This window comes from Rhinatrema bivittatum, chromosome 4 (genome assembly GCF_901001135.1).
Source record: "Rhinatrema bivittatum chromosome 4, aRhiBiv1.1, whole genome shotgun sequence".
Lineage (NCBI taxonomy): Eukaryota > Metazoa > Chordata > Amphibia > Gymnophiona > Rhinatrematidae > Rhinatrema > Rhinatrema bivittatum.
In genome coordinates, this window is record NC_042618.1 from 56,298,571 (window position 1) to 56,813,622 (window position 515,052).

A 515,052-nucleotide genomic window follows, 5' to 3' on the forward strand; every position below is an offset into this window, starting at 1 on the left:
CTTTTCCCTCCTGGAATTCTCTGGTGTCCACACCCTCCCAGCAGACCCTCCTCTTCTCCCACCGGCTGTCTCCCCTGTCCTGTATCTGCATGCACCCACAGGCAGGGAGCTAAAGGGCAAACTATAGGAGCTAGGGGTCTTGCTCCTTGCTTACAGCATGGGAAGCAACAGGAAATTGGGGAGGGGTGAAACTGCACAGCAAGACATATATACCACAGCCCAAGTTTACAGTATTCACCAATTACCTTTTAGTTACTGGATTTCCGAACGGTGGTCTGGACACCAAATGGACACGAATGCTTGGGGGCTGGGAGTCGGGGAGTGGAGTGGCACAACTGCATCAGATGGCTTAAAGCACCATTGCTGTACTAGTAGTTCAAATCAGCATGTGGTCTGTAAGCCATTGCCCACTCAAAGGCCCTTGCATGGGCTTTGCTATTTACAGAAAGCCTTCCATGAGGAGGGATTTGGGTCACTGCAGGTTCTTCAAGCATGCAATGGTTCAATGGACCTGTGATGAATTCCAGTACTAATGCTGCTGGCATTTGCAGATCAACATCAAGCTTATGTCCAGACATGATGGGAGGGGAAGGAATTGTTGGGTGTTATTTGATGTGTCTGTTTTGAAATATTTTATTAATGTTTGGAAGATTTTTATATGAGTTTTTAATTATTGAATGTTATTCTATTCATTAATTGTTCTGAATTCTTTTTATTGGTATGGTTTTACTAGTTTTGTTTTATGAGAAATGGTAATGTATCTGTTTGTTACATTGTTGCAGTGCATACAGAATTTGGCTTGTTGCAGTTTCCAGTTCAGTTTTTGCCTGTTCATTTCTATTAATACTGTACAGTCTGTTTAGTCTGTACTTGAGGGTCTATCTGTGTTTTGCATGTGTGACTAAAGTGAGTTATTCTGTTAGTGTGTAGTTATTATGTAGGGATCTATAGCAGCTTGGCTTCTTCTGTTTTCCTAATAGGGAGTTTATTACTATTTTAGGACTGGTGTAATATTTATAGTATTAACTTTCATAGGTAGGGTTGTTGCTGTTTGAGTGGCTCTCTGGGATCATGCCCATGCCCAAGATGTTGCGCTCGGGGGTGGACCCTTGTCCTGGGGCAGAGATGGAACGCCTCCTGAAAGGGAACAGGAGGTAACTGCCCCAGGGGGTGGAGCACTGGAGGAGACAGAGGCTGAGAAGAGCTTCACCACTGGAAGCCCGAGGCACCCCCGGGAGGAGCCCGTAGGGACCCGGGCCGCTTGGACTTAGGTGGGCCTCACAGGGTCTCCTGAGAGAATGAAAGTCCGGCGTGCCCATGGAGACAGTGGGAGCACGATTGGGTTCAAAGGTGGCTGCTGGTTGGAGCACGGAGAACCAGAACAAAGTTGGTGATGACAAGGTGAGGAACAGAGTCAGAATCTGGAGACGAGGTCAGGCAGGCAAAGGTTAAGATCCAGAGGTCAGTCCGAGGAATGGTCAGCAAAGCAGGAGTCAGGTACCAGAGGTCAGACGAGGTCAAAGACAGGCTGAGGGCTTGAGGCAGGCGGCAGACAGGTCAGGAGCAAGCTGAGGTCTTTGAGGCAGGCGGCAGGCAGGTCGGGAACAAGCTGAGGTCAGTACCAGTAAGTCAGTCCGAGGGTACTTCCTGGGTAGACAGACAAAAACGGGAACAAGTAGGACACTAGGATGCAGGAACAAGTCAGGAACCGAACTGGAACAGAAGGATCCTTGAACGAGATTAGGAAGAAGCAGGCAATCTTAGAACAAACCAACCCGATTGCCAAGGCAAGGAAGCAGTGACAGGAACTTCCTTATAACAAGGGATCAATCAGGACGTGCCACGGAGCTAAGACCCGCCCTAGGCCCTACATGAGTCCAGGCAGTCCGCTCACATGCGCCTATGGGCATGACCAACATGGCCAAGGACACTGAGCCTCGGCATGAGGCCTGGCGCACAATGGAAGGCTTGGCGACCGCCGCCACAGGATGCCGGGGCCTGGCAGGACTGGCAACTACCACGAGGGAGGTCGTCCTGGGACCAGCTATGGAACCATGAAGGTGAGCAGGCCCACGTGCGTGACGGCCACGGGTGGGGCACGTAACACAAGATGCATTACAGTAGGGCTAATACCATATAGGTTCCAGTATCTCTTGCTTTTTTACAAGGTTTTCTGGTTGGCACCTCAGCATTGCCAACCAGAAAACCTTAAATATTGTAAGTGATATTTTTAACTCAAAAGACTGTGCTTTGAATGCTCTTTTTCATGTAAAATCTGTTATTATAAATGCATAATTTTTAATTGTGTGCGAGGAGGGTGTGATGGGGTGGAGGGTACAAGGCTGTAAGATTTTCCTAGGGTACCTAATACCTTTGTACTGGCCATGGGCATTGCTGTGCAAACATTGAACAAAGTCTCCCAACTCGTGGTGTCATGTGTTGTGTAATGGGTGAGGGTGCAGTTTTTCACTTGGCCATAGGCATCAAATCACCTGACTACAGCTCTGATGAGATATGATAGACAGATTTAAATAACTTCAAGATATCAATGCACATGAGGTAGGCCTCCCTCAATGAAAAGGAGGCTCTGGAATAGGGCTGGATTAAGGGGCGGGCTGATAGGGCAATCACCTGGGGTGCCAACCAATAGCGAGCTGAAACCTCACTGGGGGTGCTTAATTACTAGTTTGCCTTAGGTGCTAACATGTCTCAGTCAGTCTCTGCTCTGGAATGAGGGGTCATGGGATGAGGGTGAAAGGGGATAAACTTGGGAGTAATCTTAGGAAATATTTCTTTATACAGAGGGTAGTGAATGCACAGAAAAGCTTTCCAGTGGAGCTGATGGAGACAAGGACAGTATCTGAATTCAAGAAAGTGTGGGATAAGCACAGGTGACCTTTGAGGCACTGGTAGAGATAATAGAGCAGGGTGGCTGGTGTGGATGGGCAGACTGGACATGTCATATGGTCATTTTCTCAAGCTTCTGTGTTACAAAATATGGTCATTTTCTGCCATCATGTTACTATGTTTCAATGTTAAAACAATATGTATAACCTGATTTCATGCATACTTTAATGCAGCGGTTCTCAACCGGTGTGTCACGACACCCTAGTGTGTCGCCAAGCACCGGCGGGTGTGTCGCGCGCTCCCGGTCTCTCCCGCTGCTCTTTCTTCCCTGCTGCCGTTGCCGCCGGGCTATCAACACGTTCAAGCCCAGCGGGAACGGCAGCGGCGCTAGAAGAAGCACTGGCACCCGCGGCTGGCCTTTTCTTCTTCCCGCGCCTGCCCCCTCCCGTGACCCGGAACCGGAAGTGATACGCGGTGTGTGGGAAAGAGAAAGACCGTGCCGCATGGACAAGTAGCAGCGGCGGCTGCAGCATTGGCCCCCGAGCAGTTGAAGCAGCTGGTAATCGGGAAAGGAGAGAGCAGCAGGAGCCTCCCGCGGTCGATGGGATTCTTCTTTCTTGGCCTGCGGGGGCTGGAGGAGGAGGCCGCTGCAGCTACCATTTGTGCTCGGGGAGGGGCGGGGAAGAGGAAGTGAGTGAGAGAGAGAAGCAGCCAGCCAGCCTGCGTGTGATTGAGAGAAACTGGTCAGAGAGCTGATGTATGTGTATATGTGAGAGACAATGAAAGTGACTGCTCAGGGAGATGACTGATGTGTATGTGAGAGTGTGAGACATTAGTCAGGGAGGTGACTGATGTGTGTGTGAGAGAGAGAAAAATCATTGAAGTGAGAAATCTGGGTATGTGAGAAAGCATGGGCGTAAGAAGCCTGCTGTTGGGGGGGGGGGGGGGGGTGGATGTGTGTGAACGAAAGCATGGGAGGGAGAAGCCTGATTATGTGAGAGAGAGAGCATGGGAGTGGGAAGCCTGTGTGTGTATGCATGCATGAGAGCGAGAGACTGGTTGGTAAGGTGATGGTGTGTGTGTGAGAGAAAGAGACTGGTGTGTGTGTGAATATGAGAGAGAGAATGTGATTCAGGGAATGAGAAGCCTGTGCAGTGAGGAGCGAGCATGGAAATGAGAGAGAGACTGGTGTGTGTGAGTAACAGAGAGAAAGTGATTATGGGAATGAGAAGCCTGTGCATGTGAAGAGAGTGAGCATGGGAGTGAGAAACCTGGGTGTGTGTGAGACACAGCAGGTGAGGGAGAAGCCTGTATATGTAAGACAGAACATGGAAGTGGGAAGCCTGTGTGTGTATGCATGAGAGAGATCAGGTCACTGGTGTGTGTGTGTGTGTGTGTGTAACAGAGAGAAAGTGATTATGGGAATGAGAAGCCTGTGCATGTGAAGAGAACAAGCATGGGAGTGAGAGACTGGTGAGTGTGTGTGAGACAGAGAAAGTGATTATGAGAGTGAGAAGCCCATATATGTAAGTAGAACACGGGAGTGGGAAGTCTGTGTGTGTGTATGGCATGAGAGAAACTGTTCAGGAAGGTGACTGGTGTGTGTGTATGTCAAAGACTGTTTGGGAGATGATTGGTGTGTGAGAGACAGAAAATGGTCATGGGGGCATGACTGGTATGGTGTGTGTGTGAGAGACATGGGACTAAGGAAGAGGACCATGAGTATAGAGCTTAGCCTCTACTGCTGCTTCTGCTGTGTGCTATGGCCTGCATGGAAGAGGAGTAGGAGAGCTGCTGGAGGGGGTAAGTAAAGGTGGCTTTTTAAGTTTATTTTTCTTGATTGACTGCCATTTTAATTATTTAATATTATGTGATGTGTCTGCTTTTTTTGAAATATTTTATTGGTGTTTGGAGAATTTTTAATAGTTTTTATGAGTTTTTAATTGTTGGATGTTATTCTGTTCATAGCTGTTTAGAAACATTTATTCTGCTTATTAGTATAGTTTTACAATTATTTCTGTGTGGGGATCTATAGCTGCTTGCTAGTTCTGTTTTCCTAATAAGAGGTGTATTGGTTTTTAGGACCTGATTTAATATTTATAGTGTTGCCTTTTCATAGTAGGGTTGCTTCTGTTTGAGTGTATTCCATAATACAGGTGTAACTGTGTGCGGATTAGTTTATGTGCATTACTACAGATCCTGGGAGTATGTTAGGTCGGTTCTGTGTCTGTTACCGAGATGAGATATTTTACTAGCATGTAAGAGTTTTATCAGTCTTATTTGTTGTGTTTTCTCAAGAGGACATGCAATGGTGGTAAACTGCTGTCTTTTCATAAGTAGGGCTATTGAGCCTGGAAGTAGAAGGAGTTTGAGTTGCTGTTACTGAGATGACACCAGAACCAGAATATCTTTTTTGTAGGGTGAGTTGTATGGGGAATGTCATAATTCTGCTTTACATCCATTATTGTGGGTCAGGGGGGTTCCCGTGGATGCAAACTGTACTTTTACATCAAACCCCGTGACGATCATGGGTCAGTGTGTTACGCATGTGAGAGCCATCTGTCAGGTGTGTCCCGACAGAAAAAAGGTTGAGAACCACTGCTTTAATGCACACAAAAAATAGGCACTCTAGTGGGCAGAATTGGAATTACATGCATAATATATATTTTAAAAAGTGTGCATGTAAATTAACCTGCACAATGAGCAGGTGTAATTTTTTATGGATTAGTTTGTGCATATTATTTCCAATAATTTTCAAAGTGAATTTACATGCATAAGTTCGCTTTAAAAATTAGTGTAGCATATTTGTTTTACAAATTCATAAGTTACACAGTTTGTTCTAAAAGTCTGTGTATTCTATGTATTTTGATATATTTGCTTTTGATGTATTTTTTTGTAATGCACTTTGGGGCGGATTTTCAGAGCCCTGCTCGTGTAAATCCGCCCAAAACCGGGCGGATTTACGCGAGCAGGGCCCTGCGCGCCGGGAAGCCTATTTTACATAGGCCTCCCGGCGCGCGCAGAGCCCCGGGACTCGCGTAAGTCCCGGGGTTCTCGGAGGGGGGCGTGTCAGGGGGCGGGCCCGGTCGTCGCGGCGTTTCGGGGGCGTGTCGGCAGCGTTTTGGGGGCGGGTACGGGGCGTGGCTACGGCCCGGGGGCGTGGCCGTGCCCTCCGTACCCGCCCCCAGGTCGCGGCCCGGCGCGCAGGAGGCCCGCTGGCGCGCGGGGATTTACGCCTCCCTCTGGGAGGCGTAAATCCCCCGACAAAGGTAAGGGGGGGTTTTAGACAGGGCCGGGCGGGTGGGTTAGGTAGGGGAAGGGAGGGGAAGGTGAGGGGAGGGCAAAGGAAAGTTCCCTCCGAGGCCGCTCCGATTTCGGAGCGGCCTTGGAGGGAACGGGGTAGGCGGCGCGGCTCGGCGCGCGCCGGCTATACAAAATTCATAGCCTTGCGCGCGCCGATCCAAGATTTTAGTGGATACGCGCGGCTCCGCGCGTATCTACTAAAATCCAGCGTACTTTTGTTTGCGCCTGGAGTGCAAACAAAAGTAGGCTATTCGCGCGCCTTTTAAAATCCGCCCCTTTGGGGTAGATTTTAAAAGAAGCGCGATCAGCCTACTTTTGCTTGCGCATCAGACTCAAGCAAAAGTACGCTGGATTTTAGTAGATACGCGCGGAGCCGCGCGTATCCACTAAAATCCTGGATCGGCGCGCGCAAGGCTATCGATTTTGTATAGCCTGCACGCGCCGAGCCGCGCTGCCTCCCCCCGTTCCCTCCAAGGCCGCTCCGAAATCGGAGCGGCCTCGGAGGGAACTTTCCTTTGCCCTCCCCTCACCTTACCCTCCCTTCCCCTACCTAACCCACCCACCCGGCCCTGTCTACACCCCCCCCTTACCTTTGTCGGGGGATTTACGCCTCCCGGAGGGAGACGTAAATCCCCGCGCGCCAGCGGGCCTGCTGCACGCCGGGCCGCGACCTGGGGCGGGTACGGAGGGCGCGGCCACGCCCCCGGGCCGTAGCCACGCCCCCGTACCCGCCCCCAAAACGCTGCCGACACGCCCCCGGAACGCCGCGACGACCGGGCCCGCCCCCCCGACACGCCCCCCTCCGAGAACCCCGGGACTTACGCGGGTCCCGGGGCTCTGCGCGCGCCGGGAGGCCTATGTAAAATAGGCTTCCCGGCGCGCAGGGCCCTGCTCGCGTAAATCCGCCCGGTTTTGGGCGGATTTACGCGAGCAGGGCTCTGAAAATCCGCCCCTTTGTGTATAGGTTTTTCTGTCGAAGAGATGTAACCAAAACTGAAACTAATTAAACTGCTGAAATATTAACTAAGTTAGTGAGGTAACAATGAAAGCAAATGTAACTGCCAACAGAATCCTAACATAAGGCTGCCAATGGGCAATATTCTGCCAACACCATTGCCGTTCGTGCCAGAACCTGTCTTTGGGATAAAACTACTGAGAGTAGAAAGGGTATGATAAACAGCTTCCCATAGCTTTAGAAAACTATTATCTAATCACATTATTTATTTACGTGTTTGAGCAGCAAACACCCAAAACACTTTAAAACCTTTTCCGATAAAAAAAAAAAAAAAAAAAAAGAGGTAAAGCATTTGGCTTTTAGGACAGATTAATAAAATAAATGAGTACCTTCTACACAGCTTTCAGAATTATCTTGAACAGTGTAAAACCTGTTTACATGACACAATTGCTAGCCTCTCTCTAGGAGAAGCCCCCCCCCCCCGCTGTCCTCAATAGGCAGGTACAGGTAAGGCATGTTTTAATCAGGCCGGTTCCAGAGCTTTTTATCTTTCTTAAAGAGGGAGGGGGAAAGAATAATTGAAAACAATTCTTTGGCAGAGCTGGAAGTCCTGATTGGAGATTGGAGACTAAAAGCAGAAAGAGGGTGCAGATCTTCAGTTTACTGATGCTTCAGTTGTTCACAGGTAGCCCAGGGCCTCAGGCAATGACCTGGGAAAAGCAATGGAAAGCATTCGGGTGTGGTATCTGATCCGAAACCAGGCTGGATCTCAGTTATTGAACGTATCAATCGGAAGTGAAACATGGAGGATGATGTCACTGAATGATTCCCTTGTGAAAGGAAGGTAAACAGATAGTTTTATGTTGGAACATCTATTTGAGCTTCGGTGAATGTTTCTCCCTAAAATCCACAAACGCGAGGTTGTTCACAAGCGCGAGGTGCTTTTAGTTTGCCAAGTTTTGCATTGGATCCACCAGTTTTCATGAAACATGATGCTAAGGAGATCAAGGAATTGGAAGATCAAATGAGTTGGTTATCGAGTGATCTGTTATTGATACTGTGACTGTGGCTGAGTTAACGATCCTACAGATATTTCCATTCCATTCTAATTGAAATGTATAGAAAAAGATCCGCCATCGGGATAGCACTTGCCAAAAGTAACAGGCACTCAGATCAGCAATGGAATTTTGTTTTACTGTTTTGTAAGATTTTATTTATTATGGACTTTGTTTACATTTTGTTAACCGTTTTCATGGTACCAATGGAATTGTGATAAATCAAGTAAATAAAATAATAACATTAATCCCAAGTGAGTGTGATTCACTATTTGATAATTAGTTGTATTGGTTATTATGTGTTTTTTTGTTGAATTGTGGTGTAATTGCCAAATATAAATTCCTTCCCAAGCTTATGATGAAATGAAGAGGCTTCACCTCGAGACATATTACATTGCTTCCAATTTTGCCAACTCACTGTTGTAAAAAGAAAAGGGATAAAGAGCATTTCTGTGAACATAGACCTCTCTGTGTGGAAGCTGCAAAACAGTGTCTCTGTTGTGAGTGCCGTCCACATCTCAGCTGGTGTGATTTGTGGGCTGTATTACAACACCGTGACCCTTAATATGTGTCCCAACTGTATTCCTCCAGCATAGCATTGCACAGTTCTTTAACTCAGAACCAGAGTCCATCACCAGCACTGTTACCCAGCTGCTCCAATATTTCCTTAGGATTCTGTGTGCGCAAAGCAAGCAGCACATGAAGAACTGGTGCCACGGTTCAGAAGTCTTCTGTGAGATGGATCACATGTTTACCAGCTACAGAGATGTCTTCAAGAGCATCAATCCAATACACCCTTTTAATACACCCGGCCCAGTGTGTGTGCAGCAGTTGAGCAGCAGAAAAACAGATGAGAAAGACAAAAAAACATAATTATTTTTGAAGAAAAGGGCAATGTGGATTGTCTGTCATCTCCGCTTTTCACAAAAAAATGTTTGCCATTAATTTCTATGAGAAACATTTTATGAAAAAAATAGCAAATTCTCACAAAAAGATATCTTAAGGGATTTTTGAGGGTGGGAGGGGGAAGAGGGTTGTACCAGGCAGTTTTTTCCTGCTCAGAACCAAGAACTGGCGCTATGAACCTTCATTTGCAAACTACCCTAGGATTGTTTTCCTTGTTTTCTATCCCTTCCTAATTCACACAGTCCAGACATTGCAGCTCTGTTCCCTAGTTGTGGGTCCTGCATCAGGGCTCCTTCCAGAACCCTGCAATCACAGAACCTAAATCTGACCACTAGGTTTTGCCATCGCGTGATAACTGGGACTTTCTCCCCACTGCCCAGGAGCTGTGAATACTGCCTCCACAGCATCCCCAGCCCTGGCCAACCTAGGAAGCAAAAGACCTGAGAATGGGCTTGAATCCAAGTCCCTCAGCATGACACTACACAAAAGTAGCCCTGACCCACTGGACTAGCCAAAAAGCCTTATTTTTAACATTTTTCTCTCACAACTGTCTCTGGACATGACAGCGTAAGGGGCCTAATGCACTAAGCTGCATGGGAACTTGCAGAAAGGAACTGGCACTGCACCAGGCTTTTCTCATGGTGCTGTCTCATTTAAATATTTTTGCAAATGACTCCTGCAACAATTTTTCCTGTGACAAATTTCATGAGAAATTGCTTTTTCGCAGAAAAACATAGCTACGCCTTCCTGAGGTATAGCTATATTTTGCAAGAAAGTCACCTTTGTGAAATTTTTCATATGCGGTTTTGTTAATGCTGAATCTCTAATGAGCTGATTTGCATGGTTTTCCAACTCATTGGCAATTTAGCATGATTTTTGTGAACAGCAAAAAAAAAATGCACTAAAATGGCAAATATTGCATGTTAAAACTTGCAAACATGATCATGAATGGTATCTGCCATTTTAACATGTATGAATGCTTTTCAAGATCATTTGCAGCTTAGTACTTCAGGCTCAAGGTTATCTATTAGACACATATTAATGTTAGCCGTGGCCAATTCTTTTCATGTCTTATTTCTATGATTCTCCTGAAGAATGTTCTTTCCAATTATGAATTAATTGGCTCACCTTTTGTATTTTTATGTTTTCTGGTTTTCCTTTATTTTCACTTGTTTTATCATTTCTCTCTGTGGATTAACGGAGTCTGTGATGAGCCTTACTGGCTGCAGCATCTGGCAACTTCATGGGTTGATAGATTCCAGCAGCTGCTACTAGAATCCATCAAAATGTCAAGACCTCAAATGCTTAAGCAAGTAGAATATCCGCAGCCAAAGATGATCAGCACAAAGGATTTGCACTGTAGGCCAATGTATTCTTTTTGAAAAAAGTGGAATATAAATGTAAGCGCCAATATTCAAAAGCATTCATGCAGATAACTTTTGAATTATCTGAATAAATGCCAATGTCAGAATATCATTGGCACTTGTCCAACTAAATTGTAGCCGGGTAAGTCATTATCTGGCTAAAAGTTTTGTTGCCTAAAAGTAGGGGCATTTTGTGGGCATTTTGGGGCAGAACTGAATTAGCCAAATAAGTGACTTCAATATAGTTTGCATGCTCCTTCATTCAAACAGATCAATGGTTATTGCTTCCATCATATGCAGACATTGCCACATTTTATCACTATATCAGATATTTACTGAAATACCTCTAATTGCTTTTACACATGGACGAAATATATGCGAGAGAGTGACTAAAGCTGATTAACACTAGTAGTGACACGATCCATGTTGGCTAGGGGACATCATTAGTATGGGTCATGGAGTTTTTCTCATTGACTATACAAAGATCTGAGCGGGCCCATCCTGATGCAAGAGTTATATATAAACTTAGTACCAATTTTGTTATATATGTGATTCAATGTCCTTACCCACAAATATGTGTGGGAGAAACTAAGCATATGGTTAATTGAACACAAAAGTTGCTTAAACAATACATGAGCATAGCACCATACATGAATTTGATAGGAGGCAGCTGTGGACGGCCATGCAGAGAAACCTTTTATATTGCCCATGAATATTTACAACTCTGTCAGTTGAATTAGCAATACATTTCCCTACATCAATGTTGCAATTTTTGGGAACTTGCATTAGCAACTGATGCAGCTGTTATCCAGATGAGGACTGGTATTCTATCATTGCAAGCAGCTTGTCATGAATTTGATCTGTCACGTAGCAAACAATAACAGAGCACTGACCTTTAGAAGTGATGCCCTGCGTGGTGTCAGTTTGTACTGACTGTATTCCAGCTTCCATCATGTCGTTTGCAATGGTATCCTGAATGAGCTGTCAAATTGTTTCTACAGCTGCGTGAATAGTACTTTTGGAGCACAAAGTTACCTAAACCCTTCTGCCTTGTTAATGCAACTTTTTGCTTTTTTCCATCAATCGCTTATGTGCTCTTGCATACAAAGAAGCATAACAAGTTTCAAAAATTTTCTGTGATCTGAAGCCTTGCTTTTCAGTGTGTAGTCAGCCTCTGATATATTTCCCCTATAACTGAGTCTGCACTTGCCTATCACTTTGACAATATTAATAATTCACTCCAGATTTTTTTTTTTTTTGCTTTATCTGCACTTGTTCACGCCATGTCAAATTTTGATTTGAAAACAGTAAAAGTTCTTATATCTGCACTATTGGCCTTCAAAAAGTGAGCATCAGCACAATCTGTGTGTGCGTTATGCATTTTTGTGCGTTCTTTGATCTTTTGCTGGATATGTCTCTGTCATTTCTTCAATGAAGGGACTTGTCTTCCTTGCAAAAACCAAGTAAACTGTTTTAATTATTTTTATGATTTTGTTACTGTTTCCCTATTATTTACTTTTACTATCCATCATTAATAACAATTTTACTATATTTTATACTTTATTATTGTTTTCTTTCCATTTTATTATGAATTATAATTATATTTTATGTTCTCTATTTATTGTATTAATTCATCATTCTGTGAACAGTTGTACTGGTCGTATCGAACGCTGATATACAAAATTAATCAATCAATCAATAAATAAACAAAATATACCTTTTTTTTCTTTGCAGGTCAGTCACTTGTGGTTTGTTTCATTATCACAATTAAACAATTTTTGTCATCCCAACAGCACTAGTGTTTTGTTTAGGGGGCTGGTTAAAAAAAAGACAAACAACATGAGCTGATCCAATGAACAATCAAAAAAAGTTGAAAAAGGACTTACAATTGAACCTTTCCACACACAATGGGATAGCACAATCCTACTCTATTTCATCCTCCTGTTCTTTTTCATGGTCACGTACCTTATCGCAATCTTATTTCTTCTCCCTTGCCTTTTCATTTTCACCTGCCTGTGAATGTAATGCACATCAGGTTCAGTCTGTTTTCTCTTTACGGGACGTTTTTGAATTCTAAAAACCATGATTCTTATCATATGCTGACATGTATGTGACGAAACCCATGCTGCAGTGTATGCATTATGGCACCCAACAAACTCTCTGAACCCCATGAATTCTAGGAATACAGATGCGGAATCTCAATCCTCGCAGCCCACGTTTTTCTTCTTCCCTTAGGCCAGTGGTGAGCTACCCACAACCTGCTTTCCAAAACAGTAACACTTCCCCATAAATCCACCACACTCTTTAACAGGCCTGCCAGTGCCAGCAGGTGACAGCATCGTGTAATGAGTCAAGGAGTGAGAAGCCCTCCCTCCAGGAACTGTGACTGATGCCTCTGCAGGATCCCCAGCCCCTCTTAGCCCAGGACCTTTGCCCAGATCTGCCAACCTGCATTTGAGGAATGAAGCACACACTGCAGGCGACATGGGACTGCCATGGGAATGTGGACCCACTGAGCTTGCAAATCATTCTATAGGTGCTGCTGACTGGTAACTGGCAGGGGGTGCTGACCTCACTGGTACTCTCGGTGGTGATATTCTGCTAGGTCAGGCCAGGTTGCTGACCCAGATCCTTTTAGGTCTGTGGCACCATGAGCATTTTCAAAGCTTGCGGTGCCTGCGAGTTTAAAACAAAATGCTTATTCAGTGCAGGGATAGACTACTGGCAGAGCTTTCCCACCACTCGCTGAAGATAAGACCAGGCTGCGGCCACCCTGCCCACCTGACCTGAGGTGGCTGGCAGAGCTCACTTTGCCAGAAGCCGAAGATATCAGATCGCCGTCCCGCCCACTGGAAGATGAAATGCTGCTGCCTGGTCCAATCCCTGCTGTAGCAACTGGGCCTGGCCAGAAAGGAGGGAGGGAGGGGGGTGGGGGTGGGGAGGAAGAACAAGGTGCGGGCCGGGCGGGGCAAGAGAGAGTGGCACAGAGAAGGTTGGCACAGGCGTCAATTCTCCCACCCCACACTCCCCTGGCCTGGTACCAGTTTTTCCAGAAAATTAACCCTGGATAAACTGATTATTAGTAGGAAAGCTGTACAGAAAGGGAACTCACCCTGCACCGTGGCCGGGGATTTCGGAAAGGACCATCAAGTAGGTTAGCTGCCTGGGGCACCAGGTCGGGGAGAGGGTGGGGGAATGTACCAATGCACCATGCCATTGGTGCCACTATAGCGGCAGAAGTAAGCTCCCATGCAGCTGCAGCGGCACTGGGGGGGCTCCCGTCCCTCTCTGCCAGATGCAACATCGGAGAGGGAGCACCTTCCCACTTCCTGATCATCCAGGGCACCATTTAACAGCGACAGCCCTGACTGGGGCAGAAAGATATAGAGACGGCCACTGCTCCTCCTAAAACCAGAATCTAACTGGGGACTGTTCTGAAGTTAAACGGAGATAAAGAGTCAGGGAAATTTTAAGTGGGTGGCAGTGGAAGTCGGGGAGGAAGCTGAAAGGGAGTTGAAGTAATCGAAAGGAAAGTAAAGCATAAAATAAGTCTGTCCCCTCACCACTGCCACCTCTGATTTTAATAATTTTTCCTTTTGCTGCTGTAAGCCGGCAGTTCATCTGGGAACGGTTATTCCTGGCGGAAGGAGATTGGCCAAATTCATGGCTTGTAAAAAAAACCCCAAAACATTGTAAAATTATTTTTTATCCTTATACCAGTGGCATCCCGGGCATCTGTTGCAGCAGGATGTTACTATTCCTTGGGTAGTGGAAGCAAAGGCCTGAGTCCAAGGCATGCGGTTATCACACAACAACGTACAGCCTACTGCACTTATCTTCTGCATATGCCACATTTTCACTTTTGAAATTTGCAACTAAGAATGAAATGCTCAGCATCGCTGTTCGCTTGAAACCAAAGCTGGGTCATGGGCAGGGGGCAGATAAACCGTAAGGCCAAACTGGGCGAAGGACACACACACACACACACACACAGTGGTGTACTATGGGGGGTGCAGGGGTGTGGTCCACCTGGGCTACGTTTGCCTTTATTGGAATCTGTCTATCAGGATAATCTAACTTCACTGTCTTGTTAGCATAAAAACATAAGGCCATAAGAAATTGCCATGCTGGGTCAGATCAAGGGTCCATCAAGCCCAGCATCCTGTTTCCAACAGAGGCCAAACCAGGCCACAAGAACCTGGCAATTACCCAAACACTAAGAAGATCCCATGCTACTGATGCAATTAATAGCAGTGGCTATTCCCTAAGTAAACTTGATTAATAGCCGTTAACGGACTTCTCCTACAAGAACTTATCCAAACCTTTTTTAAACCCAGCCACACTAACTGCACTAACATCATCCTCTGGCAACAAATTCCAGAGCTTAATTGTGCATTGAGTGAAAAAGAATTTTCTCCAATTAGTCTTAAATGTGCTACTTGCTAACTTCATGGAGTGCCCCCTAGTCCTTCTATTACTCGAAAGTGTAAATAACCGATTCACATCTGCTTGTTCAAGACCTCTCATGATCTTAAAGACCTCTATCATATCCCCCCTCAGCCGCCTCTTCTCCAAGCTGAACAGTCCTAACCTCTTTAGCTTTTCCTCACAGGGGAGCTGTTCCATCCCATCTATCATTTTGGTTGCCCTTCTCTGTACCTTCTCCATCGCAACTATATCTTTTTTGACTTGTGGTGACCAGAACTGTACACAGTACTCAAGGTGCAGTCTCATCTTGGAGCGATACAGAGGCATTATGACATTTTCCGTTTTATTCACCATTTGCTTCCTAATAATTCCTAACATTCTGTTTGCTTTTTTGACTGCCGCAGATCACTGAGCCGACGATTTCAATGTATTATCCACTATGATGCCTAGATCTTTTTCCTGAGTGGTAGCTCCTAATATGGAACCTAAAATTGTGTAACTACAATGTGGATTATTTTTCCCTATATGCAACAACTTGCACTTGTCCATATTAAGTTTCATCTGCCATTCGGATGCCCAATCTTCCATTCTTGCAAGATTCTCCTGCAATTTATCACAATCTACTTGTGATTTAACTACTCTGTCGAGGGTAACCCTAAGAGTTGGTGGTGAGCTTGCCCCTAGGTTCCCATTCCCAAGCGAAGCTGGTGGGAAGCTAAAGGAAGGGGAATGGGATGTCTTGGATTTTCCTGGATGGGATCCAGGAAGGAGTAGGGATGCTTGGCCCAATGGGTCCAAGCTGAGAGGAGTGTTCCCCTATTTACCTGTGCAGGACCAGGTTAGATACCTGGTCCACCTTAAATTCCTTAAGGAGAGCATGAGTTGTGGAGGTGGATCCTTGGCCCGAGGTGGTGTTGGCGCTACCCGTGGGGGAAACCCCCACGGGTCCCTACCATCAGGAGGTGAGGCCAACTGGAGCTTCGCCAATACCAGCCCCGGTCCCCTGCAGGTTGAGCCCTTGGGGACCGGGGCTGGCTGGACTTGGGTGGGCCTCCATGTGGTTGATCCCGGAGAGAGTGCCCAAGGCAGGGTGCCAGGAAGCAGCGGAAATGCAGGATGCAAAGGGAGAGGCTGGATCCAAAGTCTGGACTGACTGGAGCAGAGGCAATGTGGTTGAAGACAAGATCGAGTCCAGACTGCAAGTCAGGCCGAGCTGAGGACGAGGATGTGTTCCAAAGTCCGGACAGACTGAAGCAGGCAGCACGGTTAGGAACAAGGTTAAGTCCGGACTGCAAGTCAGGCAGAAGCCTAAGACAAAGCCGGGTCCAAGCAAGAAGTCAGGGCAGGCGGCTGGAGACAAGGTCAGGTTCAAGCAGAAGTCAAGGCAGGCAGCTGGAGAAAAGGTCAGGTTCGAGTGTGGGTCAAAGACAGGGAGATCCGTCCAAAGGATAGAAGGAACAGGAAGCTGGAATAGGTACTGGAGCAGGAACAGGTATTGGAATACTGGAACAGGTACTGGAGCAGGAACAGGTACTGGAACAGGAACAGGTACTGGAGCAGGAACAGGTACTGGAACACTGGAACAGGTACTGTTTCAGGAACAGGTACTGGAGCAGGAACAGGTATTGGAATACTGGAACAGGTACTGGAACAGGAACAGGTACTGGAGCAGGAACAGGTACTGGAATACTGGAACAGGAACAGGTACTGGAACAGGAACAGGTATTGGAATACTGGAACAGGTACTGGAACAGGAATAGGTACTGGAGCAGGAACAGGTACTGGAACAGGTACTGGAGCAGGAACAGGTATTGGAACACTGGAACAGGTACTGGAACGAAGCACATGACAGGAAGCATGGAGACCTGTTGCCAAGGTGAAGTCTGAGTGGTGGAGGCTGCCTTATATACGGAGGCTGAGTGACAACATCATCTGGGGCCGCAGGAGGCTTTCCCACCACGGTCCCTTTAAAGCCAGGGATGGTGCGCGCGTGCACCTAAAGGCAAACAGACCAGAAACTAAGAGATGGCAGCATCTCCCCGCAACGCACGTAGGGAGACCTGGCCAGGACCAGAGTCCACAGCAACACCAGAGGGGCCTGGGAGCACAGGCGGAGCACGAACGCGTAGACGGCTGCCTACCGCTGCCAGGGAAGACGGGCCAGGTCCGGGACTCGGGTGTCGGGGGAGAGTGAAGCTGGCTGCGGGCCTGCCGCGGCTGGGAAACGCAACAGTATGCTGTATGGCCAGAATCCTGCAGGGCAGGTGGGGCTCAGAGGGCATAACCAGAGATGGGGGAATAAGAGTTGTGATCCAAGTGGAGATAACCAGACCAGGCCTAGGTATCCAGGAGAAAGGCAGCTCCTGTAATGTAACACTGTCTAAACACTGAGCTGAGATGAAGCAATACAAACTGTGAGTAGAGAGAGTACACTGTCTGAAGGTAAAGGCAGTCTACTTTTGTGTATAGGATTGAAACTGTGAATAAAGATTACATTTTAAGAAAGGCTGAATTTCTGCCTCCAGGCCTGTGGGAATCACTGCTCACTCCCACTACAAGTTATCTGGCTAACTTTAGCTGGATAATTTGTCTATTATTTATCTATTTATTTATTTATTTATTTATCGAGTTTTATATACCATCATTCGGTTTCGCCATCATAACGGTTTACAAGTTTCGACGGATAAAATGTTAAGAGGTTAGGAGAGGCATTAACATCGTTAAACATCCCACTAAATATGTACCCCAGCGTTGTCTAGTAGGAGAGATAGGGATAACTGATGAGAGGAATTTATCCTAAAAGAGATATTATTGTTGGGTTTTTTAACAGAATGCCTCTTTTCACATTGCAAGGGAGTTGATTTGTGATAGTTCAATAAAAAGACAATTTCTGAGAAGTAATGAGTGATTTACCTTTTACAGAACCAGTGGTCAAAACCAGCCAAGTTTATGCACCAGAATGGGATTGTATGTGCTTCTCAAAGATCATGCTTCTGACAGTGTACTGTGTCCACAATGTTGCATCCCTGGGAGGAGTTTCACTGGATTCAGATGACCAAGGGCTCCTGCTATGAGCAGTCTTTAACATCAAGACCCTTCACCTTAACATTTATGGTTATAAAATTATGCCAATATATCAAATTCTATTAGCTTTTCGTGGTCAAGCCTCTAACAAAGCACAACCTGTAATTCTTTTGACCCAGACTGCAGGCTACATTAATGATGACAACTGTGGCTAATTGATGATCTTCAAAGCTACAATGGAAAATAAAAAAGCTTTGAGAAATCCCAGATAGATTTCTGCACATACTTCACTGTGCTTTCTGAGAATATTTCAGATAGGAATCTGAATATACACTCTTTTTTAAATTTCTTGATTAGCAAAGAAACAGCTTTTATTTTCCCTTCTCCTATTCATTAAGGTTAAAAGCTTCAAGGTATACACATGCAGTAAAGTAAGATACAATGTAAATTCAGTACCACTACTTCCATTCTATTGTGACATTATGAGCTGTAAAAAATGTGATGAATTCTCTTCCTCGGGTTACTTTCCTTTGAGAGAAGACAGAACAGTAGAAAGCTTTTTCTCATTTAAAACAAACTCTAGTACAGCCATCAACAATATGTACTACTAGGGTTTGTGAAGGAGTAGCCTAGTGATTACTAGAGCAGCAAGCCTTAAACTAGGGAAGCCATGGTTTAAATCCTACCACTGCTCCTTGGGCAAGTCACTTCAGCCTCAGGTACTAAGTATTTTCCCCAAAGACCAGGAATGTGAAAAAAGCCTTAGTAAATCAGGTCCTTAGATTATAAACCCTCTGGGGATAGGGAAATACCTACAGTACCTGCATATAATCTGCTTTGAAGTGCCTGAAAGGTTGAATATCAATTGGAAATTAAATGAATTAAAATTAACCTTATTACTTCAACCGTGTCAAGTTAATTCCCTAAAGGACAGCATTCTTGTAGCCATGCAGATCAGATGAAAACTCAGTCCTTAATCTTCATAGGCTGTGATATGCTATATTGGACCAGCATTAGAACTAGACAAAGGAAACTGAAATACAAGAGCTTTCAAGATCACACAGGACCCTTCTTCAAATCTGTTATAAACTAAGTGGCTGCCTTGTCTTTCCATGATTCTTTCATTAGTCTAACAGTGTCAAAATCCACAAAGAATCCATTGGATAAAAGATAATATAAAATTGTTGAAAACGTACAGCTTGGAGAAGAGATGGCTAAGGAGGGATATGATAGAGGTCTTTAGATCATGAGAGGTCTTGAACGAGTAGATGTGAATCAGTTATTTACACTTTCGGATAATAGAAGCACTAGGGGGCACTCCATGAAGTTAGCAAGTAGCACATTTAAGACTAATCGGAGAAAATTCTTTTTCACTCAATGCACAATTAAGCTCTGGAATTTGTTGCCAGAGGATGTGATTGGTGCAGTTAGTGTAGCTGGGTTCAAAAAAGGTTTGGATATGTTCTTGGAGGAGAAGTCCATTAACTGCTATTAATCAAGTTGACTTAGGGAATAGCCACTGCTATTAATTGTATCAGTAGCATGGGATCTTCTTAGTGTTTGGGTAATTGCCAGGTTCTTGTGGCCTGGTTTGGCCTCTGTTGGAAACAGGTTACTGGGCTTGATGGACCCTTGGTCTGTCCCAGCATGGCAATTTCTTACGTTTTTATGTTCTTATGATCAGATTTTCACATTTGATAATTGTAAAGGCATACTCCCTTGTTCACAGTGAAGTCTTAGAATGAGGAGGAGCTTAGTTGTTAGCATAATAGGATCTTTAAGGCAGGAAATAGCAAGTGTTGCTTACCTGTAACAGGTGTTCTCACAGGACAGTAGGATGATAGTCCTCACATATGAGTGACGTCAGTGGACGGAGCCCTGCTATGGAAAACTTTTCTGTCAAAGTTTCTATAAAGCTTTGACTGACGCTGTTACACTGAATGCACTGAGCATGCTCAGCCTGCAATTATCCCTGTGACCACAGGTGTCTCCCCTCAGTCTTGTCTTATAGCAAAATGCGCAAGCGAAACTAAAATAATAAAACCTATGTAGACCCAACTCCGTGGGGTGGCGGGTGGGTTTCGTGAGGACTAACATCCTGCTGTCCTGTGAGATCACCTGTTACAGGTAAGCAACACTTGCCTTCTCACAGGACAAGCAGGATGGTAGTCCTCAGATATGGGTGAGTACCAAGCTGAGGATGCCCGAGAGTGTACCCAACGCACCCAAGACGTGCAAAAGGCGCAACGTCGGGGGTGGAATTTGGTAAGGAGGGCACCCTGAAACCCTTAACGGGTTGGTGGAAGGATGTTGGGTAGTTAAACCGAACAGAAGAGGAGTAGACGGACTGGCCAAACATGGAAGCATGCCGGCCAGTCTTATCTAAGGGATAATGGGCTGTGAAGGGATGGAGAGAGCTCCAGCTCGCAGCCTTACAAATATGTACAAGCGGCACCGGCCGAAGGTGAGTTATTGAGGCTGGTACGGCCCTAACAGAGTGTGGTTACACACGGTGTTGTAGTGAATGCCTGCTTGTTAGTAGGAAAAAGAGATACAGACCGTCAATTAGGAGGAATAGGACTGTTCGCCCACTGGAACTCGCAGCTTGGCTTTTGCCACAGGAGGAAAGAGTTAGGTGTAAGTCCTATGGAGTGTAGTGTGGTCTGGATAGAATGCAAGTGCACATTTACAGTCCAAGGAGTGGAAAACCCTCTCTCTCTGGGAGAGAGAGGTGTTGGGAAAGTGGGCAGAGTATATTTTGAGTAAGGTGAGATGCTGCCTCTACCTTAAGAATGATATGTAGTTGAGTATGTAAAACGACTCGGTCACGGAGGAACGGAGGGTCAGGTGAATATGTAACAAGGTGTGGAACTCACTGACCCTATTGGCAGAAGTGATGATTGTGAGGGAAAGAGTTTCCCATTGCAGACCGTTACGTGAGAAGAATGGCAAGGCTCAAATGGGGAACGCATGAGTCTTGTAATATATATATATATATACCCCATTCCGTAACCAGTAAAATAGAGGCAGCTTAATCAGTTGATAACCTATGGTAAGCTGATTCGGAAGGTGTTGAACCGTTAATCGGGTATCCCCAGTACCAAGTGGTACGCCAATTGGAATCAAGGTGTACCCAGGTAGAGGATGTCTGGGGAGCAGAATCCGAGGGAGTAAGAGAAAAGAGTGGTGTAGAAATAAAGGGGGTAAATCCCCCCCCCCTTTTTTTTTTATTCGACATGTGGTAAATCATGACATTTTGAATGGTAAGATTTATGTGTAGAAGGTTTTTGAGACGCTACCAGTACCTGAGAACATCAGTGAGTCCATGATACGAGACTGACCTGTGAGAAGGCGAATTGGTTACTGGTATGATAGATTGAGAAGGGTGGGAAAGCATACTGGTCTCGGCCAGGACGTGGGTCTGAGAACAGTGAACCCCGTCCCGGTGCAGCATAAAAAGGGTGCTGGCTATGAGAGGCATCGAAAGAGACACATATAAGAGGCCTTTGTTGCAGCAAAGGCGTCCATGGGAACGCATTGGAGACGTGTAGGGAGTAGAATCTGTCCTCCCTGTAGTTTGATTCAGACGTAGAGGGCAGGTTTGGTTGACCTCAGCGGTAGAGGATTTTTCTCACTACACATATAATCCAAGACCATCCGGGAGGATGGAACTTATGTGGAGAAGGTCTGCTAGTACGTTCAGTAAGTCTGTTAGATAAGTGGCTCAGGGATGCATGGAGTGAGCAAGGGCCAAGAGTAGAGCTGCACAGCTTCCTAGCAGAGCAGCTAAGAGGTTGTGCATGCTTGTGTGTTGGAAATACCACAATGTCACTATGCTGTCTGTCTGTATGCACAAAGGTTTGCTGCATAGGCAGTATTGTAAGGCATAAAGGAATAACTCATGGCTCAAAGCTCCAGGAAGTTAATGTGAAAGTCTGCATGGAGCAGAGAAGATGCATATTGGATTGAGAAGATGTTAGTTCGAACACCAAGACAAGGCAGGAACGAAGATCCAAAGCATAGGAAGACTCACCGAAGCAAACAGACTTAAACAGCGCTACAAGAGACGTTGCCAAGTCGAAGAATGGGCAGAGGAAGCCTCCCTTTATGCTTCCTCTATTCTGGCCCATTAGAGACAGCTGTGAGTAGTTAAGGGGCCTGGTCCCTTTAAATCTGTGTAGGAGGTGCGGCCTCACGCCTAAAGATGGCGGTGGCCATCTTGGATTTCCTCCACGGAGGAAAGCCTGCAGAACGCCGCGAGGGAGGAGCAGGGATGGCTCCCTACCCGGCGGCCAGACCGAGGACCTGCGCCGGAGTGACGGGCACCGGCCCAGGGGAGTAGTCAGGAGTTGCCGTGGCGGGTTGCCGCGGCGGGTGAGGTAGGGGGCCGCACCCGTGGCCGTCCACGGGCGCGGAACACAACATGATGTAATGAAATACCCCAGTGGCCAAAGCTGGTGCAACCGGCAGAGCTTGGGATTGTAATATTGTTGACTCACAATGAAGCACACAGAAAAAATAGAAGAGAGAGGCAACCTACTTACTGTGGTACGGAAGCATGGTGACGAGAGATACCATTTTACCTGGACCTTCTGAAGAAAGTTGATATTTCTGAGGTCCAGGATGGGCGGAGAGTAACTACTTTCTGTTGAAAGAAAGACTAGTGAGATTAAAACTCCCCCCCCCTGCAGTTTGAAGCATCTGGGGGACTGTACCCTGAACCTTGGTACAAAGTGGGGTGGCTGCTGTGATATCCGGCAAGTTGAGAGACCAGGAGGTGTCCAACTGGCGGGGCTGACATAATCAGGATATCATGTAATCTCCCACAGAAGCGTGAGCGGTAAAAGTCGTACCCGCATTTGTGTGTGCTATACAAGAAAACGACGAGACCTGTTGCCAGGTATCAAGGTAGACTTGCAATTGAGACAGTGCTTACTGAATCTCGTGTTTAGCAAATCAGCGAATGCATCTGGAATTTCAGTCCTTAATTAGGAACCAGAAACCAGAGTATTAATCAGTACAGAGTCCCGTTGCTAACAACAGGAGGATGTCCTGATGTAATCCCAAATGATTGGTAGAGAGGTTCTCTTGGTATTGTGTTCAACATAGCTGGCAATAGTGATATGTGACACCAATATGGTTCTTGGAAGGCCAGACAACTTAGAACCTACCGAACCATATGGCACCAATGACACCGAGGTCTGCATCGATGGCATGCACCCGGGCATCGATGACACCAATGGAAAAATCAGCGCCATGGATGAAAACATTGATGGCACTGAAAGAATCGATGCGGGGCTCGATGGCCCGCTGGGGGAGGGGTGTCAATGGTGTTGAAAAAGGCAGGACGGCCTGAAAAGGGGTACTGACAGTAGCGATGGGGCATCGACTGCACGGAGGTACCGAGGTATGAATTCGACAGGGGGCCCTGGCGGCAACGGTAACCATGGAAGTCCCTATTCCACTAGTGCTAATAACCAGGCAGAGGGTCACAGGAGGACACTCGCAGGCTATGTGGGGCTAACTGTGAAAACATAGGGAGAGGGAAGGCTGCAATTCGGTTGGTAGGCCGGGGAAACCGTAGTGAGGTGATAGGAACCGACTGAAAAACAGGGCATAGTACTCACTGAGCGTCGGTTAAATGTACGCGAGGGGAGATCTGCATAGGGAAAAAGCGTTTGTGAAGTAAAAGTTTAAGTGTTTCTGTGAGGAAAAGTTGTGAAAATTTCTCACAGAGCTCCTAACCGCTATGCTTACTGCAGAGCAGAAAAAAGAAGACTGAGGGGCGACACCTGTGGTCACAGGGATAATTGCAGGCTGAGCATGCTCAGTGCACTCAGTGTGCCAGCATCAGTCAAAGCTTTATAGAAACTTTGACAGAAAAGTTTTCCGTAGCAGGGCTCCATCCACTGACATCACCCATATGTGAGGACTAACATCCTGCTTGTCCTGTGAGAATAATTGTACCTGAATTATTAATAAAGTTATCTTGAGCATCATTTGGAAAGGCGAGCTAAAAACCCATACTATTATTTCTAGAAAATGAAAAAAACCCCAGCATTCTATCCTCCAACAAGACGATTGTGTCCTCATCGCCAAGCTGCATTTAACTTCTCAGTTTCAGAATCAAGTCCAAGCTTTGATTCTTTGCCTGGAATTGAATGACAACTGCCTTTCCATCGAGGTGCATGGCAAAAGGAAGGAAAACATACACTTTTCCATATAAAATAGTTTGTCTCTTTGGTGGGGAATTCTTAAAGGCTTCTTTGGTCAGGTTGAACCACATTTATGCTATTTCTTGAATGTAATCTGTAATTTCAGATGGGTTGTGTAAACAAAGGAGGAGATCCCATTGAGTTATTTTACTTTAATGGTGCCCTTATGTCCTGACTCATGCAATAAGGATTTATTCATGTTGTTGAAAATCATTTAAAACAACCACACACAGAGATAGCTGCCAAGAACATAAATTAATCACAGTAGAAACAACATCACCACACGCCAAATTATCTAACAGTACTACATTGAGATACAAATCATTAAAATCAAGCATAGAAATGCTAACTACATGCGTCGTGTTTCATTTGATTATTCCAGGATGAAGTACTTGCTACTAGCGTGTGTGAGGCATACTGAGCTTGGCAATATAATTCATATAAACCTAATGTGACACAGTCAAATACAGAGCTCATGATTTTATATTTGAATGGAAGTCTCTGAAGGAAAACAGCAGCCTCAATTTGGATATTTAGAGGACAAGGAACTAAACCATGTTAATATCAGCCATGAATTCACATTAGGCCAGTGTTTGATATGATAATTAATGGACAATGCTAATGAGATGCAAATGAGGCATGCATAAATGCAAACAGTGGAGGAGTAGCCTAGTGGTTAGAGCAGTGGGCTACGAACCAGGAGACCAGCGTTTGAGTCCTGCGACCTTGGGCAAGTCACTTTACCCTCCAGTGCCTCAGGTACAAGCTTAGATTGTAAGCTCTGTGGGGATAGGGAAATACCTACAGTACCTGAATGTAATCCACTTTGAAGTGCTGCAAAAAGTGGAATATAAATCTAAATAAAAAAAAAAAAGCATTAATATGGATAGTAATGCAAAAACTTAAGGCATAATTAAGATTTTTACATTAATGCCTCTGTGTTACATCTTGCATGTTTTAACACAGTGGTCCCCAACCCTGTCCTGGGGGCCCACCAGCCAGTCGGGTTTTCAGGATATCCACAATGAATATGCATGCAAATTTTCTCTCATGCATATTCATTGTGGATATCCTGAAAACCCGACTGGCTGGTGGGCCCCCAGGACAGGGTTGGGGACCACTGCTTTACCACACAAGTTTTTTATCACACTAATTTATAAGGAGCTATTTAGCATATTTTTATATCATTACTCCATTTGTATAGATGGAGTGTTAACACAAACATTATTATTGTAAGCCGTTATCCGCTTACAATAGATAACGCAGGAGTTTAAAGTTCATTAATGCTTGGGTTTCCCTTCACACTGTTTCATATATTACGACTTGTATTGCTGGTTCTGAAAGGTGTAGTTTAATGTTTTTGTTGTACACCGCTCCAGTCAGAATTTTCTAGAACAGTGGTCTATAAGAATTTAGAAATAAATAAACTGTCTGTCTAAAACTCGCTGTCATTCCGGCTATGTGGGTTCCATAGCGTGCATTCTTTTGGCTGAATTAAGGGAATGTGCTCCCAGGGACAGGTTTGGGAAACAACATGCGAAGATTGGAATTTCAAACGGACATGTGCTGCTTTGCAGAAAAGACTCTGCCCACAGAAAAAGCAAGTACACCTATCCCCTTTGCACCTAGGCAAGCTATTTGAGAACTGTTCCCCCGCTTGACTTTATTGAATTATATGAATCGCCTTTCTATAATACAATCAAGGCAATGTACAGTAAAATAGTTTCTTCCCTAAATTACATTTTTTGCACTAAAGATACATCCGTAGAGCACTTTTTTTTTTAATAGCTGGCAAGTTCAGCCTGGCATTTGCATATGTTAATATTACAAAGGACGTTAAAGACGTCTTTTTCTTCCTAACCATTATGAATGTACTTTTGGAATATGGTTAATGTAATTATTATATGTGGACATCTGTTTGGTAAGATGGCAATGTTTTGTCATGAAATTAAAAAATTAATAAAGATTAAATATAAAAAACAAAAACAAAAAACAAAGGACGTTAATATAAGAACATGCCATTAGAGATGTGAATCGTGTGCCCGATCATTTTAACGATCAGTTTCGGATGGAGGGAGAAAAAAATCGGATCGTTAGAGATGTGAATTGGAATCGGTTCCGATTCCAATTCACATCGTTAATTTTTTAGTGAGGCCTGAGCAGATAAAAAAAAACCCACCCCGACCCTTTACAAATGACCCCTTTGCTCTCCCACCCTCCCGAACCCCCCCCAAAATGTTGAATTACCTGGTGGTCCGGGGGGGGGGGGGGGGTCCCGGCGCGATCTCCCGCTCTCGGGCCATCGGCGCCATTTTGGCTACCACTGATAAAAATGGCGCCGATGGCCCGATAAAAAAAAACCCACCCCGACCCTTTACAAATTACCCCTTTGCTTCTCCCACCCTCCCGATCCTGCCAAAAACCTTTTACATGTACCTGGTGGTCTAGCGGGGGGTCTGGGAGCCATCCCTTCAATCATACCCTCGGTGCCGGTGCTGGACTGGTTTTAAAATGGTGCCGATCACCTTTGCCCTCACTATGTAACAGGGAGCGACCGTCGCTCCCTGTGACAAAGTGAGGGCAAAGGCGATCATGGCCTGCTCGGCTCGAACGACGAAATTCACTAAAAATAACAATCGGGAGGAGGAGGGGGGAAGTAGGATCAGCCGCTGCACTAGGGCCCGAGAGCCACTGCCCAACGCTGAAGAAAAAATCTCTCTTTTTTTTTTTTTACCTTGGAGCTGTCCCTCGTCGGGTTCTGAAGCGGTCCGGCTGGGGTGAGTGAGCTGGGCTCCCCGGTATCACCCCGGCTGGGCTGTAAAGGAAAGCAGCCTACTCAACCAGGGGGGATGGTCCCCTCAGGACCTGACAACCCCCTGGGAGGCACAGACCGGCTCTGCAAATTTATTCCTCCTCAACCTATTTTTTATTTTTTAACTTAATTGGAAAGAAGGAAGGCACACAAAGCACACTAACTAGCTACAACCCCTATTTCCTATTTTTTTTTATTTTTTTTTAATCAATTCAGACTGTGGGATGTGCACCCGGACCATCTGCTGGAGACAGAGTAATACTGACAGGCTGTGGGTGGCACTCTGGTATTTATGGCAGAGCCTGTCAAATCTTGCTCTGTCTCCATCTGCTGGTGCGGAGGCAAAACCCAGGAGTCTGGACTGATCCGGTACGTACAGGGAAGAGGGGTTTTTTTTAACATGGAAAAACACATTAAGTAAAGATTCTATGGCATGAGGCAGATTATATTTCAATAAATTCTTGAGTAATTTTGACATTCCTAAAATCATTTAAAAAACTAGTAGAAAAATAATAGCTTCAGCTAATTCTTCATATAAGACCAACATAACTGACAACTCTAAATATTCCTAATAAGGAAATATCATTGTAACTACATTTATTTTGAGAAAAATCCACTCTGCTTAAAGTGGTTAAAGGTCCAGTTCACAAGAGGACCCATTTTCTATATCAGGGCTTCCCAAAATTTTAGTCAGAATGACCCCATTTTAGCACTTCAAAATCTGCATGAACCCAGAGGATGACCAAAACAAATTAGCAGGGGTTTGTGGCTCGCTTCCAACAAACACTCCTTCTCTCCCTCCCTCCTCATTCAGTTAATTCCCTCTTTTAACCTTCATCCCCTCCAGAGGACTTCCTCCTCCTCCCCCCTCCAGCAGACCCTCTCTCTCAATCTCCATTCCTCTCACCTCTCCAGCAGTCCCCCAGTTGATCCTCTCAACCCAAAGCCTTTCTTATAAACCCTAACTGATCCCTTGTCATCCCATCTCACCTGTCATCTCCCATTGCCTCCTGAGTTTCATCCCCCATCTCCTCTCTCATCTCCCAGCATCACTTTCTCCCCTCAAACCTTTCTCTCACATTCTACTCAGCTTTTCCCCTCTTACCTCCACCTCCCAGTTGATCTTCTATCATTTTCCACTCTCTTAACCTCCAGAGCCAATCTCTCTTCACCTTATCCAACTCTCAAACTTCTCCTACTTCTCATCCCTCCCTTCAAACAGCCCCTTCTCCATATATTCCCCTGGAAAGGGTCAATGGTAACATTTACCATTGGGTCTTGGGCCAAACGTTGATGACAACTGGTGGAAAGAAATGGCAGGCAACATTTTACTCTTGGGTAGATTCAGTGGTGGTTAAGGAGAGAGGAGCAGTGGCAATCTCCACCGACCCAATCACACTCAACCCTACTCTCCTCTCATGGCATCTCCCAAGCCCGACTAATCTACAAGCAGCAGCAGCATTACTAATGAAAGAGAGCATGGGGCCTTTGAGCTAGTACAAGCTCACAGGTCTTTGAGCTAGTACAAGCTCACAAGGTCCTGATACCACCTTGTGCACAGCTTTTTACCACAGAAACTCATGCAAGAGCAGTGCCACTGCAGGGCCTGTAAGCATGTGCTAGCTTACAGGCCTCACTCTGACTTCCACTACTAATGCTGCTGGCACCTGATGAGTGCTGACATTTGAGGCACTTGTGACTCCAACTAATGGTTTGGTGACTCCATTTGGAATCCCAACCCACAGTTTGGTAAGCCCTGCTCTACAGACTGAACCATATAGTGTCTCATCTCTGCCCCCAATAGAGGGGGGATATGGACCTCCATCAGACTTCTATAAACTAGTGCACAGCAATATTATTTAAACAACCATTCCAATCCCCACAATCTGAATGCAGTTTGAGACAACCAATGCAAATGAGTATCGTTTTTTCAACTTACATAATTGCATTAGTTCATTACATTCCTCAAGTCAGGAGGATAGCTTTCGCCCACAGATTTTCATGGTTTTGAATAAAGATACTGGAGATTTTTTTTGTTACTTAACTTCAGCAGGAATGCTTTCTGTCAAATTTTTGCGAGCAGCATAAGCGTGAGCCCCTCTTGTGTGGCACAGTTGAAGTAACCTTGGGAGCAGAGTCCTAAGGTCTGTGCCAACAGTGGGTGAATGAATCTTTACATGGGCCAGACTAAGATGAGGTCCAGAAGTCTGTAACTATGGTCAGATCCAAAGAGTAGGCTAAGGCTTGAAGACCAGACTGGAGCTGAAGGCCAAGCAAAGCTGAAGCTGAATGTGAAGCAAGGCTGACGGCAAGGCTGGGACAAAGGCAGACTTGGATGAAGGCAAGGCTTGGATGAAGGCAAGGCATGGAGGAAGGCAAGGCTTGGATGAAGGAAAGGCTTGAATGAAAGCAAGGCTTGAATGAAAGCAAGGCTTGAATGAAAGCAAGGCTTGGAGAAAGGCAAGGCTTGGATGAAGTCAAGTCTCGGAGAAAGGCAAGGCTTGGAGAAAGGCAAGGATTGGATGAAGGCAGGCTTGGATGAAGGCAGGTTTAAGCAAAGGCAAGGCATGGAGGAAGGCAAGACTTGGATGAAGGCAGGTGTAAATGAAGGCAGGCTTAAATGAAGGCAAGGCTTGGATGAAGGCAGGCTTGGATGAAGGCAGGCTTAAATGAAGGCAGGCTTAAATGAAGGCAAGGCTTGGATGAAAGCAAGTCTTGGACGAAGGCAAGGAGCCTGTTGCTGAGGCAGTTCAGTATTGCCTGACTGGGGTTTAAATACCTGGCCATGTAGCATCATCAGGAGGCACCAAGAATGTCAATTCGGGCTGTGAGGTCTTCACAGTTTGGTACATGCCATGCGCATGCTCCTAGGAGCAGGGCAGGAGCGATGGCAGTAGAATTTCCCTGTCGCATGGAGTGGCAATGTTCAGCAGGTGGCATTTAGGTGAGTGCAGCCGCTTGTGGGACTGTCCTGCAAGCAGCAAATATAACAGTACCCCCCTCTTCTAAGCCCCTCCTCAAGCCTCTTATCTTCGGCTTCTGGGGAGATGTCAAAGGTACATGTTTACTATCAGGGAGCTTGGGGGATTCAACATGATGTCCAGGGATTTTTTGGTTTTGGGGCTGAACTGAAGAAGCACCCACTGATTGATCTTGTTCTACAGACATGGACATTTTGGTAGGGGAATGATTTTACTTTTAGGTTCCGAAATCATCATGTCGAATGAGGACAGCCCCTGCTGTCTTAGCAGTGGTTGCTACCTTCATTAAGATGGACTTCAGAGGTTTGGAGCGGTCAGCAGAATTGCAAGATGCTAGAACTCCTGGTCATATTTCATAGCATAAGCTGGAACAGGATGTATACTGGAGTAGCATATCCGGTACTTCAGGCAAGGTGGTCTAGAGCAGAGTGCCTGGAGGCAAAGATGAGGCCACACAATGCTCCTGGCAGGATGGGCCCCAGTGGTTGATCTGTAAGGTGCTCCAGTCAATGGATGGTTGATAGAATCTGAGCCAGGGTAATTCAAGTATAAGAGGACTGGATGCCTTAGGTAGCATGTAGAACTGAAGGTTTTCTCGATGAGACCCTATCTGTATAGTGATAGGCAAGGTGGCTTCAGTCACACGACTGGGTAGGATTCTCCATAGATGGAAGAGATAACTCAAGGGGTGATCAAGCTGGTAGTAGGACACCCACATTGGCGTAGAGCGAGTCCTGAATGAAGTTGCTCCAAACTCCAGAATCTATTAAGGCTTCAGTTTGAAGAGATTAAAGACCCAGAGGGCCGATATCTTATTTTAGTGACAGAGCTGTATAACAAAAAAATGGTACTGTGTTATCTATACGTACCAAACCAATACCACTCCCGATTTTTCCAGGTAATATACCAGCATTTACTCCCCTATATGGCCGAGATAGTGATTATTGGAGGAGACTTCAATACAATTCGAGATCCACAATTGGATGCCTCTCAAAATCGTCATGCAGAGGCTAGGATGGGAAAAGGCCCAACTCTGTTAGAAAATACACTCCATCTGGTAGATGCATGGCACATTCTGCATTCGGGAGAGAGGGAGTTTACTCATCTTTCCCGTGCTCATGCTACGTATTCCCGGCTCGACTATTTCCTTACTAGTAGTCATGCTTTCTCAAGTGTACTGGAGGCGGGTATTGAAGATATAATAATCTCGGATCATGCACCAGTATTGGCTCAATATGCAATTAGTACAATCTACCTGCTTGACCAAGATTTGGAAAATCCCTTATTACCTAGTTGAAGATAAACGTTTTCAACAATACTTGGAAGAAAAGTGGTCGGAATTTGAAACCCGTAACCAAGAGAATCAAGTCCAACCAATACTATTTTGGTATACCACCAAGGAGGTTCTCTGAGGTGACATAATTTCCTACACCGCACATGCAAGAAAGATTTTAGATCAGCGTATCTTATCGCTGAGCACACAATTGTGTAAAGCTAAGGTCCACCTGCTTCAGTCAAACACGAGAAGTGCTCATAGTAATTATATATTATCTATACAATGCACACTGAACACCTTACTACATCAACAAGCTAAGAAAAGCTTGTTATACTATCAGTTTAAGTTGTATCAATATAGTAATAAAGCAGGCAAATTGATGACCCATCTGATTAGGTCCTCATGCGGCAATCGCTATGTCTCCGGCCTGAGGAATCAAAATGGTCAAGTTGATACTAACACTCAGTCTATATTGAGGTTGTTCTGAGATTATATATGAAGCTATACAAAATAGAGGGATGGTCGGAGGAAACATGTGCTCAATTTTGTTCTTCCTTAAAACTTCCTCATCTTACGGAGGCTCAGAAGGAAGCGCTCAACTCCCCCATAGTGGCCGAGGAAATCAAACTAGCTATCATTCAAAAAGGCTTAAAGCTCCTGGCCCTGACGGGTTCTTGGCTGAATTTTACAAATGCCTCTTAGACAAAGTTACTGCCCCACTGTCGTAGGTGTTCTCTAAATTAGTTGATGTGGGTAGCTGTCCTTCGAATATGAATCAAGCCTACATAACTCTTATTCCGAAGGCGGGTAAGGATCATTCTTTACCTGAGTCATACAGCCCAATATCCCTGCTTAACTACGATAAAAAATTGTTGGCCAAAATTATGGCTGATCGTTTGGCGACTTTCCTCCCCTCCCTGATAGGGGGCAATCAAGTTGGCTTTATACGGCAACGATACGCTCTCTCTAATATTCGGCGAGTATTAGTAGCCATGGAAATGTGTCAGCATATGCAAACCCCTTATCTGGCTATTAGTTTTGATGTGGAAAAAGCCTTTGATCGGGTGGAATGGAATTACTTATTCCATATTTTGAGGCAGATGGGCTTTGATGGGTTTTTTTATCAAGCAATACATCTACTTGTAAGGATTCCATGGCAATACTTTTGGCCAATTGGGAGCAATCTAAACCTTTGGATATTGGGAGGGGTACGAGATAGGGGTGTCCCTTATCCCCCTTACTGTTTATTTTGCAATTGGAACCCCTGTTACTAGCTATACAGGCACATCGAATGATTAGGGGCATACGTTTTCAATCTGAGATATTTAAGTGTGCAGCCTTCACTGATGATCTTCTCGTATTCCTCACAGAACCCCGTGCCTCTCTTTCCCCTCTTTTACAATTACTCTGGACCTTTGGGGTGTTTTATGGGCTCCGGCTGAATGCAGACAAGTCCTCTGCGCTGGCCTTTCCTGATGCACTGAGAGAAAGCTGGTCCGATCCATTTCTTCTACAATGGGCAGGTGATTCTTTTCGATATTTGGGGATACAATTGCCTAAGGATCCCAAGCTGATCTATCAAGTTAATGTCCCACCCTTATTTCAACGTACAGTGGAGGCCCTTTCTACCTGGAAAAATCTACCTCTGTCATTGTGTGGCCAAGTAAAGTTATTCAAAATGGTCATCCTCCCCAAATGGCTATATCTCTTTCAAAACTTGCCCCTTCAACTTAAGGCAACAGACATGACTTTAGTAAACCGTTCTCTGAGGAAATTTCTGTGGAGAGGCGGGAAGACTCGCCTTCCCCTCTCTTGGCTGCAGGAAAGGTGGGGGACTGGGGGGTTGGGAGTGCCAAATCTGGCGATGTATAACTTGGCCAGTAATCTGCGGGTGGCCAGGGATTGGTTAAAGGGCACTTCATCTCATACTAATTTCACGGCGGATAGCGCCCTTACTGCCCCGATTGATGTTAAATATGTCCTCCAAGAGGAGGCGGCCAGGCTCCCGACTTTCTTAACTCAGTCTATAGTTATAAGGCCGATCCGACAAGCATGGATTCTTTTGACCAAACACCTGTAAGTTCCACGAGTTTGCGCATATTTGCTACCTGTTGTTGGTAACATGGACTTTTCTCCGGGTTCCCAATCATCAGCTTTTAAGGAGTGGACTCTCAAGGGTATTTCTCAATTGGGGCAAATCATTACGAAAGAGGGCAGACCGCTCTCTTTCTCGGAACTCCGTGAGCATTATGGCCTGGGGTTATCACACACTTTCCCATACTTACAAATTGCACATTACCTTCGCTCTTTACCCATGGCTTTCATACGACCCTCTGCCTTTCAAGCGTTGGACTCGATATTACTGTTGGAAAAAAAAGAGCCTCCCTCCTTGTCTGCTTATTATAAAGGCTTGCGGATGCTTGAGCGAGTGGACATTTACTCTGTACTGGCTGATCATTGGACAAGTGATGGGGACATTGCTGTCACCCCCTCAATTATTCGTGCTTGTTATAACAAAGTGGCCAGGATCTCGTATAGTATGTATTATCGTGAATTACAATACAAGTATTTGGGGAGGGGGTATATTTTATTTATTTTTATTTAAAAGCTTTTATATACCGATGAACGTTGGGAACATCTCATCGGTTCACAATAAACGAAATGCAGCTAAAGGGCTTTACAGTGAAACAGAGAACAATGTGCATAAAATTAAGTAACAGAGAACTAAGGAGCATAACGTCTAATAATAAAGGAATACAGGTAAAATGAAAGAAAAGTAAAACTGAACGATTTATAAATTATATGGCATAAAGTATAACTAATTACAAGAGGTATGTCATAGACGTCAGAGGAGAAAAGGAGTCAGCGGGGGGGGGGGGGGGGGGGGGGGGAGTGAACTGTTAGGAGTATACTTGTTTGAAGAGGCAGGTTTTCAGGTTCTGTTTAAATTTTTTTGGGCATGATTCTTGTCGTAGGGAGGATGGGAGCTTGTTCCATAGGGCGGGTCCCCTAAAGATAATGCCCGAGCTTTAGTGGAGCCGAGCTTAGAGTGTTTCGGTGAAGGTATAAGTAGTGTTGCTCTGTGTTGCTGTCTTGTAGGTCTATTTGTGTTGTGAAAAGTGAAGTGTTGTTTGAACCAGTGCATATTTTGGTTGCGGAGGGCTTTGTGGATGGGAGTGAGAGATTTGTATGTTATTATTTCAGAGACTGGTAACCAATGAAGGTGTTTTAGTACAGGGATGATGTGGTCGCTTTTGTGGGTGTTAGTGAGGATCCGTGCAGCAGCATTTTGGAGTAATTGAAGCGGTTGCAGCTTGCTTTTGGGTAAGCCTAGGAGCAAGGCATTGCAGTAATCAATTTTAGATAAATGAAGGCTTGTAGAATGGTGCGAAAGTCGCTGAGGTGTAGAAGGGGGTTTAAAGATCTCTTTCTTGGGTTGCAGCACCTAATATAGAACCCAACATTGTGTAATTATAGCATGGGTTATTTTTCTCTATATGCATCACCTTGCACTTATCCACATTAAATTTCATCTGCCATTTGGATGCCCAATTTTCCAGTCTCACAAGGTTTTCCTGCAATTTATCACAATCTGCTTGTGATTTAACTACTCTGAACAATTTTGTATCATCTGCAAATTTGATTATCTCACTCGTATTTCTTTCCAGATCATTTATAAATATATAAATGATCTGGAAAGAAATATATCATTTATAAATATATTGAAAGAGTCTTTGCTCAAGCCAGACTAAGATGAGGTTCAGGAGTCTGTAACTATGGTCAAAACCAAAGAGCAGGCTAAGGCTTGAAGACCAGAATGGAGCTGAAGGCCAGGCAAAGCTGAGGCTGAAGGTGACGCAAGGCTGAGGGCAAGACTTGGACAAAGGCAGGCTTGGACAAAGGCAGCCTTGGATGAAGGCAAGGCTTGGATGAAAGCAAGGCTTAGACAAAGGGATGGTTTGGACAAAGGGAAGGTTTGGACAAAGGCAAGTCTTAGATGAAAGCAAGGCTTGGATGAAGGCAGGCTTAAATGAAGGCAAGGCTTGGACGAAGGCAAGGCTTAGATGAAAGCAAGGCTTGGATGAAAGCAGGCTTGGAAAAAAGCAGGCTTAAATGAAGGCAAGGCTTAAATGAAGGCAAGGCTTGGACGAAGGCAAGGCTTGGACGAAGGCAGGCTTAAACAAAGGCTAGGCTTGGCTGGAGGCAAGGGACCTATTGCTGAGGCAGTTCAGTGTTGCACAGCTGGGGTGCAAAGAGCGTCAATTCCTGTCGCGGGGCCTTCATAGTTTGGTGCACGCTGCGCATATGTGCCTAGGAGCCAGAAGTGATGGTGACAGTGTTTCCCTGTCATGTGGAGTGGCAGTGTTCAGCTGGTGGTGTTTGGGGGAATGAAGCCGCTTGCGGGACCATCCCACGAGCAGCAAATGTAACACAAACTGTCTACTTTGAAACAATCACTTTCCCTTTTAAAACAGGACATAGAGCAAGCCAATAAATAGTCAACATTAAGCACATGTAGATATGTAATTGCATTTTCATGCACTCATTTCAGCGAGCTGAATGACAAATGTCAAGAGAGGATTCATTTACAGCATGAACTAAACTGATTCCTGGTTCAGCAAATGCAATTCTGTAGCTAAGATTTTGACAATCAGGGGGCATTATCTGAAAATATGGTTTACGTCAAGTCATGGCTGGTGTTGCTTTTCAGGAATTTAGCCTAGTGGCTTCAAACTCAGGAGGTTTAAACTGCAAGTGGCAGCAAAGAGATTAATGGGCTCTTGAGAACAAAATAAGCAGGGATAAGAAAATTTGACTCAGTAGTTTTAAGACATGCTTGCCATAAATAATCCATTTCCATGGATGACTAGTAAAGCCATTAGCAGCCATGGAGTGTCTGCGGCAACAGAGAATGCCAGTAAATAGGCTTGGCAACTGACTTACCATGACCGTCTCCCAGAGAAATGCTCCACACTAATGTCAACTCGACTCTCTTTCATCTTGGTCATTTCATGCTACAACTAGACGATTATGTGGAACCATATTGTCATGGCTCAGAAAAACCTGAGTATGTTGTTGCCCTTGATAAGTAAATCATTTTAGGAGTGAACATTTTTCAAACCAAGTTGACAACTCTGCTTTCACCTTCGCCAATAATGAACTCTGTGAGCCATAAATCACTTGAAATATGCAAATGACAGTGTTTGGCTCTAGTCAGTTGCTTTCATTTTGCTTTTTTTTCTTTCTTTCTTGTGTTGAAGGAAAGTGGCAGTGGTTATTATCATGTGTGGAACTGATGTGGCTCAGTGTCTTATGCATTCAGTCGGATCACAGGCTGTCAGCAGAAGGTAAGCGGGTTACATTTCATTATTGGATTATGACATGGCTTTTTACCACTTTCCATTAATCAAAGGTAACTTGAGTAGCTTCATTGTCAATGTTTTGACCCTTAGGACAAGTTCTAACCTAGCAATGTTCTTTTTGGTTGAACGTGGTTGCTTGCATACCTTCCTCCTCCCAGCCCTCCTTTGGGTCCTTTTCAAATGACCTTTTTTAAGGTGGGGAAAACAAGACATTCGATTTTACTTTGTAAAGCTCATGCCATAAGCTACCTAGTGACTCAGTTTCAAGAGAAAGACTTTTGGCTATTCTTGTTTTTCACGCTTTTCAACTCGTATACAAAAGGCACTTTTAATGGCTGATTCACTCTGTCCATGGCAGCTCCAGGTGACCAATCAGGATGCCAGCTAAACCTGTTCTAAAAATGTAATGGCCCACTGGGGATCATTACCAATAGAGCCCTTAGTTTAACTCCTTAGCTAGGGACAGAGGTGGAGATTGGGGGGGGGGGGGGTGTCACCGTTTGATGCAGCCCCTCACTTTGAAGGTGCTGGGATGGCCGTCCCCCTGGTAAGGAAATAAAAGCAGCTGTCTCCTGGGAGCTTTGGAAGCAGTGCAGTTTGAATTTAGAGCTTGGAGGAAGTGCAGGAGGGTTTTTCCTTCATTGGATTTTGGGCCTACTTGGAGGACTCAGGCAAACCCTGCCTGGGGTCCCTGAGAAAGTTGCCCTTCCAGTCCACTCACTGGCTGGCTAGGTTTGTTTCTAGGGCCTTTTGGGTATTTATTTTTTCAATTTTTCTTGGTAAGAAGCCTTGTGAGATTCCTAGGTGTCATCTGGAGAGAAGTCACAGGGAAACCTTTCTCTGGGGGGCCGAAGATAAGGAAGACCTGCCCCTCTGCAACCTCCTAGAGGGCAGAGGTATGGTGGCGACCTGCTGAAGAAGCTTCAGGTATTTTGGAATAATTTTTTTTTGTATAAGACATTTTTGGTTAGAGGAACCAGGAAGAAGACTTTTACTGCCCCATTCTACCCTGAAACAAGAGACTGGTATATTTCTGAGAGGATCCCTCCCATCTTGGGATCTAGAGATTGTGAGAGATCAAGAGAGACATTGGAGAAATGTAGTAAGAAAAATATTGAACTAGTCTGAGGACCTCCACTTGGAGTCTTCACCCCTGGGGAGAGAGGAAATTAGGAATTTCTGTGCATAAACTGTTTACCAATTTTACCAGCATTAGAGGGGTTTTTTCCCTGCCTGCAAAAGGTCACCCTATCCACTTGGGAACCTTATATTTTTCCATGCCCTGGAGGGTGAGTGTTTCCCCAGCCCTGGTAGTAAGAAACACTTGCATAGATGGAGGAAGGACTGTGAACAGGAAAGATCAAATCTGTGATGCTAAGAACTGTCTGAACTGTGACAATTATCTGATTCACCTTCTAAAGTATTTCTTTTGGACACTCAAAATCCAAGTCTCCTGTGAATTACTGGCACCTTACAGCACCCACAGTAGCGAAAAAATTATATCTCTCCCAGGGAAAAGAGCTACAGTGCCATCCCTGTCACTTCAAGCCTTGAAGGAGAAATTCCTTCCCCGACCTAAGCCCTGGAGAAAGAGAATTGTGTAGGATCTAGTATGAGTGGATCCAAACCCAAAGAAATACAAAATCTTTTATGGCTCTGTTGGTAGTGAGCAGCTACCCCGAAACAGGGTTACAAAAATCTAGTTCCCCCACCAGGCAATATGGGAAAAAACCTGCCGCTGATAGCTGGAGGTGGGCTACAACAGAAGATCCCAGCAGCCCATGTGTAGTAGGAACAAATTGGATTTGCAGGTTCTTTAAATACTGGGGAAATGACCCAAGCACCCTTGATTCTGGGCAGTTACTACCGCTGTTCCCAAGCAAGTGACATAGGATTATAACACAACTCACTGTAATCTTCTACACCACTTTACTTTAAGTTATTGGAGAAAATACATAAATGCAAGGGTAATTAAACAAACAGCAAGGGTAATATCCCACAGCAACAACAGGAACACTCATATATATATAGAGAGAGAAAGAGAGAGATGTAAATTTGTATCTGTGACAGTAGCAAAGGAGATGTTTCATTAAACTAGAACATCCCCATACCCAAACAACAGGATCACCAATAGCCTGCAATGTCATCAATATAAATTCGTAGAGAAAACAAAAAGCAGTTCCCCAGCCCTGGTAGTATATACACAAAAAACAAAACCCCCAAGGAAGCACTGCAGGGCCTCGGTGTTCTGGAATCAAAGAATTATCCATACAATGTTCCTACTCTGATGGGTATAGCTCCTCTGGGCAAGCCTGTGTTTAATCTAGTATATATTGATAATGCAGATAGTTATTATATGTCTCCAAGTGGTAAGAGCAGGGCGCTGCTCAAGATTTCCTTCCTCATCAGTCTCTCCCCTCTGGGCTAATTGCGCTTTCAAGCCAAACTGAGGAGCAGTCTGAATGCTGCTGGAGGAGACTCAACTCATATATTTATGAGGATCCAGTGCAGGGAGGCACTTTCAAGTAACGTTGTCTCTTAATCTTACAGTAAACGTTTATATTTCTTTTCCTCTATTTATCTTAATTGATTCCTTTTGTAGCAGAGCAGTGCAACACCCACGGACGACCTGGACTCACTGTCTTCTGACGTCAGGGAGTGTAGCATGAGGAGGAGGAGCCTATTTTCAGCTCAACTCCAGTCCCTTGCAGGGAAATTCTTTCCTCTTCCCCTCCCAGGGTTTATTTTTGCTAGCACAAGTTCCTAATGTCTGTGAAGTGTTCACAGCACTAGGTCTCTGACCTTACTTCCACTCCTCCAATGCTGTAAGTCTTTTCTCCATTTTTTCAGCAAAAGTCCACGTCTCTCCTTCCTTCCCTCCCCATTGGTCAGAAATCTTACTTCTTGGCCAGTTCTGAGGCTCCCCATTGGTCCAACACACTTAGCTCGGCTGTCCTCAGGAGGGAAGGGGGAGGCTTTTGGAGAGCATTAAATATTTACTCCACATTCATTGTCAGTTCTCTGCAGGTTTCCTTGCTTTTAATCCTAGTTATCTCAGTAAAGGGCTGTCATAGTTGATAGATATTTTCCCTGCATGGGACTTAAAAGCAACTTATCAATATTAAGTCACTCCAAAAATCTTGTGCTGTTCAGTCCAGAGACATAAACGCTCATGGGGACAGGTGCCCTTGTTATACATAATGTAGGTTTGTCTTGCAAACAGATTTCAGAAACTGTGCTTATCTGCCAGTACTGGCATACTTTAAAATTTTATTTCATAGATAATTCAGATATTTATTTATTAATTTATTTATTTATTTAACACTTTTCTATACCGACCTTCATGGTTGAGGACCATATCAGATCGGTTTACATCGAAAGGGGGAACTGTAACAGGAACCATAGGTAAAAATAGGAAGAACAAAGTTACATTCAACAGGGGTAGTAAACTTGGAAGCAAGACTGACCACTTGATCCAATCCATGGGCACATCTCATAACCAAACAAACTGGGGTAGATTTTAAAAGGAGCGTGCATGGTGTACATGTGCACCCCCTTGCGCGCACATGTACACCCGATTTTATAACTTGCGTGCACAAGTTATAAAATCAGGGGTTGGCGCGCGCAAGGGGGTGCACAATTGTGCAACTTGCGCGCGCCGAGCCGCATTGCCTTACCCCGTACCCTCCCCCCTAACCTGACCTTCCCACCCCTTCCCCTAACCTTTACCCCCCAGCCCTACTCTAACCCCCCCCCCCTCCAAATTTTTATCTTACCTTTTGCGCCTGCTTCTGGATTTACGTGCGTAACCTTTTGAAAATCCAGCCCATTGGGTTTTATGGACTTGATATTTATTATTTGCCATTTGGATTTTTTTTCTTGTTCTCAAAAAGATATTTAAAATAATTTTCCTGTTATGTGAAGGAAAGCAGTGTGCATGGTTTCCATGGATATTCCATATGCGTCTGTAATCCACTGTTATTAAACTCCTTTGGTATAATCCAGTCATCCCCAGACAGAAGACAAATTTGGTCCAGTCTGAGGGAACTAGGCATGTTCCCACAGAGACTTTGAGTCATATGTGAGAAGTAGCTAGAGATGAAAGAAACTGCAGCTAAAATTATCAGTCAAATGGCTGCTGTGTTTACCCACCCAGCTTTCTGATAGATTTTCCAACTTCTCTCAGAAAGGATTAGGCACAACATTATGTGAACCTCCAGATAGAGGGATTTCTACTGAAGAGTACGCTTATGTAAATATTTTTTATTTATTTATTTTTAGATTTTTATATACCGGTGTTCCTGTATTAAAATACAGATCACATCGGTTTACATTGAAACATAAAAATTACGCCAAGAGGCGGTACATATAACAAGGTTATAGAACTTGGAAAACATGGAAAACAGGTTCGAAAAATAACATTGAGAAAATTGTATAGTCTCTTTGAGAAACCAAATCATAAAATAAGGCGTAATTGTCTAAGATAAATGTGATCTGCAGAAGGGATTGCGATGGTGAGAAAATCTTGATAGCTGGAGGTAAAAAATAATCAAAGTTCTGGAAAAGCTTGGCTAAAGAGCCAGGTTTTAATTTTCTTTTTGAAGGAAGCGAAGCAGATCTCAAGGCGGATGTCTGGCGGGAGCATGTTCCATTGGACGGGTCCTGCTAAAGAGATGGTACGTTTCTGATGTAAGGATATTGTTGAAGGAACATAGAGTGTGCCTTTATAAGCTCCTCTGATAGGTCTAGATGAAGAGTGAAAACGAAGTTGGGTACTTAAGTGGAGTGGGGATATGTTGTAAATAGATTTATGAATTGCTGTGTATACTTTATAGAGAATCCTTTGCTTAATAGGCAGCCAGTGGAGGAGTTTTAGTATGGGGGTTATATGGTCTCTTTTATTTGTATTGGTAAGGATTCTAGCTGCAGAGTTTTGAATCATCTGGAGGGGTTTGATGGATGAGGTAGGGAGACCAAAAAGGAGCGAGTTGCAATAATCGATTTTTGTTAGAATAATGGCTTGTAGAACCATCCGAAAATCATTGAAGTGGAGAAGTGGTTTCAATTTTCTCAGGACAAGAAGTTTATAGAAGCAGTCTTTAGAGGTGGTGCTTATAAATTTTTTGAAGTTAAGCTGATTATCTATCATGACGCCTAGATCACGTACATATGGTGAGTGATTAATTATAGGAGTGGTAGAAATGAGTGGGACAGCTGGGTATATTAGATTGTTATTAACGTCATGATTGATAATTAAGATCTCGGTTTTGTTGTTGTTGAGAATAAGGCTGAGACTGGATAGAAGATGATTGATTAGTTGCAAGCAATTATTCCAGTGAATCAAGGTTTTGTGTAGGGATTCTGAGATTGGGATGAGTATTTGGATGTCATCCGCGTAAATGTAGTGTGTTAGGTTTAGATTATTAAGAAGACGACAGAGAGGGAGAAGGTAAATGTTGAAAAGGGTTGGAGAGAGGGAGGAACCTTGAGGGACTCCTTGATTTGCTGGGACCGGGTGTGATTCTTTGTTGTTTATCTTTACCTTGAATAGTAAGAAAACAGATGGGAGGAGAGCACAAGGAGGAAATTAGGGAAGCCCTGTTTTACCACCTGTTCGGGCTGCCTTGATGGTGGGACTCCCTCTTTGATGTCACTCTGCAGCGGCGGTTCCTCCATAAAATCTGGGCCTCAGCAGTTTTGTATCAGGAAGAGCATGAGGAGCACTGAGGCTGGGACTGTATCTCCACTGGGTGAAGAGGCTTATGCAGTACCTGAATATGGACTCTCTGTGAACAAATATACCTTGAATTTTCTAGTCTTAGCAAGAGCTAATGAAGAAGGTGGTCCCTTGGGCATCTCAAGACCAGTAGAACAGGCTGCATTGGTGAAACCTGCAGTCATAATGTAACCGTCTAATTTTTAGTCAGAAAGGAGGCCCAGACAACTGATCCGTAAAGATAGACTTTTATTGCCAGCAAGATGCAGCTAAGGCAAAGGCTTAGTACAACTGCATGCCCCTCCCCTTCAGGAGCAGACTCTTATGCACTTTACAGTTCTTATCTTTTACACATGCGTTCTAAGCATTGCTGAGCAAGCATATTCCGGCTGAAGGGGCTACTGACCCCCTCCCTAGACACCCTGGAACTTTCGTGAAACTTCTCCCATGTTCTGCAGGAGAGGCTGCCGGGACTTGCAGTTCTGGAAAGGAATTCACGAGTTTATAGTAATACAGCCCTTCACATAATACATCCATTGTTCTATTCTAGGTTACAGCAGTGAAAGCTTATCAGAGAATAAGAACAGCGAAGGAAAAAAAAAATGAATATGTGCAATGTGCTGACAGAGAGTTTCTCAATGTCCTAATTACAGCTGTATTGCAGACTGTAAGTAAACCCGTCATGAAGCAGGGAATTCCGGTACATGAAGTCCTGTTGGCAGGAGTTTCAGGTTGTCCTCTGTCAGGTTGAAGCCTTCAGACCCCTTCATTCCCCCCTTTGATACTTATCATTCTCTATGAAAAGTATCACACCATCACAACGCAGCTGTGGAACTGAAAGAAACAGAAACAAGAAAAATTAGCAATTTGAGTTCTCAGAGGGCCCTAATTTCCCAAACAGTCCGATGGTTTCTTCACGGGTTTGAGACGGATGGGCCCTATTGGCTCCACCCCCCTTTGTAGCCCGAACTTGTCATGTATGGGAAGATGGCCCAGGATAAAACATGAGGATGGTTAAACAGGTTCTATAGGCTCAGAGGAATACATGTACAGTGACAGGAGCTGCGTGGTTGTTTTGCGTTCAGCAATGTCCTCCATCATCCGACGAAGGCGATTTGAGCAAGAAAGGAATAATTCAGGGTCCTAAAAGAAAACACTTGAGACTTTAAGGTCAGCAATTGCAGGCTTTGCGAAGTCTTCGACCTCCAGGATCGATAATGTATTATCTTCAGATAGTGTTCTGTCCACTATAGCCAATGTGCATACTTAACAATTTAAGGATCAGGAATGAAAATTGGGACAAGTTGAAAATTCTATTAAGAATTTGTTTAATTCTGACTTAGCTTCAATTAAGGATAATCAGGTGATCCAGCATAAGTTGGAAATTTAGATAATTACTCCAGAAAATATAATCTTCATTTTCTTAAGCATTCCTTAGTGTCATCTACTGAAATGTTGACCTGTTGAAAGTACCTAAAGAATCAGTTCCCCCTATAGCTAAGGCATATTATTTGCCCGTGCGAGGGGTAAGTTAGCTTTCCCTAGGGTACCCAACAGAGCATCTAATATAGATTTGTCAAACTATCTAGAACAGACTCATGAGGAGTTTAAGGAAAGAGCTACATTATTGGTTAGTTTTGCTTTAGAACCTAAGCTATGAACTCTTAAGACTTTTTTTCTGTGTAAAAGATAAGGTGTTCTTAGGTCACAAAACTGCTATTTTTCCTGATGTTGCTAAAGAAATGGAACAAAGAAGAAAAATGTATTTTAACTTAATCAGAGAGTCCTAGCTTTGGGAGCTATTTTTCTCATACAATTTACCTGACAAACTGAAGCGTAATAAATCACCTGGACCGGATGGTATACACCCAGAGTTCTTAAGGAACTAAAAAATGAAATTTCAGACCTATTAGTAAAAATTTGTAACCTATCATTAAAATCATCCATTGTACCTGAAGACTAGAAGGTGGCTAATACAGCCCCAATATTTAAAAAGGACTCCAGGGGTGATCCGGGAAACTACAGACCGGTTAGCCTGACTTCAGTGCCAGGAAAAATAGTGGAAAGTGTTCTAAACATCAAAATCACAGAACATATAGAAAGACATGGTTTAATGGAACAAAGTCAGCATGGCTTTACCCGAGGCGAGACGTTCCTCACAAATCTGCTTCACGTTTTGAAGGAGTTAATAAACATGTGGATAAAGGTGAACTGGTAGGTGTAGTGTACTTGGATTTTCAGAAGGCGTTTGATAAAGTTCCTCATGAGAGGCTTCTAGGAAAAGTAAAAAGTCATGGGATAGGTAGCGATGTCCTTTCATGGATTACAAACTGGCTAAAAGACAGGAAACAGAAAGTAGGATTAAATGGACAATTTTCTGAGTGGAAGGGAGTGGGCAGTGGAGGGCCTCAGGGATCTGTATTGGGACCCTTACTTTTCAATATATTTATAAATGATCTAGAAAGAAATACGACGAGTGAGGTAATCAAATTTGCAGATGATACAAAATTGTTCAGAGTAGTTAATCACAAGCAGATTGTGATAAATTGCAGTAAGACCTTCTGAGACTGGAAAATTGGGCATCGAAATGGCAGATGAAATTTAATATGGATAAGTGCAAGGTGATGCATATAGGGAAAAATAACTCATTCTATAGTTAGACAATGTTAGGTTCCTTATTAGGTGCTACCACCCAAGAAAGAGATCCAGGTGTCATAGTGGATAACACATTGAAATCGTTAGTTCAATGTGCTGCGGCAGTCAAAAAAGCAAATAGAATGTTGGAAATGTTAGAAAGGGAATTGTGAATAAAATGGAAAATGTCATAATGCCTCTGTATCGCTCCATGGTGAGACCGCACCTTAAATACTGTGTACAATTCTGGTCATTGCATCTCTAAAAAGATATAATTGCGATGGAGAAGGTACAGAGAAGGGTGACCAAAATGATAAGGGGAATGGAACAGCTCCCCTATGAGGAAAGACTAAAGAGGTTAGGACTTTTTAGCTTGGAGAAGAGATGGCTGAGGGAGGATATGATAGAGGTATTTAAAATCATGAGAGGTCTAGAACAGGTAGATGTGAATCGGTTATTTACTCTTTCAGATAATAGAAAGACTAGAAGGCACGCCATGAAGTTAGCATGTGGCACATTTAAAACTAATCAGAGAAAGTTCTTTTTCACTCAACGCACAATTAAACTCTGGAATTTGTTGCCAGAGGATGTGATTAGTGCAGATAGTAAAGCTGTGTTTAAAAAAGGATTGGATAAGTTCTTGGAGGAGAAGTCCATTACCTGCTGGTAATTAAGTTGACTTAGAAAATAGCCACTGCTATTACTAGCAACAGTAACATGGAATAGACTTAGTTTTTGGGTACTTGCCAGGTTCTTATGGCCTGGATTGGCCACTGTTGGAAACAGGATGCTGGGTTTGATGGACCCTTGGTCTGACCCAGTATGGCATGTTCTTATGTTCTGTTAAGTTGGAAGGGGGTCAAATATATTTTCTTTTTACCTGCACAGTTAGAGGAATTCATTCAGAATTGGATCCCTCTTAGAGTATCTGATTATTAATTTCTCTCTTTGAATCTTAGAATAAGAATATTGATATTTTTCTTTATCTTTTGGATGTTTTCCTATTTTTTTTGCTCCCCCTGTTGTGATCTAAATAATGGCTGATTATAGTATAAACTTGTACTTTATTTTATTTACATTATTATGTCTCTGTATCACTCCATGGTGCAACCTCATCTTGAGTATTGTGTGCAGTTCTGGGCACCACAACTCAAAACAAAATATAGCAGAATTAGAAAAGGTACAGAGAAGGGCAACTAAAATGATAAAGGGAATGGAATGATTCCCCTGTGAGGAAGGCTAAAAGGTTAGTGTTATAGTTTGAGGGTTTCGTGGGCCCTTGGCCTGAGGTGGGAGTTGTTACCACCTGTGGGGAGGAGCCCCACAGGTCCACACCACCGGTCTGGTACAGAAGGAGCTCTGGGAGAGAGTCTGTGGGAAGGTCCCGAGGAGCGGGGTGAGGAACACATCGATGAGGGATCCCACACTAATCTAATAGGCTGGGAAGCAGTACCTGGGCGAAGACCTCCAAGATGGTAGCGCAAGGCAAGCCTGAGGAGCGGGAAGTGTGAGGCAAGGAGCACAGGAGGTATTGCAGAGGCAACCCAGGGGTTCGGAGCTTCGTAGCGAGGGGGGCACTCATGCGATGACGTTGGTTGTCCTGCGGAGCGGGGAAGCCCAAGTCAGGTCTCCAAGAGATGACGTACTCTTGAGAGTACGTCATCTCTCAAGGAGCGGGGAGTACTGGTAATCACCGGCGTCGAAAGTAGGCACTGCCCCGAGGAGCGGGGAAGCACAGACAGTCTCTGGAGTAGAACGTGGGCACTGCCCCGAGGATCGGGGAATGCACAGACAGTCTCTGGAGTAGAACGTGGGCACTGCCCCGAGGATCAGGGAATGCACAGACAGTCTCTGGAGTAGAACATGGGCACTGCCCCGAGGAGCGGGGAATGCACAGACAGTCTCTGGAGTAGAACGTGGGCACTGCCCCGAGGAGCGGGAAATGCACAGACAGTCTCTGGAGTAGAATGTAGGCACTGCCCCGAGGAGCGGGGAATGCACAGACAGTCTCTGGAGTAGAACATGGGAACTGCCCCGAGGAGCGGGGAATGCACAGACAGTCTCTGGAGTAGAACGTAGGCACTGCCCCGAGGAGCGGGGAATGCACAGACAGTCTCTGGAGTAGAACGTGGGAACTGCCCCGAGGAGCGGGGAATGCACAGACAGTTTCTGGAGTAGAACGTGGGCACTGCTCCGAGGAGCGGGGAAGCACAGACAATCTCTGGAGTAGAACGTAGGCACTGCCCCGAGGAGCGGGGAATGCACAGACAGTCTCTGGAGTAGAACGTGGGCACTGCCCCGAGGAGCGGGAAATGCACAGACAGTCTCTGGAGTAGAACGTAGGCACTTCCCCGAGGAGCGAGGAATGCACAGACAGTCTCTGGAGTAGAACGTGGGCACTGCCCCGAGGAGCGGGGAATGCACAGACAGTCTCTGGAGTAGAACGTAGGCACTGCCCCGAGGAGCGGGGAATGCACAGACAGTCTCTGGAGTAGAACGTAGGCACTGCCCCGAGGAGCGGGGAATGCACAGACAGTCTCTGGAGTAGAACGTGGGCACTGCCCCGAGGAGCGGGGAATGCACAGACAGTCTCTGGAGTAGAACGTGGGCACTGCCCCGAGGAGTGGGGAAGCACAGAGTTAGAACTCCCAAGTTGGGAGGGCGTGTCAGAGGCAACCCCGAGGAGTGGGGAAGCCAGCGGTAGAACTCCTGGGAGGCGCAGGCTAGCCCGAGGTGTGGGGGAAACCGGGAGACCGAGTCTCCAGAGAGCGCACACAGGCCCCCGAGGAGCGGGTACCTGAGCCAGGGTCCGAGTCCGAGAAGGATCTGAATTAGCCACCACAGGTCCGGAGAGACAGGAGCTCGTAGAGTAGTGATGGAACTCGTTGTCAGGTCAGCTAGCAAGGGGCGAAGGCGATGCTTAAGAATCCTGACCAAGTGATGTCATCACTCAGGGATGCCCCTGAGGTTCCCGCCTAGGATCTTTAAAAGAGGGCCCGGTGACGCGCGTGCACCTAGGAAAGCCCAGAGTCGGCGTAGGTGGCGGTGGCTTCCCGGCCGCCATGAGGAACCTTGAGGTACGCAGCGGTAGAGGCTGGTTCCCACCGCGAGTAGGCCTGGAGAGGGATGCAGAACAGTATAGGACGTGAGTAGACGCGGTCGCAGCTGTCTGCGACCGACGGTCATACAAGTTAGGACTTTTCAACTTGGAGAAAAGATGTCTGAGGGGAGATATGATAGAGAGGTCTATGAAATAATGAGTAGAGTGGAACGAGTGAAAACGAATCAGTTGTTTACTCTTTCAAAGAATACAAAGACCAGGGAACACACAATAAAGTTATTAGGTAATACATTTAAAACTAATAAGAGAAAATATTTGTGTTCCTGGAGAAAAAGCCCATAAACCATTATTAAAGTGGAATTGCAGAAATCCACTGCTTATTCTTGGGATAAGCTACTTGGAATCTATCTACCCCTTGGGATCCTGCAGGTACCTGTGACCTGGATTGGCCACTGTGGGAAACAGGATACTGGGCTTGATGGACCTTTAGTATGACCTAGTATGACAAATCTTATGTATTCATGTTCTTATGTTTACTACTGTAATCAACCAGTTGTTTCTTTATCTCAATTTTTTGAACATGTTTATACTGATATAGCATAATAAAGATTAAGTTAAAAACAACAACTGTGACTTGGCTCTTGGACAGTTTTGATAAATCTGAAATGCTGTAGAGATTTATTATTAAGTTGAAATTGAGGCTGGGATAGTAAAACATTATACCATCTGAATCAAACAGCAGATTACCACGTGTTTCAGTAACAAGGAGTTAACTTCAATGATTTCTGCCAGTGTTACTTCTTACCATATTGCCAATTAAATCCAGCAAGTTGGAAACAATTCAACTGATGTTACTCCTGGGGGAATTCAGCACAACAAAATTTAAAATTCTGCGCACAAAAACTGAAAATTCTGCAAAATTCTGCAAACTTTATATTGGTCAAAATAACAGAATTTACATGACAGTCTTTAAGTAATTACATTTTAAATTATTACAGAAAAAAGTTATTACTTAAAGTTGCATAATTTTAAATATTTTGAGCAGAATTTCACTAGAAATTCACTGTGTGTCCCTTCCACATACACACCCCCTCTTACAGGCTCCCTCGCTCTCTCGCACACACACACATCCCCTCATACAGGGCCCTCTCTCTTGCATACACACCCACACAAGCTCCCTTTCTCTTTCACACATTCATCCTCACACAGGCTACCTATGTCTCTCTCTCATGTACCCCTTCACACAGGCTCTGTCTCACACATACACAATCCCTTCACACAGGCTAGCACCCTCACATACACACAATCCCTTTTTCATACACACGAGCTCCCAATCTCTCACACACATACACACTCCTTCACAATCTCCTCATATAGGCTCCCTCTCTCTGAAACCCACACTCAAGCATCCCCCAGCCCCCCTCTCTTACCTCCCATGCTCTCTCTCACACCCTCCTGCTCTCTGTCACCCTCCCCTCCCCCACATGCCTCCCCTCATATAGCTCCCTCTCTGAAACCCACACTCAAGCATCCCCCCCACTCCCCCTCTTACCAATCAAGTTATCTCTCACCCTCCCCCACTCCCCTCTTACCAACCAAGCTGTCTCTCACCTTCCCCCACACCCCTCTCCTCTCTCATGCACACATTCTCTCTCACCGGCATCCCCCTCCCCTCATATAGGCTCCCTCTCTCTGAAACCCACACTCAAGCATCCCCCCACCCACCCTCTCTTACCTCCCATGCTCTCTCTCATACCTTCCTGCTCTCTCACCCTCCCCACCCCCCTCTTACCAACCATGCTCTCTGTCACCCTCTCTTCTCTCACACACACATTCTCTCTCACCGGCACCCCCCCCCCATGCTCCCTCTCTCACACCCTCCTGCTCTCTCTCACCCTCCCCTCCCCTCTCTGACACACATTCTTTCTCACCAGCATGCCGTGGGACGTGCTCTGTTTGCGGCGAAGATGAAGGTCCGGTGCGCCGTTCGCAGTGAAAAGGGAAGGCCCCCGTGTGCCGCAGGACGCGCTCCGTTCGTGGTGAAGATGAAGGCCTGGCGCGCCGTTCGCAGCACACGGGGGCCTTCCATTTTCGCCTTGAGCGGAGCACAGTCCGTTCAAGGCATACGGGGGCTTTCCCTTTTCACCGCGAACGGCGCTCCGTTCGCGGCATGTCGGGGTCTCCTCTGCTATTTTCTGCACAAATTCTGCGCTCCGCAGTAGCGCAGAATTCCCCCAGGAGTACTGAAGTGGACATTCCATTTTGTCCAGCGCAATTGGCACATCCAACCATCTTGCTACCTACATAAAACCGTCCAACTGCACTGATTGGACTGACTGTCCCCCACAAACAAAAAATCGTCGAGGTAATGCAAAATGCTGTCACAGAGCGTATATTGTTCTGTGATCCACAGGGACCGGCAGGGTGGGGGAGGGGAGGTCTAAATCCTCCCGAGAGGCATCCAGGGAAATGCCGGGAAGGATTCCACTCCAAGCAAAGGGGGAGGGAAAAAAGGGGGTGTGTGGGGGATGGGTGCCAGGGAAGGGGGTGGTAGAAAACTTGCCTGCTGCACTGGATGGTCTGCAGAGTCTGGAGGGGGGCAGGGACCTGACGTGTGATCTGGGCCTGCGGCTGCCAGGGGGAGGTAAGGCAGAGGGAGCTGAGCCGGTCGAGGAACCACGATCCCTTCCAAGCCGCTGCATGTCCGGGCTTGGAATCCTTCCTTCTATTCTATATATTTTATAATTTAATTTTTTTTGGGGTCCTAACCCGCAGAAATCGCCAGAGCAGCCTCCTGCAGGGAACCTGCCACATCAACCGCTAGCTGCTTGAAACTGGCCAATAGTGGTGCAGCGATATGAATCACTGCACTCGCTGGCCGTTTACGAGCCCCCCTCCTGCTCCCTCGCCCCTCCCCCCCCCCAGCATCTCACCACCGTGCGCTCTTCCTAAGTTATATTCGGCGGCACATGAGAAGCCTGCGCCGCTGTTCATTTATTTTAAGGTTCTATGTAAGAAAATTTGAAGAAATCCATTTTTATTTCAGGTGTGGACAAGAATTTTGGACTTTATGCCCTCTCTCTGAAGTGCTATGAGCAGTTGGAGCATGCTCTGTAGAGTCACTCCTCCCATTTTGCAAATGAGCATCCAGTCATCCAGCGGAAGACACATTCAGAAAGGAATAGTGAGAGGAGAAGACAATAAAATGAAGCAGAGAAGGTATTTCATCGCCAGAAGCAGGGACAAGACTTACATGTCAACAGTCATGCTAGTATTGTTGGCTATTTAAATTATCACTGAACTTTGTCATTAGATATGTGAAAGGTGTATGTTCATCTGTCCAAGATGATGAAATACAAATGAAAAAGCCAAAAAAAGACTGTCCTGGATAAAGAGAGATATGTTGCAGGCTGTTTTGGGCTGGGATATAATCCTAAACAGCATGACCAAAATAATTAGGCAATCTGGATGGGCCCAGCTGATCTTTTTCTGCTGCCATATTTATGTCACTGTGGGCCTGATTCATCAAGGTATTTTTCCATAGACACAGAATGGGAGAAAAGCCTTAGGGGTGGATTTTAAATATCCTGCGCTCGTAAATCCGGGCGGATTTACGCGCGCAGAGCCCCGGGACGCGCGTAAGTCCCGGGGTTTTTTAAAAGGGGCGGGAGGGGGCGTGTCGGGGACGTGGCCGAATGACACAGCGTTTCGGGGGTGTGATGCGGCGTTTTGGGGGCAGCGACGTGGGCGTGGTTTCGGCACGGGGGTGTTCTGGGGGCGTGGCCGCGGCCTCCGGACCAGCCCCCGGGACCGGAACACGGAGCGGGGCAGCCGGCCAACGCGCGCAGATTTACGTCTGCTTTTTGCAGGCGTAAATCGTGGCATAAAGGTAAGGGGGGGTTTAGATAGGGCCGGGGGGGTGGGTTAGGTAGGGGAAGGGAGGGGAAGGTGGGGGGAGGGCGAAGGAATGTTCCCTCCAAGGCCGCTCCGAAATCGGAGCGGCCTCGGAGGGAACAGGCAGTGTGCGCTGGGCTTGGCGCGTGCAGTTTGCACAAATGTGCACCCCCTTGCGCGCGCCGACCCCGGATTTTATAAGATATGCCCGGCTACGCGCTTATCTTATAAAATCCAGCGTACTTTTGTTTGCGCCTGGTGCGCAAACAAAAGTACGCGATCGCGCAATTTTTTAAATTCTACCCATTAGTGAATCATGCAGTATGTTATGTACATAAGACTGCTGAGATGCTTGGCAGTCCTTTAACCCTATTTTCTGAAACTGAATGTGGATAGTTTTATTCACAGGTCCACCACATATTCTTAGCTGTAATTTTTAGCACACTTCTAAATTCTGTATCATCAAGCCCTATATATGTTCAATATATATCTTTGTGCTATTAAAATACCTCTTAAAACTGCCTTACTAATAATAATAAAATGGACTGAGAGGCTGCTCCACAGGGTAAGACAGAAAGAGCCAGATGCAATAAGGCGTTCCTCCTGAGGGTTCTCAGGAAGTGTTTCAGAAGTACGCATTAATACCACAGGAGCTTGGGAAAGGATGTGATGTATAATAAACCTAAACGAGTTTCCTTTTGAGTCCTTAGCACTTTGAAATACATATGCCTTCAAATTCAAATTCAACTCAGATCATTAAAAAAAAAAATTGTGCGTATGAGCCTAATGATTTTTCTGTGATTCTGATGTTCCACAGCAATACCAAAAAAGATGGAGATAAGATGGTTGCCCTAGCAGACGTTTGAAACTTGTGAGCAGTGGTGCCAATCCTCAAGGCTTCAGTCCTGAGCTACAGACCAGTCACATATCTTACAGAAACATAATTCCATCACTCTCTATAAAAGCTCCTGAGCCCACTCACCTCATGATTACAACAGGGTCTTGGGCTGGTAAGAGAGATGCTCTTTTACGGACTACATCGGGGGATCTGAATATCAATAGGGAAAGGGAATTTTAAGGGAAGGTAATAGGTACGCACTGAAAAAGCGCCATCAAAGGAACAGCTGAAACAACAGCAACCAGCATAATCCACAGAGACCAGGAGCGGAGAGAGATGCTCTGAATCGTGAATACTGGCACAGACCTTCAAGAACGCCGCAGCAGTGGCTGAGGAAACTCTTTCATTGGGTTCTGGGTCAGATTTCTTTAGCCGGGTTCTCTGACTTCAAGACATTGGGGGTCTATGTACGAAGCATTGCTCTCATCAACACAAAATGAAACAAAAAGTAAAAAAGTAAACAAACTCTTAGGATATCAGGCCCGCAGTATCTCAACTGCAGCCAAAGCGTTTCGGATGTTCTGTGCCCGCTTTCAAGATATGAAGCAGGGCCTTCTCCCATTGGATTCATCGCAGTGACTCCTGGTGGTTTTTGAGGACTGTCCTTATTGTTGGAATGGGGGGTGAGGTTGAATTTTGACTTTGACAGGTTTTTCAATAGCATTTTTTAAAGCAAAATACTGGCAGCAATGTTCAAGAAGCCACATAGCGGTACCCAATTAGCTTGAGCGATATATCATACCCATACCTGCTGTTTCAACTGATGAGTATAGGAAGGGGAAACTAGGTACACAGATTTGAAACATCAATGTGGACGTGTAATTTTCTCCCCTAGACAGGTCTACATTTAGGAGTAGATAAACATAGTCATGTAGTGAAACTACATAGCTAGATCTGGGGGCTCAGCAGCAGGACAAATTTCAACCAAGGAGTCTGACTTCCTACCTTCGGGATTAGGCAGACAGATCCCTTTGAAAAATGCCCTCTTTATGTTGTCTGAAAGCACACGCGTCTGATTTACTAACTTGCATCCTGCAGGGTTTTCATCCTTGGAAGCCATATTGGTTCCAGTGGCTGACTGCGTTCATTACTAAGACTTCATGACTTATTTGCTGGCGTTCTTTTCTTAGTGCTCTTGCTCTGGAGACTGATTCAAGATCAAAACTCATATTGGGTTTCTTGAGGTATGGATTGCATGCACTAATTCCGATTGGATGTTTTCAGACTGCTTTTCTGACATTTGTTCTGTGTGGGAATATGTGTTCATTCCCCGGGAATCTATGCTTTATGTTCTCTTGTGACTATGTAATTATGTGCTTAAACTGAGAATTGTGCCTACATCAAGCTCCCCTTAAAATCATAAACTAGTAGCCATCTATTAGTGTTACCCTTTTGTTAATTACATATTGTTTTCTTGACCAAACTTTATGATTTTGATATATATGTTAAATGTAATTCCCAAAATGTTTGAAATATCTAAAGCTTGGTAAATTGTGTGCCATTCACTTTAGATTTCTGTCAGTTTTTATATAAACAGGGCATTGCTGATCTCTTGCGTTGCCTAGTTTATCCCCAGACTTGATCTATCAAATATATAAATAAACCATGCGGACCTCGGGCCTGCTAGTGCAACATTTCTAAAAGGTGACAAACAAAAACAATCCCAAAATGACTTGACAAACTGCAAACTGCATCCACATGAAAAACATGAGCGCGGAACACTTCTGCAAAAACCTGAATGATAAGGTACAGGAGTGGTGTGGTGTAGCAGTTGTTAAGCTAACAACTATGCATCTTTTTTTCTCTTTGTACAAGTGGATTTGACTAACAAAGGATTCTTCTATTTGTTTTATGTAATAAGCCCCATTTTCTTGTGTAGGGGACCTTCTGGGACCCAAAGTATTCACCATGCAGCAGCTTTTTGATGTATTTCTGCTGGCCACCACCTGATGTCACCATAATAGCAGTCCATCGCTCTCTCTCCTTCTCTCCTCCCCAGCTCTCTCTCTCCCTCTCTCTGCTGTTTTAGCAGCCTAAGGTACAAACCAGCTTAAAAAATGGGAAAAAATCCAGGTCTCCTGCACCACAGTGCAGTTTGTCATCCACTTCCCAGTTCAGCTGGTCCAGGCAGTTTTATGCAGGCTTACATGATTTTTTTACAATTGGAGGAAAAAAATAATTTTTAAAGTTAGCCATGTTTATAGTACATGTGTTCATAAGTAAGAGCAGTCTGTTTTCTATATTTCAAGTGACAAATGTGTTTTGGCTATTCTAAAACAATCCCTAATGTCTGGGCTTGGAACATGAACTTTATTTATCTATTGTTCCCCCTCAATTATCCCTTTACCTGATTTTTCATGCACCACAAAATTTGGCAGAAATAGCCCTGCACGCTTACAGATGCAGTTAATGAGATTCTATATTTTCTTTTCAAGTCGTAAAAGAAGTAACAAAATAGTGTTAGAGAATGCCCTAGGAAACTTCAGGATTTTTTTTTTTTAACTATCGCTGTACTCAAACAGAGATTGATATTCAAAGGCTTTGTCTAGCTAACTTTTGGAGTTACTCAGACAAAAGTCAAGATTTCAATATTCCCCCTTCCCCTGCCGAGAGGATACATTTTGGGGGTCATTTTCAAAAGGATTTACATGTCTAAATTTAACTACAATTGTAGCAATTTTCAAAAGCCATTTTACTCATGTAAAATGCATTTACATGGTTAAAACTTGTAGACAATTCAATGTCATATATTGTAGCAATTTTCAAAAGCCCACTTGCACAGGTAAAGTAAATTTACACACGTAAAACCCAGTTTTAAGTGTGTAAATGCTTTTGAAAATCAGGTCCATAGTGCGCACAAAATTTATCCAGATAAAAAGAGGCGGTGCTGGAGACATTCTAGGGTCATGGCTAACCTCCTTTAGCAAATGTGCACAGATATTGAGCCCTATCTGGCTACAGTTCCGTGCATAAGCCTGTTCTCCTAAAGTTATCCAACTAAAGTTATGCGTGTAAGTTTATACAGTTATATTCGGCAGCAGATTTCTCCGGATAAGTTTCACTGAATATATGGATACAGTTACGCCCAGATAACTTTCCCCGGATAACTTACCTGCTCACCAGGTCTTTGAACATCAACCTCATTGCTTAACTTTGTCTCAAGAATAAAAAAGAAGATAAAATGTAATATGTTCTAACCAAGTGAAGATAATGTGTTTGTAGCAGAAAGACCGAAAAAGCTACAAAAATTAGCACTAACTACAGAAGAGACTGCCAGCTTAATGGAAAGCACATTTCCCCTTTGGCCATAGTAAAAATGAACGCGGGATTACATTACATAGCAGTAACTCATTTTTCCTTTTTTTTTTTTCATAGTAAAGAGCCCTGCTTCTCAGAGGTAGCACATGGGCTCTGTCCTGCCACTAATATAGTTATGGCACAAAGGACATAAATCAGTTGTGAAAATATTGAGCAGATGGAGAATCCCCAAATTCAAAGATTCAGACCCAGAATCTTTCATTAAAAAATATTCTGAAAAGGGGGTTTGAATTAGCACAAGTTTGGAACTTCTGAGCAGTAGCACCAATCATCAGGGCTTTAAACCTAAAGACTGTCCATTCACACATCTTTCATATTCAAATTAGCTTTTAAAAATATATTAGAAGTGTTGCAGTTGGACACTGCTGGAGAGATAGTGGACCCTTGGGCCGGCCTACCTAGAGTGACAGGGTAGGCCAGGAGGCGGAGCCACAAGCAGGAGGTGTTCACCCAGGAACCAGGAACCCCCGGGAGGAGCCCGTAGGGCACTGGGACCTCGGGACTTGGAATAGAGGCAGAAAGTCCAGGGGCTGAGATAGGCTTAGACCGGGACCAGAGCAAACAGGAAGGATAGGAAGTCCAAGGTACCCGGGAAGCAGGGGACCGGCTGTACAGGGCCGAGGGCCGGCTGAAGGCAGGGCAGCGGGCAGCAGCGGAGTCTGTAGCAAACCAGAGGCTGAAGCAGGCTGTAGGCTGAAGCGGAGTCGGTAGCAAGCCGGAGGCTGAAGCAGGCTGTAGGCTGAAGCGGAGTCGGTAGCAAACCGGAGGCTGAAGCAGGCTGTAGGCTGAAGCGGAAGCAGGCCAGGGTCAGAGGCTGGCTGCAGGCTGAAGCGGAGTCAGAGGCAAACCGGAGTCGGAGGCAGGCAGCAGGCAGAAGCGGAGTCAGAGGCAAACCGGAGTCAGAGGCAGGCAGCAGGCAGAAGCAGAAGTCAGAAGCAAACCGGAGTCAGAAGCAGGAAACGTGGAGATCACCAGGAACGCAACTAAGAACAACTATGGAGTTGTGAACCTCGTTGCAAGGCGATGAGAGAGAGTTTGAGCGCCGGTTATATCGGGGCATGGGCGTGACGTCAGCAGCACGGGCGGGGCCAGCCCACTTGAGTGTACAAGATGGGCGTCCTCGCGCGCGTGCGCGCGAGACTGACGAGAAGCAGACACATAATGGCGGCCGCCACGTGGAGTGAGAGAAGCCCCCGGGGTCCAGAGCAAGCGGAATGCTGTGGTTCTTGAAGCGGAGGTAGGCGGGTTTAAGCCCTAAGCGGAGGGAAGCGGTAGAGACCGCAACAAGAAGCCTCTTATTCACTCGCTTCACGCCTGGATCAGAAAGTGCTGGGCATTCTGGCTGCAAACTCTGAAGGAGTTTCTTGAGAAATTTAGCCTGCTCATTTTGGTATGACCTGATGTCAAAATAAAATGTCAGTGGGGCTCCTGAAACCTAGTCAAGCAATGTATTAGTTTAATAAAAAGGGGGGTTTAGTGGGATGCGATAATCTAAGAAACAGGGGGGAAGCACATTAAAGAAATAAATAGCGGGCCGATACAGTACAGTGCACTCTGATGGAGCGCACTGTTAACCCTCAATTGGACGCGAGTTTTTGACGCGCTAGCGTTACCCCTTATACAGTAACGGGCCGAAAACACGAGTCCAACCCCCCCCACCCCCCCGAACCTAATAGCGCCCGCAACATGCAAATGCATGTTGCGGGCGCTATTAGGTATTCCCGCGCGATTCAGAAAGAAAAATGTGCAGCCAAGCCGCACATTTTACTTTCAGAAATTAGCGCCTACCCAAAGGTAGGCGCTAATTTCTTCGGGCACCGGGAACGTGCACAGAAAAGCAGTAAAAACTGCTTTTATGTGCCTCCTCCGACTTAATATCATGGCGATATTAAGTTGGAGGTCCCGAAAGGTACCAAAAGTAAAAAAAAAATAAAAAAATTTGAAGTTAGCTCGTGGGTCGAAAACCGGACGCTCAATTTTGCCGGCGTCCGGTTTCCGAACCCATGGCTGTCAGCGGGCTCGAGAACAGACGCCGGCAAAATTGAGCGCTGGCTGTCAAACCCGCTGACAGCCGCCGCTCTGGTCCAAAAGGAGGCGCTAGGGACGCGCTAGTGTCCCTAGCGCCTTCTTTTACCTGTTTTTACCGCTGGGCCTAATTTGCATACTGTATTGTGCGCACAGGAGAATGGCCCGTGCGCACGCTGGAGCATTTGCCCGCTCTCCCGCGTTTTTACTGTATCGGCCCGTAGATGAGATGCCGAACTGGGCTCTGAAGCCATGTGTCCAATAGATGCATGCATGATTTTCTGTGTAATTAAAAAATAGGAGATTTAAGAAAATTCCATTTAAAAATGTGTCTTCTTAGATATGTCTGTAATTAAAGATTTTCATTGCATAATAATTTGAGCTTTTTCAGCCTTTACTATGAGTTGAATTATTTATTTTGTATTTATAAACATTTGCTGTTCCTATGTTTCCTAAAGGTAGGCACAAGGCAGATTAGAAAATAAAAAGAGGAACATTGAGCACATGCATATAAGTCATGGTAATGCATATAATTAGTCACCCCTGAATAGGTAAGCAGCCCTTAGTATTGGCTTTGCAAGAAAAAGAATTCAGGAGTGACTAATTCAGTTAAAGGTAAACACTGGAATGGCTCAGACTAGTAACCAATGAGTCTTAAAATATTTCCTGCTTTATATATTTTATATTTTTTTTTTCTTAAGAAACAGATTGGATTAAAGTGATCTGATAAAATTGGATCCTCATGTTATTTTTAACTTGTTTTTACTACATTGCTTTAATGCAATCATAGACTGAGATTTAACTAACCCAGTCTAGCTGTAAATACCCAGACTATGGGGAAGGTATAGATTTTTATCAGTGAACACTAATATGGCCCATCTTTGGCTTTTAATTCCTTCCCCACGCCCTGGCATGCGTTACACATTGGACAGGTCAGGGTCCATATTCAGAAGCATTTAGTCGGCTAACTCAGAAGTTAGCCGGCTAAATGGAAATTTGAACACTTAGGCCTGGATTTTCTAAAATCGCACGGCTTTCTGAATCCCGCGGTAACGGGGAGTGGGGAGCGGGCCTGCGAAAGCCAGCAGCGATCGCACTACCGCGGTGTTATTGCTGCCAGCTTTCGCACCCAATAGCGCCACCGTGAAAGGTGGTTCTATTGGGCGTGCTACTGCCGGCGATAATGGGTCTTACCTTATCGCCGCCAGCAAAGTTACTGCCGCGTCCGCCCTGACTCCTCCTCTTCCGGTCCCGACTCCGCCCCTATCTAGCTATTGCACGCGAAAAGTCCCTGGCTATAATATCAAATGTTTTGTCACTCTTGTATATGCTTATTTAGATGTTACATACATACAGGGTTGTATTTGTCTTGTACTTGGTTTGACCTTAATAAACTATGGTTGAAAACAAAAAAAGAATTTAGCTGGCCGAGTTATGGAGTGTTCTGGGGGTATAACTGGGAGGAGCTGAGTTAGCCAGCTAATTACAATATTCAGAGTAAGTCATAGAAACATAGAAACATAGAAATGACGGCAGAAGAAGACCAACGGCCCATCCAGTCTACCCAGCAAGCTTTCGTACTTTTTTTTTTTTTTTTCCCTTACTTATCTGTTACTCTTTGCCCTTAGACAGATAACTTTAGGGTCTGATTGATCAAGGTATTTTAGCATAGACACAGAATGGGAGAAAAGCCTTAGTGAATCAGGCAGGTAGCTGTCTGGCCAGCCTGTAAACCTGTCCCAAAATTAGCGGTTAAAGTTAGCTGGCTAACTCTAAGATAACTGGCTATATTCAATGGTGTTGCTGCACTTTTGAATGTACCTCCAAAGTTAGACGGATAAGTTTATCCAGCTAACTTTACTAACCGGACTGTGTCTGAATATCTACCTTGATAGGCCTATATTGCTGCGAGGAGCCTTCCGAATCCTCACTTTCTGGAGATATGATTCATAGGCACAACAGGCCTGAATCACGTCCGGAGACAGAAGGGCCAGGGAGGACAACAGGAGGTGGAGGGGAGAACTTTAGGGATGGGAAAGAGGATAAGAAAACAGGGGAAACAGGAAGAGAATGTGGGCAGTGGAAAAGAGAAAAGGAAATACCAAAGAAAAGAATAACTCAAAGACAGGATCAACAAGAAGGAGAAACTGTAGGAAATGGAAGAATGGAGGAAGGGAAACGAGAAAGACAAAAGAATGGAAAAAGAATAGAAAACAGCTGGAGGGTGAGAAAGTGAGATCCAAACCATTCAAAGGACCAAAGAAATGATTTCTCGGATATGTTTAATATTCACATAATAGACAATAATAGTAAAAGGTCTTTAGTATTTTCCATTTTAATAAATATTGTGGAAAAATAAATATACTTTTAACATGGACGGTATATCTTATTTTCCTAACTGGTATGTGAAAGATTGTGGGCAAACGGCAATTTCAGAAAGTCAGATAAAAAAAACAGCATTTCACCCCATTCCCTACATTTCACATCTCAAAGAATGGGTGACCGGTAAGGTGCTGAGCTCATTTTTACGTCAACTGAAGTTTAATGGAATATTGTTTCCAGAGATGAGCAACATAACCTTCCTGTGCAAAGCTTTGCTACCCCTTGAACTGAGGCATTATAATTGAATGCAGCAAACTATAGTAAGGATGCACAGAGGCAATGTTTCCATTTTGGTTTAGTTCATTTCTTTTTTTTTTTTTTTGGATGGGGGGATGTCCAGGATTCAGTGAAATAAAATTTAAATTATAATCAATAGAAACAATTACCCTCCCCAAGCTCCCACAGCCCCTGGCAGCCTCGCCACTCCCTTACCCCTTCCATAGCTCTGCTCAAAGGATGAAAAGGGGAAGGAGCGATCCCCAGACACTCTTGTCCCACTGGATCCTCTTTAAAAATGGTGCTGGTCTCGTGGTTGGCCAGCACCATATTGTTTTCAGTCATATTTCTTTAGAGCCTTGTAACCCTCACTTGGGGTGTGCCAGGTCCTGTCTGAGTTCTTCCAGCCTCTCACCCCATGGGAGGCACTTAGGGGTAGATTTTCAAACAGGGCGCCCTCGCGTACTTTTGTAGGCGCATCAGGCGCAAACAAAAGTACGCTGGATTTTAGTAGATACGCGCGGAGCCGCGCGTATCTGCTAAAATCCTGGATCGGCGCGCGCAAGGCTACTGATTTCGTGTAGCCGGCGCGCGCCGAGCCGCGCAGCCTACCTCTGTTCCCTCCGAGGCCGCTCCAAAATTGGAGCGGCCTCGGAGGGAATTCGCTAACGCCCTCCCCTCACCTTCCCCTCCCTTCCTCTACCTAACCCACCCCCCCGGCCCTGTCTAAACCCCCCCCTACCTTTGTTGGGGGATTTACGCCTCCCAGAGGGAGAAGTAAATCCCCGCGCGCCAGCGGGCCGCTGGCGCGCCTAGACGCAACCCGGGGGCGGTTCCGGAGGGCACGGCCACGCCCCCCTCAACAAACCCTGGGACTTACGCGAGTCCCGGGGCTCTGCACGCGCCGGCAGGCCTATGTAAAATAGGCGCACCGGCGCGCAAGCCCTGCTCGCGTAAATCTGGGCAGATTTACGCGAGCAGGGCTCTTAAAATCCTCCCCTTAAAGTACAGCACACACACTGGCGACCAGTTTTCATTCTCTGGGCCATAAGTGATAGCTTCCCCCCATAAAAAGAGTTTCACTCAGGGATTAAGAGTCAGCGGGGAATGAATGGTTAGCCGGAGCAACCTGAAGATATAAATTAGATTGTATGCCCTTGGGACTTGACACACCCCAAGTGAGGGTTACAAGGCTCTAAAGCAATATGACTGAAAACAATATGGTGCTGGCCAACCACGAGACCAGCACCATTTTTAAAGAGGACCCAGTGGGATAAGAGTGTCTGGGGATCGCTCCTTCCCCTTTTCATCCTTTGAGCAGAGCTATGGAAGGGGTAAGGGAGTGGCGAGGCTGCCAGGGGCTGTGGGAGTTTGGGGAGGGTAGAGCCCATAGTGATTTTAAATGTGCAGAACTCTCCCAGCGGCCGTCCTGTGAAATCCTGGTGGAGAGGTCCCTTTTGCTTTGCAAAAATCCTACCTTTAGACATCTTCCAGACACCCAGCTTGCCCTGGTTCCTTGATGTGCAGAGATTTGGATGGGGTCTCGTTCTCTGATATCCAACATATCCAACACAGCTCTCTGCTTCTACGGCAGGGGAGAAAGTCTGATACTTCACTTTCAACACACATCCAGCATAACTCTCTGCTTCAACGGCAGGGGGAAGGTAGAAAGGTGGATCTATATACAGACAATAACCAACAAGGACTGAGTTACATAGTCTGGGTAAACAAAGGCATGGGTGTAGCTTGCTTATTGCGGCAGTTACTACCCCTAACTATGGTAGATATTCACTTGAATGCAGTTCCAACACTGCTCTCTACATTAATGGTGCGGGTGGAGGGGAAATGGAACCAAAGGGTTACTAAGAGCCAAGAGTAACAGAAGTATGAGAGAAATTTAAAAAAAAAAAAAAAGTGCATAGCTTGCTGGGCAGACTGGATGGGCCGTTTGGTCTTCTTCTGCCATCATTTCTATGTTTCTATGTTTCTATGATACTTCCTTCCTTTGGGGCAGCTGTTCTTTTATCCCTAGCTGTTAGTTCAGGTGATTTCTCTTGTGGAAAATTCTGGCTATTACTGCAATCCCAGTGAGGAAGGGAGAATCCAAAAACCTCTCCACTAACTCAAAATTGTTAGGAGTCGCTATCTGTTGGGAGTAGCAATCAGATAGGAGTTAGCAATCTGTTGTTATTTAGGAGAGTTGTGGGTGGATCCTTGGGCCGGTGGCAGATGACCACGCCCCCGGGGGAAGATCCCAAGAGGGACCACCAGTCAGGCTCAGAGTTAGGAGACAGACACACACTAGTTCTTTTATTAGACAGTATACTGAACCACCAGAGGTTAGTGCGCACTAGCAAAAAATTGTTACTTAATGGTTTAAAAGTAACATTTGAGGAAATGTTCGTTAGCTAGAGGTGCACACTAAGCTGCGCATGCTTGGTGCTGTCCCCCGTGGCCATTTTGCTACCAGATATAGCACGCACTAGCCAGAAAGAGAAAAAAAGTGCCAGCAGGCTGCAGCAGTGACAGTGCCAGCAGTAGCCACTAGCCAGTAGCCAGTCTAGCCTCAGCCTGCTCTTTAAATTTAACCACTGTAAATATAATAAATTAATAATAAAGTTTTTTGTTTAGTTTTTCTATAGTATGTTAATGTTTTGAAGCCCAGGTTGCAAGTTTCTTTATTAAATGTTTTGTTTCACTAAAGTAGAATATAGAAAAGTACTTAATTTCATGTTTTGTAAAGTTTCTTTAGTTTAATACACAAAAGTACTTCATTTTATTTTATTCTACTCTAGTGAAAAAAAAGTTTAGTTTAACACAGGAACTGCAAACTTGAGCACAGTGAATGGGGGGGGGGGGGGGAGAGAGGGATGTGAAGGGGGAGACAGCCCCTGCATTCAGCAGCTCTGATTTTCTGAAGAGATCTGTCCTTCAGAGACCAGGGAGTGGGACTGCTTGGCGCTTCACCTCCCCCTTCCCTTCCCTTTGTCAAGCTACCAACCGTTTCCATTTCCCATCTCCCATATATTAAACCATCACCTCAGTGGGAACCTTGGAAACATCAATAAATAAGAGGGCAGCCAATAGGAATATATATTCATTCCTAACTGACCTTAACTGACCTGAAAAGTGTCAAATTGTATCATTTTCTGTTAGTGCGCACTAACCCGATTAAAGATTTTTTTACGATAAATCAGGGGAATTTCTATTGCATCGCACTCTTTAACGATTAATGACGATATTAAAAATATCGGACGATAATTTAAATCGTTAAAAAACTATTCACATCCCTAGTAGAGATGTGAACCGGAATCTGATCGGTTCCGGTTCCGATCCAAATCTTAAAATTTTTATCGCCCAGCCCGATTTGAGTTTTGATTATCGGCTGCACCCGATCCGATAATCAAAAAACCCTCCCCCGCCCTCCCGAACCCCCAAAAAAGGTTTTAAAATTACCTGGTGGTCCAGTGGGAGCACGGGGAGTGATCTCCCGCTCTCAGGCCATCGGCTGCGTTAATAAAAATGGCACCGATGGCCCTTTGCCCTTACCATGTCACAGGGCAAAGGTAGCGCCGGCGCCATTTTGAATACTGGCAATACGGCCTGAGTGCAGGAGATCACTCCTGGACCCCCGCTGGACCCCCAGGGACTTTTGGCCAGCTTGGGGGGGGCCTCCTGACCCCTACAAGACTTGCCAAAAGTCCAGCGGGGGTCCGGGAGCGACCTCCTGCACTCGGGCCGTATTGTCAGTATTCAAAATGGCGCCCGCGCTACCTTTGCCCTCACTATGTCACAGGGGCCGACCGTTGGCCCCTATGACATAGTGAGGGCAAAGGTAGCGCCGGCGCCATTTTGAATACTGACAATACGGCCCGAGTGCAGGAGGTCGCTCCCGGACCCCCGCTGGACTTTTGGCAAGTCTTGTAGGGGTCAGGAGGCCCCCCCCAAGCTATCCAAAAGTCCCTGGGGGTCCAGCTCCGGCCATCCAGTGCTCCTACCATGTGACAGGGGCCGGCCAATGGCACGGATACCCTGTCACATGGTAAGGGTAAAGGGCCATCGGCGCCGTTTTTATTAGTGGCAGCCGATGGCCCGAGAGCGGGAGATCGCTCCCCGCGCCCCCGCTGGACCACCAGGTAATTAAAAAAGGTTTTGGGGGGGGTCAGGAGGATGGGGGAGGCTAAGGGGGTCATTTTAAAGGGTCGGGTGGGTTTTTTTTATTGGGCCATTGGCGCCATTTATATTAGTGGCAGCCAAAATGGCGCCGATGGCCCGAGAGCCGGAGATTGCGCCGGGACCCCCCCACTGGTCCACCAGGTAATTTAAAACATTTTGGGGGGGTTCGGGAGGGTGGGGGATTTGTTTTAAAGGATCGGGGTGGGTTTAGGGGTTGTTTTGGTGTGCCGGTTTTCCCGCCCTCCCCCCTCCCCCGATTTACGATTTTTCACGATAAATCGGGGGAATTTCTATTGTATCGCGACTCTAACGATTTTTGACGATTTAAAAAATATCTGACGATTTTTTTAAATCGTCAAAAAACGATTTACATCCCTAGTCAGTGGTGCTGAAATAAAACTAGAAGATCTCGAAACCGCACCAGAAGAAACAACCTGAAGTTTATGGGCTTCCCTGAAAGTGTGGGAGATGGTGACCTTAAAGCTATTTTAGAGCGCTGGCTGCCGACTGCACTTAAGTTGCCTGACTTGGAAGGTAAACTGACGGTTGAGAGAGTGCATCGTTTAGGCCCAAGGCAGGAAACACATCGCAGACCCCGATTAGTGATAGCCCGCTTTCTGGACTGGGAACAAAAAAATATGATACATGCAGCTTTTAAGAAATCAAGAGAGCTGAAATATCATGAGAATAAAATAATCATATTTCAGGACTTTTCAGTGGCAGTAGCAGCGAAACGGAAAATGTTCTCCACAACATGCAGTGACCTGTTCAATAAAAACATTCGCTTTGCATTGCAATTTCCTGCAATATTAAAAATTTGGAAGGATGGGAGAATATTCACCTTTGACCTGCCAGACAAAGTGGCAGAATGGCTAACTACTATCGACTGGAAGAAATGAAGCAGAACATCTACCCTATGGAACAGATCTCAGAAACTCTGTGGCACTGCAGTGAATTGAGAATCAGATGCAGCAAGAGAATGGACAAGCTTAACTTACTCATATAGGAATCGTTCAAGGTTAACACAGTTTTGTTGTACCAAAATTATATGTTTAACTGGGAGGTGGTGCAAAAGATAAAGAAAATCTTTGCAATAGTGGGGGACAAGACCCGAGCGCAAATTCACAGACCTTTAGCCTCATATTATGAGGGGCACTTGATAAGAGGAGGAGGATGGGGGTATCCTCCAAAATTCAAGGGAGTCAAGGGGTTGATATCAGGGAACAGGTGGGTAAGGGGAGAGGGGGAGGGACTGTTATTGGTGAGGGTAAAAGGAATAGGATCTCGAAACTTGGTGTTGGTCACAGATGTAGGGGATTTTATATGACAATTATGTTTAATCTCATTACTTATCTTTTGACACGAGAAGCTGACCTGCTGGTTGCTCTGGCTGGAGGCACTCTAGCAGGATAAATGAAGAAATGGTGGAGTACGGCAGACCAGCTATAACAGTTACTTAGGTCATCTGAGAATTAATTCATGGAATGTGGGAGGATTGGGATCACCCATAAAGAGACAGAAGATTCTAAGTGTGTTACACAGGAGGAAGGCGGAAATTATAGGCCTTCAAGAAACGCACCTATCGGAGGTAGAAAGTAAAAAACTAAAATGGAGTTGGGTAGGACAGTGCTTCTTTGTTCCAGCCGAAGGGAGGAAAGCAGGCACAGCGATTTTAATTCATAAAATGTGCGTTTTGAGTTTATCAGACAGGTCTCTGATGAAGAGGGTCGCATTCTCCTTGTAGTAGGAAAGTTAAGGGGAGGGAAGTTACCATTTGTTCAATATATGCTCCTAACCAATACTCTCATGCTTTCTTCCAAGGAATGGTGGGACGGATAATCCAGGTGCAGAAGGGACCACTTATCCTTTTGGAAGAAGGATCCAACAGAAGAAAATAGGATAAAGCATAAACGTTGGCAAGTTAAATGTAAGACATTGATAAGACAGGCTAAGAGAGAATTTGAAAAGAAGTTGGCTGTAGAGGCAAAAACTCACAGTAAAAACTTTTAAAAATATATCCGAAGCAGAAAGCCTGTGAGGGAGTAAGTTGGACCGTTAGATGATCGAGGGGTTAAAGGGGCACTTAGAGAAGAAAAGGCCATCGCGGAAAGATTAAATGATTTCTTTGCTTCAGTATTTACTGAAGAGGATGTTGGGCAGGTACCCGTAATGGAGAAGGTTTTCATGGGTAATGATTCAGATGGACTGAATCAAATCATGGTGAACCTAGAAGATGTGGTAGGCCTGATTGACAAACTGAAGAGTAGTAAATCACCTGGACCGGATAGTATACACCCCAGAGTTCTGAAGGAACCTAAAAATGAAATTTCAGACCTATTAGTAAAAATTTGTAATCTATCATTAAAATCATCCATTGTACCTGAAGACTGGAGGATAGCAAATGTAACCCCAATATTTAAAAAGGGCTCCAGGGGCGATCCGGGAAACTACAGATGGTTAGCCTGACTTCAGTGCCAGGAAAAATAGTGGAAAGTGTTCTAATGGTTTAATGGAACAAAGTCAGCATGGCTTTACCCAGGGCAAGTCTTGCCTCACAAATCTGCTTCACTTTTTTGAAGGAGTTAATAAACATGTGTATAAAGGTGAACCGGTATATATAGTATACTTGGATTTTCAGAAAGCGTTTGACAATGTTCCTCATGAGAGGCTTCTAGGAAAAGTAAAAAGTCATGGGATAGGTGGCGATGTCCTTTCGTGGATTGCAAACTGGCTAAAAGACAGGAAACAGAGGGTAGGATTAAATGGACAATTTTCTCAGTGGAAGGGAGTGGGCAGTGGAGTGCCTCAGGGATCTGTATTGGGACCCTTACATTTCAATATATTTATAAATGATCTGGAAAGAAATACAACGAGTGAGGTAATCAATTTGCAGATGACACAAAATTGTTCAGAGTAGTTAAATCACAAGCAGATTGTGATAAATTGCAGGAAGAACTTGTGAGACTGGAAAATTGGACATCCAAATGGCAGATGAAATTTAATGTGGATAAATGCAAGGTGATGCATATAGGGAAAAATAACCCATGCTATAATTACACAATGTTGGGTTCCATATTAGGTGCTACAACCCAAGAAAGAGATCTAGGTGTCATAGTGGATAACACATTGAAATCGTCAGTTTAGTGTGCTGCGGCAGTCAAAAAAGCAAACAGAATGTTGGGAATTATTAGAAAGGGAATGGTGAATAAAACGGAAAATGTCATAATGCCTCTGTATCGCTCCATGGTGAAGACCGCACCTTGAATACTGTGTACAATTCTGGTCGCCGCATCTCAAAAAAGATATAATTGCGATAGAGAAGGTACAGAGAAGGGCTACCAAAATGATAAGGGGAATGGAACAGCTCCCCTATGAGGAAAGACTAAAGAGGTTAGAATTTTTCAGCTTGGAGAAGAGACGACTGAGGGGGGATATGATATTTATTTATTTATTTATTTATAATTTTTATATACCGATGTTCCTGTAAAGAATACATATCGCACCGGTTTACAAGGAACTGAACAGTCGCCTCCAGGGCGGAAATACATTAAAACAGTCGCCTCAAGGCAGAATACATTAACACAAGTATATAGGAAAACTATTAAAAGAGAACTTTCATAAACTCAATTAAATGTAACTGTGAACCATAAATCAGGAACCATAAATCAGGAACATATGTACAGAGGTATGATAGAGATGTTTAAAATCATGAGAGGTCTAGAACGGGTAGATGTGAATCGGTTATTTACTCTTTCGGATAGTAGAAAGACTAGGGGGCACTCCATGAAGTTAGCATGGGGCACATTTAAAACTAATCGGAGAAAGTTCTTTTTTACTCAACGCACAATTAAACTCTGGAATTTGTTGCCAGAGGATGTGGTTAGTGCAGTTAGTATAGCTGTGTTTAAAAAAGAATTGGATACGTTCTTGGAGGAGAAGTCCATTACCTGCTATTAAGTTCACTTAGAGAATAGCCACTGCCATTAGCAATGGTAACATGGAATAGACTTAATTTTTGGGTTCTTGCCAGGTTCTTATGGCCTGGATTGGCCACTGTTGGAAACAGGATGCTGGGCTTGATGGACCTTGGTCTGACCCAGTATGGCATTTTCTTATGTTCTTATGAGATTTTAATTGTGTTCACGCACCAGACAGGGGGAACGTCTCGAATTTCATTTGCTAGATATCTGGAGGTCTTTGAACCCCACAGAAAGAGATTACACTCATGTCTCCAGGGCACACGCAACACTATCTAGAATAGATTATATACTTATCTCGGAAGCCTTATTTCCCAGAGTTAAGAAAGCTGACATAGGAACAATCTCTATATCAGATCATGCTCTGATAGGTCTAGATATTACGGAGGGAGGAGCTTCAACTTCTGCTAAGATTTGGAGGTTTCATGGGCACCTGGCAGACGATAGGCGGTTTCACATGTATATACAGAATAAGTGGAAAGAATTCGCTATGAACAATAAAGAACAGGAAGGGAATCCAAGTTTGTACTGGGAAACTAGTAAAGCAGTTATGAGGGGGGAGATTACTTCCTTTGTGATAGCACAGTCGAAAGCGATGCACAAACATATAATACTTTTAGAGCAACAGCTAGATCAAACTAAGAAAAAACTGGCACTTCACAACAATAGCGAAAATCAGAAGCAATATAAAGAATGCCTCCAATATTTAAACTCGGCATTACATGTCAGGGCATAGAGGAATCTATTAAAAGGGGCTCACAAATTGTTTCGCTATGGAAAGCTATTAGAGAATTTAGTAAGGGAAAACTCACATTGATAAATTGAAAGATCCCCAGGGGAAACCTATTGTCTCCAGCTCAGCAGTTTGTGCTGCGTTTAGACATTTTTACTCAGCATTATTTCAGGAAGATAGGAAAGGGGGACTTAAAGAAGAGTCCGCATTCTTAAGGGGCCTTGACCTCCCTCAAGTTACGGAGGCAGAACTATCTAAATTAAACGAACCTATCACTTTGGATGAACTCCAAGCCATAATTAAACTTAGTAAAAGAAACAAAGCACCAGGTCCTGATGGCCTTAGTGCGAAATATTATAAAATTCTGATCAACTTGGCCTCTGAGGCACTATTAGCCTTTTTTAAAGACGCCCAATGAAAGCGTAAGTTCCCCGATAGGGTTACCAAGGCATTCATAACAGTGCTCGAAAAACCTGGAAAGAACCTATCCACACCAGCAGCGTATAGACCGATCTCTCTGCTGAACTGTGAAGCTAACATTTTTACCAAAATAATAGCAGCTAGAATGAGTGCAGTGTTTTCCTCTCTCATTATGCCGCACCAAGCAGGCTTTGTCAAAGGGCAGTCTATCAGCATCAATATGACTAAACTTATTAACTCTATGGAAGAATGCCAAATTAAAGGTCTGGGAGCAATGGCAGTAGCCTTCGATTCTGAAAAGGTTTTTGATAGGGTGTCCTGGCCCTATCTCTTTTCAGTCCTAGACAGATATGGATTGAGAGGGGAGATAGTGCATTGTATATCTATGTTATATCACAATCCTATGTCGGCGATTCTTGCCAATGGACAAGTATCGGAGGACTTTCGACTTTTCCGTGGTACCTAACAGTGTTGCCCGCTATCACCACTCCTTTATATTTTGTCAATTGATCCCCTCTTACGTAAATTGCTGAAGATCCCCAGATTCAAGGGTTTAGGGTAGGGGCCAGAACTTTAATATTTCGGCTTCCGCTGACGATGTCTTAGTATTTCTAACAAATCCACAAAGAGCACTGCCAAAGGTATTACAATATCAAGTAGAGTTTGGAACCTTTGCTGGCTTAAAAATTAACACAGATAAATCTGAGGCCATGGCATTGGGATCCAAGGTTCAGACAGAGGCCATGGCATTGGGATCCAAGGTTCAGACAGAGTGGGAAGGGCCTTTCCCATTAAAATGGGTAGACAAGGAAATGCGATATTTAGGTATCCGACTTACCAAGGATATTAAATTACTAAATAAAGCCAATATAGAACCACTCTTCCAAAACATGGACCGAAGGCTTAGAGTTTGGGCAACCCTGCCTCTGTCTCTCACAGGGAAAATTTTCCTGTTAAAAATGATGGAGCTACCGAAATGGATTTATGCGTTGCAATAACTACCGATATGGCTGACCAGGGAGGAGATTCTCAGAATTAACAAAGTAGTATGGACATATATTTGGGGCTCACATAAAGCACATTTGCCGCTTCACATCTTAATGATGTCTAGAGCTCAGGGAGGTCTTGCGTGTCCTAATTAGAGGGACTATAATTTAACCTGTATATTATGACACATATATGATTGGATAAATGGCACTAGTATATGTTCCCTCCAGTCATTCATTTGCGCATGGTTAGCTCCATATAGACCACGAAATCTACTACAAATACCGGTGGGTACTGTTCCAGGGCAATTTCAGCATAGCATTTTATTACGTTCAGGACGGGGTACATGGAGATATCCATGTCAGACTAAACTCAATATGAAAAGCACTCTAATGCCATATTTGATCTTTATGGGCAGCCCCCAATTCCCTAGTTGAATCACTTCCAATATATTCCGGAACTGATATTCTCGAGGTCTGGACAGTATTCAGCAATGTTTAGATTCCAAAACGCTGGTGATTAAAAGTTTTCAGGAACTAAAAGACCAATATAGACTAGCATCTCAAGATTTCTATAGTTATCTTCAGATAAGACACTATATACAATCCTTGGCACTTATACCCCAAGATTTACAGAATGCTGGCAGCCTTAAAACCTTCTTTTTGAAGATGGGAAGGAAAAGTAACTCAAGTAGCTCCTTTTCCCGATTATTAACAGCTATTCCCAACCCGGCAGCATTGTTGTCCATTCAGGGGAAATGGATGAAGCAGGCAAACTTAACCATTTCTATAGACAACATTAAATTAATTTTACAAGATTGCTACAGCTTAACTGAGAATGTCATATTATGGGAAGTGGGCTATAAAGTGTTAAATTGTATGTATATGCCTAGGTCCTGGATGTATCCTGCAAAGTTATGAGATTCTGCCATATGTTTGAAATGCCAAAAAGAGGAGGGAACTTTGTACCATTGTCTATGGGAATGTGAACTGATCAGTTTATTTTGGGATGAAGTGATAATAGAATTGGGAACTGTACTTGGCACCTCCATCCCCAAAGACCCGAAACTATGTTTGTTTCGCATTCTGGACATGGACTTGGAAAAGATTTTGGACTACGAGCAACTATTTCTGCGGAAAGCTCTGCTGGTTGGCTTGCAAACGATTATGGCTAGCTGGATTACTACAGACCGACCCATAGAAGTTCAGTGGCAGAATAGGATGAACAATCTTATGCAGTTTGAATACATGTCGACAAATGATAAAACGCTGAAAGCACAAAAAACATGGGAAGAGATATGGATGAAATATTGGAGGACTCTCTCACAGACCACGAAAGTCACAATTATACATTTACACAAAATGGAGTACAAAGAAGCTTCCAGAAGTTCGTCATAATCTTCGTGTGAAATGGACACCGAATACCAACCATAGAGTGCTTGACGGGGGAGGGGGGGAGGGGGGAAACATAAAAGAAGTTTATAAAGAATTATAAAGAATGTAGAGATTATCTGAGACTATGATGGGGAGCTCTGAATCTTTTGCATGAACATGTTATCAGTGTTGTTTTTTTATATCCTATTATGAAAACTTAATAAAGAAATGGAAAAAAAACCAAAACGTGACCACAAAAATATGCTTGGCATGCATAAAATCTGATTTATGCACGGAAAACATAATTTGTGAACTCAAAATTTCTGCACACAAAACACGAGGAGTACAAAATGTTATTTGTGCATAAAACGTGATCACTGCACAACTCGTGTTCTCTGTGCATTAATTAGGTTGTGTATGCAGAGAACATGATTTGCGCATAAATCCTGAGCACATGATCCATGCACCACAAACTCCATTCAGCCCCATGGACTAACAGTGGCCCCAGAGACTTTTCTGCTCCTCTGCATTGGGGAGCAATGGCTAATGCCTTGATTAACATTGAATTTGCATGGAGGAATGTGCACAGTTTTACTCACATTTGTGCACATAGTTTTGGGGCATTAAACTCCTTGTTAAATTGAGTACACAGTATGCACAAAAATCTGCGCACAAGCCAAGCACACCTTATATGTGAGAGAAAGTCACCCTATTCCTGAAGCCCTCATTTTGGGACCTATGTACTAAGCATTTTCCCCCAGAGACACAAAACAGGAAAACCCCTGTAGTACATCTGACCCTATGTCTAGTTTCAGAAAATGTAACTTGTCATAGGAGGTTTTATTATGTACTTCTGTAGAAGGAATAAAAGGACTGGGTACCAAAAAGCCAGCAGATTCATTGACTGTCTAACATTAGCCTGGGATTATTCCCTCTTTTCTCCAGCAAAACAGCATTTGCATGGTAAGGCCTCCAATCACAGCTTGAACTTACATTTTCTGAAACTAGACAAGCACGAGGGCTCCCGCAATGGCTGATGTGTTCCCCTGCAAAGTGTTTATTTTTCTTCCCCATAATCTGTCTTCAGCTGAAGCCACGTGATTGAAAAGCGATATGGTTACAACCTTTGCACCTGTTCAGGGGAAGTTATGGGCAAGAAATGTGTAATAGGAAAAGGTTTTTCATCTATTTCAGATGTTCTTGTTTTCACTCTTGAAGGTTGTGCTAGGATGATTTGTTATTTCAACAGCGTATACGTCTACGATGCCCTCTGTGACCTTTTCTCTTCTGACCCTAGACAAAATGAGACTTTCAGGAACAAGTAGCATGCAACATTTGATTTATATTCTTCCCTTTATGTACTCTTATTTGTTTAGTGAATGCAAATCCACCACGCCAAATAATAGTCTCCTCGTTAACTGAGTTCAGAGTTATTAATCCATCGCTTTGGTTGTAGAGAGGACACTCCTCCATAATGCGCGACCAACAGAAGTTTGCATCTCTCCACGAGTGCAAAATGGATTGGCCCTGAGGCCTCCCGCAGTGAAGTTTTGCCACTCCTTGAACTGGACCATTACTGCAGTATAAGGCTGCCTCCCCCAAGGGTGCAGATATCTTGGTCTGACGCGTGTAGGCACTCATATGTATGCATATGGCTAACTTTGATTAGCTGAAAGTAACAAATACTGAAGTGTGAATAGCGCAGGCAGGTAAAGCAGATTGGGTTCAAGGAGTTCAATGGTGTCTTGAAGGCATTTCCTCTAAATAGGTGGAACTGCACCTTCCACGATCTTATCAGTTTTAGGCTAAGCTCCCACACCATAACTGTTTTTAACTGATTTTATGTTTTGTGCCTTGTTTGTCATGTATGGTTTTATTATTTTATTTTATGTTGTAATCGTAATCCGCTGGGCATGACGAAGTTACTATCAGCGGAATGCAAACATTGTAATAAAATAAATAAATACATAACGGTGTAGGTTCCAGCCACTCATTTCATCATCATGTTGCATCCGCTGAGGGAGTAGGTGGAGTGAACACTTTCCTCAGCAGGAACACTACATCCGTTTGCATAGGTACAGGCATTCTGATTAGTCACTCGGACATGAATAGAAACAGTCTAACATAAGTAAGATTCATTGCTGCTTGACAAAAAACTTAAAGTAATGCCAAGAATTTGGTAATACAGTTAATGCAAACAGTATTCTGCATTCATCCAGATGTTTGTGGAGGAGTTCTGGTGATTTTCAAGTTATAATGAACAACAGGTACCAGTAAGAAAATCAGTTCCAGAAGTGATACGTCTGCGAGACTTCCTTATGATCAGTTCAAGGCCTCATAGCTTTTTACGCACACAACAGAAAGACCCTTAAGACAGGTCAGTCAGGCCCAGTAAAAGACAGGTACTTTGTGATGTGTCATTCTCTTCCGTGACAAGTCCAGCAGTGCACTCTGATGTCAGCATTAGTCCTCTTAATGCTTCAGGGCAGCCCAGTGATCCCAAGGTTCAGAGCAGGAAACCTGAAGCTTCAGAGAAGTCTTTCATTCATTGCGTCTAATCTAAACCAATCCCGAACTATAACGAGTAATCAGCTCTGATGATGTGCCGTAATCTGGCAATCAACTTGAATAATGGAAAGCAAAAGTCAGCCTGCTGTGATTTTTCCACACGCTGTACTGAAAGGAGAACGATGGGGACTTTTTACCTCCGTTATGCTCTGCGCGGCATTTCCTAACATCGCCTCAGCAAAGCATCTGAACTCCAGACTTTTTAAGAAAGGCCTGGACTGTGTGAGAGGTAACGATCAGCTGCATGTCTTAGCACTTTAGACATTTCAGCCTCCCTCAGGCTTGGAATTATATTTATTACTGTGCATATGGTAAAAGGATGCATTCAAGGAGCATTTTTGGAAGTTGTATTTACTTTTTAAACTTTGCAATCAATCAAATTTTTTTATTTATTATTATTTTTTTTTTATATACCAACATTTGATGTGAGATATTCAATCAGTTTACATTCAGGTACTGTAGGTATTTCCCTATCCCCAGAGGGCTTACAATCTAAGTTTGTACCTGAGACAATGGAGGGTAAAGTGACTTGCCCAAGGTCACAAGGAGCGACAGCAGGACTCTAACTCTGGTCTCCTGGTTTATAGCCCACTGCTCTACCACTAGGCTATTCCCAGGAGAGAGTTAAATCAGGGCAGAAAACAGCACACAGGAAGCTCAACATTCAAACGTATCCACAGTTCAGCATTTGCACACTAAAGTGGATGTATGTAGATTTATGCTAGTATTTTATAAACTGTGAGGCGGGAGCTGTATAGTTTATAAAATACCACATATTTCTGCTATGAAAGTTTGTGCGTATATTTCCAGTGCAAAAAAAACGCATACTTTCTCTACCTATTTTATATGTGGGGGACCACAATTTTGGGTCCCGTTCTAGTCTAGTAGTTCAATATATTTTGGGTGGGGGGAGTCCCAGGGTTTTATCATTGTCTGAAGTGTTGTGAAAAATATTGAATGTTTGAACCTGCCCTAAGTCAGATTGACCACTGAATGGCACTTGGCGTCAGTGCCAGATTTAGGGTGAATGATGCCCTGGGTGAAAAGCGCCCCCCCCCCCCCCAACTGATGGCAGCCACTCCCCGGTCCTCTCATAGACTGCGGTGGGATGGGATTCACTGCGACTATGCAATTCCAGTCTTCGGCTGCGGCCAGGCAGGCTTGTCTTTAGCCACGGCGGGGTAGAATCTGCCACAGCCAGGCCGGATGCGTCTTCGGCCCCGGCAGGATGGAATCCGCCTCGGCCATGTGAAACCTCTTTTCAGCCGTGGATGGATGAGATCTGCTGTGGCCAGGCTGGGCCTCTCCTCCTCCGTCCACGCAGTCCATGGGGGCACCCTTTAGCTAACGGTGCCCCAGGCAATCGCCAAGCTTGCCCACCCCAAAAACCGGCCCTGCTTGGTGTGATACTGGATTACTGGGTTGTGATTATTGGTATGTGTAACGGCATCTGAGTTTTAGTGTTTTGAGTGAGAATGTCCCCTTAAGTGTATGGGAGGTTTTGATTGGTTGGGAGGTGTCCTGGGAAGGTATAAATCTGGGTCAAATTGGCAGGAGTTGCCCCTTCTAGGATGGAGCTTGGGAAGAGAGGGTAAAGGCCCAAGGTCAATGAATGGAGATCTAGCGATTCCTCCCCCTGAGGAGAGACAAAGAGGTGTCCTGAGATGAGGAGGAACCCCAAGGAAAAATGGAGTGTTGAGAACACTGGGGAATCCTGCACACTGCCCGATAGAAAGACCCAGGATGAAGGAAGAAATGTTCCTGAGGTTATGATGTTGTGATCAGCACTTAGGGTGTAAGTGACCAGAGAGGTATTTGGGATCTGAGCTCCATGTCCCAAAAGGTGGAGAGATGGGAGGAAAGTACGAGGAGGTGGAATAAGGGAGGATAGTAAAGTTCTAATTTCTGTTCAAGTGTGGACCAAGAGGAGGTTATGCCAAACTTTGGAGTACCAGATAGGCCTTAGTAGTGGATGTTTTCACTTTGATTTTATATCCCTTGAACTCTGAGTATGTTTACCCTATAAAAAAATGTACCTAATGGCTGGCTGTAAAATCCAGAAATAACGTTAAGAATTTTGGTTATACCTGGGAGTGGTGTGACTCTGCTTCGTGAGACTTTATGCTAGCACTGATAGAGAAATATAGGCACCAGGTTCATGATGGGGAGAACGGCCAAGGCACTTCCTGAACAGTGAAGGGAAAGTGAGCTATCCCACTGCTCCTAACAGGGTCCATGTCAGCATCTGAACACACTAAATACATTTGAGAGACTGGCCCTCATTATTAGGGACAGAAATGCAAACAAACAAGAGAGAGAAAAATCCGAAAATTGTTTGATAATGAGTGAACTAAGTAGCTCATGATCCTGAATAGTGGCTACCTACACATATCATAAGGAGATAGCAAAATCTATAGAGAAGAACAGAGATGTGTCGGGACAGTGTTACTTGGAAAACAGCACTGAATATCAGCACTGTTCAGACAACAAAAAAAACCCACCCCAGGATCACCCTCACTGATGCCTCTTTTCATTTGGGTACCTTTTGGCCGGGCAACAGTTTGCCTGGACAAAAATTAGCAAGTGAGTGGGGGAGAAATTAAAAACATTAGGGTTTGTTCAATTAATTCCAAAAGTTAGCCGGACAAACCTTTTGAATATGGACCTCAGGATGTCTAAAAATGAAAGCATCTATTTACATTCTTAGATCCCTTCAAAACCTATCGCTGTTTCCAAACAAATCCACGTCTGAGTCCAGTATGACACCTAAACCAAGCATATATGGTGGAGAAAAGGATTATGCTGGTCACTGCTCCCAAGCTTTACTTCTCTAAAAAGTACAGAGGAAATGGAAATGTTTAATCAGCAAACAAAATAAAATGACTTTAAAAAGAGTGCAAACAAGGACAGTTGGAAAAACAAATCTTTAGCTTTTCATTTCCTAAACTGCTCAACAAATGTGTACCTTGTGACTTGCTGCTTCATAAGGCACAGGAAATAATAAGCACAAGGCCTGCATTTGCTAGGGATGTGCTGTTGTTTGACATGGAATAGGAAATATTAACGACATTTCCTATTTCATTCCATTTTTTTAAACAAAAGAAAAAGGAATGACACATCCCTATCATGTCCCCACCAGTTTTTCTCCCCCAACATACTCTCATTCCCCTCATCAGGGAAAAAAGGCAATATTTGGAAACTAAGTACACCAATGCTCATAGTCCCAGATCTAGAGGCAGTCATGGAAGAAGCTGATTTAGAAGTAGTAGCTGTCACGGAGACCTGATATAGTTATACCTGGCTACAATCTATTCAGGAAGGACTGGGTAGGAAGGAAGGGAGGAGGTGTGGCATTATATATAAAGAACAGTATTAAAGCAACAGCATTGCTGGATGTATAACATAACGAGATGGCACTGTGGGTTAATGGAAAGAGGGAATGGAACATCTGTTTATATTGGTGTAATAGAGAGACCTCCATCTCAGACCGAGATGATGGATAGAGATTTAATGGAGGATATTCAAGGATTGCTGTGAAAGGGGAGGTGCTGCTACTAGGGGATTTCAATCTTCCAGATATTGTTTGGGACGTCCCAGCTGCAGTATCCTCTAGAAGCAGGGAGCTCCTGGATTCTCTGCAAAGAGAACTGTTCTGTCAACTGGTAAAGGAACCCACATGGGAGGGGCGATACTGGTCCTGGTGCTTACCAGTGGGGACAGTATTTCTGATGGATGTAGTGGATGATCATCCGGGATCCGGTGATCACCAGATGGTGTGGTTTAATATTAGAACGCAAGAGATGATGAAGGTTTATTCTTAAAATGAGGGAGTATCTCAATGAGTCATTAGCTGGAAGGGAAAATCTAGGGGAAGTAGAAGGGCAGTGGGCAAAACTAAAAGGAGATATCATAAGGGGAACTAATCTTTTTATTAGGAAAGTAAATAAAGGGAAGAGGAAAAAGAGGCCACTATGGTTTTCTAAAGAAGTAGCCAAAAAGGTAAAGGAGAAAAGGTCGGCATTCATAAACTACAAGAGATCACAGAAAGAGGAAGACAGGCGACAATATCTGGAAAATCCAAGAGAAGCTGGGAAAGTAATCAGGAATGCAAAAATTCAAATAGAAGAAAAAAATAGCAAATACTGCAAAACGTGGGGGGGGGGGGGAACAAGACTTTTTATAGCTATATTAGTGACAGAAGGAAGTGCAAAAGTGGTATTGTGAGACTCATAGGTGAAGGGGAGGAACGTGTAAATGAGGAAAAAGAAAAATTGCTTAACAAATATTTCTGCTCAGTGTTCACCGTGGAAGGGCCTAGAGCAGGACCACATAAAACAAACACAAATAAGATTGGAAGCCTCACCTGATTTTCAGAGCAGTATGTTCGTGAGGAGTTAACTAAAATTAAAGTACATAAAGTGATGGGGCCGGATGGGATACAGCCAAGGGTAATAAGGGAACTTAGAGATGTCCTGGCAATAACGCTGGCTGCCCTTTTCAATCCTTCCTTAGAGTCTGGAGTAGTTCAGGAGGACTGGAAAAGGGAGGATATGGTTCCTATTCATAAAAGTGGAAGTAAGGAGGAGGCTGGGAAATACAGACCAGTTAGTCTGATCTCTGTGGTGAGCAAACTAATGGAATCACTACTACAACAGAGGATAATGCAATTTTTGGAATCCAATGGATTGCAAGATCTGAGGCAGCATGGTTTTACAGAGGTAAGTCTTGTCAGACAAATCTGATCAATTTCTTTAAGTGACCAGAGAGTTGGATCAAGGGAGAGCATTAGACGTAATGTACCTGGATTTCAGCAAGGCCTTTGACAGGTTCCAAACAAACGACCTATAAATAAATTGTGTGCTCTTGGTATGAATCCTAGAGGGACTGACTGGGTTAGAAACTGGCTGACAAAGGGTAGTGATAAATGACGTTTTCTCTGAGGAGGGTTTTTTTTACTAGCAGTGCCTCAGGGATTGGTCCTTCGACTGGTTCTTTTCAAAAATTTTGTGAGCAAAATAACAGAATGGTTGTTGGGAAAGGTTTGCCTTTTTGCTGGTGACACCAAAATCTGTAACAGCCAGGAAGGTATGAAAAACATGAGGAGGGATCTAATTAAGCTTGAAGGCAGCTAAGATTTAATGCTAAAAAATGCAGAGCAATGCATTATATGCAAAAACCCAAGGGAAAGCTACACCACTGGAAGTGAAATTCTCCTAAGTACAAAGAAAGAGCAGGATCTGTGGGTAATTGAATCTGATGATCTTAAGGTAGCCAAAACAACAGTAAAAGCTAGAAAGATGCTTGGCTGCATAGGGAGAGGAATGGTCATCAGAAAAATGGAGGTGATATTGCCCCTGTATAGGTCCCTGGTGAGACCTCACTAGGAATACTGTGTACAATTCTGAAGAACACACCTTCAAAAGGATATAAACAGGATGGAGTCGGTCTAGAGAGTGGCTACTAAAAGGGTCAATGCTCTTTGTTGTAAAGTGTATAGGGATAGACTTAAAGATCTAAACATGTACACCCTGGAAGAAAGGCGAGATAGGGGAGATATGATAACAGACATTCAAACATCTCTAAGGTTTCTGTGCACAGGAGGTGAACCTTTTTCAATGGAAAGGAGGCTCTAGAAAGAGGGGTCATGCGATGAGGTGGGAAAGGGTTAGGCTCAGGAGTAATCTTAGGAAATATTTTTTTACAGAGAAGGTGGTGGATGCATGGAACAGCCTCCTTGTGGAGGTAGTGGATAGAAAAACAGTACCTGAATTCAAGAAAGCATGGGATAAATATAGGGATCTCTAAGGAAATGATAATTATAATGTTAAATTAATTTGACGGATTGGCAGACTAGATGGGCCATACGATCTTTTTCTGCTATCATGTTTCTGTTTCTAGGTAATCCCCCCCCTGCTCCCTCCAGCCCCCCCCCCCCCCCCCGAGCTCCTAAGCAACCTTTCCCTACCACCTGCAAGATAATTCCTACCCCAAAAAACAATCAGCCAGCCTGTCTCACCCCAACCAGCCATTCTCTCCCAACTAGCCGGTGAGCTTGCAGGTGCAACGTCCACTAGTACATTTGTACCCATGGTTCCCATCGACCCAAACTTTTCAAAAGGAAACTCCACTGGAAATGATATTTGAGACTGTAAGGAGTTTCTTAGGAGAAACTTAGATTTAAAGCTAAAGAAAAGGGTATACAGTGCAGGTATCTCTGGTACGACATGGAAGTGAAACATGGACTTACAGTACATGAAGAAAATACAGGCATATGAAAAATGCCAGTAGAGGAGAACTCTGAAGATCAGTTTGAAGAATACAGTCATGAATGGGTACACGAGATGATGGGAGTGGAACAGCCCTGGTAGAAGATCCAGTCAAAAGGAAAATTAGATATGTCGGTCATGTACTCAGAGGTTCTGGTCACCAATTCTTAATTAGCTCATTTAGAACTGGAAGGAATAATAAAGAGCAAAAGAGGCAGCAAAAAGCAGTGCAGCCTAGGGCAATGACATTTTAAAAATGATCAATATTTCTAAAGATGGGTGAAACAAGGAGGGAAGCGAGCACAGAGAGAACTGGGGCATCATAGCTGCTAACCTTCATAATAAAGACGACACTTGATGATGATGATGACGATGGACGCTACCATCCCTCCCTGTTTGGCGATCTCATCTATACTTCAACTTTGTTAGGGGCGTTCACAGATATATTTTTCATTGTGTTTTCTTTTTTTGTTTTGTTTGTTGCTTGTTGTTTTTCCTTTTATTTGAAATGGAAACAAAAAAAAAAAGCAAAAGCACAATTTAAAAAGGAAGAAAAAGAAACAGGGGAAAAACAAAACAAAAAGCACCTCCTGGGCTTCACCTCTGAATCCTTCTAACCTCTCTAAATCTTCTTACTATATTTCACAGTTACTCCTTCCCCACCAGAAGTATGCATAGAAATGGTGCCATTGTTAATTCCCTCCCTAGAACATGGCACCACCATGGACCTTGGTCTGGCTAGCACTATCTTATTTTATTTATTTAGTTATTTAAAAGTTCTTATATACTACCTATAATGACAGCCATAATAGGCGCTTTATAGTGATAGATACATAAGGCCGGATCTTCAAAAGGCCCAGTGACACACGTAAAGCCCCAGGACGTGTATAAGTCCCGGGGCTTGCAAAAAGGGGCGGGGAGGGGTCAGAGGCACCCGGCACAGCGGCCATTTGCCCCTGAGCCGGGGATCGCATGCCGGCAGTTGGCCGGCGGGCTGAAGTAAGTTTACAACAACAAAAAAAGAAAAAGGTAGGGGGGAAAGGGCGGGGGAGGTAGGGGAAGGGAAGGGAAGGGAAGGTGGGGTGGGGGCGGTAGGGAAGTTCCCTTTGAGGCCGCTCCAATTTCGGAGCAGCCTGGGAGGGAACGGGGGAAGGCAGCGCGGCTCAGCGCGGGCTCGGCAGTCGCAAGCTGCACAATTGTGCACCCCCTTGCACGCGCCGACCCCCGATTTTATAACAAGCCTGTGCACGCATGTTATAAAATCGGGCATTCATGTGCACGCGCCGGGAGGCGTGCGCACATGTACGCCCACGCACAGGTCTTAAAATCTACCCCATATTGAACACAATTTTAAAAAAATATACAAACAGAAGAAATTAACAACTGTGATATGCAGGGCAGACGGGGCCACATCCTTGGATGCCCATGATAATATGGGCGCCATATTATCATGGGCAGCCTGGTGCACCAGGCTGCACCCCCCCCCCCCCCCCCCGAGTGGCCGAATGGATTACCTTGAGGCTGTTAGGTCCATTAGGCTGTTCTGGGTTTTCGAATCAAGCAGAGGTTGCTTGAGTTCTGATTGGTTGTGCCTCAGTGCATCAAGGGAGAATTGGTTGTCTTGAGGGGCTGGTTAAGGGCTGGGCACTGAGGTATTGCCTGCCTTTTGCCTTCCAGCATGGTTTTTGCTTGTCAGTGTATGCTCTTGGCTTTTCTGGTTATTTATTTATTTATTTATTTTTGGTTTTTATATACCGGAAGTTCCTGTATACAATACATATCACTCCGGTTCACATTTAACAGAAATAACTATCGCCGGGGAGGCGGTTTACATGGAACATATCGAATATAATGAACGGATAATAATCAAGGTAAAATCTATTATGAAACAACTAAGATCAACTTAGAAAACAACTTGAAACATATAACTGACGCAATATAAACATTACAATAATGCTGTAAGACAAGGCTGAAAGTTTGTTCTTCTTGCTTTTAGCTCTCTGGGAAAGCTTGATGGAAAAGCCAAGTCTTGAGTTTCACTTTGAAAGTAGTATGGCACGGTTCAAGGCGGAGGTCCGGTGGTAGTGAGTTCCAGAGAGACGGGCCTGCTGTGGATAGAGCGCGTTTCCTCAGGGTAGATTTAGCAGGTTGGGTGATCATTCTATTCTGGTATGCCCTTCTGGTTGGTTTGTTAGAAGAGTGTAGTTGAAGCTGGAAAGTTAAGTTGAGTGGGGAGATGTTATGTAATGCCTTGTGAATCATCGTGCAAGTCTTGAACTGAATCCTATATTTGATGGGAAGCCAGTGGAGATGCTCCACTGGCATACCATAAAGGTAACATGGTTACCTTTATGGTATGCTATCAAAAGGAAATTCCAGGGCTGGAGAAGCCGTGTAGGCTCCTGCTGAGGTTGAGGCTTCTGTAAGGGCTGAGCAGGTGAGCATGAGGTGTGCAGGTTTGGCGGTCCATGTTTCAGGGGCTATTGTGCCAGTGGAGACCTTGGTGGGTCGTTGGGATGTGAGAGAGGTGTCTGGACCAGCTTTGGGGTGTCCTGCGTTGTGGTTGGTGTTGGGGAGATGTCGGCGGCGGCTCCTCAGGCTTCGGCCAAGCGGGAGCTTGGTGCGTGCAGTTGTGTGGTGACTGCACCTTGCGCTGAGGCATTTGATGTGGGCCGCGATCAGGGTGAGTCATTGGGCAGTGTGTCGGGTGCTGCAGTGTCGGCTTCAGGCTTAGTTGTGGGTGAGAGTTGGTTGCGGGATCCTACTGTCTCGGCTGGTGTTGTCGGGGTTTCGTCGACGGGCCTGCCTCGTGGTGGCATTTTGGGTCCCAGTCAGCAGGCAGGCAATGTTGGCCTGGGAGCTGTATTTTCAGCGCTGTTTTCCATCAAACACGCTTTTCTTGCCCCGCATGATGGGGGTTCGTTAGGTTTGTCAGCTGCCAGGTTGGTGTTGGTGCCTCCTTTGGGTGGTGTTGGAGGGGTTTTAGTGAGGGTTTTTATAGTGCTGCTGGGGCAGGAGCTTTCCCTGGTTTTCAGGTGTCTCTGGGAAATCCAGGGGCCGTTTTTTTCTGCATGGAGGGCCTGGGGCGCATTTGGACTCCATTCTCCCAGGTTGGGGATTGGGCACCGGGCTGTTAGATGTGCAGGGGGCATTGGGTGGTGTTCTTCCTTCCGGCGCTGGTTGGAGCTGGAGCATGGTGAATCCCACCTGGGAGCTCCTTAGGTTTTAATCCTTCTTTTCTTATAGGGCAGTTGGATAGCTCTGCTGCATCAGAAAGTTTTAGCTTTATTCCTGCGGGTTTTACTGTGTGGGGCAGCAGTGTATGGGGAATTTTGGGGGTGTTCAGTTTGAGGGGTCTCGTGGGAGGTCTAATTTGTTGCAGGTGGAGAATTGTTGGCCATCTGGGGCTGAGATTGTGAATCGTCCCAGACCTTCACATCGTGACAGTTGGAGAAATCAGCCAGAGTCTGCTGAGCGTCAGGTCGGTGCTTCTTCAGATGCCAGAGTTGAGGTGCTTGAGAGTACTGACACCGTTGGAGTGGGTCAAACTATTGGACAACAGGTGGGAAGGTCTCATGTGAATCAGGATCCTGTTGCTATGGGTGAGTGGAATTATTGGTGGGGGTAGTGCTAGTGGTGTTTGTGGATTTAACACGGGAACAGGGCGGGATGTTATTAATTTACCTGTGGGAAATGGTAGTTTGATGCTTCATCAGGGGGGTTTGGTATTTCTTCTTAGTAGTACGGTCTCATTAGCTGGCAGGACAGTTGAGCAGCTGGGCAGGGTGATGGATCGGTGGTGGTTAGTGATGGCATGGGGTTGGAATCTTCAAATAAGGTGGTAGAGGTGACCGAGAGTATTACGGTTTCTGGGACTGTGGATCGGCAGAATGTGGCTGTTCCTGAGGTGGGTGCAGCTGTTGGGTTAGATGAGCAAGTTAACACTAATGAGGGGAGAAGAGGCAAGGTTAAGCCTGGTAAGTGAAGGCGCAAGCATCATGGTCACAAGAAGTCTAGTTGTTCTTCTAGTTCTTCTTCCTCTTCTTCATCAGAGCGGGATGCTGGTGGAATTAGTCAACCAGTAAAAGGGAAGAAAAAGGGGGTTCTTGCATTAGTTGCTCTTATGGAATTGTAGGAGAAGGTATCTCGTTTTCATAGGGAAAAAATTAAGGAAGTGGAAGTACTTTGATATATTTTGTTTGCTTGAGGGTAGATGAAGTAAGCGGAAGGAGAAGAAAAAGGACAAAAAAAAGAGTTTTCAGGGTATTGAGAGGAAGATGCCTAGGACAATTAAGTGTTTTCTCAGATTGGCTAGTGTGGTGGGTCATTTTGACCTGTCACAGTATAGTTCTTTGTTTACCTATGCAGATTATAGGGGCTCATAAGGATTATGAAGGTTGGGCCTGGCTCAATTGGGATAGGATGGAAGGCAATAAGATTGTGTTGGGGCACTCAGGATGTGAGCCTATGGTTAACTCAGATGACTAAGAAAGCTCAGGTTGTGGATTCATCTGTCTCAGGGCAGCAGGGGCGAGTGGGACAGGTAGGGCCTGGGAAGCAAGGGTGATCCTTTCGGGTGCACAGTGCAGGAGTTGCCCAGGAAAAAGTTTGACAAGCTTGTTGGACGTCTGTTGGAGATTTAACCAGTTGGGGTGTATCTTCCCAGACTGTAAATTCAAGCGCCTTTGTATTGCGTGCCCCGGCCGCGGCAGGCCCACTACCGGGCCTACTCACCTTCGGCTCCCGGACCTGGCCCTTCCTCACTGGCAGCGTGGGCAGCCGCCTGCACTCCCACACCCCCGCTGCCTCCTCGGGCGCTCCCAGTTGCTCCGCGGCCTCCTCCGGCTCCCAGCGGGTCTCCCCAAGTTTGCCGCGGGGAGATGCCAGCGTCCTGCCTCCTCCTAGGCGCGCGTGTCCCGTCGGCCTTGGCAGGAAACTGACCCGTGGCCCCGGATGATGACATCATTGGAGCCCACTACTCACTCCTTGCCTTGGCAACGCTAGTCGTGTGCTCCGTTGCCCGTTCCTATTCTTGACTTCATTCCTGGTTCCTACCTAGCCTCTGCCTTGGACTGACTACTGGCTTTGACCCTTGCTCCTTTGGACAACGCTCAGGACTGACTACTGGTTTTGACCCTTGCTTCGTTGGACCATGCTCAGGACTGACTACTGGCTTTAACCCTTGCTCCTTTAGACCACGCTCAGGACTGACTACTGGCTTTGACCTTGCTCCACTGCACCTTGCCTAGCACTGCTGCCTGCCCTGACTCCAGCCTGTTCCTGACCTCGCCTCAGGTATCTCTTTGGACTTGGCCTTGTTAGGCTTCGGCCTTCTACTGCCCAGGCGTCACCTATCATTGCACTCTGGTCCTGCCTCATCCGGACCTGTCTAAATCCCTCTGATACGTCTGCTGGTCCCTGGCTGCCTATTTCAAACATCCTCAGAGATTCATCTGATGGATGCCCGTCTAAGACCAGCCGGCCCCGGCACCCAAGGGCTCAACCTGCAGGGAACGAGGGCTGGTATTGGCGAAGCTCCAGTCGGCCTCCGTCTCCCGGTCTACTCTGCCTCCCAATGGTGGGGACCCATCGGGCTTGCCCTACAGGTAGCATCAACCCCACCTCGGGCCAAGAGTTCACCACCAGTGCAACACTTTGTTCATTGTGTGCCGCCAACCACCCAGCCTCTACGTGTCCCCGAAAAGAAGGGGCTGGTTCAGCAGCAGCAATGCAAAGTAATCTGAATTTAGACAGGGGCCCTACTCCTGTTGTTATTTCAGCCATGGTTGTTGGGTCGAGACCCTATCCCAACCGTGTAGCGGCGAGGATTTTGCACAATTGTTTTACTGCTGGTTTTCAGATTCCTTATAATGGTAACTTAGAGGGTGGTGGTCCCAATTCCAATTCGGTGTTGAGATTAGAAGAAACTATGCAGCTGAAGATTTTGGAAGAGCTTTTGTTGGGAAGCATTGCTGGTCCATTTGCGGAACCTCCTTTTCATAGGATGATTGTATCTTCTTTGGCTGTGGTACCTAAAAAAGACCCTGGGACGTTTAGATTGATTCATAACTTGTCTTTTCCTGTGAGTTTTTCAGTCAATGATTTTATCCCCCAGGGAAGTTTGTGCAGTTCATTATGCTTCTTTTGACTCGGCGGTTTAATTGGTTCTTAGGTGTGGTAGGGCTGCATTGAAGGCAGGGGTAGATATTGAGTCTGCTTTCTGTCTTCTCCCTGTTAGCTTCCCAGTATTGGGTTTTCAGTTTTGGGGTAGTTATTATTTTGACAAATGTATGCCAATGGACTGTTCCATCTCCTGCGTTTATTTCGAGATGTTCAGCTCCTTTGTGCATTGGGTCACTGAACAGGTAGCTGGTTCCAGCAATATTCTTCATTATTTGGATGATTTTTTTGTTTGTGGGTCTGATGGGTTTGGAGATCTGGGCTAGTACTATGGCTAGTTTTTATAATATTGTTCGATAGTTTGTTATTCCTATCGCGCAGGGTAAAACTGAGGGCCTGTCATGCATCTCACTTTCTTAGATATTGAATTTGATTCCATGGCAATGGTGTCTCACTTGCAGCTGGATAAGGCTGAAAAATTGAAATTGCTGGTGGCAAGTGTGTTGCAGGTTAAGAAGATTACCCTTCGTCAGATGCAGTTTTTGGCAGGTAGCCTTAATTTTGCAGGTCAGGTAGTGCCCATTAGATAGGTATTTCTGTGGCATTTGTCGGCAGCAATGTCGGGGGGCTGCAGAAGAGGCATCATATTAGGGTTACTTGCTGGATAAGGGAGGATTCGAAGGTTTGGGATACCTTTTTGAGTGGTTTTAACAGTGTGTCAGTCTGGCAAGAGTGAGCCACTCTCCAATTGGGATTTAGATGTATTTTCTGATACTATAGGGGGAGTCGGTTTGGGGGTTTATCGTCAAGGATCTTGGTGCACTGCTGCTTGGCCTGTAGAATAGGTTGCAGAAAAGAATATCACATTTTTGGAATTATTCCCTATTGTGGTTGCTTTGGTTATTTGGGGAGACAGGCTCTCAATCAAACAATTACACATATGTTCTCTCACTTATATAGGCTCTCAGTCACACAATCGCACAAGCAGGTTCTTAATCACATACTTACATACATGCTGTCTCACACACACACACACACACCCGCTGTCTCACACACACACACACACACACACACACACACCCGCTCGCTCGCTCACTCACTCCCCACTTAACTCGCGGCAGCGACAGCCTGCTCTTCTTCCAGCCCTCGCGGCCTCGAGAAAGGAGTCCCTTTGGCTGTGGGGGCTGACGTTGCTCCTCGTTTTGCTCCATTGCTGATGCTCTTCTTAGGGCTGACTCTGCAGAGGCTTTACCTAACAGGGTCTCTTCTTCCCATGCTTGCTGCTGCCCTTCACTTCCTCTTCCAGGCCGTGGGGGCGGGAAGAAGAGACCATGCTGGTGCCACTGACTCCAGCTCTCCTGCTGCATTCTGCCCAGGAAGAGCTGAATTTCACTGGAGCAGGAGGAGCAGCTGGGCCAGCAGGGGACCGGGAATTGTGGCAAAATGTTTATAAACAAATGCATAACAATGGCACGGGCCTCGGTCTGTCAGCACCAGTGCTAAACATACCTCTGGAGGGGCAGGAGCCACTGGGGATCGCTCCTGCCCCAGGAAGAAAAAAAAACATGGTAGAAGGGTTTGGGGGTGAAGTTTTGAAGGGGAGGCCTGGAAGGGGGTTTATTGTCAGCGGCACCACAATTTTAAAACAAATTTGGGAAAATAAATTAAATTTTCTTTGTTTCTCTTTTGTTTCATTTTAAAAATAATTTGAAAGAAAACAGGAAATGTCATTAAAATTTCCCGTTTCATTTCAAACGAATGCACAGCTCTAATCCTTGTCTTCTATGACGCTTGTAAATAAATGCAATCCACTGGCCCTGTGGGGACTGTTGCGCGTCCCTGCCGCATCCGCTCCGCGGCCAGCCCTTCTCACCTTGCTGTCCCGTCCACGAGCTCTGGGCTCTCCTCCTCCGCAGCCGCAGCCAGTTTGCGGCATCCCCGGCTCCCCCGCTCTCAGTCTCCCGCACAGGCCTCACAGCGGAGCTCCCGTCGGGGCTCTGCGTCCTTGGCCCCGCCCCTAGGCGCATGCACGGCCAACCTGCAGCCCTTTAAAGGGCCAAGCGCGGGAAAACCCTGGGAGGCGCACGCTGATGACATTACAGAACCACCATATATAAGGCAGGGCTCAGACCCATGATCCCTGCCTTGGCAAACTACGGTGTTCTCTAGTTTGCCTGTACCAGTGTCTCTTGTTCTAGTGTTTCCTGTTCCAGAGTCTCCTGTTCCAGCATCTCCTGTGTCTCCTGTTCCAGCGTCTCCTGTTCCTTCGTCTCTCCATCCCTCCATCATCCTTCGGACTGATCTCACAGTACTGACCTCTGCCTGTTCTCTGACTACTCCTGATTGCTGCCTGGACCTAACCTCTGCCTGTACACTGACTTTGTCTGACCGCTGCCTGGAACTTGACCTCTGTCTGACCTGACTACTCCCAGATTGACTAAAGGTATTGACCCCTGCTTCGGCTGACCATTCTGGACTGATACTCTGGCCTTGATCCTCGCTATCCACTCGGACACTCTATTTTGGTCTCCTGTGACTTCTGAACATTCTTGCCTGGACATCGACCGCACACCCTTGTTTGTGGTGGGCACACCCCTGTGCTTCCTCTCTAGGAGACCCTGCGAGGCTCACCTAAGACCAGGCAGCCCAGGTACCCAAGGGCTCAACCTGTGGCAACCCCGGGTTGCTGGTGGTGAAGCTCCAGCTAAGCCTTTGTCTCCTCCTGTGCTCCGCCTCCTGGTGGCAGGCACTTTCTGGGTCCGACCAGAGGGCCATATCAGTCCTGCACCAGGCCAAGGGTCCACCTCCAGCGCAACAGGGAAGACCGCTGTCATAACCAAGGTATCAGATGCTGTCTCACAGTTGTGCAGTCCAACACTCTCCTCCTAGCCAGGTTTCCCATGAAGAAAAGGGGCCCACATCTCACCCAGCAATGAGCCCCAGGGTTTGGAGGGGAGGCAGGGATAAATCAAAGGATGTAACTCATTTTTAAGTATGAATAAAATAACAATTATTTTGTAATCAACAGTTTTTCTTATTACTCTGTAATACCTTTTTTCATCAAGTAACATGCATTTATCACCTAACGGTTATAATAATTACATTCTCTTATCTTTTTATAGTCCAGAAACTGACTGTTAAAACTATACAGTGGAAAGGGAGACCAAGATGGCTGCCGTGAGAGAAGCTTTGCTAGAGCTCTCTCCGATTTGCTTACTTCTGTGCAACTTTCATTTTAATATGCTGCATACAAAACACAAAGCTAAGCAAAAGAAGAATATCAATAATTCTCCCTCACTGGAGGGATAATTATTGATAATAGGGGCAGATAGACTCCCAGGCTTGGTCCTCCACACCAGCCCCATTTGTGAATCAGGGAGGCGGCACTACAATGAGCGAAGGTGGTGTGGTGAGGGTGGGTTAAGTACAGCTTTAGTTCAGCCTTCTGTGATTACATTAGATGCTGTTTGGAATGCATTGGTTGCCCTCGAAGTCTCTATTTCTTCTCTAATTAAGGTAACTTTGGACACTTTCCAAGAGGCTGTAAAACCAAAGGTCCGATATCGTGGGGAAGAAGTATTGAACTCTGAGATTTGAAAAAAGTGCCTTGAGACTAACGTTGGCGAACATTGGCTTTGAGGATTCAGTCCGGCATTGGGGTATGTAGCCCTCCACTTAGAATATCGGGCCTTTGGTTTTACAGCCTCTTGGAAAGTGATATGTGGCTGATTGATTGGATATATAAGCTGCTTCTAATAAGATAAGTGCTCTTTTTGAAGCTTTTTGCTTTTTAGCCTTTAAGTTTTGGGCAGAGGGGCTCTCAGTTTTTTGGTTCTGATATTGGGGCTTAACACTGTATATGGTTTGAAGAATTAAGAGTTTATAACTTAAAGATACACATAATGATTACACAGCAAGTTTTGCATAGTGTTCAACTTTTTTATCTAAACCAAGAAAAGGACATTTCCAAAAAATGTTTTGAATTTAAATAAAAGTATACATGGAGATTTTTTAAGACCTATGACTGAATTACCTAGTGATATGCATATGATGTTCCATAGAGAACATTTGCATGTTTGGTTCTGAGGTCTTTTTCCTCCTCAAGTTAATGCTGATCCATTTTGTAAAGAGACATGGTTAAGAAATTTGTTTGTGAAAGTTTTCTTTGATTTTGGACTATTTCAGTCCACCCCCAAATCAGAATTTTTTTTTTCTATCAAAATTTCATTTAAAAAAAACAACCCCACCCCAAAACTTGCCCCCAACCTTTCAAATTTCATTAAATATAAAGCTTCCTGCACCCTGCTCTCCCAAGACTCTCACCCAAAGTCCCTGGTGATCCAGCGGGGAGCCCGGGAGCGATCTCTTATGATAGAGGCCAGCCAATGGCACCGATAGCCTCTGTCACATGGTAAGGGCAAAGGGCCGCTGGCACCATTTTGAGTAAGGGCAGCCGACAGACTGGGAGCGGGAAATCACTCCTGGGCACCCCCGTAGCACCACCAGGGACTTTGGGTGAGTCTTGAGGGGGTCAGGAAGGGGGGGGGGGTTATATTTAATGAAATTTGAAGGGTTGGGGCTGGTTTTAGGGTTTGTTTTTTTTAAACAAAATTTTGATGGAAAAAAAATTCTGATCCGGGGATGGACCGAAATGGCCCACTCCCAATCTAAAAACGAAACGGGCACAAAAAACAAAAACTGTGCACAACTCTAGTATGCGTGTATAAGTCGACCCAGCTTTTTGAGCTTATTTTCTGGCATTCATTTCTCAATTTATACATGAATATATACAATAGTTGCTTTCCCTTATTATTGGTAATTTTTCTCTCTTTGGCTGTCTGAAGGTTTTTTGGTTTTTTTTTTTATTATTTTTTATTATTTTTATTATTTTTTATTATTATTATTATTATTATAAAGGCTGACCACTTTGGATGAATTTAGATAGCCTTTCTCTGGGTTATTACCCTCAATGATATCAATTTTTCCCAGCTTCAATTAAATAAAAGCTTTTCTAGTGTCACTCCGCTCCAATGTGCAGTGATTTTATTCTTTGCACTGAGTAACCTTTCCTGCTTCAGGTCAGTTTAAATTTGGTGACTTTAACTTAAGAGAGTTATGCACCCCTTTTTACTATGGAAGGCAGCCTCAGCTGTACCAGAACTGTCAGAGCTCCAATGCCTTTTTTTTTTTTTTACCAGTCTTTTATTAATTCTAACTGTACTGTAACTAAAGCCTGAGGTACAGCAGTTCAATTACTTGTATTCTTTTCTGATTCTCTCTTGCCTTGCCAGGAAACGTTACTTAAGACTACATACAGTCACTGTTCATATTCATTCCCTAATGTGTATACACTGTTCTTTCTTTTTTTAAATGTATTTTTGCACTTTACTAGGCCTGAAAGCTGAGCATACTAACAGCGTTCCTGCTCTGTTATCTTTTCAGCTTTTTCTCCCCTGGATTCTAAAATTGTCAGCTGATTTTTCTGTATACATAGAGCTTTGATTTCATGATTTCATCAGAGGAAATAGGACTAAAACTAACTATGATTCCCATCAGATTATCCTCTACAAGTTCTGCTTGTCCCCTTCACACCATGTTTCTAGGTAGGATAATTTTTTGATAACTTTTAAACTTTTCCAAATGAATTCTGAGTAAAATAAAGATGTGAGGTATGATACATTCTATGTATTCTTCTGTCTATCACATCCCCAGACTGTTGACTTACTGGCCCTTATGTTCCCTAAGACATGGCTTTGAAAGTTTACTTGCCAGCACTTGTTTTTTTCTGGAGAAAACCTAGACTGGATCACTGGAAATCGAATGGAAAGAATTCACTCCTACATAAATTTCACTTTGGAAGCCCAGGAATGCTTACAATGATGGCAACTTTTAAACAGCCATGCGGGCGCACATGTACGCACATACGACGGTTTGCGCAAACGGACACGGCCATTTTATAGCATTCGCACATATGATATAAAATTGGCTGTACGCACATTCGTGTGCACACAATTTTGCATGGACACTTGCTTGTGCATGCAAATGCAGGCTCTACTGCGTAAGTGGGGGGGATTTTATTTGATACGCGCGTCGCCACAATTACCAATTTCCCCAGTCCATTCCCAGTTCACACAGGTAAAGGCTCTCGACTTCCTAAACCCCACCTAATTAACCTCCTCCCTTTTACCCTATTAACCCCGACTCTTCAAAACTCTTTAAAACTTACACAACATCCATAGCAGTAGTAAGGTTATGCAGTAGGATACCTCGGCGCACGCTCGTGAACATAAATAATTACATGCACATTTCAAGCCACCTTCCCGGAACGCCCATGTCCCGCCTAAGCTCCACCTAGACCACTCCCACTCCCCACCCCTTCTAAACTTTTCGATTTGTGCGCGTACCTGGGCGCTTCTTAAAATATGCGCAACGAGCGCCAGCAGGCCCAAGACGCGCATATCTCCCAGCTTTGGCGCGCGTAGGGCTTTTAAAATTCACCGAAATCTGTTTCTCAGTGACCACATTATGTCCCACAATGTCCATGAACCACTCGCTTGCCCACGCTTTAAGATGTGTAAGTGTTACAACTGAAATGAGACTTGGGTAGGGATCCCCAGGCTCTGCTCAGACCATCACAGTAAGCAGTGAGACTCCCCGCCTCTGCTGGAGCAGTCCCACCAGATCTGGGCTTGCTGTCTTTTACCAGCCCTACCAGGCTCAGGCCTACCAGCTCCACTCCGGCCCCCTCCAAAAGCTCCCCATCTTTTTTTTCTTTTGGAACCCTATTTACATGATGCAGGCTCTGCCTGGATCTTGCAGTGCTCTGCTCACTTCTTGATGACCCTATGCATCAAGGAAGTAACAGTTCAAAACAGTAAATTCCTTATGAGCTAACTTTATTTTTGAACTACATTCCTCATGATGCTTGACAAACCTGGCATGCCCTTAATGCCACAACTGTTTCAATCCTGACCCACCTATAAATATATCATTGTGGGTCAAGCCTCAAAATAGCGAGAAACAAAACACAAAAAAAAAATGGGATGAGCAAGAAATGCAACAGAGCAGATGAGTAAAATTCAAAATAAAAGACTGAATAACAGGAAAGACTGTAGAAAATGGCATTACAATGGGGGCATAATCAGACTACACATGCAATTATTATTATTTGTTTACCTATACTTGTTTTGTGTTTATTCATATAAAGAAGCTAGTTCACCTTGTCAACAACTCTATCTATAGTATAATCCTTTAATGAACCCATCCGTCAAATGCCAATCTCTTGTAGCAAAACATGTTTATAATCCTGTTTTTCAGCTGTGCAGATCAATCATCCATTTCAAGAGCCCATCCATCTGGCTTGTGTGGAATATGATACATTTTATGGCATTGGGAAACCTTCTGGCTCCATACCAGTCCTAGTGCAGCACCTAGGCTTGAATTATCTGGACATGCTTGTTTAATCATGTACCGTCATATACCTGGGCTTTGCTCTCAAGGTTATTATTATCGGGGTGCTGGTGCCTGGCTCCGTAACAAAGATATAACCCCAAGTTTGTGGACAGAATGCTGTTAAAGAGCTAGGAAAACGGTAGGAGAAAAGCAATAACAATGTGATCCTGAAGAAATCAAATCTATTTATCAGTCTATCTCTCTATCTATCTATATATCTATATAGACATATACTAGTAATGCTAACTTTGTAAAAACTACAAACTAATTACAGTCAGATGTGGTTTACTCCTAATTGATTTAGATGCTTAATGTCTGGGATTTTGAGAAAGGCAGCCAGCCGTTCTTCTGTATGGAACATGTCTGCTTTATCTGCATATTCTTTAAGTCAGATAAAAGTTCACTTTAGAAATGCATATGCTTGATCAAGTCTGACTATATTTCATCATTACGACAGCAATTTTCAAAATGATCTAGCCGGCTAGATCAGGGATGTTGAATATTGTCCCCCGCTGAGCGGCTGAGGAACAAAAATGGGCTTTTCTGGAGGCCCGGAGAAGGAAGGGGGCAGGGTATGGTGAATGTGTATGTCCTTTCTAATGAAAAGTCCGGCCACAGTTTAGCACGTCCAGGATGTGGAGGTACAAAAGTGCCCATGCACCTTTCAGCAAATTTCTCTTTGAAAATTTGTGTTAACTCACACAAGTACAAAGTAACCCTGTATCTTGCCGCTGGGTAGCTTTAGTGAAAATTGGCCCCTGAATGTTTATATTGTACATAAATAATTTTTAAATTGATATTCCACCTTTTGTGACTAGTCAGCCATCTCAAAGTGATTACATTCATATATCGTAGGTATTTCCCTCTCCCAAGGGGGGCTCACAATGAAAGCTTGCACCTGAGTGTTGAGTCACTTGCCCAAAGTGACAAGGAGTAACAGCAGGATGTGCACCCTGGTAGCCCTGGTTCCCAACCCGCTGCTCTAATCACTAGACTAATCTTCCACTATGAATGAATACATTTACAACCTTATATACATATAAATGTGGTCCTAAAGAAGTATAGTGATGGCCCATGAATAGATTCCTGAGCATGGACATTTTCAAAAGTTCTTTAATCCAGTGCTTTTTGAAAATTACTAACCCTCTCTACTGCTAAAAATGCATCCATTGTTCCACACTGCTCATACTTTTGCCAACAGAGGCATTCCTAGGGGCAGGGTGGGTCAGTGGAGGTAACAACACATGGAGTATGGATTATAGTCCCTATAACCACGGGACCTCACATTTAAGATTGTTACATTGGCTCCCAGTTTAGAGGAGAGTTAATTTTAAGATTCTGTGCTTTATAATATATGAGGCCTTAAGGGTCCAGATTATCTTGGGGAGCAACTAACCATATATGTGCCTCAATGAATACTTTGCTCCAAGGAAGATCATTTCTTGAGAGTTCCGTTGTTCCGAGAAGGCAGGGTGGCTACCACACACTGGAGAGCTTTCTCCTCTACTCTGGAACAAACTCCCCTGAGAGATAACCCTTATTGATTTACTTCCACTTCTGTAAACAGCAGGCGTCTGTCCAATAAATCCTAGACCTGATTTAGTACCCTTGCTAGACCATTTTAGACAGAACAGAGAGTAATAATTTTCCAATAAAAAAAGGTTACAGGGTCAGATCCAGTGACAGCCTCCGCTTTCCACTTTTTCCGCAAGTTCAAAAAGGTTCCAGGAAGGTGATGTAGCATGACCTGGCAGCAAATCACCACTAAGAACAAGCTTTCTTGGTGTCAGCTTTGTGGCGGGCTAATCAGTCCAATATATTCTATGCATTTGATTTGGGAATAGATTCTGTTTGGTGATTTTATTTTGATGGTAGGTATAATTTGGGCCGATGTATGCCCATACTGTAATTAGGGAGCATGGCCTCTTTCTAGAATAGAGCTATAGTCCTTTAGGATGGGTTGATGGCCTCTGCATTTTCTTATGGTTTATTTTCAATTAAATTGCTTGTCTGCCCTTTATTTTTATTATGTATTATTTTTTATGTTTAATTTATATTATTTGCATTTTGTGTATGTATTATGATGTTGGATTACTGCTGTCATTCGCTGAATTGTTTTTTCATGTTACGATGACCCTTATTGATTGTTAATCCTGTGAATTAGATTAGGTATTGATACTTAATTTTTATTTATATATTATCTGGAATTATCTAAAATTATGTTCTTTTACACCCTGAGCATCTCTAAAGAATCAGCATGCTACACATATTTTTAAGTAAATATATGCTGATAGACCTGGCGTATGCACATGGACACGCCGATTTTATAACATGCATGTGCCGGCGACACAATCGAGCCTCCCCCAGTTCCCTCCCAGTCCGCTCCAGAAGTAGTTTGCGCGCAGTGGCCAGCTGCTGGCACGTGCTTCCCCGGGACAGTGTCCAGCCTCCTTCCTGCCCCACCCCTTTTTCAGGGCCTGCCACTTGTGCGCATATTGGGACTTACGCGTGTGGCTGGGCCCTTTTGAAAATGTGCGCAGCGTATGCAGGAACCTGCCACATGCGTAAAACCCGGTTTTTGCACGCACGGGCCTTTTAAAATCCGGCCTCATATGTCTTAATGGCCTGCATTTCTGCAACCAGACAAGGGCTCCGAGTACTAAGCATTTTTTCCACAGGCGAAAAAATGAAAGAAAAATGTTAGCCTGTAGGGGCTAGTTTAAAAAACAAATGCTTCATTCCTCACAAAGGTGCTTAGTTTTCAGGGATCTAAAAGTTAGGAAGATTTACTGCTGAATTTAGACTCCAAACATTTTGACTGAAAATGTCTTAAATTTAGACCTGTGATTCATTTCTTTGATTTGGGAGCCTAAATTATATGCCTAGTGCTAAAAATCAACACAAAGCACCTGTTTTGTTTTGTTTTTTATCTATGCCGTAACTCTGTCCCCGTTTCGGAACCAAAATTTAGGCATTCAGCCCTAGTCATTTATCAGAGGGGCTGACTTAGGCATCTAAATTCTTTGGTGTTTAGACTGGAAAGAATTTAAAAACCGCAATCGATATGTTCTTTTATATTGTTTATAGCTTCATTTATGCTTTATGAAGATAAAGATAGATTAACAATATTGAGGGCAATTTTCAAACTTCCCGTCTATGGGCCAAGTCCATTTTCCTTTGTACCCATGAACCTTGCACCTAATTTTCAAAGATAGGCGGAGTAGAGTGGAGAAAAGAGAGAGGGTCAAAGGTAAGAGAGAGAATTAGCAAGATTGGGGGAGGGAGGTAGAGAATGAGAATGTGAGACAGGATCGGGTGGGGGGTGGAGGAGAGGTGCATGAAAGAATGTTGTCAAATAAAAAAGGTTCAGAGTGCTGTGTTGTATTACAGTCCCAGCTCTCTGTCACAGGATAGGCTGCCAGCTATGCTTTCCATCACTACCCACGGAGTTTCTGACAGCTCGGTGCTCTGTGGCAGACCACAAAGCAGTGACGTGCTGGAGGAGGGGCTCCCAGGGGCTCTTTCTTAAATTGTTTTGGTGTAAACCAAAGTGCCTCACTGAAAGCAGCCGACCTGGTGAGACTCCTTGCAGAAGATGCTGGCAGCGTATCACTGCTACTATCCCTTTCACGGCCCTATCAGTTTGACAATCAAGCAGGAAAAATCTTAGCAGAATGCAGTTTTGTTTACACTTCTATCAATCATCTTGAGCTGCGCCGTATGGTTTCTTAAGAAGACCTTTATGTTGCACTATTCTGAGCATTTCATTGGTAGTGCAAGGCAAGTTTCATAAATTATTGTAACTCCCAGTCCTTAGAGGATTTACAATCTAAATTGTACCTAGGGCAATAGAAGGTAAAGTGACTTGCCTCCAGTCGCCAGGAGCATCAGTGGGATTTGAACCCTGGCTTCTTTGGGTCTTAGCCTGCTGCTCTAACCACTGGACAACTCCTCCATTTGTTTTCTCTGTGATCCAATTGTAAGATCCGAGCTACAAGTGGAGGACACTCCTGTTGTAGACTTTTGGCCGACACTGAAAACCTGTGGAATATTGGGGAATGGGAGCTTAACGTGTTGCCACCTGACCCTACTGGTGACATGATTTTTGTATAACCATTGCTGGAATGGGATTAAGCCTCCTTCGAAAAAAAAAGGTAAACATTTCAACAACCGGAAAATGTCCTTTTGCCTGGAATGCATTGGCCATTTCTGTATCACATAAGGCAGGGCTTTCCAAACCTGTCTTGGGGACCCCACAGCCACTTGGGTTTTCAGGATATCCAGAATGAATATGCATGAGATAAATCTGCATGTAATGGAGATTCAGAATATGCAAAATTATCTCATGCATATTCATTGTGGCTATCCTGAAAACCTGACTGGCTATGGGGTCCCCAAGGCAGGTTTGGGAAACCCTGGCCTAAGGCATAACAGGGATGTTGCCAGCACTATTTTTCCTTACCTTGCCTAGCATAAATCATGTATATTTGTGAAACAATGTAAAAGAGTAAAAATGCAACAGTTCCTGCTACTGAATGAAACATTAGGCTCATGGATTTTGCTCCAAAAGGAACGTAAGAGTCCATCAAGCCCAGCATCCTGTTTTCAACAGAGGTCAAACCAGGCCACAAGAACCTGGCAAGTACCCAAACACCAAGAAGATCCCATGCTACTGATGCAGTTAATAGCAGTGGCTATTCCCTAAGTCACTGGTGGCAAACTCCGGTCCTCGAGAGCCACAAACAGGCCAGGTTTTCAGGATATCCACAATGAATATACATGAGACAGATCTGCATGCTCTGCCTCCAATGTATGCAAAACTATCTCATGAATATTAATTGTGGTTATCCTGAAAACCTGGCCTGTTTGTGGCCCTTGAGGAGTGGAGTTTGCTACCCCTGCCCTAAGTCAACTTGATTAATAGCCGTTAATGGACTTCTCCTCCAAGAACTTATCCAAACCTTTTTTGAACCCAGCTACACTAACTGCACTAACCACATCCTCTGGCAACAAATTCCAGAGCTTAATTGTGCGTTGAGTGAAAAAGAATTTTCTCCAATTAATCTTAAATGTGCTACTTGCTAACTTCAGGACTTTATTTCTAAATAGAAAGGAAGTGAAACTGGGAGTGGGGGGGAGAGAAGGCAGGGTGAGGGGAGCAAGGCCAGGGCTGGATATGGGCCAGGGCCAGATGTTACCGCTCTCCTAAAACTCTCCTAGATAGGATTTTAGACAGTGCTGGGGAAGAGCCGGCTGTCGTGGTACATGTGGGCACCAACGACATAGGAAAATGTGGGAGGGAGGTTCTGGAAGCCAAATTTAGGCTCTTAGGTAGAAAGATTAAATCCATAACCTCCAGGGTTGCATTCTCTGAAATGCTCCCTGTTCCACGCGCAGGTCACCAGAGGCAGGCAGAGCTCCGGAGTCTCAAAGCGTGGATGAGACGATGGTGCAAGGAAGAGGGATTCAGTTTTGTTAGGAACTGGGGAACCTTTTGGGGAAGGGGGAGTCTCTTCCGAAGGGATGGGCTCCACCTTAACCAGGGTGGAACCAGACTGCTAGCGCTAAACTTTAAAAAGGAGATAGAGCAGCTTTTAAACTAGAACAAAGGGGAAAGCCGACAGTCGCTCAGCAGCGCATGGTTCGGAGAGAGGTATCTTTAAAGGATACTAATGATGCATTAGAATTAGGGCATCCCGACAGTGAGGTTCCAATAATTAGAAAAGTAGTCCAAGTGCCTATAACTAAAAACTCACCTGAGCTAAAAAATTCCCTATCAATTAAAAAGCAGAATAAAAATACAAACAAAAAACAAACTTTGAAATGTTTGTATGCTAATGCCAGAAGTCTAAGAAGTAAGATGGGAGAATTAGAATGTATAGCAGTAAATGATGACATAGACTTAATTGGCATCTCAGAGACATGGTGGAAAGAGGATAACCAATGGGACAGTGCTATACCGGGGTACAAATTATATCGCAATGACAGAGAGGAGCACTCGGGAGGAGGTGTGGCGCTTTATGTCCGAGATGGCATAGAGTCCAACAGGATAAACATCCTGCATGAGACTAAATACAAATTGAATCTTTATGGGTAGAAATCCCTTGTATGTCAGGGAAGACTACAGTGATAGGGGTATACTACCGTCCACCTGGTCAAGATGGTGAGATGGACAGTGAAATGCTAAGAGAAATTAGGGAAGCTAACCAAATTGGTAGTGCAGTAATAATGGGAGACTTCAATTGCCCCAATATAGACTGGGTAAATGTATCATCGGGTCACACTAGAGAGATAATGTTCCTGGATGGAATAAATGATAGCTTTATGGAGCAATTGGTTCAGGAACCGACTAGAGAGGGAGCAATTTTAGATCTAATTCTCAGTGGAGCACAGGACTTGGTGAGAGAGGTAACGGTGGTGGGGCCGCTTGGCAATAGTGATCATAATATGATCAAATTTGATTTAATGACTGGAAAAGGAACAGTGTGCAAATCCAAGGCTCTCGTGCTAAACTTTCAAAAGGGAAACTTTGATAAAATGAGAAAAATTGTTAGAAAAAAAACTGAAAGGAGCAGCTACAAAAGTAAAAAATGTCAAAGAGGCGTGGTCATTGTTAAAAAATATCATTCTAGCAGCACAGTCCAGATGTATTCCATCATCGGGGTGCGACTGACCCACTATAAACCGCGGCGACGCGCAGAGGGGCTTCGTGCCTGGTCCTCTGCAGCTCTCGTTTGCCATCCTGAGAGCCTTCATCTCCTGCTGGACCCCCGGATTTGAACTCTATTATCGCACCTAACAGCTGACTTTTCTCCCGCGTATAGTGGAAGGAAGAACCGCCCCCTAGTGACATCATCGGGGTGCGACTGACCCACTATAAACCGCAGCAACACGCCTGGCGTCGCGCGCCGGGCGTCGCGCGACGAAGGGGCGCGAAAAAGGGGCTTGCCCCTTTGTTCCGCCCCTTCGTTCCAGAACCGAAGTGACCCTCAACTGTAAGTTATCACTTATTCCATTTTTACCTCATACCTACATCAGCATGTCGATACCAACAATGATTGGTAACGGAAACTACGGACTTATACCAGCCACAAAGAAATTCTTCAAGACTCTCAACTTAGGTAACTCCAAACTATGTACCAGGAAATCTCTAGTTACGGTGTTAACTACATTATGCACTGCATCTGTAATGACTCTTACATTTATGATGTGTAATGCGCAATCGGTAAGAAAAAAAATCCCTATACTAACAGATTTAATATCGCAAAAAAATCCTGATTTTTTCTTAATTACAGAATCATGGTTATCAGAAACTGACACAGTGCTTCTGAACTCATTATGTCCCCCAGGCTACTCAATTTTCTCTGAACCTAGATTATATAGAAGAGGAGGAGGTATATTAGCTATTGTTAAATCGACTCTTTCACCTGTTAGAAAACAGCTCACTGTGTTAGGCCGCTACGAAATGTTACTCATAACTACCACTTTTTTAAACATTTGTATCATTTACTCACCTCCAGGATGCCTACAAACAGATTTATCAAGTTATATTGAGATTATATCCTCCCTACCAGTAGATTTAAGCAAAACAATAATAGTAGGTGATTTTAATTTACATATTACATGCCCCTCTCCAATAGTAAACGCATTCCTAGACGTCATGTCAGGACTTGGGTGGGAACAAATTATTCACTCCCCTACACATGTTAAAGGTCAGATTCTAGATTTAGCTTTTATTAACACTAACATCATTAGTAACATTTCAGAAAAAACTAAGGTTATCCCAATACCATGGTCGGATCATCATCTTATTAATTTTTCCCTCAACATATCCTATCCAAAAAATGTTAATAAAACTGCAACACAATCTATAATAAAACGCAAATTCATCACTACAGATTTATTCCTTGATACAGTAGTACCTAACTTACCAAATACTATAGCCCCCAGCACTCAAGAAACCATTGACAAATGGAATTCAGCTATTTCCACGTCACTAGATACAATCGCTCCAAAAAAAACAATAAATATGCATTTAAACAAAACCAAACCCAATGCCCCTTGGTACACAAAAGCATTACACTCACTAAAATCTTCACTTAGAAAACTCGAACGCAAATGGAGAAAGAAAAAAACCCCTGAAACAAAAAATGCTTACTACTCCACCTTACGTCAGTATAATAAAAAAATAAATCTAGCAAAAAAATCTTACTATGCAAACCAAATATCCAAAGCAAATGGAAATCCCAATATACTATTCAACATAGTAAAAACATTGACAACCACTCAGAAAGAACATCCCATCAAATTCGATACTGTCTTATGTAATAAAATGGCTAATTATTTTAAAACAAAAGTTACAGATATATCAAATCAACTTTCCAAATTCCCACTACCTGCATATAAAGATGTTGAACCCATCTTTACATGGTCAGAATTTACCCTGGTCACAGAAAATACTATAAAAATTATCATCAGAAAACAAAATCCTTCCAACTCACCTGACAACCCCTGCTCAGGCGCTTTTTTCAAAGCATTGGGCCCACACGCTAGCAATTTCTTAGCACAGTTAGTAAACCAATCCTTAGAAACCGGTTTCTTTCCATCCTCTCTCAAAAAAACCTCAATTCTACCTATCTTAAAAAACAAATCCAAAGAAGAATTCGATCTCAGTAACTTTAGACCCATTGCCACATTAACATCCTTAGCCAAGTTAATTGAATCAGCAGTACTATCTCAACTATCAGACTACCTATCAGAAAATGACATATTACATACAAACCAACATGGATTTCGCAAAGGTCACTCCACTGAAACCCTTCTCCTAACTTCCTTTGATTCTATATTTCGGGCTTTTGACTCTTACACGGACCACATTATTGTTTTCTTGGATATATCAGCAGCTTTCGATACCATTGATCACCAAATACTTATTTCCATTCTTAAATCTATAGGCATTACAGGTACTGTACTACAATGGTTCATTTCATTCTTATCAGACCGCATCCAACAAGTCAACATAAACAATTACTCCTCCGATCCATATTCCATTGCATCAGGTGTTCCACAAGGTTCTTCTCTATCTCCTATTCTTTTCAATATCTATCTGCTACCTCTTTGCCGCATATTAGCCTCTTTAAATATAAACTTCAAAATCTATGCTGACGATATACAGTTTATGGTACCATATAATATCTCCTGGACCCATACACTATCATTAGTATCACTATATCTTACAACCATCGATACATGGTTATCTCATAATCGTCTGAAACTAAATCCAAAAAAACAGAAATAGTTCACCTCTCATCAATCACTGACTCATCTATAGGCCCCCCTTCTCAACTTATATTCAACGGAACAACCATCCCCATTTCAAAATCTGCAAAAAATCTAGGCATAACTATCAATACAGATCTTTCACTAAAACAACACATATCCATGTTAACTAGGAACTCCTTCTATAAACTTCAACTCTTAAAACGGCTACGTCCTCTACTTTTTTTTCATGACTTCCGGACTATTCTTCAATCACTCATTTTCTCTGGACTGGATTACTGTAATTCTCTATATATAGGCCTCCCAGAAAACACACTTCACTCACTCCAACTAATCCAAAATGCAGCAGCACGTATCCTAACAAATTCATCAAAAAAAACCCACATTACTCCAATACTTCAGTCTTTACATTGGTTACCAGTTAAACATAGAATACAATTCAAAATTTTGTCCATTATACATTCTCTTATCTACACTCCCAACTCGGTTACTTTATGCTCCATCCTCCGAATTTACAAACCAACTAGACACCTAAGATCATTGGAAAAAAACCTTCTTGACATTCCCTCACCTCGACAAGCCCGTCTTGATATCACCAGAAAAAGAGCTTTCTCAGTCATAGGTCCCATTCTATGGAATGCTCTACCAGATCCTATCAGATCCATATCCAATCCTAAGCATTTCAAAAAATCTTTAAAAACTCACCTATTTCGAACCGCATTTCAGATACCACCCACTAAATAATCATCTCACACTTCCAGAATACATATCTCCAGTTAGGCACCCAACATTCTCTTGTTCTGTGTATTGATTTCTTTTTGCTACCTATTTAATTTTAAACAATTTGTTATTTTATATTAATGAAAATTTTTGTAATTTATATTTTTATATGTCAACCCACTTTCAATCATTATTATTCTTACTTTTAACTTTTACTTTAATTTTAATTTGTTTTTATTTTTCATTTTATTATTTTTGATATATGTAAACCGTTTTGACTAAACACTGTTTGTAAAGACGGTATAAAAATACTTTTAAATAAATAAATAAATAAGGCAAAACAATTACCGGCATGGTTAAAAGGGGAGGTGAAAGAAGCTATTTTAGCCAAAAGATCTTCATTCAAAAATTGGAAGAAGGATCCAACAGAAGAAAATAGGATAAAGCATAAACATTGGCAAGTTAAATGTAAGACATTGATAAGACAGGCTAAGAGAGAATTTGAAAAGAAGTTGGCTGTAGAGGCAAAAACTCACAGTAAAAACTTTTTTAAATATATCCGAAGCAGAAAGCCTGTGAGGGAGTCAGTTGGACCGTTAGATGATCAAGGGGTTAAAGGGGCACTTAGAGAAGATAAGGCCATCGTGGAAAGATTAAATGATTTCTTTGCTTCAGTGTTTACTGAAGAGGATGTTGGGGAGGTACCCATAATGGAGAAGGTTTTCATGGGTAATGATTCAGATGGACTGAATCAAATCACGGTGAACCTAGAAGATGTGATAGGCCTGATTGACAAACTGAAGAGTAGTAAATCACCTGGACCGGATGGTATACACCCCAGAGTTCTGAAGGAACTAAAAAATGAAATTTCAGACCTATTAGTAAAAATTTGTAACTTATCATTAAAATCATCCATTGTACCTGAAGACTGGAGGATAGCAAATGTAACCCCAATATTTAAAAAGGGCTCCAGGGGCGATCCAGGAAACTACAGACCGGTTAGCCTGACTTCAGTACCAGGAAAAATAGTGGAAAGTGTTCTAAACATCTAAATCATAGAACATATAGAAAGACATGGTTTAATGGAACAAAGTCAGCATGGCTTTACCCAGGGCAAGTCTTGCCTCACAAATCTGCTTCACTTTTTTGAAGGAGTTAATAAACATGTGGATAAAGGTGAACCGGTAGATATAGTATACTTGGATTTTCAGAAGGCGTTTGACAAAGTTCCTCATGAGAGGCTTCTAGGAAAAGTAAAAAGTCATGGGATAGGTGGCGATGTCCTTTCGTGGATTGCAAACTGACTAAAAGACAGGAAACAGAGAGTAGGATTAAATGGGCAATTTTCTCAGTGGAAGGGAGTGGACAGTGGAGTGCCTCAGGGATCTGTATTGGGACCCTTACTTTTCAATATTTATAAATGATCTGGAAAGAAATACGAGTGAGATAATCAAATTTGCAGATGACACAAAATTGTTCAGAGTAGTTAAATCACAAGCAGATTGTGATAAATTGCAGGAAGACCTTGTGAGACTGGAAAATTGGGCATCCAAATGGCAGATGAAATTTAATGTGGATAAGTGCAAGGTGATGCATATAGGGAAAAATAACCCATGCTATAATTACACGATGTTGGGTTCCATATTAGGTGCTACAACCCAAGAAAGAGATCTAGGCGTCACAGTGGATAACACATTGAAATCGTCGGTTCAGTGTGCTGCAGCAGTCAAAAAAGCAAACAGAATGTTGGGAATTATTAGAAAAGGAATGGTGAATAAAACGGAAAATGTCATAATGCCTCTGTATCGCTCCATGGTGAGACCGCACCTTGAATACTGTGTACAATTCTGGTCGCCACATCTCAAAAAAGATATAATTGCGATGGAGAAGGTACAGAGAAGGGCTACCAAAATGATAAGGGGAATGGAACAACTCCCCTATGAGGAAAGACTAAAGAGGTTAGGACTTTTCAGCTTGGAGAAGAGACGACTGAGGGGGGATATGATAGAGGTGTTTTAAAATCATGAGAGGTCTAGAACGGGTAGTTGTGAATCGGTTATTTACTCTTTCGGATAGTAGAAAGACTAGGGGGCACTCCATGAAGTTAGCATGGGGCACATTTAAAACTAATCGGAGAAAGTTCTTTTTTACTCAACGCACAATTAAACTCTGGAATTTGTTGCCGGAGAATGTGGTTAGTGCAGTTAGTATAGCTGTGTTTAAAAAAGGATTGGATAAGTTCTTGGAGGAGAAGTCCATTACCTGTTATTAAGTTCACTTAGAGAATAGCCACTGCCATTAGCAATGGTTACATGGAATAGACTTAGTTTTTGGGTACTTGCCAGGTTCTTATGGCCTGGATTGGCCACTGTTGGAAACAGGATGCTGGGCTTGATGGACCCTTGGTCTGACCCAGTATGGCATTTTCTTATGTTCTTATGTTCTCAGACACATATATGGAACCACACCCAGTAGAAATATTGGAGCTAACAGGCTTTCATCTCTTGTCTCTTTGACCTTGGCCATTTTCCCTCATGGTCAATTGTGCCAGGAAACTGCAAAAAAAAAATAAAAATCAAAGCAACGTGGCTGCTACCTTTTCAAGGAAGCTCCAACACACTCTGCTCTGCTTCCTCTGGGGGCTGGGAGGCCAGAAATGGTCCATGCCATCACCAGTTCTACACATTCTTCTGCAGGGGAGCCCAAACTGATTTCCACTACTGGCTCTATTCTTCCTTCTTGAGTACTGGAAAAAGGTGGCCGAAGGTCATTCTGGGTTGTTCTGCCAGAAAGTAAGCCCTGGGTAACAAAAAAAAAAGAGAAAAAAGAGGTTTAATTAGAACAAGTTTGAAACTTGTGAGCAGTAGTACAAAATCATCAAGGCCAGCAGGCCAATTCATTAAAAAGTGCCTTTGTTTTAGAGCAAGATAAAAATCTAGTCCTTCAGAGTTATTTTAAAAGCAAGGATTTCTCTTTCTGTGGCCAAAAGGTCCAGATATTTCCGGATGTCTCCAGAAGCACCCAGTTGAGGCGTAAGCAGTTTCTAACATTAAAACAGAGAGTAATTGGCCTTGGGGCCACTTTCTTTCTTAAATTCCCATGCAAGTGCATAGTCACTTTTCTTAAAAATAAATTTATTTTTTGGAACCTGCACACCTAGAAGTATTTCTAGTAGATAAGGGGGGATGAGTACATATTGATGGCTCAAGTTGGGGTGAATTAACTGGTGAAAAATGTTATTCCTCCAAAAACACAATATTGTGATTTCAGTTATAATTTCTTTTTCTTTTTTTGTAAGCTCCCCTATAATGTGGACTATGAAAATTGGAATTACAAATAGAATTGTTTTCTTTGAATGTTGGTAGAAATTGCCTTTGTAATCCATAAATATTCTTTGTTTTTTATCATTGTAAAATGTTTAAGAAATTAATAAACTATAAATAAAAAAAAAAAAAAAGTGCGGGAGATCGGGTGCTCTGTGTTGAGGGCCTGCTCTCCCGACGCGTGCCCAGGCACCTCTCCTGGGTGCGCGATTCCATATATAAATGAGGCTGCGAGCCAATAAGGAGGCGCTAGGGACAATAGCGCGTCCCTAGTGCCTCCTTATTAGTGTTAGGGATGGCTGTCAGCAGGCCGCACATTTTACTTTCAGTATTCCGGGCGACTAACTAATAGGCTCATCAACATGCATTTGCATGTGATGAGCGCTATTAGTTTCGGGGGGGAGGGGGTTGGCTGCACATTTACCACCGGTATCTATTACCCCTAATACTGTAAGTGGTAATAGCACGTGGTAACTGTGCGGCGAATCCCGTGTTAAACGGTGCACTCGGCCGAGCGCGCCGCTCTGTATCGGCCTGCAGGATTGAAGCCCTGATGACTGGCACTGCTGCTCATAAGTTTCACACTTGTACTAATCCAACCTGTTTTGTACTTGCTCTTTGCTGTAGTGTCTGCTTCACTGTCGCCCCTTCCACTCCACTGCCCTAGAGAACAGAAGGGTAGGGGCTGATTTAGGGAGCAGAGTGGTTGTTCTCTGCTGTCTGCTCCAGGCTCACCCCCTCTTCTCCACTTCCATCCAGGCTGAAAGGGAGGGGCTGGAACAGAATACCCCTATTGCTCTGCCTCTCAAGCCTGAAAGGAAGTGCTGGAACTGAGTTCCAGGCCATTCTCCCACAAATTCAGCCCTGATTATAGTTAAGAAAGACGTCTGCACTCGATAATTCTAGAATAGAATCTAGGCTTCCAATTCCAGCTCCCAAAAGATTGGTACATTGGCCATTGGAAATCACTAAGTTCTGCTTGAATTATTTTCCATAGCTCACAAAACAGAATTCACATCAATCAAGTGCTGATTTGTATAGGTTTCAGTATTTAAATTGTTTTCTCAATGTATTCTGAAAGAGGGCAAATTAGAGATTTCCTCTCCTTCAGTTGGCAGGCTGATGTGGAGAGGTCGCCTTTCAATCATAAGTGAATGGAAGAGTTTCTTCCATCACTGCCCCATCCCCCAAGCCTTGTGTATTTTATGAAAGAGAAGGTTAATTAAGGGCCATATTTGAATGCAATGGGATATAAATACTGCACCATAATTTATAGTCTTCCAAAACAGCTGGAATACTTTACTAGATACAGAAAGGGGTAAGTGTACTAAAATGCATTACAATTAGCAGTTAATGTACGTAAATATAATATTTATTGCGTGTACTAACGACCAATGTCACTGGCATGCAAACGAGCCAGACGGTAAAGTATGTGCATACATATGGATGGTACTGAAAAGCTTAACTACACCTCAGGATATTAATGCATACTTGAATGCATACTTTTTCAGTGTTCTTATAGGTAATGAGCTATTTTGAATAGTTTTGCATTTCATTGCCTCATTAACATAGATTTCACTTTAAAACTATTGCAAACTTATTTTATTTATTTATTTTTATTTGATTTACTGTCTATTCTGCCTTTTAGCCACTTCAAAGCAGATTACATTCAGGTACTGAGAGGATTTGCCTGTTCTCAAAGGGCTCACAATCTAACAGGGTCATTCATCAACTCGTGTTAGGGCCATATGGTGCGATAAAAGGGGTCCAACAAGCATTAGATGCATGATAGTTAGTATGTTGTGCGTTAGTATGCAAATATGATAATGAGTATGCAAAAGCTAGACAATTATGCAAATGAGGAATTATGCAAATGAGGAATTTTATGGAGAAATAACTCGCACTAATGTAGGATTTAACATGGGAAATAAAAACACCTTTTTTTTGTGGTAGGGGGAAAAATGTTTTTAGCAAACCACAGTGGCTGTTATCAGGTATCATGGCTATTATCACACGTGATAAAATGAGACATTTCTCAGACACACCTACAAAGCCCTCCGAGGCCAAGAAAAACAACTTTTCTTATCTGCCTTATCTTCCTAAAGCTACTATGTTTGGGGGAAGTTTTGTTTTTTTTGTTTTTCAATTTAAATTTTATGTATTTATTTATTTAACACTTTTCTATACCGGTTTACATGTAACAAGGGGTATAACTTAATCAACCATTTAACAAGAGGCGAAGTTACATATAACAAGGAGGCAGTAACTTGGGGGGGGGGGGGGGGGCCTAAGGTAGCCGGAGGCAAAGGACAGCATAACTGAATAAACTAAATAATGAAACAAAGAAACAGAGGCATAAATATAACGCCTAAACTAGGTGGGGCGCCTAGTGAGGTAAGTGGAGTCCTGTCTGGTAGAATATTGATGGCTTTGAAAGTTAAGGGAAGGCTTGGAGGAAAAGCCAGGTCATAAGTTTTTTTCGAAAGGTTAGAGGGCAAGGTTCTAGCCTGAGATCTGTGGGCATGTTATTCCAAATGGCCGGACCCGCTGTAGAGAATGCTCATTCTTTGGTGGTTGATAGACGCGTGGGTTTCGTTGGGGGAACTTGCAGGGTACCTTTATACGCTTCTCTGATGGGTCTTGAGGATGAGTATATTGGAGGTCTAGTTGTTGCTGATTGTGAATGGTTTTGTGAATTGTGGTAAGGGCCTTGTGCAGAATTCTGTATTTTATTGGCAGCCAATGAAGGTTCCGGAGTATGGGAGTGATGTGTGCTCCCCGGTTGGTTGAAGAATGCCAACACAATGTTATTAATATTTTTTTAATATATTTTACTGTTTTATGTATGATTTATGCTTTATGTATTTTATGATTGATTTTATGAGGAAAGGCTGAAGAGGTTAGGGCTGTTCAGCTTGGAGAAGAGACGGCTGAGGGGGGATATGATAGAGGTCTTTAAGATCATGAGAGGTCTTGAACGAGTAGATGTGACTCGGTTATTTACACTTTCGAATAATAGAAGGACTAGGGGACATTCCATGAAGTTAGCAAGTAGCACATTTAAGACTAATCGGAGAAAATTCTTTTTCACTCAACGCACAATAAATCTCTGGAATTTGTTGCCAGAGGATGTGGTTAGTGCAGTTAGTGTAGCTGGGTTCAAAAAAGGTTTGGATAAGTTCTTGGAAGAGAAGTCCATTAACTGCTATTAATCAAGTTTACTTAGGGAATAGTCACTGCTATTAATTGCATCAGTAGCATGGGATCTTCTAGGTGTTTGGGTAATTGCCAGGTTCTTGTGGCCTGGTTTGGCCTCTGTTGGAAACAGGATGCTGGGCTTGATGGACCCTTGGTCTGACCCAGCATGGCAATTTCTTATGTTCTTATGTTCTTAGAAGTTTTATGCAAATATTGTAAACTGTTATGATGGACCCCACCAAATGACGATATACAAAAACTTGTAAATAAATAAACAAACACAATAAACAAAAACTTGAGTCGTCAAATACTGCAGCCATCACATTCATGATAGCCACATAAGGTTCCCCACCCACCCACTTTCCAATACAATTGTAAATTGCCTAGGATGACATATAGAGGGTACACTCAGGACATGTTAAACCATGTGACAGGGGCTACCGGTGCCATTGGCTGGCCCCTGTCACCTGGTAGGGGCAATGGATGGCTTGTGCCATTTTGGTTAGTGGCAATAGCATAAAATGGTGCCAGTCATCCATTGCCCCTACCATGTGACAGGGGCCAACCAATGGCACCAGTAGCCCCGTCACATGGTAAGGGCTAAAGGCCACCAGTGCCATTTTGGTTAATGACAGCTGATAGCCCGGGAATGGCAGATCGCTTCTGGACCCCCTGCTGGACCACCAGGGGTTTTCGTTAGTTTTGGGGGGGGTGGGAGGGTGGCACGAAGGGGGGAAGAGGCAGGGTGAGGCGGGGGCTGGGCACTTTGTCCCTTCGAAATTCTGCCGCCTGAAGCGGCCGCCTCACCCTGCCTCATTAGCGCAGCAGCGCTCCCTGATGCTCAGCACCCTAGGCCCAGGCCTAGCTCGCCCAGTGCTTCTGCTGGCCCTGGCCACAGTATGTCTTGACCATCACACGGGTTGTACAGAAGCTGAGGGCTGTGCATTTAGGCCCCATCACTGTGTCAGATCCGACAAATGTGTATCTCTGGAGGACCTACAGCAGAACAGCCAGGGACATGCACTATCATACCATGAGGTAGATGGTTTTTCAGCTATGACATGTGTGGCAGCTGTAATGAACTGCTTCATTGTTACAGGGTCATAATAGCTTCATTGTGAGTGGTATGGACACATTTCCTAGGAACCCCAGATGAAGTTTCCCATTCAGGAAGATCTGACACAGCATAAGCAAGTGCTACAGTTTTCATACAGTATCACAGTAAAAGGCAGCATGGATTTTGGTTTTGGAAAGAGCCTTTTAAGGCTCATGCTAGGCTAGAGAGTAGCTTCTACTATCTTATAGCATGCTGTGGGTTGGCAGCGATATCACAAAGTCACGGTGGTGTGCGTGATGCCGCCATTCTCTCTTTGTCATGGGAGATTCAGGATACGGTTGCAGGACCTGGCTTCTCACACCTGTCTCTATTCCCGACACGCTGGTAGAGATGAGGTACAATGAGGCTTTATATTCTACCCGCCGTGTCATTGAACGCACCTTCAGAGTTCTCAAAAAAGATTTTGCTGTTTGGACAAAACGGGGGTAATATTAATGTATGCCCCACCCAGAGTTGTTGAGCTAGTGCTACTCTGCTGTGTATTCCTTAACCTTGCTCTTCACCATAGTATCCCAATAGACATAGTTTCAGATCCCTGATGTCCCCCTGCAGAAGATGGGGACACCATACAGACTTGGCAGCCAGCTTCGAGATAGTAACATAGGTCTGATGGAACTCCAGCAGGGCCTAGGACATGGAGTCCAACTGCTCTAGAAATCATAGAAATCACAAGTTCCTCAGCTGCTTAAAGGTACAACCTGAAGCTATAACTTGACAGTTAAAAGCATCTACCACAGACTCGACATGCTAAAGGCAGGTTTCCTAGCTGCCATCCGTGTGCATCTGAAGATATGCTCACGCACATTGGATCCATAGTGTCACACGGGCCTGCAAAGACACAGGTGACAGCACTGCCGCAGCTGTTTCTGAGGCAGTGCTGACATCGGAGTGGTCACCTAGCAAGCGTTCACTTACAGTCTTTAGGAAAGATTGTGGCAGTCCCAAACTTCTCACAGATCCTTTCAAGCTAGCATATCTCATTGGGGTTGCACACAACCATACACAGCTGGGCCCTGCTACGCCTAGATAAACAAACTGTCAACACTAATATGCAGATGGTGAGGGCCTTGGCCCTTGGGATATCATGTTGGTTATGCTAGCTGCTTGGGGAGGCTAGACAAGGATGCTGGTCTGACTGTCTGAAGGCAGGACTGGGAATGGGTTGGTGTCATGCCTTGACTTGTAGTTGAAAGTCACCTTTGAAATGTCTAGATCAGAGTATATGTAGTTATGACTCCAATAGCAAGCACATTTATTTTATTTTATTTTAAGGTCTCTTTTATACCGACATCCGTTGACACATCGCATCGGTTTACAAAAAACAAAAACTTTTGGGCGGAGCCCTTACATATAACAGCGGAAAAAGATTAACTTTTGGGCGGAGCCCTTATATATAACCAATAGAGTACATTAAATAGGGGGGGGGGAAACTAGATATAAAATATAACTCAATATGAGTAAACCAACTATATACACAGATAAGCGAGTTCAAAGTACAAAATCAGCAGGCAAATTCTTAGTCATAAATCGAAAAGGCATTCATAGTCATAGCTAGAGGAGTAGATATTATAGAGAAATTCTATAATAGAGGAATTCTAAGTGGTGGGGGGTGATATGGAGTAGGCTTGCTGGAAAAGCCAGGTTTTCAGTTTTTTTTTGAATTTGGGTGTATCTGTCTCTAGGCGTATATCATGGGGTAGGGAGTTCCATAAGGTGGGGCTGGCGAGGGAAAAAGCTCTGCTAATAGTAGAGGAGAGTTTGAAAGTTTTGATGGGTTGGGCACGAAGGGTTCCTTGAAGGGCTGGGCGGGTGGGTCTGTTGGAGGTGCGGGGGAGGAGGGGGGGTTGATCCAGTTGAGGTTGGAGTTTAACAGACTTTTATGAATGATGAAGAGTGCTTTATAAAGAATTCGTGATTTTATTGGGAGCCAATGTAGTTCTATGAGTGTGGGGGTAATATGGTCTCTTTTTCTTGTGTTTGACAGTATCCTAGCGGCGGCGTTTTGCAAAAGTTGTAAAGGCTTGGTATGTATTGCAGGGATGCCGAGGAAGAGAGCGTTACAATAGTCTATTTTAGACAAAATGATAGACTGGAGAACTGTGCGGAAGTCAGAGAAATGAAGCAGGGGTCTGAGTTTTTTTATCGTTTGAAGCTTAAAGTAGCATTCCTTTAGGATGGATTTAATGAATGGTTTAAAGGTGAGATGATTGTCAATAAGGACACCTAGGTTGCGAGTGTGCGGGGGTAAAGTGGTAGATGAGTATGCAAATGGAATGTCTGGAAGCGGATGCCTGTTAGATATGATTAATAGTTCAGTTTTGTTGGGATTTAGAGCTAGATGCATGTCATTGAGAAGTTGGTTGATGGAGGAGAGACAGGATTCCCAGTTCTGTAGCGCAGTTTGTAGAGAGTCAGAGAATGGGAAAATGAGTTGCACATCGTCAGCATATATGAAATGCTTGATGTGAAGGTTAGTGAGAAGCGTGGTAAGGGGAAGCATGTATATATTAAAGAGGGTAGAAGAGAGGGAGGATCCTTGGGGCACACCTTGAGGGAGACTGATGGGGTCAGATTCATTGTTGTCCACTAAAACAGTAAAGAAGCGATTTTGGAGGTACGATTGAATCCAGGTGAGGGCATTGCCAGTAATCCCGATACTCTTCAAGATGTTGAGGAGGACATCGTGATTGACTGTATCAAATGCAGCAGATATGTCAAGCATGGCAATCAGGTAAGAGGATCCTGAGTCGGTTCCTCTGATGAGAGTATCATGTAGGGAGAGCAGTAGGGTTTCAGTACTTAAATGCTTCCTGAAACTGTGTTGGGTGGACGGGAGAATATTGTTCTGTTCTAGGTGATCAGATAGGCGTGAATTAACTAGTTTTTCCAGGACTTTAGCTAGCAAGCACATGACTCCTAAGAAAAGGTTCACCTCATTGAACCCAAGGCAAAACTGTGTTAGAAGCTATTTACTTAGCCTGACATGTCACAGGCAGCCATTGTCAAATATGGAGATGTCACGGGGAAACAAGTCCTTTGCATGTCCATCTCAGGGCTTGTCATGTTATCCTGTTTTATGTAGGTACATAGAAAATATGCAGAGTAGTTTGTTTGTTCTGATTGCCAGTAGCAGTTACACTCCTTAGCCTACCTATGGCCACCTTTAAAGTACATAGGATGAGGACTCTTGGGGGGAGACGAGCTTGCAGAATGGTCATCTTCCAAGGTGAGTTGCCACCCTTCAGGTGTTTTCTGGTTTTAGGCCTTGCTTGACCACATGGCTGCCATGACTTATGGGCAATGCTGAAAAGTTGCTGTCCTATAGGATGTGTCTCATGTGGTGTTTGTGACTTTTAGAGTTTGTGGATACTGTGACCAAGGCATGTGTGCTGATAGACTCTCATCATCAGCTCTGTGTATAGCATTAAGGCTAGAGAAGGTGTTTTCAGCTGATGACCTCAGGAGCCAACCACCAGCCTCTATCTAAAGCCTGCCACTGTGCAAAATGTATAGGCCAACTGCTCCCAGAAGTATCAGGTGTTTGTCATCATGACTTCTGCACTTTTAGCATTATTATGTCAAAAGACAAGCCATCTGAGGGCTGGATGGGCCCATGTTTGTAACTCTGACAATTTCATTATCATATTTGCTTCTGACAGATGTCTGTCATGCTGTTAGGTATAGATAATGTTCTGTGAGGAGTCATGAATCTGACTCCCTCATTAGCAGGTAGGGACCAGCTTGGCAGAGACATCAATGATGGTTAATGATGAACAGGCCAGGAACATTCACATAGGGAAAGTATAGGTGAATATGTGCTGGAGGTAGTCTGTACCAATGACCAAACAGATATGTGGGTCTGTGTGCGTCTGGGTGAGTGATGTGCTGTGTTAGCCTCTGTTTATATCTGTGTCTGGAGGTGATGTAGGGCTCATTCCTTCCTCACCACACCTATGCAAACACCACAGTATGCATGATGTGTGCACCCATTTAGCACAGACTGGATTTTGACAAGCATTCCTGTGCTTCTACTCTTTATGATGGATGCCTCAGATATGTTCAGGGCCGGTGCAAGGTGATTAGGCACCCTAGGCACCTTCTGCCCCCTGGTTGCGCTGACACCCCCCCCCCGCCACCCCCCGGTCACAGCCCTGACCCCAGGGGTGGGGACCACAAGCCACTGCTCCCCCACCCCCTGCGCTGCCCACCCAAATTTAAATAAAATAACCCCTCCACCCGCCCGACCCCCCCAAGACTCACGAAAACACCTGGTGGTCCAGCAGGGGCCCCAGGAGCGATCTGCTGCTTCTGGGCCATTGGCTGCCACTAACCAAAATGTCACCAGTGGCCTTTAGCCCCTACCATATGACAGGGGCTACCAGTGCCATTGGCCAGCCCGTGTCACATGGTAGGGGCAATGGATGACCGGCGCTATTTTAAAACTTTCCTGCCACAGTCGCGTCCCCCTGACTTTATTATGCCTGCTCTAGGAATTTGAAAACAGGGGGAGCGGATTGCTCTATCAGGGGATTGGGCTTCCCCCAGTGGGCCGGTTGCTCCCGGCCAAAGAGAAGAAGAGGGGCTGATGGCTCTGCAGCCTGAAGAGAGACTTGTAGGCTGTGGCAGAACCATCCTGCCGTGGCAGAAGACAGCCATGCAGGGCTGGAAGAGAGGCCTGCAGGGCCACAGCAGAGACCATCCTGCTGCAGCTAAAAGAAAGCCGTGCGTGGCTGCGAGCCACTGACGGAGCCCAAGCCAGTGGCAGCTGAAGAAAGGAAGAGCCAAAGCCGAAGCCGGCAGAGGCTGAATAAATGGAAGAGAGGCTGCCGCCAGAGCCCAAGCCAGCAACGGCTGAAGAAAGTGAAGAGAAGCCTGTATGACGGCCGAGAGGAAAAAAGAGGCCGCGAGCCACCTCCGGCGGAAGAATGGGAAAAGGCACAATTTGTGTGTGTGTTGTGTGGGAGGCAGCCTGCTTGTGTGTGTGTTGTGTATGAGGCAGCCCGCTTGTGTGTGTGAGGCAACCTGCTTGTATGTGTGTTGTGTATGAGAGGATGGTGGGTGTGTGTGTATGTGTATATATAAGAGGCTTTTTGTGTGTATATGAGTGTGTCTATGAGGGAGAGTGCCTATGCACATGTGTGTGTGCATGTGTGAGAGTACCTGTATATATATGTGTGAGAGAGGTTAAAGCTTGTGCACCCTCCTCCAATCTACGGGGGACTGGAAATCTAAAGTTCCCAAGTATGGAGAGTGGGAGATTTTTTTTTTATCCTTGTTAGTTTTAATTATTGGATGTGATGTAACTGCTGTTTTGAAATATTTTATTAGTGTTTGGTAATATTTTAAACATTTTATACGGGTTTTTAATTGGCTGAATTTATCATCAGATTTGACATTATTTTTATTGGTATGTTTAATGTTTTATATTTCTTGATTGTGTTTGCATTGCTTACAGAGTTTGGCTACTTATGATTTCCAGTTCAGTTTTTGCCTGCACGCTTCAATTTATATTTTACTAGCCGTTAAGCCCGTAACAACGGGCTACATTAAAATGTTTTTTTTCGGTCCATTTCCTTCCCCCTCCCCTCTATTCTCCCTCTCACCTCCCGCCTCCCTCCTCTAGTCTCCCTCCCTCTCTCTCACCTTCCCCCTCCCCTCAGTCACTCCCTCCTCCCCTCAGTCACTCCCCCTCTCTCAGCTCATTCACAACCCCTTTGGATGGCACAAACGGAAGATCTCCGGGGGAGGTCCCTCCCTCGCATGCGCCGCCGCCGCTGCTCCTCGACGCCGCTACTGCTCCTCCCAGCGCCATTTTTGTTACAGGCAAGCTCCGACCAATGTGCTCACCCGCGCATGCGCGATAGCACTGCTCTCTACTGCGCATTTGCGGCACGTCTGTCAAGCTTCATTTATCTAGTAGATGATCTCTTTATTCTGTTTTTGGTGAGAGTCTGTGTTCTGCTTGTGTGACTGAGGCTTTAGGTATTCTGCTAGCTTGTAGTTTCAGTGTAGGGATTTACAACCTGGCTTTAATCTGTTTTCCGAATAGGAGGTATATTGGTGTTTAGGGCCTGATGTAATATTTGCAGTATGGCTTTTTCATAGGTTGAGTACTGGCAATTATGATATGGAAGGCTTACTATATTGGAATTGTAGTTCATTTTATTCCTGGCTTTCTGTGGGCGAAGTCCACACCCAGTGCACTTGACCATAGGCCTAAAAACATATGGAATCCAGTAAACCGTCTTGATTATTATGAGAAAGGTAGTTTATTAAGTCTATTAAACTATTAGTATTGAAAGTGCGTTTTATTTGCAGTGTATGCTTGTATAATATATGTTGTAAGTGATATTTTTACTACAGAAGATTGTACTTTGAATGTCTATTTTTCATACGCAATCTGCCTTTTTAGGTTGGGGAAGTTAATAAAATTTTAAAATGGAAAAGAATGCATAAGTTTTAATTATGTGGGGAGGGGAGGGAAGGGTGAATAAAAGGCTGTAAGGTTTGTCTAGGGCATTTAATTCCCTTGTATCAGCCCTAAGAGAGAGAGTGTGTTACACACACACACTCCCACCATTCACCAACCTCTCACGTCCCAGGGGGTAGATCCTGGAGAAGGGTGGGAGGCAGGCAATAGGGAATGGAGGAGTCCTATTTCTAGACCCAGAAAGTAGGGTGGCTAAAGGCCGCCCTGCCCCATTAAACATTTCCCTAGCGCCCCTTAGTGCGGATGCCAAAGACAGAGAACAAAAAAATAACAGGCCCAAAAGAGTGGTTAGAGCAGTGGGCTGCAAACAAGGGAAGCCAGGGTTCAAATCTTATTGCCATTCAGGCCAATACAGTACAGTGCGCGCCAACGGAGTGCACTGTTAGCCTGCTATTGGACGCGCGTTTTCCCTTACCCCTTATTCAGTAAGGGGAGGAAAACGCGCGTCCAACCCGCGGCACCTAATAGCGCCCTCAACATGCAAATGCATGTTGATGGCCCTATTAGGTATGCGCGCGCGATTCAGAAAGCAAAATGTGCAGCCAAGCTGCATATTTTACTTTCAGAAATTAGCGCCGACCCAAAGGTCGGCGCTAATTTCTTCCAGCACCGGGAAAGTGCACAGAAAAGCAGTAAAAACTGCTTTTCTGTGCACCCTCCGACTTAATATCATAGTGATATTAAGTCGGAGGTCAGGAAGAGTAAAAAAAAAAAAAAATAATAATAATAATTTGAATTTGGCCCGCGGCTGTCGGGCCGAAAACCTGACACTCAATTTTGCCGGTGTCCAGTTTCCGAGCCCGTGGCTGTCAGAGGGCTCGAGAACCAACGCCGACAAAATTGAGCGTCAGCTGTCAAACCCGCTGACAGCCGCTGCTCCGGGTCAAAAGGAGGCACTAGGGACGCGCTAGTGTCCCTAGCGCCTCCTTTTCCCCGTTTCTTCCGCGACACCTAATTTGAATACTGCATCGCGCGCACCGGCAAGGGGCTGGTGCGCGCGCCGGGAGAGCGGGCGTTCGTCCGCTCTCCCGCGGACTTTACTGAATCGGCCTGATTCTTTGTGACCTTGGGCAAGTCACTTCACGCTCCATTGCCTTCCCTCTGCCCTGGACCTTGGTGATTTCACCTGTTCCGGGCCATGGGGGGCAAGACCTTGTATTCACTAATAGCACTTTTAGCGCATCTTAATCCTTATGATAGCATTAACATCCTATAGTACACCACTCATCCACAAAAAAGCAAACAGACAGCATAGATGTTTGTGTGTGTGTGTGTGTTTTTTTTAGGATTCGGTAAATAAATAGTTTCTTCTAACTTATTGACTTGGAAAACAGATTTCATGTGTATGCCATGTAAAAGGCTCTCACATCATGGAAGAGCTGAGCGCCCTTTTAAATTAAAGCAATATTGGGGAATATACTGAGTTGGAACAGGGGAATGGAAAGATATTTAGAAAATGTGAGGACCAGTCTAAATCTTTAGGAGCCAGGGCAAAAAATTATTCTTCATTTTCACTTTTTGCTTTTTTTTTGGGGGGGGGGTTTGCTTAGGTTTCAGTTTGATTTTGTCTGTTTGTTCCATTTTTTACTTTGTCTTTTTTTTTTGCCTTCTTGCTTTATTTATTGATCATTTTTTTATTGGTTATCTAAGATTAGCTTTATATATTTTGTCTCGTTCTCCTCCCTGCAGCCTCCTTCCTTTGGTGGCATGGAGCAGTCCCAATCAGCAGCAGCAGCAACTCCTCTTCGGACTGGACCAGCAGCAGGTTTTAAGTGACCCAGAAATTTTCATAGTTTCAACCTCTGCTTGGAACTAAGAACTTAGTTTCCTATTTTCAGTTAATTACTCAGTCACTTTACATGGCTTTACTGAACATAAGAACATGCCATACTGGGTCAGACCAAGGGTCCATCAAGCCCAGCATCCTGTTTCCAACAGTAGCCAATCCAGGCTATATGAACCTGGCAAGTACTCAAACACTAAGAAGATCCCATGCTACTGATGCAAATAATAGCAGTGGCTATTCCCTAAGTAAACTTGATTAATAGCAGTTAATGGACTTCTCCAAGAACTTATCCAAACCTTTTTTGAACCCAGCTACACTAACTGCATTAAATAACCACATCCTCTGGCAACAAATTCCAGAGCTTAATTGTGCGCTGAGTGAAAAAGAATTTTCTCTGATTAGTCTTAAATGTGCTACTTGCTAACTTCATGGAGTGCCCCCTAATCCTTCTATTAACTGAAAGAGTAAATAACCGATTCACATTTACCCGAACTAGACGTCTCATGATTTTAAAGACCTCTATCATATCCCCCCTCAGCCATCTCTTCTCCAAGCTGAACAGCTCTAACCTCTTTAGTCTTTCCTCATAGGGGAGCTGTTCCATTCCCTTTATCATTTTGGTCGCCCTTCTCTGTACCTTCTCCATTGCAACTATATCTTTTTTATGGCCATTTCATAGCCTGAATCCACTACTTGTTAAGAACAAGTCCCAAGAACCACTAGTGGGGCTATAGGATGTATAATCCTTTCTCATGGTCATTAAACTGACAAAAGTACATTGTAGAGTGAGGGGTTAAAGCAATGTATTAGGAATAAGGAGATGAGCATCCAAATCCTGCCTTTCTCATTGATACTTCTTGTGACCTTGGTCAAGTCACTTTATCTCCTGTTGCCCCTATCCACTTAGACTCTTGAGGTCAGAGACTTCTTGTATCTTTATGTAACAGGTTGTATAGCACCCTATTTTAGAGTGCTATATAAATTGCCAAAATAAATATTCTGTTTTAATTTGGACTGAAAGACACACATATTGCTCTCCAACCAATAAGACGACTAAGGTCCATCGAACCCAGCATCTGTCTCTGACAGTGGCCAGTCCGGGTCACAAATACCTGGCAGACCTCCAGTCTTTCCTACCCTCACTAACAGAAACGTCTGAAAATAATTCACATTATCTTTTCTTACAATCAAGACTGCATCAGAATTTATAATGCCCAAACAGCTTTTTCAAGCTTTACATTTCAGTATTAGCTGAATATAGCTTGAACACGAGAGTCCTGTTCAGATCCGTTTGGACCTATGAAATCTGTCCAGTTTTTTAAATTTTGTTAAGGGGGTTATAGTGTCAAGAACAATGATTTTCTCCTACAGCAGTACACTGGAAAATGTGTGCTCACACTTGCAGGCCAAATAACAAGGTTTTGTTTTAAGAGGTTTGGCATGAAACTAGTCACAAAGCTTACCGAGGTCATCTGTATACTCTCAAATTCAAGATTAATTTCCAGGATTTTTCAAACATCAAGCAGCAAATATTGTATTTTCTGGATGAGTATCAATCAAACCACATGACCACATCTGAAAATAAATGTCAACATATTATTTAGAAAAGAACTGGAAAATTCTGGAATGTTGCTCCCCTCCGCCATCCCCAACTGAGACGGCTTTGGCACTACATTCGGGAGACCTGGCATCATGATCTTGTAGAAAAGTTAAGACATTGCTGGCTCTGCTCACATTTTACACATGTACCAACAACCCTTTGTAAGTTGTGAAGCAGCTTGCAGGATGCAGTCTCCAGGTGGGTTGCCACCAATGTTCCCTCAACTTTGCGAAAGAATGCAAGTGCAAAGTTTTTCTCTTTTTGTGCAATTTTTTATAAACTAAGTTCAAATTTGTGCACCAAAAGCCAGTGTACTGTAAATAATATTGGGATTTCCTGTGCACGGGCACACGCGCACAGCTTAGAAGGAACAGCAATTGCCACCTGGATTCATATCTTAAGGAACAAGGTAATCCCGGCCTGGTTTTACTTTGTGGCATGCATGGGAATTGTAATTCTGATTTTCTTAGGGAACTCAATGGGAAAATCTGAATTTCAGGACCATGCATGTGATAGGGTAAATCTAGGACTGGATTAGTTTATTCCTTACAAAGAGGATCCAGATATCAACCTTATATCAAGCGCGCGCACAAACACACACCCACAAATCAAATATGTGTAGGCGCTAAACACTTTATGCTCCACTGGATTATAAATGATGACCTTTTTAGATGTGGTATTGTCCGTGCTGTACTCTTTAGCTCGGATCTTCATTGGTTCTACAATGCTTTATAATCAGAACAATGTGGAGCTCAGGAGCTAATTTGCCTTTTTTTTTTTAACCCTGTCAGTCCCAGTGCAGAATGCTGTTTCTCTGGCTGAAGAAACCGTAATACCCAGAGGAAGAGGTGTTGCAGTATTCAAGGTTCCAAGTCCAGCTATGGCGATATTAGAAAAGCAAGTTTAGTAAATAAATAACCCAGATTAGCACGAGCCTGTACGGTATAAGAATGGCAAAATAACAGAACGACTTTAACTGGTTAATGATGCTAAAAGTAAACTTAAAAGCTTACTTCATGAAGTCACGCAGATGGCTACATGACTTAATAACTTGTGATTAATATCTTAGTTATCAACAGTAAAGCATTTTGTAAATATTTTTTTTCTTTAAGCCATTAATATGGGTAAATAAAAGAGTGATTTCCTCAGGTAAATGAGACTGTCTGAAAATTGTTCCCGGATTGGCAGAAACAGTGTGTGCAGGTACTTTTGGCTGCCTTAAAAAGGGCTGTTCCTTTGGGCATGTTCAGGTCATGAGAGCAAAACAGCACGCAATTTGGCATTTTCGAGAAAATGTGCACTATTTTTTTATTCCCCCTCCTTCAGCCTGCACAAATTGCAGGCACAAAATGAACAGGAGCCTTTAGCCACCCATCCTTTACAGCAGTGCTTCCCAAGCTTTTCAAACCCAAAGCCCACCTACGTTAGCAAAAATGTTGTGTGGGGCACCATTCTCCACCGAGCAGGCAATGTGGACTTGGCGAGGACTCCTATGTCAGAAGAAGAGCTGGAGAAGCACTGGGAACCCCACCAGCTTCTCTTCCAAACTTTAAAACAAAGGGAGGAAGGGAGCAGAGACACACGTGAACCCATCACAGAGAGCACCAGCTTCCTTTACATACAGGTGCAAGAGAAAAGAGACATCAATGTGAGATGGGCAGTTTTATCTTTAGGTAGGGTGAGGGGTTTGCCATAGGTGACATTTTGGGACGGAAGCAAAGTGCTTCCGCAAACACCCCTGCGGCTGCCTCCCTCTGCATCCACATACAAAACCTGGCAGCAGTTTAATGATGAGCCTCGGGGGGGGGGGGGGGGGGGGGGGGGAGGTGTCCGTCCTACATCTTGCAAGCAGAAAGAAGACACAAGCAGTGGCAACGGTGCCACCAAATTATGACGAGGCTGCAGGGATCCCACACTCCTCAGGCAGAAAAAGGACACCAGCAGACGAGATCTTTTAAATCTGAGAATTAGCAAGATAAACATGTGTGCATGCTTTCCAAAACGAAGTCTAAAAACATCAAGACTTACATCTGGCAGAACATTTTGTAGTGTATGGTTATTATATTATAGCTGACCCAATTACCCCTAGCCGATACTTTCTTGTCTATCTGTCTTGGTACTTCAACACAAAGGCTAGCCACGAAACTCACAAGAAGCACCAAAAAGTATAGGAAAATTAGGTTCTTACCTTTGCTAATTTTCGTTCCCGTAGTACCATGGATCAGTCCAGACAGCTGGGTTATGCCTCCCCTCCAGCAGATGGAGTCAGAGAGAAAACTGAAAGCACCCCCTAGATATACTGGTGTGCCACCTGCGATCCCTCAGTATATGTGATATCAAAGCAGAAATAAGAAATGAATCACCTTCAACTGTACCCCCAATAGAATGGCAAAGGATTGTGATCAATAGCATGACCTAAAGGCTCAGATCAAGTAGAAACCTCCTTGAGAACAGGTAAAACCAGAAATAACAAACAGGACACCACAGAGTGAACAATAAAACACGAGGAACGGAGACACTGCACCTCGAAACTGTGGTATCTATTACAATACAATACAATACAAACTGTAATGGAAGAAAACACAGAAAAGGAACACGAGCGGACTCCCAGAATTACTAAGGGCGGGCGTCTGGACTGATCCATGGTACTACGGGAACGAAAATTAGCAAAGGTAAGAACCTAATTTTCCTTTCCCTGTACGTACCAGGATCAGTCCAGACAGCTGGGATGTACCCAAGCCGCCTTAACTGGGGTGGGACCCTGAGAGTCCCGCTCGAATCACACTGCTCCCAAAGGACTCCGCAGGAGGACCACGAACATCCAGGCGATAATGCCTGGCAAAAGTATGCCAAGATTTCCATGTGGCCGCCCTGCATATCTCTTGGCAAGAGACCAAATGATTCTCTGCCCATGAAGTCGCTTGAGAACGTAGAGAATGAGCCTTAAGCCCAGCAGGAATAGGCTTCCCACATCCAACGTACGTGGCCACAATAGCACCCTTTAACCAGCGTGCGATCGTAGCTTTGGAAGCCTGAAGACCCTTCTTGGGTCCATTCCACAACACGAAAAGGTGATCTGACTTCCTAAAGTCATTGGTAACCTCCAAATAGCGTAAAAGAATCCGCCGGACATCCAGACGCCTCAAGTCCCTACCTTGAGAAGACTGCAGGTCCTCTTCCGAGAAGGAAGGTAATTCCACCGTTTGGTTGACATGAAACGCGGAGACCACCTTAGGTAGGAAGGAAGGAACAGTTCGTAGAGAAACCCCCGACGCCGAAATGCGCAAAAACGGTTCCCTGCAAGAAAGAGCCTGAAGCTCCGACACCCGACGAGCTGAGGAAATGGCCACAAGGAAGACAGCCTTGAGAGTCAGATCCTTCAAGGAAGCCGCCTTAATAGGTTCAAACGGAGCCGCACACAAGCCACGGAGTACTAAGTTCAAGTTCCAAGACGGACAGGGAAGCCGGACGGGAGGACGCAAGTTCCTAACTCCTCGCAAAAACCGCGCCACATCCGGATGACTCGCAAGGGAAGAGCCTTCTACCTTACCTCGCAAGCAGCCCAAGGCCGCCACCTGAACTCGAAGCGAATTATACGCTAGCCCCTTCTTCAATCCGTCCTGTAAGAACATCAGGATATCCGCCACAGACGAACGTCTGGCCGAAGCACCCGTCGTGTCACACCAATCATGGAAAACCTTCCAAACCCTCGCGTAGGCGAGCGTAGTGGACGACCGACGGGCCCGAAGGAGAGTAGACACCACCGCGTCCGAATAACCTCTTTTCTTCAACTGCTTCCTTTCATAAGCCAAGCCGCCAGACAAAAACGATCCGCCAGATCGAAAAATACTGGACCCTGACGAAGAAGATTGGGAAGATGACCGAGACGTAGTGGGCCGTCCACTGCCAGATTGACCAGATCCGCGAACCACGGACGCCGCGGCCATTCCGGAGCCACGAGGATCACTGGGCCGCGATGGTACTCTATGCGTCTTAGCACTTTCCCTACGAGGGGCCACGGAGGGAACACATACAGAAGAATGTGACGAGGCCACGGGAGTGCTAGCGCGTCCACTCCTTCTGACGCGTGCTCTCTCCTCCGACTGAAGAAGCGAGCCGCCTTTGCATTTTGCCGAGTCGCCATGAGGTCCAAGCGCGGAGTCCCCCAACGCCGCTCGATGAGAGCCATCGCCTCCAACGAGATCTCCCATTCTCCTGGATCCAGGTGCTGCCGGCTGAGGTAATCCGCTTGAACGTTGTCCACGCCGGCAATGTGGGTGGCTGCGAGACGCTCTATGTGCCTTTCCGCCCAAGACATCAATAGCGCGGCCTCGGTCGCTACCGCCAGGCTTTTTGTGCCTCCTTGTCGATTTATGTACGCCACTGTTGTCGCATTGTCCGACAGAACTCTTACAGCTCGTCCGCGTACCAGGGGAAGGAGACACCGCAAGGCCAGGCGGACCGCTCTGGTCTCCAATCGGTTGATGGACCAAGTCGCTTGGAGCGCTGACCAGGTGCCCTGGACCGCACGGGACTGGCAGACCGCTCCCCAGCCCGACAGGCTGGCATCCGTTGTCACCACCAACCAAGGCGGGGGTTCGAGGTCCACCCCCTGCAGGAGATTGGCTGGATTCAGCCACCAAGAGAGACTGGAGCGAGCCGGCTCCAGTAAAGGCAATTCTATCCCGTACTCCTCCGAGCGGGGATCCCAGCGAGATAGAAGTGCTCTTTGTAATGGACGCATATGCGCAAAAGCCCATTGTACCATTTCCATAGTAGATACCATATGACCAATGACTTGTAAATAATCCCAGACCGTGGGCATCTCGAGCTCCAACAGGCGCCGTACCTGAGTCATGAGATTGACCCTGCGTTGCTGCGTAAGAAAAACCTTGCCCACCAAGGTGTCGAACCGAGCTCCCAGGAACTCCAGCTGTTGGGTCGGTTCGAGTCTGCTCTTCGGGAAGTTGACTACCCAACCCAACTCCTGCAGCTGGTGCACCACTAAGGAGACCGCCCGATTGCAGGCCGCCTGCGACTTTGCTCGAATGAGCCAATCGTCGAGATAGGGATGCACGAGGACGCCCTGACGGCGGAGGGAGGCCGCTACCACCACGAGAACTTTGGTGAACACCCTCGGCGCGGTGGCCAACCCGAAGGGGAGGGCGCAAAACTGGTAGTGGTCCCCCATCACCGTGAACCTCAAGTACCGTTGATGCCGTTCTCTTATTCCGATGTGAAGATAGGCCTCTGTCAGGTCCAAAGAAGCCAAGAATTCTCCCTTGTGGACGGCCGCAATAACAGACCGGAGGGTCTCCATCCGGAAGCGGGGCACACGCAACGCCTTGTTTACTCCTTTGAGATCCAGAATGGGTCGGAAGGTGCCCTCCTTCTTGGGAACCAGGAAGTATATGGAGTACCGACCCGTCCGCAGCTGGTCCCGCGGAACAGGAACCACCGCCCCCAGAGCCTGTAGATGGGCGACCGTTTGGGCGATAGCTACCTGCTTTTCTACCGGCCCGCATGGCGATACCAGGAAGAGATCCCGGGGGGGACGTACAAAATCCAACTCGTAGCCGTACCGGACCACGTCGAGGACCCATTGATCCGAAGTGATCTTGACCCACTCCTCCCAAAATCGGGACAGCCGACCCCCAATAACGGGAACGGAGGAGTGGGCCCGCGCACCTTCATTGTGCGGGCTTAATGGCAGGAAAGCCTGTGGAAGCGCCCCCGCGTAGAGGCCTCCTGCCGCGAAAGGAAGAAGAAGACCAGGCCTGGGATCTTGTCGCCTGCTGCCGCTGGGGAAGGGAACCCCCTCTTCCCCCACGGAAACGCCGTTGCCCCCGAAAGCGAGCCCTAGCATTCCCAAACGACCGAGGTTGCCGAGGCTTATCCTCCGGCAACTTGTAAACCTTGTTGTCACCCAGGTCCTTAATGAGCTGGTCCAGCTCCTCGCCAAATAGCAACTTGCCCTTAAAGGGGAAGGAACCTAACCTCGCCTTGGAGTTGGCGTCCGCCGACCAACGACGGAGCCACAGCAACCTCCTGGCTGAGACCGCCGAGGACATAATGCGAGCCGATGTGCGTAACAAGTCATACAGGGCATCCGCAGTATAAGCGACCGCCGCCTCAACACAATTCGCCTGCTCAGCCTCTCCCAGAGGGAGTTCCTGCATGGTCAGCAGCTGCTGAACCCAGCGGAGGTTGGCCCTCTGTACAAGGCTGCTGCAAGCCGCCGCTCGGACCCCCAGAGCCGCCACGTCAAAAATACGCTTTAATAAAACCTCAAGCTTGCGGTCTTGGAGGTCCTTCAACGCTATACCCCCCGTCACGGGGATAGTTGTATGCTTTACCACAGCCGTGACAGCCGAATCTACCGCGGGTGTCTTCAAGAGCTCCAAAGACTCCTTGGGTAAGGGATATAGCCTTTCCATGGCCCGATTCACCCGCAGGGACGCCTCTGGGAGGTCCCATTCCTTGGAAACGATCTGTAAGACCTTGTGGTGAAAGGGAAAGGTCTGCGGGGGAGCTCTAATCCCTGCCATTGCAATATCCCCTGTAGACGTGTCCGCCTCCTGCGGCGGATTCGTTAACTCTAGCTCCTGCAACACATGAAGAATAAGGAAGCTCAATTCCTCCTTTCCAAACAACCGTAGCACCTGGGGGTCATCCCCTTCTACGGCCCCCTGAGTATCCGCCGTCAAAGAGTCCGAAGCCCCCGGGGACTCCGGCACGGCTCCTGAGTCCTCCGGGTCCGCAGCTCCCCCCCCCCCGCGGACGGGGACCTTGGCCCCCGGAGGAACCCGCGCCCGGCTGGGTCCCCCGGGGCAAGGCAGTGGTCCTGGGGACCTTCGGGGGAGTGGGCACCTCTGCCTCCCAGCCGGATTCTGCCTGCAAAAAGGCTTTGTGCATAAGAAGCACAAAATCAGACGAAAAGGGGACCACCCTCTTCCGATCTTTCTTCGGGGCATCTGTAGATAGGGGGGCTCGAGGGATCCCCGAATCGGGCTGGGAGCTCGCGCTCTGGGCACCAGGAGAGGGAGGAGGGGAGATTTCCTCCTCCTCCGACGCTGACGATTCAGTCTGCCTCGTGGCCAAGATGGCCGCCGCACTCCTCCCCGAGGGAGGAGGGGCCGGAGAAATGCTGCCTGCAGCGCTGCGATGCCGGGACGCAGAGGGGAGAGGAGACCTGCTGCGGGCAGCGCTCGGCCCCCGAGAGGATCCCTCGCCCCCGGGAAAACATCGGGGACAGAGACCCTCTCGGGAGAGTCGCGCCCCCGCCCCCCCACAGGACACGCAGAGAGACGACCGCGGCATCAGAGCAGCGAACGGAGCTGCTACACAGAAAGGGCGCCAAAAGCAAGGTGAGGGGAGCCTCACAGAAACAGCGCGCTGGGTGAACTAGCCACCCCCTCCGGGTCCAAGAACACGCTGGCAGGCCGGGGTTAGGGGAAAAAAAGATATAAATATATATAAATATATATAAATAAAAGTAGTTCACTGCCTGTCCCCAACAGGACTTAAGTGACTGAGTTAGTCCACTTCAAAACTTTTTTTTTTTTTTTTTTTTTTTTGAAAACCCCCTTCAGGGCTGAATCCCCTGGAATTGGGGGGAGGGTGACCGGCCCACCGGTAAGCTCTCCCCCAGGTTCAAGGACACTGTACTCCGGGAAATTAAGGAGGACACTGCCCTCCTGCCTGCCCGCAATGAGCTCCAACCGCGCTGCGCCAGACACTAACACAGACAAACAAACGATAGGAGGGAAGAAACCAATTGATCTTTGTCCCTTTTTTTTTTTTTTTTTTTTTTTTAAATGTTTCCCAGTACCAATAAACTGACCAGGCCAGGACCGCAGGTTATGCCTCTCGTTCTGCTGGAGTCAGAGAATATACTGAGGGATCGCAGGTGGCACACCAGTATATCTAGGGGGTGCTTTCAGTTTTCTCTCTGACTCCATCTGCTGGAGGGGAGGCATAACCCAGCTGTCTGGACTGATCCTGGTACGTACAGGGAACTTGCTTTTATTCTTTTCTGTATACTCCACAAGTTTTAGTTTATGTAACTTTGGTCTCCTTTGCTTTTTTCTATAGTTTCATGTTGTGTGAGCATGATTGATGTATATGAGTGTAGGAGTCTGGTTGCATGTGTTCAGCATAGGTAAAGGTACTGGAAGTGTGTGGGAGTGAGTGTAAGCATAACACATGATTGATGAGAAAGGGCAGGAGTGGGTAGTGAGTGCATTGAGGTGGGCTCTGTCATAGCTGGTTTTAAGCAGACAAGTGCAGCAATCTGCTGTGGTGATTTCTCTTTTAAGAGCAGAAAGAAATGGCTTCAAAACAGAACCGTTTAAAATCTTATTCCTGGCACTTCTTTCATTTTCCATTCAAATGGAACGCCATAGAGTTAAAGGAGCCAAGGTGGCACAGGCTGGATTCCATGATTTTCCATAGGAGGGACAATTAAATAAAAATGAATTTTTCCCTCTGCCAGCCAATAATGAGAGCCGCCCAAGCTTACTTCTCCCTTGAGAAGTAGTAAATCTAATATCCATTTAGAGAAGAAAAGTCAGGGAGGCTAATAAAACGCACATAACTGGGAAGGTGAATTAATCCTTTTGTAGATTGGGCAGGACGACAACTAGTAATAGACAGCATAGGGGGTCTCTGCCTCTTTTGCGCTCTAAATATCTTTCTTTGGGCCAACACAAATAACTTTCTGCCTCTTCCAACGCACCCCACAGAATATCCCCTTTCACAAAAGCACGGATTTTCAGAAAAGCACTACATTTTCCAAATGGAGGATCAAACCACTGCGGGAGTGAGAGGGTTGGGGGAAGGGGGGCTGATGAGTCAACCCTTCTGTGACCCGAATTACATCACCTCAGAAGACCAAAATGCAAGCCAGTTTGGTTAAAGCATTAATGAACCGTACCGGAAAGGCTCGGCCAGGCAAACCTTCCCCGCAGCCACCCTGCCTTGACCTTTACAGTGCAGACAATCAGAGGGTGACATCATGTGCAAAACGAGCTTTAAATGTAAAGCAGGTGTCGCCGGCGGCCTGGCATCCTCCTCGCGCTGCTGCGTAACCCCCCGCCAACGCTCGCAGCACGCGGAGATCTGCCGCGGCCGTTAAACGTAGGGACGGAAAGGCAACGCTACAGGCAGCCCCCCCCCCCGTGACAGAAACAGGGAGGAGCTAGGAACAGCTGCTGCTGCAGCGAGGTCAGGATACTGCCGTGACGTAGGCGCTGCCTGCGGGGGAGGGGCGGGGGAAGAAGACACCTTTCGACGCATTCCTCAGGCGCAGCCCCCACCTCCTTAGGAACGAGGAATGAATGAATGGCCGTTCTAGACGAAAATCCAGGGCAGCGTTTATGCATCTACCCGTTTAGCTGCTGTATTCAAATGTGAGTGTCTTCTTCTGGAGGCACTTGCAAGTCTCAGTACGTGCGCATGTCCTTACAGCATTACACTGAATGAGACTGTAAAAATCTCGTGCATAAAATTAAGAGTAGGGTAGTTTTAGCAGGCGCTGCCAAGGATGAAACAGTGCTTTACCCGCGGAAACGGCCTATTCCAAACGTGCCACCCGATGCATGATTAAACTTTACGCCGGCATGTCTAGTTTCCAGGGAATAAGCAGAGCCGGGGAGGGCTTTGAAGTTGCAGCGCATGCTTTTGTAAGTAAGACGCATACAGACACACGCGCGGGCAGGTTCGGGAAAAGTTTCGGCAGACATAAAAATCATAGCGGGTACATTTGTGTGCGGGAAGTTCAGGCATCATTTTATTGACGCACATATCTACCACCTAATGTATGGGGACCGTTATAAACTTACCTCTCTGTACAGCGCTGCACCCATCTGGCATGCGCTGTAGAAATCATGATGACAATAATAATAGGACAGCTGTTTCAGGATTTCTGTTGTTGTGAAGCTTAAGGAAAAATCCCTCCAACATCCACTAGAAATGAGCTGACTTGCCCCATCTTCCCATCACCTTGTGTTTATTCCTGCACCACTAGTGCCTGTTATCACACCCCTCCACCTAGTATAGGTCTGGTGTTTTTGTGGGGTAATGGACCTGTAACTAATTATGAGCCCAATGTAATAAGATGCGCTCAGCAGAGCGCACTTTTACCCACAGCTGTTTGCCCATACAGGTGTAAATGTAACATGCTATTCTAGCAATTTTCAAAAGCCATTTAAGCCATTTAAGCAATCTACACTATTTTCAAAGACGGACTACTGCAATGCATTGCTCCTGGGGCTCCCCATCTCGGCAACAAAACCGCTACAAATGCTCCAGAACGTAGCAGCCAGAATCTTAACTAACACTAACCGAAGCGCCCACATTACCCCCATCCTCCGTAACCTACACTAGCTGCCAATAAAATACAGAATTCAACATAAAGCACTCACCATAATACATAAAACCATTCACAAACAACTCACCCTAGACCTACAGGCTCCACTCAAACTCCATGCCTCAGACAGGCCCATCAGAGAGGCATATAAAGGAATGCTGCAAGTCCCACCTACCAAATCCACCCGGCTAACAACCACCAAAGAACGTTCCTTCTCTACAGCAGGACCAGTCCTCTGGAACAAACTACCGACTGATCTAAGACTGGAACCATGCCTCCACACCTTCCGAAGGAAACTTAAGACGAGGCTTTTCCTCCAAGCCTTCCCCTAACACAAATTAACTCGTCATACCCAGATCAAGGAACTTAATATCTATTAATTTCATAACATATTAGTTGATAATTACCTAGTTAATCTCTATCGCTCTTACTCCTACTTCACTTATTCCTAGCTACACTAGCTCCCAAGTTCAATACCCCTGTTTATTGTAACTTTGATTTTTCGACCTTTCTTATTTATGTTTACTTGGTTTTATTTTTACTGCTGGTTTCCCCTGTTCCATGTAAACCAGCCTGATATGAATCCCATTCATGAAGGCCGGTATAGAAATGTTTTTTTTTTTTTTAAACAATTTTTTATTGAACAGGCGAAACAGACAACCATACCGCTAGGGGAGGGGTTACACTTCACCACCCCCAGCAGCAATCTTTACAATATATTGAAACGTTCAAATAATATCTCTTTTTCTCCCCCCCCACCCCCCCACCCCCCCTCCCCCCAATGATGAGGTGAAGAACAATTAACGGGGGTCTATGAACATTTTATACATTCCGTCATCCCCATGTCCCCCGATATTTCAATCTTCCATGACACCCTACCCCACCCACCTCCCCAACCCGCCCATGATACTGAAATCAATATTCGATAATGTCACGAGTAGAGGATTCCATACAACCCCAGCAAGTCAGTGGTTAAGAATGAGGCTCCGGGAACGATGTGGTAAAGCCTGGATGTAGTCATGCCAGATCTGAAGAAACTTCCCCCGCTGTTGTGGACAACCGGCTGACGCCATGTGATCCATCTGCATCATACGATGTAAATGTATTCGCCATGTCCAAAAAGAAGGTTCCTCTGTCGCCTTCCAGGCAAGCAATATACACTTTTTCCCCACCGCAAATGCTTTGCGGAGAAACCAGCGAGTCCCAAATCTCCTAATCAGTGGTCGAGGAACGCAATCAAAAAGAATGAGATAGGGAGAGAGTGACAAAGTGACATTCAGCAATGCATTCAAATATCCCACAATTCGCCCCCAATAATGTTGGAGCACTTGACATGCCCAAAAAACATGTGTGAAAGTACCCGGCATACATCGACATCTAGGACACTGTGCATCAGGAATCAACCCTGCATAATGTGCCATCTGCGGGGTAACATAAGCCCTATACAGCAACTTCACCTGCATTTCTCGATAATACATGTTATTGGTAGTGCGGGTAAGCGAGCGCATGCTGGATCGGAAGACCCCAATGGGCACCTGAAAGACCCCATCCCGATTCCATCTACTCACTGCCGTTGAAAACATGTCATCGTTTAACCCCCGCAAAAGATTTTGATAATAACAAGACAGCGGAGGCACATGAGAACTACCTAATTTAAGAAATTTTTCAAGCGTGTGAAGGTGTGGGAGAGATTTATGTACGTCTGGGATCGCTCTCCAGTAATGGCTAATCTGCAGATACCCAAATAGGTGGGTGCCCACCAACCCATAAAGTGATTGAAGATCAGGAAAGGAGTAAGGCGTTCCAGTAGGGTCAATCAGATGGCCCATTAACATGATCCCCTTAGCTTCCCAATGACGAAAAACCGAATTTTGAGAGCCCGGAGTAAACTCTGGATTTCCCCGTATAGGAGCCAGATAGGCGCAGCAAGGCGAGGTGCCCAGCTGTCTAGTCATCAGCTGCCAGGCGAGCCGTAATGGCGCTATGAGCGGGTCCTGTCGGACCGAAATGGCCAACTCCCGGTTAGGACACATAAGGACATAATGGGGATCCAACGGATCTAGTAACGTCTGGTCGGCCAGCAGAACTACCAAGTTAGAAGTCCCCAAAATCCATTCTCGGACTATTCGCAGACTCGCCGCCACTGAATATCGAAGCAAGTCTGGGACTCCCATCCCCCCAGACCCCCACTTGGACTTCAACCATCGCAACGAAATGCGCGCTTTCTTCCCCTTCCAGAGGAAAGTTCTCAAAAGGGTATCAAAATTCCCCAAATCTTTCCGCGTGAGCATAAAGGGAAAATTTTGTAAGACATATAACCATTTTGGCAAAATGATTAATTTAAACAAATTGATGCGCCCGCCCAACGAAAGAGGGAGGCCCCCCCACAAGGCCAGTTTGTCACGCGTCATAGCAAGTAGGTGAGGAACATTTAATGAGTAGATCGTGGTCGGGTCTGTAGAAATGAAAATCCCCAAATATTTAAAGGAACTCCCAGCTGCCTTCAGGGGGAAATTTCCCCGCCAGGTTTCAATCAATGTGGGCGGGTATCCAAGCGCCTCTGATTTATTCCAATTGATACATAGGCCAGAAAATAGTCCATACGCTCCAAATAAGTCTAGAAGAGTGGGCAGGGAGCGGGCAGGAGAGGTGAGGAAGACCAAGACATCATCGGCAAAAGCCGAATATTTATAGATCTCTTTTTTCTGCTGGGAAGAAAACTGTATTCCCCTGATAGCGGGTGTTGCCTGCAGTACTAGTAAAAGGGGCTCTAAGGTAAGCAGGAATAAAAGAGGGGATAGCGGACAACCCTGCCGAGTACCGCGGTGTATGGAGAAATGAGCAGACAGCATTCCATTCACCGAAATCCGCGCCTGAGGGTCACTATAGAGTAAGCGGATAGCTTGCAAAAAAAACCCCGCAAACCCCATTTCCGTAAGAACTTGAAATAAAAACCCCCACTCGACCCTGTCAAAAGCCTTATCAGCATCTAGGCTTACTACCAAAAAGGGGATGTTGGATCTACGACATAAGGTCATTGCCGCTGTTATCCAACGAATATTTGTCAGGGCATACCTACGCTTGACGAATCCCACCTGACCTGGTTTGACCAGATTGGGTAACAATGCCCCCAATCGATCGGCCAGTATTGTAGCCAGCAACTTGTTATCCACATTTAACAGCGAAATAGGCCGATAAGCCGTAGGTTCCAATGGGTCTCTCCCAGGTTTGGGGATTAGGGTCACATGGGCCACATTACCATAAGGAGGGAAGGCACCCCGTTCCACCAGCCTCGAGAACACCTCTGGAAGAAGACTAGTCAACGGTTGTACCAGACATTTGTAAAATTCGGCACTAAAGCCATCGGGTCCTGGAGCCTTCAGTTTTTTGGCTTTTTGTATGGCCTTCCTAACTTCCTCCTGCGTAATAGGCTCATTGAGCCATCGCTGCTGTGCCACGGTGATCGAGGGAAGCGTTATTCGGGCAGAAAAATCATCCCAGCGGTCCTGATTCCAGGTACCGGCTTGGTAGAAAGTAGCAAAATGATCTTGGAATGTGGCTAGGATCTCTGGAGTATTATTAACTACGCGGCCCGTCTCAGTTTTCAGAGCCGAAACATGGCGTGACCCTCCCACTGATTTTACCAGGGAAGCTAGCATTTTCCCGGTCCGTTGTCCATATTGGTAAAGTCTAAAACGATAGTACTGGATGCTTTTTTTTGCCCTTTGATGCAACAAGGAATTGATCTCAGTCTGTAAGGAGACATACAAAGTGCGGTGTCGTGCAGAGGGGGTAGCTATTAACGCAGCCTTTGCCTTATGAAGCTGGCCATTAAGTTTTAAAAGTCGGCTGTCAACAGACTTCCTCCAATGTACAATATAAGAAATGATATCACCCCTCAAAACAGATTTTGCTGTGTTCCAAAACAAGACTGGGTCCCCCAGATGCTGTGCATTATTGGTTGCAAAGTCCTCCCACCGTTCTTTGAGGTGTGCCTGAAAAGCCATGTCCTCAGCCAAAAAATATGGGTATCTCCACTGTCTCTCCCGACGATCAATCGGGTTAGCCTGTAACACCAACCAGATCGGAGCATGATCGGAGATTAAAACATCCCCGATCCCCGCAGAAAGAACCTGCGAAAAGTAGGATGTGCTCACAAAAAAATAATCGATGCGGGATTGGGTCGCATGTGCTCGCGCTACATGTGAGAATTCCCTATCAAATGGATGAAGCATTCTCCACGAGTCAACCAAATGGAGAGTAGTTTCCAACGCCAGTAAGTCTCTACTAGAGGTCCCAGAACCAGGTGTGGAGGAGATTCTATCCCAGAGTGGGTCCTTCAAGGCATTAAAATCTCCTCCCACCACCAGATGGCGATCTACATAGGGAAGCAGTGCCTGACGTAAGCTTCTATAAAAGCTGGCCTGCTGAGAGTTAGGGGCATACACACAACAAAATACTAAGGGGACATGATAAAGTTCCGCCTCCACAATCAGATATCTCCCCTTAGGATCTTTGAACACATTAGAAACCTGAAAGGGAATATTCTTCCGCACCAGCAGCGCCACACCCCCCGATCGAGAGGAAGTTGATGCGAAATACACTTCACCCACCCACCCTTGCTTTAATTTTGCATGTTCTTCATCTGATAAATGAGTTTCTTGAAGCATGACTAAATCTGCAGAGTGGCGCCTCATGACCTGTAATATCTTATATCGTTTCACAGGGGAATTTATACCACATACGTTCCAAGACAGTATTTTAGGCCCGGAATTAACCATTCTCCGGAAGAAAAAATCGAAAAAGGACATTACATTCTTGCTGTATATAGAGAGCTGGCCGTCCCAGCAGGACCAGCTCCCCCTTAGAATCGAACCTCCCACTCATGCTCATAAGAAGAAGAAATCCCCATTCCCTAAATTCCATCCCCTCCCATCTACCATAATCCAGAAAGCCCCCAAGTCCCACCCAAGCCCCCCCCACCCCACACCCCTCCCCCTCCCTCCCATCCCATCCATTTCCCCCACCATACCTAATCAAGCAAACACCCCCCCCCAGTGGATCACGTTTGACGATATACTCCCAACCCCCCCCCCCACCCACTGCTATTCCGCACCCCCTGCCCTCAGAAACCGTTATCCCCTATGATATGATCCTGAACCGCGAGAAACAAGGGGCCTGCAGGTGTGGATGACATCGGCACTCCATGAGCTAATAAAGGAAAGAAAAAAAATCAAAACCCTTCCGACAGAACAGCCTCTCCCCAAAGTGCCAGAAAGAATAACATCCCCACGTTTAGTAGAAACTTGTAACTAAGCAATATAATGAAACCGGTACTCCACAAGGGGTCCACGTCTCCAAGACCTCGAAACATGCAATCAGAGAACTTATAACTCCAAAGGATCCGGAGACAGGTCTCTCAGAACAACCAACACCATAAATGAACCCGGCAATTGGAAGGCCCGTGTCCGGGGGTTGTCGTGGTGTTCATGTCTGATGCCTCACCATGCTCCCTTGCAATTGAGCGCCACCAGGCCGTCCCTTCAGAGCACATCACTGCTCCCTTCCCATATGTGTTGAAATAACAGCAATCCGGAAAAGGCTTGCAAGAACATCCATTTCCGAGCGAATGATCCCTTCTATTAGGGCCCCAGGAGTTTGATGAGTAACTCGCGGCAATACACTGTGTGATATCAAGTGTTATTAAGCTCGGCCAGCCGCTTGACGTAGTGCAGAGGCACCAAAGCAGATATGAGGCGTATCTCACCCGGTAGGAGGCCCGGGGACCAACACGAAACCAGGAAGAAACACATGCCTCCCAAAATGGCATTAGCCTCCCAACGCCGGAGGCCCTGGAACAAGCAACGTAACGTAAAAAAAAAATCACCAACCAACGCCCCAAACAGTAGGGCATTTTTCCTTTCCCTCCTGTTTTCGTTTTCATCGCTCTTTCATTTTACCTTCGTCTCTTCCCGTACCCAATTAGTATTTTGGCAGTCCAAGGGTTAGAAATGTTTTAAATAAATAAATAAATAAATGTAAAGTGCACTTGCTGAGTAAATCCTTTAGACAATTCGATGGCATACATTGTAACAATTTTCAGAAGCCCACTTACAGGGGTAAAGTGTGTAAAACCCATTGTATGCGTGTAAATGCTTTTGAAAATCAGGCCCATTCTTTTTTCTACAAAATATGTTTCTGATACAGCAGTTTTATGAACAAAAAAAAACCTAACACAAATGTGTGCAGCAAACTGCATGCCCTACTTAGCACCCTAGCAGGGAAATCCCATGCTAACGAAGGCACCCCAATTGCTCCCCAATGCAGAGACGTGCACTGGCTTAACTTTTTTTTTTTTTTTTTTTTAGCACTGGAAATTGTATTCCTTTTCTGAGATGAAGTAAAATTTCAAGCGCTAGTATCAATGGGCTGGAATTCTAGGGTGGAATCTGTAAGTTAGTATTTTATACACAGAAAACATGCTTTGTACACATAAATTGTGTTTTCTGTGCATAGAATATGATTTATGCATACAAGTCCTGCTTTTCTGTGTGCTAAGCCTTTTGTTTGAACATGTTTTCAGATTTGTGTGCATTTTTTTAACTCCTGCTACATTAGCACACCATTTGCTTACTATATCCTTAGTTAAAAAAAAAATTAGTTTGTGCATTAACAAACTGTGCGCTGAATTTCAGCACACAGTTTCAATACTTAGCTAATTACATTGACTACTATATTCAGAGGACAAGGATGTATAGCTTAACTAGTAATATTGTGTGACAAAAGCTAAAAATTAATTACCTTTAGATAGTAACCTTTATGACATGGTGAAGACATGCATGAGGCTAAAAATTACTCATGCAATATGTTAACCTTGATATGATTCTCTGAAATAAATAATCCATTAAAAAAAAAAAGTTTCAAACTATTCATTAGATGCAAGGGTTGTTTTGGTTTCTTTTGCCAAAAGCACATGTAGAATAAACAGTTATATGTTATACATGGTTAAACATAAGAGAATTTCTGCCCTGTGATTGGCGCCAAGCAGTCTGACCTTATCCAATATCCAAGCAGAACTGTATGGGTTGATTATATACTACATGTGTGTGTGTGTTTATACATACATATATATATACATACAGATATACATATACAATATATATCTATATCTGCAGTGTTACGGTCATGGACTCTTGGGCCAGCTGAGACAGTAGATGGAATAGTGTGGTAACCCACAGGAAGCATCACAGCCGGGAGGCGGCACTGAAGAGACTCTGGAGAAGACTTCACTACTGGAAGCCCGGGGTCCCCCCAGGAGGAGCCCGTAGGAACCTGGGCCTCTTGGACATAGGCGGGACCCTATGCGACCAAGGATCTGGGCAGTGTCCGGAGAGATGGATGAAGGACGGCTGGGCCCAGGAGGCTGGAAGAGTCTTCACCCTCGGAAGCCCGCGGCTCCCCCGGGAGGAGCCTGTGAGAGCCCGAACTGCTGGGACTTAAGAGAATCCTCTGGGCCAGCGAGTACCGGATATCTGAGGTGGTGGAAGAAGCCGAAGTCGGAGTCCAGGAGCGAAGCCGGGTCAGAAGCCAGAAGTTGGAGAAAGCTGAAGACAGAGTCGTGGGACGGAGCCAGGTCGGAAGCCAGAGGTCAGAAGACAAACCAAAACCAGGAGCGGAAGCTGAAGACGTAGTCAGGAGATGAAGCCGGGTCAGAAGCCAGAAGACAAACCAAAGCCAGGGGCAGAAGCTGAAGACATAGTCAGGAGAACGGAGCCAGGTCAGAAGCCAGAAGTCAGCAGAGACAAACCAGAGTCCAGAAGCAGCAATTAGTGACTCAGGGGAACTGAGCGAACCTCGTTGCGAGGCGAGGTTTAGGCCAAGCTGCAGGGTTTAAATACCCTGCAGCATCTGACGTCATCCTGAGGACGTCCCCCAAGTTTCCCACGCTGGCACCTTTAAATCCCGAACCCCTGTGCGCACGCATGCCTAGGGGGCGGGGCCAGACGCAACGGGACGCTGGCGTCTCCCTCAAGGAGGGAGCGCCGCAGCTGAGGCCTGGGAAGGCTGAATAGGCAGTGCAGCAGCCCGGGCTGGCCTCGAGGTGAGTGAAGGACTCGGGGCACGGCCTGGGGCCATAACATGCAGACCTCATCAGAGGGATTTTTATTAATTTAATTTAGCAAATGCCTAGCCCAAATATCGAAGGCAATGTACAAGAGAAATAGAAAAATATCATAAATGCAAATAACGAGCAAGTACATAATATAGTTACAAAACATGGCATAAATATAGTAATGTACACTATATGCAGAATAACATTAAACATACATTGTTGCATGCTTCAAACATGCTGTGGTTCAGGCTCATGCCATCAAATCTATAGAGTTATAGATTGTTTTAAATCAATGGTAATCACACTAAGGCACTCCAGAATGAAAGCAATTGTGGAATATCAGCACTTCATAGATGGGTTGATGGCATGAGCCTGAACCACAGCATGTTTGAAGCATGCAAAAATGTATGTTTAATTTTATTCGGCATATAGTGTACATTACTATTTTAATGCCATGTTTTGTAACTATATTATGTACTTGCTTATGATTTGCATTTACAATATATTTCTCTACTTCTCTTGACCATTGCCTTGGATTGCTGGGATAGGCATTTGCTAAATTAGATTAATAAAAATCCCTCTGATGAGGTCTGCAGATGGAGCAGAAGAAAAAACAGCCAACAGTTCAGGCAGTCACATGAATAAATCAGTGTCAATAAGAGGTGGGCAGAAGAAAAAAAAAAAGATGGACACAGAAGGAGAGGACTGAGTAGTTTGCATACAGGAAGGGACCACATTCTACCCAATTTCCTTCTTAAAATTCATGCCCCAAGGCCCACATGTAAGGGCTATGGAAGGTGAGCTACATCTATATTCTACATGCACTTTTGGCAAAATAAATCGAAAAACATAGCTGGGTTTCAAATGGGTTTGGGCAAATTCCTGCAGCAAAAGTCCATAAACAATCATTAGCCATGTGGACCTATCCCTAGGAGTGAGCAACAAAGAATTGGGTCTATTCTTTGGGATCTGTCAGGTACTTTCTGATGATCCAGACTGCTCACTGTCGGACACGGGATGCTGGGCTCAGTGGAACTTTCTTCTGACCCAGCATGGCGCTTCTTATGTTCCTGTGCCACACTAGTAAGAGGAAATGGTTACTGTTAACTGAGAGAGGGAGAAGAAAGGACTGAAGAAGCCAATGCTACTGAAGGAGAAAATCTTAAGGCTCATCGGAAAGACAACACCAACTCAACCATCCACCACTGAGGGCCCAGAGAGCAAGCCTTCACAGCCCCTTATTACTTAAGTCATGTGCAGTCTGTCAAACAACACTCATGATTTGCTCTACAGTTCCTCACACCAGGAACCCTCTCCTCAAACAACTGAGCACGTGAAGCCGAATGTCAGTGTATGCCAGAAGACACGTAATTAAATGGGGGAGGCTGTCAAAAGAACATGTAAAAGAAAAAAAACTGGTACATTTGTTCAGAAATGTGTTTTATTAACTTGTTCTAATAAAGAAATGGTTAAAGAGAAAATTTGAAGAATTAATATTTTGAAAATGTTCCAGAAAGTGTGAGAACCAGCATAATTTTGATTGCGCTTTTTCTAACAGCAGGGGCCAGATGTTTTAAGTGGTTTTTCCTTTCTTGTCTCTATGAGAAAAATATTAAGTACTCAGCCCCTCAAATCTATTTATTTAACCCCAGTTCTAGCTATAGAGCAACTTCTACAGAAAACCTGCACAGTCTCCTAAAAGCAGCATCTTTGACTCTTGAATGATGCGCATGGGAAGTAAGATGCAACATTTCTGCGGATCAGCAATCCCGGTTTAAACTGTTTTTATTCTGAAACGGATGGGGAATGGGCCAAGACAATCAGCAGCCCGTTGAAGGAATCTAGATACAGTACTGTGAAGTTTGTACACCTACTGGTACAGTATGCAGGGAAATACAAGCGCAGGCTGATATACCAAAAACATGGTAAAGAATCTTTTGGTTTAAAGACATGGCTATCCTATAATGCCAATATTTTAGACAGCTGGCACACAACCCGAGTATACAGGTCAGAAAAACTTGAATGGGAAAGTGAAATCTACATGCACGACAGGATAAAAAATGTTTAAACTGGGCACAAGATATTGTAGGAGCCTAGGAATGTTGAAAGGAATTTATTTTTTTATCATCATAGCAGTGGTTTCCTTTCAGATATATTAATTTTTAAGCTTAGTCAGGATCTACTTGGGTAAAAACAAGGATTACAAGGGTAGCATTGCTAAATCCTCCTAAAAGTACATGCATACTTTCACAACGCTGCTGTAAAGCAAGGTGGTCCCGGAAGTGTCACTAGGCCCAGGGAGAAATCTTAACTACATATGCACTATATCCAAGTTTAAAAAATGTCAAGGTGTAGAGAAGGTCTGAGTTTTATGCCCTCATTTGAGACAACTTCAAGTACCCGCATGGTTTTTATCCATATAACCATCCGATCTTCAAACAGAAACTACGAGGGGACCTTGTGTTTGAAGATCAGGTTGGCTTTTGTGTGGTCTGTTAGAGGCTTTACTGTAAATGTACCCTTTAAAGAGCAACACACAATGATGCACCTATATCAATCACATGTCTTTTAATCATAAAGGCTTTCTGTCTGTTGAGTTGCTTTGGCCAAGCAAACTTTTATCAGGAGCATGGAAAAAACATTTTCATGGTTCATATTCGATCAAGATCTAAGTCATATACAACAAACAAAGTAGCACAACCTTGGATTTCAATCTGGGAATCTTGGAGCCTAGCTGTTAAATTATCTAAAGCATTGGGTTGTAAAGGACTGCTCGGTGATGAAGCAGCCTGTCTGGAAGGTATATAAAAAGCTTTAGTAACTGGTGGAATTGAAGCCTGAGGGACTTTAAGAACCTCTACATAAAATTTGCTAAGCAGTTCAATTGGGGCAATACTAACCGATTTGGGAAAATTAAGTAGTCTTAAATTTAATTTCCTAGAATTATTCTCTAAAGCTTCTAATCTTCGTTGGATAAATGCCTGGCCTTTAATCAAAGCCACATCACATTGGCCCAATGACTCACACTGTTTCTCCTTAAGAGAAATACATTCTGTGATACCCTTTACATCCTGATTTTGAATTTGCCCAACAACTGCAGTCACATTTTCAAATTTAGATCCTAGAGATTGTTCCAGTCCCTTAATAGCAGTCCAAAGTGTTATCTGTGCAGGTCTCTCAGGAAAGTTGGCTGATGATAAAGCCTAAAGCTGTGGGCCACCAAAGATTCATTAGCAATCCCAGCTAGTAGCTGAGAGGCCATCAAAACAAGTTCCCCCCCACCACAGGAGAAACTGTACCGAGATGACCTGAGACCCTGGCAGTAAGAGTCCAGACCAGGTGGTAAGCGGAGGTGAGGGCTGAGGGAGAGGGCGTTCCCAGAGGAAGCGGCAAGGGACCCCCATGCCAAGCTGAGGCGGCAGCCCTGAAGGAGTACTGGAGCTCAAGGGTTGCATAAACCCCTCTATAGTCGGCTGAGACCTAGAAGAGGGAACTGAGGGATTTGGAAGGGGAAAACCAAACAGTTCCCTTTCTCTTCTTCCCCATATGACTAAGAGGGGAAGCAAAGAAGAACATTTCCAGAGAAGGAAAGACTTACTTGCCGGGGATCTTCTGAGGAAGAACAGTGGGACAGCATCCGAGAACTCCACAAAGCCGCACGGGGCTTCAGTGGCCTGGCGCTGCAGGTCCGATGATATAGGCCCCTCCTGGCATCCTTTGTTGATGATGTCAGATGCCCAGGACAGCTAGGGAAGGAAACCAGCGTGGGGCAAGAAAGAGAAGAAACTCCCCAGCAGTTCAGGGCTCCCGACAGGCAAGTCAGCAGGCTCTCTCCTCCGCAGTCCCCAAAAATATGGATTTAAAGCGTTATGAGGTAAGAAAGCCATCAAACTATAAATCATAAGGAAGGTATTAATCAAAGTTGTTAAACAGCATATTAGTACCTTTGAAGACACAGCAAGGGTCTGATATCTGGGATTCTTCTTCACAGATACAGATAAGCCCATGTGATACCAGAGAGAGAACCTACCACAAAAATACTAGCTAAGGGATCTAAGTATTTACCAGTGTTTAAAGCAGCAGGGGACACATGTTACCTGCTATTTTAATGCCTTGCTGTACTAAATAAATGATATGCAGCAGCATTATCATGGCCATGTTAAAAACAGCATAGATAATGGTAATGCATACAAGACTTTGCTGCACTACCCAACCCAAACGGGAATTTTCAAAGGAGTTACACATGTAAATGCAACATACTACCGTAGCAATTTTCAAAAGTCATTTATCCATGTTAAGTGAGCTTGCGCATGTAAAACCTCTGGACCAATGGCATATAGTGCAGCAATATTCAAAAGCCCACTTCTATAGGTAAAGTGCATTTATATGTGTAAAACCCAATTTTAAGCATGTAAATGCTTTTGAAAATAAGGCCCAAAGTGCGAGAGCTGCTTAGTACAGGAAAACCTCCGGAATGTAATCTGGCCTCCAAGCCTGTAGCCCTCCAAACGGTCTTTGTGATCCTTCCCCCTCCCCGCCTCCTTCCACCGGAGTCCCCTATAGCAGGCGGTCAGCCTTTCACATGCTTTCTTCTTCCCCTCCCTCCAGCCTTTGTAGCCTGTAACCCTGCCCCCGTGACCCCTGGTTACGTTCTCTGATGGGCTCCCCTGGTCTTCTCTGGCAGAAGGGGGCCACTTTTCCTCCTGCTGGCTGCAGTGCCAAGTACAAAACGATGCTGCAGATACTAATCTGAATGCGGAAGCATTTTTTGTGGGTGGGGGGTAGTATCCAGTGTTAATACCTAACGAGGCGGTTAGCATAAATTTAGATTTGAATCAGGTTGTTTGCATGTATGTTATGTTACTGCATGTGCCACATTGTAAATGGTTGACATTTATTCACAGGTTACAGTGTCCATGGCGCTAATCCTTCAATTTGCATATCTTTGGCTGCTTCACAACTGGGGAAGGTGAACATAAAAAAAATAAAGTTCTTGAAAAAGTAATCCAGGCCTCAGAATAACACTGGTTTTCATTCTATATTTATTTACTTTTATCAGCATTTAACATGTAGTGGCTAAGAATTTAAAAAAAAAAACAGATTGAAGATCAGAGAGCATAAATTAAGAGTTTTGTACATTTTTGGCCATCTCCCATAGCCTCTTCACCCGTCAGACTGAGATCCTTCCTACATGCCATCTCGATATCAATCTTTACCATTTCCAGCATAAGATGGCAGGCTGATGTTCATGCGCATTGTTTAATAAAACAAGCCTATGCTCTGCAGAGGTCACATTCTATGGTTTCCAATTATCTAAGAAATGTAAACCATCTGGTAAAAATCTCAGTTCCACCTTGGAGTCAGATAAACAACAGGAATGATGGAGATTCACAAACCAGCCCACGTGGATGAAAACACTGCTGATTAAAACATGCCAAAACAAGAGGGCACATTAAGGCTCTATCCTGTGGCATATCATGTCTACTGGTCCCTAGAGTAACACTAGCACCACCATGTTCACGAACATCCACCAAAGGCTTTTAAGAATTTGTGGTCACAGCTGTAGCAGAGAGTAGAGTTTACTTTGTAAACCAGGGGCACATGGCTTGAGGAACTACTCACTGGCAGGAGACTATGTGGAATCTCAGAAGGCCAAGGACATCCCTTACCAGTGAATGAGCTCTCCTGCCCAATGGGTAAACAGCAGTTTGACCAATAGGCATTAGGGTTCTTACATAAAAGATATATTTGTATTGTCACATACTATTTGAAAAAAATACCCGAATTATAGCATGAAATCAAAACTCAACATGAATCAAACTTGCTGTACAGAGGCCTTATCTAATGTATTAGTGACCTCATGATTATAAAGCCCTAGTGCTTTCTCAGGGCTTACCACTGACACAAGCCAAAAAAAGCCATAAGTGGCACTATATGAAGGTCACTAATACATTAGATAAGTCCTCTGTACAGCAAAGTTTGATTCATGTTGATATTTGTATTGTCAACATGCACAATTTTCTGTGAAAATGAAATACAAGAAACTTAGCCATCCTAGCCCAACGTTTTGGTTTATAGCTAAAGGACAGGGCTGTCAGAAAGGATGGGGAAGGTGGGTGACCGTCTGGACTACAGTTTGGGGGTATCAATGCGCCTTGTCAGGGGGGGGGGGGCAGAGTGCCAGCACTCCATACTGTCCCTGTAGCAGCAGTTCTCCTGTGCTTGCACACAACTGCTAACAGGTGAGGGCCCCAGGAAGTCGCCGGCATCATCCAAGGGGGCCCTGCCCCAGAACCCCCCCACCCGGCAGCCAGCTCACGGGCCTGCTGAAAAATAACACATGAAAGCACTTTCCAATACTTCTTAAGAGATCCAGGAAGTCTGTATAGTAATTCTGCTTCCCGGCATTCCCAAAGAAACAGATTCGACCTGTTTTATTTTCTCCAAGTACACAGAAGACAATCCAAACAGGGGAGGAGCAAAGAAAGCATAAGGCCCGTTCTGAAGGACACTGGGTTGAATTTGTGCAGGGTTCAGGGTCACAGGCTCAATAAATTAGTGAGGCGCCTACGTACAAAGCATTTTCCCCCACAAACAAAATGTGAAACGTTCTTTAGTACATCTGGCCCTTTGAATAGAGAAAGGCTGGTGTGGTATGTAAAAACCTTCCATGTTCTAGTCGTTTTAAATTTTAACATGCATACAAAACAATTATACTCTTCTGCTGTAGCAACCAGGGCAAATGCTACTAGAGAAGTCAGCACCATGACTGAAGAGAGTGCTTATATGATGCTTAGAAATATCCAACAAGGAACATAGCAGGGCTTCGGCCTGCTCTTATTAGGCGTGGAACCCAAGTCACACTGACCATGGTTATTGCGATAAAGCACACACAAAAGGGGTTGCCATTAGCACAAGTCTGAAACTTGGGGTAATTCGATCCCTTCAAGTGCATGCTGCCATGCATACACTGTATTTTTCTAATATGAACCAAATTTTTTGAAAATGTCCCTCTTATAGTTCCCTTAAGCAGCTGCCATCATTCAGACCGTGAAATAAGACAGAACAGTGCAGTATTTTTCTTTCATGTTGCATTTGGAACCTGTGCTGGTGAGGCACCTACCTTGTGTCTTACCTATTTTAAGTTAAGGTTTGTGAGCAATACCCCGAAATAAAATGGTGGCATTATGCGGAACGGAGCCAGTATCCCCCCCCCCGCTCTGGTGCCAGTGCTCTGCTGCCTCACATCCTGGCCTGACACTGACTGCACTCTACAGGTTCACAGCTAAGCACTAGTCCTAACAAGAATCTTCTAAACATTAACTTGTCTGTTGCTGGACTATATTGTTTTCGGCTTTGCCCTTATTCTGAGGTCTCCTTCCCTTTTTTTTTTTAATCCTAATATTTTCTTCCATTTTCACACTGTCCTGGAATGGAAAGGTGCGTGCTCTTTATATAAGGCTATGCTTTTGATTTGGAAATCTCCTTTCCTCGAGACTTCTCTTCAGCAATTCGTGTTCTTTACATTTATCAGGGTGACACCCAGACAGCATTTTGCACTAGTGGGAATACAGAAAGGAGAGGAGATTTGACAAACTTCCAAGCACCAAAATCTCCTCAGGAGATGGATAAGCGTCAGCGTGAAAAGAGAGTGTCCTGATGATTGTTTTTGCTCTAACAGCCAAGCAGTACCTTTCTTTGTGGCAGAATTGCTGCCTTAATCCATGAATCTTGGTGTGTTCTTGGATAATAAATAATGGTCGTTTTAGAGCTGCACGGGAACTGCAGTGCTGCACACTTTTAAACAGAGAAAGTCCGTATTGCACTGCTTTTCTTCCTTCTGGCTGCTGTCTCACCGTCATCTCCTCAGTGTTTCCGTTTTCAGTCAGCAGGCAAAAACCAGAGCGTGAATCAGCAGAGCAGATGCTTCACGTGCTTTTCCAATTAAAATAAATGGAGTGTTTGCAGAAAGTATAAAGTGCTAGTGGTTACAAACAGTGGGGAGGTTGTTTCTATGGAAGAGATATCTACAGAAGTTGTGAATATGGACATTCTGTTTGCCTATAGAAAGTGTCTGAAGACGGGACCCAGCTAGTCTGCAAAACTTATGTAGTGAGACCTTTCTCGCTGGTCCCACCTTTAAAGGGCCCGAGTGGCTGAGCTTTTTCCCCAGTAGGCACAGGATGGATCAGGCCCCCATGACTCTAGGTAGAGTCTGGCTTGCTACTGAGGCACTGGACTGGCTGAGGTCTGCCAAATTCAACCGAGAACTGCTCACATGAAATTTTTAACCATACTCTTATCTAAAAAGCATAAAAGCTTGTCTGTTTCTATGTCTCTGGTGAGAGTTAATACTGGGACGTAAGCACTATAGCTGAGGTTCGCACATTTTAATCTGAACAGCCTACCTTTCAACTGTGGAACGGCCATATGCAGGACACTGAAGTTAATAAACTAAAAGTGTTCACCTCACTCTGCTGTGTCCATTTCCAGTACTTCACAGGGCAGAGTCTGAGCGCCATACATTCTGGTAATGATTTATTTTACCCTATCCTGCTTTCTGTGCATTGAAGAACCATCAGCTCTGCTCGGGCATAGCAGTAGAAATGAAAACCTGTGAATTCTTTGCTTGCAGCCTGTTCTGCTGCCAGCAGCGAAACATATGCCAAAACGGGTCTGATTCCTGATGCACCTCAGAAGCAGAGATACGTAAGAAAAATACAGTCCCATTCATTCAGAGTTCCCATGAACTGGCTTCCATCGCGCTGGTTATTTCTGGCCATTTGTAAACCATACGCTGTGCAAAAACTATATTCAAGTAGAAAAGGTAGAATCTGGCCTTTCAGATCCCAGGAAAAGCTTTGGTAGGCACCTTGAAGAGGTCCATGGTCCAGCTGCTGACGGGGCTCCTGCTGGAACTGTTTGAATGCTTTGTCCTTTCATTCAAAAACCTGAAGAGTGCAGAAGTCCAGCCAGCAATTTTATTTTCTGTTTATCCAGTCCAAAATGATTAATGTTAAACTGGAGACACCCACACAGAGGCCGAAAGCAAGCAAGGAACAAGCCTGGGAAGCAAAAGAAAAAAACAAACATGTGACCCCTTCATGGCACAAACCAACTGCCACCTCTCAGAGCACTGAGTGGTTAATTTCCTGCAGTAAGTAAAATAGGTCTCATGCCTTCTTTGCTGATAGATTTAAAAGCAGATACATTATTTCTTACTTTCCATTATAAGTGCATGCTCTTTTTTTTTTTACGGTGACCTCTGTGCATTGAAAGTAAGTTTCAAAAGGATTTACGTGCTTAAAACTGGATTTTACGTGTGTAAGTGGGCTTTTGAAAATTGCTACGATATATGCTGTTGACCTGTCAATAGGTTTTACGCGTGTAAGAGCACTTTAAGGGGTGAATTTTCAAAGAGTTGTTCATATAAAAATTAGCATATAAGCAGGTAAAAAAGCCTATACTTGCATGACTGGTATTTTACAAAAGTGCGCACTTTACAATTTCGCTCGCACATATATGCGTGTGTAAACAAGGGGCGATCAAGGGTGTTCCGGGCAGGGCCCAACAGTTACACATGTAAGTTGCTATTTTAAAACACACGTGCGTACATTTGGCAACTTACTCGCGTAGTTTGAGCCTGCTGATTAACTTGCATAATTGATATCAGACTTGTTGTGTGTTATTGGCCAGGTGGGAGGTCTGGGTGAATGGGGTGGAGTTCAGGCCGAAGAACAGGAGGGTCTCAATGATCCGGAGAAGGACTGGGCAAACGGGTGGAGTAATTGGTAAACTGATTAATGTCACACACGTTTTAAAATATGCCGACTTGCACACGTGAATCAGGCAAATAAGTACTCCTTTATTTTTACGTGTAAAATATTCGCATGTATATTTTTAAAATAGGTCGGAACAGTACGCACTTTCAATGCATTGAAATACTTGCTTTCAATGTACTGCATATATTTGCGTGCAAGCCTACATACATTAGACAAAGGACACTCCTTTCTGTTAGTCCTGTTAGACATCTCGGCGGCATTTGACACCGTCAACCACACCATCCTGCTGGATCGCCTAGCAGATATCGGCATCTCCGGATCTGCCTACAACTGGTTCAAGTCCTTCCTCAGCAATAGGACTTTCAAAGTCAAAATCAACAATAAAGAGTCACCCCTAACTAAATCAACTCTAGGCATTCCTCAGGGTTCCTCCTTATCTCCTACCCTCTTTAACATTTACCTCCTCCCCCTCTGCCAACTGTTAACAGACCTCAACCTAATTCATTATCTGTACGCAGACGATGTACAGATTCTAATCCCGATAACAGAATCAATCTCAAAAGCGCTCACCCATTGGAACAACTGCCTTCTATCCATCACCAATCTACTCAACAGTTTAAACCTGGTTCTTAACACCTCCAAGACAGAGCTTCTCCACATCTCCTCAAACGAAATCAATACCTCCCCACCATCTTCACACATCTCTCACATTACCTGCAAGCAGGTTAGAGACCTCGGGGTAATACTAGACAATCGTCTAAACCTGAAGAGAATGGTCAACACAACATCCAAAGACTGTTTCTTCAGATTACAGACTCTAAAACGACTCAAACCACTCTTATTCTTCCGCGACTTCAGGACAATCCTCCAAGCGCTACTGTTCGCCAAAATAGACTACTGCAGTGCCCTTTTCCTAGGCCTCCCCAAAACCACTGTCAAACCACTGCAGATGTTACAAAATGCAGCTGCGAGATTGCTGACAAGTACCAGTCGTGGCGAACACATCTCTCCCATCCTCAGGAACCTACACTGGTTACCAGTTAATTTCAGAATTCTATATAAATCAATCACCGTAATACATAAAACAATCCATCATCATCTTCAACTCGACCTGGAAATCCCATTCAAACTCCACTCCTCTAACAGACCAACTAGAGATATTCTAAAAGGCACCCTGAAATTTCCCCCTACTAAAGCATTACGCCTCTCGATGACCAAAGACAGAGCTTTTTCGATAGCTGGCCCATCCATATGGAATAGCATCCCTTCAAGTCTTAGAGTGGAGCCTTGCCTGTTAACTTTTAGAAAAAGACTCAAAACCTGGCTCTTTCACCAAGCCTTCGCCGACCCATCAGACAATCACTAGTTGTCCTTCTCGCTTACCCGTTATGGTGATTACACTTCACGAATGGACTCTGAATCTTCCAGGTTAAAGCACCATTAAGCTTCAACCCGTGCGCCCTATGATATAACTTCATATTTATTTCCTGCCTTATCTTCTTTCCAGCTTATTGCAAGCTTCCAAGTTCTCTTACCCTGTTGATTGTAACTTTGACTCATTCCTACCTACTGTTTACTTTTTGTTTACTTGAATTGTTACCCCAGTTATATTCTTTGTTAATTGTAAACCGGTCCGATATGGTTATTTACTATGAAGGTCGGTATATAAAACTGTTAAATAAATAAATAAATAAATAAATAAATAAATGTTTTGGGTCACAGATGAGAGTATTTTATAATGCATGCATACATGATATGCTCAGGTTATAAAATACTATAGGAGATACACGTGCAGCCATATCTGTGTGTATGCTGCTGCGCACAGTTGTTTGAAAGCTACCCTCTAAGCAATAAAATGGGCTTTTGAAAATTGCTAAATCCTTTTGAAAATTGCTAAATCCTTTTGAAAATTACCCCCATTATCTTTATAAGGTTAGGCACAGTTGTTGCAGCAGGAAATGGATTGTTAGAAGGCAGGAACAATAATCTTTTCTTTTCTTTTTCTATAGCACTCTGCAGTCAAACAGAACCTCAGGAATTTATATTTCTTTTGGCCAAGTAGTTTGCTCCTGTCCTTTATTATTCCAGTTCAATTGGAACCAGCAATTACCTGAACCAGCAATTACCTGAAGTAGTTTAGTCCTATTTTATAGGCATTTTACTCCTCTTTATTGTAATGCCGGTCCTTATTCACAGGTCATGCAATCACACTCCCCTTGGGGTGGGCAACCTTGATTCCCAAGTCCGGCCAGCAGGAGTCGCTTCTGAGCAACAGCAGAGGCGCCCCCAGCATTGTGAACACTGCCAGGAAGCAGAGTCCTGGGCCAGCACCAGGATTTCATTTTCTAACTGACAATTAAACAAGTTAACACAAAAACAATAAAGAAGCTGCTTTTATAACTAATGAATGTATGAAGTTGTACGCCCTTGGGACTATGAAGGAAGGAAGTCTTGCATGTGTGCAACTGTAAACATCTGTTGCCCTAACAAAAGCATCATCTCTTCCCAGCTACTCTTTGAATTCATTTTATCTTTGACAGGTTAAATGAACTCTTCAGAGATATGCATGCAGTCACCTGTGGATGGAAACGTGGGCTGCAGATTCTGGTATCAAATATGTATGGCAGCTTCCAAAAGGACAGCAAGATGGAATAATGCTATTGATCTTTTCTGACCAACTACATTGCGTAAATTGAAGTACACGGTGATAGGTACCTTCTCGTGATCACGCAGTGAGTGGCAGAACATGAATTCTACCTTACAGATTCCCAGCGATTTCCCCAATCACTAGATCACGCCTCCTAACTATGGGCCCAGTCCTGGCCGTTTGAAGATTCCCCACCACCACAATGCATTTTGGTACCCCCAGTGTGAATTTAACATGGGAGAAGGACAATAATTATCACAATGCTCTGGGATGTAAGTTCAAAACACCAGGAACAGCCAAAGGGCTCCCTCCTGGAAACTGGATCTCTTGGCAACCCTGCCCTCTATCTGGATATAATGAAGGGCTGTGAAAGAGAACCTACCCCCAGCTTCTGCCGTGAGAGAAAGTCTTCTCTGCTCAGCTTAAGATAGAAGAGTCCTGGAAACACGAACAACAAACCGGTGGATGTGGTAGAACCTTAGGGAGAACAAGGAGAAGGTGATAAACGTGTCAACTCCCTTTCCATACCAAACTCAAATCACAACATGGCAGAACGGTCTCAGAAATGCAGCAAACCTACCGATTACACCAAACACATTACTGATGTCCGGCACGTAGACTGCAAGCAGCACGATGGTCACATTGAGGGCCAACGTTACAAGAACATGGCGACCCCAAGAGGAAGGAAACCGGGAAAAAAACAGCATCATAAACGCCTTTCTGGCCTGCAGGGGGGAAGGAAAATATTGCTAAGCAAGCAGAAAACGTTTCAAGGATTTTAAGCTGGTGTCCGTACCTAAATATATACTCAGTACTCACAGGCAGCAAGCACAGAAAAGATGAACCTACAAACAAGGTTTGCATTCTCACAGCTGCCCACGTGATCTAGCTGCCTCTGGTGGAAGACTTTTGGTCAGTCTTGTTTTTTCCCCCCACTCTTGATGCATTTGAGACCTGGATTTATCAATAAGCACACCAGGCCGGTGCCTAGGGTGGCAAAACTCTGGGGAGGCAGCAGGCTGGCTGAAGATTGGCTGCCTTCCAGCTGTGCTGAATCTCACTCAGCTGAGAATAGCCCTCTGCTTCCTGATCCAGCCGCTCCCTTCCCAGGCAGAGTGCAGGAAACAAGAGGGGAAGGGGTGAGCCTGGAGCCAACAGAGCAAGGGGGATCATATTGGGGAGGTTAGGAGGGTCTGAGTGGGGGATGACAGGGATCAGCGGGGAGGGACATATGTCTGTGTGTCAGAGAGAGGGAAATGAGAGAAAGAGAACATAAGAACATTAGAAAATGCCATACTGGGTCAGACCAAGGGTCCATCAAGCCCAGCATCCTGGTTCCAACAGTGGCCAATCCAGGCCATAAGAACCTGGCAAGTACCCAAAAACTAAGTCTATTCCATGTTACCATTGCTAATAGCAGTGGCTATTCTCTAAGTGAACTTAATAGCAGGTAATGGACTTCTCCTCCAAGAACTTATCCAATCCTTTTTTAAACACCGCTATACTAACTGCACTAACCACATCCTCTGGCAACAAATTCCAGAGTTTAATTGTGCGTTGAGTAAAAAAGAACTTTCTCCGATTAGTTTTAAATGTGGTCCATGCTAACTTCATGGAGTGCCCCCTAGTCCTTCTACTATCCGAAAGAGTAAATAACCGATTCACATCTACCCGTTCTAGACCTCTCATAATTTTAAACACCTCTATCATATCCCCCCTCAGCCGTCTCTTCTCCAAGCTGAAAAGTCCTAACCTCTTTAGTCTTTCCTCATAGGGGAGCTGTTCCATTCCCCTTATCATTTTGGTAGCCCTTCTCTGTACCTTCTCCATCGCAATTATATCTTTTTTGAGATGTGGCGACCAGAATTGTACACAGTTTTCAAGGTGCGGTCTCACCATGGAGTGATACAGAGGCATTATGACATTTTCCATTTTATTCACCATTCCCTTTCTAATAATTCCCAACATTCTGTTTGCTTTTTTGACTGCCGCAGCACACTGAACCGACGATTTCAATGTGTTATCCACTATGACGCCTAGATCTCTTTCTTGGGTTATAGCACCTAATATGGAACCCAACATTGTGTAATTATAGCATGGGTTATTTTTCCCTATATGCATCACTTTGCACTTATCCACATTAAATTTCATCTGCCATTTGGATGCCCAATTTTCCAGTCTCATAAGGTCTTCCTGCAATTTATCACAATCTGCTTGTGATTTAACTACTCTGAACAATTTTGTGTCATCTGCAAATTTGATTATCTCACTCGTCGTATTTCTTTCCAGATCATTTATAAATATATTGAAAAGTAAGGGTCCCAATACAGATCCCTGAGGCAGCATTCTTGTGTGTGAGAGAGAAGGGAGAGAGTAGTGTGTGTGTGTGTGTGTGAGAGAGAGAATAGAGAGGGGATGCAAGGGAGAGCAGGATCAGAGCAGTGACAGGACACCTCCCCCTCCTCCCCCAACCAACTGCAATCCACATCTTTTCTCCTCTGATCTTGAATTCTGTCCCCCAGATCCAGGAACCTCCAAATCCTTCTCATCTCTCCCTTCTCCCCAGGCCTAGGAACTCGCTCTTAACCTCTCCTACTCCCACCTTACCTTCCTCAATTCCAGACTGTCTTTTCCCATGCCAGGATCCTCATCTCACTCTCTCCTTAATCTTCCCCATCTCTGGGACTCTCCCCTTTCTCCTCTTCCCATCCCCAGTCCTCCTCTCCTCTCCTCTCCCAATTCCTGGTCCTCCTCCCTTCCTCTCCCTATCCCTGAGATCTCCTGCTTATAACTGTGATCCCTTTTCCTCGACCAATAAAAGGAAAATAAATTATACAGACACAAGCAAAGTTTATAAAGTCATACAAAAGATGGAAGTGTTTGTCAATGCACTTCAGAATCCTCATTCTTTCCACAGAATCTATCCCCGAGGTGTGGCAGGAAACCATGGGGCTGTGTCTTAGACCTTTTGCACCCTGCTGCCTGACCTAATGGTGGGAGTGGGCCTAGGAGTGGCAAAAATCCTAAATCCGTCACTGGTGCACTGTGGGTTTCAAACCGGCACACGGAACTGAAAATTTAGCAGTGCACTGGCATGGGTGTTCAGAAGCCAGGGACAGTCCGAGTCTCCCTCTACATAAGAACATTAGAAAATGCCATACTGGGTCAGACCAAGGGTCCATCAAGCCCAGCATCCTGTTTCCAACAGTGGCCAATCCAGGCCATAAGAACCTGGCAAGTACCCAAAAACTAAGTCTATTCCATGTAACCATTGCTAATGGCAGTGGCTATTCTCTAAGGGCCTGATTTTAAAAAGCATTTACATGCGTAAATCTGGGTTTTACGCATGTAAATGCACTTTACTCGAGTAAGTGGGCTTTTGAAAATTGCTACAATATATGCCATTGAATCGTCCATAGGATTTATTCACATAAGTGCACTTTACGTGAGTAAATGGCTTTTGAAAATTGCTACAATAGTAGTTACATTTATGCGCGTAACTCCTTTGAAAATTACCCCCTAAGTGAACTTAATAGCAGGTAATGGACTTCTCCTCCAAGAACTTATCCAATCCTTTTTTAAACACAGCTATACTAACTGCACGAACCACATTCTCTGGCAACAAATTCCAGAGTTTAATTGTGCGTTGAGTAAAAAAGAACTTTCACCGATTAGTTTTAAATGTGCCCCATGCTAACTTCATGGAGTGTCCCCTAGTCTTTCTACTATCCGAAAGAGTAAATAACCGATTCACATCTACCCGTTCTAGACCTCTCATGATTTTAAACACCTCTATCATATCCCCCCTCAGTCGTCTCTTCTCCAAGCTGGATTGCTCGGCAGCTCTATAACTTGAAGCTCTTTGAACTGCTAAAACAAATTTAAGCAAATCGAGCCAGTGAAAAGAGGGCGTGCAACCTGCGCTCAGGCAAGAGCCCACTTAGATTCTATTCTACTTTTCGCCTACTCCCTGCCAAGCACGGCTGTATCATCTCCTGCAGCTTCACGTGCCCTTTGTCCAAGGAGCCCCTCTGCTCTCTTTTAGGATGGGTAGGCCAAGACTGTACAAACACGGGAGCTGTAGCAGGTTTACAAGTCTGGGAGGTTGTTTTGTTTTTTTTAAGTTTTAATTTTTTAATTTTTTTTTTTTAACAAAGCTTTGCCAGGATGCTGGGCTTGATGGACCCTTGGTCTGACCCAGTTCCTGATGTGAATGGCGAGGTATTCTAAGCGCAGTCTTCCTCGTAGCAGCAGGCTGTGGGAGAATCCTCTCAAACTGCTGCGGTGTGCCCGTTCTACGTGTCATCACGCCTCCAGCGCTTCATATAGCAACTGCTAACATAATCAGGAGTTGTGGCTAGATGTAAACCATTTTTTCAAAAATGAATCCCACATCTGGCTCTAACTCTCCTCCCCCCAAACCATGTCTTTAAAAACTAAAGAACAATTTAATAATCTATTTATGATTGATTATGTTTCATATCCTCTGCACAAACCCATTAATTTCTCTGTTTTGACATTGGTAATCCAGTTTTCTACATTAAATACAGTACAATGTTTTGATTAATGTAAACCCTGAATGAAAAGATCGCATCAATCTGTTAACATCATGGCAAAAAATTATATTTTCACTGCTTCCCAAACCTTCTGGCTACCCCCCCCCCCATCTGTGGTGCCCCTCTTGTAAGCTGTTCCATAGTGCATTCTCTGCTTGGTTTCCTGTTACAAGGGATGCCCTCTTCCCCTGCAGTCGCTAACAAAGGGGAGCACTACATAAAGCCATCGTGCGTTCTACCAGCTTAAGCCAGCACTGTTTTCCCTTCGCTTAAATCTAGAAGGTCCATATTCAGAAGCATTTAGCTGGATAACTCAGAAGTTAACCAGCTAAATGAATATCTGGGCACGTATTCGGCTAAATTCTAGCACAATAACTTTTCATCCAGCTAAAATATGGCCGGATAAGCGTGGGGCGTTAATTATCTGGCTAACTCTGGTCGGCCGGTACATGTCTCCTAAAGTTAGCTGGATAAAGTTACCTGACTAACTTTAAGATAGCTGGATATACTCAGCGGAGCAGCTGTGCTGCTAACTATATAGTCCAAGTCAGCTGGATAAGTTTATGTGGCTAACTAGCCAAGCCACACAGTAGCTGAATATGGGGCTCCACAAATTAAATAAAAACATGAAGTGGCAGAGCTGAAAGCTGCCATTTGTTTTGTGTTTTCTCAGGATTACATCAACAAATGTCATCTAGAATAAAGGCCCGAATGCGGATGTGAGCGCTGAAATCTGACTGACCGAATACCAGCGGCACTTACGGGGAAGTGGATCAGAGGGACTGCCAGCAGCACCGTCAGCAGTATCACCAGCCTGATGCTCATGATCGCTTTATCGTGTGGCAGGTACCTGCTATAGCTCTGAAGTAATTCTGACTCCACTTTATCTGCAAGGAAGACAATGAATCTGTTCACGACCTCCCAGACAACTCCAAACACTGTACCAAAAGAAGGCAGGCCATTTTTCAAATAACTTCTTTTTTAAGAGGCTTAATGGTGCATGGGGATATCAAACCTTTCATTCACAGGTGGACGGCCCGTATCTGTGATTTTTCTGGTGAAGGCATCAAAGCAGTCCCCAGTGGACTGGGGTCCACGTCACTGCACTTACATCAAAGAGGGGGAAAAGAACTTTCAGTCATGTTCTTGATCCAATGAATATAAACTATCTGAACCCTATTAGAATCTTATGACAGAGTAGCTCAATAAAATTACTTTAAAACTAAGACTCTAAAACTATTATTGTGGGTGAACTAGCTCCAGCTGACAGACAGAGCAGCCACAATTGCTTCCTTTAACCTTTATTAGTAAGAAAAAGTGTAAAAACACAGTATACGTACCATAAAAACTAAGGTACCCAAACAGGGCACATATAAAGTAGATTGTAAAACTCAGGCCAATTGCGATGTTGGCCACATTCTGCATTCTTCGCTTTGAAGGGCTGCAATAGCAAAGAGGCAGAAAGTTACCACGCAGCTCTCTCCCCGCCGAGTCCCTTCACACGAGGATCATGCTCCTATCACCTCCAGAGATGTGTCTCAGTGTACTGACAACATGCGAGCAAGCACCGGCACACAGGCTGGCTGTCAGAGACATGACCTGCCGCTCGGAGGAGTATCTGAAATGAATACAATCTGCGGGATTTTTTAGGTTTTTTTTCTATACAAGAGTCTTCCACAATATCAGCGCAGCAACCTAGAAAACTGCCCTTCCCCTGTCTGTGTCCATCTGCTTCATCAGAAAGGCAGCACGTCTGGATAGGCCTCCCACAAAGACATCGGCCTAACACAGCAGAGTCTGAGCGAGAAAGGAAAGGGGTGAACTCTCACGGATCTCAACCTTGGAACAGCTGCAGGCTGACAACAGACTGCATTCAGTGCTCTTTGTGAGGGTGAGGAAATGACTTTTTAAGACCTTTCCTAATTTTGCAACTTTAATGCACCTTAGCTTTAATGCTAACTTACGCTAACATAATGGAATAAACAGCAGCTGCCATTCTGGTTTGTTTTTCCTGCCTCAGGTTTTCTGCCTTCGAATATAAAATAGCAGCAGCGAAGCAATAACTTGTTTTGGGTTGTCTTTGTTTTTATTTGTGTGATTTAGCTTTGCTTTGCAGTTTTATTATCTGGAATATGGGAAGTGCAATTTTATTTTTCCAGAAAGCCGTGTACATGCACAATGTACAAGGTAAAGCTACAGGAAATAATGAATGTAAGTCAAAGATATAAGGCTGTTCCTTTCTTTGAAATGCCAAGTGAGAAACATTCAAATAAAAATAAAAAAAACCCCAAAAACCTGGCTGCATTACTTCAAAGAGGTACCCAGAGTTGGAATATTGTACATTATTTTTAATACGGTATTATGAATGCTCCCACCTTTGAGAAGGATTCATTTACAATACCTTAGGCCTACATAAGCTGCCTTAGGTCTCTTGGCCTGGCTCAGCAGTCATATAAATCATTATATGATTCTACTTTTGTTTCTCATCTTGTGGTATTATAAAATAAGAGATATGAGGCATGAGGTTTTTTTCTTTTTGCTTCTAGTCCCTAAATTTAAATTAAAAAAAAAAGTTGGGAAACCAAGGGATTTTAAAATCTTGACGTACAGAAGCAAAGAACTGCATTGGTCTTCAACTGTTGTCAATCAGTGTCACGGACCCACCAGGCCTGCAGCACTGACCACTCCTTCTCCTGCTTTTGATAAGCCTCTCAGCGCTCAGGAAGCAACAAGCAAGGAAAGCACGGCCTAGGAGGGGCCATGGCAGAGTCCAGCTTTGACTGTAGATGATAGCCTCTTTGAGTGAACACGTTTATCCTTATAGGAAAATTGGTTCTTACCTGCTAATTTTCATTCCTGAAATAGCACAGATCATTCCAGACCAGTGGGTTATGCAGTCCCACCAGCAGATGGAGTCAGAGAGCAAAGCTTCGAGGCACTGGTATCCCAAGTGTGCCACCTGCAGCTCATCAGTATTTATCGATACCCAAGCAAAGTATAATTGACAAAATACCATCTAATTCCCGAAACAAGGGTGAACTGGAAAAAACTCCCTCAAGGATCCGAAACAAACAACCCCAATACCTGAAAATCAGGTTTGAACCACGGTTCATAACAAAAACCAAATTATTATAGAATCTTTCTGATAGATTCCCTATGTATAGCAGCTAACCTTTAGGTAAATCAGTCTTTCGGCAGTAGCACCTGGGTGGGATCCTGGACTGATCTGTGTATTACAGAACCAATTTTCCTTTCCTGTACATATCCAGATCAGTCCAGACCAGTGGGATGTACCAAAGCTACATTACACCAGGCAGGAACCAGAAAGACCTGCTCGCAAGACACTCTCCCCAAAAAGTGCTTGGTCCAGATCCCCGACATCCAGGTGATAATGCCTTGTGAAGGTATGCAGGGAAGATCAGACTGCGGCTCTACAAATCTCAGGTGGCAACAACTGACACTCTGCCCAAGAAGCCGCATGCGCTCTCGTTGAGTGAGCTTGCAAACTAGTCGGGATGGGGCGACCCTTCCCAATGTAGGCCAAGCAAATTGTTTCCTTCAGCCAGCGAGCCAAGGATGCCTTTTCACCCTTTTTCGGACCTCCAAAGTCACAAAAAGGTGATCCGATTTTCGAAAAGAGTTAGTGACCTTCAAATACCGAAGGAGAACCCAGCAGACATCCAACAGATGAAGATCTCTTCCCATAGCGAGGTCATGAGCCCAATCAGGGAATCTGGGTAACTCCACAGACTGATTAACATGAAAGACAGACACCACTTTCGGCAAAAAGGAAGGGACCGTGCGCAGGGACACCCTATCAGCCGAGAAGCGAAGGAAGGGATCCCTACAGGAAAGAGCCCGCAATTCTGAAATACACCTCGCAGAACAGATGGCCACCAAGAACACCGTCTTCAAGGTGAGGTCCTTTAAGGAAGCGTGTCCCAGAGGCTCAAAAGTGGGTTCACGAAGCACCCTCAACACCAGATTGAGATTCCACTCCAGGCATAATTTATGAAGAGGAGGACGAAGGTGCTTCACCCATTTCAGAAACGGACAATGTCCGAGTGGCTGGCTAGAGGCCTGCCACCTACCCACTCTAGGTGACATCCCAGGGCCGAAACCTGAACACGCAGGGAACTATAAGCCAAACCTTTAGATAATCCCTACTGCAAAAACCCCAAGACCTGAGGAATGGTCACCGACAACGGCACCACACCTTGCTGGTCACACCAGACTTCAAACACCTTCCACACTCGAGGATATGCCATAAACGTCGAGGGCCGCCTGGACTGAAGCAGGGTGGCAATCACCTGTTCTGAATAACCTTTCATCCGTAACCGCCGTCTCTCAAACACCAGGCTGCGAGAGAGAAGTGATCCTCCATTAGTGGGTAGAGTTTTTTGCATCGCCCGGCCGACCTTAAGCCCCGCCTCCGGGGATTCCCACTCCTGGCTGATGAGCTTTTGAATCTTCTTTGGAATGGGAAAAGCACTAGGTGGATCACGGAGACCGTCCAAGACTGGGTTCACTCCCTCGCTGTCGGAATCTTCCAGCGAGTGTCTCACCCCCAATTCCTCAAGCACCTAGGGAATAAGGGGGCGCAATTCCTTCCTCTTAAACAGCCAGACTACGCAGGGGTCCCCCCCCTCCACACAAGGTTCTACCGGATCCTGTGATCGTCGTTACCTGTATTTACGTCTGGAGAGACCTCACCCTGATCTGCAGCGGTATCCCTCAGGAGCAGAGTGGAGTCGTTCCCCTGCTGGTCGACTACACCCGGTAGATCCTCCCAAGCCAAAGTTGCCTGGGACGGACGACAATCAGTTCTTAGATGGGAACGGCAGGTGTATAATGCCCTATAAAAGGGCATTATACACCTGCCGGGAATGGCTTTTCCTCCCCTCGTCTGATGATGCTGATACATCTTTTAACTGTATGCTACCATTTTCTGTTGTCAGTAAAACAATATCTCTAATGATTCGTAGACATTGGCAGAATCTAGCATTATCTCCTCTACTGCGGGGTGACCTACGGTTTTCATTCCGCCGAGATAGTAATCTGCGTGACCAATTAGTACACACGTCTTTTGGCAGGAACGAGGTGAACACTCGTGGGGTGGGTTGTCATAGCCCCTGCGGTCACTGCACGATGTGCAGCCACACTTCAGTCTCCTCTACTTTTCAACATCCCATCTCTGGACAGGTCTTTCATCTTCGTGGTGCATCCGACTGTACAACCAAAGGGGTGGTCTATGTGGTACAGTGCCCATGCCCTAGTTTATATGTTGGAAAAACTAAGAGAATGGTGAAAACTCGAATTATAGAGCACTGTTCCAATATTAGACTCCTTAGACTTGAGGAACCCCTGGTTTCCCACTGGACCACCTCGGGCCACTCCATCTCTGATCTTACCTTTTCAGTTCTAGAGATTGTTTCCCCCTCTACCCGGGGTGGGGATTACGCTGCGATGTTAGGTAAAAGAGAACAGAGATGGATTTACACTTTAAAAACCATTCACCCTCACGGACTCAATAAGGATATTGAATGGCATTTATTCGTGTAAATGGGGGCGGGACTTATTTTTGACAGTCTCGCGATGACACCTGTTTTTGGCGCCAAGGCTTCTTCTTTAAATTGTGTTCACATAGTGAGGGTGTTTGCGCTCCATGATATGATTAAAGGATGTAAGTACACATTGTATCTCTGTTACTGTTATAGCCTCTTATGTTATGTTCCACTCTGACTGACTGTGTTTGTATTTTAGAATTTATATTCTGTGTGGTCCCTCCCGATGCAGCCACCAGCGAAACACGGGACCGTGTCGGGGGACTGATACCTGTTTATATATACTAACGTGGAGTTGCCGTTTTCTACTGACTGTAAGAATTAAAACTGGAAAATTTCTATTATATCTTGTGGTGGAACTGAAACTTTTTCCTTGCACGTTATATTGGGATTGAACGCTTGGGAACTCCCACGCTCCCATCCTGGGCTCTGCGCTTTGCGAGCTTCTGAGCAGCACAAATTCCAGTGAAAACCCCCAGGTTCTGTCTTGTCACTGCTAGAATCAGTGTCCGTGTCTCTCGATTCCTCCGGTCTCGGAGTCCGCGCAGTGGGGGACAGTCATCTTGGGATACCTTTTCCACAGGGTGTGCAGTGGGGATTGGGCTTCTTCCGTTAGACCCAGCCGCCGAGCTTGACCTGTGTGCAGACTTTTTAAGGTTTAGTCCTCTTGTCTGAGGCCCCTTCCCCACCCAGTGCACAGTCTGTGCTCAGTGACAGGGGGTCTAAATAAGCTGACCATACCCAGCAAGCCTTACAGGGTTCCACCAGAGGAGTTTCTGCCATGTTCCTCCTGCAAAAAGGGGCATATAACTACCCCCCCTGGAAGAACACAGGTGCTGCTGCTGCCAGCCCTGGTGACTCCCACCAAAAATGCTGCGAAAATAGGCCCCAGGAACACTGGGGAGCCACGTGGGGGGGGGGGGGGGGTCGAAAAAGAAAAACCAAAATGATTGCCGCAGTAAAAATAGCTCCGGAGTCGGCGGTAAAAATGAGGCAGGAAGCCTAAAAACATCCTCGGAGGTCCTTACCAGAGCTGAAACACTCTCCCCTCCTCTTCAGGGGTCTGCCTGGCTCTGCACCACCAGGCAGACTGATTTACCCCGGGAGCCGTGGTAAACAGGGAACTTGGAGGGTTTTTTGTTTTTTTTTTACAGAAAAACTTTAACTTCTAGTAACAGAAAAAAATAAAGCCTAAGCTAAGAATAATAGGAAAAAAAAATCCCCAAAGGGGGTGATGAGCTTCCCTATACTGCAGACACTGAGGGGGAGCCTTCGGGTTACTGAGGGAGCCAGTCCCCTGGCTATCAGGGGCTGGCACCGCCAGGGGTAACAAACCCCCCATTCCCCCGGCTGTACCTGAGGGATGACCCAGACACTGAACCTAGCAACTCAGGGAGCAAGAAAAATCCATCTCACACAGAGCTGCAGGTATAAACGAGTCAGAGAAATACTGATGAGCTGCAGGTGGCACACTTGGGATACCAGTGCCTCGCAGCTTTGCTCTCTGACTCCATCTGCTGGTGGGAGTGCCTAACCCACTGGTCTGGACTGATCTGGGTATGTACAGGAACTTCAATTTTCTGTTTCCAGAGTGCAAAAATCTAACTTTACTTGTGCCTGGTCTATCTTGGAAATTAAATCAGCACTCTACACTAAAACGTATCTGACTCTGCATGTGTGCGTTTAGAGAGGTGCAAATTCAGATGTTCCTTTCCAATAAAAGGTGAAGGGCTGTGTACAAAGGAGACAAATTACATTTCCACCTAATTTCCAAGGTCAGCTTTAGACTGATCCTGGGTAACTAGTGAGATGGGAGAGAGGCTAGAGAAGGCTGAATTCTAGTGCCACAGCAAAGGTAAGCAGTGACAGGAGAGAAAAGACAGAGCAGAGTGTAGAGGCTTGGGGCAGCTTGCTACCAGCTGGATGCTGGATCAACAGTAAGCTGTACTTCAAAGTTAGCAATGTAGCAATTCTGCTGATCTTGTACCTTCCCGTTCCCCTGAGGATTATCCTACCTTCGAAGCTCACAGTAGATAGGCAGCACAGACGTATGGCAGAGAAACGAAAACGCCATGGTCGGTATAGCGTATGCACTCTGAAAATGTAAAACAGTTGTAAACATACTGGAATGGTTACATATGTCCTTGATTTAGTCAATATTATATTGTCAAAGGAATTACACGCATAAAATTAGCAATTTTCAAAAATTCATTTATGTGCATAAAACCCAGTTTTAGGCGTGCAGATCCTTCTGAAAATTACCTCTGTAAGGAAGAGAATTTTCAAAGGGATTTAAATGGGTGAAGTAGTGCTTTATGCTCAGAGCTTGCCCTTTTGAAAAGTACATGACCGATCTGTGTGTACAATTCCACGCGTGCACACCGGCCTGAATACTCAAAGCCATTTGCGCAGATAAAAATCCAGTTTCATGTGTCTAAATCGCTTCTTAGAAAAAGTTTGCTGCTCTCTGAGGTGAATTTTAAAAGCCTGGTGCCCATCAATTAGGGGATATGCACACAAATTGGGCTTACGTGCACCAATTGAATTTTCAAAGCCCCGAGATGGGCGCGCATCTCCCGCGGAGCACATATCTCATTCACATTCAAAAAGGGGGATGACCTGGGTGCGGTCTGGGTGGGCCATGGGCATTTTGGGGCAGGCCCAAGAGATGCGCACACCCGGGTCCAGTGCCCCATAACTTTACTTTTGCTATGGAGGAGGTATAAGTTAAAAAAACAAATAAACAAAACAGCCATTTCTGAGGAGTTTAAAGGGTATGAAGTAACTGGGAGGAATACAAGCTATTAAACCAGGGGGGTTTGGAAGCGCTAGCTGTCCTCGGAGAACTGGTGGACAAACTGGTAAAACTGGTCATGATGTGAACGCATGCCTGTTGTAAAATTCCCCGACTTAAGAACATAAGAAGTTGCCATACTGGGTCAGCCCGAGGGTCCATCAAGCCCAGCATCCTGTTTCCAACAGTGGCCAATCCAGGTTACAAAACGTACGCGGTAGAAACCTGAGATGCACTGCCGAGCAATCGCAAACGTAAAACTGGGTGCTCATGTGGGCGCATCCAGGCTATTTTATAAAATGCGCTCAACTTATAAAATTGCCGTGTCCCTGGGCGTGCGCTATCGCACATGTGTCAATGTATTCTTTGTGGTGCTGAATTAGAAGAGTGAACATTAACACAAAGCATATGACTGTTGACCATGGATATGAATGCTAATACTGTAAACCCTTGAGATCTTCTTTTGGAATGACAGTATATAAAGCGCCAAAATAAATAAATAAATGTGCGCCCCTTTGAAAGTTACCATCCCAGTATACAAAAAGTATGCAAATAACTCTATTAATAGGTGAATTTTCAAAGCAGTTATGCATGCAAATGTAACACAGTATCATAGCAATTTTCAAAAGCCATTTACCTGTGTTTAGCGCATTTAACATGGGTAAAATCTATGGGAAATTCAATGGCATATATTGTAGCAATTTTCAAAAGCCACTTAATGTGGTTAAAGTGCATTTACACATGTAAAACCCAGTTTTAAGCATGGAAATGCTTTTGAAAATTAGGCCTTTAGGAGGTAATTTTCAAAGGAGTTATGCGTGTAAATGTAACATACTATCGTAGCAATTTTCAAAAGGCCGTTTATGTGCAGGATGCATGCAAAGTTGCTACTGTACCGGTAGTTTATAACCCGCGCAGACAGGATATGAACAGATTATAAAATATACTTACCTATATGTGCAAAAATGCTTGCTGAGCAAGTTCGGACTTATCCAGATTTATGCCGATTTATCTGGATAAGTTCAAAAAGAGCTATTTAGATGGACAAGTAGCACTTTTCAGACTTCTCCGATAAGTAGCGCTAGCTGCTACTTAGCAGGATAAATTGGAATATAGCCAGATAAGTGTCGCTACTTATTTGGATAAATCCAAATTTGTCCGTCTAAGTAGCGGCAAATGCACTATTTAGCCAGATAAGTTGGACTTTATCCAGTTAAGTTTGTGCGAATAACATACCCACATATTTCAAATTTTTAAAAGATATGTGAGTAGATTTTACTTGCGTTAATTAGCTATTAATAAGTTGGCTTTTACACACTAAGTCAGGGGATTCTATAACGTGTGCTCGCCAATGAACTAACCAGTTTTATCAATTTGTCTATCAGTTCGTCCAGTCCATCTGCAGCTCGTGAAGACCCTCCTGGTTCTTCAGCCTGAGGAACCCCTTTCAGCCCAGACCCCCTACCCAGTCATTGTTGCACTTTTATGATGTTTATTATCAGTTTCACCAGATAATGAGCAGGAGTAAATATACAAAAATATATTGGCAGGTTGTAAAATAGCAACTTACTTGCGTCAATGTTGGCTTCTCTCTGGTACACTCCTGGCCCACCCCTTTTTTACATGCACAAATTTGCTCGTGGACCCTGATTTATGAGGGCATATTGCGGTTTTTAAAATACCATATACTTGCATACATGCTATTTTATGTGCTTAAGTGATCATTTTTTCGCATGCCAGATTTGCGTGTAAAATCTATTGACAATTCAATGGCATTTATTATTGCAATTTTCAAAAGCCCACTTTTACACAGGTAAAGTGTATTTACACATGTAAAACCCAGTTTTAACGTGTGAATCCTTCAGAAAATTACCCACTAACAGGTGAATTTTCAAAGGAATTAGGCGTGTAATTATAACATATTATTAGAGCAATTTTCAAAAGCCATTTACCCCATGTTAAGTGCAGGTGAAACCTATGGATAATTCAATGGCATATATTATAGCAATTTTCAAAAGCCCACTTACACAGATAAAGAGCATTTATACATGTGACACCCAGTTTTAAGCATGTAAATGCTTTTGAAAATCTGGGCCTAAATGCTTACTTTTGTGCACACCAAAAAGGAATGTTTCAGGGCAGAGTTCACATTTACACACTTACGTTTGATTTTTAAAAGTGTGTGTGCAAATCCACACTCACACACACACACACACACACACAAGTTGCACGGGGGAGTTTGTCCACAGACTTGCTGAGAACTTTCAAATATGTGGAAAATCTGAGGGTAAAATTACCCTCTAGCATAGGGGAGAGGAGTTTCAGGGAGTGGAAGCTGGGTAGGATTGAGGCCTACGTTATTACTTGTATATTTTAAGATGTACGCACGTAAATTCGTTCAGCAAAACTATGTACACCAAACTGCAGACCAAACTGTGTGCATGCGTAGTTTTGTCAGTTTAATTTTCAAATCAGTCTTAGGTGGTGCAATCTGCTTTGAAAATTGGTGTAATTTAGGCACACACATTTGCTAGCCAAATTATGCATGATCTTCCAAGATTACCCCCTTCCGGTAATTTTGCAACACTGCCCATAATTTAGCAAGCAGAATCATAAAGCATGCAAGTTCCAACCCTGCCCCCACTGAAGCACTTCTCCTCTATGCATGGAATTTTACACACGTATCAGCTGCTCATTTTTCTGAAGAGCCAGTTTTGAGGATAGAGGCACTATACCCGCAAAAGTCTCTTTGAAAATTACCCCTCAAAAATAGCCTGTATATTCACCCACACCACTGTCTATATTCACTGTCATCCTTCTCTAGAAAAACTCAAACTTCATAATCCCTGTCCAATCTACAGACCTCTTTCTAGTGCAAGCAAATTATCTCACTCCTACCACTTAAGTGGCTTTGCTTTGGATGTAGATAGGCAAACAGTACTTCTATCTGTTTGTCACTGTAGTAATGCAATACTTAGGCCAAGCCCTTCCTTTTAGTTCACACACAGGGATGCCCATTACATTGTTGCATGATGCAAGCATTTCACATCCTGCTCTGTCACTGGCAGAATGTGCCTTTTGTCCAGAGTGAAACTAAATCTGCCCTGGGACCTATTATCCCTCTGGACATGGCTAACCTTTTAAGTACACAAGATCAGAGAACCTCACTCAGAGGAGGCCTTACGTCAATGTACCATCAGAGCAAGTAGCAATGCTACTGATTTCTCAGTGCAATGCAACATATCAAAGGGAAACCTATTGACGACTTCCAGCATCTGCCAAAAGGACAGCGGTGTTTAACGAAGACGGCAATGAAGGTTTCCAGAAGTAGAGTACACCTGTGGTCCCCTTACTGAATGAAGGGAAATATATGGCTGAACATGATGGATAAATACTTCTTACTATATACAAACTCACACATGTACAAAACAGATATTTAACCAACATCTTTAAACTTCAGGAGCGGCTCCACACTGTACTGTAAAGGATAAACTGTGCTGAAGCCCAACACACTGCCCTGGAAGCCAGGGGCGGTTCTATCATGAGGCAGGGTGATGGTGGCCTCAGGCAGAATTCTGGAGCAGCAAAAAGCCCTTCCAATACTCCTCTACCACAGCCACTGCCTTACCCTGCCCTCCAAAGTCAACATCGGATATAAACCAAACCCCTGCCCGATCCACTCAGTGGCAACCCAGGCAGCAGGAGTCGCGTTTATCCCGAAGTCATCTTCTGCTGCCATGAGACTGGCTCCGCGGGATAAACACGATGACCTAAGAGAGGTGGCTGAGAAAAAGGCCTAGGCCCTATGGGTGTGTGTGGGTGATTGCCTGTGTGTGTGTGTATATGTGTGTGTGTGTATGCGCGCAGAATGGTGACTGCTTGTGTGTGTGTTGGAGGGGGGTGAGAGCCTGTGTGTGTAGGTGAGAGGCTGTGTGGGTGTGGGATACCTTGTGTGTATGTGCGTGTCTTGGGTGGGGGTGAGAGCCTGTGTATGGGTGTGTATGTGTAACTGCTTGGGTGTGGGTGGATGAATGAATGGGTGCCTGCCTAGGTAGGAGTGTGTGTGTGTGTGTGTGAGAATGAAAGTATGCATGCCTGGGGGATGGGGGGGAGAGTGCTGTGAGAAGGAATGGGAGCTTGCCTGGGTGTGTATGTGTGTGTGTATGTGAGGAGCCAGTAACGAGTGAGAGTGTGTGTGTATGAGAGAATCTGGGGGAGTAAGAGCTTGTGTGGGGGGTGAGGGGGGAGAGAGTGTCTTAGAATTTGAGAGTATGTCAGTGTCTATGATAGAGGTTGTGGTGTATATAAGAGTATGTATGTGTGTGTATGTGTGAGAGAGAATGGACATGCGAGTATGTTTGTGAGAGAGAGGATAAAGATTGTGTGCCCCAATCCACAACAATTTTATGCTGACTGGAAATCAAAAGATATCAGGTATGGAGAGTGGGGAATTTTTTTTATTCTCATTAGATTTAACAGCTGAATGTTATTTGATGTGTCTTGTTTTGAAATATTTTGTGTTTTTTTTAGAAAATTTAAAAATAAAAAGTTGATGTCCCGTTCATCAGCCATTTTGAAATATTTATGCTATTAGTATAGATTTACTATTATGTTATATTTCTTGATTTTATTATTGTTTTATGAGGATTAACGGTGTTCTATTTTTCCATTGTTGCACTGCATACATGTCTGGCTTCATGCAGTTTCCAGTTCAGTTTTTGTCTACTCGTTTCTGTTTATATTTTATTCTTTATTTGCTGTCAATCCATCTATGTTCTTCATGTGTGATCGAAGGATGTATTCTGCTGGAATGTAGTTTCTATGTAAGGATATAGCCGCCTGACTTATTTGTTTTCCTAATAGGAGGTGTATTGGTGTCCATATTGTAATGTTGTCTTTTCAAAGGTAGGGTGTTATTGCTTCAGTGCTGTCCATTTAGTGCTTGTTTTGGTATGGAGGTTTATTTATTTAAAATATTTCTAGGCTGCTTATAGCAAACATATTGTACTAAGCATATTACAATGTAAACATAAAATACATCATAATAGGTTTACTATATTACCATTGTTATTCATTTTACTCATGGCTTTCTGAGGGCCAAGCCCACATCAAATGTATTTTACAATAGGGCTAACAACAAATGTCTTTTTTGCAGAGTTTTTTGGTTGGCACCAATGCAGTGCATGTACAAATAATATACATGTGCAATCTGTTATTATAAATGCACGGTTTTTAATTGTGTGTGGTGAGGGCTAGTGTTTAAAGTTTGCTTAGTGCGCCTGATATCCTTGCAACGACCTGGAGAGAGCGTGCCACACACTGACCCCCCACTATTCACCCATTTCCCACTTCTCCAGGGGGCAAATGCTGCGGAAATGTGGGAGGCAGGTTGTAGTGTTCCTGGGAGTGTAGCAGGATTGCAAGCTTCCAAGAAATAACATCAGTCTGCCGTTTCTTTAGGAATTCTGACCCTTCCTTTCCCCCTTCCATAGCATTTCTAATCACCGGAAGGGTCAGACTCCAAGGGGACTCTCTGGCCCCCCCCCATGACCCTCTCAATGATTTATCTTTGCTTTGCTTTAAGGGCGGGTGGGGGGAGGGGCGCCATCTCATCCTTCGCCTCAGGCAGCAGATTACCTTGAGCCGCCCTTACTGGAAGCTTTTCGCCTTATCAAGGACAGCATCATCAACATTATTTTATGGCGTTGAGTAAAATGCTATTCATGTACATTAGGGTCTGTTCTCTAACTGCGACATATTAATGCGGGTCATTTACTGCAGCTCCCGTTATTTGCAGTGGCGTCTATTCACCTATGATGCACATTGCAGGTTAGTAAATAGACCTTGAGAGGAGCAAGAATATAGTTTCATAAACGCACTCAGATCCATATTCAGTGAGTTAGCAAGCAGGCAAGTTATCCGGATAAAGTTATCTGTATAAATTTGCCACTTATTATAGCCAGACAAAGTTAGCCGGATAAATTTGGGACTTATTCGCAACCAGACTCATTCGCCTAACTTTATCCACTTTATTCAGTGCTGACAGGATAACATGGCATGCATTATTTTGGGTTTAAGACCTAGGGATCATTAAATTGGTTGCCTATCTCTCAGAGGATTAATTTTAAAAATTCTTAGTTTAGTTTTTAAGGCATTGCATGGCCTGGCCCCAAAGTATTTATCAGTTAGGTTTCTAGGGATCGATATGCAGTTAAGTTAGCTGGATAAGTAGCTCCTCCCCATTACGCCCACTTAGCCGTATAAATCCTTATCCAGTTAAGTGGTGGCCGCTTAACGCAGCCGAATATTCAAATGCCACCACTGAGCCGGGTAAGTCCCTACATTTCCGGCTAAGTGGCGCTTAGTATCGGCCCCCCCCCAGTATACAAACCATAAAGGGATTGATGGTGTTCACAAGAAAGTAGGTTATGCATTCCCTCACTTAAGGAGGTTAGATTGGTTGAGAAGGGGAAGATGACCTTTCGATTTAGGGGGGTCAGTTCTATGGAATTCTATCCCTTAAGAGATTTGTGCGATTATGGATTACTTGAGTTTTCTGAAGCACAGTAAAGCTTGCTTTTTTTACCCTAGCTTTTAAATAGTGAGGCAAATAGACTATCTTATGATGTATGAAGTGATATAATTGGGACATGTCCTTATTATTTTTAGCACTGGCTATTGTTAGCTGGCTGAGATGGTCTTGATTTAAGTTATGTTTCCTAATTATAACTATAGGTTATGGTCTTTTATTATGTACTTTTATATAACTATAAACCTGCCTAGAGTTTTATGTGAAAGGGCGTTATGCAAATGAATGCCTGTGGCTCTGCCTTTTTTAGTGGGTTCATTGTGTGTGGGAACTGATTTATTCAGACAAATTTTAAGCACTCAAAGATTTGTCTGGCTAACAAAAAACGGTGTCTGAATTCAAGAAAGCACGGAATAAACATAGGGGATCTCTGAGGGGGTGATGGGAATTGTAAATCTAAATTAGTTGGGTGGAGGGGCAGACTAGACAGGCCATGTTGGCTTGTTCTGCCGTCGTGTTTCGATGTTTCTATGAACAATAAACTCACTGTGGGTTTGTTTGTTTTTTTTTTACCTCCCCCTGGCTTCCGATTTAGAGAACATTTTTAAGCATCCAGAAGAAAGAAGAATGCAGAGGAGCCATGGTCTTCTTTCACCAAACCAACTATGGAGCTGGATTTAAACAAACTATGGAGAAAAGCCCTCACCTTCACAAAATGCTGGAAGGCGGGGACACGTAATACAAAGTAATTTGTCTCTAAAGCTATTTGTTAAAATGCAGACCTCTTTAGAAAATCTGAAGAATTTGGGTTTGCAGTCATCGGTAGAATTTGAGACCTGTCACAAAAAGAAAGAAAATGATTACAAACAACCGATACAAATTTCACTGACCAAAGGAGGAGGCAATTTTCAACTGTCTACTTTGGGACAAAATCCATGGCTACTTTTTTTTACCTATGTTTTTTACCTATGTACTTTTTTTTACACCAAGTTTCAAACTTGCTGTGGATAAAAAGTATTTACTTTATCACCTGCTTTTTGTGCAGGAGAAACTAACTTTGTTAAAATAGGGGGAGTGCCTCAAGGAGATGTTAGCAGGATAGAAAAATCTAGGGGAAGTAGAGGAGCAGTGGGCAAAACTATAAGGAGATATCGTTAGGGAAACTAAGAGGAAAAAGAGGCCGCTAGTTTTTCTAAAGTAGCAGCTGAAAGGGCATGGAAAAGAAGCTCAGCATTCATATAAACTACAAGAGATCACAGAAAGAAGAAGACAGGCGACAATATCTGGAAAATCCAAGAGAAGCTGGGAAAGCAGTCAGGACAGAAAACATGCAAATGGAATTAAAAATAGCAAATATGGTAAAATGGGGGCCCAAGACGAAAAAAAAAATATATTAGTGATAGAAGAAAGTGCAAAAGTGGTGCTTTGAGGCTCAGTGGTGAAGGGGGCTCGAACATGCAGAGGCTGATGAGGAAAAAGTGGACTTGCTTAACAAAAACTTCTGTTTGGTGTTTACCAAGGGAAGGCCTAGGAGTAGAATCACAGAAAATGGATATGAATAGGACTGAAAGTGAGGTCAATCTCAAACGATTTTTGGAAGACTGTGTTTGTAAGGAACGAGCGAAACTAAACGTAGATAAAGTGACGAGGCCAGGCTGGATGCATCCCAAGGGTATTAAGGGCCATTACAAAGCTCTGGCAGCTCTGCTGGTTGACCTTTTCGCTGCTATTTATTTCTTTATTTTTATTCTGTTTTTCGACACTTCTAAGCTGATTACATCCAGGTACTGTAGAGCAGACCAGATAGGCCTTGTTGGTCTGCTCTTTTCCATGTTTCTTTTACATTGGGCTAGCTGTGTCAGAAAAGCCACATGCTAAGTCTTCTGAAAGAAGAACGAGCATGCATGACTCTGCAATGAACACTGAGGATTAACAGGAGGGCGCATTGCACTTTTACCTGCATTGTTGTCTTTGGTTGGAGTGGGGCTGGGGCAGGGAATGTGGACTGACCCCATATTGTACAATACCATAAAAGGCAATTTTAAAAGGGTTTAGCTGCCTAACTATGGGGCCGATGCAATAATCTAAGCATTAAAAAAAAAACAACTGTGTGCCAGTTTCCAGCTCACATTTTCAACGCTCAGGTTAATTTTGGGCTCCCGATGCAGTAAAGCTAAGAAAATGCTAATACATCGGGAGTTAAAACATGTGCAAAAACTTTAAAATGTGCATTTGGCACAGGCTGAGTGCACATTTTAAGTCAGGAAGGGAGGGAGGAGCCGTCTGTGATACCCACGACTTAGCTGGATAAGTGCAGCAGCCACCAGACAAGTCAGCACTTATCTGTCCATCCAGCACGGGCCGCTGCAACTCAGCTGGGCAAGTACTTTATCCAGCTAAGTAGCGGCGACACGCACCAGACAGACGCACCAGCACAGACTCATCCAGCCACCCACAGCTGCTTCCTGCCGTAAGATGGACACGCCGGCACCCATACAAGTAGTGGCGGCAGCTGGACAAGTACAGACCCATGCAAGCAAGCAGTGGCTGCTGCTGCCACCTATCTGGACAAGTCTGAACCTATCTGCAGACATTTTAAAACTGTTTTTAAAACTTTTTTCCCCCTTTTTTTAGGGGTTTTAAGTGCTCGCGCAATGGCGCTGGAAACTCAACTCCAGCTCTGACCTGGAGCTAAATTTCCAGCGCTAAAATTGTGCACTGGCTCAATGCAGTCTCTCTTTAGAGTTGGGTATAGTTCTAGAGGATTCAAGACAGGCAGATGTGGTTCCTCTTCACAAAAGTGGAAGTAAAAGGAAGACTGAGAACTACAAGCTGGTAAGTCTGACCTCTAAGGCGAGTAAATGAATGGAAATGCTGCTAAAACAGAGGATAGTGCCATTGCTGGAATCCAACAGATTACAAGATCTGAAGCAGCATGGCTTTGCTAGATGTAGGTTTTGTCAAACAAATCTGCTCAATTTCTTTGACTGGGTGGCCAGAGAATTGGATCAGGAGAGAGCCCTAGATATAGCATATTGGATTTCAGTAAGGCCTTTGAACTTACAAATAAACAGAGCACCCTTGATATGGGCCCTAGAGTGACTGACTGAGTTAAAAACTGTTTGAGTGGGAGGTGATAAATGGAGTTCTCTCCAAGGAGAGGGGCATTGCTTGGGTTATGCCATAGGGATTGTCTTTGGGCCCGTTCTTTTCCACATTTTAATGAGCAATACTGCAGGACTATCAGGAAAGGTTTTTCTTTTTGCAGACGATACTAAAATCGGCAACAGGATAGACTTTCAAGAAGGTGTGGAAACCATGAGGAGCAAACTAGTGAAGTTTGAGGAATGGTCTAGAGAATGGCAACTAAGAATTATCGCTAAAAAATGCAGACTCGTGCATTTGGGCTGCAAAAAGCCAAGGGAGCTAGTACAGTCTAGGGGGTGAAATTCTTCTAATCATGACATGAGAGTAGGATCGGGGAGTGATCATTATATCTGATGATCTTATGATGGCCAAAATTGTATAAGGCGAGTGCAAAAGCCAGAAAGAAGCTTGGGTGCATAGGGAGAGGAACAGTCAGCTGAAAATTGCGTTCCAGATAGAAGGTCTCCACGGCAGGACCTTCTATCTGGAACGCAATTCCCCCGGACCTCAGACAGGAACCATGCTTATTAACATTTAGAAAAAGACTTAAGACTTGGCTATTTAGACAAGCCTTTCCTGAATCCCACTGACTCCTCCAATGGACCTAACGGACTGACTGCAACAACCACCAAGTTACATTCCAGCACTATGTAAATAGTTGTTCCTTTTTTTTTGGTTCTTACTCCTAAAACTATTCAGGCTTCTTGTCTTCTCCCAGTTCCTGCTTCCCCTGTTTTATTGTAACTTTCTTGCTTCTCTTCACCTGTTAAATGTTCTAGGTTATCAGCCCACTTGTTACTTGTAAACCGGCATGATGTGATTCTATCATGAATGCCGGTATAAAATAGCTTTAAATAAATAAAATAAATAAATAAAATAGGAGGCAATACTGACTCTGTATAAGTCCCTGGTGAGATCTCACTTAGAATACTGTGTACAATTCTGGAGACACTGGTTGGAGTGGTCCAGAGGGTGGCATGTTGGGATAGACTTAAAGATCTAAGTAGTTCCCCTATCTTCCCATGAGGAAAGGGAAGATAGGGGAGGTATGATAGAGACATTTAAATATCTCCTAGGTTTCCAAGCACAGGTTAGGAAGCTCTGGAATGAGGGGTCATGGGATAAGGGTGAAAGGGGATAGACTCAGGAGTAATCTAAGGAAATATTTCTTTACAGAGAGGGTGGTGGAGACAAGGACAGTATCTGATTTCAAGAAAGCATGGGATAAGCAAAGGAGATCTCTGAAGGAGTGGTAGGGATTGTAGAGCTGAGCTGAGCAGTTGGTGTGGATGGGCAGAGTAGACAGGACGTGGGGTCTTTTCCCGCAGTCTTGTGTCTATGTTTCCATGGAAAGTAACATGCATAGTTTGGAAAATACAACCTACATGTGTTATTCTCCAATTCTTCCCAAACACGCGAACCGGGAATACCTCCAGTACGTGTGTGGTGGAAATCTGCATATACTTTTAGCCGAATAGAGGGAAGAGAGTTTTCAGACAGCCGGTCTACGTGCATAAATCTCTAATACCCTGCGTACATGGCTTTGAAATTTGCCTTCCCCATGTTTAATCTGCTGAGAAAAACCCACAAGCATGATTTGCAAATAAAGCAAAACAACTGTTCAAAGTTGCATTTCCGAGCTGGGTGCTGATTGTCCACTCTGCTCTTCTTTCCTGCAGCTAGCTGTCTTGAGTCTTGTTTTTCAGGTTGGGGATTACCACACTTGGAAGGAATGCCACGTGGTTTACCTGGGAATACTCTACAGCGCTGTCTAGTGGAAGTGGGCAAAAGACGGACCATTTCTTTATTACAACCTGTAAAGAGAATCAACATTTTGTCATAGCTATAGAATAAAAGCATCTTTCTGCCTTAGAAAAATTAAATTACAGACGCCTGCTCTTACAGTTGGTGTTGCAGTAGGGGAACTGGTTTAGAAGTTGACTGACAGAAGCCTAATTTAGCCTGCAAGAGAGAGACTAATGTAGGAGTTAACCTGCAGCCCTCCATTCTTTCCTGCTAGGGACGCATTACTGCGTCACAGAGGTGAGCCATTTGGGCTTTTAAAGTATGTGAGGGAAGGAGCAAAGATCATCTGAAGACGCCTGTAATAGCATCCTTTCCTGAGGGGGGTTGGGAAAACACAGGAGAAGGAAGAGGAAGGAAAGTAACCAAGAGCAAGAGGGGAAGGTTTTCAAATAATCTGAGGTCTGGGGGGAGGAGGCCTCCAACCATACACACAGAATTCAAAACTTGTAAAATGGGCAAAAAAGTGCTCCAGCAGCTCAAACTTTAAACACAACAGGTAAATTGTTAATGCCCAGCTAAATTACCTTTTACAAGCATGGCAAGTTCAATTATCCTAGGATTCTGATACAAAGTCACAGCTCGGGCTGCATTGCTAGGTGTGGATATCTGCTTGGATCCAGGGAGGGCGGGAAGGTGACTGCCACCGCCCCTGATTTTATGCAGGGCTGCCCAGGCATAAAATCAGGGGTGGTGGGGAGAGGAGGTCTAAAAAGGAGGGATAAAAGGGGAAAAGGAAAAAAAAAATCAGTGCTATTATGGCTTCATAAAAGATGTCAAACCTCTCCATTTTTGGCCTTGCTAGTGTCATCTAGCACACACAAAACTATGAAGACTGCCCCTTTCATGCCATTTTTTTATTTTGTTTCTAAGCACATATTAGTGTTTAATGTCTCTGAAAGTTCCTCCTACTCAGCCACTTCCCTCTGTTGCAAATCTACAGCCGATTTCTCCGCTGATAACTAAGCCGCTAGCTGCCGGGCAGGAGTTCTCCACTGGGGGCATGCACATCCCTAAGGGCACTTGAAGACATTCTGGGACGGCCTTCTCTCCCTTCCTCGGCCGGCCGCTGGCACCGCTCTGGGCTTTTTTTTCCCCACCTGCAGCAGGAGCTGGCCCCGGGGCCTCACTGTGGCAGGCGGTCATTGCTACTTGAGCAGCTTGGGTTCTGCAGGGAGATACTGCACATTCAATTGAAAATGGACTTAACTGGCATAGTTTTCTCTCCTTCCTGCCCCAAACACATCCCTGAGAATGGCCACTTTAACAGCCACTAAATACAGTGAAACCAGCTATTCATATTTAGAAGCACAGGGAAGAACAATTTGCAAACCAGGGATCTTTGCACCTGAATCTGTGGTTAGGGGCTAGATCCCTTTTGAAAATTGCCCTTCACAGGGGGGCAAGTTTCAGTATCTCATATAGTTGGAAAGCCCTGGGGAACTCTTGTTACAAGCACTTGGGAGCACATTTTTTAAGAGAATCTATGTTAGCAGTTTCCCTTTGAAAATGAGGCGGGATAAAGCATGCCTGCTGCAATGCCCCCCGTGGATTTTCCATCTGCCATTTGTGTGGCTGGCAGAAGTGGGCAGGAGTGACATGCATGCTGTTTCACTCCCTGGACCTAAACACACCCAAAAGAATTCCCCTATCTTAGTGCGACCAAAAGTGGGCAATATTCAGACGGGCCAATTTGCTCAGGAAGTCCGAATCGTCCTGCCCAAATGGCTTTGAAAAATAGCCCTCCAGGAGGGTTAACATTCAAACACACTGAAAGATCTTATGTCGCACATAAGGCGCATAAGTTGCACCAATTTGCAAAGTGGACTTAATGTGGTTGGAAAATTATCCCTCGTCTGCCCAAACCTCACTCCCAGCTGCACCCCAGGAGCGCTTCTGCTTAGTCTGAGTAAACTTAGATGCAGACATGAAATACCTCCTTAAGTGCACCCGCATTTCAGATGGGCCATTTTGTAAAAAGGGCATTCCTGAGCGGAAAGCACTGTTTTACCCAGGGAAAACTCTTAGAAAATGTACCTCCCTGTGTGCAAGAGTGCCAGATGTTTTGTTAAAAAACAAAAAAAATATGTTATGTTGCATCTAATTGCTGCAGACAAAACAGAAACGTTGTTCGCATTCAAAACGTCAACCCGGGGATGGCCAGAATGATTTGCACCTCTAGAGGGTAATTTTCAAAATGTGTTACCTGAGCAAACAGAGGTTTAGCCACGTAAAACGTGTGTTTTAAAGTTGCCCCTCCCCCCATGCAGGTAAAAAGATAGGCGTGGTTGGAATTGGGGAGGCGCATTTTGAAATTCCCCATGTTACTCGAATATTTTGCAAGCACGTGGGCACAAAGGACTCGCATGCCCCTGCTGGCCCGATTTTCAGTTTAATACTGCCCTCTCCCTCCTAGTGGAAGATTGCTATTTCCATAGGAGAGCTCCAGCTGAAATCTGAAGTTAAATTACATCTGCCATGAAGGAAATCGATGCTCTGAAAAGAACAATTAAAGCCTCCTACAGATATGCTCATATATTGGCTTTGCAACAATCGTTTTTCAAACTAATTTATTTTACAAAGAAAATTTTGCTGGTGTTTCCAAATAAACTAGGGAATTGTTTCCCAGAGTTCAAACTCTGACCAGGAAAGTCTAGGAGTCTTGGGGGGATTACGTGGGGCTAAATTAACTTCCAGCGTGCTCCAGTGAGCCTCTGCTCTCCCAAACCGCGGGGAAGGCTGTAGGAAATGAAATATCGCAGACTTCTCCCCTGTGCTTTCCTGTTCATAAGAATGGGTTGAGATCTCGTAGCCGTGCTGGTTCTGGAGAAAACTGAAATCTTTTCGGCTGTGAGACTTTGTATTGGATTAACAAAACGAAATGTCTAGCCTATGAGCTTTCAAGACCTCCCAGAGGGCCCGATTCAAAGCCACGTATGTGGGCACCACAGTGCTTTACTCACATAAAGGGTCTTGTTGAATTTCGCCCACCCACGTGCAGGAAGGTTGACCCAGAGTAGGGGAGAGGAGCTTGGAAAGACCCTTTCTATGGGGCCGATGCAATTATGTGCGCTGAAAGCAGGCGCTGACTTTTCAGCGCCCGCTTTTTTAACGTATGCATGGCGCCCGCAAGGGAAGGAGTGTAGGCTTCAGTCCTTGGTCCTTTTGGCCCAGTTCTCATTACTTGGATTCTACCACAGCAAACCTTTTCAGTGGTTACTAATCTGCATATGATTAAAACAGAGTGAAACTGTTGTCTGTGTTTATTTTTAAATGGAAAAGCGATACTGAAACTAAGGGGTAGATTTTAAAAGGTACGCGTGGGCGTCCACGTGCGCGCGCTACCCGGCACGCACACATGGAGGCCTGATTTTATAACAGGCGTGCGCTTGTTATAAAATCGGGGGTCGGCGCGCACAAGGGGGTGCACATTAGTGCAACATGTGAGCGCCGACGCCCGCGGCTGTCCCCCGTTCCCTCCCAGGCCGCTCCGATTTCGGAGAGGCCTGGGAGGGAACGTCCCAACCCCCTAAACTAACCTTCCTTCCCCTAACCTCCTCCCCCCCAGCCCTAACCTAAAACCCCCCCTCAAAATTTTTATTATTCCTGTTGCGCCTGCCTCGGGGCAGGCGCAGGTTGTGCATGCCGGTAGCCTGCCGGCACACGATCCCCCGGCACAGCAGCAAATGGCCGCTGTGCCGGAAGTCTCTGACCCCACCCCTGGACCGCCCCACCCCTCCCCTTTTTCGAAGCCCCGGGACATACGCGCGACCCCCGATTTTAGGCCTGGCACGTGTAGAGCTTTTAAAATCTGGGCCAAAATGCAGAGAACTGGAATGCTGTGATATAGAACTGGAACACGTTCCAGAGCATTCCACCGCAAGTTAAACCCTGAACAAATTTTCCCATAAAAATTAAGTACGTAAATACATAAAAACCATACTGTCCTTCTGTCCATTTATTTTCTCTTCACCATGAAGGTACTGCCATGCAAACAAATAAGAGTGGCCCATTCTCTCTCCCCATTCCCCCCCAGCAGCACTCCGATTCTTGACGGACCTCTAGCTCTGAAGTCCGGTTCAGATATTCGCAGCTGGGCAGTCACAGCCTTCTCCTCCCTCCTGACTTTGCTATCATTAGCCTTTTGGATTGGTAAATTTGTGCACTTTATTCTCGCAAAGATGTTTTTTTTAGCTCCCCGAGAGGACATCTTCAGTTGTACAGTGTGGGTGGGTGTGTGCGTTTTAAACTACTTTGCTACATGTGCTAATTCAATCAGTTGTTTTTCTGAGCTTGCTTGCTGCAAACAGTAATAGCAACCACAACTGTTAATATTAAAAAAAAAAAAAAGAAAAGAAATATATTTCCTGAAGGTCATTTTTCTGTTCAAGGATATACATGTACACAATATTTATTACTGAAATGTTTATGAAAATGAATTTTACTCTATTCTGACAGCAACTTGGAAACGCTACATTTCATCTGTGACTATGGTATGAACAGACTTGGGGGGAAAACTCTACATGGGTTTCATTGTGCCTTTGCACATTACGGAGATAGCATTACATGTCAAATGATGCAGGGATGAAAGTTTGTGAAGCACGAAAAATACGGGTAATTGAAAATGTTTTAAACACAAGCCCGGTTTGCAGTCCATAAGTTATGCACCCATTTTTCCTTGTAAACTTACCACAAGAGCAAAACACACCATAAAGAAAAATGATAAACTACTCGTGTAGCCAAGAAAGCCTGTAAAAGAACAGAAAAACACAACAAAATACAATTAGATGGCAAGCAGTCCCAATGCCCGGCGAAAGCTGTATGTTTTGGGCATGTTTTCTATTACAGTGCGTGGTATGTGGAGCTTAGGGCTCTCAGAATAACCACATTCCAGCTGCCTGTCACACATCATTTGTGTGCTTTTGTAGGGTAGAATTAGAACAGGCTTACCACTAATGGAGGGCTGGAAGTAAATACTGCCCTTTAAAGGCCTGCTGTAAAGATTTTATTTTAGCCTGGCAGACTGCATGCTATTGCAGCCTAAAGCAGCAGGTTAACTACTTACAGGCTGCAGGCAAAAAAAGGCTTAGAATAACAATCATTGAAATGTAAAAAGCTCTCCCACCCTCCTTTTGGGAAGGAAAAAAAAAAAAAAAGATTTTAAAGGCGCTCCTTGTATAATAAAAAAAAAAAAAACCATGCCCCTCCAGATTACTTACCTATTTTTGGAAGCAATGCAAGCGGGAACACAATGCAGACAGAAGCAATAACGAGCAGTAGTTTTCCATCAAGGTACCAGGACCTGTTGGGAAAGGTATCCGCATCTTATACAAGGTCCAAGAGCAGAGAATTATGTAAATAAAATGCTGTCTGGCCAAACACATAACACGGAACGAGAATCTTTTGCGGTGTCAGCAAGTCAGGCTGATTTGCTGTCAGGTTTTTTTTGCGAGTAAAGCAGCGAAGGAGCAATTTTAGAATGTGAACACCACAAGTTCTGGCTAAGCAAGCATTTCTCGCTCTGTGTCTACTCTCCTTCACCCTGTGGGAAACTTTCCTGCAGCCAGAATGCCAGACATGTGCTGCGAAGAAGACAGAAAGAACAAGAGGCTGGCACCCAGTCCCTTTCCGACAAGGTCAGGAATGAGGAGAATGTGGGAAGAGATGCAAGGCCAGAGAGGGAAGAGGATTGCCTTCCCGTGAGCTGACAACATGAACAATTTCTATTTCCGAGTGAGGGAAAAGTTATGCTATACGAAGCTCTGCTGGGTATTAATAAAACCCACACGCTATGAGCTTGACCTTTCTACTGACCTTTAGTTTCCTTCTTCCTATCTAGCTGCACTGAAACATCACACTAAGAGCCTGATGTATGAAAAAGGATTTTACCATATTGAGGACAATTTTCAAAAGCTTTTTACTCATTTGAAAACTCCCCACCCCTTACCCCAGTTAAAAGTATGCATGGGGATCAACAACGCTTATACTTTCACCCGCAATCAGGGTAGACGTTCCAGAGAGGGGGAGGGCGGGTGCGTAGATCAAGAAAGAGGAATAACAAGCCTAGATTACATTTTCAAAATCTACGTGCCTTATTTCCAATAGGAAAAAGTACTCACAGAAAAAAGCAGGTGCAAATCTCTGCGAGTACTTTTTCCAAGGGCAGTATTTCTCTTTGAAAATTGGATTTGGAATTTGTGGATTTAATCACTTGCTTTTCTAACTCCAAACTCAAGGCCGGTTGCAAATTCAGGTACAGTTGGTAGATCCCCTGCACCAGACGGCTTACAAGCTAAGTTGTACCTTAGGCTACAGTGGGTGACACGACTTGCTTGAGGTCATCAGGAGCATCAATGGGAGAAGCAGGATTTGAAGCCTGGTTTGCCTGATGTTCTCAGCCCATGCACTAACCACCAGGCCGCTCCCGTGGATTTTGCAGGAATTCTGGCAGTTTGAAAACTGCCCTCAATAGATATAAAATTAGCAGTGTACTTTTGTGTTATCTATTGAATTGCCCTTCTATTTTGTTGTTAGTTTGTCTATACCAGCAAGAATCCTTAATAACAATTATTACTATACAAAAGGCTCATTATTTTCTCTTTTTTGCTGCCACTCATGAACAACATTTCTTTGCTTAGGCGCTGGAATCCCCAATTTTGAGATTTAAACACTTATGGCCAATCGATATTAGTCTGATTTGAGAAATAAAATTCTTAGCCTCCCATGTTAAAAAAAAAGACAGCTCAGAGGTCCCATGGATCTTGGGGAAGCTGGATAAAGCACTTTACGCATGTTTCAGGGCCAGCCCTAACTCCCTAAGGCATAATACATCATAGGTTTCATTATGCACTTTGGAGGATGCAGAGCTGCTGGTAAGACATCACTGTCACCTGAAATTTGGTGCAGGAATCAGACTGAGCAAGCTCATGTCATGATGTCAGCTTGAATAAGGGCAAGCAGCTAATTCCCCTTTTACAGGGGTGCTTCTGTCACAAACACCACCATCTCTGCGTTCTATAGAGAGACCATTTCATTTTCCACTACAGAATGCAGAGAAACCCAACCATGGCCTTTCTGTTTTAAGTCAAAGCCCCTTTATTAGTTTTGTTGTGTGTTTTGTCTGTATGTCTCGCCTTGATTGTGAGCTTCAAAGCAGTCCCTTATGGGCTTGATTTCCAAAGCGACTTACACCATAAAACGTACGTGCCCAGGGAGTGGGTGTTCCAGAAGGTGGAGTTGGGGTAGGGGAACAGAGTTGATACATATACTTTGGTGTTTTATAGAAACATAGAAACATAGAAATGACGGCAGAAGAAGACCAAATGGCCCATCCAGTCTGCCCAGCAAGCTTCCCTCATTTTTTCTCTCATACTTATCTGTTTCTCTTAGCTCTTGGTTCTAATTCCCTTCCACCCCCGCCATTAATGTAGAGAGTGGTGATGGAGCTGCATCCAAGTGAAACATCTAGCTTGATTAGTTAGAGGTAGTAGGGGTAGTAACCGCCGCAATAAGCAAGCTACACCCATGCCCATTTGTTTTTACCCAGATTATGTTATACAGCCCTTATTGGTTGTTTATCTTCTCCCCTGCCGTTGAAGCAGGGAGCTATGCTGGATATGCGTGAGGTATCAGTTTTTTTCTTCTCCCCTGCCGTTGAAGCAGAGAGCTATGCTGGATATGCATCGAAAGTGAAGTATCAGGCACATTTGGTTTGGGGTAGTAACCGCCGTAACAAGCCAGCTACTCCCCGCTTTGTGAGTGTGAATCCTTTTTTCTTCTCCCCTGCCGTTGAAGTTATGCTGGATATGCGTGAAGTATCAGTTTTTCTTTTCCCCTGCCGTTGAAGCAGAGAGCCATGCTGGATATGCGTCGAGAGTGAAGTATCAGGTACATTTGGTTTGGGGTAGTAACCGCCATAACAAGCCAGCTACTCCTCTCTTTGTGAGTGCGAACCCTTTTTTCTTCTCCCCTGCTGTTTAAGCAGAGAGCTCTGCTGGATGTGTGAAGTAACAGTTTTTCTTTTCCCCTGCTGTTGAAGCAGAGAACTATGCTGGATATGCATTGAAAGTGAAGTATAAGAATGGAGTGATCAAGCTAGTTGAAAGGCATCAGGAATGGAGGAAGGTGGAGGTAGTAATTTGGATATTTGGTTTGGGGTGGTAACCGCCGTAACAAGCCAGCTACTCCCGTCTTTGTGAGTGCAAATCCTTTTTTCCACATTTCCTCTTGCTGTTGAAGCTTAGAGTGATGTTGGAGTCACAGTAACCATGTGTATGTTTATTGAATAAGGGTATTGTCTCCAGGCAGTAGCCATCATTGTGGCGAGTCACCTACTCTTCATTGGCGGCCTCTTGACTTTATGGATCCACAGTGTTTATCCCACGCCCCTTTGAAGTCCTTCACAGTTCTGGTCTTCACCACTTCCTCCGGAAGGGCATTCCAGGCATCCACCACCCTCTCCGTGAAGAAATACTTCCTGACATTGGTTCTGAATCTTCCTCCCTGGAGCTTCAAATCGTGACCCCTGGTTCTGCTGATTTTTTTCTTATGGTAAAGGTTTGTTGTTGCCTTTGGATCATTAAAACCTTTCAAGTATCTGAAAGTCTGTATCATATCACCTCTGCTCCTCCTTTCCTCCAGGGTGTACATATTTAGATTCTTCAATCTCTCCTCGTACGTCATGCGATGAAGATCCTCCACCTTCCTGGTGGAGGATAATTATTCCCAGATCTTTTCATCCAGCTACTCATCCCCCTACTTTGTTCCCCTCCGGCCCACAAAACATTTGTGCTAAACCTGATCTAAATCAATGCCCTAAGCCTAGTGCACTTTATTCTATCAGCCTAATGTATCTCTGTTCAGTGCTGAACAGGTCTAGCAAGCGCTATACAGATTAATAATAACAATCATAATAAAAAGATCTGGGAATAATTATCTAGGATGACTTCAAGGTAGCCAGTGAAAGAGTTTGCTCACACACACATATGAAGCAGTATTATGAGCGAGAAAGAGGCGGATATTGTCTCCGTAAAGCTCAAGCCAGATGCCCAACCTTGAGTACTTTTTAAGGACACCGAGAAAATGGAGAAGGCTCAGAGAAGATCAGCGAGGCCTGCAACACAAACCCTACAAGGAGAAGGAAAGAAGGACTGGAGGTGAGGGCAAACGATAGAAACTTTCAAATGTTTCACACGCTTTAATAAACGTATGCCACATGAAATCTGCCAGGGGAAAAGCAATGCAGGGATAAGAGTTCATGACAAGAAGACGTACGGAGGAAGGTACAAAACAAACAGAAGAGAATATTGCTTTGCTGAGAGGGTGATGGATGCCTGAAATAGTCTACTGGCAGAAGCAGTGAAAATCAAAACCATGACACAATTTAAACATGTCTGGGACAGCCCCAGAGCACAGCTGTAACAGGTAGTACTGGAGTGAGAGGGAGGAGGGGAGGGTGGCAGATGAAGAATTATTTATTGATTTAATAAACTGCATATCCTGCTCGGATCCTTTATTCGCAGCAGGGAACAAAATTTAAAAAACGGACAAGACTCACCAGGCCAAATCACAGGCATAAATAAAAAGAAAAGGTCTATCAAACACTGGAAAATCAGAAAAAAAGCCCAAAAAGCACTTCCAAGACCAGTAACCCAGTCCTCAAATTAACAGTCACAAACACCGCCAAACTAAAGACTGCGGGGGATACACAGGGATCACTACGCAGGCTTCACCTGGCAAATACATTCATTCTTAAGTTCAAAAGCTTGCTTAAATAAGAAAGCTTTCAGATGTTTTTTGAACGGACTGGTGCAAGTTAATAAACGAAGCTGCTCGGAAAGAGAATTCCAGTAGCGAGGACTGTGCTATAATTACTAAGAAACCAATTGGTTCAATGCCAACAGGTTAGAGGTGACCAAGTACCATCCAACAAGACCACATTAAACCAGGTAGCTAGATGTTGGGTAGTGGCTGTAGGAATTGGTGGCTATTTGGATTATTGCAGACCTTGGGAGAGTGAAGAGGGGAGGGGGACAAATGGGTGATGGAATGGGTGTAGAAATTTGTATACTCAACTGCAAGGAATCCTGGAGAATCAAAGAGGAAAACAAGAAAAACTAATCTGGATAAAGAGCAAGTGGCAACTGAGCTATAGATATCCTTAGCAATGTGGACCAGACAGACTTTTTGGCTATCATCTACTCTAGAGTGTAGGAGTAGCCTAGTGGTTAGAGCAGTGGGCTATGAACCAGGGAAGGCGAGGCTCAAATCCACTCCTTATTAAAGTGTGTTGCCCAAGGTTACATCTACTGCCTCAAATACAAATTTAGAAATTTAGGGGTAATTTTCAAAATGTTTTATGTGCCTAAAAGTATCATAGCAATTTTCAAAAGCCCATTTATATGCCTAGGGGTGAATTTTAAAAGAGTTGCTTGCGATAAAAGGCCCATATACACATGCATCTGCGACTGTGTGAGCTACAGAGTGCGGGAAAGAGTAGATCTGGGGCGGGTCAGAGGCGTTCTGGGGCAGGGCCAACATTTACACATGTAAATCCTGATTTTAAAACCAGCGAATGCAGCACACGTTAGGCTCTTACCTGCACATATTTACATCTGCTCTTTTTCAGGTGTAAGCCAGAATAAAACTTACTATAGCCAAAAACTGCCTGGGTGAGAGATCTGGGTAAACTGGGGGGAGTGCAGGCTGAAGAACCAGAGGAGTCTTGAGGACCTAGAGATAGACTGGGAAACTGGTGGACTAAGTGGTCAAACTGGTTATTTCCTTCACGCACGCTGTTTAAAATGCTCACAACTTGTGTGCGTAAAAGCCGACAAATCCTAAGGAAAGATACGTGAATAACATTTCCTCGCGTAGCCACTTAAAATTAGGAGCACACATATACACTCTGCAAGCGCATGATTTAAAATTCCACCGCATGAGAGCTCACATGTTAGGGGATGAGTGTGCGCTCGTTTTAAAGTTACCATCTTAAAGTGCACTTAAACGCATAAAACCTATTGACAATTCAATAGCATTTAGCACAGCAATTTTCAAAAGCCCATTTACGCGGGTAAAACCCACTTTTAAGAGCATAAACAATTTTGAAAGTTACCCACACGATTGTAAACCCTCTGGGGATAGGACAATACCTAGAGTACCTGAAAGTAATCCGCTCTGATGTGTGGAAAAGTGGAATATAAATCATATAAATCAATATGCTACTATGTAACTAGTGGGGACAGGGAAACATACAGTCATCGAGGGCTATGCACATGTGCAAAAAAACTGAATTATGCTTACCGTAGGTAAGCAAATCAGGTAGGTCACAATATCTCATCACCTGCAACTATTATCCTTCCATTCAACATGACCGGATGACCAATCAGCCAAGTCAACTGGTGGGCATTTTATAAGGCCACTTTCATTAGTTTATTTCCAGTGCCCCTACCATGAGCTACAAAATACGGCCATCAGGTGGTTTTTCCCGTAGCCTCTCTGACCGTGGGGAATGTTGTTGCACCTGCACTGAAAGCTTTCCCTCCCCCCACTTAAAACCATTCATCCATCCCGGGCAGTAAATTCTAGAGAAAACTGACCTTTCTGGAAATTGCATTCCTCGGCCTGGCTACAAGTGCACATAGGTTTCTGTAGCATGTGTACCTTTACGCCAGGTTAAAAAGAAACATTTCCGTGGGAGTGCGGAGGAGGTGGCAGGACGCCCGCCATGTTGCCCTTGCCTGGCAGGTGCAAAGCATATGGATGCTTTTGCACACGAACTTTGCAGCTGCTAATGTTTCAAAGGACAACAATGCCAGTGGTTTCCCGGTGAAAACTGGCTGCAAGCGCCCATGTACACTGGGAACAATTGGGAGGCTTTTCACAATCGCATGCCTGCATGAACGAAATTTATCATTCTCAGCTGCAGACATTGGGAATTTGCAATTTTGCATCTTTTTTTTTTAAGGAAAATTTTCCTGGTTATTGTTATGAAGATGCAAATTCTGTGGAACATTTGCAAAAAAACGTTGCGAAACAAAATTTTTGCATTCTTCCTAGAACCGTATGCACGGGGAGGGCAGTTTTCGAAAGCCATCTCCGCATGTGAACCCGTGGAAATGAGCTACGTAAATACTGCCCTCCCGGGGGGCGGCTAAAAGCGTGAGCACGGTTCCACTGGGAGCTTGCAGTTACCTGTGTTTGGTGCAGGGCTCTCCGGGCAGGGCAGGGAGTGAAGCAACCCATAGGTGCATTGTTGTAGATGGGAAAAAGCAGATGCAAAATGTCTGCAGGGACTTTTTTTCTTCAGCAATTTTCAAAGTGAAAGGGCCTGCAGGTTTTCACTTTGAAGAATCAGTGCAATGTCCGCAGGCCAAAGGTGCTCAAGGACTTTGCAGCTAGTAGGGTGAAAACTGTCTGCAGCACAAAAGAGAAAACCTGCCAGTTGTTTCCTGCTCAGTTGACCACCACTGGGTTTTTTTTTTGTTTGTTTGTTTGTTTTGAAATTCTACTAACATTTCTCTCCCTCTAGCTCTCCCTGCTGGGCTGGAGTGGAAATAAAAAAAAAAGGGGGGAGAGTAAGCCAGGGAGGAGGAGGAGAGTAACCTGCAGAGTGGCAAGAAATAGGCAGAGGAGGGGAAATGGGGAAAAATCATGAATCATTAAAAAGAATAGGTGGCAAAACCCAAAACCAAATCTAATTAGAGACAATTTTGAGTAGGATTTGTTGGCACAATGCATATAACCCAATTAACTTATTTCCCTCTTATTCCCTACATCCCATGACTGAAAGATAGATAACTAGGACATAATGATTTCCAATGAGACAAAAGGCTTTTTATTCACCAATCATGAGGAGTGAGGTGTCCAAACCCATGCTGGGAGGACACGTGATAACCTCACTACTAAATGACTTGGACAGCTGTTGGTGCCCTGAACTCAAAGGGAGCTCTTCTGACCCCACTATCGCCTTTGGAGGACATGTGTGCATGTATGTGGAAGATATCAAAGAAAGGAAAAGGGATAGCACACTGGGAAGCCTAGACATTGTAGTGCAAATCTTAAGCAGTTTTATTCCTTCCCTAAACCCGTGTTTGCCAAGAAGCGGTGTATGGAAAGCTTACCAATCCAAATTCTCAACCCCCCAAACAAATCTTCTGATAAATGCAACTGTCTGTAAAAGCACATTAAAAATGGAATGGCCTCCCCATCCGGCCGAATATGTAATTTTAGTCCCAAAAGATGAGAATCCCACAGGTATGAAGAGACAGAGTGAAAGGCGTTAGCTTTAATGGAACTATTTTGGCATGCAAATGTGCTTTTTCTTCATTTTAACTGAAAGCAGGTTTTCTTTATAAATTGCTGTAATTTTATTTCCAAATGGAATGGGACAAGAACACCATATGTTCCAGATTAGGATGTAGTCACTGCTCGTATTGTGCAACTCTTAAGCAAAGGAACTTAATCGCGTCAATCAGTCTCTGGACGGCATCATTAAGTGCTAGGAAAGTCTGCAAACCATGGCTGTCACGTAACCTCTAAAGACTTGCAGCAAGAAATGCTGCCTTGAAGGGGTGCACAGACTGGCTGCAATAACTGGAACCTGAAGGAAAACCATTTTATTTTAATAAAGAAAAAGAGAGGAACATTTCAATTTAATGCATTATTTCCTCCAAATGGATGCAAAGTGCTACAGACAGAAAAGGGTTAACCTATGCACTATGATTAAAGAATAACAGATATGACTGGAAAACTAGTAACTTCTTAAACGACGGCAGATAAAGACGCGAATACTTCAATCAGTCTGCCCGTTAAAATGTTTAGGGTTGTGACTGCTGCGCCATGCAAGTTACCCCAGGCAGAAATGTTACACCTAAGATTACCAGAGTTTACCCTGTGTCTTCATTTCCATCCTCCAGCCACTAGGGGTCTTCTCTATATTGACACCAGGCCCTTTGGAATATAATTACCGTACGTTTTTTCATCACCTCTTCCAAGAAGGCATGCCATGCATCTACCACCTCCAAGGGTTAACGTCAGGAAGTTTTTCTTTATGTAAATGGTAGAAGAAGAGGTGGTGAAGACAAGAACGGTGATGGAATTAAAAAAGGAATGGGATAAAAACCAAGAATCCCTAGTGGCTAGAGCACAGAATGCATGTGTTCTCACATCTACAAACAAAAGGCCCGATATTCAGTGCCACTTTTAGCCAGATAAGTTCAGACTTATCCGGCTATGTGGTGGCATTTTAATATTCTGCCACATTTAGCAGCTACTACTTAACTGGATAACTATTTCTTTGGCTAAATAGCTATCCGGCTAAGTAGTGGGCAGGACAGGGGCAGGAAGGAGCTATTTATCCAGATAAATGGAGATATTCACACTTATCTGGCTAAGTTAGTCAGATAAACTTATCTGGTAACTCAGAGTTATCTGAGTATGTTCAGTGGTGCAGAAATGCCAGTGAATATCCCAGACAAATTAGCTGGATATGTTTATCTGGCTAACTCGTTCAGCCGGCTATCTTTTGAATATCTACCTCAAACTGTACAAAACGTTAAACTAATATCGTCAATTTTCAAAGGGTTTTGCTTCCTAACCTAGGGGGTTAGGCACCTAACTTAGGTCCTTTGAAAACTGATTTAGGTTGAGCACCCAAATATAGAATCCTAATTTTATTAGGCACTTAAATTTAGGGGACTAAAATGTGAGCGGTTATGGGGGTGGTCAAGGAAAAAAGTTAGGAACTTAAAAACTGATTTCAGCATTAGCAGGTCAATATTCAAAGTCATTTACATGGATAACTCATAAGTTATCTGTCTAAATGGCACATTTTTTATATTTTCCTTGTTTCTCCAGCTAAAAGTTAGTCGGCTAAGTCTTCACCTGACTAAGATTTAGCCGAATAAGGGGCATGTTGGAAGCATTCCGGGGTAGGGTTGAGTTAGCTGAATAACTTATCCAGCTAACTTTGATATTTGGAATTAGCAGGATAAGTTATTCAGTTAACTCTAGACCTACCTGACAGGAGGTCTAAGTTACCTGGGAAAGCGTTCCTGGCTGACTTTAGATTTAACGACTGTATTCAAAAGAATACAGCTGTAGGGCTTTTAAAAAAACCCAAAGATTGCAAGCCTAATGCCCTAATAGAGGCTTCCTCGCCCCTTCCCCCTCACTCCAAATGATGTGCAGCCTCCCCGCAACAACCCCTCCATCTCCAGGAACTTATAAAAATAAGGTGCCGGTCTCTCATGGCTTAGGCCCCCTTACCCCCGCCTGCCTGCTTTCAGGTCAAGCAATTTATTTCAAAAAAGTTGATTCAAAGACCCCCTTTCCACCCGCGCCCACCTTCCCAGTACCTTCTGGCTGAAAAATCTTCAGCCTGGATCGTAGGGGCAGCGTAAAGAAATCTGGGCCCGATGCTTCTGCAGTTGCCACAGGAAACACGCTGGAAGTGCAAGCTTCTAGCATATCTCTTGTAATGGAATTGCTTCTGACTACTCTAGCTGAGGATGTATTTAGAAGTTAGTGAACTCAGAGTTCTCATGCAGGCACCTATCACATGATTGTAACTACTGGGAGGATAAATGGCAAACACCAGGTGCGCAGAATCTGACGCGAGGGGACAGAATTACAAGAGACAGCCTAGACCATGTTTTGGGACGCTGCATGGATTTCTCACAACACAGTTTCGGATATACAACTGGAAAGGGTATAGGACAGGCGGTGAGTACTGAACTGAAGAGTGAGAATAGCCAGAGGAGAGGAGAGATCGCGTCCTGGTCGTGATAAAGCAGACTGATCCTTTGGAAATGTAAGCTTTGCTGTATATATTGTATAAAAATATGAAGGTATCTTCTTTAGTATTATCTGATTTTACTTATTCTCTGTTCTATCCTCTTATCGTTTAAATAAACCTATCAGAAAGATCTGGAGTCATGATGTACTGAGTCAGAGTGTGTGTAGGAGGATTTGTGAGGGGAATAAGCTCCTTGGTTCAAACTTCCGAGTATAATCCCAGGAATTGTGTGTGTAAGTGTTTTCATTGGGTAAGGCCCTGAGATGTTCCTGTGTGCATGCAGGTGATGAGCCCCTCACAGGTAACTGCCAGTGTAGATTAGCCCCTGGCAAAATGCCAAAGTGTATGGTTTTGAACCCAGAACATCGCTCTAGTGTTGCTAGGAGCCATGCTGAGAGCCAGCGTATTTCCCGTAGCAACTACAGAAGTGTCGATCCCAGGTTGAATTACGCTGTTACTGTGATACAGGCTCAAGAACTTTTGGCTAGAAGGTACTGGGGAGGGGGGAGGGGGGAATAAGGATTGGGGTGAAAGGTGGAAGGGGGCCCCAGAAGCAACTTTTTTGACAGAAATTGCTTGACTTGGGAGCAGGCGGGCAGGGGTGGGGGGACTGGAGGCACGGGAGACTGGTATCTTTTTTTAAGTTTCCAGAGACGGAGAGGGTTTGGTGGTGAGGGGGAGGCTTCAGGCTCGACACTGCAGAGCCAGTCACTTGGAGTGAGGGGAGAGAGGCAAGGAGGCCTCTAGTAGGACACTAGGCCCACAATCCTGGTATTTTAAAAACCCTGCAGCTCAGCACTTAACTGGCTATATTCTTTTGAACATAGCTGGTTAAGCCTAAAGTTATCCAGCTAGCTAAAGCTGGATAACTTTATACATAACTGGCGATATTCAAAAGAATATCTGGTTATGTTTAACGTTATCTGGCTACAGCTAGCTGGATAACTTTAATTGTGGCTATTCAGTGGGACATTTATCCCACTAGATACCTAGCTAAGTTTCCTTTTTCCCCCGTTTTTGAATGCTGGTTTCTAGGCCATCTAACTCTGCTCCCTAAATCTAGGGAAATGAATTCTAGGGCTAAATTGAGGAGATTACATTTTAGGTGCATAACATTTGGTTGACTCTGCAGCCAAAAGTGTGGCAAAAATCGATCTAAATGTAGGGACCTATGTTAGCTGTCGAACAGTTTTTGAAAATTGATCCGCAAGAGGGCAATTTTTGAAAGACATTTACTCGGGTGAAATGGCCTGAGTGAAAACTGCCATCCTCAAATACGGCGAAAAGGACGCGTGGCTTCCGTAGCGCGTGGACTTTCAGCCACATTAAACAAAGTCATTCCTGTGCGGTCAGGCGCATGTAGATGAGATTTCCAAACATACGTGCGCTGTTTTGCTTCCGCTCGGCCACCCGCACAAAACATCATCTGCAGTGCACGCGGATGCTTTTGGTGCGGGCACACTTTGCACATGCTCAGGGCTCCTTCCCTTTGACAACGGATGCAAGGTACGTGAGCTACAACAGCCCTGTGGACTTACAGCACAACACAAATGAATGAAACTTGCCCCTTTTGCGGAGGGGGGGGGGGGACGGGACTTTGTAACCACCCGCACTGGTGCAAAATCTGCGTTTGCTTTTTACCTGCAGTCTTTCCATCACTTTGCAAAAGGAAAGTACGCGCGCCCTCTCCGTGTGAAAATGATCTCACCAAAACTCCCCGCACATATTTACGCCTGCTGGTGTGCGCACATAATTTTTTCATTTCAGGAAAAATGCACGCAAGCTTCTGAAAATGCAGAAGTATGCAAGTAAAGGCCCAACCTTCCCCGCCCCCGCCCCGGGGAGCGCCTTTGCACGTAAAAGTTTCCCCGGGTATCAGGCGGGCAGCTTTGCAAAAGGCCATTTCCACAGATAAAGCACTATTTTACACCCCCCTCCCCCCCCGGAAACGGCTTTGAAAATTACCCCTCCCTTATGGCAAAATTATTCATGCAAAACTTTATTTGTGATCTCGAATGGCTTTATATGTTGGAACACCCTGAACTGGCCAGCACACAAAGTCCTTGCTCAGAAGATCTTGATCAGACTCCAAATACTTTTACCACAGGCATACCTCAGGAGAAAGCTTCTGCTGAATAAAAGCCCTATGAAAAGTAATTTTCATGCATAAAATCAAATGCACTTTCTGGAGCCCCGACTTGTGGTTTGTTATTGGGTGGATCTGAAAATGGGTAGCAGAAGTGAGTAATTAATTAGATGCCAAAGCTGGTTTTAAGTCCACCACAGGCTATCTGACTTTGGAATCAAACCTTTAAGAGGCATACAAAAATGTAACTGAACTGCCCTCCTGTAGATCCAGTTAAGTAACGGCAACTATATTCTGCAAGACAAACTTTTAAACAAGGCTAACAAGTTCAGTTTCTGTAGCAAGATGATGATCGTTTTTTGGTAAGGCTTGCACTGGTGTTTGTTTCATGGCTTAGAAACGTGTGAAGCGATCCGCAAAGGAACCTATGACCCATCTGATTATAATTCAATGACAATTAATGGCCTCAATTTTACCCACTTTAATCCTTCTCAGGCATGGCTTTGCTGCCTTAGCTCAAAGCCTCTTGTGCGCCTTGTCTGACTAGCCTGTAAGCTCCAAGGAGTAGGGACTGTCTATTCTGTGTTTCTGTACCATGCGGCATACATCTAGTAAGTGCTATACAAATAATGATGATTATAATAATAAGACTTTTTTTTACAACATTACAATTTTTCCACATATGCCCTGCTCATCCCAGGCCCAGATCTTGTCTCAGCAACCTATAGTGAGGATCCCCCTGCAGTACACAGAAAACATGAAGGCGAAAGGTTTGTGCTATAGGGCCTGTCCCTTCAGCTATTCTTTTCTTTCTGTAACTTAAGCAAAAGCTGAGCCAATCTCTGGACAAGAAATGGAAAATGATGATTCCAACCAACAGAAGACATGAAACAATCCTTATATGAGAGGCATTCGTCTGCCATCCGGATCTGTTTAAAAGCTTCACTGCCTTACCCGCTGTGGGCACCAGTTAGGAACTCTGCAATGGCAGCAGGCAGCTCGGATTTGATGATGAACAGATAAGATGACATTGCTGGAAAGAGAAACGGAACACACTTAGTAGTGGAATAAAATAACCGAAAGTTTGTTTTCATTGCCTAAGAATGCGGGTCTCCCATGATGCGTTCAGTTCTGAAAAGGCTACACACAAAATGAAAAATAAAGCACTTCCTGCAGGAAGTGTGCCGGATGGGACTAGCTGCAATGGTACCAAACTGCTTCTACGTGCAAACACCACAGTGAAAGAGAAAATGCGAAAAACAAGGACTACAAAGGTGGATTTACGTAGGATAAGAATTTCAAATTATTGCATTCCTCATAGGGTGTGATATCGTTTCACAACCTATGTCACAAACGACAGAACAACTGTCTCAAGAAGAGGGTGTGCTGGAGTTTCTGACTCCAGAGATGCTCTCTCTCAGCCTGGAACAAGGCTTAAGTTGGTCCAAAAACGGGGAAAAAAAAAAAAAAGGTATCGCAACCCGCAAACTATCTGGTTTTCTTCAGAATCTCATCCATCTACAAAAACTCAGCATCAATGAAATCAAAACAAATATATGTGTATACGTATCAGGAGATGTCTTGTATTTGGCTAACAATGCATTTCTTGACCGGCTTTCAAGAGCTAATATGCGCTTCTTCAGATCAGAATTGAAATGAGCAAAAGATGAAGAGAGTATTAGTTCTTGAAAACCTGTCAAGAAATGCATTAATGGATAAAAAGATATCACCTTATATTACGTATATATATTTTTGTTTTTATTTGTTAACCTTTATTTCTGTGCATTTAAGTGGACTAACATGGCAGCCAAACTACTTTATTCAATAAGAGGTCGATTTTAAAAGTGTTGCTTGAACATATGCGTGCAAGCAACACAGATTTTAAAAGCAGTGGTTTATGTGCATACATGCGTGTGCGCGAACAAAACATAGGGTGGCAAAAAAGGGGCGGGGTGCAGTATGGCATTCCAGGGCGGGGCCAACAGTTACACACATAAAACCGTATTTTAAAACCGGCAGCCAACGCGCGCAGCGGCTTGGTATCCACGTAACTTTACTGCTGCTCCTGATGAGCAAGTCTGCAGATCTCACGTTTTATGGCTTACATGACAGGGTGAGGGGTGTGGGTCAAAAGGGGGGCATGCAGGATGAAAAACCGGAGGGGTCTGGATGACCTCAAGGCTGACTGGGCAAACTAATTGGTAAAACTGAGAATGTCCCTCATGTGAGCATGTTTAAAAATCCTCTTACGTACGTGAGTTAAAGCCGGAAAAAGTCCTATGGAAGGATATGCGACGTAGGTTTGCACGAGTAACCTCTTAAAATTAGGAGCATGCTCCTGCACGGTAGGCATATTTTAAATCATGGCGCGCTAGTGCGTGCATGATTTAAAATTCAAGCATATCTCCACTCGCGTGTCAATATGCACATCTATGGGCACAGGCGCGCTTGTTTTAAAATTAGCCAGTAAAAACAGTAAGCATTGGAAAAACAAATAGAAAGGGAACATTTCATGCCAAAATTCATTACTTCCATTGCAATCTGGTTGGGCTTCTACCACCAATACTTTGTTCTTGCATCCACTGTTTCAATTCTGTATATTCTATGAATTAGACACTGAATTTTTGTAAGCGGACACCGACTAAACAAAACACTTCCGCAAACTGAATCTAACACTGGTAACTTTTTGCTTTCTGTTGCCAGCTTTAAAGACAACCTTTGTGCGCCCCTTCGTGCCGCCAACTTACTCACACTCCACAGTCCATTCTCACGGACCACCTCGAATCCACCCACCCTTCCCCCCTCTTCCCCCCCCTCCCCTCTAGCTCAATACCTCCGGAAGCCCTCCTCCCTTTCTCCCTTCCTTAACCATTGGGCCAATCCTCGGGTCTCGCCGAATATCCTCCTTTCCCCCTCCCCCCCCGCAACAGGCTCACTAGCTCCTCAAGCCCCACTCCCTCACCAACTCCCCCTTGGCCACCCCCCTTCAATAAGCTTAACCCTCTCCTCCACCTCCACCTTCTGCTCTCACACACAAAACTTCAACCTGCCTCCTAGCAATGCTTACCTACCCCATCCCCTCACTTATACACCACCTTCCCCTACACAAAAAACTCTTTCCCCCTCAACACAACCTCAGATCCTTGGTACCAATCATGATCTCCCACCTTACACAATTTCTCTGCCTCTCAACGCTATCACTCGTGCTCTTTAACGCCCAGTCGCTATCCAAGAAAACGCCTATTCTCTATGACCTCTTGTTAGACAGCCAGCCAGATATCTGTTCTATCACGGAAACATGGCTTAAACCAACGGATTCAGTACTCTTAAATCAACTCCCAATCCATCTTTATGATATGTTTTCCCTTCCCAGACCCAAGAAAAGAGGAGGAGGACTCTTACTGGCTGCCAAGAAAGACCTCAAGCCAGTCTCACAGACTGTAAACACCGCCCCCAAATTTGAAATTGTTTTTTTCAAATCCCTACAATTGCAAATATGCCTAGTTTATACTCCCCCAGGCTTCCTTGACCTCAACCCCTCCCCTCTCATAGAATTTATTGCCGAAAGCATAGACATGGACACCCCAGCCATTATCCTTGGGGACTTCAATCTCCACGTTGACATTAAACCACTCTCTCCCCCCTGCGAAACCTTCCTATCTGCCATATCTGCCCTCGGCCTTAAGCAAATCGTAACTAGCCCTACCCACAAAGCGGGCCATAACCTCGATTTGATCTTCACAAACTCCCATCTTCTTTCAGACATACCATCCTGCACCCCAGTCCCCTGGTCAGACCATTCTGTTATAAAATCCAATCTCACAATCAAAAAATCCCACACTCCCAAACAGAATCTAAATAACACTACACAGTATAGAAAACCCTGCTCCAAGGAAGAGCTTAGCCTCGCCCTAGCTGATGACCTGGTCTACATAGACATTTCCAACATGGACTCTGCCCATAGCTCATGGAACAAGATTACCAAGGACATAGCCGACAAAATCTGCCCACTCATCTCCAAAGAACTAAACCCATCAAACCCTAAAAAATCATGGTACACTGCCGAACTAAAGTCACTCAAACGAGAATTAAGAACCAAAGAAAAGAAATGGTGCAAGGACCCCTCCCCCTCCCTCCTAGCATCATACAAGCACACCCTCCACCACTACAGGGATTCCATCCTCAAAACCAAAAAAGACTATTACGCTCTAAAAATCCATAACTACCACAATAACGCCAAGGCCCTGTTCAATTACGTCTCACACCTCACAAAAACAGCCCCTCCACCCATAGCAGATAACGAAGCCAAAAATAAATGTAACGAATTAGCAACTTTCTTCCACGACAAAATAGACAAGCTAATTGCACAATTCCCCCCTCTCCACCTCCCCTCCCCCCCCATGACAACTAACCAGAACTCTACACTTGACTCCTTTGAACCCACCTCCTCCTTGGAGATAACAACAATTTTAAAAAAGATCAAACCCTCCTCACATCCTGAGGACTCCATTCCCACTAAATCACTTCTCTCTATCCCAGACATCATCGCCAAACCACTATTGGAAATAATTAACCTCTCCCTTTCCCTTGGGCAAGTCCCCCCAGCTTGGAAACAAGCCATCCTCAAACCCATCTTAAAAAAATCTAACCTTGACCCTTCTGACTACGCTAATTTCCGGCCAATATCTAACCTCCCTTTCCTATCCAAATTTACAGAAAGAGTGGTCAGCTCACAACTTATTTCCCTCACAATTCAGATTCCGTAAATTCTTCAATACTGAAACTCTCTTAATATCCTTTACAGATACCCTACTTAAAGGACTTGATAAGGGTAAGTCATACATTCTAGCCATGCTTGACATTTCTTCAGCCTTCGACACGGTCAACCATAACCTCATGATTAAATGCCTTTCTGAAATAGGTATTTTTGGAATTGCCCTGAGCTGGTTTGAAGCCTTCCTCAATAACAGATACTACAAGGTCAAAATTGGTGCCCACGAATCCCCAAGGCTCCTTCCTATCCCCGACTCTCTTCAATATCTATCTCCTGCCAATATGCAAACTCCTAGCTGATTTGGGTATCACTCATATCTACGCGGATGATGTTCAAATTCTCATCCCCATCACAGAGTCCATACCCAAAGCCCTAAAGACCTGGGAAAACTGCCTCTCTTCTATTAACTGCCTGCTAACTAACCTTAACCTTGCCTTAAACTCTACAAAAACAGAGCTCCTACTCATCTCCCCTGGTAACCACAACCCTCTCCCCTCCCTTCAGACTGTGTCCTTCTCTCAACAAGTAAGAGATTTAGGAGTCACGCTTGACAGCCATCTGAACTTAAAAAAATGTATCAATAATACCACCAAAGACTGCTTCTACAAACTGCACATCCTTAAGAAACTAAGACTACTCCTCCACTACAATGATTTCAGGACTGTCCTCCAAGCGATTCTATTCTCGAAGATTGACTACTGCAATACTCTCCTCCTAGGCCTCCCTGCTGTTTCCATCAAACCGCTCCAAATGCTGCAAAACGCAGCAGCTAGAATCCTCACCAATTCTCGCAAAATAGACCACATCACTCCAATCCTTAGAGACCTACATTGGCTCCCCATCCCCTCTAGAATACTCCACAAAGCCCTCACAATTATCCACAAATCCCTTCACAATCAAAACTCTCACTGGCTTAACGGCTCCTTACAATATCATTCCTCCAATAGACCTACTAGATCTGCCTACAAAGGCTCCTTGTCTATTCCCTCGCATAAACTGACTCAGCTTATCTCCACCAAAGATCGCGCTCCCTCCATAGCAGGCCCAAAGATCTGGAATTCAATGCCGCCCGATCTACACCAAGAACAATGCATCAAAACGTTAAAAAAAAAACTAAAAACTTGGCTGTTTAAATGGGCCTATAACTAACTTCAACCTCCATCCCTCTGTCTAAAGTTCCCTCCCCCTTCCCCTCCCCGGCTCATTCCTTCAAGAGCTACCTCTCCCCTACCCTCGTCAAGCCCACTTCTATTTATTAGTTAAATTATCTAATTATGGCTAAACTATCTAGTTATGTTAAACGATCTACATCTATCTATCGGTTATTCTATCTGCTACTCTCATCACCTAGGTCCGCTCGACCCTCTAATACTCACCACTTGTTCGTTTGACCCCCTTGTTAATTGTAACTTTATAAATCAATATCTCATCTTTTTTTGGTTTATCCCCGTTGATCTGTAAACCGATGTGATATGTCTATGAATGTCGGTATAAAAAAGTTCTAAATAAATAAATAACTTTTTACTGAAAAGAGTTATCAAGAAAATGAAGGGAAATCATTTTTAAACAGTAAGATAACCAGTTCTGCAATACGTAAGGCAGACCATCGTCAGCAGTCTTAGGCAGAGCAGTTCCTTGGGTGCCAGACGCCGATGTGACTTCAGGTATAAGCAGCCTTTCAGCCTACGCAACACACATCAACCCCTGTTGCTCTTGGATCATTGCATCCGCTTCGGAGATGTGGGTAACAGTTTTCAAAACCATTCATTTTATAATCCAGATCAGTTCATCACTGTTTTGAACGCCTCCAAGGCACGGTCTGACATGTGTCTCTGGTTTTCTCGATTACTGAAGGTTTAATTTATGCCCTGTACCTCTGCGCTTTTCTTTTCCATTTGATATGTGAAATTGGCATTAGACGCTGATAGTCATTATTGTTGCAGCTTTATATATGAACTTCTAACTTTTATTTATGTTCCTTCCAACTTCTGAACTTAGGGAATGACTGTCAGGTCGATATTCAGTAAGCTGGCTGGCAGCAAAGTTATCCGGGTAAAGTTAACTGGATAACTTTAGTCAAAGATTCACCGGGACAAATCTCCCGCTGAATATACTTTGCTGAGGTTACCCAGGCAGCTTACTGAATACTGGCTTTTTTACAAAAGTAACCATTAGCAGGGAGCACGTTCCCCTTCCCCCAAGCCCCAGAAGTAAAATATAGAGTGGCAGAGAGCCTTCCCCACCCCAGATATAGTCAAAATGTTGTGGCCAATGAGCCCCCCTTCTCTCCCCCAAAATCCTCACTCATCTCCACTCTCCAACCCCCAAAAGTGCCAGTATAAGCCAACAGGAGATGGATGTTTTTTTCTTCTTCTTCCTCTGGCTTGAATAATAAATGCTAGTACAAGTGACAGCTGTGCCTGCATTTAATATTCATTTATTCACTTCAATGGCCTCTGATTGGTCCCCTCACAGACAGTCACACAAGCATTTAATATTCATTTATTCACTTCACTGGCCTCTGATTGGTCCCCTCACAGACAGCCACACCAGCATTTAATATTCATTTATTCACTTCACTGGCCTCTGATTGGTCCCCTCACAGACAGCCACACCAGCATTTAATATTCATTTATTCACTTCACTGGCCTCTGATTGGTCCCCTCACAGACAGCCGTACCAGCATTTAATATTCATTTATTCACTTCACTGGTCTCTGATTGGTCCCCTCACAGACAGCCGTACCAGCATTTACTGAAAGGAAACACCTCTCCTTCTCCATCTGGCTTTTACTGGCACTTTTAGGAGCTGGGGGAGGGAAGGGGTGACTCACTGACCACATTTACATTATTTCAGGGGAGCATTTGTGTTGTGGCTGTTTTTTTTCTGTTATGTAGCTAACTTTGGTCTGGGGTTAAAAAAAGTCCTAAAGCACTAGCTGGGTAAATTGAAACCACACCCCAAACTGCCCCTTGTCCTGGCCCTTTTTATCTGGCTACGTTTTAGCAGGGTAATGACTTACCAGGCTAAACTAAACCATTCAGCAGGGGGGGTTTGCCAGCTAACTCCTGAGTTTAGCCGGAGAAACCCTTTTCATTTACAGACCTCTATATTTACTTGGAAGTTACTTATTCTCTGGATTTAGAGTTGAAACACGGGATTTAATTATTTTTATTATGATTTGATTTGTAATAAATGGTCAATTGCTTTATTTCCTATTTTAAATATAACAATAAAATATTTAGAAAATAACTACAACTTTTCTTTGTCCATATTGTTTAGGCTGCCATGTGCCTGGGCTTTCTTTCTTTAGTTCTCCTATTCCCTGCTCTGTTCACATTTCAGTGTTAGGAGCCAGCAGAGAGTTACAGAGTTACCCAGAGCACAGCATTCAGAAAAGCTAGCAAAATCTGGAAATAAATATGGAACTGTTGATAAAAGCTTGCTAGCATATGGATAATATTTATATTTTATCAAGCAAAATGTGCATCAATTTAAGAGTGGTTTGTTTACAAAAATGAAATAACAAAATAAAGGGTTGGTTATCGCTCACATTAAATTATATATAAATGTTTTTGAAAAAGCAGAGTTGCCTACCTGTAATAGGTATTCTCCAAGGATAGCAGGATGGCAGTCCTCACACAAGGGTGACATCATCTGATGGAGCACAGCATGGAACTTTGATCTTAAAGATTCTAGAGCTTTCAGCATGCTCTACTGAGCATGTGCAGCTGTAGTCACCTCCCTGCCCCCTAGGCAGACCCCTCAGTCCATGATATAGCAAATACATGGAAAAACCCTAGGAGAGGCGGGAGCGTATTTTAAGGATTGACATCCTACTGTCCTCAGGGAACACCGTTACAGGTAAGCAACTCTGCTTTCTCTGAGGACAAGCAGGATGGCAGTCCTCACACATTGGGACCTCATAGCTACAGGTGGCTCTCCCAACAGAAAAAGGGGAGACAACAAAACCCACGTATTAGAGTGCACAAAAGCTGTTTTTCTATTTTGTACACTTAACTTAGGGCAGCCTGGAATAAAAAGACTGATCTCTAAGAGAGAAAAGAGTTGGGTTCTATATCTCAAACAAATTCCTAAGGATAGATTGGCCAAATCTACTGTTGCATTGGCCATCCTTGTCCAAACAGTAATGAGATGTGAATGTATGAAGAGAACTCCACATTGCAGCCCTACAGATCTCCTCCATGGGGACTGATCACAAGTGTGCCACCAACGCTGCCATGGCTCAGACAGAGTAAGCTCTGACATGGCCTACCAGATTCAGCTCCTCCTGGGCATAACAGAAGATGCAATCTACTAGCCAATTAGATATAGTCTGGCAAAGGCAATCTCCAACTTGTTTGTGTCAAAAGAAACAAAAAGGTTGGGTGGACTTTCTATGGACTTCAGTCCATTCCAGGTAGAAGGCCAAGGCCCTCTTGCAGTCCAGACTGTGCAATGCTTTTTCAGCTTGGTAGAATATGGCATAGGAAAAAATATTGGAAGGACGATTCTGATACCACCTTAGGAAGAAACCTAGGATGGGTGCGTAAAACCACCCTGTATTGATAAAATTTGTTATAAGGTGGATAAAGTTACTAGAGCCTGGAGCCCACTGACTGTCACAAGAAACATTGACCGTCACCAGAATTATGACCTTCTGTTATGGTTATTGGTGTTTGGGTGGATACTTGGACACTGTGGCAGCTGACCATGCCCACAGGGAGCAGTCCCATGAGGAACCACGGTGTCAGGCTAAACTCCGGACAGACAAACACAGATTTGAATCTTTTATTAAACAATATTTGGCACCACCAGAGGTGACAGTAGTAAGTAGTGTTGAGAGCCTGGCTGAGCGCGTCTCTCACAGAATGATGGAACGGTTCCTCTGTAGGCAGTGCTGTAGTGGAAAGAGACTGAGAGTTATGAGCACATAATAGAATTAGCATTCAGAGTCCCAAGTAGAATAGCAGAGCTCCAAGACAGGGAGAGCAGGCCCTCGAGGAGCGAGTACCTGATCCCTTAGAGCAGAAAGACTTGGTAGCGTTGTACTCACTAGTAGTAGCCAAGATTCCACTAGACGAGAGGTCTGGCACCGGAGCAGAGGGCAGGCCCTCGAGGAGCAAGTACCTGATTCCAGCGAAGTGGTACTGTAGAGAGAGATGTTTCTTGTACTCACAGATGATGACTGTAGTTAGTTCTTCCAAGTAGAAGGTAGAAGTTGCAGGCAGCGACACAGGGAACATGGGCCCTCGAGGAGCGAGTACCGGTTTCCTGATAGCATCTGAAAGAAGCAGAGAGGCCCCCGAGGAGCAGGTACCTCGTTAGTGACCCCGAAGGGTTGTAAGAGTTCCAGTAGAGTGCTGGAGTGGCAGAGTAGCTTAGGAACAGAGAGCAAATCCCATCCTTATGAATTCCGGTTGCTAACTCAACGAGCTAGCAAATGTAGTAGGCAGATATATCCTGGAGTTGTGACATCAGAACAGGGGGACGCCCCTGAGGTTCGCACCAACCTGGAAATAAAGAAGAGGGCGGCGTGCGCACGCACCCTAGAGGTACCTTGGAGGAGCATGGCGGGAAGCAGCACCAAAGCCGGTCTGGGGACACCAGAGAGGTCGGCAAACAGATGCCGCGGCTGCCATCAGTCCAAGATGAGCGGGAGGAGCCGCAAGTAGAGAGAGGTAGGTGGGGCGAAGCCGTCAAAGACCGACGGACACAACACCTTCCAGGTCAGATGCTTCAGGTCACAGGAGTGAAGTCTCAAAAGGACCTTTATTTATTTTATTTATTTAACAAATTTCTAGCCCGCACAATCCCAGGTTGAAGAGACATACAAAAATCATACATAAAATTAAAAACGCTGTAGGCCCAAGACAGAGCAGGAGGCCTGATAGGAGACTTCAAGTGAAGCAAGCTCCACATAAACCAGATAACTAAAGGCTGCACAGGGATGGGTTTACCTTTTACATGATGATGGTAGGTGCCAGTCGCACTAAGATGAATTCTTACGGAATTCGACTTGAGACCAGAGATAGACAAATGTAGAAGGTAATCAAGCAGTTTTTGTGTGGGGCAGAAGAAAAGATCTAGGATCTTTCACTCACACCTCCTCCACTTAAATCCATAAGATTTTCTACTGTAATTCTTTCTTGGAGCTATAAAAATTAGAGATACATCGTCAAATAACTGAAGGGGTTGCAAAGTCAACTCTTCAGCATCCAAGTGGTCAGGATGACGCAACCTGCCTTAATCTTCAGTGATGAGATCTGAGGAAGTCCCCACTCTGATCAGCTTTCTGATGGACATCTCGCGTAGGAGTGGGAACCAGATCTGTCTCGGACAAAAGGTAGCTATGAGAATCATGGTCACCCGGTCCTCTTTGAGCTTCAAAAGAATCTTCGCTATAGAGGGACTGGAAAATACACATACAGCAGCTCCCTGCCCCAATCCAGGGCAAAGGCATCTGAAGCTAGCTTGTTGTGTGTACCCCTGCCAGGAACAGATCCATCACCAATGTGCCCCCATGGTGGAAGATCTGATTCACTACTTCCTAGTTGAGGGACCACTCATGTAGTTGCAAGGACAGACTCAGTCTGCCCGTGAGAACATTCCCCACTTCTTCCAGGTTAATGGCCCTGAGCACCATCCCATGAGATAGCCCAGTCCTACAGCTGGACAGCCTCCCAACACAGAGATATGAACCTGTACCTTCCTGCTTGTTGATGTAATAATCACCACTTGGTTGTCCATTTGGATAAAGATAACGTTGTTGGATAACTGATCCTTGAAAGCCTTTACAGCGTACCTGATCTCCTGGAGCTTCAGGAAGTTTATTTGATGCAAATTTTCCTGGGCAGAGCAAATGCCGTGAGTGTAGAGTCCAACTACATGAGCTCCCTAACCCAGGCTGGATGCATCCATCGTGAGAACAATTTAGATCAGAGAAATTTGGAATGGGATTCATTTTACCAGATTGGAAATGTCCCACCACCAGGACAGGGAGTCCATGAATGGCTGAGTGACCTGGATGATGTCCCATAAATCTTCAGTGGCCTACAGCCACTGAGATCTTAAGATCCACTGAACTCTCCTCATGTGGAGACATTCCATGGGAGTGACATGTACCACTGATGACATGAGGCCCATCAGCCTCAACATGTTCAATACTGATGTCTGCTGAATCATCTGTATCTCTTCCAATGAGGACATCATGTTGGCAGCCTTCTATTGTGGAAGGAAGACTTTTGCCTGAGACATGTCTAGCAGAGCTCTGATAAAATCCAACTGAAGTGATGGGCTCATATGAGATTTGGGGTAGTTGACACAAACCCTAGCAACTTCAACATCCAGATGGCCATATGCATTTAATTCTCTCAGCTCCTGTCTTAGATGTGCTGTTGACCAGCCAATCACACAGACGGGGATAAACATGCACTCCCAGTTTGCATTAATGTGTCGCCACCATGGGAAGATATTTAGTGAAGATACATGGGCCAGACACTAGTCCAAAAGAGAGAACAAGATACTGGAGGTGACTATTGCCCACGATGAATCTTGGGCATCCTTTAGATTGAGAGAGGCATGGGAGAGGGGGAGAATGCTATGGAAGGGAGATATGGCGAGTGCTGGGGTTGGGTATGGAAAAGAAGTCAGTAAGGTTAGGCTTTGAAGGGGAGAGACAGAAACTCTGCATATTTACCCAATCCCCCCCCCCCCCCTCCATCTGCAGCTAATCTATGCTCATCTCAGGGTAAGCAGAACTGAAAAGTTCACAAGTATGGATGTCAGACTGGTGGGGAGGGGAAGTAGAAGGGCAACATAGTAATCGTTTATACAGAGCAGCAAAACAGGTAGCCCTGGCCCTGTTTATCCTGGAGGATATCTGAACCACAAATTATTAATGCCCATTTCCACTTGTGATTATTTGCCAGTAATACTATTGAAATTCTGCTTTAGCCATCAAATATGCAAATGAAAATTAGATGAGACCAAGAGTATACAAAAGTACATATTATAGATATGACCATTTCTTGACATGTGAGGTGGAAAGGATCCTACTTTAAATCTCCATGTATATGGTTATGAAATGGACAACACTAGATCCAAGCTTTGGTGTAAAATCAAACCAATCAGATTCTCTAGAATTCCTGCATAAAAAGGACTAGCAAATTCTGTGCATTCATAACAAATACACATAAATTAGAGCACTATTGTGTTGTACTGTATATGCTATTTTGAATACATTTTCAAAAAGATTCCTTGCATAAAAAGAACATACGCGCGGGTAAGTAGCCGGTATTTGCACACATGCTACTTTACAAACATTGAAAGTATGTATGCATTTTCAATTTTGTGTGCACATTTTACAGCAAAAAAAAGGGGTGATCCAGGGTAGGATCAAGAATTACATATGGCAGTTGCTATTTTATAACAACAGCAAAATAATGTGCGGCAGTCAATTAAAAAGTGGTATTGTCCAGTTTAATTGACTGCCGCACATTATTTTGCTGTTGTTTATCTAAATGTGTGTGCTCTTTTCTCCACTCTCCTTGAATAGTTGCTATTTTATAACAGATTTACACATATACATTAGTAAACTTGTTCATACAATTTTACACCTGCTAATTGACTTGTGCAAGTGAAATTGGACTTATCCAATGTCTAATTTTGTGTGAGAGGTCTGGCTGAAGTACTATAGCAGCTGGAGATGGACCAGGTGAACTGGCAGAGGTATTAGCATACTGGTGATCTGAAGTACACACGCAAGAATTTTCAAAACAGTACACATGTATACTTTAAAATATACCTGCCTCCATGTAGAAATCAGGCTTTTTAGGCATATTTTTTTTCCATGTAAAATATATGTGTTTATGAAGGTAGCAAAAGTGCACCCCTTCTTGCATTGGAACTATTGTGAGTACTACAACAATACTGAAACAGAGCAGAACTGCACTGTATTTTACAAACTGTCCAGTGATCCGCTGCACAGTTTATAAAATACTAGGATAAATCTACACGCACCCCCTTTATGCACAAAAATGCAGTTTCCATGAAAAGGTGGGGGCATCCCACATTGTTGGAACTGCTATAGGAAAAGCAGGCAATAAGTCTTTTAAATAAAATTAAAGCAACACAAAAATAAACGAGATGAGAGCTTTCTCATGGAAATTTAATCTTCTGTACTTTAGTGCTTTAGAAAACGCAAATCTAAGCAGAATAATCTTCCTGTGCATTTAAATAAAAGTTGGTTGATGTTTGACTTGTTTCTGTTTCCTAGTTTTTTAAATTCTTCTCTTGCTCTAGAGAGTTAGGTAAGCAGACACACAGACGGAAAGACAATCAGCAGTTCATCGGGTCCTCCTGAATGGCAGAGAGTCCGGGTGCATGATATGAATCCAACCCGCTGGGCATCTGCAACCAATTCAATGCACAGCAGGAAAAATATTCTTTCCTGAACCCAAACAATGACCAGTGCAAGTATCATATCCAGCTGGGATTTGAGTCGGTGCACTGAGGTGACCTCCATGGTGTGGTATTGGCCCCACTGTGCCGAATGCTTTGCTGGACAGACCTATGACCATTTCTACAAATGACTTGCTTGGGACCCTTTCAGTTTTGCTAAGTGAAGGGGTCATTTACTAAGCTTCATTAGTGCTTTACCGTATGATAATTGTTATTTATTGCACAGCGAATGCTTTAACACACAGATAATATGCGGTATACCAAATACCTTGTTATGCACCTCCTAAAAACCCAGTGCAACATGGGCATTAAAATGTGATACAAATCAAATAACATGGCTTGCCTCAAAATTCACAAGCCACATTATTTGATCAAAAGTTGGCTACCCCCCCCCCCCCAAGAGGGGGTAGCTAACTTTCCCCAGGAGTATCGGAAGCTTAATGCATGTCCCGATGTTCCTGAGCTCTGGTTTTAAAGGTGTCGTTAGCCCGGGAGCCACCTACCTCCCGGTGCAGTGTCAAATCAAAATCTGTGGGGGTCTACTGAGACCCCCCCCTCTCCACCCCCCACAGCAGGATTATATGGTGAAAGTGTTACAAACAGATTACGTGATTGGCTGGTAGGCCCTGCCCTGTCCCCAAGCCCCTCCTCTAGTTCTTAAAGAAATGATCCACCCCAACCCCCTAGCCCTTTGTGGTCCCTCAACCCTTCTGTCTCCCAAGTCACATTTACCCTGGTGGTCTAGTGGTGAAGACCACAACACTCCCTATGCATATGGGGCCGGTGACTGCATTTTCAAAATGGCGTCTGAGGCCAGCCGGCACCATTTGCAATATGACAATGCCAGCCTGATCCTTCACCTCTAGACCACCAAGGTAAATAGTAAGTGAATTAAGGTGGGGGTGGGAGCAGATATATTTTTTTAAGAACTTTTGTAAACCTGAGGACTTTTGCACTTGGTTTTGGAGTGGGCAGATTTTGTAAGGAAAACAAATGGGCATAGACTTGAAAATACAATTCATAGGGGTTATTTTCTATTTCTGCCCAAATCATCCCCCATTCCTCCCCCCCAGGAAAGCCTCAGCTAAATGCGGCTAAAAATCTGCATGTTGTTGCACACCATACAGGGAAGTCAAGTTTAAGACAGCCAATTTATGGGGGTAAATGGGTATTTACCCCTGCAAAGGGCTTTGAAAACTCTCCTCATTAAGCTAAGGCAGGGGTTCCCAAAGCTGTCCTTGTGACCCCTTTCGACCACTCAGGTGTTCAGAATATCCACGATGAATACAACGGGGCCCCAGAGTCTGCAGATCTCTCTCACATATAGTTATTGTGGGATATCCTGGAAACTTGATTGGCTGGGCAATCACCGGGACAGGTCTGGGAACCACAATGCTAGAGACCAGACTTCAACCTTTATGGGTGTAGACAGAGAGCTGCAGCCCGCAGAATCGGCACGCAATACCCCCAGCAAAGCACCAAAGAACCACATGGAAGGGAAAGGTCCGATGGCAGGAACCTGCCTGAATACTGTAACATGATTAACTTCTTTCAGGGTTTTTAAGGCATTTCTAACTTTATAATTGAAGAACACTATAAAGGAAAATTAGTTCTTACCTGTTAATTTTCGTTCCTGTAGTACCACGGATCAGTCCAGACCGTGGTTTGAGCCTCCTATCCAGCACAAGGAGACAGACTAAAACTGAAAATGGTATCCTATATCAAGACAGACCCTACCCTGCAGCCCTTCAGTTTAACCATTGTCAAAGCAGAAAAGACTAATATAACCCAGGGAAAAAAGATCAAACAAGTAAACACGACTCAAAAGAATAACAGAGGCAACAATTATCAACAAGGAATGGACTCTGTAAAATAGCGCTCTTGCATATCCGTAGTCATCGATAGATGCTTCCGGTGTCCTTAATATAATGAGAGAAATCCATCCAGGAACCTGTAGGAAAAGCTTCGAGTGGTCAGCAGAAAGTATGAGAACCAGGGGAGGCCGTCTGGACTGATCCGTGGTACTACAGGAACGAAAATTAACTGGTAAGAACTAATTTTCCTTTCCCTGTACGTACCCGGATCAGTCCAGATTGTGGGATGTACCACAGCTTCCCTATACCGGGTGAGACTGAGACAGCCCCGCTCGAAGCAACTGCCGCCCAAAATAACCAAAAACCGGGGCATGCAGGTCTAGATGATAATGCCGAGCAAAAGTATGCAGGGATGTCCATGTAGCGGCCCTGCAGATTTCCTGCGGAGAGACCGACTGACTCTCCACCCACGAAGTAGCCTGAGAACGCAAGGAGTGAGCCTTCAGACCCTCAGGAACTGACCGGCCTCGGCAAATATAGGCCTTGGCAATCACTTCCTTCAGCCACCAGGCAATCGTAGTCTAAGAAGCCTGTTTTCTCTTATTCGGACCACTCCAGAGGGCAAAAAGATGATCGGAAAGTCGAAACTCATTGGTGACTTGAAGATAATGGAGTAACACACGTTTCACATCAAGCCGGCGAAGTTCACCCCCATCAGGACCGGCGACATCCTCCTTGGAGAATGCCGGAAGCTCCACCGACTGATTAACATGGAAGGAAGAAACGACCTTCGGAGGAAAAGAAGGAACCGTTTTTAGAGAGACTCCCGAGTCTGAGAAACACAAGAAAGGCTCCCAACAGGACAGCGCCTGAATCTCCAAGACCCGACAAGCGGAACAAATAGAAACTAAGAAAAACCGCCTGAAGCGTAAGGTCCTTTAGCGTAGCCTGACAGAGGGGTTCAAACGGAGCCACACAGAGAGCCCGGAGGACTAAATTGAGATTCCAGGCCGGACATGTGGGTCGGACGGGGGGTCTCAAGTGTTTGGCGCCCTTCAAAAACCGAGCAACGTCTGGATGAGACGCCAAGGGGTGCCCTTCTACACGACCGAGAAGTGAACCGAGAGCAGACACTTGGACGCTCAACGAATTGAAGGAAAGACCCTTGGAGAGGCCCTTTTGGAAGAAGGAAAGAACCATGGAGACCGGCACCGAACGCGCCGAGACACCCGAATCATTACAGACAGTCTCAAAGACCTTCCAAATACGGACATAAGCTAAAGAAGTAGATGGCTTATGCGCCCGCAGGAGGGTGGTAATCACCTCTTCCTTATAGCCTTTACGCCTCAGCTGTCACCGTTCAAAAGCCAGGCCACTAGACAAAAGCAATCCGCCTGATCGAAAAATACGGGACCCTGCCATAGTAGATGAGGAAGATGGCCGAGATGAAGAGGACTGTCCAACGCCAGATTGACCAGATCCGCGAACCATGGCCTGCGGGGCCATTCGGGAGCTACCAGGATGACCGGCCCCTCGTGGAGCTCTATACTTTGGAGAACTTTTCCCACGAGAGGCCACGGAGGGAACACATAAAGGAGGACATCCGATGGCCAAGGGAGAGTGAGGGCATCCACTCCCTCCGAACCGTGTTCCCTCCACCGGCTGAAGAACCTGTTGGCTTTGGAGTTGCTCAAAGTTGCCATGAGGTCTAGGTGAGGAGGGCCCCACCTGTTGATGATCAAGGTCATGGCCTCGTCCGAGAGTTCCCACTCTCCTGGATCGAGATGCTGACGACTGAGAAAATCGGCCTGTACATTCTCCTTGCCCACTATGTGGGAGGTCGCTAGATAATCCAGGTGCCACTCCGCCCAGGCAAGGAGTCAGCTGGCATCCAGAGCCACTAGGCGACTCCTCGTGCCCCCCTGCCTGTTGATATAAGCTACTGTCGTGGAGTTGTCGGAGAGGACCCTCACCGCTTTGCCGTGGAGCAGGGGTAAGAACACCTGTAGAGCTAGGCGTACTGACCAGGCTTCCAGCCGATTGATGTGCCAGAGGGCTTGGACCGGGGACCAATAACCCTGGGGGGGGTCTGAGACTGGCAGACTGCCCCCCAGCCAGAGAGACTGGCATCCGTGGTGACTATGATCCACTGTGGAGTCCTAAAAGGCATTCCCCTCAGAAGATGAGGAAGCGAAAGCCACCACTGTATGTTGGTGATGGTAGAGGCCGAAAGCGGAAGAATCGCTTGAAACGTCTCCGACACCGGCTGCCAGCGGGATAGCAAAGCTCTCTGTAACAGTCGCATATGTGCAAAAGCCCAGGGGACTAGGTCGATAGTTGAGGCCATAATCCCCAGGACCTGGAGATAGTCCCACACCATCGGGAGCTGGAATGCCCGAGCATGGGGCCGGAACACCTTGCCAAGGGTTATGATTTATCATTAGATTTTCTTTGTATAATAGTGGGCCGGATTTTAAATGCCCTGCGCGCCTATTTTGCATAGGCCGCCAGCGTGCGCACGGCCCCGGGACGCACGTAAGTCCCAGGGCTTCGTAAAAGGGGTGGGGGAGGGGGGTGTCCGGGGTCAGGGGGCGGTTTGGGGCGGGACAGAAGGCGTGGCGCCGGCCCGGGGGCGTGGGTCGAGGCCTCCGGACCAGCCTTTGGGTTGGGTGATGGTGCGCCAGCAGCCCGCTGGCGCGCGCAGATTTACATCTGCTTTCAGCAGGCATAAATCTGCCAACAAAAGGTAGGGGGGGGTTTAGATAGGGCCGGGGGGTGGGTTAGGTAGGGGAAGGGAGGGGAAGGTGCGGGGGGTGGGTGGAAAGAAAGTTCCCTCCGAGGCCGCTCCGATTTCGGAGCGGTCTTGGAGGGAACAGGCAGCGTGCGCCGGGCTCGGCGTGCGCAGGTTGCACAAATGTGCACCCCCTTGCGCGCGCCGACCCTGGATTTTATAAGATACGTGCGTATCTTATAAAATCCAGCGCCTGGTGCGCGAACAAAAGTACGCGCTTGCGCAAAATTATAAAATCTACCCCAGTATTTCTTCTTGATTTTTCTGTCTAAATCATAGGGGTTTTTTTCATTGTAATTTGAAGAAAAATTAATAAAAATATAATTGAAAAAAAATCATAAGAGAAAGGACATCTCTTTTGAGAATAAGGAGTACATGAACGCAGAGCAGCACACACATGCGGCAGGGATAAGCGAAAAACAGTTAGAAGGTCTAAGAAGGAAATATTCACTTCTCTGTACTGAAAAGCCCACATTTTTTCCAAGTAAGATCACACAACTGTTTCTTGTTCTCTCAAAGTCCAGCTGCTGCTACGGGAACTCTGGTCAACCAATACCTCTGGCATCCAAACCCTTCTTTTTTTAATAATGGCATCAGATTTATTTTTTTTTAAAAAGTCATCTAGCTATGTGAAGTCATATCTACTTTTACAGACTATCAAGACTTATATAGGATTGGGCAGAAACACAAGTAACCATAACCTGTTTGTGTGAGCCAGTAAAGTACATGGGAAGGACACTTTTGAAAGTTTTTTAGCGCACATAAACCATTGTTTACCTGCATAAATAATGCCCTCTCTCTCCTAGTGTGAGTAAGCGTACATGCACTGTTTCACGAGTAGGAAAAAGGGGGCGGGGTTAGGCTAGGTAATAAAAGTACACATGGCAATTTCATTTTTAAATCGCTGAGCGGACTTTTTAGCACGTACTTTCCACTGGCCACGCTCTACATCCTCAGATCGGTTCATTAACTACCCTGGTGTCTGTGGGGTGTCCTAACATGGGATCTAGGTATATAATAGCAGGAGGGGACAGACTTCTGGCTCAGTGTGCAACATCATACACCTACTTCCTGTTCCCTCTGATACTGACAGCCTGAACATGAAGGAAACAGGAAGTGGACTCTGCAGTGCTGGTGTTGCCGTGGAACGCATACTCTGGCAACACTAACTTTTGTAAAATTTGATTATACTGCTTTCAGTAGGAACACACCGCTAAAATTGACTAAGCTGAATAAGAACTGAAAGAAATAAAAAGCATAAAGTGGGCACAACTTGAATCCCCTTTAGTAGGACTTTGAAAAAAATGCCTTTCTTCCAAGGGATAATGCTGGATTGTGGAGTAAGAGAAATTTCAGATGGAATCTGTGACCCCAGCCAGACACAGTCCACAGCTCTAATGGATTCTACACACAGAGAAAGCTGAAATGCTCCTACAGATACTTATAAGCCGTAGGCTGTTTTATTTCTTGTGAACCTTATTCAGGCTTTAGAGAGCTTTACTTTATTTCTATTGCCAATGCCTAATTTTCCATCTCTCCTCCCAGTCATTCCTATGGCCTAATGGTTAATCATTTGAGTCCTGCTGAAAAAAAACACCCCATAAAAAGTATAAAGATGAGAAAAACAGTCATATGGAGAGATTATTTTGGTTTTTGAAGAACCTCAATATATCTTTTATATGCCTGCCTCTCTCCTTTATTTCATCAGCTTTCACCATATATTTTTCAAAGCATCAGGACTATGGAGAATTCTTAGCTGGGAACCTGTAACTCAAGTTAACTATAGTGCATGGATCCCAGTCGTGGTTTAGGACGAATTCAGCCTGGATCTAGAGGACATCCTCCTACACAGAATTTCAAAGTACTCTGCAAACCAGAAACATGAAAATACTTAAAAAGTAACATTTAAACTCAGCCATTCAAATATTAACAATGCTGAAGTGCCCTTTTGTGGTGAAAATAAAGCTGTGTTACTTCTTCTGTCTTTTTGTTCTGTCTTCACAGTGTTTCCCTATTGCCCTGCCACTCTGTGTCTTGTTGTGATATTGTTTAGATTTTCTGCAGGGCATAAAAACTTTGCTCGACTAGGTCACTGGAGCCGCTGTTGGATTGTTTTGAATGTCCTGATTGGACATTGCCCGTTTTGCCTTTTCTTTCTCAGAGTGTTTCTCTCTCTTTAATTGGCCCTTTTGACCCAAAGCAGCCCGGGACAGTTCATTGCCTGGAGGGATTTTCAGTTGAAAAAAGCTCTCAGCAAGCTAGCTGCTCCATCTGTATCCTTTATCCACAAACTCTTGAGAAAGGCATTATTTTTTACCACATTTGCAGACTGAACTCCAGTTTTATCACAGTAGCTGTTTGCTTCATATAAACTCAACTGAAGAATCAGAGAGACTCGTCACAGCTGTGACAATTCCAGAATTTGTGCAGTTAATCTTGACTCCAATTCTTCGCAGTGAGAATTCTATAATTCTATAATTCGTTGCTCTAATAAACGTTTCGGAGGTTAAGCACTAAGTCCATCTGATTACCTGAAGCCAGATCATCAAAGAGTTAACAGGCTGTCCAGCAGCACAAGCAAAGACAAACATGTTTAGCGAAGACATCATACATTTCAGTCCACCTTCTAAGTCCGTGCTTCCCAATTGGTGTGCTGCAACAAAAGTTCTTGATGTGCCACAGCAGCAGCAGAAGACTCAGTGGGATCCTCTCCCCCTCTGTCCAGCCAGCAGGAGGGATTCACACCATGTTGCAACTGCCGCCTCCTCCACTGACTTCAATCTGATGCTTCAACATGCAGGGCCTGGTAATCCTGCAGGTCCTGCCAGCTATATGCATTCAAACCTCATGGGGCAACCAGTGGAGGTGGAGGCAAACACAGGTAGGAAGCAGTACTTTCCTCCTGCCTGCTGGAGAGAGATGGGCAAGGATCATACAGGGGAAGGGGAATAAAAGAGAGGACAACACACAAGTGAGCTGTTATGTTTTTGTAAGAATGTGAACCCTGGGCCGAGGTGAGAGGTGTCTCAGCCCACAGGGAGGAACCCTGTGAGCCTCACCGTTGGTAGGCATGGTCTCAATGGCATAGGACATGGCTGTAAGGTGGAGACTTTATTATGAAGGAAGGAAAAGTAAAGCTGAGGAGTGGGAGGTATAGTTAAAGTACAGTTCAGAGCAGAGGGGTATACCCAAGGTGACACCTCCGATGTGAAGATCCAGTAGTGGCCCGCAGAGCGGAGTACACCAGGAAGTCTCTTCAGAAGTGTAGCAAATACCTCAGATGTGCAGATCCGGTAGTGGCCCGCAGAGTGGGGTATGCCGAGGATGTCAGTTCTGCGGTGATGATGAGATAGTCTGAGGTGTAGGGACCCGTGGTGGATCCTGTAGCTGGTGTGGCAATAACCTGCAGTGCAGGGAAGACCAGAGCGACTCCTACTGAGGAAGACATGGTAGTGGCCCGAGGCACAGGGTACACCGTAGAGAATCTCAGTAAGGCTTGGTATCGTTGAAGTCCGTAGTAAAGTACTCACAAGAGGTAGTTCCAGGAGAGTGTCCCGAGAAGCAGGACATGTAGTAGTTCAAGGCAGGAAGGCCTTCCGAGGAGCGGATAGCAAGGAATGCGGAAGGGCCCCCAAGGAGCAGGTACCCAGAGCGTTCAACGCTAAGTGTGAAATCTGGAACCGGAAGTCCAAGGACGGAGCGGATTCAGCAACGAGGGAACTCCTTGCTAATTTGTAGAAGCATAGGACCAGTCAGCTTAAGTACAACAGCGAGTTGATGTCATCCGGAGGGAACGCCCCCGAGGTTCCCGCCATGACGTGTACAAAGGTGGCCCATGTGCGCGTGGCTTAGGTGATTCCTGAATCAAGATGGCGGTCAGCATCGCCCACATCATCTCGGGAACGCCAGGTAGGTTGGCGGAGGTTGCTATTCTTCCCAGAATCGATGGTGCAGGAAAGAAAGAGGTGAGCATGAATGGTCGCAGCTGTCTGCGACAGGCAGGCGTAACATGAGCAGGGGGGAACAGGCAGGTAAAAAAGAAATCGCATGGGATATGAGCGAGGATTACCCCAGGGAGATGGTAAGAGAGGATTACACAGGAGGGAAGAGAAAGGATCCCTTGAGGGGGAGGGGAGTACAGAATCATACCTGGGGAGAGGGGGGGGGGGGGGAAAGGAGGGAAAAAGAGGATTTTGGTGAAAGGGAGTGAGAGAGGATTATGATGGGGAGATGGGTGGATAAAATATGGGAGTGAGAGCAAGAGAGTGAGAGTGCACTGAAGAAGGGGGAGAGCTACAAGATCCTGCAAGAGTTGGTGGGAAGACAAGATCATGCAAACTTTGAATCACCATGCCACAAGATCAGGCAAACTTGAAAGTGCGCTGTGAAATGAAAAAGGGTGAGAAGCACTCTTCTAGGTCCTGCTTTTCCCAGCTTCTCTTTGGACCCCTATGACATAACTGCTCATAAGGAAAGGTGATGTAGTTACCTGCTGGATGCTTGGAAAGGAAACAACAGAAGTACTCAAATTTTAAATTAGTTTTGTTAATAAAGAGTGAACATCACTATATAATGATGCTATACATTTTTCATCAATGATATTGTAATGATCATATTTCCTCAATCTCGCAGGATCTACATTAGATCCTTATTGAGACTAGGCTGAAATTTAAAGTGCTATCATTGGTCCATACATGTTTGCAGTTGGAGATTCCAAAATATTTATCTGATCTCAAGAGATGGTATGAACCTACTGGGATGTTGCATTTGTCTCAGCAAATTCTGATATTAGCTCTGCCTTTGCAAGAAGCTCATTTAACATGCACTCCATGTATGCATTTGCCAAAGCTTTGAAATTCTCTTCCGCTGGAACTTTGAACCCAGAATAATTACCTTCATTTCATAAAATGGTTAGAGGCATAGGTTTTTACTCAAGCATTTACATAGTTTATGTGGTGGAACACTGAGTTCATAGATCTGTCAAACTGTAGTGACTGACACTGTAATTTATAATTAATTCAACATTCAGCAGTGCGGATTTTAAAGGGTCTCAAAAGTATTGACCATATTTGTCCAGTTTTGTACCAATTACATTGGTTGCCTGAAAAATGGCGTGGTCAATATAAAGTATTAATCATTGTGTTTAAGTGGTTTCATTTAGGAGATCCAAGCTCTCTAGTAAATAAATTAAAAACATACATTCCCGTAAGGCAGCTAAGGTCAAACTCAGATAATTTGTTGGCGATTCCTCCAGTGCGAGAATATAAGCTACAAATGACATGCAATAGTACTTTCTCACATGTTGCACCTACACTATGGAATGCATTGCCATTGAAGTTGGGGTTGGAAAGGGATTTGAAACTTTATAAGAAAAAAACTGAAGACTTTTTATTTTATGAAAGCATTTAATTGATTTTATTGTGTTCGTTGTTCTGTTTTATAAAATGTTAACATTTTTGTTATGATTTTATATTAATGTACTGCTGTAAACCGTGTTGAACCATTCTTTGGAAATTAGCGGTATATAAATTTTAAAAATTAAAATAAATAAAATAAAAAATTAAACTAGATAATCAATCTTCTTGTGCTGATGGTCTATTTGCAGTATCTGCTTTACTGTTTTATTTTTACAATAGTTAATTTATTTATTTTATTTACATTCTATTTTTCAGGGACTTCAATACTGAGCATCAGGCTAATTTAGCCAGCTACCTTAGGGACTGATGTAATAACCTGAGCATTAAAATGGTGCGCTGAAATTCAGCACACAGTTTCTTAAGGCATATGCTAACATTTTTTTAAAAACTCCTGATGCAGTAAACTAATGGTATACTAATGCATTAGGAGTTAACAAAATGCGCACAAACCGAAAATGTAACCAAAGAAAATACTTAGGGGCCGATGCAATAAGCAACGGTAATGCTGCCACAGGTTTCAGCTCAAACATTTATAAGTGCAACCTCTAGACGGGTATGTAGTAAGGGTATGTGCATGGGAAAAAAACGCATGTATAAATCTGCTTACCAACCTGCGGCTTGTTCTGCGCAAATGCATACTAATGACAAGCAAAGGAAGCAATTATCTAATCATGGGCAATGCTTGGAGCTGTGCTAGCAGGGAGATCGGGTTAGCGCGGGTTTCTAGCACCTGGGTCAGTGCAGGAATTAACTGAAAGCATCAGTAAGGAGACCAGTCTATTTATACGTTTTTGGGTCAGCCAAGCGGTGGCCGGAACTGGTAGAGAGAAAGCAGTTTCGCAATGAGGCAGAATCACTGATCTGTATTTCATGCTCTCGCCGGTGGTCGGAATCTGATCATGAAGGGGTTAGATATTGCTCTACCCATCTTCACATCAACTTCTGGACTACTAATTTTTATTTTGAAAAAGAAAGGCTTTCACCCAAGAATCAACTGCGGATGTCCTCATACCAATGGGTGTCTGCGCGGGTTTTTGCACGATTTATTACATAAGGCCATGAGTGCACGTTACTGTGCCCATTAAGGCACATGTGCTTGGTGAATACGGATTTTATGCGTGTATCTAATTAGCATATATGGCCGTTATTGCATCCTGCGCTGCCTCTGGTTTTTGCTGTGCGCCAAAAAAAAATCCACAGAAAAAAATCAGCGTGGATTTCAGCGCGGGTCTTATTACATCGGTCCCTTAGTGTGCATAAAAAAAGGATTTATAGTTATAAACCACGTTTTCTGTGCATAAAATGTGATTTATGTGCAGAAAAAGCATTTTTGGCACCGAAAATCCTGACTCCAGTTCCCAACATTAGAATCATGCTTCCGCTCGTAGACTAACATTAGCCCTGGAAATTTTACTCCACCTCCAACTAGGAGTTAATTTTCCAGTGCTAATGTAAGCCAGTGTGTCTCTTTGCATTAATATAAACGTAAAAAATACAAAAGTCCTGGGTAGGAAATTTTATAAATCAGAAACCAACAAGCCTTCCCTCAAGAGAAGAGACTATTTTAACGCATTGAGCACCAAGGATGTGATGGTGAGGTGGATTTCACTGAGCGTGTTTTCAATGAAGTACACGCCAGTTTTAAAAACTTTTCTTGGATAAAATCTCGTGGATAGTGTCTCACTAATTGGAGAGAAGAAAGAGATCATTCCTTGAGGTAGGAAGTGTGGTGTCTTCCAAAACGTGGACCGCGTTGGTTTTGGTCTTCTTCCTTTTCAAACTCACCAAGCACCCCCTACTGATTTTCAAGGTAAGTGTTTTTCTTGAACCATTTTTGCTTTTCACTAAAATTTTCACTTTATCATTAAATTTAAAATTCAAAGGTAGTAGGAGGCATAAACTGTTGATTAAATCAATATTCAGGCATATGAAAGTTGCAGAAAATATTGCAGCGTTTAGCCTGTCTCTTTGCATTAATGCCATCATTGGCATGGAATTTCCTTGTGAGGGCATTAATCTTAATGAACACTGTTTTGTGCATAACTCGTTGCTGCATCAGCAGTAATGTCTGCACAACTACAGTTTAAGCTGAGCACTCTGCCAAGCGCCCCTCATTACAATCAGCCCTTGTGCCAGATAATGCCAAATATTTGTGGTTATCCAGGTAACTAAGCTGGATAAGTGGCACCACCCAGAATGCCCCCAGGATACCCAGCTTCGTATTAGCCAACTAACTGCTTAGCCAGCTAACTCAGAGGCATTCAGCGCAGTATGACTTCCAAATCCCGCCATGACTGCAGCTAAACTTAGCCAGACAAATGGTGCCGAATATTGTCCACTCTCTGTTTTGTTATTTGATTCATTTTTATTGCACTCTATTTTCATGTGACTAGTGAAATGCACGCAATCAAATGTCATGAAGTAAATAAATGCTGTGCAATGTTGTCTTGTTCATTAACGGGTGAAATTTTAAACGCCGGCGTGCACCAACACCAGGAGATACGCGCGTGGCCGGTATGCGCTAAAGAGTTGGTTTAAAAAAAGGGGGCGAGTTGGGGGCAGGGTATGGGCGGGAGCTGGCCAGGACAGCGCCATTAGGCAAGCGCAACTTTCTACTGCTGCTGAGAGCAGATAAGTATAGGAAAAAAAAAATTTGTTATAGGGGATTTAGAGGTCAGGGAGGAGAGGGGGAAAAGGCAGCCAGGGTAGGTAGGGGGTGTAGGAAGTTCTGTTGCCGCGCGCATTTTATAAAACGCTCCCCCCAACTGCGCGCGCGAGTCGGCACCTGCACACACATGCGTGTGCCAATATAAAATTGGATGTCCACGTGCGCGCGGGTAGCTGATTTTATAACATATGCACATCGGTGCTCGCATGTTATAAAGTCGGCGTGTCCATGTGCGCGTGCTGGGAACCGCGCACACATGGACGCCCGCGAGTGGGTCTAAAAATTCACCTTTAAATAAGCAGGTGGTTTTTAAATCTCTTTTCTTTTTCTTTTCTTTCCATGCAAACATTTCTCCATAATCACATGATCTCAGCAAGCATTACCTTACATAGCCAATAGGAGAGGAAAGGCATTAAAAGCGACCCTTACCTTCAAGTGGAAAGTAACCCAGCAGGGAGCACTATCATAAATAATGAAGCAGGGATATGAAAAATGTGCAGACTTACATTTGAGAATTTATATTCCAGGGTGGGGGAACCGGGGCTTGGCACACTTGGAAGCAGTCCGCAGAGACAGAGCAGAAAGGTTGATGGCAACCAAAGAGCATTATAGAAAGAATGTAGCATGAAAGGAGAGGCTCTTGGGAGTTGTAGTCCATAATAGAGTTAGGTCTCTGCCATACTGGAAGCAGACCAGGGAAAAGGTACAGTTAAGTCCACCAGGGAAGCAGAAGCTGCTGCAAAGAGAAAAATGAAAGGGAGAGAAGAAGAGATGTCACACTATAGTCAGAAGGTTGTTAGCATATGTAGTTCTGTGTAGATAAGAGCTATGGCAACAAGGCGACAAGGGTGTGGTCTGAACAGATAGAAAGGCCGAAAAAGGGTAGCTGATGAACAGAGGGCCAAAAGAGGTGTCTAGTGGGGCTTGCAAGTGACCGAAGTCTTCCAGGGAGGCAGAACAGCCAGAGGTGAAAGAGCCAATCAGAGGGAGACCATGGTAAGCCCAGAGCCATCACTCCAGGTGGGCACAGTACTACAAGAAACTGGTGGCTTGAGGCCTGACTCCAATAGTAGTAAAAACACCTTGTGGGACTTTGTAGACCCCCACCCACCACCCCCGCTGCTTTCCAAAGCAGCCCTGGACCTCAAAAGAAAAATAAAATCTTAGGAAATCGCATGATGACAGCCCGCTCCCTTCCTCCACCCCTCCCTCCTCCTAATTCCAGACGCGCTATTACCCCTTATTCAGTAAGGGGTAATAGTGCGTCCAAAACACGCATCCAACCAACCCCCCCCCCCCGAACCTAATAGCGCCCACAACATGCAAATGCATGTTGATGGCCCTATTAGGTATTCCCGCGCGATTCAGAAAGCAAAAAGTGCAGCCAAGCTGCATATTTTGCTTTCAGAAATTAGCGCCTACCCAAAGGTAGGCGCTAATTTCTCCAGGCACCCTCCGACTTAATATAAAAATAAAAAATGTAAAATGGGCCCGCGGCTGTCGGGTCGAAAACCAGACGCTCAATTTTGCCAGCGTCCAGTTTCCGAGCCCGTGGCTGTCAGCGGGCTCGAGAACCGACACCGGCAAAATTGAGCGGCGGATGTCAAACCCGCTGACAGCCGCCGCTTCCGTCAAAAAAGAGGCGCTAGGGACGCGCTAGTGTCCCTAGCGCCTCTTTTTACCGCCGGGCCTAATTTAAATAAATTAAGATACTGAATCGCGTGCCCAGGAGAGTGGCCTGTGCGCACGCCGGGAGAGCGGGCATTTGCCCTCTCTCCCGTGTTTTTACTGTATCGGCCCGAAAGGGAGTTACAGGCTGTTGCATAGAGTTTTGCCTGCACATGTTTGGAATGCTACTATTTCAAGGAAGGGACTCTCTAATAACAAACTCAGAAAAGGAAAACAGGACACTGTTTCTGCAAGTTTCCCTGGCCACTTGGTTGCTTCGGAGCTATCTGTCAGCAGTCCAGGACAGGACATAAGCAATGTCCTGCCATATCCAGTATAACATGGACACGTATGTACGAGAGCCTAGGACTAGGAAATTCCAGATGGAAAAAACTGTAATCATTTGTTATGTGTGTGGTTTTAAAAAATGGTATCGACAGGCCCAGGGGCTGGGGGGTGCTCTGGGCCCTCACTGACCACCGAAGACTGCTTTTAGTGGTTGGGGGGTGTTAGGGGAGTGGAGATCTACTAACTACCCCCCCCCACAGAGCTCCAGGGTCATTTTTTTGGGTTGGGGATGGGGGGTGGGGGGCTTAAGTGGTCGCTTTTCTGGAATTAGGAGGAGGGAGGGGTGGAGGAAGGGAGTGGGCTGTCATCATGCGATTTCCTAAGATTTTATTTTTCTTTTGGGGTCCAGGGCTGCTTTGGAAAGCAGCGGGGGTGGTGGGTGGGGGTCTACAAAGTCCCACAAGGTGTTTTTACTACTATTGGAGGGCTATTTTTACGGCCAAGGTGGGCTGCCGTCGCGCAGAAAGGCCCCGTAGTGCAATGCCATTTTTCTGTCATGACACAGTACTGCCCGGAGAGTTTGTCAGGGAGGGGCAAATATCGTGGGGCTAGAATTTAGCCGGAAAAGTGCCCCAATCTTCATTTAGATGGATAATTTCTGAGTTATCCGGCTAAATGCTTTTGAACATGGACCTCATTACAACTAAAGCAGTACCTCTCCGAAAAATATATTTTCAGATAATTCAGCAATTAAAACAAAATCATTAAGACTACCCTCTCACATTCTGTTATTGTAAATGTAATTTCTGAGGCAACATCTTTGTTTAAAGTTCTCATAAACTCCTCTCATGTAGCCATTTCTGTCACTATAAATCCATGTAAAGCAGAGCACTGCTGTGTGGGAATATATCCGAACCCCCAAATCAATGCCTGCATAGCTTGAACACAACATGGAAGCGGAAGGCTGGTCAGAGGAAAATCAGGGGCCATGGCCCCAAGGAAAGGTGCACACATTTTGTTACAAAAGAGTGTAAAACGGTAACAAATGAAATATATTAACACAAAAAAGGAAGGAGACCTCAGACTAATATCAAAGAAGCCCCATGAAATGAGACTTAAGGATCTAAATATGTAGGCCCTAGAAGAGACAAGGGAGAGGGGACATTCAAAGGCACAAGTAATAAATACACAAGCAGCAGGCATTTTCCAGTGGAAAGAAAATTCTAAATAGTTAATAATGAGGCTTATGTAGTAAAAGGGTGTTAGCATTAAGGCACGGTGCTGTGGGTGATAGTTAATGCCAATGTACTATTGGCAATATCTGCATGTGTTAGCCTTCCCATTGGTTTACTAACAGTAATGCCAAGGAACATCCAAATGAACTAAACAAATTGCAAATGGCCTCCTTAGCTACTGACGCAGGATGTAATCTCCAGTGTTACTATCTATGAGGTTTAACACTTCAAAATTAACTGTACCTCAGGAAGTGCAGTTAACATAGCCTACTAAGGCTGCTGAAGTTAACTTGGTCCTCCCAGGCCTAACAACGGCACGCAGGGCTGCCCCCCACCCCCACCCCCTATAACATAATATGGGATTTCTCTGCCCTCTCACTAAATCATGAAGTGGGCTTTCCAAGCCCTAACCCCCTCGAAAAACCAGTGGGGCATCCAAGCCCCCACCCCATTTGCAGACCTCACTCACCCCTCCCTCCACAAAGGCCTCAGAAGGTTTGCCTGCAGTAAGAAGTCATTTCTCCTCCTGCCAGCAGTGGCACCAAAATAAAAAATGGTGCCACTGCCACGCTGGCCCACACATCAAAGCACAGAAGTGCTGAGTTCTGTTTCAGGAAGTGGAGGGACACGGGGCGGGGGATGAAGACCCTGGAAGGGCTACAATGTGTTTCAGAGGTGGATGCCCCTCTTCCTCTCTGCCCTGGCTCCCCTGCAGCCCACACTAAACAGCCGCAGATCTCAAGGCCCATTAACAGGGGGACAAGATGAGGTTTTTTATATAAAGCCCGATATAAAGTTCAATGGGAATGAACTCAGGAGTAACACGGGAAATATTTCTTCACAGAAAAGATGGAGGATGCATGGCATGGTCTTCCAGTGAAGGTATTGAAAGCCAAAACAGTAAGAGTTCAAGAAAACACGGAATTAGCACAGATTGGGTGGGCCTTGTGTACTTGCCAGGTTCTTGTGGCCTGGTTTGGCCTCTGTTGGAAACAGGATGCTGGGCTTGATGGACCCTTGGTCTGACCCAGTATGGCAATTTCTTATGTTCTTATCGGTACTTCAATTGAGCCAAGAAGCAAGCTGATCTTCTGAGCAATCTACCCAGTGCTTTAAACCTTACTGTTCCTACCACAAAATGCATTCTCAACAGACATGCGCCTTTAAAGAACAGAATGTAAAGATTCTGAGGAATTATGGAGACTCACAGAAATCTCCCATCTACAAAGAAGAGAAACAGAAATGTAATTGATACCGCACAGATCTGTAACCTTCCAATTCGCAGTGGAGACATTCTACAGACCTGAAATTTTATATCATCAGTGCAAAAAAAAAAAAAGACTAGGAACATCTCATATATAAAATACATTCTTATTTTGGTTTCTGGCGTTTGGTTGACTGGTGACGAGAACTGCAACTTGTAATAAAGAACAAAAACAATTCTTTCCTTTCACAGTGCTCAGCCCCTGGGCAAAACTGCTAATGGACGATTGCTGTAGAAGCCACAATCAGCCCTGGTTTGCCCTTCACATGCACGAGCAAGCACCGGCTCCGCTGACTAGAGCGTGCACCGCCCAGGGGTTCTCCTTCCCCTCTGGCGCACAGATTGCCCCTGTTCAATGATGCGCTCAGCATCCTCTGATTGAAAGCCTGGGGATACAGATCCAGTTCCCACACATACGGAGGAGGTGAGAAGTTAGTTCCCAGACTGTGAATGGCAGTGAGATAAATGTGGACCTGTCCTAACTCAGAGGCAGGCAAACCCTTTTCTATGAGTGCCAGAAATGCAAAAAGAGATGAGACAGTGGAGTGCCGAGCATGTGACGTATGGGAGCAGTGTCAGGGGTCTGTTAGATGAGCAAGCAAGGGGCTTCTTAGTTATTTATTTTAAAAGATTCATAACCTGCTTGCTCCAACGTTCACGGCAGGGTTACAATACATTCATGCAATTAGGCCATGCAAACATTTAAATGTCTCAGCCAGTGACTCAACTATACATACATTCAGAACAACAAAACGGTGCTACCTAAGTGAACATAGACACCTGGATCAAAGGCATATTGAAGCAAAAGTGGTTTTAGTGTCTTCTTGAATGCTTGTGTATCAGCCGTAGACCGTAACTGCTCAGGGAAAGCGTTCCAGAGGAGAGGGCCAGCAATAGGAAATGCATGCTTACGTGTCTCGCTTGGATGTGCAGACCGCAGGGAGGGTACCTAACAGGCCGCGATGTGTGGATCTTAATGCGCGTGAGGGATTGTAAATTCGCAAAGCAGAAGTAATCTGTCGTGATGGAGCATTATTTAGTAGTTTGTGAATGAGCATGACAAGTTTAAATCTAGCGCTGGACAGGAACAGAGAATAGGAATAATATGATGTCTCACGTTAGACCCAATCAATATACAAGCAGCAGGGTTTTGAACAATTAGGAGAGCTCTGTGAGAATCTGCAGGAAAAGCAGTGGAGAGCGAGTTACTAAATTCAATACCAACTAAAACCAGGGCTTGAAGCACCGTGCAGAAATCACTGGGATCCAGTGGAGGTTTTAATCTGTGAAATATGCGTAGATTCATCAATTATGTCCTCACAGCAGATTTAATATGCGCACACATGGACAAGTCCAAACTGAGGTTCACACCTAGGTTATCTACTTGTCCTAGAATTGGAAGTTCACGGTTTTCAAATACAAAAACAGAGTGAGTATTGGAAGGATGGAACCTACTCAATATAATAATCTTGGTCTTATTTACGTTAAGAGCAAGCTTATTATGGTACAGCCATTGCTTAATTGATGATAAACAGAAATACATGTGAAGGTCACAGATAGGATGACACTGGTGGTATGTAAAACTGAATATCATCAGAATACAATTTGTAATATACCCCCAGACCCGCAAGCAGTCTACGAAGTAGAGTCAAATAAAATATTAAAACTAGGACAGCTGATAAAGCTGAGCTCTGGGGGACACCAATAGAGATTGAATGCCATGATGATTCTGCAGACACGACTCTTACCAGCTGCAGGTGATCAGAGAGATAAGAACCAAATATAGTACCAGATATTTCTACATCAGACAGACGAGAAAGAAGAATCTGATGGCTTAACGTGTCAAATGCGGTGGAAATATTGAAATGGAACATGACATAGCTTATTCCACTGTCAAAACCATGTCTAATTGTGTCCACAGTTTCAGCAATGAAAATTTTCCGGAAACTAAATTGCCACTGGTCAAGAATTGAGTGCTCATCCAAAAAATCTGCTAGCTGATTAAGTGGAAGCATTTCAATAATTTCTGAAACGAATGGGAAGGACGAAAAGGGATGGTAGTCGGTAAAATCAGAAGGGTCTGCAGGTTTCTTCCGAATCGGACGAACCGGATGCTCATTTCAAAGACACCGATAGAACACCCGCAGGCAAAGAGAAATTTACAATCTTGGAAATGCAGCTACTAATATCTGCGAAGCAGGGAAACCCACTGCTGCTCCTTGTGATCTTGGGCAAGTCACTTCACCCTCCACTGCCTCAGGTACAAAACCTCAGGGATGAATTTTCAAAGAGTTACACACACATAAAAACTGGCACGCGAGTGCACATAAGTAACCTTTACCTCTGTATTGCTATTTTATAAAAGTCAAAAGTACACGCGCACTTTACATTTCACACGCACATAAACGTGTGGAAAAAAGGGGTGGAATAGGGGCGTGCTAAGGCGGGGCAAAAGTTATGCACGGAAGTTGCTATTCTAAAATACACTTACACACGTTCATTGGGCAACTTACTCGTGTAACTCTGCACCTGCAAATTATCTTACGTAACTGATATCAGACTTGTTTATTGTTTATTATTGGCTGGGTGGGAAGTCGGGGTTTAACTGGAGGGAATTCAGGTTGAAGAACTAGGAGGGTCTCGATGGCCTGGAGAAGGACAGGGTGAACTGTTGGAGTATTTGGAAAACTGGCAATTTCAAATACATGCTCATGCCATAAAATATACTGACTTCTGAGCATACGTCAGGTTTTATATCAGTCCTCCTCTGTTTTCATGTGTAAAATATACGCACCTATATTTTTGCATAGTATCATAAAATAGCAACTTACTCGCATAAATGTTGGCCCTCTCTGGAATGCCCCTGGCTTGCCTCCAGACTATTCTGCACTCCGGCACCCTTATGAAGCTGGCAAGTTAGAGCACTCCATTAACATTGGGAGTGAACTGCTTACAGACATCAGCTACACATCCTGAAAAGAACACTGCAAAATCTCGCCATTGGTCTAGAACCAGAACAGAGCTCGGATTATTTGTTATTTTATATCTGTTTTAAAAAGTTGTTTAATAATTAAAAATAGCTCATGAGGATTATTCTCAAGCGATTGAATCGTCTGGGAGTAATATGATGTTTGGCTGAGTTAGTCATTGACCTATCTGCTTTGGGGGTGCAGTTGCTTTCCTCATTGCCTCTTTTTCATCTAAAGTATTTCCTACTCTGCCATCTATGTGTCTATTTCCTTCCAGCCAGAATCGTTGACAGTCTAAACAGCCCCCCAAGATGTCAGGGGGGTCTTCCCCCCCTCTCTGAATTTGCAACCTGCCCGGGGAAAGAGTGGGATCCGTGGCTGGCCCGGGGGAAAGCCCGTTCCAATGACGAGGTCACACATGCTCGGTTGCACGGGAGCTTACTTCAGCAGCAAAAATAGTGCCCTGGCACCATGCCAATCCCTCCTGCCCATTCCAATTGTCCAGTTCATATCCACATCAAGCTAATGCAGAAACATTTTATTCTGTTATTAAATAAATGAATCCACACACACAAAAAAAAATTGTCTTTGCAGAAAAGAAGATGACAAGTCCCTCTGATCTTGCTTTCAATTCCTGGGAATTTCTCTGCCGACAAACAAAAAACAAAAAGCAGATGCAGGTTTTGCCAACCCTGCTTTATGTTCCCTGCCATTTTCTTGTAGCAATAGCCATTATACTCTCTCCTCACTCTGTATTTATGGGAAAAGACCTTGATAAATCAGGTCCTAAGAGGCTTAGACAGTTTTCCTATTCAAAAACATGCCTAAGCCTTCCCACTGTATGTGCCCTCAGGCTACCGGGTCATAAAGAGGGCAAAGTCAGCTTTAAGATCTTCAAGGAACAGCTCAATCTTATTGGAAGGGGGAATGCACAATGGCTTACCAAAATGCCAGAGGATAAATCAAACAATAGGAAAGCGAGAGGCTAATGAATACTAGGAATACCTGCAGATCGTTTAAGGGGTTTAAAGGTCTGCAGTGAACTGCGACGTGGGACCATAGTTACAGAGAACACTTTAAAGAAATGTTCTCTTATAAAAACGTGGCTAGTGTGGCACCGCACATCATAGAGAAGTCACCGGCCAGTCAAACACCACCAGGGCCTTGTATGTCAAGCCCTCTCAGTTCTGAAACATGTCGGACCATGACATCAAAAGTGATGATCCAGCAGTACAAACCGTTAACATTTTCCACATTTATGGTACATCTTAAGCCTTTTTAACCTCACGAATGAATAGTGTATTAAAGCGTCTCTTCTCCAGCTCCCTCCCCGGTTCACACATCCTTGATTGTAAAAGAAAAAAAAAAAAAAAGCAGCGTGGGGCCTAGGAAGCTCTCAGAAAGGAAATACTTAAGACTTTGGATAACTTTGTGGAAGCTCAAGTCCGGCTGAATCCAGGTTCAGTGACAATTGCACCAGTGCTGTTTCCTTATCATGGGCCCTGCATGGTCTTTTCATGTGATGGCTAAGGGGGTGGGGGAGAGCACGTCAGGGAGAGAGAAAGAGATGGTTACACGGGGCTCTAGAGGCCTTCATGATAAAAAGTCTCACATAACCTTCTTGTTTAGGCTTTGCGCTACGACTGCCTCACCCAAAAAAGCTTGGTGAGAGCACCCCCTCGGTTGGCGAGGGTCTCACAGGAGCCCAGTGTTATGTCCAATGCAGCCCTAAGCTGTTCGTATCGCAACCAGTTTGTCCCATTTTCAGCCTCCCACTAACCTACATGCAAGCTCCACCTGATCCCATCTGCTCTGTTCTCCCTACTCCAGACTTCACAGCTCATTCTGATAGAACAGCCTTCACCCTTTCATACCTTTGCAGTGCTACAAGCTCATTAATAATCTTCTATGAGAAAATGCTGCACTGTGTTCTGTAAAACTTCTCATTGACGACGGGGTTGCCAGCTGGCTCCAGATGTTTCAGGACAAGCTGATCCAGCCTGGGTTTTACCCCCACTGCATGCATGGGCCAGTCGTCTTGCCTTTCTTAGGGGAAGGCAATGAGAGAATCAGCATTACAAACCCCTGCATGCAGTGGGATAAAACCGGCATTGGATGAACCTGTCCTGAAAATCTGGAGCCAGCTAACAATACATTAATACCCTTATCTCCAAGATCTCTGCAGTACAGTCCTATCTGCCCTCCCATCTTCCTCCCTCTGCTGGCCATCAATTCTGCAGCATGCTTTAATTCCAGTCTCTTGTTTCTCTCATCTGTCTGTCCTGTCTTAATCCCTGTGCAGACGCCTGTGGCATTTTCTGAGGCAGTTCCCTCGCCTCAGAAAACTGGTGCGCATCTGCTCTCCAGAAAAGGGAAGAGGTAATCTCTTTCCTGAGGCAGCAAGAGGAGAGCAGTAGGGTGTGTAAGTTACATCCCCGTGGTAGCTGCATGTAGACAAGCTGCACTGTTCATTGTCAGCAACTTTGACTCTACATACACCCAAAATACGATAGAGACAGCTCACAGAGCTGAAAAGTGCCTTACAAAAAAAAAAGGTCTTAGACAGGGTTTGTACTGTACCCATAATAAAAACAAACACAATATCCAAGCGATCATCATCGACATTCTTTATCTACCAAAACATATACCCTCAAAGCATGGATACCAAAGTGGCCTGAATTGAAATACCAGAATCATTGATCTAAGATCAGAGTTTTAATTACATGATGAAGGCTAACTGTACATGTGAAATACAGACGGACAATTCTATGTGGATGAAATCTGCATGATCAAGGAATTAGATGATACAAACACACACACACACACTCAAAAAAAATGGAAGTTCTTTACCTCCGATATTCTGGATTAAGATGGTACTTGCCACAAGGACCTAGAAAATAATAACTCTCTTTGAAAGGGTACAATAAACATGGTAAGAATAGAATTATTTCTTCCAAAATTTATTCCTGAAATAGTCATGGGCCGTATACTAACCTAACACTGCTTTAAGTGAACCATCTACAAATACTGCCTTACATTCTGTGGGCCCAACGTATTAAAACTGCCAGGTCCAGCAAGAATGAGGGGCACCCAACTAACTAGAGAGCAGTAAATCAATGGCAAAAAAGAGACAAGCAAGTGTACCTTTCCAGGTGATCCAAATGCAAACAGACCAATGTCTTCATAAGATGTGACCGCTGTGAACAGGAAAAAACAATGAGAGGCATTTAAAATGTATTTCTCAATAGATTGCACAGGATTACTCTAAGATTTCTTTGCCACGTGGGAGCTGAAGGTGCCCTGTGTTTGGTGGGACAGCAGAGTGCTGGCAAAACGGTGGTAACCTTGTGCTTGAGCAGGGAATAACATGACGTAAGGTTATTCCTGCTCGTTCTCAAGAGGCACTGGAGAAGAAGGAGAAGATGAGAGGAGCAACCCATTCCTAAAATCGTTAACTTAGTAACATGGTAGATGATAGCAGAAGACGACCAATTGCTTGTCCCATCAGATGCTGAGCTGTACCATATAGCAAGGATATATTTAACCCACTGGCCAGCTTGAACACTTGCAGGATATCGCTCCTTAACCAAGACAGTGCTCCACCATCCCTGATAGATGAGCAAAGAGATCTCACACACAACTTAGGCTCCTAAGGTTTTGGCTGAAAATCCACTTCATTTTAGCAGCCTAAATTTAGGCCTGCTATTTATTCCCCCTACAGTGAGTGAGGCATATGGCGCTGAAAAGCAGTGCTGCGTGCCTAACTTACTTCCCCTGACCTGAGCCTGCCCAATTTTTATTTATTTACCAGATTTTGATCCCGCATAATCCCAAGGTCTCTGCTGGTTACAACAAATATTCGTCATCAATAGACAGACACACAAGACTGTAATCAATTACAATTAAAAAGCGGCAATAAAAGTAGAAAAAATAAATGTAAAATTAAAAATACAGTGAACATATCGATCAACAGGTAACACAGAAATCAAATCAGAATAAAAACACGTTAATTTGCGTGGGCAGGTAAAATAAACTAATAAGGATAAGACATAAACAATATTCAAACTGAAATAGCAGGCATCTAACAACATTGCGAGCTCAATGCCCAATATTATCAAAAGCCTGCTTAAAAAAAGAGAGCATTCACTTGTTTTCTAAAGGTGGAATAACGCTGAATTTATTTAATTACCATTTGGTAACACCTACCTAAAGATCTCCAGGCAATCTACATCAAGTTGATGAAATACAATACCAGTAACATACCCAGCAAGGGCCACTCAGACAATAGTACAAGGTTTAAGAGAAGGACCATGATGGCAACTTATTCTTAGCTGGGTCCAAATGAGGTTTTAGGAAAAGCTCTCCTAATTTTGTCTCTCTTAACCAATCTCCTAAACCTTATGCAATATTTCTCTAATCTAACATTTCATGGTCAGGCATGCCATACAACAGGGGCTGCACATGAAAAAATATGATTCTTCAATCCGGCCAGTCTACATGTTTAAGTGATGGGACCCTCACAAGACCATCTCTGGCAGGTTAAACAATGCCTTGGGGTACACCAGCTTTAGCTTTCAGGCAACAACCAGGGCCCTGACCATTCATGGCTTTAAAGGTGAGGCAGAACGTTTTAAACTGCAAGCAGAATGATATAGGGAGCCAACATCAATTCACTCAGAACCGGAGTAATATGCTCTCTGATGGCAGCCGCATTTTGACTCAGCTGTAATCTGTTGAGACTTTTACCAGGAAGACTCATTAAAAAGAAATTATAGTAGTTTTTACAAGCTAGCACTAAAGCATATAGTAGGAGCATTTTTAATTGGTCAGGGTCAAATATGGTTTTAGTTGACAGACCATTTATAATTTAAAATTGCCTTTTGAACTGCAGAAGAGATTTGACTCTCATGGTAAACAGCAAATCTAAAATAACCAATACTTCTTACTTGTGGCCTGAGAGAGAATAGTTCCATCTAGCTGCAGCTGAAATTTAATATTCTCAAAAGGCATCTTACTGTCCTACAAAAAGTCTCTTTTAGCTGGATTCACCCTCAAGTATTTGCCTTCATCCACCGGGAGATGCTCGCCAAAGAATCAGTTACTATTTGTACAAACTTTTCCAGATTCTGTGGTAAGGGGCAATAAATCTGGATCCCATCTGCATAACACTGGAGCTTCACCCTACGAGATCTAATAACCTGTAACAATGGATAGAGACAGAAACATAGAAACATGACAGCAGACAAAAGACCATATGGCCTACCTAGTCTGCCCATCCGCCCAATTAATTTAGCATTATAATTCCCATCACTTCCTTAGAGATCCCCTGTTCCATGCATCCACCAGGGTGGAAGACAGTGTAGACCCCTCTGCAGGGGCTCCGCAGAGTAAAGTCTTCAAGGCGGACACCTTATCCTTCTACAAGACAGACTGAGTTCTGTCACTCAGAAAGAAGTGAAACCAAGAAGCAACATGACCTTCAACACCAATGTCCTGTAGCTTAACCAATAAACTATGAAGGCCAACTATGTTGAAGACTGCCATCAAGTCTAATAAAATCAGTGCCTCCCTTGTCTAAGTTTATCCATAAGTTGTCTACAGTGGCAACTAGGGCGGACTCTTGTGTTATGTCCACATCTGAAATTTGACTGAAAATGGATCAAGCTATTGAATTTTGGCCAAGCATTCTAGTAATTAAATTGCAAAATGCTCTTTCAATATATTTAGATACAAAGGGAAGGTTAGAAATAGAACTATAGTTGTTTAAAATATCTGGATACAGAGGTGAATTATTAACAACAAATATACCAATACATATTTAAGAAGGACTGGTAACAAAGCCTCTTCCAAAGAGATATTGATTACAGCTGATAAAAGCTCCTGCAGTTTTTCCAACAGCCGATTTTATCAGGTTAAAAGGGCATGAGTCTAGAGCAAAAATTGCAGTATTCATTTTGGTTAATAAGATCGCCACCTCATTCTTAGAATATTAAATTATTCCCAGCTTTTTTGGGATGGCCTAGGTGCAACTCCTACTTCAGAATTCACATTAATCAAAGGGATAGAGAACTCCCAGTGAAAACAGGCCACATAAATTTAGGTGCACAGAGGTAGATATTTTCACTGATGCAGATCCAGAAATCTCAGTCCCTCAGCTAGGCACCTAGATTTTATCAATATCGCCTCCTGTATTACACATGGTGCCCAAGAGAGTGAGGGACACTATTTTTACAAATTGTTTCTAAAATGTCAGCATTAATTTCATAACATATGCATTATATATTCATTGGGGGGAGGGGACGCTACTAGGAGAAAGCCCAATCGCCCAAACCTTAATAATGTACAGTATTAATTTACGGTCTCACCATGGAGCGATACAGAGGCATTGTGACATCCACCATTTTATTTGGCATTTCCCCCCTAATAATTCCTAACATTCTGTTTAGCTTGGAGAAGAGAATGCTGAGGGGGAATATGATAGAGGTCTACAAAATCATGAAAGGACTTGAACAGATAAATGTGAATCGGTTATTCACTTTTTCGGATAATACCAAGGACTAGGGGGGCACTCCATGAAGTTAGCAAGTAGCACATTTGAAACAAATCAAAGAAAATTCTCTCTCACTCATGGACGAATTTTCAAAGGCCAATGCGCATAAACCCCAGTACGCGCACAAGTGTCGGGCCCTGAAAAAGGGGCGGGCTGAAGGCCCACTTAACAGAGGCCATTAGCCGCTGTACTGGGGAAGCGCACGCTGGCAGCCGGCCGGCGTGCAGAGATTACTGTTGCTCCAGAGGAGTAGTAAGTAATAAAATAAAACATTTTCAGAAAGGTAGGTTAGGTTTAGGGAGAGGGGAGGGGAAGAGGGAGGAAGTTTAGGTAGGGGAGCAGGGAACTGGGGGAGGCCCCATGTATTAATCGAAAATTCGCACCCCCTGTACGCACATGTGTGCGCAGATTTTAAAATCCGGGTACAAATGTGTGCGTGGCCATCAGATTTTATAACATGCGTGCGCCGGTGTGCGCATGTTATAAAATCAGCGTGTCCATGTGCCCATGCCGGGACCCGCACACACATGGACGGCTGTGCGCTCCTTTTAAAATCCACCCCTCAATGCACAATTATGCTCTGGAATTCATTGCCAGAGGATGTGGTTAAGGAAGTTAATGTATCTGGGTTTAAAAAAGGTTTGGATAAGCTCCTGGGAGAAGTCCATAAAACTGCTATTAATCAACAGGGAATAACCATTGCTTGTTGCCAGCATTAGTAGCATGGGATCTATTTAATGTCTGGGTACTTGCCAGTAATTGTGACTTGGATTGGCCTCTGTAAGTCATATCTCATGTTCTTATAAGAAAATTAAGGACAAATGGCCATGATAGGAACTTGGATAAAGGAAGGCTCAGAAGAAATACTTCTTTGCTGGAATCACCTACTAGCAGAGGTGGTGGGAACCGGTACTAAGACAGCAGCGAAGCATGCATGGGACAGATAAATAGGACAGTTATATGAACAGGGATGGGGAGAATTTGGGTAAAAGAATGAGGATCTGGGGGTTGGTTTTAAGTACAGAAACATTAGGGGTAGATTTTTTAAAAAAGCGCGTTCGCGTACTTTTGTTTGCGCACCAGGCGCAAACAAAAGTACGCTGGATTTTATAAGACACGCACGTAGCCGCGCGTATCTTCTAAAATCCTGGATTGGCGCGCGCAAGGCTGCCAATTTTGGGCAGCCGGCGCGCGCCGAGCCGCGCAGCCTGTCACCATTCCCTCCGAGGCCGCTCCGAAATCAGAGCGGCCTCGGAGGGAACTCTCTTTCGCCCTCCCCTCCCCTCACCTTCCCCTCCCTTCCTCTACCTAACCCCCCCCTTACCTTTGTCCGTAGATTTACACCTGCGAGAAGCAGACGTAAATCTACGCGCGCCAGCAGACTGCTGGCGCGCCGTGCTCCGACCTGGGGGCTTGTCCGAAGGCCTGGACCACGCCCCCGGGCCGGCACCATGCCCCCGCCCCCCGAAATGCTGCGCCCCGCCCCCAAAACGCCGCATCGTTCAGCCCCGCCCTCGACACGCCCCCTTCCAAAACCCCCGGGACCTACGCGCGTCCCGGGGTTCTGCGCACGCCGGCGGCCTATGGAAAATAGGTGCGCTGGCGCGCGAGCAGGGCTTTTAAAATCCGCCCGTAAATGCTCATCTATTGAGAATCATAGGGAATTAAAAAGGGACAACAACCAAAGCAGCCTGGATAAGGCGCAATTTTTCCTCTTATTCTCCTGATGACCCTTCTCTTTTCACTGTGGTGCAGAACTGATTTGTTGAGCATACAAAACAGATCAGTAAATTATTAGATACCTTAACTTAAAGATATCTATTCTGCTTTTCATAGCTGCTCAGTCATTTCACAGTGGATCACAATGGTTAGTCTGGTTGAAAAATGTTACAGGCAATTTACAGTGTAGACAACATAATAGCTGCTACAGAATGGTCGCGTTGTCAATTTGATTGAAAGAGCAGAACATAGTTCAAATTAGTATATATATATATATACAGTTCATAACCTCTTAATTATTGGATCCCCCTACGTATAGGATCATATATCACAGAATCTCAAATTACAGTATATTAGAACACAGAGAATGTGGTATTTGCTTACAGAAAGTACTGATGCGTTCTAGTAGCTCTATTGGTTATGGAGACAACCAAAATATTTACAAGTTGTGATGCCTTTCCTTGGACCAACGCAAGAATTACTCAACTGTATTGTTGTGCATGAGCCTTTGAAGCCACAGAGGCCTCCCCTTCTTCAGGAATCAGAATTTTACAAAAACAGCACAAATTGGCCTCACGCTATCTTTCTGGCACTCTGAGATTCTAGAGCTCCTATCGATGGACTGTAAACCTTGCAGTTTGGGGGAAGGAGGGAAGAAAATTAAACAATTCCCTAGAATCTGGGGTTCGTTTATAGATCAGTTACATCCATCTGTTCAGGACAGGTTTTCGGTATCAAAGAGAGCCAACGCTACTACTTTTATCTCTGACAATTGTGGTACCAATACTGCTCCAGAATGGCTCTATATTTCTGTTACTTACAATACAGTTCTGTTGGCTTTCATTTAGATGGGGAGGGGAGAATGGGAATGTGCCTTGTTTTTTCTCATTCCAGATTTATACTTGTTTGTTTCTGCTGTGATATTAGCAAACCATATATCATATTGATTTGTTTTCATGATGCCACTATTTGTTATCTGTGCCTGGGATGTTCATCTGTTGCTGTTTATATGTTTCTTTGATAAACTGAATGAAGATATTATGCAAAAAAAAAGTACAAATGCATCACCTTTCAAGAGCTTCCAGACAGCAATCATAAAACAGATTCACATACCGGTCTGAATGCACATATGCAGCAGGAGGTAGATCGAATAAGAAGCCAGACAGGCAACAATCAGCAGCAAAATACTGAAAGGTAAAATATTAAAAGTTATGAGGGCTAGTCTGGAAGATAACATAAAAATGTGCATTGCCCTTTTTCTTGTGCTACAGCCTTAAGAGACAGCGAGAGAACTTCCTTTATGCCTTTCATTTTAAACATGACCTATGTCAGCTGATAGCTGTTCACAAGCTGCTGACTCACCTCAGTATTACTATATTGCATTATCATCAACTTTGTACAGCCTCAGACTGAAAAGCCTAGAGGATAGCAGCAGAAGGGTGGTGCTCTGGCAACTACCAGGACAAGTGCAACTATAAAAGTCAGCAAACAAGGTGCAGGCAACAATTGTATTTAGTTAGTCGAGAAAGCACTGCGATATGAGCCTTGGAGAGTTCTCTGCATCTGCATTTTCTTACCTAAGGTGACAAAGATCAGCGGGTTTTGAACCCTGGCTAGACTACAGTACTGCATTCTGAAACAAAGAAATCTAAAAAGTGTGCTTATCCTTATTGCATTTAGCCACACGTCTTCTGAACTAGACAAGACTGCAATGTAACCCTTACGTTTAAAATGACTACATTACAGAAATGCATACACCATAAACTTACCTGAATCCGATAATCCCCGTGTTGGCCATTGCATACGATAAACCAAGGATTCCGCTTCCCATGATAGCATTAATTAAATTAAACACTGAAAAGCCAAAGGAAGTACCTGAGGATGCCCGCCTCTGAGACCTCTGCAATAACAACAACCACAATTACCTGTTCAGACAGTATCGGCTTAACAGCACACATAACAGAACTCCAAGCTCCCATCCCCAAACAGCCAAAATGGTAGATGTGGGGTGGAGGTAGGAGGCAGGTGAATCGAGCTTGGGCCTACAGAGTTAACAGCTTTTACCAGATAAGCAAAGCCAGCATGACAAGTTTGATCTGAGAAAAACAATTATCTTTTTATAATAATGCATTCATTCAACTCTCAGGAGACAAGTAAAATTGCAGAGCAAGAACCGGGAAGTGAATCTTTCTGAAGAGAATGCTTTCAGAAATTTTTGACTGATACTTAAGTGCCCCTTTTGACAAATGGGGAGGACAATTTTCAAAGTAATTTAAGTGGGTAAACAGTGATTTACTCTCACATGTCGCCTGTCTGAGAATTGCTCTCCCTCAACCTGCTAAATGCACACACACATCTCCACAGTGTCGGCACTTTTAACTGCATTTACAGGAGGTGTTTCCAGGGCTGGTGCTTTGGATGGAATCGGAAAAGAACCAGCCTGGATTGTATTTTCAACTCTGCATGCATAAAGTTTCCATGAAAAAATCCACCCACATAAAAAGCAGATGCAATTGTCCATGAGTACTTTGTACCTTCAGCAAAATGCAAAGTGAAGTACGCATGCATTTTCTCTTTCAAAACTGATGCAAAGTCTACAAGTAAAAAGTAATTGAGAGCTTTGTCTAAAGCAGACAGACAATCTGATTTCAAGGTTTTAATAAGTTATCTTCTATAAAGCCACATGCTTCATCAGAATAACATGGTGAAATTAAACTTACCAGATGCCACTTAATTTCCTTTCTTTTAGTCCTGCCAGACCAGTCCAGAAATTGGATTTGCCCTCCTACCAATAGATAGAGGCATGGAGCAAGTTCTTTGTCAGTAATCTTATTGCCCAAGCTCATATGAAGAATTCTTCTTAGACTTAACCCAAAAATATTAAATTCCCAAACCAAGTGGCGATCAGGAAAAAACAAACAAAAAAAAAAAAGAGACACATTTTAAAAAAATGTTTTTTTTAATGTATTTATTCATTTCAAATTGAATAGCCATATTCTTATGACAAGCAAAGGCTAAACAGGAAGAAAAACATTTCAAATTAGAAACAATGAAGAAAATACATAACCATAGTCCCCAATAATAAAGGGAGGGGGGTGGAAATATAGAGATCTTGAGAATATGAAAACTAAGAATAATTTAAAAAGAATTAACTTGCTACATAGTTGTAGTATCTTATTTAAATTAAACGTCATCATCAGGCACTACAATTGGAGATTTCTTTTGATCAAGAAAAAAATGTAATTGGTCAGGAATAAAGAAATGATATCTATTACCAGCATATGAGACAACACACTTACATGGGTTTCTAAGCAAAAATGTAGCACCCATAGACAAAACTTCCTGACACATAACAAGAAACAATTTCCTTCTATTCTGTATAGATTGAAAAACATCTGGATAAATCCTGATACGTTTCCCATACAACAAAGCTTGAGCTTTATGAAAGTAAAATGTCAAGATTATATTAAAGTCTTGCTCAAATACAAATGAGACCAAGAGAGTCGCTCTTATCTTCAACATCTTCAATGGAACTTTCTAATATAGCAGACACATCCAATGGGGAATCAGCTGCCAAAGAGCAAATGTTCCCCTCTCTTCTCCGAGCTGGCAAAAAAATAGGCTTCGCTAATTGGTGGACAACTCTCGGCTGGTAATCCTAGAATTTCAATGAAATATTTCTGTAGTGTATCTCTAGCCAGAATCCCCAATATCTTGGGGAAACTCAAAAAGCGCAAATTCAATTGCTTTGAAAAATGTTCATGATGTTCAGTTTTCTTATGAACAGAGTTTTTATCTTGAATTAAAGCAGCATTTGTTTTCTGGATATCCTGCACTTTGTTTTCCCATATTGTCCACCTTTGACTCATTCATATGAAGCCTTTGTGGATTAACGTCTCAAAGTTCAGAAAACGTTTTCACCAACAAACTAATATCAGCGGCATAGTTAGATATAGCAGAATCCACAGGCACCAAGACTGTCCATAACGTGTCTAGAGAAACTTCAGCTGGTCTTACCAATGGTTATTGGGGACGGCTCAGGAGAGAAGCAGATGTATCTCCAATTTGGGTGCTTCGCAAAGGGCTACCAAATGGCATCACCTCCTCATTTCTCCCAGAAATATTGACTTCTGGCCGAAGCAAGTCTTCTTCGGCAACGGCCCCTCCAACTATGATAGCAGTTGCGTCATTTTCCTGCGATTGCTTAATACCAGGTACGACCTGGTTGGGGTGGGGGGAAGAGATTCAGGGGGGGATAAGTGTAACATCCAGTGGATCCATCACTCCCACGATAGAAACCGCAACGGAAATCTCACCCCCATTCTCAGTCATAGACTGGCAGATCAAATTGTCCAGTGTGCGCTGACCAGGTAAAACCACAGGCTTGGAGGGATGTTGCCTGGGCTTACCTTTCTGCTTCAGCAGCATTGTGAGGAAATGAAGATTCAGGAAAAGAAACTCTGATACACACAAGGAGCTATCAAACTGCCATCTTAGCTCCACTGACAAATTAAAAAATTGACAAAGGAAATTGTACTTGGCTCTGCCCTTCTTTTTTTTTTCTTTTCGAGCTGTTTTTACCTCTGGAAAAAGGTGCTTTCCCTATACCTCTGTTTTACCTCACCTTGAAGCCAAAAGGAAACAAATGAAAATTTTCTTTTCTTTTTCTACCACCAACCATACTTCAGAGTGGGTTCTGGACTGGTCTGGCAGGACTAAAGGAAAGGAAATTTAACTTTATCTTCTTTGACATCCAAACCAGACTAGTTCCGACATTTGAGATGTACCTAAGCAGTACCTGTCCTGGGTGAATGATGTACTATCTTTCTCCTGAAGATTCAGTTTGCAATATCTCGAACATGAATGTAGAGAGGTCCCTGTAGCTGCCATAAAAATCTCTACAGGTGATACTGACATGAACTCTGCAGAGGATGCCACCTACACTTCTGAATGTACCCTTAGCCCCTCTGGGTCTGGCTTTCTGCTTACCATATAGGTCACTGTTATTGCCTCCCTAATCCAGTGAGCTATGGATGCCTTAGAGGCAACTTCTCCCTTGTGTGCCCCTGTAAAGAATATAAAAAGCCTTCCAGATTTTCTGAAGGCATTGGTAACATTCAGAAAATCTTAAGAGAGCTCTTCTCATGTCCAAGAACCAGAGATCCTTCCTCCGGCCCCCGAGTCCATCTTCCTGAATCTGGGTAAAACCCCCACCTGATTCAAATGGAACTCTGAGACCACTTTCGGAAGGAATGATGGTACTGGTGTAATCTCTTGAAAAAGGAACATAAGAACATGCCATACTGGGTCAGACCAAGGGTCCATCAAGCCCAGCATCCTGTTTCCAACAGTGGCCAATCCAGGCCATAAGAACCTGGCAAGTACCCAAAAACTAAGTCTATTCCATGTTACCATTGCTAATGGCAGTGGCTATTCTCTAAGTAAACTTAATAGCAGGTAATGGACTTCTCCTCCAAGAACAGGTAGGGATCTCTGCAAGATAATGCCTGTGACTCAGATTTTTCTTGCTGAACAGAATGCTACCAATAGCACCATCTTTAAGGTAAGATCTTTTATGAAGGCTTGTGTTAGAGCAGTGATGGCCAACCTTTTGAGCTCAGTGTGTCAAAATTCATAAAAAACCCGAGCATAACTCGGGCAGTGTGTCACTTCTAGAAAAATCCATAATTTTGTGATATTTGTAGCTCTAATCAATAACAAAGTTATAATTTTAATATGTACTGTATTTATTAATAAAGCAAAAACAAATAATTCTTTACCTTACCTGCTTAGTGACTTTTTTGTTGCTGAATTTCATTGGCTAAATCTTCAATTGAAGGTTGGTATTTTGTACACTTCAAGCCCAAGCAAGAGTTACAAACTTCATCTGTCAGTCTGTTTCTTTTATTGGCTCCCATTCATTTTCACACCACTCCCTCCCCATGCCCCAGGCATGCACACATTCATTCTCACACACACAGACCCTCAGGCAGGCACCCATGCACTCACACACATACACCCCCAGGCAGAGTCCCATTCATACACATGCACACACTGAAGGCAGATCCCCCTCTCTTTCTTTTGCCAGAAACCTCTGAACCTCTCTCATTCCTCTGCTGCCACTGTCACTGCTGCCACATGGCTACTGGGGAGGCGCCGATTACTGCTACTAACACTGAAGTCCATTCTGCTGCCTCCTCTGTGCAGGCCCTGTGGGCTTCCACTTTCTCCATGCTGATCTCGTACATTGTGAGATCCGTAGAGAAAGTGCTATTCTTGCACATTCCCAAAGATTACATGTGCCAATCACTAAAAAGTAATCTATATTTTTTTTTTGCCTTTGCTGTCTGATCTTAGTTTTCTAATTGGTTGATCACAGGCTTTTTTTTTTTCCACCTTCCCTTTCTTATTTTTTTTTGCCAATTCCTTTTATATTGTCTTTTTTTCTGTTTCTTTTCTCTCCATCTTCTTCCCTCCGGGGAAGAAGATGGAGAGAATGAGTCAGGTTCTCATTCTCACATGCATTCCTTTCTCTCACACACACACAGGCTCTCACTGCCACATGCTCTCTCATACAATCATTCATACACACAATTTCTCACTGGCACATGCTGTCTGACTTACACACCCAGGCTCTCTCTCACTCACACATGCTCAAGCACAGGCTCTCACTCTCACATGCTCTCTCTCATACAATCATTCATACACACAGTCTCTCACTGGCACATGCTGTCTGACTCTCACACACACAGGCTCTCTCTCACTCCCACATGCTGTCTTGCTCAAGCACAGGCTCTCACTGTCACATGCTCTCTCTCATACAATCATTCATACACAGTCTCTCACTGGCGCATGCTGTCTGACTCTCACACACAGGCTCTCTTTCTCTCTCTCTCTCACATGCTGTCTTGCTCAAGCACATGCTGTCTCAGAAAAAATTCAGGTCCTCACTCTCAAACACAATCTCTCAACTCATCTCATACACACACACACACACACACACACACACACACCCTCTACAGACCCTCAGCCTCTCTCTCACCTCTGGGCCTCCTCTTCGCGGGTCGCCGCAGGATGGGCTCTGCAGCAGCCCTGATCTTCTCGGGCCGTGGTGGCCCTGCTACCGGGCCTCTTCCTCTTCTCGGGCTGCTGCGACTTGGAATTTGCGGCGGCCCGTAAGCACAAGTGCTGCTCCTCTTCTGCACACGCTGATGCTTCTTCTCCTTCCTGCCCACGCGACTCCGGCAACGTTTACTTCCAGGGCCGCACAGGCAGGAAGGAGGAGGAGCATCAGCGCGTTTAAATGCGATCTGTTTCTTCTGGCCGTGGTGACGTGAACCTCACCACGGCTCTGCCTATCGCTGCGCTGAATGAGCCTCCCTGCGCCCGGGGGCATTGGGGAGGGAGGATACTAAAAAACACATTTTAAAGGGTCGGCGCAGATGAAAAAGAAAAGGCTCGGCACAGCCGATAAAAAAAAAAAAAATTCCCGATAGTCCATGAAACGCTGCGCGTGTCAGCAAAAGCATCTCGGCATGTCACCTCTGACACGCGTGTCATAGGTTAGCCATCACTGTCCTAGCCAGATGAAAAAGATGTTGTCTATATAGAGTCGTCAAATGTGTATATTGTTAAACCATGATGAAGGATACAACACTTTTTCCTCAAAATGGGCTACAAAAAGGTTGGCTATATCAAGGGCAACCATGGGCCCCCATCGCAACCCCCTTGATTTGCAAATAACAGTCCTCAAACATGAAATAATTTTGAAAAAGCACCAACTGTAATAAAGACATCAAAAAAGTCATAGGTACTCGATGTGGACATTCTTGTGTCTCCAAAATCTTTTCCATTAATTCGAAAGCTTCCACTTGGGAAATGTTTGTATATAACGTTTCGACATCAAATGTTGCTAAAATGCAATCCTTAGGAAAAGGTGGAAGAGATTGTAGCAAAGCCAATGTCTGAGTGGTATCCTGTACAAATGAAGCTGTATGTTGCACAAAGGGCTTCAAAAAATAATCCAAAAAAATGTGATAATGGTTCCAAGATGGACCCTCTGCTGGCTACAATCGGACGCCCTGGAGGAGATCTAAGATTCTTGTGGATTTTAGGTAAAGTGTATAATATCGGGCACACCGGATGATCTATCTTCAGTGCTCATATCTCCCTATTTGAGAGAAAACCATCTTTTATACTTAGATCGAAAATCTCTCCAATCCGTTTTTGTAGTTCTAAAGTCGGATCCCCTGGCAATAGCTGATAATATGTTGTATCTTTTAATTGACCAAGGATCTCTTGTATGTAATCATTTCTATTCTGTATAACAATTGCACCCCCCTTATCGGTGGCTTTCACCACTATATCGCAGTTTTCAGATAGCTCTTTAATAGCCTGTTGTTGTGCCTTCGACCATTCCTGTGATGCAAATCTCCATTTGAAATCCTGAACATGTTCTAAAATTCTCTAGATCTCGTAAAGCTAACTGCATGAATGTCGCAATTACAGGATCCACTGGTCCAGGGGGTATCCAACCCGATTTAGGAACAATAATAGACTGATCATTCCCCAACTTGTCACCAAAATATACTTTAATCTGAAGGGACCGAAAAAAACGAAAAAGATCAATTCTAGTTTGAAAAGAATTGCACGGACTTTCAGGAACATAGGACAGTCCTTTATCCAGAGCCCTCAATGTTCAGTCAATGTGACATCAGTTAAATTTGCTATTGCTGTTGACTTCGAAACTGTGCTCGTGTTATCGGTCCAGTTTGCGCTAATTACAAACTGTACTCATGAAGGTCCTACAAAGAGACATAACTCATATAATTCATAAAAAAGATAAATAATTAAGAAAAATAAGGGATAACTGAGGAATAGTTGGTTATTTTTTGGAATTGATATCATATATCATCATATTATGTCACTGTTGCATGATATAGCAGAAGATTTCCTCCCCCTATGGAAATAAGCTGCTTTGCATATATTTCCATGTAAAAAAATTGCCTAATTTTGTAAACCGTTGTGATGGCGAAACCGAATGATGGTATATAAAACTCGATAAATAAATAAATAATGCATTCAAAGCGACTTACGCATAGCAATCCAATGTTATTTTACCACGTGTGACAGAGGTGTAGTTAGTTTTCCTGAGGAAACATCAAGCTGCTAATGCAGGTCCCTGATGCTCCCACAGGAAAATTAAAGGGCCAAGGTACCCAATACATTCACCCCCAAAAGGCCAAAAAAGATAAAACCAGCTCAAGGATCAATGTCAACTCCTGCTGCCTATCGAAGTGGCACCGGCCCCTTGTAATGAAAAAACAAACTTATGCTACATGCGTGGCCATAGCCCTTTCCCTCTCTCCACCTTCAAGGCCAAAAAGCCTCATTGAAACAAGATAGTCCCCCCCATCCTCACCCCTATCATCCCTTCCAAATGTTATAAAATCCCTAGTGTCCCCCAACCCCAAAAAAATAGTAACCTGGTGGACTAGGGGGGACAGATGGACCCCCATCCCTACACCTTGAAAAGCTGCCTTCAATAGTCTTGGGGGCCTAGGGTGCCCCCTAGCCCCAGGCAGCGCCTAGGCCATGTGGCCTAGGTCCGATCATTGGACCTTGCTCATCACATTATAGGGGCAAGGTCATGGCGCCATTTTGAAAAAAGGGGCAGACTGGGCCAGTGTCTGGATCTAGGGGGCACCCCAGGCCCCCAGTTGGCTATCAAATACATCTTTTCAAGTTACAGGGGCTAGGGGTGGGGATCCACCTGCCCCCCCCCCCAGAGTACTATTTTTTGTGGTTGGGGGGCAATAGACACCAGGGATTTTATAATATTTGGAAAGGGGTGCAGGGATGGGCAGGGGGAGGTGGGGGGGACGGGACGACTGGGGTTTACCCTGTATCAATGAGGCTTTTTGTCTTTGAAGACAAGAGGAAGGAGAGAAAGGGCCATCACCACATGCGAAGCATAAGGGTTTTTTTTTTTTTATTATGGGGAGGGGGCACTGCTGTATCAACAGATGGAGGGGGGGACAGGGAAGCAAGGGGTAATTTTTCTTCATTATGGGAAGGATGTTTTTTGGGCCTATGGCCCTTTTAAGTGATGGCAGCCCCAGCCATGCTGGGCCACTATTGCGCAGGAAGGACCCTTACCGTGGTGCACTTTTTTGCCACAATAAAAAAAAAAAATCACGCTATGAATTTTCATAAATTCTTCTGATAAGCCTGTACCCCCCATTGTCCCAGATCTTTGAGGGTCAGGGAGTTCCTTGCCGCTAAACCACATCTGTTCCGATGCCTCGGAGGAGTACCTCGACCTGCCCACAGCTGCTATGTTTGTCTCCAGCAATGCTGAGAATAAACTGACTGACCCACCTCTCTGCTCTTGCTGTACCATGTGGTTTGTTTCCTCTCCATCTCCTGGTAGCGGCCTTGCCATCACACTTCTTACAAAAAGAGCCTGCTACTGAAGCTGTGCGCTTGGGCCTGCACTGTATGCACTTGTGTCCCCTCTTCATACCTTGTTGTTGGATGATCGCGGTGCTTCACCTGAGGCTGCCAAACATTGGAGGAAGTCAAGCCTGCACTTGCCTGCTTTCTGGGGGAGGATGGGCTGAGTCTATGCGCAGGGCCTGACCACACTGGCATCTCTGCTGCTGCCTTTTTTTTTTTTTTTTAAGGAAAGGCACCCAAGCTTTAACCAGTGTGGGAAATACAGGAGTACTGAACCCTGTGGGAGAAAGAGCAGTCAGTTGTGGCTGTCGTCCAATTGCTGCCGCCTGACTCAGTCCTGAACTTGTATAGGGGAAATCAACCTGGAATCAGCTGTTGCCCCTAAAATCTACCGCTGAATTTCTCTCCTGCTGTGCCAGGTTACCTATCATCTACCGGAGGGAGAGAACTACTGATGCCTTCTCTGATACACCATATATATATGATATATCCTGGATGAATGTCGGTATATATAAAAATTATAAATAAATAAATAAATAAATAAATACATACATACATACATACATACATACACACACCAGCCTGCATAAGAAGGGGACATCAGGATAAAGAACTTGTCTTCTGCCTACATCTGCTGGTAGAAGGGACAAACCCAATTGTCTGCACTGGTCTGGCTTAGACAACAAGGAAATAAAGTTTAAAAAATATATCAGTTTATACCTAACAATCTGTTGTGCTAAAGCCAAATGCTCTACAGGGCTTAGCCAGCTTTCAGTCACAGCTGAGACTAACCCAGACATGAGGCGATCTGAGCCAGTTTCTCGTTTTCCACTGCCACTGTCCTATCATAGAATGGTTTGTAAGTATGTTTTTGGACAATGCCCTAAAAAGATCAATTAGACTGTAAACAAAATACTTTAAATCCTTAAATTTCTCTATGCGATGTCTCATTCTTAGGCATGGTAATGGACCATCTCACTGACTGTGATAGGATAATCATCAATCTGGCAAAAGAACTCAAGGTTGGGAAAGTCCTGTCTTTTAATAATTCAATATTAGTGCATACATGCCAAATAATAATGCATACCAGGTATGTGCAGTTTCTATTGTGGTAACAGCTGGGTTGGGGCTTGTAACTTTGCCTCAAGCACTAAAGCCTTCCAAACAATTTGTAGTCAGTTAATCTATGAGGGACACCAATACTTAAAATAACATGTTAAAAGTTCCCATAATGCAAAACATAATAAATGTAAAACTCACAGCAGTATGGTCTGCTACTTAATATAGTATCATCGGCTTGTACCAATTACTGTAATTTATATGTAAGTGCCTGGGGCTTATAGAATCCAACTTTCCACCTACACTGCTGGAGATTCATCCGAAATTCTTCATATTTAGGTCATCTCTCCTCACAGTAATTGGAAACATAAATGCATAATTATCATTTTTTCCATACACAATCATACAACCCAGGGAAGTTACATTCAGTGTAAGAACGTCAGCTCATTGAAAGTAATCTATAAAGGTACACATAGCATAACTTCTTATAAGCCTTATGCGTGATCACATTCACAAGAAGACTTTTCCATCCCCAGAGGGAGAATGTGGCAAAAGTATAAGCTAGCGAGCAGAAACTACTGCACCTTTAGCCTCGCCGCTCACACTGCTGACCATTTTCTCAAGATACTATAAAAGTGCTGATATATCAAATGTTTGTTTTGGCTGTCCCTTATGAAACACATTCACAAGGAACATTAGCCTTTCTAGCCAACTTATGATTATGTTTCATCAATAAAGTTCGAATCAAAAAGAGTCATATAACAACTAAGCGATGCTAATAACATCAGATACATGGATGAAACTAGTCAGCCCCTATTGTAGGCGGTTTCATCTTCTTAGAAAGTCTCTGCTGGCACAGTTATCATCTGCTTTGATGAAGACATCCAGAAAATTATCAGAAATGAGGCAAAATACTATTTCCAAACCAATCTGATAAAATATGTCCCTCTCCAACTCACATTCACGAGGAGAGGAGCGGATTCGTTCGGCTGGACAGACACATAGTGACCGTGGTCCTCATTGATACTGTGCCGGTCAGACTGCATAGTGATAGCGGCAGAACTGAAAGGATCCTACTGACTGCAAACATCCAACACTAGCCGACGAGATCCCAGCACTGCTGAAGTTTCCCGTAGGAAAGATCTCCGGTGACCGATGCACCTTCTCCCCACCCCCCGGCAGCAATCTCAGGGCACCAGACAGCTGACTCCGACTCTGCATCAGCCGATCAGCTAAGGTCCCGCCGCTACTTCCTGTTTCTGCCCTTGGAGCTTAGCACGTGAGAACAGGGGCGCTGACAGCCAATCGCCGCCTGGCGCGGGATGATGACGGTGACAGTGCTGGGCTTGAGCACGCCGTGCAGGGCGTTGCGTTTTACCGGGGCTTCGCTTGGGATTCGGAGTATGAGGTAAGAGAGTCGGCTTCCTGCTTTTCTCTCTCGATAAGGGGCGGTGGATTGAGCTCTTTTTTTTCTTGGGGAAAGATGCAGGTTCCTGGTGCTTCTATTACTAAAACTTGTAATTGTTGCCCCTCTTCCCCCATCCGTTTTAGTCATGCTCTGTCTTGGTCTTCACTACATTTGTCCCTTAAGTTCTTCTCTTTGCCTCTCTCTCTCTAGCTTTACTTTGCATCTCAGGCACTGTTTGAGGTTCTGCATCTCTCTCTTCATCTTAGACCTGAAACCCTTTGAATATGCTTAAAACTGAAACCTTTCAAGACCTGCAGGATCCCTCGTTAAAGGTTTTTGGTTCTTTGGAAAGATGAGGTGTGTCAAGGGAGAACTGCTATAGAACAAGAAAGGGCATAGGCTGCTGTGAAGGAAAGGAGTACTGGGCACGTCCCCATAAAGTACAACGTGAAATATGGGTGTCATGGCAGATAATTGTAAGGTTTTTAGCTTAAGACGCCAGTCCAAAGGCAAAAATATTAGCCAGACGCTTACTCAGAAAATGTTTAATAAATCAGAAACCACAGACCTAAGTAGAGTCCAAAGCCTAAGTTTTGGTTAGTGAGACAATCGTCATCATGATAATATAAACAGTATCAGTTTATCTTCTTACTTTGGGTGTATATATACCTTGAAAAGAAACCCACCAATTTTTGCTAGTAATCAGTACAGACTGCCTCTACATGCAGCCACCTCTGGGATGAAATCTGTTCATTTTTCTTCAGTTCTGTGTGTGACTGCTTCAAAAGAAGGAACAATGCTCCTATATATCAGAGCCTGGGCTAACAAATTCCTTTTACCTTTATTTAAAACAAAAAATGAAAACCGCATGCAGTTAAAGCAGCAGTGCTCGTAAACACTGCTGATTCATTTTGTAGTAAAAATACAATCTTTTATGTTCTGATATGTATTCCATTTCTGAGAAGATTAATACCGAAGGTTTTGGAAAGCACCTTTAATTTTGCCATCATTATGAATCTTCAGTAATCTAAATGCTGTTAAATGGACCTTCTTAGAATCTCATGCAACAGCATGAACAACTGAATCCAGGAAAGGTTTTCAAAACTGTGGGCATGGCTATAGTAAAAGGTGCACATCTCATATTAACTAAAAAAAATTAAACCATATGAGAGAAATATTAAAGACAAAATAATGTAACAATAGAAGCAAACATACTTTGAAGAGTCTAGATATTCAGTAAAATGTCAATATAAATCTTTTCTGTTGCATCATAAGAAATGTAAATGAATCTGTTTTTGAGAGTCTGTGGTCCCATAATTATATTACAGCAGCCAACAATATGGCAAGTAGCAATCTCAAAATATTTTTTGTGGGACTTTAATACTTAGAAAATTGTCTCTTGTTTCAAAGACTTATAGCAGGACTTCCCAAATTGTGGGTCAGGACCCCAAATGGGATCACAAAACCTTCAACTGGGGTCACAAATGCCTCAAACAGCAGCACTCTTCAGGTGCCAGCAGCATTAATAGTGGAAGTCAGCATGGGGCCTTTGAACAAGCAAGTTCTGACAGGCACAGCCCTTGCATTAGTTTTTGTGGCTGAGTTTGCATGGGCCGGGGAAGACTTCCATTCTCATCTACCATTGACCCTAACCAGGAGGAAAATGTTGCTCCTGTTATCAGCCTGTTCTCTGTTCCATCAGTTGTCATCCACCTTTGGGCCAGGGGCCCAAAGGAAAAGGTGCTGACCCTTTCCAGGGGGATGTTTGGAGGGGAGGCCATTTGAAGGGAAGGATTGACAGAAGATCAGCTAGAAGAAATGAGAGGAGCTGGGGGGAGATGAGGCTGGGAAGGGAGAGAGAGAGAGGGGATGAGGGATGACAGAGGATCAGTTGGGGGTTATAAAAAGGGCGTAGGGTGATACAAAAATGGATGAGGGGGAGAGGGATTGGGGAGGTGAAGAGCTGGGAGATGCTAAAGGAGCAGAGGTTGCAAGGGGTCTGCTAGAGGAGGGGAGTGTTTAAAAGAGGAGGTTCATTGTAGGAGTAGCGTTTGGGAGAAAATATTGACTGCAGAGTGTGGAGGTTGGGACAGGGGATAGCCTGGAGTTTGGGGAGGGTGGCAGTGGATTGATTGGAGGTGGCTTGTACCCCTGCTAATTTGTTTTAGCCATCCTCTAGGATCATGTAAATTTTCAAGTGCTAAAATGGGGGCACATTGGCAAAACATTTGGGAAGCTCTGACTTATAGGAAGGATGTAGGATTCTGGGGAGTTAGATTCCTATAGATCAGAGAAGTGAGTGGAGCTGGGTGTTGAATGGCCACCACTCTTTCTCATGTGAATTTTATATTAATTGTTGATTTAAGTAGCAGTTACTGCTGAGAATTAGTACTGCATCTCTTTGTAACCTTACTTGCTTCTCTATTCAAGAGGTTTGCCTTTATTCATTAAAAGGATTTGTTAGGAAAAACAGTTGTCAACTTTTGTTTTAATGTTTTGTATGCAAGAGATGCTTCTGAATGACCGACTGTACAATAAATGACATCAAAATACTGACAGACTGAATGATGATTCTTCTGGTAGGTTACAGCTGTGGCACCTCTATGGATCCTGTGTTCAGCTGCTGAAAGCACAGAGCAATAGAACTGCATCAACCACAACACTTCTTGTGCTTCAAGCAGAAGGGACACAAGATTTTTACAGAACGCTTAGGCATTGTAAGGTATTTCATAGACACAGGTTCACAACCATGCCAGACATGCTGGAGGATAAAAGTGACTCGGAGCTGTATTCACCGAATTCACAAGTCCGTGGCATGACCACGCTTGACAGGGCTGCATTCAAAAGAACTATTTCTGTTCCAGTTCTCCAGGTGAAAAAAGAAAAAATAAATAAGTTGGTGAAATATCTAAAAAACCGAATGATAAAACGACCAGGTCTGAAAAGAGTGCTTGAGGATTTAACAGATGAAGGCAATAAACTGGTTCTTTTGGATCCTCACCAGATATCATCTGATGAGTCATTTGATAAATCTGACCATGCTATTTTAAAGCAGTTTCAAATCAGCCCTTGCGTTTCCAAGTATGATTTGGAGTTAACATATGAGAATTTCAAGACTGAGGAAATCTTACGAGCAGTTTTACCAGAAGGCCAAGACGTGACTTCAGCATTCAGCAGAGTTGGACACATCGCTCATATGAACCTTAGAGATCATCAACTGCCATTCAAAACTTTGATTGGTAAGTATTGTAGTTCGGGGCTAACCGTCCATATAGAGTTGCTCTTTTCAGGCTTGGGGCCAAAAGTTCTTGTTGTAGGTAAATAAGTTTCTATAATAAGGAATTAAGAACTTAAACCGCAGTTTGACTTGAGTTGCTTTAATCCAGTTCTGATCATAGTTCAACATACCAGGCTCAGCAGCACATACGTTATGAGTGACATTTTTGAATTGTGATGCAGATTATTTTGGCCCATTTCCAACTAAAATATAATAGAAATGGCAAGTTTTAACTACATTTTGCATTATGTTTCATTTATTGATGAGCAGTCCTCTGTAGATCTGATTGTATCATGCCAATTTGAAAAGGCATCTAACAGAATCTGCTTTACAAATAATGCAAAACACTGTTTAGGTTGCAAGGCAGATTTAAAAAAAAAAAAAAAATGTGATCAGCTGTAGATAAAGAAATGGATAGTCCAGTCACTAATTTTCTATTTTTACATCTGCTACATTCCAGATTTAAAGAGATTTTAACCACTGCAAAATGACAGCTCTGTGCGTGCAGAGCACTAAACCCACTATAGAGTCTGTTAAACTTTTTTTAAATGCAAATTTTGCATACACCAAGAGTACATATGGGCCGATAGAGTAAAAGTCGCGGGAGAGCGCCCGCTCTCCCGGCACGCACACAGGCCGCTCTCCTGTGCGCGCGATTTAGTATCAGCCTGCATACAAATGAGGGCCCACAGTAAAAAGAGGCGCTAGGGACACTAGCGCGTCCCTAGCGCCTCTTTTTGACAGGAGCAGCGGCTGTCAGCGAGTTTGACAGCCAACGCTCAGTTTTGCCGGCATCCGTTCTCAAACTCGCTGATAGCCACGGGTTCGGAAACTGAACGCCGGCAAAATTGAGCATCCAGTTTTCAAGCCGCAGGCCGATTTTAAATGTTTTTTATTTTTAATTATTTTTAACTTTTGGGGGTGTACAGAAAAGCAGTTTTTACTGCTTTTCGGTGCACTTTCCTGGTGCCGGCAGAAATTAACGCCTACCTTTGGGTAGGTGCTAATTTCTGAAAGTAAAACATGGGGCTTGGCTGCACATTTTACTTACTGAATCGCGCGGGAATACCTAATAGCGCCCGCAACATGCATTTGCATGTTGCGGGCGCTATTAGTTTCGGGGGGGGGGGGGGGGGGGTTGGCTGTGCGTCTTCGATGCGCTATTACCCCTTACTGAATAAGGGGTAAAGCTAGCGCGTCAAATGCGGGTTAACAGTGTGCTCCGCCGGAGTGCACTGTACTGTATTGGCCTGATAGTTTGCTCTGTCTGCTGCTCTCAGAGCTCCTAGGGATCTGTGCCCTCTTGCTACCCTTTCCTGACACTTTGTAAGGATCAGCAGATAACCAGGTGCAAGAGAAAATCACATCTAACCTTCTAGTTATTTTCTTCTTCTGTGGGTTTGTGACTTTCTAGTTCAGTACTGTGTTTCCTGGGGTAATATCTGAATCAGCATTTTTAGTGGGGTTGAAATGTCTCATAATTAGTTAAGCAGTCTTTAATTTGTCTCTCCCGTTTGTCATATATTAAAGTATTGTCAAGAAGTCTGTGGTTCTAATTCAGTTATCTCAGAATTTTGAAGCATTTATTTGTCTAAAATGTATAACAATATTTGTTCTTTTTTCCCCAGGTCAAGTAGTAATAGATAAGAATCCAGGTATCACTTCAGTAGTAAACAAAACCAATCTAATTGATACCACTTACCGATATTTTCAGATGGAAGTACTCGCAGGGGAGAACAATATGATAACAAAGGTAAGAGCGCCCCATATAGATCTGTAGTAGTTAAGGTAGCATAACCAGCCCACATGTAAGCTGGGTTGAAATGCAGCATTATACCAAAAACAGAAGCGCCATAAGAATAGGCTTAGTTGTGCCATCTGGGATGTGATAAAGGCAGTAGTATATAAAAGATTTTTATTAAACGCACTAATAAATAAAAAGGTAGAAGCTGCTAAAATCCCTCCAATGCAATAATTAGGAGGAAGAAATTAGCCCAGGAGAGGGCATAGTGCCGTGACTCCCTAAAGAGGCAAGCGAAGCCCTTGCTTCTCACCATCAAAACTTTTATGTACATCTGAGTTGGAGGGTCATCTACAGGAGCTAGCCGATATAAATAAATGAATAAACGCCCTCCCGTTTTTGACTGTGGATGAGGCGAACTCGATGGAATACAAAATTTCCTGCCAGGAGGTTGAAAAAGCCTTAAAGGCTTTAAGTCCTGGAAAAAGCCCTGGAGAGGACAGCGATATATAAAACTTGGTACTTGCCAATAATGCCAAGGTAGGTTCATTTGTGTAATGGGGAGTTAGTGGGGAGCTTCTGTCTCGGGCTAGGAAGCTTGCTGCTGCTATGGTCATACTGAAAGACCAGAGTGGGTGTGGCTCCTAGTAACCAACTTCACAGGAGGGCGTTTATTCATTTATTTATATCGGCTAGCTCCTGTATGACATTAAGATGCTAGCAAAAATTACTGCCATTCAGTTGGAGAGGCACTTGCCAAGCTTAATCAACAGAGACCAAATTGGTTTTGTGAAGTCAGATAACATCAGGAAAATAATTAATCCCTCTGTTATCCTTATCAAGCTAAGCCAAGATGCTTACCATGTTGAATGACCATCTCTCTCTTTAGAATTATTAAAAAAAAGAAAAATGACTTTGGACACAGTTCTCTAAAATGGATCTCGAGTCTTTATGTAGAGCTCAAAGTACAAGGCAGCATGAATGGAATGATTTCTAAGTAATTTTTCTTCTGAATAGAGGTATTGTGACAACCTAATTAGCCTGAGATGAGACTCCGAGGCCAGAAATATGGATAGAATTATGGTTGGGCAGGTTGGAGATATTTTAAATAAATAAATCAAATACATAATGGCCTGAGAGAGATAAGGCAGGACTGGCAGGTTGTAACTGAGAACAGAGCAGGCATCTTTTGCCTGCATTGGCCAACTTCTTCTTGGGTTGAGCCCTCAGGTGCTGGTGACTGCCAGGGCAACAGGAAACACCAGGCATACACTGAGGCAATGTAGAACCCAAATCTGGAGACAAGAAGGCACCCACAGAAGCAGGACAGGGCCACTACAGGAAAACCCAGAGACACAGAACGCACTTTCAGGAACTCCCTTCTAGACGTTGACAGAGGGAAATGCAACAGCCTAAGGCTCAGCCACAACTGCAGTCCAAGCCTGGAAGTGAGTTTTTGACACCCTGACGTCCATCTCCCTGCCTGCACCACTGGGGGAAAAGTCCAATCCTTTTTGCCAGAATAGAGCTGCCAAACAAAGGACAAGTGGGCCAGAGAATTGTGGAATATGGATACTGCTTGCATTTCTTGCTCCCTCCCTTGAACCAATGGATGTGTGGCTCCAGTTCTCATCCTGTCCAATCAGCTCAATTACAGCTGGAGGCCATAAAACAGGGGTGGTACCTCCGGTCCTCGAGCCACAAACAGGTCTGGTTTTCAGGATTTTCACTGCCTCCATTGTATACAAATCTATTTGCATATTAATTATGGCTATTCTGAAAACCAGCTACCAAAACAAAGGTTAAAAAGACATGCAACAAAATAAGATGTCAAATCTAACAAACTTACAATTTTTTTTTAATGAAACTCATATAATACCCCAATCAATCAAGCATTTCCAAAAATAAATATAAGAATATAACTAGATATAGTCACAAGTACTTCATAAAAAACCTTAAAATACGTAAAAACAGTAAGACATACAGAAGGGCCCACCACAAAACACAATAACAAAAACAACTATAAGACACACAACAAAAAGTCCTATGTCCTTGTAGAAAAAATTTAGTTAGCAAAAAGCTCCTTGTATACCAAGAAGAGTAGTGAAGACCCAAACACCAAATGTCCCTCTCAAAACCAGTAGCGACTGATGTGATCCAACATATTTTCCTATCTGCTGCTTTAAGGAATTCACTGCTACTATTATCAGCAGAATAACTCTTCAAACCAATCTGTAGAATAAATCCATCAAAACCTTTGAGAGTCTGTTGTCCATGGACCAAGAGAGGGACTTTGTGGTGATAGTGTCTAGCGATCTGTTGACTGAAGCAATGTGACAAGGCGATAGCTAAAGCCAGAAGAATGCTGGGCTGCATAGAGAGAGAGGAATAACCACTAAGAAAAAGGAGGTGATAATCCTCTTGTTCAAGACCTTGGTGAGGCCTCACCTGGAGTACTGTATTCATTTCTGGAGACCATATTTAAAAAGGGACAGACAGGATGGAGATGGTCCAGAGAAGAGTGACAAAAATGTTGGGGGTCTCCATCAAATGACGTATGAGGAAAGGTTGAAGGACCTAAATAGGTATACCCTGGAGGAGAAGAGTTGCAGTGGAGATATGATACAGACTTTCAGATAACTGAAAGGTTTTAATGATGCACAATCAACAAACCTTTTCCGTTGGAAAGAAATCAATAGAACTAGTGGTCACGTAATGAAGCTCCAGGGAGGATGACTCAGAACCAACATCAGGAAATATTTCTTTCATGGAGAAGGGTGGTAGATGCTTGGAATGCCCTCCAGAGGAGATGGTGAAGACAAAAGCAATGAAAGAATTCAAAGGGGCATGGGATAAATACTGTGGATCCCTAAAGGCTAGAGGATGGGAATGAAGAAAAGAGTGTCTGGAGGTAACTTGCTGGTGTGGTGGTTATTACCCTTAACCAACAAGCCTTCATACTGTTGATGCAGCTCCATCAAAACTCTACAAATAAAATTGCTCTCTGTTTTAACGGCAGGGGGAAAAGAGGAATTCAATTCAGACAGCAACCAACAAGGACCCTGACTTTTACGGTCTGGGAAACAAGCATGGGGCTAACTTGCTGATGCGGCTATTACTACACTTAACCAATAAGCTTGATACTTTTGATGCAACTCCAACATTGCTTTCTACTTCAATGGCTAGAGATTACAGGGAATTGGACTCAGACAGCAATAAACAAGGGCCCTGACTTTTACAATCTGAGAGACTGAAAGGTATGGGGGTGACCTGTGCGGCGCAGCTGATACTATCATAGCTATGCAAAATCCCAAAACTCAGACCACTTTTCCCTAGGCAATTTATCTTCCAGATGTCCACAATATGTTTGTGGACTGGCTCAACAAAGTCCTTTAGCCTCATGAGTGGTCCCTAGACTAAAATGTCCAGCGGCCTGTTCTTCTGTTGGGGGACTCTGGTTATTGACGTTCTTGCATCAGAGAATGACCAGAAAGTCAGTCCTTTTCCATGAGACCAAGCAGCTGCAGGTCATCTCCAATGTTTTGTGCTATACTGGAGGCTGTGTCTTATTTATGCATATCCTCCAATTCCATTCATCCCCAGTACTGGAAGATCTTTCAGGACAAGGCAAGGGTTATTTCTCATAGCCCTGACTTGGCCTCTTCAGGTGTGGTATCCTTACTTCCAAACCACTTGGGTGTATTTCTGACTCTCATCACCCAGGAGGACAGAAAAGTCTGTCACACAAATCTTCTGTCCTTAGTTGTCATGGTGTTGATGTTAAATACAGAGTAGTATTCTCATTGCTCCTTCGCAGGGATGTGGAGAACATGTTGATCTATTTTAGGAAACCGTTCATCAAGAGGTCTTAAAGTTTCAAGTGGAATAGATTCTCTGGATGGTGTGAGTTTAATCACCTGGACCACTTCAGTCTGAGAGACCTCCATTATCTCTTCTTATCATCAAACCTTGGCACTTCTTCTGTGAAGGTGCATCTCAGTACCATTTGGGCTTATCACCAATAGATGGCTGGAACATCTCTCTCTCTCTTCATCCTTTAGTGTCAGCATTCTTGAAGGAGCTGTGGCATGCCAGGTCTCCAGTCCCTAATATGATGAACTTAATATGGTCCTGGCTCAGCTCATGAGACCTTTCTTTGAACCTCTTGAATCAGTGGACCTGAAGTTTCTCACCTGGAAGGTATTGTTCCTTGTGGCTATCACTTTGGCATGAAGAATAAGCAAATTTTCAATTCCTTGACTATTTGTCATAACCTTTTAGTTTTTTCACAACAGATTTATTCTCCACACTCATCCTAAGTTTCTTTAGAAAATGGTACCTGCCTTCCACATAAATCAAGCAAACGTGCTGCTTATGTTCTTTCCAAAGCTGCATGCACACAAATGAGTTTGGGCTTTTCATCCCTTGGATTATAATAGTCTTCTCATATTACTTACAGAGACCTCAACCTCGCTGTCTAACTCCACAGCTGATCACGTAATTAAGTACAGGCCACGGTGACTTCAATGGCTCACCTGAGGGCCACTTCTGTTGAAGACATCTGCAAAGCTGTTACTTTATTCACACCTTCACATTCCATTTTTGTCTGGACAATATGTTCCAAAGCGACAGTAGCTTTTAGACACACAATTTTGTGTAGCTTGTTCACCCAGTAGCCCATTTTCCACTGGGTGGGATGCGGGTAGTTATTTCCTCCGCAATGTAACCATTAGCTTGGGACTCCCTACTGGTTATGGCAGATTTAAACTTGCTTGTTGATGGAGAAGCAAAGTTGCTTGCCTGTAACGGGAGTTCTCCATAAACAGCAGGATAAATCAGTCATATATGTATTACCCGGCCCCCTCCCTGGAGAGTTGCATATTCACCATAAGCTCTGGAAGAGCTTAGGGTGCTGAGGGGCTCATGAGGCAGCAGCTGGGTGCGGGAACTCCAATGCATGCTTGGAAGCATTTCTGAGCTCTGAGAGCTGGGTCTGTATTGGCGCCATCGGATGTTGCCCATTGGTTTATAGATGATTCATCCATTTACAGAGAAACCCCCATTTCCTAGCGTGTAGCAGATGGACTCAGGACCAATGGGTATAGTGTGCTCCTGATAGCAGTTGGAGACGGAGTCAGATTTCAATCTGACGTCAGCAGTAGTACATATACCCATGCAGGAAGCTCTGCTCTTCAGTATTTCTCTGTCTCCTTAGCAGTTCAGGACTATACACCCGCTTGCACAGTGTTAGAAAATCCAAACCAAAGAAGAAAATTCCAAAATACAGAATAAATAATCTTACCTCTACAGACGAGCCCTGCACTCCTCCGGTGATACCTAAGGGTCCCACCCCCAGTCGAGAATTCCTGAGGTGATTTCTGAGATCCCTCAGAGGTAAGCCTCGGTTCAGTAGCCAGTTCCCGACGTGGACTTAGCCCCAAGGAATGGGAGTGGCTGAGAGGCAGCGGGTGCAATACCAAGCGTGATGGTGAAGGTAATCTTCCCTCTCCCCTCGCAGCTGGAGACCACCCAGCACCAGACTGGGAAACGCCGAGACAAGGTAAGGTAGAAAACTTTCTTAAGTCTCCGAGGCTCGGAAAACTGTACAGCTCGCCATCCGGTGTCTGTCCCATCGGGTTGATCAGCCCCGTCCGGGCTAGACCCCAATCCTCCCACGTGGAGACCCTCTGGGGTGGTCGCCATCTTGCTCGCGTGGTCACCGACGCCATTTCCCCTTGATTGCCACTCTGTTCGCCTAACTGAGCTGCACGCAACTCACTTGCGGGCACAGCGGTGCGCGCATAGGTGCCGGGCGCACAAGTTAAGGCAGTGCGCACAGCGGCACGCGCATCTCCATGGGCGCGCATCCCGGCCTACACGCACATCTTCGGTGCACCCGGAGCGCATATCTAAGCCTCCCGGCGTGCGCACATAAACGCACAGACCAGGTTTTCAGCGACCCTACGTGCACAAACCATGGCACCACTGGCCAAGAAAGCTAAGGCACAAGCCCTCTGCCCAGCCTGCCACATAAGAGCTGCGCAGCAGGAAGAGGCCACGGCCCTGTGTCTACGGTGCGAGGCGGCTCGCCCTGTGTCTACGGTGCGAGGCGGCGCTGGGAGAACCAAGGCAAGGCCCTCCGCAGCCAGTACAGGAATCCGGATCCACCGATAGTACCCCGGACCTCTCTATCCCCAGCTCGGCCCTTCTTCAGACGGGGCCCCCTGGGAACGCAGCTGGGTTCAATTTAGACCCAGGAACCTTTTCCTGGGTAGAATTCTTTAAAGGTCTACAAACCTTTGTCTACATGCAACCAGCGCCACCGATGCCACAGCCTCCACCGGAGGACCCTAACCTCCCAGGGCCCTCTCGGTCTCCCAGAAACGTGCCTCCCCCAGCCAAAAGCCTCACCATGGGGGACACGGACACCTCGGAGGAAGATGAAGACTCCCTGGAGGAATGGGAAATCCCTCCAGGAACGGAACCTTACTGAACCATGATGCGATTCTTCTCCAAAGACAAGCTACCAGACCTCGTGTCTCTCAGCCTGAAGGAGCTGGCCATCCCAGGCACAAGTGCCACAGTGGAACCAAAGACGAACCCTCTTCTAGTAGGGCTCCATCAGGCCTCCTGCCATTTCCCATTGCTGCAAGCCGTACAACAGCTGATCGACCTGGAATAGGATGCTCCAGTGGCCAGTTTCAAAGGAGGATGGGCCCTAGAAGCCCTATACCCACTGGAACCCTCAGCCAAAGAACTCCTGGTTTTTCCCAAAGTGGACGCCATGGTCTGCATGGTCACAAAGCGCACTACCATTCCAGTCGAGGGAGGAGCAGCACTCAAGGATGCCCAGGGCAGACGTCAGGAATCCATCCTTAAACAGTCATTCGACGTATCAGCTATGTCACTACAGATTGCTGCCTGCTGTGCCTTGGTGACACGCGCCTGCTTGTCACTGGCCAGGAACGCTAGCACACCCGTCGAAACACTGGAACCAGCAATATCCTTCCTCACGGATGCGACCTCCGACCTGGTGCGCACCTCAGCCAGGGACGTCTCATCCATTGTGGCAGCCAGAAGGCAACTCTGGCTCCGAAGCTGGTCAGCAGATGCAACTTCCAAGACGAAACTCACGAGAGTGCCTTTTAATGGAGCCCTCCTGTTTGGAAGCGAACTGGAGAAATTAGCTGACAAATGGGGTGAATCCCCAGTACCTCGGTTACCGGAGGACAAGAACAAAAGAAGCCAACGCCCCTCTCCCCGAACATCCAAGGGCAGAAGATCACAGCGCTTTAGACCAATGATGGCCAACCTTTTGCGCTCAGTGTGTCAAAATTCATTAAAAAAAACGAGCATAACTCGGGTGGTGTGTCACTTCTAGAAAAATCCATAATTTTGTGATATTTGTAGCTCTAATATTAATAACAAAAAGTTATAATTCTAATATGTTCTGTATTTATTAATAAAGCACAAACAAATAATTCTTTACCTTACCTGCTTAGTGACTTTTTTGTTGCTGAATTTCATTGGTTAAATCTTCAATTTATTTATTTATTTATTTATTTATTTATTTCACATTTTTCTATACCGAGCTTCATGGTTGAATACCATATCAGATCGGTTTACATCGAACGAGGGATAGAAACTTGTAACAAAAAACGGAACAATAAGTTATAATCAGAAAGAGAGCAAGAAAGTTACATTGAACAAGGACTATAAACTTGGAGGCTTTACAGCTTGGAAGTAAATAGAGTAAAAAAGGCCCGAGTAGGGCCATAACTTAAAAACAAAAGTCATAAGATAGTTTAATTGCGGAGGTATTGGATAAGAGGCATCTCACAAAGAAGGCATGGTTCCATGGCTCGTGAGTAGGATGGTAGATTATTGTGTGTCTGAAGGATCCAAGAAGGCTAGTCGGAACAGCCAAGTCTTAAGTTTTTTTTTTAAAGTTAGTAGGCATGATTCCAACCTGAGTTCTGCAGGAAGGCTATTCCAAATGTTTGGACCTGCTAGAGAAAAGGCTCGGACCCTGGTCGAAACTAGGCGAATGGTTTTGGTTGGAGGGGGTTGTAACTCTTCTTTGTGGATTTCTCTAATCGGTCTGTTGGATGTATGGAGTTTGAGGGGAAATTCAAGGTCAAGATGAAAATAGTTATGGATGGACTTGTGTATCAGGGTGAGAGATTTGTGAAGGACTCTGTAGTAGACTGGTAACCAGTGAAGGTTCGGAGAATTGGTGTAATATGATCTCTTCGGTTGGTACTGGTTAAAATTCTGGCAGCAGCATTCTGTATCATTTGAAGAGGTTTGGTGGTTGAGCTGGGTAGGCCAGTGAGAAGAGCGCTGCAATAATCTATTTTTGAAAATATTAGGGATTGCAGAACAGTTCTAAAGTCGTGGAGATATAGGAGAGGTTTGAGGTTTGAGAATTAAATTAATATTATTAACATATTATATAACATAAATTAACATATTATATAAATTAACATATTATATAACATATTATATAACATAAAACAATTAAAACACTCTCTCCCCCTCCACCACCCCCCATACACAAACTCTTACTCCACTGGATTTTCTCATACACACTCATGCTCTCACACTCACTGGCTCACACACACACACACTGAACCCCAGGCAGGCTCCCATTCATTTTCACACCACTCCCGCTCCATCCTCCGGGCAGGCACCAATTATTCTCACACACACACATACACCCCCATGCAGAGTCCCATTCATTCACATGCACACACTAAAGGCAGACCCCCCTCTCTTTTGCCAGCAACCTCAGAACCTCTCTCATTCCTCTGCTGCCACTGCCACTGTTGCCGCATAGCTATTGGGGAGGTGCCGATTGCTGCTACTGACACTGAAGCCCATTCTGCTGCCTCCTCTGTGCAGGCCCCGTGGGCTTTCACTTTCTCCATGCTGATCTCATACATTGTGAGATCCGCATAGAGAAAGTGCTATTCTTGCACATTCCCAAAGATTACATGTGCCAATCACTAAAAAGTAATTTATTTTGTTTTTTACCTTTGCTGTCTGATCTTCGTTTTCTAATTGGTTGGTCACAGGCTTTTTTTTCCCACCTTCCCTTTCTTATTTTTTTTGCCAATTCCTTTTATATTGTCTTTTTTTTCTGTTTCTTTTCTCTCCATCTTCTTCCCTCAAACACACAGGTTCTCATTCTCACATGCATTTCTCTCTCACACACACACACAAGCTCTCACTGTCACATGCTATCTGACTCACACACACAGGCTTTCTCTCACTCCCACATGCTGTCTTGCTCAAGCACAGGCTCTCACTGTCACATGCTGTCTCTCTCACACACACAGAGGCTCTCACATGCTGTCTCTGCAAACATTCAAGCCTTCACTCGAACACACAATCTCTCAACTCATCTCATACATGCACACATACAGACTCTACAGACCCTCAGCCTCTCTCTCACCTCTGGGCCTCCTCTTCGCGGGTCGCCGCAGGATGGGCTCTGCGGCGGCCCTGCTACCGGGCCTCTTCCTCTTCTCGGGCCGCTGTGACTTGGGATTCGCGGCGGCCCGTAAGCGCAAGTGCTGCTCCTCTTCTGCACGCGCTGATGCTTCTCCTCCTTCCTGCCCACGCGGCTCCGGCAACGTTTACTTCTGGGGCCGCACAGGCAGGAAGGAGGAAGGGCATCAGCGCGTTTAAACGCGATCTTTTTCTTCGGGCCGTGGTGACCTGAGCCTCACCACGGCCCTGCCTATCTGCCTGTCGCTGTGCCCGGGGGCATTGGGGGGGGGGGGGGGGGGGGAATACTAAACTAGTTTTAAAGGGTCGGCACAGCCGATTAAAAAAAAAAAAAATTCCCGATAGTCCACGAAACGCTGCGCGTGTCAGCAAAAAGTCTCGGCGTGTCACCTCTGACACGCGTGTCATAGGTTAACCATCACTGCTTTAGACCCTACAAAAGTACATATCAAGCATCTCGCCCTGCAGGCAGGGGCCAGTCCTTTCGGAACAAACAATCAAGAGGGGAGCCGGCTCAGGCCCAGGCCTCAGCCACACCCCACAATGAGAATAAACTGACCCATCCACAGGAAGAAGCTATAGGGGGCAGGCTTGCCCTATTCTACCAAAGATGGGTCGAGATAACGTCGGACAAGTGGGTCCTAACCATCATTCGAGAGGGATACTATCTGGACTTCCACAGCACCCCTCCGGACAAATTTGTGAAATCCCCTTGCCACGCCCCCTCCAAGAGGTCGGCAATGGAAATCATGCTGGCCAAATTGCTCGCCTTAAAGGCCAAAACATTGGTGCCCACGCAACAACAAAATACTGGGCACTATTCCATCTATTTTATCGTTCCCAAGAAAGAGGGAACGTTCCGGCCCATCCTGGACCTCAAGTCTGTCAACTACTACCTGAGGGTACCACACTTCCGCATGGAAACCCTACGCTCGGTCATAAGGGCGGTACAGCCGGGAGAATTTCTGACATCCCTGGATCTGTCAGAAGCCTACCTGCACATCCCGGTCCATCACGAGCATCAGCGTTTACTACAGTTCACGATCCTGGACCACCGCTACTCTTCAGGCTAGCCACAGCCCCTCGGACGTTCACCAAAATCATGGTTGTAGTGGCGGTGACACTGAGGAAAGAAGGAGTCCTCCTACATCCATATCTGGACGATTGGCTGATCAGGGCAAAATCTGCAGAGGAAAGTCATCAGGCAACCACCAGAGTCAAGAATCTACTGGAGAACCTCGGTGGGTTGTCAACACAGCCAAGAGCTGTCTGCAGCCCTCCCAATCTCTAGAATACCTGGGAGTCCAGTTTGACACCAAACAAGACAAGGTCATTCTTCTCCCTACAAGGAGAAGAAAACTGAACCAATTGCGAAACCTGCTAAGATGTTTTCGCCCCAAAGTATGGGATTACTTCCAAGTCCTCAGCCTCATTTATTTATTTAGGGTTTTTATATACCGACTTTCTTGATATATATATGTCAAATCAAGTCGGTTTCCATATAACACAACTATCGCCGGGGGGCGTTACGTTAAACAATAAACATAGTATTGAACAGAGAACGTGTATCGTTACCTTAAACAATTAATAAGGTCGTTATATTAAACAATAAACATAGTATTGACATCAACCCTGGAAGTGGTCCCATGGGCAAGAGCTCACATGCGACCACTACAGCGCGCCCTACTGTCACGATGGAACCCGATGTCCCAGGACTACTCCGTTCGCCTCCAGCTTCCGGAGGAAGTGCGGACCCAGCTCCAATGGTGGCTACAAGAAGAACATCTGAGTAAGGCTATCCCCACCAACCTGGATCTTGCCCACCACGGATGCGAGCCTACGAGGGTGGGGAGCCCACTGCTAAGAACTTGATGGCACAGGGGCAATGGAACAAGGAGGAGTCGGGATGGAACATCAACCAACTAGAAGCCCGGGCAGTCAAACTAGCCTGCCTATGATTCAGTCACAGGCTCCGGGGAGAATCTGTCAGAGTCATGTCAGACAATGCCACAACAGTAGCCTACATCAACTGCCAGGGAGGAACCAGAAGCCAACAAGTGTCCCTGGAAATAGACCCCCTAATGGTGTGGGCGGAAGCAAACCTACAAGGGATCTCAGCCGCCCACATCGCGGGAAAAGAGAATGCAACTGCGGATTACCTCAGCAGAGAAAGTCTCTAGATCCAGGGGAATGGATGCTGTCGATCACAGCCTTCCAGTTGATAGTAAACCGCTGGGGAACACCAGCCATGGACCTTCTGGCAACCCAGTCCAACGCTTAAGTTCCCAAATTCTTCAGCCGCAGACGAGAACCACAATCCCAGGGGATAGACGCCCTCGTCCAGACCTGGCCACAAGAGGACCTGCTGAACACCTTTCCTCCATGGCCACTACTGGGCAGGATCATCCGCAAGATAGAACACCACAGGGGGCTAGTACTTCTAGTGGCCCCGGACTGGCCAAGAAGGCCGTGGTACACAGACATGCGAAGACTGCTGGCAGGGAGCCCCCTGTTTCTACCTCCACACAGGGACCTGCTCCAGCAGGGACCGATCCTCCACGAAGACCCAACTCAATTCTCTCTTACGGTCTGGCCATTGAGAGGACTCGCCTGAAGAAGAGCAGATACTCGGGGGCGGTGATTGATACATTGCTCCAAACTCCCAAGTTCTCCACATCTCTGACCTACATATGAATATGGAGAATATTCAAAGCCTGGTGTGAAGACCGTGACATCCTTCCACGGACAGTCAAGATCCCCACGATCCTAGAGTTTCTGCAGGACAGATTGCAGAAGGAGTTGTCCCGCAGCTCCATCATGGTTCAGGTGGCCGCTCTGGCCTGCTTCAGGGTCAAAGTGGACGGCATCAGTCTATCTTCCCATCCAGGCATCTCCCGCTTCCTGAGAGGGATCAAGCAAATCCGACCACCACTAAAGTGGCCGGTGCCCCTATGGAACCTCAACCTAGTACTAGGCTTCCTAGCGGGAGCCTCTTTCAGACCTACCTGCGGTCTGTCTCTACGACTTCTAACCTTGAAGACCTTATTCCTAGTGGCAATATGTTCAGCCCGTCGCATCTCCGAACTTCAAGCACTATCCTGCCATGAACCGTTCTTCAGGTGCACACCGGGATCCATACAGCTATGCACTGTCCCCTCTTTCCTTCCAAAGGTGGTGTCTCATTTCCATCTAAACCAAACCATCTCGCTGCCATCTCCAGACGAACATAAGGACTCTGAAGACTCTCGCCACCTTTGCCATCTGAATGTCGGCAGACTCCTAGTCCGATACATGGAAAGGTCAGAATCCGTACGAAAGACGGACCCACCTATTCGTCCTTCTTCACAGCGGAAAGAAACAAGGGGAAGCGGCCTCGCGGGCACCCAAAGCCCGCTGGATCAAAGAAGTAATCAAGGCAGCCTACGTAGAGGCAGGGAAGCCTCCACTTCTACAAGTCAAGGCCCATTCCACAAGAGCCCAGGCAGTGGCCTGGGCAGAAACCAAGATGCTGTCACCCGCCGAGATCTGTCGGGCAGCGACATGGTCCTCCGTTCACACCTTCTCTAGGTTCTACCACCTGGATGTTCAGGCTCGGGAGGACACAGCATTCGCAAGGGCAGTACTAAGTGGGCCATGGGCAGCCTCCCACCCAGTCGGGAATAGCTTTTGTACATCCCATTGGTCCTGAGTCCATCTGCTACACGCTAGGAAATGGAGAAATTACTTACCTGACAATTTCGTTTTCCTTAGTGTAGACAGATGGACTCAGTATCCCGCCCACGGCTGCCTCAAAATATGGAATCCTCAGGGGACAATCCCCGAAAGCAAGACAAACACGGGTAAGCCAGACGCTACCCCTAGTTAAGACACCCATAGTTACCGGGTGTCGGCGTTTCTCAGTTGAGTGCACTAGCGGTCTCCAGCTAGAATTCCCGTCAACCATTTAGTGTTAACCAGGTTAACCAAGTTAATCAAGTTATCCAAACACTCACATAGCCACTATTGCTTTTCGAGGAGAATACTGAAGAGCAGAGCTTCCTGCACGGGTATATGTACTAGTGCTGACATCAGATTGAAATCTGACTCCGTCTCCAACTGCTTTCAGGAGCACACTATACCCATTGGTCCTGAGTCCATCTGTCTACACTAAGGAAAACGAAATTATCAGGTAAGTAATTTCTCTATTACAGATAAGCAACTTTGCTTTGCTTTCTCTTCTCCTTTTACCTCTCTCTTCCTCCTTTTTCTCCCCTCCACCTCCTGAGAGGGGGAATAACATTAAAAAATGTGTGAGAGAGTAAGAAAAGGAAAAGAATAAGGTCCTTGTCTAGTTGCTTTGACAGTAAGCTACTGGCAAGGGCCTATAGCCACTCCCCTCTTATAGCTGAGAATGAGGTCATGAGGAGGCTGTGCCTTCTGTCTACAGCAGCTGAGGAGGGGGAAATTGCAAGTGTAAAGATATGTCTAGCAGGAGTCAAGAGGAGAAAATTCAGGTAAGAATAATTTTACCATTTACAGTAGAGTTCAGTTCCTAGACCTGTGCATCTTTAAAGTGTAATGGGAGAGAGATCATTGTAAAAATGAGACTTTCAGATGATCACTGGTTGGCTGCTCTATGACTATGATCAGGTCTCCTCAGTTTATTAATAATTATCCTTTTAATGCATCCAGTTTTGCAAGGAAAAAAAATGAAATACGAAACTCAGAATGTATTCCTACCTGTGATATAAAACAGAATAACCCATTGCCTATGGAGTCAGCTAGTAATCTGACATTAGCGACAAAAAAACCCCAAAACAGCCAGAACTTTGCATTCTGTTTTCTCTGTGCAGTAACTGGGTAAAAATAAGGGATATTTAACAGGTAAGCTGAGCTAGACATGAGAGAACAGCCACACAGATTGATGAGGATTAGTAGAGTGACATTTTTTTTATTGACTTGTATGCATGAACATTTTATAGGTTAAAGAAAACAACATCAGTTACGAGTTTGATTTTTCCAAAGTGTACTGGAATCCTCGTCTTAGTACAGAGCATGAGCGAATAGTTGGACTTCTAAATCCTGGTGACGTTCTCTTCGATGTCTTTGCTGGGGTTGGGCCTTTTGCTATCCCAGCTGCCAAAAAGAACTGCACAGTATTTGCCAATGACCTCAATCCTGAGTCCTACAAATGGCTGCTTTACAACTGCAAATTAAACAAAGTAGATAAAAAAATTCAGGTATTCAACATGGATGGCAGGGATTTTCTGCTGGGCACAGTGAAAGAAGAGTTAATCAAGCAAATGGCACTTCTGTCCAACGAGAGCGAAAAAGCCCTGCATATCGTGATGAATTTACCAGCCTTGGCTATCGAATTTTTGGATGCTTTGAAACATCTTTTGCCTGAAGCTCCTGGCCACAGTACCATCCTTCCCACCGTACATTGTTACAGCTTCTCCAAAGACGACGACCCTGCAGCTGATGTGAGACGCAGGGCAGAAGCTTTCTTGGGAACCTGCTTGGCGGGACGTTGTTCAATCCACCTGGTGAGGAACGTGGCACCAAATAAAGAAATGATGTGCATTAGCTTTGGAGTCCCTGCCGAGGTGCTATACGAGAAGCACGCAGCAAGTCAAGGTGAGTCGCACAGAGCTTTTGTCATCAGCAGTCTTAGCTTCATTTCAGTAACACGAATGTAAACTTCAGCTCGGCCTTCTTTGCCGTAAGTGGCAAGGTTTGCACTGTAATTTTAGTCAGCTAGGATGAAATTGGTACTAAAAGTAGAAGCTAGAGTTGAAACACTTTCAGTTTTAATTATTACATTTATTTATATTAGGCTTTTGGAGGCACTTCAAAGTGAGTTATGTTCAGGTACTGTATGTAGTTCCTTATCTCCAGAGGGCTTATAAGTTAAGTTTGTACCTGAGGAACATATATAAGAATTCCCAACATACAGTGCACCACCACAAGCTGAAATTGGGCCAAAGTTCAGCTCCTGTTTTTCTGGTGGTCCTGCTTGTTCAGTGACTGCTAGTTTTTCAAGCAGCAGCAGTACTAATCTGAAAAATCAAAATCTCTACTTTCCTAGGGTGTAGCAGATGGACTCAGGACCAGCGGCGTATAGTGTACTCCGTATAGCAGTTGGAGATGGATCAGATTTCAATCTGTCGTCAGCCCTGGTACATATACCCCTGCAGGATGCGCTGCTCTTCAGTATTTTCCGTCTCCATAGCAGTTCGGGACTATATGCACACTCACACAGCGTTGGAGTAATTTATCCAAAGAAACCCAAAACAAGAAGAAATCTTACCTCTATTGACGAGCCCCGCTCTCCTGCGATGACACCCCTTGGGTCCCTCCCCCAGTTGAGAACTCCTGAGGTGATTTCCACGATCCCTCGGAGGCAGGCCTCGGCCCGCTAGCCGACCCTCGGCGTGGACTTAGCCCCCCAGCATCGGGGAAGCTGAGAGGTAGCGGGTGCACTTCGAGCGTGGCGGTAAAGGTATTTTCCCTCTCCTCCCACAGCCGGAGACCGCCTGGAACGAGACCGGGAAACGCCGAGACAAGGTAAGGTAGAAAACCTCTTAAAAGTCTCTGGTTTCCAATGTTCGAAGAGTCGCACAGTTTGCCAGCCGGCGCCAGTGCCACCAAGTTGATCAGCCCTAGCAGGGCTAGGCCCCAGTTCGATACGAGGGTCCTCCCAAGTGGAGACCCTCCAAGGTGGTCGCCATATTGTCCGCGTGGTCGCCGTCGCCATTTTAATCTGTTTGCAGCCCTGTCCGCTGTCTCAATCCGTGCGCACAAACCACTTGTGCGCATAGCGACGTGTACAAACACAAGCTTCACTGTGCCGGGTGCATAAGTTCTTGGCCCTTGCGCACAGCGCCGCACCCATCTTTCGCACACAACCTCGATGCACCGGAGTGCATATTTAAGCCACCTGGGCCCTGTATTTTTACGCGCACAAGCCATGGCACCACTGGATAAGAAGCTCAAGGCTCAGGTCCTCTGCCCAGCATGCCACATTAGAGCTGCGCAGCACGAAGAGGCCACAGCCTTGTGTATACAGTGCGAGGAGGCCCTGGGGGATTCAGCCCAAGGCTCTCCCCAGCCGGTATTGGGATCCGGCTCCTCTGACAGTACGCCGGACTTCACTACTCCCAGCGGGAGCCTCCTTCAAACGGGGCTCCCCAGGAACACAGTATTTATCCCCTGGGTTGAATTCTTCAAAAGCCTGCATACATTTGTCCACATGCAACCGGCACCTCCGATAACACGGCCACAGCCTCCCCCAGAGGACCCCAACATCCCGGGATCCTCTAAACCCAGAGAATCAGAGCCTCTGGAGGAAGGGGAACTCTTTCCCCCCCCCCCCCCCCCCCCCCAGGGACCGAACCCCATGAAACCATGAGGCGTTGTTTGCCAAGGACAAGCTTCCAGACCTGGTCACGCACAGCTTGAAAGAGCTTGCTAATCCGGGCACAAGTACCTCGGGGGAACTTAAGACGAACCCCCTCCTAGAGGGACTCCGTCAGACCTCCCGACATTTTCCGCTGTTACAAGCCATCCAGCAGCTAATTGACCTGGAATGGGAAGCCCCAGAGGCCACGTTCAAAGGGGGGGGGGGGCGGGCCCCTGGCAACCATATACCCCCTGGACCCTGCTGCCAAAGATCTCTTGGTGACACGCGCTTGCTTATCACAGACCAGGAACGACACTCCCGGTGAAGCCCTGGAACCAGCAGTATCATTCCTCATGGATGCCACCTCTGATTTGGTGCGTACCGCGGCTAGAGGTGTGTCATCCGTCATGGCGGCCAGAAGACAACTCTGGCTCCGAAACTGGTCAGCTGACGTGACATCCAAAACGAGACTCACGAGGATGCCCTTCAAGGGAACCCTCCTGTTCGGAAGCGAATTAGAGAAGCTAGGCAACAAATGGGTCAAATCCCCAGTACCACAATAGAAACCAGCGACCCTTCCCCCAAACTTCCAGGGGCAGAGGATCACAGCGCTTCAATCCATACACAAGCACATATCAAGAGTCTCACCCGGCAGGCAGGGGCCAGTCCTTTCGGAATTAGCACAACAAAAACGGGAGCTGGCTCAGGTCCAGGTCCCAGCTGCACCCCACAATGAAAATCAGCCGACTCGTCTAAGGGAAGAAGCCATAGGGGGCAGACTTGCCCTATTCTACCAAAGATGGGTCGAGAGAACTTCGGACAAGTGGGTCCTAACCATCATTCGAGGGGGATATTATCTGGACTTCGACCACATCCCCCTGCCAAGACCCCTCCAAGAGGACAGCAGTGGAATCCACACTGACCGAATTACTCACCTTAGAGGCCATAACACCGGTGCCCTCGCAATAAATAAATACTGGGCACTATTCCATCTATTTTATCGTCCCCAAGAAAGAGGGTACGTTCCGGCCCATCCTGTCAACCGCCACCTGAAGATCCCTTGCTTCCACATGGAAACCCTACGCTTGGTCATAAGGGCGTTACAGCCGGGAGAATGCCTTACATCCCTGGATCTGTCGGAAGCTTACCTGCACATTCCGGTCCAGCAAGAGCATCAGCGTTTTCTACGCTTCACCATCCTGGATCACCACTACCAGTTCCGGGCACTACCATTCGGGTTAACCACAGCATCCCGGAAGTTCACCAAAATCATGGTGGTGGTGGTAGCGGCAGCGACACTGAGGAAGGAAAGAATCCTCGTACACTCATATCTGGATGATTGGCTGATCAGGGCAAACTCACCAGAGGAAAGTCAAAACTCTACTGGAGAGTCTCGGGTGGGTGGTCAACACAAACAAGAGCTCTCTGCAGCCCTCCCAATCTCTAGAATACCTGGGAGTTCGGTTAGACACCAAACAAGCCATGGTCATTCTGACCCCCGACAAGGAGATCAAAACTGATGACCCAGTTGCGAACCCTGTTGAGCGAGCTTCGCCCCAAGGCATGAGACTACCTCCAAGTCCTCAACCTCATGGCATCCACAGTGGAAGTAGTGCCATGGGCAAGAGCTCACATGAGGCCTTTACAGCGCTCTCTACTATCACAATGGAGCTCGCTGTTCCAGAACTACACCATTCGCCTCCAGCTCCCGGACAAAGTTCAGCACCTGCTACGATGGTGGCTACAAGAAGACCATCTGAGCAAGGGAATGAGGCTATCCTCACCGACCTGGATCCTGCTCACCACGGACACCAGCCTATGAGGATGGGGAGCCCACTGCCAGGAGCTGACCGCCCAGGGGCAATGGGACAAGGAAGAGTCGGGATGGAACATCAACCGACTAGAAGCACAGCCTGCCTATGGTTCAGTCATAGACTCCGGGACAAATTGGTCAGAGTCATGTCGGACAATGCCACAACAGTGGCCTACATCAACAGTCAGGGAGGAACTAGAAGCCAACAGGTGTCCCTGGAAATAGACCCCGTAATGACGTGGGCGGAAGCAAACCTTCAAGAAATCTCGGCCGCCCACATCGCGGGGAAAGACAACGCCACTGCGGATTACCTCAGCAGAGAAAGTCTAGACCCAGGGGAATGGAAACTGTTGTCCACAGCCTTCCAGTTGATAGTAAACCGTTGGGGAACACCAACCATGGACCTCCTGGCAACCCAGTCCAACGCCTAAGTGCCCAGCGGCTTGAGCCACAGACGGGAACCTCAGTCCCAGGGGATCAATGCCCTGGTACAGACCTGGCTACAGGAAACTCTACTAATCGCCTTTCTGCCATGGCCCCTATTAGGTGGAATCATCCACAAGATAGAACACTACAAGGGACCAGTACGTCTAGTGCCCCCAGACTGGCCAAGAAGGCCGTGGTATGCAGACATGCGAAGGCTACTGACAGAGAGCCCTCTCCCTCTACTTCCACACAGGGATCTGCTCCAGCAAGGACCAATCCTCCATGAAGACCCAACTCTATTCTCTCTTACAGCCTAGCCATTGAGAGGACTCGCCTGAAGAAGAGCGGATACTCTGGGATAGTAATTGACACCCTGCTCCGAGCACACAAGTTCTCCACATCTCTAACATACATAAGGATTTGGAGAGTATTTGAAGCCTGGTGTGACATCACCCCATGGTCAGTCAAAATTCCCATGATTCTGGAATTCCTGCAGAACGGCTACACGCTACACGCTACGGCTACACGCTAGGAAATAGAGAAATTACTTACCTGATAATTTCGTTTTCCTTAGTGTAGACAGATGGACTCAGCATCCCGCCCACGGCTGCTGTCAATCATGGAATTCTCGGGTGACATCCCCGAGAGCAAGATAATCATGGGTAAGCCAAGCTTCCCTCTAATTAGGACACCCATCCTACTGGGTGTCGACATTCTCGGTTGAGAGCACTGGCGGTCTTCAGCTATAGCCACCTCAACCAGTTTTATTTTTATTTATTTACTGGTTTTTATATACCGTTGTTTGGAGCAAGCCTTCACAACAGTTTACAGGTTTAACAACTAATTACATATAACAAAGACAAATGTTGAAAACATTATAACGGGAGGATTAAGGCTGGGCTCACATATTACAAATAACAGGGCCAAACAATGAGAGCGTTATAACAAATAATTTGGGGGGAGAGAGGAGGAATTTTCATAACTGTTAACTGGGATTATAACTTAACTTATTACATAAAATGGGGCATGATATGGAGCATTGTGACAAGATCATGGGTAAATGAAGAAGGGTGATAAATAAGATTGATATTAAGTTAAAAGGTGGGGAAGGGTGGACGCTTATAATTCTGAGGGTAGTCCTGGGTGGGGGTAGGGAGGAGATAGAGGCTAGTTAATTTAAGGTTGAGAGACTTAGTTAATAAAGTTCTTGGTTAGTTCATTGGTAAAGATCAAGGCTGTTCAAGAGGGAACGATCATGTTAGGGAGAGGGAGAGGACGATCTGTATTTAGGGAGGAGAATTTATCCGGTACCGTCTTTATATGTGTGTTCGAAGAGCCAGGTTTTTAGGAGTTTTCTGAATATTTTTATGTTGCCTTGTTTTCGTATGCTTTCTGGTAGGGTGTTCCAAAGGCGAGGTCCCGCAAGGGAGAACACTCTGTCCCAGACTGAAATGAGTCTGGCAGAGGAGGGTGTGGGTATTGTTAGTAATGCTTTATTGGCTGCTCTTGTGTTGCGTTGTGGGGTGTATATTTGGATTGCCTTGTTCAGCCAATCGATTTCTTTTCTGTAGATTGATTTGTGTAATATGGATAGAACTTTAAAATCGATTCTTTTTTCGATGGGCAACCAGTGTAGGGCTTTTAGTACAGGCGTTATGTGTTCAGATTTTCCATGGCCGATTAGGGTTCTTGCAGCTGCATTCTGCAGAATTTGAAGTGGTCGTATCGAAGATTTGGGGAGGCCTAATAGGAGGGAGTTGCAGTAGTCAAAACTCGTGAATATCAGTGACTGGAGAATGGTTCTGAAGTCTTTCGGATTTAGGAGGGTTTAAGCCTTTTTAAGGTTAGCAATTTGTTGACACCTTCTTTTATCTTCATGGAAATGGGTTTTTTTTTTTAGATTAAGTTCTGGATCAATCCAGATCCCAAGATCTTTCACTTTATCATTTATTTTGATGCAGAGGTTGTGTTTGTTGTGGGTTTTCTTTCCAGTAGTATGTATTCCATTTTGTACATGTTAAGGCAGAGTTTCATTTTATTTAGAAGTTGTTTGATGGAGGTTATGTATGTGGTTGATAGCTTGAAGGTATTTTCAAGTGTGTTGGTAACGGGTATTAGTAGTTGAATGTCATCAGCATACATAAAGTATGTAATGTTGAGACTTGAGAGAAGTTGACATAGAGGGAAGAGATATATGCTGAACAGTGTGGCTGATAAGGCTGATCCTTGGGGGACACCTGTGTCAAGTGTTGTTGAATCGGATTTGTTGTTATTGATGTTTACTTGATAAGATCTGTTGCTTAGGAAGGAAGTGAACCAGTTCAGTGTTGTGTCTGCAAGTTCTATTTCGGAGAGTCTGATTAAGCTTTTGTTGTCAACTGTGTCAAAAGCTGCAGACAGGTCAAGTAGTATAAGAAGGAAGCTTTGGCCTTTGTCAAAGCCTCTTATGATCGTATCAGATAGGGCGAGGAGAAGGGACTCAGTGCTGAAATGTTTTCGGAAACCATGTTGTGTTGGGTAGAGGATTTCGTTAAGTTGTTTGAGAACAGCTTTTTCGATTAATTTGGCAAGAAAAGACAGGTTGGAAATCGGACGGTAGTTGTGTTTTGTTTTTTTTTTAGTATAGGTTTAATTGTGGCTATCTTTAGAATGTCAGGTAGGGTTCTTTCTTCAGTTCAAGTTAATCAAGTTATCCAAGTTATTCAGTCACACATATATCCATAATTGCTTTTCGAGGAGAATACTGAAGAGCAGCGCATCCTGCAGGGGTGTATGTACTAGGGCTGACGTCAGATTGAAATCTGATCCGTCTCCAACTGCTAGCACGAGTACACTATACCCATTGGTCCTGAGTCCATCTGTCTACACTAAGGAAAAGGAGATTATCAGGTAAGTAATCTCAACATTGCTTGCTTCTTAGACCTGTTTAATTCCTAGCATTCTTTGTTTTTTGCTGGTATTTAACTTACGTTTTTATACATTTTTTTTTTGTTTTTAAAGGTGCACACTAGCTACACCCTGACTTTTTAAAATTATTATTATTTACTTTCAAGTTGTTACTTCCAAGTGTTTGTACTTTTGCACTTTTCACATAGCCCATATGCATATTCATTGTGGATGTCCAGAAAACCAGATCTGCTTGTGGCATTCCAGGACCAGAGCTGCTATTTAGTGTTTGTGTACTGTTTAAAGGTACTGAACAAAAGTAGCTGTAATATAATGTAAACACAGCTAAAAATCTGTAGGTACAACTAATCCCAAAACCTGAAATGTAAATAAAGAAACGCTATAATGAAAAACACATGGTGCTGTAGCTTAAATGTTGACATCGTTATTTAGGGCTTATTTTGTGAATTTCATCCAGTGCCATGTTGGTCTTTAGTAGGATTACATTTACACACACCTTTTCCAGCAGTAGAATATTTAGTGATAGTTTTCACTGACTTGGCAAGGTTTGTCCACCTGGCTGGAAACCCAATAACATTAATGAATCACCGAACCTGTGAAATAGAATTATTTTTATATTTATATCTCACAAGTTATCTACATTTGTTGTTCCAGAGCGATCTGATGAACCAGAACCTAAACGTCCTCGAATAGTTGAAGAGTTGTCTGCAGCAAAATTCTGAATTGACTGAACAGATTCCTTGTATTTTAATAATTTTTTTTATTTGCCCTCACTTAGTGCTGTCTATGGTGAATGGAAATATGGCAGTATAAGGTTATAATGCATGACTGTTCAAGAGATAAGAAATGTAAGGATGAGGGTGGATCAAGCTTCATCTTTACATGTTTAAGCAAGGCCACCTACTAAGAGAGAATCCACATTTTTCCTTGACTTTCTCTGAAGCACCTTTTTCATTCCTTTGTGTTAAGGGACTGAGCAGGAGCTGTTAGCAGACTGTACATGCCCGGCCACCTGGACTTACACTGTGAGAATTTTACTTTTGGTCACTATAATGTTGGGGTATCTAATTTTAATTTGCATTTTTGGCCCACCTTTCCAACTGATGGATAAGTTCCTGCCACAGAGAGCTTACAATATTGAGGCACCAGAAGAACGGGAAGCGTCCAAGATCATTAGGACTTTCAGTGGGGGAAGTGGGATTTGAATCCTGGCCCTTAGAAAGAAATGGCCTAGCATTTAGATCAAAGAAATTTGTTCTCTTTAATTTCAAGATTGTCTACAGTGTAAACTCAATTATTAAATAGTATTGGTGACCCTAAATTCTGTGATGACATCTTTTCTCCTAGTTTTTTTTTTTTTAGTACTTGTGTTGTGAAATAATTTTAAGATGTGTGGCATGCTATGTTCTAAAGTTTTATAATGAAACATATTGAGAACAGAAAATATGGGGCTCATATCTAGGGTAGGGCATGTACCGTTTCCTGTTCTGCTCTCTCCTTTATGAGTCAGGGCAACAAGAACTGTATGGAATACTCAAGGTGCAGTCGCAGCATGGATTTATTACAGAGGCATATTTTCACTTTTATTCTCTGTTCCTTTACGAACTATTCATGACGTTCCATTTGCTTTTTTGACCGCAGCTGCACACTGAGCTGAGGATTTCAACATATCCGCCACAAGGATGCCAAAGATCCTTTTCCTGAGCCGTAACTCCTAATGTGGAACCCACCCAGCCCTGTGTTGTAGAACAGAATTATGCACTGCAGGAGTTTGCAGCAGACCATTAAAAAAACAAACAGTGACTGATTTTTGCATCTGAATTCTTTACAAGAAACATAGAGGATGGAACGGCTCCCTTATGAAGAATGCTCTTCAGCTTGGAGAAAACAACTGAGAGGGATGTAATAGAGGCTTAAAATAATCACAAATGCTGTGGAACAAGTTCATAGGAAATGGTTATGTACCCTTTCAAAAAAATATTAGAACTAGGGGCCATGCCATGAAACTAACAAGTAGCAGATTCAGAACACATTTAAGAGGGTAATTTTTTTCAGTCAACTCACAATTAACATATGAAATTTTTTGCCAGAGGATGTAGTTGACAATAGTAGCATAACTAGGTTTAAAAAAAAAAGGTCTGGACAAGTTTTTGGAGGATTATTAGCCAAGTGGAAATCACCACCTCTTCTGAGAGCGAGCAGCATCGACTGGATTCCTTCATTACAATTTGCCATGGTTGGAGACAGGATACAGCGCGCCAGGGATCAGTTAGTCTGAGCCAGCATCACATTTCTATTCTGTTCTCTGACAGAAGCCCGTCCAGGTCCCAGGAACCCGGCCAATCCAATAAAGTAGATTTCTTTCCTGTTACTCGCTCCCAGGGATAGCAATAGCTTTTATTTATTTATTTTTTTAAATCTACCAGCCTGTTTGTATTGTTGGATTTTAACTTTTCTGTTATACACCACGTTGGGCGTCGTGGTTTGGTTAGGTACCAGTATGCAAATATTTCCGCTCTCTCTCTCTATTATAAAAACATTAGGGGCTCTGGCTCAGTGCCCTGGTACACGTGGTGCCAGGAGGAGCAGTGGCATCAGCACCCGGTGGAGGGGGCAGCAGCAGAAGGGCTGGGAGGGGGGTTCCTGGGCCCCACAAGTCCAAGAAAACAAAAAGAAACTGAGTTGCTGGCTGAAGAAAGGTGGAGTTCCTGGGCCTCACCTGCACTAGAGAGTGAGGAGTAGCAGTGAAGGCAGGGGAAAGGTTGGTGGGATTCCTGGACCCTACCCGCAGCAGGAAGACCATATCAGAGCCTGAAGGGGAGGGGGGAGAGGGAGGGAGAAGAGTAAGAGGGGTGGGGAGAAGGGGTAGGACAAAAGGGAAAGTGTACACCCATCCCACCCCTTCTTCACCGCACACACTGCCACCTACAACTACTCTCTCAAACATACCCACACCCTTCCTCACACCATCAACCTTCGGCTCTCCCTAAGCACACAACTGGTTCACCAAATGCACACATACCACCTATTTTCCCCTGACACTACTCCCAAACACACACAACCCCCATTCTCCCCTACAGACGCCCCAAAGATGTACCCCAACCCCCCTCCAAAACATATCTATACCCTCTCACCACAACTTCCCTCTTTCCCTGCATACTCAGCCCTCTTCACACCCCACTCACACATATACTATCCCCCTAGCCACCTATACACACCCCTACACAAGGGAGGGAAGGAGTAGTGGCAGAGAGGACGAAATGGGGTTGTCTCTTCAACTCATCCCCTATAGCAGAGCTTTCCAAACTGTGTGTCGGGACACGTTAGTGTGTCGCCTGCAGTGTGCAGGTGTGTCGCGCAAGCCCGGTCAACTCTGATGCGAGTTTGGGCTTTTTTTTTTCTAGAGATTCACTTTTTTTTTTCAGTTTATGGGTTGCTTATTATTGGGTGATATTTGCTGTCAATCGCGTTTTTTTGGGGGGATTGGTGGGTGGAACGAGCCCAGCCATCCTTGCATTGGCTGCTGCTGCCGATGAGGCCTGGCCATGAGGAGTACTGACTGCAAGCAGCAGTGTCTGGTGATCATGGAAGGGAGTGAAGCACTTAACTGGCAACAATCAAAAAGACAAGGTACATGAGTGTGGGGGCCAGACATGTGCTGGGGGGAGAGAGATGAGTGAGTGGGGGGCAAACGTGCTGGGGGACAGACATGTGCTTGAGGGGGAGAGATATGAGTGTGTGGGGGCCAGACATGTGCTGGGGGGAGGAGAGAGATGAGTGTGTGGGGGACAGACAATTTGTTTTATTATTGTTTCTCATAAATTATAACAATAACATGAATCTTGGAATATATATTTTTAATATAAATTTAAGGTTTTCATGAGAGAGGTTGTGTCGTGAAACATTTTATTTATGTATATATTTAAGGAAACATACATAAATTGTCGAAATATGTTTCGTTCGTTTAACCTTTAACCTCTGGTTTACTAGTAGACTGAATTACCGTGTCGTGAAATTATGTTTGTCTAAAAAGTGTGTCACCAACATGAAAAGTTTGGAAAGCTCTGCCCTATAGCATGTGCCCACCTATAAATACACATAGAAATGGAGGGAGGGGGGATGGGAGCAAAGTGGAGAGCATGAGGTGGAGAGTGCACACATACATGCCCAATACACACCACCTAGTTTACCCATCAAAACCACTCACACCAACCCCATAACACATGGGGAGAATTGGAACTATTTCTCAGCTGCCTGCAGGAAATTAAGATTTCTGATAACCTGGTTCCAATCTTACCTGCAGGACAGGAAAGTTTCTTACCTGTAACAGGTGATCTCCATGGACAGCATGCAAACAGCCACACAAGTGGAATCATCAGCCTCTGGTTTAGAGTTTGGGCATGCTCAGTATAAAGCTCAGAAAGTTTTTAAAGATTTTTCTGAGCATGCGTGTGGCTTCCCGCTTAACCACTCACAGCATCGATCTCCTCAGTTTGTTCCAAGAGCTTGAAATGACGACTTTTTTGTCCTATCTGTGATTCTTTTAAATCTTTCTGGGGAGGTGGGAGGGATTATGTGGCTGTTTGTGTGCTGTTCAGGGAGAACACTTATTACAGGTGAGAGAGTTTGCTTTCTGCATGGAGAAGCAAACATTAACAGTCACACAAGTGGGACGCTGAAGCTGTGGATGCAAAGTTATGTATAACTCTGTATTTTTTTTTTTTTTGTATCCATAGAATTTGTGCGGAAAGACTATATAGAATTTACTTCTTATGGGAATGGTCTGCAGTATAGTGTGTCCAAATCCAGTATTTGGTCCCACATCATGGTCCAAGAAGTAATTCTTAATGAAGGTATTAGCGGTTAACCATGTTGCAGCATTTAGTATTTCTGATAATGGTCTTTGATTATGAAAGGCTGTTGAAGTTGCAACTGCTCTTATTTGGAGAGGTCAAACACCTTCCAAAGGAGATGTATTTTCTAGAGTATAGCATAAGTTGATGCATTGCTTTAGCCAATTTGAGATTGTTTGGATACGTGCTCCCCTTTTTTGAAGTCAGAATAAGAGATTAGAAATTAATTTGATTTTCTGAACTCTTGAGTTCTTTTTAAGTAGAAAATAGAGCTCCTCTACAGGCCAGGTTATGGAACAGCTGTTCTGTTTTGTGTTTGTGTGGATTGGGAAAAAAAATTGATAACTCCAGTTTCCACATTAAGCTATTGAGCTAAGGTTTGGAAGGAATTTTAGGTTCATTCTTAGAGATATTTTGCCTTCATGAAGAATTGTTTATGGGGAATAATTTACTATATCCTGCAGCTCATTGATCCTTCTACTGTAGTAACAGCTAGAAGGAAAGCCACTTTCCAGGATAGAATTTGCAGTGTGATAGTTAAGTGGTTCGAAGGAGGTTTCGTTAATTTTCATAAAACAAAAGTCAGATCCCATGACTGCATTGGTTGTCTTTAAAAGGTGGGTTCAAGTTCCAAAAACTTCCCATGAAGTGTTATATTAGAGGATTTTGAGATACTGGTTTTAAAAAGGTAATAGTATGATATGCTGTTATGGCATTTAAATGCACTTTAATAGTGGAGCTGGATAAATGCTGTTCGCACAGATGTTGTAGATCAGCGGTTCTCAACCTGTGGGTCGCGACCCCAGCGGGGGTCGAACGCCCAAAACACAGGGGTCGCCTAAAGCAGGGGTCCCCAACCACCGGTCCGCGGACCGGGACCGGGCCGTGGGAGTTTTTTGCCGGTCCGCGGCGCCGCCAAGCACCGGCAGGTGTGTCGCGCGCTCCCGGTCTCTCCCGCTGCCGTTGCCGCCGGGCTGTCAGCACGTTCAAGCCCAGCGGGAATGGCAGCGGCGCTAGAAGAAGCTGTGCACCCGTGGCTGGGCCTTTTCTTCTTCCTGCGCCTGCCCCCCCCCCCCCCCCTCCCGTGACCCGGAACAGGAAGTGAATCGCGGTGCGCGGGAAGGAGAGAGAGCCGCGCGGCGCGAAAAAATAGCAGCAGCGGCTGCAGCATCAGTCCTCGAGCAATAGAAGCAGCCAGTAATGGAGAAAGGAGACAGCAGCATGAGCCTCCCGCGGCCGATGGGATTCTTCTTTCTTGGCCAGCGGAGGCTGCTGCAGCTCCCATTTGTGCTCGGGGGAGAAGAGGAAGTGAGTGAGAGAAAGAGAGAGAAGCAGCCAGCCAGTGTGTGATTGACTGGTCAGAGAGCTGATGTGTGTGTGTATGTGAGAGACAATGAAAGTGATTGCTCAGGGAGATGACTGATGTGTATGTGAGAGTGTGAGACATTAGTCAGGGAGGTGACTGATGTGTGTGTGTGAGAGAGAGAAAAAGCATGGAAGTGAGAAGTCTGGGTATGTGAGAAAGCATGGGCGTAAGAAGCCTGGTGTTGTGGGGGTGAAAGAAAGCATGGGAGTGAGAAACCTGGGTGAGTGTGCATGCATGAGAGAGAGAGACTGCTTGGTAAGGTGATGGTGCGTGTGAGAGAAAAAGACTGGTGTGTGTGTGTGAATATGAGAGAATGTGATTCAGGGAATGAGAAGCCTGTGCACGTGGAGAGTGAGCATGGAAATGAGAGAGACTGGTGTGTGTGTAACAGAGAGAAAGTGATTATGGGAATGAGAAGCCTGTGCATGTGGAGAGAACAAGCATGGGAGTGAGAGACTGGTGAGTGAGTGTGTGTGTGTGTGAGAGAGAGAGACAGACAGAGAAAGTGATTATGAGAGTGAGAAGCCCATATATGTAAGTAGAACACGGGAGTGGGAAGCCTGTGTGTGTGTGTGTGTGTGTATGGCATGAGAGAAACTGTTCAGGAAGGTGACTGGTGTGTGTGTGTGTGTGAGAAAGTGATTATGAGAGTGAGAAGCCCGTATATGTAAGTAGAACACGGGAGTGGGAAGCCTGTGTGTGTGTGTGTGTATGGCATGAGAGAAACTGTTCAGGAAGGTGACTGGTGTGTGTGTGCCAAAGACTGTTTGGGAGATGATTGGTGTGTGAGAGACAGAAACTGGTCATGGGGGCATGACTGGTATGGTGTGTGTGTGTGAGAGACATGGGCACTAAGGAAGAGGACCATAAGTATAGAGCTTAGCTTCTACTGCTGCTTCTGGTGAGTGCCACGGCCTGCAGGGAAGGGGAGTAGGAGAGCTGCTGGAGGGGGTAAGTAAAGGTGGCTTTTTAAGTTTATTTTTCTTGACTGCCATTTTAATTGTGTGATGTCTGCTTTTTTGAAATATTTTATTGGTGTTTGGAGAATGTTTAATAGTTTTTATGAGTTTTTAATTGTTGGATGTTCATAGCTGTTTTGAAACATTTATTCTGCTTATTAGTATAGTTTTACAATTATTTCTGTGTGGGGATCTATAGCTGCTTGCTAGTTCTGTTTTCCTAATAAGAGGTGTATTGGTTTTTAGGACCTGATTTAATATTTGTAGTGTTGCCTTTTCATAGATAGGGTTGCTCCTGTTTGAGTGTATTCCATAATACAGGTGTAACTGTGTGCGGATTAGTTTATGTGCATTACTACAGATCCTGGGAGTATGTTAGGTCGGTTCTGTGTCTGTTACCGAGATGAGATATTTTGCTAGCATGTAAGCGTTTGTATCGGTCTTATTTGTTGTGTTTTCTCAGAGGACATGCATTGGTGGTAAACTGCTGTCTTTTCATAAGTAGGGCTATTGAGCCTGGAAATAGAAGGAGTTTGAGTTGCTGTTACTGAGATGTCACTAGAACCAGAATATCTTTTTTGTAGGGTGAGTTGTATGGGGAATGTCATAATTCTGCTTTACATCCATTATTGTGGGTCAGGGGGGTTCCTGTGGATACAAACTGTACTTTTACATCTAGCCCCGTGACGATCATGGGTCAGTGTGCCATGCATGTGAGAACCTATGGTGAGTTGAGTTACATTCACATTATAAATGTCATAATTAAATGATAAGTGTGCACTAAAATCCAACCCCATCCATAACCCCGCCCCCATATGACCAAAGCCCCGCCCTCACCCCACCCTCACGGGGCGAGGGCGGGGCAAGGGGTCACCGCAACATGAGGAACTGTATTGCGGGGTCACGGCATTAGAAAGGTTGAGAACCATTATTGTAGATAGTCTTAATGGTTGTTCTGGTGAAGATGACTCAGGTTGGATATTTCATGATTTGTACCAAAAGAAAAACCTCTTCCATTTGATAGCGTAAAAGGTCTGTGAGGACTGTTTTCTTCATGCGTTTAATACATTAACTATTCGAGGAGAGAGATTCAAGGAATGGTAAGGGCTCTTAATTTCCATGCTATGAGAGCTAGTGACATTAGGTCCGGATGAATTGTGGAGCCGTTGTGCTGAGTAATTAGGTTGTTCTGTACTGGCAATCATATTGGTATTGCTATTGATAGACGAGTTAATCAAGGGGAGCCATGGTTGTCTCGGCCAGAATGGTGCTATCAAGATCGTTTCTCCGTCTTTCCTTAACTTTATCATCCTTGTGATTAATGATTTTGACGGGAAGGTGTAAAGAAAACGATGAGACCATGGAATTGCAAATGCATCTTGAGCTAGAGCTTAAGATGAGTAAATGTTTTGGAGCAAAAGATGGGTAACTTCCTATTTTGAGGTGTCGCAAATAGATTATCTTGGGAGTATGCCATACTCTGAAGATTTGACTGTAGAATGTGACTGTCTATCTCCCAGTTGTGGGGATTTAATTGCCTGCTTAAGTGATCTGCTAGAATATTGTCCTTGCCTGGTATGTATACCACTGATCGTTACCCCCATGGAAATTGCTAGGTCCCAAATGTGATAGGCTAGAGTGCATAGTTTGAATGAACCTGTACCTCCTTGTTTGTCGATATAGAACATGTTTACTTGGTTGTCCATTTGAATCTGGACTATGGAATTGTGATTTAAGGTTTGAACGCTTGTAGTGCATTGAGCACAGCCATCATTTCTAGTTTGATTATGTGCAAATGAGCCTGATCTTTAGACCATCATCCTTGCGTGTTTCTGTTGTTGTAATGGGCTCCCCACCCACTTAACGATTCATCTGTGGTATCCTGTTGCAAGTTTCATAAGGAAGCATATCCTGACCATGACGTAGATTGGAGAGTTCTGCCCACCAGAGAGGAGATTTCCTTAAGTGTCTTGACAGAGGGACCTTAGTGGACAGAGTCATAAGAACATGCCATACTGGGTCAGACCAAGGGTCCATCAAGCCCAGCATCCTGTTTCCAACAGTGGCCAATCCAGGCCATAAGAACCTGGCAAGTACCCAAAAACTAAGTCTATTCCATGTTACCGTTGCTAGTAATAGTGGTGGTTATTATCTAAGTCAACTTAATTAATAGCAGGTAATAGACTTCTCCAAGAACTTATCCAATCCTTTTTTTAAACACAGCTATACTAACTGCACTAACCACATCTTCTGGCAACAAATTCCAGAGTTTAATTGTGCGTTGAGTGAAAAAGAACTTTCTCCGCTTAGTTTTAAATGTGCCACATGCTAACTTCATGGAGTGCCCCCTAGTCTTTCTATTATCTGAAAGAGTAAAAAACTGATTCACATCTACCCGTTCTAGACCTCTCATGATTTTAATCACCTCTATCATATCCCCCCTCAGCCGTCTCTTCTCCAAGCTGAAAAGTCCTAACCTCTTTAGTCTTTCCTCATAGGGGAGCTGTTCCATTCCCTTTATCATTTTGGTCACCCTTCTCTGTACCTTCTCCATTACAATTATATCTTTTTTGAGATGCGACAACCAGAATTGTACACAGTATTCAAGGTGCGGTCTCACCATGGAGTGATAACAGAGGCATTATGACATTTTCCATTTCCGTTGACTTTGCTTCTAATAAGATTTCAGGTGCCACTGTGACATTCTCATTTTAAGTCTTGCATACGGAACCACATGGACCATTGATGTTGTGTGCCCAATTATTTTCAGCATTTTTCTGGCGCTAGTTCTGTCTTTTTTTAGCAGTTGATGAATTAGAGTTTGAAGTGACTGCATTTTTTAGTGGTTTATTTTTTAAATTTATTATGAATCCTAAAGTTTGAAGGGTTTGTATCACCATTCTTGTATGACTGTTTTCTATTTTTGATTCTGCAGCGATTAACAAATTGTCTAGATATGGGAATACTAGAATATTTTGCTTTTTGTGTATTACCTGCTATCACTGCTAGAACCTTGATGAACACCCAGGGTGCCAAGGAGAGGCCAAATGGAAGGACCAGATACTGGAAATGGGCTCCTTGAAATTCGAACCAAAGGAATTGCTGTGTCCTTTAGGTCTATGATTGTTAACCAGTACTTTGACTGAAGAAGTGGATTCATCGTTTGTAGATAGTGCATTCAAAATTTCTCCTTTCGAAGATCTAAAGCAGAGATCTAAAATGGGGCGAAATTCTCCAGTTTTTTTTTTTGGAATTATAAAATATTTTGAGTAAAATCCCTGCTTTTCCTGGGCTAGTAGAACCCTCATTATAGCACTGGAATGTAACAGGAATATAATTTCAACTTGAAGCTTTACTGATTTCAGTTGAGATGTTGGGCAGGTGTTGCAGAAATGGTTTTCGGGAACTTTTTGGAAATTTAGGTGATTACATTGCCAAATTATTTATAACACCCATTTATCTTTAGTTATGTTCTCCCATGTCTTTAAAACTTCATAATTCTTCTTCCTGTGGGAGAACCATTTGAAGATTGGAGGATGTTCATATTGTCAAAAACATGTTTGAGAATGTTGAGGAGCTGAGTTGTTTTGGCTAATATTCCCTCTTCCAGTGGATTGAGATCTCTGGTTTCTTTGAGAATGATTGCCTCTTTGGAGAAAAGAAGTATAGGGCTGAGGTTGTTTGCAATAATAGCAGTAGTTTTCAAAGCAGCCCCAATACGAGGAAGTATAGCAAGGACGTTTGTAATGGTAGAATTGGCCCTTTTTCTTTTGTTGATGATCTGATGTGTTGGATGATAAAGATTGTAATTCCAGATTTTGTTTCTTGAGAGATTCAACAGTCTCTTCTTACTTTTCACCAAAAAGGTTGTCTCCTTTACATGGTGTGTCTGCCAGTTTTTTATGCACATCCTCATGGACACTGACACTCTTAACCAAGCTAATCTCCTCATTGCTATGGCTATAGCCAATATCATACAGGTGACATCAAATGAGTCATATACTGACTGGGTGAGATGTTTTATACCCTCTCCTGAGGCCTTCAATAGGGTTTTGAATTCTTCCTTTTTGCCTTCTGGAATAATGTCTTCTTAAGGTATTGAACAGGAATTACACAATCTGAATCTGATGTGTTTCTTTGTGAGATTATAGAATTGCTGCAGAGAATACTATTTTTGCTGTATTATCTAAAATCCTTGGATCTGTGTCGGGAGGAGAAAACTTCTTGGCCATTTTCATTGCTGATTGAACAATTAGGGACTCATGAGGAAGTTGGGATTTTTATGTGACCTAATTGTTTTATGGCATATTGGACCTGTAGGTTCTTAGGATTGAGTATGGTCGCTTGCGGTATACTCCACCTTTTGTCTTGAAGCATCCAGCACTGGGATAGATCTGTTGATGGATTTAGGTTGAATAAACTGAAGAAAGGTGCACTTTCTTCGATAGGAAAATTGTTTGTTTTAGCCATATCTTTTATGAATGAGGAATAGGAGTTGTTTTCCACAAGGGAATTTCCCATTGAGTCATCTGGTAAAGGGTTTGATGGGAGATCTGACTAGGCATCCGGAACAGGGCATTTTGGAGAGTCCACTGTTGTAGAAGTAGTTGGAGTATGTAGATTCATCAGATGAAGAGAGAAATTGAGTATCAACATCTGGAAGCGTGTCTTGCTTTTTTGGTTTTCTTCCATTAGGCTTAGGTCGTTTCGAGTCTTTCATATTATTATAGACAAAATCTGACCACATCTTTCTCACAAAGGCGTGATCCTCTTTGTGTGGAAATGGCAGCAATATATTGCCGTCTGAATAGTCTTCAAGATCGAAATGGCGCTCCTAAGGTTTAAGATGATGTTTCTCTGGCTGGCCATCAGAGTATGAATCTGATAAGGTTATTACATGTTTTGTCTTTCTTGCTGCTTTCTTCAGAGGACTATTTTACTGTATACTATGCAAATCCAAGAAAGCATATGATCCTGCTGTGGCATATGGCTGATCAACTGGACTCAAATTTGATTTTGAACAGTCTTGTTCCGATTTATAACTTGGCGCTGATCTTTTTGAATTGGTTTGAGGCTTTGTTGTTTTCTGTGCCGTTGCTTTCTATGCCATCTCTATAGAAGACTGCGCTGAGTTCGATGGATATCTCGGTGCCGAGGTCTGCGCCGTGTCCTTTGGCGACAATGCTATTTTCTGTGTAGAGATCTCTTGAGGCTTAGCTGGTGCTGATGTATTTGACGCTGAAGGCTTTACATTTCTCTGTGCAGATTTAGATTTGGAGTGTCTTCTTGAATGCTTCGGTTTAGTTGAATGCCATTTTTTATGTTGGTCATTCGATCTGGTGAATCTTTGTGCTATTTAGGGTGAGTACTAGGCCTCTACTCATCTTTTTTTTCCAAAATAATTTTTGTCTACTCTCTAATCTTAATTTAGAGGTTTTGGAGGAGGAGTGACTTAGCGACTTAGATCTTGTGCGCCATTCACTTGGTGATTTATGTCTTTTGAGTCTTTTTAGACTTAGGTATGAGTAAGCTGAAAACAGAGGTGATAAAACTAATTTGCATTCTCGATAGATCCTCGCCCTGGGTGATACATTGCCACAGGACTTACATTTGGTAGAATCATGTTGTCATCCTAGGCATATCTGTCCAATGCAGACATTGTTTACACATCTTTCACAGACTTTGAACAGTATCTTTCCTTTTTTCATGGACATTTTAAAGAGATGATCATAACCTGTTTGCTGAGGCGGACAAGAAAAACTGAGTGTGAGCAGTTGAGCGGGAAGCCATGTGCATTATCAGAAACATTTTCAAGAACTTGAAGCTTTATCTATACTGAGCATGCCAAACTCTATGCCAGAGGCTGATGATCCCACATCTGTGGCTGTTAATGTGTGCTTGTGCACAGAGAACACTCCCAGGTGGAATGGAACCAGAATGTATCAGTTCCAAGAACACTTCCTATAAGTATTCCACAAGGTTCTGTCCTCTTTCTCCATTTTTCTTTCTCAGTTAGGCGTGTTGATTCAGAACTGTGGATTTATGCCCTCTCTAGATGCTGATGATATCCAGATTTCCTAGCGTGTAGCAGATGGACTCAAAACAAATGGGTATTGTGTGCTCGTGCTAGTAGTTGGAGACGGATCTGACGTCAGCATGGGTACATATACCCCCACAGGAAGTGCCGCAAATCAGTAATTTCCGTCTCTAAAGCAGTTTGGAGCTACCTCACGCTCGCTGAGCATGTTTCCAAATTCTAACAACTAAATTCCTAGAAGAAACCTATTGAAGACAAGCCCCGCACTCCTGTGGTGAGGCCTCACCCAGTTGAATTTTCCCGAGTTGACTTCCGTGGTCCCTCGGATGTAAGTGTCTCGGTCCGGTGGCCGGTTCGCGGCAGGGACCTAGCCCCCGAGTGAGAAGGCGTCGGGCGCGGCTTGGCCCCCGAGCGAGACGTGTTCGGGTGCGGCCTAGAGGCAGCGGGCGCACTTCCTTATGCGTGGCGGTTGAAGGTATACTCTCCCCACAGCCGGAGACTGCCCAGGTTGCAACCGGGAAGCGCCAAAGACAAGGTAAGGCATATATCTTTATTTGGTCTCCGAGGAAGTGTGGATTCGCTGGGCCTGCCTACGAGGCAGCACGCCAAGGAGGTTGCCATTTTGCCTGCCTACTCAATTTCGCTGCTGAGCTAAGCGCACGCGATAGGCGCATGTTGTTAACGCGCACGACGTTGGCGCACGCGATAGGTGCACTTTGTTGGCGCACGCGATAGGCGCATGTTTATAAGCCGCCGTGGACAGGCGCACGTTTCTAAGACGCCCGTGGACAGGCGCACGTTTCTAAGACGCCCGTGGACAGGCGCACGTTTCTAAGACGCCCGTGTATAGGCGCATGCTGTTAAGTGCTCTTGTTAGGCGCACTTATTGGGCGACACCGGATTTAGGCAAATGGAGCATAAGAAAGCCCATGCGGCCGCAGGGCTGGCACCTCCAGAATCTGGCATGAAAGCTCTAAGCCTCTGCTCAGCATGCAACCTCAGAGCTACACAGAGCGAGGGAGCAGACTCACTATGTGCCCAATGTGAGGAGGCCATGGGAGTTCCAGGACAGGACCGGCCCCAGCCCAGGGGTTCCTCAGGGAGCACACCGGACTTAGCGGGCCGTGGCGAGCAACCAGGGAACCTGAGAGACCTGGTGCCCCTGCGGCCAGATCAGGCTTCGCTTTCCTGGGTAGAATTATTCAAAGGGATTCACGCCTTTGTCCAGATGCAGTCTGCTCCTTGAATGGATCTTTCCGGCCTGGTTGATCCGGTCCCTGGACCCTCGAGACCTAGGCGCAGCCACTCACCACCCGACAGCCCCGTTTATGGGGATTCGGATTGCTCCCAGGACAGTGAGGAGCCCCCCGAGGAGGGTGAACTTCCCTCGGAGATAGAGCCATATCGGACCATGAGGCGCTTCTTTCAGAAAGAGGATCTTTCAGGCCTGGTCTCGCAATGCCTATCGGAGCCAGGATACCCCAGGGGGCCCAAAAATGAACCCCCTGTTAGAGGGCCTGCGCCAAACGGCTCACCATTTTCCCCTCTTACAGGCAGCACAGCAGCTAATCGATCTGGAATGGAAGGCACCGGAGGCCTCATTTAAAGGGGGTCGGGCCTTGGCAGGCATGTACCCTCTGGATCCGGCATCCAAGGAGCTGTTGGCGTGCCCCAGGGTAGACGCCATAGTTAACGCAATAGTGAAGCACACCACCATTCCGGTTGAGGGGGGAGCGGCCCTCAAGGATTCGCATGACCGACGCATAGACACCATTCTGAAACAAGCCTTTGAGGTAGCAGCCATGTCCCTACGAATCGCGACCTGCTGCACCGTGGTGACGCGCTCCTGTTTGTCACAGGCGAGAAACAACGTCCAGGGTGCAGATATGGAATCAGCTCTCGCATTTCTCACTGACGCAGCCTCCGACCTCGTTCGTACGGCAGCCAAGGGAGTCTCCTCTTCAGTGGCAGCCAGGAGGCAGCTTTGGCTACGTTATTGGGCGGCCGACTCGTCCTCCAAGACACAACTCACAAGAATGCCCTTTAAGGGTTCCTTACTGTTCGGCAGCGATCTCGAGAGCTGGGCTACTAAATGGGGTGCCTCCCCATTACCCCGTCTACCAGAAGACAGGGCGAGGAGGAGCCAGCGTTCTTTTTCTAGACCATCTAGAGGTAGAAATTTGCAGCGCTTCAATCCTTACAGGACTCGCTATCGAGCACCTCATTCCCAGGCCAGGAACCAGTCCTTTCGGACTAAGCATAACAAGAAGAGATCCGGCTTGGGTTCCGGCCCTGGCCGCAACCCACAATGACAATCAGCCGACCCATCCGGGGGTAGCAGCCATAGGGGGCAGGCTAACCCTCTTCTACCGCAGGTGGGTCGAGATCACTTCGGACCAGTGGGTCCTCGCCATCATCCGAGAAGGATATTACCTGGATTTCTTTCGGCTTCCGCCGAACAAGTTTGTGGAATCTCCTTGTTCACCGCTCAAGGCAGCGGCACTAGAAGTGACCTTACAGAGGCTCCTGGCCCTAAAAGCCATAATCCCAGTACCTGCAGGAGAGGTAACTTCTGGGCATTATTCCATTTATTTCATAGTACCCAAGAAGGAGGGCACTTTCAGGCCCGTCCTGGACCTCAAGTCAGTCAACCGACACCTACGGGTCCCCAGCTTTCGCATGGAAACTCTGCGGTCAAGAATTCGGTACAGCCAGGGGAGTTTCTCACCTCCCTAGATCTGTCAGAAGCCTACCTGCATATCCCAATCCATCGGGATCACCAGCGCTATTTACACTTCAAAGTCCTGAATCAGCACTTCCAGTTCCGAGCTTTGCCCTTCGGGTTAGCCACCGCGCCCCGGATCTTTACCAAGGTAATAGTAGTAGTGGCGGTGGCACTCAGGAAGGAAGGAATTCTCATCCATCCCTACCTGGACGATTGGCTGATCAGGGCAAAGTCACCGGAGGAGAGCCACTGGGCAACCAACAGAGTTATAGCTCTTCTGGAAAGCCTCGAATGGGTAATCAACATAAACAAGAGCTCCCTACAGCCGTCCCAGTCGCTGGAATACCAAGGGGTCCAATTCGACACCCGAGAAGACAAGGTCAGCCTGACCTCCAAGAGAACATCAAAACTCCAGAGTCATCTGCAGGCCCTGCTGAGCGCCAGCCGGCCCACAGCTCGAGATTACCTTCAGGTCCTCGGCCTCATGGCGTCCACTCTGGAGGTGGTGCCATGGGCGCGGGCTCATATGAGGCCATTGCAACTGCGCCCTTCTATCTCGATGGAGCCCACGATCACAGAACTACACCGTACGCCTACCTTTACCGGCCAGAGTGCGGTATCAGCTACGGTGGTGGTTGCAGCCCGGCCACACGAGCCGGGGGTCAAGAATGTCCTCCCCAACCTGGATTCTGCTCACCACAGATGCCAGCCTGAACGGATGGGGAGCACACTGCGAGGAGCTCACCGCCCAAGGGCGGTGGACCAGAGAAGAATCGAGGTGGAACATCAACAGACTAGAGGCACGGGCAGTCAGGCTAGCGTGCCTGCGATTTGCCCACAGACTTCGTGACAGAGTGGTCAGAGTGATGTCAGACAATGCCACCATGGTGGCATACATCAATAGTCAGGGCGGAACCAGAAGCCAACAGGTATCCCTGGAAATAGCTCCCCTGATGATTTGGGCAGAAGCAAATCTCCAGGACATCTCCGCCGTCCACATTGCCGGGAAGGACAACATGACGGCAAACTTCCTCAGCAGAGAAAGCCTAAACCCGGGGGAGTGGCAGCTGTCGCCCACAGCTTTCCAGATGATTGTGGATCAGTGGGGGACGCCAGGCATGGATCTATTAGCAGACAGGTCCAACGCTCAAGTACCCAGATTTTTCAGCCGCAGGCGGGATCCGCTATCCGAAGGGATCGATGCCCTGGTACAGCCGTGGCCTCAAGGGATCCTGCTATTCGCCTTTCCTCCATGGCCCCTGCTCGGCGCCAGTGTACACAGGATTCAGCAACACAGAGGCCTAGTTCTTCTAGTGGCCCCGGACTGGCCAAGAAGACCCTGGTACGTAGACATGAAAAGACTATTGGCAGGGAACGCTCTACCTCTACCTCTGCCTCCCTACAGGGACCTGCTGCAGCAAGGTCCCATCCTCCACGAGGATCCGGCTCCATTCTCTCTTACGGTCTGGCCATTGAGAGGGCTCGACTGAAGAAAAGGGGATACTCAGAGCCGGTTCTCCGAGCACGCAAGTTCTCCACATCCCTAACATATATCAGGATCTGGGAGTTTTCGAAGCCTGGTGCGACACTCACGGCACCAATTTGCATGCCGCCAAGATTCCTATCATTTTGGACTTCCTACAAGATGGATTTCAGAAGGGTCTGTCCCTCAGCTCCATCAAGGTTCAGGTAGCAGCGCTGTCTTGCTACGGTCCCAGGAGTGACGGCAACACCATTGCCAAACACCCAGACGTCTCACGTTTCCTGAAAGGAGTCAAACACATTCGCCCGCCACTGAAGTGGCCAGTGCCCTTGTGGAATCTCAACCTAGTATTGGAATTTTTGGCAGGATCAGCCTTCAGGCCCCTTCGAGGCCTGTCCCTCCGTTTGTTAACCTTGAAGATGGTATTCTTGCTGGCTGTGTGTTCAGCACGCCGCATCTCAGAGATACAAGCACTATCCTGTCATGATCCATTTCTCAGAATCACTCCAGAGGCTATCCATCTTCGCACAGTTCCATCCTTTTTACCCAAGGTGGTCTCACTTTCACCTCAACCAAACCATATCCTTGCCTACCACGGAAGGTTTGAAGAAGTCGGAGGAAGGTCGAATGCTACGCCATCTCGACAGCGGCAGACTGCTGTTCAGATATCTGGAAATGTCAGAAGCACTATGAAAGACGGACCACCTGTTCGTCCTGCACAGCGGGAAGAAGCAAGGGAAAGCAGCCTCACGGCCAACCATCGCCCGCTGGATTAAAGAAGTTATCAACGCAGCCTACATAGAGGCGGGAAAACCACTGCCTCTACAGGTCAAAGCTCATTCTACCAGAGCACAATCGGCCTCTTGGGCAGAAGCTAAGCTGCTGTCGCCTGCAGAGATATGTAAAGCGGCAACGTGGTCCTCCCTCCATACCTTCTCCAGATTCTACCGTCTGGATGTCCAGGCGAGGGAGGACACAGCATTTGCGAGGGCAATCCTAAACGGTCCTCGGGCAGCCTCCCGCCCAGTCCGGGAGTAGCTTTTGTACATCCCATTTGTTTTGAGTCCATCTGCTACACGCTAGGAAATGTTGAGATTACTTACCACCTGATAATCTCCTTTTCCTTAGTGTATGCAGATGGACTCAGCATCCCGCCCGGCTGCCGGCATACATGGGAATTCACCAAACTCATGGAGAGCCATGTTTTCTTATAATAGGCCATCCACCCTGCCGGGTGTCGACGCCTTCCGGTTGTGATCACTGGCGGTCTCCAGCTACTATCAATCGGTCAGGGTAATCCTGTTCATTTAATTGATCGGTCAGCTACAGCTTTTGCAAGGAAGATTACTGATTTGCGGCACTTCCTGTGGGGGTATATGTACCCGTGCTGACGTCAGATCAGTCTCCAACTGCTAGCACGAGCATACAATACCCATTTGTTTTGAGTCCATCTGCATACACTAAGGAAAAGGAGATTATCAGGTAAGTAATCTCAACATTGTGGCATTCTTCAACACAAGTCTTTTTTTTTTTTTCCTTTAACTATCCTTAACAACTGCTTGGACCTTGTGGCAAATTGATTTCACGATCACAAGTTGAAGGTTAATTCCGGTAAATCAGAAGCCATTTGGATTTCTCAATGTACCAACCATCAATTTCCTTAGCCTAGCATGCTGGGCATTCTAGTTGTCCTGAAAGATGTTTTTTTCACTTGGAGTCTTGATTGACTCAAAGCTATCTATGCTACTGTTTATTTCCAGCACCATTCAGAAATTGTTCTACTTTCTCCAGTATATTCGGCAGTTGCGTCCTCTTTTAGATGTTAGTGATCTCCAACTACTAGTAAGTGTTTTTGTCATCTCGGGATTCAGTTATTGTAGTTCTCTTCTCATAGGTTTACCTCATTATCAGTTAAAATAGTTGCAGTTTCTCAAAATAGAGCTGCAAAGATCATTTATGGCTTAAAGAAATCATATCATGTAAGTCAGATACTTTGGTCCCTTCAGTGGCATCCTGTTTTGTGTCTGATTAAATTCTCAAAGCTCTTTGTTTGACATTCCACTCTTAACATTCTGGCTATCTGCTTTCTATGTCAAACATTTGGTCCCATACTGTCCCTTCCAGGACTTTGTGGTCTTCTCAGAAGGGTAGTCTTCATCTTCCCCCGCCCTCTGTCATTAGACTGGAATCCACAAGAGAAAGTACTTTTTCATATCAAGGATGGCTGCTTTGGAAAGCTTTACTAATGGACATAAGAGCAGAATCTAATTATTTGAAATTTTGGAAAAGGATAAAGACCTAGGTATTCTCACAGGCTTTTGACTATTAACACCTGCAGATGGACCTTTAAGAATATGGAGTTAGCTTTGACACCACCGCTAACTAGTCAGTAACTTACTGTCTGTATTTTATATGTATGCAGATTGTTTTTAAGGTTTTAATGTTATGCTTACTGTTATAAGTCTGCCAGTATTTTTTGTATTTGACTATTTATGTATGTTTTATTTTGTAAACCGCCTATGTAACTTTGTTGACAAGTGGTATATAAAGTTCAATAAATGAAAATGGAGTGACAAAGGGGGGGAAAAAAGTGTATCCACCAACACATACAACTTCATTCTCACCTCTCCTCAAGACACAGGGCAGGTGAGGGGAAAAGATGGAGAGTTTTCCAAGCAAGTTCACCCCTCCAAAACACACCTATATCCCACCCATACCATCCCTATACTACTTCCCATCTCCACACAGGTGGGGATGAAAGGGGTATAGGGAGAGTAAAAGGAGGAAGTGCGCACATGCTTCTATACCAACCTCACAACACATGCATATAACCCACTACCACATACATCAACCCCTCTAACCTTCACCCATCCCTTTATGAGCCTTCTGACCCACAACCTTTCCCACTGAACCACACACACACACACACAGTCCCCCATTCCTCCACCCCAACAGAGCAAGTACAAAAACCTCTCTAATGCATACATTCACCTTTTTGAATTTGCCATGCAATTATCACTCTCTTTTGGGGTTCCCTTACCCTTCACAAATAATAAAATACCCAGTTAATGTTTTATGGATTTTCCCCTTGGGAACTTTTCAGAATCTCTTAAACTCTATGGTAGTTCGCTTGACTGCATTCTCTGGCAACAGATTCCCCAGCATGATTGTGCATGGAGTAAAGTACTTTCTATGATTTGTGTTAAAGCTGCTGTTAGTTTCATGGAGTACCCCTTGTCTTTGAAAGGGTAAATGACCATTCTTTATTAACAGATTCGCCCCCATATGATTTTATTAAACTTCTATCATCTCTGCTCTCAGCTCTCTCCCATGCTGAAGTGCTCTAACCTGTACAGACTCTCATCCTAGGGGAACCATTCCATTCCCTTTATTATTTCTATTGCCCCTCCTCTAGTTCAACTCTATCTTTTTTGAGATAAGGCAACCAGAACTGCACACAGTACTCAAGGTGGAGTATGGATTGAATCAGTGGCATATTTTCCATTTTATTCTCCATCCCTTTTGGATCATGACTGCCAGCATGCTCTGCACTGAGGATTTCAGTGTAGTCCTAATTTGCTTTTCCTGGGTGATGACTTTCAACACAGAATCCACTATTGTGTAGTTGTAGTTTGGAATTTTTTTTTCCTGTTTTACATCATTTTGCACTTTTCCACATTAAGTTTCATTTTCCATTCAGATGCTCAATCTCCTAGTCTCACAGAGTCCTTCTGCACTTGTTCACAATCTATTATTTTAACAACTTTGAATAATTTCTTGTCATCTGCAAGTTTAATCTTTGTTCCCTTTCCCAGATCATTTATGAATACTTTTAAATAGCACAGGTCCCAGTACCATTCCCTGTGGAATACCACTAATGATCTTGTGTTGTGGGCTGTAAAGAAATGCTTAACAGCTAAAAGAGAAAAGTAATTTGAGATAGCCCAGAAGAGTGCAATTACCAGCAAGAGCAATGCAGGAACAGTCTCAGAGAACATTAGTGCTACAATAGCTTACCAACTCTAATTTGCACACCAAGGAGTTACCTACTTAGTTAACATAACATTTTCCTAATTGGTGGGCATTATAATTTTATCTCATATATACTAATAAGATTGAATTCTTTTCAATTGAGCCCAGAGGGCAGAACTGAAAAATAGTACCGACCCTTAACATACATTTTGATCTTTTACATACTTTTTAGCATTTCAGCAACTTTGGCTAGTCCTACAAGTCTAAGCAGTGTAATATGCACTGTCAGCATGTAAAGTGAACCTAGTGCTAAGGTGGGATGCAAGTGTTGACAAGTCCTTTTTCTACAGTGAACATGCAGCACTAGTCTTCTCCAGAACATTCCTTTTAGCAAAAATGTTATACATGTTAAAACTTATACTTGCATTTGCCTTGCAGCTCTGCCTTTTACAGATATTTTTTCATAACTTTGCAGAACATCCTTACATTTTCTCCATTTGAAAAACTGACCATTTAGTCTTACCCTCTATTTCCTGTTTTTTAATCAGTTACCAATCCCCAATAGGATGCTGCCTCCTGTCCCATGACTTTAATTTTCTGAGGAGTCTTGCACAGGGGATTTTGTCAGATGTCTTCTGAAACTCCAAATATGCTATATCAGCAGGCTCACTTTTATCCAAGGCTTAATTTGTGGGGAAGCAGCCAGAAATGCAGCTGCAGCACTTCTTTCCAGGTTTAAGATTCGGAACAGCAGGAGTGTTCTTCTCCAGCCCCTCCCTTCTGACTTGAAGAGGAAGCCTGCACTTTACTGGCTGAGGAGGGAAAGGGTGGTTTTCCAGGGAGAGGTGGGGCTTGAGGGTCACCAGGAATAGGGGTTAGACTTGAGGGCTTTATGCCCACTGGGAATTTATGCAGGGGGTGGAAAGCTGGATGATCAGGATCACCCGGGTAGAGAGCCTGATTCTTTTTCGACCTTCTCCTTTGTAGCGCAGTGGTCCTGCATTCCAGATATCCTTCACCTGCTCACTGAGCACCTTAAGAGAGTGTGTTCAGATATGGGTGTTTTGTGTGTGTTCACACCTACCCCTTTGTGTTGATTGCACCTGGCTCTGGCCATCTCACCCCCTCCACAATTCCACTTCCCTTTTTGTCTACAAATTAAGCCGTGCTTTTATCTACATATTTATTTACACCTTCAAAAAAAACCCAACAAAAACCTTTAAGATTGCTAAAGCAAGACCTTCCTTATCTAAAACCATGTTGACTCTCTTTCATTAAGCCACATCTATCCATAAGACCAGAGATTTTGTTTTTAAGAATAGCTTGTACAATTTTGCCCAGCACTGTTGTGAGGTTCACTGGTCTGTAGTTTCCCAGATCACCCCTGGAGCTCTTTTAAAAATTCGGTGTCACATTGGCCTACCTCCAGTTTTCTGGTAGTGTGGTTGTTTTAAATGATAGATTACTAGTAACAGGTTTGCAGTTTCATGTTTGAGCTCTTTTAGGACTCTGGGGTGGATGCCATCTGGTTCTGTTAATGTTACTTTTTAGTTTGTCAGTTTGATCTATTACATCCTCCATTATCAGAGATCTGTTTTAGTTGCTCAGAATTATCACCATCCAAGAATGTCTCAGGTGTGGATATGTTCCAACCATCCTCCTCAGTAAAGACCAAGGCAAAGAATTAATTCAGATTTTCTGCTTTTTCCTTGCCCTTTTTGAGCTCCCCCTTTACCCCTTGTTCATCTATCAGCCCAGCTGACTTCCTCACAGTTTTTGTTTCAAATGTACTTGAAAAAAGGTTTTATTATTAGTTTTTGCCTCTTAAGGCAAGCTTCTTCTCAAATTCTCTCTTGGCTTGTCTTACTACCGTTGTATATCTAACTGCCTATTTTCTTCATTTGGAGCTGCTTTCCAATGGTGCCCTTTTGGCTTTAACTGCCTCTTACACGCCACCATTAAAGTATGTGGGTGGTAATCTGATCTTCTTTCAACTTTTATTTTTTTTCCATTAGTTTTTATTGCATTCATTCACCTTCACACTTTATTCCCTTTTGTTTTAACTTTCGCCCTGCGCCTTGCTTCGGGAGGGAGGGAGAGAGGACCATCCACTTCCTGGTACCTGTCATTTCAAATGTCATTTGAAATGACAGGTACCAGCGCACCCAGGATATTGTATAGGCGCTGAATAGCGCTCTATACAGTAAAGTGGATTGCGCAGGCTTAACGCTTCATGGACGCGGCTTGCATTTGCAAGCTATTTAAATACAGCATCGAGCGGTAGGTGAGCCGGACTGTGCGAGCGGCAAACGCGGGTGCGCCCGGCACTAACGCAGCTCTTCCTACCGCTCCTTACTGTATCGGTGCGTAAGTTATTCATACTCACATGTACCACAACAGCTGACTTCTCAGCATTCCCAACAGGTAGATAATCATACATGTGGCACTTAGTGCAAAGAGTGGGTACCCCCCCCCCATCTTGCTGCTGGATTTTTGTTTGCATCTTAATTTTTAAGTTACTAAAAAGTTTTAATATCTGTTTAAGGCATGGGTATATTTAAAGCTAAAGGTTTTAAAAAATTTTTTAACTTTATTTTATAGAGAAAGAGCGTACATACATTAAGATTAACTGCAATTCCTACACAGAAGAATGTTACAGACAAGTACAATACAATTTGTACAGCTACATTAGTCTGAGTATAATACAATGTTTTCACTCTAATGGGTAAGCAAAAGCTGAGCAGCACAAGGATTATAGTCCACCTTAAAAATACATACTATGTCTATACATTAATCCCTGGACTCCTGTTGGCCCAATACCTCCAGAACCTACCCCAGCTTTGGTCGTAATAAGACAAGTTATGTTTAAGCATATAGGTTAGCTTTTCTGTTATTGCTATATCCAGCACCAGTTGATGCAACAGGGCAACCGATGGTAATGTCTTCCACAGAGTAGAGATGGTGAGTCGATCTGCATGCAGTAGGTGATCAGCCATGATCCATTTTGATGTGGCCAAATGTGAAGGCCCCCAATACTCTGCAGCTATGTCTGCTTGGCTAAGAACTATCTCTATCTCCAAGATGAGCAACAACTTTGCTTTTATTGTCCTGCAAAACTGAGTAGTCTCAGGACATACCCACCACTTATGCAAAAATGTGCTACATCCCGCCAGCATAGCCTTGAGGCCATTGCACAAAATTTACTGAAGAAAAGTGGGCACCTGTATATGTGATGTAGTCACACCATCCCTCCATCTACTACAAATAGATATTTTATGCACAATTTTCCAGATGCGTTTTTATTTCCTTATGCTTACATTTAGACAAAAATCCTGCTTCCATTGAGATACAAATAGGTAACAGAGGTTCTGCAGCCATTTGACTCCCCAGGAAAGCTTTATAGAACAAAATACTTTTTCTGGGGGGGGATCCTCCTGACTGTCACCTTTTCTAACAAGGACAGACTTAAAGGTTCTCAACCCCGCCTCCTATGAACTTTAGTTTGCATAGGTCTGTATAAAATTGTCCAGAATCGCTATTGACTCCCGAATTCCAATCTAAGGTCTTGAAAGATTTTGAAATTAGTAGTGTTATCCTCCCATAGCTACCCTACAAGTTTTAATCCTAATCCTAAGGCCTGGATTTATCAAAATGCGATAAGTGTTTTATGCGAATAGACAGTTTGCCATTTGTGCTAATTACCTATGCAAAGAGCTAAGTTAGCACAAATTGCGATAACATTTTCACACTTTGCAATAAGTGCCAGACCTGTTGTATTGCCTGCATACAACTACTGGGGGAGCATTTTTAATGGTCCCAGGGAGCTCAGACACGCAAGAGAGAGAGACAGACTAGCCATAATGTCCTCTCCCTAGATGGGCCTCCCATAGGGATATAAATACCTATCTAGTAACATGAGGTGAGGTTTAGGTATTAGTGTAGGGGGTTAGGGGCCATTTTGACATTCAAAGTGAGGCGTACGAACAGAACAGTGGTCTCTTTTGAAGATTTGATGACCTTCGGAGTGAGGAAACTCCCTCAAAGATGAGATTTGTGCAATGTTCTCTCAACCTAGCTTGATGGACTCTCTACCTAGGTAACAAACTAGGTTGAGAGAACATTGCACAAATCTCATCTTTGGGTGAGTTTCCTCACTCCGAAGGTCATCAGATCTTCACAAGAGACCACTGTGCTGTTCGTACATCTTACTTTGAATGTCAAAGTGGCCCCTAACCCCCTACACTAATACCTAAACCTCACCTCGAGTTACTAGGTGGGCCTCCCATCGAGATAAACACCTATCTAGGGAGAGAACAGTATGGCTAGGTGCTCTCTCTCTCCCCCACAGATGGCTAGGCTGGTGCGCCGGGAGCTTCAAACCTACTAAAACAGGCCTTTGAGGAGAAATGTGCTAACACCGTACCATCCCATAACGCAAGCTATCGCACGGCTTAACGCTACTGAAAACGTTGTAGCTAAAATCGGCGTTAAAGCCGTGTGATAGGACTTCACAAAATTGTAAACCCAGCCCACTCCCGCCCCTAACTCCTCCTCTTTCAGATTTGCATCGCACCATACGATATGGTGCTATTGCATGCATTAAAGGCGTTTTCGCATGCATTAAGGGCTTATCGCAAGCATTAACGGGGCTTTTCGCAAGCAATAAGCCCTTAACACATGTGAAAACGCCTTAGCACATTTTGATAAATGAGGGGGTAAGATAGCTCTGTTATAAGAATTCTCAAAACTTTATATACAACTTTCCAGATTTTCAAGGTATGTTCTATTAGAAAGCCACAACACTGACCTGCATGAGATGAAACATCCAACCTAAAGCTGAGCATAGGGAGATGAAGATTCTCAGTGAGCTTTGTTTCAATAGAGTATCAAGCTGTCCTTCTAACCCTATTCAACCAAAGCAATAGATCCGGAGCTGAGCAGTCCAATAGTAAGCTTGTAAACTGGGTAACTCCTTGCCCCCTTTCCCCTTTGGTTTCCACAGAGTTCAAAATTTGATTCAGGCCACTTTGTTATGCCATATAAATTTGGACTTCAGGCCATTAAAAAAAACTATCCAGTAAAAAGCAGGGCACATGTTGAAATAAGAACATTAAATGTGTAAGTACGTTCATCTTGAGACTTCCACTTTTGCTAGAGCAGAAGAGAACCAGTCATCCTATTCTAAAAAATTCTTTTGAAATTTACTGACCACTGGTGCATAATTTAAACAGTACAATGGCCCAGGATCCCTAGAGACCTGAATACTCAAATAAGTAATACCCCCTTAAATTGAGAAAGACAAGGTGGAACATCCCTGATCTTGGTGGTACCTATGGGGAACATTTTGGATTTGTTTAAATTAACTTTGTACCCCAAGAGATTGCCATACATAGTTAAACATAGTGATGCTGGACCTGAAACCCAGGGTTCGGACAGAAATGTGGAGATTACTTACCTGATAATCTCGTTTTTCCTTAGTGTAAGCAGATAGACTCAAAACAAGTGGATACAGCATGCTCGTGCTAGCAGTTGGAGACGGATCTGACGTCAGCACGGGTACATATACCCCCACAGGAAGTGCAGCAACTCATTAATCTTCCTTGCAAAAGCTTTATGGATATATGTGTGACTGACCCATCAATAAAATGAACAGGATTACCCTGACCGATTTGATAGTAGCTGGAGACCGCCAGTGTTCTCAACCAGAAGATGTCGACACCCGGCAGGGTGGATGCCCTATATAAGAAAAACATGGCTTACCGTGAATCTGTGAATCCTCATGTATACCGGCAGCCGGGCGGGATGCTGAGTCCATCTGCATATACTAAGGAAACGAGATTATCAGGTAAGTAATCTCCACATTTCCTTTCGTGTAGCAGATGGACTCAAAACAAGTGGGATGTACAAAAGCTACTCCCTGACTGGGTGGGAGGCTGCCCGAGGACCGTTTAGGATTGCCCTCGCAAATGCTGTGTCCTCCCTGGCCTGAAAGTCCAGACGGTAGAATCTGGAGAAGGTATGGAGGGAGGACCACGTTGCCGCTCTACATATCTCTGCAGGCGACAGCATCCTAGTTTCTGCCCAAGAGGCTGCTTGTGCTCTGGTAGAATGAGCCTTGACCTGTAGAGGTGGTGGTTTTCCCGCCTCTATGTAGGCCGCCTTGATAACTTCTTTGATCCAGTGAGCGATGGTTGGCTGTTAGGCCGCTTCTCCTTGCTTCTTCCCGCTGTGAAGGACGAACAGATGGTCCGTCTTTCGTACTGCTTCTGACATTTCCAAGCATCTGGCCAGTATTCTGCCGATGTCGAGATGGCGTAGTATTCGACCTTCTTCTGACTTCTTCAAACCTTCCGTGGTTGGCAAGGATATGGTTTGGTTGAGGTGAAATTGTGAGACTACTTTGGGTAAGAAGGAAGGAACCGTGCGAAGATGGACAGCCTCAGGAGTGATTCTGAGGAACGGATCACGGCAGGACAGTGCTTGTAGCTCTGAGATGCGGCGTGCTGAACATACAGCCAGCAAGAACACCATCTTCAAGGTCAACAAATGGAGAGACAGGCCTCGAAGGGGTCTGAAGGCGGATCCCGCTAGAAATTCCAACACTAGGTTGAGGTTCCACAGGGGCACTGGCCACTTCAGTGGCAGGCGAATGTGTTTGACTCCTTTCAGGAAACGTGAAACGTCTGGGTGTGTGGCGATGCTGTTGCCGTCACTCCGGGGACTGTAGCAGGATAGCGCTGCCACTTAAACTTTGATGGAACTGAGGGACAGACCCTTCTGAAGTCCATCTTGCAGGAAATCCAAAATGATAGGGATCTTAGCGGCATGTGGATTGGTGCCGTGAGTTTCGCACCAGGCTTCAAATACTCTCCAGATCCTTATATATGTGAGTGATGTGGAGAACTTGCGTGCTCGGAGGAGTGTATCTATTACCGGCCCCGACTATCCTCTTTTCTTCAGTCTGGCCCTCTCAAGGGCCAGACCATAAGAGAGAATTGAGCTGGATCCTCGTGGAGGATGGGACCTTGCCGCAGCAGGTCCCTGTGTGGAGGCAGGGGAAGTGGATTCCCTGCCAGTAGTCTTCTCATGTCTGCGTACCAGGGTCTTCTTGGCCAGTCCGGTGCCACTAGAATTTAGTTGTGTAGAATTTGGAAACACGCTCAGCGAGCGTGAGGGAGCTCCAAACTGCATTGGAGACGGAAATTACTGAGTTGCTGCACTTCCTGTGGGGTATATGTACCCGTGCTGACGTCAGATCCGTCTCTAACTGCTAGCACGAGCACGCTATACCCACTTGTTTTGAGTCCATCTGCTACACGAAAGGAAATAACACTATATCATCTGCATTCAGTGATATACCATGATGAGTCCCCCAATCTGAAACCCTGCCATCACTGAGCAAGACAGTACCTTGTGTGCAAAAACCTTGATCACCAAAGTAAAGCACAAGGGAGCACCCTTGCTGTATTTCACTAGCTATGAGCAATAAATCAGATGCATAGCCATTAGTTACTACCCTGGCCCTAGGGTGTGAGCAAAGGGCCACCAAACAAGCCCTAAACTATGGCGGAATACCAAACTTGTCAAAACCTGGAACAGAAAAGGTCATCTCAGACGATCAAAAACTTTTTCTGCATCCAATTCCATGATAACACCAACTATCCTCTCCTTCTTAGCTAGGGATATAATACTGAATAAACAATGTGTATTGGTGATAAATACGCTCCCCTTTATGAACCCGATTTGATCCTCACTTATTAGATATTCCATCATAGGTTCTTGACACAGCTGAACTATCTTAGCCAGGACTTTAATGTTCGCATTGAGGAGGGAAATTGGCTGGTTAGAAACAGAGGTCCCAAAGTGTCCCATCCCTTTTTATGTTTTAAAGTAATAGTCCAAGTCTAGAGATCACTATCAGTCTCGGGAAATTGTTGCCTATGCTCAAAGGTTTTCAACAAGAAAGGACCAAGATTTCCAGAGAAACCCCTCTGGCCCCAGGCATTTACCATTAGGTAACCTTATAACAGCTTTAAAAAAAAGCTTTGGCCAGGGGACAGGGGCTGCCACTTTAGAGGCCTGGGAAATTAATACGTTAAGGTAGTCACATCTAACCCCCTAGTACACTCATCCTGTTTGCAGTATAGAGCCTCAAATAAGTTTTAAGAGAGGCATTATTGACTCCGGGTTACTAGAGATCTCTCCCTATTGGTACAAATACTATGAATTAATGTCTGAGCTCTCCTTTTCCTAATTGCTCTAACGCTTGCCCCATTTTATTCCTATTCTCATACCATTTTTGTAGGAAAGCCTAAGGGATTTCTCAATCCCTGCAACCTGGAGTGATTTTGAATTCATGCTGGCTTGGAGCAAAAATTGATATATTCTCTTCAAGCAGGTGGCTTTATATTTGCTGCTAGCAAAGCCAGTTTGTCTCTTGATGATTTCTCTTTCTTTATCCTCTCTTTCGTAAGATGACTTGCAAAACTGATTATTCTGCACCAGAGTACCACTTTAAGGGTTTCTCACAAAACAACTGGATTTTGGTCTGCCCCAGCATGGACTTCCTAAAATTTTACAAAAAAACCCCATTGACCACATCACAGAAAATCTCCTATCCCAGCAAAGAGGAATTAAAGCGCCAGGCTCGTTGGTGCATTTCTGGCCTGTAAGAGTGGTAGCAAAACTGGGTGATAGTCAGAAATTGAGTGTATCGGAGGAGTGAAAGAGAAGCTAGGAGAGGCTAAAGAACTGCCAGGCAAACCGGGGGTAAGGCTTGCATCCTGGCCTGATGGCGTTGCTGGCCATGCCCTCCCGTGTGACGTCAGGACCAGCGGGTCCTTGAAAGCTGGATTCGTTGCGGTACATTGCGTCCGCCGGCGCGTCGCCTAAACGTTGCGCGACTTAGCTCCGACTTGCTTAAGACTTTGTTCTGGATTTTAAGCCCTCTTAACTCCTCCACGAAGGATTGAAGGTGTTTTGAAAGGAGGTTCCGAGGAGGTGAGCCCCCAACTTATTTGAACTGTATTATGCCGCATACGAAAAGGAAGGTCGTTTGAGACAAGAATCCACTGCCTCTACCCCAGGCACCCCTTCCCAACTGAGAATTGAGGGCTTTTTCACCCCGGCTGCAGCCTCTACACCTGGAGAGAAGTCTGCTGAGAGACTAGGGAAGGAACACAACCTGTCCCTCTTGGACAACCAAACATCTCTTAGCCCAGGTGCTCCTGTTATTCCTCTATCTCCAAACCAAGGGAAGCACCTAGAACTCATCCAGGAGAACTGGCTAAGTGACCAGGGAGCCCTGGAGGCAGAGGGAGGAGGACTTGGTGTGAGTACTAGGGACTCTTTACAGGTCATCGATGATGTAATAAATGATGTTGTTACAACAGATATTGTGAGGGGGAGGAGCCAGCAGGCGAAATGCATTTGATTTCGGAAGCCTGCCATGCAGGGGGGGGTGAAAGTTGGTTTCATATTGCCTAAATTCAATAAACCTAATATTATAACCCTGGACTCAATATGGCAAGCAATAACAACCTTAGAGAAGTCTATTTCCTTATTAGCTAGCTCAGTGAATAAGTCACAAAATATGATACAATTTATGGAGCCAAGAATAAATAATCACGACACACAGATTAAATAAATTACTAATAAGATAACATCAGTCCAAGAAATACAGACTTCTTTGATTCAGTCAGATTCTATGTTAAGGAGGAAGTTGGAAAACATGGAGAATAAAATGTGGTACTTAAATTTAAGAGTCCTTAATTTCCCAAGCGTAAAACTGATCTCTCTTAAGGAACAATTCAAAAAATATCTGAAAGAGATATTATTGTTATCTTCTGATGCTCTGCCAGAGATATAAAAAATTTATCTTGTTCCTATATTAAAAATGGGAATGGTTTGAGAACAGGAGTCCTAATTTAAATCTAGAAACAGATATTACAGCTTATTTAGAAGCCCCTACTGAAGAGCAGTTAGAACAAAGGGGAACTTTATTAGTATCTTTTGTCCACCCTGCAGAAAGGGATTTAGTTTTAAGGCTATTTTTGAAAACTCGTAGTAAATTGTATTATGGTCAAAAACTTTGGATTTATCCAGATATTGTGAAGGATACACAGATTTGTAGGAAAAACTTTGTAGGGTTAGCTCAGGAGGCTAGACAATTAGGAGCCCAGGTAAATATTAGGTATCCCTGTAAGTGTTTAATGCAACATAAAGGGAAGAGTTATATCTTTTATGAGCCCATACAGATGAAAAATTATGTGGATAAATGTAAAGAAGAAACCAGCTCCACCTGAAAACCATATCAGGAGATAAAGATAAAGGCTGATGTTATCCTCCTACTTTCTTTATAGATTGCTTCAAAATTGTTGTTCCAATATCTTTATCCAGAGATCCTTTGTTTGTTTCTTTATAACTAAAAAGTGGGTAAGTAAGTTTTCTGATTTAAGCTTAATTTTGTTAAATTTTATGAGGAATGATATGTGGTAAACTTGTCGCTTTGTAAAATTGTTAAAACTGATAAATAAAGAATTAAAAAAAAAAAAGAAAAGAAATTGAGTATCAATATACCTAGGCTCCCAGCCTTTGAGCAAAGAAACCCACCCAAAGAAAGAAATCTGTTTGGCTGTATGTTTTATGATGTGGAGAAAAAGGACATCTCTGCCCTGGAGGGGATTGTACTCTCCAGATATCCAATAAGCCAAAATGTTCCATCAGTATTCTTAGCCTACTTATGTGGCTGTTGATTTGCTTTGAACCAGTGGATCTATCTATGGCAGAATCCAAACAAGTTTTCCAATCCCCTTCAATGATATATGGAAGAGAGGAAAAAGACTCCAGTGTTGCAGTCAACTGTCCAAGGAATACCCCCTCATTTTCACTGGGGCCATAGACATTGACCAAAGCAAATTTTTTTCCCATAAACTGAACATTCAAAGACTAAAAAGCATCCATCAGAGTCCACAAGGGCTTTAAGAACTTGGATCGGAAAGGCTTTATTTATTAATATGGAAACTTCCCTACTTTTAGTGTTATAGGACAGAGAAAACGTGCCCCACACAATCCCTTTGCAATTTGTGGTGTTCTGCTGTATTAAGGTGCATTTCTTGCAATACCAGTACCATAGCGTTTAACTAATGTGCCTATCCCACATACGTTCAACAAGAAAACATTTGCCATTTGATTAGCCATAACCAAATCCAAAAAGAAGAGGTGAAACATAACCACAAAAGTAATATGGTGTGACTCTGCTCATTTGCCTTTGAGAAACATCCTGCCTACCACTAAACCAAGTAAGGAACTCTCCCCCACCCCCCACCTGAACCATGGCTTCCAAAGTACAAGAGCAAGGACTACATTGTGTCCTAATTCCCCCACCCCTTCAATGCAGTGTAACCCCATCCACCTCCCAAAAAGACCCTGAGCTCTCTCCTTAACATATGTAAAGAACCCAGAGCCCAAACATGCCCTAAAACAGAGAAACACTCCCAGCTCCACCCTTGCACAACATCCCTTGCCCTGTACCCTCCTTCCCAACTAAGCACTCTGCGAGAATAAGCACCAGCAATAACAATACAAAGTTCGTGGAATTTCCCCCTCAAAAACTCCAGCCACAGCACAGCCTGTTTGCAACCAAGTTCCCTGCATAAAGAAAATGTCCCACAATTCAGCATCGCACTTATCATTGCCGACCATCAGCTGGTATATAGCTGTTCTCCCTCCTGAGTTTCTCTGTTCATTGCAGCTGGGCCCATGCAATCTGCCTCAACGTTGCAGTACGACCCACTCGAAATCACTACTCAGCGAGACTTCCTCATCAGCCCCCCCAGCGAGCAGTTGATATAGTCTGGCAGTATTAATGACAAGAAAAAGCTCCATATAAAAGACCAGGAAAAACTATTTGTCAACTCTGGACATTATAGGACGTGCCCCTCCTAACTTCCCCCACCCACTGCCTAGTCATCTAATCCCCAATAACTAAAAGTTAATACAGGAAAGTACCATAATGGAGCCCCCCCCCCCTCCCCCCAAAAAATCAATGACTCATACCTATTCGCACAGTTCAGCTTTCATGTCACCACTTTCATTCATCCCTAGCAGATAACAGGACAAAAAGCCGTCTCATTGGGCGTCTTCCGCCATTACATGCTAGCGCTGTAAGACGACACCCACTTCTTTTGCGCCATCAAAGATGGAGGTCTTCCCCCTCATGCTGTATACGCAGCTTGGCAGGATAGACCAAGGCGTACAGCATGCCTTTCTGCTGAAGTGCTTTTAATCTCTGCGAAACTCTGCCACTTCTTTTGTGGCTCAGCAGAAAAGTCTTGAAAGAAATAGATCAGATGATCCTGGCAAGTTATTTCTTTAAGTTTCATGCTGGCTTCCATAGTTTTGTCTTTATTAGCAAAGTGGTGCAATTTTAGGATGATCACCTGAGCTCTGACATTTTCTAAGGTTACTGGAGCTGGTGCATGGTGGACCCTATCAGTTTTCAGTTGGTCTCTTCTGCAGTCTATCTGCAACATCTCCGGGATCCACCAAGGAAAGAAGCCCACTATATCCCTATCTTTGATGTTTTCAGGTAGGCTAATAATTCTTAAATTGTTATGACTCCTGTTCTCAGAGTCACCTTGCTTGCCCAGCATTTTTTTGGGGTTGGTGCCAGCATGTCTATTTTTTGCTGTGCAGCCGCAAGGGGCAAAGTTCTACTCATTCAGACATGCTGTCTAATTTCGCATTTGTCTTTCCCCACAGAGGATACTAGCAGAGGGACTCTGTCAACTACTGTTTCAAGCTTTGCTTTGCGGCTCGAATTAATTTTCTCCCCCGTTGTTGCATTACTGCACAAACTGCTTCCATCTCACTAGGCAGTGCAACTCCATGTTGGTTGAGGTCTGTATTTTCTCTGCAGTCCCTTTGCCCGAATGACCTGTTCTCCCCATAACATTAGGAGAGACTGCTTGGCACCTTTTACCATTCTCCACATAAAAATGAGTCTGGTACTGTGAGAACCTTGAGACATTAGTCTGGATATGGAGGGAGCTCCTCTGATCTGCTTCCACCTGCTATGGAAGCATCATGTGATTCCATTAAGTGTGTTTTTAAATCTAAGTTTTTAAAATATTTGTGAATAACCAGCAATAGAACAAAGTCACTAAAATCAGGGTTAAATGTACATTCTAAATCAGTAATGGATTCATATTTTGAATATTTTCCTCCTAATGGGAGTAGTAATGTATTGAAAAAGTTTGACTGGAGTGGGAGTGAGAAATCAAACACTAGTGTCTACTTGCCAAGGAACCAGTACTCTCACCACCTCAGATCAAGTAAGCATTTTTGCAAACTCACAATTACAAAATTTAGAATGAAATACTAACTAACCTTAAACTAGCTCACAGAAGTCAAGGTCTGTTTTCCCCCCAAAAAATACAATTGTAAACTGCTACCCGTAAACTAGCAGACAATATGCATACATAATAACTGTTTAAATCTACTATTATGTAACATTTGCTGGTCATGGCATCATCTTGTGACCGGCAGCCTTACACCCCACGACATCAGCAGCTTCTTGGCACGGCAGAAAAACACCGCCATTCTCTTCAGCGGCCGGACACCGCCAATACCGTCAATCCCTAAGACCTCCTAGGCACGCACAGCGTCTTTTAAAGGACTCATGGCAGAAAACCATTGAGCTGGCACCTCCTGATGACATCGGCATGACTGGGCTTTTAAGCCCCAGCTGCACACTAGTCAAGCACCTCAGCAACAGGTCCTCCTGTTTCTCAGCCTTGTGTGGTGTTCCAGTCCCTGCCTGCCCTGTCCCTAACCTTCGCTTGTCTTCCTGGTTTGCCCTCTGCTTCAAACCCAGACTATTCTCTTGCCTGCCACCTGTCTCTGACCTAGATTATGCTTTGCTCACTGCTTGCCCTGACCCTGGTAACTGCCTGATCATTGTCGGCCATGACCTCAGCCCGGCCGCTGTCTCTCTCTGCTTGACCACGCTGTAGGACTGTCGCCCAAGTCCTGCCAGCCCAAAGTCTCAACCTACGGGAAAAGAGGCTGGTATAGGTGAAGGTCCAACCTTGTCCCAGCCCAGGACGTATTTGCCAGCTGTTGGTGTGGGCCTAGTAGATTCGCCTTCTAGGCTGTGTCAACAGCACAAGGGTCCACGACCATCACAAATTAAAATTATTTTGCACGATTTAAGTGCTGTTTCCCAGAAAAGCCAACTTACCAGCAGATGAAAGTTCTGCTGTCAGTACTTCCTCAAGACTGACCGACAGACTTGCATGGAGGAGTGTAAGGGTCACAAGGGAAAGTGGGTTTCCAGCTGTGCCCACGGGTTAGGCCATCTTCTGGGAGCCCAGATCACTGCAACTGTGATCATTATTGTCTTGCATTACATTATCTTGCAATGCCAATATGCCCTTCAAAAGTAGCTACCTTGCTGCATTCAGAATCTGGCCAAATATCACTGACATTGGAAGTGTTAATTTTTTTTTAACTCAATATTCCTTTTTTATTTTCTAAAAGGTACTTTATAAAATGTAAATGTCAATATATTTTACAAATAGTGTATCTTGCTGCTGAAAGAGGAAATACAGAAGTTACAGCCCAGGAAATTATGTGCAAAAAAAAGTCACATGCTAAACAAAGAAATTGTGCAAAATTTTTATATTTTTACATTTGAACATTCTTAGAAATATATGCAAGTATTTGCACACCATAGGTAATTAGGTGCAGAAATAACAATTAAGCAAAACAGCTTTTATTTTTTATACATTATGAGGGCAGTTTTTTAAAAAATAACCGGGTTGTTGCGGGCCCATGGGTATTTTTCACCCACAGGCCTGCAAGTGGATTTTCAAGGGATACTCCCCATGGTGTTTTCTTTTGAGAATTCAGGGACACAGGTACTGCCATACCTGTGGACTTTACAGTGGGTTCAAAATCGGTGGAATAAAACCCTTGTGGGGATTTCAAAATTAAATCTCTGCGCGGTGCTTGCTGGTCCTCACCCTTAGTGGGGCAGGTAGTAGTTACTTCTGCCCATAAAGTTGGAGGGCACTTTGCAACTGCTTAGTTATGCAGATAAAATCATTTGAAAGCTGGCCTTCCCAAACCTTTTCATGTCACTTTTGTATGTGATGTGTTTTAGCACTGGTTTCTCCCTGGAGCTGTGCCCCCCACCCTGCTGCCTCCCCCTCTACCACTCTCTCTCCCCACTCCATCTCACTCTGCTCCCTATCTCATTCCCTTCTCCCTGACCATTTCCGAAACTCAGGTGCTCAACCCTTCCATCAGCCTGGCTTCCCTATTCATTTTCTTACTGTATTGGTCAGCAGATCCATGCATGGCGTGCCCCACGTGTCGCATATGAGCTGGAAGGCCATGTCTGACAACTCCCATTCCCCGGGATCGAGATGTGGTGACTGAGGAAATCTGCCTGTACGTTGTCTACTCTGGCGATGTGAGATGCGGCAGTGCTTACGAGGTGCTGCTCCACCCAGCGTATCAACTGCTGCGCCTCCGCTGCCACCGGTCGGCTCTTGGTTCCCCCTTGGCGATTGATATAGGCTACCATGGTTGCATTGTCGGACAACACTCTGACCGACTTCCCCCAAAGGAGTGGGAGGAAGGCTTGTAAGGCTAGGGCCACTGCCCTGGTCTCCAATCGGTTGATTGACCACTGAGCTTCCTCTCCAGACCACTGCCCCTGCACTGACTTCCCCAGACAAACTACTCCCCAGCTGGAGAGACTGGCATCGGTGGTGAGCACTGTCCAGTCGGGCATCACCAGAGGAACTCCCCGCTCCAATGGTCCCTCTAAGTCCTCTTATACCGGTATGTATGTCTTATGGCTGCGTGGCCCCTCTTCAGCTGCAAAGAAACTTCTCTGATGCTGCCCAATAGCAGGAAAAGGAGCAGCAGCTTCTCTGGGGACTTCAGAACACAAGAGGATTGGCTGGGCAGCACTGGGACAATGACAGCCAGGCACTGATTGGCCTATCTTCAGCTCTTCTCCCCCAGGCTCTGATTGGCCCTGGAGATGCTCCTGCCCCTTTCTTAAGGATCTATCTGTGCTTGGGAGGGAGGAAAACAGCAGAAGCTGTGGTGGGGTCAGATAGTGTCTGGCTTTCTTTGACCCTGCACTGTATTGTTGATCCTCTTTTGTTCTCAAGAGGCCTATAGTCCCATGGCAGGGAATTAAACAGATTAGCAAGATTATGCATGATGTTACAAATTATTTGCTAAATTACATGGGCACATAACAGCATAATTCCCCAAGAATATAGTAAAAATGAATAGATCAAAACTAATTGGGCAGACTGGATGAGCCAGTTATGTTCCTCTCCGACTTTCTACCAATATGGGTAGATGAACAGATACATTTTCATACTTAAACCAATTCCAGCTGTCTCAGTTTCTTTTACCTGACTGCTCAACCCTGTTCCCACCTCTGTCCCTAGCATGTTTATTAATGTTAGTTATATCCATTCTATGCACATCACCCTTGTTGGAAGTCTGAAACTATTATGGTTGCAACCATAATTTAAGTGGACTTGAAAGGAATCTCTACCAATTAAAAACTGGTAGGAACTGAATAGTTTGCAATTTAATGCCCTCCTTAACACTCAATTGTCACTTTAAAGCAACATGCCATATTATCTGTTAAATTCCTCTGAATTTTACAGAAGCTTACCTTTATCTTATATACATCAGTGGATCGAGAGTAGAAATGTTACGTTCTCCCCACCATCCCAATAATATCTGATTTAATTGCGGTCATAAAGGGGTTTCTTTATTGGGGCAGTTCTGAAAAGCCCTCATTGTTTGCAGCGTGCGTGGGCACTTTTTGCCTGTGTACTCTGTAGCCAGTCTTTTAAAGGAGCACTAGATGTCAGTCCCCTTTGAAATGAACAATCAAAGTGTGCAAGCTTAGTGCGCCTATGGATTTTGTATCTGTTCTTTGAACGGGTGGCCAAACAAGGCAAAATAGCACGCAGACACTTGAAAAACAAACATATGCGTGATGTATTATTCCCCCAATCTAAACACTCTCTCAGAATGCTTCGATGTAATCTGGCTAAAAGCACACTTTCCATAGTGTATGTACTTTCAGCTCGGCACAAGAGGCCTAATTTCGCTGGGGAAAATGGCTTTGAGAATTGCCCTCTTAAATATGATTGGATCCAGGCATGTGTGGTCAATATTAGGTCAAATGACAGAGCACAAGACAGAAGGAAATGAAAGCCCCCCTGAAATGCTGTTGGCACTTTTAGGTGCACAGGAGCTGTGGCCAGCCATGGGATGAAAACTAAAGCAGAAAATTAGAACAAACAAATACAGTTTGCCATAAACAACGATAATCTTTCGATTCCATGCTAATCTTCAAATGACTGGGATGCCTGGGGCTCAATTCAAACATGCCATTCAGCATTTAGCTCCCAAACCAACCAAAAACAGAGCACTCATCTGTTTTCAGTGTAGGGATCTTTGTTTCCACTTTTTATTTTTCCTGGGAATTTCAATGTTATAAAAAAAAAAAAAAAAAAAAAAAAAGAATCAGTGGGAAATGACTAACACACAGGAGAAAAATCAGTGGGAAAGTCATGTTTACATTGACATTTTTAACACACTGAAATTCCCAGGAAAAAAAAACCAACTCAAAAAAACTGAAAATGGTCTCCAATCTATGTGGGAGATACATTCAGCTTGCCCAGTATGAATATCCTGAAAATGCATTTTTAGGGACTACTGCTGGTTTGAGCAGTAAATTCTGCAAATAAAATGGGTTTGCATGTTTACTAATAAACTAAATCATAGTTAATAAAAGTGCCTTTATTTAAAAACAAACTCAAAATTTACAACTATGTATTTAATCCTCACGCATCCGTGTGGCTGATTGGTTCAATGTCATCTGATCAGAAATGTATCCATTATTTCACTCCACTCTGTTGAGCACTCTTCCCTCTTAGACGCAGCTGTCTTTCCAGCCTTGGCAGCTGGAAGTAATTTTGCCAGGGATTTGCTCGTGTTAGCTCCTGGTTCCAGGCCAATGTCCATTTCTCCCAACCTGGCGTGTGTGGGTTAACTAGGCTGCCAGAACAGCCCGCTGAAAGCATCCTGTAGGGCCCTGTGACAGGCAAGGGAGGAAGTGTAGCCCCCAGCTAGATCCTGTGGTGAGGCTGCTCGGACGTGCTTTAGATACCTAAAACAAAGGAGGACACTGTTTCAGAAGAGAAGCAATTTAAAAACAGCATGCAAATGTTGATTTTTGGCATTCCCATAAGTGAACAATCAAGCTTGTTTCTAATGCAATGTAAAATATTCTTGCATCTAAGAAACACTATTTTGCAAACATTTGTAACTGTTAGCCCATAATCCAAAACGGCTTAGGAAGCAGTATGGGAAAGATTTCTGAATGGGAGTAAAGGTTGAAACATTCCTTGTCCTCATCACACACAGCTTTATAGTCTGAGGTGTAGTGAAGACAATTTGGGGGGGGGGGGGGGGGGGGGGGGGGGGGGGGGGGGGAAGAGATTTGCGCACTGCATCTCTGTACTTGCCAAATTCTTGGGGGCACCATCATGTTGTCATTTTGAATCTGAAAAGCAGCTATCTTAAATGAGAAATAGTATTAGGGGCTGCTGCATCAAAAGCACTGCCAACGCATGCTAAAACTAACTGCTTTGATTCCCCTCACATCTTGGAGGACCTGGCTCCTAGGGAAGGTTGAGTCACATTACTTCTCGGTCTTGGCAGTGCAAGCATTAAGTTGGAATGTGCAGGGAGCTTTTTATGTGTTATCTTGAGCAACCTGAAACAGCTGCACTCTTGGCAGAAACACACAGGACCACCAGTAAAATAGCTAGAACAGTTGCATCTTTTTATTTATGACTCTACAGTGTTTCCATAAAGAGTATATAAAACAGTTGACTCTTAATGGGTAAAATGTAATAAACACAGTTGTTATTCACCAAAATGCCAAAAATATGTTTATAAAGATTTTTTTTTTTTTTTTACACACAAATACTCTGTTCCTATTTACAAACAGAAAACATTAGCCTTTCCTTCATGTATCCAACAGTGGGGCACAAGCATGAGCAGAACCTGTTAATATGATGGCATGTACAATGTTGCCCAACCCATGCAACACCAACTAATCAAATGAAAATCCGATTCTATAGGAGCTCTGTTTCACGATTTTCTTCCATAATCCATCAGATTGACCTGATGAAGAGAGGATAACTCCTGAAAGCTAGACCCAGTTGTAGTGAGTTAGTCCAACAAAAAGGTATTGCCTACAATGTGTTCCATGACCCCTAATTGCACATAGACTAACACAGCCACCACAATTCTTTTTTCATAATCAACAAACATTGTTTTTCTGGGGTTTTTTGTTTTTTTTGTGTCCAGCAGTTTCCTCCTACTTTTTTGTGCTTCTTGCACAATTGAAACCGCCTATTGGGATACAACACCAGATGACTTCATTCACAATTACAGGGGAGGAGGCATTTTTCTTCCAGCACTCAGCTCAGCCCTCGCAGTGACAGGGTCCAGAAACCGCAGCTCTAGCTAGAACCCAGCTTACGTTAGGCCACTAGGTGTCGCTACTGCGAAATGACAGATTGCCTCCCAGCCCCAAGGGCTGAGAATGCTGCCACCATGCTAGCCTATTCACAAATTCATTTCAAATGGTAAGATTTTTTTTTTTTTTGTGTAAACTTAGTTTTCTCAAAACCCTTTAATTACTGTAACATGCCTAAGCATTCTGAAAGGATCTTCCACACAAAGGGGTTCATTTTAAAACATTTGGATGCGGGTATTTTATAACTTGCGCATGTCGGCGTGCGCGTATTATAAAGTACGGTTCCCATGCGGGCGGGGTGGAGGAATTTAAAAAGCTATGTGCGGCGATGTGAGTAGGGCTTCCCCAGTTCCCTCCCAGGCCACTCCAATTAAGGAGCAGACTGGGAGGGAGCTTCCCTATACCCCTAACCTAACCTTTTCTACCCTTTCCCCTCTCCTCCCCAGCTATTATAATTTTTTTGTTATTTACCTTGCTGCTCCTTTGGAGCAGCAGTAGAATCCGTGCGCTGGCCGGCGCACGCTTCCCCGAGACAGTGGCTAATGGTCCTGTCCCAGCATGCCCCGCCCCTTTGACAGGCCAGCACTTCGGCGCATATCGGGAGATATGCACGTGGCTGCCTGTTATAAAATACGCATGGCCCTTTTAAAAATCGGGCCGAACGTGCACAATGAGAACAGATGGATTTTGCCCAGTCTTATCACAGCAGTTCATAAGAATATAAGAAATGCCATACTAGTTCAGACCAAGGGTCTATCAAGCCAAGTATCCTGTTTCCAAGTCTCAAGAACAGGACAAATACATGCACTTTCTGCATAAACTAAATGTATTGTTTTAATATCTTTCATGGCAGTTACACTCTATATAGGAAATGATGGATGGGAAACACAGAGGAAGCAGTCAGCCAATCCAGCAGAGAATTCTCAGGAAAGACAACCCCTCCCCTCCCCCCAGGGTAGGATTGGAGGAGAGTAAAGAAAGGCCTGGGAGTTGCGCTCCAGGGTGCTGGAAGTCCAAACTTAACTCTCTCAGCTAACTTTTGTAAGGGGAAAGAGCAGCAGCAGTGTGGTAGCCTAGCAAGCAGCCTCCAAGATAAGGTAGGTGAAATTACTACTTACCTGATCATTTCCATTCCTCTAGGACGGGCAGGCCAGTCCACACAAGCTGGTTATGCATGCCAACCAGCAGATGGAGACAGACATCAACACTCGCTGTCACCCTCCTATAGCCTGTCCGTAATTCCTGGAAAAGACAACTATGGACAACTGAACAAACACTTGAATGTTTAACCTCAACACTATACATTTCCTCCCTCAACCATTTACCTACTTTTTTTTTTTTTTTTTGCTTCCAGTGAGGAAAAGCACTGGATTCAGGGGAGAAGGAAATACAATAACCATAACAGGTAAAGAAAGCCACACTTACTAGGTATCTCGGCAACTCCGAGATCCACATCGGCCTTTGATTTCTGCCTCTGAGAACATTCCTGCAAAGGATAAAGGCAATACAGTACGGCATAGTAAGCCTAGGGTGGGAGTGTAGACTGGCCTGTCTGTCCTAGAGGAAAGGAAATTATCAGGTAAGCAGTAATTTTACTTTCCTCTGCATTTAGGCAGGCCAGGCCACACAAGTGGGATGTACCAAAGTACTTCCTAGTTGGGCGGGAGGCTGCCTGCGCTCCCTGCAACACCGCTCTTGCAATAGACGCATCTTCCAGAACCCTAAAATCCAAAAGATAATGCTTGGAAAGGTATGCAATGAGACTACGTCACTGCAACTGTAACTCTGCCCAAGACACCGCCTGGGCTCCGGTCGAATCAGCCCTAATTTATCTGGGCATTGGCTTATTTATATCTACATAGCCTGCCGTGACCACATCCTTAAACCAACATGCCACTGTAGCATGAGAAGCTGCTTCTCCCTTTTATACTCCCCCCATGAAGTATGAAGAAACTATCTGATTTCTGAAAGGTCTCTGTAACCTTAAGATAATGTAACAGATGTATCTTCACATCCATAGGATGCAACCTATGAAATTACATAAGATATACCATACTGGGTCAGATCAAGGGTCCATCAAGCCCAGTATCCTGTTTCCAGTAGTTGCCAGTCTAAGTCACAAGTACCTGGCAAGTACCCAAAACATTAAATAAATCTCAAGCTACTATTGCTTATTAATTAATTGCAGTTTATAGAATTTTTCTCTAGGAACTTATCCAAACCTTTTTTAAACCCAGTTACACTAACTGCTGTAACCACATCCTCTGCAATGAATTCCAGAGCTTAACTATGCGCTGAGTGAAAAATAATTCTCTTTGATTTGTTTTAAATGGGCTACTTGCTAACCTCATGGAATGCCCCCTAGTTCTTCTATTATCTGAGACAGTAAATAACTGATTTACATTAACTTGTTCAAGTCCTTTCGTGATTTTGTGGACCTCTATCATATCCCCCCCTCGTCTCTTCTCCAAACTGAACAGCCCTAACTTCCTTAGCCGTTCCATGCCTCTTATTTTTGTCTTCATTCGCTATCTATCCAACGACTGTGATGCCACAGACTGATTCAAGTGCAAACCCAATACAACTTTGGGCAAGAAGGATGGTACAGTCCTAATTTTCACCCTGTCTGATGTAATCACTAGAAAGGGCTTTCAACAAGAGATTGCAAATCCAAAATCTGCCACGCAGAACATATAGCAACAAAGAATACTGTGTTCATAGTTAAACCCAAAAGGGGCTGCCAAAGAGGATGGGAATGTGGGACCTGCCAAAAAGGTCCATGCCAGATTTAGGTCCCAAAATGGTATTCGTAGTGGTAGTCTAATATACTCAACACCCCTCAGATATCTGACACATCTAGATATGAAGAGAGGTCTTCCTTACAGGCCAAAGCTGCCTCCTGCAACTTTAGTGTACTAATGGCCAGCCCCTTATACAAACCTTCCTACAGAAATTCCAGAATCAATGGAATTGCTGCTCTGGCAGGAGACACACTACCCTTCCAGACATCAATGATCAAAAATCCTCAAAAAATCTATGTTCATCAATGATGTAGAAAATGTTCGAGCTTGCAATATAGTGCTCACCATTGCCATGGAATAATCCAGTTTCACAGTCTAACCCTCTCAAAGGCCAAACCATAAGACAAAATGATCTGGATTCATGTGGAGAACCGGTCCCTGTCACAGAAAGACCCTATGAAATGGTAGCTGCAAAGGCCTGCTGTCGACCAGACACCGGAGGTCTGCATACCACTGCCTCCATGGCTAGTGTGAGGCCTCCAGAAGGACTAAGCCTGGGAAACGGGCTATCTTCTGCAGCAATCTGCTGAAAATGGGCCCCAGAGGAAAAACCTATAAGATCTGGTCTTGCTGTAATCTGCTAATCATGAGACATGGAGGAAACACCTATAAAATTTGGTCTTATGACCAACTTTGGATGAGCATATCGAGTCAGAACGCTGAGATTCCCATCTGCGTTTGTAAAATCGCTGCATCTTTGCACTCTTGTGGCTCACCATCAAATCCAAAAAGGGCTGATCCCATCGGAAGACGATGAGTTGAAAGGTCTTGTTTGTCAGCATCAATTCTTCTGGGTCTAGGAATTGATGGTTGAGATAATCCACATGAATCCTTTTCAACTTCTGCAAATTTGACCACATCACCCCCATTCTCAAAGACCTACATTGGCTCCCCATCCACCACCGTATAACATACAAAGCACTCGCCATCATATATAAAACACTTCACAGCCAGAACATGCCCTGGATGAAAGACCGTACATACTTCCACACATCTAATAGACCCACCAGGTCATCATATAAAAGGTACCCTCCACACCCCCTCTCCAAAACAACTGCACCTCCTCTCCAGCAAAGACCGTGCCATATCCTTCGCTGGTCCTTACGCCTGGAACTCCATGCCACCCGAACTCAGACTTGAGCAATGCGCACAGAAATTAAAAAAAACCCCTCAAAACATGGCTATTCAAGGAAGCCTACCCTTAAACTTTCGCATCTCTTCCCGCGCATCCCATTCCCCCCCCCAACCATCACCAGCTAATACCTCCTGCCCACCCTTTCTCCACCCACCTACCTCAGCTAAATTGCACAAAACTATTGAATGCCCTTTTCACCCAGGCAGTCGCCGCAGATATTCGTTACGTAAGACACTGACGCATTACTTGTAAATAGTTTTGTTACATTGTTATATTCTCTGTTTTAATTTTATAACTTCTTATTTATGCCTCTTTGCTTTGCTTTTACGCATATTACTTCCTCATCTCCCAGTTTTTCTGCTCCTTGTTTATTGTAACTGCTTTCACCACTTAGTCTCTCCCTTGTTTGATGTAAACCGGCATGATGTCCCTGACGAATGTCGGTAAAGAAAAGCCTTAAATAAATAAATAAATAAAATGTGAGATGCTGACAATGCCCGGAGATGACATTCTGCACACAGCAACACAATGTCCATCTCCCGAGAAACCTGTTGATTCTGGGTTCCCCTTGATGATTTATGTAGTCCACCACCTTGGCACTGTCTGACATCACCCTCACAGTTCAACTCAAATTGGTCCAAAAGCTAGCCGAATGGCTCGAGCCTCCAACTGATTGATGGACCAACTCATCTCCTTGGGAAAACTACTGCCCCTGTGCCACCAGTTCTTGACAGTGAGCTCCACAGCCTTGGAGGCTCACATCCATGGTCACCACTATTCAGTTGGAGATGGCCAGGTCCAACCTCTTGGTTAGATAGTCCCTCTTCAACCAACAGAGTAGAACTAGTTCCATAGAGGCAGGAAGAAAAAAGGACCATTACACAACAAGTGTGATAGATTCATATACTGTAGCTACTAGGGCCAATCTGGAGCAACCAGAAAGACTTAGCCCAGGTGTCCGGCAATCTTTGGAGCAATCCTGCCCATCATGGGCCAAGGTGGAAACCCATTCAAGGTTTCTGCTCTCAGCCAATCCTGGATCAGGGCATCAATCTCAGAGGATTTCAGATCTCTCCTGTGACTGAAGAATTGGTGAACCTTCACATTCTTGCCCTTCGCCATCAAATCCATGAATGGCTGATCCCATCTGTTGACATTAAGGTTGAAAGCACCGGAGAGAAACCACTCTCCTGAATCCAGAATGTGACGACAGATAATAAACATCCACCCAAAGAAGAAACATGTCTATCACCAAGGAGATCTGTTGGCTTCAGGTTCCCCCTTAATGGTTTATGTATGTTGCTGCCGTGGCACTGTCTGACATCACTCTCACCACTTCTCTTAGTAAACAAGGCACAAATTCAAGGAATGCCAGAGGAATCACCCGAGCCTCCAGAGAACTGATGGGCCACATCACTTCCACACTGGACCACCGCCCTTGTGCTGTGAGCTCTGTAAGCTACCCATCCAGAGAGGCTTGCATTCGTGGTCACTACCGATCAAACAGAAGGCATCAGATGCTCTCTATGCAGCCACCACTAAAGACTCTGAACACGACTTCCACTGGAAGAGGCAACCGCACCGAGTAATCTTGACTCTGGAGATTCCACCAAGCCAGCAAGGTTCTCTGTAAATGGTGCAAAGAGTGGCAGTTACTACCCTTAACAGAATACATGGGGGTAACCTGCACGGAGTGGCAGTTACTACCATAAGCAAATTGTCAGGCAGACTGGATGGACCATCTGGTCTTTATCTGCCGTCATTACTATGTTACTATGTGCACTGGTGCCCAGGGAACCAAGTCCAGTGCCACCATAGAACCCAGGACCTGAACTTAAAGTCTTACCAATGGAGCCTGAACTGTCTGCAACCTTCTGACCTGATCTTGCAATGTCCGAATCCATTATTCTGGGAGATATACCCATCCAATGAATTTATCGAATCAAGCACTCAGGTACACTAGGTGTTGAGATGGTTGCAGATTGCTCTTCACTAGGTTGACAACCCAACCCAGCTCCTAGAACTGGAGCTGGGTTGGGTTACTGTATCACCCTCCAAAAGGCCATCCTCCAAAAAGCCACCTGGCTCCCCTCGAAGGACTTCATACAGATCAAGCAATCACCTAGGTATGGGTGGACCACTGTCTTTCGGCAAGCTGGGATCTTTCAAGTCCCCTTATATCTTTGCCATCTTCACTAACTGGTCCCCAAACAGCAGCTGTCCTCTAACTGGCAGCTTGAATATTAGGGTTGGAGAAGATCTCCAAGAGCAACCAAAAAAGCCTAAAGAAACCAACTATACCTCATGTAAACTAGCCTCAGCCTCTGTTTCCCAGGAAGGGCTGAAATTCCAGGCAGAACAGGCCAGTCAGCAGCATAGTATGAAAAACAACCTCTTCAGAACAGGCTGTCAGCATCTCACTTCTCATACCAACACTAAAACTTTAAGGAAACGTCCTGTAAGGGATAATACCCAACAGGGCTCTCTGCTCATACCTCTAGCCAAACCTAAATACCAGACTGTTTTCGAGACCCGAGGCAGTTCCCACAGCTGTACCTGAGATGCATAATCAATGTCAATGGCATTCTAAAATTGGGAAGCCAGATTCTGCTCCACTGGAACAGCAGATATCATCCAGCGAAATAGTATCCATGGGCCACACAGAGGAAGCCTCTCTCTCTTCTACATACAAACATGGCAGCCGTTTTGGGAAGCGAAACATACCACCTGGTCTGTTTCTTCCTAATTCGGATTTCAGAAGAAAAAAAGGGTTACCCCTTCTTTCAGGCTAAAAACATCACCATCTGTAGCGGGGAGGTAAAGATGGGTGACTACTGCACTGAAAAAAGGGCAGGACCAGCACCGCTCTCAATTAGAGGTGCGGCTCAACTGACAATGGAAGGTGAGAACATCACCATCTGCCACCATTGCACATGGCTGCCATGCACTTTGTAGAAGGCGGGCAGACTGAAACACTAGCTCCCGTCTAATAGAAAAGCTTCCCTGCTGGTCTGCCAGTGTGATTCCTGAGAACATCAGAATCTAATGACTAAGATGGCCACTGTTCTTGCCAGGCTTCTAGCCCTGTGGTGGGAAACAGCAGTGAGGTTGAAGCCACTGTCGGACACACTCCAGAGGATCCAGGGATACCTCATTGCACTGAATATCGCTGTGCACCAGCAAGAAAGTCTCCCTGAATACGCCATCCAGCACCGGCTGAAAACCTCTCTCCTGAGCCTGTCCCAGGCTGTCCCCCCCCCCACAGACATGCACATTCCCTTGACTCATCCTGACTCTCAGGCACAGTCTGTGTTTATCGTCCCTCACACACCAAAACCCAGCCTTCAGCCTGCTCCGGTCCTCAGCCACTGAGCAGAAACAACTGCAAACGCGATGTGTCTCCATTTTTTTATTTTATTTTTTTTTAACCTTATCACACAAAGGCAACCTAAAGCCAAACACAGAGCAGGAGCAGTAAGAGGGCAGGGGGAATAAGAGAAAAACCACCATATAAGATCCAAAAGAGTCAGAAGCCCCTCAATCGTACCTGCTCCACTGAGGGAGGAAGCACAGGTCTATCACCTCAAGAGCCAGCTCTTCTTTCAGCAAAATTTTACTTCCTTGCAGGCTAAAAACAGCCAAGGACCACACCCAACTATGGGAGGGACAATCCAGTCACCTCAGGAGCTGCTCACCAGAATCTTCTGTTCATCAGACCTAGCCAGGCCCAGTATGGGAAGCATGTCTACCATCTACTGGAGATGGAGAACACTTGCAGGCTGTTAGTGCAGTGCCATATGAGAGTGATTTCAGCGTGTTAGTTCATCTGTTTCCATCTGATTGGCGTTCATAACCCACTTGTGCAGACTGGCCTGCCTGAATGCAGAGGAAAGCCGCACTTTAGAAGACATCTAGAGACAGAAGACCTCAAACCCTACAGAGATGTTCTCTTTCACAATGCCTCCCCATTTTAGTTTCTTGTGCCATAGTTTCATATGAAAACTTAGTTTAAATTCTTACCATTAACACACTCTTGTGTAACATAGTATTCTAAGGCACCTGGCACAAATTAGCGCTTTAGAAAAGGATTTTAGATGGCTTACAGCAGTGCAGAGTGCTATTCTTAATTCAGTTTGTGTTAGAAAAAATGGTTGCTGGTTGTGCTTACGTCAGCATGTAACAAATATCAAAACAAAAAACCCACCATAGAATCTACTTTTGTTCAAACAGGTGTCAAGGTCTGACCTGCAAAACTCTTGACTGTAGGGAATGACTTATACTACCCAGGCATAGTATAGATGTGGGAAAGCCAGCACTGATCCCTGGGAATGAGATATAAGATATACATCTATTAGGGTTTGGCTGGGTACTTGTGACCTGAATTGGCCTCTGTCACAGACAGGATTCTGGGCTTGATGGACCTTGATCTAACCCACTATGACACTTTTTAATGTTCTTATCTTAACTGTTAAATCTGGAAAAATTGAAGAGGACAACTTTTTTTTCTATACATTTCAGATTTTTTACCATTGTAATTATTTTAATCTAAAAAATAAAACTGGGTGTACACACTATAGAGGTCTATCCCATCACTGTGACAATATAATTAATATTTTAAGTACTTTTTGAAATCTACAGACATAAAGGAATGAAAAGCTACATTTCTAATCACCTGGGTTACAATACATTGGAAATCTGATGTACCAAAAACTAAACAAACCCCTAAGATGGGCATGTACTGAATTGCAAATGCACCTATGGCACAAGGGAGCCTATGTGTATCAGATTTCTCTATTCTGAGTGCTTTGAAGTCCACATGAACAGGATGAGCAGTACTCATGTCTTCGCAATAGTTTAGTCCCAAAGACTGGTTTTATTTAGTTGTCTAGAGTCTTATTTGTTTTGGGCAAGCAATTAAACCACATTTTCCTAGCGTGTAGCAGATGGACTCAGGACCAATGGGTATAGTGTACTCCTGCTAGCAGTTGGAGACGGATCAGATTCCAATCTGACGTCAGCCCCTAGTACATATACCCCTGCAGGAAGTGCAGCTCTTCAGTATTTTCCGTCTCCATAGCAGTTAGGGACTATCTGCACGCTCTCAAGCGTTAGATCAAATTGAAAGAAGAAAACCTACCTGAAGACGAGACCCGCTCTCCTGCGGTGATACCCTCGGGTCCCTCCCCCAGTTGAGATTCCCAAGGTGATTTCCATGGTCCCTCGGAGGTGAGCCTCGGTCCGGCGGCCGAATCGCAGCGAGGACCTAGCCCCCGATCCTTCGGGCGCGGCTTAGAGGCAGCGGGTGCACCCTCGAGCGCGGCGGTGAAGGTATTTGCCCTCTCCCCCCGCAGCCGGAGACTGCCCGGGACGAAACCGGGAAGTGCCGAAGACAAGGTAAGGTAGAAATCTTCTACTCGAATCTGGTCTCAGAGGGTCGAGGATGAACACAGGTCACTGACCAGATTGGAACCCTGCCTCTTAACTTTCAGAAAAAGACTCAAGACGTGGCTCTTTCACCAAGCCTTCTCCGATCCACCAGACAATCACTAGTTTGAGCCTCACTTCTTACAAGGTCCTTGGCACTCTTCCTCCTGAAAATGGACACTAGCATTTCCAGGTTAAAGCATAAGCGTTAACCCGTTAAATTAATCGTATCACTTTATATTTATTCTACCTGCCTTCATCTTCCTTCCAGCTTGTTCTAAGCTTCCAAGTTTATTCTATTCCTTGTTGATTGTAACTTTGACTTATTCCTTTTTCCATTGTTATCTATTGTTTACCAGGATTGTTACCTCAGTTTACCCTTGTTAAATGTAAACCGATCCGATATGGTTATTTACCATGAAGGTCGGTATAAAAAACTGTTAAATAAAATAAATAAATAAAGTGGCCGGTACCTCTGTGGAATCTCAATCTCGTTTTGGACTTCCTACCGCCTTCAGACCCCTACGAGGCCTGTCCCTTCGCCTGTTAACCTTGAAGACGGTGTTTTTGCTGGCGGTGTGTTCAGCCCGCCGCATATCAGAACTACAAGCACTGTCCTGCCGTGAGCCGTTCCTCAGGCTCGTGCCGGGGTCCATCCAAATATGCAAGGTCCCCTCCTTCCTCCCCAAAGTGGTCTCACACTTCCACCTTAACCAGACCATTTTGCTACCAACGACGGATGGCCGGAAGAATTCGGAAGAAGCCCGTAGTCTCCGCCACCTCAACATCGGCAGACTCCTATCCAGATACCTGGAAATGTCCGAGCCCGTACGAAAAATGGACCACCTTTTCGTCCTTCACAGCGGAGAGAGACAAGGGGAAGCAGCCTTGCGGGCAACCATCGCCCGCTGGATCAAGGAAGTCATCAAGGCGGCCTACGTAGAAGCTGGCAAGCCACCACCTCTACAGGTCAAGGCCCATTCTACCAGAGTTCAGGCAGTATCATAGGCAGAAACTAGAATGCTGTCACCTGCCGAGATCTGCAGGGCGGCTACATGGTCCTCTATCCATAGCTTCTCCAGATTCTACCGTCTGGATGTTCAGGCTCGGGAGGACACAGCATTTGCAAGGGCAATACTAAGTGGGTCACGGGCAGCCTCCAACCCAGATCGGGAGTAGCTTTTATACATCCCATTGGTCCTGAGTCCATCTGCTACACGCTAGGAAATGGAGAAATTACTTACCTGATAATTTCAATTTCCTTAGTGTAGACAGATGGACTCAGCATCCCACCCTTGGCTGCCGTCACACGCAGGGTCCTCAAATGTTCAAGGGTAAGCCATGTTTTTCATTTACCTAGGGCATCCACCCTGCTGGGTGTCGACACTTTCCGGTTGAGTACACTGACGGTCTTCAGCTATAGTCAATCAACCAGTTCAAGTTAATCAAGTTTGAACGTTTAACCAAGTTATGAAGTTATCCAAGTTAACCAAATTATTAAGTTAATCAATCAGTCAGTCACACATATATCCACAAGGCTTTTCGAGGAGAATACTGAAGAGCTGCACTTCCTGCAGGGGTATATGTACTAGGGGCTGACGTCAGATTGAAATCTGATCCGTCTCCAACTGCTAGCAGGAGTACACTAAACCCATTGGTCCTGAGTCCATCTGTCTACACTAAGGAAAACAAAATTATCAGGTAAGTAATTTCTCCATTTTAAATTCCTGAAAAGCTTTCAAAAATTAAATTTTCACTAAAGCAGTTCTACAAGGGGTATGTTTTCAGTTTATGAAAACATACTTCATGTTTACAATTTGCCTTTACAAAGAGAACATGGTTCCTGATAAAATTAACTTATCCCTCTCTGTACAGAGGTCAATATTCAGCAATGCAGAAAGTAATTTATCCAGCTAACTTTAGCTAGATAAAATATCACACATAATCAGCAGAGCACTGCCAATTAAGTGCTCTACTGAATATAGCTGGATAAACTCCTAGTAGTCAAAGTTAGCCAGGTAAACTTATCTGGCCATCTTTAGAACTACTCTCCAGAATGACCAGACTTAGGCCTGGATTTTCTAAGTTCGCAGAACTTAGAAAATCCGGCAGTAACGGGGGGTGTGAAGCGGTGGGGCGGGCCTGCAAAAGCCGGCAGCGATCGCACCACCGTGGTGCGATCGCTTCCAGCTTTCGCACCACCGTGGTGCGATCGCTTCCAGCTTTCGCAAACCAATAGCACCACCGTAAAAGGTGGTGCCATTGGCCTCGTTACTATTTATTTATTTAACAGTTTTTTTTATACCGACCTTCATAGTAAATAACCATATCGGATCGGTTTACAGTTTAACAAAGGGAAAACTAGAGTAATAATTAAAGTAAACGAAAGATAACAATAGGTAGGAATAAGTCAAAGTTACAATCAACAGGGGGAGAGAACTTGGAAGCTTACAACAAGCTGGAAAGAAGAAAGGCCGGTAAAGTGTTGTTACCATAGAATGAACAAATTAAAATTAAAAAAACTTAAACAGTGCTATAACCTGAACGTCTCAGAGTCCATTTTATACGAGAAGACAGAGTGCCAGCCCGGGTAGGAATGAATGCCAACTAGTAATTGACTGGTGGTTCAGGGAAGGCTTGGTGAAAGAGCCAGGTTTTAATGGTTTTACTAATGGCGATAAGGCTCCTTACCTTTTCGCCGTCAGCGATGTCTTCGAGATGTCCGCCCCGACTCCTCCCCTTCCGGTGCAGATGCCGCCCAGAACCTGCCCAATCTAGGTATCGCACGCGAAAAGTCCCTTTTCGCGTGTGATACCTTTGGAAAATGACCTTTGGAAAATGACCCCCTTAGCTAGATAAGTTGTCCGGCTAACTTAGCTCCACCTTTGATCGCCTCCCACTTATCTGGCTAAAGAGTTGGATAAATCTGAGCCATTCAAAGTGACAGAGAAAACCAGAGTTTGTCCAGCTAAGTTCCGAACTTGGTCGGACAAACCATCTGAATATTGACCTCACAGAAACCAGTGGATGCACGGTTATAAACAGAATGCCATAGGATAGGAGTTCTTACAAGAACAAGTTTAGCCAGTCCCAAAAGCGCTTAATCTGCTGAAATGCATGCAAAAGATTCCCAGAGATTGGTAGCATCTGTTGTGAATTAAAAGTGGAGAAGAAAGGGGGCTACTTATGGGAAAATTCAGCCTTTATATTGTCTGCACTTATGTTTTATGATACAACAAGAAGTGTGTTGGCAAGGACTAAGTTCTAAAAAATGGGATTTCACCTTAATACTAAACCAAGATGATTTTACTTTGTCAATGCCAAACTACATAAATTAGTTTAAATCCCGCTCTCCCCACTGTATTATCATTCCTAAAGGCTTTCCAAGAAAGTACTGCCTTTAAGATGGGCCATGTCACCACTGTGGACAAAAGACTAATGAGTAAATGACACAAATTCTCTGATCACCATCACCAAGGACCTGGGGTTTAGAGTCTGAAGGGTTTGTTAGAGATAAAAGCATGTAGGAGCACAAGAGGATACCCAACATAATTTAATGTTTGTGCTTGAAGTTACTAGTACTGTCAAGGTATTGAGTTTTGGTTTTAAAATGAAATCGTGCATATAAACTTTTCTATGTTGATACTGCGTGCTGAGCAGCGATATATCAAGAATAAAAATAGCAAATGGTAATAGTGCTTTGTTGACTCTTCGTGTAGGTAGGAAACCTTCTTGAGTTAAATTCTCCACATGGCCCTAGATGTTAGAGTAGTTCAGGTAAACATTCTCCTTGGCTGCACAGGACACGTTACACATGCAGAAACCCCAGAGTGGCCAGATCTCTTGGCTTAGGTTTTCTGTGCACATGTATATCCTGCACAGCAGGAGCCTTTTGTTTGGATTGAGTGCATGGTGTCAGTTTTCCAACACATTAATTAAAATATAAGAAAAAAAGAAAGCTTTCTTGAGAAAATGCTTTGCGCCCTGCCTTGTGTCTGCTTTGCCCTCCCCATCCCCTCTCTCTAAATAGCAATTCATCAATTGCTGACATAATGTCTCTTGGTGATAAGTGTACTCAAACTTGTTTAATACAGAAAAGCTATCGAAAAGGAGGCATTCACTCTGGTGTATTTCAAGCTATAGTATTATCTAAGGCAGAAGAAAGAATACCTGCAAGAAACTGCAGTGTTACTCTTCTGGACTGGAAAGGGCAAGTATTGTTAGCTTCAGAGCAGCCACTCCCTGCCCAAACCAGTTCTCTCTCTAATGATATCAACTACTGTAATGACAGTAAGGCCACCTCCCTCCCACCCCCCGCCACACACACACACTATGTCGCCTTTGTTCAAGGTTAAGTATTGCAGGCTGCAGTAACGTCAGACACCGAGCAGATGAGGTGAGCCGATTCTCAAAAGTTAAATCGTTCAGTTCTGTATGCTGTAATAAGAATTGTTCCTAATGTACAATTATAAAAAAAAAGCAAAGGGAGATGGCAACCCTCAGAGAGAAGTTCACCGCTGAATGCATGAAAAATGTTAATATCCACGCAAATACATGCTCATGTCAGACCTTTCAATGTGAACCTTTAGAATATGACTGTGAAGGCCCTGGCTCATTATTATATCTGGGAAAGGAGAATATAAAGACCAGCATTTCATGCAGAGTCTACGAGGGGCTCGTCAACTATCAATAAGCATTATCCTTCAGGACGCTGCAGAACATCTGGAACAGCAGGGTGCATTTTTTTTTATTCTAAACTCCTCCTCTGAAGAAATGTTCATTTATTTATAACCAGGAAAAAGGCCATTCAGCAAAAACTGGAGTTGGCTCTAAAGCCAAACTATCAAAGTAGACTAATGGAACAATTGATTTAAAGATGGCAGTTTGGTTTTAAGATACTCAAGTTTTAAACGGTGCAGGGTTTTTTTTGTATCACAGTTATAATAATCACATTCAAGAAGACTTGGGAGAGGCTGGATGATCTAAATATATATATCCTGGAAGAGAGGAGGTACAGGAGGGATACGATACAGATCTGCAGATATCTGAAATGTTTTAATGATGCCCAAACTTCAAACCTTTTCCGTTGGAAAGGAAACAGTAGAACTAGGGGTCATGAAATTAAACTGCAGGGGGGGTGGGATGATTCGGAACCAACATTAGAAAATATTTCTTCGGGCAAAAGGTAGTGGATGCCTGGAATGCCCTTCTGAAAGAGTTGTTGAGGATGAAAACAGTAAACAAATTCAAAAAGGGAATGGATACACACTGCGGATCCCTAAAGGCTAAAGGTTGGAAATGAAGAAAAAGTGCATGGGGGTAACCTGCATGGAGCGGCAGTTACTCCCTTAACAGAAGGCATGGGGATTTCCTTCTTTAACCAATTAGCCTTGATTCTTTTGAAGCAACTGCAACATCATTATCTGCTTCGATGGCGGGGTGGGGGTGGGGGGTGATGGGGAATTGGATTCAGATGATGGCCATTGCTGGGCCCCAACTTTTACAGTCTGATGCAGACATTAGGGGAAAAGCACAGGATAGCTTCTATGGCCAAGTCCAAAAGCAAAGCATGTTCAAGCAGTTTTGTCTGAAATATCAAGATGTAAAAATGTTGCTAGCGGTAATTTTGTTATGGGTTTGACCGTTGCTTGGTTTTGATTGTAAATATTACTCCTCTTAACATAAGGCTTGGGGGTAACCTGCATGGAGCGGCAGTTACCACCATAAGAAGCTTGCTTGGCAGACTGGATGGACCATTTGGTCTTTTTCTGCAGTCATTACTATGTAATATTTAGAGGGGAAAAAAAGCAGGATCATTCGTTAATGGCAAGCCAAAATGAATTGATAGAAAAGGCTAGTTCACAAATTACTGCAGGACAACTTGTGAATATTTTCCCTGGAACTTCTCTCTGCTTTGTCAACAGCATCAAACTAAACATGCAACAGGCCGACTATCATGCTCTATACAGCGCACTCCAGTCTAATGAAATGTTTCACCAAAGGGCAGTGCTCTGAAAAATGATTCTCTTTGTAATGTGTCCTTCTGGATAACACATTTCACCTGCAACTGTGACCTACTAGACAGTAGATTGTTGAATACATTAAAAAACAAACAAACCCTGAAGGCTGGGCCAGCCCTATGACTCTTAGGTTCAGATGCTGGGACAGAAGACTGATGCCCCTCTCCCCACTGACCACTGAGCAGCACAGAGGGTGCGTGATGGAGGCAACTCTCCAGCCTTGAGACCAGTAATGGAGTTCCTGGCACCACTCAGGCAATATCATCTGGGGAGGGGCAAGGATCACAGGGATAAAAACAACCTCCACCCCATGAATATTGATTTATTTATTTTACAAAATTTGTTGCCAGCTAATCCACAAATCTTAGTAAGAAAAATTACATACATAATAAAAACACAGTAAGTTACAAACAGTATAAAAACTAATACAATGCCTAGACTAAAACAAATTATATATATATACACACACACACAGCGTATATGTAGCATGCACAAAAACTATGCATAAAGCAGATTTGTCAATTTTTATGACTGCTTTTTTACAATTCATATGATATGCACTTGTTATAAACTCAGGAACATTCCTGGGAGTTTTTGTTTTTTTTAGTCACGAAGGATAGAATGGGTTTTGAAACAGAGCTCAGAATTCCCCTCCTGTGCAGCTGCGCAGAAATTCTGTTTTCTAAGCAGAATTTGGCAGGCCCTGGGCATGCCGCGGGCGGAGCCCGTCCCACTCGCGGCAAAGATACAGCAGGCCCTGGGGTGCTATGAGCGGAAGCTGTCCTACTCACGGCGAAAAAGGAGCAGGCCACGGCATGCTGCAAGTGGAGCCTGGCCTGCTCATGGCAAAGATGAAGCAGGCCCAGTTGAGAGTGAGTCTGTGTAAGACTGCGAACTTGGGGGGGGGGGGGGGGGGTTGGGGGGTGAGTGAGAGAGAGCATGAGTGAGGGTGTATGGGTGAGGGTGTATGGGTGTGGGTGCCAGAGAGAGGAAGTCTATGTGAGGAGATTGTGAAAGAGTGTGTATATGTGTAAGAGATGGAGAACTGGTGTGGTATATGTGAAGGTGCTTGTTTGTGGGAGAGGGAGTCTGTGCAGGGGTGTGTGAGATACACACAGGTAGCCTGTATGAGGAAGTATGAGAGAGAAAGGGAGCCAGTGTGTGCAAAAGATAGGGAGGCTGTATGAGAGTGTGTGTGCACACAAGAGAGAGATAGGGAGGCTGTATGAGAGTGTGTGTGCACACAAGAGAGGGAGGGAGGCTGGATGTGTGTGTGTGCACACGAGAGAGAGGGAGAGTATGTGTGCACACGAGAGAGGGAGGCTGTACGAGGGTGTGTATGCACACACAAGAGAGGGAGGGAGGCTGTATGTGTGTGTGCACACGAGAGAGAGGGAGTCTGTATGAGGTGTGTGCACACGAGAGAGAGAGAGAGAGAGAGAGGGAGCCAGTGAGGGGGGCAGTTCTGAGAGAGAGGTCAAGCTCTGGGAGTGGAGATAGAATGGAAGGGGTTTGAGCCTAGAGGGGAAAGGGAGAGATAGTGGCAGGTGGGGCCTGAGAGGGCAAAGTGGAAGGAGAATGGCCAAGAGAGTAGGGAGAGCGAGTGGAAGGGACACTCTTACAGTGAATTTCTAGGGAAATTCTGCTCAAAATATTTAAAACTCTGCATCTTTAAGTAATAACTTTTTTTCTGTATTACTTTTTAAATTAATTACTTAAAGACTGTCATGTATATTGTGTTATTTTGACCAATATAAATTATGCAGAATTTTGCTTTTTTTCCCCTCGTCTCATTTTCAGTAATTAGCGCATTCTGTTGAGGTACATAACCAGTGGCTAATTCAAACCTTTTATATGACCGGCATTTGGCTACATATCAGATGTTTAATTACAAAAAAAAAAGGCTAATTGTCCAATCTGATTAGTAGATTCAACCTCCTCTGATGAATAAATACCTAATACAAGGCTGACAATCAGCAGCACAGACACTGCATTTACTCATTGGGTCCCACCTGATTACACATCCTCATTTGCCAACACCTCCTTTATTATATATATCTATATATCTAATAAAATGCTGGACAGCGCCAGTACAACTGATGATGTCACACTGGCATTTACTGCTTCAGTCAAACTTTAAATCTTTAGAATGGAATTTGATGATTTAATTCATTGTAAATCCGTGCACCCCATTCATGGCACTGTTTGTTATTTAAATGGCTGCTTTGCACAGGGCAACAGCAACAATCAAGCAGAGATTCTCAGACGATAACATTTTTTTGTAAGAAACTTTATCTCGCACCCTCCAAATAAGAGGGGAATTCATTTTGTCATTCACTTAAGTAGTGAAAGGTTAATGATTATATTTCTAGTAGCTGTTATTCTCCTGGACAGGGACTCTTCCCTTTGCAGTAAACTGCTTCCATCAGTCATGCTTCTGGAGCCCATCCTTACAGGAATTTCGTAGACAAATCTGGACACCTGGCCCCATTTGTCACATTCTTGAGGTCAGCAGCCAGCTGTCTATCCCTCATGACAGGCTGCTACTGCCTGAAAACAAGTGAGCAAATTCTGCTTCAGATTTCCAGGGCTGAACCTTTAGATTCATTGAATCTGTCATCCATCACAGAAACTTCAAGAGTAACTGCACGGAAGCCTTTTGCCCTCCTTGAGCAGGCTGGCTGCATAGCAAGGACACTGCAGTCCTAGCTGGAATCCACTAAAGCACAAGTATAGATTACACGCTAGAGGACTGCAGAACTGCAGCCACATTTAGTTCATGACTAAATCAGGCTTCAGTTGGACTTGACCCTGGAAGAGAATGTTATTGAATTCCTCTAGGGCCACTTTTGCTCCACATAGGACACTATTCTCCAAAGAAAGTTACCATCTCATACAAATTAAGAGCAATATATGGAGGAAAAAAAAAAAGCTTTCATTAGATTAACAAAGAACCAAGTAGTTTTATATGAAGGTATATTTCATGTACATTTTTAGTTTAGCAGAATGAAACCATAAATTTAATTTTTCTGTAATAGCAAGCATGCATGGACTAATCTAGTAGTGCAAGCAATGATTCACAAAAGGTATATCAGGAAAGGGAGACCTTACAACCAGAGAGAAAAGTTGACATACCAAGATGAGACTGCTGTGGGATGAGGACCCCTGTCTCTGGTTACTAAAAGATAAGCTATCATTATGAAAATAAGAATAGAAAACTTTTAAATGTTATGTAAGCTAGCTAGGCAAACTGAATGGGAACACCAGCACTGGAAAAAGGTAAGTGATGAGGAAGAGGCATGCCAGCTAGGCTGATGTAGCTGTCAACCAAGTTAACATGCCCAGCATCCTGCAGCTGTATAATTTTATATACCCCCCAAAGGGAAAAACAGTTTAATACTAAGGGGGCAATAAGCAAACTACCTGTGTTGGTGCAAACTCCACAGGTAACTTTGCTTTTATTATTGCCTGCAGTAGAATTACCTATTTGTGCTTTTCTCAGGTCATTCTTCCATCAGAAACAAACGTATGTAGTTGTAATTATACAAAATAAATTGCATGTGCTATTGTGCAGCCTACCCCAGGAAGGCCTATGCAGCATGTGGATAACAGTATGCACACTGCTGAACGACACGCTTACTTTTACACCCATACAGGGTGGCAGTATTCCCACAGGTAAGACACGGATTTCTCCATTAAATGGCAGCTCATTGCCTCCTTTATGAAGCCCAAGGAGCTGCTCTACTGAATTGGTTTTGATTTGCAGTATCTTCTAACGCAGAGTCAAGCTGCTCCTCATTTCTTCCATGTGGGAGAAGCCCCAAATAAAAAGTAGTTACAGGTACAGGGCTATGCCACACTACTTATTTACTGTTTAGGCTTACAGCTACAATTTATTCTTTCAGAGATGTGTTTTCAAATAAAACATGCACCAGCTAAACAGAAAGGCACACAATCCACACCTAACTGTAGATTAAATCAAAAGGCAGCAGATGGTAATTTTATTTCTTTGCTTTTCAATAACTAAGACTTTGGAAAAAGACTCATGAAAATTCTCAAAAACCTTAAAAAAATATTTTTACACAAACGTGCAAATAACAGAAATATTTCTCAATTCCATTTTTGATACACACTTCACTGAAATGATTTTTCCACATTTGTGTAACTGAATCTTTTGTGTGGGATCTGCTCTGGACAATTTTATTGGAAGGTTAGCGGAATACGAGAATTCTAGAATAAAAAAATAAAATTACTATATTTTAAGCGTGATGGGGGAGCTGATTAGAAACGTGATCAGTGTCCTGGAAAGGAGATAATTTTCTGACAACCTCTATGATTTTTGGGAATTCTAGTCTTTTTATGCAGTCTTTATTATGAAAAAGGAAAGAATAGAAAACAAATCATTTTGCCAGCTGGTGACAGGAGAATAGGAGAAATCAACCTGTCAGATAACGTTTGGCTTCCTCTTCTGAGGCTTGAGGAACAGGATTTTTAGTTATTCTTTCACCAAAGATTTGAACAGAATCAAAATGTCTCACTCTGAAAAAAGCTGCATAAACCAGGCTTAGGAACAGATATGCAAACTTTGTCAAAAGTCTGGCCTTCTGGTGTTATAGTCATAGGATAGGGAAGAAGTTGCCTCATTCCTCCCTCATACCCCACAGCAGCACCTCCCCCGCTCGCCCCACCAGTGGGACCTTTTCCTTTATTCCTCCTCTTCCTCACCCCCCCCCCCCCCCAACCACACACCCCGTTAGTGGTAACGTCTCACTTCACTCCCTCTGTGCCCCTTTGTTCTCCTATTCGTCTGAAATAATTTATTTTAAAAAATGATATTCCGCTTCATTCAAACATGATGTTCAAAGCAGGTTACAGGAAATTACATACATAAAAATCACAAGTTGCAGACGGTAAATGTAAATACATTTAAAAAAAAAGAGCATCGCGGAATAATGCCTGCTGCTGTGGAGATTTACTGATATTCAGGCCTCTGTGAGTTCAAATATTTGACAAAGTAGGTAGGCCTTCACTACTTTCTTAAAAGCTTTAGGGCAAGCAGTTGTTCGGAGTGTTTCTGGCAATGCGTTCCACCCAAAGTGGGCTGGCCACCGAGAAGGCGCTCTCTCTCTTGTGGTAGAAAGAGGTACTGCTTTTGAAGAAGGGACTTCCAAGAGATGCCAGAGGATGTGGTTAGTGCAGTTGGTGTTGCTGGGATCAAAAAAGGTTTGGATAAGTTCTTGGAGGAGAAGTCCATTAACTGCTATTAATCAAGTTTACTTAGGGAATAGCCACTGCTATTAATTTGCATCAGTAGCATGGGATCTTCTTAGTGTTTGGGTAATTGCCAGGTTCTTGTGGCCTGGTTTGGCCACTGTTAGAAACAGGATGCTGGGCTTGATGGACCCTTGGTCTGACCCAGCATGGCAATTTCTTATGTTACTAGCTGAGCATAAAATACTTGAGGTTTATACATTCTCAGTATGATATTTACTCAAGGGGACATATTGCTACTTAGTAGCTTTGGAATAAGAGTGGAGATGTTGTAGTGTATACACCAATATAATGGAAGCCAGGGCGTTACCTTTAAGGTTGGAGTCATGTGCTTGCGTTGCCATTCTTATTAATCTGTTATACTGACACCTTGTGGTCACTACTGGTACTTCAGCCTCTCGCATTTTCTGAACAGAAAAATTCTACTCTTTTTCATCTCTGGACAACTGTGTAATTTGGATATGAGATTTAATTATTAGCCATTTCCCAATCTGAGCTCAAGGTGAGTTGTTACAATAATTATACATTTTGTTTTGTGCAGAGATATTTTGATGAAAAGGGGCATAGGAATTCCTGGAGAAAAAAATGTTTGTAGTTTTAATATGACATGAATAATTAATTAAAACAGGAAAACGAAAATCCTCTTGAAGTAAAAAAAAATCAATGTTATACGTGGTAGATTCTTTTGGGAAATACATTTTTTGACATGGTTTTAGAAGACTAAGAGGGGTCAGATCAGGATCATGTGAAAAACAAAGCCAGCATAACATGTCAGCTCACTAACGTTCTTGTGCATTAGATCCTTTTGCCTCTTAAGTGTGATGCTGCTGATTAGGTCAGCATTTTATTCTACCTTCAAGGATCAAATGTACTGATCTGGCCTGTGCTTCTGAAAAGGAGCAGGTGGGGGGGTGGGGAGGCGTGAGCTGTGCCCTGGTGCTGCTGATGCTGGGCTGAGCATCAGGAAAGTCAAGTCCTGATTTTATCATGTGCATGATCTTGGCTGCACTCAGCAAAAAGGCAATGGCGAGCTGCAGCTGATCTGTCCGACCCTCACCCACCAATGTCAGTAAGAATACTGAAAACACCCTTTAGAAAACAAGTTTCAGCCTACTAAAAAGAATCCCGTATAGCGTCTAGCATAAAGGCAAGTCTGCAGCAGACTCTTCATAATTTCTGTACCAGGCTACAATGTATACTAATTCCCCTTCCACTGTTCCCTGGGCCACTTTGAGCTTGTCATGTACCTTCCATGTGCACAAACCTCCAAGTCTTCCCCAGGAGGAGTATGAAACATAACAACTTTTATAAGGCCCCAGATATATGCCTAGAACTATACATTTTGTTTTAGTACATTTAGTAGAGAATTTGATTAGCCATACTGATTCTAGAAAAAAAATGGAGTCTTAATAGGTTGAAATCCCTTTTAAAAGATCAATACAAAACGATGCAGTAGTACATAAGATTATGACACCTTACAGGTCCCTTTTTCAGATGTCACCTAAACAATATCTTTTTGGTTGGTCCATACTGTACTACAACATACAAAGATTTCAGTTTCATTAAATATATATATTCATACAGACAGAGAGATATAAACCCTATCCAATGGTGGAAAATGGGATATTTTTACCTTCACTGCTCGTGAGTGGGTTTCTAAATCACAAGCAACAAATAGCTCATATGTTATACAGGCCACTTTGCAAGCGACTCACTATATAATATTCATACCCCAATTTGGAGTTTTCCTATTTTCATCTTGAATTTTAAATGCTTTCCAGTTTCAGTGTATCCACTCCATTCTCAAGATTTCAATTTGGTGATGTGTCCTGCTTACCTGCGGACTTTTTATTTATTTTATTTTATTTAGAGTTTTTCTATACTGGCATTCGTGATTAAAAATCACATCATTCCGGTTTACATATAACAGGGGGTGTGAAAACAGAAATGGAACATTAACAAGTGCAAAGAGTTCGTAAAGTTACATTACAACAAGGTTCATATAAATGGGTAGAGAATTAGAGTAAGATAACTGAGCAGTTAGGATTAACTATTTACATTATATTGTGAAGTCTCTTATAAGATGTTGCTGTCATTCAATTGGGATGAGGGAAGGGTTGCTTAAATAGCCAAGTCTTAAGCCTTTTTCTGAAAGTAGGTAGGCATGGTTCTTGTCTCAGATCCGGGGGAATAGAATTCCATAGTGAAGGTCCGGCTGTGGAGAAGGCTCGGTCTCTGAAAGTTAAATGGTGAGTGGTTTTGGTTTGAGGAACGAGGAGAGATCCTCTGTAGGCTTCTCTGATGGGTCTAGTGGATGTGTGTCGTCTACGTTGGATTTGTAGATCAAGCATAGCATGGTGATGGATAGCTTTATAGATGATAGTGATAGATTTGTGGATAATTCTAAAGTGTATTGGCAGCCTGTTAAGTTCTTAAGAGTGGGAGAGATGTGATCTCTTCTCCTGGTGTTAGTCAGAATTCTTGCAGCAGAGTTCTGGAGCATCTGAAGGGGTTTAATGGATGCAGAAGGGAGACCAAGTAAGATAGAATTACAATAGTCTATCTTAGAAAAGATAACTGCTTGAAGGACTGTTCTGAAGTCTCGCACGTGAAGGAGGGGTTTGATTCTTTTCAGAACCTGTAGTTTATAGAAGCCGTCTTTTGTAGTTTGTTTGATGAAGGATTTTAAGTTAAGATGGTTGTCGATAATTATTCCTAGGTCCCTTGTTTGAGTAGTGAGTGGGTTGGTTAGAAGACATGGAGTGGGGTTACTATTGTCTGGTGAGATGATAAGAAGTTCCGTCTTAGCCGTATTTAATATCAAATTTAGACTAGTGAGAAGGAGATTGATTTCTTGAAGGCAGATTTCCCAGAATTCAAGAGTTTTGGTGATGGTTTCTTTGATGGGGATCAAGATCTGCACATCGTCGGCGTATAGGAAGTGAGTTAGTTTCAAGTGGGTTAGCAGTTGGCAAAGCGGAAGAAGGTATATATTAAAGAGCGTAGGGGAAAGGGAGGAGCCCTGAGGAACTCCTAAAGATGAAATATAGCGGGATCCCACACTGAGCCTAGTTCTAGAGCATTTTTTCCGTTGAGAAAGCTTTGTTCAGGGCCAATATGGTGGCTCAGCAGACAGTGATATACTCTGTCATGTGGAAGACCTGGGTTTGATTCTCCGGCCAAGCTTCTGCTCCCTGGGCTGGTTGGAGATGCTACAGAAGTATTGTTCATGCCCCCCTTACGTCCCCCAAGATCTATCACTGTCACTGCTCAATGGCAATACCTAGTGGCCAAACTCAAGATACATACCCTCCCAGGCTCCAAAAGCATCCACTGTTGATGAAATGGGGAGAAGAGATAGAAAAATAGGTGGAAAGACGTATGCAGTTGCAAACCCGACAGAGTCTGGGTCCAATTGAACTGGAAGTCCAAAAATAAAGGTTTCCTTCTTGTATATTATTTATACCTTTGAGATATTTAAATAGAGATCCTACTTTTGCTATCATCACTCATCTGAGTTTTGCACAGTTGCTATAAATTCAGAACTGGCTTATGCACTGTTGGGGTAAATAAGGAACCCACTATGACAGTGCAGATCCTCACAGGGATAGCCATGTTAGCCTGGTGTAGCAAAAATGACAAAACTACCCAGTCTTTAAGGTGTCACCTGCCTCATTTTTTTTTTTTACTATGACAGTATAGTAGATAAGAACTGTAAGACCCATCTAGTCTAACTCTAAGAGGCTTGCATTTAAACTAACAGATGAGCAGCTGGCAGTGCGCAGAATTTGATTTATCTGGGTACTATATATAACATACAAATATATTTAGAAACACACACATACTTTTGCAGGCACACGCCACCACAATGTAGACACGAGTAAGTAATCGTCCTCAAAATAAAGACATACTAGCAACATTACAACAACATGTTATGTTTCTGTGTTAAAGAATATTTCTTGCTGGATGATGTAAAACATACTTAGTTGTTTTTTTTGAATAATTAGTTATGTTTAGTGAAAGTATTTTATGCTGCCTGCCAAGGGAAAATTATGCAAACTAACACTAGGTGGCAGAAGGCTATGCAATATCTCAAGTCATCTGAAACTTTTCAACGTGTTAAAAAGCAGTTATCCTCTGCTGCCATCACAGAGGGAAAACTACTGCTCAGCTAACTGAAAAAGGCAAATCAATTACAGAATATTTGAATATTTCTGCTGCTTCTTCCTAGAAAATGTACTACCTTTGGTGGCATACTACGAGACTACAGCCAAAGAATTTCTAACATTGAAAATTCCACGTTGTAATGGAATTGAAGTCTCTGAATCTGTGACAAGGAAGTGAATAATTTACTGCCTCTGGCGGGGGGGGGGGGGGGGTAAGTGCCCACACGTCTCCCTACAGTTAAAAGAATAGAAACCCAAGGCTGAGAATAAACCAATCCCAGGTAGGTATTACACAGAATGAGCTTCCCATAAAATACCCGAAGATCTGGACAGAGATGCTGTGCAGCACAGATCTGCTCACTTTCAATTGCAGAGGTTCTTTTCGGCAAAAGTCAATGGAAAGTGCTGAAAATGATCATCTGAAGTTTCTTCATGGGTGGTGCAGCATTCGGAGGACCTGCGTAGAAGCGGCAGACTCTTACTTGCTGGCACATCTTGTCTTCCAGGCGCAAATTCGCTGAGCCCTTGGGGGGGACATCGACCATAGCTGTAGCACGTGAAGGAGCCACGCTCCAGGCCCCCAAAGAGGTAGGCCTTGAGCCTGCTCACCACGGTTTCTTAGCCTTAGGTTTTTCCATCGTTTGATTTTGTTCCAGTTTGGATTTTCTTATTCAGAGATGAAATGTTCTGTTGAGGGGCTGAGGCAGTAGCAAAAAAAAAAAAGGAGATGCAGTGAGGCAGAACAAGCCAAAAACAAGGTCCAAAATTGTTGAAAAAAAAAAATCTGGGAAATATCTGCACGGTAGCTTGGATGAAGAAAGAGAGGCGCTCATGGGGCAGTGTGAGCTTGGAGAGAGGGGTCTGTGTCAGCGCCATCACCCACATGTTATTGGCCTGCTCATCAACAGAGAACTGCTCCATCTATTCAAATGTATGCAGTCAAGCTTTACCCTAACAGCGGGCGTCACAAAATCACGTAAGAAGCTGCCACACTGGCTCAGCCCAAGGGTCCAGTGTGCCTTGGAAAAGTTCTTCCTGCAGTGCAGTGCTGGCAGCCTCGGCATGATCCTCCTCCCTGGGCTCACGCTGGCTTCCATCGGACAGTGCCTCGGCTCTCTTGCTTACTGCTACTCTCCTTTCTCTAGTTGAGAAGCACTGCAGTATACCAGAACTAGGTTTTCACCCTCTATGTCCTATGTATGCCACCCTCTAGGGATGTGGAAAAAAAAAAAAAAAAAGACAGTAACTGATGAAAAAATCAATTGCCCGTGTGCACAGAATTGCTTCGTGGTCAGAACCAGCCAGGCAGGTCTTCCTGAGTGCTTTGCTGCTAATTTAGATCAGAGCATGAATAAGCATGGTCTTAATCCCCTCTTTCTTTCCCAGAGCAAAAGCAGTGAACACAGAAGTGACTTCTCCTCTCAAGAGAGAATCTCCATGAGAGTGGTGTTATTCAGGTGTTGTGTACTTTGTTGGTATTTTATGTAACTATGTATGTTTTATTTTGTAAACAGTCATGATCTTTGTAATGGGCCAGATTTTATAACATGTGTGCGGGCGTAGATTTGTTTGCACAACCTGGCGCGAACAAATCTACGCCCGATTTTATAACATGTGCGTGTGCTGCCGCGCGCGTGTTATAAAATCCAGTGTCGGCGCACGCAGGGGGGTGCACAATTGTGCAACCTGCGCGCCAAGCCGAGCAACCTGCCTCTCTGTTCCCTCCAAGACCGCTCCGAAATCGGAGCGGCCTCGGAGGGAAGTTTCCTTCCGCCCCCCGCACCTTCCTCTCCCTTCCCCTATCTAATCCGCCCCCCAGCCCTAACTAAAACCCCATGACCTTTACTGAAGAAGTGATGCCTGCCTCTGGGCAGGCGTAACTTGCGCACGCCGGCTCTCCATCCCCCAGCCCGATGGCTGTTCCGGAGGCCTCGGTCCCGCCCCCGGAACGGCCATTTTTTCAAGCCCCGGGACTTGCGCGCTCCACCGAGGCTATGAAAGATAGGCTCAGCGCGCGCAGGGGGAGGCAGGGGTAGGTTTTCAGGGGTTGTGCACGGATCTTATGCGCGCAACCCTTTGAAAATCTACCCCAATGTGCGGTATATAAATTACTTTCAATAAATAACCATTCTCCAAACGAACAAAAGGGCCAATGCAGTAAGGCGTGCTGATGTTAGTGCTAGTTCTTACTCCGATTTTAGTGCATAAATGACAGTAACTTTTAAACTGGCGCGCAGACACACATGTTCGTTGGTCCACGCCCAGGGTCGTATTTTTTTTTTTTTTTTAACATATGCGCATATATGCATGCATGTTATAAAATAGCCTGACTGCACACAATTTTAAGCGGACATGCGCCTGTGCACACAAATGCAGCTTCTACCACATAAGTGGGGGGATTTTAAAAAACGTGCGCCGATGCATTACCAGTTTGTCCAGGTAAGGGAGAGGACTTCCAAACCCCTCCTAATTTAATAGCCTCCCTTCTCCCATTAGACCCAACCTTTAAAATCCCACTGATCTGCCTAGAATTTTTTTATTTATTTTTTTTTACAACTTACATGTTATGTGGCAGGGGACCCCAGCGTGCACCTGTATGCGTAACGTATTTACGTACTAATTCCAAATTAAAATCCAGAAATGCTCACACCTCACCCCACACCACACCTTACCCCCTTTTTTGAACTTTTCATTTCTGTGCGCAAGGGCAAGGTCACATGTATCCGGGTGGCTTTTAAAATACGCTTGGTGCGCGCTGGCCCAAATTATGCATGTATCTCCCGGTTCTGGCACGCGTCGGGCTTTGAAAATTCACCTTATTTTGTCTGCGTTAAAACCCCTTTTAAATACTAGGGTTAATGTGGAAAAAAAAATACAGTAAAATAGAAGTAAGATCCAATGCTAAAATTAACATTGGTGCATGCAAATCTCATGTTAAAGAAATCATTAGCTATTCCACAGCAAAGCATGGAGATGCATTAAAGGGCGGAGCGCACTATTAACCCACGATTGGACGCGCCTTTTCGATGCGCTAGCATTATCCCTTATTCAGTAAGGGGTCGAAAACACGCGTCCAAACCCCCCCCCCCCCCCCCCCCCCCCCGATCCTAATAGCGCCCACAACATGCAAATGCATGTTGATGGCCCTATTAGGTATTCCTGAGTGATTCAGAAAGGAAAATGTGCAGCCAAGCCGCACATTTTACTTTCAGAAATTAACGCCTGCCCAAAGGTAGGCGCTAATTTCTCCGGGCACCAGGAAAGTGCACAGAAAAGCAGTAAAGACTGCTTTTCTGTGCACCCTCCGACTTAATATCATGGTGATATTAAGTTGGAGGTCCTGAAAATTACAAAAAAAAAAAAAAATTGAAGTCAGCCCGCAGCTCGAAAACTGGACGCTCAATTTTGCCGGCGTCCGGTTTTCGAGCCCGTGGCTGTCAGCGGGTTTGAGAACGGACGCCGTCAAAATTGAGCGTTGGCTGTCAAACCGGCTGACAGCCGCCGCTCCTGTCCAAAAAGAGGCGCTAGTGTCCGTAGCGCCTCTTTTTACCTATTTTTACCACCGGCCCTAATTTGAATACTGAATCGCGTGCACAGGAGAGCGAGCGTTCACCCGCTCTCCCGCGGACTTTACTGAATTGGCCCGTGTGTATGCGCTCAGGGCACGCACCACAACACTCTGGTAGTCTGTGCATACCCCAGAGAGCTTATGTTGGAAATTTAACTCTTGAGTCTGCAGTGGAGTGAGCTCACATTTCTGGTGGCCTTAATTTGTAGCTGTGCCCGGTGTGGCAGAAGCAGCTAGACACTACCACATGAGCACAGAAATAGAATAACATCGGCCACCAGAAATGTGAATCAACGTTTACTCCACCTCAGACCCAGAAGTTAAATTTCCAGTATTGTGCTAGTGGAAGCAATATCAATTGTCCTTAGCCACACACACACACACCCGACAATCAACCATCCCACACATATCACTCACATCCCCACCTTCCCATCACTACACAACACACCCTACCTACAACACTAACTCCCCCCTAGACATACATGCATGAGTTGAGTAGAGCTACAAAGTGGACAGTGCAAGGGGGGAGACTGAGCATGTACAGACACACGCATCCCACACCTCCTCCCAATGCCTAGTGCCAATCTCGCATGCCAGGCTATTGTCCCACAGTATCAGTGCATACTCTTCAGCTGCAGGTACCCACCTCATTGTGCAAGACATGTCAAGAAAAGTCAAAACATAAGGTCTTTTGGGTGGGCACCTAAAGCTGAACAGTACACACAAGCACTGTGGCACAATGGCCTTGCATGCAAGATTGCATCTTGACAAGGCATGCCAAGTGAAATGAAAGGGTAAGCTCACTGGGGAAGGCACCTGCAACCAAACAGTTTGCACATCTGCCTGTTTCCAGTCCTCCGTGACTACTCCAGATTCTAAAGCAGCATTGAAACTGTCAGCTCGCTACCAGGACATCTCTAATTTCTCTTAGTACCCTCGCATGTATCCCATCTAGCCTCCATTCCCTTATCTACTTAAAGTTTGAGGTTTACCTCACTTCCAATCTTATTTGTGTTCATTTTCTGTGGTCCTGCTCTAGGCCCTTCCACAGTGAACATCGATCAGAAATATTTGTTAAGCAATTTTGCTTTACCCTCATATATCTCTACATATTTCTCCCCTTCACCTTTGAGTCTCACAATGCCACTTTTGCACTTCCTTTTATCACTAACATATCTTAAAAAAAAAAAAAAAAAAAAAGTCATGTCCCCTATTTGCTATTTTTTGCTTCTAATTGAATTTTTGCATTCCTGATTACTTTCCCAGCTTCTCTTGGATTTTCCAGATATTGTCGCCTGTCTTCCTCTTTCTGTGATCTCTTGTAGTTTAAGAACATTAACATTTTCAGCTACTTTTTTAGAAAACCATAGTGGCCTCTTTTTCCTCTTCCCTTTATTTACTTTCCTAATAAAAAGATTAGTTCCCCTTATGATATCTCCCTTTAGTTTTGCCCACTGCCCTACTACTTCCCCTAGATTTTCCCATCCAGCTAACGATTCATTGAGATACTCCCCCATTTTAAGAAAGTTAGTGTTCCTGAAGTTTAGGACCCTTGTCTTAGAATGAAACTTCATCCCCTGCATCCTATTATTAAACCACACCATCTGGTGATCACCAGATCCCACATCATCCACTACATCAGAAATACTGTCCCTGTTGGTAAGCACCAGGACCAGTATCGCCCCTCCCATGTGGGTTCCTTTACCAGTTGACAGAACAGTTCTCTTTGCAGAGAATCCAGGAGCTCCCTGCTTCTATAAGAAACTGCAGCTGGGACATCCCAATCAATATCTGGAAGATTGAAATCCCTTAGTATTTTATTTATTTATTTATTTATTTATTTTGTATACCGACATTCGATCGAGATATCACATCGGTTTCCAGATAACAGGTTGAATAGGGCGAGAACTGCCCTATTTTTACATTGTAACAAGATAACAATTAAATTAATTTAAACAATAAAATAAAATACCATAAGAAACATTGCAACAGTTGTATATATAAATGTGAGTATAGAGTTGTGGCATATAGCCACATATGTGCCACGCCTTCTCCCTTCCTTCCTGGTCCTTCCTGAATAGATTGTAACTCGCAATAACTATAGCCCAGTCATAGTTCTCCATGTACCAGGTCTCATGAAAGCTACTATATCCTCCTCCTCCATTGCCAGGCCCTCGTCATCTTCCCTAACGTCAAATTCCTCTCTCTCCTTGCCCTGCCCTTACATTCTTCTCCATATCTCAGGTTCTATCTCCCCCTTTCTAATCTGATTCTTCTCCATCTTCCCTCCCTGTCCTTCAGGCTCCTCTCAGTTTCTTGAAGCACAGTACTATGGGCAGGGTGGGGATACAGTAAGTGTGAACTTCTTGTCCCTTAATGCTCCCCGCATCTTTTGTAATCTGGAAGCATATGAGAGACTAGGAGGAGAGCATACTTACTGAATCCCTATGCTCAGGTCTGGCATGCCAAAATCTGCCCACCAAAAGTGACTGACATTGTCATTATTTACAGTATAGCACACTTTTCCAACAGAAGAGTTCAAAGTGTGTTAGAGCAGAAACGGGGGTTTACAGTAGGTGTAGGGTAAAGATATCACAGAAGTGCTATGCTCAGAGCCAGCTTCTTATGTTTTACTTACAATTTTTTGCAGCTCGAGTTTCCCCTTTAAAGGCAAGTAGGGGTTCAGCTGAGTCCACAGCTTCTGATACTTTAAGGAGAGGCTGTGGAGCCCTGACATAAGCCACATGTCAGCAGTGAGAAAACAGCAGGCAAAAAAATACATGTGACTGAAGACCAGCAACAGAAGCCAGCCTGTAGGAGTCTGATTTCACACCACTTGAGGCAACAGTGGTAAGAGCTGGACTACATAGGCCGCAGCGGAAGCAGTTAGCAGCGGAAAGACACTCGTTTCAGTAACAGGTAAGCCACATTGGAGGGCAGACCCAAATACAGCACTCGGGTGGTGGCAGTATGCAAGGCCATGCGGCAGCAGCAGAAGCTGGGATCACCTTACTAAATCCCTATGCTAAGGTCTGGGAGCTTAACAGTCGTGCAGGAACGTGGGTGGGAGGAGCTGCACTGCAGACTGGGCCATGGTGGTAATGCTGGCAGGCGCAGTGCTGGTAAGAGCGGGCAGCAGCAGAAACAAGTTCAAGCTATGGGGACATAGGTGGCACTCACCATATGTTAAAAAAAAAAAAAGGGATAAATGCAAAAAGCAAAGAATGGCGTGAACCAGCACATCTATAACGGCAACCTACACAGTCCAAGATGTGTGCTCGAGTAAACTGTCCAGATAATTGTGTGCCACCACATTCAAAAGTTCAAAGGTTTCAGGTTTATTTAGCACTTCAGAAAGTCGGTACAGTGAATATCAAAGTAAGTCCCCCTGACACGGTCCGTCTTTTACCGGAGGAGCTGTGTCAGGAGGGACAGAACTTACATATTTCAGTTTACACACTTTAGTTTGTACGATGGCAAATCTCAATAAGTCCCCCTTCCGGCAAAATATGGACCGTGTCGGGGAGACTTAAGAACATAAGAACATGCCATACTGGGTCAGACCAAGGGTCCATCAAGCCCAGCATCCTGTTTCCAACAGTGGCCAATCCAGGCCATAAGAACCTGGCAAGTACCCAAAAACTAAGTCTATTCCATGTTACCACTGCTAATGGCAGTGGCTTACTTTGATATTCACTGTACTTGCTTTCTGATGCTCTAAATAAACTGAAGCCTTTGAAATTTTGAATTTGGTGGCATACAGTTATCTGGACAATTTACTCGAGCACCCATCTTGGATTGTGCACATTAATAAAAGGGCACCATGAAGATCGCAGCAGCATAGTAAAGCTAGGATGAGGGCAACAGGAGTGTTACTGGCAGCAGATCCATGTGTGGGGTGCGAGATCATGGTGAGGCCAGATGAAACGTGGAACAGTTAGGGGTCCTTTCTGTGTCACAAAAGAAGTTGGCTGAAAGTTTCAAGAGAAACTCTCCAGCTTAGGGGTTTAATGGCTGAAAATCCAATTCTGCTCATGCTGCCAGCTTGCCACTAATCTGACTACGATGAAGGAGGAGAGGTGGTGGAACGTCAGGTTTTTTTTTTTTTAAATGTTTGGCATGGCTTTTACCAAGGAGATGTCCTATATTCTGACAATGAGTCAGCAGAAGTGGCCTTTTTCTGCCATTATGTTTCTATCAGAGGATCTCTGAGGGAGTGCGGGAATTGTAAAGCTAAATTAGCTGGGTAGACTAGATAGGCTATATGAAGCTGCATTGGCAGGGAAAGGGGAGCTGAGAATGGAAGTTTGGGGACTGGAGTGTTGGAAATAGAGATGGAGAGGGACAGGAGGGTGAGAAATGACAGGTTGTGCGAGAGAGGAAGAGATTGGAAAGGGATACGGAGGAGAAAATGGAAAGGTGAGGTACACGAAAGATGTGGGGAGAGATGGCGAATATTGAAAAGGTGGTGATGAAGAAATAGAGAAGGAAATGATCATGAAAGAATTTTTTCATACACGGAGGGAAAAATGAGATATATTGAAAGGTAAAATGGAAAGAAAAAGGATGTTAGAAGATGTACAAAAGGAGAGACAACAGCATAATGCGGAAATATATAAAAGCTATACACATGTATTCTTAATTGATTGACTTTTGCAACCTGAATGTTTAAAATTATATTGGTATCTTTACAAACTGTTCTTAAAATCATACCGATCAACTATCAGAGAATGGGCATTTTCGACAGCTAGTCCTCTGGACCTACGACAGGAATCTTGTCTTTTGACTTTTAAAAAAAAACTCAAGACATGGTTGTTTAGCCCAGCCTTCCCTTGATCCTATACTTTCACTGCTATAGCATAGCCATGACACAGACTAAATGTAGGCCTCCGAAGTTTCTACCACTTACATAACTGTAATTAGTTATCTAATTCCTCCCCCCTGCTTTTCCAGCTCCCAGTTGTATTCCCTTGTTTTATTGTAACTTTCTCTCCTTCTAGTTATAGTTTATTGTGGACTGTTATTGTTAAGATCTTTGTTCCCTGTAAACCGATTTGATTTGTATCACGAAAGTAGGTATTAAAAAGCCTTAAATAAATAAATAAATTAAATAAATATAATTTTGGGCAAATGGCACTGCTCTCGTTAGCAGTATCTTCTACATTTGTTAAGTACAAATCATCTTTATCCAATTCTGATTTGGTCATTCTGCTGTGGCGAGGGAGGACAGCTGGCTGTTTGCAAGATGTATGAGTGGGGAGGGAGTAAAAGAGAAAGGGGGAAAGCGGGCTGCTGGCGGGAAGTAAGTGGGAAGATGGAGGAGTACAAATGGAGAAGAGACTGTTTTGGATAAAGAAAGATCTGTTGTAGGTGGACACACACTGGTTGGCAGGGATGTGTCCTTACAGTGTGGACAGAAGAAATGGGCAGACCGGACAGGTGGGATGGTCTTTTTCTGCAGTTATGTACTATGTCTAGGGGATCAAGGAAGAGGGGATGGAAAGGTAGGGAAGACGGTCAGGAAGTAGGGGAGAGGCTTCGGAGGGTGTGATGGCAAAAAAGAAGTAAAAGGATGATGCATGGAGGTGAAGACGACTGAATTACAGGAAGGAAAGCAGAGAGGGGAGAACAATTATGAGTGATCATTTGTGTGTTTGCAGGGGGCCCCTAGAAACTCCACTGTGCCACGGTTCAGTGGCTCATACTGGGTTAATCACATGAGGCTGAGCTTATCTTGCTGGCTCCTAAAAATGTGGCCCAACTCCTAGATTTGGGAAAAATGTCAACACCCCGCGCCATCACTAATTGAAACTGTTTGAAATAAAGTTACTTATGGCATAAACCCCTTTCTGAATGAATATATACTTTCTACTAATATTCTGAAAAGTAGCTTTCTGAATCATATACTTAGGATCGTTTATTCACTTCCTCCATGCTCCTTGCAGGTGTTTAAACACAGATAAATATCACTGCATGAGCTAAACATTCCTGGTTCACATTCTAGATATCAGTGATAGTACAAAGGTGAGCTAGGTTGTCTGTCCATTAATTTCTTGGGAAAATATAATTGAGTGCAAGAAGAAAAGTAAGTCTACATAAGGCAGCAAACAGCTGTGTGCCCTGAGTAAGGTGGACTATATAGATCTTGAGTTAGAAAAGGAACAATGCCACAGCAAAGAACTGTAGTTGCCGTGTTTGAACTCTCTGAATTCTGGGTCAAACAGGTGGTAAGTGATACCTTTTTAGAGGATTAATTTACTATATCTATGACAAGATTTGGAGAGTTATCCTCTCTTCATCAGGTCACCGAAGAAATAGCACAGGGATGCTGGTTTTAAATGACTCTGCATTATTTAAAACCAGCGTAACTACAGTGTTTCTTCGCTGACCTGATGAAGAGAGGATAACTTGAAAGGTCGTCAAGATGTATTAAGTTAGTCCAATAAAAAGCTATTGTCTACAACCTGTTTGATGACTCTTAACACCACACAGATGGGTAAAATTAGAATAGCTTTGAATTTTGCTCAAGCGACTAGGAGCATTATAGAACAATTGTCTATTTCTATACAGCATCAAGAAATCATTGGGTGCTCCTGGCTAAGACAGTCAGCACTCGTGGATTATCACTTACTTAATACTTATGTATAGACTATTCATCCTCAGTAGCCTGCATTTCTATTGCTTCCATATCGCCCAGTCACAAAAAACAAACCACACAAGCAAACAAGCTCAATAAACATTAAACTTCATTGACAACTTCCTTGCCCCCCCCCCCCTTTTTTTTTTCCTATTCCCTCTATCCCAGGGCTTCCCAAACTTTTTTATAAAGTGACCCCATTTTAGCATTTGAAAATTCACATGACCCCAGAAGATGACCAAAACAAATTAGTTGGCATCCCTTACCCCTCCAATTACTTTACTTTCACCTTTCCTGTACTACTCTAGCTGCTCCTCCCTCACTCAACCTCTACCCTCTGTAAACAAAGCACCTGCTCTCTTAATCTCCTCCCCTCCAGTGGACTCGTTCTTAACCTCCACCCCTCTAGCTAATCCCATCCATTTTCTCACCTCCCCAGCCCATTCCCTCATTCATGCCCTTCAGCTGATCCTCTCATAACTTCCAACTGATCCTGTCATCCCATCTCCTCTCAACTCCTCCCCTTCATCCCTTCTCTCTCCCCCACAGAATCTCTTACATCCTCTAGTTGATCTTTTGTCATTCCCCCTTTCTCACCCTCCATGCCAATTCCTCTCCAGCTGATCCAAACCTCAAACCCCTCCTGAATCTGATTCATTCCTTTAAACATCACCCTCCTCCAAACCCCCCAGGCCAGGATCAGTAGCACCATTTTCTTTTGGATCCAACACCAAATGTGGATGACAGCTAGTGAAAAGTGGACATATTGATAAAGGGGGCAACATTTTTTTTGGGGGGGGGGTGGAATTGGCTAATTCAGTGAAGGATAAGGAGAAAGAAGAAGAAGTAGCAATCTTCACTGGCCATACATACTCAGCTATCCCTTTTACCCAAGTCCAGTGACTGGCAATGCAGGGTCCATGAACGTGTGTTGCCTCACAGGCCCCACGGTGACATCCATAGTAATGCTGCTGCTAGCATGTGAAGAGCACTATTGTTCTAGGCATTTGTGGTCCCATTTGGAGTCCCGACCCATAGTTTTGGGAAGTCCTGCTCTATCCCCTACACCTTTTATAAATCAGTCATTGAAGCAGCAGTTCTCAGTAGCAGACCACAGACCTTGGCTCCCTTGAGATCCCAGCATGCCCATACTTTAATCCTACCCTTAAAAGTGGTGCTGTTGCATGGCAGTTGGGCTTTCCTCCCTCCCTGGGGAGTGTGAATGATGCCTTCTCAGAATCTCCAGCCAGCCAAAAGAGCATCATTGGGCCAACTTGTTTGCTCTTTACTTTGTGCGTTGTTGGTCCGATTCAAACTCCTACATAGAAAGTGGATTAGCGGCAAGGAAAACAAATTGGGCAAGGTAATTGGTCACTAGTGTTCTTTCAGGCACACCTCTCTCTTCTAAAGAAAATATGCTCCACACTAAGGATTTGAATCCGGCCCTGTATGCAGAAGCCACTGTGATATAGACATTATAGAAATTGTAAAAAAAATAAAATAAAATAAAATAATAAATGCAATAATGGGATAGAAGCCCTATAAAAGCACATTCAAAGCCATGAGTTAGACAGCACTGCACCAAAGGATCAGTGGTGAAGTATTTTGTTTGGGCTTACAAGCGTGCTAGTTGCAGAAACTGTATCTGGGTTTCCAGTTTCTATTTTCCTTGGATTGTGAGCATACCACATATGAGAACTGCTAACAATAATAAATTAGGGTGATTTTAAACAAACTAAGCTCTCACCATTCGGAAGTCTTGATTTATCTTGTAAACAGTTAATAAAAATGTGTGCGTGCTGCAAGTGCATTTTTTTACTTAACTGCATAAATAATAAAGTGCATTATATAACATTCTCTGTCTGCGCAAACTTGCTTCAAAAAGTACACCTTCTAAAAACAAAATGGGTTAACCGAGTAACTGATATTCCAGTCCTGGGAATCAAGCCATTCATGATGAAGAAATGGCATTGAATACTTAGAGCATGATTATAAGTAATCATTACCAAATACCAAAAATAATCTTTAAATTGTACCCTAAAAAGATGCTTCCCTATTAAAACAAACATATTTTAAAGAATAAAATACTTAATAACCAACAGAACCAAAAGTAAAGGGTAAACAGGGACTTAAAGTTAAAGCGAATTGTGCACCCTTGTGTTAACTGATAAAGTCAAAGAAGTGTAATTTACTAGAAAGTGACGAAAATCCAATGCCCTTCTGAAACAAGGAGTTAGCATCCTCACGGCTTTGTCTCTACATCTTATGTAAACAAACTTCAAATGTTACATTTACAACTGGAATTAATACTACGCCAGTTTGGAAATATTTGTTTTCTTTTATAAAGGAAGCAAAATGAATATATAGTAAAGATCTTCAAAAGAATGAAGTCCATCATTCTTCATGATTTGAAACCATTACACTGAAACAGCTTAGTTAAATATAATAAAAAGTTTGTCAAATTTTGCAGGAAGGCATTGCCAATTATGTGAACCTTATTCTTAAAGAATATATTTCACCCCGACATAGCATGGGAATACCCCTTTTGAAAACAGGACTCTATACAATTTTCTTACTTGACCACCCAGGTGGCCACATTAGACTCTCCCTAATCCATGGATATATATTCCTGAAGTCCCCATGGCTACCATTACGTAACTGAGTTATAGGCTGAGTTAAACTAAATCTGGGTTAGCCTCAGATTTGTCATACCAGATATACATCAATAAGGCTTTCCTACTAGAACAATGCACCCCAAGGGCCTGATATTCCACTTTTGCAGTGGAGCTATATCATAAGGCTCCCATTAGCTTGAAAAGTATAAGAAAAGCAAGTTGCTTATCTGTAATGAGTGTTCTTCATGGATAGCAAGATAAACAGTTACAAAAGGGAGTGACAATATAATGCTGGAGTGGTCAACTCCGGTTTGCAAGAGCCACAAACAGGTTTTCAGCATATCCATAATGAATATGCACGAGACAGATTTGCATGCACTCCTTTCACTGATGCAAAATATCTCATGCATATTCAGCATGGATATCCTGAAAACTTGGCCTGTTTGTGGCTCTTGAGGACTGGAGTCAGCCACCTTTAATCTAATGGAATCAACTATTAGTATTTACGCTGCTGTCTGGAAAAGTCTACAACACTTGTTTGGGCAAGCACAGGGTTAACCATGCAGACCTCCTCGATCTTATACACAGCTAAACAGAGAAACCAACTCCAGAAGGGGAAGAGAGAGGCTTTTGTAAGGCTGATTATCCTGCTGAATATAGAGAACACCTGTTACAGGTAAACAACTTGGGTTTCTCTGAGGGACAACAGAATGATTAGCCAAACAAGTGGGACTCTCTAGTTAAGGGTTGCCTTCCAACAAAAAAGTAAAAAAAAAAAATCCAAATCCAAGAAACAAGTGGGAAACACTGTCACTTCAACAGGCAATCCCCTGCCCTCACTGCCTCCAGGGGCGATCCGGGAAACTACAGACCGGTTAGCCTGACTTCAGTGCCAGGAAAAATAGTGGAAAGTGTTCTAAACATCAAAATCACAGAACATATAGAAAGACATGGTTTAATGGAACAAAGTTAGCATTGGCTTTACCCAAGGCAAGTCTTGCCTCACAAATCTGCTTCACTTTTTTGAAGGAGTTAATAAACATGTGGATAAAGGTGAACCGGTAGATGTAGTATACTTGGATTTTCAGAAGGCGTTTGACAAAGTTCCTCATGAGAGGCTTCTAGGAAAAGTAAAAAGTCATGGGATAGGTGGCGATGTCCTTTTGTGGATTGCAAATTGGCTAAAAGACAGGAAACAGAGAGTAGGATTAAATGGTCAGTTTTCTCAGTGGAAGGGAGTGGGCAGTGGAGTGCCTCAGGGATCTGTATTGGGACCCTTACTTTTCAATATATTTATAAATGATCTGGAAAGAAATACGAGTGAGATAATCAAATTTGCAGATGATACAAAATTGTTCAGAGTAGTTAAATCACAAGCAGATTGTGATAAATTGCAGGAAGACCTTGTGAGACTGGAAAATTGGGCATCAAAATGGCAGATGAAATTTAATGTGGGTAAGTGCAAGGTGATGCATATAGGGAAAAATAACCCATTCTATAGATACACAATGTTAGGTTCCATATTAGGTGCTACAACCCAAGAAAGAGATCTAGGCATCATAGTGGATAACACATTGAAATAGTCGGTTCAGTGTGCTGCGGCAGTCAAAAAAGCAAACAGAATGTTGGGAATTATTAGAAAGGGAATGGTGAATAAAACGGAAAATGTCATAATGCCTCTGTATCGCTCCATGGTGAGACCGCACCTTGAATACTGTGTACAATTCTGGTCGCCGCATCTCAAAAAAGATATAATTGTGATGGAGAAGGTACAGAGAAGGGCTACCAAAATGATAAGGGGAATGGAACAGCTCCCCTATGAGGAAAGACTAAAGAGGTTAGGACTTTTCAGCTTGGAGAAAAGACGGCTGAGGGGGGATATGATAGAGGTGTTTAAAATCATGAGAATTCTAGAACGGATAGATGTGAATCTGTTATTTACTCTTTCGGATAATAGAAAGACTAGGGGGCAATCCATGAAGTTAGCATGTAGCAATTTAAAACTAATCGGAGAAAGTTCTTTTTTACTCAACGCACAATTAAACTCTGGAATTTGTTGCCAGAGGATGTGGTTAGTGCAGTTAGTATAGCTGTGTTTAAAAAAGGATTGGATAAGTTCTTGGAGGAGAAGTCCATTACCTGCTATTAATTAAGTTGACTTAGAAAATAGTTACTGCTATTACTAGCAACGGTAACATGGAATAGACTTAGTTTTTGGGTACTTGCCAGGTTCTTATGGCCTGGATTGGCCACTGTTGGAAACAGGATGCTGGGCTTAATGGACCCTTGGTCTGACCCAGTATGGCATGTTCTTATGTTCCTTTGGTTTCTCTGATGTGTCATCTCTCTGGATTTCAGGCAGGAATCCACCAGAAAATCTTGTGGGTTGAAGTGGATGTGGTTTGCCATTTCGTACAAGGGTTAGGCCCTAGACCTCTTTTTCTTGTTTCCAGCAAAAAATTAAAATCCATAGAGGCGAAAAAACAGGCTGACCAAGGCTGCAACATAAGATTTGCCATGCTGGGTCAGACCAAAGTTCCATCAAGCCAGAATCCTCTTTCCAAAAGTGGCCAACTCAGGTCACAAGTAGCTGACATGATCCCAAGGGATAGATAGATTCCAAGCTGCTTATCCCAAGAATAAGCAGTGGATATCTGCAACTTCACCTTAATAATGGTTTATGGACTTTTTCTCCAGGAACTTGTCAAAACCTTTTTTTAAACACAGCTATGCTAACTGCCTTAACCACATCCTTCGTCAACGAATTGCAGAGTTTAATTAAGCACTGAATAAAAAAATATTTTCTATTTGTTTTAAATGTATCATCTAGTAACTTCATGGTATGTCCCTTAGTTTCTGTAACATATTTGTGGTCATCTGTTCCATTCCACTCATTTTCTAGACCTCTATCATATCTCTCTTCAGTTGTCTCTTCTCTAACCTGAAGAGCCTAAACTTTAGCCTTTCCTCATAGGGGAATTGTTCCATCCCTTTTTTTATTCTGGTTGTCCTCTATACCTTTTCTAATTCTGTTATATCTTTTTTGAGATGCAGTGTCCAGAATTGCATATAGTACTCGAGATTGGATCACACCACGGAGCTACAGAGAGGCATTATGATATTCTGTTTTATTCTCCATTCCTTTCCGAATTCCTAGCATTCTATTTGCTTTTTTGGCCACCAGCACATACTAAGCTAAAGATTTCAATGTATTATCAATGATGACACAGATCCTTTTCCTGAATGGTGACTCCTAATGTGGAACCTTGCATTGTGTAACTATAGTTTAGATTGCTCTTCCTTATACGCATTACTTTGTACTTGTCCACATTAAATATCATCTGCCATTTGTATGCCCAGTCTCCCAGTCTTGTAAGGTCCTCTTGCAATTTCTCACAATCCTCTTGTGAACTAACAACTTTGAATAATTTTGTGTCACCTGCATATTTAATCACCTCACTTGTTCCCATTTTCAAGTCATTGATAAATATGCTAAAAAGCAGTAATCCTAGAAGAGATCCACTATTTATCTTTCTCCATTAAGAAAACTAACCATTTAGCCCTACTACCTGTTTTCTATTGTTTAACCAGTTCCCAATCCACATTAGGATATTGCCTCCTATCCCTTGACTTTTTACTTTCCTCAGAGGTCTCTCATGAGGGACTTTGTGAAATGCTTTCTGGAAATCCAGATGCACTATATCAACTAGCTTACCTTTATCCACATTTAATTCCATCTTCAAAGGGGAATCCATATTGGCTTTGTCCCATTAAACTATGACTCTCTATATGTTCAGGAATTTTGTTCTTTATGATAGTTTCTACCATTCTGCCCATCAGGCAAACAAAAAATAGATTAAAAAAACTCAGTGCTGACAACTGACAATGGAAAGAAAACTAAACTTGAGAAGTGCTGAAGAACAATGAAACAACGAACTTCATGATACAATAGGCATGGAAGGAAGTCCATACAATAAAAAAAAAATCACTGAAAGTTTGTGATACATATCAGCAGATCTTTGAGGCAGTGATGGGAATTTAAGACTAGATAAATTGGATGGATGGACAGACTAGATGGGCTGTGTGTTATTTTTCTGCCATCATGTTTCTATATTTCCAAAACATTCAATCAATGTTTAGTGCCTGGAAACATGTCCAGTGTCTTCATGGACAAAAAAAAAACCTCACACCAAGGAAGCACACACAGTGACAACTGCCTGGGCTAAGAAGTTCTGCACACGCCTAACAAGAGTGAATGATGGCACAAAAAGACCCAAAGTGGAGTAGCAGCCTGGTGGTTAGAGCAGTAGGCTGTGAACCCAGGAAACCAGCGTTCAAATCCCATTGCTGCTCCTTGTGACCTTGGGCAAGTCGCTTTACCCTTCACTGCCTCAGGTACAAACTTACAGGATCATTTATCAAATCGCATTAGGGTCCTAACGCCCATGATAAATAACGCATTGCGAGATGCATATGAAAATTTTTACATTTTTCCAAATGGGAGGAGTTTGATTGGAGTTAGGGTGAAGTAAATTAAAATGAGGGGTGCTTAGTGTTGCGTGTGATAGCGTAACACGTTATCATGGGTTTTTAATGCCAGAAATAACTACACCTTTTTTCCTCGTGTTATGCAATTTTTAGCACAAATCCCATTTCAAGGGGGAAAGGTGGAGAGAGAGCCTTTGGGGGTGGCACACATTAGTAAACTTTTTATACCACTGTAGGAGGGGCAACTAATAATTTGGGGTGAGGTTTTGGTGGAGGCCTAGGTTTTGGGGGCACTTTTACATGCACAGTCAGAAGTACAAACAGCACAGAACACATCGGTGAAGATTTGATGTGAAACAGAGTAATGAAAGGTGCACAAAGGTGAGATTTGTACAATGTATTCATGACTTAGTTTGATGCACTCTCTATCTAGCTGCTATCAAGCTAGGTCAAGAGTACAAGGTACAAAACTCATCTTTGTGTATCTTTCCTCACTCCAAATCATATCAAATCTTCACTGATGTGAACTATGCTGTTCGAAAGTCTCACTGTGCATGTAAAACTGGCCTCTAAACCTTTGACCACCACCAAAACAGTGGTATAAATAGTTTATTTATATGAGAGCCTTATTTTAAAAAAAAAAAAAAAATTTTTTTAAATCGCTCTTTTTCTCGGCAGCAGCCCAAAGGGTGTGATAAATTTAACGTGGGATGCGGTAAAACAGCGCACGTTGTGGTATCTCAAAAATTATCCTAACCATGCCCCTTTTCTATCGCTGGTGCTATTCTTGCGAAATTTATAGCAAAATGAAATATCTAGGTCTTAGATTGTAAGCCCTCTAGAGATAGGAAAATACCCACAGTATCTGAAGGTAATCTGCTTTAAAAGTGGAATATAAATTAAATAAAATAAATCCAGTCTGTTCAGCAAGTTGTTTAGGGTAGTACCTGCCACTCCATGCAGGTTATTCCAGTTAAAGCAGGTTACCTCTTTTCTGTTACGTGGGATAACCTGCAGGGAGCTCTAGTTCCTACTCTTATTAGAAGGTATGGAGTAGCAGTTACTTCCATAAACAACTTACTGGGCAGACTGGATGGACTATTTGGGTCTTTTTCTGCAGACATTTACCATGTTACAATTTTCATTTTATATATATATATATATATATATATATATATATATGATGTGCAGCCAAAAAATTGCTTTGTGTTGTTTTTAAAATTTTTTTCCATTTTCATTTTGTTAATTTTTTGTGTGCCCTACATTTTTTTTTAGTGCAAACAAAAAACCCACTGTATATCCCTTATATATAAGAACTATATATATCTATATATAGTTCTCTAAAAAAATTTTTACATATATGTCAAAATGGATGTTTGTATTCCTATGGAGATGTTTCAGACTGTTCATCAGGCTTTAGTAATGGGCCATTTAGATTACTGTTGCACTATTTGTATGGGCTTACCTGACACATTGCTACACAAACCGCAAATAATTCAACACATGCAGCGGTGCACTTATTTTCTGGTATACCCAGAAGGGATCACATCTCCCCAATTTTAAAAAGGTTACATTGGCTACAAATAAAGCATAGGATACAATTTCGCTTGTTGGGTCACTATTTTGAAGCTTCTTCATACTGAATCGCCATGTGTGGTTTGAAAGAAATTGAATCCATATTCTACTGTTTGACCACTAAGTTCAGAGTCCCAACTTTTGTTGTGAATACTTTCTAGGAATTTTTCAGTGACAACAATGTATAACTAAGACATTCTCACATGTAGCTCCCATTTTATGGAATACCATAAGGCAGGAATCAGACATTAAAAAGTTCAGGAAAGGTGTCAAGACAATGCTCTTCTGGGAGACTTATGTAAACAGTGTGGCATTGGCATAATATGTTGTTTGATATTGATCTGGTATGTTTATTGTTTTATGTGTTTTACATGGTATATATTATTTAAATGTACCGGTATTATGTATGCTGTTTTATGTGATCCGCACTGAATATAATTTTATAGAAGAATGTGGAATAAAGATTTTAAATAAATTGTATTTTGCTGTTGTAATATTTCATCTACTTGATTATCCAAGAGTTTCACAATTCTAAAGAAAAAAAAAAAAAGCACCTTGCTTTTCTGTTGCTTACATAAAGGGAAATTCCAAACATGTTAAAAATTGTTTAAAACAGCTCACAAACGTGTTGTAACACCTTGTAAAACATATTAGGCATGGATTGTTTGAAACAAAAGCATACACTGCGGCTCTTTGTAGTTTTATCCAAATCCGAGAGCTTATCAAGAACATTATTGTATTCAGCAATGTTAGCAAGCATTGCATGAAAGTTATGCACTTCATAAATAAATGTCAAGAGATGTGTATTAATCAAAAAAATAATAAAAACAAGGCTGGAAACCTCCTGCTGCCAGAGCCTGGGCAAAAGGGCCACTGCTGGCCGTGAGCACAGGCCAGGCACACGAGCTGCTACTGGGATTGGGGCCAACAGTGGAACCACCACAGTGCCACAGAAGAGGAGAGGCTGGAAGTGACAAGGCAGGAAGGGAATCATAGAGCAAAAAATGCCTAAAGAAAAATAAGCAAAAAAAAAAAAAAAAGTCAAAGAAAAAAGGCTATAAATTCCAGAGATGTGCATTAAAAAAAAAGTTTGTGCCGGTTTGTTTTTTGGTTCAGGCCATTTGAGCCCACCCCTGAATCAAAAAAAAAAAAAGCAAGCCCCAATCCTTCAAATTTAACTGAATGGAAAGCCCCCCATCCTCCCGATCTCCCCCCAAGACTCACTCGATGTCCCTTGGTGGTCCAACGGGGGGCCCGGGAGCTCAGAGGATCTCCAGCTCCCAGGGGCCGTCAGCTGCCAGTATTCAAAATGGCGCCGGCAGCCCTTTGCCCTTACCATGTGTTTTTTTTTATTCCCGAAATACAACGAAATAGGAAATTGTCTTTATTTCCTATTTCATTGCAAATGACTGCACCTCTCTAATAAATTCTACATTTTCTAAAATGGTTTACATCCCTGAAAATAAAGTAAGGAAAATTATCAATATTAAGGTCAATTTTCAATATCTCCCTCCCAATTTACATTAGTTCAGTTATTAATGTGACCGTCCTTGGCCCAGGACCATGCACCACGGCTCCTTCTGGAACCCTGCAGTCATGCGTTCTAAAACCAGCCATTAGGTGTCACTGTTGCACGATGACAGACTCCCCCCTCCCCCAGTAGCTGCGAATGCTGCCTTTGCAGCCTCCCCAACCCTGGTCGACCAGGGAGTAGAAGACCTGAGCAAGGAATTGAACTTTAGTCTTTCCATATGGTTGTGCGCAGCACTGCCACTAAGCTGCTCCAAGTATCTTTTTAATAACATTAATTTTAATATGACAAATTCTAATCAATAGCTTTTTTGCTGAACCTTAAATAGAATTTAAAGCATTTCTTTGTTCAAAGTGTTGCAGAGTTGAGCTATCTCTACCAATAGTGGCTACCATGAAGCTGCTCTGTGCCTGGCCGAAAAGGGAGGGCTGCCCACGCTGGCTCTCCTTTTCTACCCACCCCCAAACCCCCCAACCCCTCCCTTGACCCCTGCCTAGCCGTGCCTACCTTGCCTTCCACGCCCCCATTGTGTCCTGCTTCCTTAGCTTTGAGTCGCAGGCTCTTAATTTGTGGTGGAATGGGGTGACCAGCACATGTTTTCAGGCCCTTCCCTTCTTGGCAGTCTGAATGGAAGAGAAGAAGAGGGGCTGAGCCTGAAGCACACAGAGAACAGCCACTCTGCTCCCCTAATCCAGCCCTTCCTCCTATTTCTCCTCCTGTATTGCAGGGGCCAGAGTGGGAAAGGGTGTTACTGAAGCAGACTCTGCAAAGCAAAGGATAGACACAGGAAATGGTCTGAATTAGCACAAGTGTGAAAGTTCTGAGCAGTAATGCCAATTAAGACTTCAACCCTGGTCTTGAAGAATGGGCACTACTGTTCACAACTTTAAAACTTGTGCTATTCAAACCCTTTTTGTGTCCATTACCAAGGGTTTAATTTCTGGTAGAACAACCCAGAACAGCATTCCACCACCTTTTTTCCTGGGACCAGAGAAAAGTGGAGCAAAGCCGGCAGTGTATATCAGTTTTGGATCCCCTGAGGAAACAGAAAAGGCCCGGCAGTTGCATGGATCACTTATGGTCCCCCCCCCCCCCCAGCCCCTGGAGAAAGCAGAGCTGCTTACCCTGAGACAAGGACATCCACATGGCTTTGATACGGGGGTGGGGTGTGTGTGTGTGTATGTGAAAGAATTCATACCTGGCCTTGTTCCTGCCCCTTTGCACGGGTCAACACCTGGCATCACCCATCTCAACCCCTCCACAGGTCCACTTCCTTTCTGTTTACAGATTAAGCCCTTGTTACAAGGGACAGGCAACACAGTAAGCAAATCTTTTTGAATATTCAATTTTAATCTGGGAAGGAGTTACAATGGGAGGCAGCTCAGTGAGCAGCTTTGTTCTTAGTTTATTCAACTCAACAGGCCACATAACTACTTTATAGCTGAGCTCCCTGTTTCACAAGAAAAATCTCAGTTGACAAGCAGGGCTGAATTAGCCTGGATATGTGGGTGATGTTATCCAAGGGCACTGAATGGACCCATCTCTCTAGCTCAGTAAAGTTTACCATTGACTTGGGTTCCCACATGAGTGCTTCCTCATGAGCCACTCAGTCTTTTTTTGTACAAACTTTCACACAGATGTATACCCTCTCTCTCTCTTATCTTTACAATAATCTCTTGCAGCCTTTTTTTTTTGTGTGTGTGCGTGTTGCTTTCCCCCTTAGTGCAACCTGTAGTGCAAATGCCAGTTAATAACTTTGCAATTGAATATCTCTCCTTTGTTTAATATACTTCCTGTTATCCCTTTTTGCTCAATTGTTAAAAATCCTGCATTTTGAGCTTTTGTAAACCATTGTGATGGCTTTACCGAATGATGGTACATAAAACTCATTAAATAAATAAATAAATTAGCAGCCCCTAAACAGCACTTATCAGTGCTATATGCATAAAAAAAAGGAACACCAACAAAACGTATCAGAATGTCCACTTCCAACAAGACCACATACAGTGGCTTCAAGGACTGTGTCTGCATCTGTATAATGGCCACAACATCTGCTAATCTGCTACTAGTGCCTAGGACCTGACCAGGACTCAGCTAACTGTTATGATAGTGATCAGAACCTACCTGAACCAGGCTTGGAAGATAGAGGAATTCTGCAGGTCTGTAAAGAGATGGAGCTGTTCTTCTCTGAGCAAGGCCTCCTTAGGCCCCCTCTGTGTCAAGTTGAGCAAAGGCTCCCCTGGCAGGGCTCCCACATCTACGGCACCAGATTCCAGATCCGGCATAGTTTCAGAAGCACCCGGCACAAGAGCCAGCATGCTCCAGGATGTAATCCTGAGCCTAAGTTTCCCTTTGGGACTCTTCAAAGAAGCAGCGCCATTCTATTCAGTTGGTGCCAGTGGTGCCGGAATCATTGGTGCCATCTTTCAGGGAAAGAGAATTCTGATCCAAACTGACAGTCTTGTAGCAATGTTCTATGTAAACAAGCAAGGAGGCACAGGGTCTTGGACCTTCTGCCAGAAATCCCAGAAAATTTGGGAGTGGGCTTTTAGGATATTCAACTTCAGAAAACAGGAAAGTTGACAAATTTTGCTCCATTCTTTGAAGCACATTCAGATCTGCTCCAGATACTTTTCTGCTGAAGTGGGATGCAGATCTGCTGCATGTGTTTCCACTACTTCTGCTGGTGGTGAGAACAGTGCAGAAGGTACTCAAGGACCAGCCATGTCTTACCTCATTGCCCCAGCTTGGCCCAGGGACAGGTGTAATCCTCCTACCTCATCAAGCTGTCAGTCCAATTCCTCTGGGAAGTGACCCAGTCCTACTATGACACTTGAGCCTCTCCTCTCTCAACTTGACAGCATGGATGTTGAGTGCTCAGTAGTTTCCTTATTGTTTTTATTCAAGGAGGTTGAGGACATATTGATTTCAACTAGGAAGCCATCCACTAGAAGGGCATACAGTTTTAAAAGGAAGCAGTTCTCTTCTAGATGTAAAGCGGGCTCCCGGAACCCATTAGCCTGTCAAGGCTCATCAAATAAGAGCTACTTCAGCTGCTCATCCAAGCACCATCTCCATGTTTTCCATCTGCAAAGCTGCAACTTGGAGATGGTGCTTGGACATCTGCAAAGCTGCAATTTGACTGTCAGTTTATACCTTCACGTCCCACTACTTTCTGGCCAATCTATCAAGAAGTGACAGTTGCTTTGGGCAAGCAGTTTTGTGTATCCTGATCACCCAGTAGTCCAATCTCCATGAGTAAGTGCTCTGCTTACTGAGACAGAAAGATGGATCCATTCAGCGTCACTGGATTCATGTGTCATGTCCAATTTCATCCTGCTGTCTACAGACAACAGGCCTGGTGTGACCGGGTGTGCATACCGTGCACTTGCACGGGGTGGCATACCCAGGGGAGCAGTGGTGGCAACTGGGTGATCAGGATGCACAAAACGCAGAAGAGGAAGTTCAACCACTGGCAGCTTCAACTACCATGCTGCCACAGTGTTCCTACCTGCTTCAGCACCAACTCCCCCCCTCCTCCCGTGGGTCGATGAGAAGAGGAGCCCACTGCACCATGGTGGAGCTCATCCCACCATGGCTTGAAGAGAAGAGGAGCCCGAGGGGGCCATGGTGGAGCTCGTCCTACCACGGCCCAAAGAGAAGAGGAGCCCATTCCATCAGGCCCAAAGAGAACAGAAGACCGTGTATGTGTCTGTCTGAGTCTATGTGAGAGTTTATGTATATCTGTGTGCAAGCCTGTCTGTGTCTATGTGACAGCCTGCATGCATGTGTTTGGCTGTGAGAGCGCTTGTGTATGGTTGTGTGAGAGCCTATGTGCTTGTATGTGCGCCTGTGAGAGCCTTTATGCATGTTTATGTGCGCTTGTGAGAACCTGTGTATATGCGCCTGTGAGAGCCTATGTATCACATACAGGCTTGTCATAGGCATGCGCATACTCATGTGACTGAGGGAGAGAGGGAGTATGTGTGAGAGCACAGGCATGTATATTAAACAGGGAGTATGTGAGAGAATCAATATGTTATTGTGTGTGTGTGTGTGAGAGAGAGAGAGAAGATAAAAGTTTGTGCTGTCTTATCTCCCCAAATCCATGAAAATCTCAGGGTGACTGGAAATCAAAAAATCTCAGGTATGTAGAGCAGGAGATTTTCTAATCCTTATTAGTTTTAATTATTAGGTGTAAATGTATGTTTTTGCTGTTTTCAAATATTTTATTTTTTAGAGGGGAAATTAGAACTTTTTTATTTAGATTTTTTGAAATATTGTATTAGTATTTGGGAAATTTTGGATATTCTACTCAATTGGTTTGAAATATTTATTTTTTATGAATATGATTTTACTATTATGTTTTATATTTCTCAATTTTATTATTTAATGTTTTATGAAGAACGGTTATGTTTTTGTTTTCTATTGTTGCTCTGCATATAGAGGCTGCCTTGTTGTGGGTTCCAGTTCAGTTCTTCTCAACACATTTCTATTTATAGTTTCTGGACTTTTTATTCTGTATTTGGTCAGGGTCTGTCTGTGTTCTGCATATGTAACAAAGGTGAGCTATTTTGCTGGCATGTAGTTTCTGTATAGGAATCTATAGCAGCCTGGCTTGTTCTATTTTCTCAGTAGGAGGTGTATTGGTGTTCTAGGGCATGGTGTAATATTTGCAGTATTGCCTATTCATAGATAAGGTTGCTACTGTTTGAATGCTTGAAGTTAGGATTATTTTGGTATGTGAGGTTTACTATATTGTAATGGTAATTACGTCTATTCATGGCTTTCTGAGGTGCCATTATAAATTTCATAGTGTCTTTTTTGCTGAGTTTTCTAGTTGGTACGACAGCAGTGCATGTAAATATAATACATATGTTGCAAGTGATATTTTGCCTCAGAAGGCTGTACTTGTGAATGAATGTTCTTTTCATGTTAAAATTTGTTTCATGTGCATAATTACATTTTGTGTGGCTATAGAGGGTGTGGGGGATGGTATGGTTTCCCTAGGCTATGTAATACCCCTCCCTTAACCAGGGGTTCAGTGGAGGAATGGATGAATGTCAGTTTTTAAAAATATAGATTTCTGGAGGGAGCTGGGCAGCACAGTAATTGTTCACACAGGGAAGCAAGAAAGTTAGCACGGGCCCTGACAGAAACCCCTTTTATGGTAAGTAAGCTCAATTTATCATATTTTTGTTGGACAATTTAAAAAATAAATGCTTGCTTAAGTACAATTATTTAGAAAGTACAATTGCAGAGAATTAGAAGAGAATATTATGGCAGCAATCAGACTACTGAGGTGGATCTAATAAATGTTACTCTATTAAATGCATATTTGTCCTTCAACCTTCTCTTGAGGCAGCAGTAGGAAAATACTGTGGGTTGTAAGACTAGTTCAATCACAGCAGAGTCTTAGCTTCAGGGCTTAGTAATGAATGCTATATAGCATAATACTAAACTTACTTTAATACAAAATAAGTTTTGTACAGAAAGAAATGTTATATCTTGTTACGTGTGTATTGAAAAATAAATATATATATCAAAAGACAGATGAGTTCCTTTCCTGTTATAGGAGCCAGAAGCTCTGTTACAGGTAGAAACACTCATTCTTGAAAGATTACCGGTATTTACAAACCATACGGTGATGTGTAAAAGTTAGTACTGTACTTGGATGCACTTGTGGGGAGGAGGATATTTGACGGGCATTTTATCCATGGTATTTTGTGTCTCTTAGCAGCTTTTTGTTTGTTTTTCCCTTTGATGTTTTTTGATTTATTGACAAAGCTGCCAGTTGAAACACCCCCATTTTGCTTAAAACAGGTTATAAACAGTTAAAGTTATATTGGTATTTCAACTGCCAGGTTCAGGCATCAAAATGGTGTGACACTAAACCGCCTTTTTAGCTGTTGGACCCTTCTTCAGAAAGATGCATTAAACAAAAAATAAATAGAGAAAGTAATTAGCAAGATACCATTAACACACTAAATCAATCACTGTGCTAATTACTCGCTTGTGCTGGTGTTCTGATTCTGGGTCCGTGTAGAAAGGAAAACAAGTAGCTGAGAGCTTCTTTAACCCTCACTCAAGAATTCTGCTGCAGGGGATTATAAACTTGTTGGCTAGGATTTGGATACCTCTTTCTACTGAACAATTCTCTGATCCTGCTCATTTTCTTTGGAATCTTCAAAGGATCTGCATGCATTACAAAAGTTTCCACTGTTTTGACAACTGGTGATTCTGCTCCACAAGATTCGTATTTGTGCTCATTCAGCTTGGGTGTGTGTTACCATATTTCCAACGTATGGATATGCATTTTTCAAAGACTGTTTTTCAAACTATGGGCTTGATTCACTAATGCTTTTCTCCCATTCTGTATCTACGGGGAAAGATCTTGATGAATCAGACCCTATGTTTTGTGCAATTAGCTTACTTTGGCCCAAACCTGTAGAGGCCATAGAAGAATTATTCTTGTGGATTGGTTTAAAGAGTGAGGTTCTTTTGTGCATGAATACTTTAAACCCTATGTAGCCGAAATAATTCTCAAGTAAATCTTTTTTCCAAGTCTACCTACTAAAAATCTCTTGAAAAATATTTTCACTGACCAGTATATGGTCAAAAACCTATTTGGACAATTTTATGCTAATTTAAACTCTTTAATGACATTTCAAGACCTGGAAAAAATCTGGAAATATTTGAAGCATTTCCAATTTTCCCATTTCTGGCCTTGGGGGGGGAAAAAAAACTGAAGAAAATTTTGTTTTCTTTTTCTAAATGTTTCAGTTTTTTCCCAGGCTTTCATATATCTAGTTAATGCATAATAAGGTGCGTGCAGTATGTTATTTACATCATCTCATTTCCAATGAAACACAAGAAAGCCAAGTTGTGTTCATGAAGAGGGGGTAAATAACAATTGTATTGTGAAATACAATACAGTAGTACAATATTGAGACTGCGGGTGCCAGTACAGAAGGAAGAAACAAGCAGAGTGAGGAAACTGAATGGAGCAGTGACAGAGGTAGTATATGCAGACTGAAGGTTAATCAAATCCACAGTGAAGGTTCATATTCTAGGACACCATGACTGTTGAGGATGGTCAGCCCAAACCCTTGTGAAGGGGTATAACACAAGAAAACCCCAGAATACCTGAAGGGACCAGATCCAGAGATCTGGCCCAGTCCAGCTTAAGCCCTGGACAACAGGAAATCCAGCTCTGGGAGGAGGCCCCTGGGAAGGTGTATTTCTAGCCAGGCCCAGAAGGAAAGAGGAGGCCTTAGAGAAAACAGGAAGAACCTTAGGAAAGGCCCAGACTGAGACTGTAAATTGTTATATTGCTTTCTTTGTAAACTATAAAGATATGCAGAGTGTTTTTCTGCTGTGACAAAGTTTCTGAATATTTAGCAAGAGCCTAGCCTGTGTCTATTCTCTGGCCATTCTGACTCATACAGTGCCATATATATGGTGTCAGTTTGGGGATTTTTGAACTATGTTTGCTGAGCCAGAAACCAACACAAAACAGAAGATTTTTTTTTCTTTTTTGTGTTTCTGCAACCCAGAGAAAGCAGCTCCTTGGGGGAAGGATTTAACAGGTTAAGGAGAATAGCTCCACCTGCAGAGAGGGAATTAACAGTAAGTCAGTGCCGAACGGGCAGGGTTTGGTTTTAAGAAAAAATAATAGAATGAGAGAAGAAGGCTTCTTGCATAGATGCTCGGAAGCAGCACAAAGCCTTTCACAGATTCATTTGGCAGCCAGTCTCAGGGCCGGAGGAACCACTAGGCGGGCTAGGCCTGTGCCTAGGGCGCCGAGACTTAGGGGGCGCCGCAGCAGGCAGGAGAATTTTGAAAGGGCAAAAAGTGCCCTTTCAAAATTCTGCAGCCTCCGACTCGGCTAGGTGGAGACCAAGCGCCGAGACATAGGGGGCGCCGCGGCAGGCAGCCAGCTTCCGACTCGCCCTGCGTCTCTGCCAGTGCCATCCTCCCGACACCCCCCTAGTGGTCCAGTGGAGGTCCCGGGAGCGATCTGCCACTCCCGGGGCCTCGGCTACCACTAAGCAAAATGGCGCCGGTGGCCTTCAGCCCCTACCATGTGACTGGGGCTACCGGTGCCATTGGTTGACCCGTCACATGGTAGGGGCTGAAGGCCACCGGCGCCATTTTGCTTAGTGGCAGCCGAGGCCCCGGGAGCGGCAGATCGCTCCCGGGACCTCCGCTGGGCCACTAGGGGGGTGTCGGGAGGGTGGAACTCAGGGGGGGGGGGGGCAGGGAGAGTCAGGAGCTGGCTGCCTGCCGCGGCGCCCCCTAAGTCTCGGCACCGATCTTCTTTCTGTGAGTGTGTATGTGAGAAAGGAATCTGCCAGTTTAAAAAAATGAAATATGATAATACATATACCTGAACTTTTGAAAGCTTGGATGAAAGATAAAATTACTGAATTTTAAGCATCCCTCTTCTGGAAAATAAAATCTAACTTAAAGTGGGTAGAGACAAATACTAAAGCAAAAAAAATTAAAGTATTTAAAATGTTCATCTCAGCAAAATCACAAATTTAAGATACTGATGCCAGGTGGGGGTTTGGGGGTTTTTTTTGTTTTTTTTTTGGAAGCATAATTTAAGCATGAAGACTAGAATAGAATCTGAAACGGTTTTGCTTTTTTTTTTAAGCCTTTAGAAAATGTATATTTTTAAACGACTAAGACTGAAATCTTCCCATTTAAAAGGGAAGCCGACTAAGGATGTTTTTCTGTCCATAATCTGCCACATGAATAATCATATGACTGATAGTTTGAAGAAAGGCACTTGCTTTATTACCTGAAAGCGTAAAACAAGAGAAGTTGTACTTTGTGGGTGGCTGTTCCTTGGGAGGACAGAACCTGAAGGAAGGGTGTCATTTCGCCTTTTGATAGGAATGTGGTTTTCTTATTTAACGGTTGTGAGCATCACTTTTACTTTTAGTAAAAGTGAAAAATGCTGTGTCTGAAAGCAAGGTGCTTCTGTGAGAGTGTAATGTGTATGTGAGACAGGGAGGGTGCTTCTGTGCGTCAATGTGTGTGCGAGAGAGATGGAGCATGTTTTTGGCTGGCTTGTGGCTGTGAGAGAGGGCATGTGTGTGATTGAGCCTGTTTGTAAGTAAGAGAAAGCTGTGAGAAAGGCTGATCAAGGGAGATGACGTGTGTGTGTGTGTGTGTGAGTGTGAGTGAGAGAGAGAGAGAGAGAGAGATGATTGGTGTGAAAGACAGAAACTGGTCCTGAGGGTGTGACTGGTGTGTGTGAGAGAGAGGAGTCTGGTTATGGTCCCTAAGGGAAGAGGTCTGTGAGGACAGCTTCAGCAGCTACTGCTGCTTCTGGTATGGCCTGCAAGGGAAAGAAGTAGGAGAACTGCGGGAGAGGGTAAGTAAAGGTGGCTTTTTAAGTTAATTTTTCTTGATTGACTATCATTTTAATTATTGGGTAGTATGTGATGTGTCTGCTGTTTGAAATATTTTATTGGTGTTTGGTAAAGCTTTCAAAATTTGCATGAGTCTTTAATTATTGGATATTCTATTCATCAGCTGTTTTGAAATTATTTTATTTGTATGATTTGATAATTATGATTAATGATTTATATATCTTTATTTTATTGATTTGTTTCACGAGGAATGGTGAAATTTTTGTTTTTCCATTGGTACACTGTATAGAGTCTGGCGTGATGCGTTTTACAGTTCAGTTTTTGTCTGCACATTTCTATTTATACTTTATGTGGCTTTATTCTGTATTTGGTGAGGGTTTGTGTTCTGCATGCAAAGACTGAGATGAAGCATTCTTTTAGCATGTGGTTTCTCTGTAGGGATCTGTAGTAGCTTGGCCTGTTCTGTTTTCCTGATAGGAGGTGTATTGATATTTTAGATTCTGGTGTAATATTTTTGGTATTCTTTTTCATAGGTAGGGTTGTTATTCTTTGAGTGTTGGCAGATAGTACTGTGTTGATACGGGAGGACCATGCCGAAATATATCACAATAGGTATGATGCCATATGAATTCCAAGATGCAAAGTTTTCTTGTTGGCATCACAACAGTGCATGAAATTATCACAACAACTTGTATATTCATTTTACCTCAGAATGTCATTTTTCATGTAAAATGTTATAAATGCATAATTTAAAATTGTGTATGGGGAGGGGGCACCAGACTGTAAGGTTTGCCTAGGGTGCCTAATACCCTTGCACCGGCCCTGGCCAGGCTCAATAAGCCAACATAGAGCAGATGTTACAAGCTCTGATGGAAGGCCAGCAGCAGTTCCAGAAAGATGTTCAAATTCTATATGAACAGCTCATCCATCTGCTGTTATTAAGTGTGTGTTTTAGTGGATCTTTGGGTGCTGTGGAGATGACCACGCCCACAGGGAGGAGCCCTGTGAGGAGCCACCGCACTGGGCTAGACTCTATACGCAAAACACCGGAAAAATTCTTTATTTATACAGCTTGAAGTAGCCACCAGGTGGCAGTAGTGAGTTGTAGTCTCAGGGACCTCGGCAGAGGGAGCTCTTCTCTCCAAGATGACGTCAGGAGGTTCTGCAGCAGATAATGTGGATGAGACAGATGAGAGGTTAAAGTACTCACTCGGTGATAGCTGTTATGGATGTGATTCCACCAGATAGTTAGCAGTAGGTACAGGCACTGAGGCAGGGAGAGCAGGCCCTCGAGGAGCGAGTGCCTGTTCCCTGGAAGGCACCTGAAATAGAACAGAGGGCCCCTGAGGAGCGGGTACCCAAGTTAGTAGTAAACCCCGAAGGACAGAAGGAAAGCTTCCCGCAGGCAGCAGAGAAGCGGCAGAGTAGCGCAGACAGGAACAGTCAAGTCATTCGAGTCTATTCGAGCTTATTCGTGTCTTTGCCAACTCAATGAGCTAGCAATCTTGAGACGTAGATATACCCGGGGTGGCGTGATGTCAGATGAGGGAACTCCCTCAAGGTTCGCGCCACTGGGTGTACTTAGACGTGGGTTGCGCGTGCGTGCGCACCCTAGCAGGTACCCGGGAGGAGCAATGGCATACAGCTGCACCATAGCCGTTCCGGGGATGCCAGAGAAGTCGGCTTGACAACGCTGCGGTAGCCATCTTGCCCAGGTAAGCGGGAGGAGCCAAGATAGGGGTGGAACAAGCTCCCAACCTGTTTAAGATGAGGGCAGAGGAGGACCCAGAGGTCTTTCTGAGGAACTTTGAAAGGACTGCCTGCATTGATGGGTTAGCCAGAAGCTAATTGGAATACAAAGCTAGCAAATTTGCTCATAGGCAAAAGCAAATTGGCCTGTTAAGCAGCAAATCCGGAAAGAAGGGCTGCTTATCACCATCACCATCACCATCTTACAAAGGGCAACACCTTTAGCAGGGATATATGTAACCCAGAGAAAGTCCCCCAAATTTATTTCACAGACTGAAAGATGCCAGTTGGAAATGGCTGCAGCCTGAAGCAAAGACTGGCCTCAAGGTAGTTAACCAGGTGCTTCTGGAACAGGTCTTAGATGGGCTCGACCGGCCAATGCGGAATTGAGTCTGTTTGCAACCTGGGCTCATGTTGGAAAAAGCACTACAAGTGACAGATACCTTTTGCTAGGCTTAGTTAATGCCCAACATGGTGCGGAAGCTAGAAAAGCAGCTCACACAGACTTAGTGATGTAGTAATGAGAGCTGAGGACCTTGCCCTTACTAAGGGTATATTCCTAAGAAGAACCATGTTCCTCTCTAAACTAGTTTGGGATCTCGGCCCAGAACCCAGGCCACACCCTCTCTTACCTGCTTCAATTGTAGAAGAGGTCACTTGGCCAGAGACTGCTAGTATGACTGAAATGATGGATGTCAACATGGTGACACAGCTGGCACTAGACTAACATCCATGTGGACAAAGGAAAGTCTCCTAAGCATGGTTGATCTTCAAGGCAAAAGAACAAGGGGGTCTTGGAAGGATGTAGATACTTTCTCCTTTTGTGCCCTTTGTGCAGGAAGTAGATATGAGGAAGAAAGCTACCCATACGGAAAAGAAGAAAATGAAGAGCTCTTGGAAAGAATGGGTAAAGTTAAACAGGAACCCCCCTCATGGGCATGCTCCTATGATGGACCACATGATCAAAGACTGCCCATGGCTTGAAGACATAGTATGGGAGCATAAGCTAGTGGAACAGAGCAAGAAGGAACAGGCTGCAGAGGACGGCCCCCAGAATGAGAATGAAAAGTGGGAACAGAATAGGTGAATTCTTTCACAAAACTTCAAAGCAGTAATCTGGTGGATATCCCATATTGGGAACTTAAGGCATTTGTGATCCAGGTGGAGCTGGATGAAGTTTCAACCCAAGTCCTGGTAGACTCAGGGTGTAGTAAGACACTTATTTATAAAATCTTGGTAAAGAGAGAGGATATCAATGAGAAGAAGATGGCGATACTGATCTCTGTACATGGAAACAGACAGCAGTACCTCACTAATCAGATCCTGCTGACAACCTCTGTAGGACAAACTTATAGAAGCGAAGGTACTTCCCAAGCTCCCTTATCCAGTGGTTTTACAGCATGATTGAACTCAGTTTAAAACCCTGTGATGTCAACTTATGGGCAGTCAAGCCAGATTGGAACAGCAGGCACCCCATGAACCCTGGAGGGAAAACCTTAAATGGGTTAAGAAGTCCCAGCATAGAATGGGGAGTGAAGAGAGGAACAGGGATCTTATTAGGAATATATCCTTAGTAAGGGTAAGCGCTCAACCTAAGAATATTGAGCTGAAGGGGGAGGTTATGTGAAGGGGTATACACAAGAAAACCCCAGAATACCTTAAGGGACCAGATCCAAAGATCTGGCCCAGTCCACCTTATGCCCAGACAACAGGGAATCCTGGTCCGGGAGGAGGCCCCTGGAAAGGTGTATGTCTAGCCAGCCCAGAAGGGAAGAGGAGACCCCAGGGAAAACAGGAAGAACCTTAGGAAAGGCCCAGACAGAGACTGTAAAGTTATTATATTGCTTTCTTTGTTTGTAAGCCGCAAAGATATGCAGCTTACAAAGAAAGGTGGAAAGAAGGCAAAACGATTACCGGCATGGATAAAAGGGGAGGTGAAAGAAGCTATTTTAGCCAAAAGATCTTCATTCAAAAATTGGAAGTAGGATCCAACAGAAGAAAATAGGATAATGCATAAACGTTGGCAAGTTAAATGTAAGACATTGATAAGACAGGCTAAGAGAGAATTTGAAAAGAAGTTGGCCGTAGAAACAAAAACTCACAGTAAAAACTTTAAAAAATATATCCAAAGCAGAAAGCCGGTGAGAGAGTCAGTTGGACCGTTAGATGATCAAGGGGTTAAAGGGGCAATTAGAGAAGATAAGACCATCGCGGAAAGATTAAATGATTTTTTTGCTTCAGTGTTTACTGAAGAGGATGTTGGGGAGATACCCGTATCAGAGAAAGTTTTCATGGGTAATGATTCAGTTGGACTGAACCAAATCACGGTAAACCTAGAAGATGTGGTAGGCCTGATTGACAAACTGAAGAGTAGTAAATCACCTGGACCGGATGGTATACACCCTAGGGTTCTGAAATAACTCAAAAATGAAATTTCAGACCTATTAGTAAAAATTTGTAACTTATCATTAAAATCATCCATTGTACCTGAAGACTGGAGGGTGGCTAATGTAACCCCAATATTTAAAAAGGGCTCCAGGGGCGATCCGGGAAACTACAGACCAGTTAGCCTGACTTCAGTGCCAGGAAAAATAGTGGAAAGTGTTCTAAACATCAAAATCACAGAACATATAGAAAGACATGGTTTAATGGAACAAAATCAGCATGGCTTTACCCAAGGCAAGTCTTGCCTCACAAATCTGCTTCACTTTTTTGAAGGAGTTAATAAACATGTAGATAAAGGTGAACCGGTAGATGTAGTATATTTGGATGTTCAGAAGGCGCTTGACAAAGTTCCTCATGAGAGGCTTCTAGGAAAAGTAAAAAGTCATGGGATAGGTGGCGATGTCTTTTTGTGGATTACAAACTGGCTAAAAGACAGGAAACAGAGTAGGATTAAATGGACAATTTTTTTCAGTGGAAGGGAGTGGGCAGTGGAGTGCCTCAGGGATCTGTATTGGGACCTGTACTTTTCAATATATTTATAAATGATCTGGAAAGAAATACAACAAGTGAGATAATCAAATTTGCAGATGATACAAAATTGTTCAGATTAGTTAAATCATAAGCAGATTGTGATAAATTGCAGGAAGACCTTCTGAGACTGGAAAATTGGGCATCCAAATGGCAAATGAAATTCAATGTCGATAAGTGCAAGGTGATGCATATAGGGAAAAATAACCCATGCTACAGTTACACAATGTTAAGTTCCATATTAGGAGCTACCACCCAAGAAAGATCTAGGTGTCATAGTGGACAGCACATTGAAATCATCGTTTCAGTGTGCTGCGGCAGTCAAAAAAGCAAACAAACAGAGTGTTGGGAATTATTAGAAAGGGAATGGTGAATAAAACGGAAAATGTCATAATGCCTCTGTATCGCTCCATGGTGAGACTGCACCTTGAATACTGTGTACAATTCTGGTCGCCGCATCTCAAAAAAGATATAGTTGCAATAAAGAAGGTACAGAGAAGGGCGACCAAAAATGATAAAGGGAATAGAACAGCTCCCCTATGAGGAAAGACTAAAGAGGTTAGGATTTTTCAGCTTGGAGAAGAGACGGCTGAGGGGGGATATGATAGAGGTGTTTAAAATCATGAGAGGTCTAGAATGGGTTAATGTGAATCAGTTATTTACTATTTCCGATAATAGAAAGACTAGGGGGCACTCCATGAAGTTAGTATGTGGCACATTTAAAAATAATCAGAGAAAGTTATTTTCACTCAATGCACAATTAAACTCTGGAATTTGTTGCCAGAGGATATGGTTAGTGCAGTTAGTGTAGCTGTGTTTAAAAAAGGATTGGATAAGTTCTTGGAGGAGAAGTCCATTACCTGCTATTAAATTGATTTAGAAAATAGCCACTGCTATTACTAGCAACAGTAGCATGGAATAGACTTAGTTTTTGGGTACTTGCCAGGTTCTTATGTCCTGGATTGGCCACTGTTGAAACAGGCTTGATGGACCCTTGGTCTGACCCAGTATGGCATGTTCTTATGTTCTTATGAGTGTTTTTCTGTTGTGTCTTAATAAAGTTCTTTAATATTAAGCCAGAGCCTATCTGCGTCTATTCTCTGACCTTTCTGACTGCACCCCTGCTGTCCAAGAAATCATTGGCACAGCCTTATATAATGTTAGAATTTGTTTTTTTCATTAGATGTCTATGAATCCATTGCTAAATGTCCATATCCATTGCTACCATGATGAAATTGTAACCCATATGTAACTACCTTGTGAGAGTTAAATTCTCTTCATCATTTTACTTTTGCAAGGACTTGATGAAGAGAGTTCAACACTCAAATGTAATTAAAAAAATCATTCAGAACAAGTCAATAAAAAAAGATATCATCTGCAATTAATGGCCTTTATTTCTGTACATATAAGAGTATTACACGACAATAATGTCAATGTCACTTTATTACAAGATGGATGCTAGCATAACACTAACGGAAATCCTCTGGGTCAAAGTGAATTCTACACAAGGTTCTTTGCGTGAAAAAAGACGTCTGCTATGTTCAGAATACGATTTATGAAGCTGAATGTTTAGCTTTGAATGAAGTCCTTACCAACAAGGATCTTAAAAGATTAATGTACTGAGGACAAAGTGCCGCTACTCTATTGGAAAAGAACTAGAACGCAACGGGGAAAAAGCAAATAGCTTTATGCTTGAAGAGACGTATCAAAATAAAACGTATTTAAAAGTCAATTTTCAAAGTCATTTTTCTCACTATATAGTTTATGCCCAGCAAAATGGCTTCGCTGGAAATTACCTCCCTCTGTGCCCCCCCCCCCCCCCCATGCCAAACTAAAAGTATGTGCAGGCTTCCGTAGAATGCAGACTTTTAACCTGGTTAAAGAAAGTGTTCGTCTGGAATATTTATTCCCTCTTGGCCACTTACGCACACAAAAAGTGAAAAGTATACAGAAACTTTTAGCAAGCATACTTTGCAGCTGTTCATTTTAGAAAGATAGCTTCCTGTTCAAAGCTCACTGCAACATGCACAAGCTAAAAGTGCCCACATACATTGTAAGTAATGTGGTCTACTGAGAATTTCCTCATTGTGAACTGCACAATTTGCTAAATTTATTACCTATCATGGAAAAGCAGCTTGATTTTACCTTATAATGGCCACATATACAATCAAATCAATTGTAAATTACAGTAAAAAAAACAAAAAAAAAACCCAGCCCTATTAAATTTCTGTCATTCACTTTTGGTGAATCTCTCAGCTTCTATGCTAAGCAATCTAAACAGTATCCATAATTCTGTAGCTTGAGACAGTCATCAATCTCATTTTTCATCAAATATTTTAACACTTTTTTTTTTGTATAGCTGCTTTGGCCTATGCTGGAACTGCATGAAGCAAACGTTGTTTATCTATAACATTTCTAAGCAGTGATGTTGTAAAAAGCTGTCTCAAGGAAGATCCAAAATGGCAGGCATGCAGTGACTGCCCCTTGGCCCTGGTTCTTATTTTACTAGCTCTTAAGATTATTTTCTCTTCTTTATTTTGTCTTTCAACATAAAAAATAGAAAAGGTAGAGTCAAAACCTACACTTCTGTGCCTCTGACTCCAATTTCAAAGTCAATGACTAGCTTTGTGTGCAGCACATCAGTGGAAAACTTAGCTGGTTGTGCAATTGGAGGGCCAGCTAAGCCAGCAGGAGCAGCACAAGAAGTGCCACGCTAGATCAAACAAATGGTCCATCTTGCCTAGCATCTTGTCTCTAACAGTGGTCAATTTGGGTCACTTGGAAGTACCTGGAAGATCCCTTCCATATTTCACATTTCCACACATAGCAATGGTGATCCCCATGCCTGCCTGGCTAATAAACTGACAGATAAAATAGTCTCCCTAATTCTGATGACTTTGTGGTTTTTAAATGGTTTATATTTCTCAGTTTCCATTTGCTTCAAAGCTTATTTTTTAGATCATGTTTTACATACAGAGTTTCATTTTGGAAGCAAAGCAAAAACTTTGGTCCTAACTAAAATCCCATTGTCCCTCCTCTCACCCATCCATCCCATTTTCTACTGTTTTAATAGATTGTTTTTCAGGGGCTGAGTCCTGATTTCTTGCAATTTAATTCTTATAAAATGGTCCCTGTCCTCAATTAAGCTCCACCTAATCATCTACTTTAAGACATGCAGAGGCTGCTTACATTATTGTTGTTATTGCTGAATACAATTTTTCAGCTTCCCGGTGTGTGTTTTTATTTCCTTTTTTATAATACTGTATATGTTTCCCTAATATTTTGTTTCTAGTGGATTGTTTAGAATTACAGAGAATGCCATTAAGCTAGCCTGAAATATAAGCTGAGCAATAACCATCTACTGTAATTCTTTCCAATTACGGGCTTTTCCATCTTAACTAAAAGCCTCTTACTTGCTTTTTTGGGTGTCTTGTCTGTCCAAGGCATGTGGATTCTTTATGTATCTCTATACCGGGGGTGGGCAAACGTTTTTGTGCTGGAGCCATATTACAAGTTCCCAACTGTAATGAGGGCCTGGATGGGTCCCCCCCCTTGGAGCTCCTTGACACGACAACCAAACCCCCAACACTTGCAGGCATTTCGGTATCCAGCATCTTCATTGTAACATCCAAGGAGCCCCTTCAACCATGGATCCCAGCCTCTAACAAAATCAGTAAGACCTTCAAACCAAGCGGTTCAAGGCGTTTTCCCAGCTAGCAGACCACCTCACCTCAGTCACAAATGCAGAACACATACAGACTCTTACCAAATAAGAATAAAAAGGCCATAAAAACAGAAAGGTGCAGACAAACTAAATTGGAAACCACTACAATAATGCAAAAATAGAAATAGCGCCATTCCTGATAACACAAAATCAAGAAATATAAAATCAATCATGATATACTAATAAATATATTTTAAAACAGATGAAAAATAGAACATAAAATAATTAATTAAAAAAAAAGGTTTAACATTTCTCATAAGGAGAACCAAGATGGCTGCCACACGGTGAACACGCAGGCAACACGGCTCCGTGGTGATTCCTTAAAAATCTCTTTCTCCAGCTTGAACAGCCTTTTCTTCATAGCGACAATGGCGCGTACAAAAAGAAAGGCAAGGATGCGAGATAATCTTATCTCCACTTTGAGTACTTCCCTAAGACAATCGCGGATTGAGGAAGCCTTCGAGAACATGCACTTGAAACCGGAGGGTGGAGCCGCGAGCGTCTATGGCGGAGAGCGGTCGCCTGACGCTATGGCTGAAGAAACATCTCTTAGCTTAGCCCCAGGGCGCCAACAATTCCTGCCCTGCCATATAGGCCCCTAGTGGGAGAGGGGAGAGAACAACAAGTTCCAGCACCGATGGTACAACAAGCCCCAAGGACTTCTGATTCCCTAAGAAGAAACGGCGAACAACCGTCTGCTTTGGAGGGCCCGGTACACCTGGGAGCTAAGGGTAAGAACGAGGAGGCTTGGCGTCTGGTAAGCGATAAGACAGGCCTTCTGGAGGAGGGAGGTAAGGAGACAGATACACGTAATTGTGAATGCATCGCTGGAAATGCCTGAAAAAATTATCCTGGAAGGGATTTGGAAGGTATTAACAAATATGAATAGAGCTATAAATGATCTAACAAATGTTGCAAAACAAAATATTGATAAAGCCCAGAGAATGGAGAATAAGATTCAATTGATGGAAATGACTGTGGAAAAGGTTGAGACAGAAATAAATAATGTTAAAGAAGTGCAGTGTAACCAAATAAAATCCGAGAATTTAGTGCTGAGAAGAATGGACTTTATTGAAAATGAAAGAAGAAGAAATAATTTAAGATTTTTGAACTTTCCTAAGACTAGATGGATGGTACCTAAGGACCTCCTTAAAAGTTACCTAATTAATGTCTTAGGATTTTCAGAAACATCTATTCCACTGATTTCTAAAATATTTTACCTGCCTGTTAAAAATGAAGAAAAGAGATCACAAGGTCTAGATCATATTTCCTCAGATAATCTAACAGAAATATTGGAAAAATCCTTCAAGACTAAGGTTGAGTCCAGGGCAACATTGCTGGTGACTTTCATACATCTATCAGATAGAGATACCATATTACGATTATCTTTTCGTAATCAGAGTCAACTTTTTTACGGACAACAAATAAGAATATTTCCGGATATTACAAAGAAAATGCAAGAGAAAAGAAAAAGCCTTTCTGATGATGAAGAGTGAAGTAATCTCACGAGGAGCTAAATTTTATCTAAGATTCCCATGTAGATGTATTCTGGTATTCCAAAATAATAGATATATTTTTTCAGAGCCTGAGCAATTACGGGTATACTTAGACTCGCACTCCTAAGTAACTCCAAGAGGTGTTGATATAAAGTAATAGGTACATGGCACTGTGTTGTAACTAAATGTTAAGGTAACTTGTATTTCCTTGATAAATATTTGGTTCTCCCACCATGCTCTCTACTGCGCATTTGCGGCATGTCGGTCAAGCTTCATTTATCTAGTAGATGTGCACACTTGCGTGAACAATTTAAAATTCCGGCCTGTGTATGCTCACGCCCACATACATGGATATGTGGGCATGCGTGAGCTCATTTTAAAATTACCACACACATTAGTAATCTATTTATACCACTATGAGAGGGTCAATTAGTAACTCAAGGTGAGGTTTTGATTGTGGTCTAGGGCAGTGGTTCTCAACCTTTTTTCTGTCGGGACACACCTGACAGATAGTTCTCACATGCGTGACACACTGAACACATGGCCATCATAGGGCTAAATGTAAACATATACTCTGTATCTACAGGAACCGCCCTGATCCCCCAACAATGCAAAAAGATATTTCTGGTGTCATCTCAGTGACAGCAACAAACAGTTTTTATGCACAATAGCCCTCCTTTTGAAAAAACAGTAATTTACCACCAATACATGTCCTATTGAGAAAAAACACAACAAATATTGATACAAATGCCTACATGCTAGTAAAATACTTCACCTCGATCACATACATAGAATCGACCTTCACCAAGTACAGAAAGACCACAAATTACAAATATGGAGACAAACTGGAATGGAGACCCAAAAAAGCCACTCTGCATGCAGTGCAAAACTGAAGAAATGGAAACAGAAATATAGCACCTAATAGACTCCCAGGATCTGCAATAATGTACACAAACTAATGCTCAAAAAGTTATACCTGCATTATGGAACTCATTCAAATAGTAACAACCCTACCTATGAAAAGGCAATACTACAAATATTTAACCAGGCCCTAAACACCAATACACTTCCTATGAGGAAAACAGAACAAGCCAAGCTGCTATAGATCCCTACACAGAAACTACAAGCTTGCAGAATACCCTTACTTGGGTCACACATGCAGAACACAGATAGACCCTCAACAAATACAGAATAACGTAACCATCAAGTTAATGATTTTGTTTTTCCATTGTTGCACTGCATACACTCAGTCTGGCTTCTTGCTGTTTCCAGTTCAGTTTTTGTCTCCACATTTCTATTTATACATTTCTCAAGTAATATAAAATAATAATTCTAAAACTAGAATAATAAATATAAAAAATGTTTCAAAACAGCTGATAAATAGAACATCTGATGAAAAACTTACAAAATTATTAAAAATTCTCTAAACACCAATAAAATATTTCAAACAGCAGACACATTACATAATACCCAATAATTAAAATGGCAGTCAATCAAGAAAGATAAACTTAAAAAGCCACCTTTACTTACCCTCTCCGACAACTCCCCTACTCCTTTCCCTTGTAGGCTTTAGCACATACCAGAAGCAGCAATGGCTGCTGAAGATCTGTTCTGACGCTCCTCTTCCTTAGGGTCCATGACTAGTCTAGCACACACACGAACACACACTTTCTGTCACTCACACACCAGTCATCTTTCTGTCACACACACACACACACACACAAAGTCACCTCCCTGACCAATCTTTCTCTCATACACACCAGTCATCTTCCTGACTAATCTCTTTCTCTCACACACATATCAGTCACAACCCTGACCGATCTCTTTCTCTCACATACAGTCACATACCTGACCAATCTCTCTCATACACACACCAGTTACCTCCCTGACCACTCTTATTCTTACACACACCAGTCACCTCCCTGACCAGTATCTTGCTTTCACACATTTCTTCTCTCTCTTACACACACAGTCTCAATCACACACTTACACACATGCTGGCTCACTCTCTCTGTCTCACTCACTCACTCACCCCCACCCCCAGCACATATGGCAGCCGGTATTCTGCTATTAAAGCAGTCGTGACAGGCTGGGAATTGCAGCAGGAGTGACTTACCCCCGGCCCCGCAGCAGTAAGAAGGCAGCACTCAGCTGTTTGCCTGAGCTGTGATCATCACAATACAGAGCAGTCAGCTGAGAATGTGGCTGCGGGGATTTCCTGCCATGCGGTGTTTGGGAAATCCGTCAAGTAGCCATGATGTGCAAGGGCTGAAGGAGTCAGTGAGTGTCTCTCTGTGGGCCTTTGTTGGTTACATGGGTGAGTGGCCAAGAGCAGAAAGACCATGATTCTAGCTGCAGGAGCCAGGGGAAGCTCCCACGGTGCAGAGGCTGAAGGGAGGAGGAGCTGAGAATAGTGGCTGTAGGCTGTGGATGCGCAGAGCCCTGGGAAGCCAATGACAGACTCCCCATGGTATGATGAGGCTGCGTTTTGAACAGCAGGAGCCAGCTGCAGGTTCCTCATAGCCCGAGGAGAGGCAGGAAGTGTTCCCAAAGGGAAGGGCTGGAGAGGACAGCTGCGTGTCGAGTCACTACAGCTACCAGCCTTCCCACAATGAACTTGGCTGCAGTTGTGAGACTCTGAGCCTAGTGCTACTGCAAGAAGGAGAGAGGGAAACTGCAGAAGGCATTGGGGACCATACGATTTAGGCCACAATCTTGCTGATGTCAGTGATGACCATCAGCGGGACCCATAGGTCTGGAACAGGGGACATATAAAAAAAAAATGTTAAAAGCTGCAGACCTGGGACAGCTAATCAACATATTTCTCCAACAGCTGCGCGGCAGGACATCCCTGCGGCCACATTCTCAGCTGACTGCTTTGCACCGCGATGATTGCAGCACAGGCAAACAGCCGGGTCTTACTTTCTTACCTCTGCGGGGCCGTGGGGAGTCTTGAGAGCCTTGGAACATGATTTCTGCAGCAGCAGCATGGCCCTTTCTTCTTCCCGCGTGCCTGGTAAACATCACTTCCTCTTCCGGGCTGCAGGGGTGGGAAGAAGAAAAGGCCATGTTGCTGATGCTGGCTTCCACAAACAGAGCTGCCGTTCCGCTCTGGGCTTGAAAGTGCTGATAGCACGGGCAGGAACAGAAGCAGTGTTTGTTGAAGAACTGTGTGCGTCTCGCTGGGGGGAGGAGAGGAAGGGAAGAGCAGCGGGAGACCAGGAAGTGCGCGACACACCTGCCAGTGCTTGGCGACACACCGGTTGAGAACCACTAGTCTAGGGTTTTGGGGCCAGTTTTACATTCACAGGCAGAGGTACGAACAGCACAGAACATATCAGTGAAGATTTGATGTGATCTGGAATGAGGAAAGGTAAACAAAGATGAGATTTCTACAATGTTCTCCCACCCTAGCTTGATAGTACCCAGGTAGAGACTGCATCAAGCTAGGGCGGGAGTACATTGTAGAAATATCATCTTTGTGTATCTTTCCTCATTCAAAATCACATCAAATCGTCACTGATGTGTGTACTGTGCTGTTCGTACCTCTGCCTGTGCATGTGAAACTGCCCCCCAAACCCTAGACCACCAATAAAACCTCACCTCGAGTTACTAGTTGACCCTCTTATAGTGGTAAATAGTTGAATAATATGAGAACCTTATAAAGAGTCTCTCTCTCTCTCCAGCAGCAGCCCTAAACGAAGTGAAAATATCACAGGTACAATAAATTTAACACACGTGTGGTAAAATACCTACGTGAAGCGCTAAAATAGCGCATGTTGCGGTAACGCAAAAATTACCCAAAACATCCCCCCCCCCCTTTTTTTTTTTTTTTTTTTTAAATCTTGGGCGTTATTCATGTGAAATTTAAAGCATTTTGATGCATCTAGGGGATTGTTTGCTTTTTTGATAACCACAGCATGTTGTGCCGAGGATTTCGCCATATTGTCCATAATCATGCCTAGATCCTTTTCTTGGGTTGCGACTTAACGTAACTACAGTTTGGATTATTTTTCCCTATATGCATCACTTTGCCCTTCACTACATTAAATTTTGTCTGCCATTCAATTTCCATGCTCCCAGTCTTGCAATATCCTCCTGCAGTTTCTCACAAAGCACTTGTGATTTAACAACTTGGAATAATTTTGTCTCATCTACAAATCTGATCATGTTGCTCTTTGTTCCCTTTTCCAGATCGCTTATAAATATGTTAAAAAGCATCGGTCCCAGTACAGATCCCTGAGGTACTCCACAGTTCCCTTCCTCCATTGAGAAAACTAACCATTTAGTCCAATCCTCTGTTTCCTATCTTTTAACTAATTCACAATCCACAATAGGACATTGAGTTTTTAAATTTCTCAGGGGTCTCTCATGAGGGTCTTTATCAAATGCCTTCTGAAAATCCAGATACACTATATCCACTGGCTCAGCATTATCTACATTTCCTTCAAGAAACTATAGCAGATTAGCGAGGCAAGCCTTCCTTGGGTTAAACCATGTCTATAGATATTCAGTAATTTTGTTCTTTAGAAGAATACTTACTATGATTTTTACTGACTCCAACACCAGGCTCACCAGTCTATAGTTTCCTGGATCACCCCCTGGAGCCCTTTTTACCTCTGAAGTTGCTATAAAATTTCAACCTCAAGACCAGAATTTAAGGAACAGACCACTAAGACTAAGATCTTTGAAGAATAGCTTTCCTCAATGCAAGCAACAAATGTCTCTGTTATTAAAGATAATGTTTTTCTTTGTAATATGATTGACTAGATCAGTGATTCTCAACCAGTGTGTCGTGGCTTCCTGGTGTCCCACTGCCCGGTAGTGCTTTCTTCCCTCTCCTTCATTGCAGTGAGATGTACATATTTTTCTAACATTGCTGCCTTACCATCCAGGCAGGATCAGCAGCAGCATTAGTGGAAGCTGGCAACATCAGCGGCATGGCCCTTTCTTCTTCCCACTCCCACAGCCCAAAACAGGAAGTGATGTACAGTGCGCGCAAGGAAAGAAGAGAAGACCATGCTGCATAAAGTACCGACAGCAGTGCGGACCCAGACCAAAATGAAACACATCCAGTGAGCAGCGATGGGAGAAAGAACAGAGTTAACCCCCACAGCTGATGGGATTCTTTGTTCTCGGGCCGCTGGGGCTGGAGGAGGCAGCTACTGCAGCTGCCATTTGTGCTGGGGAGGCAGGGGGGGGCTGTGAGTGAGAGCGAGCCAGAGGGGGAGAGTGAGTGTGTGTGAGTGAGTGAGAGAGTGAGAGTGTGTGTGAGTGAGAGTGTGAGTGAGAGAGTGTGTGGGTGAGAGAGTGTGTGAATGTCTGGTTGTGGGTCCTAAGGAAGAGGACCGTGAGGACAGAGCTTCAGCAGCCACCTCTACTTCTGATATGTGTTTTTGGCCTGCAAGGGAAAGGAGTAGGAGAGCTGCTGGAGAGGGTAAGTAAAGGTAGTTTTTTAAGTTTATTTTTTTGACTGCCATTTTAATTATTGGGTATTTTGTGATGTGTCTGCTGTTTTGAAATATTCTATTGGTATTTGGACAATTTTTTATAATTTTAACGAGTTTTTAATTGTTGGATGTTGTTCTGTTCATCAGCTGTTTTGTAGCATTTTTAGTATAGCTTTACAATTATTTCTGCGTGAGGATCTATAGCAGCTTGGCTTATTCTATTTTCCTAATAGGAGGTTTATTAGTGTTTAGAAACTGGATTAATATTTGTAGTGTTGCCTTTTTATAGATAGGGTTGTTACTGTTTGAGTGTGTTCCATAATGCAGGTGTAACTTTGCATAGATTAGTTTGTGCGCTTTATTGCAGATCATGGGACTATTAGGGTCATTTATCAAAATGCTATAAGGAGTTTTCGCATGCGTTAAGAGCTTATCGCACACAAAAAGCGCTGTAAACACATGCGTTAGCACCATAACGTATGGTGCGATGCAAATCCGAAAAAGAGGAAGAGTTAGGGGCGGGAGTGGGCTGGGTTTACCATTTTGTGAAGCCCTATTGCACGGCTTTTAACTACACCTTTTTCAGTAGCGTTAAGCCATGCGATAGCTTGCGTTAAGGCCTTATCGCATTTTGCGATGTGTTCTTCAATGCCTGTTTTAGTGGTTTTGAAGCTCCTGAAGCACCAGCCTAGCTACCCAGACCGTCCTAGAGAGCGTGAGGGAGCGAGAGCCTAGCCATAATGCCCTAACCCAGACTCAAGCTAGGTTGAGAGAACATTGCACAAATATCATCCGCACTCAGAGGGTCATCCAATCTTCATAAGACAGCACTGTTCTGTTCGTACATCTCACTTTGAATGTCAAAGTGACCCCTAACCCCTAAACCTCACCTCGAGTTACTAGGTGGGCCTCCCATAGAGATATAAATACCTATCTGGGGCATTATGGCTAGGCTAGGCTAGGCTCTCTCTCTCTCCCTCTCCCCCCCCCAGTGGCCCTGATAGTAAACATGGTCCCCCCCAGGGTTGTATGTAGGAAATAACACAATTCTGGCACTTTCTCAAAGTGCGAAAAAGTTATCACAATTTGCGGTAACTTAGTGCTTCACATAGGTAATAGCGCAAATTGCGATAAACTGCCTATTACCATAAAACACGCCCCTTTATCGCATGCGATATTTAGTGCATTTTGAAAAATCCAGGCCTATGTTAGGTGCTATATTTCCCTTTTCTATTTCTCCAGGTTTGCACTGCATGCAGAGTGGCTTTTTTGGGTTTCCATTCCAGTTTGTCTCAATATTTATAATTTGTGGTCTTTCTGTACTTTGTGAAGGTCGTTTGTGTGTGTGACCAAGTTGTATCAGTCTTATTTGTTGTGTTTTCTCAATAGGACATCATTGGTAGTAAATTCCTCCTGGCTTTCCATAAGAAGGGCTACTGCGCCTGGTAGTAGAGGGAGCTTGTTTTGCTTTTACTGAGATGTCATCAGAACCAGAATATCTTTTCTATATGGTGGTTTGTACAGGGTATTGCCCTAGTTCTGCTCTGCATCCATTGTTGGGGGTCGAGGGGGTTCCCGTGGATGCAGCATTTATGCTTACACTTAGCCCAGTGACAGTCATGCGTTCAGTGTGTCACACACGTGAGAACCATCTGTCACATGTGTCCCAACTGGATTAGATAATGAATCTAGATATAAAAATGTGTTTTTAGCTTTCCTCGAGCAAACTTTGACCCTTATGATGACATGCTAAAAAAGTATTTCTTAGAGATCCTTAAGTTCCTTGTAGAATATTGCTGCCAGATTTGAAGGTTTATTAGATCCTTGGATATAAGCACCAAGAGAGCAAGGTGGACGGTAGTGTTGATTTGCTGGCTTCTCTGGATAGTTTAAATGTTTCTAAATTGCTGAAAATCTCTGAGGAGGAGCGAACTGATAAAGACACTATTTTGGTTTTCTTCGTTCTGGACTCTGATCAAGATTTAGTGTTGCATCAGTTTTTCAAGAATAGGAATATTCCTTTTCATGGTCAGAAGGCTGAAGTATTCTCCAGTATTTTTAGAGTATCCCAGAAGAGTATGAGGAAGTTCCTTCAATTATATCAATAGGTGATCCTAGAAGGGACAAACTTTTTCCTTAAATTCCTTTGTATGTGGCCTGTGCGGGGAACTTGCACAGCTAAAAATGTTCCTTAAAGATAAGCCTCCTATAGTTCTATCTGTCCCCCCTACAATGTGTAAGATTCATGTACAAGCCAAGCACAGCTGGATCGTGCTGCAGCTTGATATCCTGGTAACTCATTGTTAAATGTATTTATAATAGGCTCTGCGTTCCTTAATATTGTATTTTCTTTAGTTTATTTTCTTGTAATTGTTTCCCCTCTCAAATTTGTGGACTGGAGTCATTGCACCATGTTTGAGATTCTTACTACTATATATTTTTTCTCTTTTTTTGATAGTGCAAAATATTCATTTTTGTTATATTTCAAATACTGATTAAAAATACATTTCTATTAAACTGACTTGCAACATGAAACAGTTCTACTATGTATCATTTTAGGGGAGGAGAGGAGTGCCAGGGTTTTCCCTTTCAATGTTTCTAACTACAAAGAAAAAATGTTGCTATGCTTTATTATAAATGCAGGCCTTTGGAGTACAAGATCTTTTGAAAGTCACTGCCAGCATGCCTCCCCCTAAATATTTCAGCACATGCCCAATTATATCTTCTTCAGTATTTATGATTTGTGCATTAGTTTTGATGTCTAAAACAATTTTTTTTTAATTCTTTATTTATCATTTTCATTTCAATTTTAACAAAAGGAAGAACTATATTTTAACATAATACAGTGAGAAATTGATATATCAATAAATACAGAAATAGAAAAAAAAATAGAATAATAGGAAAAAAAATCTAACAAAAACCCCCACCATCCTGACACCCCCCCAAGACCTCCAAAATTACTTTACTACAACCCCCACCCTCCTGAACCCCCCAAGACCTGCCAAAAGTCCCTGGTGGTCCAGCGGGGGTCCGGGAGCGATCTCCTGGACTTGGGCTGTCGGCTGCCAGTAGTCAAAATGGCACCGATGGCCCTTTGCCCTCACAATGTCACTGGGGTCGACCTATGGCAGCGGTAGCCCCTGTGACATAGTAAAGGCAAAGGGCCGTCGATGCCATTTTGATTACTGGCAGCAGACGGCCCTTTGCCCTTACTATGTCACAGGGGCTACCGCCGCCATTGGTCGACCCCAGTGACATGAGGGCAAAGGGCCGTCGGCACCATTTTGACTACTGGCAGCCGACAGCCCAAGTCCAGGAGATCGCTCCCGGACCGCTCCTGGACCCCCATTGGACCACCAGGGACTTTTGGCAGGTCTTGGGGGGGTCAGGAGAGTGGGGGTTGTAGTAAATTAATTTTGGAGGTCTTGAGGGGCGTCAGGAGGGAGGGGGATTTTGTTAGATTTTTACTTTTTTATTAAAGATTTGTCTGCGAGCCAGATGCAGCCATCAAAAGAGCCATATCTGGCTCCCGAGCCATAGGTTCCTGACCCCTGCTCTAGGTAATGATATATTTGCATGGCAACTTATAAAGTTATATGACAAAGCCATTGATAATTTCTACAGAATTTAAAAAAAAAAAAATTCAAATGCTTTCATTCCACTTAAGAAAAAAAAAATTTAAAACAGGGGTGTCAATTTTGGTACTCAAGGGTCACATATGCAAATTTATCTCATGCATATTAATTAGGGCTATCCTGAAACCAGACTGGTATGTGGCCTTCAAAGTCTGGAGTCGGACACCCCTGATTTAAACAATTTTAAGCAATATATGTATGCACACCTATCTATACTGGAATCCATTTCACCTTGGTACCATAAGGAGCAGAAAAATACATATTAAAACATTAATCACCATCCTTTATATCCTGACATTCTGCCAGAAGTTCCTATTACATAACTATGAACATCTATTAACCAAAACCTGATTCTGACAAGTTACAGAAACGTGGAGTAGAGTTTAGCGACGTAAACGTTACTTTTAAATGAACAGTTGCACAATTGATTTTGCACTGGCAAGCAAGTGTAATTAAATGTTTTTCCCTGACATTTATTACTGCTAAAGAGTTGATTTAACTGGTATTTTTACTGTAAATGGTATTATAAAATCATTTCAGACTTCACCTTCCTTTATTAAACACATTTATTGTTAAGGCATTAAGCAGCCAAGCCTGACAAAACAATTTTAAAATGTGCTGGACACATCATGGCACGTAAAACTACATTGCCCGGTGCAAATATTGGCCTAGTTTGGAACCAAGTATTACAGGAAATGATATAAAATCAAAGTCAAAACCAACCTCCTTCCTCCACGCTTTACATTTTGTTTTCACATTTAAACCCAGTTATGGAAGGAAACAAAAGCAAAGTCAGGTTACTTTCGGTCCTAAGCAATGACTAATCTGTAAAGCCTGAATACATGCAAAGTGTTTGAAACAGGGCAATGCTATAGTATCAGCTTCCAAACTTCATCAAGTTCTATAAAATTCATTTTACCCCACAGACTAGGAATCACTCCAAGCCATTTGACAAAGAGCAAATACAATCCAGGCTTCAGCTCACTTTATGATGGTCTGTTTTTAATGCCAAAAGTCTAGAAAAGCAAGAGAGTAGAGGTGATTGACATCCAAAAATTGTTTTCCTTTAAAAAGTGAAGCTGCATACTATTTTTAAACTTATGGTAACACAATTTTAGACAATGTTTTGTCTACAAAACGTTTTACTGAATCCAGTATTAACATTTGGTTTTCAAGCTACACTGATTCATCTTATGAATTCAACTCTATTAAAGATACTGGGGTTGATTTTCAATCAGATGCTCAGGGTTGTGTTATAGTCAGCTTAAGTGGTTTCAGCCAGAACCTAACCAGCTTGGTTGTGGCTGAATATTTCCCTAAATCTAGCCAGCTAGATTTCAGCCTGCTATTGTACACACAGACATAGGTGGTTCAACTTTGCCACCTAGCACTTAAAATGTAGACTAGCTGGCTAAATTACTATGCCTGATCTAACCACACCCATGGGATCACCCAGTTTTGAATAGGGGGGAAATATTTTCACCCCAATGGATCTAGCCGGGTCACTCCTTATCAGCTAGATCCATTTGAAAATTGACCAGAAGTGTGTTCATTAAGTACCATGGAAGGAAGCATATACAATATATGCTGAAAAGATGTCATTTATTTATTTTATTTAACACTTTTTTTTTATACAGACCTTCATGGTAAAAACCATATCAAATCGGTTTACACAGAAAGTGGGGCGAACTATAACAATAACAATCATTTAACAGAGGAAGCAAAGTTACAATCAACAAGGAAGATAAACTTGGAAGCTTAATCATCTGGAAAAGATAGGGTTGGAGGAGGCAGATAACTAAGAAACATAATAAAATTAGGAATTAAGTGATTGTATTTATAATCACTTATAATGTCATAGGGATTCTTTGACATTTTCCTGGTTTGGTTCTGTTCTTAGCTTTCTGTGGTTAGTTCTCTTTAACCCACAGTCATCTCCTCTATGAAGTTCGTCATGGCTCTAGTCTTAACCCACTACTGTTTTCTCCCAGGGAACAACTCTCATTGTTTCTATGACACTTGCATTGCATCTCGTAATTCACTTACAGGCCAATACAGTACAGTGCGCTCGGCTGAGCGCACAATTTAGCATGCAATTGGCCACAAGTTTTCGACGCGTGTCTATTACCCCTTATTCCATAAGGGGTTTAGCATGTCGAAAACGGACTGCCAACCCCCCCTCCACCCCGAAAACTAATAGCGCTCATCACATGCAAATGCATGTTGATGAGGCTATTAGTTAGTCCCGGGATACTGAAAATAAAATGTGCGGCCAAGCCCACTTTTTACGCTCAGAAATGTATAATGAAAAGCAAAAAATACTGCTTTTCTGTACACTCTCCGACTTAATATCCTAGCGATATTAAGTCAGAGGAAACAAAAATTAAAAAAAAAAAAAAATCTGCCCACCGGTCAGCAGGTTTAGAAAACGGACGCTCAGTTTTACCGGCATCTGTTTTCCTAACCTGTGGCTGTCAGCGGGTTCGGAAACAGACGCCGGTAGAATTGAGCATCGGGTGTTGGAACCCGCTGACAGCCACCTTCACACTAATAAGGAGGCACTAGGGACGCGCTATTCTCCCTAGCGCCTCCTTATTAGCACTAAATAAAGAATCGCGCACCCAGGAGAGGGGGCGCTCAACACGGATCGCCCGCTCTCCCACGATTTTTATAGTATCGGCCTGCTTGTAATCTGACATTTTAAAACCTACTTGCTTTAATCATGCAAACAACTTTGGCTCAGTTTCCGGTAGCCATCTAAGAATAAAGTCCTTGTATGGGCAAGAAATCACTCAGCAACAACCCTGCATGTGTTTGCCTTCTTTACTTTAATCTCTCTCACTTGCCACCGCAGGTTGTAATCTTGGTATCACTCTTGATGCAAGGTTACCTTCGAGGGACGTAAACAGGCTTGGCTTTCAAGGCAACAAAGCTATGCAAATTAAGATGGTCTTAGGCCATATATATGCAAATATATCTGATGAACATTCATTTTGGATTATTGTATTTAATGTTACATTGTATGCTGTGATTTTCTTCTGATTGATTTCTAGCAATAAATATCTGCAAATCTTCCTAATGAAGCAAAAATTGTAATTGCATCAAACGGTCAGGAACATTAAAACTATAAGGAAAGATTTTATGCTTCATACGAAGGAACGGGCTCCCTGCCCAGTGCGCCAGGTGCCCGCCACCCCCTTTTTCACCCTCTCTTTACCTTGATCAGGTGGGCAGTCACGCCTTTAACTCCCTTCTTCCCGGTGCACCCATGCTGGCTGTGCAGGTGGCTGGAGCTTGTCTATGTCGCTCTGAGTATGTGCGTGCGGGGAGAAGAGGGGGGAGGCGTTTCGGGCGTACATCGTTGACATAGGTGGGGATTCATATTCAGTGGTGTGCAAGAAACACGTGATATTGGCAATAGGAGGCAGCATTCCCACCCGCCCACCCAATTTTGTTATTTCATGACATTCGTTTGCTTATGTTTGTGCTTTGGTGACTGTGATCAGAGGGGGAGTGGGTGAGTTGTATGACATGGGCAGCAGAGGTAACTAGCCAAGGTGGAGGTGTGAGCTGTTTGAGATGGGCAGAAGAGGTTAACACTGTATTATGTTCTTTAGGGGACAGTATTTGGTAGGGATGTGCAGCCAAAAAATGTTCGTTGCATTCGTGATAAGTATTCGTCGGGGGTCATTTCCATTGCATTCGGACGTATGGCGCCCCCGATACGTTGATATGTGAATTTGTTTTCCGGTTCCCATTAAAGTCAATGGGGGAAGGATTTCCAGCCTATTTTTGGCTGCAGAATTGGGGTTTTATTATCAATTTTGATGAAACTTCTGGGGAGCAATCATCACAACAACAAAAGAGCTTCAAGGTACTTAGACTGTGGCAAAGTGGCGGCAAAGTGGCATGAATAGCCTAAGGCACTGTAAAGGTGCAAAGGGGTACCAGAAGTGGCAAGAGTGCAGCAAGAGTGTCAAAAACACACCACAGCTTCAATAGAGAGCACGGATAACAGATGCATGAACCCTCGAAGGCAGCATGACAGGCAAAGCGGTAAAACAAGTCTTTTAAAATCCGGTGGATGTAGCTGATATACAAACGAGAGTTTTCAAGGCCGAGACAGAGGAGGGTGAATGTGAACAGCAGTGCAACATGGGTCAGAGGGTAGAAACAGGCAGGCTACACCCGGGGAGAGTTCCCTTTCCTATGAGCAGGAAAGGGCTCCCTAGAATGGGTTCGCCCCTAAAGTGGGGGGTTTCCATTGGGGTCCAATGGGCTCTCGCTGGTCTTTTAAAATCAGGCTGGCTGCACCCGGGATTCCCAGGGACTGTAGTGTGAGAATATCCTTAACAAAAGACAGGTAGGCCGGAAAGCAGTCAGAGTACAGCTTGGCATAGAAAGAGGCTGATTTCAAAATGGAACAGCGGTTCAACATGGATCAGAGGGGAGAAAAAGGCAGGCTACACCCGGGGAGAGTTCCCTTTCCTACGAGCAGGAAAGGGCTCCCTAGAATGGATTCACCCCTAAACAGCAGTTCAACATGGGACAGAGGCAGATACAGGCAGGCTACACACGGGACCCTGAGGGACTGTAGTGTGAGAATATCCTTGACAAAAGACAGGTAGGCCGGAAAGCAGTCAGAGTACAGCTTGGGATAGAAAGAGGTTGATTTCAAAATGGAAGAAACGACTGGAGGTAAAACACTAATAAAAAGGACTTCATCAAGTGAAGTAAAATCCCAAATGCCAGCTGTTGTTTTAGTAGAAACAGAGGCTTTGAAGAACTTTACTATTTCAAAGCTAAGAAGAAGTACTAATAAAGTGTGCTTGGCACCTAGCAACACAGATAGAAGAGAGTACATACAGATGAAGTATAATTTAGAAGAATCAAGATTTGATATGTGCTATCATCTGCACTCTACCCGGCATTTTGGTGATATGAAACTTGAATATACATATGACAATCGTCAATGCCGAGGCAGAGGAGGTTACCATGTAAACAAACAGCGGTTCAACATGGGTCAGAGGGTAGATAGATACAGGCAGGCTACACCCGAGGAGAGTTCCCTTTCCTATTAGCAGGAAAGGTCTCCCTAGAATGGGTTCACCCCTAAACAGCAGTTCAACATGGATCAACAGGTCCTAAGAGATAGGCTGCAACAGCGGGGAGAGTTCCCTTTCCCAAGAGCAGGAAAGGACTTCCTTGGAATGGGTTGGCCCCTAGAGTGGAGCACGAGCCTTCAAAGCGTGGCGGCAGGGAGCAGGGTGCCATGTGAACAGCGGTTAAACATGGGTCAACAGGTCCTAAGAGATAGGCTGCAACACTGGGGAGAGTTACCTTTCCTAAGAGCAGGAAAGGGCTTCCTTGCAATGGATTGGCTACTAGAGTATATAATGGTACAAATGGTTCGGATTTAATCATTTGCAAACAGATCATGACTTCATAAGCAAGACGAAGGAAGTTCTCTTCTCTGCCCTGAAACTAAAGAAAACTCTTTGTTTTATTTAAGGATCAATGCTGTGAAGGAGTACTAGTTTTAATTGCCAGAGACTGAGGTTTCCCTTTGCAACGAGGGTTCAGCCATTAGGACTGGACATAAGGCCTGGACGGACAGGCAAAGCAGTCGAGGACAGAAGTCAATCCCACCTAGGGACATAAGCCCTGGACTGACAGGCACAGCAATCGAGGTCAAACACTTGTAGGAACATAAGGCCTGGACAATTGACGGTCAGGCACAGCGTTTGAGGTCAGGCCCTTGTAGGGATGTACGGACTGGGCAGTGGACGGTCTGGCACAGCGTTTGAGGTCAGGAACATGTGCTGCAGTGCTTATATTATCTGGAGCATAGGAGGCAGTTGGAGCTGCTGCAAGGCTTTGAATTGCTTTTATTCATCTCGCCATTCACAGGGAAAATTTGGAAACCCAAGCAAAGGCAGGTTTACTTTCAAAAACACTAGCAGTTCCATCAACTCTGGTGCCAGCCTTGAGCGGTGAGGGCTCATGATATCCCCTGTCATTGAAAAGACACGTTCACTGGGCACACTGGTTGGTGGACATGACAGATATCGCTGAGCCACTTTGGCTAGGTGTGGCCAGACAGTGGACTTGTGTGCCCAATATGCCAGCGGATCTGTCTGCATGTTCTCTATCGACTCTGAGAGATACCGTGTCACTGACAGCTGTGCTGGTGTCTCCTTTGCTTGGGCGGGCTCAGAGTCACTCATGCCAGCTGCTTTCTCTCTCGCCCATTGCACAATTGATGAATCTTTATGGGCAACATGCCTTGGGCGTTCTAACGTGGAGGAGGAGGTACTATCTGTCACTGACACAGTGCTGCTCCTGCTTGGGCTAGCAGCACAACTCTCTGAAGTGCCTGCTGTTTCCACCTCTGCTTCAAGCCTAATCTGTCTCCGCCTATGGTGCTCCTGTTCATGGACTTTTGCTAACTGCAGCTCCTTCACAAATGACAGACAATTGGACTGTAGGGCGAGTTTCCCTTTCACACGGGGATCACAGACTGAGGCGAGCATGTATGTGCGGTCTTCTGTTAAATGCCTTAATCTGTCTTTCACCTGCTGCTGCAAAACGTCCAGACTCTGCAGCACCTCAACTGTCATTCCCTCTTCCCGTTTAAAGGCCTCCAAATGTTCATCCAGGAAATTAACTATAAGGATGATGTCAGCCAAGGTGGCACTTCTGGAACTCAGCTCCTCCGTGACATCCTTGAAGGGCTGCAGGATTTTTACCAGCTGCCTCATGACTAACCAATCATGATGCCCTAGGGGATTCTGCACACCTATGTCCATTGTACCAGAAAGTTCATGAAGGGGTGTCTGCAGCTCCAGTAACCTCTCCAGCATCATAAAGGTGGAATTCCACCGGGTGGCAATGTCTTGAATGAGACGCTTGTGAGGCATATCCAAATCAGTCTGCTTTTGTCGGAGAACCTACCCCGCCCTTGACACTTCTGTGGAAGTGTGCTGCCTTGTTCCTGCACTTCTGTATTAACCTATGCAGGTATTCATTCTCTTTGTCATTGGACTCCAAGCCCAGAGCTGACTTCACTACCAGGTGCAGAGTGTGTGCAAAACATCGGATGTTCTTAAAGCGCCCATTGGTTATTGCCTTAACCATGTTTGCACCATTGTCTGTGACAAAGAACCCTGTCTGCGTTTTCCTGTCTCGCTGGTGTAGTTACCAGCCCTCCAGCATCTGTCTGATGCATGCTAGAATACTGGCTGCGGTATGGGCCTGTTCCGTCAGGTGGGTGTGCAGTAAAGCCCACCTCCACCCTGATACTTCTTCAGTAATAGAGCTGCTGGCTGTCCCTGCCTCAGCCATGTCCCACCAGTGTGCTGTCAGAGAGAGGTAAGTGTGTGCAGCATTCATGGCGGTCCAGATATCGCAGGTGAAATGCACTCTTCCCTCTGCCTTAGCTAGCAGTGCTTGCATGCAACTGCGACACTGCTTGTACAGGCTGGGGATGACCTTTCTACTAAATGTGGTTCTGGAGGGGATTTTGTAATTTGGAAGTACGACCTTCAAAAAAACCCTTGAAACCTACATTCTCCATTAACTGCAAGGGCTGGTCATCAAGGGCAATCATTTCCCCAATGGTCCTGGTTACAACTTTTGAGGCTGCCTGCCTCCTACCCCGGGATAGCGTTACCGCACGCCACCCCATTTCATCCATGATGGATTGTTGCTGGCCTGCCACCTGACTACTAAAAGGGGATGAGGGCGTGGGCTGACTCTGCTGCTTTCCTATCACTGCAAACTGGTTGGAAGGGGTCCCCCGACTGGTACTGCCACCATCCCCAGATGGCAGTAATCTTGTTGGGTGTTGCCTCTTCATATGATGGTTCATGCCAAAATTAGATAGATGTCCCATTTGCTTGCCTCTGCTAATATCCCTGGCACAGTAATTACATCGAGCATAACGCGGGTCTTCCGTCACTTTAAAGTGTCTCCAGATCGCAGATGTCTTTCGTGATCCTCCCCTCTCTAACACCTTGGGGGTGGATGCTGGCACTGGAGCTAAGGTAGTGGGTGCACCCTGAGAAACAATGCCAGGGGGGCCTCAGTCACCCTCTATGCCTGTTCTGACTGCTCTTCCTCCTCCTCCTTATCACTTTCATCTCTCCCCTGCTGCACATTTGTGGAGGCTAAGACAGGACTAACTGATTCTACCGAAGATTCGTCAGCTATTACTTCTTCCGTTTCTGATGAGAATTCCACACAAGAAGATTCTTCATCTGAATCAGAAGCAAACAGTGACTGTGCTACCTTGTCAACGTTAAGTGTTAGTCGAGACTTCTGTCCCCCTGCTGCTTTTGGGTGTCTACATTTTGTCTGGCATGACTCTGCCTCCCCTTCCCTCACCTCCAAAACTACAGGGCCAGAAACAAGTGGTGGCGATGGCGATGCATCATGGTCAGATATTTTTTTCGGCTTGGAACTGCCATCCCCTACAAAGAGTTTAGATTGTAACAGTTGCCTTTTTAGCTGTACTGGTGGTGTTGCACTAGTGTCTTTTGAGGTGCCTCCTCTGCCAGTCCCAATCACTCGACTACATCTCTCTTTCCCTGACATTATGGATTTAATGTCACTGAGTAGTAACACTGCCCACTGTCAGGGTGCCTGGCTGTGCACTAATGTGTGTGGTGCATACACAGAGACACTGCTTGCTTGTAAGCACAAAAGAGGCAAGACTCTCTGGGCACTTGACTGCACAGACCCACCCAATAGTTAGGTTCAGTCTGTTAAACTGCCCAGTGAAGCCCAGTGCACAGAGAGACTAAGTAATTTGAATTAAAAAAAATCAGTTTAAAAAAGCTGGAATTTTTGTCACTCCAGAAAAATGGATGAAATTGAAAATAATATATCTCTCCAAGCCAGCCCAACACCCTAAATGGTGGTCAGTGCTAGCTGACCTAGCACAGCTTCTCTTCTCAGTCAGAGATCACCAAAATAAACAGCTTGAATGAAACAAGACTAGCTGGCCCTGGCACTGCAGCAAAACAAAGAATAATTAGCTTTTTTTTTCCTTAACTAGCTTAACTAGCCTATCTCTCAGTGCAGCCTTCTCTTACACCCAGCCCACCTCCCCATAGCATCGCTAGAAATAAGTGCGTGGCTCCTCGTGCTGATGTTTATATAGTGCTGGCTCATCAGTAAAATCGACAGAGAGCACTGAATGACAGCGCGATTGGCTGCATTCAGTGCATGTCACAAAATGTCAGCGTGGATACGCTGCATTCCGGGATCCATGCCTACCTGTCTGACCATTTCCTGTGAGTCACAGTGACTCACAGGAAAGGTCGGACAGGTCGGCATGGATACCGGAATGTAGGGCATGGGCACTGCCATTTTGTGAAAATCATAGGTAGCTAGTAGCTAATGGGGGCGAAGAAAAGCGCGCGCGCCGCGGGGCACACCAAATTCAACTGATAATAAGTGAAATACATGGGGAGTCGCGATGCGTTTTGCCTCCCCACGTATTTAACGGATAGGACAAAATACGTTGCGGATTGCCAATACATCGAAAACGGATGCACACCTCTAGTATTTGGCCTTGCCGTTTGGGTGCAGCAGAGCCCGGAAAGGAAGTCCCCTTGCTTGGAAACACGGCGGGGACCCGGATGCATAGTAGCTGTCTTGCTTGTTTGTGGCAGATGGCAGAAGAAAATCCAGTGGTTGCTGCTCAGGGGTTTTCAGTGGCTTAGATCCAGTGGGTAGTAATTAATGTCTGTTAATAAAGCTGTGGCCTTTTATACCCACATCAGATGCTTCTGCATTTATTTTGTACACTTATCGGGAGTTTCAAGGGATTGGTGCCGGTGGAGGTGGGGAGAGAGGACATCCCAGCTGCCAATGCTATTTTCATCTGTTTTGTTCAACATTTCAACAGAAAGCTTTTGGTACTTAAGTGATCAGAGATACACAGCTGACATTTTTTCACAGGTAAGACAATTCTCTTTTCAACTTCTAAAATGGAGGCATGGAGATGAATAAAAGAGCATAATAACGTTACATCAGAGGGTATTTAATTGTAATCCACAAGGAATATTCAAGCTGCGACGGATCCTCCCAACTGGTTGCAATAATGTACATTAGCGGTGCCCACAATTCACATGACAACTCGTTTTCTGAGCAACCAAAAACACCTTAGAATTATATTTGAATTTTTTTTTTAAAAGAATGGTTATAGTAGTAATATAACTCTGGAGCTCTTGAACCTTCTTTAATCCCTCTCCCTGTCTCACTGATCTGAGATTAACAATCTTTCAGATAACATTGGTAAAATATATAGCACAAGAATGTAGTATACGACGTATCCAAACTCAGATCCCCAACTGAGTTTTCCCTTTTAGGAATAGTTTTCTGTTAAGGATCACCCTGCCAGGGGGGCGGAGTTAGCAACCTGTTAAGGATCACCCTGCCAGGGGGGGGGGAGTTAGCAACCTGTTAAGGATCACCCCGCCAGGGGGGCAGAGTTAGCAACCTGTTATGAATTAGGCTGCTGAGTTAGCAATCTGCTAGCGCTTACCCCTGCCAGGAGGGCGGAGTGAGCGATCTGGTATCGATCAGCTCCTCCCAAGGGGAGGAGATAGCAGTCTGATAGGCTTGGCTCCTGTAGGAGGAGGAGTTTAGCAATCTGTTACAGATCTTGCTAAGGAGTAGCAATCTGTTAGTGCTCTGCTCCCCCAGAGGGAAGGAGTAGCAACTGTTATGCTGTGTTCCTGTAGAAAGATGAGCCAGCAACCTGTATGATCCCCATGGGGAGATAGCTATCTGATGGATCAGCTTCTGCAGAGAGAGGAGTAATGGTCTGATGTAGGTTGGCTCCCACAGAGTGGCAGATGATAATACTGCTCTATTAGTGTAACGATTAACACTTAGTAGAAAGAGTGAATCCCTAGGCCGATGGCAGATGACAGCACCTTCAAGTGGAGATCTTGAGAGGGACCACTGGCTAGGCTGGAGTATTGAGACAAACACAGATAGTTCTTTATTAGACTGGAAGTAGAACCACCAGAGGTGGCAGTAGTGAGTTGATGTGCCTGGCAGGGCTGAAGTTCCTCTGATACTGGAACTATGATCTCTGAGTTGCTGAGCTGTAAGGAGAGACTATAGGTAGTGAGTAGACAGGGTATGCTGGGCATAACCAGTGGTAGATGATACACTCACAATTGTAGATATCTGTACTTCTTATGCAACAGAGAGCTTTCAGTATTCAGGAACAGGAGCCGCAGGCGAGTGCTGATTCCTATAGGCAGTCTGAAATAGAACTCACAATAACTGTGTATGGGATGGCTTCTGGAATAGAAGAGAGGCTAGAAGAGATTTAGGAACATAGGCCATCATGGAGCGAGTACCAGTTCCTATCTGTTAATCTGTAATAGTAATCCATAAGATATAGATATGCGATATCTTCTGAGGAAGAAGAGAGTCTGAGAAAGGTATTAGGAACATAGGCCCTCGTGGAGTGAGTACCGGTTCCTATCTGCAATCTGCAATGGTAACTCACGATCTCTGTACCTGCGATAACGTCTTAGACTGAAGGGAGCCTCAGAGATTAGGAACAAGGGCCCTTGTAGAGCGAGTACCGGTTCCTGTCTGTAATAGGACTCACTGTGTTCACGTCTGCGATCGCCTCCAGGCAATAGGAGTCTTCGGGAACGTAGGCCCTCGAGGAGCGAGTACCGCATCCCGTCCAACAATCTGAAATGAAGAAGAGAGAGCGCGGAGCCCCCGAGGAGCGGGTAACTCCTGGTAAGTTTGAAAAGGCTGAGCAGTGGAGAAGATTTCCCCTTGCTGACTCAGATCGTAGTTGCAATTAGCGTGGACTGCTGAAGCAAGTCCTGTTAGAGTTCCTTGCTAACTTGTTTGTAGTTAGCAAACAAAGACCTTTTAAATTGAAAACGGATGACGTCACTACGGGGGGACGCCCCCAAGGTTTGCGCCCTCCCTTACATCATCAGGAACATGGCGGATCCGTAGTGTCAAGCCAGCCCGAGGATTCCGGGACCAAGAGGCAGGGAGAAGCTGCGGCTGCATCTGTCCATCTGAGCCGAAGGGAGTCGCCACAAAGGTAGAGAGGATGGAGAGAGGGCAAGAATAGGCACGAACATTTTCACATATTTCATTTTTCCATTTGTATGCCACGCTCCTCCATAAAAGACCAAGGGCAGCTTACAGTAATGTACATAAATACAATAAAACACCATCAAATTCAACAGCATAAATAATCAAATATATCAATATACATGGGGAGAAGGAACATTGTTGGAAGCCCCGTCCCTGAGGAGTCGCCCTTCCCACGGGCAGCATACCAGCCTCTGCCCTATTTTTGCATGCGGGGTCCACTGGATTCAATGTTTACTATCAGGGGTCTTGATGCGTCAGCACTTGGCCTTCTGACTGGAAACAGCAAGGAGTCACACAAAGCATCGCTTTCCTGGAACTATTCCCTATTGTTGTGGCCCTCCAAGTTTGGCATATCAACTTGAGCAATAGGAGAGTGATGGTTCTGGTGCAAAACCTCTGCTATGGTCAACGCAATAACTACCCAGTCTGCCAAATACTCGCTCATAGCTGAGCTCCCTAGGGAGTTTGTACTCACTTGCCTGAGATTAAACATTGCTGTGAGAGCAAACCATGTACCACGGATCCACATGAAATTGGTAATTCACTTTCTCGTTTCAAGTTGACCAAATTCCAAGCGTTGACTCCTGAGACAGACAAGAAAGGGCAACCAGTGCAGAGACACCTCTGGTCCTTTAGAACAGTGAGACATTTGAAATGCTACAATGATCAATGGCGCAGAGAAGATGGGGAGCTTACACAAGGAGATTTAAAGCCATCACTTTCTTCCTGGACGGGGGGGGGGGGGGGGGGGGCGAGTTGGAGGAGAGATTATACCAGACAGCATGGTGGTAGGGTATATCCCTTGAGACAAAAAGCACCAGCATATCATGGGGTAGTATTAGAACACAAATGGTGGGGCTGGTCTTTTTCACAAAGATATGGGGATGACCTAATCCTGCAATTGCCCTTTCAGTGAAGCATGCTATGACTGATTAAGTGCAAAGCGATGTTCCAGGGCCAGCTATCACACTCATGGCATGTTCTCCTATGTGGAGCCACCTCGCCCTACGAGGTAGCTCTTTTCTATGCTATGTTTAGCTTAGCCTTTTTTTTTTGCCAAACTGAGGGTGGGGGAACTATTGGCAAATACATGCAAAATTGATGACCAGAGTTGCCTACCTTATCTTCTGTGGCATTTACCAGTTACAACTTAAAACCTCTGTATCCAGAGGTCCAAGACAAACCAGCATGGTAAGGGGCAGTGCACTGCCTTAGCTGTCCATGGACTAGCTACTTGCCTAGTCATCAATGCCACAAACTATCTGGCTGTCCGACTGGCAAGCGGCTACCACTTCCTGGAGGATGAAATATCCTTCCTCTCATCCATTTCCAGTTTATCACCATCTCTGGAGGACTATCAAAGCAGTGGGTCAGAAGGCAGAATGCTATAGTACACATTCATTTAGAATAGGGGTGGCCAGAAGTGCTGCAGCCTGAGGATTTCCTTGTGAGCAATCCAGCACCTTAGCAGATGGCACTCCATGGCCTATATTTCATACAGAAGGCATGAGAATGTACTCTGGGAAGCACTTGCATTTAATCCCTTCTATATTTACCTTAGCTTCTATCAGGCATTTCTGGGAGGACTAAGATAATTTGGTTCCTGGGTCACTCCTTCATATGAGGGTGGAGAAAGCATCCTTTGTTTTAAGTTCACACACAAAGACTTTGGACAAGAGAAGTAGCCAGAATCAGTCATGGTGGCAGGATGGTCTCCCTGCTGGGTTGGCATCACATTTGCCATAACTGGGTGTCATCTCTTGTGCTGACCTGTATCAGAGGGATGGGATTCACTTGTCTAGGCTGTGAATAACACCTGTTCTTAAATTCTTTGTGTAAAGTTTTTTTCAACAATATTCTCGCTCTTAGGTTACAAACCCCCCCCCCCCCCCAAAAAAAACCAAAAACCCTTTGTTGGTATGATCCAGACCGCAGAGCTGGTTAGAGAGTGCATCTCTACCCCCCCCCCCCAGCCCGCCCCGCCTTGGATGCACGCATGCGTACTCCGGCAGGGGAAGGCTCAACTTTGGCAGTTGTCTCAGCCTCTGATGGATTAATGGGGTTCTGTGAGGATAGTATGGTCTTTTTCCACTCGTCTATAACACAGAGTAGAAGCTGGAGTTCAGCCTCAGCATTCCATGGGCAAGGCCTTATGAGACAGCAGGCCTTGGGGCAATGTTCAGCCCCATTGCATGCAATGGGGCCAGTGACTGGGGCTACAAGGGCTGTTGGTTTAGGGAGTGTTTGCTCTGGTATTAACTCTGTGAACTTGGGCTGGCACAGGACCATCACAAAGGGATGGTGGTGGTGGGGTACTAAGGTATTCCACTGATTGAGGCTTATCACTTGAGGTAGTTTTGCTTGTTATTCTATGGTTATTGCTAAGAAAGTCGTGGCCCCACTTGTTACAACTCACATTAAAGTCGCTTGTCATTTGTATTGGCTGTATGTTAGGACAAAGGTGGGGGCTGACAGAGGTGTGGCTGCCACAGTTACAATATAGTTACCAGAGGGAGAATAAATAAATAAAATATCACATTAATATTTTTAAAAGGTATACTATGATAAGCAAGGAAAATAGAAAGTAAAGTAAAACTAGTTATGAGGATTTAAAAGTCTGCATAAGGTTCAGAGATTATTTAAACATCTTAGAAGCCCAGATCAAATGTATCCCACAAGTAAAAAAAAACCCCCAGAAAAATAACCAAATTTACTGCATAGTGTCTCAAATGAAATGGTTCCATAAAATGAATGCTATTGTGTAAACTAATAAATCAACCCATAACTATTAAATTATAATATAATCATGGACACTACTAAAGTTTTTTTGTTTCTTTTTTTTTAACTTAATTTCTTTGCAACCAAACTGATGCAATAATATCCCAACTCAATATTTCTAAAATTAAAGCATGTCCAATGGACCTTTGTGTGTGTTGGTTTTTCATTTTTAAATTATTGCTTATAATTTTCTCATCTAAAAAAAAGGCCAAGATGGTGGCGTGAGCCAGACATGTTTTAATCACTCTCCATACTTTCCTTTTTTCTTCTAAAGAATGTCGCCCAAACGAAAAGGGAAAGTGTATGTCTATCCTCCAGACACTTTCCTTCCTACTGGACAGTGCCTAATAATTTTTGCATCTGGCCTGGCAACAATAGAGGGGGTACCTGGCCCTGCTGTGATGACCAGTGAGGGAGCACCGGAATCGCCTGGGGAAGTCACTCTGAGTCCCCCGGATCTTCAGCTCCCACTGGCTCTGGTAATCGCTGATTTCCACATTCGACTGCAGCACAGAATGATGATGCTACACTAGCAGCTATGGGGGGGGGGGTAGGCCCAGAGTGGAGTCCTACCGCCATTGCCTCTGATCTCCCCCCCATGCTTGTTGGAAGTTTTGGAAACTCCCGACTTTGCAGCTTGTTCTGCTACTTCATCTCCAGCTGAGATTTGGGGGGGGGGGGGAGCATGAGAAGACCACCGCAGTATCGGCAAAAGGTGTCCCAGGGACAGTATCTCCTAGACGTTTGGGCGAGTTTTTTCATCTTCCACCCAAGCCAGCAGTTGTTACTCTTGATGCCCTATGAGACCTAATAGTGGGGGGTTTGGTTACTCCATGAAAGACTGCCAAACTAAGATTGAGAACCTCACTGCTAAGATGGACTCTATGGAGGTAAAATTTGATGGTCAAATCAGTGAACTTAAATCTCAAATAGCAATATCGGAGGTGGCTGTTTCCAAGTTTCAATCCTGTAATGTTAAAATGATTAAAGATCTTGGTAATTGCTCCCGTAGGCTGGAGTTTTTGGAGAACTATACAAGACATTTAAATCTCCGCTTTCTGAATTTTCCTAAGGTGGTGGGGGAAGATTTCTACCACACCTTGAAGTATTTTCTTGAAATTTAGAAATCTGAAGTGGAGAAAGTTCCCGCTATAAACAAAATGTTTTTTTCTTCCGGTTTCAAGCAAAGAAAGACGATCTCAAGGTCAACGTCCTGATGCTATCGGAAACTAAACTCAATTTCTCAAGGATGCCACAACAGAGTTCTTGAATCTTCTTGTCTCTCCAATTTCTCAAGGATGCCACAACAGAGTTCTTGACTCTTCTTGTCTCTCATTTCTGAATCAGAATTGAGCGAAGTAATGAAAAGATATTTAAAGATCATTTCTTTCACGGTCAGATAATATGTATTTTCCCGGACTTTGCCCAGGCTATTCAAGAATGGAGATGTGATTTCCTCGCTTTAAGATCGCAGTTACTTCCTTAGGGTTCTCCTTCGTATTAAGATATCCCTACAAATGTGTTATTGTTCTCAGAATGAATGTTTTGAATTCTCTTTCCAAGCAACTTAAATCCCTCATTAATTCCAGGAGTATATCATCTTTTCCTTTTGGGTCTAAAGATCCATATTTGATTGCCGTGTACAGGTTAAAACTTTTTCTGTTTAAAGGTTTCCTTTTAATCTCCCATTTATTGCAGCCCCCTATGTTTGCTGTATTTCCTTTTGGAAAAATGATCTATCAATTGAAGTAGTTTTCCTATCTGTATATTTTATTTGTTCTTTTTCTAGTATGTCATTTTTGTTTTCTGGAAGTAAGAGAATATCTTGCTTTAATTTGTTGAAATTAATAAAAATAAAATAAAAAAAGATAAAATAACTTGTGTGGAAAATAGTATCAAGAAAGAAAAGATGTAATAAAAAAGGAAAAAAAATATAGCTTTTAAAAAAGTTTTTGTCAAACAGTCCATAATATCATAGGGGAGTGTCCAAAACTCCCAGGAGCCAATTTAAATATGAAATTAGGGGAGAAAAATTGGGCAATAAGACCTTACCAATATCTAAATTGGGATTCATACCACATGATGAGCCTGAGCAACAAAAGTTTCAGAAGCAGCAGCAGGACTATCAGAAAGTCTAATTTTTGTACTCAGAAAGGCTGTAAACTGCGGGGAATAAAAAAACATATACCTCACTACTTGATATTTAACACCACATTTAAACAGAGAGCTGAACCAGAAATTACCACCAAGTTGCAATACCTGAGGCTGCTTTAAAAGGAATGACTTCCTTTTACATTGAGTGGCCCTAGTCACATTTGTAAAGATATGAATTTTGGAATTCAAGAAAAGATATGTCTTTATATCAAAAGAAAAGTTTTAAAACCTAATCTCTGCAAGTTTCAGAACAAACTTTACACTTAAAGTTGAAACAGTAACATCTTTTTGAGTCTCCACCTTTTCCAAAGCACCAATAACATCAAGAAAATCAAACGATACTGGTGAGACACACTTAGGCCCTCTTTTCTTAATAAAAGGAGGATATATGCCTTGGAAACAGGTAGACAAGCATTTTCAGGAGCCTTCAAAATTTCTGTGAAATAACGTTTAAATAACTCTAGTGGAAGAGAAGTTTTAACTTGGGGAAATTAATAAAACGAAAAGTCCGATGTCTAAATGTTGTCACATTTTTCCAGTTCTCTAGCATCACGTTGTCCTTTACTAATATTTGAACATTATTCTAAGTTTTCCACAAACGCAGACTCCTTAGTTTCCAAAGATTTCTTTCAATCCAAAAGTGCAGATTCCAACTCTAACCTTGCCAGACAGCTCTTGAAACCGGGAAAAGAGTAATTGAAACTTAATTCATGGACTTCTCCATAATGATTATTGCTTCCCAGATACCCTCTAAACTGACAGTCTTTAGTCTTACCAAACCAGATGTTTTTGACTACAAACTCTGGGACAACTACCTCCGCTTGTTGGATCTTCTCCATACTTTCACGCTCTTGCAGAATTTATGATCCTCCAGCCACCCACCCTTGTGATCCAGCTTCCATTCTGACATCTGCAGTATCAAGCCCTGCTCCCAGTCAGCATCTGACATCATTACATGGTGACATTGTATCATGCTGCTGTAAAGATTTTCACAGCCCAGCACTGAAGGAAGCACCCGAATCTCCTTACTTAAATATTCGCAGGTACAACCACTGGTCCCCTGATACAACCGCACCTCCCAAACTCAGATGCTACTCCAATCATCACAGGTCAGGGGTCCTCAAGATGTGTGCATGTCCTTTAGTCCCACAGAGACACCAGCTCCTGGGTCCGCCAGGAAAACTCTGGGTCACCTTTTCTGCTTCACCATCTAGCCGGTAAGGAATGCAACTCTGCACTGCACACAGAAATCAAAGCCTCATGACCATTAAATTGAAGTTTAGGGATTTTTTTTTTTTTTTTAAACGGCAGTTTCCTCCTGTTCCTAACATCCTGTCAGGGACTGTTGTAGAGCTCGTTTGGGAACCTCTGAAAAACCCTGTTTTCGGAGCAAAGTGCTCCAGTGAAAAATGTAACTGAAATGGAATGCAGAGCTATGAACAATCCTTTCAGGAGATGATATCTAGTGACAAAAGGAAGGTATTGTCTAATGACAGCTACTGAAAAGATCATTCTAATGACAGCTACTGAAAAGATCATTCTAAGTTCTAGCCACTTTTTTATGTAGTAACAATGTGTAAAAAAAAAAAAAATATATATATACAGTAAACTGAGCATTTATTAGTCACAGAGCAGCCTCATACAAATAAGTCACTTTATAAAAATGAGATTTTTACTATCACTGCAGGCCCACCTTAAAGGAAAAGTATCACATACTATATAAAGCATAAAAACAAAATTCCTTGCTCTTTGAAAGCTCAAGTCTTTTGATATTTTTCTAATAGAGCAGCAGCCTATTGGTCAGAGCATTGAGTCAGGGTTCAAATCCCACTGATGCTCTTTGTAATCTTGAGTAAGCCACTTCGCTCTCCATTGCCTCTGATACTAATTTAGGGCCTGATTTACTAAGGCTTTCTCCCATTCTGTCTGTTTCTTCCAGGGTTTTTATAATTTTAAGAAAATTTATATTATGTGATTGTGATATATATTGTTGGCATAGTTTTAATTTTAAGTGTTATAATATTGTATTTTATACCTGTGGTATTAATGTAAACCATTCTGATAGCTTTGTCAAAGTATGATATATCAAATAAAATACTAATAATAATAACATAGCAAAAATGCTTGGTAAATCAATCCCGTAGCCTGTAAGCCCTACGGGTAGAGGGAAATAACTACTGTACCTGATTGTAACTTGCCTTGAGCTTCCAATGAAAAGTGAGAGCTAAATCTAAATTTAAAAAATTACAAAATGAAGAGGAATTAAATACAGAGTGGTGGGCAATTCAGTTTTCAAGAGCCTTAAACTCTCATGATGCTCTGAACAGTGTTGCATGAGGTACATATGCATGTCAGGCCAAGAAACAGAATATAAAAATACAGTAATTACTTTAGCACAATTAAGAAAGATGCCTAATGAAAAACAGCCTGCAAAGCTGAGAAATATTGTAATATGGGAAAAGAATCACCACTAGGAGTGAATATTTCTCTATGTCATAAAATAAATCATCATCAAAGGGATCAATCATAGTCAGCGTTCTTGGACACAGCAGGAACCCAAAATAAAGTTTGAAATAGATAACAAAAACTGTTTTAGAAATCTATAAAAATGCAGGCGCCGATACAGAAAACCATGGAATCATTTTAAATACCACTTATCACAGGGTCTTGCCCTTTAATAAAACCAGACAGGAAGAGGTTGACCATCTCTAGGGAAAAAATTGAAATCAAAGGTGAAAGAATTTATGCAGATCCAGAAGCAAAATCAGGAAATATGACATATCCCAGATAAATCCCTCACAAGTATTCCACCTTAGTCTTGGTTTCACCCTTGAAGACCACAAATTAATTCTCTTTTTGGATTCATACATTTAGTCAAATGTATTACTTTAATTATTTTAATGTAGCACATCCAAACCTTGCTAAATTAAATCTGAAAATAAAAATGTATGTATGTGTGCATAACAACACACATATACATACAAAGGCATAATACATACATATAAAATATATAAATGCTATGATTTAATAAGCTGAAAGCTCACACTACAAAAGACTATTCTGGAATCAACAGCATAATTACATTTCCTACAGTGACTTTGTAATCTCTTGAGTATTTACTCTAGACTAAACAGGCTCGTTCAGCTGCCCTGTGTCTGATTGTCGATGAAAGAAGCTTGTTTGACAACTGCTTCGAGCAGAAACATATTTTTTCCATGATTGCAAAAAAAGTTTTAGAAAAAAATTACCAGACTAGAATTCATGTTAGATCGATGAGTTAATTTTGAAGCAAAACGCCAACAAAAACAAGTACTATGGACATTTTGCTGTCATGGCAAGTTTTTGAGGTGAATTTAATGGCGCTTATAGCACTACAGCCAACTTTAAATATAAGTAATTACATGATGTATTCAGGCTTTTTTGTTTCTTTATTCATTTTCCATATTCTCTGCTTTTATGACCCTCGTGAGACCCCTTGCAGTTACACAACCCACACTATACCCACAGGTGGGCAGATAGGAAGTAAAGCTAATTCATAAGCATCCCACCTTTACTGTAATCACTCACTAATGACCTTGACAGAAGAACTCTAAATAAAATACCATATCCTACAGGATGCAATGAAAAACTTTTTTAGGCATTTTACTTTTATATGCCAAAAAGTCAACATGTTAAGAAGAAAAATTTTAAAGTTATAGTTTGTTCCCCCATCGCATTTCCTCATATTCATTGTAAAAGAGAAAAGAAACACAGCACTACCCTGGCTGGCAAAGATTAAACTGTTTTTCAAATCTCAAACAGCATGAAACATATGCAAAAACACAATTAAATCCAAAGGGCTGTCAAGACCTAAATGAGACTTCCTGGCTAGAAATCTAAAGGAAAACAACATTTATGTTGTTATCCTACAGGAGAGGGCATGTGGAAAACAACAAGCAATTGACAACCTACAAGATAGACAGTTATACACTTGTCACTGCTGTCTACTACACCAAACATGGCCTTCACCATCTTCACCAGCCAAGGCCTAAAGAAAAATGCGTTCAAATCAGCCACCGCAATAGCAAGCTTGTTCACTGTAAACAGCCGGATGAATTAGCCATGACACAGGGGTGATGTCATCTGAGGGCACTGAACAGACTCATAACTAACTCACAGGCCGATACAGTACTGTGCGCTCTGGCGGAGCGCACTGTTAACCTGCGATTCGACGCGTGTTTGATGCGCTAGCCTTACCCCTTATTCAGTCCACCCCCCCGAACCTAATAGCGCCTGCAACATGCAAATGCATGTTGATGGCCCTATTAGTTATTCCCGCACGATTCAGAAAGGAAAATGTGCAGCCAAGCCGCACATTTTACTTTCAGAAATTAGCGCCTACCCAAAGGTAGGCGCTAATTTCTCCGGGCACCGGGAAAGTGCACAGAAAAGCAGTAAAAACTGCTTTTCTGTGCACCCTCCGACTTAATATCATGGCGATATTAAGTCAGAGGTACCGAAAGTTACAAAAAGTTAAAAAAAAAAAAAAATTGAAGTCAGCCCGCGGCTCGAAAACCGGACGCTCAGTTTTGCCAGCGTTCAGTTTCCGAACCCGTGGCTGTCAGCGGGCTCGAGAACTGACGCCGGCAAAATTGAGTGTCGGCTGTCAAAACCGCTGACAACCGCTGCTACTGTCCAAAAAGAGGCACTAGGGTCGCGCTAGTGCCTCTTTTTACCTGTTTTTACCGCCGGGCCTAATTTGAATACTGAATTGCGTGCACAGGAGAGTGGCCTGTTTGCCTGCTCTCCCGCAGACTTTACTGTAGCGGCCCGTCAGTAAACTTTTATTACTAAGCATGCATGGGAGCTCCAGCATACTCACTGCCTCATGAGCCCTTCAGTCTATTGCAGAGCTTAGCTTTAGCTAGATAGTCAACTCTCCAGGCAGCCGGCTATTAAGCATGGTTAATTCATCCTGTTGTCCTCAGAGAACACCTGTTACAGTTAAGCAATTCTAGTTTTTCTATCCTCAAGAAGGGCTGAATTAGCCATGACACAGGACTGTGTGATAAAGCAAATGTTGCTTACTTGTAACAGGTGTTCTCACAGGTCAGCAGGATCTTAGTCCTCACATATGGGTGACATCACAGGATGGAGACCAATCACGGAACACTTCTGTCAAAGTTTCCAGAACTTTGACTGGCCGCTATTGGGCATGCCCAGCATGGCACTAACCCTGCAGCCAGCAGGGGTCCCCCTTCAGTCTTGTTAAAAAGCTACAGGTAGTGCCGAAAATAAAATAAGAAAATGTTACAAACCCAACACCACGGGGCGGCGGGCGGGTTTCGTGATGACTAACATCCTGCTATCCTGTGAGAACACCTGTTACAGGTAAGCAACATTTGCTTTCTCACAGGACAAGCAGGATGGTAGTCCTCACATATGGGTGAGTACAGAGCTGAGGATGTCAGAGTATGCACCAAATGCACCCAAGACGTGCAACTGGCACAACAACTGGGGTGGAATTTGGCAGAGGGCATCCTGAACCCTAATGGGCAGGCGAAAGGGTGTTGGTACGTCAAGTTGTGAATAGGTTATGCAGGACAGATTGGCCAAAGATGGAATCTTGTCTTCCGGCTTTGTCCAAGCAATAGTGGGCTGTAAAAGTATGGAGAGAACTCCAGGTGGCAGCCCTGCAAATGTCAGGAAGCGGCACCGATCGTAGGTGTGCTACTGAAGTCGCCATGGTCCTCACAGAGTGTGCTTTAACACGGTCTTGAAGTGGAATGCCCACTTGCTGATAGCAAAAGGATATGCAGTCCTCCATCCAGGAGGAGAGAGTCTGTTTACCCACAGGCTGCCCCAATTTGATAGGATGGAAAAAGACAAGCAATTGAGTGCTTTTCCTGTGGGCAGCTGTACGGTCTAGGTAGAACGCTAGAGCCCATTTGCAGCCAAGGGTATGCAGAGCCTGCTCTCCTGGATTGGAATGGGGCCTGGGAAAAAAGATAGGTAGTATAATGGATTGATTGAGATGAAACTCCGAAACTACCTTAGGTAAGAATTTAGGGTGAGTGTGGAGTACTGCCTGGTCCTGCAGAAGTTTAGTGTAAGGCAGATAGGTAACTAGAGCCTGTAATTCACTAACTCTGCGAGCCGAAGTGATTGCCAAAAGGAAAATCACTTTCCATGTGAGATATTGAAGGTCACAGGATTGAAGAGGCTCGAATGGTGGTTTCATGAGCCGACCCAAAACTAGGTTGAGGTCCCAAGAAGGGGGCCGGAGGTCGCAGAGGAGGCTTGAGGTGAAGCAAGCCTTTCAAAAAACGTGTTACAAGGGGTTGTACTGATATAGGAACATCCCCGACACCTTTATGGAAGGCGGCTACCGCACTGACATGCATCCTGATGGAGGAAGTTTTCAGACCTCACTCTGACAAGTGTCAGAGATAGTCCAGAAACTTCGTGATTGGACAGGAAAAGGGGTCAAGGGATTGAGAAGAGCACCATGACGTGAACCTGGTTCATTTGTAAGAATACAATTTTCTCGTGGAAGGCTTCCGTGAAGCAATCAAGAAACGGGAAACTGGTTTAGAAAGGTTAAGTGACTGAAGGATTAACCTCTCAACATCCATGCAGTCAGCGACAAGGCTTGAAGATTGGGGTGGTGTAGGCACCTGTCATTTTGAGTGATTAGAAGCGAGACCTTTCCCAAGGGAATGTGCCTGCGAATGGAGAGATCCTGAAGTGTTGGAAACCACACTTGGCGCGGCCAGTGGGGTGCTATCAGGATCATGGTTCCCTTAACCTGACGTAACTTCACGAGAGTCTTCGAGAGAAGTGGAAGTGGAGGGAATGCACATAGGAGACTGGTTGCCCATGATAGGGAGAACGCGTCTGTTGGTTGATAGTGTTGGCTGCGAGTGAGAGAGCAGAAGTTGTCTACTTTGTGATTTTGAGGTGATGCAAAGAGTTCTATTTGAGGATGACCCCATTGTTGGAAGATCGAGTTCGTTACTGAGGGGTTGAGAGACCACTCGTGCGGTTGAAAGGTGCGACTCAGTTTGTCTGCCAACACATTGTCCATTCCCGGCAAGTAGATGGCCCTGAGGTACATCGAGTGGGAGAGGGCCTCCGCCCATATCTGTGCAGCTTCCTGACACAGAAGGTAGGAGCCCGTCCCTCCCTGTTTGTTGATGTACCACATGGCCACCTGGTTGTCCGTCTGGATCAGGTTGACTTGATTGGAGAGGCGATCCTGAAATACCCTGAGAGCATATCTGATTGCTCGCACCTCCAGGAAATTTATTTGGTGTTTGGCTTCCTCTGGAAACCAAGATCCTTGTGTCTGCAGATCAGCCAAGTGGGCTCCCCAGCCGAGGTTGGAAGCATCGGTGGTGAGAGTTATTTGAGGGTCTGGAGCGTGGAAGGGCAAGCCCTGGAGGAGACTGACCTGATTTCTCCACCAGGTGAGAAACTGACTGAGTGAGTCAGTTACGTGGACAATGGTCGACAGGGGCTGAGTGGATTGAGTCCATTGTGACCTTAGAGTCCATTGCATGACTCTCATGGCCAAGCGGGCCATTGGGGTGACCTGAACTGAGGATGCCTTGTGTCCCAGGAGGATGAGAAAGTGGTGTGCAGTCGTGGAATGCTGAGACTGCAGCTGGTGTGCAAGAGACACGAGAGTGAGAGCTCGCTGTCGAGGCAGAAAAGCCTTTGCCTGCAAGGTGTCCAAGTCTGTCCCAATGAACGATAAGGTTTGAGATGGGACTAAGTAGGATTTGTCGTAGTTGACGAGAAATCAGAGTGAAATTAGAGTGTGTAAAGTAAGATGTAGGGACGACAGAGCAGCTTCCTGAGTGGGAGCCCTAATTAATCAATCATCTAGATAGGGGTAGACATGAACAACTTGAGTCCTGAGGAAGGCTGCAACTACGACGAAGCATTTTGTGAAGACTCGTGGTGCAGGCGCGAGGCCGAATGGAAGCACTTGGTACTGATAGTACTTGGGGCCTACTAGAAACCTCAGGTATTTGTGATGAGATGGAATTATCGCGATATGAGTGTATGCATCCTGGAGGTCTAGAGAGCAGAGCTAGTCTCCTCTTTGTAGCAGAGGAAGAAGAGAGCCCAAGGTTACCATTTTGAACTTCTCTTGCTGGAGGTACTTGTTGAGGGCACATAGATCCAGAATTGTATGAACACCTCCCGAATTTTTGGGGATTAGAAAGTACCGGGAATAGAACCCTAGGCCTTGCTGGAAATAGGGCACTGGTTCTATAGCCTTGGACTGGAGGAGGAGGGAGACCTCCTGTTCCAGAAGGATGGAGTGATCGGATGTTCTCCACGTCGGTAGAGGTGGGGAATCCGGTGGAATGGAGAGAAAGTTCAGATGATAACCTTGAGCAATTATCACTAGGACCCACTGGTCTGAGGTGATTGAGTGCCAGCTGTTGTTGAAATGGCACTATCGACCTCCCACTGGAATGTGGGGCAATGGAAGCTGGCTGCTGCTCTCTATGCAGGAGTCAAAAACCGGAAGCAGGGCCTGGCTGAGGAGCTGCTTGCGGTTTTTGTTTTCGTGTCTGACGAGACTGAGCTTTTTGAAATGGTCTCGTAGAACGGGTTCTAGTTGGTGGTGGGTAAGACTTCTTTGGCGGAAGAATGACTTCTTAGAGTCCTTTCGGAAGGGCTGTTTTGAAGATTACTCAAAAGGCATCAGAGAGAGCTGTCTTGGGGTCTCATGATGGTTCTTGAGTTCCGCCACAGTCCATTGAATCTGCTCGCCTATCTCCTACACAGGGTAGGTCGGATAATCTCTCTTGTACTTCAGGACAAAGGTCGGAAGACTTGAGCCAGGCCCATCGTCTTGCCGAGATAGCAGCTGCAGATACCCTGGTAGCAGTGTCAAAGATATCGTAAGATGATCTTATCTCACGCTTGCCTGCCTCAAAACCCTTGTTTACTAGGGTTTGGAGTTGCTCTTGAAATTGCTGAGGCAGGGAGTCTGTTAAGTCTTGTATCTGCTTAAATAAGACCCGATTATATTGGGTCATACAGAGATGATAAGAGGCAATTCTGGAGATGAGCACTGATCCCTGGAAGTCACGGCGACTAATGGCATCTAGAAATTTCTGTTCCTTGCCTGGGGGAAAGGAAGTGTGAGGTTTTGATCTCCTTGCTCTTTTCTGGGCAGATTCGACAACCACAGATTGGTGATCCAATTGAGGGTTGCGAAAGCCTGCAGCTGACTGAACAAGAAAGGTGGTGTAAGCTTTCCTGTGGACTGCAGCCACAGAGCCAGGATGTTCCCAGTTCTTTTTGAGGAGATCCAGAAGAACCTGGTGGATAGGGATGGATGTTATTTCCTTGGGAGCATCCAGGAATTGTACCAGCTCCATCATTTGATGGCTGTCATCTTGTTCAGTCTGTAATTGGAAGGGAACCAATTCAGACATCTCCTTCACAAAATTTATAAAGGAAAAGTCCTCTGGAGGAGAACGCTTTCTGCTTTCCATAGGTAAAGGTGGTGAAGGCAAATTATCAGTGTCTGGTGAAGAATCATCAGTCCAGGTGTTGTAGGGATCAGCACCTGCTCCTCTAGGAACTAGAGAAGGACGGGGTGGTGGGATTCCCGAAGGTCCTGGTCGAGGCTCCGAAGGACTCGAAGGAATAACGGGAGGCACCGATGAAGGCATCAAAGGCACCGGTGCAGGCATCGAGGGCATCGATGGATGGCTCAATCCACTCATCGGTGCCGACGCATCGATGGATGCGTCGGCACCGATGAGTGGATTGGTGGCACCGGACGTATAGGCATCGACGGCTGAGGCATCGGCAGAACTCCCGATGGAGGGATGCGGAACGGTGTTTCTCCTCCAGATGACAAAGCAAGTGGGGAGAGTACCGGAGCCATCAGTGACCCGGGGTCCATCGGTGGAAAAGTGGCCATAAGCGCTTCCATCTTCGAGAGCAGCGGTGCCATTGCTGCTGGTATCGGTTCAGTGGTCGGTTCCGCAATCGGTACTGGTGTCGGAGGAACCTGGAGTTGATGCAATGCCTTGTCGATGGCCGCCTGAACCATCCAGTCCAGTTTTTCTCGGAGACCTGGAGCAAGCAGCCCCGGCTCCGGAACAGAAGGAGGCAGAGGCATAGCCAGAGGGACCACCGTTAAAGGCGGAGTTGCGGCTCCAGATATCCTGTCGGGTGAGGGTTGCCTCTGTGACCCGGTCGCTGAAAAGGTCGGTGCCTTTTCTGGACAGGGCTTCGACGGCGGCTCGGATGATGGCGAGGTTGATAATTTCGCTCCCTCAATGGTCCGAGACTTTCGATGCCGGTGGCGATGTTTATCTCTACGATCCCCTCGGTCCTGAGGGGGAGTAGAGGGTGTCAAAGGCCGAGAACACATCGATGCTGGACGGTCACCGGCCGGAGGTCGATGCTGGTGCAAAGTTGACGGTGCCGGTTCTGACAACATCGATGCAATAGACGGCATCAGGGTTTGAGCACAGAAGAGAAGTTCCATCTTCTCCATTCTAGTCTTGCAACCTTTTGGTGTCATAAGGGCACATCTGGTGCAGGTTAGGACATCGTGCTCACATCAGAGACAGATTACACAGACTTTGTGAGGGTCTGTGATGGACATGGTGCGATTACAATTCAGGCAACGGCGGAACCCCGATGCCATGGCCATGAAAAAATTGAGCCACGGTATGGTCGACGGCCAGTAGGCCGCAAGGGCCAAACTCGACGGTAATCAACGGAAAACGGGTAAATTAAATTTTAGTAATTCCGTGAGGAAAATTGTCAGGAATCTCTGCAGAGCTCCTTAACTGCATGGCTACTGCTACGTGGAAAAAAGAAGACTGAGGGGGGACCCCTGCTGGCTGCAGGGTTAGTGCCATGCTGGGCATGCCTGGTAGGGGCCAGTCAAAGTTCTGGAAACTTTGACAGAAGTGTTCCGTGATTGGGCTCCATCCTGTGACATCACCCATATGTGAGGACTACCATCCTGCTTGTCCTGTGAGAAAGCACTTACTGGAAAATAAACCCGGCTCTCCCCCCCCCCCCCCCATGGAGAGCTGACTACTGGGTGAATAGGTTGTGCAAAACTGTGTGTCCAAAGTTACTGTTGCTTCTGGAGAGACTGTTTAAGACAGTAATGGTATGGGAAGATATGAACTGATAACTAAGTGTCAGCTTTGCAGATGTCTTCAATGAACACAGCTTTTAGGTAAGCCAATGAGATAGCAATGGCTCTTACTTGATGTGCCTTGACAGAGTCTGGTATATGGAGGCCAGCCAATTCATAGCAATGTTTTATACAGACTACTAGCCAGTTGGACAATGTGTGCTTGGCAACAGCTATTCCTACTGTTAGGACCAAAAAAGATGAAAAAGCTGAAAAGCCTAACAATGTAGTTGAATTCTCTTTAGACATTATGCCAAGGCCCTTTTACAGTCTAGTGAATGAAGGGCCTTCTCCCTTCTATGTGCATGAGGTTTGGGAAAGACTGTAGTCAAAATGATGGCTTAAGATGAAAGTCTGAAACTTTTAGCAGAAACTTGGGATGAGTGCAGAGCACCACCCTATTGTGAAAAAACTGCAGGTATGGAGCGTATTGAACCAGTGTTTGTAGTTCATGGACTCTTCTAACTGAAGCGATGATGACAAGGAATACCATTTTCCAGGTAAGGAACTTTAAAGAAGCTAACATTTCATAGGGCGGCTTCATCAGTAGTGCCATGATGAGATTGAGATCCCATGGCACCAGTGGCTTGGCAACCGGAGATCTCATATGCCACAAGCCTTTCAAAAGCTTTGAAACCCAAGGATGCATGGAGATCAGCTTACCATCCCCTGAGTATGATAAATAGTAATGGCACAGAGGTGCACTTTGACCAACAATGTACTAAGGCCTGACAAAGAGAAGGAGAATAAATTGTGAAGTAGATCCTTTGTAGTACAGGCAAATGGGTTCAGGGAGCCTGCCTGACACAAAGATGAAAAGCACTCCCATTTAAAACTGTATGCTCTTTTGGTAGATGGCTTCCTGGCCAAAATCACAGTATTCTCAGCTTCCTTGGGCAGCAACAGTGATGAAACTTTTGAATGCTTAGGGGTGAATTTACCAACATACCCGTGGGTGTACATGTGCGCGTGCTACTCGGTGTGCACACAAATGTACGCCCGATTTTATAACATGCGTGCGCATCTGCGCGTGCATGTTATGAAATCAGCATCGGCACACGCAAGGGGGTACACAATTGTGCACCCCGTGCCCGCCGATGCCCGCAGGCTTCCCTGGTTCCCTACCCCCAAGCCTGACCTTCCCACCCCTTCCCCTAGCCTTTCCACCCCCTAACCCAACCCCCCTCGTCGGCAACTTGCCGGCACACGATCCTCCAACACAGTGGCAAATGGCCATTGTGCTGGAAGCCTCTAGCCCCGCCCCCAGAACGCCCCTTTTGTAAAGCCCCAGGACTTAGACATATCCCAGGGCTTTACACACGCATCACCGGGCCTTTATAAAATAGGCCTGGCGCACGTAGGGCTTTTAAAATCGGGGGGGAGGGGGGGGGAGTTCGGATGACATGGACAACCCTCCTCGAGTGAGTACATCTAGATTAGATTTCAAAAGGATCAGTAGACAGATTGACAACTTGATGAGGTAAGAGAACCACACTTGCTTAGGCTATGCTGGAGCAATGAGGATAAGGCACAACCAGTCTTTTGTGGAGGAACAGGCATATAGCAAATTTGCATCCCACCTGAGCTGAAAAGCATCTGGAGTGGATCTGAACTTACATGTTACCGTGTTGGTTTTTATGCTTTTATGTTTACTTAACTTTTTGCCTTCTTAGGCCTTTCTTTCCAGCTGCTTAAGCTTCCAAGTTTTTACCAATCCCTGTTGAATGTAACTTTGATTCTTCTGTTTATCCACTTATTTAAATATGTATTTTCTGTTACTATCCCCTTGTTCGATGTAAACCGACCTGATATGGTATTTAACCATGAAGGTCGGTATAGAAAAATACTAAATAAATAAATAAATAAATAAATTGAACAATGAAGCAAAAGTTTTCTACTTTCCTGTTGTCTTCCAACATGTGCAAGCAGGTGTAAATGTATATGGATATGCCATGCTGCATTCCATGCACACCATCTAATTTTCAAATAAGACATGCATATAAGCTCACTTTGAAAATTTGGGAAAAAGTCTGTGTGTACTTTACACATGCAAACTTTAGCCTTAAGTAGGATGTTAAAAATTGCATTCCCTATGGTTTTATTTTTTCCCATGGCTCAGCCACTTGGCACATATATCAAGACAGCCCCTCTCCAGCAGTGCTCCAATCCCTCTCAGGAAGCCACTTACTCTTGTAGCAGCTCCATGATAAAATCCACAGCTGCACGAGGCGTTAATGAGCACCTAGATTTGTGGTACATGAAAGCAAGCCTTCAAGAACTATTTTGCCATTATTGTTTTTTTGAGTAATTAAAACTGAAATTATTACAAATCATTGGTTGAAAAGGAGTTGGGATAATTTACAAACTGTTACTCTTTCATATGGCACTATGCCCAGAAGCTAATCATCATCATTAAAGACCATATTCAAACTCAGCCCGGATAGCAAAGTTACAGGCCGATACAGTAAAATCGGTGGGAGAGCCAGCGCTCCGAGGCGAGCACCCGCTCTCCCAACACGCGCCCAGGCCACTCTTCTGGGTGCGCGATCCAGTATTTAAATGAGGGCCTGCGGCAAAAAGAGGCAGGAGCGGCGGCTGTCAGCAGGTTTGACAGCCGACGCTCAATTTTTCCGGCGTCTGTTCTCAAACCAGCTGACAGCCACGGGTTCGGAAAACGGACGCCGGCATAATTGAGCGTCCGTCTTCTGACCCACGGGCCGATTTTTAATTTTGGGGCCTCTGACTTAATATTGCCATGATATTAAGTCGGAGGGTGTACAGAAGGTAACTTCTTGGTTTCTTTGCACTCGTTCCATGTTCTTGTTTTCATCCACCCCCTTGTTAATTGTAAATCAGCATGATGTGATTCTTTCATGAATGCCGGTATATAAAAACCCTAAATAAATAAATAAATAAATACATTTTGCTTGGAGTTTCAGGATATTTAACAAAGTCCAGTATCAATGAATGACTTTCGATGATCAGATGCTGCGGCATTTTGAGAGGGAAATTCACTCTCTGCTTCAGGGACTAGTAACTAAAGAACATACTTATTAATGTACAAAACCAAATATATCAAGCATGTCTGAGCAAAAGAAAATAAAACATGTTTATAATGGCGCTGGAGGATTCATTAAAAAAATCTTATAAAACTATGTGTTTTTTCATTAAGCAAAGCATAATAAAAAATTCGCTATTTATGAAAATGCAAGTGCCTAAACCATTCATGAAAATTCATAAAGATTCATTAAGTATGCAAGTGCAAAAAAAACTTACTGGTTGAAATAAGCTTAACTTATTTGAGCGCTGGTAGAGTGAGAAATGCTCTGACAGCTGGTGATATGACTGACAATCAGCTGCTGTATACAGACAGAAGCAGAATGGACATCATTAAAAGGAAAAAAGCACAGCACTGTAGTGTTAATCAGCTGTGCATGGCATAAAAAATAAAACAAAAAAAACGTGAGCATTAACGGCTGTACCAATTTATTCGGTCATTTAAACCTGATGGTATTCACTGATTTGAGGAAAAATATCCAGAAGTGTTTGTTTGTTCAGTGCTGATGTGACATTATCCCATGCACGGATACGCAGATCTATTCCAACACCGTACACTTTAAGTTCAAAAACAGGTGATTCTGCAAAATGCAATGTTGAACCATCAGTGCATGAATGTCCTTTGAATTGAGGCAACTGAGGTGTCCCAAGAGTCATACCTTAATTTTTCTAGATGTGCTCCCAAAACAGTTCATACAGCAAGGACACTGAACCAAATATACTACCGCATGGGAATTGCAGTTCATGTAGCTTTGAAGATTAACGGTTTGCTGCCACTATGTACCCTGAAGGGTGGTGTTACACATCACAATTGCCACAATTATAATGTCCCAATGGTAGTTAATCTTCCAGAGGTCCTGGCAATGCAGCCTAACCTCATCCTTGAAACTAGTGCCTCTAGTTTAAGAAAGGAAACAATAAAAGGTAAATTTTAAGACCCGTGCACGGACATCCACGTGCGTGCAGTTCCTGGAGGGCGCACATGGATACGGCGATTTTCTAACATGCACGCGTCGACACGCGCATGTTATAAAATCTGCTACCTGTGCACACATGCACGCACTATTATATTTTGGCACACACATATGCACGTGAGTGCTAAATTGCGTGCATAAGTGGGGGGGAATTTTGCAAAGAAAGCTTTTCTCCCAGAATCCCGGCGTAAATCCAGACACCTCTTTAGTCAAACTGCAATCACATTGGGTCCCCGCTGGATCCGTGGATCCTCATATACAGACTTTCCAATCATTACTTCTCAAGGACTTGGAAAACAGAGAACAACAAGTTAAGACATTTTACAATCTTTCCTCTTTACAACAGGCAGCTCTTTATTCTCTTACCAACGGATCATTGCATAATTATCAAACTGGAAGAGATAGGAGGAGTCATAGCGATTATGGACACCCGCGAATAGATTGCTGAGATAAATAGACCACTTGCAGAAACTCATTTCTAATTTGGTTCCAAGAAGATCCCACCTCTCATTTAAAGAATCAGATTACAGAAATACTTGATCAAGCATCCTCAAGAGGCTTTCTGATTAACAAAGAGTTGTCATATCTATGGGTCCAGTGCCCAAGCACTCCCAGCTTTTTCTGCTGGGAAACTTGATCAGAGAAACCAACGTGGGAACTCATTTCAATGGGGACACAAAAGTTAAATGCCTGCCATGATCCTCAGCTAATAGAAATGCAAACCAGGTAGTCAAAACAATGAAAGAAGAAAGTAGGGACTCTAATATCAATGTTTTCATCCATATGGGGACCAATGACCTTGTTAGAAATGGTATCCATAAAGTACGGAAAGATTTCCAAAACCTAGGGAAGAAGATATGACACCTGGCAAAGACTATTGCCTTTTTGGAAGTAGTATCTTTTCATGAAAAGGGAAAGGAAAGGCTATACCATATAGATAATTTCAATTAATGGCTCAAAATAGTGTGAAGAAAATGGTTTTGGATACAATGGAGGCTGGGGACCATATATGGAACAATAAAAAGTTATATGGTAAGGATAGCCTACGTTTGTCTGTGGCAGGAAAGAGGATGCTAAAGAAAAATTGAAATCATGCATTAGGCATTTAAACTAGAGGATGAGGGTGACAGGAGGTTGCCAGTGAAACTGGCTTGTCACTCCCAAGCATTATAGGAATCAATCACCTAAAAAAAGTAAAAAAAAAAAAAAAAAAAAAGGTGACTATGAAGAGCAGAAAACCAAGGCAAAAAAGGTGGAAAGCTCTGACCACAATTCCTTGAAGTCTGGGCAATAAAATCTCAGAGCTACAGGCTTTAATGGTGGAGGCAGACTTGGACATTATTACTGTTATGGAAACTTGGTTCACTGAATCTCATGATTGGGATTCCCGAGCTATAATTTAAGAAAGGACAGAGGATAGAAAAGGGGCAGGAGTAGCAAGGAGTATCCAAGCAACTGAAATGTAAGGGACATGGGGTAGAAAAGAAGTATTATAGACGGTCCTAAAAAAAAAAAAAAAAAAAAAAAAAGTGGCACTTCCATTTACACTGGGTGTGGTCTCTACAGGCCTCCGACTCAAACAGAGGAACTGGACAGTGATCTGATCAAAGACATCCAAAAGGTGGGAAAGAAGGTCTAATTGTTGCTCACTGGAGATTTTAATCTGTCAGATGTGGATTGGAGTACCCTTTCAGCGGAATCTACAAGAAGGAGAGAGATAGTGGATGCTCTTCAAACAAATGGTAATGGAACCTACGAAGAAGGGTGTGATATTTAACCTGGTGCACACTAATGGGAATAATGTCTCTAATATCCGCATAGGTACTCACATGAGCACTAGTGATCATCAGACGGTCTGGTTTGATATAGAAAATAGGATACAGAGAAGTTGCACGAAGATCCGGGTTTTGAAAAATATAGACTGTCAAAATGGGAATGTACCTGGAGGAAGAACTAAAAGACTGGGAGAAAATGAGTGAGGTGAAACAGAGGGCCAAATTAAAAGGAGTAATTACAAAGGCCACAAATCTCTATGGGGCTGATGCAATATCATGCACGCAAAAAACATGCGTCCAATGCACGTTTTTTTGAACACCTGCACATCCCCTCTCTTGGGTGCTTGATCTAATAGTCTAATGAGATGGCACACTAAAAGGGACGCTCAATAGATAATTTGCGCGTCCCTAGTGCATTCATGTCATTGAGTGCCCAGAAGTCACTGTGCACAGGTAAGGAAAATGGACACTCAATTTTCTGAGCATCCCTTTTTCTAGTACACAGTTATGGGTTAGGAAAATGGACACTTGCAAATTGAGCGTCCCTTTTCCTAACCTGATCACTATCAAGTTTTTTTTTTTGGGGGGGGGGGGGGGTTTGTTGCTTTCTGTGATTCCTCCTGCTTAGTATTGCATCAATAATAAGTCGGAGGAACCACAAAAAAATATATATTTTTTTTGCTCTTCTGATCATGGCTTGGGGTGCCTCAAAATTTAATACCAGCTCTGGGCCTACATTAATTTTTGAATGTTTAAATGTTTGCGCTGGCAACACTTTATTTATTTTAAATCAGGGGTTCTAGTTAATAGCCTCATCAACATGGCATTTGTATGTGATAAGCACAATTAGCTACACATGCTTTGGTCGCACTAATCCTGATATTGCATTGGATGTATGTCTAGCGCGTCCAAAATGTGCGTCCACCGGTGCGCTGAGCTCAGCGCCCGATATTGCATCAGCCCCTATGTTAGAAAGGTAAACAAAAACTGATCTGGTTCTCAAAAGATATGGCTAAAAAATTAAAAGGCAAAAAAAAAAACCAGCGTCCAATAAGGCCGAAGTGTGAGTACAGTCACATCTGTATGGCCAGGGTGCGCAGCGCTTGGGTTCTGTCCACTGGGAGGAATGCTCGTCCCTGAGCTGTACACTTATGCGGGCGCCGATAAACTGGAGGTTCTGCGTTGGTTGAAGGCTGGATGTCTCATAATTGGTTATTAATCCAAGTCCTTCCAGGCATTGAATCATAGTCAGTAGGTTGCTCTGCAGGGAGCTGGGCTGGGATGCCACCAGCAACCAGTTGCCGAGGTATGGGAACAATTGGATTCCCTGCTTCCTGAGGTGGGCCACTGCTACTGCTAGAAACTTGGTGAAGACTCTTGGGGCAGACGAGACACCAAAAGGAAGAACTTTGTATTGGTAATGTCGACTGTTGACCTGAAAGCACAGGTACTGTCAGGAGGAACGGTGCATATGGATATGTGAGTAAGCATCCTTGAGGTCCAGCGAGCACATCCAATTGCTGGGATGAGAAGGGAACGATGGACTTGAGAGACGTCATCTTGAATTTCTCTTTCTCGAGAAACCTGTTGAGAGCTCTGAGGTCCAAGATGGAGCGTAGCCCTCCTAATTTTTTGGGAATGAGGAAGTAATGAGAGTTGAATCCCAGATCCAACTGCAATTTGGGAATCCAGATTGAACACTCCTGGAGCAGCGTAGAGACTTCCTCTTGCAACCAGAGAAGATTCCCTAAGATGGACTGATGCTGGCTCACTCTTTGAGGAAGAGTAGGTGTGGTCTTGAAATGGAGGGACTAGTCCTCCTTGACAATGGAGAGGACACAATGGTCAGAGGTGATAGTTTCCCAAGAGTGGTAGAAATGGGAGATCTTCCCCTACATGTAGTAGCAAAAGTGGCCCTGGTGTCTCCAAAAACCTGCTGGGGCTTTGTGTTGTTGTTGTTGGCTGGCAGAAGGCATTGCTGTCTTTGGACCCTTTGTCTGCCTTGGGTCTGCTGCTGTGGTGGCAGCTGAGGTCTTGCTGGGGGGTAAGCAGGCGGGCGGTACGCTGAATATGGTCGATAAGATAGTCTGTGGAAGTAGGCCTTCCTGTATGCTGGATAGTACTTCTTCGACACTGACTGTTCTGCTGGGTTGCCAGTGACAGCACTGCAATGTTCTGCTCCTTCAGCCACGCCACCATCTCTCAGAGCTTGTCCCCAAATAGGTTGTCCAGGGGATAAGGGAGGTCTGCCAACTTCTCGTGAACGTCTTCACAAACGGCACTAGCCCTAAGCCACGCCATCCGACAGGCGGCAATGCCTCCTGCATTGGTACAAGCTGATGTCTCAAAGGCCTCGTAGATTGTACATAACAAGTGACTTAGACCTTCTTCCAGGTCATGGAACTGTTGCGGCAGGGCCTCTTGCTATGGGGCGGTGGTGACAAAGGGCTTGAGGAACTGCAGGCACTCATAGAAGTATTGGGTAATATAAAACTGATGCTGATGGATCTTGGCATTCAGCATCCCCACCTGGAAATCATGTCTTCAGAAGTCATCCAAGTATTTTAAGTCATGCCCTGGAGGGATACTGGAATGGAGGCTTGACTTTTTTGCTCTTTTCATAGCCGATTCTACAACGGATGCATGTGGTAACTGTACTGTGCTGTAGAATGGAGACTGCCTCATCCGGAACTTGAGGTCCATTTCTGAGAAGTTGCCAGCCCCAAGAACAGAGACTCCCAAGCCTTTGTCATGACTGCATCCAGAACAACATGTGAAGGCAAGGTTATTAGTTTGGCTGGTATTTCAAATATCTTCAGGATCCCTAAGACTTCTGCACATGGGGCTGATACATTTCATATTTCGATGTTCAAATTGGCATCCACCTTCTCCACAACTTGGAACATGACAGGTCTTCTGGAGGGGAGGTCTGCTCTGGCTGCCCTTCTGGAGGGGCTGATGGTACCTTGAAGAACCCAGGGACGTGAGTGGAAAGAGTGTGTGCCCTGGAGCTGGACTGCTAGATCTGCAGTCCAGGCTGACGTCTTCCTGCAGAGGCGAAGTAGTCTAACTTGAGGGGAGTCCTCCCGTAGAAGAGGGCGAGACATGGCACTGCCTTGTTCCTCCACTGAGAAGAGGAACTGGGAAAGGATCTTTGAAATCTGGGACAATACCTGAGAGGCTAACATCCCTTGCTCCTGCATAGGTGACGAGTCCTCCCCCAGAGGCTTCCTAGGGGGCACTGCTGCCAGAAGGATGTCTATATCAGGACCCCGGTGTTGCATTCATGCCTGTTCTTGCCCTCGCTCCACCCTCTCTACCTCTGTGGTGACTCCCTTCGGGTCTGACGGTCAGATGCTGCTGCGGCTTCTCCTTGCCGCTTCTTCCCAGAGTCCCCGGGCTGGCCTGATGCTGCGGATCCGCCATGTTCCCGACGACGTAGGGCGCGCGTGCTCCAGAGTTTGTACCAGCAAGGACATGAACCTTGAAGGCGTCCCCCCGTAATGACATCATCGCTTCCAACTTAAAAGGTCTTTGCTTGCACTTACGAATCGCATTAGCAAGGAGGAGGATTCTTCTCCGCTGCTCTACCTCCACAAACTTACCAAGGGGTACCCGCTCCTCGGGGGCCCTGCTCTTTCTTCTTGATTTCAGATTGCTAGACGGAATCCGGTACTCGCTCCTCGAGGGCCTATGTTCCTGAATGCTCAGAAGACTCCCTATTGCCTGGAAAAATCACAGACGTGAACACTGAGTTCTATTACAGATAGGAATCGGTACTCGTTCCTCGAGGGCCCATGTTCCTAATCTCTGAAGACTCTCTTCTGTCTAAGACATTATCGCAGGAACGGAGATTGTGAGTTGCTATTGCAGATTACAGATAGGAACCGGTACTAGCTCCACAAGGGCCTATGTTCCTAAAACCCTTCAAAGACTCTCTTCTATCTCAGAAGCTATTGCATACCTATATCTTGTGAATTACTATTTCATATTGCAGATAGGAACAGGTACTTGCTCCACGAGGGCCCATGTTCCTAAAACCCTCCAAGACTCTCTTCTATTTCAGAAGCCATCGCATACACAGATATTGTGAGTTCTTATTCCAGATTGCATATAGGAACCAGTACTCGCCTAGAGGCTCCTGTTCCTGAACATACTGAAGACTATGTTTCATAGAAGCCATTACAGATATATACAATTGTGAGTTACCATCGCTCTCTCAAGAGCTGTCCCTGGAACCAGGTACTCACTCCTCGAGGCCCTAAACTTTCCAGCTACTGAGCCTTCTTAATGATCTATGTGAGTGTATCATCTACTACTGGTTATGTATCCAGCATACCCTGTCTACTCACTATCTATAGTTTCTTCTCTACAGCTCAGCAAACCCAGAGACTGCAGTTCCAGTATCTGAGGGACTTCAGCCCTGCCGGGCACATCAGCTCACTACTGCCACCTCTGGTAGTTCTACTACCTGTCTAATAAAGAACTATCTGTGTCTGTCTCCATACTCCAGCCTAGCCAGTGGTCCCCTCTCAGGATATCCTTCTGAGGGGGCTGTCATCTGCCATCGGCCCAGGGATTCACCAACTTATATTAAGTGTTCTTTCTCACACTACAAGAGCAGTATCATAACAGACTGCCACTCTGTGGGGAGCCAACCCACAACTGATTGCCCTCTTTGGGGAGCAATCTATAACAGATTGCTAATTCCTCAAAGGGATTCACAACGGACTGCTAACTCCGCCTACAGAGTACAACAGACTGCTAACTCCGCCTACAGAGTACAACGGACTGCTAACTCCGCCTACAGAGTACAACGGACTGCTAACTCCGCCCCTCTGGAGGAGCAGTTCCTTAACAGAATCCGTAACAGGTTGCTATCTCCTCCTCTCTGGGGGAGCAAACCATAACAGATTGCTAACTCCTCCTTCCAGGAGCCAAGATTAACAGAATCCGTCCCGGTGCCAGACCTTCACACGTTCTGTCAAAGCAGATGGTTTGTGACGCTCCTGCAGGTGCGGTGCTGATCTTTTGTGCCTGGAGACCGAAGAAAGGTCCGAGTAGACTTGGTCTGAGGAGTGAGAGGAGCTCCTGAACTCCATGACCAACACCTGCTCCTCATCGTAGAATAACAGATTTAAGGCAGGGAGGATGGCCCCTTGTCGCGCTGCTTACAGAGCCGAATCCTTGGAGGATCATGGGTCCTGGTGATGTGCGGGTGTGCTTTGTGTTGAGCTGCATTGTGCCTACGTCAACGTTCTAGCTGAATCGAGTCTGTTGGCTTACTATGCTGATGCTCTGAGCATCGAGTGCAGATTCGTCCTTGCACGACGTGTCCTTGATGCGCATGGTGCTTGGTGCTGGATGATACATTGGGGTGGTGTGATGCATCGAGCAAGTGTGTCAGTGGTTCTACACCACATGATGCAGGGTGCCATGGCTGATGCATTGTTGCATCTCCCGATGCTTTCTTCACCGATTGTGGGCGCTGAGGATCAGGGGTTTTTGCTCCCTGGGCCTTGCTGCTGTCCCAGGGGTCCCAAGGAGGAGGCTTTTTCAACTTCTTGGGGCAGTCCAGCCGGGGCCCCATGGAGAAATGGGCTAACAGATGGTCAGAGCTGGGGGCATAGGACCCTGAGTTGTCCTCTCTGAGCCTGGAGATCTTGGCGGTTGTAAATAATACTCTATGCTTAGGGCCAGGGACACAAGAACACTTAGACTCAAGTAGGTGCATTGTTGTTGAGCCCAGGGGGACACGTGGCCGCATGGTCGTAGTCCGGCCCGAGGCACAAATAGCAGTAATTGTGCCCATCCATTGCAGTCATTATTTTGCCACACTGGCAAAATTTGAATCTCGGCGGCTGCGGCGGCATGATCACAAATCCAAACTTTCACTTCTTGAAAAAGAAGAGCAGAAAAACAACAATCTTTGAGGAGAGAGCAAGCTCCGCATGCAGCGTGGAAGACGACTGACAGAGAAGAAGATGGGGCTGCCGATGGTTTAGACTTCTTTGACCCAAGCAGCTACTTCATCTTGTCGAGTCAAGGCCAACATCCCTTTGGGATCATCTTGGTGCATAAGCAGCAATCCGATGTCATGCAATGACCCCAGGCAGAGGACATATTTCATGTGGATCTGTGATGGACATGGTCCTCGGGCACTGGGAGCATCACCAAAAATGGGACGTCGCCATGACAGACAAAAGGGGTGCAAACTGATGGCAATAACAGAGGGGCATCATCCAGTGAGCACAGATATACCGCCACCATGGGGAATCGACCGCGAAAGGAAACTTACTCAAATCGCTGAAAACCTTGACTAGGAGGCGCTACAGGAGGGCACAGAGAGAGACCCTGCCTCAGAACAGTAAGAAAAAAATGCAAAAAAACACAAGAAAAACCAAAAGATTTTCCACAAGGACAAAAATAGCCAAAGTAGGCTCACTCACACCGCAAAGCTTCAGCTTCGTGGAAAAAGAGAGACTAGAGAGTGACCTTGCGTGGACACATTTGTATAGGGTTTGTTGGGCATGCTCAATGTGCATAGTCAAAGTTCTAGAAACTTTGACATGTTTTCCACATCGAGGCTCCATCTGATGTCACCCATGTGTGAGGATTACATCCTTGCTTGTCCTCTGAGAAACATGCTTTATTTTCCTTTGCTCAGACATGCTTGATACATTTGGTTTTGGACTGTAATACAAGAAGGATGTTCCTTAGCAGTTTCTAGATTCCTGAAGCAGAGAATGAGTTTTCACTCTTGAAATGCCACAGCGTCTAATCATCCAAAGTCATTCATTGACACTGGACTGTGTTAAAGAACATCCTGAAACGCTAAGCTAAATTTGACCACCTTCATACATCAGTGCCTGCTAAGATAAGTGATATATTCAATACATTGAGCATTGAGAATTACAAATATATATTTATGTGCATATCAACAATTTAAAAAAAAAAATATCATCTTGAGCATTAAGATACTCTATGACCTATGATTATACTCCAAGTTGCCTGTTTCGACATGAATCATCCAAACAATAGATGCAGTCCAGCAGCGGTTTTTCATAATACAGAGAATAACTATGACTAGGGGAGGTAACATCTCCTTAGCATTGAGACGTGGAGAACAATTTTATATATTTTATATTTGTAATATTTATTTTTTGTAACAGAGTTTCTTTTAGAATAATAATGATTTTTGAATAGCAATTAATCTGAAACATCAACTATATATATTTTTTTTGCAGGGGAAATATTTTCTAGTCATTCAAAATCCCATGAAAAAACAATCATCTGTAAAGGTGAAGACCAAAACTGTGAAGGATTTCAAAGGGGCGTGGGATAAATACTGTGTATCCATAAAGTCTAGAGGATGTGACTGAAGAGAAGAGGCATGGGGGTGGCTTGTGGGAATGAGGCTACTACCTGGAGATGAATATCCTTATTCAATAAACATACACACAGTTAATGCGACTCCAACATTGCTCTATGCTTCAACGGCAAGAGGAAATGTGGAAAAAAGGATTTGCATCCACATAAAAGCAGGGGAGTAGCTTGCTTGTTACGGCAGTTACTACCCCAAAACCAAAAATGCCTGATACTTCACTTTCAATGCATATCCAGCATAGCTCTCTGCTTCAACGGCAGAGAAATGAAGAAAAGATATTTTATATTCAGACATCTTCCAACAAGGACTGAATTATATAGTCTGGGTAAAACAAATAAGCATGGGTGTAGCTTGCTTATTACGGCAGTTACTACCCCAAATCAAGCCTTTTACTTCACTTAGAATACATATCCAAGCGCAGCTCACTGCTTCAACGGCAGGGGGAATGAAGAAAAGAGGATTTATATTCAAACAACCAACAAGGACTGAATTGCACAGGCTGGGTAAACAAACGTGGGAGTAGCTTGCTTATTACGGCGGTTACTATCCCAAACCAACTGGCTGGAAATAGAACCAAAAAAATTATTTAAAGGGACAAGAGTAACAGAAATGTATGAAAAAAAAAGTATAAAACCTTGCTGGGCAGACTGGATGGCCCATTTGGTCTTCTTCTGCCGTTTTCTGCCGTTTTCTATGTATGTTTCTATGTAAGTTGGAGCACATTGCCAATACAATTGAAGTCTGGGATATTTATTTGTTTTGCCAACATATGGCTCATCGATATTCCGCTCAACTTGCAATTCATCGATTTCTGCTTTAGTTTGATAAACAATAACAATTTCTGTGTGAGAATCCTTTATAAAAACAATAATTCTCATATACTATAGTTTTAAAACTACAGTTTGTTCTTTACCTATCTTTATGTGACAGGAGCACTCATCAATTTATAGGCATTCTTAAAATAAAAATGTATCAGCTTTTAGGACACAGCCAACAGTGTGTTCGATCCTGAGTGCACCGGTATTTGTACAAAACCAGACAGAATAATAAAAACAATTCTTGTATAATTATTCTAAAATATTTTTTCATAATTGGATAAGGTTTTCTTGTTTACATAAAAAATTGTTATGTGATGATAGTACTTGTTAATTTAAACTGGAACACTCAGAAATGTTTTCATTAAGATTTTGTTCTATTTCATTAGTATATGACGTCATTTACGTTGTGGTGTAGTCAGAACGGTGCTTGATATATATAGTATACCGGCACACACACAAAAACTGGTCAAATTCCGTGGCATTCAGCCTTACAGTAATTTTCCTGTAGAAATCACTCGGGAGAGGAAGGATCTTCTCAGGTCAGTGCGGTTGGGATAGTTTCTTTTTTAAAATATTCACGTTAAAACAGTTTTCTTTAATACTTGCTGAATGTATATTTAAAGTAGATGTAAAAGTCTTTATTGAGATATGTTTTAATTTTGCTTTTCAGGTTGATTTGTATGACTTAAAAATGTTTTCTCTACTGCTAAATTATGTAAGTTAAGGAACGATATGTTCAAAGTTTTATAACTTACTTAAATTTGTATAAGCCTCAGGATAGTATCTTTTAAAATTATTTTTATATAAATAAAATTATTTTTTTTATTTTCTTGTACTAATGATCCAAATGCCCTAGGCCTATACTATCTCCTTCTCCTGATGAAACCCTATTTTTAGGGTGAAACAGATGCATGATCATTGCCCAGTAGCCCGATTGAGGCGCCGAAGCAGGGCATCTAGCGAAGAGCTTTTCATTTGCAAAACTGAGCAGCCTACTGTTTGAAGACCAACCTCTCCTACTGAATTGTATGTGCAAACATTGATACACTATGAATAAACTTCTCTAAGACTATATGGATCATTTTGATGGAGATATTATGTTTTTAGAATACTTGTGAATGGATTGATTGTTCTCTTTCAATTTCCTGTTTCATTTATATATTATTTAACAAATTAGTATATAAGTGATACTTTTGAATTGTTTTTTAAAAACAAAAAAAAATTTGAAAAATAAAAACTTTTCTATATTTATAATTTGATAGTGTAAGTTCACTGATTGGTTATAGACACTAAGGGCCACATTTTCAAAGGGTTACGCGTGCTGGGCCTATTTTCAAAAGGCCCGGCGACGTGCATAAAGCCCCGGGACGCATGTAAGTCCCGGGGCTTTACTAAAGGGGGGAGAAGGGGCGGGGCAGTCCGGGGCAGGGCTAGGGTCAGAGGCTCCAGGCACAGTGGCCATTTGCCGCTGTGCCAGGGATTGCGTGCCGGTAGTTGGCTGAAGTAAGTTTTGCAACAGAAGAATGAAAAAGGAAAAGATAGGGGGGGAAGGGCGGGGTGGGGAACGAGGGAAGGCAGCGCAGCTCGGAGCGGGCTCAGCACGCGCAAGGTGCACAATTGTGCACCCCCTTGTGCACGCCGACCCCCAATTTTACAACATGCGCGCGCATGTTAAAAAAATCGGGCGTACCTTTTAAAATCTACCCCTAAGGATATAGTTTAACATGTGTTCATTGTTTCTGGTGTGTGTGTATATATATATATATATGGATTCAATTGTGTTGTAGTTGTAGTGTATTTATTTATTTTTATTTAAAATAATTTATTATTCGCACCCTGCAATGTTGAGGCAGATTACAACAATACATTCATAATCAATAAAAACACATTTAAAACAAAAAATAACATACAAGATATACATAAATGAGAGAAAAGACTAGTGTGAGGCAGTGAAATCAGAACATACCTAGAATAAAGGACCTAAAATAAGGAGAGGAAGAAAGGTTGTCAAGGTTTGCATAGGTCTTATACTAGATTTTAACCTAGTTATTACTATATCAGGAACTGCTCATTTATTTTATTGTGTATATTATATGAATAAAGAATATGTTATAATAACAAATTTCAGAAAGTACTTTTTTTATCCTTTTGGAAATTTTTCTTATTACAATAGAGCACTTTACATATTACATATAGGGGTAGATTTTAAAAAGATACGAGCGCAGTCCATGTGTGCATGCTACCTGGACAAGCGATTCCATAACATGCGCGCATGTTATAAAATCGGCGGCAGTGCACACAAGGGGGGGGGGGGTGTCTATTTTCTCTACATTCGCACGGCGACACATTGGGGCCTTCCCCAGTTCCCTCCCAGTCCGCTCCAATTTAGGAGCCTCGGAAGGAACTTTCCTACCCTCTACCTTAACCTCCCTTCCCCTCTCCTCCCCACCCTCTAAAAAGCATTTTTAAATTTGTTTACCTTTTTTTCTCCAAGTTACTTCAGAGCCCAACCTGAAATAATTTGCGTGTGCCGGCAGCTGGCCGGTACACGAGGCTCCAGGACAGCGAGGAATGGCGCTGTCCCGGCCCTTATACGCATGGCTGGGCCAGTTTGAAAATTGGCCCTGTGTGCGTAAGGCCCGGGATTTACGCATGCCAGGGTTTTAAAATCCGGCCTCCATTGCCCAATTTCTATATATTTTCCTGTATATATATTTTTTTCTTTGTATCCTTCATTGGTTTGTTTTTCAAGTAACTTCTCAGTTAGTCAGCTAAATGCTTTTGAATATGAACCTCGTCAAGGTCTGCCAGCCACAAAAAGACAGTGTAGTTTTCTATTCCTCCACTGAAGGAGAACAGATTACAGTGGTTCTCTATAAGGTCAATAGTTTGAGCTGTATGGCCACAATCATATTATGGCTTGTTCTTAATTTCCATTTATGGAGAAGGTGTATGCATTGGCCTGAAGGTGATCTAAAGGATTTGATTGCACTTCAGAGTTTCTAGGAACATCAAAGCCAGAAAATGTGATGTCCGAGTCTTGAACGAGGTGTGCATTTGAGATGTTCCTACTGTTCTGTTTATTAGTGTTTTTCTGAATGAGATTCTAAGAAAGTGGCAGCACGTTGCCAGATTGTCACAAAGTGATTGTCCATTCTTGTCCTTTGAGCCGAACATCAGTCTGGGTTACCTTTCTTTCATCAGCTTGAGTGAAGTGTGCTCAGTCGTTTAGGGGTGCTATAAGGAAAGCATCTTATATCAATGAATATTCCTTGAATTCTTCTCTGGCTTTATCATTTTCTGAATGGTTTCATTATGTGTAATGGCTGTTAGTTATCCATATGTATAGCCAGGTCAACATAACTCACCTTGAGCTACCAATGAAAAGGTGTGCACTAAATACACAATAAAATATACAAACAAGACATATTTAACCATCACCTTCCTAACTACTGGGACAGGTTCAGGTAGATTCAAAGTCACTAAATAATTGGCAAACCAGCTCTCTCTTGCTCTCTCATCTGGGCACCCAACATAAAATGGCAGTATAATAAGAAATGTTCCAAGGATGTTCACATTCTTTATACAAGATATTCCACAATCTAAGTATATAATTTTTTTTTTTTGGCACTGTGACACTCGAGCGGTCAAGGACTTTGATACAGCCAGAGGAATCACACTCAGACTCTGCTGCACCTTCAGTGTATTTATTTACAGTGCCACAGAAACACAAGATCAGAATGACAAAAACAAATGCCAACACTTAAGACTCTTCTCTAGTCTCTGCAACTCAAAGTAATTAGGCATGTCCCAGAAGTCTGCCCACCTTCACGGTATCTCTTATTCACTTCCCAGAAGTCTGCCTACCCTCTCCCAGAGAGGTCTGGAGCTCCCACTCTCAGAGAGGACCTGGAGCTCATCCATTCCCTGCTAGCTCAACAACTTATCCTCCCCGGTACTGGGCACACCCTCCAAGCACTTCCCGCCTGGCAGGGTCCCACCCATAGACATTCTCCCTCAAGGGGATTTAAAGGGAACCAGGCTCCTAGCCCGGTCCTGCACATGCTGACAAGGGGACACTAGGGACACTGCCTCACAGGCAATACAATCAAAGCTTAAGCAGTATATCAGCATCCTGATGCAAAATAATACATCTTAATTTGCATTCCATTTTTGTTTGCATTTTTAGGTGCTTGTTTATGAAGTAAAAAAAGACTTTCTAATGAAGAGATTGTATACGACTGTCTGTGACCTTATTTCAATAGACAAATCAGCCAATAGGGCATCCTGAAATTGTAGATGTTAATTTGAATTTGAAAGGTTTAAAACCTTTTGGTGGTGGATTGTTTCCTTGTCTTTTTTGTTTTATTTTTCCTGCTCCCCTTAGTGGTCTATACACAGGTCAACAGCTTTAATTGTATTTTTTGCTTTTTGGCAATTTTTGGTGATATTGTATCTGGTTCTAATTCAAGTTTTCTTGAATTAATGTAATTGGAAATTATAAAAAATAAAGTAAAAAAAAAATATTAAACTTTTGGTGACACTGTATTCCTCTTCCTAGGCATCCCTGGTTTTTTTGGACCAGGACCCTGCCACCAGCATTAGTGCGCACTACACAGGTTTAATGTACTGTTCTTGAGCTTGTTAAACCATGTTTCTGAATATGGAAATGAATCAGACCATAGTTTCTGGAATAGAAGCTGTATATGTTGGATGCATGATTAGTGGATAAACAAATGCCGCTTCCACATATGTGCATCAGAAAACCTTTAAACAAACACAAAAAGCTCCAATTAGGATAGAGAAAGATATCAGTGAATGGCAAGAAATAAACAGCTGAGTTGAATAAGTTTATGTTTTTTCCCTAGATCTTTTATTACTACACAGCAAAATTATCCTTAAAAGAATAGCAGCCTAATAGTTAGAGCAGTAGGTTGGGACCCAAGCAAACAAGTTCAAATCCTGCTTCTTCCACCAATGCTCCTTGTGAACTTGGGCAAGTCACTTAACCCCTGAGTGCCTTAGGTACAGACTTTATGCCCTCTGGGCCAAAGCACTACAGGCTGTATCTGACTGCAACTTATCTTGAGATGGGGTTTGATAAGGTAAGTAAATCTACAATCCAAATACTGTATTTACAGCAGAAACAGAAGGTGATTTACAAATATTATTGTACAGAGTTGCTACTGAACGTGGTTGTAACTCAAAATGTCTAATAAAAATACATCGAAAGAGCCATTCCACTGGCAGTACTATGTGTCGATATGCAGAGAACCTAGCTTCAATTCCTAGGTCACTGCGGCTGGGGATGCTGCAGAAGAAATGTTTGGAGAGGAAGTCTCAGCCATCATTCAAAGATGACATCTATTGATCAATCTTAGGGTGCACATATACCAGATTCTGGAGGAACTATGGACTGTGACCCCTAGCCAAAGACCATCGCTACAACGATGGCAAGGTGGGGAGCCCAGGTAGTGCTCATCGCACTGCAGCCCAAGAAAGGCCGATTCTGAATTAGGTGGAAGCCCCAAAGAATAGGAGAAAAATGCTGGGCCCAAAATAAATAGAAATACAGAGAAAAGAAATAAAACAAGTACAACACTTCAAGAGGAAATATTTTCATCAGAGGGGGCAAAGTGAGCTAGACATTGAAAGAACAACATAGTCCAAGGACGTTTTTCAGCTGGGAATTATACGGAAGAACAGAAATCTCATTTTAAGGGCATGAAAGCAATTGTGTTGAAATGTTATATCTAGTCCATTTTACTATATGGATTAGAAAGTTGAATTAGCAAAACTATGCAAAGTAGATTAAAAGCAGTAGAAATGTGATATACTAGGAGGATCCTGATATCTTAGACACAAAAAATTACAAACAGGAACTACTAAAAAGGACAATAATTCAGAGGTCTTCTATAAAAGTAACAGACAACTTCAGCTTTAAGGACATGAGAAAGATTTAAAATCTTGCACTAACAGGCAAGATTAAATAAGAACGATCAGAGGGTAGCAAAGGCTCAAATACTGTATATGAACATCATGATGGAAAATTGAAATAGCATAAACCAGCTACCGGAGACAAGAGTGAGTGGAAGGCCATGATTGCCAACATCTGTAACAGGCAAGGCACGAAGCAAACACAAAGGAAGCAAATAAAGCAAAGTTGCTTACCTGCAATAGGTGTTTTCCGAGGACATCATTTTACTAGACACACAAGTGGGTCTTGTGATATTGATACATGCCAATTGGATGGAATTTTCCAGAGTTTTCTGGAAAGGGTAAAAGTCTTTCCTGTACATACATGGTAGTTAAGAACATAAAAACATAAGAAATTGCATACTGGGTCAGACCAAGGGTCCATCAAGCCCAGCATCCTGTTTCCAACAGTGGCCAATCCAGGCTACAAGTACCTAGCAAGTACCCAAACACTAAGTAGATCCCATGCTACTGATGCCAGTAATAGCAGTGACTATTCCCCTAAGTCAACTTGATTAATAGCAGTTAATGGACTTCTCCAAGAATTTATCCAAACCTTTTTTAAACCCAGCTACACTAACTGCACTAACTACATCCTCTGGCAACCAACTTCAGAGCTTAATTGTGCATTGAGTGAAAAAGAATTTTTATCCAATTAGTTTAAAATGTGCTACATGCTAACTTCATAGAGTGCCCCTTAGTTCTTCTATTATCCGAAATTCACATTTACCTGTTCTAGACCTCTCATGATTTTAAACACCTCTATCATATCCCCCCCTCAGCTGTCTCTTCTCTAAGCTGAACAGCCCTAACCTTTTTAACCTTTCCTCATAGGGGAGCTGTTCCATCCCCTTTATCATTTCGGTCGCCCTTCTCTGTACCTTCTCCATCGCAACTATATCTTTTTTGAGATGCGACAACCAGAATTGTACACAGTACTCAAGGTGTGGTCTCATCATGGAGCGATACAGAAGCATTATGAAATTTTCCATTTTATTCACCATTCCCTTCTTAATAATTCCTAATACTCCATTTGCCTTTTTTGACTGCTGCAGCACACTGAGCTGATGATTGAAATGTATTATCAACTATGACGCCTAGATCTTTTTCCTGGGTGGTAGCTTCTAATATGAAACCTAATTTCATTTAACTACAGCATGGGTTATTTTCCTCAAAATGCATCACTTTGCACTTGTCCACATTAAATTTCATCTGCCATTTGGATGACCAATCTTCAAGTCTCACAAGGTCCTCCTGCAATTTATCACAATCTATTTATGATTTAACGACTCGAATAATTTTGTATCATCTGCAAATTAGATTATCTCACTCGTATTCCTTTCCAAATCATTTATAAATATACTGAATAGCACCGGTAAAAGTACAGATCCCAGAGGCACTCTACTGTTCACCCTTTTCCACTGAGAAAATTGACCATTTAATCCGACTCTCTGTTTCCTGTCTTTTAAGCAGTTTGTAATCCACGAAAGGATACCACCTCCTATCCCATGACTTTTTAGTTTTCTTACAAGCCTCTCATGAGGGACTTTGTCAAAGGTCTTCTGAAAATCCAAATATACTATATCTACCGGTTCACCTTTATCCACATGTTATTAACTCTTTCAAAAAAAAAAAAAAATGAACCAGATTTATGAGGCAAGGCTTCATTTGGGTAAATCAATGCAGACTGTGTTCCATTAAAGCAAATCTTTAACTATAGACCAGTGAGCCTGAATTCAGTGCTGGGAAAAATAGTGGAAACTATTCTAAAGATCAAAATCATAGCGCATATAGAAAGACATGGTTTAATGGAACACAGTCAACATGGATTTACCAAAGGGAAGTCTTGCCTAACAAATCTACTTCATTTTTTGACGGGGTTAATAAACATGTGGATAAAGGTGAACCGGTAGATGTATCGTATTTGGATTTTCAGAAGGTGTTTGACAAAGTTCCTCATGAGAGGCTTCTAAGAAAACTAAAAAGTCATGGGATAGGAGGTGTTGTCCTTTCGTGGATTACAAACTGGTTAAAATACAGGAAACAGAAAGTAGGAATAAATGGTCAATTTTCTCAGTGGAAAAGGGTGAACAGTAGAGTGCCTCAGGGATCGGTGCTTTTCACTATATATATAATATATATATATATATATATTATATATATAATGAAAAATCATATATATGATCTGGAAAGGACTACGACGAGTGAGGTTATCAAATTTGTGGACGACACAAAATTATTCAGAGTAGTTAAATCACAAGTGGATTGTGATACACTACAGGAGGACCTTGCAAGACTGGAAGATTGGGCATCCAAATGGCAGATGAAATTTGAAGTGGACAAGTGCAAGGAGTTGCATATAGGGAAAAATAACCCTTGCTGTAATTACACGATGTTAGGTTCCATATTAGGAGGTACCACCCAGGAAAAAGATCTAGGCATCAAAATGGACAAAATCATCGGCTCAGTGAGCTGCAACAGTCAAAAAAGCAAACAGAATGTTAGGAATTATTCGGAAGGAAATGGTTAATAAAATGGAAAATGTCATAATGCCTCTTTATCATTCCATGGTGAGACCGCATCTTGAAATCTGTGTTCAATGCTGGTTGCCTCATCTCAAAAAAGATATAGTTGCGATGGAGAAGATATTGAGAAGGGCAACCAAAATGATTAAGGGGATGGAATAGCTCCCCTATGAGGAAAGGCTGAAGGTTAGGGCTGTTCAACTTGGAGAAGAGACAGCTGAGGGGGGATATGATAGAGGTCTTTAAGATCATGAGATGTCTTGAACGAGTAGATGTGAATCAGTTATTTACACTTTTGGATAATAGAAGGACTAGAGGGCATTCCATGAAGTTAGCAAGTAGCACATTTAAGACTAATCGGAGAAAATTCTTTTGTACTCAATGCACAATTAAGCTATGTAATTTGTTGCCAGAGGATGTTGTTAGTGCAATTAGTGTAGCTGTGTTCATAAAAGGTTTGGATAAGTTCTTGGAGGAGAAGTCCATTAACTGCTATTAATTAAGTTTACTTAGGGAATAGCCACTGCTATTAATTGCATCAGTAGCATGGGATCTTCTTAGTGTTTGGGTAATTGCCAGGTTCTTGTGGCCTGGTTTGGCCTCTGTTGGAAACAGGATGCTGGGCTTGATGGACCCTTGGTCTGACCCAGCATGGCAATTTCTTATGTTCTTTCTATATGCTCTGTGATTTTGATTTTTAGAATCGTTTCCACTATTTTTCCCACCATTGAATTCAGGCTCACTATAGTTTCCTGGATCGCCCCTGGAACCCTTTTTAAATATTGGGATTACAGTGGCCACCCTCCAGGTTTCATGCACAATTGATGAGTTTAATGATTGGTTACAAATTTAAACTAATAGATCTGAAATTTCATTTATTAGTTCCTTCAGAACTCTGGGGTGCAATGACCCTACAACTCCCTTCAGTTTCATTTATGCAGAGAAGTTCATTTATGCAGAGAAGTGCATCAACTCAGTTTTGAAACAAGTCCCAAACCCCCCAACCCACCCTCAACCCCCATATTCTGTAAGATAAAATAAAAAATTACATGAATCTCCATTCCATCCCATCTGACTCTGCAGAATCTTTTTCAGACAGCCATGATATATAAGGATTCCACATTTTGTTGAACCTTGGCAACGTATCATTCTTATAAGCACTAAGTTTCCCCATATAATAAACTCTCCTGACACGAAAACACACTAAAGATAAAGAGGGCAAAATCAGTTTCTTCCACCAATAAGCCAGCTCACAGTGGGAGGCAACAGCTATTTGCAAAAACAGAGCTTGTGCCAATATTAGGAACTGGAACTCTCAGCAAAAGAAATTTAGAGTCTTGTTTTTTTTAATTGTAGCCTCAAAGATTTATCATCAATAACGGGATATAATTTGTGCAATCATTAAGGAGTGAGACACCATCTAAAAAGCACTTTATATCCATTTCCTATCAAAAGCAAAGAAACAAAACCCACCTGCCCGTGATCAAAATACTATCCTAAGATGTCTCATCTATAACCTCCCCAAATTGTTCTCCCATGCTAACACATTCCACATTTAATCTAGCATATATTTTTTTTAATGATCCCACTCATTTTGTCAGCTTTATCACAGAAACTTTCAAAGACAGTCCCTGCTTATTAGGTAATTCAACTGGATCTCCTCCTGGCAAAATAAATAATCCACTTGGGGATAAGGAAACCAATCCATCACATTGCTTTCTGGTTTTAATATTCATTTTTTATTATATTTTCTAGTAAACAATATTTTCTCTGATGATAAGCAGGTCACAGAGTGCTATACAGAGTTTTACTACAAATCTTGAAGCATTCATTTCTTAGAGTAGAATTTATTCACCCGACTGTACTCAGAATAAAGAACTTCCATTTGCTTAGCTTCAGTCATTTTTTTTTATCAATTAAACAAATGATTAGGTATTACATATAAATGTAGCAATTGCTTCAGTGATTCAAGGTAGCTAGATGCACTTTTTTAGTTTCTAAATTAGCACAACAAACCATTGACTAAATGTCATCACAGATTTCTTTATTCAGATAAATTGCAAGCTATCTACTCCTAGACAGCTAAGAGAAACTTCAGACCATCTTAATTAAGAATTAAACTCTAGCAAACAGCAATTGAAAGAACTGGATAGGTTCTCTTTGTTGAGAAAGCAACGTCCATGGCCACCTGTGTGCAAGCCTGGAAGGCTCAATGGCTTGGTGCGGAAATCTCAGGACAGCATCCGCAGGCTGGTCACAGGAGACAGGACAGAGAACGAGCAGCTCTGGTATAGAAATCGCAAAATCTCTGCTCTGTCAAAGCTGGCCCTCTATTAGTAATGGTGGCTGTTCTGGATACTGGTGTGCTCCTGGATTCTCTCTCTACTCTGGCTTATCTAGTAGCCAAATTGCAATAATCAATGCATATGGGATAAGGTGTCTGCCCTTTGATTAGCAGACACTCTTTCTTTTTTTTTTAATAAAAATACAGTTCAGCTTTGTATAGAGATGTCTGCGTGTTTGGGGAATGTTTAATGATAAGCAGCGTCCAAATAAATGTCCAGACTCTGTTTCAGGCAAAGCCAAAAAAGAAGACAGTCTGGTGGCATAGCCATATAAAGTTTTGTGACATAGGCTGCTTCTACAACTTCTATATTTCTCGATCTTAAAGCACAGAGTAGAATATCCATAATGCTTTGCTGCCCTTTCTTCCATCTTATTTGGTTCAGAGAGAACAGGCTCCTTTAATATATGCACAGAAAATTGAGACCTGAATTGTCCATACAGTTGAGAAAACAAGAACCCCAAAAGGCGGGAACATTTTTTGTTGGAAAAAATCACTTTTTTTTGTGTTTTCTATGAATAATATAAACTGGATTGATGTCCATTTATCTGTGGATACAATAACTCTACAAAAAAGGGATGCAAATTCACCAAATTTGGCTTGCAAGAAGAAAATGTGAATATAATAAGAACATAAGATTAGCCATATTAGGTCAGACCAAAGGTCCATCACTGTTGGAAACTATCCTGTTTCCAACAGTGGCCAATCTAGGCCACAAGCATCTGGAAGGACTCCAAAAACATCAATAGGATCCATGCTGCTTATCCCAAGGATAAGCAGTGGATTTCCCCAAGTCCACCTTAATAATGGTTTATGAATTTTTCTTCTAGAAACTTGCCCAAATCTTATTATTTTTTTTTTTTAAGTAGTTACACTACACTAACAGCTATTTCCACATTCTCCAACAATGAATTCCAGAGTTTAATGTGCTGAAGAAAAAGCAAAATTGCTTACCTTGTAAATAGGTGTTATCCCAGGACAGCAGGATGTAGTCCTCACATATGGGTGACATTGATGGAGCCCTATTGCGGAAAACTTTGTCAAAGTTTCTAGAAACGTTTGACTGGCACTCTGAGCCCACTGAGCATGCTCAGCATGCCATGATATTCTCAGCCACAGGGGTCTCCCTTCAGTCTCGTATGTAGCAGTAAGCTTTAGCAAAAAATAAAATAATAAAACGTATCGGACCCAACTCCGCGGGGTGGCGGGTGGGTTTCGTGAAGACTACATCCTGCTGTCCTGGGATAACACCTATTACAAGGTAAGCAATTTTGCTTTATCCCAGGACAAGCAGGAAGCTAGTCCTCACATATGGGTGATTAGCAAGCTAGAGGCTGAGTCATTTAGGATTGAGGCAACAGTGAAGTATTGTTGGTGAAAATGAGGCAGCCGAAGATCACAGTCAGTTGGATGTAGAAGGATTAAACTGGAAACAAGTTCTTTAAAACAGATTGTCCGTAGGCTGAATACTGTCGCCCTTGTTTGTCCAAACAGTAATGAGCGGCAAAGGTGTGAAGAGAACTCCAAGTCGTTGCTTTACATATGTCAAGAATTGGCACTGAACAATAGTGTGCTACTGAGGTTGACATTGCTCTTATTGAATGCGCCTTTACTCGTCCTTGGAGAGGAAGGCCTGCTTTTTCATAGCAAAACTGTATGCAATCTGCTAGCCAATTGGAAAGAGTATGTTTACCCACTGCTTTTCCCGATTTGTTTGGATCATAAGATACAAAGAGTTGAGTGGATTTCCTGTGGACTGCAGTGTGGTCTAAGTAAAATGCTAGTGCACGCTTACAGTCCAAGGTATGTAAGGCCCGCTCTCCTTAGTGAGAATGAGGTCTTGGAAAGAATGTGGGTAAAACTATGGATTGATTCAAGTGGAATTTCGTAACTACCTTGGGGAGGAATTTTGGATGTGTATGGAGAACCACTCTGTCATGTAGGAATTTTGTATAGGGTAAATACGTGACAAGTGCTTGTAACTCACTAACCCTTCTAGCCGATGTAATGGCTATGAGGAAGATAGTCTTCCAAGTGAGAAATTTAAGATCACAGGAACTCATGGGTTCAAAAGGAGAACGCACGAGTCTTGTTAGGACCAGATTCAGGTCCCATTCTGTGACAGGTGGCCGAATGGGTGGTTTCAGGTGAATTAAACCTCTCATAAATCTACTGATAAAAGGATGTATGGATATTGGTGCATCTCCCATCTTGTTATGGTAAGCTGAGATTGCACTTAAATGTACTCTTACAGATGATGTCTGGAGACCAGAATCTGAAAGATGGCATAAGTAGTCTAGTAGAGAAGTTGTGGGGCAGGAGAAAAGGTCAATACTTTTTTGCATGCACCTTTTCCATTTTGAAGAATAATTCTTTTGTGTTGAAGGTTTACATGAAGCTATAAGCACTTGAGATACATTGGTTGAAAGATTGAGTGGTTATAAAATCAAGCTTTCAACATTCATGCTGTCAGGGATAGGGATTGAAGGATGGGATGGCGCAACCGACCCTGATCCTGAGATATGAGAGTGGGAGCTACACCCAGGCGAATTGGATCTCTGATTGAGAGGTCTAGAAGCATGGGAAACCATACTTATCGAGGCCAATACGGGGCTATGAGTATCATGGACCCCTTGTCCTGTTGTAGCTTCACTAGAGTTTTGGTTATAAGCAGTATCGGAGGTTACCCGTATAGAAGGCCTGAGTTCCAAGGGCGAGCAAAGGCGTCCTTGGCTGGCTGGTGTTTCTGTCTGTGCAGAGCGCAGAACTTGTCCACTTTGTGATTCAGGTGTGATGCAAAGAGGTCTATTGTTGGTTGCCCCCAACGTTGAAATATCCTGGTCGCTACTAAGGGATCCAGGGACCACTCATGTGGTTGGAACTGACGACTGAGTCGATCTGCCACTACGTTGTGAATGCCTGCCAGATAAGTGGCCCGGAGAAACATTGAGTGTGTCAGGGCCCAGCCCCAAATCTGTGCGGCTTCTTGACAAAGGAGATACGAGCCTGTACCTCCATGTTTGTTCAGGTACCACATGGCTACTGTATTGTCCGTTTGAATGAGAACAGTCTTGTGTGAAAGGCAGTCATTGAACACATGCAGAGCATAATGTATAGCTCGAAGTTCCAAGAAATTGATTTGAAACATTGCTTCGAGTTTTGTCCAAGTACCTTGGGTTTGGAGATTGTCTATGTGAGCTCCCCAACCTAAGGTGGATGCATCTGTAGTTAAAATTATCTGAGGGACTGGTTGTTGGAAGGGCAGGCCCTTGCACAAGTTGTCCTTGTGCGCCCACCAAAGTAGAGATGAACGCAGCTGGTGGGTTACTTGAATTGGAGAGGACAGTGGTTGAATGGCATGGATCCATTATGATCTTAAAGTCCATTGGGTTATTCTCATGGCTAACCTTGCCATAGGAGTGACATGAACTGTGGAGGCCATGTGACCTAGTAAGGTCAGAAACTGATGAGCTGTTGCTTGTTTCTTTGAGTGTAGTGAGTTTGCCAATAGGGCAAGTGTCTCTGCCCGATCGTCGGGTAGAAAGGCTTTTGAGAGGATGGTGTTCAATTCTGCTCCGATGAATTGAAGCAGGTGAGACGGAATGAGATGGGACTTTTGATAATTGATGAGAAATCCCATAGAGTGAAGTAGAGCAATTGTTCGATTGAGAGAAGTTATTGCTCCTTGTTGAGATTGACTCCTGATTAGCCAGTCCAGATAAGGGAAGACGTGGACACTTTCCTTGTGTAAGTGTGCTGCTATTACTGCCAGGCATTTGGTGAAAACTCTGGGAGCTGAAGCGAGTCCGAATGGTAGTACTCTGTACTGGAAATGCTGATGACCCACCAGGAAGCGCAGATATTTGCGATGAGGAGGGAATATTGGAATGTGAGCATAAGCATCTTGTAGATCCAGAGAACAAAGCCAATCTCCTGCTTGAAGAAGTGGAAGCATGGTGCCTAGAGAAACCATCCTGAACTTTTCTTTCTTCAGAAATTTGTTGAGATTTCTGAGGTCTAGGATGGGACGTAGGCTTCCGGTTTTCTTTGGAATGAGGAAATACCAGGAATAGAATCCTCTGCCCTGCTTAGTCCGGGGCACCAGTTCTACAGCTCTGGCTCTCAGAAGGGTGGATAATTCTGCTTGTAGATGAATTATGTGATTTTCTCTTAATGGAAGAGGTTTTGGAGGAGAATCTCTTGGAATTGAGACAAAATTGAGTTGGTAACCTCGAGATATTACTGAGAGTACCCATTGGCCTGTTATTTGTATCCAATGGTTGTAAAAGGAGGAAACTCGGCCTCCTACTGGTAGCTCCGGTTGTGAGTTGTGGAGATGGTTTTGGTCTCTGGTGATGGCCTCAAAAGCCTGCAGTCGGTCCTGTCTGTGGTGGAGGTTGAGGCCTAGCAGCTCTAGGTTGCCTGGGCTGAGATATTTGCTGCGGACGTGAAGATCTGCCCCTTGATGCTGGAGGGTAGTAACGCCTCTGCCTGTAGAAAGGCCTTTGAGATTCCTTCTTAGGAGGGAGGCGAGATGAAGATGCAGCAGAGTCCTGCGGAACTGATGACAGTTGACGCAGGGTTTCTGTGTGTTCCTTTAACTGGGCTACAGCATCCTGCACCTTAGAGCCAAAGAGGTTGTCTCTTACGCATGGCAAATCAACCAATTTTTCTTGGACCTCAGGCCTGAGGTCCGAGGCCTTAAGCCATGCCCAGCGACGTGCACTTATGCTGGAGGCCGCTACTCTGGAAGCAGTTTCGAAATTGTCATAAGTGGCTCGGACTTCGTGCTTGCCAGCTTCAAGACCTTTATGTATTATTATTTGAGCTACTTCTTGATACTGCTGTGGCAATGAGTTTGAGAGATCTTGCATCTGTTTCCACAGGTTTCTCTGGTATTGTGTCATATATAACTGATATGATGCATTCCTTGTATTTAGCATGGCCCCTTGATAGATTTTCCTGCCCAAGGAGTCCAGGAATCTGTGATCCTTGCCTGGAGGAGTAGAGGAATGAGGTCTTATTCGTTTAGACTTCTTTTGTGCAGACTCCACAACAGCAGCAGCCTACAATGGCTGGTGGGCACTGAAGGCACCTCTGCTTGGGTGGGGGGGGGGGGGGTGGAATGACTGCGAAAGTAAACTTACCCAAAATGCCAAAAATCCGGGCTACAGATAAGGGGAGAACCAGAGGGACCCTGTGCCGATGACGCTCAAAAACGAGACAGAATAGAGAGAACCACCTAACTTCCTAAGAAGGCTGTGGGAAAAAAAAAAGAGAGACTGAGGTGACCCTGGAATGGATGTGTGGTATAATGCATGCTGAGCATGCTTAGAGAGGCTCAATCAAAGTTCTAGAAACTTTGACATAAGTTTCCCATGCTGGGCTCCATCTGATGTCACCCATGTGTGAGGACTGCCATCTGCTTTCCTTGGAGAAAGCTGGGTACCAGAGTAAACTAAATGAGGATCTTATATGCTCTTCTACACAAGATGGAGGAGTGCAAAGGATTAAAACACAAAATACTGTTCTGGATAAAGAGAAATCTTGCAGGTGGTCAAACTCTGTGGCTATCAGATGGTATGTACCCTAGCAGTATGGATAGGATAACTAGGCAAACTGGATGGGCCAGATGGTTGGAAGAAATCCAATCCTAGTTCCCCCAAAATAGATCTTCCAAGATAGAGAATGGAATTCTGGCCATTTTCTCTGAACCCAGTCAAAAACCAGATCATAATTCTGACAATGGCAGCATGATACGTAGTACTCCTTTAATTGTGATGGCAGGGCCTTAATGTCTGCTGCCCAGGATGAGTAGGATCTGGAAAGAGTTTCTTTTTGAGGAAAAAACTACTTCCTAATTGGCCCACAGTGAAATCTTTGAGATACTGGAGATGATACTGCATACTGTCAGAACTGTAGAATAGTGTTTTTTCATGAGCTCTACTGCTTGTCTCCAAAAAGATTCTCCCATTCAGTTCTGCCTCAAAAAATGCAAATGGCAGCACTGGGGTCTGGACATCCTTCACAGCTCTCTGTAGGTTGTTGCTGAGAGCTTTCAAAAAGACCATTCATGCCTGACAGCAGAGCACATCTCCAGATAGGGCCATTTTGAATAATACAGAACTGCTCACATTTTTAGGCACTCAGAACTATACATCAGTCACATCACCACATCATTGCCTCTACTCGTTCAATTCTTAGCTCAAGTTTTCAGAATCCGTAGCTCCTGGCCTTATGCTTCAATGAAGAATCCAGAGGGGGATCTCTTTGTCGTGGCCTGGCCAGCAATGGTTTATGTAGCTTTTTGATCCTTGTGTCAAGCCTTTAACACCAACTTCAAAGAGCTGGACTTGTACACTGCCGAGGAAGACAGAGTCTTCTGGGTCCAAACTATTCTGGGCAACAACTTAGTGCATCTAACACAACTGGAGTTATTGTGGCCTTGTTGCAAACCTTGTGATGATCAATAATGGACCTTTTCTAGTTGCACTAGGAAAAGACTTTAAGCCACTTACCTGCTTCACAGACCTGATGAGGAACAGATGAAGCAAAATCAATAATGAAATTTTCATCTTGATATAATATAGTCCAAAGAAAGAAAAGGTTGCCCAGGCAGCCTGCAGATGCAGCTCCACTGAATAAAAATCATACAGGTCAGCTCAGCGAACTTAATGAAAAATAAAATAAATAACCTTAAGGAATTACTGAAAACTTAACTAAGGCAACTACTAGGAAGTTTTGACAGAGAAGGGCAACCAAAATGATAAAGGGCAAGGTACGGCTCCCCTATGAAGAAAGGCTAAAGAGGGTGGGGCTGTTCAGCTTGGAGAAGAGGCAGCTGAGGTGGGATATGATAGAGGTCTACAAAATCATGAAAGGTCTTAAACATGTAAATGTAAATTGGTTATAAAAGGACTAGGGGGCACTCAATGAAATTAGCAAGAAGCTCTCAAAACAAATCGAAGAAAACTTTTTTTCACTCAACACATAATTAAGCTCTGGAATTCATTGCCAGAGAGTGTGGTTACTGTAGTTAGTGTAACTGGGTTTTAAAAAAAAAGTTTTGGATAAGTTCCTAGAGAAGAAGGCCATAAACTTCTATTAATTAATAAGGAATAGTAGCTTGGGATCCATTTAATGTTTGGGTAGTTGCCAAGTACTTGGGACTTGGATTGGCTACAGTTGGAAACAGGTTGCTGGGCTTGATGGACTCTTGGTCTGACCCAGTATGGCATATCTTATGTTCTTACGACAAAATGTCAGGAAAAGAAAGAAAAAACTTATTTTGAAGAAAACTGTGGATCCTCAAGAAGAAAAATGTCCAATGGACTTGGCGGACATAAATGACTGTGGGGAACTGCAGGGCCACTATAGCACATGCCACTTGTGTGACTCTGTGAACTGTTTGTCCTCAGAGAATGAAGCTTACCATCTGCAGCAAGAACTGTGGGCTTTCGTATGTTTGAAAATGGACCTTATCCCTGGAGACCATGTGTCACCTCTATAGTTGTCAACCAAAGCCTTGAGACTTCCATATTTCCCGACTCGGCTACACACAGCATTGCAGCCAAATCCCGAGCTAGTCCATTATTCTTATTTTACATTTCTCAGAAAGTTATTTCATGGTTGACAGCAAATATACCCTTTTTCCATGGCAAAAATCCCAACTGTTATTTTTATTGGATTGCTGCTGGCTAAACTAAGGCTAGCCCTTTTTTTTTTTTTTTTGTATTGTGCAGCTGAAAGTGAACAGTTGTTTTATTTCAAATGCCAATGAAAATGTTAAAAAACACTTCAGCCTAACTCTCCATAAGTCTATAAAGCCCAGAAAACTAAAAGATATCAGTTTATCTACCCAAATAAAACAATGTTTGGGCAGGAAATCTAACATTTCACGAAAGGAAAAGAAATAAAATGATTAGTAAATCTGGAAAACATTTAATGTGTATAAGAAATTCAGTTTCATACTTACCCTAGCCTTCCCAGATCCTCAAGCTTTGGAACCTTCGGTCCATGTGTTTCTATTTGTAGTGGCCGGTACTCATACAAAGCTTCCTCAAGCTTTGTCATAGGTGCTGATGAGAAGGGGTGACCCTATTAAGGAAAACAAATAAGAGAAATCATTTTTACTAATAGTTTTTTTAGCCAGTTGCATATTCATAAAAAAACATTCACATATGCAAAAGTATATTATCCAGTAGAGCAACCATTTCTTGATTGTAATTAGATTTATATAGAGTGAAACCTACAGTATGAATTATAATAATTGGTTCACTATAATTCTTTGGAAAAGGAAAGGTTTACTAAAGTCAGGCTGGATGTTACAGCCCAGCTGCTTTCTAATGTGAATACTGAAATTATTAGGTAGGAATTTAATTTATCAAATATAACAAACAAATGGGTCTAAGCAAGACAAGGCGTTTGGATATTATAACTAATGATTCCCCCATAGTTCAAATTACTAAGAGAAGGTACTCTAATTCATTTGTTCCCAGCTTGTGGTCCGTAGACCTCTTAGAAGTCTGCCAGACTATAACAGGGAGTCTGTGAAAAATGAGGAAAAGAGAGGAAAAGAAAAAACCCATACTGCAAAAGAGGAAGCCCTACAGGCCACCATAGACCCCCATCCCACCAACAGCTGTGAAAGAGAGCCCTTAAGTCCACGGCACACCCCATCCCACTGGTGGCAAAAAACTAAAGGAGGCAGCAAGGCCGCCAGTGCACCCATCACGCTGGTAGCAAAAGACTAAAGGAGACCACGGGCCACTGGTGCATCCAAACTCGCCAGCAGCCTGAGTCAGGCGTAGACTGCATTTGAGAGAGGAAGAGTGTGTGTAAGCGTGTGTGTACGCGAGAGAGGAAGAGTGTGTGAGTGAGCATGTGCATATGAGAGGGAAAGTGTGTGAGCATGTGTGTGTTTGAGAGTGGGAATGTGTGAGAGGGTGTCCGAAAATCAAAAGTTCCCAGGTATGGAGAGTGGGTAATTTTTTAATCCTTATTAATTTTAATTGTTGGATGTTAGTTGATATACAGTATCTGATGTTTCATTGGTGTTTGGAAATCTGTGTGTCCGTTTTGAAATATTATTTCTATCGGTATAGTTTTACAATTATTGATATTTATATTTCTTGATTGAATTGTTTGATGTTTTATGAAGAATGGCAAGGTTTCTCTTTTTTCCATTGTTGCACTGCATACAGAGTCTGGCTGCTTATGGTTTCCAGTTCAGTTTTTGTTTACATGTTTGTATTTTTAATTTATGGTCTCTTTATTCTGTATTTGGTAGGAATGTCTGTGTTTTATGTGTGTGATTTAGGTTAGATATTCTGCTAGCATGTAGTTTTTGTACGGAGATCTATAGCAGCCTGACTTGCTCTGTTTTCCTAATAGGAGATGTATTGGTGTACTATTTGCAGTGCTGCCTTTTCATAAGTAATGTACTTACTGTTGGAATCTAGCAATTAGGATATAATGGTATGGCAGGTTTCCTTTCAGTTTTGAGAACTTTTTTTTTTTTTTTTTTTTTTTTTTTTACAGGATTTTGAATTATACAATGTTCCTAGTAGAGGAGAAAGTTTGTGTTGCTATTAGTGAAGTGACATCAGAATTTAAATTTTTTTTTTTTATGGTGAGTGCTAAGATGAAATATCCTTGTTCTGCTCTGCACCCTTTCTTGAGGGAGTTCTGTCAACACAAAGGTATTGTAGAAAGCACAGTTGATTATCTGTAAAAGGTGTTCTCCTAGGACAGAAGGATGTCAATCCTCACAGATGGGTGACATCATCAGATGGAGCCCGGCACGGAAACCTTTGTCAAAGTTTCTAGAAGCTTTGATTGGCACACTGAGCATGCCCCACATGTCACTATCTGCGCATCCACGTGAGGTCCCCCTTCAGTCTCATAACATAGCAAAATATGAGCGAAAGAATAAAATAACAAAATGCAGGAGAAAAAAAAACAACTCTGTGGGGTGACGGGCAGGTTTCCTGAGGACTAATATCCTGCTGTCCTAGGAGAACACCTGTTACAGGTAAGCAACTGCGCTTTCTCCTAGAACAAGCAGGATAGTAGTCCTCACAGACGGGAGAATACCAAGCTCCAAGCTGTTCCCGGTGACAATAAAGACCAACAAATACCAAACAAGTTGCCAACAAGCACAAAAACTGAGGTACTGTTGGAAGGTTGGGAGACAGCCTGGTCTCAAGTAGAGGGCCTTAGGTAGGAAGAGTTGGATTTGTCTGGAAGAGGTTGTACAGGACAGATTGCCGAATTTCCCATCTTGTCGACCATTCTTATCCAAGCAATAATGGGCAGTAAACATGTGCAGGGAGCTCCACGGCACAGCCCTGCAGATCTCGGCACCCAGAAGTGGGCCACCGATGCCGCCATAGCTCTTACAGAGTGAGCTTTTACTCGAGATTCTAGCTGAAGCTCCAATTGTACATAGCAGAATGAGATGCAATATGCAAGCCAGTTGGATAAGGTCTGTTTACCCACTGCGACCCCCAGTCTGTTCTTATTGAAGGAGATGAATAGCTGGGTAGACTGTCTATGGCCTACTGAGCATTCTAAGAAGAAGGCCAGAGCTCTCTTGCAATCCAGCGTATGCAAAGCCCATTCCCCCTGATGGGAATGGGGTCTCGGAAAATCAGTTACTACCTTAGGCAGGAACTTGGGATGCATACAGAGGACCACACGATCATGAAAAAGTGTAGGGTAGGTACGTCACCAAGGCCTGAAGCTTGCTTACTCTCTGAGCCAAAGTAACTGCTACCAGGAATAGGACCTTCCAGGTGAGGAATTTCAGCTCACAGGTGCACATAGGCTCAAAAGGAGGAAGCATGAGCTGTGCCAGCACAACGCTGAGATTCCAAGAAAAAAAAAAAGGGGGCCACAGAGGCGGCTTTAGCTGCAGAGGCCCTGCATGAAGCGACTTACATTAGGCTGAACCAAGATGGGTGTGCCGGAAACACCCCAATAGCAAGCACTAAACGCGTTCAGATGGACTCTGATGGAGGAGGTTTTAAGTCTAGCCTCAGAAAGGTGTCACAAGTAGTACAAGAACCTGGGAAGTGGGTAAATAATTGTATCTAATCCATGCCCCGCACACCACACCAAGAATCTCTTTCACTTCAGTTTGTAAGACTTCCTAGTGGAAAGCTCCTGGAAGCTACCAGTACCTTGGTGACCCTGTCAGAGAGCCAATGGTTCAACATCCAATCCATCAAAGCTAATGCCCGGAGGTTCAGATGGCACAGGGTGCCCTAATTCTGGTGTTATCAGATCAGGTGCAGCCCCCAGGCAGATAGGATCCCTGATCGACAGGTTCTGAAGGAGAGGGAACCAGATCTGCCTGGGCCAATGAGGTGCTACGAGGATCATGGTCCCCTGGTCCTGCTGGAGCTTCAGGATAGTTTTCATAAGAAGCAGAAAGGAGGCTCGTGCCCCAATGAAGGGTGAAGGCATTGGCAGGTGGATGGCCGTCCTGAATAGGAAGCAAAAATTGCTCAACTTGCAGTCAAACAGGGAGGTGAACAGGTCCACATCCAGAGTTCCCCACAGTCGTAAGATCCGGGCTGCCATTTTCAGATCCAGCAACCACTCATGCGGGTGAAAAGAGTGGCTTAGGCGGTCCACCAGCACATTCAGCGTCCCAGGCAGGTTCATTGCCCATAGGGACATCCCACGCAACAGAGCTGAGGACCAAATTTGCACAGCCTCTTGGCAAAGGAGGAGCTTGTTGATGTTCCACGTCGCAACCTGATTTTCTGTTTGGAACAGGACTGCTTTGTAGGACAAGCGGTCGTGGAACACCCAAAGTGTGTAACGCATTGCCCAACGTTTATCTGACACAGAGTTTCTTGAGCGGTCCATGGACCCTGCATGTGGAAGTTATCCACATGGCCCCCCAGCCCTGGGGAGAGGCATCGGTGGTAAGTACTATTTGAGGCGGAGCAGCCTGGAAGGGAACTCCCCGCTCCAGAATCGAGAGATCCTCCAACCAGGATAGAGAGGCCCTCAGAGGTTGCGTGACGGAGACACAGACCTCAAAGTCCTGGGATGCCTGCTGCCATTGAGATCACAACATCCATTGTGCTCTGCACATGCGGAGATGAGCTAATGGGGTAATATGAACAGAGGCTGCCATGAGCCCCAGCAAGCAAAGCAGTAGATGAGCACTCATGCACTAACTTGCTTCCCTCCTCATCCAACCTAAGAATAATTATTTGACCTGACTTGTTTATCTCTATATATGCTTATTCTGCTATTATGTTTCAATACTGTTAAGAAAAATGCTCACTTTGTAAACAGTTATGATGGCTCTACCGAATAACGGTATATAAAACTCATCAAATAAATAAATAAATAAATAAATAACGGTTGCGCACCAAGTCTGCCAGTGAGGATAGGGCACGAGACCGATTGCGGGGCAAGAACGCTTTTTCCTGAGTCATGTTCAGTCTGGCTCCTATGAAGTCCAGCTGGGGAGATGGGCAGAGGTGGGACTTCGGGTAGTTGATAACAAATCCCAGAGACTGCAGCGCCCACATGGTCAGCGTCAAAGAGTCCAGCGATCCTGCTTGGGAGTCGCTTTTGATCAGCCAGTCGTCTGGGTAAGGGAAGATGTGCACTGCCTGCCATCTGAGATGCACTGCTACCACTTGTCAGGCATTTGGTGAAGATGCGAGGGGTTGAGGTCAAGCCAAATGGCAAAACTCTGTATTGATAGTGAGCCTTCCCCACCACAAAGCACAGATACTTTTTGTCTCTGGGAAAGATGGCAATGAGGGCGTAGGCATCCTTGAGGTTGAGGGAGCAGAGTCAATCCCCCTTTTTGAGCAGGGGCATCAGAGTACCCAGAGAAACCATTTTGAACTTTTCCCTTCAGAGGAATTTGTTCACCACCCTGAGATCAGGAATGGGGTGCAAGCACCCAGTTCTCTTGGGTATCAGGAAATATCTCAAATAGAACCTTCAACCCTGGTGTTGACAGGGGATGGGTTCTACTGCTCCTGCTTGAAGGAGGGTGGAGAGCTCTGCGAGAAGTATGCCTTGTTGGGCAGATGAACCCCACGATGGATATCGGGAGAGTCCTCCGGGATTGCTCTGAAGTTTAGTCAATACCCCTGATGAACAATAGTGAGGACCCATTGATCCAAGGTGATGATCGGCCAACGATGGGCAAAGCATAGAAGTCTGCCCCCCACTAGGGGATCGGGTGGCAGGGGTACGACGATGCTCCCTCGCCTCAAAATCCTGTAGCCGGGGCATGTGGGGGTCTGGCTGGGGCCTAGGAGTTCTCTGTTGGCAGGAGCGGCCCCTGGAAGCAATACGGGGCGTGCGAGACCAGGAGGCAGGGGGATATTTCTGCTGCCTATGGAAAGACCTCCAAGAACTGGATCGTGGAGGTTTCTGTGTGGGGGACAGTGGATCCAAAGCACTGGTGGATAGCTGTTGAAGGGTTTCATGGTGATCCTTCAACTGGGCTACCGCATCTCTGACCTTGTCCCCAAAAAGATACTCTCCTGTACTTGGGGGTGGGGAAATCAGCCACTTCTCCTGGACCTCTAGCCTTAAATCGGAAGCACTGAGACAAGCCATCCTACAGGCATCGATGCCCATGGTGGCCACTCTGGCAGCGGTCTCGAAGACATTGTAGGTGGATCTCACCTCGTATTTTCCTGCTTCGAAACCTTGTTGCGTGACAGTGGACAGCGACTCTTGCTGCTGCTGTGGGAGACGTTCCATAAGTTCTTGGACCTGCTTCCATAGGTTCTGATTGTACTGAGTTATGTACAATTGGTAAGAGGCTATCCTGGCGATGAGCATGGCACCCTGAAAAACCTTCCTACCACCCAAGGCAACAAGCTCCCGAAGGGGCCGAGGCATGGGTGCGGGAGCGTTTGGCCCGTTTGAGAGCGGACTCCACTACCACAGACTGGTAGGGGAGGTGATGCCTCTCAAAGCCCAAGGCCTGTTGCACCAAATAGGTGGCATCTACCTTCCTTTTTACTGGGGCGATGGATATCGGGTGTTCTCACATCCGAAGGAGGAGGTCCTTAAAAATATTGTGGATGAGAGCAGCCCCTATCTCCTTCGGGACATCGCCAAATTGGAGGTCATCTAACATCTTATGCTGCGCATCCTCCTTCATGAGAAGCTGAAAGGGGATGGTCTCAGCCATGGTCCATACAAATCCTGTGAAGGAGAGGTCCTCCGAGGGAGACCAATGTCTTTCCTCTGGGTGTGAAGGCTCCGAGAGAGGATCATCGGAAATCTCGAAGGAAGACTCCAAAGAGTCGTCTCTCCACAGATCATAGGAACTCTCTTCCTCGCTGAGGTCCCTGTGGGGCCTATGCGGGTGAAGTCTGTGCAAATCCCCAGACTTAGGCACTGAGGGCCTCAAGGGAACAGAGGGCACCGATGGGGCCAAAGGCCCCAGTGGAAGATGGGGTACCGGGAGTCTCGGAAGGCTGGACGGCCTGGGCAAGGGCTCAGGAAATGAAGGCCTTGGGACCACTGCACTGGACTGCGGTGGCAGTCAGTGCGCGTCTTCCTCCTTGGAGAACCCAATGATAGGAATCACTCCCGAGGAGGGTATTGGTGGCTGCTGAGGAACAGAGGGTCCCTCAAGCACTGGTTGCGTCAGGAGTGCTCCAAGCAGGACATCCAGACACTCAAGCACGAGCGCCAAGATGAATGGCAAGGGCCCCAGCTCCGGTATGGGGGCTGGTGGTGGGGGCGGTTCAAAGCTCCGAAGGGTTCGTAGCAGTGCACACTGCACCTTACGGTCCAACTCCTCCTGGAAGTCCTGTGAGGACAGGACTAATGGAGGGGGACGAGGCATCACCAGCACTTCCTCGGAGCTCCGAGGCGGCACAGTGCCTGGCACCATTATCTGTGGGAACACCTGGAACTCCCGGGCCTATCAGAGGGTGGGGCCTCCTCGCCACGGGGGTTGCTTCGGTGGCGGCCCAGCAGCCGCTGGTGCTATACCAGGTAGGGTCCATGCGTCGATGGCGACCAGTGTCTATGTTTCCGGTATCTCCCACAATGCTCGGCCCAGTCTTTCTCTGGTGCTGAGGAAGTTGAGGATCCCAATGCCCTTGAAAGTAGAGAGACCATGGAAGAACGGTCACAGTCTCCACAGTCTTTAGACCAGGGATGGCAAGATTTCCCTTGGGTAAATCCATGCTGGCTGTGGCCCAAACCATGTCTATTTAAATGTTTGTGATTTTATTCTTTATAACAGTTTCCATGATTTTCCCCAGCACTGAAGTCAGGCTCACCAGTCTATAGTTTCCCGGATCACCCCTGGAGCCCTTTTTAAATAAATATAAGGGTTACACTAGCCCTCTTCCAATCTTCAGATACAAAGGATGATTTTAATGATAGGTTACAAAGTAAATGAAATAGGTCTGAAATTTCATTTTTTAGTTCTTTCAGAAAAAAACCAAAATGTATTGATAGCAGAATCTCAAACTGTTGAGGGACATAAAACTGGGTTTAGTCTTGGATGCCTACTACCACTGGAATGCAGTATTGTCACCAAGATGATATCTTCAGGCTTAGGGGCAAAAGAGCTGCAAAACAAATAAATACCCTGATGAAACACTCATGAAACGAAGAAATATACCGGGTATTTTGCGTATCAGTTCTTATTTCAAAGAAGCTCTTCACTGAAAACATTTTTTAGTTTTAAAATGGACTAGACTGTTTAAAGTGATCTATGCAGGCCTTAGACAATGTTATGCAATACAGGAGAACTTCATCTGAGATTATTAAGCACACTATTTCTACTAGGGATGTGCATTTGTTTCATACGTTTCCTATACAAGCATGTAATATGAAACGTATGAAACATATGAAACAAATGCACATCTAATTGACATGTAATGGGCAACGTATGAAATGAATTAAACGAATGAAACGAATGCACATCCCTAATTTCTACCCTCTATATCTTGGTGAAAGTGGATTGAAGTGTGTAAGAAACAGGATACAAGTCAAGATTTCATGGTGACCTTAACATGAAGGAATGGTAGAAAGCATAAGAAAACAGGTATAAAATAAACTCCAAATATGGGAAAGAATGAGAGAGATTAAATATTTTGAGAGAAAAGGATATAAAAACACATGGAAAAAAAATATTTGGATAGCTAAAAGTTAGTTTATATCACTATTCCAATACAAATGTTTGCAATTGTATAAAACTGAATTATGCTCTCACAGGAGTTTTTCTGCTCTTTCTTCTGTGGGAAGAGTTTCATTTTCCCTTTCACTTTTGGAAAATATACATCTCTGATATCTTTGCTTTTTGCACAGTACAGGAGGAAATGGCATTTATTTTTTTTATCTGGTGTTGCACTGCAGGCAGATTTTTTGTCTAAATATTTCTATTTCTAATTTGTGGTCATTTTTTTCTATATTTGGTGAGGATCTATCTGTGTTTTGCATTTGCAACTGAGATTAGGCAGGTTTCTGTGCACGATCTGTAGCAGTCCAGTTTGTTTTGTTTTCCAATCTGCACCTCCCAACAGGAAGGTGTACTATGGTCTAGGGTAGTGATTCTCAACCTTTTTTCTATTGGGACACACCTGGCAGATAATGCTTATAGGCACGACACACTGAACACTCGACCATCATAGGGCTAGATGTAAACATATACTCTGCATCCACAGGAACTCACCCTCCTCCCTAAACAAAGGATGCAGAGCAGAACTAGGATATTTCAAATGCAACTCACTATATAAAAAAGATAGTTATTCTGGTGCTGTCTCAGTAACAGAAACACAAACTCCCTTACTACCAGGCACACTGTAAATTACAAAAACTGAAAAGACATTTTCAGCATATGTGTAACAAACCTTTCATACCATTGCAACACTAATTCCAAGAAATCAAACAGCAATAGCCCTTCCTATGAAAAGGCAGCTGTGCACCACCAATGCAGGTCCTATTAAGAATAAGAAAACACAACAAAGAAGATTGAATCAAATCTCAACCTACTAGTAAAATACCTCACCCTCAGTCACACATACAGATCTGACCTTCACTAGATACAGAATAAAAGACCACAAATTACAAAGGTGGAGACAAAAATGGAATGGAAACTTCAAAAAGCCTTTCTCCATGCAGTGCAAAACTGGAGAGCTAGAAACAGAAATACATTTCTTCCTACACTGAGCAAAGTACAAAGATAGAAGAAATGCGCATTCCCAAAACAGACATATTATGGCTCTTGCACCCCCATCACTCCCCTTCCATGTCTCCATCCTCCTCACTTTTCCCAATTACTCCCTTTCAATCATCCTCTCACACTCATATCCCTGCCCAGCATTCCTGACCCCCCACATCCTCTTCCCTGTGCTCCCTCTCTCCCCTGGCTTGACTCTCCCACCCTTCATCCCATCTCCCTGTCTGCCAGCTACTCTGACTGCTTGTTTCCCCTGTTCAGCAGTCCCCATACTCCCTCTCCATTTCACATTCATTTTCCCAGCATTCCCAACATCCCATCAGGCGCAGAATAGCAGGAGCTGGCAATGTTTCGCTCTGATCTGGGTGAAGGAGGAAGCAGCCTCCCACTGGGCCAGAAAGAACGGAAGGAAGTGAGAGCAGCCTCCCATCAGACCCAATGTAAGAATAATGTCAACCAACTCCCACCCAGGCTGATAAAGGAGGCAGCCATCTGCTGGCCCTGTGACACACCTCCCAGGCCCTCCCGACACACCTGTTGCGAATCACTGGTCTAGGGCAGTGGTTCTCAACCTTTCATGACTACTATACCCCTCTTCAAGATTGTTAAATATCTTGTGTACCCCCAGAGTCAAGAAAATTAAAATTCACAGTAAATACTATAACCCCTATTCAAAAAGATGCAACTTTTTGTTCCACATATAAAGATCTCTGATTTAATTTTGTCATTGTTCTGTATTAAATAAAAGAAAAATGCAAGAATCTCTCAGCTCGTGGTGTTGTATGCTGTGTACAGAGTGAGGGCACTCTTTTTTTTCACTTGGCCATAGGTGCCAAATGGCCTGGCTACGGCTCTGTGAGCAGGGACTTGGATTCAGCCTGAGCTGGGCATGCTGCAGAGGAAGCACTGACATCCCCTGAGAGGAGGGATTCCTAGTCATTGCACAACACTGACACTTACTGTCTGGACTTAGGGCCCATGGGATATAAAATAAGGGAACATTTCCAGATAGTTGCAAAAGAAGGCTCTTGGCATTGTACCCCAGCCTCAGGTCTGATTGAGCTGGACGCCCAGGAGGAGGAGGAAATTACTGAACCAGAATAAAAGACCAATAAGTTAGTTAACTAGCAGCCGCACCAATTCATTCAAGCTTTTTGATAATCCAATATTCCTTATTGCTATAGCACTAGTAGACATAGAAGATCATTTTAGGAATTAAACATTGTCAAATTAACAGCAAATAAGACTCAGCCTGTTTGCAGGGATTGGGAGGGGGCCTAGGAGCCCATGCAGGCCCCATCCCCGTGTTATTGGCAGGGGCAGGGCAAGTAGAGGAATCCAGGGAGGCTCTAGGAACTGAAGAAGTGGCTGAGGAGAGACCCAGGGAAGCCCAGTTTGCTTTTTATTTATTTCAGTTCAGCAAATGAATCAAACCAAAATATTAAATAAACCAAAAAATAAATAGAAAATACCCGAAATGAAAAACAAACCAAAACTAAAATGTGTGTGCACATCCCCTACTGTCCATCTGTCTGAAGGCAAACTAATATTCCACAGAACTGGAAAATCACCAAATTTGACTCCCTGGAAGAAAATGGGAATCTCTATGATAAGTTCAAAGACCAGAAACACTTGGTCACTATTTTTGGAGAATAAACCCTGCTAAAAAAAAAATCCCCATTGCCTCACTATGGAAGACAGTTGCAGACTGGGGAAGGATGGCATTTTTCAATCCACCGTCCCCCTCACTTTCCAACTAACTCCCTCCTACACACACATTCTCAACCTATTCCCTGACACACCTGTACACACACACACACACACACACACACACACACTGAGGTAAGCATACAGATACACATCTGAGATCTGTCACTGTTCTTGTGCTAGCATGCCTGTGTGCATGTCCCTATGTATACAGCCCACTTTTCTTGTTTGCTTTTTGAAGTCTGAATACATCCCAAAGTATTTTTTGGTAACCGAGCAAACTAGGATGCTGTTTCACTTTTGCTCTGGAGGTGCAACATTTAAGTACCTTCCAGAGCACCACAATCTTACCCAAAGCCACACAGTGCAAGCATGCATCCATAAATACTTTCAAAGCTCATCTCCCCTCTCCCCCACCATTTTACCCCCATGGTTGAAACCGAAGTACAGCACGTATTAAATGCCTAACGATATGTATTGTTAAGCACTGAATAAATGCCCCCTTCTACAAATCTACATTGGGAAGCAGTTCCGAAACCATGCCTTTGCATGCTTTCCTCACTTGTTAATATTTACTTAGAGAAAGCAAAGGAAAAGCAAGTAATTAACAACATTGTTAATATGACTCTTCCATGTAATTACAAAATGTGTTACTTGGTTCTACCTGAAGATAATATTTTCTTAGGATCCTTAGGACTAAGCTTAGGATCATATTTTATGGAATGTGAAATGATAAACACAACTACTGATATTAAAAATCAAGAGCCTTCAGTGAGATTGGAGAGAGCAAGATAGTATAGTGGCAGACAAGAATAGATAAATAAGAAGAAGCAAGGCTGAGGATACATTTAGAAGTGTAGACAAATTGCCAGTCCACTTACTCAGGGATAGTGGTATGCACTTTAATACAGCAGACTTGGGTTTCACTCAAGTCCAGCTTTCCACTCCTTGGCTTGACCAAAGCACAGTATGCTGCAGAGATAGTGTTCATAGTCCTCAGGGTAAGGAGTCCCCACCCTCAAAAAATAGCACCACATAGTTGCCAGATCCAGAATGCAGGTATAGCAAGTTTGCTTATCATAAGTTGTTTTCCATTAATAGAAGGATGACTTAGCCATGTTCTATGGGTGACATCATCAGGCAGCAATGAACGGAACGGTTTCTCCAAGCTAATAGAGCTTTGAGTTCTACTGAGCATGTGTGGGAGTTCCCACATGGGCATTGTCTTGTGAGTCTCCTCAGTCCATACCAGAGCTAATCCAGCTATCTACTCTCCAGAGAGGTGGGTGGGTATTCCATGGCTAATTCAACCTATTTATGGAAAACCATTTATGGTAAGCAAACTTGTTTTTTCCATTGATAAGCAGGCTGAATTAGCCATTACATGTGGGGAGTCGCAAGCTGAGGGTTCCAGCGAAGTGACTACTTAGTAAGGAATCCGGCTCTCATCATGGAGAGTGGACTAGAGCAGACTTTGCAAAACTGTTTGTCCAAATGTAGTGTCAATTCTTTGATATGTTATCAAGATGTAAAGGTATAAACAGCAGACCAAGTTGCAATTTGTAGATATCTTCAATAGGTACTTATTTATCTTCCACTCTTTGGCACTCTCAAAAATGTGCAACAGAAGTAGCCATGGCTCTCAATTGATAAGCCTTCTCTGAGCTTGTGATCTGCAGTCCTTCTAAGGTGTAGCAGCAATGAATGCACTCAGTCAGACAACGTACATTTGGCAACTGCTATTCAAATCCTATGAGACAAATAGTTGGGAGGTTTTCCTATGTGGCTGAGTTCATTTCTTGTCATATGCTAAGGTCCTTTTCCTATCCTAAAGTATGCAGGACTTTTTTACTCTCATGTGTATGGGACCTAGGAAAGGGGGCAGAACAATGTATTAATTGATATGAAAAGCCAAGGCAACCTTTGGGAGAAATTTCAAGGAGGAGTATGAAGAAGTACCCTGTTAAGGAATAATTGCATGTATGGAGGCTAGTAAAACGAGAGCTTGAAGTTCACAGACTTTTCTAGCCGAAGTCACTCCAACAAGGAACACCACTTTCCATATCAAGTAATTTAGAGAAACTATCTCCAATGGTCCAAAAGAAGGGCTTCATTAGTTGGAAAAGGACTATATTCAGGACCCATGGAACAGGTGGCATTTGTACCGGGAGTTTATCATGCCACCGGCCTTTCATGAAGCAAGATATCAAAGGATGAGTAGAGATAAGTTTGGTATTGACTTGAGAATGGTAAGCCACTATAATGCTGAGGTGAAACCTTACAGACAAGGTAGCGAGACCTGAATCGGAGATGGAGCAGGTATTTCAGGAGTTGCTTAGGCTCACAGGAAAATGGGTCCAAAGCATATGGCTGACACCTTTTGGAGTACCTGTGCCATTTGAAAGCATGATTCCTTCTAGTGGAATGTTTCCTAGAGGAGACAAGTATGCCCACAATTTATGTAATTAAGTGAAGATCCTCAATCAAATGAGCACTCAATGTCCAAGCTGTGATGTTCAGGCCTGAAAGGTTGGGATGATACAATGTCCCGTCTTCCTGCGTCAATAGTCTAGGGTCTGTTCCGAGAAGTACGAGAGGACTGCTGGAAAATTGTAACAGATATGCATACCAGATCTGCCTGGGCCACACTGGACTATAAGAATTAGACTAGCATGGTTCTGAAGAACTTTCTGCACTGTCCTGGCAATAAGTGGTAATAGTGAAAAGTGTCTTGAGCCAACCTGTGATTGCTTGGTAGAAATGAGCAAAATTTACTTAGTTTTGTGATATGCTATAAATGAACAAGTCCATTGATGGTATTTATTTGCTTTTATATACCAAAGTTCCTAGGAAACATCACATCAGTTTACAATGTAATAAAATATAAAACACAATTAAAAGGTATACAATAAGTTACATGGTTAGTCAAGAGAAACATTAAGCTAACATATACAATACATTTTTCTATTTTAAAAAACATCTTAAAGAAAATACTAAAATTGATAAAATAAAACTATAAAAAGACATCAGATGTACCTAATGGGCTCTATTATCTATGGATAATATGGAATCAAGTATGGCTAAGGGTAGTATAAAAATAGCCATTGTTAGATTAAGCATAGACTTGCTGGAACAGCCAAGTCTTTATTTTCTTCTTGAAGATTTGGGGGTTTGCTTCTAGTCTTAGGTCTTGTGGTAAAGAATTCCATAAGTTAAGTCCTGCTAGGGCTAGAGCTCGCTCTCTAACAGTGTTCAGGTGTGCTAGTTTGGGAGAAGGTATAAAGTACCATTGCTGGCTGAGCGCATGCTCCTTTGTGGAGTATGAAAATGGAGGGCAGCATTGAGCCATTCAACTTTGTCATTATATAATGTTTTATGAATTAGAGTTAACATTTTGAAGTGTATTCTGTGTGATATTGGCAGCCAATGCAGTTCCTTTAAAATAGGTGCTATATGGTCAGCTTTTCTGGTATTAGTAAGTACTCTAGCAGCAGGGTTCTGCAGTAATTGGAGAGATCTGATGGTGGATGTAGGGAGGCCTAAAATATGGCATTACAATAATCGATTTTTGGGAAAATGAAAGCTTGAAGTACAGTTCTAAAATCATTTGTGTGGAGCAGTGGTCTTAAATTTGTTTAGGACATGAAGTTTGTAATAACAGTCTAATTAGGGTACTTATAAATTTCTTTAGGTTTAGTTCACTGTCTAAAATTACTCCTAGGTCTATTACTTTGTGCAAAATGGAGTATTTAGTCTGTACTGTTTTTACATCAGAACTAACTTTATTGTTCATAATAAAGGCATAATATGAGGAATTCAGTTTTAGACGGGTTTGAGGATAGGCTCATCTGAGTTAGGAGTTAATTTATTGCAGAGAGATAGACTTCCTATAGTTTTAGGGCAGTTTCAGTTGAGTCGATGATCAGAATTAAGATTTGAACGTCATCGGCGTAAATGAAGTGTGTTAGCCCAAGTCCAGCTAGTAGTTTGCACAATGGCAAAATATATATGTTGAATAGTGTTGAGGAAAGGGAGGATCCTTGGTGAACTCCATGGATGAAATCTGTTTTGATTCAGAACTGCCTTTTTTAACCTTATAGGATTTTTTATTTTATTTTATTTTTTTTTTAAGTACGATTCAAACCAGTGAAGGGTGGCATCAGTTAGGCCAATTTCCATGAGTCTATCTAGTAAAATTTTGTGGTTGATCATATCGAATGCGGTAGATATATCGAGCATCACAAGGAGCTAAGACTGACCATTGTCAAGTCCTCTAAGGACTGTATCCGTGAGGGAGACGAGAAGTGTCTCTGAACTAAAAAATTTCCAGAAGCCGAACTGTGAGGGATGAAGTATGTATTATATTTCTAAATGTTCCGAAAGTTGTTGATTTACAACTTTTTCCATTAGTTTAGCCAGAAATGGAAGGTTGGAGATTGGCCTAAAATTGGCTGGGTCTGAGGAGTTTAAGTGTGATTTTTTTAGAATGGACTTTATTATGGCACATTTTATATTGTCTGGACAACTACCTTGAGTTAAGGAGACATTGATGAGGATGGCGAGTGGTTTAGCAATTAAATTAGAGACGAGCTTTAAGGATTTGATGGGAATAGTGTCTGAGGGATGGGCAGCAGGATTCATTTTTTTGATAAGAATCTCAATTTCAGTGGATGATATGCTTTCAAAGGTGGACCATGTTAATTCTGGGTTTTTCGGCAGGGTAATTCTACATGTTGTGGTTATGGGAATATTTATTAATTTTAGAATCTTGTCTCTAAAAAATTGTGCAAAATCGTTACATTTGGTTTCAGTGTTATTGTTGGGTATAGAGTTCAGGGCAGATTTGATTAAGTCTGCTACATACGAGAAAAGAATTTTTGGGTTAAATTGGTAGTCATGGATTTTTTTTGGAAAACAAATATCGTTTAGTTTTAAGGATATTGGTTCTATATTTGCAAGGCATTGCCCTATAGATACCTAATGTGGTCGGGGTTGGGTTGTTTTGCCATTTTCTTTCCGCGTTTCAAAGGGAACGTTTTGTCATTTTAAGGTCAGATGTATACCAGGGAGCTTTATATTTATGCGAGGGCTTTATTTTTTATTTATTTTTTACTATGGGGCAGCAAATATTAGGTAGATCATTGGTACTTGTGTTCCACGATGTAATAGTGGAATCGGTTATCTGTCAGATCCAGATTTTGAAGGGCTTTTGGAAGAAGTTCCATTAAATCATCTCCCTGACATGGTAGATCCCCCATAAGCTGAAGAGTTAGTCAGCCACTGACACTGACTGCTGTAGAGATCACTCAGGTGGTTGAAATACTCTGCTGAGTCAATTTGCCACCATGTTAAGAGATGCACAGCAGATAAGTGGCCTGAAAACCATCCTGATTTGTCTCTGCCCAATACCAGGTTTTTGGGCTTCTTGACAGAGGCATCATGACCCTGTACCTCCTTGCTCGTTGACATAAAACATGGTGTCCTGGTTGTCAGCTTGAATCAAGATGATCTTTCCCTGAAGATGATGTGGAAAGGCTGATAAAGCATATCTGACTGCTCTCAACTCTAGAAGGCTGATCTGAAAGCAGCTCTCTTGAAGAATCCAGAGCCTTGTGTCCAAAGCGTACCTTGTCATATACGAATACAGCATGAACAGCTGAAATGTGGCCAATGAAAGGAGGTTGTTAAAAAGGAAATATGGCCATAATGAAAAGCATGCGTCTTATTCCAAAAGTGTGGAAACATAATAAATAATATTAGGAAACCGAGCTCTCCAAGACTATAAGAAAAAATTGCTTAGAAGTAGGCAAATTGACATTTTGATGAATGTAGCTTGTACTGCTGAGCAAAGACAGACAACAGAATTGGTATAGAATTCAGTGAAGTCTAAGGAAGTACACAGACACACATGCTCTGTCATTAGTTCCTCCCAGAGACAGTGGAAAAAGCAAACAATATGCAAACCATACACTGAATTCAAGTGTCCCATTGTTATAATCCTTTGGCAGAAGAAAGCACCAGCTGTGACTGAGTAGCCACTGGTGAGAATATAGACATTTCTCTCTGCAGGCTTCTGAATATGTTAGGTTATCCTAGACCATGTGGCACTTTATTTCAAACAGTACAAATTTCTTTATGCTTCAAGATTTGCATCCACACCAAAAAAGAAAAAGAAACGATAAAAGCATATATCTAAAGGTACTGACTGTGATGTTCAACTAGTAAGGGGTTATAAGAATGTACCAACAAAATCTGAAGGCAAAATATAAATCAGAAGGGTCACAGACTAATTGTTACACATGCTTGATCTTCAAACAGAAAATACGTATACAGTTTTTCATCCACTTTGCAATTCATAACAGAAATTACAGGAAGCTTTTCCCAGGCACTGAAATTGTTTGCCTTGTATTTGTTCAAAGCAGCTGCTATTTTGAGAAATGACCTGAAATGCATTGATCATTTGACTTCCTTTAAAGCCAATAAAATGAAGTACAGCTTATTTTACAATTTAATGAGCCATATCTAGCAGGAGCAAGCCTACCACACTGAACACTGCAATTTAATTAACGTTACTTTCCAGTAAGAAAATATTAATCGGCATTTCTGATTAACCCTAGAAGAGTAGAAGGCCTGTGAAAAGATCCCTCATTTTGGCCACTTAAGGGAACTTTCCCGAACAGTCTGGTGTTAGGTAGAGAGGGACAATCACATTATTTAACAGTACATGGCAAGGCAGTTCGAAGTCTGTTAAAACACCAAATCATCCCAAAAAAAGAAATGATATTCTGGAACCATAATCAAATCAGATTACACACACACTTCCCAATAGCAGGTCTTTCATAACATAGGGTTAATCACAAGCAAAACTATTTTAGCAAAACCCTCTTCCTTTTGTTTACAATGAAGATGGAATGTAAAAGCCGGCCAAGGAAAAACAAAATAATGGTGTTAGAATGTGAAACTCTAAAAAGAAGGCACTGGGCCACGTCCGCTTAAGATCACATCACTTGAGAGGAATGTAAACCACCATACACATTTTCAGTAAATATTGAAAACTAGCCTTACTTGGGGAATTTTAGTTTCAAATACAATAAAAAATTTCAAGCAAGTTTAGTTTTAACATATTTTGTAAGTTTCAGGCATCCATCATGTTCTAGTTGAGAAAAATTAATCTTCCCATACAGTGTTTGACACTTGGAAGCCTCCGTTTGAGTTCCTACATCCTATTCACATTAGTTATGCATGTCTGTCTATGTAACGCATGCTTTAGGCTGGGTGATTGTTTTGTAAAGGTTTCATGGGAAAATCTGTGATACAATCAGAGTTAGTAGAAAGCAATTAGGCACTCAACACCGCAGCATTTTACTTCTAATACTTAGTATCATAACACCTACATACTAGCATAAGAACAGCTGCTGTACATATAAAAATGATATACAGGTCTCCAAAACCCCACTTTAATGAAGGTAAATTTGACTATATTTGAGGTATGGAGTATGAGAAGCTGGACTTTCATACGACCTGATAAGCTAAGCATTTTTCCCCATAAGCTATAGATATACCGGACTACAATTTATTCGGGAAGGAGCAAGGTAGGAAGGAAGGGAGGAGGCAAAGCACTATACAGTATATAAATAAAGCAACAGAACTGCAGGGCTTACAAGGTAAGAAGATGGTACTATGGGGGTAATCTGGAAAGTGGGAAAGAACATATGTTTATATTGATGTAATATATAGACTTCCATCACAGACAGAAGAAATGGATAGAAATTTAATGCACAATATTCACTATTATATGCATTGCTATGAAAGGAGAGGCGTTATTGCTAGGTGATCCAATCTGCCAAATGTTGATAGGGACATTCCGACTGTGATGTCTTCTAGAAGCAGGGAGATCCTGGATTCTCTGCAGGGACAACTGTTCTATCAATTAGTAACAGAACCCACACAGGAGAAGGCAATATTGTACCTGGTACTTACCAACGGGGAAAATCTCTCTGATGTTGTAGTGGGCAATCATCTGGCATCCAGTGATAACAAGATGAAGTGATTCAGTATTAGAGTGCAGAAGATGAAGGTCCTAGACTTCAAGAAAGTTAACTTTATTAAAATGTGGTAGTACTTCAAAAGAGTCATTAACTGGATTCGAAAATCTAGGGAAAGCGGAATAACAGTGGGCAAAACTAAAAGGAGATATTAAAAGGGCAAAACACTTTTTGTTAGGAAGAAAAAGATAAGAGGAAAAAAGGCCGCTATGGTTTTCTAAAGAAGTAGCTGAAAGGTAAAGGAGAAAAGGTTAGCGTTCATAAACTACAAGATATGACAGAATGAGGAAGACAGGCGACAATATCTGGAAATAAGAGAAGCTGGGAATGTGGTCAGGAAAGAAAAAATACCAAATACAGTAAAACAAGAGGGGGAACAGTTTTTTTTTTTTTTAAGATATCTTAATGATAGAAGGAAATGCAAAAGTAGCATTGTGAAACTCAGATTTGAAGGGGAGGAATATGTAGAAGCTGATGAGGAAAAAGAAAAACTGCTTAACAAATGTCTGGTGCTCATTGTGGAAGGGCCAAGGTCAGGACCACATAAAACGAACACAAATAAGATTGGAAATGAGGTAAATAATTTTCAGAAAAATGTGTTCAAGAGGAGCTAACAAAGTAGAAAAGGTAATGAGGCCAAATGGGATACATCCAAGGGTACTAAGAACTTAGAGAGGTTCTAGCAGCTCTGCTGGCTAACTTTTTCAATGCTTTAGTGTCGGGAATAGTTCCAGAAGACTGGAGATGGGCAGATGTGGCTCCTATTCATAAAAGTGAAAGTAAGGAGGAGGCTGGGAACTAGAAACCGGTTAGTCTGATCTCTGGGGTGAGCAAATTAATGGAATCGCTGCTAAGACAGAAGATAAGGCACTTTCTAGAATCCAATGGATTGCAAGATCCGAGGAAGCAGGATTTTACCAGAAGTAGAAAAATCTGGTCAATTTATTAATTATATCTGAAATTACAAAGGAAATAAACTTTGCCAGAAACACAATGAGAAAATATAACTATTTTGAGTTTTATTGTAACACAACTAGAGGAAAAAATATATCAAATATTTTCTCATTAGTATAGTCTACAAAAAAAGGGGGACGAGAAAGGAAAAGAAAGGTCACATAAAAGTGAAAAGAAAAATAGCCACCGCAAGAACACTCCTGATAATAACTAAGATCAACTAATCTTGACCCATAATGGCAACTGGTGAAGATGTAACTAGTTTCCTAGAATCCATAAAGGTTCTAAGCTGGTCAGGAACAAAAAACATGAAACTTCTGTTTCACTCAACGCACAATTAAACTCTGGAATTTGTTGCCAGGGGATGTGGTTAGTGCAATTAGTGTAGCTGGGTTTAAAAAAAGGTTTGGATAAGTTCTGGGAGGAGAAGTCCATTACCTGCTATTAATCAAGTTGACTTAGGGAATAGTCACTGTTATTACTAGCATCAGTAGCAAGGGATATACTTCGTTTTTTGGGTACTTGCCAGGTACTTGTAGCCTGGATTGGCCACTGTTGGAAACAGGATGCTGGGCTTGATGGACCCTTGGTCTGATCCAGTATGGCAATTTCTTGTGTTATGATATTTAATAATACGTTTGTAAGGTTTTCACAATTTAAAAAAAACCCTAATGTGTGTACCTCTTGAAATAAAGCCAAGAATCCCTTCCTCCACCTCTGAGTGGCAGTTGCCAAATCGGGAAAAAATTCTAACCATTTGACCATAAAATTCACATTCATATATTTAAAGTAAGAATTCTTAAAGCACTTGCAACTTGCTCAACTAATCAATTTCCTTGACTGGATGTCCAGAGAAATGGATCAAGGGATAGCACTAGTAAGGCCATTGATACAGTTCTACATAGGTGACATAAATAAATTGAGTGCATTTGGACTGGACCCTAAAGTGATTGTGTTAGCAACTGGTTGAGTGAGAGTTGACAAAGAGTAGTAGTAAATGGAGTTCACTCCGAGGAGAAGGGGTTTACTAACAGTGTGCCTTCGGGATTGATGTTTAGACCGATTCTTAACATTTTCCTGAGCAACACTGTGGAATGATTGTCAAGAAAGGTTTGTCTTTTGCTAAGGATATCAACATTTGCAACATGGTAGACAGCCAAAAAGTGTGAAAAATATGAGAAGGGATCTGGTAAAGCTCGAGGAATGGTGTGGGGTCTAGAAGCTAATATTTAATGCTAAAATGCAGAGTAATGCATTTAGGTTGCAAAAAGCCAAGGGAGAGATACAATATTGGATGGGGGGGGGGATTCTTCTAAGCACGAAAGAAGAGCGCAATCTGGGGATGATCTTATCTGATGGTCTTAAGGTGGCAAACAGGCAAAAGCCAAAAAGATGCGTGTCTGCATAGGGAGAGGCATGATGGTCAATAGATAAGGGAGCAATATTGTCCCAGAACAGGTCGCTGGTGTTCCTAGTATTCCTCATTTGGAATACAAGGTACAGTTCTGGAGTCCATAGCTTCAAAAGGATATAAACCAGTTGGAGTCGGTCCAGAGGGTGGTTACTAAAATGGTCAGTGGTCTTCATTCTAAACTATATGGGATCAGACAAAGATCTAAATATGTATACCCTAGAGGAAAAGCAAGATAGGGAAGATATGATAGAGACATTTAAATACATCCAAGGTTTCCATGCACAGGAGACAGGCCTCTTTCAAAGGAAAGGAAGCTCTCAAACAAGGGCTCATGGGATAAGGTGAAAGGGGATAGATTCTTAGGAAATATTTTGGTACAGAGAGGGTAGTGGATGCATGGAACTACCTCCCAGTGGAGGTGGAGACAAAATCAGCATTTGAATTCATGAACAGAGGGGGATCTCTGAGTGAGTGATGGGAATTGTAAAGCTAAATTAGTTGGGCAAATGGGCAGACTAGATAGGCTGTCACGTTTCTATATTTCTATGACTCAAAATAGGAAATAACTTTTAAAAGATCTGGCCCATTACAAAAAAAGAACATAAGAACATGCCATATTGGGTCAGACTAAGGGTCCATCAAGCCCAGCATCCTGTCTCCAATAGTGGCCAATCCAGGCCATAAGAACCTGGCAAGTTCCCAAAAACTAAGTCTATCCCACGTTACTGTTGCTAGTAATAACAGTGGCTATTTTCTAAGTCAGCTTAATTAATAGCAGGTAATGGACTTCTCCTCCAATAACTTATCCAATCCTTTTTTAAACCTAGCTACACTAACTGCACTAACCACATTCCCTGGCAACAAATTCCAGAGTTTAATTGTGCAGAGTAAAAAAGAACTTTCTCCGATTAGTTTTAAATGTGCCACATGCTAACTTCATGGCATGCACCCTAGTCCTATTATCCGAAAGAGTAAATAACAGATTCACATTTACCCGTTGTAGACCTCTCATATCCCCCCTCAGCCATCTCTTCTCTAAGCTGAACAGTCCTAACCTCTTTAGTCTTTCCTCATAGGGCTCTGTTTTGGTCGCCATTCTCTGTACCTTCTCCATCACAACTATATCTTTTTTGAGATGCGGCTACCAGAATTGTACACAGTATTCAAGGTGCAGTCTCACCATAGAGTGATACAGGGCATTATGACATTTTCTGTTTTATTCACCATTCCCTTTCTAAAAATTCCCAACATTGTTTGCTTTTTTGACTGCCGCAACACACTGAACCGACGATTTCAATGTGTTATCCACTATGACGCCCAGATCTCTTTCTTGGGTTGTGTTTCATCATTCCTACCTTACATTCAAGTTTAAAAGTTAACCTATTAGAGAAATGCAAGATATTAACACTGACTGAGGAGCAAAAAAGGCAGAATAGAGGCAGTCCAAGAAAGAATGGCACTCTATGACATAAGATTAAATATGTAATCCTTACAGAAGAGGCAAGACAAAAGCAAAATTGCTTACCAGTAACACAAATCTCTGAAGACAGCAGTTCAGTCACATACATGGGTCACATGACCATGCTTAGCCCCAAGTAGAGATTTGTCCCAGAGCTTCATGGAAAATCCTAAAGGCCTTTACTCCACATGCACCAGATTGCCAATTCTGACATGACACGGCTGCTCCCCTCAGTTCTGATAAAAGACCTTTGATTAGGGGAAGAAAAACTCCAGAAGTGGAAGTGAGAGACTCTGTGTGACCAATAAACTATCTTCAGGGGAATATATGTTACAGATAAGCAACTTTGCTTTCTCTGAAGACAAGCACTTCACCACTGTTGCAAAAGTGTGACTCCTTAGCTAAGGGAAACAACACTATCAAGACCAACACCGCAAGAAGAAAACATTTTTGCTGGGCTAAAACCCTTTTTATGTTTTTATATATGCGTTTGCATTATATCTATAGCAGGGAAGCAATCGCCAATAATAAAATGGGCTTAGGAGGAAAGGAGTTCAGCTGTACACTTCAGAGATCACAAAGGATAAACAATCCACACCTGTCATCCTGCCAAGAGGCTGGCTACATGGCAACAGAATTTAAATGTGTAAATTTATTCCAGGTCACAGCTTGGCAACTGTCCTCAATCAAGGTAGCCCTTAAGTGGCCAACTGAAGTTGCCATTGCCCTAATATTATGGGCCTTGCCATGCCCCTCTCTAAGGTCAGGTCTGCCTGTGCATTACAAAAGGAGATGCAATCTGCTATCCAATTGGAAATGGCACATTTTGTCACTGCAATCCCAGGCCTAGTTATTTTTCATTATGTATTTAAAATATTTATTAACCACTTCCTAAGTCCTTAGGAAACAGTCTGAAGCGATGCGCAATAAAGTTTAAAAACAAATAAACAAACCAAAACAGAGCCCAAACAATAACATGCATAATACATCACAGAACCCAAACTACATACAGACAATGAGCCACACAAGGAAAAAATTATTCCACATCCCTTTCAAGTGTCTACTTTAAAAAAAAAAATCTATCTGGGTTTAAGAAACAAAACATTGAGTGGACCTTAGTCTGCTCAGGGTAGAAGGTGACAGATTTCTTGCACATCAAAGAATGAAGGGTCTTGTTCACCTTTTAGAAGACACAGCCTGGGAAAAAATGTTGGAAGGGCAATTGACTGGTTAAGGTAGAAATTCAGTAGCACCTTAGATGAGAACTTGGGATTCTTGAGACTACAAAAATTTAGAGGTTCTCAAGGAAGCTTTCATAGCTGGGTAAGAATCATGTTGATATCCCATGATACTGCAGGTAGCTTGTTAGGAGATGAACTAAAGCAAGCCCCAAGCAACTAAAAGGCTGCACAGAGAAGGTGTTTCTTTTTGCATGTTTGTGAAGGGCCAGCTGCACTGGGATGAACCCTAAGAGAGTTGGTTTTTAAACCAAATTCTTAAAGACAGAAAATAGTCAAGCAGTTATTGTGTGAGACAAGAGAAAAAAGATTTAAGGCCTCTTCCTCACAGAATACTAACCTCCTCTACTTAAGACATAAGGCCTTCTTTTTTCTAGAAGCCAGGACTTCAAACACTTTTGCAGATAGACTGAAGAATTTTATGTTCCCATCAACATTCAGACCATGAGGGCTAGAGAATGGATGTTAGAATGGAACAGTGATCCCTCGTTTTGAATGAGGGCTGGATCCCATAGGAGTGGAAACCAGATCTGTAAGTATCAAGGTTCCCCTCTCTCTTCTGAATTTTAATAAGGTATTGATAGGGACCTTTATTTTCATTTTTTAAAATGTTCCCTGGAATTTATCAGGTTTATAGACAAGAACAAAAGAGGATAAAATCAGTGGAAAAATATGATACTATTTTTCTGGGTAAATACTGGAGTTTATTTTAATGGACAAAAGCCAGAACAATAAAACAAGCAGATTTTCCCACTCACTCACTCAGCAGCATCGCTATCTCTACCTCCATCTCCTGCCTAGCATGTCCCTTTCTCTCCCCACACCCCCAACAAGAATCGCCTTCAACCGTCCCCCATTGCAAGAGCATTTGTCCTTACTAGTAGTGGCTCCAGGTTTCCCCTCTCTCCTTCGGCAGCTGAGGTCCCTGTGCTGTGCAGTACTGTGCACGTTTTTGCAGGGCCAGGGAGCCTGCTGGGACGTGCTTCTGGTGAGCTTGGTGCTCCTTCAAAATGCTGCATTTGGTAGCACCAAGCAGCATGTACTTTGACTGTTTAGGGGGAGGCGGAGGCAGGACTTGAAATGCCATATCTGCAGCACTGGAAGGGTAGCATTTTCGCTGATGGGGGCAGGACTTAAAACACTGCAGGTGCTTTGGCCCACACTGGCTTCCAGCAATTACTGGAGACCTTGAGATGCTGTATCTGAAAGTCTTGGGGGGGAGGGGGGAGGAGGAAGGGGAACAGGAGGTACCTGAAGTAAAATCCCTGCTCTCTTTCCTGTGGTGGGACAGGCTCAACTACTCTGGTAGGAGGGAGAGGATTTCTGATATGAGCAAATCCTGGTGTTAAGTATAGATGTATCCTGTAACAGTATCTTATTATTAGGTAATCTCTGTTGCCTGAGATTACAACAGGCCAATGGTTTACATAAAAACTCAGCCTCTGCACATAGGGCGGACCTCTGGTACAAAGACTGGAACACTGTACCTGCTCTGGATTCAGCCACAAACCCATACCTGATTTTCACTGGATGGCAACAAGGGGACTAGAGCTTCTCTGCTTGTGTTAGCAAGGTCTTCTGCTCTCCTGCCTGGGAAGCGTTTCTTTTGATTAAAAAACTGCTTCTGAGGAGAACCTCCAAGATGTGGAGGGTCGTTTAGAAGTGGCAGTGGCTTCCTGGAACATGGGATGGTGTTCCAAGGGCTAACAAGAGATAATATCCACCTAGCGAAGAAGGCTTGGCGTGCCTTCCCAGAACAAACCGGCAAACCTACTGATGAGGGTCTTGCTTCGATGTTTTTCTATGTATACTTCATGATATGAGGTCGTGATATGAGACTCCAAGGGGTAGAATCGGGAGTAACATCAGAACATATTTCTTTATGGAAAAGGTCATGGATGCATACAGTGACCTTTCAAGAGAGGCAGTGGAGGGAAAAACAGTAACTGAATTCAAGAAAGCATGCAATAAGCTCAGAGGATCCCTAGGCGTGAAGACGTGAAGGGAAAAGTCAGATATCAGCTGGCATGCACCAGGAAACAAATTGCACAGATTAGATGAGCCTTAGAATCCTTACCTGCCCTGCCATCATATTCTATGAACTTCTCTGGGCCATGTCTGAAAGGTATAAGAGTCCTATATACTAAACATTTTTCACTCAGACCAAAAAAAAAAAAATGGAAGAAAACCTTTAGTACATAGACCCCCAAACAGTTATTGCACTCTTGGTCTCCTCGGTGATATTGTGGAAACAATGTTATCACAACAGGTGACTGGCATGCCATTCACTCTCATCCTTTTCTTCTATAAATAACTGGACAGGTTAATATAGAACTAGGGGATGCAATGTGCTTAGGCTCTCAAGGAATCGACTATTTCCTCTGTCAAAGAGAAGCATTGGTAATCACTAGTCCATTCTTTGCTATTTTAACCTAATCCAACAACTGATTTATTGGGAAATATTAATAATATAAACACTACCACTGTATTAAATTCCCAATAAAATAGCTTCATATTTAAAAAAAAAACCCCAACTCATTCTGAAATGAAAAAAAAGTTTTATTCTCCAAGGGGCCGATGCAATACAGTGCGCTCAAATGTGCACACTGTTTAACCGGCAGTTGGACGCGTGTTGTGTAGGCGCTATCTAATCCCCGTATGCAATAAGGGGATTAGCGCCTCCACAACACACGTCCAATACGGAGCGAAACTAATAGCAGTCATCACATGCAAATGCATGTGAATGAGCCTATTAGCTATTCACTCCAAATTAAAAAAAAAAAAAAAGTGCGAACAGGTATTAAATTGCTGAGCGCTCCCAAAAGTTGAAAAGAAAAGCAGAAAATCTTTAAACCCCCCCCCCCCCCCCCCCAAAAAAAACCCCAACAAAAAAAAAGTTTTAAAAAAGCACACACAGTCGGGCTCAGGAAACAGACGCTCAGTTAACAAGCGTCCGTTTCCTGAACCCCTGGCTGTGCGCTGTTTAGGAAAAGGGACGCCGATAAATCTGGCATCTGTTTCCTAACCGGCGGCTCCCGTTCTCAAGGTGGTGCTAGGAGCGTGCAAGCGAACCTAGCGCCTCCTTGATAATGCAACCCCTAATTTAAATGTTGCATGGTGCCCCCAGGAGGGGTACCTGGGCTCCGAGTGCTCAGCGCCCGCTTTCAGCACACATTTATTGCATTGGCCCCCTGAGAGTCTGCATTTGCTTCTGGATGCCACACAGCCAGTAGCCCTTCTAAACTGTCAGGAGCACTGACCAGGAAGAAATGACAGTTCTCTTTGTGCATCAAGTCCCAGTGATATACAGAATAACTTATTGTCTTCTTTCAATGTACAGCACTAAGGTTCAAACCTACTTGCTCTTTTCACAGTCTGCGGACACTGTCACCGTCACACCCAAACCCTGCTACCATGAGAGTTCAGAGGCTAGAACTTGTGTCCCCCTGACTGTAGCATGTAGAACTGCTATGAAACTATGAAGCTGGCTGCAAAAATTACTTGCATCTATATAAGAACTGTTTTTCTCCCCCTGACTCCACTGTCCTATGGCATAGCTCCCAGCTTTTCCATGCAAGATTTACTTTCACTCTATACATCACTACAGGAGCCTCTACAGAATAAAATGATTTTGAAACCAAAATCAAAATGAGGCTTAATTGTTAAATCACCAAGGATAACCAGCAAGTCTATGCACAATTGCTTAGCTCTCTGATCTCACAGGATATTCTAATGGACGCACAAGGGAATACACAGTTGCCTAAACTACTGTCTCAAAACAGGCCTCCAGGAATAACAGGCCCCTTGTGAAAAGACTTCATGAGGCTACCTATTCACTTATAGATCATGTTCCTCAATTTACTAGGTTTTTTTATACATCCATCTACTGAACAGTAAAACTGCACAGTCTTATGCAGATTCCTTCAGGAGCTGGCACCAGATGAATCTTTCTCCGAATACAAAAAAGACCGAAATTTTATACATCTGTCCTAAATTGACCCAAGCAAAGGAACTTGAAATTCAGGAAGCTGCTAAAAATTATCCCATTTCCCTGGAAGTCCGAGATCTAGGGATTTTTCTAGATTGTGAATTCACACTGAAAGCGTACGTGAAAAAAATCATTAATGATGGGTATTTTAAATTGAATGTTCTAAAAAGATTAAAGCCACTTCTATTTCGAAAAGATTTCAGAACAGTTTTGCAAGCTCTTGTTTTGTCAAAATTGGATTACTGTAACTTGATGTTTTTGGGCCTACCAGCGAATGTTACCAGACCATTACAATTGTTGCAGAACTCAGCGGCCAGACTTAACAGGAACTGAAAGATCAGATCATATTATGCCAATATTGAAAGACCTACACTGGTTGCCTGTTAAACATAGGGCTCAACATAAAGTTCTCTCTCTAATTCATAAAACTCTCTACAACGAAAAGATTGAATGGTTAACCTCAGCATTACATTTTCATATCCCATCAAGAATTTCAAGATCAGAAGGTACAGGGATGTTGCCCATACCATCCCCTAAAATTGCTCATTTGAATAATGTAAGAGAAAGGGCTATTTCAATTGCCAGGCCCCAACTGTGGAACTCTCTACCTCAAGAACTAAGGATGGAATCAGACATTAAAATATTTAAAAAGGGTATTAAAACATGGCTATTAGAACAAGCCTTCCAAGAGTTAACTTAATGATTACATTTCCCTTTATTTTATATACTTAGTTACGTATACTATCTCTGCTCTTACTGTTCTGCATTTTTAACGGTTTAAATTTTTTATTAATTATTTACTATTTTATTTGTTTATTATGAAACTTTGTATTTACTTCTTTTCATTTTAATTTTGGAAATAAATATTCATTTAAAAATATTTGTAACTAATGTAAACCAATGTGATATGCTCTCATGAAACATCGGTATATAAGAATTAATAAATAAAATAAAAAATAAAATAAATCAGACAATATCTCAGTTATCCGATGACCACAGCAGTTGAAAGAATGATCCTGAGCTCCCCATTTCATTGCAGTTACTTTTATCATGGGAAGGCCCCTTTCAGCTCATGTACACTGCAATCCTGTTTTAATGCCGATTCGACATATCAAACTAATAGTCCAAGATGAAAAATGGACAATTTACAAAATACAATGCCCCCCAAGAATAAACACTGGCATTTTTTTCTTCTTATGAGGAGGCTGAGGAAAGTGAATCCATGAGGTCATGAAGCCCCTAACGTTCTGTAGGAATGGTTTGATTTTGCTTTTAGAGAATGCTGTACTCACATTTTCAGAAAGGGAGGGAAAAAATACGCATAAGTTTACTTTAAAAATGTGTGTGTTCTGCCAAGTACACGCTGGGACATACACATGGAAAGTTGCAGCCGGTTTCCAAGCATTTGCGTGTATAAAGTACGTACATAAATGTTTTCTCTGCCCTGACCCCCTCCCCCTGGAACACCTCCTGGGGAAAAATCCGTGCAAAATCGATTTCTGCACATACTTTTCCCCCAGCTACCCTCTGGATAATTTTCAAAAGCTGATTTACATGCACAAACTGATACTAATGAACATAAACTATGTTCTAAATTACCCCTAAATGTTTTTAAGTTGATAAAAACTAAACTGAAAAACCTATCATCAAACCCTTAGCACAACTTTGTGCATGAAGTATGCAACGAGCATCCCATTAAAGAATAATGACTTGCAGAACTCCTAAACCTTGTTGGAAATAGCTGGGCCTGCTAGCAGCAGTGACTTTCCAGCAGTTGCTGCAACATATGTTATTGCCAATCAGACATTTGCCATATCACATTCCAAAGTTTGCTAATTAATCTCTGCACTAAGCCCCATCAATGGCTGCTGCCCATTTTAACATGTTCATCATTTTTTATTTAAAGGGAAAGCAACCCCATGACCATCAACAACCCTACATTTAAAAAGGAGATTCACTCTCAATAAAAAGGCTCAGTTTTACCGTCGGTTCAGTGAGTTTCTTTATCCTTCTGTACTTCAACATCAAGCAGCAGTAGCCATGAAAACATGCTTTAAAATCTTACCTGCAAGCCATCAACAAAGCAAAAGGTTTTCAAAATGAATAACCTGCCTTTAAGTTTTGTTTTAGATTATGGCTTTACTTTGAAATTAAAGATGACTACTATTTCTACTTTTTAAATTAATCTCCAGCCCAAAAATTTTTTCCCTCTCATATGACTGATTTTCCATGATTTATTTTAAGGATTTTCAACTTTTGGTAAAATTGAATCTTAATCTTATTAATTTCGGGGTTTACTTTTGTTCCTTATCTTTAGTACAGCTTTTGGTACAATTCAGAGCTGTCCCTTCAGTCATGTTATGAGCTGCTTTTAGCTCAGTTGTACATGTTCTGTGCCCTCTAGCATGACCTCTACAAAAGCAGTTGTGCATTTTACTGTGGTGTAAATCCTCACAGACAAGTCGAACCTGTTCTTTTTGGCATCTAGCCCTCATTTGAATACACTATTGAGCTTCATTACACAAAGGGAACGGAGGGGCACTATTGTGCGACGTACATCCTTCACATGCAGCCACATTTAATCTGTTTTACAAGCTCTGAAAGCTTTTATACAAACAGATCTTCTCTTAACTGCACACAGGTTCCCTGCTGCCACCAACTGAAATATTAATAATCATAAATCAAAAGGAGAGCCCAAGAAATAATGCCTTTCAAAATTGAATATTTTCTATATTTTACTTGAAATTGCTCTATTTTTCTTCTATCTGCTTGTTTTCCTCTGTCAAGCATTAAGTTGCAAGATTATATACTACATAACATCAAGTATTACTCTTGAAAAGAAATTGAATTATCTTTCTGGAATAAGATATAATCATAGATTGCCTTTCTAGATAAATAAATCTATTTTATCAATACTGTGGTTCAAGTGAGAAGAAAAAAAAAAAAAAAAAGATGCCTACGCAAGTCAGAACTGCTGTGCTCTGCCTTTCAGAGCACAGCATCAACAACATTCCAGGAAGTCAAAGAGTCAAGTGAGGCAGTACTGGTTTTAGGACCTCTGTGATTTCGTTTTCAGTCAAAGCCCCTCACCCCTCAAGTGATACGCAGCCCTCCCCTTTCTCCATGAACCCAGGCTTTTAGCTCCCAGTATTCCTGAGATACAACGTGAAAAGAGCAGGAAGAAAGATAGGTTTCTTTTGTCTCTTTCAGATGATACTAATATCTGTAGCAGAATGGGCACGCCTGAAGCCATAAGAACATTTATTTATTTATTTTTTAACTTTTATATACTGATGTTCCTGTATAGGATACACATCGCACATACCATACTGGGTCAGACCGAGGGTTTATCAAGCCCAGCATCCTGCTGCCAACCAGGGCTGGTGCTAGTATTTTTGCTGCCCTGTGTGGACAGGTACAATGCTGCCCCTCCCCCATTCTGTTTTTGTTTTTTTTTATTTTTTTAAACACAGAATTTTTGTTTTCCAAATAACAAACACAATAGAAAATATCAGTCTCATGTTCTGTCCCAGATCCCCTTTTCCCCCACCTAGAAAAGCCCTGCTTCCTCCAGTGATCCAAACTTTCAAAACCGACACCCCTCCCCCGAACATATCTTACCCCATCCACAGGTCCAAAATTACTAAATTGTGCAGGAATGATCCCCAGGTGCTCATTCCCTGCCTGCCAGTTTGTAAAAATGGCACCAGATGGGACCCTGTAGCTGGCACCATTTTGTAGCACAGACTGTGAATCAGCAATTACCACCTGAAATGAGACACTACACAATACTGTTGACGATCTTGCCCCTTTTAAGATGATTAAATTTAAACCAAGGTTTTCATATAAAACGGATGACTCCTGAATTAAGATCTATGAGACAAACACTGAGGAGAATTGAACGAAATGGCGCAAATATCAATCTGCTGAAAATGTAACTAAATGCAAATAGTTATCTGATTACCAGCTTCATTGCCTGAACACCAGTAAACAGTATCATTCCACTCTGATTCAAGCAGCAGGGAATAATCCCAAAATTCTGTTCAACATTGTTAATCAATTAACATTAGTATCTTCCGATAGCCATTCTAAACACTCCTGTAATATTGATGGGGATGCATTTATGCAATCCTTAGCTCTAAAATTTATGACAATGTCAATGCCTTTTAATGGGTATTCAAAGAAATTCGATTCTTCCACCAATGAGATCAAATCCAAATGGAATTCCTTTTGAACTCTCCTCAGCCAGTGAAATCTCAAATATGATAGGCGCATTGAATTATTCAAACTGCAGGGTAAATGTTTTAAAAAATAGACCTTAGCCCTGGAGGTTTATTTTCTCCATCAACTGGCCATTTAGTTAATCTTTCTCTATTAGAGGGTTTCGTATTAGATTCACTTAAGATGGCTGCTGTTCGGCCATTACTGAAAAAACAGAGTCTTAACCAAACAGACCTTTTAAATTTTAGACCCATTTTTTCATTACCATTTTTAATAAAGATTTTAGAATCAATCATTTTAAATCGATTAGAGACCTTTGTTCATAATGATGTTCTTAACCATTTTCAATATGGTTTAGAAAGATTTTACAGCAGCATTTGATACCTTCAACCATTCAATTCTATTACTTCGACTGAGAGAACTTGGCATTTCAGGACCACTTCTTAGATGGTTTCAAACATATTCAAAATAGAAAGCAACAGGTCTGGAGTAAGGGAAAAAGTCAAGGTGGTATCCCATGACTTTGGGAGTTCCACAGGGGTTTGCCCTATCTGCGCTCTTTGTAATATCTATTTAGTTCCTATTTGTGATCTTTTGGGAGGCCTTTATGAGAGCTTCCGAATTTATGCAGATATATAATTCCTGCTACCTATTGAAGATTGACGTTTCCTCGTGCATGACAACATATTTTCACTAACCAAAATTTGATGGATATCAAATTATCTATTCCAACTGAATTTGTATTTTTACAACACCATGATAATATCCCAAGACCTACTTCTATTATGATTCATGGGGTGACAACATTCTCAAGCATGAAACCTTGCAGCATCAGTGCTATTCTTTGTTCCTCAAACCAAGGCTGTAGGAATATCGGGCTTTTATAAACTTTGTTGTTACGCCACTTAAACCTTTGCTACACAGTGACTTTCATACTGTTGTTCAGCTGATTATGCCCATCCTGGATTACTGTAATGGGTTGTACCTAGGTCTTTTCTTTGTCATCAAATGGCTCCAAACTTTTACAGAATGCAGCAGCTCGACTGCATGACCATATATCTCTTGTTCTAGCGGATCTTCACTGGTTTCTTTTTGAGTCAAGGATCAATTATAAAATTGCTAGCCTAGACATTTGCAATCACTTTACCATTTCTGGATCTCTGCTATACTGAAGGTTTATTGTCTTGTAAGAGCTTTAAGATCCTCTCAAAAGTTCTTATTAGATGTTTCTTCACTGTTTCAAGTATTACTTATTACATTACGCAAATGTGCCTTCTTGGTTGCAATGCCAGAATACTGGAATCAGCTACCAGAAGAGATACGCTTATCCTAATGTCCCAATTTGTTTAGAAAACAATAAAAAAAAAACTCTCTTTATCCAGGCTTTTCATAAGTACCAAAAGCCTTTCCTGATATTAATTTTTTGAAGCTGCTTCATTTAATGTTTAATGATCTAACATGAATTTTAAGGTTTTCTTTTAATATGCACTGTTTTAATTGTACTTGCTTTTTTATTTTCTCTATTTGTTAACTGCTTAATTTTAAGCTCCTGTATTTATTTATGCACTATTTTGTGAGCCACTTAGGGTCCTTTTGACATAAGCAGCATAGAAATAAAGAACAACATAACATGACAAAAACATGCACTGTTATGGTGACACCCAGAAAACCCTGCAAAAAAAACAAACCACAGTTGGAACCCCTATGGTATTAGGCATATTATAATTCATGTTAGGTGTGTGTTTAGTTCTTGGACAACCTTGAGTAAATCGAATGAAATGAAAACAGTATAGTTAACACTTCCCATACCAAAACAGTACTTACTGTCAGTACACAAACAGGAACAACTCTTATCTATGAAAAGGTAACACTACAAATATTATACCAGGTCCTAAAACACCTCCTATTAGGAAAGCAGAACAAAACCAAGCTGCTCTAAATTCCGATACAGAAATTATATGGTAGCAGAATACCCCCACTTCTGTCACACATGCAGAACACAGACAGATCATCATCAAATACAAAATAAACAGAAACCAAACTGGAAACTGCAGCAAGCCAGACTCTGTATGCAATGCAGGAATGGAAAACAGAAACACATCACCCAGTCCTCCATAAACTAAACAATAAAATCAAGAAATATAAATCAATCATGAGAAACCACACTAATAAAAAGAATTCTACCAAAGAGCTGATGAACAGTAAAACATTCAATAATTAAGAACCCATATAAAAGTTTTAAAATTTTTCCAAGCAGCTATAAAATATTTCAAAATATAAGACAGAAATGCCCAGTAATTAAAACTAAGGAGGGAATATCCCCTGCTCCCCATACTTGAAAAACTTTTCATTTCGGCCACCCTGAGCTTGTCGTGGGATACTGGGGGTAGCACAAGCTTTCTTCCACACACACACACACGCACAACACCTCAGGCTGCCATTCTCACACGCGCACACACACACACACCCCTCAGGCTGCCATTCTCACACATACGCACCTCAAGCCGGCCATTCACATACACCCCCCCTCAGGCCTGCCATTCACACACAACACTCCCCCATCAGAATGCAGAAAACTGCAAAAACAATAGGGACAAGAGACAGAAACTGAAGCATGAGGAAAAAATTTTAACGAGAGATGTAAGAAATCTCAATACAACGTACTAATATGTGAAATTTGTTACATTAATTTGTCTTCCTGCACTTCTCACCTTATTATTTTGTCTTCCTGTACTACTTGCCTTATGTCTTAGATCTTTAACTAATATGGACTGTAACAATTTGTCTGATAGATATTAATTCCTGTTTACGAATACTACCTCTGTAAACGGTCAATAATTGATGATTTTAGCTAGGAATGTTACTTTTGTAAACCATTGTGATCTTTACAAGGAACAACAGTATATAGTCATTTTATCCAGTCAATACTGAGGTAATTGAAATCTCCGTTATTGTGTTGTAAAATGTGTTCGAATTTCGTCATCTGTTCATTCTGGACAGGCAGTCAGCAGTACACTTCTGCCTCACCCCAAATAACTCTTCCCTAGCACACATGGAATTTCTATCCATAAAGATTCCATAGTACATCTGATCTCCTGCAGGACCTTTAATCTATTTGATTCTGTGCCAGGGGTGGCCAACTTCAGTCTTCAACAGCTACAAACAGACCTGAGTTTAAAAAAATCCATAATGAAAATGCATGAGACAGATTTGTATGCACTGCTTCCATCGTACGGAAATCTTTCTTATACGTATTCATTGTGGATACCCTGAAAACCCAGACCTGTCTGTGACTCGGGGACTAGAGTAGGCCATCCCTGCTCTATGCCATCCTTAACATATTGTGCCCCCACCCCGAAAACTCCACCACCAATCTCACCCACCCTATCACTGCAATATAATTTGTACGCTGGTACAGCACTGGCCCATTGATTATCCTTTTTCCACCAGATCTGAGATGACAATTATGTCTACTTGGTCATTCATGCTATACATTCTACCTCCATTTTTTTTTTTTTTTTTTATTTCTGGCATTTGCATACAGATAGTTCAAAGAATGTTTTTGTTTGTATTTAACAATGTTTCTAGCAGTTGACAAGGATAGTTTGGAATCTTAACCTAGTCTGTTCTTCAGAAAAAGGCACCTGGGCTACTTTTGCCTTTATTGGAGCCTCTCTATCAGTATAGTCTTAACTTCACTGTTTGTTAGCATCCTTCAAAGATACCATCCACCGTACTATGTACTGCTAAGCAAGTGCTGGCTTTCACCATTTTTTAATTTTAAATGCTGCTTTATCTTCTTTTTTAAAATGTTAGCACTAGCAGATGGGTTCCACTCTGGTTAAGGTGGAGCCCATCTTTTCAGAACAGGTTCCCCCTTCCCAAAATGTTGCCCTCACAACTTTAAGTCCTCTCCCCTGCAACCACTGTCTCATCTATGCATTGAGTCTCCAGAGCTTCTGCATGCTGCTGGGGTCTTGTGCGTAGGAATTGGGGGGGGGGGGGTGGGGGTATGACGGGGACACATGTTTGAGGAATGCTACCATTGAGATTCATGATTTCAGTTTTCTACATAAAATCTTAAATTTGGCTTCCAATATTCCCATCATATTACACAGAAGTAGAAGAGAAGAATGAAGAGACTCAAGCAACAATGGCTGGATGCCAAACCACAGCGCATGCTCAGAAGGATCTTCCGATCATTTCTGAGCTCTGAGGAGAGATTTTGCATCTCAGCCCTTTCAGATAACCCTGAAACCAGACCCACATGTATGGGCTGAATACTATCCTGCCTTTACAAACAGAAAAATCAAACCTCACACAAAACATTGTAAATGCTGTTTTTCTAGTTCACCAACTCACCCGTTCTCACTCCAGATTAAAATGAAGCACCTGATCCCTCAGTGAAAAATGATCAGTGATGACATCAGGTTTTAAAGTTCCAGTTATCGTAACTTTTTTTTTTTTGGGAAAACCCCATTTTGAAACAAAACCCCTTCTACTGGGAATTTATATGAATAATTAGTATATTTGCATAACATTTAAAACTGAGGAATAAATATATAGTCCATCATGCACAGCCTCTTTTTCAGTGTTCCAAAGCAGAGACTCATTGTTAAGATTCCCATTTTACCTACCCAGCCTATCGACAACTGTTTTTAACAGATCTCCCCTGCTCCATAAAGTAGCACAATACATAAATTGCCATATCAGTAATCTCAAGGCTACTGCCAGAATCTCTTACTAATAAGGGTACTTAACTCCCTTTACTACCTCCATCAACAAAACCTCTCTCCAGCCATCAGAGATCATCACTCTCTCAACTTCCAGATGTGCAGCTGGAGCACCCTAGCGTTTTACATGCAAACATTTTTCTTGTTTACTTAAACTTATGTAAAAAAAAATAAATTAAGAATTCAGTCAGTCAAAAAAAAAGCATTCATTGGCTTTAAGCACTTTGATTTATGGCTGCCACGCAGTAATGATGCAACTAATTAAACAGCTCAGACGTTAGTTTATGGATTGGCACACACAGAAATAGATTTGATGACAGATTGCTTTTATAAATATGTTGTGTCTGGCTTACACTTAAAAAAATAAATAAATAAAAGGTTTCTACATTTCTGACTACAGCAAAGGCGCATGAGTCTTCCTGAACCTTCAGGACATCTTAATTTAAGCCTGGGTTCCTGCTGTTACATTTGTCTTCTGTGGCAGAGAATAGGACCAGCAGACAGTGCCAAGCTGTATTTCAGGCAAAGATTTCTTCAGACATGTGTTACAGTAATCAGGACTTTGGGATTCAGTACAACACAGTATTTTCACTGTCTACTCTCTCTGTTTACAGGGTACACTCCTTTATGAAATAAAATTACAAAAGAAAAATGGTTACATTTCCTTTCCTTCAGTCCTGCCAGACCAATCCAGACATGTGGGATTTGTTCCCCCCTACCAGAAGAGGAAAGCAGAGTGCAAACTCTTTGATTTGATGATGTCTCTCTTGCCTGGTATAGCAGGGAAGATGTCAATAGACTCTTACCCAAGCTAATGTATAAGTTCTTCCTGTAACTTCTATACAAATCAACTTATTTAGATTTTTTTTTTTTTAATTGTGAACGAAACAGCTGAGGAGAGAGTTATCAAAACAGAAATATTCAAGTACTATTAATGCTCTTAATCCCTGGGTGCACCTCCATACTGGGAAAAGTGATAACATCCCTCTTTCCTCCCTTCTTTTACTTCTCCATCTTTATATTATTTTTAAACATTTATATCCCATGACACATCCTTTGTTCGCTATGGGTTACAACTGAACATACATAAAAATGCATTAAGACATATAATTAAAACCTAATGCAATATCAGACAGACAATATATTAATCGCTGCTGCTAAGGTTGACTGTAAAACCCAGCAGATTGAATACTTATAAAAGTACTTATACGCCTGTTTAAACAGATATGTTTTCTCTTGCTTTCTAAACTGTTTCTGATGTACTGTAAGATAAAGTTGTTCAGATAGCGAATCCACAAAATGGATTCAGCAACTGAGAATGTCCTGTTTCGATACTCGCCTAGGCAGGCAACTTTCAAGGAGGGTATTTCTACTAGAAAATGATTGGATGATCTTAATGCTTTAGACTGGTAATAAATCAGTAAGCTGGCATTCAAAACAGTTATAGAGTGAGATTAAATAATTTTATGAATGAGGGTTACAATCTTGAACTGAACTCTCAATTGTAAAGGCAGCCAATTATTGTCCCCCCTATTTAGGTGGATCCAAGCAAAGTAAATTAGCAGACAAGACCTAATTTAACCTCTCTCACCACCCTGTCAGGCCAGTTTAGACATGTGGGATATACCTGAGCAGTACTCCTCTGGGAGTAACCCCAGAGCTGCTTCTAGAACCCCTATTGCAGGGGTGGCCAACTTCAGTCCTTAAGACCCACAAACAGACCTGGCTTTCAGTATATCCACAATGAATATGCATGAACTAGATTTGCATGCACTGCTTCCACTATTTATTTTGGATATCCTGAAAACTAGGCCTGACTGGCTCTTGAGGACCGGAGTTGGCTACCCCTGCCCCATTACAAAGGTTATGTCCCTTTTTTGTCTGTAGGTCTAGGCCGTAATGTTCAGTGAATGAGTTAAGGATGCCCATGTTGCTGCCTCACAATATCCACTGGTGCCACTCTTTTGTATTCCACCTAGGTTGCCGCCTGTGCCATGATGGAGTCTGCCCTTAACCCCACTGGAACTATTTTACCTTTTATTATTCATGTTGTAGCGACTGCCTCCATACTCCAACATGCAATGGATGCTTTTGAAGCAGCTTCTTCTTCGCGGGGGGCCTGCAAACAAAACAAATCCTCCGAAAAGGGTTTGTAGCTTTTAAATGTCACCAGAGGGCCCACCTCATGTCCAAGAATTATAGTACTTTATTTTGGCCCACACAGTCTACCCTTCTGAATGCCAGCAAGAATACTATCTGATTTAGATGAAATTCTGATACCACCTTTGTCAAGAATGAGGGTACTGGCCTGATTGTAATTTCTTCCCTCGAGAATGTGAGGTAGGGATCCCCACAAGACAGAGCTTGTAATACTGAACTCCTTTTCACCAAACAGACTGCTACCAGAAAAAACGTCTTCAGGGTCAGATCTTTATGGAAGTTTTCATCAAAGGTTCGAATGTTGCTTTCAACAGAGTATTCAGGACTAGAGGCATGTCCCATGGTGGAACAACGGGGTTCTTTTAAGGGCACAGGTGCTTTGCTCCTTTGAAAAGCAGACTGAGTCAGAGTATGAAATTAGAGAAGATCCCCTTAACTTGGCTCCTAAAACATGAAATGGCTGCTGCTTGTCCTTTTAGAGAATTACCTGTTAGTCCTTTATGCAATCCATCTTGGAGGAACTGCAGGATAGTGGCTAACTGTTTTAGCCAGTATGACCTTCCTTTGCTTACACAAAGCTTCAAAGACCTTCCATTTTTTGACATATGCTAAAGTGGTCAATCTTTCCTTGCTTTTAGCATAGTTGATATCACCTGCCCTGAGTATCCTCTCTTGCATAGTCTCCTCTCAAGAGCCATGCCGTAAGACAAAATAGTGTTGGGTCCTTGTCTCAGCAGAATAGGAGTGGTATCCCTTTTTTAAGCCTGATGAAATCTGCGTATCATGGCATCCTTGCCCAATCTGACCTTCCCTGGGTGGTTTGCAATCCTGCTCAGGACTTTTGCTACCGCTGGTCAAGGTGGGAATACATATAAAAGATTGTTGAGGCCACTTCTGCGTCAGAGCGTCTATTCCCTGACATCCTACCTCTTTCCTTCGACTGAAATATTTTTGTCTTGGTATTCTTGTGTGTTGCTATTAGGTCCCACCCATTCACTATCTGGTCAAATGCATCTGAGTATAACTCCCATTTCCATTTTGTGTCTAGCGTCCATCAACTTAAAGTTGATAAAATAAAAGTTGATAACTTAAAAATGTTGACTCCTGCTATGTGTGTCACTGCTTTCTGCTGCAGATGATATTCTGCCCATGCCATCAGTAGCTCCATCTCCCTTGCTATTTGCGGGATCTTTGTGCCTCCCTGATTGCCATAGCAGTAGCCTATGTGAACAATGTCTGAAAAGACTTTGTCTTTTCTTCTACTCTTGGCAGGAAGTGTACCAGCAATATGATGGCTCTGGTCTCCAAGGGGTTCATTAGATATTTTGCCTGTATCAGACTGGTAACCTTGTACTACCTGCTCCTTGCAGTATGTACCCGATCATGTCCTGTTTGCGTCCATTGTTACTGTGACCCACACCCACTCTGGTACTTCCAGCATGATTCCCCCTTTCCAGATTGGCCTTGATTAGCCACCATCTAGATTCCTCCTGACTTGATGGCAGCACTGGCAGCTTTTTCTTGAAATACAGAGTTTCGGGGGCCCATCTGGATAGAAGACTGTTCTGAAGGGAGCACATACAGGCTCTTGCCCATGGCACCATTTCAATGGTTGCTGCCATTGAACCTAACACCTGTAAATATGTCCAGGCTTCAGTTGATCTGGTCAACAATCCTAATATTTGTTTCTTCAATTTGTTGATCCTTTCAATTGTCATGCATACCTTCCCTGCCTTAGATCTACCTTGGAGCCCAATTCATTACAATGACTGGGAGGTTTGCACGTGGCTTTTGGCTCTGTTGACTATCCATCCTAGGGATTCCGGCACCTGGATTACCTTGTCTGTAACCTGGCAGTTTTCCCCACAATGAGTTGGCTCTGATCAGCCACTCATCTAGGTTGGGTGTGCACCCTTCTCTGCAAAGAAAGGCTGTCACTACTGCCGTTACGTTTGTGAAGAATCTGAGTGCTGTAGCTAGAACAAAGTGTAACGCCTTGAGTTGATAATGTTTTCCTAGTACCATGAACCGAATTTACCTTTGGTGTTCCTGTTTGATGAGGATATGCAGATATACCTCAGACAAGTTAAGGGAAGATAAGTACTCCCCTTTTCTTACTGTTGTCACTACTGACTTCAGGGTCTCCATATGAAAATATACAATCTTCAGTGACTGACCCTTTTTAGATCCAATGCATGCTGAAAAGGTTACCTCTTTCTTCGGGACTACAAAATAAATGGCATATTGACCTTTCCCCATTTCTGCTTCTAGAACTGGTAAAATTGCTTGCAAATTCAATGGTCTATAATTGTCTGAGTTGCTACTCTTTTGTGTGGTGATTTGCATTAGGATATAAGTAGAATCCCACCCTCTTTGCCTTGGTGGTACGGGCTCGACTGCTCTGGCCACTGAGGGAAGAGAGCTCTGTTAGTAGTACCAACTGATGTGCTACAGACTCCCGATATGGGCACAGAGGGCAATCTGGCGGACATCTAATAGGTTCAATTGGTACTCCTGAAGGACAATGGACAGAACCCACTGAACCAAGGTTACACTGGTCCACTGGCTCGCAAAGAACCGCAGTCTGCCCCTGACTGGAGGGTCCATTGCCCTCAGTATGGTGACTGGCTTACACTCCCTGCGGCCTAGTCAAAACCCCACCTGCAAGTTTGGTTTAAGAGCTGGCTGGGGCTTGGGAACTCTCTGCTGCCTGGGATGGCCACGGGAATTCTGATGATGTTAACAGGAGTGAAGAGGCGGAGGATAGTATTTCCTTTGACAAAATAAAGACTTCCTTGTCCTCGGCCCCAATGGCCTCCTGGAGGAGGAGGACAGGTCCAGAGAACTGGTGGAAAGTTGTTGGAGGGTTTCATGGTGGTCCTGAAGCTGGGACACAGCACCCTATCTCTGAAGAGATTGTCTCCAGAGCATGGCATGTCAGCAATTCGTTCCTATACCTCCGGTCAGAGATCCGAGGCCCACAGCCATGCCATTCTGCGGGCGCAGATTCCTGTTGCAGAGACTCTCGATGCCATCTCAAAAACATCATAGGTCACATGGACCTCATGTTTCCCACACTCCAGACCTTAATGCACCAGCTTCATGAGGGTGGTCTTGCTGCTGTTGAAGCAGCTGCTCAGCCACCTTCTGCACCTGCTTCCAAGATGTCCCGCGAGTAATGGCTCATGTAGAACTGGTAGGCAACCATGTGGGCAATAAGCATGGTGCCTTGAAACACCTTCCTCCCAAAAGCATCCATTGCTTTGTGGCCCTTCCCTGGGGCACCAAGGAATGGGTCTGAGAATGCTTGGCCCTCTTGAGCACAGATTCGACCACCATCAATTGGTGAGGCAGCTGATGCTTATTGTATCTGGCAGGATTCTGGATGAATTAAACCCCCATCCAACTTCTTAACAATGGGAGGCACTGTGAGATGGTGGTCCCAAATCCTCAGCAGCAACTCCTTAAGGATCTTGTGTACCGGGACTGCCATTATCTCCTTAGGAGGTTACATAAAATAAAGGATCTCAAGCATTTTGTGCCTGGCATCCTCCTCTGTCAAAAGCTGGAATGGGATGGCCTACGCCAACACCCTCACAAACCCTGTGAAGGTTAAGTTCTCAGGCGTAGCCTTCCTTTGCTCATCTGGAGGAGAATGATCTAATGGAAGACCATCTGAGTCCTTGGAGGAGGATTCTGTTTGATCATCCCCCAGGGGTCATAGCAACCCTCATCCACACTGTATGCCACTGGGGATGGGGACCTAGTGCTTGGTCTACATCCAGAGGTGTAGGCACCTCTGGATGTAGACCAGGGGGTTGACAGGCCATGGTGTGTCTGCTGGCCTCGGCAGAGCTTCCTCCTCAGAAGAGCCAGCAATGATCATTGTATCGGTAGGGGGAGGCCTCAGTGCCAGTAACGAACCGATAAGCACACTGAGCTTCTTCAGGACGGGCAGCCACCACAGGACCTAAGCCCTGCAGAGCCAGATCCACCACCAGCTGGGCTCGACACTCCAGCTCCTCTTCGAACATTGCCAATACCAACACCAACTGGGAGGAAGGAGGGATGGCCAGATCTTCCTTGTACCCACAAAGGGAAATAGCAACTGGCACCAGGACCGGTGGAGACCATCACGGATCCTGGGCATTGATGGAGGATGGGCGCTCCTTACCACACGGCCGCTTCAGAGGCATCACGGCAAAAGCCAGAGATTCCCTGTGCCCAACACCAGGCATTGACCGGGAATGGTGCCAATTCTTCTTAGGTTTCCCTTGATGCTTGGTCCGGTCGTTCCCCAGTGCCGAGGTCCAAGATGATGAACCCGGCGTCATCGGCCCAGAGGAGATAGACAATGGTCAGTGCCCGGTGCCCCTATCCACCAGCAACCTCATAGTCCCGCCAATGTTGATGGCAATTTGTGCATGGGTGTGCCTCAGAGGTCCTTCAATGCCGATGCCAATGGTTCATACTTCCTGAACTCGAAGACCTGATCCATCTTGTTGAGTCGAAGCAGATGTCCCTTCGGGGTCATCTGGGCACAAAAGCGGCAATCTTGGACTTCATGCGATGCCCCCCAGGCAGAGGATATAAACCTCATGAGGATCAGTGATGGGCATGGTCCTCGAGCACTGGGGGCATCAATAAAAGTTGGACGTGGCCATGACGGTGTACGAAAGACAAACGATGGCGGCAGGCGTCGATGGTGGGCTGGCACTGAGGCACCACTACCACAGGGGAAACTAACACGAAAGAAAACTTACCAAATGCTGAAAACCCTGACTGGGGACACTACAGGAAGGCACTAAGAGGGACCTGGCAATGGAACAAATGCAAACAAAAGGTTTTCCACTAAACAAAGATTTTAGAGCTCAATCAAACCGCAAGGCTAACAGCTCTGCAGAAAAAAAAAGAGAATGAAGAGGTACCCTGCATGGACGTTTGGTATAAGGCATGCTCAATGCGCCTAGTCAAATTTCTAAAAACTTTGACATTTTTCGATATTGGGCTCCATCTCATGTCATCACCCATGTGTGAGGACTACCATCCTGCTTGTCCTCAGAGAAAGATCCTAACACCAGAACTCATAAACAAGACACCAAGATTTTTAAAGAAATTTTTCACAAAAAGGCTACGGTCAGATTCCGAAAATAAGGATAGAAATAAAGTAGCCTTTTCAGATATTTCATAATTGGAAGATTCTAGGTAGTGTGAAAGGCCTAGAGACTCCATTGGCATCTGATGATTCCCAGAAGATAGACTTTTAAGAGTAGGAACGGCTTCTGGAGGAATCTTCAATATCTCAAGGAAATATGTTTGTAAATTAACTAAGAACATAAGAAATTGCCATGCTAGGTCCAAGGGTCCAACAAGCCCAGCATCCTGTTTCCAACAAAGGTCAAAACAGGCCACAAAAACCTGGCAAGTACCCAAACACTAAGAAGGTCCCATGCTACTGATGCCAGTAATAGCAGAGGCCATTTCCTAAGTCAATTTAATTAATAGCAGTTAATGGACTTATCCAAGAACTTATCCAAACCTTTTTTAAACCCAGCTACACTAACTGCACTAACCACATTCTCTGGCAGAAAGTTCCAGAGCTTAATTGTGTGTTGAGTGAAAATTATGCTACTTGCTAACTTCATGGAGTGCCCCCTAGTCCTTCTATTATCTGAAAGTGTAAATAACTGATTCACATCTACTTGTCAAGATCTCTCATTATTTTAAAGACCTCTATCATATCCCCCCCTCAGCCATCTCTTCTCCAGCCCTAACCTCTTCAGTCTTTTCTCATAGGGGAGCTGTTCCATCCCCTTTAGCATTTTGGTCACCCTTCTCCATTGCAACTATATCTTTTTTGAGATGTGGCGACCAGAATTGTACACAGTATTCAAGATGCGGTCTCACCATGGAGCGATACAAAGATATTATGACATTCTCAGTTTTGCTTACCATTCCCTTCTTAATAATTCCTAACATTCGATTTGCTTTTTTGATGGCTGCAGCACACTGAGCCGATGATTTCAAAGTATTATCCACTATGAAGTTTAGATCTTTTTCTTGGGTGGTAGCTCTTAATATGGAACCTACATATTAAAAAACATGATGTTTTTTTTTTACGAATGCCGGTATATAAAAGTTATAAATAAATAAATAAATAAATAAACCTAACATCGTGTAACTACAGCAAGGGTAATTTTTCCCTATATGCAACACCTTGCACTTGTCCACATTAAATTTCATCTGCCATTTGGATGCCCAATCTTCCAGTCTAACAAGGTCTTCCTGCAATTTATCACAATCCGCTTGTGATTTAAATACTCTGCATAATTTTGTATCATCTGCAAATTTGATAGCCTCACTCGTCGTATTCCTTTCCAGATCATTTAAAAATATATTGAAAAGCACCAGTCTAAGTACAGATCCCTGAGGCACTCCACTGTTTACCCTTTTCCACTGAGAAAATTGACCATTTAATCCTACTCTCTGTTTCCTGTCTTTTAACCAGTTTGTAATCCACGAAAAGACATTACCTCCTATCCCATGTCTTTTTAGTTGTCTTAGAAGCCTCTCAGGAGGGACTTTGTCAAATGCCTTCTGAAAATCCAAATACACTACATCTACCGGTTCACCTTTATCCACATGTTTATTAACCCCTTCAAAAAAAAATGAAGCAGATTTGTGAGGCAAGACTTCCCTTGGATAAATCAATGTTGACTGTGTTCCATTAAATCATGTTTTTCTACATGCTCTGTGATTTTGATTTTTAGAATAGTTTCCACTATTTTTCCCAGCACTGAAGTCAGACTCACTGGTCTATAGTTTCCCGGATCACCCCCCGGAGCCCTTTTTAAATATTGGTGTTACATTTGCCACCCTCCAGTCTTCAGGTACAATGGATGATTTTAATGATAGGTTACAAATTTTAACTAATAGATCAGAAATTTCATTTTTTAGTTCCTTCAGAACACTAGAATGCATACCATCCAGTCCAGGTGATTTGCTACTCTTTAGTTTGTCAATCTGGCCTACTACATCTTCCAGATTCACAGTGATTTGGGTCTGTTCATCTGGCTCATCTCCCTTGAAAGCCATCTCCAGAACTGGTATCTCCACAACATCCTCATTAGTAAACACAGAAGCAAAGAGTTCATTTAGTCTTTCTGCAATGGCCTTATCTTCCCTAAGAGCTCCTTTAACTCCTTGATCATCTAACGGTCCAATCAACTCCCTCACAGGTTTCTTGATTCGGATATATGTTAAAAAGTTTTTATTATGAGTTTTTGCTTCTACGGTCAACTTAATTTCAAATTCTCTCTTTGCTGGTCTTATCAATGTTTTACACTTAACTTGACAATGCTTATGTTTTATCCTATTTTCTTCAGATGGTTCCTTCTTCCAATTTTTGAAGGATTTTTTTTGGCTAAAATAGCCTCTTTCACCTCACCATTTAACCATGCAGGTAATCGTTTTGCCTTCACTTCCATCTTTCTTAATGCGTGGAATACATCTGGACTGCGCATCTAGGATTGTATTTTTAAACAAAGTCCATCCCAGTTGAATACTTTAAACCTTTGCAGCTGTACCTTTCAGTTTTTTTTCCCAACTATTTTCCTCATTTTATCAAAGTTTCCCTTTTGAAAGTTTAGTGTTAGAGCTGTAGATTTACTTATTGTCCCCCTTCCAGTTTTTAGTTTAAATTTGATCATGTTATGATCACTATTGCCAAGTGGCCCCACCACTGTTACCTCTCTCACCAAATCCTGCGTTCCACTATGAATTAAATCTAAAATAGCTCCTTCTCTCGTTGGTTCCTGAACCAATTGCTCCATGAAGCAGTCATTTATTCTATCCAGGAACTTTATGTCTCTAGCATGGCCTGATGTTACATTTACCCAGTCAATATTGGGGTAACTGAAATGTCCAATTATTGCACTGCCAAAGTGATTAGCTTCCCTGATTTCTCTTAGTATTTCATCATCTGTCTGACCATTTTGTCCAGGTGGACGGTAGTATACTCCTATCACTATACTCTTACCCAACACACATGGGATTTCTACCCATATAGATTCTACTGAGCATTTAGTCTCTTGTATGATCTTTATCCTTTGGAATTCTACATCCTCCTGGACATAAAGTGCCACATACCCACCAAGTTGATCCTCAATATCATTGCAATATAATTTGTACCCTGATATAGCACTGTCCCATTGGTTATCCTCCTTCCACCAGGTCTCTGTGATGCCAATTATATCAATGTCATCATTTACTGCTGTACACTCTAACTCTCCCATCTTACTTCTTAGACTTCTAGCATTGGCAAACAGACATCTCAAAGTGTGTTTTTTGTTTGTATTAACAACCTGCTTTTCAGTTGATAGGGTTAACTTGGAAATCTTTAGCTCAGGTAATTTTTTACATATAGGCAAATTGAATACGCTTGTTTTTATTGGAATATCTCAGTTGGGATGTTCTAACTCTGTTTCCTTAGTATCCTTCAAGGTCCTCCGAACCATGCACTGCTGAGTGACTGTCTGCTTTCCCCCTTGTTCTAGTTTAACAGCTGCTCTATCTCCTTTTTAAAAGTTAGTGCCAGCAGCTTGGTTCCACTCTGGTTAAGGTGGTGCCCATCCTTTCGGAAAAGTTTCCTCCTTCCCGAGAAGTTTCTCCAGTTCCTTACAAAACTGAAGGAACTGGCGAAACCTTTGGGGAAAATTCATGAATCTTAAGAGAACATAATATGTTCTCCACAAATTCCACCCTTCTCTGAAGGATGCCATGCTCCTTGATAACCATGGATTGAACAGATTTAATTGAAGAGATTTCATGCTCGACAACAGAAATCTTTTCCTGAAATTGATTCTGTTTAGTTTGAGTAGCAGCAATGTGAGTTTCAAGCAGAGACATCTACTTTGGCCAAGGTACTTAACACAAGTCCAGCTAATAAAGGCTATTAAGTCCCAAAGTGATTCCAGGGTGACCAGGCTTAGGGCAGGGGGGTTTCAAACCTGCTGTTGGGATTAAAGAAGTAGACTGGGACTTGCCACCAGACTTCTCAGATGGCCCAAGCAGATCCAAAGGTGTTAAAACAGTAGCATTCCAAACAGAAAGAAAACCAGAAACCTCGCTCCCAGCCAAGGCAGACTCTCCTCGATCTATCCCAGCAACAGGGATATGGCTCCTCTATTATTACAGGCACTGCAAACTCAACAATAGAACGCTGACCAAAGATCAAAGAAGGCTCGAGGTTATAAGTTCTAGTTTTACCTTCCTCTTATGAGGCATAATTCCAACGGAAATTCAACAAGAAATGATAAAGAAAATGGACATCCAAGCTAGGACTAAGTCCTGCCGCCATCTTGCTTCCCACTATTTCCAACACTCTTAAGCCTAACTTTTATAAGGCCTTGCTCAGTACACCCAAAACAGTTTTTGTCATCTTCCTCCTTTGTACTCTACCCTCTTGGATACAGTAACATATTTACACCCATAACCCTCCCTTCCTATATCTAACCACAAAGTTTTATAACAATCTAAATAGCATCCAGTTATACTGTAGCTGTTGTCTTAACATCTGACCACCTAGATCCCCTATGTAGCCTTCCAGACAGACCTGTACACTTGAGGGCCTATGTTTCTGCTAAGAATTCTAGCTATTACTATACTTGCGTCCTGCCAAACAAACCCAGCTATTAATTCACTCTATGACAGACCTAGTTAAATGGTTTACCGTATTTCTGCTGGGACTGCTAGCATGCCATATTACCCATTTTGCAATTCCTTCTAACAATCCCAATATTCATTGTTGACTCACTGGAATAGGGCAATTTAACACTTCGTGATTTTGCTATCTAGAATCAGAAACATGAAGGCAGAAAAAGACCATATGATTGTGGCTCCCAAGGACTGGAGTTGGCCACCCCTAACAGGATATGTACAATAAATATGCATGAGATAGCTTTGCATACAATGGAAGCAGTATATGCACATCTCTCATATGCATATTCATTGTGGATATTCTGAAAACCTGGCTCTTGAGGATCAGAGCTGACCACCCCTGCCATATGGCCTAGCTAGTCTACCAACCCACACCAAATATTCATTTTTACAATCCTTACCACTCCCTTAGAGATCCCCTGTATTTTCTTCATTCAATGTTGTCTCCACCCCCACCATAGGGAGGCTGTTCCATGCATCCAATAAACATTCTAAATAAGTCTACCCTCTTTCACCCTCATCCTCCTCACGTTTCCGTCTTCACCCCCCCCTTTGTCTCGACCACCCCCTCCCCTCCCTCCCCTATTTATTTAGTTATTGATCTGTTACTATGTTCTAGGTTACACAATGTTCCTTGTAAAGGCTTTGCCTATATATATCCTTGTTTTAAGTTATCTGTAAACCGGCACGATGTGCAAACGGTTGCCGGTATATAAAATTAAATAAATAAATAAATAAAATCCTATGATCCACTCCTGTGCATAAATATTTTTGAGATATTTGAATGTCTCTTTCATATCCCCTATCTCTCCTTTCCACCAGAGTGTTCATATTTAGATATTTAAGACTATGCCTATATGCTTTAGAACTAAGATCACTGACCATTTTAGTAGCCACTTTCTGGACCAACTCCATCTTATTTATATCCTTTTAAAGGTGTGGTCTCCAGAACACTACACAGCATTCCAAATGAGGTCTCGCCAGAGGCAATATCACCTCTTTTTTCTTCTGACCATTCCTCTCCCCATGCAGCCAAGCATCTTTCTGGATTTTGCCATTGCCTTATTCACCTGTTTGGCCACCTTAAGATCATCAGATACAATCACCCCTAGGTCTTGCTCTTCTTTCATGCTGAGAAGAATTTCACCCCTAACACCAGGAATAGACCGCTCTAGTCCTGGAATGCCACAACCAGGTCAAGTTTTCTGGGTATCTACAATGAATATTCATATTAAAATATTTACATGTATTGCCTCCTTTGTATACAAATATATTTCATGCATATTCATTGTGGATGTCATGGAACCCAGACCCATTTGTGGCACCCCAGGACTAAAGTTGCCTATCCCTTCCCTACACTATACCACTCTCTCTTTGGTTTCTGCGGACTAAAACATGATACTACTTTTTTTTTTTTTTAAGCATTAAATCTTAGCTGTCAGATTAGACCATTCCTCAAGCTCCCCTATCAAATTTTTCACACCTTCCTGGCTATTACAGATTTTAATATCATTTGCATAAAGGAACATTTTCAGACTATGCGTCCACAATGTAATTTATGCAAATGTTGAAAAGAACAAGTCCAAAGATCGATTCCTGCAGTACACTGCTAATAATGACCCTCTCCTCAGAGTGAAATCCATTTCCCACTACTCTTTTTCACCTCCCACTCAACCAGTTTCTAATCCAGTCAGTCACTTTAGGGCCCAAACCAAGAGTGCTTTATTGGCCTTATGCTGCAAAGAACATTTGACAGTGCTGCAAGAGTGGCATGGACTGACCACCTGTGACCACTTGTTGCTCCAACGAGCCCCTGAGAGCAAGACACCCATTGCTGACAATCTTCTTCCCCCCCATTCCAGCTGTGTTTGAGCTAGTCGTGCCTCCCTGGTGACACCACTGGGAGTTTTGGTTAAAGGACCAGTGGGGATGCCAAAGAGCCAAACTGACACTTGCCTGCCACCAAGAACATCTGATGCTGCTGAGAGAGAAGAGACTTGGGCAGACCACCTGCTGCCTCTAGCATGCCCCAAGAGAAAGAGACCTGACGCTGACAGCCTCCTTTCCATCTGAGCTATGTCTAAGCTAGGCCCGCCTCCCTAATGACATCACCAAAAGTGTTGGTTAAAGCAGTGGTTCTCAACCTTTTTTCTGTCAGGACACACCAAAATAGTTCCCACATGCATGGCACACTGAACACATGACAGTCACAAGGCTAACCCCACCCCCAACCCTCAGTAATGGGTATAAAGTAGAACTAGAACATTACCCATACAACACACCATACAAAAAAGATATTCTGGTGTTATCCTAATAACAGCAACACAAACTCCCTCTATTTCCAGGTGCAATAGCCCTACTTATAAAAAGACAGCAGTTCACCACCAATGAATGTCCTATTGCGAAAACACAACAAACAAGGTGAGGTATTTTACTAGCCTATATGCTAGTTTAAATACCTCACCTTGGTCATACACATACGACAATGCTCTCTCACTTACACACAAGCTTTCAATCACACACATGCCCCTCTCTCTCTTGCACACACACACACACACACACCCCCTCCCACATACACACCACACACACAGAAGCATCCTCCCTGACTCATACAGACCACACACACAGACACACCCTGTCTCACATACAGACCACACACACAGAAGCACCCTCCCTGTCTCACATACATACCAGCCCCCAGCTGGACACAGCTAGACTTCGGCCCCACCGGCCTGGTCTCGAGTGGCAGCAGCCAACAGCTCCGATGTTCGGACCCTCCAGCCTTTTCTCCGGCAGCAGCCAGAAGCTCCAATCTTCAGCCCTGCAGGTTTGGTCTCCAGCGGCGGCCAGCAGCTCCAATCTTGGGTCTTCAGCCCCACCTGCCTAGTTGCCAGAGGCTCCGATCTTTGGGTCTTCAGGCCCACCAGCTGAGGGTAGCACGAGACATACCTGCTGGTGCGTGGCGACACATCGGTTGAGAATCGCTGTTATAGACCTTGATCATATCCCTTATCAGCCATCTCTTCTCCAAGCTGAAGTGGCCCTAAGCACTTTAGTCTTTCTTCATAGTAGAGCTGTTCCATCCCCTTTATCATTTTGGTCTCCCTTCTCTGTATCTTTTCTAGTTCAACTCTATATTTTTTTTAAGATGAGGAGACCAGAACTCCACATAATTCTCTAGGTGCAGACTCACCATGGAGCGATACAGGGGTAGGACAACATTTTATTTTATGCTCCATTCTTTTCCTAATAATTCCTAACATTGTTTGTTTTTTGTCCACTGCCACACAATGAGTCAAGAATTTCAAAGTATTTTCCATGATGATGCCCATATCCTTTTCCTGGGTAGTAACAGCTAATATGGAAGCCAACATCATGTAACTAGAGTATGGGTTACTTTTTCTTAATTTCATCACTTTGCACTTGTCCAGATTAAATTTCATCTTTCATTTGTGTGCCCAGTCTCTCAAAGTCCTCCTGCAAATTTTCACAATCCGCTTCTGATTTAACAACCTTGAATAATTTTTAGGGGTGTACAGGGATTAAAAAAAAAAAAATTCATTTTCATTTTTCAGTTTATTTTCTGAAGGTTTTTCCACACAAATTTCAGTTTGTGGAATGTTTGATTCATTTCATTCATGTGAAAAAAAAAATCAAACATTAAAAAAAGAAAAGAAAAATGCTGGGGCCAGGAAACCCTCCCAGTCTCCACTTACCTAGTCTGGTGGCTGGGTCCCGATGCCTGGGCCCTGACCTAAGCCTGGAGCACCGACCCAGGCCCTGACACCACGGCCCAGCCTGGAGGCCAGGTCCTCAACCCGGACCCAGGCCAGATCCCAACACTTGGGCCTTGGCCCAGGGTGAGGCCCAGGACAGAAGCCCAGGCCTCAGAATTCCTCTTCTATTTCTTCATTCCTTTGGCTCTTCAATGCCAACTAACGTCATCCGCTGACAGATGGCGCCATTTTGACGTACGGAATTATCGTATTCTTGGCCTTCATCAGATACCCGACGGATCAGGTAAGTTCATTTTAATTTTTATGGCGTTGATGCCCCTGATGCAGAAGTCGAGGGTTGTGACTTTTTTTGGCACCAAACAACTTTTCCATTTTGTCGAGGTGCGCACAACAGCCCTTAGGGGTCATCAGGCACAAAAATCACAGCCCCAGATATCATGCAATGCCCCCAGGCACAAAATGCAGACCTCATGGGGGCCCGACATGGTCTGGAGGCCGTGGGGGAAATGGTGGAAGCCGAATGACGCCATGGGAAAAAGAGGGCGACGCAAGGTCAATGTTTAGCGGCCACAGTAATTAACCGCGGACGACGAAAAGACCTACCACAGCATCCAAAGGGCAGAGGGATCAGATGGGACTTGCAATGGAACAGATTAGTTTTCCACAAAAAAAGAGCGCAAGCTCCAAAGTCGCGAGGCACTAGCTTATTGGAAAAAGAGAGAGTTTGAAGAGGGACCCTGCATGGATAGTGGCATGCTGGGCATGCTCAGTGTGTAGATCAAGGTTTCTAGAAACATCTGATGCCACCCATGTGTGAGGACTACCATCCTGCGTGTTCTAGGAGAAACTGAATTACAATTACAATATAATAAATCACCTATACCAGATCAGAACTAAAAGTCAGCACAAACAGTAACAACCCTACCTATGAAAAGACAACACTAATTACACACCAGGTCCCAGAACACTAATATACCTCCTATTAGGAAAGTGGATCAAGTCAGGCTATTATAAAATCCTACACAGAAAGTACAAACTAGCAGAATCCCTCACCTTGGTCACACATGCAGAGCACAGACAGACCCTCAAATACAGAATAAATAATATTTAATGGAAAACTGGAAACCACAATAAGCCAGACTTTGTATGCAATGCAACAATGGAAAAAGAGAAGCATCACCATTCCTCATAAAGCATCAAATAAAAATAAAGAAATATAAAAATCATAATAGCAAAATAATGTTAATAAAAAGAATATTTCACAACAGCTGATGAATAGAACATCTAGTAATGAAAAACTCATAAAACTTTTCCAAACACCAATAAAATATTTCAAAATAACAGGCACATGAGAACACCCAGTAATTAAATAAGGATTTTTTTTTGTTTGTTTTAAATCCCTTGCTTTCCATACCTGGCAAAATTTGATTTCCAGATACCAGATTTTTGTGGATTAGCAGGGGGAGAGTAAAGGGGTTGTTGAGCACAAACTTCCTCCTCCCGTTCTCTTACAAACACATACACACACCCACACTTGCTGTCTGCAATGCTCAATCATCCCCACAGACTCACACACTTACTCTCTGCCTTGTTCAATCACACCCACAGCCTCGCTCTCTGCCATTCTCAGTCACACCCACAGCCTCGCTCTCTGCCATGCTCAGTCACACCAATACACTCTCTCACCTGTTTCCCTCTCTAGAAGCACAAGGAGCAGCAGAAGCAGCATCCCCAGAGCCCACCAGATGTTTTCTAGCGTTGAAGCCGCACTTCTCCTGCTCCAGACTGAGGGAAGGCCGATGCTGCATCTTTTGGCTAATGGGTGGTTCTGCTCTTCCTGTGCCCGATTGTGGGGGGGGAAGAGAGATGAGATGATTATTCTTCTTGTGGCCCCACTGCTCTTGAGTGCCTGGGGTAAAGGAGGCTGATGCTTCTTGCGGCCTTGTGGGCTGCGCTTCTTTGACAGCATTTTGGGGGGCGGGGGGCAGGGGAGAGAGAGACCAAGGCATCTTCCAGCCAGCAGACTTCCTGGTTTTCCTGCTCCTGACTACAGCAAGGGAGGCCACAAATTCATCTCACAGCCCAGCAGACCACATTACTCCAGACTTCAGAGGGAGGGGATCCTGCGCAGGCTGCCTCCACTGAGTGGCAACATTGGTATTTTGTCCTTATTTCCCCTCTCCCTTCAAGGACAGCCTTGCCAGAGGAGCCCAGATTAAAACAGGATCTCCCCCAGTTTAGAGAACTCCTTAAAGCCCATTTCTTCAGTTCCGCTTTCCCTCCCTGAGAAGTAGTAAGATGGTTTTATTTAAGTATCTATAATTATTTGTATTTGCTTTGTTATTGTTTACCATGTTTTGACAAACTTGTATGTTATGCTGATTTTGTATGTAAGTTGTAACCCACTGAGCTGGGTGGATCAGAGAGCTATAAATCATTAAAATAAATACATACATAAGAGCAATCGCAATAGTTTCTCTCCTCCCCTGTCAACAGACCTCTGGGCTGTATCAGGAGGAGGGGAGGTGGCTTTTCCCCAATATTGTGCAACAGCAGTGGTGCCTCAGTATGGATGATGCCTAAGGCCATGGCCATAGGTTAGCTACAGCTCTGTACTCCACTGTTTACCCTATCTCCAATGACAAAACTGACCATTTAATCCTACTCTCTGCTTCCTTTTTACCAGTTTGCAATCTACAATAGAATATTGCCTCCAATCCTATGACTTTTTGTATCAGAAGTCTCTCATAGGGGACTTTGTTAAATACCTTCTGAAAATCCTAATATACTACAACCACCAGCTCACCATTATCAACGTTTATTAACCCCTTCAAAAAAGTGTAGCAGATTGGTGAAGCAAGACTTCCCTTGTGTAAATCCATGCTGGTTGTGTCCTATTAAACCATATATATATATATATATTTTGTTATTGTATTCTTTAGAATAGTTTCTATGATTTTTCCCAGCACTAAAGTCAGACTCATCTGTTTATAGTTTACCGGATCACTCTGAAGCCCTTTTTAAATATCAGGGTTACACTAGCCAATTTCCAATCTTCAGGTACAACAAATGATTATATGGATAGGTTACACAGTAGTACTAGATCTGTAATTTCATGTTTTAGTTCTTTCATAATTCTGGGGTATATAGCATCTGGTCCAGGTGATTTGCTACTCTATATTTTGTCAATCTGCCCTACTACATAAGAACATACGAAATGCCATACTGGGTCAGACCAAGGGTCCATCAAGCTCAGTATCCTGTTTCTAACAGTGGCCAATCCAGGTCACAATTACCTGGCAAGTACCCAAACATTAGATAGATCACAAGCTACTACTGCTTATTAATTACAGTCATAGCAGTTTATGGATTTATCCTCTGGGAACTTATCCAAACCTTTTTTAAACCCAGTTACACTAACTCATGCAACCACATTCTCTGGCAATGAATTCTAGAGCTTAACTATGCACTGAGTGAAAAAGAATTTTCTTCAATTTGTTTTAAATGAGCTACTTGCTAACTTCATGGAGTGCCCCCGGTCTTTCTATTATCTGAGAGAGTAAATAACCAATTTACATTAAATTGTTCAAGTCTTTCATGATTTTGTAGACTTCTATTATATCCCCCCCCCCCCCCTCAGTTGTCTCTTCTCCAAACTGAACAACCCTAACTTCTTTAGCCTTTCCTCATAGGACAGCCCTTCCATGCCCCTTATTTTAGTTTCCCTTCTCTGCACATTCTCCAGTGCAGCTATATCCTTTTTGAGATGCAGTAACCAGAATTACATTTTCCAGGTTCACTGTGATTTGTCTTAGTTCTTCCAAATCATCACCATTAAATATCATTTCTGACATGTCTCTTTCCCCACATCCTCTTCAATAAACACTGAAGCAAAGAATTAATTTAGTCTTTCCACTATGGGCTAGTCTTCCCTAAGTGCCCCTTTAACCCCTTGATCACTCAACAGTCCAACCAACTCCCTTCAGAGGCTTCCTGCTTCAGATATATTTTTAAAAGTTTTTATTATGAGCTTTTGCTTCTATGGCTAGCTTTTTTCCAAATTCTTTTTTAGTCCACCTTATCAAGGTTTAACATCTAACTTACCAATTCTTATGCTTTTTCCTATTTTCTTCAGATGGATCCTTTTTCCAATTTTTGAAAGATTTTTGGTTACAATAGCCTCTTTCTCCTCATCTTTTAAGCACTCAGTCGTTTGGCCTTCCTTCCACCTTTTTTAATGTGTGAAATACATCTGATATAGGCTTCCAAGATGATTTTTAAACAATATTAATGCCTGATATAAACTTTTATCCTTTGTGGCTGCAACTTTTAGATTTTTTTCTCATTTTACCAAAGTCTCCATTTTGAAAGTTAAATGCTAGAACAATAGATACTTAATGTCCTCCCTCCAGTCATTCAAATTTGATCATGTTATGATCACTGTTGCTAAGCAGCCTCACTACCATTACCTTTGGCACCAAATGCTGCATTCTACTAAGAAATAAGTCTAAATGGTTTCCATTCTCATCAGCTCCCAGACAGCATGAAGCAGTCTTATTTCATCTTGCTTTTATCAATGTAACATTTAGAGGCCTCCGAGAACATTGGATTGTGCAGCCTACAAGTCCACTAAATAATTAAATAAATATATAGCAAATGTTGCTTACCTGTAACAGGTGTTCTCACAGGACAGCAGGATGTTAGTCCTCACATATGGGTGACATCACAGGATGGAGCCCAATCACTGAACACTTCTGTCAAAGTTTCCAGAACTTTAACTAGCCCCTACTGGGCATGCCCAGCATGGCACTAACCCTGCAGCCAGCAGGGGTCCCCCTTCAGTCTTATTTGAAAGCTACAGGCAGTGCCAAAAAATAACACAACAAAATGTTACGAACCTAACATTGCGGGGCGGTGGGCGGGTTTCGTGAGGACTAACATCCTGCTGTCCTGTGAGAACACCTGTTACAGGTAAGAAACATTTGCTTTCTCACAGGACAAGAAGGATGGTAGTCCTCACATATGGGCGAGTACCGAGCTGAGGATGTCCGAACATGCACCAAATGACCCAAAGGCGTGCAACAGGCACAACAACTGGGGTGAAATTTGGTAGAGGGCATCCTGAACCCCACCGGGCAGGCGGAAGGGTGTAGGTACGTCACGTTGTAAATAAGTTGCGAAGGACAGACTGGCCGAAGATGGAATTTTGTCTTCCGGCTTTGTCCAAGCAATAGTGGGCTGCAAAGGTGTGGAGAGAACTCCAGGTTGCAGCTCTCCAAATGTCAGGAAGCAGCACCGATCGCAGGTGTGCTACTGAAGTCGCCATGGCCCTCACAGAGTGTGCTTTAACACGGTCTTGGAGTGGAATGCCCGCTTGCTGATAGCAGAAGGATATGCAGTCCTCCATCCAGGAGGAGAGAGTCTGCTTACCCATAGGCTTCCCTAAGTTTTTAGGATAGAAAGAGACGAACAATTGAGTGCTTTCTCTGTGGGCAGCTGTACGGTCTAGGTAAAATGCTCGAGCCCATTTACAGTCAAGGGTATGCAGAGCCTGTTCTCCTGGGTTGGCAAGGGGCCTGGGAAAAAAGGTAGGTAGTATGATGGATTGGTTTAGATGAAAATCCGAGACTACCTTAGGTAAAAATTTAGGGTGCGTGTGGAGTACCGCCCGGTCCTGCAGAAGTTTCGTGTAAGGCGGATTGGTAACTAGAGCCTGCAATTCACTAACTCTGCGAGCTGAAGCGATAGCCAAAAGGAAATCACTTTCCATGTGAGATATCGAAGTTCACAAGAGTGAAGAGGCTCGAATGGTGGTTTGTTGAGCCGACCCAGAATCAGATTAAGGTCCCAAGAAGGGGCCGGAGGACGCAGTGGAGGCTTGATGTGGAGCAAGCCCTTCAAAAAGCGTGTTACAAGGTGTTGCACTGATAAAGGGACATCCCCGACACCTTTATGGAAGGCGGCTACCGCACTGACATGCATTCTAATGGAAGATGTCTTAAGACCTGACTGATAGATGCCAGAGAGATTCCAGAAACTTCGGGATTGGACAGGAAAAGGGGTCAAGGGACTGAGAAGAGCACCATGACGTGAACCTTTTCCATTTGTAAGAGTAAGATTTTCTCGTGGAAGGCTTTCGCAAAGCAATCAAGACACAGGAAACTGGATCTGAAAGGTTAAGTGGCTGAAGGATTAACCTTTCAACATCCATGCAGTCAGGGACAAGGCTTGAAGATTGGGATGGCTTAGGCACCCGTCGTTTTGAGTGATCAGGAGCTGGTCCTGTCCCAAGGGAATGTGCCTGCGGATGGAGAGATCCTGAAGTATTGGAAACCACACTTGGCATGGCCAGTGAGGCGCTACCAGGATCATGGTTCCCTTGTCCTGACCTAACTTCATGAGAGTCTTCGGGAGAAGAGGAATTGGAGGGAATGCATAGAGCAGACCAGTTGCCCATGAGAGGCAGAATGCTTCTCTGGGCTGAAAGTGTTCGCTGCGAATGAGGGAGCAGTAGTTGTCCACTTTGCAGTTCTGAGGGGACGCAAAGAGGTCTATCTGAGGATATCCCCATCGTTGGAAGATAGCATTCGCTACTGAGGGGTTGAGAGACCACTTGTGCGGTTGAAAGACGCAACTCAGCTTGTCTGCCAGCACATTGTTCACTCCTGGCAAGTAGGTGGCCCTGAGGTACATCAAATGGGAGAGGGCTTCCGCCCATATCTACGCAGCTTCCTGACACAGAAGGAAGGAGCCTATACCTCCCTGCTTGTTGATGTACCACATGGCCACCTGGTTGTCCACCTGAATTAGGATGACCTGATTTGACAGGCGATCCTGAAAGGTCCTGAGAGCATATCTTATTGCTCGAAGCTCCAGGAAATTTATTTGGTGTTTGGCTTCCTGTGGAGACCAAGAGCCTTGTGTCTGCAGATCGGCTACGTGGGCTCCCCACCAGAGGATGGAAATTTTTGTGGTGAGAATGATTTGAGGATTCGGAACCTGGAAGGGTAATCCCTGGAGGAGATTGGCCTGATTTTTCCACCAGGCGAGGGACAGACGGAGTGAGTCGGTGACGTGGACAATGGCCGACAGAGGCTGAATAGCTTGAGTCCATTGAGACCTCAGACCTTTCAGAGTCCAGTGCATGAGTCTCATGGCCAAGCGGGCCATTGGTATGACATGGACCGAGGATGCAATGTGTCCCAGGAGGACAAGAAATTGGCGTGCAGTCGCAGCATGTTGAGACTGCAGCTGGTGAGCAAGTGACGCGAGAGTCAGTGCTCATTGTCGAGGCAGGAAAGCCTTTGCCTGCAAGGTGTCCAAGTCTGCCCCAATGAACGATCAGGATTGAGATGGGACCAAGTAGGATTGTCATAATTGACTAGAAATCCTAATGAAATTAGAGTGTGCAAAGTTAGATTGAGGGATGACAGAGCAGCTTGCTGAGTGGGAGCCCTGATTAACCAGTCATCCAGATAGGGGTAGATGTGAACACCCTGTGTCTTGAGGAATGCTGCTACGACTACGAGGCATTTTGTAAAGACTCGTGGTACAGACGCTAGGCCGAATGGAAGCACTCGGTATTGATAGTGCTTGAGGCCTACTAGGAATCTCAGGTATTTGCGATAAATCCAGCTCATCGCAATATGGGTGTATGCGTCCTGGAGGTCCAGAGAGCAGAGCCAGTCTCCTCTTTGTATAAGAGGTAGAAGCGAGCCCAAGGTAACCATCTTGAACTTTTCTCGCTGTAGGTACTTGTTGATGGCCCGTAGATCTAGAATAGGACAGTCGCCTCCAGATTTTTTGGGGATTAGGAAGTACCGGGAATAGAACCCTAGGCCTTGTTGAGAGTGTGGAACGGGTTCCATTGCTCTTGACTGGAGAATGAGGGAGAACTCTTGATCCAGAAGAATGGAGTGATCGGATGTTCTCCACGTCTGTAGAGGTGGGGAGTCCGGTAGCAGGGCAAAAAAGTTCAGATGGTAACCCTGAGCAATGATTGCCAATACCCATTGGTCAGAGTGATTGAATGCCACCTGCTGTGGAAGTGGCACAGTCGAACTCCCACTGGTATGTGCGACAGAGGAATCTGGCTGCTGCTCTCTAAGTGGAAGTCAAAAACCTGAAGCAGGCCCTGGCTGGGGAGCTGTTTGAGGTTTTTGTTTTCGGGTTTGGCAAGACTGCGGTTTTTGATAAGGTCTCGTAGCACGGGATCTGGCTGGTGGCGGGTAGGACTTCCTTGGACGGTAGAACGACTTCTTAGGGTCCTTTCTAAAGGGCTGCTTTGAGAGAAGTCGGAAGGTATCAAAGAGAGCTGTTTTAGGGTCTCATGATAGTCTTTTAATTCTGCCACCGTGCGTTGGATCTGTTTGCAGAACAGATTATCTCCCACACAAGGTAGGTTGGACAATCGGTCTTGCATTTCTGGGCGAAGGTCAGAAGACTTGAGCCAGGCCTACCATCTCGCCGAAATAGCAGCTGCAGACACTCTGGTAGAGGTGTCAAAAACGTCATAAGATGTTCTAATCTCATGTTTGCCTGCCTCAAAACCTTTGCTTACAAGGGTTTGTAATTGTTCTTGGAATTGCTGAGGCAGGGAGTCTGAGAAGTCCTGTATCTGCTTAAAAATGATCCTGTTATATTGGGTCATATAAAGCTGATAGGCGGCAATTCGGGTGATGAT

General features: G+C 43.8%; 3 protein-coding genes and 2 long non-coding RNA genes across 7 annotated transcripts; 3 read left to right on the forward strand and 2 right to left on the reverse strand.

The window, feature by feature from the left end:
• Positions 1 to 37,161: 37,161 nt before the first annotated feature.
• Positions 37,162 to 54,280, forward strand: LOC115089830. The gene is made up of 3 exons (XR_003856247.1): positions 37,162 to 37,456; positions 50,987 to 51,159; positions 52,652 to 54,280. It is a non-coding gene; the product is annotated as an uncharacterized LOC115089830 (long non-coding RNA).
• Positions 54,281 to 94,734: 40,454 nt separating this feature from the next.
• On the forward strand, positions 94,735 to 158,613 carry LOC115089831. The gene is made up of 2 exons (XR_003856248.1): positions 94,735 to 94,884; positions 158,399 to 158,613. It is a non-coding gene; the product is annotated as an uncharacterized LOC115089831 (long non-coding RNA).
• Positions 133,543 to 250,675, reverse strand: SLC38A6 (solute carrier family 38 member 6). Of its 3 annotated transcripts, none has more exons than XM_029598157.1 (16): positions 250,540 to 250,675; positions 239,833 to 239,963; positions 239,177 to 239,250; positions 232,939 to 232,991; positions 232,645 to 232,684; positions 196,399 to 196,477; positions 182,782 to 182,864; positions 182,253 to 182,311; positions 177,508 to 177,573; positions 173,395 to 173,448; positions 165,305 to 165,384; positions 159,066 to 159,166; positions 158,488 to 158,612; positions 153,750 to 153,894; positions 153,552 to 153,646; positions 133,543 to 133,839 (listed from the first exon to the last, which is right to left on the reverse strand). In XM_029598157.1, exons 1-16 carry the CDS (start codon positions 250,624 to 250,626, stop codon positions 133,645 to 133,647), a joined length of 1,467 nt encoding a protein of 488 aa, XP_029454017.1. In that variant the 5' UTR covers positions 250,627 to 250,675; the 3' UTR covers positions 133,543 to 133,644. The 3 variants fall into 3 exon arrangements, with proteins under 3 accessions (XP_029454017.1, XP_029454018.1, XP_029454020.1); XM_029598160.1 differs by lacking the exon at positions 133,543 to 133,839 and adding an exon at positions 145,766 to 149,805; XM_029598158.1 differs by lacking the exon at positions 177,508 to 177,573.
• A 135-nt stretch (positions 250,676 to 250,810) lies between these two features.
• TRMT5 (tRNA methyltransferase 5) lies at positions 250,811 to 279,366 on the forward strand. Its single transcript, XM_029598156.1, has 5 exons — positions 250,811 to 250,988; positions 253,572 to 254,227; positions 255,894 to 256,018; positions 270,481 to 271,135; positions 278,701 to 279,366. Exons 1-5 carry the CDS (start codon positions 250,903 to 250,905, stop codon positions 278,766 to 278,768), a joined length of 1,590 nt encoding a protein of 529 aa, XP_029454016.1. The 5' UTR covers positions 250,811 to 250,902; the 3' UTR covers positions 278,769 to 279,366.
• A 37,904-nt stretch (positions 279,367 to 317,270) lies between these two features.
• Positions 317,271 to 478,847, reverse strand: LOC115089833 (CDK-activating kinase assembly factor MAT1-like). The gene is made up of 3 exons (XM_029598163.1): positions 478,692 to 478,847; positions 453,772 to 453,893; positions 317,271 to 317,661 (listed from the first exon to the last, which is right to left on the reverse strand). The coding sequence occupies exons 1-3, from the start codon at positions 478,830 to 478,832 to the stop codon at positions 317,541 to 317,543; spliced, it is 384 nt and encodes a 127-aa protein (XP_029454023.1). The 5' UTR covers positions 478,833 to 478,847; the 3' UTR covers positions 317,271 to 317,540.
• Between the last annotated feature and the right edge of the window lie 36,205 nt (positions 478,848 to 515,052).

What these genes read in the sequence shown, in the direction of transcription:
- SLC38A6 (XM_029598157.1), bottom strand. Translation starts at nt 250,626, where the DNA reads ATGCAGTCTGACCGGCACAGTATCAATGAGGACCACGGTCACTATGTG. An exon ending in TGCATTGCTTCCAAAAATAG is followed by an intron (nt 182,312 to 182,781) that starts GTAAGTAATCTG and finishes GTTCTTTTACAG; the next exon opens with GCTTTCTTGGCTACACGAGT. An exon ending in TGGGTACCTTAGTTTTTATG is followed by an intron (nt 158,613 to 159,065) that starts GTACGTATACTG and finishes TCTTCCTTGCAG; the next exon opens with ATAAAGTGGAGTCAGAATTA.
- TRMT5 (XM_029598156.1), top strand. Translation starts at nt 250,903, where the DNA reads ATGATGACGGTGACAGTGCTGGGCTTGAGCACGCCGTGCAGGGCGTTG. An exon ending in GCCATTCAAAACTTTGATTG is followed by an intron (nt 254,228 to 255,893) that starts GTAAGTATTGTA and finishes TTTTTTCCCCAG; the next exon opens with GTCAAGTAGTAATAGATAAG. An exon ending in AGAACAATATGATAACAAAG is followed by an intron (nt 256,019 to 270,480) that starts GTAAGAGCGCCC and finishes AACATTTTATAG; the next exon opens with GTTAAAGAAAACAACATCAG.
- LOC115089833 (XM_029598163.1), bottom strand. Translation starts at nt 478,832, where the DNA reads ATGCAGCATTTTGAAGGAGCACCAAGCTCACCAGAAGCACGTCCCAGC. An exon ending in GAAACCTGGAGCCACTACTA is followed by an intron (nt 453,894 to 478,691) that starts GTAAGGACAAAT and finishes TTTCCTTAATAG; the next exon opens with GGTCACCCCTTCTCATCAGC. An exon ending in GAGGATCTGGGAAGGCTAGG is followed by an intron (nt 317,662 to 453,771) that starts GTAAGTATGAAA and finishes CCTTTGTTTTAG; the next exon opens with GTATCTAAAGCACGTCCGAG.